The 576,716-nt window shown below is 45.7% G+C and overlaps 5 protein-coding genes, 2 long non-coding RNA genes and 1 other non-coding gene across 16 annotated transcripts; 4 read left to right on the top strand and 4 right to left on the bottom strand.

The window, feature by feature from the left end:
- Window positions 1-138,715: 138,715 nt before the first annotated feature.
- Window positions 138,716-338,143, bottom strand: Sardh (Sarcosine dehydrogenase). 4 transcript variants are annotated; one of them, XM_072285142.1, is made up of 20 exons: window positions 337,892-338,143; window positions 337,462-337,530; window positions 334,213-334,414; window positions 333,029-333,142; window positions 324,734-324,912; window positions 315,832-316,011; window positions 315,634-315,757; window positions 311,042-311,247; window positions 282,866-282,995; window positions 269,330-269,507; window positions 260,326-260,467; window positions 260,166-260,249; window positions 251,906-252,019; window positions 245,635-245,773; window positions 244,147-244,257; window positions 232,816-232,963; window positions 216,344-216,437; window positions 211,545-211,707; window positions 152,828-152,996; window positions 138,716-141,247 (listed from the first exon to the last, which is right to left on the bottom strand). In XM_072285142.1, exons 3-20 carry the CDS (start codon window positions 334,388-334,390, stop codon window positions 140,956-140,958), a joined length of 2,745 nt encoding a protein of 914 aa, XP_072141243.1. In that variant the 5' UTR covers window positions 334,391-334,414; window positions 337,462-337,530; window positions 337,892-338,143; the 3' UTR covers window positions 138,716-140,955. The 4 variants fall into 4 exon arrangements, with proteins under 4 accessions (XP_072141243.1, XP_072141241.1, XP_072141242.1 ...); XM_072285140.1 differs by lacking the exon at window positions 337,462-337,530; XM_072285141.1 differs by lacking the exons at window positions 337,462-337,530; window positions 337,892-338,143 and adding an exon at window positions 337,772-337,789.
- On the top strand, window positions 215,227-215,299 carry TRNAL-CAA (transfer RNA leucine (anticodon CAA)). The gene has a single exon. It is a non-coding gene; the product is annotated as a tRNA-Leu (tRNA).
- LOC129380972 (uncharacterized) lies at window positions 318,956-324,725 on the bottom strand. Its single transcript, XR_008609203.1, has 2 exons — window positions 321,520-324,725; window positions 318,956-321,405 (listed from the first exon to the last, which is right to left on the bottom strand). It is a non-coding gene; the product is annotated as an uncharacterized lncRNA (long non-coding RNA).
- On the top strand, window positions 337,638-338,689 carry LOC140213834 (uncharacterized). Its single transcript, XR_011890815.1, has 2 exons — window positions 337,638-337,729; window positions 338,343-338,689. It is a non-coding gene; the product is annotated as an uncharacterized lncRNA (long non-coding RNA).
- On the bottom strand, window positions 338,598-353,840 carry Hel25E (ATP-dependent RNA helicase 25E). Its single transcript, XM_050196839.2, has 9 exons — window positions 353,758-353,840; window positions 353,197-353,416; window positions 352,953-353,080; window positions 349,920-350,196; window positions 340,905-341,023; window positions 339,368-339,609; window positions 339,109-339,253; window positions 338,886-339,033; window positions 338,598-338,813 (listed from the first exon to the last, which is right to left on the bottom strand). Exons 2-9 carry the CDS (start codon window positions 353,387-353,389, stop codon window positions 338,800-338,802), a joined length of 1,266 nt encoding a protein of 421 aa, XP_050052796.1. The 5' UTR covers window positions 353,390-353,416; window positions 353,758-353,840; the 3' UTR covers window positions 338,598-338,799.
- A 10,993-nt stretch (window positions 353,841-364,833) lies between these two features.
- LOC126548575 (carnitine O-acetyltransferase-like) lies at window positions 364,834-416,102 on the top strand. 5 transcript variants are annotated; one of them, XM_050196809.3, is made up of 13 exons: window positions 364,837-365,304; window positions 369,578-369,664; window positions 371,167-371,285; window positions 375,764-375,817; window positions 380,862-381,027; window positions 392,646-392,817; window positions 394,298-394,467; window positions 396,080-396,180; window positions 400,922-401,047; window positions 408,341-408,463; window positions 410,128-410,326; window positions 411,711-411,848; window positions 415,380-416,102. In XM_050196809.3, the coding sequence occupies exons 1-13, from the start codon at window positions 365,155-365,157 to the stop codon at window positions 415,593-415,595; spliced, it is 1,821 nt and encodes a 606-aa protein (XP_050052766.1). In that variant the 5' UTR covers window positions 364,837-365,154; the 3' UTR covers window positions 415,596-416,102. The 5 variants fall into 5 exon arrangements, with proteins under 5 accessions (XP_054919291.1, XP_050052780.1, XP_050052766.1 ...); XM_055063316.2 differs by lacking the exon at window positions 400,922-401,047 and having other exon boundaries at window positions 364,834-365,304; XM_050196823.3 differs by lacking the exon at window positions 410,128-410,326 and having other exon boundaries at window positions 364,835-365,304; window positions 415,380-415,498.
- A 17,133-nt stretch (window positions 416,103-433,235) lies between these two features.
- On the top strand, window positions 433,236-486,467 carry LOC126548571 (carnitine O-acetyltransferase-like). Its single transcript, XM_050196803.3, has 14 exons — window positions 433,236-433,395; window positions 433,750-433,938; window positions 436,577-436,663; window positions 437,153-437,271; window positions 437,364-437,417; window positions 442,960-443,125; window positions 449,575-449,746; window positions 466,475-466,647; window positions 472,596-472,696; window positions 473,115-473,237; window positions 474,278-474,400; window positions 477,669-477,867; window positions 479,295-479,432; window positions 485,861-486,467. The coding sequence occupies exons 1-14, from the start codon at window positions 433,351-433,353 to the stop codon at window positions 486,074-486,076; spliced, it is 1,905 nt and encodes a 634-aa protein (XP_050052760.1). The 5' UTR covers window positions 433,236-433,350; the 3' UTR covers window positions 486,077-486,467.
- Window positions 486,468-489,959: 3,492 nt separating this feature from the next.
- On the bottom strand, window positions 489,960-520,963 carry LOC126548588 (uncharacterized). 2 transcript variants are annotated; one of them, XM_050196843.3, is made up of 9 exons: window positions 520,661-520,963; window positions 509,781-509,861; window positions 508,386-508,539; window positions 500,930-501,054; window positions 500,380-500,522; window positions 496,403-496,672; window positions 494,554-494,588; window positions 490,162-490,304; window positions 489,960-490,070 (listed from the first exon to the last, which is right to left on the bottom strand). In XM_050196843.3, exons 1-9 carry the CDS (start codon window positions 520,814-520,816, stop codon window positions 489,996-489,998), a joined length of 1,182 nt encoding a protein of 393 aa, XP_050052800.2. In that variant the 5' UTR covers window positions 520,817-520,963; the 3' UTR covers window positions 489,960-489,995. The 2 variants fall into 2 exon arrangements, with proteins under 2 accessions (XP_050052800.2, XP_050052801.1); XM_050196844.3 differs by having other exon boundaries at window positions 490,162-490,289; window positions 520,661-520,962.
- Between the last annotated feature and the right edge of the window lie 55,753 nt (window positions 520,964-576,716).

Below are 576,716 nucleotides of genomic sequence, written 5' to 3'. Positions count from 1 at the left end.
ACTTTTCACGGTAGAAGCACTTGGCGAGAAGATGCCTGCAGTAGTCTTCTTTTCGCTGATCTACTCATCACGACCTGGAAGTCATCGTCCGACGAGTTGTAGCTGTCCGAACATATCTCAGTGGCCTCGCTGTCTGTATCGCTTGACGCACTTCCACGTTTCCTGGGCGCTAGCCGACTTGACGGCTGCACATCAGGAAAGTCCTCGGAGATCTCTTCATCCATTGCCGCAAGCAGGGAGCGGCAGCTCCCAGAAATGCAGGGAAACAAAGCGACAAAGCGGAGACAAAAGAACAAGCGTTCTATCAAAGAATCACTTCGTACAGGGCAATCAAGCGAGAGGCGCTAGACTAGAGGTGGATCGGGTAGGTCTCATCACCATCAGCACCATCATCTGGATCATCCCGGCATTCCGTGCGTTTGTTTTTCTCCCGCGTCGGAAGAATCGTCACTGGACTTGGGAACTTATACTGCCTGAGTCGGAGCTGTCACTATCCAGGAGCAGGAACAAAAACGCACGGCGCGACGTAACGTCCATGTTTTCCACGTCGTCCATAGCTACCTGCGACCGAAAACAGGCGACCGTGAGAGGAAGCAGAGGCGGGTGAAGGAAATACGTCACGCGGACTTCCGGTAAAATCTGCCGATTTCGACGGAGCAAATATTTTTTGCGCCGCAGAGCGATCCGGAATCGGTGGCTGTTCCCAATCTGCCGTTGGAACACACAACTCACGGTTTCATTCTGCCATTGGAATAAGATTGCTTTGTACAGAGCAGAAAAACTTGATATGGATCTACCATTGCAATTCAACATCAGTAAGTGAAAATTTCAGCCCATCCTGATGGTTGGTATCAGCGAAGGCGGCTATATACCAACGAAATGCCTTGTGAACTTGACCCCACAGTATTTTGTTTTAACAGTGAAAGCTCACCACCTACTCATCCACCCCCGTCTGAAAAGATCTAGAGAAATATACAGTGTAATGCCTGTTTGCTTGAAAAATAGCAACTGCGCGCGGTTGTCTGTAGAGGGCATCTCACCAAAGGATGCAGTGCCACAGCTCGGGGTGGCGTTGGTTTACATTCAGGCATGCTTACCGGAGCTTGGATGACTAGCGTACAGTAAACTTCGCAGACACAACAATCAAATTACGCGGATGAAAGCTGCAAATTCCGTCAGGAAATAAATAAACTACGACTTGCGCGTTCATTATAGAGTCCTGATGGAAGTATATAGTTTAGGGTTTCAGTTTCCTGTGCTTCTAACAACAACCGTCTCTCTTTCCCTTTGTTTTCTTTCTTCCCGCTTCTTCCCTCCTCGAGAGTTGGGTAGCGAACCAGCTGTAACCTGGCCGGTTAACCAAGCAGCCTTTTCCTTTTCTTTCTCTAGCTCGGGAGAAAAAGTAATGGTTCGGTTTACAGTATATAATTTACACTTATGGTTTGGTTTCATCCGCAAGGTTAGCAGGTGCAGTGGTCGTTACCACAAACTACATCATTATCAAATCCAAAACAGCGTGTTTGACTTAATCAACCGCCACAGAACTAATTGCCCTCTCTGCCGCACTAGAATTCATTATTCAGGAATCTACACAGACTTGACCTGTCTTCTGTGACACTATAAGGCAGCTAGTTCTACAGTGCCTGATGTCGTTTCATCGCAGGCCAAACGAACAACTAGCTGCTGAAAGCACACTACTTTCATGCATCACACAATCAACAATGGACACAACATCGTCCGTCACTGGATAATGGGCCACTGCGACATCTCTAATAACAACCATGCAATAGTCTCCACTGTGTATCAGTGCCACTGTAGAAGATTAATGCGGCCATGAGCCCCTCCCCCGGTTGGGTGGCGGGAGATTTGAATTACGATAGAGGTATTCGGACGCTTCAGGTGCAATTTGCTCGTAAACTAAGTCTTTTCTTGGCACGAAACAAGCGTTGTGACGTTTCTGGAATGGTATTTAAACAGTCCACGTCGAATTGGTATTTGATTTTAGTGTCCCTTTAACGTGCACCTAAATCTAAGTACACAGGTGTTTTCACATTTCGCCTCCATCCAAATGCGGCGGCCGTGGCCGGGAAGCAGCGTCATCGACCACGTCTATGTACGAGGTCTACCAAACGTGACACTGCTCACTTACGTCACGCACTACAGCACGCATCGGCCAATGCTCATTCTCCACGAAGCAGCGGCGTCATCAAAACGCACCATCATCCAATTGAAAATAAAGAAACGCAACAAGAATAACCAAACAAGATACAGTTTACATAATAAATGTTTTATACATTTGCTCCATTTACAAAATCTCTCTGGTCATTTCATTCCACGTCCACATACTCTAGGAGTTATCTATAACATGAGTCAACATTGCTACTGCTCACCTCTTCATCGTCTCATGCTGGTCTCAGTTAACATTTCGGTATTGCAAGCGCGCTTCTCCGTTTCACAATTATATCGTGGTGTTTCTCTCAATTATACAAAACATAGCAGCATACGTCGACGAAACAGCAGGTGATTAGTATCAAATGCTTACGCATCATTTAGATAATCACCACAGGAGATTCTGCGTATAATCTTTTTAGACAATACAGATTTTTTATCACAAGGCTATAATATAAATCGGCGAACGTGGCGTTTTTGCAGACGACTTCCTAGAAGAGTCGGACGTGCTTTGACACTAATAATGTGAGCTTCAGGGGACTAATTAACAAAAAGTTATGAATTAACATTTTTATTGGAGCTTTAGGGGTAGTAGTTTAAATGGCGAAACTTAAGACAGTCGCATTTTAACTTATCCGTACCGCGCCCATTGGGCATCGTTAGCCCGCTAACGATGGTTTGAAACGCCGCTTTCGAGACCTCCCGCACCGCTCGCAGACGCACTGCATTATCAGACCTGAAGGAGGAGAACTATATTGTTGTTTTTTAAGCAGTTCGCATTTTTCCCGCCAGGCGGTGATTTTTGAACGCCCTTTGAGGTTTCGCGATCGTCAAACTAGAAAGCAAAACTGGCAGCCCGCTATCGGTGGTTTGAAACGCTGCTTTCGAAAATTTCCACGCCCCTCACGGACACACTCGCCATCAGACGTGAAGGAGGAGAACTATATTTTTGTTTTCTAAGCAGTCCGATCTTTTCACCCCAGGCAGTGATTCGTGAAAGCGCTTTGAAGTTTCACGATTGTCAGAGACAGAGCGACAGAGAAAGGCAAAGAAAAGACAGGGAGGTTAACCAGAGATTATCTCCGGTTTGCTACCCTGTACTGGGGGAGGGGCAAGTGGATGCGATAGGTGAGAGAGAGAAGGATTGAAAAGAAATTAAGAAAAAAAGAAAAAGAACGAAAAACCTACACACACACGCACGTACACACAAACTGTTTCTGTGGACACTGTCACGCAGCCCGCAAAGGCGTTCCTAGTGTTATGCAGTGTCACCGTACAATCCTGCGTCGCACAGTGAAGTCACAATCTGTCAGGAAGTCCAGTGTCCTTTAAATATCGCAGCAGCGCCTTCAAAGTAGAAAGCAAAACTGGCCGCCTCCGGGACGGCGCGCGCTCTTCGAAAGATGGCAGATCTCGTGATTCCGTTGCGTGTGTGGCTGATTTTATCTATGGATCGAGCAGCAGCGAGTGTGAGGATACCTGTTTGTCGGACTTTGATTCTGAGAGCGGCGACGACGCAAACAAGCACGGCACATTGGCGGGCGTAGCCCGGCACGCCCAACTCTATGGTGATTGCAGTTAAATATTTGTAGCCGAATACCTACTGGGACAAAGTTTTTGATTTTTTTCGGAGATAGTCCTTATCAGACGGCAATACATTCTGTATATCTCATAATTTTTGTTACATATTTTTCTTAGTAGATACAAGCGTGTCTTTACAAACTTTGTCCAATGTTATCCCACAACCGTGATTCGAGCAATTCGTTAATACAACTAAGCAACTAAGCAACTAAGCAACTCGTTAATAAATCTAGTATGCGTGCAAACTGCATTCATTGTAGTTTTTGTTTGTTTATTACATAAAATATTGAGTGCAGTAGTTCCTTCAGAAAAAAAAATATGTGGCGTAACCTACAAAAAACTATTTTCTCCATGGTAGGTAAAGAGGCGATGCCCCTTGGTTTTTCAAACATCTTGAAAGTCGCACTTAATTCGCGCTATATATAATATAATTTCAACGATAAATCCAGGCAATATCGAAACCGAGTGCTGTGGGAGCGCAGGAAAAGTGGCCCCGCTATCATACCAGACCGAAACGCCCCGTCACTATAAGCGCGAGTAAGTTGGAAACCGAATGCCTCGGCCATTCGAGGCAGCTACTGATACGGCACGCTTTACCTGGCAAACGATATCGGGTCAAGATTAGCCTCGGCAAGCTATCATTCAAACTTCGCCTCACACTTCTTTACCGGACGATCCCGGCCACGGCGGCCGCATATCGATGGGGGCGAAATGCGAAAACACCCGTGTACTTAGAATTTAGGTGCACGTTAAAGAACCCCAGGTGGTCGAAATTTCCGGAGTCCCCCCCCCCCCCCCCCCCCCCCCCCCTACGGCGTGCCTCATAATCAGAAAGTGGTTTTGGCACGTAAAACCCCATAATTTAATTTTTTCTTTACCGGACGTTGCCGTCTGACGCGCAGCAGGGCGCGCTCAGTCTCGATATTACCTCGATTGAGCTTGGGAATCTGATAATGAATATCTCGAATTAGGCTGGATTTTAAACATTTTTAAAGATGGGTGTGCATGATGACATCACTGCCTCCAAATTCACCACTTAGACAACTGCCTACGAGGCAGTAATAAACTAGTCAAGTAATGAATTTCTGTTAATTAGGTTTTTGAAACTCACGTTATTAGCGGCAAAGTATGCAAAAGCTTGTCTGCAAGAACGCGACGCTCGCTGCGCATCGTTACTGTATTTTATAAAAATTTGTATGGTAAACAAAAGACCCTGCATGTGCGCAAAGGACTTTTATAATAGCAAGTTTTTACTGCTCATGCATGCATTACATTGGTATTCCTTATTAAGGAGTCTCCTTTTACCCCGACGACATTAGTTAGCTAATAAAATTGTTACGTGGATTGTTTTTGCCTACTGTTGGCAGGCAACATGACGGCGATCGCTGTAAATATGTCATAAAGCAACATACACGTTATAATATACAGTTTCAGCGTAAATACGCAATGCCAAAACTTCTCATTGACCCCAGTTGATCAAGAATCAGACAAGCCGTAAAGAGATAAATACGTCACGTATTGCCCCTGCACTGACGCGCAAGCTGCCCACTGACGTAAGCAGCAAGTTCCCCGCGCTTTAAGTTGGCGCTGTCTTCTGCCGCGAAGCCGGCAAGAGAAAAAATCACTTTCGATCGCGAGATAAGTATTTCGCCGACACTCACCTCGGGCCTCGTTTCGATATTTGTGTTTTGTTTTCCTCGGAGAAACAGACACGACGAAAGGCGCGCCTTCTCACATCTAAATATACGCCTCCTTGTATGCACATTTCCCAATGCGAACGCCGATATACGTGAGAATAAGCGAGCGAGCGAGAGTAAATAATGGAAGCTGCCGTCATCGCGAATGTGGAACGTGAAAGCGCCCCTTTAGCGGCGGGCGCAAGCGGCCCATGGGAAAACGCCCGTCGAATGCGAGACCTGCGAACAGGAAAGCGCCTACGCAGGCGCGGCAAAAAAAAAACAAAAAAAAAAAAAAAAAGAAAGAAATTGGCCTCCGTGCCGCCCGAATGCGGCCCGGGCCGCGTACTATGCGCTTGTTGGTGCAGAACTGGAATGACCGTCGGCTACCCTAAAATGCCCTTTTAACGGAAGCGAGAGGGAATAGAGTGTGCCGGAAAAAGAGCCGTCTGTGGCGCTGTCCGACGGCGACACATGCCGGCGGCCTTCCTGTATAGCGCCTTGGCATCGGCGCTTTTATACGCTATAGCTGTATACGGAAACTCTATCACTGAACCAAGGCCTTGTGCATTTATGCTCAGTCACAAGGAAAACTTAACTGCATTTATCACTGTTAGAGAAGAAATTACTGTAGCAAAAAATTTTTGTGCAACACTACGTGACTAGTCGCGGGCGGTGGGCTGTAACTGGGGTTATAGCTGGTAACCATGGTTGGTTATAGCGTATATATAGGATATAACACCTGACACGGGTATGTCCCTCCGCCGACTTCTGCTCCCTGTTCATTCATTCATTCATTCATTCATTCATTCATTCATTCATTCATTCATTCCCTCTTCAACCCATAGAAATGGAGAAGGCTATTTCTTTACAACAACCTGTTCGTATTATTGCCCATTAGGGAAGTTTCATAATTGGAAAATGGGCTGCAAGAAACATGGGGACATTCGTAAACAAAAGCAGAAATTTGGACGAGTTCGTACTCATACGAGCGCATGTCGGAAATGAGCAACGCAATTTTCACGCATACCAAGAAAGACACACGCAACAAGCGCTGATACACAGAACAGAGCCCGCTGTACTAGAAATTACGTTCATAGGAGTAGAAATTTGGGGCGTTGGCAGAGATACTTGATGGAAATAAACAGCGCAACATTTACGGAGACCGCATATTGTGCGCGTCTTCCTTCCCTACGGTCTGCGTAAAAGTTGGCTGTTCATTGCCGACATTCGTAAAAGCGTCGCAATAGCATGAACAGCCTTCCAGAAGAAACAAGTAATCTAAAACGAATTTCTTTATCATAAGTTCATGTAGAAGTAAACGGAATTGAACAGTAGGCTTTCCCGCTAGCAGGCAGCCTGTGGGAGTTCAATTTACTACATCCAACTGAAGCACAATATTAGTGTCGTGTTGGCTGGAGTTCTTGCAGTAAATAACGACAGTGTTTCATCACTTCCGTGGAGGATGTCGTACGACACCTGTCACGTGTTCTTGCGCACGCCACGCTCTGCAAGTCACCTGCCCGTGCGACGAGTCGAGGCCGCAACTTCGACAAAAGAAGACATACAAAGATCTGTTAATACTGCTGTTACGGTGAAAATCCTCTTTTATGCAGAAACAAAAAAAATAAGAAAGAAAAAGACAACCGAACCGACACTTTCACGTCAAATAAAGAAACTGTCGAGAAACTGGCCACACCGAAACTAATGGACGTCTGTCGAATGTGTTTCTTATGAGTAACCAAATAACTGGCAACAATAGCATTAATTTTTCTGTGCTTGCTTCAAAGAGCTTGAAAGCTGGAATAAACTCAAAGAATCATCATTCCTGAGGATGTGCTCTGCTACACTAAATGATACTTGATGCCAATGACATAAATATTCGAAGTGCACGTAAGAAGATTATGCGGCAGCTAATCGCAGGGTCACGTCCACCTCGAAAACTTCTCCTCCACTTCGCAATACACCGAAAGCGACAGGCATATCAGTATTTGTAGCCGTGCTGTTCCGAGTAAAGAAATGAGTTACATTATCTGAATCCGTCAAACATATAGATATTTTCTTGCAATTACGTGTTCTGGGAAGTAACAAATACTTCTTATCATATACCATTGGCAATAAAAAAGGAAAAGCACCATTGAGTAAGAATAACGCATTCAGACTAGCATCTCTTGCCTCTAAAAAGGGGGAATACATACTTTCACTTAAAAAAATAAAATAGAAATAATTATACCAGCACCGTTCGCAATCGCACACTTACATCATCATCATCATCATCATCATCATCATCATCATCATCATCATCATCATCCTATATTATGTCCACTGCAGGACGTAGGTCTCTTCATTCAAAGCGATCCAGGGATTATCTCAGAAAAGCGTTTCTGCGTTTTACATGTATTTGAATAGGCCGCGTAGGAGTTGGGCCCGAGCTAAAGCTTCCTCTTAAACAATTTGTCGAGGGATTAAATACATGAAGAATAGTTGCACTCTACTTGCGATCTCCAATTACATCTGTCCTGCGCCAACCGATTCCAACTATATAGCACCCGAAAATTTCCTAATTTCGTCGCACCACCTAGTATTCTGTTGTCCTCTACTGCGCTTCCCTTCTCTTGGCACCCATTCCGTCACCCTAATGGTCCAGCGGTTATCTAATCTGCGCATTACATGACCTGCCCAGCACCATTTTTTATCTCTTAATGTCAATTAGAATATCGTCTATACCCGTTTGCTCTGTGATCCAAACCGCTCTCTTTCTGTCTCTTAAAGTTGTGCCTAGCCTTCTTCGTTCCTTCGCTCTTTGCGCAGTCCTTAATTTGTTCTCAAGCTTCTTTGTCAGTCTCCAAGTCCCTGCCCCATATGGCAGCACCGGTAAAATGCACTGACCTTCCTTTTCAAGGATAACGGTAAGCTTCCAGTCAGGAGCTGGCAATGTCTGCCGTATGCGATCCAACTCATTTTTATTTTTTGAATTTCCTTCTCCTTATCATGGATCCCTGTGATTAGTTGACCTGGGTAAACGTACTCCTTCACAAACTCTAGAGGCTGACTGGCGATCTGAACTCACGTTCCCTTGCCCGGTTATTTATCATTACCTTTGGCTTCCGCATATTAATCTTCTGCATATTAACCCCACTCTTACACTCCGTCTGTTAAGGTCCTCAATCATTTGTTGTAGCTCGTCTGCAGTATTGCTGAATAGAACAATGTCATCGGCAAACCGAACGTTGCTGAGGTATTCACCGTCGATCCTTACTACTAAGCCTTCCCCAGTTTATTAGCTTGAATAAGCTTCTTCCAAGCACGCACTGAATAGCGTTGGAGAGTTTGTATCTCCTTGTCTTTCCCCTTTCTTTATAGGTAGGTATCTTCCTACTTTTCTTGTGTAGAATTAAGGTGGCTGTGTAATCTCTGTAGATATTTTCCAAGGTATTTACGTAAGCGGTCTGTATTCCTTGATTACGCAATGCCTCTATGACTGCTGGTACCTCTACTGAATCAAATGCCTTTTCGTAATCTATGAAAGCCATGTAGAGAGGCTGATTGCACTCTGCATATTTCTCGTTTACCTGATTGATTACATGTATGTGATACATTGTACAGTATCCCTTCCAGAAGCCAGCCTGTTCCCTTGGTTGACTGAAGTCAAGTGTTGCTCTTATTCTGTTGGAAATTATCTTGGTGAATATTTTATGCAATAGTGGGAGTAAGCTAATGGGCCTATAATTTTTCAATTCTTTAACGTCTCCCTTTTTGTGGATTGGTATGATGCTTGCATTCTTCCAGTTTTCTGGGACCCTTGCAGTCGATAGACACTTCGTATAGAGCGCCGCCAGTTTTCCAAGGATTATGTCTCCTACATCTTTGATTAAATGGACTGTTATTCCATCTTCTCCTGCCGCTTTTCCCCGTTCCATGTATTGCAAGGCCATCCTGACCTCATCGCTAGTCATAGGAGGAGTTTCTGTATACTGTTCCTTACTGTTTCGAATGGAGTTCTCCTGAGTCTTCTGGGTACTGTACAGGTCAGTATAGAATTCTTCCGCTGCTTTTACTATGCTTTCGAGATTGTTATAGTATTACCCTGCTTATCTTTCAGTGCATACAACTTAGTTTGTCCTATGCCAAGTTTCCTTCTCACTGATTTAAGGCTGCATCCATATTTTACGGCTTCTTCAGTCTTTCTCAGGTTAAAATTTCGTATATCACTTATTTTCGCCTTGTTGATCAGTTTTGACAGTTCCGCGAATTCTACCTTATCACTTGAATTGGACAATTTCGTTCTTTGTCGTTTCTTTATTAGGTCCTTTGTTAGTTGGGAGAGCTTGCCTAGTGGTTGCCTTGGTGCCTTGCCTCCCACTTGCTGCCTCTGAAGTCGGTCTCGTTACGGTTTCATTCATTACCTCTATGTCATCATCATCTCTGTGTTCTAAGGTTGCATATTTGTTTGCAAGTATGCGCCTAAATTTGTCTGCTTTTCCCCTTACTGCCTCTAAGTTGACCTGTTTCTTTCATAATACTATATCATATCATAGATCATTCATAATGCTAAAAATAGAATAGAAAAGCATTTAGTTATAAATTTCTCTACAGGCAGTAGGAAGCTGGCTTCTCCGAAGCTCCTATAAAGCTAGCAGAACAAAATCATCCAGTTCACTCTCTTGCCCTAGAGGTCCATAACAAGTAAAATGTTCATATTATACGCGCCTGATGCTCTTGTCAGAAAGTACGTAGTCTGCGCACAAAACTCAGGCTGCCAGGCCCGAACTATTCAAGAGCTGTTATTAGGTGCAGAAGGAAGTTCTAAAAGCGAGCAGAGTACGGCCGCGATCTCTTCCATTGCCTGACAGGTGAGAGCTCGAGGTCGTTGCTTAACACCTCCAGCAGCTTTACAAGCTCGCGCAGCATTCGAACCAGGTCCCTCCTACACAGAAGGCGTGTGCTTGGACATATAAGACGCAGTTACTGTCGTGCAGCGGTGGACCAGCCCGACGAGTGGATAGCTGCTCGCCTCTCGGCAGTTCTGCGCGTTATATGCGGTGGCAAGCGCGAAGTTGTGTCGGTCGCCTCAAGGAACGCGCGCCACCTCGATCGGCGGCTGGCGTGGGAACGACCGGTCGCTGCGGCGCCTTCCGCGCAGTGGGCGGTGTTTATTGAGAAGCGGGCCGATCAGGGCGCGCGGCGGGATTGCCCACTGATCTGTCGCTGGTGCCGTTGCGATCGCCCAACGATAAAGCCGCCTCTTCTGTGCAAACCTCCTTCTGTTGCCTCGACACCTTTTTTTTGCGTGGTGCTCAACAGGTGCCCCAAGGTTCGCGTGTGGAAACCCCGCACCTGCAGGGCACGCTCTTGAGCGCCGGTCCGCACGAAAATAATATACAGACTTGAGGAGAGACAGCACTTTTTTTTTTATCCACTCACTTGCGCGTTGGACCGCGCACGTTTCGCGCCGAAGCCCGCGTCTCCGCCGATACGTCACAGGCAGAGAGATAAATGAAAATGTATTTACATATTACATAGAAAGTTTCACGAAGATGGCCGATGGTCTAGCCTAGAAACCCCGCGTCGCCTTCTTCGGCACACCGTTGATCGTCGTCGTTGTCGCTCTGCTCACGGTACCGTGGCAATATTAAAAGATAGCTGCGGCCGCTACATTCGCGAACTCAACCAGCGCATCGCTATTTCAAAATCACTCACAGCGAAAGAAGGGCAAGGGCCACTTGATTTACCCTCTCGCTGTAGCCGGCTAAATGCCTGTTTCCTATTTGATTAGCCGCCGTACAAAATGGATGGGTTAGGATGGTTTATACGGGACAATATCTGGCAAATTAAAAGGCCAAGTGCATTAAACAGACCACTGACCGGCAACGTTGCATAAGTTGGGTACGTAACAGACTGCAATGATGATGCTAAGGTATAACATCATCCGTGTATAACATGATGATGCCGTGTATAACAAAAGATATGCGACTTCCGCACTTTCGCATCCGCGCAGCTTTCAAGGTTCCGGACAGCGCATCCTCCCACCCATAAAGGCAAAAGATAAAGCTCTTATGTTTTGAGCACGATGTGAGAAGGCTCGGGAGCTACGTCCACATGTAAACGTTGGACACGTACAAAGGTGTCTGCATCTAATGAAGAAAAATAATTGCCGCGTATAAATCCGTACGTGTGTTGTATTTTTTGTGTGTGTGCAGTGCATGAGGTTGCAAACTGGAGCTCAACACGACGGCAAACACCATCTGGGCAGCAGTGTTCATCCAACGAACGTCCATCGAGATCGAGGTATAGGTGCATTCCCTGCAAAGTAATTGCTTTTCTGTCGCTTCTCTTTTCTTCGACGCACATGCAAAAAAAATAAAAATAAAAAAAATAAGATGCCGCTTGGATTACTAACATAGATTAAAACGGGGCCAAGGTAAAAAAAAAAAAAAACGCTGGAACGTCGTTGTAAAATGGTTCAGTTTCCTCAATCATGTGTGACATTGTCCTGATTTACTTTCGGAAGCTGAACTCTGTCTGGTGACACATCGTGTTTAAATGGCTGCTCCATTGACAACAATTCGCGCTCTCCATTATCCCTGCGTATTATTTGTTTTCTTTCGCTTTTTGGTTACACAATAAATTATGCTGACAGCAAGGCCATACGGGAATGCGAACCTTTCGTGTATAAAGCATTGAAGTGAAGGAGCTCTGCGTTTCAAAGCAACACGAACATATATGACACGCCGTGTAGCAGCGCTCTTGCATTCCACCACCATCGTGTGGTGGCCGTGACTGCTAAGTAAGTATTCGAACCCGCAACCTCGTGCTCAGCAGCTAAACGTTCAGCCGCTGAAGCTGCACAGCGCATTTTTGGGCGAAGGCTTCGCTACAAGAGACAACGCTGCGCAGAAGTCCTTTTCGCACTTTGCATCAAATACGCTGACGCCACCGCGCGGATTCTCTCCGAAGCCGTCTAGCGGCGATGCGTTCCCGGCTTGCTTTCGCCGCGTTTCGGAGCTTTCCGGAATGGCAACGAACAGTCGACGAGCTAAAAATCCTTGCTTGTTCATCGTTACCACACTTTTAAAAGTCATGGAAATATCGGCGAAGATAAGCCTGCACAATTTTCCGTAGCTTAAGTTGTGGGCGATAAAGCTGCGGTTTGGCAAGAATGTGAGTGACGAATAGTCTTGATCAGCGAAGATTTGAAGAAAAATTTATTTCGACGAATTTGGTTAGTGTTTTGAATGTTTGTGTTTCTACTTTGCTTTTATTTCTTTCGGAGTTGATTGGCGATAGACAATTGATAAAGAGGTAATACCGATGAATGCGTCTGAAGAAGAACGCTCTTGCAACAGAAATGTACAATTTAGCCGGAAGAATTCAGCCAAAAATAAAAAGTGACCTTCAAGTATCACACTTTCACAAGTTCTCCCTACAGCACGCGAAAACACTATCGCACATACTGACGGTAGAGAACGCGCGTTGGTATAGATGATACTGTCGCGCGCATTCTCTTACTTGCCGCCACTAAAATGGGCGGCCCATATTCACAAAAGAGTGCTTACGGTAGAACTGCTCGTACCAGCAGATTCCAGCCAGTCGTGATATGTCGAACGTATTATTAGCAAAGGCTGCCTTGCAATAGTAAACGGCACTTACATGTACGCAAAGTTTCGTGAATTTGCTCGTCGTTTCCATGTAACTTTAGGATCCTTGAAATGGACTGCATGACATGTGTCTCATCGTGAACGCAGGTGACGTTTATTTTAGGTAGTAACATGACTGCCAGCGCTAGCATCGCTCTCCTCTAAGCGGTACCGTGCTCAGCGTTCGACTAAATGCGTGGTGACCATTCCCGAACGTTACAGAGGGAGATATTAGACAACACGAAAAAAAGGATATACTAAATTTTCCGGCACTGGTTCATCGCAAACTTTGACCTTTATCGTATGCAACGACTTTTTAACAGCGCTTGTGACGTTTGTTTAGAAAGGCGAAGTAATGGGCTGAGCGACGCCAAAGACTCGTGTAGGCCGCTTGCTTCTCGAGACGCTCGAGTTATGTTTTGTTTTTTTACCCCACTATCACCTCTATAACCGCCATGTTGAACTTCCACCACGAAACCTATAGATGCCGGAAAGCGCGGTAGATGTGTTGCGTGTCGATATGCGTGGTCTAGACCCATGCTGAGAGGGGGGGGGGGGGGAGGGGTAAGAGTGCATAAGGAGGGTGGGGAGTACCTTTCAGGAACTGTCACAGTGGCAGCAGCCGGCACACGCATTCCTCGGTGAAATACGAGTCTCTGTCTTCCCCTTGCGCCCGAGGTCGCGCTCCCCGCTGTTGTGGATCACCTAGAGATCCGAGGACTACGGAAATTGCGAGCAAGCGCGGTTATAAAGCCGAGTGCCATGTGACTTTGAAAGCGAACCATAAAGTCTTCACGCCGGAATTTTGACAAGGGTAGAGGCTTGGGCGTGTTGGTAATTTATCGTAACACAAGCGCAGCGCAAAGTACTCGGACAAGATAGAAATACACAGAGGTGTGCCGTCTGTGCCTTTCTATCTGTGCCCCCGTCTTTCGCCATGTGGTTGTGCTATGCTGGAATTTATTTTGTCGTGATCGAAACGGCGTGTACATGCATTATACGGCATAGAGACGCAGGGTGCGTGGCACACTCGCGGAGAATAGCGAGCAAGACGCCCTGTTATATCGTATATGTCCGCGATAACGCCAGGCGGCGCGCAAGTGCAGCGCGGAGCGACGATGTCAACCTATTGCGGTGGACTACAGCGATTATTACGTCGTGCGGAGCACAGATGCCAGATCGGCAAAACAGATATAGCCGACAGATGACCCAGAAAGAGAGGCTCCGGATTACCCAGCACAGTCGAAACGAACAAGACGGTACAACGAGTACAGCTGGCGAACAACAGCCTCGGACAGAAGGACGGCTCCGAAGAAGGCGCGGCACGAAATACTCCACTAAAACCGTCAGCGGGGCAGGGCTGGTATGCGCACCCGGTTTTCTCCGCGGGGCATGGGAGGCGAGCGACTTGCGGTGCAAGCACTGCTGTGCGCACGGTACAAATTTCCCGGTGTCACCGGAGCGGCCACTCCTCTGGAGGAGGGGACGGCGAGCTGCCGCTTCAGACAGCGCTCCCCGCTGCAATGCGCCGGCCAAGAGAGGCAGTAAACATCGCGCACCCAGACATGCTGGGTACAATGAGCTCCTGCTTTCCATTTTCCAGGAGGAATCTCTGGCGGGGAGCAGGCGCTCGCTCAAATCGGGGCCCGCGGTCAAACAGGGAGAGGTGCATTCCTTCCTAGGCCGCCCTTCTTTTCTCCTTGCTGCTCTCTCACGATCCCTTGCTCTCTCACGATCCCAGTTCCCGTTCGGGTTTCACAAACATAAAGGGGAGAAAATGCTGGCATCCCGTACACGGCGACGCGCAGCATACAGCGAGCGATATTAAACCAACTACAGAATGCGCGTATGGGCGGTTGGAAGGGGGACGGCTGCACTTGGTTGGCGCGTTGAAAGAAGGCGGGGGAGACTTCTCGCCCGTGGCACTGTCCTGTCCATCCGGGCGCATTTCCCCCTTGGGCCAGCGCTGCTGCACGGCACACCGCCGTCAGGGCGCCCGTGGGAAAAAAGCCGTGCCGCAGCAGCGCAGTGCAGAGCCGCGTGCGCGGGAGAGGGCCGATTGAGATCACGCCGTGAGCTCACGCTGACGCGTTCTCTCGGATCACGCAGGAAAGCCGCCTGAAGCAACAGCGCAGGACATTCCGCGGCCAGTCAAGTCCTTCGTGTCTCTTTTCTTTTTTTTTTTCTCGGCGCTTCGGCAAAAGCTGCAGGCCACCTACCACCCCCTCCTTTTCCGGCTCGCCACGTACAGGCCAGCGACGAGTCGGCAGAAAAACGCCGTCGCGGAGGGAAAAACAGTTGTCGCGCGCTCAAAACATATCCAGCGTGCGGCGTGCCCATAGTCGTGCCTGCGAACTCGCCGACGGAGAGCGCGGCAAAGCGAGAAATCGTGTGCAGGAAGTCGCAGTGCGGTGCCGCCGCCGCTGCTGCTGCCCGCGTATGCACGCGGCTCATTCGTTTCCGTTACGAAAGAGAGCCCCGCGATGAGCATCGCCCGGGCTGCAGCAAGAAGAACGCGATCTGGAGCACCGGTGGTGGTAAGCCATTGGCGCGCCCCCTTACGACGACAACGCCCCGATGACCATCATTGTCTCCAGCAGCTCGTGAAAGAAAGTCCCGGATACCGCAGGGAAGGTTTTCATATAGGCGACGTCCCATATACTCTAGAGCCTTCACGCGTTTGTACACTGCACTTAAGCAGGACCGCAGTACAACGGAGGTACAGGTGAATTCGGGAAGTTATGGTCGAAAAAGTCTTGTACACTCGAGCTTTTCTTGTAGCCTTAGGTTAAGGCAGTTGGTTCATTTGCACCACCTCCGAAATATTAGTACCCCACAGGTTTTTCTGCATTTCACCACCATCAAAATGAGGCCACCGCGGCCAGGGGGCGGGCGAGGGGTGCGGGGTGATCGCTAAGGGCGCGTTTACGGAAAAGCGCTCTGCCTCCGCCGAAATGGACGTGATCTTTAGAATAGCAATGTTCCTATAAACCGGGAATGTGCCCTCCCTCCCGCCCTTCCCTTCCAGAATTTCTGTGTACTATCTTGAGGCATGTTTGTTTAGCGCCACAATTGAAAGGAAGAAACAACAGACGAAAGATTGAAAGAGAAAATACGAAAAGATATCTGTAGTTCAAGGACACTAGCCCAACAAGAGTGTACGAGGATGCTGCCTGTTCACTAACACCTTCATCCCCGCCCACCAAACCACCTCAAAAAGATTTCCTGGTTACGCCACGGCTCTAAAGAAGACGCTCCAAAAGTAAAACTGCACCGTGACGCTGTATTACGCAGATCCGTTGGGCTTAACGAAAAAAAAAGAAAGCGTTCTCACGTTACTTGACGCGTAGGATATTTTCATGCTATAGCTGAACATGAAGGCGAATTTTATCAAAAAGCACAGAATCCATGTGCAACCAGACACAGAGAACAAATATATCATCACAAAGTTGGAAGTCGGCGCCCATTTCGTGCGTTCCCTTAATCTTTGGTCTCAGTTTTGCGCTGTTTGCCGTATTATGCCGTCGTATACCGAAAATCCCGGCCAACAAGCAGCGTCACTCATCAGAAGGCGTATTTGGATTTAGTCTCCATCAGAACGCGAGCTGTGTAGCGGCACAGAATTGAGCACGCGGGATTTAGCACAACAGAGAAATGAGATGGCAGCCTAGTCACCGCGGCAGGTAAAAGCCAATACGAAATGTAGTCGTCTCTGTGCAGTATCTCTGAGCGACGCATATGCAACATGCGGCGTCCTACACATTTGAGCTTTGTGAAACGTGTCATTTGCCAACTAGAATAAGGAACCACAAGGTGAGAGGTATCGCACCAAATTTTACATTTCTCGCAGGACGCATTACCGTGACCGGGGGTTACAAACACCAATAATGCGAGATATGCAGACACCTTAGCGAAAGCACGATAGTTTCGGAGGGCTTCGACAAAGCAGACGAGGTGCTCCTTCAAAATAAGTTATGACGAAATGGTATTTAGTTATGAGAAAAAGTAGGTATTTCTTTGCAATTTGCTGTTCGCGCCATTTCGTCCTGTGGAACCATTCCTTCGCGCACAGCACAAATTGAGCAGCTTCCAACATATAACCCAAAGCATACGAATGAGCAGGATTGAAACATGGCAAAGAGAGAGAAAAAGAGACCTGGACACTTTCGGGAGCCCCTTTTAGGGCTTGTTTCAAGCTCGCGCGACGATGCTCACGAATGCACAATTGCCTCTGTGGGCATGCACCAAGCACTGCTGGGGGCGTTCAACGACGAAAAACGTCTCTTATATAGGGCTGAAATTCCTCCTCATATGCACGGTGCCTGTTCACCTCCGCAGAGGGAGACCTTGACAAGTCTGCGTCGCTTCATCCAGCAATCTCGCCGGTCTGGATGCGATGCCGAAGAGCGGGCGGCCCACTGAAAGCCGGCTGACCTGCGGCTGCACGGCAGGAGGGGTCACAGCGGCATGCAGTGCGCTGCCGCGAAGCCAGCTGTCCCCCGCATTCCTCGGGACCAATAAATTTGGCTGGGAGGAGGGGGGAGGTCGGCCGAGCGCCCACGGTGGGGGACCATCGCTACCGCGTGCCGGCCCCTGCAGGATGGATGACCGCGCGCCGTCTCCTTGTTCCGCCTGCCAGCGCCCGATCGAGCTGCTGCAGCGCCATCTCTACTCTGCACCCACGCGTAACGTCTGAGCATGGTGTTGTTTTTCCATAAGCATGTTGCTTTCCATGACGTAATCGCGGCCCCCCGATTAGTAACCGCTTTTGGAAGGGTTAAGAGTTTCGCCTTTATTTATTTGCCTTGCACACGGCAGTGTTGCAGAAACTACAGATGTGGCATCATTACAACGTCTTTGACGTCACGTGAAAGCACATGTAGCTGACGGTTAACATTCTGTCTTTCGGCGCAATATAGCTCGAATCGCTGCTATTGTTTTCACAAAAGCTAGAGTGCAGACCTTATGGAACGACACGCAGCTTTGGTGGAGGTTATCTTCCGCTTGTTAACTCACTCAAGACACATGGCCGCCATCAGTCAAAGCCGTTGAACGGAGCAGCAGTCTTAATGTGGCCAGCGTGGCTACATATAGATGTTTGCGTGATATCGGGTTGAGTAATATAATAGACCTTGCAACTATAAGAGCCGTAGAGTGATAAAGATGGGAAGAGAGGCGCAGCGTGCTCATAACTACGGACCCATCTTTTTAAAACGTTTAAGAGGATTCAAATGCGCGCGCGCGCACACGCACACGCACACGCACGCGCACGCACGCACGCACGCACGCACGCACGCACGCACGCACACACACACGCACGCACGCACGCACACGCACGCACGCACGCACGCACGCGCACACACACACACACACACACACACACACCAAAAAAAGTGATAAAAAGGCTAACTACTCAGCATTCTGCAATAGCAAAGATGAAAACCGTACATGCAGCAGAATGAAGATTTGGTAGCAATCTTTTTTTTCCCCCATAGTTTACAGTCTCACCAACAAGTAAGCGCAGGTTTTCGTTTAATGCCTTCTGCACATGCTAAATGGCGTCCTGAACGTCCATCTGCTTTGCACCGCAGACATGCGGAAAGCGCGTTGTGTTGCCCATCACCTAACGTGATTCTTTACTAAGCTTCAATGGCTCTGCTCGTGAGCTATAGGCGTTCAATTTCTTCTGATCTACGCGCCGTCGATTTGCCTCCATCAACGCAACCACACCCTCGATGGTTTCGATAATCGATACCAAAGTGGCCACTTACTGTGTTGTGACACGTTGTAATTATGCACCACCGATCGTTCGTTCGAAAACCTGCTTTTTTTTTTCTTTTTTTTTCTTCCCTGTAGCTGCTTTCGATTACTATGCACACTGCGCAACTTTGTTTTGGAAATTTCCTCCAGAAACTGTATACGGGGCCTGCGTTACCCTCCAACCCCTCATGATTGCGTTGCTCCAAGCCTTCGCCCGTTACAACCTAAGTGATTGAGTGAAGAGACGAGAGAGAGAGAAAACTTTATTCAAAGTCCTTGCTGGGGTCAAAGGAGGCGGGGGGCCGGGAGGCTAGCCCCACCTCAGCCTCCCTTCCTCAAGCGGCGGCCAGACCTTGAGTCTTGGCGGCGTCGTCGGCCAGCCGGACTACCCAGATTTGATCCTCCGGGCATTCGCTGAGCAGCCTGGTCTTCCAGTGCTCGGGCATGGTGATTCTGGATGTAGGATTCGTGCTTTGTTTGATGGTGTGTGGTGCAGCGGGGCATGCCCAGATAATGCGGTCGAGATCTATGCCTGGCGCGTGGCATGTTTTGCAGCTCGGTGTGAAGGCATCGAGTTATATGTTATGATAAAGGGACGGTGTAGGAAAGGTACGCGTCTGTAAGAGCCGCCACGTAGTGGATTGATGCTTGTTGAGATACTTGTTGGGAGGGGGGTATTTGAGGCGGTCTTTACGGTATTACGTGAGGATCTCGCCATAGGTGATCATACGGTCGCGCGCGTGGCTGCGCCAGGATGGCTACGGCCTCGCGCTCAGGCGAGTTTTTTTTAAAACAAGGGGGAGGGGTTGGCCTTGCCTGGGGACGAGGACGGGGACGGGGACGGGGGGGTAGTGTCTGCATCACTACCGTGGGTGTAACAACATATGCCCAAGAAATTTCGCTTGCTAAGTGGCACCGTCCGCTCTGCAATATCGAGCCCATCGAGGACGGGTGAAACCGCAAACATCTGGCGCCAATAGGCGCCTTCCTCAAGCGCAGCTCTTCGGCTCTCTCTGTTTTTTGTAAATTATTTCTGTAGCAGTCAATGTAAAAGCAATTTGTTTCATTCAGGATCCTCGCGCATTGGTCTGCCGCGACAGGGCCTTCTGCCTTCTAATGACTGCATATCTTCTTTGAGAAGTGTTTCATCTATAGCAACATACGAACTTTGCATGGGATACATGCTTATCCCGAATAAAGTATAGGACACATGCCGCTGAAGCTATAACAGCATCCGATGGAGCAGTAATTGCACTCAGGAGCCAGTCAAGTATTCAAGAGACAGTGGAAGCTAGTTTCGCTTGCTGAATGATACGATGCGCTCATTCCCGTAGACGACACACAAAGGCCGAGTCGCGCTAGTGCTTCAGTGACCACTATTTGATTGCACCTGTGGCCGCATAAAGCGCACGTGGCGACGCGATTACGGCTTTCTAGCGATTGATAGGGATTAACAGAATTGTAGATTCAGAGATTCACTATCACTTTCACTTTATTACCTTAAATATTCCTAGGGAGTATTAAGTAAGCGTTGGAGTACAAAAATGGAAATATTAAATGATGAACACTTTTTTATCATGCGTATCGTGAAGTAATTTCTTTCATGAAGACCGATGGAGCTGGTCATGGTAGCGGTCCCATGAGCAAGGTCGTTCGAGTTTTTGGCTGTTCGAAGAAAAAAGAATGCAAAAGTGACAGTACGCGCGTGACAACGAGTTACGCTGAAGATTCATAGCGATTTACAGAAATTAAAAACTAAGGCCAAGTCACACGTGCTGAAAAACACAAGTTAAAGGCCAGAATAAAGTATCAAATGAACTAGCCAATAAAAACATAGAATATATAGAACACAGATGGGGTAAAAAGGTTTAAATAATCAAACACGGTGCTACTGTGGGGCAAGAAATATAACAGACCTTTCAGAGCTCTGGCTTGCGCTTGTGGGTCACTACACGGTTCATTATTGCACTTTTCTAGAGAGTAAAGTAACGATCATCAAGAGCATTCAGTGTTGATCTCAAAGCAGTAGTACTTCACTGATTCAATAAAGAGGGCAATTCATAAGAACACGCTCAACGTTATCCCATAGGTAGCGTCATTTGCAGGAAGGCCACGTTGCACGATGTATCCGATAAAGGAAGCTGCCTGTATGTGTAGGGCAACTTCCAATCTAAGTCCGTGAACTGAACAGTTTATGGCACGGCCAGCGGCGGTATCGTGTCACTGACGAGGGGAGTGAAATAGGAAAGACAGCGTTTGGAACGAGTACATTCGAGGACCAGTCCTTGGTTGCGGGCATCGGAGCCAAAGTTCAAAATGGATTACTTGAATGGTTTCGCAACGTATTGATAAGAGACAAGAATTACATAGACAACAAGGGAGCGCAGATTCCGTTGAATATAGTAAACGAGGTCAGCCTGGGGAGAGGCAACAAGATATATACTATTGCAAGAGATCTTGGAGTTAGCGAGCTGAGAAAGGAGTGGATATGGCGAAAGCAGCGACCCCGCTATACCGTGGGACATGGCTGCCTTGGAAGAGTCATAAATTTTAATGCAGATACGAGCGAGAGCCTTCAATTCCTACGGCGTGGCACCCGAGGTCAATGCTTGTTATCACCTGTGGCGGTACCCGACGCGCGAAAGGGCATCGATCGTTGCCTGCCAACAGACACCCGCCGCTGACACGGCGTTGTCAGTCAGTGCGACGATGGTGACTTGTCGCTGCTCTTGTGGTTTCCATACGGTGGCATGCGATAATGGCGTACGGTGTAGTTATCTGCAGCGCCTTCTTCCAAAACAAGTTTCTTGGAAGTGTAGTGCGCTGTGGTGGTTCATCTCTGTCGGTTGCTGTTTTCCTGCTCTTGGCTTTAGCAATGCAATGCCAAGAAGCGCAAGAATCCATTCATGTGGTCTCGAAACACTGCAATGTTCTTGAACCAAAACTAGGCCGAGAATAAAAAAAAAAAAGTTTTTTTTCCGCCGGAACTGGAAGTGAAATGGAACGTTAACAGTATTATATCTTTCGTTGTTTTTTTTTTTTTCACTCCGGTACGATATCATCTAGAAAAAAGAAAGAATATTGCGGTTTTCGCTGCAAATGGACTATGTTATTCCATGCTTTCCGTCCATATATTGCCGGCACTTGAGCCCCAAACAAATATACACAGTGGTAAAAAAGACGCGTGCCTAATGTCACCTTAGAAGTCGCACAGTCATGTTCGTTATACGGGGTGATCGTTTTTAGTTTTCCGAAATTTTTAAAGATCGCCTGTTACATATTGCATAATTCTAGTCCTTGAGCTGGATTATTCAGTGAGGCGGACATTACTTCTACGAGAAATCGAAACACATATTGAACTAATTTAGAAAATGCATTAATTAACTTCTTATTTAATTATGCGTTGCGGCGCATATTGCAATTTGCGAATTGTATCCGGTCAGTTTGCAAGGCGTATCCACTTGGAATGAGTTTCCGGAATGACACAAGTTTGGAGATATGCGCCATCAAACCCGTCGTAAAAATGTACTGTTCCACTTACTTCTTTTAACAAAGAACTCTTTTACGCATTGACGCACAAAAGTAACTGCAACGTCCATGTGTTTCGTCCTACGCTTTGGGAAATATCTCGAAACTGGTGTCATTTTAGAAATTCATTTCAAGTGGATACGTCTTGCAAGCTCACCGGTTACAAGTTGTAAATTACAATATGTGGCATAAATTAATTAACTGAGAAGTTAATTAGTGAATTTTTGTAAAAAAATTGAACTTGTGCTTCGATTTCTCGCGCTAGTAATGTCCGCCTCTTCGAATAATCCACCTAAAGGACAAGGAATGTGCAATCTGCCACAGGCAATTTTTAAAAAATCCGGGAAACTGAAACACGATCACTCCATATATATCGGGTTCTGCTTATTCGGGCTACTCGGATAAATTCTGAAAAACAGTTGCTAGGAAAAAAAAGATAAATAAATAAATAAATAAATAAAGATGGCGACTCAGATTTATTACACTGCTCTTAATTACTTCTAGAGAACGTATCCGAATTTCGGGGCCCTCAAGCGTGATCACGTGACCGTGCCGTGGCGACATTCGCAGGAAAAAAAATGTGCGAGAAGCTCAGGGTTGTTTGTCGTGACAACACCTCGCACAACCTGTTTATGAAGCTGAGGTGCCTAAAGGAAAATTCGAACTTTTATCAATATTCAACCCTTTTCAATTAATTGTACCGTCTCCTTGCCATGCGCTTTGCAGGCGCCGCTAAGTGGATGGAATGACGCATCTGCAATCACCTCTGCGAGCACGTTGACTGCATGTTTGGCATTGTAGACGAGGAGAAGCGCTACGAAGTCATTAATTGCTTACGAGAGTGCTGTGCTACTGCTGCTGAAAAAAATAATGACCGCCCTTCCACTACTGTGAAGAAAGGTGCAAGCGAAGCTCGGGATCCGCGGCTCTTCGTTGTCGTAATGCCTCGGCTTCGCGCTCCCTTACAGCTAGGTCGGCACGTCGACGACGAGCCCTTTCTCGAGCGAGTTCCGGGCGGCGTTCATCAAACGCCGCCTGTTCTTCAGCCGAACGCGCGACGCGTGGCCCGCTCCCGCTGCCGTTCCTTCAACGCAGCCTGCTCTTCGGCAGGACGAACCAAATGCGGCCTCCCCACATCTGAGGCAGTGGGTTTGAGCCACGTCTTGCGTGGTTCGCTCGGCTCCCGTTTTTTGCCAACATTTTCGGATGTTTTTCGAGTGTGTACCCCTGAACTTTCTACATTTTCGGATCCGTGAAGTCAAGAGGAACACGCCGATACCCGACTTTTGTGGGTGGGTGGACTTTTGTGACATTTCTTGCCGTTTCTCTTTCGACTACGCCGTGACCGCGTGCTGAGCCTAACCATGTTAGGGTTCGCGAGGCATCGCACGCCCACCTCTTCTCGTCGGAGGCTTTTCCACGGACTTTGTGATGGAATATGAGGTGGAATGGGGAGCTTTTATCACCCGAGGATTTCACTAAAGGCTCCGGGTGGCAGCTCGTTGCCGCCAGACGTTCTTCAATGAGCAAGAGAAACGTGGTCAGTGCCAGTGCGGCCGATTTTCAGCATAACGCCGGTTCCAACGCTCGGCGTCGTGCCGACCGCGCGAGCATTAAAAGCAAGATCATTCGAGGGGCCAGGATGCCTCCGATGCCCAAGGAAGAGGCAAAGATCGTCGTGCGGCCCAGGGGAGGCTTGTGTATCAGCAAGTGTGGACCTACCGCAGTCGCCGACGCCATATGGCAGGCTGCCGGGCTCAATTCGGCGTCGCGAGACACCGACACGATGTGTCCCAACTTTCAACAAAACATAATGGTGATCAGCACACCAAACAGAGACAACACTGCAAGCTACGTCGGCATCGAGGGCATCTCCGACGCCGGTCAACGTTTCGAGGTGAGCGCTTACGAGGCCGCCCCCCACTACACGTGCAAGGGCGTCATCCGAGGCGTCTCCCTTACCGACGGGCCCGCGGCGATCGACAAAAAACTCGTCAACCCGAGAAATCCCACGGCGCTGGGCGCCAAAAGAATCAAGAACACCCGCACCGTGGTGGTCCTGTTCGAGCGGTACCGGGTGCCAAATTTTGTCTCCTACGGCGGCACTATCGTCAGGTGCACTTTATTTCGCAAGCAAATGGACCTGTGTTACAGCTGCGGCAGACTCGGGCACCGCTCCGACGTCTGTCCTTCACCCAACGACGCCATCTGCCGAGGATGCGGAGAAGCAAACCCCGACGCTCAGCATAGGTGCGATCCCAAATGCAAGCTGTGCAGAGGTGACCACCTTACCGCTGCCAAGGAGTGCAAGCGACAATTTCAGACGCCATATCTCGTCAGGCGCAGACGGGGGGAACGCTCCCGCGCCCTCAACGCCGAACATTTCCCGCCCATGGAGGGCGCGAATCAAGCCCGGCAAGCATCGCCTGAACGCCAATACGGTCGCAGCCGCTCCCGGTCCAGGGGCAGATCCAGGTCTCGTGGCCACTCCAGGGGTCGCACCAGGAGCCGCTCCGTCTCCAGGGCTAGGTAGACGTCAAGATCCCGAGTTCGATCCAGATCCAGATCCGGTTCCAGGGGCCGCCCGGGTTCCAGTACCCAGCCAGTATCTGGACCTCAGCCCGCCTCCACACGTTGCGGGAAGCAGCCGACCCTCGTTTTGGCCGATCTGGCTCGTCCCAAGCCCGGTGCCAATATAGAAGCTGCTCAGGCACCTCGTAACGACCCGCACCCAGAGCAAGCTAGGGACGCGGAAGTGATTCGCTTACGCAAAGAGAACGGTGACCTCAAGAGCACGATCAAGAGGCTAGTTAACGAAATGGCAGAGATCAGGAAACTCGTTTCGAATGCGTCGTATAACGGTGCGCCAGGCAGGGCCACAGAGACTCCAATCCGAGCTCCAGTAGACGGTACTGCGACGTCCTCCAAACACAGAGCAGTAGTAAAACAAACAAGTGAATCGGGAGCGTTGTCCGCAGAAGTCAGCGAGATTAAGCAAATTCTCATTGGACTGGCAGATGGCCTCAAACAGGTAACCGCTAGCGTCAGTTGTCTCACCGATAACGTTCGTCAAATTCAAGTTGCACTGGGAGACCCCAACAGGGGCCTCGGAGCTCTCGCTGATCGCATCGACGCCATTGTGGCGCGAATGGCTTCATCCGCCTCCGTCGTACAACTGCTCACCGTTCCCGCCATACTAAAGGAAGCTAGACTTCAGTATCCCACCAGGGCGGCGACAGGAGGTCCCAGTCTTTGCGCAGCCCTAACTGCCCCGTTAGCAGGTGGTCCATCCGGACCGCCATAATGGATAGGTGCAAAGACAGCTTTCGCATTTGGCAATGGAACTGCAGGGGGTATTCTAACAAAAAAGCCCCTTTGTAGCAGTTTTTCAGGTCTTTCGCTGTCAAACCTCAAGTCATTGCTCTCCAGGAAACATTAGTCTCCGCCGCCTCGCTCCAGGGCTACAGGACCGTGTTGGGCCTGCCCGGTGGGCGAGGGATTTGCACCTTGATTGATAAAAGGCTGACTCATCTCACCCACGACCTCAAGCTGGCGAGTGGTAGAATTGAATATGTCATGGTTGAGATCCTGCTTGACGTACCGCAGCGGAATCAGCGCAGAAACAGCGTGTTCGTCCTCAATATCTACAGCAACCCCAAGGACTCGCGCCAGCAGTTCAAGGCCATCCTTAAGAAAGCGACCGACTTGGCCGGCCCTCGACCCTTGGTCGTCGTCGGTGACTTCAACGCACCGTACGGCATTTGGGGTTACGTCTACGACACTACCAAGGGGCGCAACCTGTGGCAAGACGCCAACGAGATGGACCTCACTCTGGTCACTGACAAGTATTTTCCTACGCGCATCGGCAACTCCGCCACCCGGGACTCGACACCCGACCTCACGTTCGTCAGGAACGTTGAGGACGTGGGCTGGGAGGACACCGCCATGGAGTTCGGCAGCAACCACTACATTCTCGAGACCAACTTCAAGGTGTCTCGGAGTAAGATCAAGGAATTCACGTTCATCGATTTCAGCAAGATTCGCAAGATTCGCGAAGAACCCGGCAGAGCCAGGGCACCCGCCACTCTCGAAGAATGGTGCGAAGGCGTCCGGAACGACGCTTCCGCGGCTACCAAGAAAGTGGAAACCGATCTCGACGTCGATCGGATGGACAGCAGACTTGCCCACCTGATCGAGGCCAAAAACGCCCTGCTCCGCCGATGGAAGGGTCAAAGGCTCAATCGCAGACTCCGAAAAAAAATCTCGGAGCTCAACAAGGTCATCTATGACCACTGCAAGGCGCTATGCCAGCAGCAGTGGGACGAGCTCTGCGAATCCATCGACGGGCAGATGCGCAACGGCAAATCCTGGGGTATGCTGAAGCACCCTCTCGACGAAAGCGGCTCGAAGTCAAATCAGAGGCATACGTTGGCCCGGGCCCTTCACGAAGCCACCAGGTCTCACACGGCCGATGAGCTCGTCTCAAAACTCATACAGAAGTACTTGCCCGCCCGTCGCGACGGAGATCCGGCGACCCAACTCCCGGACTACCGAGGCCCTCCACGCCCCGAGCTCGACGAAGACTTCTCCGTTGCCGAGGTCAGACAGGCCATCTTCGCGCTCAACCGCAAGTCTGCGCCGGGTCCAGACGGAGTCACCAACAGAACGTTGAGAAACCTCGAGGACACGTCGATCGTCTTTCTGACCGACAAAATCAACGAGTCCTGGAATAGCGGCGTTGTTCCTGCAGAATGGAAGCTGGCCGGCACGGTGCTCATTCTCAAGCCCCGCAAGGCCGCGAACATCGAGAACCTCAGGCCGATTTCTCTAACCTCCTGCGTCGGCAAGGTCATGGAGCGCGTCGTCCTCAACAGGGTCAACGAGTACCTCGAAGACAACATGGTTTACACGTACAACATGATCGGCTTCCGCGCCGAACTCTCGACGCAGGATGCAATGAAGCTAATAAAGCATCAGATTGTAGATGGCCGTTCCAGAGACGTCAAGGTTTTGCTCGGTCTGGACCTCGAGAAAGCTTTCGACAACGTCCTCCACAGCTTCATCGTAAAGACCATTTCAGACCTGGGTCTCGGTTCCAGATTCCATAGCTACGTCAGCTCTTTCTTAACGGACAGGAAGACCAAGCTTCGCATTGGGGACTTCCGCCCCGACGACGTGCCCCTCGGAGGGTGGGGCACTCCTCAGGGTGCCGTCATCTCACCCGCACTTTTTAACATCTGTATGATTGGTCTTTCCGAGAGGTTGGCACGCGTAGAGGGCGTGAAACACACCATATACGCCGACGACATCACCTTATGGTGCTCCTGCGGCTGCGAGGGCAGAGTCGAAGAATCCATGCAGGAGGCGATCGACGTGACCGAGTATCTCCGCCCCACCGGACTTCGATGCTCCCCCGCCAAGTCGGAGCTTCTGCTTTACAGAAAAGAGAAGGGAGGCAGACCCAAAGATTGGAAGCCAGTCTCCGAAAGCAGCATCAGTCTTCGCACTTGTGACGGGGGGTGATACCCAGGGTCGACGTTATTCGGGTCCTGGGCATGTTTGTCGAATTCAACGGCGGGAACGGAACGGCTCTCCGCAAGATCATCGCAAAGACGGACAACGCTTTCCGCCTCGTTCGCAGAATAGCAAAACGGCACCGAGGAATGAAGGAAAACAATCTCCTCAGGCTTATCAATGCCTTCGTACTACGTCACTTTACGTACACAATTTCTATGCACAACTGGCTCAGAGCGGAGCGAGACAAGCTCAACGCTCTCATCCGCAAAGTGGTCAAGAGGGCTCTCGGTCTACCCATCAGGACCCATACCGAGGATCTCCTCAAGCTGGGGGTGCATAACACTGCCGAGGAGATTGCCGAAGCCCAAGAACGCGCGCAACTCACTCGCCTGAGCACCACAGCGGCAGGTAAACGCATCCTCGAAGAGCTGGATTACCACCCTGCGGGATTCTAGATGGTCAGTACCCCGATCCGTAGGTTCATTCGAGATAAGTTCGAAGTGGCCCCAGTGCCCCGAAACGTCGATCCCGTCCATAACAATGACAGACGCAAGGCCAGAGCAGCAGCCATCCTCAAACAGATCAAGCAACGAGACATTAGAGCAAGCTTCGTCGACGCCGCGGAGTACAGCGATGGTAAGACCTTTGCCATCGTTGTGGTTGATTCCAGCGGTAATATTTCCAATAGCGCCCTCAATCGCACTTCAGACCCCGGAGTCGCCGAGCAAGCCGCCATCGCCCTCGCCCTGCTAGACTGTCGTGGGTCCGAGATATATAGCAAATCCACAACGGCAGTTAGGGTTTTTCACAATGGTTGCATCGCCAAGCAAGCTGCTCGTCTTCTTAGCAGCTCGAGTCGATATGCTCTCACGCATCATTCAATCCACTGGTTTCCCGCTCTCGTAGGGTCGGTCGAGGGTGCTCCCCCGAACCTCAATGAGTCTGCTCACGAGGCTGCGCGTGACCTCACCGACCGCGCTTCCTCATCAAGGAGCACCGACTCCCCTCCTCCCTACGGCAATAGGGACGCTCCCGCTACTCACAACGAGATTATTAAATTCTTCTACATGTCTAGAAGGGTCTTTCCACACCCTCACCCCAAGTTGAATAGGGCGCAGCTGTTTCGCTTAGACATCTGCAGACCAGCACGTGTCCGTCTGTCCGTTCTCCACGAGGCTTACCCGGACGTGTATCGCGACGACGCTTGCCCCTCCTGCGGGCAGACCTCCACTCTAGCGCACATGTTCTGGAAGTGCGGGTCGACATACCCCAAGTTCATCACGGAGGAGTGGGACTCGCTTTTGTGTGGCCCCACTCTAGAAAAGCAAATCCTGGCTGTCCGGCGTGCCCGCGACCGGGCCGGTGGGCTAGACCTGCCGGTCCCGACCTGGGACTAGCCGGGTGCGCGACGAGTTCTCGTCCTCGCCGGACCTCCAATAAAGTTTCTTCACTCACTCACTCACTCACTCACTCACTCACTCACTCACTCACTCACTCACTCACTCTCACCACATCTGACTGCCGGACCTGAACTGGCGGGAAACGGCGGGCGCGAGGCAACTGAACACGCGATCACATCATTTCCCTCCTCAGGAAGGAAAGGACGCCTGTGATTGGCTCGCGCCTTTCGCCTGCGTCTACTTCTTCATGCATATTAAACTCTGCTTTAAGGTCGCGTATGATGAATCTCATGGGAAGGCGCAGTTTGTGGAAAACGCGAATGATGGACCGAAACGCCGAAACGGTTATACCTACCAGGGTACATTTCATTCAAATAACACTACACCAAAAGCATGCTTATGCTGAACTTGATATTCAACCGGACTGGTACCCCATTTTGGTGAGGTGCCTATCCTTACCACCCTTCTAAAGTGAAACCAACGTTTCCACCCAAAGTATGAACGCTGCCTTTTCTGTATGTGACTTTCATTGTGCCCTCCATTGTATGACTATGCACAACTAGTGAATGAATGCTAATGTAATAAATACCATGAGAGAAATAAAAAAAAAACCGATAGTTGCTGAATCGGTTACCGTGGTGGTCTCGCAACCTGGAGGTCGATGGTTCGAATAATCCGCAGCCCGACATGTAATTTTTATTTTCGCGCGATACCATGGGTTTTTTTGTACGGCAACACCAACACCGACGCCGACACGAGTGAGGCAATACAAGTGAAAAATGTAGCTAGCCGTGCCATGCACTCACAACTTGCACTGCACCAGCGAATCATTCTGGTACCTATGGTGCTGCGCCGCTGTCACAAAGTCACGGGATCGAATCCCATGGCCGTATTTCGATGAGGGCGAAATGCAAAAAACGCCCGTGTACCGTGCATTCGGTGTCCGCGTTACTTAACCCCAGGTGGTCAAAATTATTCCGGAGTGCCCTACTATGGCATGCCTCATAATCAAATCGTGGTTTTGGGCGCGTAAAGACCCCATAATTTATTCATTCTGGTACCGGCGCTCAGATCGTGAGTCCAAACATGAAGGCGGAACTGCCAGCAGGGTTGGACACGTATAAACACTCGTTTGTTTTACCACTGGTGCATGACACTACCTTGCTGGCAAGAAAGTTTTCAGAATGTCCGGCGTATATATGCTGTCGAAGACATCACTGAGCATCCAGTTTTCTAGAGGACGTATGCGCGTAACTGGCGTGTTCTTTCGTGTATAGTGTGCTGGATCGGCTGGCCTTTTTGTGTATCCATAGCGCATGCTGAAAGGGCGTTTTTGCTGGTTCATTCAGTAAATTGGAGAGAGTGCACCGCAGCGATCGATTACAACATTGCCGAACAAGCATGTACTACTACACCAGCTTCTTTTTTTCACTGTACAAAATTTTTTTAAAGAGTTGCTTGTGGCACATAAAACGGCTCTAATCCTTCAACTTGATTGCTCGAAGAGGTGGACATTCCTGGCACAACATAAATCAAAATACATAATTACCTAATTAACAAAACTTCGCTAATTACGTTTCTAACTAACCTATCTACTTTACGGCACATATTGAAGTTTACGAATTGAGTTTGCAAGGCAGTTGGAACAAATATTGAGGATGGCATCAGTTTCGAGATATGCGCCGTGAAACTTGCAGTACAAAATGCACTTCGCCACTTTTAACAAAACGCCATGTTACGGATTGAAAATTAAATTATGGGGTTTTACGTGCCAAAACCACTTTCTGATTATGAGGCACGCCGTAGTGGAGGACTCCGGAAATTTCGACCACCTGGGGTTCTTTAACGTGCACCTGAATCTAAGCACACGGGTGTTTTCGCATTTCGCCTCCATCGAGATGTGGCCGCCGTGGCCGGGATATGTTATGGATTGAAGCACGAAAGTAACTGGAACGTGTAGTGTATTTCGCCACACAATGTGGAAATTAATACCTCGAAACTGGTGCCATCCTGAGAATTCGTTCCGAGTGGATACGCCTCGCGAAACTCACTAGCTGTAGCCGATGAAATAGCGCAAGCTCTTGGGCCAGTTGGTGCATGATGAACTTGAAAAAAAAAGGGTACCAGCGAAACACAAAGGGACGCGCACACGACGAAAAGGCGTTAGACGCGGACGGACGCTGGACTTTCAAGTGTACTTTATTGGAATTCACACTGCCGCACATAACCTCCGACGCATGCGCATTTTCAACTCCTGCCAAGACATGTGCATTGATAACACCTCGAAAAGTACATTGCCGCACGAAAACAGCCAATGCATGCGCAACTTGTATACTCCTTAATTAAGGGAAAATGAGACATCCACCCAATAGTAGCAATTGCTACAAATGAAACCCATACGGGTTCCTCGAAAGAAAAGCCTCGCAGTTGAAGAAAAATTCGTCCTGGTCCGGAACTTGAACCCGGGACCACCGCCTTTCCGGGGTAACCACTCTACCATCTGAGCTAACCATGGCGGCTAGCAGATGGCAGGGCGAAGTCGAATTTGTCAACAACTAGAAGTGAAGGCAAGAATTTGACGTAATAGTTTGACGTAATCAGGACGAATTTTTCTTCAACTACGAGGCTTTTATTTCGAGTAACCCATATGGGTTTCCTTTGCAGCAATTGCTACGATTGGGTGGATGTCTCATTTTTCTTTAAATTATTACTTCTCTCCACCTTACGGGTTTCCGCAGAACTATTACGTCAAACAACTTGTACTCCTCCCAAGACCCGTGCATCAATGTCAGTTTTTAAATCACCTTTTACCTACCTGATAGGTAAGGCTGTTACTTGTTGGTTAAACACAAAGACGTGTCCCTGATACAATTTTCTTTCTCGATCATTTCGAATGTGAAAAGCTTCTAAGATTTCCCCGATCGTGTCTAGTCATATTCCTTCCTAAAATGGTCACACGACCAAACAGTGAAATACTTTTTTTTGCGCTTCTTGCAGCCGCGATAATGAACTGCCAAATTGCTTCGCTGGTCCCCGCTTAAGGATGTGTCCGCTCATGTCGGACACCCTCCGTCCGTGTCTAACGCCTTTTCCTTGTGTACGCGTCTTTTGTGTTTAGCTGGTGCGCCCTTTTTAAAGTTTTTCATGTAGCCGGTTAGTTTCGTGTGCCTTAAAATAATTTGCGCCTTAAGGTAATCAGCGAGAAACTTATTTGTGGACTTTACTTAATTAGTCGATCATGGATTTCGCTTTTTCGTGCAAGTAATGTCGGCCTCTTCGAGTAATCCAGCTCAAGGACTAGTATTGTCGTATCTGCCACGAGCCATTTTTTTTAAAACTCGGTATCGTCCAAAAAATAAAACACGCTAGTATGTTAGAGTAAATTGTAACGGCGCAAAATCAAGGCTCTGAAGGAGAGTACGCGGTCGCGCATTATCGCATAAACTTTAGAAAGGCCAGTCTCGTTGACGAATTCGTATCTTTCGCAGTCGAGTCAGAAACGACAAAAAAAAAGTACTTTTTCAAGAAGTTCGAATGGTCGCGACACATGATGCCACTATTGTATCAAGTATGCTGCTCTGAAACTTATCGATATCTATTTAAATAAGAGCACACAGGCGTTGTATCTATGAATAGTACTAAACAATAACAAGTACCAGCTATACGCAGCGTGCTCTAGTACGTTATGTCATCTGTGGATTGGATGAAAGTTATCGCATCTCATTTTTTGTTGTGCACAGTCGACGACGTGAAGCATCCGAAAACTATTCGAAAAGTATACGGATTTGTAACGTGGCTATGCGATTCTAGGTCCGGAAGGTATCGTGACTACTCGATTCGAGCACCGAATCGAATAGGCGTATATTCAATTCGTTATTCGAAAGTTTCGAATATTCGCACACGCCTATCAACGCTGAATTCCTTGCTTTTGTGCATGTGTTTCCATATGCTAAATTTTTCTTTTTCGTATTCACATAGGTCGCCCGTTGGGCTAGCTTAAATGTTCGCAGAATCCAGCAGCGATCATTCGCCATAAGCGCGGCACATACAACGCACTAAGAAGCATGTAAGAGACGACTATCGTAATTTTTTCAACGAAACGGGATATGTGCACGCGCGGCTCGAGGTGCACTGGTGGAATCTCGCCGGGATCGCCGAAAGACGCACAGCAACAAGAATATTGCGTTGCGGGTCTAGTCCTATATTCAGCCTCCACTATGCCTTTAACGGAGAAAGCTGCGGTGAAGCCACAATCGCCTTGCGCACGACCCGTTATGGCTACGATAGTCATCTCTCGGTTTTTGACGTCTTGCCAAGTGGAAGCTGAGGCGTCTTCGCGGCCGAGCTAGATTCTGAAACTGTAATATCATGTAAGTGCAAAAAAATAAATGCGGTAGCTGTCCGTTATTGGCAGAGGTGCTGTAGCAATCTACTGTGTGCCTCCGCAGCGCTGGACATATCAGTTACGATGTCGATCGCCAAGATGAGTCATCAGATGACTTTGAAAGCCGCGCAGCGTCATGCGAGAGCAGGGTGTCGAGTAAGGCGAAGAAATTCCGCCAGATTTTAAGAATATAAGGCAAATATAAAGTGCCGAAGTTAAAAAAAAGAAACACTTACTGACATCCTTGTTGCGCCATTGTGGCTAAGGCAACGCTGTACTGCTCTAATAATATTAAATTCAGTTAGTAGCAAAGCTGCTAAAACATACATGAACTACAGAGCAAGAAAGTGCAGAATGACGATGAATGAACGAAGCTTCAGGTACAACGCGCTCTAGTCGCTATTCGCCAGAGCTTACATGTTTTGAGCCTGCAAGTCCTTCCTTTTTTTCTTTTCTTTTTTCTTTTCAGTGCAAGAACGTGCATGTCACTGCGGGGACCCACACTTTCGGCGTTTCATCACTGTATTCATTCGAATTGTCCAATTTCTGAACAAGTTTAATTGATTATCTTGTATTTTGTAGTTTTCCTTCGGTTATGCACAGCAACACAGACCGTTTAAAACAAGCCTGAGGCGTCGGTTTCGCTAGGGTGGTCACCACTGAACATGGCCGCTGACGCTGGGGTTATCCGGGGAACAAATCGGAGCTCCAGAGAGGATTGTGCAGTTGTTTTTTCCTGTAGCCCAAATAGCTCAAGGGCGTAAAAGAGAAACAGGCACACACACAGGCGCTATTTTGTTATCTATTATTATCCATTATCTGTCTATTATTATTATTATTATTATTATTATTATTATTATTATTATTATCTGTTGTATTATCACCATTCTCTGTTTCTCTTCTACGTTCGTGTGCTATTTGCGCTACAGGAAAAAAACTGCAAGACGTTGCACCAACAAGCCTAAATATCTACACTCATGAACTCCAGAGAGGAGACGAGAAGCACCTCCAACACCGTTGATTAATCGCTTTCTATTCCAGGAGGTCTCGAGCCACGGCGGCGCGACTCGCGGTGACGATATATGTGCTGGTGAGTAAGGTGAAATTGAAATACCGCGCTCACAATTCCGGTTCGACGCAAACAGTACGGCTGGAACTACTTTACCAGCAAGAGCCTGGAGTTCTGAAAGGCGTCTTCGGTTTGTTATTGGGCATAAGGCGTTCACAGGAGCTGTGAAGTAGTCTATACGCGCGGTTTGCCTGTGTCGCTCGAATGACTCGCGACGTAATATTTGGAGAACCACCGACGCCTTCGCATACGTTGTTTAGACCACGCGACGTATTACTTACACTGGCCGAATCATCAAATGCGCTGAATGCCGGTAGCAGGTTGTAGAGGGTATTTTCTTCTTTTTTTATATATGCGATACGGCAGCCATCCTGGAAAAAAAAAATCTAGAATCAAACTTAAAGGGCCCCTCATCAGGCCCCATAGCAAATTTTGGTTATACGCTGTAAGTTGTTACGTGTTCTCTAAGGAGCGTTCTGCCGTAAAAATTTTTCAAATCGGCTCATTAATAGCCGAGATAGAAATATTTCAGTGCCGCGAACCCATGATTTCAGCAGGCGAGCTCCACTGCATGGCGAGACTCTCTCTCCACCTGCCCAGTCTAGCCTCCGCAAGCGAAATTTCTTCCCTGCGTTCTCCCATACCGGACCTCAAGGATCGCGTGACGCACACGTCACGGGCCCCACCTTCATTTTTTTTTCTCCTCGCATTTTTTTTTTTTTTCGGCGCCGCGCATTTTTGTTGACTACGTTGCGCGCGAGCTGTTGTGATTCTCTCGTTTCGTGCAGCTCACGATTTTGCGCTCTGTGCACAAGGACACATGACTAGCGGTATAATTCAATGCTACACGAATACTGAGGCAGAACAAGCGGATCGCACAGCATGATCACGCGCTGGAAAACGGTATAAAATGGCATAGTTTCGGCACCTGCGCACATGACTGCACGATCGTGGGAACAAGCAGACGAAGCGGAAGTACGTCTCCCTTGCTTCGGTGCGAAGTAAAACAAAACAAAACAAAAAACACGCAGGCACTCCGTTTGTCTGTTTTATTATTTCTCTAAACTTCAATTTGTCAATTCAAGCAACAGATCCCACAAATAACAGATGACGCCTTGAATGATTCTCGAAGTCACGTGTCCCCACGAGCGACGTCACACTGCCGACAAGAGTACGTAGGCGCAGGGACACGAGTACGTCACCGTCCGGCTTGGAGAGCGGTCGCCGCGAGGGAAAGGGAAAACGGCGTTCGGATTGAAATTTCAGACCTTTCGGCTGCGCGTAGCGATGTATTTCTTTGCAAACACGATCGTTAACGCATTGCATGCTGTGCGCTTGCCAGCTAAAAATGACCAGACCTGGTGAGGAGCCCTTTAACAAGCGACTGTGTCTGCAATAGTAGACTGTCATTCTCTCTCCTCTCTCTCTCTTTCTCTTTATCTGATTTGTTTTTCCAATGAAAGGTAGTGAGTGCGAGAACAGGAAGGAGGAAGGCCGCCCTGTCAAAAAGCTGCAAGGTTCACTTTCTTTTTTTGATGATGATTATTATTGGAGACTCGCTCTTACTTCGTCACGTGCATCCAACTTCACCGCTTTGTCCCGCGCCGATGTGGAGCAAGCCAACGCGGAAAAAAAAAGACAGCCTAAGCAAATTTACGAGAGTGTAGTAGGGTGACGCGACTGCGGAGCAGTGGGCGAGCAGCGCTCCGATGAAACAAATGAAACGCGCTCGGGCGGGCAGCGATCGCGGCACAAAACGCGGTTGGCACACGGGAGCAGACGGCGTGCGCTGCCTCAGCGAGCTCGCAAATCGCGCGCCCAAGCGAAGAGCAGTACACTACACTTTGCCTCGGGCTGTTCGGTCGCGAATCGAGGTCGCCGTCAATAGCATCGCGTCTACCGCCGGTGATCGCGGTAGCGCGCTCTCCGTGTCAAAGCGGTGACGAGCCGCCGCCCCCTGATCGGCGGCCCATCCGTCCGCCGTCACCGCGCTTATACAGCCAGGAGTTCCTGCAGGCGGTGTAGTAGAACGTGCGGAAGTGGCAAGGATCTCGAACATAAGTGATAATACGAACGAAACGAGCGCGAACACGATTTGACGAATGGGTTTTACGCGGCTGAGAACAATGGTCCCATTGGTTGTCACATGTCATAAAATGGAGCGGCTCACTGCACGACCAAGTTTAGAGCGACCCTTCTTCGTCTGTACTTAAGGAGACACTAAAGAAGGCAGCTACAATAGAAAAATTACGCTTATAGAATCACGAGAAGTCTAGGCGTATGGTGAGAGGGGGCTTGGTAACCCAGAAATGTAGTAAAAAGGATAGGTGAGCACATAGCGACGCTTCCCCTGAATTTCCCGCACAATCTCACCTAGACGTCATGGGTTTTGACGGCGTTTTTTTTTTTTTTCGGGTCTAGTTTATCGGTAAAGAAAGACGGCATCGCATACTAAAGAACACAATGACCCCGGCTATAGTTAACGCAAGTTTTTCTGGACCAGCAAGTAGAAATGTATGTTTTGCGGAAATATTGCAAAAAACTGGAAAAATATTCTAGCCACTTTTAGCATATGAAAGTAATAATAACAGCAGACAAGAGTGCACGAAAAAAGATGTTTTAAAAAGTTATGGTAGCATGTTGACATTCTATAACAAATAACTGCTTTTTTTTATTCGCTCAGAGATTCTTAGTAGCTTTCAGAATTCTAGTCTACCCACCGTGACAGCTGTGGGGGTATTCTGTAAGAGTCCAGCTAGTGGACACGTCCATTTTGTCTGCTGCTGAAGTGCTGATCGGCTGGGCTGGGGTACGCACCAGAAGGAGACAGGCACTCCAGCCAATTAGCACTTGAGCAGCAGACGAAATGGACAGGTGGATTCTTACAGAATACAACCCCTCCCCCCTTCCCCTGTTTATTAGGGAGGGGATGCTGGTGTACCTTCTGCACATTCTGGAAATTTCTTTTTTGGGATTGCGGATGCCACGTGCTCAATTGCTTGTTGCGGGTTCGCCGTGTAGGAGTTGTAGGTCGTGGGGAGGAACTTGAGAGGAACTAGGCGTCTTCAAAGGCTCATGAGAAGGCACCGCAAGGCATCTCCTTTCAGGAATTCCCCCTGCTTCCGTCTAACCGTGAAGGCGTTGGCGATTTCACTAACAATAGTTGGTCCGCCGATCGCGTTTAGTCAGAGAGGCGCCGAGGGGGTGTTGACACGGCACATCGTCGTCCCTACGAGACGAGTCACCGCGGCTGGTAGTGAGGGCCTCCAATGGTCTCTTCGGGGAAGCTCGCCACGCTCGCAGCTGCAGCTGGCTGAGAAAACTTTGCATGTCGACACCTCTGCAGGCCGTTCCTAACAGCTCCTCCATGTCCCGGAAAATCTTGACTGGCCAGTGCTGACAACCGCTGGGCAGGAAGAGAATGGCTGGCGAGCAAGAATATGGCTTTGCTCTCTGCAATCCCTGCGCACTTGCGTAACCATCTCACAACCATCTCCCTGCGCAACCATCTCATTACAACCGGCAAAGAAGACTCGATCCCGGCAACACAATACTATTCAGCGTGCAAACGCCCGGAAAGAGCTGTTAACCCACCAGGCTTCCTATCAAAATTTCAATGTAAGCCTCTCAACTAGGAACCCCAAATTTTGACCCCAAAATATAGTGCCGCCAAAGCGAGCGTTCACGTTCCCCCTGAGTTTAACCAGATTTGACTGTCGTGTTGCACAATAACAAAAGTTTACGCAGAACCGTGGCAGAACTAAACCGAAGGCTCTCAACCACCAGTACCGGAGCATAACACAAGCAGCCTGATTTCGCGAACAGCCTGTTCTTACCCTATCGCAGCGGCATACATACCGCACGTACTGGTGTCACTGACCACTCTGGTCAACTCCACAGGTACGTAATCACAATCGCGCTAACTTTGTGGTCCCTATTCCGAACACGTGCTTGTGTCGCACGCAAACGTTCCATCATGCTTACTCACGTGTCTTCCTCTAGTCCATACAGGACTTGTAACTTAAACGAGAACCTAAACTTGCGTAACTTACGCACACCACAGAACCTTTAAAAATGCGTCTTCTAACAACTACACGCATGCTTACGAGAGAAGTCAGAACGCGGCCGCCCTCAACACTCATGAGCAACCCAGTCATAAACCTTCTGCTTCCTTCCGTCCTCACAGGACACGCGCTAATGGAACTAAGAACGCTTCTCAGTGCAACTTATGCACTTACTGAAAATCTACGCGCTTCAACTTAGAAAATTCGAAAACTCCTCTAAAAATGCAGAAGGTTAACTAATACTCACGCGCGTTACCATACGCCTCTCACCGATAACCTTGACACTTCAGGTTACTCACACACACACACAAAAAAGAACGCCTATCTACTCATTATTGAACACCTCGCGAAACAACAGGTTTACATAAAACGCATCTTTCAAATCTCGGAGCTTCTCGAACGAGAACACAAAGCTCATACCTTACATATTAAAAGAAACTTCAGTCTCAAATTGCGAAAATTTTCAAAATGCTCAAAAACAAAACAAAATAACACGTTTTACTTCTACGGAAACTCTCTTGGCCTTCCGTTCCAAACGTTTACATCTGACTCATACTTTTGAGCCGTACTCGAGGTGTCGCTGTTCGAACGCTATTCTGGCTATCCAGGAACACCAAAAGGACCGACACGCAATCAGCTCCTTCAAGACCTTACAGTCTCCTGCCAATTTGTGTCCTGGCGCCCCACCTTCATCACGATCTCGACTGACCGCGTCACGACTCCCTACCACCTGGTCTCGTCTTGCCACCTTGCGCTCCTTCGCACTACATGCTGCACTCCGAAAAGAACGACGGAACGACGAGGAACATAACTGTCCGCGTCCGTGCAGAACATGCTTCTCGGTCTCTTTTTGACCGGTGGCTCGAACGTGCTTGATGCGCACACGTCGTCAACGACGGCTGCACCTTTCCTTTTCTCGCGCCCTGGCTTTTTGTGTCTGTCGCCGTCTTTGGCTGCGCTACATTATTTACCACTTTCCGATTTTTACCGCGCTTCTTTCTACGGCGCTTTCTCTTTGAATTTCCTTTCATGCTGCCTTCTCGCGCCTCGTGCTGGCCGGTACACACTTCCTGTACGCCTAGTTCATCCCAAGTTCCTCCCTACGACCTCCAAGCCCTACAACTCACCAGTTGTAAGGTTGGAGGTCGTTGTAGGGAGGACCAGGCTCTTCGTCAGGAGCTAGGCGTACAGGATTTATTTACATATCTATATTAAAACAAGAGATACATTCGACAGTCTAGCGTCACTCCCAAATGGAGCACGCAAGACGAAGCGTACAGCACACCAGCACACAGCTCCAAGCAGACTGCTTCTCGAGCACGAACACACCACTCACGAGCACCCTCAGCAGCCGCACAACCGCTGCTTATAAACACTCTGTCCTCCCTAGATCCCTAGGTGAGGGAAAACGCAGTTCACCGCCAATTCGTAGCGTCCAACGTCATTGTAGTCGCTCTTACTATGGCCGTTAACGGCCTCCGCTGCCCCTTCTTTTTCAAGCTCTTGCCGTTTTCACTCACGCTCTTGGTGTTCTTGCCTAATTGATTCCTGTACCTGTCTTTTGCTTAGAATTAGTTTACCTGTTTGTTCGATGAGAATCAAATAATTGTCACCTTGGAGAATGGTTTTTTGAATTTCTGATTCCGTCAAGTCCTCCTCTTGCAAACTTTGCATGTCGGCACCTCTGCAGGCCGTTCCTAACAGCCGTCAAACACGGGGGCGCCTTTAGACGCACGGGACGGCGCATTGAATGCAGCAGCGAGTAGTTTAGATTATTTTCTGCGACACACTTGAAACCAGCTAGCCGTGGTAAACTATTCTTCCAAAACGGATTTTTTTTTATTTAGCCCGTGAGAAAAATGCTTGGCAAATAATAAAAAAAATGAAGACCGAGCTTTCTTTTCTTAATTTCTGAATATGTTATCCCAAAAAATTCTTGATTGGTTGTTCGCCCACTTTCGAGGGGATGGAACTGAATCCTGGGCAATGCGTACATTTAGTTGAAAAAAAAAAGGCAGCGCTGTATGGAGGTGGTGCACAGCACAAGCCTTCTTGCTCTTCTGCAATTAATTGTCGATAAGACGATTTTAAGAAAATAAGAAAAGAGAGACCGATAGAGTTGGGGAGAAAGATACTCGCTGTTCACAACTTTAACACTATACCTTTGCACGAAGAGGCGGATGAAGGGGTGTGTGGTGTGTGTGTGGGGGGGGGGGGGGGGGGCAGCATTTGTAAAGGATTACAAAAAAGAAGTAATCATTTGTTGCACTGTGTGTTTTCGCTTTGGTAACGTATTTCTCTGTCTGTATCTTTCCCCACTGCGCAATAAACTTTTGTTTGAAGTCAGCGCCTGTGTCGGCTGTTTCCTTGATCGCTTGTCCCCTTTTTGCGCGTTTTGTCGTATTATGCCGAGTGAGAAATGTGCTACGTAAATTCCAACCCTGGTGTTTTGTCTTCCACAAGTTCGAGCGCGTCTTTTGCCAAGCGTTTCTTCTATGCGTGGAAAGAAAACGTGCCTGAAACAAAGCGCAGCGCTCAAGCCCTCTTTGCATCCAGTAAAAAGTCTGGTTGCATGAAAGCCCTCCGTAGCATCCGGGCACCCGTGTAGCTTTAAGATGTAGGACTACCTTGGTTCATTTTTTTTTTTTTTTTTTTTCGGTAGCATTACACACATTAAAAGTGCGCATCGGCGTTGTACCCGGGTTTATAGCGTGGGTCAATCCTGGAGGTAGCGTACTCAAAGGGGATGAAGGGCGATCCTGATACCAGCACACCCTATGTCCTCGAAGGGGTTTTAATGCAACATCGGAATAATATTGCAATACAGGTCGACAGTGCGATACAAATCAACACTGGCATCGGCGATGTAAGGAAGTATATCATCAGCGGAGGGACTGTAGCGGAGTGAAAGCGACGAAGCGGGAAATAAGGAGTAGCGGAGTGGTCTGACGTGGTATAGGCACGCGTCACAGGAACGGCGGCGGCGCTTGGGCGGATAGACCTCACTGCGTAATATCTTCCGCCACACTATGCAATATGAACGTGGTCGTAATGCACCAGCCTGTATGACCGCCTGTGACTGACTTAGTGGTGCACGCTTGTGTGCGTAACAGTCGAGACTGTGACCTGATTTCTTCCTTCTCCTCTTTCAATACCCTTTCCCGCTTCCCAAGTGCAGGGTAGCCTATCGGGGTCAGCCTGGTTAACGTTCCTACCTTTTCCTTATGACACACAAACACGCACACACACACACACACACACACACACACACACACACACACACACACACACACACACACACACACATACATATATATAATATATATATATATATATATATATATATAATATATATATATATATATATATATATATAATATATATATATATATATATATATATATATATATATATATATATATGGTGTCTATACGTCTTATCTAATCGTTCCAGCCCAAAAGACATGTGCCGAAGGTGTAGTGCGCTTGGTGGTAATACCAGGAGTCTTTACATGACATTCTACAGACTGAAATTATCACGGCGGCTCTGGTCGCTCAATCTCTTCGTTGTGACAAATTAATACAAAGGCCTCTGAGAGTATTAAGAGCAACGAAAGGATGGGACTGTGTTATTCTTCAGAAATGAAGCAATTGAAGCTGCCTCGCGGAAACTTAAATCTTGCTCAGTGCAACCGCTAGTGATACTATCGAACTGCAAGGGAGCGCTGCAGGTACTCCAGCGATGATTTGCGCAGGACATTTGGCTAAAGCGGTACCATCAAGCATCAAGCATTTGGCACCATCAAGCATCTACGCAGGTTAGGACTTCATCTGGACTTTCAGTGGCTTCCATCGCACATCAACGTGTTCGGAAATAAAGATGCAGACGGACTTGCGTGCCAAGCGCTAACGTACAGACCGACGGTGAGAGTACCACAAAACATTCAACGAGTATCAAAGACGACCATTGGAAACCACTTTCACTCCTTCAGGTCCCCACCACATCAATACTGCGCGACCGAGGGACTTTGCTGACCGGAAGCCTGCTTATTATACCGTGTCCGCACCCAGTCAGCGAGAACACAGGCCTGGCGACACAAGATTGGACTATGCCCTCACCAACGTGTTCTTTCTGCCCCGCCCATAGTGATATAAAATATTATTTGGTAGAATGACCAAAATTCATGGAAGAGCGCAAGACTCTTCTTGACGGACTCTAGGCGTTAAATGTCTCGGTGCCCTACCGTGGAGGAATTGATCTTCCCGCAAGGACACTTAATTTTTAGGGGAGAGGTGTTTCGCCACTTCCCGAAGTTTTTGAATACACTGCCCTATTCAACCAGTGGCGAAGTTTAGCAAGTAAGCCTAAACTTTTCCAGTGGGGTAATGCTGTTGATAGCGCCATCTCCGCACAGTAAAAGCAGACACTCATGGCGGAGCAATTGCTGGCATGCCTTTGCAAGGCTTGATCCGCCCGTAGATTGCATCATACTCCTCCTCTTCCTCCTCCTCGATTATATAGCAATAGCTGCATTGTATGTTACGTAGCGATCGATAGGTGTGGTATATATGTATTGTCCTTTAGAGCAACTAACTAAAAGCAACCATTGCGATATATTTGGGTTGGCCATGGGGGACGGTAGACTAGGAGACAATGGCGCGTAGTCAGCAGCAGTATACTATACCGTAATGCCATAACTCAACGATGGTGGAGAAGAGATTTCAACACTTAGTTCGGGCGTGAGCAACTTTAGAAGTGTTTTTTATTTGCTGCAATCGGTTCATGCAGCAAATAAATATTTATATGTATGCATATATACTGTGACTCCGGAGCACGCTGGTTGGGCCGCAGTGTGCAAATATTTTGTTGTCGTTTTGTTTTCGTCTGAAGCTCAACATGATTTCAGAACCGTCAGGATGAATTTATTCTGCTACGTGAGCAAATATTATCGACCAAGTTGTAAACAATGAACGCAAGCCCATACCCGCGCCCACGAGGCGAATCAAGAAGTCGCGTAAAACGTTCCCGCGATTTCGCACGTGCGCGTTTAGCCAAAAAGTAAGCGGGCCAGTTTGACCGGAGCTGACTTCACACCGTGCGGTGAAGCTAACCAGCGTTCCGATACTGTCAACAAGTTCAAATATACAGCTGCCGTCTCTACAATCTTGGGTAGATAATGCAAATATTGTCGCTGATGGTTATATACGTCATGGTTATGTTCTACTTCTCTGCCTACCGCTTTCTGCCGGCTTTCACCCTACCACAGCCCCACTTTTCCTATACGACCAGGCGTCTGCAGCTTCCATAGCAGACGGTAAGTTGCGGTACAGCCAGCATTAGGGTGGATAATATCGATGAATGAATATTCGATTAATTGATTAAATGTATCCCGCAAAACTTTGATTAATCTTCATGGATGTCCACCTTTAAGTTAATCGACCTCATCGATAAGGCTTGTTCGATTTATCGTTTTCGAGAGTTCGACAGAAGGGACGCGAAACCTTTGAAAGCGTACTGGAATGGCCGCGCACGAGCAGTCACTGTGCGGTTGTGGCAGAGCGACTGTTGACTGTTTCTCTCAGTCAATAGTAATTCCGAGCCGAGCCCTCTCTTCCCCCAGACGCCACCACGCCGCCCGAAGCCGGAAGCTCGAAGTGCTTTCGCAATTCAAGGCATACTATAGCAACACAGTCGTTGATTGCCGGGCCACTCCCAATGCACCAAAGACGTGGCACAGCATGCGCGCCTGTTTGGAGCATGCATGTATTCGACATAGCGACGGAGTTCATTTCGATTCCAGCAAATCTATAACTTTCGAGAATATGATATCGCATGCTGGTTGTGCGGCCATTCAGAGAAGGCGTCGGTTCCCCCAAACAACCCAGCCAATTGACATTCCTTCGCTCTGCAGAAAAGAGCATGCGATTTAAATTTTAAACCAGTAAGTTTCTTTTCCCCTGTGTATATTGCAATTTCTTGCATATTTCACTTGCACTTCACCTTTCACTTCTGCCATTTTTCTTATTTCTTGTTTAACTGTACTGTACAGGGATTCACTAGAGTCAAGTATCTTACTTAATTGTGCACTAAGTGCCATCTTATAACACATATTGTTTATCTTTTCAATTGCCACAAGAGTCAACTACATTTAGTATTTAAGAAGTTAGATTAGCCTTTATAAAACGTTTATACACTTGTGTTTCAAACTTGGTTCCACCTCTCAAACATTAAAATAGGGTCCTACAAAAGCAGATAACCAACTGTGTTCCAAACTTTTGAAAAGTTCTGGTGTTAACAGCTAAAAACGTAAAAGGGACACGAGCCGAGAAGACCACACCACGAAAGCGCTTGTGGTGTCGTCTTCTCGTCTCGAGTCCCTTCTACGCCTTGCGCTGTTAACACTTATAATTTTTTCCAGATCACCCCTCAAAATTCTCGGAAGAAAAGCTGACGCAGATACGGAATTCTCTAACGGCCGAGTGCTTCTGGATGGAGAGACAGTCCTTTGGGACGCTTTAACAAAGTGCCTGTTGAAAGCATCAGCCACTTCTGTGGGAGGTTGCTGAAAAGCACCGAAAACAGACTGGTTATTGGAACTCACTCCTCTGAGATGATTTACCAAAGACCAAGTTTTGCTCACATTATTAGAAGATTGTTGGAATTTATAAAAAGAGTAACGGCGTTTGGCGCCACACAGAAGAGCAACAACTCTATTTCTTGCCGACTTGTTTTCTAATCGCAGTGCTTGGTTTCTGGGATTTCTTTTGCAGCGTCTCCACAACTTGTCTCAATACGAAATGGAAGCAAGAATTTCCTTGTTCATCCAGCAGTGACCCTTTCTTACCGGCTTAGCTATCAGCCGTGTGCAACGTAATTCAATTTTTTTCAGTTGCGTACAGAACTTTTCATACACTTTGCCCGACGAATCTTCTTTGGTTAAGGATGCCCACTCAAACGAAACGATAAGGTTATCAAGCTTGGATTGATTTACAGTAGGAACAAGACATTTACCCTGCCCAGATCCAGTTTCCACCGATGGCGTTCCAGACGAGTCTGGTAAAACAAGACGGCATGCTACAAAGTAGTGGTCCGCCAACCGTTGTAGAATAGTGCATGAACGAAATGAACAGCTGGGAGCTCTGGCTGCTATGTGATCTAAACAAGATTGCACTAGGCTATTATTAACTAATTCCGCTGTAGTAGGAGCTCCAATTGTACATTCCAGACCATAAGCGGATAGCGTAGATAAATAATCAAAAACGGTCACTTTTTCAGGGCATAAAATATTTATATTCAAGTCTCCGATCAAGCAGAATTGGTCCACTGAGCTCCACTGCCGCAGAGCTTCCTCAAGCTCAACAAGAAACCGTGAAAGGCTGCAAGAGGGTGGTCGATAAATCCATAAGATATGGACAGATATAGATATAGGACAGATAAGATAGACAAGGGTGCAATACTTTTGATATTAAACAACAGCCAAGCTACTGACCTCAGTTTAGAACAAATAAGTGATAAGTGATGTTGTCACGATAAATTACTGTCGAAATAGATTCCGAGATATTTCACACAATCCACGTATGGAATAGGCGCACATTTACAATGAACACAGTCTGACTCATGCAAGTAGAGGGGCATGTTAATAACCGTAGTCTTAAGTGGGGAGCGCAAACAAACAAGTTTTGTTTTTTGGGCATTTACAACAATTCCATTATTAGAGAACCAATGCATTGCTTTTTACACGTCATTTTGCAACATTTCAGTGGACGTTTTATAAGAAAGGTGTTTCGACAATAATACAGTGTCGTCAGCATACTGGAAGACTGAACATTTCGAAATTGCCAAAAGGAAGTCGTTAACAAAGATATTAAACAACAATGGCGACAAAATAGACCCCTGAGAAACTCCAGCTTAGAACTAAATACGCCCTTATCATCGGTAGAGACCACCTGAAATCTGTTGCTCAGGTAATTTTCGAGAACTTTGTAAAAAGGCCCACGAAATCCCCAAAAATGCAGTTTACTTAACAAGGTTTGATGATTCAGGGTGTCAAACGCTTTCGCTACATCTAAAAATAGCGCACATGTGAAAAGATTCTGATCAAATGCCGAGAACAGTTCATCTGAAAATTCCTCAAGCAGTGCCACAGTACCACGCCCTGAAATAAAGCCAAACTGTCGATTGGTCAGGATAGAAAATTTGTTAAGAAAAGAAGACATAGTGTGGAAAAGAAATTTTTCTAAGACCTGAGCAATAATCGGCAATATAGAAATTGGCCGATAGTTTTCAATACTATCTTTCTTCCCTGACTTGTGTAGTGGTACAACAACTGCAGTTTTTAAGCATTCTGGAATTTCGTCGCCTTCCAAAAAACCATTCAGTATATGCAGGATAATATCTGACAGCGCATTGAAATTCCTTCTGATGGTGTGTAAAGAAATTCCATCATATCCAGCGGGCTTGTTAGGACGGAAATTGAAAATAATTTCTTCCAGATCCACCCTTCAAAATTCTCGGAAGAAAAGCCGACGCAGATACGGAATGCCCTAACGGCGTAGTGCTTGTATATGGAGAGACGGCCCTTTGGGACGCTTTAACAAAGTGCCTGTTGAAAGCATCAGCCACTTCTGTGAGAGGTTGTTGAAAAACACCGAAAATAGACCGGTTATTGGAACTCACTTCTCTGAGATGATTTACCAAAGACCAAGTTTTGCTTACATTATTTGAAGATTGTTGGAATCTATAAAAAAAGTAACGGCGTTTGGCGCCACGCAGAAGAGCAACAACTCTATTTCTTGCCGACTTGTATTCTGATCGCAGTCTTTGGTTTCTGGGATTTCTTTTGCAGCGTTTCCACAAGTTGTCTCGATACGAAATGGAAGCAAGAATTTCCGTGTTCATCCAGCAGTGACCCTTTTTATCGGCTTAGCTATCAGCCGTGTTCAACGCAATTCAAAATTTTTCATTTGCATACAGAACCTTTCATATACTTTGCCCGAAGAATCTTCTTTGGTTAAGGATGCCCAGTCAAACGAAACGATAAGGTTATCAAGCTTGGATTGATTAACAGTAGGGACAAGGCATTTACGCTGCCCAGATCCAGTTTCCACCGATGCCGTTCTAGACGCGTCTGGTAAAACTAGACGACATGCTACAAAATAGTGGTCCGCCATCCGTTGTAGAATAGTACATGAACTAAAAGAACAGCAGGGAGCTCTGACCGCTATGTGATCTAAACAAGATTGCACTAGGCTATTATTAACTAATTCCGCTCTAGTAGGAGCTGCAATTGTACATTCCAGACCATAAGCGGACAACGTGGAAAATAATGACAAACAGTCACTTTTTCAGGGCATAAAATATTGATATTCAAGTCTCCGATCAAGCAAAATTGGTCCACTGAGCTCCACTGCCGCAGAGCTTCCTCAAGCTCAACAAGAAACCGAGAAAGGCTGCATGAGGGTGGTCGATAAATCGATAAGATATGGACAGAAAATGACCTTTTACAAACTTTGACCATCATAGATTCGGCATGTACAAAAGATGTATCAACAGAAGAAACTTCACAGTTGTCGTTTACATAGAGAGTAATGCCTCCGCCACGACGCCTGCTTCGTGTGAAAAAATGTGCGGAAAAGCCCTGCAACGTAAACGTATCAAGGCAAGCCTGGGAAACATTGATTTCTGTAATCACAAATACATCTACAGAGTTAGCTGCCCATTCAGCCAGAAATTTAAATTCGTCCCAGTATTTACGCAGACTTCGAATATTAACGCTCACAATGGTAAAATCTTCATCAGAACTGCACGGAAATTCTGTTTTAAATGAACTGAAGTCTGGTAGTTCACTGAAAGAAAAGGCATGTTGGCTAAGCAATGTTTTCCAGGTCTGCTTGTTTACCAATTCGAACAAGAAACGCTGTTTCATTCTTTTTCACGAAGACCTTGCCTCCTTTCGTCCAACAAAACTGATAACCCTCCTCTTTTGCCTTCGTTCTCGCTTTCCAGAAGAAATCACGGTTAACTTTGGTCAAGTTATCATTGAAGTAGATCTTTGGAAATGATGCACTTTCACGTATTTTCTTCAGCTTTCCCCGCGCTTCAAGCCATTTTTCCTTCCAAATTACAGATTGAAAGCGCACCAAGACCACAGGTGTACCAATGATTTTGACTTTTAAGCGGTGTACGGCTGCAATATCGTCAGACGAAAACCCCGTGAGGTCCAGATTTGCTGCCATTTGCGTGATTGTTTGTGTTAGGCTTTCATTACTTTTCACTGGCAAACCGTGGATCTCAAGATTCTTTAGTCTGCTCTACAGCTCACTTTCATTTTGGTTTTCTTCTAGCTTTTGTATTACTGCTGCCTGAGTTACCACCGTTGTTTCCAGAGCTTCCAGTTCAGCGCAATCAGACATTTGACGTTCCTGAATGTCCTGTTGTTGTTTCAAAACAGAATCATACTTCTCGGAAAAAAACGACACTGATCCTTCTAGTTCCTTAACTGATTTCGATACAGCCGTGAACTCTTCCTGCAGCAGTAGGAGAAAATCAACATTCTTATGCAGAATCCGGAATGATTGCAAACTTTTTCTGATTTCCCTTAGCTCATCCAACAGTGATGACTCAGAACCACTGTTAACCTCCAGTTCAGCCTCTGTGCCGCTGTTTAGTTTCTTGTTACTTCTGCACGTTTTACAGACCCACGCATCTCTCTTAGCGTTCCCCATAGTAGTGAAAGTGTTAGCTGCTATTCCAGAACATGACTGTCCTAGATGCTACGAATATTTGCATTGAGCACACACCATTATTTTTCCATCAGTAGGCAGAGCCTTATGACAGGAAATGCAGCTGTCGTCTTTTCCCATTGTTCACAGCAAACTAGTTAGGTAATATAAACATATGCTAATATACAAGAGCCGGGAAACTAATCTACAACACAGGCGTTAGAAGGGGAAAACTGTTCATTGAAGGAATTCTTGTCGAAACCTACACAGCTAGTATCGCTCACCAGGCGAAGCGCAGCAATCGTTAGTGGCGCGCCGTAACTGTCACTGGAACTGGCAGCTTGTGTTGCCTCGCAGAAAGCAGCCCAAAGCGACCACTATGACGAGCACGGGGGCGAGGCAGGCACTTTTACGTTGATGGCAGCCCGCAGCAAGCAGTAATAATAATAATAATAATAATAATAATAATAATAATAATAATAATAATAATAATAATAATAATAATAATAATAATAATAATGTTTATTCACACACATCCAAAAGCAAAACAAAGAAACGGGCCTGTCTAAGTCCACGAGGACTTGTGCGACTAGGCCCGGCAGAGTCGGTACAGCGATGTGGTTACATATTTACATAATAGGTGCAAATGTAGCCATTTACATAATAACACGTTTTTTTTTTCAACTTTCAGAAGAATGGTTGGTAGTGTTAGCCGTTAACAGACAATGACATAGTAAATAAAGACAAACACATAAACAACTTAAGCAAAGAATCAGAAGTAAATTTCAACATTTCATCAATAATTTCTTCAACTGTTTTTTGGAAGTTGCCAAAAAGAATTCATCGGCCAAATCGTTAAATATTTTTGGGATGTATACACTTCTCGCTTCACCATACTTAGTAGTGAATAGGGTACCTTAAAAGTTTTTTATTTCTTAACAATCGAGGTGCATCGTACGTCTCTGAATTCATCGCTCCAATTATGCCGCATAATGACAGTTCTGGTAAATAAATCCTCCGATGTGCAAAATCCTAATTCCTGAAAAATATTATTGCCATGTAGTGCAGTACCATAAGCAACATTTTTTTATATATTTTTTAGTAGTTTATCAATCCGATTTTCCCAGCGCTCTGTACAAAAGGCGAAGATCGTCATACCATACCTCAGCACACTGTACGCTAGTGCATGAACTATCATTTTCTTGACTGGTAGAGGTACTGAAAAGTAGATATGCAACACTCCGTAGTTTGCCACATAAAAACGCCATGTGATGCTGCCAAGACATGCCGCTGTTAAACGTTATACCCAGGTATTTGAATGTCTCCACATATTCTATAGCAGTACATTTACATGAAATACAATGTTCATCATGTAGAAATATTGGCAAGTTTATTGTTTGAGTTATTAATGGACTACAAAAGCGCATGATTTTGCTTTTCTTAGCATTGATATATACACAGTTTTCTTCAAACCATTGCATAGCCTTATGAACTGCATTCTGTAGGGCGCTAATAGCTTCCTCATAATGCATATGACGAGTGAGCAGAACTGTATCATTTGCATATTGAAACACAGTGGCTTTTGTAATTATCGTGGGAAAGTCGTTCATAAATAATTGAATAAGAGAGGGAACAACACGGATCCCTGTGGAACCCCAGCTGTAATATATTTCCTAGCGCTGACAATTTCTTTACTGCCCATGACCACCTGTGACCTATCATGTAAATAATTGCAAATAAGATAAAAAAAAAGGGTCCCCTGAAACCCAAACGAAACAACTTTTCCAATAAAATATCGTGATTTACAGTTTCAAACGCTTTTGCTAAATCCAAAAACAAAGCACAACTGTACAGGTTCTTATCTAGAGCAGAATATATTTCATCGGTGAACTCTTCTAGCAGTGTAATAGTACCTCGCTCAGCAACAAATCCAAACTGTCTTGGTGTTAGGATTGAAAATTTCTTTAAGAAGGAAGTCATGCAATCAAACAGAAACTTTTCCAGTATTTGGGAGAGTATAGGCAAAACAGAGATAAGTCTACAGTTTTCAACTTCATCTTTTTTTTTCTGCTTTATACAGTGGCTTAACAATCGCCGTCTTTAATGTCTCCGGAATTGATGCGGTGCTTATAAAACCACTAATCATAAAAAGTAGTATGTCTGCTAATGTATCAAAATTTCTTCTTAGTGTGGCCACAGCCAGCCCATCTATACCTGGTTGTTTATTAGGTCGAGAACTGAAAATTATTCTCCTCAGATCTTCCTTCGACAACGTGGGCAAAAAAAGCAGATGCCTGAACAGTCTGTGTGAGTGAGCAAGTGTGTCTCTGCGACTGCGCAGTGTTAGAAAAACGCGTGAAAAAAGTTATTGAAATTATCTACCACTATATCTGGCTTCTCTGAAAAAGATTCTAAGAAATTCGCAGGTGCAGCAGTACTGCCTCGGAGCGTATTTATTAAAGCCCAAGTTTTTGCTGAATCTTTGTGTGCTTGATTAAATCTGTGTAAGAAATAACGCCGTTTTGTTGATCTCAAGAGGGCGAATACCCTATTCCTCGCAATCTTATATTCCGTTTTCATGTCTTGATTTTTCGGCGCACGCCTGCTCCTTTTCCACAACTAGTCTCTGTAGGAAATAGCTCTCATTATGTCAGCCGTAAACCAGTGGTTACTTTTCCTTTGTTCTTTAGTTATTGTGTACATACTACAAAGCTCAAACTTTTTTAGCTGCTCCCGAAATTTTTCATAAACTTTAGCATAATTAGAATCCTTAATCATTTCCGCCGAGTCAAACTGTGTAATCAAATGATCAAATGTTCTCATATTGAAAATCTGCACTTCTAGTTGATTACTGTCATGTTTTTCTTCTGATTTGTCCTTTTCGGGCAGGGGTAAAAGTGCCTTAAGGCGACATGTGACAAAATAGTGATCCGCTATCTTATGCCTTATGATACATGCCGCTAAAGAATAATTCGGCGCTCTTATTGCTATGTGGTCTAGACAGGAGGATACTAGTCTATTTTGTAAGAGTTCTTCTCTCGTAGGTTGATCAATAATAATAATAATAATAATAATAATAATAATAATAATAAAAAATAATAATAATGTTTATTGCTATCAAAAACACAAAACAACATGAACAGGTCGGTCTAAGCCTCAGTTGGCTTGTAGGACCGTGCCTATGAACATGATACACACAGGGAAAAAGACAAAAAGAAATATTCATAAATAGATTAGACATCTAGACGAAAAAATGAAAGAAAAAATATGGAGAAGAACAAGATAACATTTGTTTACACTACTTAAAACGAAGGAAGTTGAAGCAAATATGATGCAAAAAACGTTCGGGAGGTTAATTTCCCCGTCGCTGCTTTAATATTTCTTTCAGCGTACTTTTCGATGTTGCATTAAAAATTTCATCTGGTAATTTGTTAAATATGTCGGGCGCATATGCACAGCGTCTGGCGGCACCATACGTTGTGGCTGAACGAGGAACTACATACCGGACGTGTTTTCAAAGTTCTGTTGTGGCGGCGCGTTTTTGTTTGGATACGGAATTCCAAAAATGTTTCACAACTGTTTCTATAAGCAATGAACGAAAATTTGGTATACCAAGTTCACGGAAGGTATTTCAAGCTGTTACTGTTGGGCAATTGTAGGCAACATTTTAAAGAATATTTTTATAATCCTGTCTACCCTGCATCTCCAACGATCCGAACATAAACCGAAATCTGTAATGCCGTATCTCAACACACTCTAACCCAGTGCATGTACAATAATCGTTTTTACAGACAAGGGTGCGAAACGTTTGATATTAAACAGCCAAGCTACTGACCTCAGTTTATAACAAACAAGCGATAAGTGATGTTGCCACGATAAGTTACTATCGAAAGAGATTCCCAGATATTTCACAGAGTCCGCATATGGGACAGGCGCACATTTACAAGAAACACAGTTCGACTCATGTAAGTAGAGAGTCATGTTAATTACAGCAGTCTTGAGTGGAGAGTGAGAACAAACAAATTGAATTTTTTGGGCATTAACAGCGATTCCATTAGTAGTCAACCACAGCATTGTCTTGTACACGTCATTTTGCAACATTTCACTGGACATTTTGTAAGAAAGGTGTTTTGCCAGCAACACAGTGTCGTCCGCATACTGGAACACGGAACATATGAAAATTGCCAGAGGAAAGTCATTAACAAAGATATTAAACAATGGCGATAACATGAACCCATAAGGAACTCCAGCTTTCAACGACAGCTTAGAACTAAAAACGCCCTTATCATCGGTAGCGACGACTTGAAATCTGTTGCTCAAGTAATCTTCGAGAATGTTATAGAAAGGCCCACGAAATCCCCAAAAATGCAGTTTACTTAACAAGATTTGATGATTCAGGGATTCAAACGCTTTCGCTACATCTAAGAACAATTCTGATCGAATGCCAAGAACAGTTTACCTGAAATTTCCTCAAGCAGCGCCACAGTACCACGCCCTGTAAGAAAGCCAAGCTCTTGATCAGTTAGGATGAAAAATTTGTTAAGAAAAGAAGAGGAACCCGTATGGGTTTCCTTTGTAGCATTTTCTACGAGCGGTTGGACGCCTGATTTTCCCTTTATTAAAAGGAGACATAATGTGGAAAAGAAATTTTTCTAAGGCCTGAGCAATAACCGGCAATATAGAAATTGGCCGATAGTTTTCAATACTATCTTTCTTCCCTCACTTGTGTATGGTAAAACAAATTCAGTTTTTAATAATAATAATAATAATAATAATAATAATGACGACGACGACGACGACGATGATGATGATGATGATATACCCTCGCCTTCCGAGGTCATGCACTTAGTGGAGCCTGTTTCGATGGGCGTGCATCAGGCAGAGCTGCACCGTTAGAGGACGTAACAGATCCATAATCTGGCGCTGCATGGCCGGTGCCTAGAACAGCTTTGACGTAAATTACTTTGTTCAATGTTTCGCTTGCGCATCTGTCACTGCAGAAGCGCCTCTATACTACGGGACTTGCGGCAGCCCCGGGATGAAAACTCCGGCGCTCTTTCCTTTCCCACGGCGGCTATTTGTTGGAACCCATCATAAAGCCAGAACGAGGCAGAGCCACACGCTAAAATCAGCCCGCGCCCGCGTAACCCTCTCGAGGCGCGGGACCCACATTTTGCGTGCGACACCACTGCCCCGACGAGTGGAGCTGTACCTGCAATGTCCAACTGTTAATCACACGTATAATAGTCGTCGAGACCTGCGAGCGTTCCTGGCTCGATCGCGTCCGCCCATGCAGGAGTCGAGATTCCGCGCACCCGTAAACGCCGCAAGATCAGCAGCGCCCCTCGCAAGAAAGACAGGCGCTGAAAGCTCCCGCCAGAGGTGAGCGGCGCCGTCGTGCGCCGGTTCCCAAAGTTGGCGGCGGCGGCTTCATTCATGCCGCGGCCATTACAGGCGCTGGCCAGGAGGCGTATACGCGCGACCCCCATCGCGCGGTGGTCGGCGCGCGCGCACAAGTGCGAATTCCCACGGTGCGCGCGAAAGGAGCCCGCATGCGGCTGACCGGAGCGTCGCTTCCTGGGCACGCCGCGGGGGCTGCGCGGCGGCCCATCGCGCAACCAGAGTCGATTTCGAGCCCCCCCTTCCCACCACACTCCGAGGACCTTGTACCTGATCGGCATCGTTCGGCGGCGTGCACGCGCGCACTAAGGCGCAACATTTTCCGCAACATTGACTCCACGTCGTGTGAAGACCTCAAAATTGCTAACGAGAACGCCCCCAGGAGCGCGTTGCAAAACGATCACGAACCATGTAGGCTGTTTTTCTGGACCCTCCGGCTTGAGACTCCCCCAGCGGGCACGAGTCGCTGGAAAACTGTACAAGTAGGTAGTATAAAAAATCGTATCAGCATGCGTGTCCAAGCTGCGTTTGAGGCCAGATGTGTCAAAACCGGTGATGGATGATGGTTTGATGCGTTGCGACCTACGCAAACAACAACACCGCGGCCGTTGCGCCCTACGCCTTACAGACGACGGGCGAGAGCCTTGTCGTGGGCAGTGCTGACGCGTGCGCCGTACTGACTGGGTACGGAACCGTTGTCGCCCCCGTATACGTTAATCCCGGAACATCAAAGAAAGACCTTGGAGGCTTTACGATCGGTGGATCGTAAAGTCTCATTTGGGTGGATCCTCCCGGTGGACCCCAATCCCATCGCCATCGTGGGTGACTTTAACGTCGATGTGTCTCGTGACGACGGAAAGTGATTCCTGGCGTTTCTCTTGGGAAGGTTCGCCCTTCAATGTTACACCAAGACCAATGTCTCCACGACGAGCCACCGACCGTGCATAGATCTAACGTTCGCTAAGAAAATCTCCACTGTCGTCACAGAGCCCATGGCCGTCTACCATAGCGACCATAAAGCCGTAATTACTGTGGTCACGAGATAAACGTAAATACAAATAAACATAACAACGTACATATTTGTGTTATATTGTTTTGTTGTTCTATTTTATATTTTTTATAGTTATGTACAGCTCCACTGGTCATCAACCTTCACTGAGTGGAATGGCTCTGAATTTTTGTTTCAGTGCAGTCAACTTCCTCTAGATACAAGAGATTGCACATAGTACAATCTCTTATACATAGAGATTGTACAACATTGTACATAGAGATTGTAAGAGATTGTACAAGAGATGTCCACAACTCCTGGTGTTCCATTTTCATTTGATCCACCGTATATATTACGGGCCTCCATTTGTTGCTTGTTATAGTCGTTGTAGTAGTTGTTATATTCTAACGGAATAATTAGAAATGGTATTTGGCAGATAACCACAATTGCGTTCCTTAAATTGGACATGAACATGCAGACATTACTTGCATGAAAAGCGAAAATGTATAATCGGTTGTTGACAACGCGCTCGTAATTTAACATCTCCATGCTCTGCAGATGTCAAAAATTGAATAAGCACCAAGCGAGCGCGAGACCTCTGATATTTGCAGTGCTCGCTGTTTCCCGATAACCACCTGCGCTGCGAGAGCGGTCCGGTCAATCGAAAGTGTGCATGCGCTTACTTTCATGTTACTGGGAAGCGATTAGGAACAGCTGTACGGTCTGCACATTATCATTCAGTGACTTGGACAACCTGAGCCTATATACACTAGCAGTACATGAATTATTTATAACGATGATATTTCTCCACCGCCTCACTGTGCTCTTGTCGCGTATAGTAATACGCCTCAAGTTATACCGTACTACATGAGCACAAATTCGAACGGCCACAAGTCGAAAACGACTCGAATGCATTGTTGCGTTTCCAGATTCGCTTGCATTTGCCACCGTGGCTTAACGTTTCCTCTGGGACTACACCATGCTTGTAAAACTGGCCACGAAGAGGTTGCACATGGGACTCCGATGTAGTTACGCGTATGTTCTGATCAGTTTATTCTTCTCCGCGTTTCAATTTTACACTGATGGTACATCTAACGCATGTGGTTTAGTGCACACATCATTCGCGAGTGTTTTTAAAATGCATGCTGCCCCCGCCCCGATGGATCAGTGGCTATGGCGTTCGATCTGATGCCGAGCACGAGGTCGCGGGTTATGTTCTCTATAAATACAACCATATTTCTGGGGGCCGTATCGTGGATTTGATTCCCGGCCGCCACGGGCGAAATGCAAAACCTCTCGCCTTTTTAAACTGAAGTGCACATGTAAACAACAACACGTGGACTGAATTAATCCGGAGCCCTCCAGTGCAATTTCTCTCATAGCCCCATGTGTTGCTTTGGAAAGTTAGATCGCTCAGGGCACGTGCGAAGCAGAAGCCTGACTGCTCAAAGGAACGGCCCGACACTTTCATATGCATGGGCTACCAAAGAGTGCGCAGCGTGCTGCCCCAACCCTGACACACAATGATCCTGCTTATGAGGTGGTAGTTGTAGATCAGCAAGTTATATCCGTACTGCGGTCATTGTTGGACGGGCTTTTAAACGGCCAGCACACTACGTCGGCTCAAAGCACAATGCAAGTGCTCGATACACAATGCAGGCGTCCCTCAAGCATAGAGGAATGCTCTAGAGCCTAACATACTTTCGTGTACCGAAGATAGGCATCACAAAAGCGGCCTCATCGTTTGCAAGCACTGAAGAAAGTGCGCTTCCTTGGAACCGCTATAGCCTGTATGAACCACTACAGACTTCAACGTGTTTTTAATTACGCGGCTGTGCTGTGCTCACCTTGAAAGTGTTGCGCTTATCTCCTCCCCTTTACCTCGTATTTTCTACCTTTCCCCCTTCCTCGGTGCAGGGCAAAGAAAATCGCATACTCCCATCTGGTTAACGTCACGGCATTTATACTCATTTCTCTCTCTTTCTCTAAACCACATGAATCAAGCAAAATTCAAACGCATTGCTCCTGTGGCGTTGTGTGCCTACCATCGTCCTTTTCGGTTTTCTTTAAAATTTATCTCTAGTCCCTTTAAATCCTTTACCAGCTCTGCCTGCAGTGCAAGAGCAAGCCACGCGGAAACGTCGTGCAGAACACTCATGGTCACAAGGTTTCCCTTGATCTGCTCGCTCACACGTTTTGTAACCCTATTCACCTTTCTCGGAGCTCGTCTGCGCGCGAGCCGCCCGGTATAGAATCGTTCGGTGGACCCGTCGTGGGAAACAGCAATGTGCACTCACCTTTCCATGCTCGGTCCCACGCACGCGCGCATTCGCACACCGATTGACAGGGCGCTTTGCTTTACAGGAGGCGTCAGGTTCGGAGTGCCGTTGCTTTGCCGACGGTATGCCACATCGCGTCAGCAGCTTCATAGGCCTTGCAAGGCGAAACCAATGGCGCAATTAAAGAACACGGAGAGACAGTGTTTGTGTGTGTGCGTGTGTGTGTGCGAGTGAGGTGCTTGAGTTTGAATGTGCACGAAATTTGTGCGCGTGAAAACGCATGCAACGTTCGGGCATGCGCAACGTTGCGCAACGTTCGTGCACTTGAGTAAGAGTGTGACAGCAACCGCCACGTGCGTATACGAGTGCACCTGTGAGTGGTGCGTGCGTGCGCACGTGTACGTGCGTGCAGTGACAGAACGAAGGCGGCCGTGGTGTTTCAGTCGCGGTTAGGCCGAGTGATGCACGAGGGGGGAAAATATCAGATTAACACACCACTAAAATCAGTGGATCCTCAGAAAAATGAGTTGAACACAGATGTGTCTACAGACGTGCAGGCGCATTTTTACTGCGCACATGCGGTAATGGATGCGCATAACCACTATATACTTGAAGAGTATCGCTAAGCCTGCTGAGGCTTGGCGTATAGCATACTTTGTTTTGCTCGTGAACATCCGTAAGAACACTACAGAAAGGCTCTACATATATTACTGAATGAACTGGTTTCGCAGGTTTATCACTGCAGTTGGTACTGAGCCAGAGTTCTGACTTGATTCGTGCTACGGCTTAATGACTATGCTACCCGCCGCGGTAGTCCTGTGGCGATTGTACGTTGCGCTGCTGAAGTCACAGGTTCGGCCCCGGCCTCATTCAGATGGGGGCGGAATGCAAGAAACGCACGCGCACTGGGCGCACCTATATAGAGGGCCCCACGTGGTCGAAATCAGTCCGGAGCCCCCCACCCCCCCACTACGGCGTGTTTCATAATGAGAAAGTGGTTTTTGCCACGTAAAGGCCCAGATTTATTTTTTAAAAATAATTACTCAATGTAAAACTGGACAGAAAGGGTAAATGACAAATTATATATACATATATATATATATATATATATATATATATATATATCGCAAATTTATTTTCATTTCTGCGCACGAACATTCCTGTAATAAATAAATGTCCGTATAACGCACAGAGTGAAACGCAATAACTTGAAGCCTGAAAAAATAAGATAGGCGAATATCGTCGTAGGAGAGGTTAAGCTTCGTGAGTCCGAAAGGGCTGAATTTTGAGCTGGAAGTCACTAGCGAGGAAACGCCGCATTCAGACTACCAAATCACATCAATTTTATTCCATACATCCACAAATTCATATCATTTACAAATCCGGGGGAAGGCGAGGGCTCACAAAAAAAAAAGATCTATCCACTCGAGCAGCGTCAAGCTTCTATCTACGGGGCAGACAGTGACAGTATGGAAATATTTTACAAAATTTTTGTGCGCAACATCTACGATAAGACAACATTTAAACAGCAAAAGGCAATATTCCTTTATAAAATTCGGTAAAAGTGAAATTACTCTGCGTGTCGAGTGCACGGGGCATGCGAAAGTAACACTCGGGATCGGGCCCCGCGTACAATCTTTTGAAGGCTACACTCGTTGATACAGAGCCACTGAGCTGCAACAAAATGCTGTGATGTGACTGGCGCGCTCTCACATGTACGTAAGCATCTGGGGTGCGATCTTGTACGCGTTCCAAAATAGAACGGAGGCGGTTCGTTCTTTACGTCACGAAATAGGCGGTATGTTCCGTTCCGTTTGTCCGATAGCAGACGACACGGAATGATTGACAGCAGATATCACGTCACACTTGACGTCATGGCGTTCGGCATGGTTCGAATTGACGAATCGTATTTGGCTCGGTGGAACGAACCGCCTCCGTTCTATTTTGGAACGCGTACAAGATCGCACCCCTAATGTCCCTAATCAACTGCTTCTGCGTGCACACTCGCTGCTTTGTTGCTACGGCGTTCTGATGATGAGCAAACGAGTCGTACGTTTTATTTCCGGCCGTGGTGACCAGGCGACCACTTTCAGACGGGGCACGAGCACAAAGAGCGCTTGTGTACTAATCTTTGGGTGAATCTTAGAGAGCAGCACGTGGTCAAAATTAATCAGGAACCTTCCGCTATGACATCTTTCATTGCATGTACGATATTTTGGAACATTATAAGCTCCATCAGTCAATATGCTCAATATCCTACGACTTTTGAGAGTGCCGTGCCGATCGCGTGTCGGTGATGATGATGGTGATATGCGACGGAGCTATCATTGTAATGTAAACGTGGCACTGAATCTTGCAGCTATTGGCGATATGTTCGAGTTACCAGTGGATCAAAGCAACGCCACCTAGATAATCTAGCTACAAGGCCTTTTCACTTCGATCCATGACGTCACATTACTGGCCCGAAATTTCCATTCACAAGGCTGGCGTGATGAAAGCGGTGACGTCAAAATCCCTGTTTCCTACTCGGGAGCATCCCCATTAGATTCTATGGCAGTCAGACCAGTTACATGATGTCGTGGATCGGAGTGAAAAGGCCTTGTGATATTTAGGTGGTGTTGATCAAAGACGGCCTAAAAATTATTCTTTTGCTGCTAGTTCCAGGTACTGCTGTGACAATCAGCCAAGAAGGAATTTTCCACGCTCTCTGCGATGACGCGAAAGGGTTCTGATACTCAAACGGATGCATATCAAACATCCCGGTATCACAACTTGACGCACGCGGACGGTCAGGTTCTATAGAAACAAACCGGACGAGACATGAAGCGAGGGGCGTCAGTACTCTGCCAGGGTCCATAAACCATAAAGTCTTGTAAGTATTTGTGTTTTAGGATAATTGTGAGCAAAGTATTGTTAATGTTATAGGTAAAAAAAATGATTTTTCCGTCTGGGTTCTAAGAGCATTGTCTTATTTTTTTTCTTTCAACACTTATTATCATTATATTATATTATTATCTTTTAATTTTTACAACAGGAGGAGGAGAGGAAGGGCCGGTAGGAAGGTCAACCATACGCGCCTCCGGTTTCCTACTCTATATAGGGTGAAGGGGTTTAAGGGATGAAAAGAAAGAAAGAAAGCAGAGGGAGGGAGGTGCACCAGAATTGGAAACACGTCCGGCTGCCTATCACGCCCACATTTGGTCAGTGAGGCCAGTCGATATCATAAACTGTAGCAATGCCCGTGTCGATTTGTAAACTTGCGACGCGTGGGGCCATGGTCTAATAATATTTGCCTCTGGACATTTGCAATAAAGTTTTCACTACTACTACTCTGAAAATTATCTGTGACCAAGCCGCTTTAACACACTCCGATGAACGTGGGCGTTCGACAGTATAACGATCACAATACACGCAACAGGCGTTCGATTGTATATTCGCAGTTGCACGAGTCGCAGATGGGTATGCTTCACATTCCAATAAGGAATGAGTCATTTTTCGTGAAGGCCATTCCTAACCAGAGCTGGCACAGTGAAGTCGCCTCACGGCAGGATAAGTGCGATGGCAATTGCAGCTTAAGAACGAAGGCCCAAGTCTGTGGAGACGATAGTTCAAGACACTCGGGATGTTCCACGAAGAGTTCATCTTTTTTGTCAGCAAGCAAACCAAGAACCCTCGTAGCGTTTTTTTTTTTTTTCTTAACAAGGGTATGGGAACTGTCTTGGACCCGCTGTCGCCTTCTCACACACGCTCCTCACTTGCTCCAGCTTCACACACGAGTAGTTCTGACGCTGTAGTGGCTTGGGTACGAAAAGTCGCCCTTGAGTCCAATCTTCAAGCAACGTCAGCTGCCCAAGCGCGCAACATCCGCTTTGATGGTAGCTCCACTGGATGGCTTGACAAGAACTCCTAAATTGGCGCTGGCAATAGCCTCATCTACGTCGTAACTGACACCAGTGACGACGTTATCGCCCCGCGGGAAGTACACTTTCATTCAATCCAAGCCTATGACGTTCTGCAGTGTGCTCAGCGCGGTCCCATGCGCAACGTCAGTCACCCGAACGCTCCTACACGGGAGAGCGCTCTCGTGTCGGCGACGACGGACCCTCTCAGTGCCAGGAGCTGCAATCAGTCTGTAGGTGCGGTATGTAGTCGTATACCATGTCCGAGAGTTAAATCAAGAAAGGTGCAGCATTTGCCTGGCTAACGCGCTACAGATACAGATAGAAGTATATACTGTATACGGTTAGGGCCAACACCAGAAATACAGAACCACGACAAAATCAAAACCGCCTTTATGTTTATTACAATGCAGCAGAAGATAACAGAAGAATATCTAATCAAGATGTCCGGCATTACGAAAAGAAGATATGGTTTATTGATTGTTATTCAGTGGAAAAACAAAGTCGGGACATTAGGCCGTCCCAACTGAGTCAAGTCGGTACTTGGGACATTTACTCAAAAGTCGGGACTGTCGCGTTAAATTCCAGGGGAGCCAACCCCCCCCCCCCCCTGCCTGAAAACGCGACAAAGGAGATTCCATGAACACGCATGAACTTACATGAACATGCAGAGCTGCATAAAAAAAATTGTACAGATCTAACCCTCATACCGGAATATATATATGAAGCGAAGCTTTAGTGAAGAGGTCAATTAAATGCTATAGAACTAACGGCAATGCTTACAAGTGCGTTTACGTTCATTCTATATAATTTGTAATCTCATGCAATTATTATGTTTATGCACTGCACCGCTCACAAACTATGCCGAAATGCAAACACCAAATCAGACGGCTGCAGTGTGCACGACGTCTACGCAGCAGCGATGTCACAATGACGGAGGCGATGTGTGATGCTTGTCGAGGGAAGAATGGCGATGACAAACTTACGCATGCACAGAACAGTACGACGAACTTATAGCTACATTTAAGGATTATTTATCTCTTGTGTAACAGTGGCACATACCCATTCTGTAGGATTAGCCAAAATGGGCACACACCCAGGGGCGCATACCGAACGGCTAGATCAAATAAAATCACGTAAACCCAAGAATTCGTTTAATATAATAACGCTATTCCATTAAGATGTCGGTGTGCTTTAGGGATAAATATGAGGCGACATTATATGTTCACGTTTTATGCGTAGGAATGCATTTTTTTCCTTAATGCGCAGAACAGAAGTGCGCTAACTGGCACTACTTTGTCGGTCAGCATTCAGGTATTATACAGGTTATCCCGAATAACTTGACCCAAACATTGAAAGTATGCGAATATTTGCGAATACACGCAAAGTCCCTCGAGTGGCCAGTCGCGCGGCAATTTTGCGTGTATTTGCGGGCTTCTTTCACGCTCAGGCAAACACTTTTATGTAGCCCGTACTGAGCAACAGAAAGCTGTATCGGGAGTTTTTCATGTTGCAATACAATTTTCTAATTGCCACTTTTAATCTAATTACGATATTTGAGAAGTTAATTAATTAATTAAGACTAATTATCTAATTAGGCGGAATGAAAACAATAATCTTAGTATCTCCATGCGACGGCAAACAACATTACCTTGGTTCTGTCCAGTGTTACGGTTGGCGTGTAACACCCCGGGCAAAAAAGATGCTCTACCACCATGCCTCATCGAAACGAAGGGTGGATTCCTAATTTGCTATGGTTGTCTCAAGTGGATGCCGGTCTGACGGACTCCCCGCAGTGTTCACAGGCACCTTTGAGTGTGTGCACTCTTTCCGCGAACCAGACAGGACCCCCGGGCTGCCGCCAGCGGAGGGACGCTCGTGAAGACGTCAACTGGGAGAATGGATCAATCGCCCATCCACAACCAGACGCCCTTTCCGCGAACCAACGACGCGCGAAAGAGAAGGGATCCGCCGCCTATCTCCGATCAAGACTCCGTGGGTTGCCATCTGCGGAGGCGGGCTCGTGAAAGGTCGCCGGGTGAGTGGGTGCCGCCGCCAAGCATCGTGGGACTCAGTGCATGTCACGTGACATTGACGTGAGCAAGATCCCGCCTACAATATTGGTGGGCCTATTTAAGGGGCCCCGCAATGTACTTATCACTTCATTCTCCTCTTCTTATCTTTCCCCAACCATTGAACAAACCGTGCAAGTTTCGCACTAGCCATCGTCTCGTCCTTGCCTGGTCGCCATGGTCTACCGGACACCTGCAGCCTGCCGACGACGCCACGCTACCCAATAGTAACACCGGTCGGGCTTCGAGAAACAGGCGTCGCAACAACTGGTCGGCAGCGATTAGGATACGCAATCCTGGAGAAGGCAACACCAGCTACGTGGTATTTGCATATTTTTGAGGTTTGGCTCAAGTTACGTGGGACACCATATATAAGCCCGTTTGTAGATACCTGCATACGGCGGACATATAACCTTCGTATACAGTGTCAGTATGTTTCAGCTTTAGGCAAATTTTTAAAAAATGGCTGTTAGTAAAAAAAAAATGACACCAAGGGCACTATAGCGGAGCTTATCTGCAGTTATTAGTTGAATTAAACAAATTATAAATAAATGTAAATTAATGTGGATGAAAAAACAACTGGCCGCAGGTGAGCTACGTACCCACGTCATCGCATTACGCGTGCGATGCTCTTATCAGTTGAGCTACGGCGGCGTCGTTTTGTCGTCCCCTTCCTAGGGTATTTACGTTTACCTACTAGAACTAGCCCTGATAATGTGAGCCAGCGCCACCACTCATGGCCTTGGCGGCGGATGCGGAACATCGTTTCTGCCGCAGGAGTCTACGTGAACTTTTTGGCTGAAGGCAACTGGTCAATACACCCACACATGCTACCTGAACTATTGCATACTATGTAATAAATTACAAGTAATAATAATAGTATTAAGTACTAGTAATGAACGGAGAAAGGAAACCGAGAGGCCAGATTTTTTATTAGTCATCGTGACAAATAAAAATAGGGCCCCTTGATTCCCTTCTTCTCGTTGTATATATATATATATATATATATATATATATATATATATATATATATATATATATATATATATATATATATATATATATAATACCACGTGACGGGGCGCTTGCGCACTGTTATTGTGCTGCTCTCAAGCGTGCGATGGATGAACAAGGTCGGCTGCAGTGAGACTGGCCCGCGACAGGGCGTTATGCCTGGTCTATGTATCTTATCATGTGGCTCTTACCGCATGGCGGTGCAAATGCCGACCGACTTTCACGGCTTGGGCTGACTCAACTTTTTTACAGAGAGAAGGCGTGTGCATCGAATCCTACCTCGCCACCTCTTTTAAGCGACCTATTTCTCACTCATTACGATGGGATGCTGTGCACTGGCCTGAAATGATCAGATGTTGCAAAAGTGTTAAGGTATTTCGATGATTATCTAGTATTTTTACAATGTGACAACGAATGATTGGCTTCTGCCGCGTCTGCTGTTTGTACAGCTTTTCGCGAGTGCCTCCAACCTCTTACATTGCCATGTGAAGAGCCTGCTAATAGTTCCACTCGGTTTTTAGATCTTGCGCTGTTTTTTTTTCTAACAGTCATGTGTGTCGGTGCTATGAGCCCCGGGGGAAGAAAGACATTCTATCATTTTCATCAGCGCATTTCAAACTAGTTAAGCGGGGCATCATTCATCTTTGTTTTAAAAACGACCTTCTAAAATCCTGTCATCACCTGGCACACAGAAGCTTCGAAAACCAAGTTTCACGCCTAAGTGCAGCTGGCTACCCCTTGCAACTGCTCACAGCAGTGGCGGGCAGCATGTTAAGGAAACGTGATCATTTGGATTCCACTGCCCAACAGAGCAGAAGCAGAAAAGTAGTTCTCATGCCGTACTTCCACCAAGCTAGCCATAATATGAAGAAAATTCGGAATCGTGTTGGTGTTAACGTCGTCTTTTCAGCCCCTTCGAAATTGTCTGGTTTGTGCGCGAAAGTTAACAATACTACAAAGAGGCGCCGTGACTGCAATAAAAAAACAACGAGAAGCATTTGTTTCGTGCATGGAAGGAGTGGTTTACTGCATTCCTTAAGACTACGGGAAGGAATACATTCGTCAGACGGTAAGGTGCCTCAGTGATCGCTTACGGGAACATTCGAAGAATGCTAATAATCTGGGAAAGACTAGTCTTCTAGCCGGACATTGCTCGCATTGTGGCTGTAAACCCTTGTTTGACAAATCACAAGTGATATCTAGCGAGAAAGAGAGAAATAGAAGACAGAAGAGGCAGGGAGGTTAACCAGACGCACGTCCGGTTTGCTACCCTGCACTGGGGGAAGCGGGTATGGGGATGAAGAGAGAGAGAGAGCACAGTTTCGCGCACAATGGAAGGTTCACACCGAGTCTACACACGGTTCCCAAGACCTGCCGACTTGAGGTATTTCAAGGGCGCTTTCGTGGCTTTCTGTGCCATCGACGCGTATGGCCAGGGTCCAAGGATCTTCATTACGGAAAATGGCCTAGAGTCCAGCTGGTTCAGTGCTGTCCGGAGAACTTCGCGCTCGACATCCTATTGGGGACAGATACATAGGATGTGTTCAATCGCTTCTGTGCTTCCGCAAGTGTCGCACATGGGCTTATCACCCATTCCAATGCGGCACGAGTAGGCCTTCGTAAACGCCACCCTGAGCCAGAGGCGGCACAATACTGTCGCCTCAGAGTGGGAAATTTTTGATGGCCCCTGTAGCTTTAATGATAGATCCAGCCTATGAAGGTGACACTTCGGGAAGTTGGGAGAAGATCAGTTTTTGTGTGTCATAGCTTTAGCCACAATATCAAGCTTTCTTGCAGCGTCGGTTCTTAAGGGGATTGGAACTGGTCGGGAATCCAGATGGGCAGACCGGGCGGCTTCGTCGGCAAGGTCATTACCAGCAATGCCGGTATGTCCAGGTGGCCACTGGAATATAATTTCATGCCCTTTAGCGATAACTTGATAGTGATCTTCTCTTATTTCATATGTCAGCTGCTCATGAGTCCTGAGATATATGGTAAAATGCAGACTCTGAAGTGCTGCCTTACAGTCGCAAAAAATGACCCCTTTCTCAGGTGTCTCTTGCATGAGATATTTGAGAGCAGCACGCAAGGCAGCAAGCTCTGCCGCTGTTGATGTTGTCATGTGGGACAGTTTGAACTTGATTGCGGTTTTCGTAGCCGGAATGGCAACGGCACCGGAAGAGCTGGTAGGTGAGACCGAACCATCAGTATAGATGTGTATTCGGTCCCCGTATGGATCATTGATTAATAACAGCGCCATCCGTTTCAGAGCTATTGTTGGGTGATTGGCCTTCTTCTTTAAACCCGGAATACTTAGGCGCACCTGAGGCTGTTGGAGACACCACAAGGGTAATTAATTAAGGCCTTGCTGCTGGTATGTATCCTAATGGAAGACAATCCGTATGGGTGATTATAACTTCAGAAAACGTTGCACGCGGTCTCTGCGATGGCAAGAACGCCAACAGATGATCAGGGACGCGGGAAAGATGACGGATATGCATCCTGAGACAATCCACAGCAACGTATGTTTGGATGAAATGATCTTTGGCGAGCAGGATTGTTGCAGCTGTTGATGCACAGCGAGGAAATCCTAAACACGTGCGCAATGCTTGGCCCTGTAAGCTCTCCAATGAGCGAATATTTGACTTGCACGGACTTGACAACACTGGACGGCTGTAGCGTAAATAGTCTAGGAATAGAGCTCTGTACAACTGAAGCATGGAGCGAACAGATGTGTCCCATGTTTTCCCGCACATGAATCTCAGTACCTGAGCAATCGACAACAGTTTTTTTCTTCAGGTACGTGCAATGACGGCTCCAGGAAAGATTTCGATCGATTATTACAACCAAGCATCGATGGGTCTTTCGATAGATGATAGTGTATCCATTAATGGAGACTGGGTATGGTGTCATAGGTTTACGTATGAATGCAATCAATGCACATTTCTAGGTCGATACAGCCAAGCCTTGTGTTTGAATATACGCTGATGTCAAAGTTGCTACCCGCTGCGATCGCGTGCGAACCTGAAGGTGAGTTACCACAGACGAACAAAGGCAGATGTCATCTGCGTATATCGAGAGGTAGATTGTTTTAGGTAAAACTTCAGCTAGTCCAACGAGTGTCACATTGAACAACGTGGGACTCAATACTTATTGGCGATGGCGAAAAGGTTGACACACGCCACAAGGAATTAATGGATGCCTTCCATGAACTGAAAGATAACCAAGAAGCGCTGGCACTCAAAGTTTGCGACGTGACGAATAGGTTGACGGCTCTTGAGGCAATTGTTGAAAATATTGAATGCAATAGATCGGAAACTGAAATCTCTAGCATTGTATCAGAGGTAGCCCAAAGACAGAACGTTTTAATACAATCCCATCTGGAGGACTTGGAAGACCGTTCCAGACGTGGCAACCTTTTGTTTTATGGCATCTCTGACAATTCAGTTGAAACATGGGCTCAGTCAGAAAGCACTGTGCGTGATATGCTCTCAAGACGGCTTAACTTGCAATTATCCGATGGCGATATTTCTAGAGCACACAGACTAGGCAGTTTTAATGACAGCTAACCTCGCCCTATTATTGCCAAATTCTCTTCAGCGAAGCTCAAGGACACGATCTTCTCCCAAAGTAAAATTAAAATCTCTGGCATAACTGTCGGTGAAGATTTTTGTAGATCAACCCGTCAATCGCGTAAGGAGTTAATTGAATTTAGTAAGTCGAAGGGCCAGTCAGGTTCACTGCGATATAACAAACTCATCATGAATAATAAGATGTATGCTTACTGCGCAGTCACTGACTCAGTGCGTGAAATAGAACCTGTTGCTAAGACACATGCGCGGGCAATGGGGGCGCAACTTCAAGTTCATCATAGCTGACAACCGTTAAGAAAGACGGAAACGATGTATCGCTGCTCTTTACAAATGCGCGGAGCATTCTTAACAAACGTGTCGCGTTATCATCAGCCATAGATTCATGCACTGCTGATATAATTGTTATAACTGAGACCTGGCTCTCTGCTAAGATAAAGGACTCCGAAATATTCCAATGTGAAAAGAATTACAATATATACCGCTGGGACCGTGACGTCCGATCTGGGGGCGGTGTACTTATTGCTGTTAGTGACATGTTGGCATCCTCAGCTGTTGCAGTCGTATCGTCTTTGGAACTTGTTTGTGTAAATGTATCTATTGCAAATCGTGAATTTATTTTCTGTGCATTGTACCGCCCTCCAGCTGCCTCATCTTCTTTTTGTAACGATCTTTATGATGTCCTTAATAGCCTTGTAATTAGGTTTCCCAATTCACCTCTGTTTATTTTAGGCGACTTCAACTTTCCCACAATACTATGGAACAATGATTCCTCTACCGTAAAAAATGTCTCATCGGAATGTATGCAATTCCTTAATCTTTGTGCTGACTTTAACCTTACTCAACTCGTTCATGAGCCGACTCGTACAACCGCAACATCTTCCAGTATTCTTGACCTACTACTTACTACAGTTCCAGAGTTAGTTTCTGACTTAACTTACCTCCCAGGATTAAGTGACCATTCATTGATTCACTTTACCTTAAAAACACGACACAGAAATTAGAAAAAGTATAAATAATACGGGACTATAACAGAGCTGATACAAATTCAATAATAGCCGAGGAGGAGGAAAGAACTTTATTGTGTGCCCTGCGATTTGGTGGGGAGGACCAAAGGCCCCGCCTAGGTGACGGCCAGGAGTTCTTGGGTCCTGGCGGCATCCTCGGCCCGCTGGACGGCCCATAGTTGATCTTCGAGGGCGGGGCTGAGCAGCGCGGCTTCCCAGCGCGTGCGAAGGCTGCTGCTAGAGGCCGCGTTTTCTTTATTGTTATTTATCCCTCGGCATTCCCATAATATATGCTCCAGAGTGGCTCTGGATTCACATGTTTTGCATTTGTACGTAGCATATACATCCGGATATATGATGTGCGAGAGCGCAGGATTCGGATACGTCCTAGTTTGTAACTGCCGCCATGCGACAGACTGCTTTTTTGTCAATTTTGCGTGAGGTCGCGGGAATATGCGCCTCTGTAACCTATAATGTTTCGTAATGTCATTATATGTTGTCATTCTGTCCTCCCACTCCCACTCATTTACCGCACCGTCACGTCCGGAGGGTGTCGGGGCGTCACTTGCGACTGCGGCTCGGTCCGTAAGCCCTCGAGCCGCGTCGTGTGCCGCCTCGTTGTTGCCGTCCTCCGCGAGGGTGTGAGCGGGTGTCCAGGTGATGTATCTCTTTCTTTTGTAATTTTGGCCTCCTGCGAGAAGAATTCGTAGTGCCTCCGGGGAGATTCGGCCGTTGGAAAAGTTTCTTATTGCCGTCTGAGAGTCGCTGACTATCACGGTTGCGTTAGTCTGAGCTGCTGCGAGTGCTATGGCTACTTCTTCAGCTATCTCGTTACTTGTGGCGCATATCGTCGCGCACGTCTTGCACCGTTTCTCCCTATCGATTACGGCTGCCGTAAACCCCCGTCTGCGACTGTATCGAGCCGCGTCTACGAACACTGCGTCCTTGTCGCTGCCGAATTTCTTCTGTATTTGCTTCGCTCTGTTCTTTCTTCTGTCCTTATTGTGTTCTGGGTGCATGTTCTTTGGTAAGGGAGGTATTACCAATCTTTCCTTTGTATCTCTCGGGATGTCCACCTTGACACCATGCTGTGTGTGGTAACCTATGTCTAATCTCTCTAGGATGTGTCTGCCTGCTCTAGTCTTAGAGCGGCGTTCATATTGTGCCGTACGTTGCGCTTCAATGAGCTCGTCTATAGTGTTGTGTAGGCCTAATTGCAGCAACTTGTCCGTGCTGGTGCTGATCGGTAGTCCTATGGCTAGTTTGTATAGTTTCCGAATGAGGCATTCTAGTTTGACGTTTTCCGCGACCTGCCATTTTAAGTACGGTGCTACGTACACTATTCTACTTATTACGAAGGCCTGTATTAACCTGATCGTGTTTTCCTCTTTCATCCCGCTATGTTTATTTGTTATCCTTCTGATTAGCCTCATGATTTGCGCTACAGTTCCCTCCAGTCTTCTGAGGGTTTCTCCGTTGTTGCCCTTGGCTTCAATGAGGAGCCCCAATACCCTGATCCTATCGACCTTGGGTATGGGTTTCCCATCGGCCGTCTTTAACTGTATCTCCTCTCTATGGGTGAGCTCTTCCCTGTAGTTGCCTGGTTTGCGACCTCTGCGAGTCGGTCTGTACAGTAACAGCTCCGATTTCTCTGCCGAGCATGTTAGCCCTGTCCACTCTAGATATTTTTCGATTGTTTCGACCGCTGTTTGAAGCGTTTGTTCTATCTGCCCGTCACTTCCGTTTCTCACCCATAGGGTGATATCGTCTGCGTATAAGGTATGATTTAGACCCTCGATTTCTTGCAGCTTGACGATTAGCGCCAGATTGAATAGCATCGGTGATAAGACCGAGCCCTGTGGCGTACCTGCGCTGCCTATCTCGATATCCTCCGAAACTAGGTCCGCTATCGTGATCTTTGCCTTTCTACCAGTTAAAAAATTGCGTACATAATCGTACGTGCGTTTTCCCAGTCCTAGTTCGCCTACTCTATCTAGTATCGTTGCATGTGTTACGTTGTCGAAGGCCTTTTTTAGGTCCAACCCGAGATTAGCCGAGTTAGAATTATTTACAGAAGGCTATGTCAGCAACTTCGACAAACATTCTATAGAAGAAAACTGGACCAGGTATAAAGAAAAGATTCTACATCTCGTTGAACGATATATTCCGAAAAAGAAAATCATCTACAATTCCCGGTCAGCATGGTTCAACTCTTCCTTAAAGCGCCTATCAAATAAAAAGAAAAGAATGTTTCGTCGCGCAAAGCGAACTAACAATACTGATCATTGGGCAGCACATCAGCGAGTTCATAAAGAATATACTGGTGTGATTCAGTGCGCAAGAGATTATTTTCTTAACAACACCCTGCTATCGGTACTTCGAACAAACCATCGCAAATTTTGGAGCATTGTCAGTGGTTCAACAACACGACTCATACAGTTATCTGATAGCGATGACACTATCCTTCCTCTTAGCCAGTCTTGCACAGTCTTAAACAATGCATTTGTTTCCGTCTTCAATGCAGCTTCTCCTGCATTATTACCCCGTTTACCTGACCAAAACTTTCCCCTATGGACCCCATTGTTATAGATTGGGTTGGCGTTACCAAGCTCATTGACAATCTGAAGATATCCTCTTCCGCTGGTGCTGACCTACTCAACTCAAAGATGCTAAAAATAACCACAGTGTACTCAGCAATCATACTCTCAAAACTTTTTGAACAACCGTTACGGTGTTCCACATTACCCAGCGACTGGAAGGTGGGGAAGGTGGTCCCTATCTTCAAATCGGGTAATGCTCATTCAGCAGATAACTATCGTCCGATCTCACTGACTAACATACCATGCAAAATGATAGAACACATCATACATTCACAGCTAATCGAATTTTTGGAGAACAATTCTTTTTTTAATAATTCTCAACATGGATTTAGGAAAATGCTTTCGTGTGAGACCCAACTACTAACGTTTACTAATGATCTGTTTATAGCTACTGACCTCGGTTTCGATATAAACTGCATTTTTCTCGATTTCGCAAAGGCATTTGACACAGTACCTCATGACTTACTCCTTTTCAAGCTTAGTGAACTTAATATCGACACTAGCGTATTTAACTGCATTAAAGACTTTCTTTCAAACCGTACTCAATATGTAACTGCTAACAATTATTCTTCTGCTCTTTCTCCTGTTATGTCCGGCGTACCACAGGGGTCTGTACTGGGCCCTTTGTTGTTTCTTGTATATATAAATGATCTTCCTGACAGTATTGTTTTTTCATCAATTAAGCTTTTTGCAGATGACTGCGTAATTTACAACAAAATAACAAATTTATCTGATTCACTAAATATGCAAAAAGATCTCGATCAATTATCTCTATGGTGTGACAAATGGCTTATGCAATTAAATGTTAATAAATGTAAAACCATGAGAATAACCCGGCGCCCTCACAGTACAAACCACAGTTATTTCCTTAAAGGAGCCCCCTTGAATGCCGTTAACTCCTACAAATACCTTGGCATTAATATTACTAACGACCTATCCTGGAACATGCACGTTGATTACGTAACCCGCAATGCTAACCGCACTCTTGGCTACTTGCGCCGAAACTTTTCCAAAGCGCCGTCTTCCTTAAAATTAATTCTTTATAAAACTTTAGTCCGTCCAAAACTAGAATATGCATCCAGCATCTGGGACCCCAGTCAATCCATACTAATCGCTTCCCTGGAATCTGTTCAGAATCGCGCAGCCCGGTTTATTCTATCAAATTATTCCCGCTACGCTTCTGTATCCACTATGAAGAACACACTAAACCTGCCTGATCTGTCTTTACGTCGTAAATTTCTTCGTCTCTGCCTCTTTCACAAAATCTATCATCAAAATGAAGTGTTAAAAAGCTGTCTTTTTCTTCAACCGACGCACATTTCATCGCGTGTGGACCACAAGTTCAAGGTGGGTGTGTCATTTTGCAGAACCAATTTATATAATTATTCTTTCATTCCAAAAACCAGTGCAGAATGGAACCACCTTCCTGCATCCATCGCTGCCATTGTCGACACTAAATTCAGAAATGCCATTGAAGATTACTTATTTTGTGAACTTGTATTTTCATAAATTGTATTATTGCACACTTGTATATGTATTACCCACTCCTTTCTGTAATGCCCTCGGGCTCTGAAAGTATTTGTAATAAATAAATAAATAAATAAATAAATAAATAAATAAATAAATAAATACTCCTCCTTGACGCACGCCGCAGTAAGTGTAATATTCAGCTGTGGGGCCATCTTCTGTTTGTACAAAAAACGACCGGCGAGATCAAGTCACTAGGGAGATCATCGATGCATTCGAAGTGATCAGATACAATAACTGTGTAACTTGCCTATCTGTGTCGCTGTCAAAAAAGAAATCATGTTCTTATCGCGGTAGCGGCCTATAGTGAATGATTTTGCCGGAAAGAAATCTATGTGCAACAGTGACGTTTTCCTTCAGTTGTAGGATGGTATATATGTGGTAACCATATGCGATAAAAACTCAGTTGTTAGTAGCGCTGGGTCTTTGTTGCCTTCTCTTGTCCTGGTGTCTCTTTTTTGTTTTTGTTTTGTGCACTCTGCCTCAAGGTGCGTGCGTGTGTGTGTGTGTGTGTGCGTGCGTGTGCGTGTGCGTGCGTGCGTGTGTGTGTGTGTGTGTGCGTGCGTGCGCGTGCGTGCGTGCGTGCGTGCGTGCGTGCGTGCGTGTGTGTGTGTGTGTGTGTGTGTGTGTGTGTGTGTGTGTGTGTGTGTGTGTGTGTGTGTGTGCGCGCGTGCGTGCGTGCGTGTGTGTGTTACCGCCCGTATTTCCGCTAAACGATACTGCATGTACTACATGTACTTGCCCAGAAGCTTGATCCCATTACATCGTGATCGGCCACGTTGCGTACAGTGTCGCGCGATACCCCTCACGGTACTCTCACTGCCTCTCGGTACGCACGAAGCCCTCACGCGAACAGGCAGTGCGAGAAAGCGAGAAAAGCACGGCCGCCACAGTAACGCGCCGTCAACGATCACTGATGTCAGCGCACCGCGCGAGCCCGTTTCGTGCCGAACTCAGCGCCGCCGCAGGAGCATGCCCGCTTTATTCAATATGCGCGCGGTCCCGCACGCTTCGCCGCGCTGACTGCCCGACGAGCACGCCTCGAGCAGGCAGGAAGAGAGTGCTGCGCTTCCGGCACGGCGCAGCTCATCGCACTCGCCCCGCTGGCGGCGAAAACGGCCAACCGGAGGGGCAAGCGAAAACAAGAAAGGCGGCCGCGCGCGGAATTCTCACGCACGTTGGACCCGGCTGCTGACGAAGGGAGCCGCGCGCTCCAAAGGTTGCCAGGAAGTCAGGCGCGGCCATTCGCGCGGCGAAAAGCAATAAAACCGAGAAGCAGCGGCAGCTTCGATTACTGCCGGCCTTCAGCAGGGCCGCAACAGGTGGCTGAGCGCCGCGCCGTGTATTTATTCTCCAACAGTCTGACTTTGCGCGCCGCTTGTGTTTCGCGCGAGCCGTGCGTGCAAGAGCTAAATGCAGCGTACAGCTAGTGGTGCCGCAGGCAGCGGCGAAAAAAAAAAAAGAACTAACGAATAAAAAGAAAACATTTGGAGGTGTGAAGCTTAACGCGCACCGATCAATTCGCCACCTGATCACGGCGGTTGTGCGCTATCGTGTCTATTTTTGACGCCTTTCCATGCAAGAGCACACCTCACTATGGCGAACTAAGCAGCCTTGTGTTTGTGCCCGCTGAGCGTTCTACACGCGTTTCCGACGCTTCAAATAATGTGCGTTTTCGTTTCACAGTGAAAAGAATGCAATTTACTTTGTGCACATGATCATCACTACATACGACCTAGCCGTCGCGATGGCTCAGTGGCCTTTGCTGCTGAGCACGAAGTCGCGGGTGCGATGCTCGGTCGCGGCGGCCACACTTTTACGGGGGCGGAACGCAAGAACGCCGCTGTGCCGAGCTTAATCTGGCGCACATTAATGAAACCCATGTGGTCAATGTAAAAATCTAGAGCCCTGCGACTTTAGGGCGTCACTCTTATCCCGTGTGACGCTTTTGGATATTAAACCTCGCGAATCAATCAATCGAACTCTCTTATGGAACTTTCCATTGGGGAAAGAGTATTAACACGCCTTCAGCTCGTGCGCCGCTTTTCTTCCGGGCTTTTAAGCAGGTGCTTACGTGGGCTGCCAACAATGCAGAGGGCATTACGGTGATGTCCCTAGGGAGTTCTCGGTTAGGGAAGGTCTGTAGGCAGCGGTTCTAGAGCATTGCTTAGATGAAGGCTCGGAGTTGTGGCGCCGAGATAATGGCGTTCAGTCGAACATTTTAGTTAAGCTCTTATTGCCTTCGCATATAACCTCGGAATGTCGTGCGTACCGTTTCCTCACATTTGTGCCTTAAGCACTGGAACGCTAGAGGCCATTCATGTTCCCTTCATTAGCCCTGCGATATGAACGTGCACGTGAAGTGTGAGTAAGCATGCAATGGAGTCATTCTCATCCCAAGTGTCACGCTCGCGTGGCTCCGACAAGATGGTGCCACGTAAATCCACGTATAACCATGCTGTCACTGTCCATCGTTCCTCGTCAGCTTCACTCTTCCTATACAGAACTCTGTATTAGGCACTGCCAATCAATTTTATTTAAAGGATGCGAAAAGAAAATAAGCGAAGCCTTTCAGAACGCACTGGAAATATAACATAGGCGACTTTTACGAGAACGCAGGCTTGGTGTGCCAGGAAGAGAACTGGCGGCAAGGACGCCGTAGAAAACCCGCGGCTATTACCTCCATGCGATTTCGCAGATCGCAACTATATGCCTGGTGGAAACTAGTTAATTCGCGCTTGCTAGTTAAATAACACGTTCACTTCTACATTATAAACTGTACTCAACGTGAAAACTGTCATGGCGTTTTCTTGCACAAAAGTGACCGAGTTCGAAATCCGCGACGTCGCGCAATGACTTCATTGGCTCCACTCTGTGTTAAACTTGAAAACAAGGTTTTGACTTCCTTCCTTCAGCTCTTTTTTTTTTCATTTTCTTTATTTACTAACACGGCACGTCCTTCTGCAGTATAAGCGATTTCGGTATTTCCGGACGAGTAACCTTACCGTTCCTGTTTAGCATCCTTAATATTGTAGGAATGGCAGTAAAGCGACAAAGCGACTCTACAGAGACAAAAAAAAACTTATTTCTTACGCTGTTTAGTACGCAGCATCGTTCTATATACCCCGAGTGACCATAAAGATGACACTATCCTGCTTCAACCGCAGTGAACACACGTGTTTCTCTATACGACCACAACGCTCCTCCACCGTGGACTGGTTCTTCACGTAAGAACTGCATGCGCATTCGAAACACTGTTCGCTGCACTTTACTGAGTGCTTGTAGCCTCTGCCTTACGGCGCTATGTTCCATTGCATTTTTTGCTTCCTTACAGGGTATGAGTGCTTACGGGGGTATGAGCCATTGATGATGACAGTTTTCTGTCGACGGACGGGAAAGGATACCGGGATTCTAGCCATCTACAGGTTCACTGTAAAATATCAAGATAAACAAAACTGCCATAGAGACGCCGTATTCTACGCCCAGTCGACAGTTGGCCATGACACGCAGGGACGTGGAAAGGTGCATGCTCTCTGGTGACCTTATCTGGAATTCGAAGCACGATGTAATTGAGTAGTTCAGGGCAGGTAAGAGAAGGTCAGCATGGATTATGTCGGCAACAAAGCGGTGGTAATGGCGATGATGTAACAGTGGTATATAGAACAAGATCCAGTGCCGGTGTTAGCAAAGCGGTGAGGGTATATGCTTATAACCTTTTTCTCGACTCTGTTATGTGATGTTACTGTTGGACTAAGAGGTGTCATTCCGGACTAAGAACGAGTATTCAACTTGAGGTAGACGGATTGTTGTGTACAATTTGAGGAAAGCTGTTGGAGAAATGGGCTCTCTTGATAGTCTGGAAACTGTACCGTAAGAGCGCCGAACCAGCATTGCAACGCGTTTAATGTCAGCAGAAAAGCGTAAGCTTGTATCAAAGAGTACACCTAGAATATTGATCTCAAAGACCTTACATAACGGAACAGAATCTACAGAATAAGAAAACGGAATACTTGCTTTCTCGTGAGTGCGAGTTATAAATTTGGTCTTAGCAGCATTCAAGGTGAAGTCATTATTTTTACATCTTTCAGAAGAAAAAAAAGCAGCACACGTCGGACTACAGGATACGAACGTCATCAACAGTGTGAATTTTCTAAAAAAATATCGTGATGTCATCGGCACATGGAAGGAAAGAATTTCGGATAGGGGAAAATGTCATTAGCAAAAACTAAGAACACGAGTAGCCTAATACTGATTCTTGAGGGACGCCGCTAATTGCCTTGAACAATGAACACGTTTGTCCATTCGCGTTAACATAACATGATCTATCAGGAAGATAACTGGGCATGACATTGACAACTCAAGAGTCAACACCAAAGTGCGTAACCTTAACCAGTAGCAGCGACTCACCGACCACGTCAACTGCTTTGCTAAAGTTTAATCAATCAATCAGTTTAATCAATCAATCAGTTTAATCAATCAATCAATCAATCAATCAATCAATCAATCAATCAATCAATCAATCAATCAATCAATCAATCAATCAAAGGTATTTCTTAAAGTGCCCAGGAACAACCTCGAGGGTCTTGGTGGTGGCGCACTCGACAAAGCCATGCACAGGAAAAGCAGTGCACACCCACACACACACGCGTGCGCACACATAAAAATAAATTATAATTTCATGAATGCAGATTTTAATAGAGCATAAAATGTGTACACAGAGGGAATACAAAGCAAAAGTGGAGAAACGGAAGAAAGGATTACAGAACAGTAATTACAGAAATTTGTTTGTTTGTTGGCTTCTCATGATATGATTTATAAAAATCGGGCCTCTTTCTTCTGGAACACACAACTGATATGAGAGTTTTTGTTTTGTTCAGTTATTGAAATTCCTCTGCAACTCTTTTCAGGAAAATATTAAAATTAGGCATGAAGATATCCAGGTGCTCTGAAAGGGCGTTATATGTTGCGTGCACTCTAGATACAGAGTCACAAAAATCCGAAGGCTGGAAGGCACGCCGTTTCCTTGTGCCTATCTGCGGTATGTAAAAGCGCACATTAGAAAGCAAGTGCGAGCAGTAGGTATTTCCATGTATTAACTTGTGGAGAAAAAGAACCGATTTGTTGCGTCTACAGGTGAGGGTAAGTAACGTGATTGTCTGTGTTAGCTCTATGGAGATGAAAGGCTTTTCACGGAATCAATGTTTAAATATAGATGTGAACTTTGCTTTGCACACTTTCGAGAAGTTCACAATCTGACTTACAAGTGCCGCCCCAAATGACGAAGGCGTACTCAAGAGCTGGAAGACATACGTTCTTATATAAAGTTAAAAATGGCCCAGGTTGTTTGAAGTCTCTCGTCTCCCGACATACTGTGCCGAGCGTTCGACGTGCACGCTACCTCGTCCGTTGAGCGTGGGGCGAGAAATTCAGAGAGCTATCGAAGTACACTCCAATGTCCTTCGTTCCCTGAGCTCTTGGCAGGAGAACGTCTTTAAATGTATAGAGCAATAAAGTCCTGTTAATCTTCCGCGTGAAGCTTACAACTTTCGTTTTTGATGCATTTATGACCAGCTTGTTTCCAGCGCACCGTGACCCAAAATTCGCAGTGTCCTTCTGAAGAGCTGCGCAATCGTTAACGTATTTTACCACTCTGTAAAGTTTTGCGTCATCAGCGTATAACAAAACTAAAGAATTTTGAACGACCGCCGGAACATCGTTAATAAGGAGCGAGAAAAGAAGAGGGCCCAGGACTGACCCTTGAGGAACTCCACTTGTAACCGCATAAAGTTCTGACGACTGACCATTTACGCTAACGTAGCAGTATGGGTCGCGTTGGTAGCTTCTTATCAGCGCTGTGACAGAGTGGTGCAAATCAAGTTCTGTCAACTATTGAATGTGTACAATAATAATAATAATAATAATAATAATAATAATAATAATAATTTTTATTATTATTATTATTATTATTATTATTATTATTATTATTATTATTATTGCCACCAAAATGCAAAACAACTCAAACAGATCGGTCTAAGCCTCAGTTGGCTTGTAGGACCGTCCCTACAAAATGATACACATGGCGAAAAAGAAAACAAAACAAATTGATTAGGCATGTAGAATAAAGAAAATAACATTAATGACAACAAAAACGGAAAAGAACAAGATAACATTTGGTTATTCTACTTAAAACAAAGGAAGTTGATGAAGTAAATGTTATGATGCAAAAATATTCTGGAGGTTAATTTCACCATAGCTGCTTTAATAATCCTTTCAGCATGCTTTTCGTTGTCGCGTTAAAAATTCTATCTGGTAATTGGTTCAAGATGACCGGCACATATGCACAGCGTGTGGTCGCGCCATACCTTGTGGCTGAACGAGGAACTACATAACGGACGTGTTTTCTAAGTTCTCTTCTGGCGGCACTTTTTTGTTGGAATGCGGAATTCCAAAAATGTTTGACGACAACTGTTTCTATAAGCAATGAATGCAAATTCGGTAGACTAAGTTCGCGGAAGATATTTGCAGCTGTTACTATTGGGGAATTGTAGGCAACATTTTTAAGAATATTTTTTTATAATCCTGTCTACCCTGCATCTCAAACGATCCGAACATAAACCGAAATCTGTGATGCCGTATCTCAACACACTGTAACCTAGTGCATGTGCAATAATCTTTTTTGCAGACAAGGGTGCAAAACTTTTGATATTAAAGAACAGCCAAGCTACTGACCTTAGTTTAGAACAAATAAGTGATAAGTGATGTAGCCACGATAAGTTACTATCGAAAGAGATTCCGAGATATTTCGCACACTCTTTGAAGAACCAAGTTGCGCATTCAAAAAAGAAAACCACAGGAAAAGGCGCCGGAGACGGAAAGAGCGCAAACTGTCAACTGGTTTTATTTGAGTGAAGGTGCCTTATATATGCAGACTCATAGCCAATGAAAGGATGAGGACAATGTGAGGGGGAGAGTAAAAGAAACCAAAGTCAACTCGTAATCAACAACAGCTGCGCAGAAAAATCTTTTCCTTTCGGTACAATTTGACAGAAGTGTCCCTAACGCATTTATTGCCGTTTTATTTTATGTGGTAGGCCTTCAAAAGCTCACGCGCCCTTTTATTTTACTTTTTCCTAGAATTTTTATGTTCTTAAGCAGAGGCTCGCATCCACTGCATGCAAGGCAATGAGCGGGAAAGTTCGCTCCTTCTTTATTCCGATTGAACGGCCATGTTCCTTTGCGCGTTCATTCACGCAACGACCTGTTTGACCCACGTAGACGCCTTCCCACTTGATCGGGATTGCATACACAACGCCCGTGGCACATTTTACATACGTTTCAGCATGTTTTATGCCGCATTCACTGCTTCCAGCTCCTTGGCTAACGATTCTCGGGCACAAGCCTGCGAGTTTCTGCGGAGCAGAAAGAACGACAGGGACGCCATGCCTCTTGGCCACTTGATTTACATTGTGCGCAACTTTATGCATATATGCACAATCGTAGTCTTCTTTGTTGGCAGCGATTCATTCGTGTTACCGCGATTTCCTCTTTTTATCTTCCTAAGAAGATTCTCAGCCACAGCTGATATGACGCCGCTGGGGAAGCCGGCTGAAAGACACTTTTCAATTTGATTATTGAAGCTTATGCGCATTGCATGCAGGCATGGCTTGGTAAGGGCAGATTCCAGGCACGAGCTTGCTATTGCTCTCTTGACTATCTTCGAATGCGCGGAATCATACGGCAGTAGCTCTTTCTTTGCTCATGGTGCATAGTGCCAGCAGACATGATGTAAGCCAAACTTCAGGTTAATATCTAAAAACTTCAACGATAGGAGCTGAACAGCCCTTGTTTTCACCTTCGCAGAAACCACTCCTTGCACTTCCTTGAAGTTGATGACGGAGCATCCGTCAGCCAATAAGCTGCGTTTCTTAGACTTGGAGCTTTTGTTCTCAAGCAATCATGTACGTTGGGGTTATGCTCCTCGGTCTTATAAGAGCCTTCTTCCCTTTTCCTCCGCGCACTCAAAGAGAGTTAAGATCAGTATTGCAAGATCTTGCATGAAGGCGGCCCCCCATCAGTTCTTGTGACCACCAAGTAGATGCAAGCTTCGAATTGCAAGTAGCCAGGCTAAAGCTCGTAGCTTTCCCATTAGCGCTTTTAACTAGCATCGCTGAAAGCCTCGCGACAAGCCTTAAAAAAAGAAATCGGCAGCTGCTGAATCTGAAAATCGTTCACGGCAAATGGTTGCGGTTATCCCATATGTGCACCAGGTTGCGCATAATCTCAAAAAGGGTGTCAGCAGGGCAGGCGTCAGGTTTCTGTTCACTGCCAGAAATAAGTTAGGTAGCCTGTGCCACCATGTAAATCGGGTGACCGAGAAAACAAAAAAGTAAAAAGCAGCACAGGCCGAGGTTGGTTCTTGACTGTTGAGACTGTGTGGTTTATAAGATTCCTCTTTCATGCAAGCGTTTTTTTTTTTATTCGAAAGCTTGCCCTTAGGCATAATACAAAGGATGTTAAAAGTACACGAACAGATTCGACTCATGCAAAAAATCTAGACGTGAAGATGATGTGGTCCATGAATCCAACGTTCAGGGTCGGGTGGGCGGCGAGGCCGAAGGCCTGTTGCCCGGAGGTGGCAGAGACGGCTTAGATGAAGTCCTGGGCACGTCCATAGTAGGTTTTTGACTGTCACATATTGAATTTTTGTGTTACAAAATGGGCACGATGCTCCGTAAGGACCATGGTACTGTTGTGGCCAAAGAGCGGTCACAGACGGGGTGAGCGCGACCCCGACACGTAGCCTACTCAACGTAACCTCCTCTCGGCGGGTTAACCCACCACGGAGGTCTGACCCACATAGAGGTATAAGAGCTCGTGTGGTACGTCGGATGTTTTCCTTTTCCCGGATCAGTCGTTTGCAGGCGTCTTCGGGAAAATACGGAAGTGAGTACGTTGTAAATCAGTGGGTGAGTTGCCATATCTGCTTCAAGAAGACCCGGCAGGGCTGCTCGAGGCACCCACTGGACGCGTATAAGGCTATTCGTAGCGGCAGCAAGACGGTGAATGCTATCTGAGAGTAGAGTGGACCGAGATACCTTACGTATGTCGTGGATGTCTTGAATAGAGTCCGTGCGAATGATGAGTGAAGAGTATAGAGCAGCTTGAACAGTAGGTAGCAACGCGGCCAAGCCGTCTCGTGTGGCGGCAAGCTCGGCAAGATAGGCCGGTGGTGCAGGATCGGCAACATACGAGCACATCTGGCCTGCCTCTGGTGTCAATGGACACACGAGAGCTGTGTGAATCATGGTGCCATTAACACTGGCACCAGTGTATGCAACAAGAGTCGCATCGTCTTAATTATCATCGTTGCGACGAAGGCGGGAAACTTGGGCATTCGCCTGGGGAGGAACCGGGCTTTACAGACGACCAAGAGGCTCATTGTCACTTAACTGTACCCTATTCCACGGAGCTACATCGGGTCCCGTAGAAGGCGGATTGCCTATTTCGTGTCCCATGTACCGGGCCAGTGAAGCGACCGAGCAGAAACTTGATGGCTTTAGGGCGCGCGCGCATCGACGTTGGTGCACGAGTTCGTCGATAGTATTGAGTTGGGACTCGGCCTGTAGGGTTGACAACGGAGTGAGACGTGGTGGTCCCGTTTTGGCCCGCATGGCTTCGTTATTAATGGCCTCAAGGCGAGCCCATTCTGCCTTCGTGTGATGATGAACCTGGGCTCTGTAGACGAATCGTGGTTGTAATATAGAACAGACAAGAAGGCGAGCCATGTTGGTGCTCGCTCCGCCAGATTTCTTTGCAATCCGACGTAGCAACTGTGTCGTTTCTGCGGCCTGTTGCTTTCCATTCTTGATCCATGGTCCCCCAGATCCGGAGAAATCCATTTCGAGGCCGAGTACACGGAGAGTTGAAGCCTCGTGTAGTGGCTGCTGATTCAGAATTAACTTGAGAGGCCGGAGTCCCAGTAAACGGCGCCCATACTTGTTCGCTACTGACATGTATGTCCTCTTGTCCTTGGAAATTTCAAGCCCTGTCTGAGTCCACCAGTTGTGCGTCACCTTTAGGGCCTCTTGGAGCTCTTGTTCTTGGTGGCAGATTTCAGGATGAACTGACCAAACAGTGATGTCATCTGCGTACATTATGTACTGTGCGTTATGTATCGTCGCTAGCTTCCAAGCTAGTGGAAGGAGAGCAATATTGAAAAGGACTGGTGCGAGCACAGATCCTTGTGGGACACCCCGATGTGCGACGAACTGACCTGCTGCTTGGCCAGCCAGGCGAATGGAGAAGGTGCGAGCGCACAGGAAGGCTTCGACGAATGTGCAGACACGGCTAGGGAACTGAAGCCAATGGGGAATTCCGACAATTCCTTCGTGACTCACATGATCATGCGCTCTACGAATATGTATTGCGAGAATGGTGCGAATTCTTCGGGAGCGGCTTCCGATGAGAACCATACAATAAAGGTAAGCAAGGCCATGCTCTGCGCCCACATGAGCACGGAACCCGATTTGGCCAAGATGATACCATGAGTACCGCTCGAGCCACCATGTAATACGTGTCGCGAGCATACGCTTCATCAGCTTGCCTAACGTTGAGGTTAGCGCTATTGAGCGCATATAAGCGATATTGCCTTGCGACTTTATGGGTTTGCGAATAGGAACGATTTCTGGATGCCGCCAAGAATCAGGGATAACTCCTGTAGCTCAAGCTTCGTTTATAACCCCCAACAGCACATCGAGAACCTTGCCTTCGGTGTATTTATAAAGTTCATACGGTATGCCATCCGTTCCTGGTGCCTTGCATGGCTTTGACGGGTATATTGCCGGCAAAAATTCCGCCATAGTGAAGACAGCTTGTATACCCTCGATGTGGGAGAGCGGAGGCGGTGTGCGTGCGTCCACGGGAAGGCAGTTTTGAACAACGAAAGGAGGCGGTGCTGTGTCCAAAGTAGGAAAAATGGTGTGGGCGACAGTTTTGCGAATATGATTATGATTGAATTTTATTGGAGCAAGGACATCTAAGGCCAAGGAGCGCCCGGACATGTGTTTTGATTGAGCAAAATTGTGAGTTTGGGACTATGACCTAAAATAGAGGCTGTAGGTATAGAGGCTCTAGGTATAGAGGCCTACGCGTAAGATAGATCTATAGATATTAGTGAAGCAATTCTAAAATATTTACTAAAATAAATATAAGGCCTTAAATGCATTGGCTACAGGCACACATGTTAAATTGTTGTGACTAGTCCGAGTCTCTTGCTGTACAATTCTTGCTTACGCAAGAAGTGCGAGAGCTCAGACATACTTTTGTGCATCAGATTGTACTTCACCTGTGAGGCACAATCTGACGGTTAGGATGGAATGAGATGATTTCTAGAAAGTTAACTTGTGCAAGATAATTAAGCACTCTTTTAAGGTAAAAAGTGCATCCTCTGATAAGAACATCGAGGAAGTGGAGTATATGGTGTGAGTAGAGTTCCCTAAAATAAGCCACTCGCTCTCGGTGAAGTTCGGGACATTGAATGAAGACATGTAGGACGGTTAGGTTCTCACCGCAGCGTGTGCACCTCGGTGGGTCAGTTGCAGTCAAGAGGTATTTGTGTGTGCCATAAGTGTGTCCTATTCTGAGTCGTGCCAGGGTGACTTTGGTGAGTCTATCAAGCTTCAGTGCGAAAGATTTGGTTAACTGCGGTTTAAGCAGGTGCAGCTTATTTTCAACTTCCTTGTCCTGTTCAGCTTTCCAATGATTACGGAGCGCCTTTAGTACCGCAGGTTTCATGCCTACACCAAATACCCAGCTTACATCAATTGTATCCCGATGAGCCGCTTGTCCAGCATTTTTGTCCGCCATTTCATTGCCTGCAATCCCAGAGTGGCCTGGCATCCAGCATACAACAAGAGCAAGGTTTTGTTTATACGCTACGTGAATGCGTTTAAGGAGCTTGTTTAATACAGGGTTTCGGCTTGCTTTGCCACAGGACAGGGCTGTGACAACGCTTAAAGAGCCTGTGTATATTATAGACTTTTGTATCTTGTGCTGTACTATGTACTCAACAGTGATCAGAATACCGTACGCTTCCGCTGTAAAGATGCTGCTATGGTTATGCAAGGTTTTAGAGCTGGAGAAGTTTGGGCCATGGGCTGCACATGATACCGAAGTTGCAGACTTTGAAGCATCAGTGAAAAATGCCATAGATCTATACTTGTCTTCAAGGGCCAAAAAATATTGCTGAATGACGGAACATGGACAACTCTTTTTGTTAAGCTCTGTAAAGGACAAGTCAGAGGTGACAGGACATTGCTACCAAGGTAAGATGGGTTCAGCGTAGTCACTTTCTTGTAGATCTGTGAAAACTATGACCGAGTTTTTCCGCAACAGATCTTACTGCTAACGGGAACGGCTGGGCGTGTGAAGGCCGGTTTAAATACAACTGATTTGTGGACTAGTCATTTATGAGTGCTTTGCATGGATGTTGTTTTAGCGAGATGGTTCTTATTGCATAGGTGACTCCGAGATATGTACGCTGATAATCCAGTGGCCACTGATCCGATTCCGCGTAGAGACTTTGGACAGGGCTCGTACGAAAGGCACCAAGTGCTAAGCGGATACCTAATTATTAGACAGGATCGAGTAGCTTAAGTGTTGTCTTTGAAGCTGACTGGTAAACAATACATCCATAGTGTATGCGTGACAGCACAAGGCTTTTAAAAAGAGATAGGAGACAATACCTATCTGTTCCCCACGACTGGTGAGATAAAATCTTTAAAAGGTTCATAGTTTTAAGACCTTTCAGCTTCAACAGTTTTATATGCTGCACGAAGGTTAGCTTAGTATCGAAGATTGCACCCAAAAAAAAATTTGTTTTTTTCTAATTACCAGGCTTCTACCATTCATCGTAATGCATGGGTCAGGACATACCCCTCTTCGTCTAGAAAAGAGCACCCAGGTAGCCTTTTCTGCACTGAATCTGAACCCGTTTTCGTCTGCCCATTTGGCGAGCCGATTGACACTTAAAAGTATCTGGCGTTCATATATAGACAGGTTGCAAGATTTAAAGCTGATTTGATGTCGTCGATATACACAGAATAAGACACCATGGGTGATATAACAGAGCGGAGATACATTATATGACATGACAAGAACTTTATTTGAGTCCTGAGGGACTGAGATCTTAGGGAGCCAAAACCGAAGGCTCCCTAAGATCAAGTCGGTGGCTCCGCCCACGATGGGACCGAAAGATCAAGTCCCACCGCAATGTCGTGGGCCCTCTGGACAGCCTGGAGTTGAATGTGGAGATTGCTGCTCTTGACAGATTCCTGCCATTGTTCTTTCGTGATGGGTGGAGAGGCGTTAAGGGCTGGGCAGAGCCAGAGCATGTGCTCAAAAAAGCATGAGTCATGAACACATTTGGGGCACGACTGTGAATGATTAAGATCTACCCTGTTAAGAGACCGAGGAGTGGGATACGAACGGGTTTGCAGAAGTCTGAGTGTGCTAGCCTGAGGTTTGTTCAATTTGGGGTGAGGGGTGGAAATGTCCTCCTGCCCAGTCGATAATGTGAAACAATTTCGTGGAAAGTACATAATGGATCTTTGTGGATCTTAACCTCGTTCCAAGCCTGGCTACCCGCGACAGCGCGGTACGTGAAATCGCGCGCTCTCCGGTGGGCCTGCTCGTTAGGATTACATCCAAGCGGGTTAATTGAGCTATCTAGATGGGCTGGGAACCGCGAGATGTGGTATCCTCTTTCGCTGCTCTCCCTAGTCTTTTGAAGGGCTTTAATCAAAATACTGTTCGCCTGTTCAGATACGAGAGCGGACGAGAAGGATCTAACCGCCGTTCGCGAGTCCGAGAAGACGATAGCGGGAACTTTTGAGCTTGAATAGCCAGAGCAATCGCCGCTTCTTCCGCCACGTGAGCAAACTTCGTATAAACAGAGGCTGCATTGACCAGGTTGCCTCCCGCGTCTACCACCCAGACAGCGAACTTCTCCCCACTGTCATATCTTGCAGCATCGACAAAGAGGGCGTCTAGTTTCTGCTGATTGATCTTTTTAAGGATGGACTTGGCTCTCGCGAATCTTCTGCCCTCGTTATGCACTGGGAGGATGTTTCGCGGGACGGGGTCAACCAAGATGTGAGTTCTGGTTTCCCGGATCAAGCCAACTTTCGTCGCCGGTTCATGTTTGGGTTGGATTCCCGCTTCTTCTAAAATCTTGATCCCTGCTTAGTGGATGAAAGTCTCAATATTGGAGCCGCTGTGTGAGCTTCTATTAGCTCATCGATGGTGTTATGGAGCCCTTGCTCCAGCAGCATCTCAGTGCTTGTGGACTGCGGAAGGCCGAGCACGCGCTTGAGGCCGGTTCTGATTAGAGAGTCGAGCTTGGCCTTTTCCGCTTTACCCCAAGTAAGGTTCGGCGCGATGTAGGTAAAGCCGCCGTGGTTGCTCAGTGGCTATGGTGTTCGGCTACTGAGCACGAGGTCGCGGGATCGAATCCCGGCCATGGCGGCCGCATTTTCGATGGAGGCGAAATGCGAAAACACCCGTGTACTTAGATTTAGCTGCACGTTCAAGATCCCCAGGTGGTCGAAATTTCCGGAGTCCTCCACTACGGCGTGCCTCATAATCAGAAAGTGGTTTTGGCACGTAAAACCCCATAATTTAATTTAATGTAGGTAACATGACTCAGGAAGAATGCTTGATAAGCTCTGAGCAATTTGTAAACAATGGCGCACAACAACGCCTCAAGCAAACACGTTTCGCTGTATGTTGTGTACTACGCAGACAAAAAGCAGTGGTGCACGCAAGGTAACATTTGCCATCAACTCGCTACTCTTGTGTTGCACTAAACGCTGAAGAAATTATACATTCGCAGTCAGCATTACCGCTAATTATCGTCAATAAAAGCAAACAACACAAAAGCTTCGCTTACATCGATTGCCACAGTGCGTGGGATCCGCATAATTTTTTTAGGCTGTGAATTTATGTGCTTAAGATTGGCGCTCATTAATGCAATATTTTCATTCGCAGTGAGCAAAAGCGGCTGTAGTGTCCACGGTAGAACGGCTTCAATCCCATGACCATTACATCACTGCCAACTTCCGTGGGATCGTAGTCGTCAAAATGGGATACAAGTGACAGGGAAATCAGGAAGTTGATGAATGGCAAGAAGACAGAAGCTTGCACAACACCTCAGGGAAATAAAATGATTTTTTGAGTAGCATGGTTAGGGGGCCGTGCTATGGTTCCAACGTCTAGTAAAAATCCCCCAAAATATTAACAGAGGCCGACAAAACTGCACGCATTTTGGGAAAGGTGAACTCGGTGGAAATCTCAGGACAGTACTAGCTTAAATATAAAAGATGACTTAAAGATAAAAGACCATAAGGTTGGTAGGGAAAATTCTGGACAAATAAATTGGCTGTTGAAGGAGTTAAGCCGAAACCCGATGGTGCTAAATAAGGCGAGAATGTCGGCAAGTGTTGTACAGATGTCAAGTAGGTCCTACGGCAGACGCCAGCGTCCGGCAACTGTCAGGCGACTGCACATACAAGCGAGATGCCTGGTCGTCAGTCGTTACAGGGTGATTCGGGTATAAAATTTTGGGCGCGGACTCAATCACATTAAATAGAATGCACTCTACGGTCATTCTTCGACGGCTCGTACCGATTCTCGCGCCATGACGATGCAAACAAATTTCCTCACGAGCTGACTGTCACCTTCCTCGAATTACCAACATTGCTTACCCGCCGTAGTTGCTTATAGTGGATGTAGTGTTGGGCTGCTAAGCACGAGGTCACGAGATCGAATCCTAGCCACGGCGGCCGTATTTTGATGGGGGCGAAATTCGAAAACACTCGTCTGCTTAGATTAAGGTGGACGTTAAAGAACCCCAGCTGGTCCAAATTATAACGGAATCCCCACTACCACGTACCTCATAATCAGATCGTGTTTTTGGCATGTAAAACCCCATAACTTATTATTTACCATTCCTTAAGGGTGTCCTTGGGAGTCGCACAACTCTTGAATACAAATAAGTGTCAGGAGTTGTGATCGAGGTCGTTCAGTATGTGGGTAGCCATTTTGGTGTTCGATATCTGCTAGTGTACATTGCGGCTATATTATATAAGCGGAACAGAAACATGGTAGACAATATGGAGAACAGACAAATCCCGCATACATTACTGCACAATAATCTTAAATAATGGTCTTCTTTCACGCACGTTGATAACCGTGATGGGACAGTACTTTCACAATTAACCGGAAGTACTGTATATGTCATGCCCTAAAGGTGTACCTGGCCCGGTGGCCAGTAAATGGCCACCGTAATATTGTGAGCAGCTTCGGCCATAGCATGTTAACGGACGACCACACAGAGACAGTTTGTACAATTCTTGTGTCGTGCCTCTTGCCTCAAGGTGCAAAACCAACTTATCCATGTATCCATCTAAATAGTCATGCACATCTCGATTTGCAGCTGCTGCGGTAGCCCATGAGTGCGGATAGAAAAGTCGCTAGGGAAATAAGTGGGGGCACCTTAACGAAATCGACAAGTCAAAATCAAAAGCCGTCCACGACGGTGTCTCTCGTAGACGCTGGGCGATGTTCGGACGTTAAGAATATGTGCCGACTGAAGAAAGGCTGCTGCGGGGTGCTTCCGACGATTACCCTAGCTTGTTTACTCCTTAGTATCAAAAAAGGAAAAGAAAAAGAAAACCGTGTCAAAAGCTCAGAATCAATCATCGCTCTTCGCAACTAAATGCTCTTAGGATGATAAGTGATTTCCAGGCGACGGGCGGCTACTCTTCATCAAGAACAGTGATTACGCCGGCGGGACAAGCATTGTGGCGAAGTTCCGTGTGCAGGGATAGCTTTTAATTATTTTATTTTTGTTTTCTTGACGTCATAACGCGTCACCGCGGGAAGTTTGAAAAGTTTAAGGTCAGTATACCACGTGGTGGCACTCACACGAACTAAACCCGCGAGTCCAGAAAAGCTGGATACGGTAAATGTTCGTGAATAGTACGTGCGTCACAAGTACGTCAGCACGATGGCAGCAGCAATTTCAGACAACGTTGTCTCATATATTTGCCTGGTCATGGCTCTACCACGTGTTACGAATATCGCGAAGGTTAACATTTGTGAGCAACTAAAGCTTGCGGGAACAGCGTACGGTGTGCACGGCAATGAGTAGCGAGCAGAATGCAGTCAAATAGAAGTATGTCTCGCGAGTTACGTGCGGTGACAAGATACCAACCAAATTGAAATGCCAATACGTACTTTGGTCTGAGACGTGAAAACGCTTGGGCGAATCACATCATCGCACCTTGCAGATCATGCGGGCTTCTCGAGAAGCCAATGAACGTTCTCCCGAAGCATCGCCTTTGAGAACGCACTGACCACCGTCATAAGTCAGTAATAGAAGAGACGTATATACTATTTACTTGAGCATATAGAGCGTCCGCACTTTCTCATTTTATCCCGTCTCTTCAATACAAAACACGCGTAGAATCACGGCCCGCATTCGCGCTAGAACTGTTCGTAAGAGCAGGAGCCAGTCAATCCTAATGTTGGACATAGAAAAGGCACCTTGCCAATGCAAACAGCTCTCACGAACGAAAAGCTCTTGTGAATACGAGCCCCGTCTTTTACTCAAAGCCGCGTGGTAGCTGATGCCACAAAAAAATGAAGGGGATACGCTACATTGATAAATGAAGGACAGAAAACCGTTGCCTACGTAAAGATGAAACCGGTCCTTAAGCGGGACCCATCGGCTTCGTTGAGTGGGGGAATGTTCGCTTTAGGCAACAGCTGGAGGAATGCTCACGGATGTGGCGGAGCGCAACTGCTGGGCGTCCGGATGGGTGCTGGTGCCACGCCCCCGACTGACGATTGACAACAGCGCCCGCCAAATGGCACATGGCGATGACGGCGCCGCGATGAATTGTGCGCATCTTATACATTAGCCACGGGGATCCAACAAAAGCTTACTGGCGGACACGCTGGTGCTACAGTTGTTAAACCTAAAGTTAAACCGCCACAGTTAAGCCACCATGAAAGGAAAACGTGTCGATGTGACTTTACATGGCAGAAGAGGGGGCTTTTGTTTTGTCAGTGCGTCTTGTGGACTCAACCTTGTTATGAAGTACCCCACGCTCATGTAATACCCCATACCCGAGGCCTTTGAGATATAATAAGTAAATAACCGCTGCTGCTCGGCAATGAAAATTGCGAGTTTAGTTGGTGTGGTTTTTCGAAAAGGCTAGAGCGGGCGAGCATTCGAAGTACTGAATACGAATCGAATGCGAATCGAATACGAATCGAATACTATACGCTATCTATTCGTATTCGTATTCGGAAAGGAAATATTAGGTATTTTTGGATATTCAAAGGGAACCACATATTTTGCAACAACCGTACGTCGAAGTCGGGCTACCGTTCTCCATCTGCTTCACAAAATACCACAAATTATCAGAAATGAGACAACGACAAAAGTGTTCGAAGCAATGCGGAAACAAAATTGGTAACGCGGGCTCTGTTTTTGATGAAGATGATTACTAGAGTTCATTGGCGCAAGGGTCAGGTGTGGCCAAAGAGCGCCAAGGCCAGGGCTGTGTTTTTGGTTTCGCGGCGGGAGCATACGCGACAACCTGTGATTTTTGCTTGTAGTCATGCCATTGAATGTTTTGGCAGTTCACAGTTATGTAGCAGTTTTTCTTTTTCTTTTATGCTACAACCTGTGAGATTTTTTTTTTTTTTTGCAATGGGTACTTTTACATTTGTCTACAGCGTCAGCTAAAACCAAAGTGCTTTTCTTCCGTGCAAAACATAAAGTAATTAAATTAGAACAGGATATATACTGCGACGGGCACAGGATCGAAATCGACAATGAATATAAAATTCTCAGAGTAACATTTAGCTAAAATCTCACATGAGATTCGCATGTTGACAACTTATGCGAAAAACTTTCAATGACCACAGGAGCTCTATCGCGTTGCCGTGCAAGTCTCCCAGTGGAATCCAAAAAACAAATTTATTCTGCATTGTTCGCTTCCCATATTAATTATGTAGTCTCGTATGGTTGACCGATACACAAAGGAATATTACGAGGATTTGTTTATCACAAAAGAAAGTTGTTCGCAATATCGCAAATATTGATTATTTAGCTTCCACAGTATATTATTTTAGGTTGTACAACATTATGAATATACAACATATGTATGAATTTCGTGCTTTGCGTTCATTCTATGTGTCTTCACCCACTTTTAAAAACTTTATTAGTACAATAGCACTGCTTCAGCAAAATACCAATGTTCGTACACGTTGTCTTGACTTTTGGATAATACCACGTTTCCGCACTTTTTACAAACTGCAGTCTTTGAAATATAATCTTCCGTTAATCCTCAATAAATACAAACATATAGTGAAGCCCACACTAGCATTACTTCAACAGCTCTTTACTTAAAAAAAAAAATCATACCGACCACTATTGTCGTGAAGCTACGTACATTCATAATTCTCTTTTTTATTTAACAGAAGCCAAATCCTCCTGTGTCTGTTTGTATTTCACATTGTAGTGTTTTTAGAATGTGATATCTTTTCCTGATGTATGATATGTGTTTCTGTGTATGCATATGTGAATACATACATATATATATATATATATATATATATATATATATATATATATATATATATATATATATATATATATATATATACGTCATTTTCCCTCTTCTTTCATTATATTTGACTGTTATGTATTTTTTTTCCGCTTCTGTATATAACGCATTATATTTAGTATTGCGTATTCTTGTTCTGATGAACTATTATTTTCTGTTTCGTATGTTTTTGTTTAACGGTTCGACATTCACGTCGAGGTCAAGCCCTGCCTTGAATATGGTGCCCGGGCCTCTGGCAAGCTGCAGACCGCAGCTTTTAGCCCTGTCAACCACAAAACTTGTCTTGGAAAATAAAGAATTTGAATTTGAAGTCCTTTAGCAGCTTTCTTCCTTACAACTTCTGATATTTTTTCGGCACCCATTTATTTAGCATTTTTGGTAAGCTAATCATAAAGCAGCCATTCTTCCTTGGAAAGCTTGCTTGCAACCATGCTATCAATTCTTGAGAGGCTATCCGTTCGGTCACTGAGCATGTGTTGGTCGGCTAGTTGGTTAAGCATGATTACAAAGACGGCGCCTACGTGCTGTCTCGTGTCCCCCTTCTTCGTGTGTTGTTTTATTCGGCGCCGTCTTTGTAATTATCCATGCGGGTTCTTCTAAATAAAAATGAGTGATATTGAGTTTAAAATTGATCACTTGTCACTGATAGTTAGCTGTATCTTTCGGCCTATAGTCAGTGCAGGCGTGGTATCTAATTGTACCGAAATAAATATTCTTGTTATAGATAGAAGCGCCTGCGCTTTACTATTCAATATTTGATACTTACTATTCGTATTCGATTCGTATTCCAAAATGTTTATATTCGCCCACCTCTAAGCCTGTCTGCGCAGTTGCCATCTTTAGTGTAAATATAATGTATCGGTATACACAGTATAGCTTTTTAATTTTCTTAACATTGAACACTTTAAAGAAAACGCCTACTAAGGTTACTCGAATTACGTCACTACAGATTAAGTATGTAATTAGCGAGAAACAGGATAGCAATCACTTCACCAATTAAACTACTTAACAATATTTAACCTCCTAGTTACAAACTTTACGGCAACTGTTTATCTTGTAAAGTTGAAGGAAATGTTCATAAAAGTCTATTTCCGTGTTTCAATATTTCTAAACGGCCTTTTAAAGCGAAATAATCTACCTCACATTATTGGTTGAAATTACCTGATTACGCAACTAGCATTGGGAAGCACGGCTCACGGGGCAAGCCTCCTTTAACGTAGCAGGGCGGTGCGAAATGTTCTGCATGCGTAATCAGGTCAATTCGACAAATAATTTGAGGCGAACTATTTGGGATTGCATGGCCGTTTAGAAATGTTGAGACATGGAATTAGACTTTTATGACGATTTCCTTCGACTTTCTTACACAAGTATTTTCCGTAGAGATTGCAACTAAAAAGCTTATTAATGTAATTAGTTAAATCAGTGAATTTCTTGCTTTTATTTTTTGGGGGAGGGGGAAATGATGTCCGCCTGGGCCATGATTAATCTGTGGGGACGTGATTCGAATAACTTTTGTGGGCTTTTTTTAATTGTTAGATAGATAGATAGATAGATAGATAGATAGATAGATAGATAGATAGATAGATAGATAGATAGATAGATAGATAGATAGATAGATAGATAGATAGATAGATAGATAGATAGATAGATAGATAGATAGATAGATAGATAGATAGATAGATAGATAGATAGATAGATAGATAGATTTTCAAGGAGTACTTAAATATAAGTACACGAGCATTTCCACCCCCACCGGTATAAGGCCGCCATGGTTAACAATATTGAATGCGGTAGACATGAAATTTTCCATTTCGAGCGAATGCCTTAAAGATCACACGAGGGCTATAGGTCTCACCGGTTTCCGTTTTTAATTTGTCAAAAATTCGTTCTTTCATCGGTTTTGCATAATGTGAACATTTAGGTATTTGTTAACGTATGAGTGTTTTATCCATACGAAAACTTACACTTGTTTTCGTGACTATTCCGTTCATATTGATACATGCATATTGCGTGTTTCTTGTGGACGATGCACGCGGGCGCACCGACGATGATGACGAACGCTCTCTGGCTCTTCAAAAGAATAGGTAATCGTTTCAGCAGGCAATTCTCGGTCAATCCCCCAGTGTGGGTATGAGCCATAATATGAGGTCATCGTCATCTGGCTTTCGAGCTGTCGGTTTAACTGGCCAGCGCTGCATTATGCTTTGTAAATATACGTTGTAAATAATCTCCAGTTCTTAATCCTTCGTTCGCGTAATATTTTTGGTGGAGGGCGCCGTTCCCCGTCCTCGCCACGGAGCTCCGCAGCGGCCGCACCGTCCTGCTTTCCGCCATGGCTCCCGGTGACGACACCTCGTCTGCTCCTACTCCTGTAACCCCGCCAACAACGTACGTTACCAACTCCCGCGGTCCTGGCATATTCTCCGGCCAAGATAATGTCGACGTTGAGGGCTGGCTCAACCTGTATGAGCGTGTTAGCCAAAACAACCGCTGGGACCCTACCATTATGCTAGCGAATGTTCTATTCTACTTGGGCGGAAATCTCGTGTCTGGTTCCGGACAAACGAGGACGAGATCTCTAGCTGGGATACTTTCAAGGAGAACCTCAGCTACCTCTTTGGAAATCCCACCGGTCGGCAGCTGGATGCTAGAAAACAGCTTGCTAGCGGAGTTCAGTCTTCTACTGAATCATATGTCTTGTACATACAAGAAGTGCTCGCTCTTTGCCGGAAAGTCGACAACAAGATGGCCGAAGTTGACAAAGTCGGTCACGTACTCAAAGGGATCGCGGACGGCGCGTTCAACTTGTTGGTATTCAACAACGTGTCCACCATCGACGTCATTGTCAAGGAATGGCGCCACTTTGAGCTCGCCAAAAGCCGCCGCGTCATTCCACAGTTCTCCCGGCTCCCTAACACGGCTGCGACGTCGTCTTGCGTCGACCTTACCGCTTCACCACCCTTAAATGAGCACGTCACACGTATTGTTCGCCGCGAGCTCGAGGCTACAAGTCCTGCGCCGTTCCATCCACGCCCACTTGACCCAACCATTGACCAACGAGCCCCAGCGATCTCTCTCAATCAGGCAGTTGTGCGGCAAGAATTTACCAACCTCTGTTTTCCTGCTGTCTTCTTCGTCTCCCGACCTGACGCCTGACCGGTGCCGACAGCTACGCCTCACAGCGATCTGTATTCCCCTCCCAGATAACGCAACCCTACCAAGTGGAGAACTCCGGACGACAAGCCCATTTGTGTCCGTTGCCTCCGCATTGGCCACGTCGCTCGCCACTGCCGCACCTCCTGGACGTCACCGTACTCGAGCTCCTTTTCCCCGTCTCCTCGCCCATATGCCGACCCGCGCCGTTACTCACCTCGCCGTATGCCTCCTACCTCAGGCATATCCGTCGATAACAGTCGTCCTGCTCGCTCGCGTCACATCACCGCCGTCGGTCCCCGGCACCCCAGCCACGCCGCTATTCGTCGCCGATCAATTATGGACCCTCCCGGGCGGAAAACTAGACGATGCAGCTCCTGGGGGTAGTGCTGCATTATCTTCGTCGTGTCTAAATTCTCCATTGACGCTCCCAACGAACCAGAACTTACTTGATGTTCACGTAGACGGTGTCCCTTTGACGGCGTTAATAGATACTGGAGCCTTGGTGTCCATAATGAGTGGTAACCTCCGTCGTCGACTGAGGAAGGTTCTCACGCCTCCTACTACTCGAGCCGTATACGCGTGGGCGATGGTAGCACTGTTGACGTCACTGGTATGTGTACTTCCCGTATCAGTATCGCCGGCCGCCACGTTCCTGTTCTTTTTACAGTGCTGCCCAATAGTCCCTATGACCTAATCTTCGGACTCGACTTTCTTACGGCGCATTCAGCTTTGATCGACTGTTCTGCCGGTACCCTTTGCCTCGAACTTCCTCTACTCGCGCATATTCGTGCCGAACTGCCGAACAACTTTAGTACGGCCGCCTTCGTCCGCCTGCCGCCTAAAGCCTTGACTTTCGTCGATTTGCTATCATCTTTTCCTGTGCCCGATGGTGATTACGTCGCCACACCTGTTCCTGATGTCCTTTTTATGCGCAATATACCTGTGCCCCACTCCGTCGTCACCGTCGTCGATAACCGAACACGCCTCCCCGTGGTCAATTTTGGCCTGACAAAGGTAGTTCTACCCCAAGGCATACGACGTTTTCAATAGACGTCGGCTCAGATTCTTCAACATGTCCTCAGGATGCTATTTGCCCTGACGCAACATTTCGTCCCATGATTGCTGCGGACCTATTGCCTGAACAAGCAGCAGCTCTGTGTCGGCTTGTGGTTTCCTACAACGAAACCTTCGACCTCAACAATCGCCAATTGGGCCAGACTTCAATTGTTAAGCATCACGTAAATACCGGTGATGCCAGTCCTATTCACCGCCGGCCATATCGAGTTTCTGCTTCAGAGCGTAAAGTTATCCAAGATGATGTGAACAAGATGCTTGCCAAAGGTATTGTTCAACCTTCGTCTAGCCCTTGGGCGTCGCCCGCGGTACTTGCTAAAAAGAAAGATGGCACATGGAGTTTCTACGTAGATTATCGTCATCTAAACCGCATTACCAAGATAGATGTCTACCCCTTGCCTCGCATTGACGACGCTCTCGATTGTCTCCACGGTGCCAAATACTTTTCATCAACAGACCTTCGGTCTGGTTATTGGCAAATTTCTGTGGATGAAAAAGACCAAGAGAAGACCGCGTTCGTCACCCCTGATGGTCTATATCAATTCAAAGTTATGCCATTCGGTTGCAACGCACCAGCAACGTTCGAACGTATCATGGACTCTGCTTCAAGGGTTCAAATGATCAACATGCCTCTGCTACCTAGACGACGTTCTCGTACTTTGGCCTACATTTTAGACACACCATGAGCGCTTATCAGCTGTTCTTCAACACTTCCGCGAGGCTGGGCTGCAACTAAATTCATCGAAGTGTCACTTCGGTCGTCGGCAGATTACAGTGCTGGGCCACCTCGTCGACGCTTCGGGTATTCAACCAGACCTGGAGAAAATCGGTGCTGTCACGTCTATTGCTGTACCTCAGTCTGTCAAAGACGTCCGAAGTTTTGTAGGACTCTGCTCCTACTTCCAACGCTTCGTTAAAGACTTCGCAGCGATTGCCCCACTCCTTACTGATCTTCTGAAGAAGGACGTGCCGTTTACGTCTGGCCCCGCTCAAACTGCCGTGTTTGCCCAGCTTACCAACATTCTCACCACGCCACATATACTGGCGCACTTTGACCCGTCCTCTCCTTAAGAGATGCGTACCGATGCCAGTGGTCACGGCATCGGAGCCGTCTTAGCCCAGCGCCAACAGGGTCAAAATCGTGTTGTCGCCTACGCTAGTCGCCTCCTCGCAGCAGCGGAGCGTAACTATTCGATTACAGATCGTGAATGCCTGGCTCTCGTCTGGGCGGTTTCCAAATTCCGCCCATACTCGTATGGTACGCACTTCTCTGTAATCACGGACCACCACGCGCTCTGCTGGCTTTCCTCACTCAGGGATCCTACTGGCCAGCTTGGTCGCTGGGCTCTGCGGCTGCAAGAATATTCCTATGCAGTATTGTACAAGTCGGGCCGATTACATCAAGACGCAGACTGTTTATCACGCTATCCAGTGGTCCAACCACCCGCCGACCCTGACCCCGATACCGACCGCTTGCGTTTTCTCCGTCTCTCAGCTGCTACACGTTGCCGGCAAGCAACGCGGTGATGCCCCCTGCGCGCCATCATTGATGGCTTGGAATCTTCGTCTTCTGATTCGTCCCTTCACCTATTTGTTCTCCGTGATGGTGTATTATACCGTGATTCTGCAGCATGCTGCTCCACACCAACTGCTCACTAACCATGGTCGGACATTTCTTTCTAAAGTCATCGCCGACATCCTGCAGTCCTGCTCAACCAAGCACAAACTGACTACGTCTTACCGTCCACAGACTAATCCTCTCACGGAGCGTCTGAATCGTACCCTAACAGACATGCTTGCAACGTATGTCTCGTCCGACCATACTGATTGGGACCTTGCCCTACTCTATGCCACTTTTGCATATAATTCTACGCGTCACGACACTGCCGGTTATTCCCCATTCTGTCTGTCGTTCGGCCGAGAACCCACATTTCCACTGGACGCATCCCTTCCATCCGCCGCAGCAGAGACCAGCGAGTATGCATTTGACGCCATCACTAGGGCAGCCCAAGCACGCGAAATTGGCCGCGCTCGACTCCTGACCTCGCAAGAGAAGCAACGGCGTTTGTACGATCGCCAACACAGAGACGTCCACTTTTTGCCTGGATCTCTGGTACTCATGTGGTCCCCGACTCGCCACGTTGGCCTGTCAGAAAAACCCCTGCCTCGGTACACAGGTCCATATCGAGTGCTGCGTGCCGTGACTCCAGTTACGTACGAAATCGCCCCAGTCGGTACCAGTGCCTCATCTGCCCCGAATTCCACTGACGTTTGCGTGTCGCACGCCTCCATACCATATTACTCTCCTGTTATCACCGATATTTAGACGCACCGCGACGGTGCTTGCGCCGCCGGGGATAATGATACATGCATATTGCGTGTTCCTTGATGACGATGCACGCGGGCGCCCCGGCGAAGACGACGAACGCTCTCTGGCTCTCGAGCTGTCCGCTGAACTGGCCAGCGCTGTAAATATACGTTGGAAATAGTCTCCAGTTCTTAATCCTTCGTTTGCGTAACAATATGAAGATCATCGACATTTTTTCTTTTCGTTTTCCTTTCCTCTTTTTTTTATACATTTACAATACAGCTTACCCAGCCCTTTCTCCGGCAATATACCTGCTCCGCGCACGGTATTAGATGGCGTGATTGAGGGCGGTGCCACCATGGTCAGGTGTATGAAACGACAGCATGTAAGACAATAAAACTAATACCGTACGCTTAGTTCAGCAGGCAGTGCGAAGCGTTTCTCGGCGTAGAGTAAACTGCGGTAAAAACTATATACGCCTAATAGTTACGAATCGCTGAAAAAAAAATCTTAGAAAGAAACAGTTCAAAACACTTGCAGTAGATAGGCTCCTTTTGCCTGTTTGAAATTTAGAAAAAAAAAAGCTTGTTACTATATTACAATCTTTCTCTATCACATTTTTTTTTAAACTGTTGTGGAGTCTTACGCGCCAAAACCATGATGTGACTACGAGGCAGTGGCGTAGCCAGAAATTTCGTTCGGGGGGGGCTAACGTTGCAGCTCGGCCTCCTCCTAAGAGGAAACATTAGGTCGGATGCTCTTATCTAAATACATGTAGAAGGAGAATTGGTTTTTCTCGGCAACCACTGCACCAAATTTGATGAGGCTTGTTGCATTTAAAAGAAAAACTTAAATTCTAGTGACTGGTTATTTCGAATTTTCGATTTAGGTAGTCAATATTTTATTGGAAAGTGGCAAAATCGAAAATTTTCAGGAAACGAAACAATGCAGTTTACAACTCTGTATATCAGCAATGAAAATTGATATCACAATTCTGCGATTTGCACATAACAGAACATCTACAGCGGACAAAGTTGATATGTTACACATGAGTCTAAAAAAATGAAGTCTTATGGAAATACGGCTTTTGCAGAACCCTTCTACATAACATAACCAATTCACGTAAGATACAAATAGACATACCGAATTTGTCCGCTTTGAATGGTGCAATGGATGCTGTTTACAGAAGCGGGATATCTGTTCTTGATGCAGAGCTATTACTTTGTAAACTTCGTGTTTCTATTTTTTTTCGAAGTTTCGAATTTTTCAAAATATTTTAAACAATGTTCAGGCCCTAAATCGAAATTCCGCTTCCAACAGACACTAGAATTTAACTTACTCTCTGAAATGCTACAAATTTCATTAAAAGCGATTCAGGAGTTATCTCAGAAAAGCGTTTCTACGTTTTACGTGTATCTGAATAGGCCACGTCGGAGTTCGGCCCGAGCTAAAGCTTCCTCTTAAACAATTCGACTATGGATCAAATACATTAATAATAACTGCATTATCATTGCCAAAGATGCTGCAAACGAATTCTTGGACGCTACGCACTGTCAATACAAGTAAAATATGTATTCTTTTCATAAAATATTATACTCGTATGTGCCAAAAATTGTGCCCAACATAACTGGTGTCAATGCTTCCATGTTTTTCGTCTATTTAATAAGTAAAGAAAATATCACACGAACTTTAGAACTACATCAGTTCGAAACCACCAAAGCATTCCATGCCGCTGATATTAAAAATGTAAAGGCCATGAAATGAACAAGTTGAGGACAAATATGTTAATGAAACTTTGTCATTCAAGATCCTTGTTTACATTCTTGTACATATGCAACGGCCAGTGAAAAATCTCAATGACGCTGTCATTTGTTCCAATGTATTACGCAGGAGCTGCTGTCACCAGTCGTGTATCGTGAGTAATTGCACCGAAATTATAGTCGCAACAGAGAGCACGTATAAAAAGCAGGAGTTTTCCAGAATATACGAGGGTGAGTCAAATGAAAGTGAGCCAGTGCGAATATATGAAAAATGGGGTACTTTGTTTAAAAGTAGCCTTCATTTGCATTCAGACATTTGTCCCATTGACAAACGAGTCGCGTAATTCCCGTCTCATAGAGTTGCTTGGGTTGCTGCTTCAAAACGTCTGCAACTGACATTCACGTCATCGTCCGAGACGAATCTGGTTCCCTTGAGCTGTTTTTTCGGTTGCGCAAAAATGGGGAAGTCGCAAGGCGACAGGTCTGAGCTGTCTGGCGGATGTTGTAGCGTTCCCCGCTTGAACTTTGCCAGTTTTGTATTAACCACATCAGCGACGTAGGGACGGGCATAGTCGTGGAACAAGATGACCCCATTCGTCAATTTGTCACGTAGTTTGTACTTGATTGCGACACGCAGCCGATCCGACGTTCAGCAATATCGGAAACAATTGATAGTCTCTCAAGATTTAGCAAATTCTATCAGTAATGGCCCCTGACAATCGAAAAATAAAAGTCAACAATACCTGTCCGGCGGAAATGACGGCTTTTGCTTTCTTTTGGGGTGGTGAATTCAAATGTTTCCATCATAAGATTTGCTGTCGTGATTCAGGCTCGTAGTAGTGGCATGATGGTTCGTCTCCGATCACGATTGCAGACAAGAAATCGTCACCCTTATTGTCATACCGGATCAGATGAGTGAAGGCAGCGCCGAACATCTCCGTATTCTGGCGGTGGTCCAAAATCTTGGGCATCCATTGCGCATACAAGAGCCGATAGCCGAAACGTTCATGAATTACGGCGTGAACGGTGACGGTGAACCGAACCGTGAGCGATGTTCACACGCTCTGGCAGTTCATCGATGCTTATCCTCCGTTCTTGTGTCATCAGCTCATCAACCTTTGCAATTTTGTTAGGTGTGATTGCACGATGGCTTTGGCCCGGTCTGTGATCGTCTTTGCAACTTTCACGTCCTTCTTTGAACCGTTTGTTCTAACGCTTCACAGTGGCCAATGAAATGCAATGTTCGACGTACACGGCAGCCATACGGTGACTTAATTTCTTTTTGGGAAACACCTTCAGCTGTCAAAAACCTCACGGCACTACGCTGCTCCACTTCTGGAGCGTCCATTACGTCACGCAACCATGTTCATCCCAGTGTATGAGAGCGTTAAAGAACATTTATCCTCAAACCTGCGTGTCACTTTTGTAAATCACAGATGCCTGTGTGCTACGCGCAGGCCTTGCAGATAATGAACAGAACCATAATTGCGCGGGGTGGGTAAGCTCACTTTCATTTGATTGCCCTCGTACATTAGAAATGCGAAGATACAATGGAATATACAAATGCGAAGACACAGCTTGATAACGCGCAAAAAAGTGCCACTGGAAACATAGTTCACTGCACGTATACACAAAACATACGTATAAGTCTCCAATAAATCTACGTATCTAAGAAAGAGTCACGCTATATAATGGGTCAAACAAGGCAAACTAACACGTTACGCAATCACAGATTCACAGAATCCTAGATCCCGTCCCCATTCCATCCACTCCCCCCGATGTATTGTGCGCGACCGAAGGCGGCCCGCTTGCTCCTCACTTTTCGCCCTTGCGCACGCAAGACTGAGCCACCATCGTCGGCTCACCCATTCCCCCTCACCCCACACATGCTTTCACTCGCACAAACAGCATGCGGTGCACGGTCACGATGTTATCGCCCTTAGAATTTATGCGGAACATGAGGGCGACGGCGACGGCAGGAATGCGCCTAGAGTCTCCATATAATTGCTATTGCAATAATATAATAAGAGTATCCGCAGCTGAAGCGTGCCATGGCCCATTACTTTCCGCAAAATAAGTAACAAGATAGAACTTTCACCACGCGACAATTCGCTGCGCCTCAACGTTTTTTTTTTTTTCCTTTTGTGGGGCGGGGGCACCATAATGAAAAAAAAAACGCGAAGGAAACTATGTTGGTCACAATCGAATGCCTACTTTGGGCAACTAATGTGGCTTTAAAGGAATATCGAAGAAAACACGAGACGCTTGGTCCACCAAGAACCATGCGCATACTGCTCGGTATCCTACACCGGCGAGGCAAGACATTCTGGAGAGGTTGCGCTCAAGCGAACGCGGTGCAATCCGCGTCCCCACAGTGATGGCGGCGAGCGACCATTGTTTCTTTTTCTCGTCTGCTAGGCAGAAAGCGTCTAAAACTGCCAGACGAAAATGCACTCGGCCAGAGAAAACCGAATGTGCACCGAAGTGCGCCGCGCGGTGGTCGGGGCAACACGAGAAAAACGCATGCGCTCTGGCTGGCTCTCGCAGCCCGCGGGCAGGGGAGCGAGAACAAAAAAATTGAAGGGGATCAATGTGTCCTCGCGATTAAAAGTCAAAGTAGAAAAAATAAATAAGAACGTAGTTAACTTGGCTGGCTTTAGTGTCTTCACTGGATGCTTTGGAGCAGGTGAAAAATATGTTGATATTTTTTTATTTGACATGACGGCAGGAATGAACCACCACAACGCTTCGTCCCATCGGGCCTCGCTGCGGGCTTTGTACAACTTGTCGGATAGTGTGTTGATTTGGCTTGTCTCGTTGTATGGCACGATGTGTTACTTTGGAAAAGTTAATGCACCTTTGGCGCCAAATATTTATGGGAACATTAAACTTACAAAGTTCCGCAATTGAAAATCTAAAGCACATGTTTTGAAATATCAATGCACCTTTCACATCAAAAGTTTATGAGAACTTTATACTCATAAAGTTTCGGAATTGACATCCACGCGCTCCGTCGATTCCATGATAGAGTGTAGATTCCGCGAGATGCCGCGCCAGCCCGTTCGCCATCAAAAGGTCCTTGAAATTTTGTGCTCGGATGGGGCTGCTAGCGTTATGTGACTCCCGGTGCATGGGCGTTGCCGCGAAATCCAGCCCGAGTTGGCAATTTTCGCGGTGAAATGGCTTTTTGAGCGTGAAAAGGAAGTTCTAGACAAAATCCAGAATGATTTCCGGCGCCGGGGCTTGCTTTGGTCGGCGGTGAATGGACAGTACGAAAAAATTTCGGGGGGGGCTGAAGCCCCATAAGCCCCCCCCCCTGGCTACGCCCCTGCTACGAGGCGTGGCGTAGTGGGGGACTCAAGGTCAATTTTAATCAGCTGGGGTTCATTAGCGTCCATCTAAATCTAAAAAAAATCTAATTGCACGAGCGTTTATTATTTTTCTGCATTCCTCTATCACAACGAATTAACTAATTTTCCACATCTGTCGCCTTGTTTGCGGACAGTACGCGGCACGGCGAAGCGCGACAAAGCGCATGGACTGACGCTGCCGGTTATTTCATGGGCAGACACGCGTACATTCTGAATCGAAGGGGACGCTCAATTGAGGAAAAACTTATTTGAGCTGCGTTTGGAAATACGCCCTTCTACAGTGTACACGTGCTCTTTTAAAGACTGGCAATACAGCCGGACCGGCCCGGCGAGCGTGCAGCTGAGCCGATCGGGTGATCGGCGGCGCCATGTCTCACGCCGAACGAGCCACGAGCGCGTCCTTCTTCCGACACCGCTGCGACCGACCGACGAAACACGAAGAGAGTCGTCTCGGCAGATCGGATGCGTCCGGGACGAGGCCGTGTACGATTGCGGCGCCTTCCGGCTGCTCGATGCGGGCGAGGAAAACCTCCGGTGAGACCGATGCACCCCGTGGACGAGGAAACCTTCATCAGCAGCCGGTCAACTTGCTTGCGGAGTAAATGCATCCGATCCGACAGTATACTGCCTCGTGTGCACTGTAGTCACCGGCAACCTAAGAATACATTAGCAAGTACACCGCTCTGCAACCGAAATATATTTTGTATAGCGGGTATTCCTTTCTTTTTTTTTTCTTTAAGGTTATACATATAAATTTTTAAAATCTACCGTAGCGGATATAGCACGATTCTAATCCTGGCTCACTCGAATAGGCGGATATTAAGCGCATGAGAAATGTAAATGAATACTCTAATTATCAACAACATTCCATTAATTAGCTTTAAGTAATGATGTTAAAGCCTAATCACCTAACGGCCAATGTTGCGATTCATGAATTGCAACAGCACGGTGAGTTCGCAAGACGTATCCACTTGGAACGAGCTCTCCAGATCACACCAGCTTCGACATAGGCATTCCCAAATTGTGCGACGAAGTACATCGGCGTTCCAATTATTTTTGTGCTTCAATGCACACAACGGTGTTTTGTTAAAAGTGGAACAGCAGCCCATATTTAGCGCAAGTATGACGGCGCACTTCACGAAACCGGTGTCATCCTAAGAATTCGTTTTAAGTGGATATGCCTGGCAAACCCACTGTCTGAATTTGTAAACTGCAATATCTGCCGTAAAATAATTAGTTAAGAACTTCATTAGTGATATTTTATTTCACAATTCTGCGTTTCGCTTTATTGTGCAAGTAATGTCCGCTTCTTCGAGCGATCGAGTTATTAGAATTTTGATGTATCTGTCTCATGCAATTAACCAGAAGTCTGTATACTTTACATAAAAAAGAACTCGCATCTCGTATATGTGCCGGCCAATTACGTTCGTTCGTTTCCTTGACGTCACGGTGGAGCCAAAGCACAGAGGACAAGTGCAGTTCTGTTCTGTGGGCGAAGCTTTTACTGAATTTATAGGTTGTCCCCGACTATACAATATGGGCCATATTAATTCTATTTTGGACACACACACGCGTGCGCTAATTACTTACGCGTGTTCTTTACAGACACAATATAAATATGGATTTAATAGGTCTCATTAATTTGCATTGCCCAGCAAAACAGTACAAGGCGCAAATGGTTGGTGTTTCGATAAATGAAGCTGAGAGCCTGCTCTCTGACGTGGCCTGTGTGTCCAGGTAAGAATAGGTGCGCAAGTACTCTTAGTCAAAAAGAGGGCTGAGCGTATCACACCGCCACACTTCGCCATGCTTCGCGTTCGAGACGCCATTTGGCCTATCGGCGTCGTATCACAAGACAATACGTGTCAGCGGTGCTCGTATCAGCTCTTTCAGGGCTCCTCTCATGCTCTTACAGTTTAGTACTTGTTTCGTGTTTCAAGCTTACGTAACATGCATGTTTCGTAAGCCGCTAACGCCGTCTACACAGTTTCCATCGCAGCTCTTTCTTTTAGTATACTGTCCCTCTCCGCATATATGCAGGGGTCGCACGAACGAAATCGTTCAGTGTAGCGCAACCAGGGGCGCTACAGCGTCGTGTTATTCCAAACTGTTTCTATGCCATTTCTGCAATCAGCTCTCCACGATTGGCCAAAAATATTTCAGGCTAACCCCCCAATTCACCTGTCTGTCACGCGACGTCACAAAAAAACTGCGAATACGTCCTGTCTGATATGACATGTACACACTAATTATGCATTTTCACACCGAACAAAAGAAAAAAAAAATATTTCCGATTCCACGCCTTTTTAACCACCAGCCTACCGCTATTGGTCTAAAGTTTTCGGACTGCGCCCACTTCGCCACGCGATGTCAAAAAACCGCGAAAACTCACCACGTCGAAGTGACGTGTACGCATTAAAGATGCATTTATATGCCGGACAAAACTGATTTCTTTTTTCTAACTAACCGCACACTACTCCCATTCCGAAAGGAATAGAAGATGACCGGTCACCAATTGCTCTGGCACTGGTGACTCGGAGCTGCCGGGGAGAACGAATTTATTTGCAAAACTATTTACGTGGCAGTATAAGCATAGAGTAACATAGTAAAAGTAAAGAGTGGACACTCCCATAGGCGCCTGCGGCCGACTTTGGCACTCAGCGCACCTAGCGGAATCGGCGAAACGCATCAGCCTCCAAGATGGTGGCGCACACCTCCGAATCACAGAGGCCCCAGTTTCAGTGTCGTTTCTTTCTTTTTTTGTGTGTGTGACGCATAACGTCGCTTAAATCGAGTGATTTCATGCAGGCGCTTGCGCCGCTGTTTATATGTTGTGACGACGGGCGCGCAAAGATGTTTCACTTCATGTTAGTTTCATTTAAATTCATATTTGCTGTTTCAAGCTGTAACTAAGCGCAACAATCATGCCAACTGTTGAGGAAGTAGAAGTTTATCGCTTATCATAGTGTGCGTCTAATAACTCACGCCACAAGGTGTATCGTAAATAAATGCGCCATGTTCCTGAAATATAAATCAACTTGCTGCACAGTCAAGAACACGAAAATAGCAGACAACAATTTATTGCAGCAAGACTGTAAGAGGCAGATACATGAAAACGGGAAGAAACAGCGAAATGCAAGTAATACGGGTGTCACACGGCGCAATTTTACACACGATCAAGCCCAATCCGATTTGAATTTCTCGGTCGCGATTGGTGCTCTTGCGCAAGCTGCGCGATGAACCCAAAAGCAGTCGAAAATTTCGATCCGGATCGGACTTCATCGCGATCGAAAGTGGTCGTGTGACACCGGTATAGTGGAGAATAGTCGGAAATTAACGGCGTGGTGGCAATAACTTTGCACAAGCAAAACACATAGAAGACGTGTTGCAACTATCCAGATAATGAAAAAAAACTGCACATACACGCCAGCAATTTGCTCAAAATGGGATTGTTCTAGAAGGAAAAAAATATGACGTTCTTCATTGTACTTCTGTGAAGGAGGGTGAATTAGGGTAGCAAAATTATGTGCATGGTTGCGTGCCGAAATAAAATGGCTGCAAAAATAATTGAGCACGCACAAACATCCTCATCTCGAATGTGTAAGTCAGTGTGTCCGTCATTAAAAAGCTGCAATTAAGCACTTTGTGTTGGGTGTCTTCACCTGCTGTCTTCGAAGCCTTGCAATCGTCTTCTGATACTTGGAATTTTGCCCTTGAGTATGCATGATGTCCTTTGGCTGTACAGTGTATTTTGAGGAAATGGTGGGGATTCCTGCAATGCGTAGAATGACAGACAGAAGGTAAGCACTACTGGAGGCTTCAAAGGTAATAAATGTAGACGCTACGTTCCTTCGTATAAGCAATACTGGAGCCTGCAAAGCTTTATAATGGAGATGCTGCATTCCTTCATGTAATGCGTATTTTTTTTCGTTAAGGAAGCACTGTTATAAATGCTAAGAAACAAGGAACGTTCTACGGTAACGACTCCATGCACAATTAAACATGAAAGCACATATCTTCAGCCCAATGCTGAACAGCTAACAACGCTCGAGCGCACATGACCTGCTGCACAGGTTGAGAGAGAGAGCGCATTATTGCCATACTACAAATATTGCACGTGCACCGCTCTAGAAATCGCTAAATTTCTTTTGCAAAAGTAGAGATGCATACTTTTTCAGCAGTCGCTGCGCGTAACATAAAGCTCTCTGCCCTGAACGACATGTGTTCGTAGGGGGCATTTCTTAAGGACCCATTTTATTTTATTTTCTAACTTCGTCATTGTATCGAACATGACTCGCAGATCGGACGCTGCCGCGTCGCTTTTATCGCTAGTATCACCGCTCATTGCTGCGCATAAAAAAAAAAAGAATTCGAAATGAAGGTCAGCGTAGTAAATGGGCAGCACCTGCTCATAGCTGCAAGGCCGCCGTCACTCGTTCATGTGGCTAACAGTGACATAACGAAATGCGAAGAGAATAAGTCGTTAACAAAGCGCAAAAGAACTTACTGTGGCCTTACCATGAAACTGCGACAAAGAAGACTCTGGCAGAAGAACCCAACAACGATGCTCAGGTGCATTTTACAGAAAGAGCCCGGCGGCGCGGCCTGACTAGGCTTCGCACGTGTTGGGTCGTGCCGCCTGTCAAGCTGCTAGCCGCAGCCACAGCCACAGCCGCATCTTTCTTGATGTGCTCTGCCACCTATCGGAATCGGCGAAGCTCCATAGCTCGGCCGCGAAACGGCTCGAGTGTCCACTCTTGTCGTTTACTATGTTACTCTATGGTATAAGGTTGTCGAGGCCTTTCGACACGTGTACGACATCTCTCTACCAACTATTATTCGCTGAGGATCCGCTTTAGTGGCATTTTTAGCCTTCCGTTGCACGCCGCCATGATTTTCGAACAGCCACCACAAGCTAAGCAAGCGGAAGTGGGCCAATCGCAGACGCCGGCACCACCATCCTCCTTCGGTTATCTACTTTCACTACACTAGATCGGCACCACCGAAACCCTCTCCACTTCTGTGTGCTCCTCGCCTCTTGTCAGGCAATCAGATAAGAAAAACCTGCCAGGGATAGGCAATGTTATTCGTTTTGAAAGCAAAGAAAAGTGCCCTCCAATAAACGAGGAAAGCGTTTGATTTGGTGGTTCAAAGAACGCTGCGGGTCACGACTCGATGCTTGCGTCTGTGGTTACGTAAACTTGAGTCACGAGATTGGAACAAAAACAGACTGGAATAGCAGAAGCTTGATGTGGGCGAGTTGGTTTTGCATACTTCAAGAAAAAGAGCTTACCGAAAAAGAGATAGCATTTCTAATGAGATAGGGAGGTAGGGATGTCACGATGGGCCATTCTATGTTGTATCTATTTAAAAGCCTGTTTCTTCAAAAAACATTTAGTTGGAAGTAGCGCCTTGTCCGTCGTACATGTTCCTCTTTTAGTCCGCGTCTTCGTAGCGCTCTTTTCTTCAAGACTGGAATAGTTTTACGTTACAGTGGCCCTGCATATATACGCACACAGAGGAGGAGCAGGACACGCAGATAGACAGTTTTTGTTTCTGGAAAACAGAGCGATAATTATACATCCTGATGATTACGTCACAGAACATGTGATGAGCTCAAGAGGCTAACCAGCGAAAGTTACAACAATAAAATTTAAGACGACTCACGCGACAACATCGACGGCAGCAGAGCTCGCGGCGCTCTTTACTGCCCTTCATTACATTGGTGATGAACCGCCACACAAGTGGACGATATTCTGCGATTCAAAGGCGGCACTGCAGTCTCTAATGTCACCTTTACGACGCGGACCGCACAAACAGGTAATATTTCACATTACAAAGACTTTACACAATATAAGTGATGCAGACCATAAAATAACTTTCCAATCGCTTCCAAGCCACTGCGGGACTATCGGCAATGAACGGGCCGATCAAGCTGCCCGTTCAGCCCATACTCAGGAGCACCACGTACCAATTCCACTTTCTAGAGCTGACGCAGCACGGAAGCTCCACCTGCTTGCTCGGCAGTGCACCACGTCGCAATGGAATGAGCCACATTTAAGAAATTCTCGAGTGTACTCCCTTGATCCCACATTAAGTCTTCGAGCACCATCACAGCTTCGCCGTGGAGACGCTACGCTTTTGCATCGACTGTGGTTGGCCGTTGCCTTTACCAAAGCCTATGCGTTCCGCAAAGGGATGACCGACACGGCAACCTGTGACCACTGCGGCCATGAAGAATCGATTGACCGTGTTTTGTGCGCTTGCCCGCAGTACAGTCCACAGAGGGAATGCCTTCACCACGAACTTGACCAGCTGGACGACCAACCGCTATCGGAAAAAAGAATTCTATACCATCGACAGGACCTAACGTCACAGAAGGCTGTGCAAGCACTATTGCGCTTTTTGCGATCTACCGGCCTTTGTGAACGTCTTTAACTGGAACACCTTTTGTGTGTGTGTGTCTCCGTGTGTGCGTGTTTTTTTTTTTTTTTAACGCGCTTTCCTCTCTGTCTTCTTTTTAACCCCTATCTCACATCCCCAGTGTAGGGTAGCAAACCGGAGGCTGATATATGGTTAACCTCCCTGCTTTTCCTCTTCATCTCTCTCAAGAGGCTAACAATTTAACGGAAACAGTAAAACCGCGATAAAATGTATTTTATGGGCGTGCAAAAAATTATGCTCTTTTTTTTTACACTTGTAACACCTTACTATAACGGCATGCATCTCCATGTGCCTTAACTTGCGCACATTCAATTATAAAGCGCCCCAATTCACGCCTATTTTTTTCCCAATGATTACAGTGTCTTCAGTGCGGGAATTTAAGTGCGTTCATGACAATAAAAACACACGGCAACGATTTCCTTTTTTTCACTTTTTTTCTATTGTTACTTATACTACGCTCTTCCAGCTGCTCGTTCACACATCTTCCAGCTTTGGCCAATGCAGCTTTTTTTTTTTTTTCGAGACGTATCGAGTGACTCACTGGAAAAGAAATAAAACTTACCTTCGACGCTCACATGAGAGAGAACATCTGTTCCCAAGCGCTCTGTTTGTAACACGTCGATCGTCTTCGAAAGACTGGCACGCAGAGATGAACCATAGACTGTGCTGACTTTCGCAAAGCTTTCGACCCCTTCGAGCAAAAAGTGTTGCTCACAAACCTCAAGGACAAAAGAAACTTGGCTTCAAGGTGTGCAACTACATTAGAGTTTTCTTGCAGACCCCACTGCCCAAGGTGCAAGACAGATGCACTGAACTCATTCGCAGGGTAGTTTCGCAAGAGTCGATTATTTGCGCGAGACTTTTATTGCGATAGTCATCATATGGACACTGAAGGCTCGTTTCTGCCGTTGGTGTCGCCGTGAGGTTCCGTATAGGACGTGAGGTTCCTCGTAAAGTCCAAGGGCGATAAAATCGTCGCCGCACGCTGTATGTGCTAGTGAAAGCTCGCGAGGGTGAGCCGGCGATCGCGGCTCAATCTCGCGCACGCAACGGATGAAAGCGGGGAGGAAGCGCGCAGTCTTCCGTCGCACGCAAGGCTCCAAAAGGGAGAGTAGGGAGGGGGGCGCGTGCTACTCCGGGTCGCTGTAACTTGAAAGCAGTCTGCACCGGGGATAGAGTCCGCCGCGCGCTGTGTTTTCGCGGCTTGTTTCGCGTTGATGGGAGAGGCAGCACGAAGGTCAATACGCCCGCTGCTATGCCGCGTTTCCTCCTTCCAGCGTTTTGACAGCGAGTTCCGGCGGTCATCGAGTGGGATGTGGTCATATTTGCTTTGCGCACGTGACACCATGGTTGTTAATTTAATTAGTATATGCCTATGTTGACGACTTTACACGGCCGATAAAGCTACCATAATTACTTCGTATAGCTGTCCACTAATTTGCTATTCCAATCGATGCTTTTTAACACTGCTTGAACTCCCCCAAAAAGTGGACCAAATATTCCGTCTCCTGCACAAGGTTTACATCGATGATATAACAGTCTCTTTGCCCTTATGCCGACGACTGTGTTATGCACCGTAATATTGCTAATGAAATTGACTCCACATCCTTTCAAACTGACCTTGATAACGTTATTGTTCGGTCGTGCGCTACGGCATATGGAACTAAATGGCACTAAATACAACGTCACTAATCATCTTGTTTTCGGTATTTGTTAACAACGTTCCACTTCGAACAGTAAGGATTCTGTTACATCCTACGAATACCTTGGTGTACGCATAACTAACAGCTCTTAGAAACTGCACATCGATCATGGAGGAGGAGGAGGAAAAGAAGGAAGGAAAGGTGGGAGGTCAACCAGACGGACGTACGGTTTGCTACCCAACTACCAATGATAATCGCATGGCCGCAGTGTCGGATTAAGAAATGATGGGGCCCGGGACTAAATTTGCTTCGGCTTCCCAGTGATGACGATGACGACGACGACGACGACGACTCGGTTTGCCTGCTCGATTTGCCTCGGGTTCCCAGTGATGATGATGATGATGATGATGATGATGATTACGACGGCGACGACGACCGCGGTGATCGGTTAAGATGCCAAATATTTAGACTGTTACAGATTTCGTTTTCAAAGTTATTCTCAGATAAAAAAGTTACATGCCTATCAACAAACATATAGATAGTGTTTTTCTGTACTTTGAACCCTTCTTTTTTTAAAAAAAGCCCACAAGATTTACTCTAATCATGTCACTACAGACTAGTTAGGAGCTCAGGCGAACGTAATTTGCAAGAAAAACCAGCCACAGTTAAATCCATGAACTGGTCCATCTCTATCACTCAGGAAAAAGTGAACCGCGTGTTGTAAAGCAAACAACATCTTAGTTAACGTAGACACTTTATATTGATCTGCATGTGCGACATACAATCCAGGCGAATACCAGAAAGTTCTCGTACTAGGAGTTGAAAACTCGTCTCTTATATGGGGAAAGGCAAGAGTGGAAAGTCACTTAAGGGCGCTTAAAGGAAGAGCGTATCTGTGCATGAAGGACAAGACGCCTGTTCGCACCACACATTCTCTGCTCCAGCTTCGGCTTCTAATAAACCCTTGTTAAGAATTATTGCGGTAGAACGCTACCTGGAAGACGCTTTACAACTGCCATTGTACAACAATAGCTTCCGACGGGGCCCTGGTGATGGGCCTGTTACGTCTAAACACGGCAAAGCGCATTCGTTAGGTGTTTCTCCCTAAGCAATAGGTGTTAGGTGTTTCTCCCTAAGCTTCTACCCTCTATAGCGCTTATAAAGCCCTGAGGGTATCGCAAATAAATAAATAAATAAATAAATAAATAAATAAATAAATAAATAGTCACCTCCAGACACGAGGAAACGATTTAGGAAAGCACGAACGTCATATACAAATTTGTTCAACCACAAGGGCTGTCTTGTACCCTCTGGAGAAATCAGAGTACCAGCTTGAACGAACGGAACAATACGAAAGCATGCAGGACTCCGAAAATGAATAGGGCTGCACATAAACCACCTCCCTATATATACATGGAACTAACATGCCCTCAGTGTGCTTGGTTTCTCAGCATGACGGCCGCCCTGACGCCTAGGCAAACAAAACCACGCCTCAGTTATCGCAATTACTACGCACGCTGTGCAGAAGCACTCCAAAGAACAGGGCAGTTAAGGAGAATCAGATACTCAAGCAGGTGATAGAGCCCTCCTCAACCATTAATTCCTACCCTATACGTGCCGTTCATATAGTTCAGCGACAGCTGATTTCAGTGACCTATGCGACATTTATTATTTCGCAGCAGTGCGCGTGCCATTGGGCGTCCGTATTCAACGACGCGCGGCATTCCTGACGCGCCACAGCTGCTTCGCCTCCATAGAAATCTCCACAGCCGTTCCCACCTTGCGGCCGGCGTAGAGATTTGTGTCAGGATGCTCTCATCAGCGTTGCCGCTGATCCGTAGTTCCCGCACTTCATTTCGAGGAGCGCCTAACCTGCGACTCGTAAACAGCGGCGAAATTCCCCCCGCAGCGCAGCAAGACTGCGTCGGTATGCGTGTTCACGAAAACAACTCGACCGCCCGCTTCGCCGGGGACACGCGCGCCACGCGAAACCCCCGCTGTGCGCACCAACGCGTGACGCATGCGCGGGAATGTTTACCCGCGCGTCACTGGTCCCGGAAAATAATAGCCCACAATGAGGCGTCTCCGGTGAGAGTAACACTATATATTAGTCTATACTGGTAAAAATATCGTTTGGAAAGTCTGTTTTCATTCATATTGCGGTAAGAGATTGGGTATTGCCAAAGAAAACGCAAAAACGGTCGTTGCTTTTTTTCTCAAGGTGATCATCGGTACATCAATGTGAGGTAATAGATTTCAAAGTATTTTTCTCCTATTTGGACCATTTTGGCGCAGGGAAAGTTTTTTAACTTTCCTAGGTCGAGCCTCTTTTTTTTTTCCTTACAATACAATGTAAGAGTTACGTACCGACAAACAGCTAACCTTAGCCGAATAGACGCTCTCAAAACCAATAACGTCATGGCGAGCGGGTACGGGAACTTCAGGGCGACATCGCCAGCCGTCATTATTTCGCTTTTGTGTCTTCTCTAGCTGGCTTGACAAGCTTCCTCTTGCGGTAAGAGTGGCCGTTTAGCTGCGTGTAATTGACTATTGAATTGAGCTACACGACCCACGCAGTGATGCATTGTTGAAGAAATTTTGGGTTCTTCGGCTAAATTTGCCAGGATACGCTCGTGACAATGATTATAATGATGATGACTATCACGGTGAATTGATAAGATGCCAAAAAAAATTTACAGTTACAGGTTTACCCTGCTGTTTTCATGTTTATTCTCAGGTGAAAGGTTCCGTCCAGTTAACCTACATACGACGGCATCTTGCCTCTTGATATAAATTTTGCAATATTTCTTCTCTAAGAAAACGTGTTCCTTCTCTTCTCTTGGGTTCTTATCTAATGCTTATAGCCTAACGGGCCCGTCACTATCATTTAACCGTGAATTGAGTGAGTCACAAATCCACGAACTGCTCCATCGCCATCACTCCGGAAAAAGAGAACCGCGTGTTGTGGAGAAACATACATGTTAGTTATACACGGAACCATTAAAGTGCTTTGCATATATGGCATACATTTGAGACACATGCCAGAAAGTGTGTGCACCAGAAGATGAACCCTCGTCTCTTATATGTGAGAAGGTGAGAGAGGAAGGTTTCTTGCAGGCGCTGGTCGAGTAAATGAAGATAGCCTTTGCACACGGAGAACAGGTCGCCTGTTCGCACCACAGATTATTTGCTCATACTTGGGCTTCTAGTCACCCTTTTTTAAGGATTATTGTGGTAGAACGCTCCCTGGACGACGCTTTACAAATGCTATTAGAAAATCATAGTTTTTGACGGGGCCGTTGAGAAGGGCCCTTTAAATTGTTGAGGGGCCCGACAAGGAAACATTTTTCCTGGGGCCCCCTGGTAGTCATGGGCCCGGGGCTGCAGCCGCCTTAGAACATATCCATGTCATGCCAGGTCCATCCATGTCAACCACACACAGGCAGATTCTTAGCGTATAAAATTATACGTACGTACGTACGTATGTATGTATGTATGTATGTATGTATGTATGTATGTATGTATGTATGTATGTATGTATGTATGTATGTATGTATGTATGTATGTATGTATGTATGTATGTATGTATGTATGTATTGTTACGCGTGAAGGAGACCGTTTATCACCCTTACAGATGAAGGGGACCGTTTACGTTATGTCGCGAAGGTGAGCGCAAGAGTGGCCAGCTGGTTGAACAACTAAGCGTCGTCCTCTTCCTTTTTTCCCCCTCGGGACCGCAAGCACGTTCACCGGTCTTCGTTTTCCTCACGCGTAACATTCCTCTCGTCGCAGAAGAAGCCCGCCGGGCGAGTCAACCCATTTCTCTTGAAGTGAACAATTTCAAGCGGGCGACATGGACCACTTGGGTCTTGGCAGCTCTTCTACCACTCGCCGTGAGCCGAGCTATGCTGTAGGTGACTTCCGTGAGTCTGTTGATGATGGCAAACGGTCCATCGTAGGTGGCCAAAAGCTTCTGGCATAATCCGCGTTTCCGTACTCGAGTCCACAGCCAGACTAAAACACCAGGGCGATAGGTTACAGGATGGTGGCGAATGTCGTAGCGCGCTTTTGATCTGTCCTGCGATGCCAAAGTGCGCAAACGAGCAATACGACGAGCTTCTTCGGCAAGGCAGAGTGTCTCGGTGACAGTGGGATTTTCTTGACTACCGAAAGGGAAAACAGTGTCGATTGTGTGCCGGGGTGGCCGTGCGTACAGCAGGAAGAAAGGGCTGTAGCCGGTAGTCTCGTGCTTGGCGGTGTTGAACGCGTACGTGATAAAAGGCAGTACGTCCTCCCAGTTCTTGTGATCGGATGAAACATACATGGATAGCATATATACAATTGTTCGGTTGGTGCACTCCGTAGGCCCATTCATTTGTGGATGGTATGGTGTCGAGTGACGCAAGTGGGATTCACACAAACGAAGCAGCTCCTCTACGACATCCGCTGTGATTGTTGTTAAAAACTTTATTTAAACAGAGGTGTTCGGGCCACGTAGGCCCCTGGGCCCCCGCACGACCGTAGTCCACTCAAGTGTTTATGTTCCGTAGGTCCATAACACTGGCAGCCCGGCTGGTTGCGATGTTTTGCGTTGCCGGGTCCTCAGAGCGGAGCACGGTCTCCCAGTCCTCCCACGATGTCAGGTGCTCCAGGCCCCGCGGGAGAGGGTCCGCCGGGCAAAGCGAGAGGATGTGGATGGCGGATGCGAACGGTTCGGGACAGAGGGCGCAGGCGGGCGTGGGGAAAGAGGGATGGTAATGGGATAGGGTGACAGGGGAGGGGAGTGTGTGGGTCTGGAGTCGCCTCCACAGTGTCGCATGCCTGTTGTCTAGGGATGGGTTAGGTGGGGGGTAGATCTGACGTGCTGCTCCATAAGCCTGCGTCAGATCGCTGAAAGAGTGCATGCGCTCCTTCGTGAATCCGGGATCGGAGGCCACCTGAGCCCGGTTAATAGAACCTCGGGCTAAAAGGTTGGCAGCCTCGTTTCCGGGATTCCCGGAGTGCGCAGGCACCCATATCAGCTCCACATGGCGGGGTGGAGGTGCAACGGGCGAGTCCAGTATGCAAAAAGCAGGAACATGGACTCGGCCTCGTGCAAAATTTAGTATAGCTGTTTTTGAATCTGTTATTATGTACCGGGCTTCCGTATGGGTGATGGCAATGGCAATGGCAGCTTCCTCTGCAGCTTCTGGGGAAGTGTGTGCGGGTAGGGGTAGTGTGATGAGTGGGGAGAGGGAGGAGTCCACCACGGCGGCAACCGCTTGCTCTCCCATGCATGCGGCGTCCACCCATACGGCGTCCGGTTCGGGGCCGTAATAGCGATGGAGCGCCTTAGCTCGAGCTCAGCGGCGCGCCTCGTGGTGTTGTGGATGCATGTTCCTCGGGAGCGGTTTAATAAGCAGCTCCCGGTGGATGTGGCGTGGGGTGGCGAGTTGTGTAGGGTCGTTGGCCGGTATCCGGATCCCGAGGGAGTCCAGGATGTGCCGCCCAGTGAATGTTCGTGTCAGGCGAATGTATTGCGCCATCCGGTGGGCTTCTACAAGTTCCCCGATAGTGTTGTGGAGGCCCAGGCCGAGTAGTCTGTCTGTGGGTGTATTAATGGGTAGTTTTAATGCTACTTTGTACGCCTTGCGTATTAATGCATCTAGGGCATTAGTATCGTGTCGGGATAAGTGTAAATATGGGGTTGTGTAAAGCACACGGCTGAGGACGAAGGCATGGATGAGGCGACATAGGTCGCGCTCCTTCATGCCTCTGTGGTGGGCTGAAACCCGGCGAATGAGGTGCGAGATCGCACCTGCAATCTGCTTGAGTTTCTTCAGGGTGGTGGTGTTTTTACCGTCACTCTGGATATGGAGTCCCAGTACTCGGAGGGTTTCAACCTCCGGCACTGGGCGTCCGTCCAGCTCGATCGTGATGGGGGAGCATGGGGAGCAGCGATTACGAGGTCTGATGAGTAGTAGTTCGGATTTTTCTGGGGAGCAAGAAAGACCGATACTGGCAGCATAATTTTGGGTCAGGGTGGCTGCAGATTGGAGAGTATCCTCTATGCCGCCGTCACTGCCGTGGGTAGTCCACAGCGTGATGTCGTCGGCAAAGAGGGTGTGTTTGAGATGGGGTATGATTGCCAATTGTCGGGCCAGGGGGATTAGGGTGATATTAAATAGAAAGGGGGACAGGACGGACCCTTGCGGTGTGCCAACACTCCGTAAAGTAAAAGAGAGGGAGGTGAGTGGGCCAAAGTGTATCTGAGCAGTGCGGTCGGTCAGGAATGCTTGAATGTAGGTGTAGGTACGTGCACCCACATTCAGTGGCGAGAGGGCAGTCATGATCGCATGGTGTTCTACGCGATCAAAGGCTTTGGAGAGGTCCAAAGCCAAGACTGCCTTTGTGTGACCCGGGATAAGGGGGTCGAAAATGTCGTGCGTAAGTTGTAGCATGGCATCCTGCGCGGATAAATGGGGGCGGAAGCCCACCATGCTGTGAGGGTAAAGGTCGTTTTCCGCCATGTGTTGTGTGAGTCTCGATAACACTACATGCTCGAAAAGCTTTCCGAGGCATGAGGTTAGCGAGATCGGGCGAAGGTTTTGGAGTGTAAGTGGTTTGTTGGGTTTGGGTATGAAAATAACCTTCGCATGACGCCAGGACTGGGGGAGGGTGCCCTCCCTCCAACACTGGTTGAAGTAGTCCGTAATCTGTGTGATGGATTGATCATCCAGATTACGAAGCATAGATTTGGTTACCTGGTCGGCGCCAGTTGCGGAGCTGGTACGGAGAGTCAGGAGGGCCGCTCTGACTTCCGTCTCCGTTATGTCCGTGTCGAGTGTGGGGTTGGGCTGCCCTGTGTAGGGAGGTAAGCGAGTCGGTATGCCTGGGGAGGTGTAGGTTTTCTGAAGTGTATCTATGAGGCTGTCAGGGTTGTCCATGTGTGCGTGGACGAGTCTTGTTACATGGTGTTGTGTTGCTGTTTTTGTCTGCGTCGGGTCTATAAGGTGGCGGAGGAGTTGCCAGGCCCGCTTGGTGGACAGGTTCCCAGCAATGCCGTCGCATATCTGGCCCCAGTTGGACCGGCAAAGCTCCTCAGAATGTTGTTGGATTTGGGTTTGCAGCGCGGCCAGCCGCTTTTTAAGTGTCCTGTTTAGCTTATTCCTCTTCCACCGTTCTAGGAGGCTGTGATAGGCCTCCCAGAGGTGGGCCAGTCGGGTGTCTAATGTAGGGGTTTCGGTAGGGGTTTCAATGAGTTTTGTGTTGCATTGGACGTCATCCTGGAGTGATTTCACCCAGGTGTCGATATCGGAAATAGGGGTGTCAGAGCGGGCCGCCCGAGTGGTGCGGAGAGAGTCCCAGTTTATGAGTTTGTGTGTCATGTAAGTGTGACGGGGTTGTTTGTATGGGACAGTGACCTGTATAATGTAATGATCGCTGCCTAGTGTGTATTGTGTTCTGGTCCAGGTGACGCCTCGGAGGGAGTGGGTCAGCACCAGGTCCGGGCTGGTGTCCATGCTGACGCTATTTCCGATCCGAGTGGGCGTCAGGAAGTTGTTGTGTACGGTGAGGTGGAGGTTCTGGAGGAGCAGCCAGAGCCTGCGACCTCGGTGTGTTGTTGTTTTGTATCCCCAGTCTGTATGTTGACTGTTGAAGTCTCCGCCGACTAACAGGGGGTGCTTTCCTGCCAGCCGGTGCACCGATCGAAGTAGGGACTCCAGAGACGCCATCGGGTGTGATGGGAGGTGATAAATGTTGACAATAAATATGGATGGTAACGTGTGTTTATGGTGTATGATTTCAGTGATCACGCAGGGCGTCTCTGAAGTGATATGGTGTACCCTGTGAGTGATGCTACGGTGTATGAGTGTGGACGCCCTGGGCTTGTCTGTGGCGTCCGAATGTACTGAGGTGTAGCTGGGAAGTGTTGCGCAATGTGCAGCGTCTTGGAGTAAAAGTATTTGGGGCTGAGGAGTGAGTGTGGGAAGTAAAAGCTGCAGAGGTGCACGCTTGCCCCGGAAGCCACGGCAATTCCAAGTTAGAATTTGTAGGTAATTATTTCCCCGCGCCGCCATACTGGAGCGTGGGGGGGCGGAGAGGGGGGGTTAGTTGCGTGTCCATTGGAATGTGTTGGACAGGAGGGGTGAATTGTGTAGGCTGAAGGGCGGGTTGCGAGGGTATGGAAGGACGCATTTGTGTGAAGCGGTGTTCTATGTTTTCGAGCATCTTGTTAAGCATAACATCCATGCGGTGCTCTAATTTCTCCGTGAGGGTTTCTACGAGGTGAGTGAGTTTAGTCTCGAGGCGTGTTTCGAGTTCTTGTAGTTTACGATCGAATTTAGCCTCAAGCGCTGCGAGTTTGGCATCTATGTCTGTCAACTGAGGGGGTGGTATTTCCTGTGCGGTTCGCTGTTTTTTCGTGGGAGGTGTGCTGGGAGATTCCTTCTCGGTGGGTGGAGTGGAGTTAGGGAGGCCTGATTGTGTCGGAGGTTGGGTATGGACGAGGGAAGCAAGGCGACTTACCTCTTCCCTGAGGGCCTGGAGCTCCCGTTCCTGTTGCAGCGCTTCGGGAGTCTGGGTGAGCGGGGGGTTATGTCTTCCGGCGACCAGGTCGGCCCATGTGAGATGTCGAGCGTCCGAAGAGCGAGAAGCTGTGCTGCCGGAGCGTCGACGCGGGCTGGGACTGAATCGATGGTGTTGTTGATGTTCTGTCTTCTTTTGAGTGGATCGCGGCTGGCGTGTAGTAGGACTTCTTCGATTTGCTTTGCATCCACTTGTTCCGGTCATGTGTCCTCCACCGCAGAGAATGCATTGTGGAGCGCAGGTTGGGGGGTCCACTCTTTCATGAGTTTCGCCACATCTTGGGCATCGATGGGAGCGGGGCAGGGTACATACATCTGCTCGATGTCCTGGCTTTCTGCAGTTCGCACAGGCGTCGATGTGTCCCCGGTAGACCGTGCATAGGTGGACACCGCCGCCGTAGATGATTTTCCTCGGAACTGGTCCGTAGGCAAAGGTGATAAGGATTGAGCGTGTTTTCCCCATACGTCGGGCATCAATGATGGGGACTTCGGAATTTCGGGCCTGAAGGTCTGTGATGACCTCGCTGGGGGTTTCATCCCAAAATGCGTTCGTGATCACTCCGCGCACCGCCCCGGCTGGTGGGGCGATGTAGGCTGTGATAGCATATTTTCGGTCGCGTAGTGTAATTTCCTTGAGATTGACGAGCTTGAGGGCGGTCTCTTGGCACGTGGTGGCGATGGTGCATGTGTTGTTGGTGGGATGAACTCGGATCTGGATGTCTTGTTGGCCTTGTAGCTGCGCTGCCTGCGTGATTGTGGCGAGTAGCGGGCGCGGTGGGATGTCGAGAAGCGCGAGCCCTCCCTGCGATCGGTAGACAACCTTGTAAGCGTCGGCAGGCAACGGCGCGAGTTGGCGACCTTTGAACGCTGCTGCTCTCGCAGCGCGCAGCTGTTCTTGGCGAGGCTGGAACGCGGGCGGCGATGGCGTCGTGGCGTTTGCGTTCTGTGGCGTCCCCATGCTGGATCCTGGGCATGCGGGAGACGATTTGGAGGCTCCGGTCGTGTTCCGACGGGACGCGTGCATGGACAGGACATGCTTCCAGTCCCGGGGGTTGTATTCGGACGGGTTCAAGTCCTCTGCAGACACTGTGACCTGCATGCTTGCTGCGTTGATTGAGGTAGGCAGTGGAGTTCCACAGCGGGTTCGCTGACCGCTGAACAGGTCTGTGTGCCTGGTGTAGTCGTGCGCACTCGAGATAGCAGCGACCGGCAGTTTTCGCCGTCGCGGCGGCCGAGCGTCTCGCCGGAGCTGGGGAGCCGGAGTCACCGGGGTTTCGAGGCGAGCCGTGCCGCTCGCGGTGCCTCGGGGGCCCCCGGCTGGGGGCGGCGGTTCGGGCCGAAGTGCGTGCCGTGGAGCAGTGTTTAGGCACGTCTGACCTCGACAAGCGCGCGTGGCGTTCCACATCCGCTGTGAATTGTCGTCCACGGTCGCTGATGATCACGCAAGGCGGACCATGTCGCAGGATGACATATCGCAGCAGGAATTTTGAAACGTCAGTGGCAGTTGCGGAGGGCACGGCCACCGCCTCGCAGTAGCGTGTGAGGTAGTCGACGCAAACAACTATCAAACGATTTCCCTTGGTTGATTTTGGAAATGGGCCCACGAAGTCAATGCCCACTTGTTGGAAAGGCGTGCTTGGAGGCGGGATCGGCTGCAGGAGACCAGCTGGAGCAGTAGATGGCCGTTTGTGGCGCTGACACTGCATGCAGCTGGCCGCATATGCCTCAACAGACTGTCGCATTCCAGGCCAATAAAAGCGTTCCTGAATCCGGTTGAGCGTCCTCGCCGAACCTAAATGGCCAGACGTCGGGTCGTCATGCATAGCACTCACAATCGCTGTGCGAAGGCTTTCCGGTACCACTAGGAGAAAACGTGCGCTAGTGCTGGAAAAGTCTTATACGTACACAGAAACGGTTTGCTGTCGTCGAGGCGGTCGTAGCAGTGAAGAGCGGTGTTAATTTAGCGTCTTTTCGCTGTTCGGCTTTGAAATAGTCGAAGTCTGGAAAACGCGGCGATACAGAAGCCACGAGGTGATCGAAGTCGTCGGCGTCACAGCCCGTATAGTGCTAAGTGGCATACGCGAGAGGCCGTCCGCATCAGCGTGTCGTCGACCGCTCTTATAAGAGACGGTGAAGCTGTATCCTTGCAGTCAGAGCGCCCAGCGCGCATGGTGGCCACAAGGGTCACGAAGATTCACAAGCCAACACGAGTGGTGGTCGGTGACAACTGTAAAGGGGCGTCCATACAGGTAAGAACGAAACTGTTGAACCGCAAATATTACCGCGAGGCATTGTTTTTCCGTGCCATGTGTAATTCTGCTCGGGCCTACTTAATGAGCGACTTGCATATGCGATCACGTGTTCGCGGTCACCGTAGCGTTGAACTAGTACGGCACCAATACCTGTGCCACTGGCATCCGTATGGAGTTCCGTCGGAGCTGAAGGACTGAAGCGTTGAAGTTGAAGTGTTGAACTCCACTCAAAGGGGGTGTCCTTTCGTAGCAGGCATGTCAGCGGATACGCCACGTCGGCGAATTTAATAAAGCGGCGGAAATAGGAACAAAGCCCCAGAAAACTACGGAGCTCCTTGACAGAGCGCGGTGCACTGAAGGTTTCAACGGCTGTTTTCTGGGGATCAGGGCGGATGCCATCCTTATCGACGAGGTGCCCAAGCACGAGGGTTTGGCGGTCTCCGAAGTGGCATTTCTTGGAGTTTAAATCTATAGGCCAGCGTTCCTGATACAGTTCGGGACAATATCCAGACACGAGTTGTGTTCGCTGAAGGTGCGGCCAAAGATGACGACGTCGTCGCGGTAGCACATGCAGATGTCTCACTTCAAGCCGCGCAGAACAGTGTCCATAAATCTCTCGAAAGTTGCCGGAGCGTAGCACAGTCCAAATGGCATCACATTAAACTCAAAGAGCCCGTCAGGGGTTACAAAGGCAGTCTTCTACTTGTCGTCAGAATGCGTCGGAATTTGCCAATAGCCGGATCGTAAATCTACTGAGGAAAAGTAAGAGGCGGAATGAAGACAATCTATTGCGTCATCAATACGTGGGAGTGGGTACACGTCCTCTTTTGTTACAGCATTCAAACGGCGATAGTCGACGCAAAATCTCCAAGATCCATCTTTTTTTAAACAAGAATTACTGGAGCTGCCCACGGACTCGCTGACTCTTATACAACTCCGTTTTTCGTCATTTCGTGCACTTGTTCGTTGATAATCTGGCGCTCTGATGGTGAAACACTATATGGTTTTTGTCTAATCGGATTTTGCGAGCCCGTGTTGATGGTGTGGCGTGTTCGAGACGCGGGGATTGGAGGTATTTTGTCTTGCGCAAAGTCGAATACCGAAACGTGCTTTGAAAGCACACCCACTTACGTTCGGCGTCCACTCGTGCTGAGTGACTTACTTATCATTGACAAAAGGGCTGTTTCCGAACTGTGGCCATCAGGTTCTTCCGGCACATGTGTAAGTTCAGTCACTAATAAGGACGCGTGTTCCCTGGCGAAGGCTAATTTCAGGCCCTCTGGTAGTATAACGGGCTCCTTAGAACAGTTTACGGTCCATAAGCCTGCACGTCCGCCTTTGATCGACACCACACAATGTGGCACCAACACATTCTTCTTCACACAGTTAACTTGCATCGGTTCTACGGTAGCATCGAAGCTGTCGGAATCGGCGCCGCAACAGACAACGGGAACACGAACGGTAGATGACGCAGGTACGACCGTATCACCACAAGCACACAGGGTAGTTTCGCGGAATCCTACCACCTATGAATTTCTTCCCTGTGCGGCAGTCAACAGTAGCACCACACTCCCGCAAGAAGTCCATGCCGAGAATAACATCATGGGTCGACCGAGGAATAATTACAAACTCTGTCGTAATAACATGGCCCCCAAAAAACATGTCAGCACTACACACCCCAATAGGTCGCAACGGCTCGCCACTAACTCCAGACAACTGTGAATCTTCGACCCATTTAAACAACACATTTCACCCTAACACGTCTTTAAAAGAGACACTCATGACCGAAATTGTTGCGCCTTTGTCCCCCAGAGCCATCACAGGCACATTATCTACAATAACGCGCACTTTGTTTTTCAGCATCAACACAGGAGGTATTTCTGTCAGTAGCACGTCTCCAGCAACCTCACCTCCATCGGCCGCGCTAGCTAGTTTTCCGGTGACGGATGGATGGATGGAAGGTAGGAGCGTCCCCTTTGAAACGGGGTGATGGCAGTTGCCACCATGCTCAGCTTTTTATTTTGCCTTTTATTTTTATTTACCTGTGCTGTGTGTTATTAAAATTCTCGATTTTCTTTAAATACGTCTTCCTACCCTTTTAACCTTATGTCACCTCTCTGCTTTTGAGCCACCAATCCTCCAATCGCCTTTCGCTAATTTCCACCGCATACTTATTTACATGACTATTACTATCTCTGAACCCTAGGGCCTCAGGAAGCGTGACTGTGGCCACATCGACATCGGAATTGATACCATCACATTTTAATATGAGGTGTTCTATTGTTTCTACAGATTTACCACACACAGTACATGTGTCTTCTTCTTCGTTAAATTTCTTTTTATATCTCCGCGTTCTAAGACATCCTGATCTAGCTTCAAAGAGAAGAGCACTGCCTCTTGAGTTATCATAAAACGCTTCCTTCCTGATCTGCTGTTTCCAGTCTCGATATAGTTCAACACTATGCTTCTTTTCCATTGAATTTATCCAATTTTTATCTTCCGCGTTTTTAACCTGTCGTTTAATGCTCTGTCTTTCTTCGTCCTCGTGTCTGGCATACTTACTGGTTAGCTTCCTAGTTCTTTTACGCCATTGTGAGTCAACGCTCTTTCTGTATAGGTATTTAAATACCTTAGCTGCCCACCTGTTATCGTCCAATTTCCTCAGGCGTTTTTCGTATAGGATTTTACTCTGAGCTTCCCGTGCTTCGAACTATGCCCAGCCCATATCCCCCTGTACTGCTTCGTTTGTGGTTTTCCCGTGGGCACCTAGTACTAATCTTCCCACAGCTCTCTGATTTACTTCTAGTCTCGACTGAACCTCTGCCCTTAAACATAGGACCGCATTCCCGAAAGTAAGCCCCGGCACCATTACTCCCTTCCAAATACCTGTCAGTACCTCATACCTGTTGTACCCCCACAATGCCCTATGCTTCATTATCCCGGCACCTCTTCGCCCTTTTGCTATGAGAGACTGTTCGTGCTTTTCCATGTACATCTGCCCTTTGTTTATCCACACCCCGAGATATTTGTATTCGGCCACTCGGGGTATTTCATGGCCTTGTATTGTAAGCTCCTGATCAGTTGTATCGTTGAAAAACATCCCACCGGACTTAGCTGCACTAAAAATGAAACCTAAACTGTCTCCTTCGTCTCCACAGTAATTAACCAGAGTTTGCAAATCTTCTTGGCTCTCTGCTAACAGTACACTATCCTCCGCATACATTAAACCCGGTAGTCGTTGCTCAACAACCTTTCCGCCTAATCTGTACGACAGATTATACCCTAGATTGCTGCGTTGTAACCTTCTTTCCATACTTGTCATATAAAGCATGAACAGCAGCGGTGATAGAGGACAACCTTGCCTTAATCCTTTGTGTACCTCGATAGTTGTCGTACTCTTAATTCCTTCCCATGTTATTTCAACATTATTTTCTCGATATATTTCCTGTAGAAAATCAATTACTTCATGACCGATACCTTCATTTTTTAATATGTTCCACAGAAGTTCCTTGTTCACGTTGTCGTATGCACCGCTTATGTCCAGGAAGGCTAAATACAGAGGTCTATTTTTCGCCTTAGCTATTTCTATGCACTGGGTAAGCACGAACAGGTTATCATCTAAGCGCCTACCACTTCTCAACCCGTTCTGAAGTTCTCCGAGTATTCTATTACTTTCTACGCATGACTGCATTTTTAACGAAGGCGACGTGGTGCGAAGCAGCGGCGAGGGAGAACGGCGAGTACGACGTTGCGGTGGGGTTGTCAAATTCCTGTCAGATGCCAGGGAGCGATTCCGGGAGCTGTTTGGCCAATACTCGTCGCCAGATGATACGTGTGCTGGCCACAGGGCACCGTGGGGCCGTTCTGAGCGCCGTGAAAACTCTGAGGGCTGGCCATACCACGTGGTCATACACTGGTTGCAAAACCGCGATATACGACCCGGGACACCGCAGGAGTAACACACCGGGAGAGGTCGAAACCTTGGTTGTTCGTCGATAAACCGGATATTATCATTTTCCCTCGTGTAGCGGGTTGGTTCGTGGCGTGTGTCACGGCGATACATCGGACGTCGAGAAGGCGTGCTCTGAGCGCGTTGGTCATAGCGCGGAGTCGGAGGGCGTGTTGCCATCCTCGACTCTGGGGCTGCGATGTACTCTACGGCCGCTGCGCTAACCATCGGTTGCCAAGGGGCCGAATGTGGCGCAGTCATAGCCTCACGCGACGTGTACACACCATGGTGGTCAGCAGTTGAATGCAACAGCTCTTCGCGGCGGGAAAGTTCCTCGCGGACAATCTGTCGGATAGTCGAAGGAAGGTCGAGACAAGGGCTCGTGTCCACACTGGCAACCATCGTAACGTTTGCCAACCGACCAAACTTTGGCGTAATCCGACGCATCTTGAGCATTTAGGAGTTCTGCAATGCCGAATGACGTCGGACACAGAATCGAGGCTTTTCTTTCCAATTAGAAAATTATACACATCCTCATCCACTCCTTTCAGTAAATGTCCAACTTTATCTTCTTCCGACATGCGAGCACTGACTACCTTGCACAGCTTTAATACTTCTTCGATCTATGCGGTGCATGTCTTACCTGGTAGCTGCGCCCGTTGCGACAGTGTCTGCTCCACACGCTTCTTTTTGGCGACTGAGTCCCCAAAACACGCCTTTAACTCGTCAACAAAAAGTTCCTACGTCGTAAGCGCGTCCTCGTGGTTCTCTCGTACCACACGAGTGCGGAATCGGCCAGGGAGAACACCACATTGGTGAGCTGAGCGGTTGCATCCCACCCGTTGGACTTGCTCACTCGTTTGTAGTGGACGAGCCACTCGTCGGCATCTTCCCCCGCTTTGCCTCCGAAAGTGGGTGGAACTCGGTAGTATGGCAGTGGACTGCTAGGCGCTGGCCTCGGAGCGGCTCCTTCTTCTGGCATGTCGAAGACGGTCACGGCTGATGGCGGGAGGCCGGCAAGTCGACGGCTTCGACGAATCTGCAGCAGTGACGGTTCCGTTGTGAGCGCTACCCCGCACCTCCACCGCTTTGTTACGCGCGAAGGAGACCGTTTATCACCCTTACGGATGAAGGGGACCGTGTACTTTATGTCGCGAAGGTGAGCGCAAGAGTGGCCATTTGGTTGATCAACTCAGCGTCGTCCTCTTCCAACATGTATGTATGTATGTATGTATGTATGTATGTATGTATGTATGTATGTATGTATGTATGTATGTATGCATATTATCTCAACGCAAAATGTAGATCGTGAACGATATACATCTTTCCTTTCCCTCTGTATATATTTTCACGCTGACAACTATTACGGGTACTTTATCCAAATTTCGTGGCGACTGTCACAGGTGCCATTAACGTGTTTGGCATTTGCGGCATTTGAAAATGAGGGCAGCTATACAGGCCTCGTTGGTGTGGCGTCTTCTACTTTGTTGTAGCTCTCCGCGTTGTCCAATCTGCGTTTTTGTGTGTCCGCGGTCGTTTTGTCTGCGCTACAACAAAGTAGAATAGCCGTAGAGGGCATGTACTCACAATACAAATAATAAATAAAAGCAACGTGTATATATATATATATATATATATGTGTGTGTGTGTGTGTGTGTGTGTGCGTGCGTGTTGCTTTTATTTAGTTTTTGTATATATATATATATATATATATATATATATATATATATATATATATATATATATATATATATATATATATTAAACAGCTAAATTACCAAAAATGTCACGACGAGAAAAAATTTGAGAACAATTTCGCTTAATGCATTATACCTAGCTTTTAGGTTATGAGGGGCAAGATTGCTATGTATCGCGCCAGTGCTAAAGCTGATGGTTACTTACCTGCTGGGGGACAAAGGCAAGTACAACAGCGTCGTAGAATTCGGATTAGTAAAGATACATGAGATATTTCAAAGACGGTATCCCCCTCGCCTTCTTAAGTCGTTTTAATATCGCAGTTACAACTTTTCCTGTTTGTTTCCTTGTTTCGTCAACGTATCCCACAGTTACTGTCGGCAAGCCTATCAAATAAAGGAGAATCGCGCAATGTTTTCATAACGCAAGACTTTAATGCGTAAAGTTCTCGGTTCCAATGAGCAACTATGCACGTCGATAAGATTTCAACGCCGCTGGAAGGTTCAACCGTGGTACGGGTTTCAACGAGACAGCAAAGGCAACGACGCTGCCTTTCTTTCCTTCGTGTATATTGTTTTCATTTTAGTCAACACATCACTCGCCGCGACCGATGAACTGTGCGGTGATCACTACTGATTGCTTATAAAAGACGATAGACACCTAAAGGCATTTATCTCCCTGCCGCTAGCATGCGCGATGAAAGATGATGGAGCCAAGTACGTACGTACATTTGTCTTATTTGTCTTTAAGAAGTTATCAAAGGAACAGCGATAAGTGTGCACACAGAAATGGCGCCGCGTGTCGATGCCGCGGGACCTGCTCTTCGCACTCGTTAATTTACCGACCGAGAGAGAGAGAGAGAGAGAGAGATGAACGTGCTGTGCCGCGCTTTTTTGCTCACGTGCAGTTTCCTCCGCGTGTAACACCTTGTCTTGATGGCGTCTTTTCCTCACCGCGAGGCTCTTACGCGCGTCTTGCCTGCATTGTACACGTACGACTATTGCATCGCCGCGGGAACGACACCGGTGGTCACGCCTCGTTCTAATCTTCCCTTGATCGGCTCGCTTCAGTGTATCATTAATAACGCCGAAGAGCAAACAGACCCTCACACTGGTGACCACGGCGAACGAAGAGCTGGAGGAAGCCCAAGCAACGCGAACGGGTGACGCGGTTATTAGAGGCCGCATTATCGCTCCGTGCATGACCTGTGCTGCCGGAGAGTCGCCACGGCCGGCGATCAACGTGCGCGGCGTACAAACGCGCCCGTAAGCGTGCGCGTCCTGCACGCAGCCACCGGCACGCGTGCATAGTGTGCAGCAGATAGTATTACTACTAAGCAAGCTTGCACCAGGCGTTGTCCACGGCTGTTCGACACGCTCGCAGAGAGAACGTGATGCACCGAGGGAAGTCAGCTGAGTATGCGCAGAAATGTAGCTTTAGGGCAGCTGGAAAAGGCTGCGTGTCTCTCTATAAAGCAGGAAAGTAAAGGGAAAAAGTTCAGCAACGGGCGGCTTGTGGTAGCTTAGCACAAGATGATGCATTCTGCAGCAGCATGCATCGTCTTCTCAGAAAGCTTGAGCTTCATCTTCAAGATTACGTGTCAAAACAAAGCAAAAGCGCCATACTTATTGTAAAATACAAGTCTGGTGCACAGATACAATAAGAATTACAAACAAAATTCGACTATTGATTTGCGGGGGTAGGAACGTCCTTTGACTGGACTTCATTAATCGCGATTAGCCTTTTATGCGAGCGTGATTACCACACGTGTTTATTGTTGAAATGACAGTAAAAAACAAAATCATGAGCCATTCCACTCTATGAAGGCGGATGACCAGCGAAGCTGTGTAGCACACGATAAAGAGGTGACACAGAATTTTGAACAAAGGCACGCACACATTTACTGTCTTGATCGGTGGTCATCGTAACGACAGGTAAGCACACACATTTATATTTATACATTCACGTTCGTTCGTGCACGTTATACATTAGTTATATACATTCGTATTTTCATTTCGCTATATATTGAGGCAAAGGATTTGAAGCCGAAATCACCGCACCGACGGGCAGTAGGCCAATGCCGTCAGCGCCTTCGCAGAGGGAGGGGCAGTATGGGAACGCTGGCGTGATGAATGGATGGATAAATGGAGAAAGCTTTATTTCGTGAAAAAGCATGTGTGAACGATTCCGTGTTAGATGGCCATCAACCCAAGGTTGACGGCGACCTGGTTGCCCACTCCATATGTGACCCTGGTCTGGACGACCGGGTCTGAGCTGGCTAACACGGCCTCCCACTACTCGAGAGAAGGATCACGCTATTAGATCTTGCTTTGAGTGCGGGAGTTAGCCGACGTTGAGGAGGATTTTGAGAACTGAAGGTTTATTTACATTATTTACAGTAACGACACAAAGTAATGAACAGTCATAAAGTCATCGAGGGCCGGCAGCAAATCAGACTCTGCGGCCCGTCGTAAGAACGAAGAAACTCTTCTCCCTGTCTCTCGCCTTTAACCCCTTCGGTCTCTCGGGGTCACGCCATTTTTGGCCAATCGTCGAGCCAGGTCAGGTGTAGTCATTTTTCTCTAATGGCAGGCGCCCGTGCAAGTGCCGTCACATTCGGCCGATGGGGACGCTCCAAGGGTTCCATTGTCCTAAGGTTGACTTGCCTCCGGCGTCGCCTCCTCGCCGGGAAGCGCTCAGCTGGAGGAGACGGGTTGTTCTCGAACGACCTTCCAGAGCCGCAAAACAGCTTTGCTCGGGACCAAGATAAACTACCTGGAACCGTGCCAGCCTCCCGTTGCACTTTCGGGAAGAGTCAAGCATGGGGGGAGACAACAGCTCGACGTGCGGCGCATGAGGTGGGGGTCGCCAACCTGTCTGACGGGTCCGGTAACGTGGTAGACGCGCCTCTGCGCACCATAATTGGAATGCGACGGCGATTGTATGTGGTCGGGGAACTTCAGTGATGCCAGGAGAAGGGTCCATATCCAACAGCTCCGGAAGTTCGGAATGGCCGGTGAGCTCAATTCACTGGCTATGAGAAACGCTGATGGAACATGTAGTGTACTGGTGGCGAGCCTCGTGTGACGAATTTCTGGATCTTTGGCCCTGGAGAACGTACGTAAAACAAACGAAACAACATAGCGCTGCACCACGTGCAAGCGCAGGCTCTTCACCCCTGACTCGCCAGGCTGGAGTCATATCGGAGTCACGGCGCGTAGACAGGAATGGAAATGAGTAAGGGAGAGGGCGTTGTTAGGGTTGGCGTCTGACACCACGTAGCGAAAGGAATTTCATCCGACCATCTCCGTCGAAATGAGGCGTGACTTCTCCTGCGATGGTTGGCGTCCCGCACCTCGTGCACAAAACTTTCTCTTACCCGGCCTTCTTCCACCAGGCCTCGTCGAAATGAAGCGTGACTTCCAAATTCGCCATGACCGTTTCGAGTGTCTACCTGTCTGCCGGAAGCCCCGCAGTGTACAGGCCTCTTTTGTGTGTGTGTGTGTGTGCGAGTTTAGAGAGGCCCTTTCCTCGAATTGGACCTAGAAGAGAACTTCCACGAGCCCACAACGCGCAGAAGAGGCGGACAGGCGTCTACAATTCCAGGAGCCGGGACGACTTCTTCCTTTCAGCAGGCTCGGTATAACCAGAGGAGGAGGGGCCCTCTTTCTGTGCCGGTCACGTGGCATCGACGGAAGCAAGATCCCGCCCACGATTGTAGAGAGCCTATTTAAGGGGCTCCGAAATGTACTTTTAATCACTTCATGCTCTTCTCATTTTCTTTCATCAACCTTTGAATAAACCGTGCAAGTTGCGCACTAGAAATCATCTCGCCCTTGCTTGGTCGCCATGGTCTACCGGAAGCCTGGGGCCCGCCGACAACGCCACGCTACCCAATAAGTAACGTCGGTCGAGCTTCGATAGGCAGGCGCCGCTACTTCTCGGCAGCAGTACGATACGCTACCCTGGAGTACGCAACAGCGTGTTGTGACGGCGCTGCAGCAATGGAACCGTGTAGGGGAGAGGGGAAAGAGTGTGGCGACAGCGCTGCAGCAGTAGAAACGGGTAGGGGTTGGGGGGGTGGCGACGGCGCTTGTGCACGTGGCCAGCACTTCTGTGGTTATGACGTCACGCGCGTCGGAGGTGCCGGCGCGGCTGCGGCAGCGGTTGTGGCAGATGCATGGAAGGTGCGGTGACCTCTGCGGCGCTTGTGTCGGTGTAGTGTGGTTGCGCACGCCGGAGGAACGAGCGTAGAGGCGTCTACAGCAGAAACGCGAATACAACCAGCGACAACGGGACCGTGCCAAAGCGGGTAATTTGTATGTAGGCTAAACAGCTTCGCTGGTAATCCGTTCCCGTATGAATGTTGCGGCGCCACGAATTTTTTAACACGTAAGCATTTTTGGCCTAACCAACGAGGAAACCCATCCTCCTGTCACGTAAGACGACCGCTTTTAGGATGGGCCAGCAGCATCGAGCGAATTGATTTTTGTGCTGCCTCGCGCTTCAACGCTAACTAATGTTGACTGGCGCAGAGCAAAGCCTCTAGATCCGCGAGTGGAACACAACCTGCGCCGCCGGAGCAAGGCGAAAGCGGAAGTTCTATCACCGAGTTACCCAGGATACCTTGCGTGTTGTCATTTCCTCCCGCTGTTTGCTCCCAGCACCGCCGCACCGGTCACTTGTCTCTTCAGCGCCGTTCACCTGTTGTTCTTTTAAAAGTGCGGAATGGATATCTCGTCAAGCGTGCAGCAGCTTTTGCTTCCTCGCGAGTCGTGACCGGTGGCGCCTCCCAGCAGACAGACGTGGTAAAGGAAATACGTCACGCAGAGTTCCGGTTCACTCCGCCGATTTTGGCAGAGCATCTTTTTCTGCTCCACGGAGTGACTCCCGCTCTGAATCCCCTCCGACTCTCTCATTGGAACACCTTACTCCCGCCCTCAATCTGCCATTGGAACAAACTTGCTCCGAAACGAGCAGAAAAACTTGCTCCGACTCCACCATTAGAATTCAACATAAGCGGCGAGAACACAGCGCACACGAAGCTATCAGCACTCGGCGCGCTCTGTCCCCATCGCAGATCGATTTCAATATAGGGCCCGCGCGGCCGCCGCCGGAGTAAGGTTGCTCATGGTTGATAACGGTTCGACGAGGGTGGATAAGGCGCTAAAGAGCGATAACGGCTTATAATGATCAGAACGTTATGAGTGCACCTGGCGGCGCCACCTGCAGTAGTCTGCTTGCGTCAATTCACCTTGCGCCGCCATCCGCAGCAGCTCGTGTCGCCGCAGCGTTATCATTTCTACTGGTCAGATCAAGTTTTATGACATTGATAATGACACCGGGCTGCGTGGAAATGAGCAAGTGGCGCAATGCTTACGCCTACTCAGCCAACTCCCAGAGGAGTTTCAGCGCGAATTTTCTGCTTTTGCGAACGACAAAGCTTTCTACCACATTCTCGTGGCATGTTGTCGTGCGGAAATTATTTCGGCGCATAAAAACTCAAATGCGAACTCCGAGAGCGTTTGCGTTAACTAAAAGCTATGTCTCTTGCCTTTTCATTTAAGCGGTGGCCTCCGGTGTAAGGTTCGCTAGTTTGGACTCGGTTCGACGAACGGAGCAGATCCTCTACGTGTCTTCAAGCGCTACTTTCTCGTCCTTTGAGGCAATTTCCTCACCCCTTAGCACAAGAAGTTGCTTTGCGAGCCGCGGTCTGCTCAACAAAGAAAAGTATGCCAGTTGTACGGCGGGAACGTTTTCTTTTTTTCCCGACAAGCTAAATTGCCCTTCCATATGTGTCACTATGGAACAACAAAGCATCGCTCGCGTGCCGTATGGTATCATCAGCTGCGTCTTCTTTATGCCGTTTGCTATAGAGACGATCCAGTCAACGGCTGCTGGATGCTGAAACTACGTTACGCGGACTTCCGGTCGAATCCGCCAATTTCAGCGAAGCGGTCGGGACTGCTTCGCGGGGCGATCTCTAAGATCAGCTCTCGATCTGCCATTCGAACAGACTTACTCCAATAAAATAAAGGCAGAAACTTCTGATCCGGGAGCGATCCAGACTTGCCATTGGAATTCAGCATTAGTTCTCGCATAGCACGCATAGCGGTTTGCATAAATCCTTTTCCAAGCAACGCACTCTTAAAAAGCCGGACGCATGACCAAGGGGAAGCTTGTATACCCGTCTTCAACGCCGCTGAGTGTCCAGCGGTGGGGCTCCAACAATGCACCTTCCGCAGTCGAGCCGGGCGTCCTGCCCACAAATGTGTTCGGTTTTTTTCATGTCCAACACTTCTTTCCAGCCCACTTCACGCACATTAATCTATTTCGCAGTAAAGGTACAATCATAAGTGCCTTATTTACAGTGTGATCATGCTTAAGTTTTACGGAATTTTAAATATCGCATGTGGCAGATAGTATAATTCTTATCCTTGAGCTAGATTATTCGAAGGCGGCGGGCATTACTAGCATGGTAAATCGTAACACATATTCAACTAATCACCGAAAATTTACTAATTAACTTCTTAATTGCGTTAGGCACATATTTCAGCTTATGAATTGAAGCCGGGGTTTGCAAGGCGTACCACTTGAAAACAATCTCAAAGGTGACACCAGTTTCGAGATATTTCCTAAAGTGTGCGACGAAATACATGGGCGTTCCAGTTACTTTTGTTCCTGATTGTATAAAAGAGCGTTTCCCCCCCCCCCCCCCCAAAAAAGTAAGTGGTACAACAGTGCATTTTTAGGGTGAGTTTGATGGCGCATACCTCCAAACTGGTGTCATTCTGTAAATTCATTGCAAGTGGATACGCCCTGTAAACCCACCAGCTATAATTCGTAAATTGCAATAATCGTAATCGTGTCGTAAAGTAATTAAGCAGGAAGTTAGTGATTTAAAAAAACTTAAAGATGTGTCTCGATTTTTTGTGCATGTCCGCCTCACCGAATGATCTAGCTCAATGACTAGAATTATGTTATCGGCAACAGAAAAAGATGTTTAAAACCGGTAAAACTTAAACATGGTCACCCCGTATATACGTTACGCATTTTATATAACATTATTTTTTATTAGTGATTTCAATTTTGAGCCGCCGTAATCGCGTGTGCACAGGTTGTTTCCTTTCCTCCCATTTTCAACCTGACGCCGCATATCTATTGCTACGGCCCTGTCGTCAAGCCCATGTACACCTTCGATAGCAAAACGAAAACGAGTTCACAGAGTTCGTTAGGTGACCAATTAATGTTTCCAGTGAATTTCATGCGTTCATAGCGTTGCTATTGGCATTTGACTGAGGTGTTATATGCGACACATTACAGCGATATTTCACTGTAAACAGCATTGAACCGCCGTAGCGCGGCAAATCATGGGACCATAACCTTGGGTGGATCGCATACAGATATTAGAGAGATTTAGATTAGGGGACTCAAGCGGCTTGCGTCCCCTAATCTAAAACTCTCTATTAAGAATGCACGCGGGCAAAAATGAAGGATCGCGAACTCGCTCAGCTGTCCACCTTGTTGCGCAATTCACACATTTCATAGCTCGAAGCAGAAAACTGTGCTGCAGTCCGGAGCTGTCGATCGGTAAACAGCGCTGCCCTTGGGCACTCGCCCTTATTAAGCTGTTAGCTAGACAACAGCCAACAGACGCGATGAGAGTGGCGCGCATAGAGGTACACTCGTCTTACATTTATTTTTATTTTTTTCCGCTCCCCACAACGGCGTAGTGCCCGCGGCAATCCACGAGCCTTATCGCGTATCGTGTGCGCAGGTAGTAATTACCCATATCGCGGTGCGCGGCCGGACAGGGCGAAAACTCGAAAGTGCCGAAGTCCTTGCTCCACGCGGCAGAGATAGACATCTCTGGGCTTTCGGCGGTGTGCGCCCGCAGCAGGTTGCAAAGCTCTCATAAGACGCGCGCTTTTGCCCCGTTCTCGCGACACGGCGGGGGCCAAACAACGTCCAGGAACCTCGTCGAGCTCCTTGCGATGACCACACGGGTTTTACAAGGAATTCTCAGTAACTCGCAAAAAATAATAATAATAAGAAATAAATAAGAAATAAAAGGGCGCGCAGCCGAACAGAAGCAGACGGACCGCCCTACCCATTGATGATACCTTGGTCGCGCACTCGGCCGTGGCCCTCCACTGCTCGTATGGGGGGGAAACCTCCTTTCCTTTCTTGCTTCTTAATTTTCGTCGCATGGAGGAGGAGGCGGCGCAGCAGCGGGTGCACACACTCACACACAGGGGGGAGCAGCCACGCGTGATCGAAGGCAAACCGCACGGTTCGCACAGGGCGATGCCGAGAAAGTCGGCCCGACGCAACTCTTTTTTTTTTTTTTTTCTCACTCTCGTCTTGTCGTTTTATCTCCCATACGACGGCGACTACGGGCGGCATCTATCGATTCCTGGAACCCGGCGACGCGTGTCGACGACTCCGCCCGACTCGCCGCCGCCGATCGGCAGAAGACGACGACGACAACAACAACAACGCGCGAGGGCCAGCGCGAGAGAAAAAAATAATAAGATGAAAATAAAACGAAAACTAAAGTAAAACCGGTTGCAGGGGCAATAGACGAACCAGTCGCCGGGTGACGCAACGACGACGTCCCGCGCTACGGCGGCAACGTTCGACGCTCTGGGGCATTCCACGCGCGCCAGCAGCAGCAGCACCCACTACACGGCGCCTGAATGAGGCAGAGGTCGTGGAGGACGAGTGCGGACGCACTTGCACAAGGGGCGCTCAGTGAACCGATATGGCCTAGAAATAACGGGCCACACGCGACAGTTGCGAGTCGCCAAGGGGGTCGGAACCTTGTATACTTACATGCGTCGCTTGCAATCGCTGACGTCTTTCGGCAGCAGCACGGCGACTTCGCAGCAACAAATCGTTCACGCACAACGTCAGCTTGACTGACGAACTACTTTATTACGGCTTCTTTGCATTGCTTCAACCATCGCTTTTCGTTGTGAAGGCGTAACTAACCGCGCAAGATGTGGCGAAAAGCCTGGACAACAAGCCGTGATTCGGGGCTTTACGTTGCCTCTTCGATTGGCTGGCAACTTCACGCGGTAAGAAAGCTACAACGGTTTACGGTAGTGTGAATGCAAGTTACCTGAAGCGACCACTACAGTGAAGTTTGAAAGGAGAGACAAAAAAAAAAGAGTAATTTAGACCCGTATACAGACTGTGGTTGTCGGTTAAGTTCAGAATTTCTCGGTGACCTAAGTGTGCAGTAGGAATGTCACACGAGCACTCTGCAACCTTCTGAAGTTTTCTGACTTATTCAACGAGCGGTGTTTAGAAAGTAATGCTTATCGTTACCAATCACGTAATGCAGTAGGCTAACACTTTGAAGCTGTGGCTTGTCATGTTTCTGACTCAGTAACGTTGCTCGGTGGGGTCATTATCTGATCGTTTATTTTCAGTCTAATCGCTTGCGGGTGTGCTCAGTTGCGATATATTCGTTCTTATTGTGCACAAGGGCTTCGAAGGCAGATATTAGGTATTTTGTAGTAACTTGTAGCAAAGACATATTATCGCTAGTCACTCGCTTACCCTGTGGACCGTCACGAAACGTTCACCTTAGAACAATCGTATGTTGACGGTTTAGTCGGCGTCACTCGCGATTTGACGCACTGTCTCAAGTGAGCGCCTATCCACTTGTTTTTGATAAGTTGGCGATAGAGTGGGCGCAAATTTACGTGTGAGTTGGGGTTGATGTGCGTAGACAAAGTGCAAGAAAGTTACTAGGCCAAGAAGTGGCGCTACTCCCTTTGTCACTGTGGAACGAGCGGTACTCCCTCTTACCGACGTTCCGGGGTCAAAGTTATTTCTTTGGAGATTAGCGACACAACGCTGGAGGTTGAGTTTTTTTTTCTTTCTTTAATCCTCGAGGAAAGCCGTGAATCGCGAAAGGTCGGCAACACACGCAGTCCTCATGTAGCAGCAGTCCGTGGACTTGGTCACACAGATTCATTCCATTCTTCAATATGCCTATCACGGCTTTTGCAGCGAAGTATTGCATAAGTCTTCCCTCTACCATTACACATTTTTGTAGCATAAATGGAGCACAGTGCGTTAGCGAACACCAAGTTACATTTTGGACAGCTGATTGCACAGTAGCCGGGCAGAATCACTAGTGGTTTCGTATTCGTGCGCTTTTGCTGCGGCAACGTGCAGCGCGCCGCCGAAAGCGCCATCTCGTTCTTCTACAGCAAACTGCTCCGCGAAGACACTCGGGCTGAGCAATTGCCGACATGCCTCTGCAAGGCTACACCCACCTGCAAATAGAACCTCCTCCTCCTCCTCCTCCTCCTTCTTCTTCCTCCTCCTTCTCCTCCTCTTGTGCAATGTTCTCATAGCATCGTACTCGTAGGTCCTAGTTCTCAATTCTATGTTGCATGCGTCGCGAAGAATAATTGAGATTTTCTGCAAAACGGCTGGTTTGCATACTATTACTCGCGGGCTTAAGTTGCTTTGCGCGGCACATGTAGCCGGTGACAGCCATAAGAATGCAACTTCAAATACCCCGCTACCCTGCATAGTGATGCGCACAGTGCAAAAAAAAAAAAAAAAAAAATACTACACAAGAGAGAAGAGTACTTATGTACCAACTCCTCCAACTTTCCATCTTGGACCAGCTGTCCAACTCCCAGAGAACTTGTATAGATGCGCAAAACCAAACAATCGCTCGTTACCCTGGCGTTACCGCGGCGTCACAGCGGAGGTGAACTTGTATCTTTTAGAGATCAGATGCACATAAGGAAGAAGCAGTACGGTTTTGTGGGCAGAGTCTGTCTAATGATTGACTGGTGGGGTTTACTGTTCCAAAGCAACGGTGGGGTTAAGCGAGACGCCGTAATGGAGGACTCCGGATCAAGTTTGACCACCTAGGTTTCTTTAACGTGCACCCAAATCAAAGTACAGGAGCTTTTTTTTTTTTTTTCAGCACCACAACGGAATGCGGCCGCCACTGCAAGGAGTCCAAGCCACGGCCTCGAGTTTAGCAGCAGGACGCCATAGCCACTGCACCACCACGGCGGCGGGTTGGGCGGAGCTTGTACTGAATTCTTAGGCTGTCACCAAGTGTAAACGCGTCTCACACAGCGGGCACCCAGAGACGCCCTCCGAGCGCAGCAGGCTTCTTCAGGCGCGGCTGTCGCAGGGCAGCGGTTCGTCGTACACGCCCTTGACTCTCTTGTTGGCCGGATCGAAGGGCACCTTGGAGTGGAAGGTGGCTTTGAACCGACGGCCCAGAGACTCGAGCCAGTAGTTACCAGACGCCAGGTAGTCTGATGACACCGGAGCGCCGTCGGGCCGCTTCACGTAGCCGCAGGCCAGGCTCTGGCCCAGGGCGAAGCCGTACTCGCCGCGTCGAGTAAAGCCCACCACCTCGTCGTCGCGCCAAATCGCCTCCAGTCCGTGCAGCGCCACGTTCCTGTTTGAGCGCAGAGAAAACTTCCCGTTAGAGGGTTTTACCCTCTCCGTATACAGGTTTTGCAGTACGGAATAACAGGGAGTTGTAAGTAACGCGCACCAAAAGTTCAGGGGACGCAAACCGGTACGAAAGACAGCAAAACAAAAGAACGCACAACGAATACAAAAGAACTCGGCAGGGTGCAAGGCTTCGGATGTGCAAAGATGCCTGGGTGGGCTAATATAACGCCGCAGACGTTACGTTACAGACGTTAAGGAGGTAGGAGCGCGGATGGCGACTTCTTACGGCGGTTTGTTCAACCTCAAGGCGTCAGAAACCTTGATTCAGAGTATATATCCTCGCCGAAGGAAAATAACTATATTTCGTGATTACGCTGTTGCCGACGCCTTTACACCAGCAACTGAGTAGGATATGCATTACCCGTCACTGCAATAACGGTAGTGAACGCTTTGCTCGATCTATACGTCACTAGGTGCCGCCAACGGTGCTCTCATGTCTGCGTATTTAATATTCCGTGAATGGTAATATGCATACGGGCACGCTGAAGCTTTTTATTATGTCCTATACAGGCTAACCGGTACAAAATCTGGACGACAGAGTCAGCCACTGACATTTACCTAACAGAAGAGCTGGTTGCTCTTAACAAAAGGCGTGGCTGCTGCTTAAAGAGAGGTGATAAACGCTCGATAGCTTCACGAAACTGACTTTAGAGGGTTTGGCTTGGTCACGAAAGAAAAAAAACAATGTTTCTTCTAATGCACTCCTGGTTAGCACTCACTTGAATACCGAACTACACAGGTAACGCCTACGAATATACAATGTCCACATGAGTTCATAGGAGACGGAATTTGTGAAAAAGCCGATTTGCCGTAAAGACTGGGCACATAGTCATGAATTCAAAGTTTCAGTATGTAGTATATATCCCTTTTGCGACTTACGCAGTGATCAATTAAACAAGAGGCGTCATGCTTCAACAAAGCATAAATTCACATTTGTCGCGAAAGCCATGTCCTGTAAACTTTCGGTGGCCGACTGTATACATAAATCTTGCTTATGACCTTAAACAATACTTTTCTGCATCGATTTGTTAGGGCTTGACGTCATTCAGCGAGCAAACGGATGCCGAAATCATTTCTCTCTCAGCTAGCACAACAGCCTGAGCCGGAGGCTAACAGCGTGTTTCAAAGGAACAGTAATACTACACATGGATGGACATCACGAAGTAAAACCGTGAATTACTGTCTCCACGAGGCGCCCCGGCGCTGCCGGCCGCGAGCGCTTCCCTTTCGTCGAGCGCTCGCGCGCCGTCTGTTCTTGCGCTTTCGACATTCATTTAAGGCTCGCCATCTCGATTCAGCTATATATCGCCACACCATATCCTGACAAGCCGTGAGCCAGTACAGCCGAAGCGCTACCGGCTTCATTCATTCAACAACTTCAACAATTAAAACGTACTGATAGAGGCACGTTTCTGCATGCCGACGCCGAAGTCTGTATATAGTCCGCCGTGAAGTGCTTATCCTGGTTGGGTGAATGCCGCGTATAGCAGCTATATATAGCACATAAAGACACGTTGATATACAACCATTTCTTTAATTAATGTAACAGATTTAGCAAAATTTCAAAAATGTGGGCGCTCGGGGAGCGACAGAACGTCATGTAGCCGTCCTGAATTATAGCTGTACGCGCGAAGCCGAGCTATAATCTAATCGCTTTCAAATAACTATCTTGCTAACGCAGACAGTGCAGGGCAAACGCTTAGCGGCGCAAAGTTGGGCGATTGACGCAACGCGTCCAGGCTTCTGCTGGGGCGGGGCCTGAATAAACAAAGGAGCCTTTCAGGCCGCAGAAAGATAACACGTGGACAAGGGGCGGTGCGCTCTTGTCAACCAGCATATAGTGCTCTCAGTGCCTGATTTTTTTTTTTTCGCACTGCCACCCACGTGATCGAGCCCCGCCTTGATAACGACCCAATCCGAAAGAGCGCAGCTCGCAGTCTAGCTACAAGCCGCTCGCCACGCATCGGAGTCGTCCGTAGACGTAGAGCAGATCGTCTTCGGGCACGGATCACTTTCTTCCTGCCGGCGTGCCACCAGAAACTTCCTGTCGCGGTGCCCCACCATGGGCGGCCGTCGTGCGCCTACGCGGGCTTCCGGCCATTCGATAGACAATGGAGTCTGATGCGCGGCCGTGTCTCGTGCTTTCCGGTCTCACGCCAGAAGACAATACGTGCCAGCAGCCAGCGCAGAACCGCGCGCGCGTCGATTGATTCCCGAGCCGCCTCGACATGTCACGGCGCCGCGACCCGACACACAAGGCGGCACACTGCACCGATTCGGATGTGAGACGCCGGCGGCAGACCAAAGGGCACGGAGAAAACGATCGTCGACCATCGAAAACGATCGTCGACCATCGAAAACGATCAGCTATGGAAGAACCGACGCTGGGACTCTCACGAAGCGAGAGTTGGCGCCGTAGCAACTGCATTGGCCGTGCGAAAAGAAAAAGGAGCCGCGAAACTCAGTGGCGCGCATCCCACCAGTGATCTAGGCAAGCGGCCGCCTGGCTGTATATGCACTGATATAGAGTTACACAACTTGTTCTGTTCGTATATAACATATCTCAGAGGAGGTGGCATCGTCGCGTTTAAAGCAGCAGACAGTGAGCCATGCCTGGCGCAACCGGCCAGGGGTTCTCAGCCGCGGTAGCATGTAAACTGCCAAGATGAAATTGAGCCAGGTGTAAACACACGGATACGTTTTGGCGCCCGTGCCGAAGGGCATTTGTGACGGCTATCGTCTGTAACTGCCAGGGTTCAACATGTCTGAGGTATATGGCGTCGCTAACACTAACAGCCGCCAATGGTGACTCGTGATGAAGGCACACGCAAGCTGCCGCCTCTAAATCCGTCAGTCTGATTACCGAGAGCCGATCTAACGCACGCAGGGTAGGGTTGCCAACTCTCGAGTGGAGGAAGTCAGGACAGAGAATAGGGGGAGGGGGCGACGACCAACCCTGTCAGTGCCAGGATTCGCCATTAGTTTGTACGTGTAGTCTGTATATAGTCGTATACCATGTTCGAGGCTTACATCAAGGAAGATGCGGTAGTTCCCAGGCTAACACGGCTACTAATACAAATAGAGGTACCGTGAAGGGTTAGGGCCTACACCAGAACTGGAACCTCAAAGAAAACAGAACCGCCTTTATGCTTATGACAACGCAGCAGACGACAAAAGAGAAAGATGTCCAACCGAGCCGCCAGACATGATCAAAATAAGATCTCGTTTATTGATTGTTATTCAGTAGAAAACAAAACAAGAGAAGTCGGGAAATTTGGTCATCCCAACTGTATGAAGTCCGGACACGGGACATTTACTTAAAATTCGGGACTGTCTCGCCAAATTCGGGACGGTTGGCAACCTTAACGCAGGGGCGAAGTCAAAAGAGGAGGGCGGGCACACCGGGACCGTGCCCCGCCCCCCCTCCTCAGAAATTCGTGACTTCAAGAACCAGCGCACCGCCGGCCCGAGCTCCAAGAAAGTGCGGTTGGAGAGCATCGTTTCTCACGGATCAGCAATCAGCCACTATGAAGTTTTCTAGGATATGCACTCTACACACTTAGCCGCCATATCACGCACATATAGGCGGCATTGTTTGCTGCGACCAAAAGCCTGTTTTCGAATTGGCGAGCAAAGCATTAAGCACCAGAGCCTATGGATACACTGTAAAAAAATGTACACCCTTAAAGGTGAAAAAGGGCGTAAATATGTCTATTACTCGCACTCTTATGGTGTCAGTTATATAAATCACACCCTAAGGGTGTGAGTTATAGACAGCTTTACACCCTTTTTAATTTTTAAGGGTGCAAATTATTTTACAGCGTATAGTACAAATTTGGAGGCATTCATGCGCAGGGAGAAAATTGCAGCTTCGCCCATAATGCGAAGCAGTGACGCCATTACATACGCGGCATGTCTCGCACTGTTTCGTCTGGCATCGGTTGGAATGAAACATTCCGGCAGAACGCATCTGACGATAGATGTCGACGTTAAAGCGACTAACGTTGAAAAAACGCAGCGACACACCGTTCTGCCACCGCCGAAGCGCGTCATGCATGAGGCTTGCACCTGAAGCCGGGCTCCTCCCTGGCGCTTCCCCCTGTACACGCTGCGCCATTTAGCGGCACTACTGCGAAGTGCGTACGTGGTGCGACTGTGAATATTTACTCGGACAAGATTGAATATACATGACGCGTTCTGGATTCCACCCAGCACCGGAGAAATTTTAAAGGATATTTTTTTTTCTGTCATTGAAGAGCGGCCCATACCCAGTGGCACATAATCAGCGACTCAAGTTGGTCCGGCAGTTGGTCTCGAACTTGATTCCCTCAGCGCAGCAGCCCATGGCCGCGCGACTGGCAGCTCGAGGCACTTTGCGTGTACTTGCGGACTTCTTTCACGCTCAGAAAAAGTTTTGTGTAGCACGTATTGAGCAACGGAAAGCTGTATCGGGAGATTTTCATGTTGATCTACAATTTTCTCGTTTACACTATTAATCTAATTACAATAATTGATAAGTTAATTAACTAATTCTGAGTATCTCCAAGCAATGGCAAACAACATTAACTTGGTTCTGTCCAGTTATGCAGCATTTGCATATTTCGAAAGTATGGCTCAAGCTACACGTAACACCCAGTATATACGCACAAAACCAAGTGCTCGTTCGGGACGCGTGCCTGAGCCGTCTCGACAAGCGAAAATCAAACTGTACCTGAAAACTCGAACATGAATTCCCTTGAGTTCTGGCACAGCGCGAAATATAACCTTTTCCTTCTCTTTCTTTTTTTTTTTTTAATACCGTGTCTCTGCTTAATTCCCCGATGGATCGCACACGCGGTCACCTATGTCACATCTTATGTAACCATGCGAATTCGGCATATGAAAGGTCGCGGTGCGCCGTGAAGTAGCGGATAGCGAAAAAAAAAAAAAAACTATTGATCGCTTCGCGGCGCTCCGGCGGCGCTGCAGAGCCGTGCAAGACCACATTCAAGCTGTACTCGAGGCAGAGCGCGCACCAACGGTGATAATCAGCTGTCATTATCCCAAATTGGAGCTGGCTTAGAAAGCCCAGTCGTTTTCCGCGACACTTATAGAAGAGGTGCCAGCGCTGCCCATGCGTCGAAAGTGCTTAATCAGATGTCGCTGTTCCGGAGGGGGTATGCTCCTGAATATGCTGCCTGACGGTGCAATTGCGAACGGTGTTAGATTGCAGAATGTATCGCCTAATATGCTATGGGGAACATATAGTTAGCGCACGATTACTTGCCACGGTCGCTTCATGGCGATGGCAATCTGTTGCTGAGCACGAGATCGCGGGCTTAATTCCCGCGACCACGGCGGCCACATTCCAATGGGGGACACGGAAAGCAAAATTGCTCCTGCACTTAAATTGCGGTGCATGTTAAAGAACTCCGGCTGGTCAAATTGTGCCTGAGCTACGAAGGAAGAGGAGGAGGACAGCACGAATGAGCCACTACACTGTATTTCTAGGTACAATAACTCGAAAAGTAATTTTTTTTCTGACAGCAATAATTAGGCATTCCCTTTAAAACTGAAACGTGCTGTGCCTTGTCGTTCATTGACTAATCATGACCGTCGAACTGAAATTGAAACAGGGATGTGGCTTTCAGCGCACTGGCCACCTCTGGAGCCTGAACGTCGAAAGCAAGAGCGCTTGGGCCAGCATTGGCTAAAACCACGATATAGCATGTGCAGATACCATCACCTACGTGTTATTAAGCGAAACAAGTGCATCATTTTTTTTTTATGGGAAACCGTCGTATACGCGCTACGTGGCGTTTGCTTGCAAGTGTACTGTGGAAAGCTTTCCGATGTATATAGCGACATCCCGCACATGAGAGAGAGAGAGAGAGAGAGAGAGAGAAAGAGAGAGAGAGAGAGAGACGTGCTAGGGTCAGGGATACAGCCAGTGTGATCTCTTGGGTGACCACAACAGACCGAATTGACCGTTTATCTGCCAATGCAAGCTTAGCATGCACATTCTCGAGCGCATACCTTAGCATTTTCGTGGAAATTTTGCCGCGATAGAGCAGATGGCCCGTGTTCCGGCGACCTGAGAGATCCGTCACAACGGGTCGCCGCCGACATGACAGCTCCGAACACACAAATTTGTCATAACTATTAAAATGTGTCGATCGTCTAACCTTACATATGCAGTCGGGACGTGTCCTGAAAAGCATCCTGCTGAGTGTGCTATTATGACTTGGTCATCGCGTCACGCTGTGGTCCTATACGACTGCGAGGGTCGTGAACTGCGCACTGCGCGAGCTGCTAAGAGCTTCGCCGTCCAACTGTTAATGGTAGATTATTTATATACAGTTAACTATCACGCATTTTTCAAGGGAGACTCTACGATGATCGACGTTCATGGGCGGTTCCCTATCGGCCGCTTCAACGAGAGGTCACTCCAATCATGTTATAAAACGCATCGATACATAAATTCGATCGACAAGCGATTAACAACAGTGCACCGCTGAATAACACTTAAACAGCGAAATTAAGCAATACAGTTAAATAAAAAAATATACTTGAAAGCACCCGCTGGGTGTGCTATCATTTTTAGATCAATTGGAGTCATAGCGCTGGATTGACACGGACCAGAAAGACGAAAGGACGTTTGATGTTTTGGATTACAGATGCTCACCACAGAAAGCTCAAACATCATTCCACATCAAGAAAAATTTAAACTTGATCACATTTATTTCCGGTCATGAAGAGTACATTCATACAAAAAAGAAAACAACGATGAAATGCTAGTTGAGCTAAAAGTTCATTAGTATAGTAATTATTTATTAGTAATTTGTTTGCTGAACTCTTCATCATTGAAATTTCGCCTTCACTCAGGCGTGTCCAAACACTACTATATGGCTTTTCGTCAAAATTCCCGCAGTTAAGCCCGCCTTATCTGTGTTTCAAACTCCGTGTATCAAATAGGATACGTAGGGCTTTGTGAGGTTAAAAGCATGGTCGCGTTCTAGCTCGACGAATTTTCACCCGATTAAGGCGCGAAACTGAGACATATAAACACATCTTAAAAATCGCCATTGACAGATGCAATAATTGAATCTTTCAGCTGGATTGCTGTTAGATGCAGACATTACTAGCATAAGAAGTCGAAATACATAATTAATTAAGATCATTCACTAATCAACCGTTAACTAATAATTTTAGGGCAAATTCAGCAATTTATGAATTGTATTTAGTGAGATCGCAAGACACATCCAATTGCAATCAGTTTTCAAAGCTATTAGCAGTTTTGAGATAAGATCACACCAGTTTCGAGATATGTGTTCCCCAAACTGTACCGCGGAATGCATTGGTCTCCTAGTTAATGTTATTCTGCAATGTGTCAAAACGCGTTTTCTTAAAAAATAGTCAGTAGAACAACATTCCACTTTAGTGCAAGTTTGACGGCGCTTATGTCAAAACTGCTAATAGCTTTGAAAATTGATTGCAATTGGATGTGCCTTGCGATCTCACTAGATACAATTCATAAATTGCACAATTTGCCCTATATTATTTGTTAACGGTTGATTAGTGAATGCTCTTAATTAATTTTGTATTTCGACTTCTTATGCAAGTAATGTCTGCATCTTACAGCAATCCAGCTGAAAGATTCAATTATTGGATCTGTCAATGGCGATATTTAAGATGTGTTTATATGTCTCAGTTTCGCGCCTTAATCGGGTGAAAATTCGTCGAGCTAGAACGCGACCATGCTATTAACCTCACAAAGCCCTACGTATCCTATTTAATACACGGAGTTTGAAACATAGATAAGGCGGGCTTAACTGCGGGAATTTTGACGAAAAGCCATATAGTAGTGTTACACCCTTTGGGGTGTATATTTGCCACACAACAATAATCGTCATCTGTCTTGTCCGCATTTCGTTTCTTTAACGCCGCGAGCCCGGTACTTCCAAATCACGAACTGCATGCGCGTTATCAGCATGACAGAGCATTCTCGACAGGAAAGTAGCGAGCGCAGCGTTTTCAAGGAAGGAAACGAAAGCAAGACAGATGAGGATTATCATTGTGCGGCAAATATACACGCCAAAGGGTGCAAACGTTTTTTAGAGTGCACCGAGAGAACCAAGTTGGCGAGAAAACGGTTGGACACACCGATGGGTAGCTGCCGGAAAGTGCGTGAAGCATCCTACGAATGTGAATCGCATTAAAGCCGTCAGCGTTTGTAGCTTGCAGTGTACTGTCCGTTCTGCTCAGACCAGTGTGCGCACTTTAGTGTGGTACGCACGCACAGCTGCTCAGCGAAAACGCCAACGTTCGTGCTCACAACGCTCACGCCAACAGCGGAAGGCAGAGCGCTGCTGAGTCGATCGAGTGGAGCGTGTGTCCACTAGGCTTCGTTGTTTTTGCAGGCAAACGCACTGCGCGCCTCTCTCTCTCGAGTCTCTGGAGACCCCCCAACCCTCGACGAGCGAGCCGAGCTTACACCGACGTACAGCCCGGCGGCGGCGCCGACGGCGCGAACGCGCCTTGAGTATCCATATAATTGCTAACGTGATAGAACGTCCCACACTGAAAACGTGCGCGCGTCCGCATTTGCTGCTTGCCAACTTCAAAGAGAGCGGCATCCGGGCCGTCCAGCCAGCGCTGGCCACTTGCAAAGTCGCCACGGGAGAACGAGGCGCAGCAGTGCGGCCAGCGGGGAAAATAACGACGCCGCCTCTTCATCTGGCCTCGCCAGGCCATCTGTCATCGCACGAGGAGGCCCACGTGCAGGTGAACTGGTGCTGGCGGAAGTTTTGGAGCACGGAAGCCACGAGGGAGACAGAAAGAGAAGAAGAAAGCAATCCTTCTTTTGTTGTCGTTGTTGTTGAGTTTCAGCGATTTAGCCACACTCCAGATAATTAAGAGGCGCACAATGAAGGTCGTGGCGCGAGGGAACTATTCGACGCTGTTCCGTCAGGTCAAATTGAAACAAGAGAGGGAGGGAGGGAGAGGGAAATGTTGAACAAGTATTTGCGTTTCCACGCTCGCCGTTATGCAGGTGCAGTTCTTTTCAGACGTTGAATTCCGCGGCTGCACCGCGTCTAGCGACCGGCAACAAAGCGAAACCGCATGGCACATTCAAGAATGGCTCTTGTAACCGAGCTGTGGGTTAGCGCTTTCCATTTTTCGCTACCGTTTCAACCAGACCTAATTGTTAAAGTGACACTAAACATTAATATTAAATCAGTCAATTGAGACCACTAAAGTATTCTTTCAAACCCGAATTTCCACTGATTTGGCGGGGAAACGATTATTACTGGAAAATATAGCGGCCAACCTTCCGTTTCTTGTAAGTTCGCGCAGAAACAAAAGTGCCTGTGCTGTATGGTATGACGTCATCATTTTCAAGCTATCTTCTCGAACGTGCACCTGCACAAGAAACGTCCTCGAAGCTTATGTTGTGCCTTTGATTCCCCTAAAAGCCACGGTTCCATATTGGGTCCGCTTCTATTTTTAATATATGTCAATGATCTGCCTAACTGCCTCTCTTCTTCGAAATGTATACTTTATACAGATGATACTACTATCAGTAACTCCGATAAATGTCTTACAACTGTAGTATCTAACCTTAATGGCGATTTACACAGCCCGCTGGAGTGGTGCCATACTAACCTGCTATATATATATATATATATATATATATATATATATATATATATATATATATATATATATATATATATATATATATATAAAAGCCTGTCGAAAACAAAATTTATTGTATTCACTTGCCACCAACGAACACTTTACTCCATTCCTCCCATTTTTCTTGGCGCCAGTCCTATCCCTGCAAGTTTTTTCTGTAATTATCTTGCTATAGAAGTAGACAGAAATTTTAAATTTATTGAAAAACTAACCAAAGTAAAACAGAAGATTACCTACGGGATCAGGGTACTTCTAAAGGCACGAAACATATTTAACCATCAAATATTACTATCCTTATATCTTTCATTTATTCATTCCCACATTACCTACTGCGTTACCTGTAATCTTTCTAATCATCACAAGAAAAACCGATTCTGATTATGCTTTGCCGATAAACGATTAACTAGACCCGAGCAGACGCTCTCCAAATCCATACAGTCACGGCGGGCTGCTGCGAGAACTTCAGGATGGCCGCAGCAACTATACCAGTCACCCTTCTATCGTGCTTCTTAGTATTTCCTGGCTCCTCTTTTCACGGTAAACGCGCGGCCGTTTCGCACCGGATAAGTGTAATTCACAAATGCACCTTCCTGCTTAGTGTCGGTTTAAAAAGAGGGGCGGGTGGGGGGTGGTGTAAATGGGTCACCTTGGTTTTAGCGCTCCACTGTAAAAGCTACTGTATATGTTAATCTGAAATTCTGCGTGCTGAATGGGAGTGCCTTTTTAGATTAACACTTAGCAGCTTTTTCGGCAATGAACCCCTTATATATTTAATTTTACATCAGAGTTTCATATTTAAACGTACCTTTTCTCAGAAACAATTGACAAGATTACGATCTAAATTGGTAAGTACAGTCCAGGCATTACTGTCTTTAAACCAAACCTCGAAAATTTTGGTTTGTGCAAGCATATATCATACAAGAAAAAATAAAAATACTGTTCACACATCTTAGATATCGGAGGAGATCTAAAAGATATTTTTTTTTTGCTAATATGACATCAGGAATGTTTTAATATTTTAGGCAAGTAATTATTTAGAAACAGTACATCAAAAATAAAAAAAAAAAACGAAAAAATGTAATTGTGAGGAAGAGACATGTTTATGCTTCCACGTTTACCAGAAGTGTTAAAAACACTACAGCAGAATGCACACAATTTATTGACTTCTTTCCATCGTACGCAAAACCTTTCATGAGGTTTCTTTTCTTTCTTCGTCATTCATTGCTTCCTGCGGAGCTGCAGAACTCTACTTTGCCAATCATCACCCTGGCAAGGCAGGTAAGAGATGCCTCAAAGTATACACGTGATTTGATGCCAAGTGCATTCAGAACAGCATTTCGTGCTGCATTTTTTATCATTGTCCACTTCGCATGCGCTTTCGGCATGTCGAGGCACAACAACACAACAACAACGCGGGTAAAATTGGGCAAACAACAATGAAACACTCACGTAGACGCAATACACCACAGCAGCCCAATCACTATAAAAAATTGCATTGAAAACAAACACGTCATAAACTGAATGTATGTTGAATATGATGTCGCATTATTTAATAAAACATGCAAATACACCGGCGAAAGCAGCTGAGACGACATGCAAACACAAACAGCCTCTTTTAAATACCAGTGAGCGCTTTGGCGCCATTTTAAGTGGCTTGATGTGGACGACCATTAAACTCGTAACTGCACTGTCTATAGTTCCTCAGGCTATTTTTTTTTTTTAATTATAAAAGCTAAAAATATTCGTTTTGGTCGGTTTACCCTACCGTCTGCTTAAAGCGCGTAGCGGGGCGCCCTGCGGTCACCGAGAGAACTAAATAATAAAAGGGTGTGTCCGCGCTCACTCGTCCAGCGTGAAGAAGGCGATGCGTTTGCGCAAGCCATCAGCCTTCTGCCGCTCCAGCGCCGCCCGGCCCAGGAAGTCCACGTCCGACTTGAGCTTGCACGTGAAGGCCAGGCCAGCCTCCAGCGGCGTGTCCTCCATGCGCAGGTCGGCGTGCCAGTGCTTGTAGCCTGCGCAGACAACAGAACCAGGCCGTGTGTGCCATCAGCGAGAATGAGGGGAACCGAGGGAGGCACGAATTTAAGTAACAACCATTTAAACCGCAGTAAGGCCTCGTTGTAACAAAGTCATCGAGACAGCTAGGAAACGAAATTCCTCATAAGCATTACTTCGTTAAAAGTAGAAAAGCTCTAAGATAGCCGCTTCGAGACAAGGCCTCGAAACCACGGCCGCGGCGGGTGCCCAGACCCACTAAAAGGACGCCGGACTCAAGTCTTATTGATTTGAAAATAAGGTTTACGCTCTCTAAGATAGCCATAGTAACGCGGCAAGTACACTCCGACAATCCGGAGGCTCGTATACCACATACTATAGTAGAGAAATGAAACACGAACAAGTTAGCCAGGGCCAACCAGAATGCATTATTTCGTTTCCGTTTTCATGACTTCGCATGATGTCGGCATGCATGACGGCGGCTTGTACGCATACATTAAGGCCTGAGTCATCAATGGCGACAAAATAACAGTGGTATACGCGCCCTCGTTTATTATTCGTAAGATGTGTTTTTATGGTTATTTTTTTTTATCGCACGGTTTGTCGTACGGCGTATTATTGTTAAATAAATGCGTGCAATCCTCGTTTGTCAACAAGCTGCGTAAGTGGCCCATTGAACTTATTTTCCGCAATGAACTGTTCCTACACTCTTAGACAAAGGTACACCCTCTGGGGTGTATATCTGCCACACAACAATAATCGTCATTTGCCTTGCTAGCGTTTCCTTTCTTGAAAACGCCGCGCTCGCGACTATCCTCTCGGGAATGCTATGTCATGCTGATAACGCGCATACCGTTCTTTACTGGGAAGTACCGGGCTCGCAGCGTTAAAGAAAGGAAACGCGGACAAGACGACGTTTATTGTTGTGTAGCAAGATACGAGCAAAAGGTGTAATTTTGTTTTAGGGTGTAGTCTGTGGGCTGGTCTGTCCGCATCCCCGTACCTTTCTAAGCACTTTCATTGCAATTGCTCAGGTCTTCAAATTTCTCTGTGGGAAAAGGTGGGGTACACCAGTCCATTCTATGATGCAACTGTACAGGGTACTGTTTCTCGGACTTACATTAAAGTCTACCAGCGTTGTCAAATGCATGCAAGACGAACATTCGCGCTCAGTAGAGCATACAAGATCAAGCCCTACGAACGTGTTTAGGGCTGCCTCGGTGCACCTCAACAGCAGCAACAATTGCCATCGCGGGAGACCATATGATCCAGACACATGTAGCTGTCGACTCTCTCAGAGCGCACATTCGCCATCTGTCAAGGATACCCGACCATCAGTTAGCTTCATTACCAGCCGAGAGACCTCAATGGACCTATTCAAGAGCGATCAGCGCTCATCAAGAGCGCATACCATTGTCTTATACACCGGCGGCGAAGCTTTCACCTCCCCTGTGGTACCCACAACAGCCTCAAGTGAATTTAGCTATTCCCGGAGCTACAAAGGAGGCCAATCACCCGTAGCCGGCTCTGAAGCAACCGACGCTCCTATTACTGCACCAGACATAATTATCATGACCGCATATATATATACTGACGGTTCGACCTCACCTACGAGCTCAACTGCTGCGTTCATCATTCCAGCTAAACAGCTAGGTTACAGTTAAATTCAAATTGTCAAGCATGACTGCATCTACGTTGGCAGAACGTGCAGCTCTACATACCGCTATGACTTACGTCACCGAAGAGCCGGCACAGAAACGGGTTATATTTTGTGACTCTAATGCAGCTCATCACAGTATCAAGTCTGCCTTACATCACAGAACTTAGGAGCAGATGATATGCGACATCCGGGAAGTACACCACCATGCCCTGGATACAAAGCACAACATGACCTTTCAGTGGATTCCTGCTCACTGTGGCATCGTCGGCAACGACGTGGCCGACAGGGCTGCCCGGTCTGCCCACGAAGACACCCAGACACGTCCAATACCTTTGGCGAGGACGGACACTGCCCAGAAACTTCGCCCAGCTGCTTGCACGCGAAAAGTCACAAGCTTTATGGTTCAAGTGCCTTCAATTGCCGATTGCATAAGCTGGACCCCTTGCTACGGCTACAACTGCCATCTTGCCTTTTCCGCGGGGAAACAACTTTGCTGTGCCGCTCGTGGCTGGGAGTGGCATTCACGAACGCTTACTCCTATCGTATAGGAATGGCCGAGAGTCCTATGAGCGACTCCTGTAGGTGCGAGGAAACCATCGAGCACCTACTGTATACCTGTCCTCGCTACGACGTACAACGCCTCTCAGGACAACTGTAAACCGACTGAACTCGAGGCCGTTCTCCGAGTCAAAAATACTCGGACCGAGGCTACACCGGTCACTGGCACAAAAAGAGATTCGTGCTCTAGTACACTACTCGAAGTGCATAGGTTTAAGAGACCACTTATAGTGTCCCTGTGCATCACCCCACGTACACTCAGTGCGCCCACTCGTTCCCCCTTTTCCGCTTTCTACCCCCCCCCCCCCCTCCCCCGTATAGTGTAGGGCGGCAAACCGGGGGCAGGTCTAGTTTACCGCCCTGCCTTTCCTCTCCTCGCGCTCCCTCTCTCTCTCACTCGTGACCTTTGTCCACACAGCTACTTTACAATTTTCTGCTCGCATTTTATTTGCCCTTGATAGTAACTTGAAGCAAAGCTGCGCTCGATGGAGGCGACGCTATAGCAGCAAGATTCTGACAACGAACGACAGCGGCTGCCTGGTCTGTCAGTGATGATCACGTGTTGCATTGTTGATTTCCAGCTTCGCACTTCCTACTAAGCAGAGTCTGGAGCCACTCCACATCGAATAAGCCAGTTTAAAATGCATGCACTGCAGCTTTGATCTCTAGAAGTACATGCTGCTGGGCTAGTCGGTTCATATTGCTGAGTAGACCATACAAATTACCGCTTGGCGAAAACAAGGAAGGACAGAAGGGAACCAAGGGGAGCACCCTTCCGTCCTTCCTTGTTTGCGCCAAAGCGATCATATTTATGGTCTACTCAGCAATAAGAACCGACAAGCCCGCCGCAACATGTACTTCTGTATTACATTTCTTCTATGGCGCTCCCCTTGTTCCCTTCCGTCCTTCCCTGTTTGCGCCAAAGAGATCATCTTTGTGGTCTACTCAGCTTTGACCTCGTAGAACTTGGAATAAAGCGATATAGTTAGAACGAGAGTTTACTGTACATGTACACAAACACTCAAGAAAGTGGATAGAGGGATTGCCGTTGTGCAATCAGTACAGCACAGCACGCGTTATGCGGAGGCAGTCCTTCTTACCACTTTCAGTTCCTTTTTACTTCTTTAAGAATATGAAATTTATTACAAATTTAATCATCACAGCAGAGGCTTGATGTGGGCTAGTTGTTTTAATCATCACAATTAACCATACCTGTCAGAAAAGATAGGGGAAAAAACAAAGTTCCATGCGTTTTGCTTCCTCGACTGCATGGCTTTGCACTCATGGGCCGCGCAAAAATCCGTAAACAAGCTAACCCTGTACTACCCGGCGTATATTATATGCTGCGCCACACTCCCAGCTCACGACACGCTAGCACTCAGCGTCGATCAAAATTTTTAAGTTGGAAAGATTCTAAAGGACTTTTCAAGTTGAGCTTTCACGTCAGTTTGAGTTAATTTTGTAACCAGCATTACATGGCTAAATTTCAGGCCCATAACAGAGTTACGAATTGCAGGCTACTGACAAATATCAGGCAAGTGGGAAAGGAGACCATTCGGAGGAATTTAGCTATAAAAAGGCGGTATGCATGAAGTAGGTCACAATGCGGACGACCAAGCACATGCACATTCACCGCGTCAAACAGCCGGCGCTATTATATGGAAGCGTTAAGAACCACTGTTGGCTCCGTGGTTTCGGTTTCCGCACAGAAACCGAATTTCACAGATCCATAAGCAGTGGTGTTGATTATTTCTTCATACAAGCACAGTCTTGTTCATCAAAGCTTGTATCGATCTATGTCCACACGTATAATTTATTTATTCCTTTCTTTATGTTGGTCGCCCTGTCGAGTGTAGTTCTATTTAGTGGTGGGCATTACTCTCGAGAGTGATTGTCTAAATGGCAAACAAAATGTTGGTACACAGCAAGAAACATTGCTTTCCTTCTGTGAAGCGCTTTACACAAGTTCGGGAGAAGGTTATCCACCTGAAAATTTTGTTTCTCATGCGATTAGCATTCTTTGCCTACTTCATGGACCTTGAATTTATCTGTCTGTATGTCTTAATCTATATAGGCCCTTTTCGCGGTTATGCCGCGGGCGCCGCCATGTTTAATCACGTGGTGACGCGTCCATTGCTTGCCTCAGCTGCCCCCGTTGCCTCCGTATTTACAATGGATGTGCATGACGCCCCGCTGCGGCTCAGCAAACCTGTTTCAGCGGATATCACAGACGGTGACTGGGTGAACTACACGGAGCTTTGGCTACAACTTCAGACGTGTAAGCACTTTGAGAGCTCATTACGCCTTGTCCAAACGGCGCGAGCAGCATATACGATGCTTGTACTAAAGGAGTTGCTAGAAATGTATTCCAAGCTGGTCCAATTTTTTCGCTTATGAAATAAATCAGGATCAGTATGTTTTGCTCTTCTTTATTTGCAAACACTTTGAAGCAGCGGCTTGTCATGTTTCTGATTCAATAAAGTTTCTCGGTGCAGTCACTACCTGATTGTTTATTTTCTGCCCAATAACTCGCGGGTGTGCTTAGCAGCGATAGATTCGTTCTTGCTGCGCAAAAGACTTGGAACGTAGATGTTCTGTGCTTTGTAAAAGCTTGCAGCAAAGACGTCTTATCACTAGCCACTCGCTTACTCTGTGGACTGTCACGAAACACCCAGCTTAGAACATTAGTGCGTCGTCGGTGCAGTCGCCGTCACCCATGCTTCAGCGCATTGATTAAAGTGTGCGCCCATTCACATATTCTTGATACGGTGGCGATAGAGTGGGTGTAAGTTTGCGTGTGAGTTGGAGTAGATGCGTGTAGACAAGATGCGCGAAACTTTACCATGACAGGAAGCGGCGCTACTCTCTCACTCTTGCTCACTAGTACTCACTCTTGCCGACGTTCCGGGGTTGAAGTCACTCCTTTGGAGGTTAGCGATATAACGCTGGCGGATGAGTGATTTTTTTTTTTTTTTTTTTTTTTTTTTTACACTCGGGGAAAGCCGTGCATCCCGCAACACATGCAGTCCTTATGTAGCAGTGGTCCGCTAACTTGGTCCCAGATATTTATTGCATTTCTAAATTTGCCAGTCACTATTTTTGCAGCCAACTATAGAGCACACCGTCTTCCTTCTACCGCTCCACATTTTGCAGCATGAACAGAGATGCGTTAGAGCACACAGTTGTTTTTCCGACAGCTTATCGCACAGAAGCGGGGCAGAATATGTAATGGTTTCGTATTCGTGCGTTTTCGTTGAGGCAACGCGCGGCGCGCCGCCGAAAGCGTCATCTCGTTCCTCCGGAGCAAACTGCTCCGCGAAAAGGGTCACTATCTACCGAAGCCATCTACTAGATTTGGCCATAGGTATGTGCTCGTGGTCGCTCCACGTTGTCATTCCACCTTCGTCATCTGACTCTCGTCATGTCATCGTCATCACACCATCGTCGTCATACAGTTACCATCCCATTGCCGTCATGCCACCGTCGTCACATCGTCTTCCTCGTTCCATGCATCGATGTCATTCCTTCTTCTTCATTACACTGTAATCATACTGCCATCATTAAAACGTCATTATGCCGCCGTCGTCATGGCATCGTCGACATTGCGTCGTCACACAGTCGTCGCCATGCATTCGTTGTCGTACCGTCGTCGCGATGCCGTCGTGGTCGTTCTATCGTCGGTATTTCACCTTCGTCATCCGATTTTCGTTACGCCGTCGCCGTCACGCCATCGTCGGCATAAGGTCGTCGCCATGCAATCGTTGCGGTACCGTCGTGATAATCTCAGAATCGTCACGCCATCGTCGTCATACCACATTCGTCGTTTTATCCACGTTACCACTTTTTCGTCACTACATCGTCGTCATACATACAGTCGTCGTCATGCCGTCATAGCCATGGCCGGTCCCGGCGAGCGAGGGTCGTGGCAAAGTGAGCCCATCCCGGAGACACTGATGTCTTATATGTATAGCCGAAGCAATGGAAATGTCGGAGTGACCACTGCAGGTTCTACATAACGGTGTCTTCAGCAATACGGTGTGTCGCTACACTGTTTGAATGCTAATCGCATTAACGTCGACAGCCATCATGGGATGGGTTCTGTCGGATTTTTCCCTTCTGTCTTTTGCCAGTTGAACAACAGGACTTCACTGACGCAGGCCCTGCAAGGGTTAGTTTATCCCGACCCGCTTGACAAAGTGAACGGGTCGGCTTGGCCAAGCGCGGCAGGTGAACGGGTAAGACACGCAGTCTTCGCGCGATCTACCGTCTCGTCTCGAAGCTTATTGCCTGAGCTTCCGGCTTCCTAAAGACGAGTTCGTGTAAACGCGCTCGAATCGGGAAGTGCGAGCCCGTATTATTACCCAAGCCACTGACGCGAAGTACACGTATACGAATGGCAAGCGTGCGCGTAACGTTGACGCTTGCACAAAAGGACGCAGCCAAAAGCTCCGACGATGACGTCGTAATTATATTCACGGAAATAAAACGAGAAGTCAACAGTAACTTACGTGTTCGTCCGTCGGTACTGAGACCGACAGTGACCTGGGACGGCTTGCACGAACACTTAATAACGAAAATAATAACGAATTTAGAAGCACGTTCTAGTCCGGGCTAGGAGTTGTCTAGGGAGCATTTAAGAACGCGTTCTTAAATTCGTTGTTATTGTGGTGATTAAATGTTCGTGCAAGCCGCCGCTGGAGTGCGTTTTCAGCACGCAGGGTACCTATAAGCGTCGCAGCGCGAACACCGCTAATAATTATCCGCGACGCCCGTGCACAGGGGATTAAGAGCGCGCGACGGTGGTCTCTGCACGCTGTCGGCGAAGCCCACGAACGACGAGCGGCAGAATATAGCGACGGCCGCCACACACTCATTCTAGCGCACAAATTTACGAACACTAGGGGACACAACAAACGAGAAGCGCGACCCGAAAGAGTGGCTCCCTCCCTTCTCACATATTTCACTCGCCGCAAAACGAAAAAAAAAAGAAAAGAAAGAAAGAAAGAAAACGCAACCCCGGCGCGTTTGTTCCCGTGGGGAAAAGTGGAGGAGGGAGAGAATCGCGAAATCCTGCCTGCAAGCTCAGCCTGAGGCAGGATGCCCCGCAGTACACAGCCGACGGGAGCAAAAGAGGGAGAAGCGCTTCTCCCGCGGGGCCCTTTTCCTCGGGACTCCCCTTTCCGGGGCGCCAAGAAAGCGGGGCGTCGCGCCTCAGGAGAAATCCCCCCCCCCCCCCCCCCGCATCCTCCCTTCGCGAGGACAGCCACTGGGTCACAGCCTTCCCACCGGCGCCCCTTTCGCCGGAGCCGCCAACATAAACACGGATTCCCCAATGACGATGGAGCGCCTGAATACGGTGCAAATCTCACCGACCGCCTGGCCCACATTACTATACACAATGAAGGCAATATGTAGCAAACAATTAGCGTTTTTTCGTCGTTGTGTCGTCTTTTCACCGTGTGTTCGTCCTTTTTAGCGCTACCTTCCGTTTTAAAAAATGTAGCAAACAGAATGCAATTTCGTTCTCACCGGTCAGCGTCGACCTTGGGGCCAAACGAAACGGCACACGGTGCATGACAAGTGTTTCGCTACCGCGCTGGGGAATCTCTGGGCACATGATGGGTTTGTTACATTTCGTCCGCTTGCTCAGTGTCATAACCATTGCCACAACGCCACGAGGTAACTGTTGCTACAACACTGTCTTCTGAATAATATTTATAGTTTGTCAACCTTCTTTTCTTTGACTGATGTACTTATTTACGTTTATTTATTTAATTACTGTCATTATTAGTTTATTTATTTTCTTTTTGCACTCAACAGTGTCGCTGGTTCCGCTAAATTAACTGGCCGTACGGTTCCGTGTACAAGCGCACAGCCAAAAGTATAACCGCCGCAAGAATTCATCGCGGCGCGCTCTCTTGCCGCTGCGTCACGTGACAAATTCGAACGCGACCGAATGAGCTCTGCAGTTATACGGCTAGGCACTGGCTACTCCGGCACGATTGTGCCGTTTGCACGAGAAGCTTCATCCGTATGGAAATATTCACCGCTTTGTGGGTATGAGGAGTATTACTGCTCCAGCAGTCAGGCACATATTCTAAAGGAATCGCCTAACAATCCGTAGGTATAGCTTTATAATCGCATTGATGTGCACAGGGAGTGCACAAATCGATTTTCAATTGAGCAATGCAGATGTATGCCGATGTCAGTACTAGGATGCGGGGATCGCTGTTACTGGCATTAGCCTGAAAGTAATAATAAACAATAATAAATAGATAACTAAATAAGGAGACAGTAAGGTAAAAGATGTGTACTTGCTCTATCTCCAGCACAAATTTCGGCAAACCTCTGTTCTGAATGTACTCACCATATCCCGAGCGGACCTCACGAACTCAGTTTGTTTTCCTAAACGACAATGCTACGTGCTGCGCGGTGACGTTACCATAAAGGAACCCATTAAGGTAGCCCAAAGCGACAGGACGAAAGAGACAGAAGCTGACAACACGGACAAAGCCAATCCTGCTTCCGATGCTCCGCGCCGCTTTATTTTAGCTTCCAATGGCAGTTCCAAGAGACTCAACCGTCAACTCCAGCCAGCCCACACGACGATGCATCGCGAAACCCGAAGTCACCGTCTGGATTATCTGCGCGCCCCACAGAGAATGAACGCGAGCATCAATCCGAGTGCGAGGTGCTAAATAAACGCTGCTGCACCGGCTGGCTGCAGCGCGTCTGTCGCTCGCGAGCGGGCCACGTAGATGATCGTAATTGGGAGCGCGGCGAGCATTCTCTGCACAGGCTTCGTACCGCTCCATCGCAGCGAATACACGGACCTGCGCGTGCTCGCATTCTCAAGGCCTTGACTGCCTGCCTCCGCCGGCGTTTATCCATGCGCTCTTGCCGCAGGGGACGAGGAGGAGGGGGGAGCCGTCGGCATCCGAGGCACGCACTGCCGAGCGCTCCTAGACAAGCTGGCGCCAAGACTCGGTGGGAGAGGGACGACCTCGGGGAGCCGAGGCGAGTGCCACGCGCGCATTAAATCAGCACGGCGCTTCACGAGTCGCGGACGTGTACTTTTTTTTTCTTTTAACTATTGCACCTACGAATGATATAGCGCGTTCCGGAGAAATTAATGCCCGTATGCCCGTGCAGCTGCGCGGGAAATGTGTTGAAAAATAAAAGAACATGGATTCAACCTCCGTGAAATCACATCCGGGTCGCTCTTCCCGCCTTGCGGGAAAAAAAAAAGAAATAAAGAAAGCACTTGCCCGCTCGCACAAGCATGCAATATACAGCTGCGGTCGTCACAAATGGAAATGAAAGCGTCAATCGCGTACACGGTTTGTTTAATGGAGAGCCAATTGTGCACGTCCCGTTGCATAAAGCAACCGTTCATTATTTGTTGCAACCTTGATGTTTACCTTACTGCTATATAGTCGCTGCCCCGACGCAGACAAGTACCCTTGTCGAAACGTTGGCTTCGGCGACATTCCTTGTTGAGCTACTGCTTATCACTGCAAACCTCCATCTCCCCTTGAACTTCTCTCTTGTTTGTTGCTGCGTTATATATATATATATATATATATATATATATATATATATATATATATATATATATATATATATATATATATATACACACATACACACACACACACACACACACACACACACACTGTCGAATCTCGTAAACGTTAAGCACCGCGAACTATAAAATGCCGTGCCACTGGCCGCTCGAGGCAGTTTGCGCGTATTTCGCGGGCTTGTGTCACGCTCGGAAAAACACTTTCATGTAGTTCGTATTGAGCAATAGAAAGCTGTATCGGTAGTTTTTCATGTTGCTTTACAATTTTTCCATTGACACTTTTCATCTAATTATGATAGTTGAGAAGTTGATTAATTGATTAGGACTAATTGTGCAATTAGATGGAATGAAAAATATAATCCGAGTGTCTCCAAGTGACGGCAAACAACGTTACATTGGTTCTGTCCAGCTAGGTGGCATTCACATATTTTTAAACTCTGGCTAAGGTTAGCTGCGACGCCCTGTAATATATATATATATATATATGTATATATATATATATATATATATATATATATATATATAGGCTTTATAGACATTACCTGCACAAGAAATCGTAACATGCACTTAGCTAATTACCAATGTTTCTATAATTAGCTTTTAACGAAGTTAGGACACTCATTGCAACAGCGGAATTGCAGCGATCGACGGAAATAGTCATGTTCATTTATCACAAACACTGAGACTACCATCCCTTTCGAGACATCGGTCACAGAAATAAGCCGCAAAATATATTGGCGTTCCACTTGGTTCTGAAGTCGTTTTGAGGAGTCGTATTGGAAAAAAAAGTATTAAGTAGGACGTCCGTGGCACTTCGTCGCGCTTTTTGATGACGGATGATTCGAAACTAAGGTGATTTCGAAGAAAATCGGTGCACCACTTGCCTACTACATCAGCCCAAAGAACAGGCTCGTTGATCCATTCATCAATTGATCAAATGTTTATGTAATCCATGTCCGCTGAATAAAACTCCTCTACACCGCCTTTCATTTATTCGGAGAAGGCGTTTGGTTCAGTAAATACCAGCAGGCATTGAGTAGTAGAGAAATAGAGGAAGAATACGCGAATATCTTAGCAAATATCTACACTACTCACAATATTTTCCTCTATTAAAGCGGAACACCACCTCTTATGAAAGGTGTCAGGCAAGAAGAAACAATCTTCCCTACGTTATTCAGTGCAGGGTTTCAATAAGTATTCAAGATGCCAGATTGCTAAGGATTAGGCGTCAGATTGGGAAGGAAAGACACACGGGGCTCAAGACATTAGGTACAGGCCAGAAAGTTGCCAGCATACACCTACAGGCCTGTCCATGTCCACTTTGTCAGGGAGGCTGCACGCAGACGCACGGCAAGAGTAGCAAGCAGTGAACGCTGATAGCTTGCCGGAGACGAGATTGCGCCATTTTGTGATTTGCGCCATAGTGAAAAAGAGAAAAATATGTTCCGGTCGCTGACAATCAGAGCATGCCATCACGCCCTCGACGCTGACCAGCCGGTCAAAATGCGCTACCTTGCAACTTCTCTAAAAAAGACACGCTAAGCGCAGACCACGTCTGTGTGCAACCTTAAATTGCTTTATTTTTTATTAAATTATGGGGTTTTACGTGCCAAAACCACTTTCTGATTATGAGACACGCCGTAGTGGAGGACTCCGGAAATTTTGACCACCTGGGGTTCTTTACCGTGCACCTAAATCTAAGCACACGGGTGTTTTTGCATTTCGCCTCCATCGAAATGCGGCTAAATTGCTAATAGCGCGAGAGATGATCGCGCGCTGCGGCACGTACCGCAAACAACTTACCGATTCATCGTAAGGCCTTGCGCACCAAGGGATATAAATATAGGTCACTCAGGTATGGGTACCCTAATTAACACATACATCTGGTACGCATCTATCCCACGATTATATATCGACACATGCGGGAGGCGCTCTTGTGTTCCGCCTCATGCGGAAATGTGTCCGGCCCAGCCGGATACCAAAGTTCGTGCTCCTTCGCTACACTGCTCCAAAACAAGCGTGGATGTGACGGAGCACTTTTTAGCCGTTTGCTGTATTGACTCATGCGAGCTGATGTGAGAGCTCTTCAGGACGGCGCTGTACAAAGATCCCGCTCCGAATTATTCTCCCACTCAGTTGTTCCTGAATGTGAAAATTCACACAAAGCGCCGACGCGCACATATCGCGACCGTGATTTTCAGCGAGACGTACCCAATCATACTTCCTGCTGTTTTCATAAATCTATCAATGATTATGACGATGATGCTAATCATCAACAGCTAATGAATAATAATAATAATAATAATAATAATAATAATGATGCTGATGATGACGAGGAGGAGGAGGAGGAAGCAGCGAGAGTACGCGCACAGCTCGTTACATCAGCGGCCATTCGCCAAAAGCCTCCAATGCGAAGCAAGAAGAGCAGGACTAAAGGGAATAAAAATAAGATTTAAAGACGTACAACAGAGTAGGTCCAGTAGAGCAGACAAGAAAATTAATAGCTCCCGAAATAAAGAATAACGTCGGAAAAAAGCTTCCTCACAAGGTATACGCCCATGCAACAGTGACAATAGTCGCACATGGCGCATGAAATGTAGCACAAATCGTCTGTATTCTCGAATAAGCTGATAAACCGCCAAACTAGAGGAATGCGTTCGAATCTTCGTGAATACTGGCGGCTCAAACGAATATACGCGCTGGGCCACGTCAGTGTAGCATACTGTATACTCTGTTTGCTGGCTAAGCTGATCTTAATGTGTAGGTTTCCAATAAAATAAATGTTTTTGTTCTATTCAAACATAAGCAGCCACAGCAGCAGCTAATTGGTACGTCGAACTGTTGCATCCACCATTTCCCGCCACCGGCACAAACTGGGCCCTTCTTCCTCTCAGCACGGCCTGGCAACTTCAGGTGAGAGGTCAAAAATAATTTCTCAACAATTTTCTTCCCCTTTTGACTACGGTTATCAGGGGTGCAGGGGCCCGAGTGTCTCTGCTGGCATCTGACTTGGACCATGAGTGCCCCAAGGTAAGCCAGGAGAGTATCGCTTGCCCTACCGGTACTCTTGAACGAGTTGCATCCATCCTCGGAATGTGGCAGCTTCAGCAGATGCGTGTGCCAAGCTTTTGCGGGCACCGGGCGGAGCCACACAAGATGTTCCGTGTCGGCCGTATAGGTACAACAGCAGTCCACCTGTTGAACAAAACAACGGCAGTCCCGCTGTTGTTTTGAGAAGCGTCGATAGGTGCGTTCAACGCTGACGTGCGGAGAACAGACAAGGTAGAGGCCAAGCTTCTTAGCCAAGGAGCAATGGAAAGCGGTGACGGGCGTTTGGCAACTACGCATGCCTGAGGAGGCCGAACACCGAGAGCACACCGATATTGTTTGTAAGGTTCGAAGTATCCGCGCCGACACTTTCCGCGCCTGGAAGGAATAAATGAATGAATATAAAACGACGATCCTTCGACTGGAGCTGCAGGTTTCCTCAATTTCCGTGTCAGAGAGAGGCCGGAACGGTCACCGAAGCCGACTATTTGCAACGACCCATCCGAAAGGTTACAATCTCGTCGAGTTTCTGGGAAGCAAACAGCGCAGTTTTAAGCGCGTTCTCACGAGAAGCGGGAGAGCACTGCTGCTTGGGCTCGTACCAGCGTCCCTGTCGTCTGCGTCTCGTCGTCACGGGGCACGGACCCAGTCGTCACGGCCAGTCGTAGCGAACGAAAAAGAAGGCGTGGAAGAAGGGTGGGGGCAGGGGAGGGGGGGGCGTCGTCGAAATGCGACACCGCTTTCGAGCCCAAGGTCGCGCGCATACCAAAGTCCAGACGCGACGGGCAAGGGGGCAGCGACGAAGCGGCCGCGGATGGTGGTGAAACGAGGGGAGGCCCGCCACCGCACCCTCGTCGCACCCATCTCGGGCTCTATCGTCAGAAAGAAGGTCGCTCGCACATGCCAGTGCTGCTGGTGGTGGCGGTGGTGCTCGAGTGACAGCTCGGTAGCAAGAAAGAGAAAAAAAGAAGCACGCAAAAAAAGTCCGCGCACACCAAAGGCCGCGGCTCTCGACGAGTGCATGGTCTCGCCCACACGCGGAGCGACACGGTGGCAACGACAGTCACGCGGGAAAGCACAGCGGAGGACGATCAAGCGTGCGCGCGGCTTCGTCTATCGCCACAGCAGGAGACAGCGCACGGCAGCCGCGAAGCACGACGTAATACACTGCAGGCTTTGTTCAAAGAAACGGGACCGGTTCACTCGTCCAGAACTAGCGCCAAAAGTCTGTACGCAAGTGTCCATACATGCCACTAAGAAACGCGGATGACGAAGGGCTTTAGTGGAGCTCCTCCCTCAGAAAGAGGGCGAGCTTGTCGCAGCTTTGAAACGGCGCTGTGCCATTTCTGTAACGCAGGAACATCGAAAAAGTAATGTCACGCCCTTACGGTCTCGACGATAACTCCCACCGCACAGAATCTATGGCGTCAATCGTAGATTTTTTTTTTCCCCATCAGAAGTTACCTTATGCGGCTCCAACGATGACTTCAAGTCCAACCACCAAGCCGCAAGATGCCAGCTTCGCACACTGATCTGGTCAAACGCTGAAACTGCTTTACCGCTGATAAGCAGTAAGAATAAAGGGAAACAAAATAATTGGAGAAGACTTGGCATTGGCCGGGACAGGATGCAAGTCGTCAAAGCTGAATAGAGCAATGTCAATGAACTAGGACGACCTAATAATGGCACAAGTTATATGCTTAACTGTACAATACCCAGTACAACCACGTAGCCAAAATTAAACGTAGTTTCAGAAAAGCAGCCGAATTGCCGTGCGCAGCTGGGGATGAAGTTATGCTATGCAAGATATGTCAAAAAAAAAAAATGTCGGCAGAAAAAAATTGAGTCTTTCATAAGTTATACGCAATGCATGACGACTTCAAGTATGTCGCACTTGGAAGAATGCGAACATAATTTTTTTAATTATTATTACTGGCTGCATTTAAGGAGATGTTGGTGCTCGTAGGTGTTGCCGGCTACTCTTCTTCTCTTGCATAATTGCGCTCAAAACAATGATAGTAACAGGAGCAACAATTAGAAAAGTACAGCGACATCATTTGTAAAATTCACGCACAAATGTTCCCGGCAGTTCAAAAATGTAAAAAATATTATTCCAAAGAAAGGTACCATTAAATAATTGAATTATAGGCCCATTCAGGCAGCGTTCGATTAGTCCTGAATTAAGCGTTCGAGTCAGTAGAGGCATATCAGCTGTCACGAAGGCACTGAGCGGTCAAGGAGTAATTAGGTTAAGCTTTATTAGTAAATTACGTTTCTGCAACAGCAAAGTGGTCACTTAAGTTAGTGTAAGGGCAGGCTTGGCAAGCTAAAAAAGAAAGAATAAAAAAATACGCGAAAACGGAAGACAGGTCGCGCCACCTTCTAGACGTTTCTGCACCGGCTCATCCCGACGTCACGGATTTCGACAGCGTCTGCTCGGGTTTAGTTGACTGTTTGTCAGTATAAGGAGGATCCCACATTGCATTCTAAAAGGACAAGAAGACGAAAGCGAGCAAGTTTCGATCATCTCTTTCCTGCGTCGAAACGGCGCACGCGAGAAAATAGTCTGAAAACTGTGACGCCACACTGACATGCCGCGCTTTTGAATTTCAGCGCGAGGGAGGGAAAGTATGGCCTTCAATTCCTGCAGTGAACCCCGACCATTTCCAACAAACCCGCCGTGGTTGCTCAGTGGCTATGGTGTTGGGCTGCTGAGCACGAGGTAGCGGGATCGAATCCCGGCCACGGCGGCCGCATTTCGATGGGGGCGAAATGCGAAAACACCCGTGTACTTAGATTTAGGTGCACGTTAAAGAACCCCTGGTGGTCGAAATTTCCGGAGTCCCCCACTACGGCGTGCCTCATAATCAGAAAGTGGTTCTGGCAAGTAAAACCCCATACTTTTTTTTTCATTTCCATCAAAAGATTGAAAATTTAGAGAACTGATGCTTTTTCACTGATTGCGTCGTTAATTAAGCAATTCGACCTGAGCAACGTGCCGATAGTCCGTAGCTGCGAAGCTCGTTAGGGCTGCGCTTGACGAACGCATGGGGTGAAACCGCCTTACTTTTCAACAAGGTCACAGTAGCAATGAAGGAGGCACCACGAGGCGCTTCGGCAGCACGGTGACCCACAGGGAAGTATTATGCAAAAAAGGTGAGGCGTGCAGACTGGACACAAGAGAAGAGAAGTGGACAACACGAACGCCGACCATCAACTGAAGGGAGCACTGAGGCGAAAAAAAGAAAGAAGACACAAAATTCACCTGCGCGAACTCTGGAATGGTATCACCACTTGTCATTCGGGTACATGTCCCGGTCTACCATTCCAGAGCTGGCGCAGATGAGTTTTGTGTCTTCTTTCTTTTTTTCGCCTCAGTGCTCCCTTCAGTTGATAGTCGGCGTTCGTGTTGTCCACTTCTCTTGTGTCCTGTCTGCACGCCTCACCTTTTTTGCATAATGAATCCTTACCAACTAGCTCAGCTTTCTGTCATTCTAAGCCACAGGGAAGTATTCGCGCGGCTCGGCTCCGGTGTTTATTGACTACGACAGCCCGCGCTCTTTCGTGAAAGCAAACGCGTCTGAGCGGCGTTTCTGCTGTTCCGTTTAAAGGGACACTAAAGGTTACTATGAAGTCAAGTTAAAGTGATAACGCAATGCTCTAGAACGTCTAAGGCGTCAACATAATCGCGAACAGAGCTTTAGTAACCGAGAAATTGAGGTAAATGCATGACACGATTTGAGACCCCCCCAGCGACATTCCGGTATTAGCGCGATGACGAAGGCACTCCTCATAATTTATGTCACTAGTACTCAACTACTCGTATTAAAAATATCATTTCATTAGGTTATAAGACGGAATAAAATGCTACTTGTCTACTTCTGTTCGATTCCAAGAAAAAAATAACATTTTGACGCTACCCTTCAGTCGTGTGGGTGGTCGATGCGTGCTCGACTCTGCGCCGCGCGCGCTTTGGAGTTTCAGTTGTTTCGTTATCGCGCCGTGCTGCGCTGGTTCTGCTGGCTCGCGAAACTTGCATTTGGAACAAGCAGCGAGAATGCCACGTCCATGAGATGTCGTGGGATGCGCGAACGGTCCGCGGAACTTGGCCAAGGGCAGTTGCAGCGGCGAATCCAACGTTACTTATCACTGTGTGCCAACGAGTGAACCTCTCCGTTCAAGTGGTTAAGTGCCGTACCTCTGCCACATCGCGTTGGCAAAGAGCCGAAAAATCGCATAGTGTGCTCGCTTCTCTTTCGTCCAGAGGATTACGAGTTCAACGCCGACTTACTGAAGTCGTAAGGAAAAGCAATGCTTTCCCGTAGCGCTGTTCCGTCGGTCTTGCCTGCATTCTCCGAAGCTCAAGAAGAACTGCAGGTCGAAGACATTTGGTTTTCACGAAGGAAAAGCTACAAATGTGCGAATATGCAATGCCATGACATACAGTTGCCGTCGTAGTAGTACGCAACGACGCCGGCAGCGCGAGCCCTCAGCAGCAGGTCATGTACGTACATCAGTGCTTAAATCGCTGAAGTCGAGCCCAGCATCGCGAGTCAATGTGTCGCTGTCAGGGTCGTCCATTGCAACGAGCGTCAAAGTTGGCGTCATAAAATAAAGAACCAGCTTATCGTCGCGCGCTTTCCCTTCCGCTAGCCACCATAGTTTTGCTTTCGCGCTGCTGTCGGCTCTGTCTTGGCTCTGTTTCTGGCCGCACGTTTGTGTTTTGCGCAGAAAAGCCGTAGCGCCGTCTTCGGGCGCCGTTTTACTCACCGACGGCGCAACGTCACTATGAGGCCATGACGTCACCACTCCTCGATCGGAGGGCGAGCGATTTGAACAGCGCTAGAGGTACGCGGACGCTTCAGAACGCATTTTCTCTTAAAATAAGTCTCTTATTCGCCGGAAACAAGCGTTTCGAGGTTTCTGGAATGGTATTTCAACAGTCCACGCTGACTTAATATTAACCTTTAGTGTCCCTTTAAGTAATGTGTTTTCTCCGCAGCCACGTAATTTTATTAATTTTCTTTTTGCAAAGAGAATAGCCTACACACGTGGACCGCCACCCCGCGACAACGTGGAGGACCGATCAATCTCAGGATTGCTAAGCTCGCGAATGTTTGCCACCCACGTATGTGCTATATAGAGAAAGAGTGCTCGCGAGGTGAGCTCGCGGGAGACCCAACCGTGTCGGTCCCAAACGGATGTGGAGGCTACGAAAGACGGTCGAATTATGACGCTCGAATTATCGAAAGCCGTCGACCGAGGTGTAGATGCCGGTGGATACTACTGGCCGACAAGTAAATTTTGCTAAGTGCCCACATAGTAATTTTGGAGGTTCGGTGAATTTACTGAAATTCGCCGTGTAGACCTTGTCAAAGTATAGCCAGGTTCCTCGCAGTACGCGAGTTGGCGTATACCAGCGCAGCGGCTGCACATACATTTTTTTATTTTAATCCTAACGAATACACGAACAGCTAGCGTGTTTTCTGAGCAGGATGTTGTTGGTAGCCGAGGTTCCCGCAGTACCATCACACGCAATCGCGCTAAGTGCGCGTGGCTGGCACTTAAGGCTCAACCAGACGTACGCGTTCCAACCTAATCTCCAACCTAATCAACGCAGTTGCGTAGAAGCGGACAAGCCGACCTGAAGATTTCCGTAGGGTCGACAGATGCCGTAATTAAATGCCAGCTGCCACGAAAAAAGTGAAGCCGTTACAGCGCCCATGGTGGTGCTGGGGAACCGAAAGGCTTTTTGGCGACGGGAGTGAGCACGGATGCAAGACGAACACACCGCCCGTGGCTATACCTAACGATCGATTTATTTATTTATCGCAGCGAAGGACGCAGTATATCACGGACGGCTCAGGATTCGCTTCGACCGCTTTCAACGCGCACCAAAGTCGCGGGACATTTCGCCATCGGAATGCGGCAGTCGTGCCCGCGTATCAAACCTGGCGTTCAGCAACAGCGGACCGCCACAATAGCGCGGTGGAGGGCAGGCGTTTCAGCGGCAGCGAGCGAGCGAGCAGGCGACGCTCCAGCAGCGAGAGCCGTGACATAACTCGGCGGTGATGGCCGCGACACAGGCGGCTCGTGACACGAGGAAGCAGAGAAGACCGCATAGCGCGGCCTCGGGGAAGCACGGCCGACCGCGCGACAGGCGGCCCCTCACGCCGAAGCATTCCAGCGCCGTCACACACGCGCCCGCCTCGCCGGCCATGCGACACTCGAACGCGATGCCACGTCGCCCGGTGAGGAAGGACGATGGAAAAGAAAAACTCGCGACCCATGCAGCTTGAACGGTCCGGAAAAACCAAGGCATTGTTGCGGCGGGCAGCTGGACGTGCCCGCATAAACGAACCGCTTCCCATAATGCTGTCGCCCCGTGACAGCCAGCCAGCCATTTTGGAGCTATAACGGTGACGTCTCAGACTTCGCTCGTAGATAAGCATGTGTGCCGAGAATAAGCAGAACGTATTCGCACGTCGCAACAACAGTTGTGGCAGATTTTTGGTCGAACGGAGCTCCACAAGAAGGCCCCCGTTGAGCTGGGGTTTGGACCGTCAACTCCAAGCGGCACTTCCTGGTAGCGAACGACGAAACACCGGGAAGCAAAGCCAATATCGCGTGAGGAGCTATACATGGGCTTGTTGGTATAGCATCTTCCACTATGTTTTAGAGCAGGCAGAACGACAGGGACACGTAATGCGAAGGTTGCGGGTTTGGTCCCCACCGGCGACGAGTTAACTTTTCGTCCACTTTCATTTCCACTTTTCTTCAATATTTTCCATATTTTCAGTTTCAACCACAGCTAATTACCTCTACGCATACCTCGGATTCATTGCGTGCTGGCATTATATGGCTGTGATTAACAAAAATCGAGCCTCTCTTTTCCTTCTCCAGGGACACATAAAGGCACATTAAGCAAGCAGACAACGCTAACTTTCAACAGCAGGTTTATTTCCAGTTTTCAAAGCCATACTTATGACCCTCAAAATGTCATAGGACACGTGTACACTTCTCGGTAAACGTAAACAAAACCGGAGAAACAACAAGCAGACTCTTTTGTGGCCACACTGATTGCTAGTAGGATATCCGTTCAACACGAACAAAGATAGTCGAGTTCTTTCCCTGATAAAGAAATCGATGGCCTATACTAACGCATGCGTACCAACTTTTGTTCGTGAGAAGAATCACGAGTAGAAATCATGAGCAGAAGCAAGTGCGAAATGACGCGCTTAATTATGCAAACTAGGAACATAGCAACATTTCGTGGCGCATGCGTCAGTAATCTGTCAATTTCTGCATCAATAAAATAACTCGATTAACTTTGTTCGCGTTGGACGGATACCCACCTAACAATCTGTGTGGCCGCAAAGGGGCCTGCCAGTGGTTTTCCGTTTTGTTTACGCTTACTGAGCAACGTACAGGGGTCATATGACGTTTTGAGAAGTATAATTACGGCTGCCAAAACTGGAATTAAACCTGCTGTTAAAAGAAAGCGCTGTGTGCTTGTCTATTGTGCCTTTCTCTGCCCCTGTCGTTCTTCCTGCGCTACAACAAAGTAGAACAATCTCACATGGCTTTGTAGCTGTTCACGCCTATTTAAAGGGAAGCTGAAGAGTCTGTCGAATTCAATAAGACGCTCATATACGGATGCGGGAACCTTATAAACCATGTAAGTAAAATTTGGGGGTTTTTTTTCTATTAGGAGCGACGTAATCGTCGGTTGAAATTGCGCTGTAGCTCCGCTCCCCGTCGAATGCAACGCGCTGCTGCTGACGCTGACGATGCGAGCGGAGACCGGAAACCGCGGTGTTGTGACGTCAACTCTAGTGTTTCGTTCCTTCGCAGCGTCCGCGACCGTGCCTGACCGCGCTTGTTTCTGCGTGAGTGCCATCGTAATCTGCTTCGATCGACCCTGCATTCCTTTGTTGGTGCGTCTGCGTGTATGTAGAGTGGTAGTCAACGTGCGTGGTAGTCAACGTGAGTGGTAATCAACGTGAGTGGTAGTCAACGTGAGTGGTAGTCAACGTGAGTGGTAGTCAACGTGAGTGGTAGTCAACGTGGTAGTCAACAGATGAAGGTCACTACACGTACTGCATGAACCGGGAAGCTTTTCACGCGTTTAAACCGTCTTTGTAGATTGCAGACAGCTTTGGACAGCGCACAAATGCCGACGATCGCATCCCCGCTTACGTTCCACGAGGAGGCATGCAGGAACACAACACTACAGTTGTTTGACCGGAAACGAGCTCACTAGATCGGCGAAATATCGGCGAGATCACTAGATCGCTTTGCAAAAAACATACTCACCAAAGATCATTTCCAACACGAGGAGATCCCAAGCAGTGCTTTCGTTCGCGTCGAAAGCACTGCTCGCACCAGCGTCATTTGCTTCTTCGAGAGGCCGGCTCTTCGCAATCGGCTCGTACAAGTAGGGAGTAACGCCGAACTCCTCAGAAAAACGCAGTCTCTCTAAATTTTCCATTATCGTATCAGAAAAACAGCACCAAACTACCTGGCACCGCGCTTCATGTGTAGCGGCAGCGGTCGGTTACTAGTGTTGACGTCACGAGGCGCCCGACCAATCACAGGCGGAAACGAGACGCGCGAGCTGGGCGTGTCCGCTGCTGCACTTTTCGTCGAAATAAAATATATTTGCGCTTTCTTTCGCTCAATTTCGATACGATATTCGAATTCAGGGGGTTGAAAACCATTATGTACAGATGTCCACTCATATTTTCTGGAAAACCTTTCAGCTTCCCTTTAAGTCAATAAAGTTCGAAGCGCGGGGCTAGTTGGCTTTGCGTACTGAGAAATATGTTCCACTAATTAAAAAGGTGATACCTGTTGTTCACCTTTGTTTCTTTTGCGTCCCGTGCAAACATTTCAGTTAGCACATAACATTTTGTTAGTATGTTCAACCGTCTTTGTCCTTGTCATTCACTGTGAGTGGATCTTCGTCAAGTTCCCGGAAAACGCGCTCCCTCTTTGGTCTTACACAATGCACGAAACTGGTGGAAACAACGCCATCGAGTATCCTGACGTCACAGGCAGAAGTAAGTACTAGATAAAGCAGAGATGGGCAAATGACTATAATTACGATACGGTAACGCGTAAGTAGCTGACACAGGCTATGGATGGCTATTTTTGCCACCCCGATTGAAAGAGAATGTCATTAGGAATTACCACCTTCGGAAGCCCAAAGTCCACTGCTTTCACCTATCCACGTCAAGATGCCAATCCTAGCTACTCGCGGATGTAAGTGTTCAATAAGGATGTGTTCCACAACATCGCAGGTGACACACCGCAACGCACTGATGCAGTGTAATGACTCACCCAGCGACTCCATACTGTTAAGAACGGCCAGCTGCAGTGCAAGTTTTGCCAGCCAGTTGCGACTGTGGAGGCAACATTCCGGGAGCGTCACCGCCAACCTCTAGCCACGGCGTGACTAAGTCGACTTTGTGTCATGAACAATACGCGCATCCTCCACTCTCCGTCGCTTCAGCTAGGATGCGTTCGACGAAACAGGCTTTGTGCTGAAACCGTCACCGTTACGCTCTAGCCTCATCGCCGTTGTGACTGAAGGAGTTCGACGAAGCAATCTTTGTGCGCAACAGCACAACGCCGGCCTGACCTGCTACGGGTGGGGGAGTTGACGCAGGGACGCCGACGCAGGCTCCTTCCCACGCACCGACCAAGACGCAAGACAACGCGCTACTCGGAACGGCTCCGAGTTCTACGAAGCCCCTCTGACGTCGGCTCCGGACCATCGCACCGGTGTGTATGCGTGTGCGTGTGTGTGTGTAACCCGTCCCGGAGAGAGGTGGCCTGTTTAAAATGACTGAACGAACGTTCGCGTCACCTTGTATCGGGAGAGGACCGAGTGTTTAAAAACCGCTGTTGTGCGGTTGCTCAGGTCACTCTCTCTCAAGCAGTCATGTTAGACTGATGTACTTTCTCAAACAGTCATGTTAGACTGATGTGCTTTCTCAAACAGTCATGTTAGACTGATATAAATACTGTAAATAAACCCTTATTCCTCGTTCTCGATGAGAAGCAGTCCTTCCCTTCATCAACGTCCTCAGCGTGGATAAGTTGGACGACGGCATGGACCAGCTACCTTCTAATTCATGCCCGACTCCAATCTTGACAACGGATCACGAGCGATGGGATTGAACCCCCAATCATAACAATACCTGAAGTCGCCGCTGTCTGAATCAACAAGAAAACAAGCAGTTGTCTCTCTCTCTTTTCTTTTTTTTTCGTGAAGTTATTTGGTCCGAGAGAAGAAACGACTAGAGACTTTACATAAAGCCGCGCCTATAGCGTCACGTCGAGAAACGGTGTTACCCGGGAGATTTAATTGGCAGGAATCGAACTCGAATCGAAGTATGGCGGATTAAATGTGTATAAATTAGAGCCGGATCGAAGTCAGTGCGCTATTACAGAACCGTCGTCGCAAGTGTCGGGCAAGTTAAATGACACAACAGAGCGCAATATATCTATACGCAAGTCCAGAAGAACACAAAAAGATTCTGCACCAGACCTATTTGCCGACTAATCACTTCAGCCACAAGAGTTACAAGACGCCCAGAAAACTACCAAACTTTTGTGCGGCCATGACCATTGAGATGTCTCGAAAAAGTGCGTGCGCGCAAGGAAAAGGGAGCGAGGAACTGTCGGACCGCGAGCCCAGCCGCAGGACGCGAGCGCATCGCGTCCGCCGCCCGAAGCGCCGCGGAGATGTGCACAACACGCACCATGCAAGACGCGCGCTTCCGGGCTCGGCGGCGCAGAATAAGAAGACAGCAGCAAGCAGTGCACGAAGAGCTACCGCGCGATCACGACGTGCGAGGAGGCGGGCGCTCCATCGTTTATTTTCCGCGTTCCGTTTTCACCGGCACTCGCGCACAAGAGCGCCGTCAGAGAGCGAGGCAGGGCCGACCACATGTCAGCGCGAGAACGGCCGCCACCCCCGCAAGAGCAGAACGCGAGGAAGGCGCGCGGGAGAGGCCGCGGGCGGGCGTATCGTATTCTACGCGAGAATACCCTCCGGGGCCCAAGTAATGATAAACAGTCCTGCGCGAGTGGAAATCCGAAGCGACAGTGGGTCCTTGATCCCCCCGGAGAGATCCGGCCGCAGAGCGGGCGATAGCTGGCTTCTCTCCCGCTTTAATTTGCTCTTCCACGTCTCGAGCACATCGCCCCGATCAAGAAAGAAGCCCCTTTCACCGGCGGCAGTGGTTGCGCGCGCTCCCGGGGCGGAGACCCGGCATGCATGCACGGACTTGCGGCAAGCTGCTCGAGGCACCGTGCTGCACAGCCGTTGCAGCCTCCCCTTCCTTCTACCCCGTAGAGGCTCCCTTGCAGGCTCATCGCCTCGAAGCCATGCACGGAGACGCGCGAACCGCGGTCTGCAACGGAAGGCGCTGGCACTGCACCGCTCACGATGTTCCTCCGAGACCTCGAACGGGCCTCCGAAATGCTTCGCGGAGCAGGAGCGTGCTTATCGTTCTTAAAGACCACGATGATGATGATGATGATAATAATAATAATAATAATAATAATAATAATAATAATAATAATAATAATAATAATAATAATAATAATAATAATAGATAACGACAAAAAAAAAAAACGTGCCACCATACTATAAGGGTTGTGCTGCGGTGCCGCAGCTCAAGTTCTAGCTCTAATTGAAATGCGCACAGGACGAATGGTAAGTGTCTCCTACTCGTCATATTACTTCGGAATGCGACATGACACGGCTAGGTTAGCTTAGCATGCCGCCAAGTGCTCCGCGCGCTTGTGCGTGTTACAAATAGAAAAAAAAAGAAAGAAAAATGTAGCTGATTACAATTACTTAATTCGAAAATGCAATTAATTACAGTTATCAATTCCTGCTCCACGAAAGTAATTGAAATATTATTGAAAATTAATCCATTACTTCTACGTTACTTTCCACCAAAATTTTAATGACATTGCACAAATATTGTATAATCAGAATGAACTCGCCTGGCACATTCAGCGCGCCCTCTGCTGCAGCACCTCATACTTGTTTATCGCTGCAAACAATTGCTTTTTAAAAAATTCATCCGTCATTTTCTCTCGTTTTCTTTTTCTTCCTTTTTTTTTGCGTGAAGTTGAGCTCCTGGGTTTGCCCGGCTGAGCATGCGCATACGTCAGGCTGCTGCACGGCACGATCTCGGGCGTTCTACTATAGTTCCCACCAAATTCAGGGTTGAAGACATTGCGTCACCTATTACAGCTTGTCCGACCAATAAAGTAACTAATTACACGCAATTGGTTACTAAAAATGTAACTGCATTACAGTGATCGTTACAGAGTAAGGAACGTATTGTTGAGGTACAAGATTACAAGAAATTCTATAGATTACAAATAATTGTTTACACCTAATTTGTTAGTACAAGTATGGGGGCCAAATGCGAAAACACCCGGGCACTTAGATTCAGGTACACGTTGAAGAACCCCACGTTGTCCAAATTTCCGGAGTCCCCACTAAGGCGTGCCTCATAATGAGATCGTAGTTTTCGCACGCGAAACCCCATCCTTTATTTCGCACAAGTCTTGTACCTACACTTGAAGTCATCTCCATCTTGTGTGCCCTCTGCTGTGTAGGCCTGAAGAAGTCTACAGTATCTTTTTAACTTGCGCTTCAAGTTGTGCGCAACTTTTTTCTTTCTTTTTTTTTTCTTCACGCACGCTGCTCCAGTTGCATGAACACCGCGCAAAGACACGCACAGATATATATATATATATATATATATATATATATATATATATATATATATATATATATATCAGAAATGAAAAAAGAAAGGATTAATAGCAGAATTGGCCCGTCGTACTGATGTCGTACCAAACCCAAGGACGTGCATAAAGACCCTTCGCACAAGAGTAGCTGGCTGGACTCGGAGGTCTGCCGAGCCGCGCACACACGCACACTGCACGCGCAGGTTCCGACGGAGCGCACGCTGCAGCGTATCCGGCAGACGGGTCGAGGATATCCCGAGCAACTCGGCGGGAGGAGCGGAGTTCGAGGCTCCGGAAGTCCTTGCGAGCCGCATCCGAGCACTCAGCAGACTACGTGTTCGAGACTTCGGACGTAGACTATCGTGGGAATGCCCCAAAGAAAGAAAGAAAAAAAACAAGAAGCCTATATAACGTTAAAGTGGAAATTTGGTAGAGGAGCAACGCAGTAGAGGGCCAAAGCTGGGACGCGAGGGCACGGGGTGCAGGAAGCCGTTAGCGTCCAAGGCGTTTTTTTTTTTAAATATATATATATATATGTACGCACAAATCTGAGTTTCCTTGCTTAGCACAGCCACGAGCCCATTAAGTCAGTCTGGCGGATCATTTAGCATATAAACATTTGCAATCACGTTCATTCAGTATTCTTCACTGTGAACCACAGTGAACTTCTTGTAATACCTGTGCCACAGGGGCTCAAAGAAGTAGTAGTAGTAGTAGTAAAAAAAATAAGAAAAATAATAAGGAATATTACATGGTTCCTTTATTTAGATGCCTAATGACGTTATTCTTATATATATTCACTTGACACAGTTGCCATACCATCCGCAACCCGCAAAAGCGAAAGGCCACTGTGCAGCGCTTCGGGACGACATTAAAGTCCGTAATTAGTATTATTATTATTTTTTTACAGCAAGCGCCACAGTTACAATTTTGAAATAAATGCGTTTGTACATGCAAGTTCTAAATGCTAGAAATAATTGTGAAAGGTTCAAAAGCTCAGTAAGTTTGGCAAACTGGTGCGTATTTATGGCACAAATGGTAAAAGCAGCGCAAGAAAGACGCAGCCAGAGAAAGAGTAAAAGAGAAGACAATCGCTGCCAGACAAGTGGAAGGTGACAAGATGAGTACAAAATCTGCGAAGCACAACTGTCTGTTATGCTTGCTTCCATATCAACAGAACTCGGTTTCTGCCTAAATACAAACATGCTTCTTATGGCTGAAACGTACGAATGGATAATTTTTTTACGAATAAACGTTTGTTTCACAAAAGGAAAACTACAAATTTCAGGATTTAACGTCCCAAAGAAATAAATCACGAACTACTAGAAACACCGTAGTGTAGGAGTAGGAGGAAGAGGAGGGGGGGCTCGCGACCCGTGCTCGAACCCGCGACCTCGTGCTCAGCAGTATGACATCGTCACATGAGTCACCACGGTGTGTTTCAATTTACCCTTGTTGTTTCAAGCTATACACATTTCCTCGTCGATATACGTACGAAGTGATAGATAAAGAGCCCAGCGTATTCACGACGTGACCTTAAAACACTACAGCAAAAGATGCGACGCCATTACCAATGCAGCGGCTACCTGGCATTCTTTCGAGCAAGAGGTCCCGGGTTAGACTACGAGCTGCGGCTTCCGCAAAAAGCGCGGGAGTGGAAAAAATGAAAAGAAAAAACAATACGCTTGCACGCCATGAGAGTTCAGTCTCAAACCAACTTTTATCAGGTCGGATCAGAAATTTACAACATGTATAATATAAATACTCGACGACATAACAATACGGACACATTAGCGAGCCCAATGACAGCTCCCCACAACAGCGTTTATCGTACTTCGGTACAACCTTGGGACGTGAAAACCAATCAGACCCAAATTAAGGGACATAAAGAGTATCACTAAATTTGAATAGACCAATGAAAAATCATTTCAAGGGCCTGGCTGTAATTATTGGGTGGGAAACCGTTGATCACTCCCGAAGAAAATAAATGCCCTACTTTCCCCACTCCAATTTCGTGCCTAGACCACTGCGCCAAAACGTAAGTGTGACATCACTGATTTCGAATCATTCTCGCTTGTTCGGGCCGTTCTGCAAGAGAAGTGAAGGTCATCGAAATGCGCTAAATTGAGTATTTTGTTCGTTTAGAATGCAATGCAGTATCTATTTATTGATAAACAGTCAACCATCACTGAGCGGACACTGTCACAATCCATGACGTCACAAGGGCCTGGTGCGTTTCGTTCTTGCGTCTTTTCTAGCTTACGAAGTCTCCAATCACGGTAAGGCTGACGTTTTTGGTGTTACAAAGGCTGACGTTTTTGGTGTTACATAAGCGTATCTTACCCGTCCAGCCTAAATTATCATTTCCGATCAGTGACCTTTCCCAAATGTCTTTCCCAATTGGTCTCATAACCAATTGGGAAAGCGCGATGACTTACATGGCTCACCATCAGAAAGGTAACAAAAGCTTCTGTTATGATGTCATTTGAGCGTTTAAATTTCTGGTGTTCCTTTCGCCTGAATATTGAAATATTTATTTATTAGAGGCGGCAGCGCGATGGAGCGTATTTGACTCCTCACCGCGTGTGCGCTTCTGTTCTGCAGTCACACAAGGCCTGACAGCGATTGTATGTGCGCGAAGTGTGGCCGATAGACTTCTGCAAATTGGCGAAAAGCTTCTCGCGGTTGGGAAGGCTTCTGTGGAAAGTTGTAGAATGAGAAACAAAAAGACATCATATGGCACGGTCTCAAAATAATAATAATAAAATGCAGATCCCACGCACTGTGAGAATCAATGTTATGCGAAGCATTAACTGGCTATCCAGCACCCTTTGCAGTTCTGCACAGGTGGACCTATACCTCCAGAGTTCGGCCATTTGCGTTCCGCGTGGATCAACGTGTTTGTTTAAGGCGAGAATTAAGTTGTGCGTGTCACGACAGCAGCAAGACGACAGTGACGACGATCGTACGACGGCGACGGCATGCCGATTGCTGGATTCTACATACAGTATACTGGATGGACGGGCTTAAGCGAGACACGCGGATTGTGACCTCATTTGCGACTTACACATATACGTATTGTGTTACCGATGAGCTAAATAAGCGCAACAAAATGACAACGCACACATGAAGGGAAAACAAAGACAATCGATGCCCCGTCTGCTTTTGCGTTCCCTTCCCGCGTGCTTTGTCTTTTTGTCGCGATAATTTTGCTCATCGCTAATGCGAGACCAACTAGACCAACAATTGATTCTTCTATGCCATGTGGTCTATGTTAAAAATGGAATTTGTACTGAAACGCTAAAACCTGATCAACCTTAAAACGCCGGACAACTTCTATCGTAGCGCTAGATGCTCCGAAGAAAAGGGCTAGGGAGTGTGGGCCGATCCCGAAGGAGGTGCAGCCTAACGCAGCGTCTCAAAGAGCTCCATGCCACGCGAGAAGACTACCGAGAAACTGGCACGGGATGCAAGCGCCAGGCATCTCAAAGAGTTAGTTGGCTTTGGCAGGAGAGAAGCGTGCGTGCGATTGTGGCCTTGTGGTTAGAGCATATATGGCTGCTGTGCTTGAAGCGACAGGTTCGATTCCACCGTAGATCACGCATTTCTTTTTAACGCGATATCGTTAAGAGCCCCGCGTCGCAGAAAATCCGGCGTCGTCGCCGGCGTCCAGTGAGCGAAAATTGCCGCATACATCCTATATGGCCCTAAAGTTCTTCTATCACTAAAGTTGCTCATACTTTGTCTTACATTCTTTACTAAGTTATTTCTCAGAATTTTGAGAGTGACAGACCCTTTCATGTTTTCAAGCGCGAACAAGAATGATGCATAGCAAGCAGTACGCTTCGCATAGCTGGTGCATGTCGTTCACTTGGGCAAAATAAGCTTCTTGCCAGCTCCAGCCTCTCAGTCTGGGCTAAAGTTTAGCCGCAAAATAATAATAATAATAATAATAATAATAATAAATTATATATATTTATTTATTTTTTGCGGCTAAACTTTTTTTAAATTCCTTCCAAACATACGGTAAAAAACGTATTCAGCATTTCGTAGGATATGTAAATATTATACGTATATATTAAAAAAGACCTATTCACTTCACCTGAGAGCCAATAATCAAAATTTCTGCGGTGACGGTAAAAAAATAAAGAAAATAATAATAGATAATAATAGTTTAGCTTCTCAATGACACCTAAATTTTTTTCTTGAAGTCCTAGATGGGAGGCAGGGGGGTGCAGTCATTATTTTGACCACATTGCTTTCTTTAACATGCACCGAAATCAAACTACAAGACCACTTTCGCATTCCGTCCCGCCTGGGAATGCAGCAGCCGCGTCCGCGACTGGAAGCTGCGACCCCGTGTCCTAAAGCAGAACGCCACTGCAATCGCGGTGGATAAGCCGACAACAGGGCCGAAAGCGAGAGGCACGACCCACGAGGCCACTAGCAAGTTCGTTTCGCACACTTCTTCACCGCCCTTTTTTGCGCCGCAACATATAAATCACGAGTTACGCTTCTCGAGGCACGATAAAAAAAATAAGAATAAATAAAAGAACGAAAAACGAGTAAAAAAACCCTACGAGAACAAGGGAGCAAGCGACACATGATACTGTCCTGTCCAACGTTACGTCGGTCCTGTCAGCCTGCACCGATCTTCACTGTTTTATCTCCCGACTCCGAACCGACACCAGAATAGGTTGGACAACGCTCGTAAGTCAGCCGCAGAAACTTTTCCGGAATGTGAGAAAGACACGATTCGAAGATAAAGAAAAAAAAAAGAGGGGGAAGGGGAGGGATAGAGAGAGAGGAGCAAGGCAACAACATGGTAAAAGTGCGAACAGACATGACACCACGGCCCACTGACGGGCGAGAGGTGTACATCCCCGCGTAGAGTCGAAGAAAAAAAAAAAAGAACATCGAGCCTCGTGTCGGCACGCCCCTCGGCGCCTCACGAGAAAAAGACGGCGAAATCCGCGAGGTCGTGAGAGAGATCGATCCGGATGCCGACCCGGCGTCGCAAATGCCAGCCACCCACGCCCGGCGGTGGCACCCAGTGCACCAGAAGAAGCAGCGCGTCAAACGCGGGAGATTACCCGCGCGGCCACTTCCCACCCCCGCGGAGCGCGGCGCGGCCACTGTGTTTACATTCACGCGAAACTCGAGTCGTGTGCGAAAGTCATTATCCCACGCCACTTGCGCGCCGGGGGCGCGGCGGCGGGCCCACCCGCGCCACGCACGCCGAGCCGCGGCTCTTCCCTGCTGGCTCCCGAAGTTGCACGCGGCCAACGCCGCCGCGATCGAGGCGCCTCTCGCTGCTGACGCCATCAAGTGAAAATAAACGGGGGGAAACGTTTGAGCGAAGTAGTGAGAGAAAGAGAAAACGCCACGCGCAAGGGGTACCTTCCACCACAGGATATTAGACCCGTATTCATATACCGACCGCTACGCTCATTCGGCACGTGCGGCATAAAGTGATCATCCGCGGCTGCGTTCAGTCGCTGATTCAGCGATGCAATATGGTAGCGGATGACTTAGGCAAAATTTTACTCAATGGCAGTAAGCTTGCCGTACGAACAAGATCACCATTTGGCTGTTCGATAGAGGCGGCCAAAACCTCAGCGGCGTTTTCTTTTTTCTTACTTTCTTTCTTCTTCTTTCTTTTTTTTTTCTGGAGCCCGCGGAGAGAAGCGCATTCATACATAGATGGAAACCTCTATATGTGGTCAGAAGTAGCGATGTGATATTTCCTTGGCCTAACCCAATGAAATCAACCCGACGTTGGGTTATTCCAAGTCCAAGCTTAGTCGAAGTCAGGCTTGCTTAAGCACCTCCCAGTTGGCGACTGTTTGAAGCAGCCGTAGGCAGTACCGTACAATCAGTCACAGCATTTTAATTCGATATATTCGGAAGAAAAGCGAGTGTTAGAAAATACCGATTATCAAATTTCTCTAGTTGAATGCTCGTTAAAGGGCCCCTCACCAAGTCTGGCCATTTTGAGCTGACAAGCGCAGAGCATACATTGCGCGATAACAATCGTGTCTGCAAAGTATTACATCGCTACTCGCAGCGGAAAGATCCGAAATTTTAATCCGAACGCCGTTTCCCTCTTCACTTGCGGTCGCCGCGCTCCAAGCCGGACGGTGGCGTAATCGTGCCCCTGCACCTACGTAATTGTGTCCGCAGTGTGAAGTCACTCGTGGTGACACGTGACTTCGACAATTATTCAAGACAACATCTGTTATCTGTGCCATCTGTCGCTTGAATTGACGAATTGAAGTTTAGAGAAATAATAAAGCACACAAATCGAATGCCTGCGTGTTTTTTTGTTTTGTTTGTTTTACTTCGCACCGAGGCAAGAGAGATGTACTTACGCTTCGTCTGCTTGTTCCCACGCTCGTGCGGTCACGTGCGCAGGTACCGAAACTATGCCATTTTCTACCGTGCTCCAGCGCGTGATCATGCTATGCGATCCGCTTGTTCTGCCTCAGTATTCGTGTAGCGCTGAATTATACCGCTAGTCATATTGTGCACAGCGCGCAAAATCGGGCGCTGCGCGAACGAGACAACAGCTCGCGCGTCAGCGGAAGTGCGTAGCGCCGAAAAAAAAGCGAGGAGCAATAAAAATATGAAGGCGGGGCCTGTGACGTATGGGTCACGCGATCCTCGAGGTCTGGTATGGGAGAATGCAGGGGAGGAATTTCGCTTGCGTAAGCGAGACGGGGCGAGTGGAGAAAGCGCCTTGCTTGGCAGTGAAGCCCGCCTGCTGAAATCATGGGTTCGCGGCACTGAAATATTTCTATCTCGGCTATTAATGAGCCTATTTGAAAATATTTGAGGCACAACGCTCCCTAGAGGACACGTAACAACTTCCAGCGCATAACCAAAATTTGCTATGGGGCCTGGTGAGGGGCCCTTTAATATAGCAAAAGATGCACGGTTCGTATCGACACCTTTGGCCATTAGGGCTTTTGCCGGGAGAGCCACCAAAATTGCGTAATTGCGAAAATGAAAAACCCTTTTTTTCTTTTTTTTAAATAATGATACGCTAACCTGCAGGTACGTCGAAAATGCTGAGGAGTTTCCTATGAAGCACACTCTGCTACGTTTCATGAAAGTGCTCAGTGACCGATTATAGGCGTGAAGTAATGCACATCCGAATGTATTCACACCAATATTACTTTCTTCCCTCCCTCTCCTTTCTTCTCTTCCCTTAAACGCCTTCTTCTGTGTAGGGTAGCAAACCAGACATGCGTCTGGTTGACCTCACTACCTTTCCTTCCTTCATTTTCCTCCTCCTCCTCCTGAGGAGCTTCGATACTCTCGGTTTCGGTAGCGTGTTCGCGAGGGACGATGGCCCATTTTATTATTATTATGGGGTTTTACGTGCCAAAACCACTTTCTTATTATGAGGCACGCCGTAGTGGAGGACTCCGGAAATTTCGACCACCTGGGGTTCTTTAACGTGCACCTAAATCTAAGTACACGGGTGTTTTCGCATTTCGCCCCCATCGAAATGCGGCCGCCGTGGCCGGGATACGATCCCGCGACCTCGTGCTCAGCAGCCCAACACCATAGCCACTGAGCAACCACGGCGGGTGACGATGGCCCACGGCGGTCGCTGTTGGGTGCGGGCATTTTGCCACATTAGAGAATTTAGTAGCTAGCACCTCTCGATTCTTACGCATCTTATAGAGAATCAACGACGACCAGGGAAGACAACAGTAGGCAGTTTCGCTCGAAGAACGAAGCACTGAATGCGATCGGAGGTTGTAGCGTTCCGCTCGAGCTCATCGAACGATGTTTCCAACGATACTCACAGGCGCACCATGTCACTGCAACGCAGCACGCGAGGCAAACTGCAGTAGACCGCGTTCCGGCAGCTACCAGGCGTCTCGGCACGCCGGTGGGATTAGGAGCCGCCAGCGGCGTTTCAAGCGTCGCTCCTCGATGGTGGACGAATAACCAAGACCAACGGGTATAGTCGGCATGCATCGGCGCCCAATGGTAGGATTAGATATAGCTTGAGTATACGTTTAGCCATTGATGGTATATACTGTACGTGCTCCGCTCAGACCGCAGTGTGTATGCGCCACGTCGTGGTTGGCGCATACACACTGCCGATGACTTCGGGTGAAATTCCGCCTGAATAGTGACTAATCGCGCGCCACCACTAACCGTTAATGTGCCGTGCACGAGTACAGACTCATTCGGCCGCGATGCACACCGGCCGCACCCGATCGAGAAGAACGTGAAACGCGATGATGATGATAATGATGATTTATTGGCATCCCCCTTGAAACGGGACGGTGACGTACAAATGGTCACCCAGCCTGCTTATTTAATCAGGTATGCTATATGCATGGTTTTTTAATGATTACTATGAAACTATGGAGTTTTACGTGCCAAAATCACAATCTGATTATGAGGCTCGCCGTAGATGGGGGCGGGGGGGGGGGGGGGGCAGAAGGGGCACTCCGGATTAATTTTGACCACCCGAAGTTCTTTAACGTGCACTTAAATCTAAGTACGCGGGTGTTTTTTACGTATCGCCTCCCATCAAAATGCGGCCGCCGTGGCCGGGATTCGATCCCGCGACCTCGTGCTTAGCAGCTCAACACCAAAGCCACTAAGAGACCACAGCTGGTGCTATGCATTCTAGTATTTGTACACATCTCCTTGATATTTTTTTTTCTTTTCCTCAAAACTTCTCTATCTACCTCGTACCGCTACCTATGCCTGTAACGGAACCGGTCGTATATCTCTTCCCTGCATTTTTTCCACCAATACTCTAAACGTCTCTGGCTAATTATCTCGACTGCTGACCGGTTGATGCTTCAGTCCACTTTCAACCCAGGCGCTTCTGGAAAGTGTAAGTTACCTACAGGTCTCACTGGGCGAGTCCCTTCGCATTCCATTAGGATGCGCTGAGTGGTCTCCGGATATGTGCTGCAGCAGGTATATGCCTCATCTTGTCGCGAATATTTGCTACGGCATGTTTCTGGCCTTAGACAACCAGCTCGAGCCTCAAAGAGCGAGGCACTGCCTTTCGTGTTGTACAGATTTTCCTTTCTAATTGCTTACATCCGTAGACTGCTTGCGCAATCTACTGAGCAGTTGGTTAAACTTACATTCTATGGACAAAGCTTACGTACTGTCGGGATGAAGGGGGAAAAAAAATCTGGGATAGAGCATGACATCAGGAAGCTAGCCTCGACAATCCCAACCTGCCCTGACGCCAGCCCTCCTCTCCGAGACATATCTGCGCTATGAATCTTGGGAAGCAAGTCCTCCATGGTTTGAAGACATTGTTTGGTTCGTGGTAACTATAGCTCCTAATGACGTCCTCGTCTCGACCTAACCTCCGCCACCAACTCTGCGCTCTACTCTCTCCGGTACTATCCAGCCACCATACTCGTAAAGGCTTTTTGCGCGCTCGGAGCCTAAAAAATTACCCCTTGCATATCACGTGCTCATCGAGGGCCCATTTCGCACGAGTCCTTCCTTGAAAATTTTGATGATTAGCCTTCAAGACTGTCACGGGACGCATCCACCTAGACTTTCTACTTCCTCCCTGACTATCAGTGTTGCTCGCCTTTGTCGTTTTCGGACATGGTGGGCTAGCGCAAAAAAAACCCACTCGTTCTCTCTCTTTTTTTTAACAATGCCGAACCTCTAATGAACTCTGATTCAGAGCACTGCAATGTTGACAAAGAGGTATCTTCAAGGGGCTATAAAAGCAACGAAGAGTCAATGTTTGCACTTGACCACTAATAATCTTAATGAATATTATTGATTAGCTACTTAAATTGTTTTTGAATTTGCTGATTATTTTTTAATGTTCAGCTAGTTCAGTTAGTTTCGCCTGAAAGGCGAAGCACCGATTGCGACAGCAAATTAGTATATATCTATACGAAGTAAGAGTGTTTTATCGGTCGTATAAGCTGGCAAACATTCGCTTACTAACGAAATTAATAATGATATAATGTGTAAGCGCGACTGAATGAGGACGTAGAAAGAAACAGACACACAGAGACAGCGCTGTCTGTGTGTGTATTTCTTTGTCGATGAGTGCGGAAACTCGCTGTCAAAATGCTGGAGTGAAAAATCGCGTTAGCAGCAGCGATCGAATTGACCTTCGTGCATCTCTCGCTTCAACGCGAACGAAACGTCGAAAGCACAGCGCATACGAAGCTATCGGCACTACACGCACTCTGTAAACATCGCAGATCGCTTTGAAGATGAGGCCCGCGCGGGCGCGCACTTTGGCCACGCCGCAGATCGCTTTCAAGATACGGCGCCCGCACGAACACCCCCCCCCCCCCCCTCTTCACCTCACCCCCGTGCCTCGCGCGCAACAGGAGAGGGCGCGCTTCCGGCCCGCCTTCCTCGCTTGCACACGCGAGATAAAGCCGTGTTCGCCCGCTCACACTCGCATGCTTTCACTTGCACATACAGCATACGGCGTGCGGCGACGATTTTATCGCCCGCAACTGGACTTCATACGGAACCTCACGGCGACGACGCCGCCGACGGCAGAAATGCGCCGGGAGTGTCCGTATGATTGCTACTGGGGGCGAGGACTTAGAGTCGCCATCTGTCGGAAGCGCCTCCCTTGCGAAGCATGAGGGATCACGCGGCGCGCGCCTGTTTGTTTGGCTTAGGGCGCTCAATAGAAACACCATGCAGCAGCCCTCCTGGACATTTATGTAGGTACTCTCAAAACAAGCGAGCTTTCTTACTGTCGAAATAATAATCTTGGGCAACCTGAAAGCACAGAATTGTTTACAGACGCTATCTCTTTACCGAATACGTGTAGTGAAAGCCACTGCGCGCGGTCGCCGCGATGGAATCTCCCGAACCGGCTTCTTGCGTGAAAGGTAGGCAATCGCTGAGCACAAACTATATGAAATATGTTCTTATAGTGGGCTGTCTGTGAACTAAATGGCGTATAACAGAATGAAGCCTCAATGCAGCGATCGCACGGGTTCGCGGCGACCGACTGCGCGTTTGCATGCATGTCCGCGCACAATGTTTCGCTGTCACTGCGAGCGCGTTATCGCACCGTGCCGTGAGCTTTAGGCCGCAGAATATGAGCATCTGACAGTACACAAGCAACCATAGTTGCGTGGACGCTATCAGAGCTGCTAAAACATAATTTCATTATAGAGACTTCGACGCCTACGGCGACTGTGATGTGGCATCGCGACGATTCAATCTTTTTTTTTTCTTCTGAATTCTTGTAGGTTTCAATGTTATTTCTCAAGTTGCGTCGCACTGTATATTTATGGGTATTCTCAGCGGGCGATTTCCCGCTGCTTCTCTTTCGTAATCCAGCGCGTTAATTCATAAAACAAACATGACCATCTGCGATGCTTTTTTTTTTTTAATATGCTTCTTACCGCTCCCTTTTCATTCCAGTGAACTTGGCAGTATCTAGCATCAACAAGTTCATAGACCAAACCGTCGCGGCATTAGCTGGGCAGCGAGCGCGGGCGAGCGTCTCAGTGCGCGTTTTCTGCTACTCACCGAACATAGCAGACCCGACGCCGTAGCAGAAATCTTCGCGTCTGTGCTTGCTGCATACCCGAGTTGTAGCCTATGGCTGTTTGCCGGTTCTAAGTTTCACGGGCCAAGCTTCACGCAGCTTCTTGTCCTGCGGCTACGTGTGAATAAGGCTGACACCGGGCTCCGTTGCGTACGTCCGGCACTGCGGCACCGAGTAGTAGCCTATACCATGTTGCACGCCTCCAAAGGAAGCCACTACCTATTACAGTGATTTCAAATGTTGTCAAGCAGACACCAAGGCGGGAAAGCCTCAGAACTTAATCAGAACCGCAGCGCAGGTGGGACTTTAAACTTTCGTCTTCAGCTCGCTTCGGCGCTTCCGAAGCAGCAGACGCGGCCGCTGTGTCCACGTGATCCCTCATGGCACGTCACGCCGACGGTGGCGCCTGCTTTTCCAGTGGTGGAGCTCGCTCTCAATCGCAATAAAACACTTTGCACCCAAAGGGTTAAGAAGGAAGTGAATAGCGAATAGCAACGCCGCACTAGCCGCAATATCCCGTCCCATTTCCAACCGTCCATCAATCCCCTTTCCAAGCCGAAATGCAGAACATGCAAAAAGTGTACACCTATAAATTACCGGAACAAAGCTGTACTAAAAGTCATTGCTTTAATACTATTCGCATTCTTCTGGAACTTTAGCTTCTTTGCAGCATGTCTGTCTCTACACCTCTTTCAAGGAACAACACTGGGCACCTTAACTGGGTATGCGCCACTGGGTCTGTGCCCTAAGAGACGCATTACATCGCTGACTCTTACATGACGCCTGCGGTTAACAGCATAGCGCCCCGGAGGCGCAGGTAAATGGCTAATAAATGTTCTAAACGAGAAGAAAGGGGGTTAACCGAGAGGCCCGATTTTTATTAGTCATATCATGAGAAGCCAACAAACACTGACACCAAGAACAACGTTGGGGAAATTACTTGTGCTTAATAAACGAAATAAAGAAACGAGGAATTAATTGAAATGAAAGTGGATGAAAAAACTTGCCGCAGGTGGGGAACGATCCCACAACCTTCGCATTTCGCGAATTTTTTTCTCAAAATAGTAGTTTCTGTCACAGCTTCCCAGCTTATCAAGTCACCTCTCGCGGAAATAGTGGCCGCATGGCTGCTGCGGATAGCACAATTCACGAAAACAGGTGAACACTCCTATTCAGTAGAGTTCACTCCACCTTTTTCTTTCGTGTGCCAAATTTGTTTTCTTATATTTTCAATATTTTCGGATAGAGTTTTCCCAACAAATTGAGGAGGCCTGCCATTGTTTCAGGCAGTTTTTTCGGTTCTAACCGAAAACGCCGAACGTAACGTCTATCGAAGCAGAGCCTACACACTGCTCCGCACCATCGCTTTCGCGGTGAGTCACATTTACGGATTACACCGCGTCTATTTACACCGCGTCTATCCGGCGCCAGAAGAGACGCCGCATAAAAGCAATCACGTTTCGCGTGGGAACAGCGCGCTATCACCGTACACGTTCTCCCGTCATTCAGAGACGGCGGCGAGACGCGAGAACGTCCAGGACTCCGCGGACTAGCTCTTCTACAAAGCCTTCCATGCAGCTGGCGCCGCCGACGACAGAGTCACCCGAGACCACCGTGCTCACACAATCGCGCACTGCCATTGCCTTGCCACTACAGCCGGCCGACGGGACGGCACGAACAATTCGCACACGTGGTCGGGACAGACAATACCAGCACAAGAGAGCGCTCATGTGACGGCGCCCCCGAATTCCAGTTCTTTGCCTTCATGCCGCCTATTCTATTTAGGACGTCAGCAGACACCCGCGAAAGGTGTCGTGGCTGCAGTCGAAGCAGCACGGGTGCACCAGCACTTAGCACAAGGATCACGTGGAGTGTGTTGTGATTATGAATCAGTATATACACGGAAGCAAGCCATCCTAGACGCTGACCAATAACACCAAAAGCTGCCACGCGTGTGCACAAATATGGGGCTCACAAACACACAGGTGGCATTATCTGCCACCACTGCCAACAGCCATTGGCGCAGTGTGCGGCTGCTCAGTGCAAAGCTTCTCAAGCGGCCGTGAAAACTTTTCTCGCAGAAACATTTAGCACATTCGAAGCACGCTTACGTGCGATCTGCAAAAGATGCATACGCTGATGGTACATCCAACACATGTGACAGAGGTTTACACTCCCTTAGCCAGAGATAACAGCCATGCCAACGCTCAGTCAGTGAATATTTAAAAAATAAACATCATAAATAGCAAAGTAACATTAAATCAGCAATGGTACTATTTTCTCTAAGAACCCTATAACCATTTATTTGACAGAACATGGGTCACTGGTGAAAATGAGGGACTTTCTCCTGTTGAAAATTTACGCAGAAACCCTATACAGCATCGGTACATCAGTGTGGCATCACAAATTTCAAAGTATTGTGCTGTATTTGAGCGAGAAGAATGGGGTGGGGTGGGGGGGATCCGAGGAGCCGGGTAACACTCGCAGGGCTAATCCTGCACACGAATTTCCAAGAAAGTGGAAAAGACGACGGTCGCTGCTATTGGCAAAGCGCCGCACGCCCCCGCAATGCGGACGATGTAAAACCGGTGGATCTTAAAAAAGTAGCGACAACTGCTACGCATCGTGGTTTGTGCCAAGAGAAAAAGGATTCAAATACGGTTGTTCAGCGTCTCTGAAAAAGCTGTTCGCTCCTAGCTTTCCCGTTGCGTGAACAAGTGAAGATGGGTCGTCACGTGTCGTTCTATATACATTTGCGATTGTGGAAACCATGCATGCTGGTTTGCTGATTGGTTGCGAACTAAGAGCAATTGCGTGCGCAGCGCGCATGGCTTGCTAGATTCTCATGGCCCACACCAAGGGGCGCGCTGAACAGGATTAAAGCCCCTTTAAACAGGATTAGGGCGCCCGCTACAACGCGTCTCCGTACAGGGCTGTGACAAGACCGACTGCGCCGCCACTGTGTCGAAAAACGTAAAGGCGCGCTAGGACGGACGGCGGGAATTTAGGTTCTGCACTAGCTGATAGTGTAAAAAACATGCAATTTTCGCAGTTTGTGCGCGTACGCGCATCGCAATATTTGCATGTCGCCTAAAGAACGGAGGTGGAACGTTACCGTAAAGCAATACTAGAATAAGTTTCAGATAACTAGCCCTTTTTGCCGCGCTTTTGCTTACGCTCGCAAATTTGTTTCGAAAACGAAGTTGAGGCATATCATGTATGCTTAACGTTTTAGAGGTTGTCCCTAAAAAAAATGGATGACGCCACATTTTGACCGTAACGCTATAGCCGCGCAATTTCGTGAAAAGACAAAGGACAAAACGCGGTAAATAAATACGGCAGTGTCACCAATAACTGAACCTAGATACAAATGCACGTGGCCGAAAACCACTTTACATGAGCAAAGGCACTGCGTGTGTCAAAAAAGTAAGCTCGAAATCGCAGTTTCGATAACGGCCACGGCTGCCTAATTTCAATGGGGCAGAAGGCAAGGACGCTCGTGTACTTAGATTTAGGTGCACGTTAAAGAACCCCAGTTGTTCAAAACTATTTCGAAGTCCCCCACTATGCCTAATAATGAGATCGTGGTTTTGGCACGTAAAACCACATAATTTATTATTTTTATTAAGTGATGAGCAAACGCAAGTCACAACGTGCGACCTTTGAGCACTGATAAATTAACCCCGTCGTTGCAGACATCTAGCCTAAAGTATAAGCACATTCGTTCAGCTTGTGAATATTTCCCGCCTGTATTATAGTATATACTCTTTCCTGCCTGTGTAAGTATAGTGCCCAAATGTTTTGCTGAGAAACACATTTGCCTCACGTTCTGTTATAGAACGACCGATAGATGAACACAGAAATATGAGAAATAACAGCATATATTGACACATCTCATCAAAAGAAAGGGAAAGTTTATTGCCAAAATATATAGTTGTCACTTGAGTAAAACCACAGGAACACAGCCTGGAAATAAGTGAGATGTGGCTCACGGCAGCTCACCAACACGTTCACTTGCCTACCTCCACAGGATGCCATGCACATAAACTTGAGAGCATTAGCAAAACAAAGCTCAAGTTGTATGCTCCTAACAAACATGAAAACGTACCAGTCCAAGCTTACACCTGCGGCGGTTTTACTTCCATATTTCATCCTCCTCCTTACATAGGGCTGGTACAATCAGTGCAAGTGTAAATACTGAGCCGCAACAAGACAAAGCTGTCCAATAACATTTCCCTAACATTTGGATATTCAGTGTATGCGATTGTTTGAAATGACACATTGGGTTTGAGTAGGCTTCTCATCGCCTTGATTAAATAGGTTTGTTCGATTCAGAAAAAAGGTGCACGGCACCATAAACGAAAAGGTGCAGGGGGTGCCTGGCTGCACCCACTCGCTGCAAGGTTCAAGGGTGCAGTGCACCGCGGCGGCACCTTGCCTTGCACCCCGTTCAATCGAGCACGGGAGTGCAGGGTGCACTGCTGCACCTCGGGGAATCGAGGGTCTAGGTGCAGTGCACCGCGAATAGGTGCAGAAGGTGCAGAGAAACTTGGCTGAATCGAACAAACCTAATGACTAAGGCGGCCAACGCCTAGTGCTTCAGAAAATTTCCCGAAGACAATTTCAGACGCAGACACAAGTTTAAGCATCATGGCATAGATGAACAAGCTTCTTGCCGAATTTTTAGGGATTCTGGGTCACGGGGAAAAGTAAGACATTGGTGTCGTTTTTCCGTTCAGTTGGTGAACAAAGGTGTGCCGCCAACGGGCCTGACAGAGCGTTTTCAGCTATAAAGCTGTCACGCACCTTTCATCTCACGTTGCCAGCCCGAAATGTGAACTTAACGAACGAGTCCGCAGCACCGTAGATATTACAAACGCTAGGCAACACGACAGCGCCGAACTGACTAATGCACGGATGTGTACGGCCGCTTCAACAGCTCCGACACAATATGGCGGAGGTGCGGAGGGGGCCTGGTGAAAGGGTGTCACCACCCTGAACAGCGGGATGCGGCGCTGACATTGAGGCACCCTAAACAAGATTTTAGGGTGTTTAGATGTCCTCCTCGCCCGTCACTCACGGAGCAGGAATGCGAAGGTATTCACCCAGCAAGACTTGTAGGAAACGTCCACCTTCCAGATACAGCGGATGGAAGCATTAACCGGGCAGCAGTCGAAATAAGCAAGACACATATATAGAGTATTGGTGAAAAAAAAAAAAAAAAACAGGGAACAAATTGATATGACCGGATCCATTACGCGCAACTATACAAGGTGGATATAGAAGTCTAAAGGAAGATAGAAAAGATTAAGAAGACAGACAAAATGCTAGACTGATAAATATCTATAGATTACTTCATCAGCTCAAGCAGGCTATGACCACTTGTCGCCGTGCCGTTTCGAAGTAGATGCCAATAAATCATCGTGATGATCACCAATTGCGTAGCTCGGCGGCCAGATCAAAGCCTTTTGCTACTTTTCGAAGATACAGGGGCTTTAGGAAGATGTGGCTTCGACTCCCGCCTACGGCAAGTTGTCTTTTCGTCCGCTTTCATTTCCGCTTGCCTTATTATGTTTTCACGAACTAAACATGACAATTAATTCTCCCTATGCTTTCTCTGGCTTCACTGACTGTTTCTTCGTACTCTTGTATTTGGGCAATTTGGGCCTAGGAAAAGTTATCAAAACTTACTTGGTGCAGTCTTTGATCCTTTTGGAATAGAATGTAGTCCTTCAATAATAAACAGTTAAGTGGGCACAAGTAGACGCTGTCGAAACTCACGGCGTCACTTTGACTTGGTGCAAAAACTTCAGTGTGGCGCTGCCATTTATTTTTCGTTATCTCGTCTTTTCTGGCTTACCAAGGTCCCCCTTACGGTAAGATTGACCACTTTGCTACCATACAAGACTGACTTACGAATTCACTTAATACTTCTACCGAGTGTCCCTTCAACATCTAACCACTAATACTCAAGCTAACAATTAACACAAACGCGTGACCATGTGACAGAGCAGTGGTTCTTGCACCAATCAGGAAAAGGTAAAGTTTCTTGAATAGCCTTTAAGCATCCCCTCGTCGTTCCTAACTCTAACTTTAAATCCTGGACGAAAGCTTGCCCATTGCGAACTTTCCACTGCAACTGATCGAGACCTCATTTCTGAGTGTACGTGGTTAGAAGCTCAGCAGTGGAAAGCTTTGCCATTTAATGAATTGCATAAACACGACAATAATTTGGATTTAGCCCAGTCATTAGTGAAGTTGTAGATATAGTGAAGCTTTTGTCCAATTTTTTTTCTTTTTGTTGATTTGCGTCCATTTAGAACATATGGACAAGACCAAAGTAAAATGTACTGTGATGAAGCTTGAAGGACCTTCGATGCCGTTACAATGACAGCGTGGTTCAATGCATAGAGCAGGGGTTAAACTGGATTCTGCGCGCGGCCAAAACGAATCTGACTACATTTCCTTCGGTTTACATTATACTGTTTCAATTTAACAAAATAACCGCACGCCACATCCACACTTCGGTATATATATTGACACGTGGACTTATCTTTTTCGGGTGAGCGCTTTTCACCGTCTTAACAAATGTTATCCCCCGCGCGGGACGCGCCGGCATGTATCGGAAGTTTCTCGAATGTTATTGATGGTTCTGTTGTCACCGAAGCTTGTGTAATCTGATTGCACGTGCGACGCGAATTGTGTAGAACTTTTTGGAAGACACGCGGGCACCACCGATTACTCTGGAACCTTGATGACTCGTGTATAAAAGCCGACGGACTTGGCCGTGTAAGATTTTGCGGACGATCCCACCGCTGCCAACCAGATGTAGGAGTCGTCGGACGATCTCGCCGCTGCCACCATTTGAAGGAGTTGAAGGTCGTAGAGAGGAACTTGGGAGGAACTAGGCGAGCAGGGTTTATTTACATTATTTACAGTTTTAAACAAGACATACATCGACAGTCTAGCGTGACTCCCAAATGGCGCCCGCAAGACAAAGCATACAGCAAACGAGCACACAGCTCACGAGTACATTTCGAGCACGACAACGAGCACCCTCTAGCAGCCGACAACCGCTGCTTATAGGCACTCTATTTGTCCCTAGTTCCCTAGGTGAGGAAAACGTTCGACCAGTCAATTCGTAGAAAGTCCTCGTGGTCGCCTTTGTGAGAAGGGGGTAGGGGTTTCACACACACACATGCCGCACAGGTTTCGGTGCTCTCTCCGAGGGCCGACGACCTTTGCAGCGCAGTCGTCGTGGCATCCATTGTCTGGCGTCCCCGTAGTCAGGTGGTCACTCTGTTAAGAACGGCCAGCTGCAGTGCAAGTTTTGCCGGCCAGTTGCGACAGTTGCCGCAACTTTCCTGGAGCGCCGCCACCAACCTCTAGCCACGGCGTGACTAAGTCGACTTTGTGTCGGGAACAATACGCGCGCCCTCCACTCTCCGTCGCTTCAGCTAGGATGCGTTTGCGGAAGCAGGCTTTGTGCTGAAACCGCCACCGTTACGCTCTAGCCTCGTCGCCGTTGTGACTGAATGAGTTCGGCGGGCCAACTATTGTTACCAAACCCACCAACGCAGACCTGATCTGCTATGAGTGGGGGAGTTGCCGCGGGAACGTCGTCGGAGACCTCTTCCCACGCGCGGAACAAGACGCAAGACAATGGCTACCCGGGCGCACTGCGAGGGTCCGCTCCGAGTTCTACGAAATCCGTGTGATGTCGGTTTTGGACTGTAAACCTGTGTGTGTGTGTGTGTGTGTGTGTGTGTGTGTGTGTGTGTGTGCGTGTGTGTGTCTAAACCGTCCCGCGGAGAGGCGGCGTGTTTACGATGACTGGACGAACGTTTCCGCCACCTTGGAATCGGGGGAGAACCGAGTGTTTATAAACGGCTATTGTGCGGATGCTCGAGACACTTTCTTAAGCAGTCATGTTAGACTGAGACACTCTCTCAAGCAGTCGTGTTAGACTAACGTACTTTCTCTCGCAGTCATGCTAGACTGATTAACTGCATGTAAATACTGTAAATAAACCCATATTCCTCGTTCTCGATGAGAAGCAGTACTTCCCTTCATCAACGTCCTCAGCGTGGATAAGTTGGACGACGGCCTGGGCCAGCTACCTTCTAATTCATGCCCGACTCCAATCTTGACAACGGATCACGAGCGATGGGATTGAGCCACCAATCCTGACAACGCCCAACCACAGCCGGCGCCTCTAAATTCCAGAGCGGACCTCGCACAGCGGCCTCCGCCGCTGCACATTGTCTGGTGTCTCGAAAAGCGCATGGGGAGGTTCCGCCAATTACCTCCCCTCGAGAACTCCCCTGAGCTGACCCCTCGCCGGGTGGCTGCCGGTTATCCGCAGTTCTCTGAAGTGCGCCACCACCCCGGTTGGATCGAAACACGTGCAGCGGGCTGAAATAGCTGCAGGCCGATCCTAACAGCCGGCAGATCAGATTTTCGACGATCTCCGACTGTGTTCGCCGCTATCGCCGTTCTTTGAGAGTAGCCTGTTTTTGAGGGCCCAGGTTCGCTCAATAAAATGTTAGTTTCACCATTCCCAGTTTTGCTGTTTTCTTCACCATCACTACTACCTGACTGGTGGAGGTGCAAATGCGGTCACGTACCGAACGCCCCCGCAAAGCCGTGAGCCAAGCCCTAGTCACGAAAAGAACACCAACGTCGCGAAGGACGAGTGAGCTGGCCGCAGGCTGCAATGACTGGCCCCGGAGCACGGACTTTTGCCTGAGAAGACCAGGAAGGGCACGGCCACGGCAGCAGCTACAATGACAGCCTCAGTGTCGCCAACACCGATCGTGCTGCAGCAGCCCAGGGAGCCACAAACATTCTGCGGTTCAACATTCGAGAACCCGGAAAGCTGGCTGGAGAAGTACGAGAGGGCCGCTACATTTAACAGCTGGAACAGCGACGACAAGCTGCGACATGTCTTTTCGCATTGGAAGACGCCGCCAGGATGTGGTTCGAGAATCTAGAAGCCACCTTAACTACATGGGACATGTTCCTGAGCTCTTTTCCTGCAGACATTCACAAGCGTCGTACGCAAAGAGCGAGCCCAAGCTCTACTAGAAACCCGAGTGCAGCTGCCAAGTGAGACCATCGCGATCTTCATGGAGGAGATGGCCGGTTTCTTCCGGCAAGCCGACCCAGAAATATCAGAAGTTGATGAGGGGTGTCAAGCAAGAGCTCTTTGCCGGATTGATATCCAACCCGCCCAAGACTGTTGCTAAATTTGTCTCCGAAGCCACAACCATTTAGAATACGCTCAATATGCCGACAATACAATATAACCGCCGAAACTACACCGATGTTCAAGTACTCGGCAGCGACGACATGCGAGAGACCATCAGAGCTGTCGTTCGTGAAGAACTGCGCAAGCTCTTTCCAAGGTCGCAGCCTCAAGTGGCCTCAATCGCCGACATCGTTAAAGAAGATGTTCAGCGATCACTTGCAGTTCCTGAGGTGCAACCACAATCACCGCAGCCCCAGCCGGAAGCGATGACGTACGCCGCCGTCGTCCATCGTCAAGTTCCCCTTCAGCAGCCGTGCCAGAGCCCCTTAACGCCACAAGTGCGTAGTCAACCGCCGCCGCCCAGCGCAGCTACCCGAGGAAGACGGACATTTGGCGCACCCCCGACTACCGTCCGCTCTGCTATCACTGCGGGGAAGCCAGCCATGTCTAGCGCCGATGCCCATACCGCGACTTGGCACTGCGAGGGCTCGCCGTCATCGCGCAGCGTCCACAGCTTGGTGAACGCCCTCGCGATATCGCTGACTACCTCGCCGCCACTCAGTGGAGTTCTCGACGACAGTCCCGTGCGCCGTCACCAGGCGAACGGGATGGTCGTCCCGTTGCTGTCGCCGCAACGCCGACCATACACTGGCCAAGCCCGGGACCGGTCTGCGAGCCCATATCCGGAAAACTAAAAGCAGCAACCGATGAAGGTGCGGTTGCTGTTCGTCGAACTGACGAAGATCCTCCGCCGCCGCCGAATATACCGAAAAGACTATCTCGATGATATATCAACGAGACGCCGCCATCCCGACGAAGCCAAGAAGCAATTAAAGAATACGCCGACAAAAGAAGAGCTGACGACACGACATCCCAGCCACACGTCAACACGACGCAGCTGTGATCCATACGCCAAGACTTAATTGACACGCAAGACAAAGAACCGCCGACGTCGACGGGCTTCTCCACGGCTACGCAGTCACCGCCTTAGTGGACATAGGAGCCGACTACACCGTGATTAGTGGAGCCCTTGTCGCCCAGTTGAAGAAAGTTAAGACTGCATGGAAAGGCCCTCAAATCCGGGTAGCTGGAGCACACCTGACAACGCCGACTGAATCTGCAGGGCAAGAATTATATACGGTTCATAACCGGACCTACCTGCCACCTTCATTATCCTCCAGCAGTGTTCACGAGACGTCATTCTCGGCATGGACTTTCTGAACCAACACGGCGCAATCATCGACCTGAAGTCGAAGTCGATAACGGTGTCAGAAGATCACGCGATACCACCGGAGAGCTCTCGTAGTCACCACGCCTTGAGTGTGCTAGAAGATCAAGTGAGCATCCCGCCTCGCTCCAGCACTGTTATTTCCGTCGGCACGGAAATACCCACAGACGTAGAAGGCGTCATCGAGGGTGATGAACGTCTACTGCTCGATCGTGAAATTTGCGTCGCACGAGGAATCGCTCGACAGCACGGAGGAAAAGCGAAAGTGACGCTGACCAACTTCAGCCAGGAGTTCAAGCACGTCAACAAGGGCACGACGATCGCATACACCGAGGAAATTGATGAAACCAGCAATGCGTTTGTCCTCTTGGATTCTGCCGCATCTACCCCGACGACCACAGTTCCCGAACCAGACTTCGACATAAATCCAAGTCTCCCTGTGAGTAAGCAGCAACAGCTCGGAAATCTCCTCCAACGATACAGACTGCTTTTCGACGTCATCGAGGATTCGAAGAACACCAGTTGCAAAGCATCGCATAATAACCGAAGAGTACGCTCGACCACTCCCCCTGAGCCCTTACCGAGTTTCGACGCGAGAACGTGAAGCTACAAGGCAACACGTCGACGGAATGCTGCGCGACATCATCCAGCCGTCGAAAAACCCGTAGGCATTTCCTGTAGTCTTGGTAAAGGGACGGAACCCTGCGTTTCTGCGTCGATTATCGTCGACTGAACAAGATCACGAAGGAGGACGTATACCCCCTCCCACGGATAAACGATTCAGTGGATCGGCTCTGCAACGCTAAATACTTCTCGTCGATGGATCGCAAAACTGGCTACTGGCAAATAGAAGTCAACGAGAGGGATCGCGAAAAGACCGCCTTCATCACGCCAGAGGTTCTCTATAAGTTCAAGGTCATGTCATTCGGACTGTGTTCAGTGCCTGCAACGTTCCAGCGGGTCATGGCCGCGGTGTTAGCAGGATTGAAGTGGCAGACCTGTCTCGTTTACTTGAATGACGTCGTCGTCGTCGCCGGAAATTTCGACGATCACCTTAGGAAGCTTGGGACAGTACTAGAGGCCATCAAGTCATCAGGGCTCACTCTGTGAAGCTGAAAAGTGTCGCTTCGCTTACGACAAGCTTCTGTTCTTGGGCCACGTCATCAGCCAATCTGGAGTCCGGCTCGACCCGCAGAAGACAGCTGCCACCGCCACGTTCCAGCAGCCCATCGACAAGGCAGTGCGTAGATTCCTTGGCATGTGTGCCTAGTACAGGCGCTTTGTCAAGGACTTTTCACGCATCGCTGAGCTGCTGACACATGTAACTAAATGTGATGCCGAGTTCAAGCAGTGGGGGGAAACTCCCCTGTTTCGGTGGCAGAGGTAATTGGCGCCATCTCTGTATTGGGCGAACCCGAAAATCCGTTTCCTTTGCATGGCCTCGTAGATCGTCGCGCGCACGCGCGCCGATCCAGGTGGCCGAGCCCTTCCCTCCAACTCCTCTCCAATCGCCCTCCCTCATTACACCCTCGCAACTCCCTCACCTTCGACTGTCTCCGCGCGCACGCCGTGCGGCCCCGCCGGCCCGGCGCCAGCTCAGCCCGCTGCATGACGTTTCATGTTTCGTTATCTGTTCTTATCGCGAAGCGTGCGCTGCTGTGCGTTGACCGGCATGGGTAGTCTCGTCAGTTTCGTGGTCATCCGTAGCTGTGCTTGTGCTCCGCGATGTTTCACCGTTTCACGACTCGTACCACTCGTCCATCGTGCAGTGGTACACAAATACCTCAAAAACAAGGTTGCTCCGGGTGCCTAAAGACAACAGGTGAGCGCTCAGACCCAAAGACATCAGAAGGCACATGTACACGAACACAGCCCTGTCCATGTGTGTGCTTCATGAGGCTCCGGACGTCGTTGCTCCTTGATTGTGCTACACTTGCCTCTTCCCGGTAGAGAAAGCTGACAAATAGATGTTCCTCCTCATTGTCACCTGGTCTATGACTTGTGTTTTTCTGTGCCAAGTCTAATTCTGGAACTTCAGTAACTTGCCCCGCTTTCCATAGCACCCCCAGTGCTTTTTCTGTGTGTCACGTTCTACAAACGTACTAACAGCTGAAGAATTACTGTTCGTGTTTGTGTACTATCTCAGTAACCGCCGATGGGAAAACCGCGCGAACAACCTTCATGTGTAGGCATGATACGCTTTTTTTTTTTCTGGAAAACATGAGCATTGCAAGTGTCCTACATGCAGATTTTTGCAGTTCGTGTTTATTATACAAAGGAGTGCCCAGTAGGTACGACTTAGTGCCTTAAGTGACGTAATGTTATTTGCTAAGCATTGCATTCGGGTCGAAAGAAAAGTCGTGTTGTTGGCTTATTTTACCTGGTCTTTGATTCAGGAATAAGCCTTTCTGCGAATGTTTTCTATGTGCTGCTACAAAAGCCGATTACCTTCTGTTCCCCTTGCCACCGTTACTCAAGTTGTCGCCAAGTGCAAAATAATGTGATAATGTGTATTTCAGTTTTTAGTACAGTGTTACTTTTGTTCTGCCATGTCTTTCTCAGTTTGTTCAGCAGTAATGAACATGTCATGCATTTCATATACTTTCGTGCAGATTTATAAGTAAGCTCTTTTTTTTGGTATGGCTCTCAATCAAACAATGTTAGCATTTTATTCTATTTTTTAGGTATTTTGCGTGTCATTGTTTTGCCATTACCAGTGAGTTTTCCCTTTTTATAGTTGTCATGACTATGTCATACATGTCGTCCAATTTTGTGCAATATCTCAGTGCATATATCAGAAGCTCGTCTACATTTCAGTCTTGAGGGCGTTATATAAAAATCTTGTTTCTTTATGTGTGTGTACATGAAACGGCCTTCGCGTTTTCTAGCGCTTTCTTTTGTTATTTCACCGTCTGCGAACTTTTGTGTTTAGTACTCTTGTATATGTCATGCACCTTTCACTATTGCTCATTTTTTGAGCGTGTATCACATCACGTTATAAGAAAAATGTGTTTTCGGAAACGAAGTCAATAAAGCGAGACTAAGCAACTGTTATGTTGGAAGTGGAATTTTTTTTTATCTCCCGACACACGCTGGTATAAGTATGGGCAAGACTGCGTGCGTGCCAACGCATTGCCCACGGCGCACCACGCGCCAGCTCGCAAGCAATGCCAATGCGCTGCGTAGCGCGCGCATTGCTTGCGAGCTGGCGCGTGGTGCGCCGTAGCATGCGCGCGATAAAAAAAAACGCGCCACGTACAGGTCAAAACAAAAAAAGTAAGCGGTGCGCGCGGCTTGGGGAAAAGGGTGAAAGTGAGCGGAGCGGGTCGGCATAATAAAAACAAAAAGAAAAGAAAAACGTTTGAGAGAGGAGGCGCCGCGCGGCTGCTATTCCTGTTGCCATGACAACGTAAACAATCGTGTGCGCCGCCATTTTGCTTCTGCGTCGCCCATTTGTTAGGGCCGTAACTGAAGGGGACCTTGGCGCTAGCGTCGAAAGAGCGTCTGCTCGAAAACAGCCAATGGCAGCCATGCGGAGATTCACCCCCCTGGTTCAAGTAAGAAACGTCACAGGCCGACGCATTTCAAGACTCAAACGACGCATGCAGTCGCCACCGGTACACTCTAAGAAATGTTTACACCCTTTGAGTCGTATCTTGCCACACAACGATAATCGTCATCTGTGTTGTCCGCATTTCCTTTCTTTAAGCTGCGAGCCCGGCACTTTCCAGTAACGAACGTCATGCGCGTTATCAGCATGACATAGCATTCCCGACAGGAAAGTAGCGGGCGCGGCGTTTTCAAGAAAGGAAACGCAAGCAAGGCGCAGATGACGATTATTGTTGTGTGGCAGAGATGCACCCCAAAGGGTGCAAGCTTATTTTAGAGTACTTGCGCACTTCCGACGAGGACGCCGATACAGAAATCCACACTGACGACAGTAGTCTAGGCCTCGGTGCCGTCCTAGTCCAGAGGAAAGACGGACTTCAACGGGTGATAGCTGTCAAAAGCAGAAGGCAATTATTCTACAACCAAAAAGGAATGCTTCGCCATCATTGGGCTAGCTACAGAGAAATTCCGCCGTTACCTATATGACAGGCCGTTCAAAGTCATCAGCGACCATCACGCGCTGTGTTGCCATGGCTAGCAAATTTAAAGGTCCCTTCAGGACGCCTGGCGCAGTGGAGCCTCAAACTGCAAGAATATGACATCAATGTAATCTACAAGTCCGGACGAAAACACTCTGATGCCGATTGCCTATCGCGCGCCCCCATTGACCCGCCGCCGCAAGATGACGAGGATGACGGCGCCTTCCTTGGAACAATAAGCGCGGACGACTTCGCTGAACAGCAACGAGCAGACCCGGAGCTGTAAAGCCTCGTCGACTATTTGGAATGGAACACCGACGTTGTCCCTAGGGCATTTAGGCGAGGATTGTCTTCGTTCTCGCTTCAAAACAACCTACTCATAAAGAACTTCTCACCAGTCCGCGCCAGCTACCTCCTTGTTCCCTCAGCGCTATGTCCAGAAGTACTGAACGCCCTACATGACGATCCGACTGCTGGGCACCTCAGATTCTCCCGGACCCTATCGAGGATACAGGAAAGGTATTACTGGCCGCGCCTGACCGCCGACATCACCCGTTACGTCAAGACATGCCGAGACTGTCAGCGACGCATGACTCCACCGACAAGGCCAGCGGGATTACTACAGCCGATCGAGCCTCCTTGCCGACCATTTTAGTAGATCGGCAGGGATTTGTTGGGACCCTTTCCGACGTTGTTAGATACGGGCCCTTTTCCTGGCATCCTTCAAGTTCACCAGACCACATCGAATCGCCGTCGCGCCTAATTAAGGTGCGCAGAAGCTCATCTACCACGTTCCCGAGGCGCAGCACGTCCAGACAAGTTGGCGTCCCCCACCTCGTGCGCCGCACGTGGAGCTATTGTCCCACTCCTTGACTCTTCCCGAAAGTGCAGCGGGAGCCTGACACGATTCCAGGTAACCTGTGTCCCGAGTGAAGTTGTTTTGCAGCTCTGAAAGGTCGCTCGAGAACGGCCCGTTTCCTTCCCCCCCCCCCCCCAGCTGAGCGCTTGCAAACCCAGAGGGAACGCCGGCTGTAAGTCACCGTGAAGCCCTCGGAAACTCCCATCCGCCTATTGTGACGGCGCTTGCAAGCCTCGAGGCAACGCCGGTGGCAAGTCACCCTGCCTACGGTGGTGCCCTTGGAGCAACCCCCCATCCGCCAAATGTGACTGCACTCGCAGGGGCGCCTACAATTGGAGGAAAATGACGACACCTGAGCGGGCTTGACGATTGGCCAAAACTGACGTGACCCCGAGACACCGAAGGGGTTAAAAGCGAGAGACAGGGAGCCGAGAGAAGCTTCCTTCATTCATCTCTTTCGGGCTTCTTGCCACCGGCGCAGCGTCCGATTTACTGCCGGCCATCAATGACTTTATGACTATTAATGACTTCATCTTTTTACTGTTAATAAACCTCCAGTTTTCACCTCAAAATCCTTCTCAATGTCGGCCAACTCCCGCACTCAACGGCAAGATCCAATAACTGGGGGACAGCAGTGGGATTGTCTTCCAGATCCAACAACGTCAACATCCTGAAAGTGGCTCCTCGTGGCGACGGACTACCTCACCCGCTTCGCTGAAACAAAAGCTCTACCAAAAGGTAGCGCAGCCGAAGTGGCAAAATTCTTCGTCGAGAATATCCTGCTGTGACATGGCGCCCCAGAAGTCCTCATCACCGAAAGAGGAACGGCCTTTACAGCGGAACTCACCCAAGCCATTCTGCAATACAGCCAGACAAGCCACAGGAGGACAACTGCCTACCACTCGCCGACGAATGGTCTTGCGGAGCGCCTGAACAAGACCCTCGCCGATGTGCTAGCAATGCAGTACGTTGACGTCGAACACAAGATCTGGGATGCCGTCCTGCCATACGTAACCTTCGCTTACAGCACGGCGGTGCAAGAAACAACACATATCAAGCCATTCAAGCTGGTTTACGGCAGGAACCCGACAACGACTCTCGATGTCATGCTGCCGCACGTCACCGATGAAGAAAATCTTCACGTCGCCAGCTATTTCCAGCACGCCGAAGAAGCCCGACAGCTCGCCCGCCTGCGCATCAAAAATGAGCAAAGGACCGACAGCCAGCACTACAACTTCCGACGACGCTACGTCGAGTACCAGCCCGGCGACTGTGTTTGGTTTTGGACCCCAATACGCCGACGAGGACTCAGCGAGAAGCTTTTACGCCACTATTTCGGACCCTACAAGATCATCCGACGCATTGGCGCACTCGACTATGAGGTCGTGCCAGACGGCATTTCGCTATCACAGCGACGCCGCTCCCGACCTGAAATAGTCCATGTTATGCGACTTAAGCCGTCCTGTCTGCGCTAACGAACTTTGGGACTTTGCATAGCTGAACTTCCAACTTTTTTTTTTGGACTGTGTTACTTTAGACTTTGTTTCTTTGTTGTTTTGTTACTTTTGTTTAATAAGTGTCCTTTTGCATTTCGCTCTCTTGTTATGTTTGTAGCATCTGCTTTTTGAGAGGGGGCATTGACATGTGGACTTATCTTTTTCGGTTGAACGCTTTTCACCGTCTAACAAATGTTATCACTCAGCGCGGCATGTATCGGAAGTTTCTCGAATGTTATTGATGGTTATGTTGTCAGCAAAGCTTGTGTAACCTGAAGCTCTATTCTCGACACGCATGGCTGCACGGCCACCATTATCCGCCATGTTGACTCTCTGATTGGCCATTGGCTATAGAGGGCTCACGTGCCTTGAAATTTGTGCTGGGAAACGGAAGTGTTGCAAAATGCAATTTTGCATTTTCATCAAGATGATGAAACGTGACATGGGGCTACAAATTTTATCGACTAATACATTTTTTCGGGCCCTTGGCAGCTATATTGCGACGTTAGCGCTTCAGAAAGAAAATGAGCGGTAGCGTACAGAAGCCAGTGCAATGCATCTGCAATTTCGCGAATATGTGGTGGCGAGACAACTTGTGCCAGAGACATCATTGACTAAAGTTTTTACAGCATAAGCTGTTATGGGCTCATTTCAATAGCTGTTTCGGTTGGCGATGTTGTCCACCACCGCCGCTTGTGTCTGTCACAGCTATCGGCAGGAATGAGGAAAAAAAACATGCCCAGTTCCCACCGGGATCAAACGTGGGCCCACTGCGCGGAAGTCAGCTTGCAGCAGAAATATGCCCTATAGGTGCATCCTAGCGTGCGAGAAGAAACGTGATGTCACATGTGTGCCGCGTGGCGTCTATACGTGCACCCTTTGCATTGCAGTTGTACATTATTACACCAGGTGGCACACCATGCAGCAGTTGTATAGGTAGCGGTACAAGGTAGATAGAGCAATCTTGAGGAAGAAAGAGATGATTATGGAGATGTATAAAATTCACTGACAATTACGATACTCCCTAATGCGAAATTTAACCGCAGCTCCATATGTGTTTTCATTTCGCATGTCAATATTTCCTAATATGATTATATAAGCACATGGTTTATATCGGGAAGAGAATGCTGAGAGTTGCGTAGCTGGCGCAGACAATCTGTCTCATGTGGCATATTGCAAATGGAGCGAAATGTGACGCGACTGCCTTGCCAATCAGGAGATCGTGAGAGGCAGTGCGTGGGTGACGTGTGGGCACGATTCACAGCAGCCGCTGCAGACAGACATCTGCTCATGTAGTGCTTCGTTTCCACAATGTTAGATATGGACCATTAATTAGCATCAAGTTCTCCGAATCGAACCGCTCACCGTCGCATTCCAGTTATGGTGCGCAGGTGCGTGTCGACCATGCTACCGGACCCGCCAGACAGGTTGGCTATCCCGCTCTCGTGTACCGCCCCCGAGTGACGTTTCCTGAAATAGCAACTGGAAGCCAGCACGGTTCAAGGTAGTTGATTCCCACAGCACTGGAAGGTTGTTCAAGGACAACCCGTCTCCTCCAGCTGAGCGCCTTCTAGCGAGGAGGCAATGCCGAACGGAGGCAGCCATCGAAGAATACAGCCCATAGAGTGTCCCCATTCGCCGAACATGACTCCACTTGCACGGGCGCTACGACTGGATGAACATGACACCTGCACGGGCTTGACGACTGGATGAAAATGACTTGACCCAGACAGACTGAAGGAGTTATAAGCCAGAGAACCATCGGAAAGAGAGAGACATTCTTCTTGCCGCAGGCCGCGGCGTACGATTTACTGCCAGCCATCGATGACTCCTTACTGTTATTTTACCTGTTTCCAGTCCTGCATATAATGGAAATAAACCTTCTATTCTCAAAGTCCACCTCAACGTCGACCAACTCCTGCACTCAATAGCAAGATCCAAATACTACAGACGACGCGTGCTATCGTAGCCATCGTCGCCGCACAGCCCGTCTTGTGTGGCACTACGCTTTTCTTCTTGCGCTTTCGTTCCACAAATGATGAGAGCGGCCCTTTGTCGCAGAGAAATTGCACCGCCAGTGTCAGCAGTGACACCACCCAAGGGAGCGTCGCATCGAGCCTTTGCCATCGCCCGTTGCAGGAGCAGTGATCCCTGCTCCACACGCTGGTACCGCAGAGTGACCTCAGCAGCTGATGCCACTGACGAGCATAGCCTTCCCCACCTCACACCACCCTGGCCCCCTTCGGAAGCACAGATATATATACACACACACACACACATACACGCGCGCACACGCACACACACACACACACACATAAAAAAGAAAAGAAGAAAGCAGGAATAAAATGCCTAATGGTTCCTTCTTCAACCATAAATTTAGCACTTGGCTGGATAGAGTTAAGGCGTTTGAAAAATGACCCCAATGATTCCCACATAAATGGTTGTTTAAGTTCTGTAGCAAGAGCCATTGTGGTCACTCAAAGATATCCAAAGTCATGTAGTCAAGAGCTTCTAACACAGGGTCAAACACATTATCAAGATTGAGGCATGTGTGGTGGTGCCAAACTATCGCATGCATCTCGATTGAAGATGACATATGTATTGCTGAAACAAACTTGGATGGTGGCTGAGGCCATCTAGTGGAAATGTTGTTTTAAGAACCAAGAGGGAACCTTGCTGACAGTTCTTTGTAGCCGTGCGTGGTAACATCTACAGGCAATGATGGAAACACTAACAATGACTTCACATAAAATGAGTCCATGATGTGTTTCTTCAGCCTCAACAAAAATATTTTTCAACATTCCTCAGATTCCAATAGGCAGTAATATTTCTGCTTAACAGATGGAAGTCTTGATTCATGAGCTAAATTACTTGCAGTGTAGTAAGTGCTTACATGTAGGTATCTGTCAGAGATATAAGTTTATTCACAAAGACGATGTAGTCAGAATTAAATATGATTGCTGCAACCCATACTGTTTTATCTGAACTAATAATACACACTTTCACCATACAATGGAAGTACACAATGCCCATCATTACATGTGGATTGAATTGTACCCAAGATTGCTGCGCCGCCTTTATTTTTGTATTTGAGACACAACCCTTGTTTTTTCACCTCTTTGATGAACAAGAAACTATCAAGAATGGTGTTCCACTTCAGGACCTGTGCCAGCATCATTGCTATATGACCCTTTTCAGGGAACTGCTACAAATAGGCTGCATTCCACAAGGGCAGATTAGTCTGCAAAGCCCGGCACTAAGACTGCGGTGTCGAGGTGATTCTCAAAGCCTCCATGATAGCTTTCTGGGAGCTTCACTAGAAAAAATGAGCCTTGAAAAGTCCATTCATTTTATACGCACACGGAAGGGAAGAGTCAGCTATTCTGATTGTTGCAGGAAGAGCAACCTGCTGTCTGCAGTAGCTTTTCACCAGGTCACTCAGGAGTGATAAGAGTGATTGTAAAAGTGTCTGCCCGTTTCGGTGAACTTGCTGCACTGCATAGCGCCCCTTACACACTGGGTCAGCGAGCCTAGCTTCCCCAATGTCCCTCACCATCTCGCATGCAGATATAGCATGTGGCGCTATACAGCCTCTCCCAGCTCAAATGCTGAGTCAGCGAGGGTGTGCAATAGTAGGCAGTGTTTTATGACAGCTACAAGATCCCTCTGATTGGCTTTACATCATGTTACAAGGTTCCCTGGTCTAGAAACCTAGGGAAGGCCAATGCCTTAACATAAGGAATAGTATCGACAATCTTCAGAGTGCTCGTCAACATTTGAAGATATGTAAAACAAAAATGCTGCTTTTCATTTCCCATCGGGCCTCTACTCCCGACTTCAGCTTTCACCTCAGCATGAAGATGCAGACGATGGTGTGAGCTTGATAAGCTTTTGACAGCGTATCAAGCTCTCAAAGCATATCAAGCTCTCAACACAACACGTAAGAGTTTCAAACTGTAAATTTTCCCTCTTAATCTTTTTAACCTTAATCCTTAATCTTGCTATGAAGGGAAAGCTACGGAGCCAAAGCGCGCACAAGTGAGAGTGCATCTGAAAAGAGTCCCACGTTTTAATGCACGTTAGTTTAGGCTGAGGATGAGAAAACATAACCACCTTACTAGCAACAGCTAAATAAGACAGAACACACCATTGAGTGTAAAGGTTTCCTTATTTTGCGGCTTTTCCCTTCCGCATCTGAGGAAACGCGAAACCATTGCACATGGAAGCTGCATTGATTCAGTGTCTGTTCCGAGCAACCAAAGGCACTGTCAAACGCTGCCAGAGTACTTGGCGCGGTAACACGTGCAGCAGCCTTGTGCCCGTAGCTTTCCCTTCATAGCCACACAAAGTTGTCCGCGAGTATAGCAAGTGATTTCTGCTACAATAACTACAAGTGCCGCTATCAGTTAACAGTTGCGCATAACAGTTAAACAGAAACCACGAGAGGCAAAGTTACAGCTCTTACCTTTCTCCATGCTTAATGAGTCGATGGCTCGGTACCCAGCATTCACAAGACCAAAAGCCTTGCCTGCTTGGACAATGGCTGTATAAACAGGAACACATGATGCTGATGGAATATGCAGCTCCCAACCCATTTCACCCACAAATGTCAAACGTATGGCTCGGACCTGAAATATACAAAGTGAGCTCGATGTAAATTTATGGTATATTTTATTTAAAACAGAAACAATCTTCAAAAATGACACACTTATTAAGCCTCCATGACACACAGCACAAATGGAAAGGATGAATGAAAAAGTGTAGTCTGTCATAAATATTCACACCTGCTGAAATAATATGACATCTGCTACAACAAATTAAACAAAAACACATCCTTTTTCTTTCTCTCTCTCTTTTGAGAACTTCCAAAACTCTAAATTTTTAAAAATGAGAGAGAAACAAAGCTATTTATATAGGCGACAATAGTTTCTTTTATTGGTTAACATATGATCTCCATTGAAATAGCCTTCACCATGTAAGCTTCTTCATTTAATTGAGTTTTCACATACATACCTTTTTCTTTCATCTCTAAACACCATAGTTTTGATGTACATTGGCTGAATGAGAAAGACAAGGACTGGCTTACTTATCTGAGCTGAATTACAAGGGCTGCATAAAAGCAATGCAAAAGTGGGCACAATTTTTTATTAATTGACAGAACATTGGAACTCCACACATAGCTAGAGCATCATTTCCTCTGTATAGTGATACTACCTTACTTCGCAATGCACAAAGGTAATTCAGTCTCCCCATTGTCAAACACAGCTGCCAAATCCAGGTTTAAGAAAGCTTAAGAAGAAGCAAATGTGTACCAAGCAAACTTGCTCTTATAAGTAGAGTCATCTGAAGCAGTTATAAAATAAGAACTTGAATAATGTTCCAAGATATTTTTTTCAAACTTGCAGAGTGTTGGAACACAGCAATGAGACATTTAAAAAGACTTCTTATTTCAATCAACTTTACAGCAATCACAGGTTACTTATGTACAGCAGCAACAGCAGCAGCAAGCTCAACATATCAGTCAAACAAACTACAGTGTACAAGAATACTGATTGATTGATTGATTGATTGATTGATTGATTGATTGATTGATTGATTGATTGATTGATTGATTGACTGATTGATTGATTGATTAATTGATTGGCATTTAACATCCCAAAGTAACACACTGGCTTTGAAAGAGTCATAGCAGGTGGCTCTGTATTAACTAGGACCACCTGACGTTCTTCAATGTGCACCCAATGCACAGTACACGAATGTTTTTACAATCTGACCCCATTAGAATGTGGCCACTGTGGCTGGGAATTGGACCCGCAACCTCATGTTCAACAGCATAACACCATAGCCAATGCCACCGTGGCCACCGCGGCTGGTTGCTATAATATTTCCTGCACTATAGTACAAACCTACCGAGCTGTTTCAAAAACTCGTAGCCCACTTCAAACAACCTTCATGTAGTGATTATACACATATCACAGCAGTGGAGCCTCCCAGCTGACGTCATATGTTCAACGGCACTGTCCAACTTACCAAGGCTAATAATGAAGTTTGAGATACGGGGTGACCCTATGCTAGGTACAGTGCTGTATAGCCCCATAAATGTCACCTGGATTTACTATGAAATGTGCACATTTCAGTTAATTTTGTTTGTCAAATCCCAAAAATGAGTTGAAGCAAAATATATTTATTGATTCAAACATATGAGCCTTAAGTAACTACGGTGACAACAAACAGTTCAAAAATATTCCCTTTGGTGAGAACATTAAATTACCGAGTGAAAAAAAAAATTCATACTTCTCATACACCAGAAACCATTAGGTAGTATGTAAATTAGCACTGATTATTAGTATCCTTGTCCCATAATTTTAGGTCCTGTGCACTACTGTGTACTTCAGGGATCAAACAAATAAACTAGCCTCCCTGTTCGTATAAAAGTTTATGCACAAATTGGAAGCGAGTGGGCTGAATGCCTTTTTAACATAACATTTTAGAATAGTTCTATTTAAGTCTATATAAACAAGGTTGAGACACTGACATTAAGGATTTCTATGTTGCCAGGGTAGAGACGGTAAACAATACTCATGCATGGGTAGTAGTAAACATTGTATAACCCTAAATAGGTCAGCCAAAGATCAGATTTGCAGCTGGCAACATAGGGTAATGAATAACAATTTGGGTTGTTTGTAATGACCAGTAGTTTAGGCCACATCAGGATGTCTACTGTAGGTATATTGCATTTTGTTAGCTTCTCTGCTCTGGACCATGCTTATCCGATCTTACATAGAGGTGCTCAGATCTAATGGCACAAGTGGAAGGTGACAAGCAAAGCCTGTAGAAGAAAGAGGTCACTACAACTAAATGGTGTTATCGAGTCAAAAAGTACGCATGCTATGTGTGCATGAAGCTCAGAAAGTTATTTATTGATTGATTTTGAAGTTGAATTTTTTTCCTACTATCAATAGCCACTCTGTAATGCCTGAGAAGCACTGAGTGAACTATAAAAACTTCATTAGTAAAAATCCACTTTGACAAAGATCAGAGATGACATGACATTTGGACATTCATCCTGTAACAGCTCAATATTCAATCGTTTTGAAGAACCTCCTTGATAAAGTGTGGCAAACATTTCATAAAAAAAGATGCAACATTGTATAGAGTATTCAGTGATCAAAGCAAGAAATACTTTCTAAAAAAATTACATGTTTATACAAATGCCTAGGCTGTGAATGAGGGTAGACAATAAAAAAAGTTTGTTCGCAGAATGAATTTTTCGCACTGTGTGACGAATGATTTTGCAATTAGCTGCACGTGCTGACATATCAAAATCATGGCTGAAGGTGGGCACAACAGCTTCAGAAAGGTTGGCGTTGAAACTTCGAAGAGAGGATGGTGACACACACTTTTCTAGTAAAGGTAAGATCAACAAAAGCCTCCAACACCATGGTAAATGTATGTTCTCATATGGGTGCAGTCGTCTTGTGAAGTAATTAAACAAATCATACGAAAAGCAGAAAAAGGAAAGCGAAAAATACATTGCCCAAATAAATCCTGGAAACACATAAGAAGGCAACAAACACTGACACCAAGGACAACATAGGGGAAATTACTTGTGCTGAATAAATGAAATAAAGAAACGATAAATTAATGGAAATTAAAGTGGATGAAAAAACAACTTGCCGCAGGTGGGAACCGAACCCACAACCTACCCACACATGCTACCCACACATGCTACCTGAAGGCAACAATGTTGCCAGATTCGAGACCCTCATTATGTAATAAACGAGAAGAAAGGGGATTAACCGAGGGGCACGATTTTTATTAGTCATATCATAAGAAGCCAACTAACACTGACACCAAGGACAACATAGGGGAAATTACTTGTGCTTAATAAATGAAATAAGGAAACGATAAATTAATGGAAATTAAAGTGGATGAAAAACAACTCCGGTAACATTGATGCCTTCAGGTAGCATGTGTGGGTTTACTGACCAGTTGCCTTCACCCAAAAAGATCACATTCTCGTGACGCCTGCGGCAAAAAGAATGTTCCACGTCCGCCGCCAAAGTCTGTGAGTGGTGGCGCTGGCTAACACTCCCAGGGTTCTACTAGGACACATAAATACCCAAGAAAGAGGATGGGGAAATGGTGCCGCGATAGCTCAATTGGTAGAGCATCGCACGCAAAATGCGAAGGTAGTGGGTTCGGTTCCCACCTGCGGCAAATTGTTTTTTCATCCAGTTTAATTTTCATTAATTTATCGTTTCCTTATTTCATTTATTAAGCACAAGTAATTTCTCCTATGTTGTCCTTGGTGTCAGTGTTTGTTGGCTTCTTATGATAGGACTGTGGTATCATGTTTCTTAAAGGGGCCATGACACGGTCGTTCAACTATTCTCAGTTTACTATTCTAATTGAACGAAAAGGGGTCAATATAGTTACACATACAATAAACTGGGCTCTCGGCAAACATTTTAACTTGAAATTTAAATTTGAAATTGCTGCCTCTAAGCACCTCCCCCCTGACGTGGCAACCGCTATTTTGGCATGGATTGTGTGAAGTCAAGAAGTCTGGGGCCACAACTCTATCATGTGCTCCAAAACAGTCCAAAACCACCATCAGACATCTTGCTCCGTATGCTGTGGGACCCAGTGGTAGAGCAAGGGCATCGCCATTGAATTGTGGTCACAATTCTTCCACTCGTGCAACAAAAGCACAAACTAGAAAACACCTGTAGAAACTATCTTGGGCTGACCACCCAGGAAAACATCCATAAACGAAGCAATGCATGGCGACCAGGATATATTTCCAGCTCCTGCATTCACTTTTGATGCCTGCACTGCACAAAGGCATGGCCTCTGAGATAGATTTTCGTTAGGCTGAGGGAGCCGTTGGTGGGAGGTGCGATTTAAGCTAGCGTTGCTAGAATGCAGTACGGCTAGAGATTGTATTATGGCTCAACTGCAATATAAAAAAAAATTCAAATACAAGTTGTCTACTACAGCGAATGTGCCCAAATTTTGTCAACTTGCTGTGGGACATGTACAGTTCAACATGCAATGCCATATTCAAGCTCAAAAATTTTGTGTCATGGCTCCTTCGAGTTTTCAAAATGCCTCAATGCAATGAGCCTCAGTGTCCTTAAAAAGATACAACAATTGGATGCTAAAAAGGGAACAGATGGCAGTTTATCTACGTTCTAATACCACTGTAACCAACTAATTTAGCTGTTAATTAAACAATGTGACAAGACCAAACGTTCTTACCTTGTGTCCAGCAAAATTGATGACTTTGTTCGTGGAGAAGGGAAAAGAAGTGTTTGAAAGATCTGTGTCGGTGAGTGATTGCAAGATTTCACGGCTGAAAGACATGCAAAAGAAGAAAAGAAAATGCACATACACATCAACTGCATGTAAAATTCCTTCTGTAAGAAACAATATATCGGTGAAATGGGACAATGAATGAACATAAGGTTAAACGGACATTGTGCGGACACAGCTAAAAAGCTTCCCAAAGCCGTTGCCAAGCATTTTAACCAACCATGTTACAACTATGATGAACTTAAACTCTACATCCTACAGTCAAATTTCCGTTCTGTGCAAGACAGAAGATACAGAGAATCATACCTGATCCATTAGTTCAAGGCATTGCAACCAATAGGAATAAACGTTTCAAAGGGACCTTTAGAATCTATTCACTATAGCAAATTTCAAGCTATAGGCAACAGCACTTAGTTATTTTTCACTAGGTTGCTTAGTGTATTTTTCTTCTCTTCTTTCCTCCCTTTCTTTTGTTCTTTTATTTATATATTTATTCAATTTTATTATTTTTTCCACGAGCACCATTTTCTGCCGCTTCTTTTTACTCTCTCTCCCATAGAGACAATAGTTCACTGACCTATATGCAGATAATCCCCCCCTCCCTCCCTGTCGTCCAGGCCCCTTCCATAAAGAGAGGAACCTACATTGACACATCAACCAGCTGATACATGGCGCTATTTCACATTCCTTCACCAACGTTGAATAGCACACCTTTCTTTCGATTCTACGCCCTTGCTGCTAACACACCCTCAGTCATTGCCTCGCCCACCCGCCCTACCCCCTTTCCCCTTTAGAAGAATCCTACGTATGTATACTGTGCCAATGAAAGCGTATGTCGCCTTGAAAAATACAAGTCCACTTGTCGAAATGTTTGCTCCCACTTTTACCTTCTCATTTTGCTCTTCAGATAATGCAGCCACATCATTTTGGTGAGGACTTAACTTTTGTGATTTTTGTAAACGGGTCTGCAGTTTCAAAAATGTGGATCAAACGAATAATTCACGGGGCTCAATGTATCAGCAGTGCACCTGCATGGCCGTTTCATGACATTTAGTGATAATTATTCTGAAATTTCAGCACAATAAAAAAATCTTAAAAAACAAGCTTGCAAAAAGAAATTATTTACATTAATACAGAGACAATTAATAGAGGTAGACGAGTATCAACTTTTTCGAATACATATCAAATACAAATAGTAAGTGTCGAATATTGAGTAGTCAAAGGCTGGCACATGTATCTATAGTGGGAACATTTATTACGACATAACTAAGTACAACACTTGCACTCAGTGAAAAAGAAAGACAGTTAATTGTCACATACAATTAGGATCAGTTGTGAAAACAAGGACACTAATTGTTATTATAAAATAACTGCACGAATAGCCTCGCAATATCTTTAGAGCTTGGTTGCAAACAAGCTTTGCAAGAATTAAATATTGATGTATAACTTTCCAGAACACTTACAAAGAAGACGCTAATAAATGGTTGTTGAAAAAAAGTCAGAAGTAGGGCGAAAAGGAAAGAAAAAGCTGCTGAAGGACTTGTGAGCTCTGTGCAAAAGGGCCTTTTGCAAGGAAAACATCACTGACTGTAGCACGTAAGATAAAACTGCAACATGGCATAAGTGTAAAAAACACCAAAGGGTGTTTACGAGCAAAAAATCACAGATTATCATTCAGGCTTCAGCCGTGGAATTGAAAACGAAGCTTGCTTTATCCATTTGTTTTTTACATTGCTTCGAAAACTTTTGCCGTTTTTTCACTTCGGATAATTTGCAATACATTGTTTAGCAGACAGAACAGTAACCTGATTTCAACATTCGGTTGTTGCAAAGTATTTTACTTGTTTCAATAGCCAAAAATAAAGAATAGTTAATTTTTTAATACGAATGTAAATATTTTGTGTGGACTATTTCGAAGCTTCGAATATTCACCTGCCCCTAATAAATAAACATGCTATGAAGAGCCAGGAAACATTATCCATCAACATGTGTGAGCTTTATTATCGTTTAATTAATTTATAAAGTGGCTACTAAACAAAAATAACATATAATGCAGCAGCTATACAGGGTGCCTTGTAAAACTTGTGCACAGCTGTGTTCTTCATATACAAAAACATATTGCATGTGTTGTTCACATTAGTGATATTCTGCAAGCAGGTGCATTTCTACAGTAAAACATCGTTAAACCGTATCCTCTTAAACAGTGGTTTCGTTTTAAAAGTAGTAAAGTCAAATCCCCGATTCAGCAGCCATTGAACATAATGCGTTTTGTATCCACATAAACCATACCAGCTTATTTGCGTACGTGTCGGTCAACATGTAGTATTTCCATTTTTCGTCGCGCAATCACGGCGGTGCATCATCCCCATCGGGCGGCCCGTCGGAACAACAAGCCTCAGAGATCGCAACAATGGCCTCCAGGCGCCCTGTGCATTTGCGCATGAAGCCACATCAACATCATTTGGGCGTCAAGAACTTGCGTGATACCAAAGCTCGGATAAAAAACACCAGGTGCTCAGCTTAAAAGGAAAACTGGACATTGTTCATGCTATCGAAGGTGGCATGAAGAAGTCGGCGCTGCCACGCAACAGGGATCTACCATTGACTATGGCGTGTGGCATTTTGAATGCAAACAGGTTGCTTGGCAACGCTGCTGCGACCTCAAAAAGATGTTGGCTATGAGGTTCGACTTTTTTCCATTGTTGCCTCTGTTGCCGAAGTGTCACCTAACGACAGTGATGAGGACACGGAAAGCGACAGCACAGGCGATTCAGGCCCGACAGTGGCAGAGAAGCTGCATGTTACGTCAGCCTCATGAATGAAATCGTTGTGACGAGAACAGCACCCCGCAATGAAAAAGGCGTCCAACGACTTCTGCAGCGCTACCGCGCCCGTGCATCGAGAATATGCAACGCCAACGAGGAATCTGCCATGCGAGTGTTTGCCAAGAAGAGGAGCTGACTGAAAAGCTGGCTCACAGCTTCAGTAAGTTTGAGTCTGCTGTCCTCGCTGCTAGGTCGCCATGGTATCAAACGAAAATAACAGACCTTTGTCACACAAAGTGAATAAATACTGCATGTTTTTGACCACTCACCGCTCTCTCTTTGAGTTCCGTTTTTGAGAGGTAAGTGGACGATCTCGCACTATTTCGATTAAGCAGTACTACCGTTTAGTACATACTTTTTCCTCGCTCTGGCCAACTATGGTTTAACGAGGTTTCACTGTATTTGTAATAGTACGTTGATTAGCATATCTATACAAGTAAAAGTCAAATTCTTTTCCCAAAACCACCAGCCTTAGAAAACATCTCACTTTATTTTCAGAAGCATGCTCTGACTATAATGCGACATTATTTTCCCTCCAAATCTCGCATTTCAATATGCAACATGCTCAACCACTGAACAACCAAGTTACACAGAAAAGCCAAATTTTTCAGTTTCATACCTAGCAGGCAATGCTGCCAAAGCTAAGCAAGAAGGGCGGTCATAAATGTCTTGCTCTGTGCATTTCACAGTGAAATTTTATTTCACTAGCAATGCTTTCTACGGAGTAACTACTTCATATATTACAGCTACAACTAGTGGATTTAAGGACTTCATTAAATCATGTATCGTTTGTGGTGCTTGTATGCGACGCCCAATGTTTTGGTTGTGAGCACAAGCGGTGTGCTGTGGCCACTGGACACAAGAAAATGCTTCTCCACTACATTGGCGGTAAATAGGTCCAGATCTGCGGTGCCTTCCATGTAATAATTACATCATGTTTTGCAAGATTATGAGACTTACATCTGGCCTAACATGCACTTGATTGGGCAGCATATTAGCGTGGGATAACATACATATATGCATCCATGTGCATGGGCATGCATGTGCACGTGTGCATGCACACACACACCATATAAAAAGCAGGCAAGAGATTTCCATAAGTGAACCATATCATGCCATCACCCTGTCCAACGTATGATAATCCGGGAGAATGCCACGATGCTATTTCAATTTTTTGCGCTTCTTCAGTGGTATGAGTGGTGCTTAGCCTGCATTATCACTGGGATCAGCCGGCCATGAATTGTCGATGAAAGGAAATAGAACTGTGCGAAAGAACTCCTTACATTATACTGGCCCTAATCCCTATACTCCATCTTTACACAGCAGACAATGCTATGAAAGCTAGAGAGACTTCTCTCATAGTTCGTATTCATGACTAAAAAATTGTGTGTCACAATTATGACAAAAAGACACATTCAGACATCAGGTCGTCATGTAATTCAATGTAAGATTGAGTCTCGCACTTTTATGTCCCAAAACATGATGCAATTAGTATTACATGGAAGGCACCACAGATATGAACCTATTTACCACCAAACAAGCTGAGTTATATATTTATGTGGCCAGTATATATATATATAATGAACAAGCAGAAAGGAAACCGAGAGGCCCAAATTTTATTCGTCAAATCACGAATACAGTAGAACCTAGTTGATATGTTATAGAAAAAAAACCACGAGAAAAACATACCAACCGGGAAAACGTACGATCTGAAGTAACTAAAAAAATTTGACAGACTCAACGATCGGTGTGGCACGAGACGCATTTTGTTGTTTTCTTATTGTGTGGTGTTTTAAGATTGCGACGGGAAACTGGAACGAAATCAAGCTGGTGGGCGACACCGGATGCCGGTAAAGCGAAACATGATGCCCACACGGAGCCACCTGCAGCAGGGAACGGCGGCGCGTTTGGATTATCGCTCACTAAAAGCATGCAGTATGCTGCCAATGGCACGGCGCACCACGCACTGTAAAACAGAGAAGTGAAGATGCTTATAGCAATAGGTTTGGCGGCAATAGCTGTGGATGCAGGGTGCGACGATTGGAGTGGAGATTTGCTGGTACCGGAATAAGAAACTGGCACGCCATTGTTCTCACGTGAGATGGGCAGCTATATACCATTCTTGATCGCGCACACCTCGCACTTTTTTCTTGTTCACATGGGATCTAGTGGCCAGAAAACGTATACGATCACAGTCTGTAGCAGGGAACAGTGGCGCGTTTCGGTTACCGCCTATTAAAAGCGTGCGCTACGCTTCCGATGGAACCACGCATTGTGAAACAGATAGGAGAAGTTGTTTATCACAATAGAAATGGCGGTGATAGCTGTGAATGCCACATGTGACGACACTGGAGAAGATTTGCTGGTACCGAAATAAGAAACTCAGTGCACACCGGCGTTTTCATGCAAGATGGGCAAGTATTGCAGTGAAGCTGTCGTGGCAGGCTGCTATATACTGTTCTCGATCGCATCCGCCTCGGGCATTTTCTTGTTTGCATCGGATTTAGCAGCCAGAAAACGTATCATAGGATCGCAGTTTGGCAACATACTGAACATTGGTGCCGTAAAATCGTGTTTTCCGTAACTCTACTGGGTCATTTTTTATGTTCTCGATTGCGAACGTTGGCATTGAGAAAACATATCAATGAGGCTCTATTCTGTCTGTCTCTCTCTCTTTCTCTGTGCGTGTGCGTGTGAACGAGAAAAAGGAATCCGAGGGGGCTTGCTATTTATTAGTCATATCATAAGAAACCAACAGACAATGACACCAAGGACAGGTCAGGGGAAATTATCTGCAGTTCTTAATTGACTTTGAAAAGTCATAAATAAATGGAAATGAAAGTGGATGAAAAATCAACTGGCTGCAAATGCGATGATACGAATATAGGTGGGATATATATATGAACGATATCTCAGCTTTATATGGTCATGATTGTATTTTCTGCATTATAAGAATTTGAGAAAACAGCTATGCAACTTTGCTGCCATTAACACATACATTTGTGCGTTAAGTTTTCAGAAAAAGCTGTGAGAGAGATGAACTCCCTTCCCCTATTGTCAGGAGTGGGTTTCAGGTTTGCATCTCTGTTTTATTCTGATAGCAGTTATATGGACACTCCATGGGAATTTCTGCTGCCGGCGTCAACATCACAGTGATGTTCCACATAAAGTCCAAGTGTGATAAAACTGCGGCTACACGCCTTATGCTGCAGGTGGGAGGGAAAACATGCAAGGGTAAGCTGAGAAGGATGGTGGCTTTACCGTATTTTCGCGATTCTAAGCACCCCCCCTCTATTGTCACGAAAAAGTGAGGAAAAAAGTTTGCATGCGAATCTAAGCACCCCCCTATTTTTTAGGAAGAGTGCGTAGCCAAGGCCACCAAACGCGCTTGCTCACTCTGGAATCATTGCTCGGCGGACCTGCAGGAACGCGGTCGATGCTTCTGTTGGACACGTTTCGCGGCCATCTGTCCACGAAGGTAAAGACAGCTTCGCAACATCAATAGCGACGTCGTCGTGATTCCGGGTAGCATGACGCCAGTGCTGCAACCCCTCGACGTTTCACTCAACAAGCCCTTCAAAGCCAACCTCCGACAGCAGTATGAAGAGTGGGTGCGAAACCCTGACCGGAAGAAGACGCCGACGGGAAAACTGCAGAAAGCGTCCCCATCAACCATAGCAAAGTGAATTTCGGATGCGTGGAAGAGGGTCCACGTGGACGTTGTGGTCAAATCATTTAAGAAGTGCTCAATCACAAACAACTTCGACGGAACGGAAGACGACCTGCTGTGGGATACCAAGACCAGCGGTTCAAGCGGTGCGACGAACTCGAGTGGCAGTGATAGTGACTGAGCATCCTACACAAGCGGTAGGTTCACTGTCTGCACCGGTTTTTCTTTTGAATGTTTGCAAAATAAAATGTTATTTCTCGCACCCATCTTGTCGTGATGTCACAGCGAAAAGAGGGAGGGGGGGGGGTCATTCTAGATTTTTCGAATCTAAGCACCCCCCCCCTCACTTTGGGCATCGCGATCGTGAAAAAAAGGGGGTGCTTAGAATCGAGTAAATACGGTATCTTGTGTGCGTAATGTGGGAAGCGGGGAGATGTGTGTGTGTGCTGGGGAGGGGATAGGGAGATTCTCTTCTACTCTGGCTGTGGCTGTGCATGGCATGGCTGAGTGCAGCTGGGCATGCCCTATGTTATAGGTAATCTGTGGTGGGTGCACCTGATGGCTTTCTGTGTGCTGTGTTCTCACACGCTTAGTTCACATTGAAGCTAGAGGCAGCATGAAGGGCAATTCGCTGGCCACTGCTGCTGCTCTTCATCACACCAGCGTTCTGACAGAAAGTGTCCGAAATCATCGAGTGAGATGTGTTCAGTTTTCCCTCCACGTGTGTGACACTATGCTTGTTAATTTAGTTAGTAGACAAATGTTTACAGCAGTTTATAAGGCTAATAAAACTACTAACCTTGCTTTGTATAGCTGTGTAATAATTTGCAACTGCAATCAATGCTTTGCCTTTCAACTGAAACTGCAACAGTTTTCTTTATATTCTTGTACAATTTGTGTTGTGACATCCGGCACATGAGAGGTGTACAGCAGCAGAGATTTAACTGGAAGTTCCACAATTGTGCAAGGAGGTACAGTCCAAGTTCCGAAGGGGAGACCACAAAATAAAAGACTGTTTCTGCTACGCTAACATATGGCTAGCTAGCACCTTCTTTCACAACTATTTTCAAGTAATGTTCCTCTTTCATTTTTACTGTTACTGCAGAGTTCCAATAAACAACAGGAAGGTTTAAAAGCAGAGCAGTTTAGAAGGGAACAGAGGAAAAATATGAAGGAACTGCAAGGTCATAACAAAACAGAAAGAAAGAAAATAAGTGTAAAACACAAGCAAGCAAAATAAGCTGGAGGGCAGACACCTTCAACAAACCACATCAACACACAGTTGTGGCGATTCAGAAAGTCGACGAGATGTGCGTTATGTCTAGCTATCAAGGATAAGTTAGTAGCAGTGTGTAGACGTCAAACATCAAGAGATAGGTGGGTGGAGAGGGGGCTCAGTGCCAATGGGGAAGGGGAGCAGGATAACGGGATTCTCCTCTTCTACTCTGGCCACAGCTGTGCATAGTACGGCGAAGCGCAGCCGCACACACCCTAACTTGGAGCTAACTAGGCGTGAGAACACATCGTACACAAAGCCATCAGTAATTTAGGGTAACCAACCCGTACCCCTGCCGATGAGTTTATGTGAACAGATACAGAAATTTCTGTTACAATAGAAAGTGCCAGACACATTGTTATATAACAATACATTAATTATTTATAATAATACTGAAGTAAGGTAACACCTAATACAGGTGCCACACAGTGCACTTTTGATCAGGTGAGAATTTCGATCTGGATTGGACTCAATCAGACCAATTTCAAGGAAGCAAAACTTTAAAGAATAAGTAGTGATTTTTTACTAAAAGTACTGAGAGTAAAAAAATATAAAATACTACACAAGATATGCAACTTGCTTCTTTTTTCCAACTTCTCTTAAATTAGATAATGTGAAAAAGTAATATGCAAATTTCGTGGCCTAAATATTAGCCATAGTCACACGGAGTCATATTAGTCACACATGCTATATAAGAAAGTCTTGGCTTCGTAAATGTGAAAATTAGTATGTATGTGCCTATTGTGCAAGACCCTGGTTCTTTTATTTCTGCAACCCGCTGTGGTTGCTCAGTGGCTATGGTGTTGGGCTGCTGATCACGAGGTCGCGGGATCGAATCCCAGCTACGGCGGCCGCATTTCGATGGGGGCGAAATCCGAAAACACCCGTGTACTTAAGATTTAGGTGCACGTTAAAAAACTTCAGGTGGCCGAAATTTCCAGGGTCCTCCACTACGGCGTGCCTCATAATCAGAAAGTGGTTTTGGCATGTAAAACCCCATAATTTAATTGAATTTTATTTCTGCATTCTTTAGGCTCTCAAAACAATGGTTGTCAGGTTGGGGAGCATGTCAATGACAATGGTTGTGAAGTTGGGGAAGGCTCGAGCCTTCTGTACAGTAATATACAGCCCCCATCTTGAATGTCTAGAGTGCAAGGGTGATTTACTTTCGAGACATTTGGCACCACCGACTAGAGCAAGCTGAGTACGTGCTGCCAGGCGGGCAGGGATTTGCTACTCACGGTCAAAGCCATGCCCCTTGCATTGGTCCCCTGTTCTGATAATTTTGCCCGATGACAGGATGCACGAGCATGTTTTGTTGTTGTAGTTGTGTTGTAGTGCCAGGAAGTGCACTGATAAAGAATCATTCCTGCCACCTGGTGCCTATCCTGGCTCCCCATGTCATCAGGCAGGATAATCAGAAAAGGAGAGCTGCGCAAAGCACATGAATATGACAACCAATGGCAAAGATTTGTTCACCTGGAAGTGCATACTACTCGGGAATGACTATCTCATTCCAGCTTCCTCCGGCAGGCGGTACTAACGGTCTTGGACACGCATCGCTTCTGCGCTTTGAACAGCCGTGACGGGGGCTGTACAGTGTTGCACACTATTGTACAGTAATAAATGATGATGTATGGCGTTTTGTGGCGCAAGGGCCAGGTATGGCCAAAGAGCGCCATGTCTGTGCTAATGAGTTTGCAGTGTACTTATGATTACTATGGAATTGGTGTGAGGTGGCTGTAAAGAGGCCTTAAAATATACGCTCTAAAGTGCGTAAAATCTGTATGATAAAATTATGGCGATGACGTATGACTTGTACTATGAACATTTAGATGCATATAAAAAGAATGATACGATAGGTAAAATATATCAGATTATGAGAAATGCCAGAGCACTACTGCCTCCTTACAGCCCTTGAAACACAAGGGCCTGGAGGCATGTGCTATGCAAAACAATTATCGCAGTGGCATCCTCTCAAGAGAGGAGGCGCTACGAATTCATGGGACTAATAACATTTAAGACCACATCTCTCAGAAAACCTAGCACTGAGTCTGTATTAAAAAGAGGTTCTGGACCAAGAAGCATTCCAGGATGAAGAGGAATGTGCTGTCGGTATGCTAATGAAAAATGTCTCTTTCTCTCAGATTCGGCTTCCCGACACTCCAGGAGGACGTGGAGTACGGTCAGCCTCTCCCCGCATCTACCACAGGTTGGAGGCTCACTTCCGGTCAGTAGAAAGTTATGGGTGCCATATGTGTGTCCTATTCTTAAACGACAGAATAGGACACCTGTTCGGCGCGATTTTGTTGTAGAGGGCCAGAGTCCTAACTGTGGCTTTATTAGGTGGAGCTTATTATCTTTTTCCGCGTCCCACATGCGTTGCCAGTGGGCCCGCAGCCGCCTTCGCAAGAAAGGCCTCAGATCTGTGACAGGCACCTCAGCGGTAGGGTTAACGGCTTGCGATGCTATAGACGTGGCCATCTCGTCCGCCAGAACGTTGCCCTCGATGCTCCTATGGCCAGGCACCCAGCATATAATGATATGCTGGTTAGATATGTACGCTTTACACAAGACGGAATATAGTTCATTAAGTACTGGATTTTTGTGTCTATAGGGTGACATCAAGGCCTTCACAACGCTTAGGGAGTCTGTATATATCGCTGATTTTTGAAGTTTCGATTTTCCTATGTGATTTACAGAAGACAGTACTGCGTAGGCCTCGGCCGTAAAGATACTTGTTTCCGGATGCAGTACACCAGATTCTGAGAAGGATGGGCCGAAGGCAGCATAAGACACCCCGGCATTTGACTTCGAAGCGTCTGTGTAGAACTCTGCGCAGGAGTGCTTGTGCTGGAGTTCAAGAAAATGCATTCGGATTTCTATCTCTGGTGCGTGTTTTGTTACTTCTAAAAAGGATATGTCACATTCAATCAGCTGCCACTCCCAAGGTGGTAACACCTTGGTTGGATGCATTAGGCGAAGCTCGAGGAGTGGGACACGCATTTGATCACTAAGCTCCCTCACACGAAGCGAAAAAGGCCGTCTTACAGAGGGACGGTTGTGGAAAAGTGTAGTACATGTCATATCGTTAACAGTGTGAAAACATGGATGTTGATGATTGGAATGTATTTTCAGGAAATATGTAAGGCTGATGTAAGTTCTTTGTAGATGGAGGGACCATTCATTTGATTCCGCGTATAAGCTTTCAATCGGGCTAGTTCTGAAAGCGCCAGTGGCTAAGCGGATACCTAGATGGTGGACAGGATCTAGGATCTTTAGTGCGCTTGGAGCGGCTGAGTTATATACGACGGCGCCATAGTCCAATCGTGATCGAATTAGGCTCTTATAAACATTCATCAAACACTTCCTGTCGCTACCCCATGTTGAGTGGGATAGAATATTAAGTAGGTTCATTGTCCTAAGATATTTTTCTTTAAGATATCTAATGTGTTGTATAAAAGTAAGCTTGGAGTCTAGTATAATACCTAGAAATTTGTGTTCTTTGTTGATAGGTATTTGATGTCCACAGACTTGAACACAAGGATCTGGAACCAGGCCTCTCTTTCTAGTAAAAAGAACACAGGAACTTTTGCGGGGGTTGATTTTGAATCCGTTTTCGTCTGCCCACTTGGAAACCTTGTTCAAGCCCTGCTGTACCTGTCTCTCGCATACTGTGAGGTTGCAGGATTTGAAGCCTATTTGTATATCGTCTACGTATACGGAATAAAAGATGGCCGGTGGCAGTGAAGCACGTAGTGTGTTCATCTTAACGATAAAGAGAGTGCAACTCAGCACGCCTCCCTGGGGTACACCAGTTTCCTGCGTAAAAGGACGTGACAGTGCATTACCAACTTTTACTCGGAAGGTACGATTTGACAAATAGCTTTCAATAGTGTTCAGCATATTTCCACGGATGCCCATTCCCAACAAGTCTCGCAAGATCCCGTAACGCCATGCTGTGTCATACGCCTTCTCCATGTCACATTAATAAATAAAGACATTTGCACAGGCAGTGTTCAGAAAGCAAGAGATCAGAATGCTAGTCAAGCTCGTATGGAAAGTCGGTCTGAAATCAACTGTGTGCTCTTGTGTGAGTGAAAACTCCACACAACAAGAAGGATTTCTTTCAAGTTGTACATATGCTGTTGAAATGCTAATGAGTAAAGGCAGTCCACTGCAGGAAGCAATAAAATCGTATTTTATATCAGTTGAACACAATAATAAGAGCAACAAGCACTCCTAAGCATGCACTTAGATGAAGTGTAAAATTAGACAACATGACAGAAGCTTCTCTCTCTTCACTGGTGCTGTCATTTCAAAATTACGTAGCCAAGTTGACCAAAGTTGAAATTTCGCATTGTTTTATTACGGAAGTGCTAGGAGCCCTGGAGACCAGTTTTGTGAATACCTCCTGTCATAGTTCCTTTTTCTTTAAGGCTTCCCAATCTGCTATAAATTGCCAAATCTTACCAAAAATTAAAGTGCAGCCTTCATTCCATACAGTGTACGGCATTTCCTGTGGAATATTTCCCATGATGATGTTTAACAATCTTTAAAAAAGCTGTCAATCAAATTCATTCATTTTCTTGGGCCCGGTAAGGAAAGAGCTAATCCCTCTCAACCAGTGGCGTAGCCAGAAATTTCGTTCGAGGGGGGGCTCACATTGTAGCTCGGTCTCCTCCTTAAGAGGAAGCTTTAGCTCGGGTGCTCGTATCTAAATACATGTAGAAGGAGAATTCGCTTTTCTCGGCAACCAATGCACCAAATTTGTAGAGTTTTGTTGCATTTAAAAGAAAAACTTAAATTCTAGTGACTGTTGGTTTCGAATTTTTCATTTAGGTTGTCAATTCTTTAATAAAAATTCACCAAAATCGCAAATTTGCAGACATCTAAGCTATCAAGTTTAAGACTATGTAACTCAGCAATGAAAAATGATATCAGAATTCTGTGAATTGCACCTAATAGTACGCCTACAGCGGACAAAATTTCTATGTTAGACGTGAATCTCAAGAAATTAGCATTATGGAAATACGGCTTTCGGTGAATCCTTGTGCACAATGTAACCAATTCACATAAGATAGGAATTGACACACCAAATTTGTCCGCTTTGACTGTTATAATAGATGCCGTTTACTGAACAGCGACATGTGTGCTTGATGCAGAGCTATTAGTTTGTAAACGTCGTGCTTCTATTTTTTTGGGATGATCTTTCGAGTTTTTCAAAATATTTAAACAATGTTCAGGCCCTAAATTGAAATTCCGATTCCAACAGACACTAGAATTTAACTTTCTCTCTCAAGTGCAATAAATTTCATTAAAAGCGATCCGGGGGTCATCACAGAAAAGCGTTTCTGAGTTTTACATCTATTTAAATAAGCCGCGTCGGAGTTGGGCACGAGCTAAAGCTTCCTCTTAAACAATTTGTCTGGGGATCAAATACATGAATAATAACTGCATTGTCATTGCTAAAGATGCTGCAAACGAATCCTTGAATGCTATGCACTGCCAAAACAGGTAAAATATGTATTTTTTCATAAAAGAATATACATGTATGTGCCAATAATTGCGCCCAAAATAACAGATATCAATGCTTCCATGTTTCTTTCTCTATCTAATGAGTAAAGAAAATATCACACGAGCTTTAGAACTATATCAGTTCGAAACCAGCAAGGCAGTGCATGCCGCTGATATCAAAAATGTAAAGGCCAGGAAATTAAGAAGCTGAGAACAAATATTGTAATGAAACTTTGTCATTCAAGAACCTTGTTTAGATTCTTGTACATATGCAACGGCCAGTGAAAAATCTCAATGATGCTGTCATTTGTTCCAATGTATTACGCAGGAGCAGCTGTCACAGGTCGTGTATCGTGAGTAATTGCACCGAAATTATAGCCGCAACAGAGAGCACATATAAAAAGCAGGAGTTCTGCAAAATAAACGAGGGCAAGTCAAACGAAAGTCAGCCAGTGCGAATATATGACAAACGGGGGTACTTTATTTAAAAGTAGTCTCCATGATCATTTAGACATTTGCCCCATTGTCTAACGAGTCGCGTGATTCCCGTCTCATTAAACTTCTTGGGTTGCTGCTTCAAAAAGTCTGCAACTGACTCTTTCACGTCACCATCCGACACGAATCTGGTTCCGTTAAGCTGTTTTTTTCAAATGCTCTAAAAAGTGGAAGTCGCAAGGCGACAGGTCCGAGCTGTATGATGGATGTTTCAGCGTTTCCCACTTGAACATTACCAGTTTTGTATTAACCACATCAGCAACATGGGGACGGCATTGTCGTGGAACAAGATGACCACGTTCGTCAATTTTCCACGTAGTTTGTTCTTGATTGTGGCACGCAGCCGATCTGGCGTTTTACAATAACGAAACAAATTGATAGTCTCTCAAGATTTAGCAAATTCTATCAGTAATGGCGCCTGACGATCGAAAAATAAAGTCAACAACACCTTTCCAGCGGAAATGACGGCCTTTCCTTTCTTGGGGGTGGTGAATTCGAATGTTTGCACTTTAAGCTTTGCTGTCGTGTTTTAGGTTCGTAGAAGTGGCACCATGGTTTGTCTCCAATCACAATTGGAGACAAGAAGTCGTCACCCTTATTGTGATAGCGGATCAGATGAGTCAAGGCAGCGCTGAACTTCATCTTTTGGCCTTAGTTCAAGATCTTTGGCAACCATTGTGCACACAAGAGCGGATAACCGAGATGTTCACGAATTATGGCGTGAACCAAACCGTGACTGATGTTCACATGCTCTGCCAGTTCATCGATGCTTATCTTCCGTTCTTGTCTCATCAGCTCATCAACCTTTGCAATTTTGTTAGGGGTGATTGCACGATGGCTTTGGACCGGTCTTGGACCGTCTTTGCAACTTTCACGTCCTTCTTTGAATTGTTTGCTCGAACGCTTCACAGCGGCCAATTAATGCGATATTCAACGTACACAGCAGCCATACGGCGACTAATTTCTTTTTGGGAAACCATCTTCAGCTGTCAAAAACCTCAGGGCACCACGCTGCTCAACTTCTAGAGTGTCCATTATGTCGCGCAACCATGTTCAACCCAGTGCATGAGAGCATTAAACAGCCTTTATACTCACACCTGCGTGTCACTTTTGTAATAGAGAGATGCCTCTGTGTCACGTGCATGCCTCGCAGATAATGGACCGAACAATTATTGCGCGGGGTGGGTTGGCTCATTTTCATTTTACTCGCCTTCGTACATTAGAGATGCCAAGATACAATGGAATATACAAATGCGAAGATACAGCTTCATAAAAGGCGAAAAAGTGTCACTGGAAACAAAGTTCACTGCACGTATACACAAAACCCCGCAACAAGATATTTAAATATACGTATAAGTCTCCAATAAATCTACGTATCTAAAGAAAGTCACTGTATATAATGCGTCAAACAAGGCAAATAAACATGTTGGGCAATCAGAGGTTCACAGATTCTAGATCCCACCCCCATTCCATCCACTCCCCCCGATGTATCGCGCGCGACGGAAGGCGGCGCGCTTGCTCCCCACTTTTCTCTTTTGCGCACACAAGACTGAGCCACCATCGTCGTCTTACCCATTCCAGCCCCCCATCACCCTCCCTACGCTTTCACTCACACATACAGCATGCGGTGCGCGGTCACGATGTTATCGCCCTTGGACTTTATACGAAACATGAGGACGACGGCGACGGCAGGAATGCGCCTGGAGTGTCCATATAATTGCTATCGCCATACTATATAATAAGACTATCCGGCAACTGAAGCGTCCCGTGGCCCATTACTGTCCGCAAATGAAGTAACAAAATCGAACTTTCACCATACGACAATTCGCCGCGCCACGTCTTCTTTTTTTTTTCTTTTGTGGAGCCGGGGCACCGAATCGCGAGTGTCGCGAGTGTTTGTATTTGGCTTGTCTCGTTGTATGGTTTGATGTAAGACTTTAGAAAAGTCAATGCACCTTTGGCGTCCAATATTTGTAGTAACATCAAACCCACAAAGTTCCGCAATTGAAAATCTAAAGCACGACTTTGGAAATGTCAATGCACCTTTCACATCAAAAGTTTATGAGAACTTTATAGCCATAAATTTCGGAATTGACATCCATGCGCTGCGTAGATTTCGCGGCCTCCGCAAGATGCCGTGGCGAGCACGTTCGCCATCAAAACGCCCTTGAAACTTTGTGCTCGGATGGGGCTGGTTGGCGTTATGTGACTCCCGGTGCATGGGCGCTGCCACGAAGTCTAGCCCGAGTTCGCAAGGTTCGCGCTGAAATGTCTTTTCGAGCGTGAAAAAGACATCCTAGAGAAAATTCAAAATGATTTCCGGCACCGGGGATTGCTTGGGTGGGTGGTGCATGGACAGCACGAAAAAATTTGGGGGGGGGGGCTGAAGGCCCATAAGCCCCCCCCCCCCCCCCCCCCCCCTTGGCTACGCCCCTGCTCTCAACAGAGCACTCAGCTTTGGTGGAGTGCTAGTAAACCAGCACAGATGTTCACCAAATATACCTACTTGTTTGTTAAATGTACAACAGATAAAAACATTTGTACATCAGGGCCCACAATATGGCACCTAAAACTGTCCTGTATTGAACTGTGCTGCAAAGCGCAGTGTGCACGATATGGTAGGAAAGATGCAAACCTTTTTGGACCTTGTATGCTGAGCATCCCCATCGCTTCAGACTCATCCGCAATAGAAACATTGAACTTGTGATCTTGTACAACAGAGCGAATGTGAGCAAGGCAGTGGTTAGCACTCGCTCCAGCAGCTGCCACGTAAAATCCATCACCTTCAAATAAAAAAAATATACATAGAATTTTAAATTAACAGAGACAGTGCGCATGCTTTGAAATGTTATAAATGCTTCCAGGAGGTGACAAGTGCACAAAAACAACTTTTTCAAGGTGTGTAAAGAGACAAAACTGAATGATTTCGTTGTTTGAACGTACATGCAAAACAAATTTATTTCAATGAATTGATATTTGTCATAGCCACTAAAGTAAATATTATACATTTATGTTTGATCTCATATGAGAGTGCAAAAACTACGGTACGACACACAAAACACACCCTTGGTAGAAAGAGACCACCGACAACAAGGAGTGGATTCTACCAATGGGTGACCTGGAACAGGGGTATCCAAACTTTCTTGCCTTGGGAAACCCCACCTGCCTTCCCAGAGTCGAGCATCGGAAAATGGAACTGTAAAATGTGCAGTTTCCTGCCAGCTCCAACTTCACTCACAACATGCCCTTGATGGTGAACCTAGCCCTTGATATGAATCATTAGTAAGGCAAGCTAACTCGGATAACTGTCCTTGATGGGTCATGTTAGAAGCTGCAGTGGCAGCAGCATGCAACTTAACTCTTGCACTGACATGACAGCAGTGACTCAACTACAATGACAATGATCTCATTTCATTTTATGGCAATAGCAATTATATGGACACTCAAGGGAAATTTACACCGTTGGCATCGCCATGGTGTTCCACATAAAGTACAAGTGCAATAAGACTACCCAAGCACCATATCCTGTGGGTGCGAGAGTAAGCATGTGAGGGTGAGCTGGGAAGGATGGTGGCTTGATGCGTGCGGCCTTTTTGTGCCCAATGTTGGGGATCATGTGATCAAGTGCATGCAAGAGGAGTGAGCATGTGGTAACGGCATAAAGCATGCACTAGAGGTGGGGGGGGGGGGGGAAGTGAGCACGCACTTCTTCAAGTGTGGCTGTTGCAGATGGTGTGGCTGAGTGTATATGTGGCCCATGCGCCCTATTCTGGAGTTAATCTGCAGCAGGTGCAAAAGCTAGGTTGCTGAGATGGCTGGTGGCTTCGTTTGTGCAGTCTTCCCATGCGCCTAGTGTTGGAGGTCACATAATTTCAAGTTTCGGAGACACATTGAAGCAAGAGGCAGTACAACGGAGAATTCATTCACCAGTGCTGCCGCTCTTTGTCATGCCAGCACATTAACAGCGAGTGTTCCCAGTCATTTAGTGACATCTGTTCATGTTTACCATGTGTTTGTTAATTTGATTAGTAAGCGAATGTTTGCTGCACTTTTACGGCCACTAAAACTACAAATCTTGCTTTGTGTAGTTGTCTAATACTTTACTATCACTATCAATACTTTGCCTTTTGGGCAAAACTGTGAATTTTTTGTCAATTAATGAGTACACAAGTTCTGTCCCATTTCACTACAGTAGCCAAAGATAGCAGCATATGCCTGTAATTTTTAAGGTTCATAATCCCAACTGGAACCATTACTTAGCAAGAAAAGTAGAATGCTTCAGGATATATTATTTTAAATGCCATTGTTTCATGTGCCATGTTCAGTTACTTCTCTACATAACCTAACAAATATACAAATGGCAAGAAAACAAGTCAGTTTGTGAAGAGGCAAAAAAACTCTGATAATGCTGCATATCTGCTACCTTTAGAGGGCACTATGAAGTTGCCAGTGTGTTGACTCAACCTGCTCTCAGATGTGATCAGAGGAGCTGATGCTACCAACAAGAGTGAACAGTTGCATGTCAGAGGAAGTGGCCAAAAAAATAAATGCAAAGGTCTGTGGGACTGACGAGGTTTAACGTTCAAAAGCAGCACAGGGGCCATGAGAGTGGGAGGATCTGGATTATTTTCAACCACATGGTGCTCTTAAATGTGCACCCAAACCTTAGAACACAACTATTTCTGTAGGCCGAGCTCATCAGAATGCAGCTGCCACAATTTCGAAATGAACCTGCAGCCTCAGCATGTAGCGTAACATTCTAGCCACTGAGCCACCACAAGTATAGAAAACAGCTATTGGTAAAAGAGTGTCGACAAGCTGAGTACAGCTTTTTGAAAATATGTAAAAGGTTAAAGACGCCAACGTTGAAGACCCAGTTTCACCTCCCTTTCTAGTTTCAGCAGAAGGCAACCATCACATACCCTGTGTGCACTTAACAATTTATCTTTCACACATTTATATGCTAATACCCAGCATGGCATAAGCAACACCTCAAAGACTCGACCAGCCATGCACACGTTGCTCAACTTTTTTAGTTTATTTCTTGTTATTTTGTGATTATGAACATCACATAAAGGAAATCAACCAATAATGGCTTTCACCTCAACGCAACAGAAGTAATGAAAGATGACAATTGAAGTGAACATAGAGAGAGGTTCCAAGCACATTTCAGGGTCTTCAAAAATTTGTGTAAATAAATATAGACACTAAGAATGACAGGAACATGAATGGCACAAGACACATTCAAGGAGGTAGGTAGCTGAGAGAGAGGACTATTTCAATGTAGACATGTCCTCTCACACCAAAGTGGGTCTTGCCTTTTCTTTCTTGTGCTTTCTTAATGTCTAGGTATAGTTTACTACGAAAAGCATCATCAATGTCAGTAAGAGACTATAAATGAGCCTCACGTGTTCATCATGTGCACCGAGACTGCCAGAATATGCAAGAAGCGGCACGCTGCATCCATCATGAGCTGCACCACTTTGGCAGCAAAAGGTTTTTGCTATGCAAAAAATTACCATGTAGGAAACAGAAAATAGCCTGCTTAGATTATGTTGCTACCACATGAGCGATGAAACATCAATTAAATGAACAATTTCTGGTTGGATGTTCACATAGAATAACAATGCAGAATAAGTTTTCTCAATGGGACCAGGTTATTGCCAAACACAACATTCTTAGACATACTTCACTTTCACAGCTCTGCCAGGAAGGTGATCGAAGTGGTTGTCATGTGAACTAGTGATGCTGCAATCACATCTTTCACCACTTTAGCCGCTTCTAATTTCGCTTCTGCTTTCACTTCTGTATTCATTTCAGAGGTGCTGCTTCATCTGTCACTACTGTCGTCATGGTGTTGTGTGATGTGTGGCAGTTCTTCTTGGTGAAAAGTTCTGCACAAAAACATTTTGGCGTACCATAACAGGAAGAAGTTTCCTATGCAGTTCTGCTTTGCCCATGTCTGCTTTAGCAGCCAGATTCATAGTGATGCTGGTGCTCACTATTTATCGCACAACGCAATGACCACAGAGAGTTTCATATATGGAAACACATGCTTTTCCAAAAGGAAAAATGCCTCACAGATAAGTCCGAAGTGTGTAAACGTCAGGTTGAGGACAACGATCAATATTTGTAAACATTATTCTTGAAAAGATATATTGATTCCTCGCGGAAATTATGTTAGCTGGTTCTAGGCGCTACTGACTCTGTTCAACACGCTAGCGACCATGACTTTGCCTTCTGCACTCTGAAAGCTTTAATTTATTGAAGGTGACGCCACAGAGGAGTGATATGTTGATCGTTCTACATGAGGCAACTCACAGGCGAGCCTCTTTTGAGTTATGGAAACTGTTGTCTTTGAAGAGTATCGCCCCTAATTGCTGCATGAAATGCTACAACAAAATCTATAAAAGGCAATTTCGACCAATCATTGACCCTTTTTGCGGAGCAGTTTGTTTTAGAGAAACAAGATGGTGCTTTCGGCGGCGTGCCACATGTGCCCTCAGCGACAGTGCACGAATACGAAGCCATTACCGCTTCCACCTTGATACTATGCGATCAGCTGTCAGAAGTGCAACTGAGTTTTCACTCACGCATTGTGCTCCAATCATACTGGATTGAATCACGTGGATTGAAGACGTGTGCAGTAGTTGGCTGCAAAAATAGTGACTGGCATATTATGGAATGGAATGAATCTGTGTGGCCAAGTTTGCGGACCACTGCTGCAACTGTCTGTACGTGTTACCGAAACTTCGCGATGTACAGCTTTCCTTGGGGATACAAAAATTTGCTCATCCGCCAGCGTTGTATCACTATCCTTCAAATAAAGTCCTCAGCCCAGGAACATTGGCAAGAGTGAGGGTCGTTAAACAATGACAAAGGGAGTGGCACCGCTTCCTGTCATAGTAACTTTCATACACACTATCTACAAACATCTACCCCAAACTGGCACGGAAACTTATGCCCACTCTATCGCCAACATGTCGATAAGCGAATGGACACACACTTGAATATATGCACACCATATATGCACAATAAATGACGGACTACACCGGCAGCACACGAACGGTCAAAGCTGAATGTTTCATGACGGTTCACAAGAGTAAGCAAGTTACTAGCGATAATACATCTTTGCTACAAGGTATTAGAATAAGAGGTACAAATTGAAGGTAGTACAGGTCTACGCCCCTACATCCAGTCATGATGACCAGGAAGTCGAAAGCTTTTATGAAGACGTGGAATCGGCGATGGGTAAAGTCAAAACAAAATACACTATACTGATGTTCGACTTCAATGCCAGGGTAGGCAAGAAGCAGGCTGGAGACAAGTTAGTGGGGGAATATGGCATAGGCTCTAGGAATAGCAGGGGAGAGTGATTAGTAGAGTTCGCAGAACAGAATAATATGCGGATAATGAATACCTTTTTCCGCAAGTGGGCTAGCCGAAAGTGGACGTGGAGGAGCCCGAATGGTGAGACTAGAAATGAAATCGACTTCATACTCTGCACTAACCCTGGCATCATACAAGATGTAGACGTGCTCGGCAAGGTGCGCTGCAGTGAACGGCAAGCTTATGGGCATCATTAAGGAGTGCACAATAGAAGTCGGTGGTAACTCCGTTAGACAGAAGACCAGTAAGCTATCGCAGGAGACGAAAGATCTGATCAAGAAACTCCAATGTATGAAAGCCTCTAACCCTACAGCTAGAATAGAACTGGCAGAACTTTCAAAGTTAATCAACAAGCGTAAGACAGCTGACATAAGGAACTATAATATGGATAGAATTGAACATGCTCTCAGGAACGGAGGAAGCCTAAAAGCAGTGAAGAAGGAACTAGGAATAGGCAAGAATCAGATGTATGCATTAAGAGACAAAGCCGGCAATATCGTTACTAATACGGATGAGATAGTTCAAGTGGCTGAGGAGTTCTATAGAGATTTATACAGTACCAGTAACACCCACGACGATAATGTGAGAGAGAACAGTCTAGAGGTACTTGAAATCCCACAAGTAATGCCGGAAGAAGTAAACAACGCCTTGGGAGCTATGCAAAGGGGGAAGGCAGCTGGGGAGGATCAGGTAACAGCAGATTTGTTGAAGCATGGTGGGAACATTGTCCTAGAAAGACTGGCCACCCTATATACACAATGCCTCATGACCTCGAACGTACCGGAATCTTGGAAGAACGCTAACATAATCCTAATCCATAAGAAAGGGGAAGCCAAAGACTTGAAAAATTATAGACCAATCAGCTTACTGTCCGTTGCCTACAAAGTATTTACTAAAGTAATCGCAAATAGAATCAGGAACACCTTAGACTTCTGTCAACCAAAGGACCAGGCAGGATTTCGTAAAGGCTACTCAACAATAGACCATATTCACACTATCAATCAGATGATAGAGAAATGTGCGGAATACAACCAACCGGGCCCTTATATATAGCTTTCATTGATTATGACAAAGCGTTTGATTCAGTCGAAACCTCAGCAGTCATGGAGGTGTTACGGAATCAGGGTGTAGATGAGCCATATGTAAAAATACTGGAAGATATCTATAGCAGCTCCACAGCCACCGTAGTCCTCCATAAAGAAAGCGACAAAATCCCAATAAAGAAAGGCGTCAGACAGGGAGATACGATCTCTCCAATGCTATTCACAGCATGTTTACAGGAGGTATTCAGAGACCTGGAGTGGGAAGAATTGGGGATAAAAGTTGATGGAGAATACCTTAGCAACTTGTGATTCGCTGATGATATTGCCTTGCGTAGTAACTCAGGAGACGAATTGTAATGCATGCTCACTGACCTGGAGAGGCAAAGCAGAAGGGTGGGTCTGAAAATTAATCTGCAGAAAACTAAGGTAATGTTTAACAGTCTCGGAAGAAAACAGCAGTTTACGATAGGTAGCGAGGCACTGGAAGTGGTAAAGGAATACATCTACTTAGGGCAGGTAGTGACCCCGGATCCGGATCATGAGACTGAAATAATCAGAAGAATAAGAATGGGCTGGGGTGCGTTTGGCAGGCATTCTCAAATCATGAACAGCAGGTTGCCACTATCCCTCAAGAGAAAAGTGTATAACAGCTGTGTCTTACCAGTACTCACGTACGGGGCAGAAACCTGGAGGCTTACGAAAAGGGTTCTGCTTAAATTGAGGACGACGCAACGAGCTATGGAAAGATGAATGATGGGTGTAACGTTAAGGGATAAGAAAAGAGCAGATTGGGTGAGGGAACAAACGTGGGTAAATGACACCTTAGTTGAAATCAAGAAAAATAAATGGGCATGGGCCGGACATGTAATGAGGAGGGAAGATAACCGATGGTCATTAAGGGTTACGGACTGGATTCCAAGGGAAGGGAAGCGTAGCAAGGGGCGGCAGAAAGTTAGGTGGGTGGATGACATTAAGACGTTTGCAGGGACAACATGGCCACAATTAGTACATGACCGGGGTAGTTGGAGAAGTATGGGAGAGGCCTTTGCCCTGCAGTGGGCGTAACCAGGCTGATGATGATGATGATTAGAATGTACAAAACAGCTATGTTTCAAGCCTTGCGCACAGCAAGAACAAATCTATCGGAACAGAGCACATCCGTGAGCTATTAGGCATTAAATAACCAGATAGTGACCGAGGAAACTTAGGGCACATTCTATTCGCCTGCGCCATCTGAACCAGTTCACGAGGTACTGCACCCTACTATTCGTTTCAGTGGTGCAGCAATGGCACCCGCTGAACCACGCCATTTGTTTTAAAAGGTGCAGGTAAGGTTCAGGGCTGGTTCATGATTTTGCTGCACCCACTCCACAGTCAATGCCGACTAAGTGCAGGCATACAAGTGCGAAGCAGCAGTGCAGCAGATGACGCAACACACGGGCGCGAGCACCATTAAAACCCCACTTACGCACGTATGACATGTATACACAAGTGTGGTGTGTATTTACGCACCAGAAGCCGATCATACCTGCAGTTCAGGACCTCTCAAACTTACACACTCCGTGCACATTAGTCTGACAAAATATAACGCCTGCACCGCACCTCGGTCATGTACTAATTGTGGCCACGTTGTCGCTGCAAACGTCTTAATGTCATCCACCCACCTAACTTTCTGCCGCCCCCTGCTACGCTTCCCTTTCCTTGGAATCCAGTCCGTAACCCTTAATGACCATCGGTTATCTTCCCTCCTCATTACATGTCCGGCCCATGCCCATTTATTTTTCTCGATTTCAACTAAGGCGTCATTTACCCACATTTGTTTCCTCACCCAATCTGCTCTTTTCTTATCCCTTAACGTTACACCCATCATTCTTCTTTCCATAGCTCGTTGCGTCGTCCTCAATTTAAGCAGAACCCTTTTCGTAAGCCTCCAGGTTTCTACCCCATACGTGAGTACTGGTAAGACACAGCTGTTATACACTTTTCTCTTGAGGGATAGTGGCAACCTGCTGTTCATGATTTGAGAATGCCTGCCAAACGCACCCCAGCCCATTCTTATTCTTCTGATTATTTCAGTCTCATGATCCGGATCCGTGGTCACTACCTGCCCTAAGTAGATGTATTCCCTTACCACTTCCAGTGCCTCGCTACCTATCGTAAACTGCTGTTCTCTTCCGAGACTGTTAAACATTACTTTAGTTTTCTGCAGATTAATTTTCAGACCCACCCTTCTGCTTTGCCTCTCCAGGTCATTGAGCATGCATTGCAATTGGTCTCCTGAGTTACTAAGCAAGGCAATATCATCAGCGAATCGCAAGTTACTAAGGTATTCTCCATTAACTCTTATCCCCAATTCTTCCCAATCCAGGTCTCTGAATACCTCCTGTAAACACGCTGTGAATAGCATTGGAGAGATTGTATCTCCCTGCCTGATGCTCTTCTTTATCGGGATTTTGTTGCTTTCTTTGTGGAGTGTGTAGTGCATAGTACTTAGAAAAGTGTGTGAACATTTTCTCCATCTGCAGAGGCAACTTAATTCGTTCGAGCAAGCTTCCAAACTTAACCTCAAGCGAATACACCAGAAATGTGTATGGGCAGTATGCTGAAGAAAAATGCCAGTCGCTTCGAGTGTGCGTGATCCTCGACCACAACAAGCCTCTTCACAGAGATAAGCGGTTGTTGAAATGATCCTGAGATATTGGCCGTTATTGAATGTGTACAGAACTGAAAATTTATTCGTCACACACTTGAGTGATTCTTGTTTCTGGCTGTTCATTCTGGAGCACCCCAGTTAAGCTACAGAAACCATCTGTAAGCGCCTGCATTTGGATGTGATGGTTTGTAAACCTTTACATGCGGAATCGAGTTTCCTATGGTCATGCACATGACTTAAGAAGAAGAAAAAATGACAAGACGATCATTTACAGAGCATGTGCACATGACCCACAAGAAAAAAAAGGCAAGATTACTTTGAAAAAGAAAAAAAAAGTTGCTCAAGTAAACAAAAGACATCATAATGTTCGTTTGCCAATATTATTCGTCGAAAAGCAAATAAACCTTTAAACTATCGATGTTCAGTTCTTGAATTGGTGCTTGCCACTTCTTGCTGATCACATTGAACACACATCTTTTTATATGTGTGAGTGACTTTATATGTGTGAGTGACTGTGAGTGGCAAATTAGGTTTATTAGATGTTGAACAGATGGCAGGCAGAGAAATTCATCGAGCACATTCAGTCTCTAGATATAGGTAGCTCCGTTTGTCACAGAAATCATGAGAGGTGATTATAGTTCAGGACAACATTCATTTGGGCTAGATGGTGCATACTTGAATTAGGAAGGAACAGTGCCAACTAAGACGATCATAAGTGGGGAGAACGACACGGGACAAGCGCCATTCCCGTGTCGTTCTCCCCACTTGTGATCGTATTAGTTGGCGCTGTTCCTTCCTAATTCAAGAGGTGATCAGCTTACCAGCAGAGGAGCAACATTGGTGCAGCTTACAATCTCGGAGCTGCGCGCAACACGTTCTTAATATCGCTGCTTCTACACAGGTACTCGTCATCTTTATTACACATATTAAGAATAAGCTGCCAGAGAAAAAAAAAGCAGTGAGTAGGGCAATGTGACACTTCTAATTTCGAAAAGTTGGTTGGAAAGCAGAATTATCGCACATGGCCGCTCATTTGCACCATACAGTTTCAGCCTCGAGGCACCGACTACACGTGTCTTTCAAGGTCGATACAGGGCAATTTTTTTTTTTTTTTCACACATCATCCTTGGCACAAAATTTTGAGGGGGCAGCTAAACTACATTCACTAACGAGCAAGTGGTTTGGGATAGATTGGTAGAAGGACCCGTTGCAGCAGTCATACAGCAGAAGTTGAAGAAGCATCGTGCATGAAGAGAGACATGACCGCTAAGACACACAGATACACAGAGTGAAGTCCCTATTACTTAAGTGTGGCATGTTTGTTACAAAACTCTGAGTGTGTAGCTAAACTAAATTTACCGTCGGACATACAGTACAAGCCAGTCGGGGTAAACAATGCATCGGAGCAGGAGCAGATAATGTGTGGCGCATGATGAAATTCGCAACTGCAGCACTGGTAGTTCCAGCGACAGCCACTGTGGCACCGCCAGCCAGTGGGCGCGCATAGGGAGCTGTGAAACTGAAGTATGTCTAAGAATGTTGGCCAAACATATAAAACCACAGCAGCTTTTACAGGTAATAGCCTGCAAGCAGAGCTACTTCACCATAAGGCAAAGGCAGTGCCTGGCTTTGTTTGTTCGTAGCCACATGTCCATCGTGCATACCAACTTGACCTTGGCTCAAGTTCCTTTTCCTTGCACATGATTGCGAGTTTCTGTATCTGTGCTAAATTGATGGTGTTCATGCTGCTTTGTTTACACTATGTGTGCATTGAGTAATGTGTTCACTTGACACTACATGCCGTTACCACTACACTGCACGTTGACACTACATGCAGTAAGCATCACATCACACCATTCGAAAATCAGTACTTTTGGGCGTTTGCTTAGACTCTTTCACAGTACCCCAGATTTTGCCTGTCAACTTAACAATGTACTCTGCAAACTCTCTTCTCAGTACCCCAAAGCTGACCTACTTTTCGGTGACTAGCTTTCCAGATATTGAATCGCATAACTTAGCTCGCTCTTTAGTAAATCAGGCAGAAGCATAGAACTTTCTCATGTTTTTTTTTTTTTAATTTTAACCTTATTCAACTTGTAACCGAGTCAACGTGCATCATGCAAGACACACTTAACGTATCAGATCTAATACTAACAAGTTGACCACACAGCTTGTTGTCCATTATCTATTTCAAGGAAACTAGCAACCATAAGGTTATTCATGCTTCCTTGCACTTTGTGTCAGTTCCATGCCAGACATTTAAAAAAACAATACATCTTTTTAACAAAGGCTAATACCAAGTTATACACATTGATCTGTACTTCTTCCTCTCATTCGAGACATTTTTTTAATAAACACACTATCGATACAAACTGACAAAGGTTTAAAGAAAAAAATGATTAAGCAGACAAGTTCATTCTAAAAATGTTTTAAATGCAAATTCATAAGCCGTGGTTCACTAATTCTTTAAAGAGACTCGAAAATAAAAAGAAATGCTTGTATGTGCAGCTAAGGGCAGGATGAACACATGCGCCTGGCATAAATACTACGCAGCTGAATGCACATATTTATCGGCAATTCAGGAGGCATAACATTCGTCCTTCCATGATGACCTACCGGAAATGCTGGTCAATAATCCAGGAAAAATGTTGCAGGTGATAAATCCTTGGGAAATAAATAGTTATGTGCTAGTCAATGAAAACAGTGAAACAGTCAACAATGTTGAATGGTTACATAAAATCTTGGCTACTAATATTGGTTACATAAAATCTGACCTGGCTTCAGCTACACTACTTGAATTATGTTTCAACGCACTGAACAAGAAATGCCTATTTTCATTACACTAGGTCTCATCAAATATTTGGGTCCACAGTCTACTCACCATTAAATTTGGGGTCACACGAAGAACCTTCTCCTGCAGCTATGACACTAACCGTCAGGTCAGCTTCTGCCATGCCTCTGGAATTTAGCATGCAAGTGTATGTCGTGGAACCTGTCAAAGATCATCAAAACAAAATGATTTCATTTCATTATGCCATCACACCATGCAGTAAGTGCATAAGAAACACACAGTGAATGCAGCCATCAAAGTTGGGTTGAAAATACTCACACATTCACAAAAATACTTAGAAACAAGCATTATGATAATTATCTCTACTTGCTAAAGCATTACTCAATGCCTTAGCTGTTTTGAAGGGTTTGATATTTTGCTGCCACACAGCATATTTTTATGCAGCATTCTAGATAATGGGAACACAAAATTTCGAAGTAAGCTACTCCTGTGCAACAGAAAGAGATTGCAGAAGTTAATTGTGCACCCGTTAACTACAGTAAAGGGGGTTTTACTTTGAAGCTGCAGAGAAAATACCTTACAACCAAATAAGTAAACACTCACATCACTGCTCAAAGCAGCCAGTTATATTAAGATACAGTTCCTATGCTTTATGGCAACATTTGTCTCATTTTCCCTTTATTAATTACTTCTCTCCATCTTGCAGGCTTCCACAGAACTAGTACGTCAAACTCTTGCCTTTGCTTCGAGTTGATGAATTCGACCTCACCCTGCCATCTGCTAGCGGCTTGGTTAGCTCAGATGGCAAAGCGGCCGCCCCGGAAAGGTGGTGGTCCCGGGTTCGAGTCCCGGACCAGGACGAATTTTTCTTCAACTGCGAGGCTTTTTCTTTCGAGGAACCCATATGGGTTTCCTCTGTAGCAATTTGCTACGTTTGGGAGGATGTCTCACCAATAGTGCATCAGCGCATAATAAGAAATCTACATATTGTGTAGTGCAGCAGACAATTAGCTAGAAATCAGAAATCACAGTAAGCTTACATTCTGCCTTAACACAATATCTAATCAGTACTCTATTGCTCTACAAGACACTTTTGGCTGAGAGGAATCATATATGCAAAGTAAATAACTAAGCAAGCTGAAAATTTTTAATAAAGTGTGTCAGCACAATTTTGTTAATACAATAGATAAATGCGGGTACTCAGGCAACCAAACCAGAACATACTCCTAGAATAAAACAAAATGTGTAATAACTTTTAAAAACCAAAAGGATACAGCACTTGAATGCTGCAAAATAGCAATACCTTGATTTGGGCGAGTTGGTTCATCTTGAGAATGTTCTTAAAACAGCACTATGGATGAGGGCAAAAAGTACACACATGACATGATGGTTGCTGATTTTTCAATGCCTCTTCTGTTGTTTGTGTACTTTTGTCCTTACATATTGTGCTGTTTTAACAACACTCTGCAAAATAACTGCTGGTCACACATTTTGTCATGACAAAATGTTTGTGCTAAAACTGCAGCAGAATTAAATTATGGACCCTTGCTCAGCAAGCACAAAAGAGTGTGATCCAACCTGCTGGCTTGCACATGTTGTTGCTAAAGATGAAGTCTGTCGCAGCTTGAGCATCAGGTCCGGTAATGTAAAATTTTCCAAAGTACGACATGTTGAAGATGGCCGCATTCTTTCGGCAACTCAGACATTCTTCCTTGATCTGAAAATGTAGTGCATGAATAAGAGTAAGACATTTGAGACAAATCCAAAGTGCAGGCTCCTTAGTTCTATGCCTGCCAAATCATCCACAGAGTCATGGGTAGGTACCGTCTGTCACACTTCACCACACCACCTCAGGAAGAAACCCTGTGTCATGCATGCTCCTAGTGCAATGGCATCTGACCCCACCATTCTGCCCTGATTTTACATAAGGCTAATTCACCACAGCATTTTTGCGAGCAATTGGGGTACGAAGCAAAAATGAAGATTGGGGGGGGGAGGGAGGTTACTTAGAATTATATTTTTTATAGAATAAGACTGCATATTTAAAGAACTGAAATTCGGCAGCCTGTTACACTCCTTTAACAGGTGACAGCGAAAGCCTGCTGCATACTTGGTAATGTGCCATCTCACATCGTCGCGTTGCTGCTTTTGCATTTCGGCTTCTTCAGCTTGTTTTTGATGCTTAGCTGCGACTTTGCGTGCTCATATAGCGGGGTCAGACTCATGCCAGCGATGTTTCTCTTTGACTTTACATTGCATCCTTTCAGCAGAGCACTGAAATGTATGCTGTTGTGTGTGATGTATGGATGATTTCAATGAATGTATGCACCGTTCGCTTCACTTTGCTGAGCACTTGTAGCCTCAGCCTTATTTGGGGTATGAGCAATTGCTTACGGGGGTATGAGCCATTGAGATAAAAAAAAATTAAATTATGGGGTTTTACGTGCCAAAACCCCTTTCTGATTATGAGGCACGCCGTAGTGGAGGACTCCGGAAATTTGGACCGCCTGTGGTTCTTTAACGTGCATTTAAATCTAAGCACACGGGTGTTTTCGCATTTCGCCCCCATCGAAATGCGGCCGCCGTGGCCGGGATACGATCCAGCCATTGAGATGGTCACGTTTCCTTTTTTGTACCACTCAACTAGACGCAGCGTTTCTGTATGTTGTATGCATGATTACAATGAATGTATGCACTGTACACTTCACTATCATGAGTGGTTGTAGACTGTGCATTACAAGAGAGATTAGCCATTGCATTTTTTGCTTGCTTAGGGAGGCAGAAACAATTGCTGATGATGATAGTTTTTGTAGCACTGGACCGGACAGCTTTTTTTTTAAGGCCATCAGGGGTATGAGCCACTTAAGGCTTTCACTTTAATAGTAATAATAATAGCTTTTATAGAATACGAAAATATTGCAGGACTAGAAAGTAACATCAACAAAGACCATGCGACACAGACAGTAATTGAGGTTACCACTTAGGAATTAAAAGATTAAATGTTACTGTCACACTTTTGCCAAAAGTGATGTTAGAGGACTTGTATTAAATTAAGAAAAATTGACAAATGCATGCAGGTCAGTACATTTAGACAGTAACCAGCAGCATCTACAAAACACCATCTCTTCTGGTTGAAAACTGGCTGCACAGCAACCTTCACTGCTGGCATAACAGCAGGCTAGCAGCAACGATGCTTAAAAGCAGGGAGTGTGAATATCAAATTTCCAATTTTGAAGCGAATTCTAATAATGAAAAGCAAGTGTGTATCGAATTAATACTTTTCGAATATTTTTCAAAGACTATTGGTTTTGCAAAGATGAATTTTTTTTTCGCCAGCCAGAGGTATTAAAAAAGGAAAGTAAGTTTATTGCACAGCAAATCACGTAGGGGAAAATTATGGTTTGTGGTCAACAAAATTCTCTCATACAGCATTTTTTCTTTACAGTATCACAGCAGCAGTTATTTAATGTTGTCATGAAGGAAGGATAGCTGCTCGACATGTTCGAGGAGCAATGACACCCTCCTGCATATCAATATCACAATTCCTTCAGATACCAAAAAGAGCTGCTCACTAGACACACCAGTCTCTGTTATCAGCAGGTGTCTCTTTTCAAGCCGAGCCAACAGTGGGCACCATGCTTATATGCCACCACTCACGTGGATCTTATTGGTGTAACATTTCATCATGCACATATCTTTCAACCTGTGCTGCCACAAGCAAGTGAAAATTTCTGTTGGTTGATGAGCTTATCAAATTCTTTCGACAGTGCTGACAAAGAAGGATCCTCTTCAGAAGCTTTCAATTTGTTGACGACATATCTGGGTTCCTGGTATCAAAATTTTCTTTGCTTCTTCTAAAGCCAGGTATTTAATTTAGTTTGCCATTGAAGCATTCTGGTGGTACTCAACTACATTAGAACGAAGGTCTAAGTACATTGCCAAGCTTGTTACATGGTCAAATTTGTTGTTTGGAAACTGTGTTTTTAAACACTAAGCCACATTAGTAGCAGACACCATTAGTAGTGCCAAGTTTCCACCTGGTGGCTGGTATTGTCTAGCTGCATGAAGAGGCAGTACAGTGTGGGTACTTGAGCTGATATTGTCGGGTAGCCACAAGCACCTGCAGGCACCCAGCACCCTGCAGGCACCCGCAATACAGTCTTCATGCTTCGCCGCATAACACGGCTGTATTGCGGCGAAGCTGACTTGGAAAAACCGGCAGTAGCAATTTTTGGAGGTTCTAATATTTCTAATAGTAAAACTGTCTTTCGAATAGAATCGAATATTAATCGATTCGAATTTAATAGTCGAAGTTTCGAGTATTCGCACACCACTACGTAGAAGCACAATATGTTGTGACAAGCCTTGCCATAACTTGTCTGTTGCCATCAGTGCTACTAGAGGTTGGATTGCGCAACATTTTGACGAGACGCACAGAAGAGACACACACCACAGAGCGCTTGTTTTTTTTTGTTGTTGTTTCTTGTTTAATTTTTTGTCGCTACCGCCCTCCCCCCTGAGTATCTTCCTGTATTTATTCCACTGACAAGGGAATAAAACAATAGTAGAGCGCTCTGTGGTGTGTGTCTCTTCTGTGTGTCTCGTCAAAATGTTGCGCAATCCAACCTCTAATATGCTATACCAACACGCCCAGTCGTCAACCTTGGCAGTGCTACTAGTTATTCAATGGCCTTTAGCATGCTGTTTCTCATCTATTCCACCCAGTTGCCAAGCGGACGCACAGAATGCTCAGACACAAGCATGTAAGTTAAAGAGCATCTTTATATGCACTTGTGATGGCAAAGAAAACACAAGAGTGTTACAGTCATAACTGGGCATAACTATGAACAGAGCTGCATGACTGAATAAATTCGATGTGCTTAGCATAAAGTCCAGTTTTTCACAGATATAAGGAACGCTCAATTCACCTTCCTGTTCGTGAACTCGTTCATGCCAGTTCAGTACCAGTTCTGTGTCAGTTTCATTCTCATACAGAATGGGGCTGGCCCATTCTGCATGGTCCTGCTCAAAACTTGTGTAGTGTGAAACAATGATGTACAGGTTCCAAAACGCTGCGCTAGTGGAACAGTGGAGTATGAGAGCTCCTGTAGTAGTTAAAAAAGTTCAGCCAAGCTGATAGATTTATAGGCTTGCTATGACATGTTGCATTGTTAAGAAATGTACAGGTAAAGTGAAATAAAGAAGCACAAAATTAAGAACCATGCTGCATGAATGAAAATTTTGCTTTAACTTGTTAAATTAACTGTAATGTAACCAAGCTAAATAGTATTTGCTTAAACATACGGAAACAAAAATTAGCTAAACAAGATATTCAAGGGCAATAGATTCATCTGGTTTAACATCCTCAAGCAGCACAGTGTCTATGAGAGATATATAAAAGACACCACAGTGGAGGGCCCTGGACTAAATTTCAGAAATTGTTACGTTATCGGGTTTAATGTCTTGAAACTGCACAATGCGCTGTGGAGGATGCTATAGTAGATGACTCCAGATTAATTTTGACCACCTGTGGTTCTTTAACGTGCACCCAATGCACTGAATATGAGTGTTTTTGTATTCTGCAACTAAGACATAAGCCCATGATCTGATTCTCAGCAGCACAATGGCATAGCACTGAGCCACCAATACATGTTGGACTGTTTTGACCACCTGGGATTTTTTAATGTGCACTGAATGCTTGGCATGGTGACCTTCTTTGTATTTTGCCTCCATCAAAACGTGGCTGCCACATCTGGTGGGTCAAACATGAAACCTTGTGCTCCACTTCAGCAAAATGCCACAGCCACTGAGTCATCTCAGTGGGTAGCTAAAATATGTTTAGCACACTGTCACTTTAGTGAGGATGGGCAGTTGGGAACAAGCAGAGAAGAGCACAAAAATGGCCTGCTAAAACACGGTATTAAGACAAGCATATAAAAAACTTATTGAATTCTATCTACTGCTGCTGCTTCTCCTTCATGAAAGTGATGAAAAAGAGTAGTTGTCACCTTCAAGAAAGTATGTGCATTTGCAGAAACACACATGGTGCATGAGGTAACAACATCGAATTCCTGTAGACATTAATGTTCTCATTTCATCTGAGTAAGCGCTTAACTTTGATTTCGTCAACGCCCCTGTAGCCTACCTAAGCACATTTATTCCAGAGTAACAGCTTCCAGTCTGACATACGAGATGAAGTTTCATTTAGTCCTAGTCGCCTTACATTGACTACAGTGACTTGGAGATTTCTGCCTTACTAAAAGTGGCAGAATATTTCATTTTTAAGATAAGACAAGAGCTCATGCCCACTTCTCACTTGTGACAAAAAAGAAACATGCACTGGCAGTGGTTGAACATCATTCAGGCAGTGGAGTTTCTCAAGCAGGTTGATGCCATCAATAGTGAGACCCATAAAAAGCCAATAATAGCCACTAACACACAGCGTCAAAGTCGCGGAGTCAACAGTCAGGCTCTCTGTGCAAGAGGTACTTAGGTGCCACTCATAAGTAATTGATTTCCTTCCTCCAACAGGGCCTGTGCGACCCAAGATTGGCTGGCTGTAAATTTTGTGACCGCATCACCCTAAATTTTACATTCAAGTAACATCCCAATATTAGAGCATTCTATTCTGCTTTGTAGGGCATCAGTGAGACGGAGACTAACAAAAACTAAACCATGCTAAAAGCTCCCTAAATGCTGCTATTGTGGAAGAATTGGCCCACATCAGCCCTTACCATCTGATTCAAGCATACAGCTGTTTTCGAAGTCAAATTAAGTCAGTAAATGAGGCTGAAAGTGGTTTTTATTGAAGCCTTAGTTTGCACATATCAGTAAAGGAGGAGTGTAAAAAATTTGTAATTAATATTTTGAACCTTGTATAATTTTGCTATTTCTGAAGTTATCATTATGTCCTCAAATACCTCATGCACCCAGCATTGCAAGATCTGTTGGCGAGACTTTTTGTGATCCGTTTGTAAAATGAAACATTTTCTTTCTTTTTCAGTTTTCCACTATAAAGCCCAGCAAGCTTAAATGCTTTGCAGGAAAGCATGTTTCTTGTTTCAGGGAGAACAGACATGCACACACACAAGGGCTAAGTGCCAGTAAGGAAGTGGGAGTGGAATGAGGGTAACAGAGCTGATACTAAAACAAAAGTGGTCTAGGAAGTTGGAAAATAGAAAATTTTTCTGGGTCATCAGAGCTCCCTCTTTATGTTACATTTGGGCAAATACTGCGGCATAGGTTCAGTTAGCTTAAATGTGATACACATTATCATAGTTAGGTCATCATATGAAATGTGCTCAAGATATCAGGGTGTTCGTGCATCTTGAATGTTGTAGCCAGATGTAGAAAAATGGACCTGTCCTATGAAGTGTACATGTGAAGGCTGATTACATTGCTTCCTCAAACTTGAGCAAGAAGAAAAACATGAATCTCATTACCCTTTTTTTTTTTCTTCTTGGTTAGTTGCTTTCTCTAGTTATGTGAAGGTAATCTTTAACATATGATGACACCCCTCTGTCATAGCAGGAGACAACATGATGGCCATGTATTTGAGATTCAATAACGCCAATTGTGCTTGCCACTATCACTGCCATTTGAGTGTTGCTTTTCTGAGCACAACTTATTTTATTCATTCCTTCTGGAAGTGTTTCTACTTCTCCAGACAATACGGGGATTTTACTGCTTATGAGCAGAACTTCCAAAAACAGTGAAACATTCTGGCTGATCTGGCAGGCACAAAAACTGCCTAAAGGAGACTATGGCCAGAGGTAAAGGAATGCAACAATGACGACTCTCGAAGAAAAAGAAACCATTAGAAAGACAGCTAGGAGGATGCAATACTCACAATCTTATGATGGCCTGGAAAATCAAAAGTGTAATCCAATTTCAACCTGCCCTCATAGGTGTAATCCTTGTGTTTCTCATTCTCATAGCTGCCATAATAATCGTAAGCAAAAACCTGCAATGCAGAAATAGTTATGCAAATATCACACTACTTTTGTGTGCACTGTAAGTGGCTTGCATTTGAATAAGATGTGGTTCGTTCAGCTATACGGGGTGATCATTTTTAAGTTCTATGAACGGGTAGCATAATTTTGCCCTTTATGGCAGGTAGCATAATTCTTGCCCTTGAGCTGTATTATTCAGAGGCGGACATTACTAGCATGAGAAATCAAAACATATATTCAGCTAATTAACAGAAATGTATTACTTAATTTTCTAATTAATTACTTTACGGCACATACTGCAATTTACGAATTGTAGCCGGTGAGTATGCAAGCCATATCCACTAATGAATTTCCAGGATGAGACCAGCTTTGAGATATTTCCCAAACTGAGGGATGAAATTCATAGGCATTCCAGTTACTTTTGTGCTTCAATGTATAAAAGAACATTTTGTGAGTGTAACAGTGCATTTTTACGGCAAGTTTGATGGCGCATATGTAAAAAAAAAAGACAGTAGAACCTAGTTCATATGTTTTGGGAAAAAAAAATGCGAGAAAAAACGTACAAACTGGGAAAACGTACGATCCCAACTAAAAAATTCGGCAGACCTAACTATTGTTGACATCTACGAAATGCGAAGCGTCGCACAGATCGTTGCGGCACGAGACGCCTACGCGTGCCAAGCTAGTGGTGCTCCGGCGGCCCGACACACGTTTTGTTGTTTTCCTATCAAGTGGTGTTTCAAGGGGGCGATGGGAAACCGAAGCGAAATTGAGCTGGTGGGCGACGCCGAATGTGATGCCTACATTGCGCCACCTGCAGCAGGGAACGGCGGCGAGTTTGTATTATCACCTACTAAAAGTGTGCAGTACACCACCAACTGCGAACCGCGCAGTCTACATCTTGTATGATACCAGGGTTCGCGCAGAGTATGAAGTCGATTTCATTTCTAGTCTCACCATTCGGCCTCCTCCACGTCCACTTTTGGCCAACCCGCTTGCGGAAAAAGGTATTCATTATCCGCATATTATTCTGTTCTGCAAACTCTACTAATAACTCTCCTCTGCTATTCCTAGAGCCTATGCCATATTCCCCCACTGACTTGTCTCCGGCCTGCTTCTTGCCTACCCTGGCATTGAAATCGCCCATCAGTATACTGTATTTTGTTTTGACTTTACCCATCGCCGATTCCACGTCTTCATAGAAGCTTTCGACTTCCTGGTCATCATGACTAGATGTAGGGGCTTAGACCTGTACAACCTTCATTTTGTACCTCTTATTAAGTTTCACAACAAGACATGCCAACCTCTCGTTAATGCTATAGGATTCCTGTATTTTACCAGCTATGTTCTTATTAATCAGGAATCCGACTCCTAGTTCTCGTCTCTCTGCTAAGCCCCGGTAGCACAGGACGTGCCCGCTTTTTAGCACTGTATATGCTTCTTTTGGCCTCCTAACTTCACTGAGCCCTATTATATCCCATTTACTGCCCTCTAATTCCTCCAATAGCACTGCAAACCGCGTGCTGTAAAACAGATGGGTGAAGACAGGGGCGTAGCCGGGGGCTTATGGCGGTTCAGCCCCCCCTGAAATGTTTTCGTGCTGCCATGCACTGCTGACCAAAACAAACCCCGGCGCCTGACATCATTCGGAATTTTGTATGGAATGTCCATTTCACACTCAGAAAGACATTTCAGCGTGAACATTGCAAACTCGGGCTGGATTTCGCGGCAACGCCCATGCACCGGGAGTCACATAACGTAAGGAGCTCATCTGAGCACAAAGTTTCAAGGACGTTTTGATGGCGAGCGGGCTCATCGCTTCATCTCGCAGAGGTCGCATAATCTACGAAGCGCATGGATTTAAATTCCAAAACTTTACGGGTATAAAGTTCTAATAAACAAATGATGTGAAAGGTGCATTGAAATTTCCAAAGTTTTCCTTTAGATTTTCAATTCCAGAACTTTGTGGGCTCAAAGTTGTTATAAACATTTGACGCCAAAGATGCATTGACTTTTCTAAAGTCGTACATCGGACCATACAATGAGACAGATCAAATCAACACACTATCAGACAAGTTGACAAGGCATGCAACGAGGTCCAATGAGACGAAGCGTTGTGGTGGTTTATTTGTGCCATCATGTCACAGATAAGAATAACAACATTTTTTTCACCTGCGCCAAAGCATCCATGTCAAGACACTAAGATAACTTTGCTGGCACTAAGATGCTAGCAAAGATAACTACGTTCTTATTTATTTTTCTACTTTGACTTTTAGTCACGCGGACACATTGAACCTCTTCAATTTTCTTGTTCTCGCTACCCACAGGCTGCCAGAGCGAGCCAGAATGCAAGTCTTTTTCTCGTGTTGCCCCAACCACCACTCGGCGCACTTCGGTGCGTGTTCGTTTTTCTCTGGCCGAGTGGATTTTCACCTGCCAGAGTTTTGGACACCTTCGTGCTAGCAGACGAGAAAAAGAAACAATGGGTGCTCGCCGCCATCACTGTGGGGACTCGATGTATTGCAACGCGTTTGCTTGAGCACAACCTCGCCGGAAAGTCTTGTCGCGCCAATGTAGGATACCGAGCAGTATGCGTATGGTTCTCTGTGGACCAAGCGTCTCACGTTTTCTTCAATATTCCTTCGGTAGCCATATTAGGTGCTCACAGTAGACATTTGATTGTGGCCAACATGCTTTCCGTTGCATTTTTTTTTTTCATTTCAGTGCCCCCGCCCCACAAAAGAAAAAGAAAAGACATTGTTGCGGCACAGCGAATTGCCACATGGTGAAAGTTAGATTTCGTTACTTCTTTTGCAGAAAGTAAAGGGCCACGGGAAGCTTCAGTTGCCGGATACTATTACTATATTATTGTGATGGTAATTATATGGTCACTCCAGGTGCATTCCAGCTGTCGCCGTTGCCCTCATGTTCCATATGAAGTCCAAGGGCGATAACGTCATGACCGTGCGCCGCATGCTGCATGTGCGAGTGAAAGCGTGGAGGGGGGGGGGGGAGGCATGGGTGAGCTGACGATGGTGGCTTAGTCTCGTGCACACAAGGGAGAAAAGCGGGCAGGAAGCGCGCCGCCTTGCGCTTCGCGCGGTACATCAGGGGGAGTGCTGGGCCGGGGGGGGGGGGGGGGGGGGGGGCTTGAGGATTCTGTGATCTGTGAATCTGTGATTGCCCAAGATATTTATTTGCCTTGTTTGACGCATTATATACAGTGACTTTTTCTTAGCCACGTAGATTTTTGGAGACTTATATGTATATTTAAATATCTTGTTGCGAGGTTTTGTGTATACGTGCAGTGAACTTTGTTTCCAGTGACACTTTCTAGCCATTTATCAAGCTGTATCTTCGCATTTGTATATTTCATTGCATCTTTGCATTTCTAATGTACAAGGGCGAGTCAAATGAAAGTGAGCCAACCAATCCCGCGCAATAATGGTTCGATTCATTATCTGCAAGGCGTGCGCGTAGCACGCAGGCACCTCTTATTTACAAAAGTGACACGCAGGTATGAGGATAAATGCTCTTTAATGCTCTCATACACTGGGTTGAATTTGGTTGCGTTACATAATGGATGATCCAAAAATGGAACAGTGTAGTGTCGTGAGGTTTTCGAGAGCTGAAGGTGTTTCCCGAAAAGAAATTAGTCGCCGTACGCCTGCCGTGTATGTTAAACATTGCATTTCATTGGCCACTGTGAAGCATTGGAGCAAACTGTTCAAAGATGGACGCGAAAGTTGTAAAGACAATCCAAGACCGGGCCAAAGCCACCGTGCAATCACCCCCAACGCAATTGCAAAGGTTGGTGAGATGATTAGACAACAACGGAGGATAAGCATCGATGAACTGGCAGAGCGTGTGAACATCAGTCACGATTCGGTTCACACCATAATTCATGAACATCTTGGTTATCGGCTCTTGTGTGTGCAATGGATGCCCAAGATTTTGAACCACCGCCAGAACACAGAGAGGTTCGGCGCTGCCTTGACTCATATGATCCGGTATCACAATGAAGGTGACGACTTTTCGTCTGCAGTTTTCATCGGGGACAAATCATGGTGCCACCATTACGAGCCTGAAACACAACGGCAATGCTTAGAGTGACAACATTCGAATTCATGACCCCCAAAGAAAGCAAAGGACGTCATTTCCGCTGAAAAGGTGCTGTTGACTTTTTTTCAATCGTCAGGGGCCATTACTGATCGAATGGGCTAAACCTGGAGAGACTATCAATCGTTTTCGATAGTGTGAAACGCCGGATTGGCAGCATGTCGCAACCAAGAACAAACCACGTGGAGAACTCAGAAACGGGCTCATGTTGCTCCACGACAGTGCCCGTCCCAACGTCGCTGATGTAGTTAACACAAAACTGGGAAAGTTCAAGTGGGAAGGCTGCAACATCCGCCAGACAGCCCAGACCTGTTGCCTGGTGACTTCCACAATATGGGGCAATTGAAAAAAACAGCTCAAGGAACCAGATTCATGTTGGACGATGACGTAAAGGAGTCAGTTACAGACTTTTTGAAGCAACAACCCAAGGAGTTTTATGAGACAGGAATGCTCTCTGTTGCGACTATAGTTTCGGTGCAATTACTCACAATACACGACCGGTGACAGCTCATCCCGCGCAATACATTTGAATGAAGGACAGTGTCATTGAGATTTTTCCCTGGCCATTGCATATGTACAAAAATGTAAACAAGGTTCTTGAATAACAAAGCTTCATTAAAATATTTGTCGTCAACTTCATTTCATGGCCTTTACATTTTTCATATCAGCGCCATGCACTGCTTTGCTAGTTTCGAACTGATATAGTTCTAAAGTTCGTGTGATATTTTCTTTGCTTATTAAATAGACAAAAACATGGAAGCACTGAAATCAGTTATTTCGAACACAATTTTTGGGACATACGAGTATATTCTTTCATGAAAAAATACACATTTTACTTGTCTTGACATTGCACAGCATTTAAAAATTCGTTTGCAGTATCTTTGACAATTGCAATGCAGTTATTATTCATGCATTTGATCCCTCCACAAATGCCTCCCCCCCAAACGATATTTCTGGTTATGCCACTGGGTGAAGATGCTTATCGCAATAGGTTTGACGGTGATAGCTATGAATGCAGCATGCGACGACCCGGGCTAGGATTTGCTGGTACCGGAATATGGAACTGTGCGCGCCGTCATTTTTCGCGCGAGACGGACGGCTATATACTGTTCTTGATCGTGCGCGCCTCACCCCTTTTGTTGTTCACACGGGACCTAGTGGCGGAAAAATGTATACGATCGCAGTCTGCAGCAGGGAACGGCGGAGCGTTTCGGTTATCACCTATTAAAAGCGTGCTATATGCTATCCGACGGCACCACGCACTGTGAAACAGATAGGCGAAGATGCTTATCGCAATAGGATTAGCGGGGATAGCTGTGCATGCAGCGTACGCCGGCCTCGGAGAAAATTTGCTGGTACTGAAATTAGAAACTGAGTGCGCGCGTCGGCATTTTCATGTGAGACGGGCGGGTGAGTACTGCAATGAAGCTGCCGTGGCGAGCACCTATATACTGTTCTCGATCGCGCTCACATCGCATTTTTTCTTGATTACATGGGATCTAGCGGCCAGAAAACGTATCATACGATTGCAGTTCAGCAACGCACTGAAGGTTGGTGCCGGAAAATCATGTTTTCCGGGAACGTATGAACCGGTAAAAAAATGTGCGCAACTCTATTGCGTAATTTCTTGTGTTCTGGATTGCGAACGTTGGCAAAGGGAAAAAGTACGTAACGGGAATGCATCAACAAGGTTCTACTGCAATTAAATTATGGGGTTTCACGTGCGAAAACCACGATCTGCTTATGAGGCACACCGTAGTGGGAGACTTCGGATTAATTTTGACCATCTGAGGTTCTTTACCGTGCACCTAAATATAAGCACACAGGTGTTTTTGCATTTCACCCCCATAGATATGCGGCCACCACGGCCAAAATTTAATCCTGCGACCTCGTGCTTGGCGGCACAACACCAAAGCCACTAAGCAACCACAACAGGTGCATATCCCTAAACTGGTGTCATTGTGGAAATTAATTCCAAATGGACACACCTTGCAAACTAACAGGCTACAATTCATAAATTGCCAAATGTGCAGTAAAGTAATTAAGAAGTTAATTAGTGAATTTTTGTTGATTTATTCCATATTTGTTTGGATTTATCATGTAAGTAATGTGTTCCTTTCTGAATAATCTAGCTCAAGGACTAGAATTAGGCTATCTGCCACAGAAGATTCCTAAAAATTCCGGAAAACTTAAAGATGATCACCCTGTATATATATATATATATATAGACACAGACACACACACACATTTCAAGTGCCTACACAAATACTGAGTACAGCCTCACATAAGTAAAAATTTAACTCCTTCAAACAGCTTATAATAGCAAACATAGTACAAAAATGCAACTAGAAATAATTCTAACCACAGGATGATGACAAGGCTGGCCGTACAAGGGCTGCTGTACAAGACCTACTGCGCCAGAACATGTGAATGGCCCCCGGCATATTCATGATGGTACGTATATTTAAAGGATTCTGACATTCAGTACAGTACAGGGACATCAAACAGGAATATTAAGTTCAGCTGTATCGGTAAATAACACTTCTGCAATAGCTAAATGACCCCTCTCACCATGAAAGAAGGCTTAGTAAATCGAGAAAACATGCAGAAAAGAAAGACATGTAGAAACACTGCCCTGAAATTCTTGCACCAGCTTACCATGGTGTCATGGATTTTGGCAGCACCTACTCATTAGGTGTAGATAATTGTTCAAAGATTAAATAGGACTACTCGGATTCTAAAGAAACTAAGGGCTCAACCTAACAAGTTTTCATAACATTTTCCTCACAAAACCCGCCAAAATACAAGAAAACAGTACTTTGAAATCGATGATGTCACACTAACATTCCAGCACTAAGGTCTTAGCATGAAATTCAAGCAGGTGAAAGTTGTCGTACATTTTTTCCAGTAATATTTAACATTTTTCAGCCAAATGAATGTAGTTATGAGAGAATAATTTAAAAGTCTAAATTGATTGAGTATAGTAAAACTGGTACAGCGCAACATAGAAAGGAAGAAACAAGCCGCGCCGGCCAGATAAAGGAACAGAGCACTGACTTCATTGCTTCATTACTACTTTATTGCGCTGTACTATATTTAGCATGCAATACCAACTCGCCCAATTCTCAACCCTAGTGGATCGAGTATTGCCCTTTGGTGTGTCCTTAAAATGTTAAAAACAGTACACTAGCAAACTATATGTACATAGCTGCAACATGCATTGAAGAGGCAACATTCTTGAATGCTTTCTTCAAAGAGTGTATAAATTCACTGGGCGCTACAGGTGCCAGACAGCTAGCATAAGAAAAAAAAGAAAGCTAAGACGATTTTGAATTATGGCGGGCATTTAACGTGCAAAAGCTGCACAGTGGGTTATGACTCATGAGGGAATGAGGGACGCTGTAGTGGAGGGCTCTGGATTAATTTTGGCCATCTGGAGTTCTTTAACATGCACTTAAATCCAAGTATACGAATGTTAGTGCGTCATGCCCACACAGAAATCTGGCCACCACGGCCGGGACCGAACCAATGACCTTGAGCCCAGCAGCACAACATCAAAGCCCACTGTGGCGGTTAAGGTATATGGGTCTCCAAATTTTGCTGACAAGTGTGCAGCTGCTCTCAGAAGTTACTTGAACATGATAACCTGCCCCCACTCCCCTACAAAGAGTCAGATTCTTCTGTAGCTTGGGTATGCAACTTAAGTCCCACATGCACGTGCAGAGTGCAATTTTATATTCTGGCTTCAAGTTTCTATTCTGGCTTCAAGTTGTAAACATAATTCTGCAATTTAATTATTGCCATCATGTGCCAAGATAGGGGGTGATGAGTAAAGAATAAACAAGGTGTTACATTTAAAGAGAAATATTGTAGTATTTACCTCTACAAGCCACCGCGCACTGATCATAATTATAAGCAGCCCTAAATTTAAGTACAGTTGCATTAACCACACTTGAACATTATTTTGTGTTTTGCAAGCCAAACTGAAGAGTTCCAGTATATAAATTGAATGCGAAGAAAGGAAGAAAACAGTCTCACAGGTGCAGGGCTGTCTTTAGCAAACCAACCAGGTCGTTCCCAACCCAGTCGCTCTTGGAACACACAGCCTGCCTGGGAAAGAACCTGAAAAATCAAGGGAAGCCGTTAGAAAAGGTCAATAAACATGGGAAACTATATCAGATTGTAAATGATATATCACCTCATGCAAAGGATCTTTCCGCATGTTTCTTGAGGCAAGAGGTTCATCATTCGGATAGACAATGGAATAGTTCTTGACATATGACTCATGACTTCGTTCTCGAATCCACTGGTTGTTTTTGGTCAGTGAAGGGGAAAAGCGCCTTTAAATGAAAGCAATAAACTTGGTTAGTTTATGGGTGAACACCTCATCAAATAAATAAAACTAAAAAATTTAGTGCTTACAAGCTGCTATAGAAAAAAATATTGTGCAAACAGATGATATATCAATTTGCAGAAAATACGTACTGCACTGTCTAAGTGTCATGGAATGTTGCAATAATTATTACACTAAACATGCATTATACCAGCCCCCATCAGCACCAAGATATTTCTAATGTTGTAAAGTTAGTGCTCCTTCTTGTCAAAACACCACTGCAATACTTGCCAATGACGAAAGCACTGACAGCTAAAACTCTTAGGTTACTACCCATTTCATTCACAAGTCTGCACTTGTGAAACACAGCTACTCCTCGTAACAAACTTTTTGCACACTACTCTAAAAAATAATTTACAGGTTGACTGTTATCTTTGATTTCTCAAGAGAGTTCAACAAAGTAAATTACAGCTGACTGTTGTGTCATCCTTCTGAATATTGACCATAAACTTCTCAAGTTTGAGTGTTTTCTAAATAACTGATATCAGCATATGACTGTAATAGCCATGGCTCATATACACGCCAGGTAACAACTAGTGCTGTACAAGGTTGTGTCTGTTGGTTTCTTTACTTTCTTTAACATACATTGATCTCCTTGACTGTTTGTCCTTGCTGGTACATCTGTATGCAAATAGTTGCGCTCCTTACCACGAGGTTCATGACGTAATAACATGCAGATTGTTATCATTATTAGGTTTGTACACATAAAAGAAATACAGAGGGGAGAAAGAAAGAGAGCTAGCTGGAAACAGCCACCAGTAGGGGCACAATGCCTGCCGGCTCCAGAAGGATAAAGGTACTTAGAAAAAGAATAATGTGTGAAGAATAAGAGAGAGGTTAAGAGGGAAGTGGAAATAATGGATGAAGATCAGAGAGAAAAACAAAAAAGATTGAATAACACAAGAATAAAACATGCATCTGCACCACGCACTCATTGGGCAGCAGTTAACTTCTGGAAAATGGTCCACAAAGAGGACAAGAGGACTCACTTAAAAAAAAAACTTCCCCTACAGGCAGTCGAAATCATAAGTTTTCTATCATCTGTAGGCTTGGAAGGGATGTCTCACCATGAAAACAATGAACCAGAAAAGGTTGGTTGTTTAAATATACAAGTTGACATTTTGTCTCAATACAGTTGAACAAAAATTTATAGAGTAACATTTCTCTTTTTGACCTGAAACGTCTTTAAGATTGGTCAGAGGAGGGTCGCTTGCTAAAACCACATGTAACAAAAATGTGTTATAACATTACTGTGTATATCTTTGCAACCGTACTACCCACACGCCTTATGGGGTATTATTGCAAAGAGGAAAGAAGCCACTACTCGATGAGGCATGTGTCGTGTGCACAAATGACGGCTTTGTTGTGCCATGCATGATGCAATCAGAGCTAAATTTAGCCTTGTGCTACAGAGAGGCATAGCTCGGCAGTATGTTTGTCCATCCAAGCACGAATGGCCACATTTGAGAGAGCCCACTATGCCACTGTAGGTATAATTTACCAAATTCAAACTCGTGCTAATCAGGAGTTAAAAGGCCTGCAAGTGTGCAAATTGTTGTAGAAATTTAACGCTTGCTTGGCTATGCCCCCCCTGCATTCACATATGGTCCACACATGGTCCAGAAATGGTGTGAAGAATCTCAGGCAGGAAGATTGAGAGATATTCAACCCCTCTGGCTACGGCAGAATGTGTCCCTCTCCATAGGGAGCGCAAGTGTAGGAGATAAAGACAAGTGCAGAAACCCCAATCAAGTGTGGAGGGTTCGAGCACTGCAGGGCAGTCTCAGGCATCACCAGTAGGGAGGTAATTTCTTTACATAGTCCTCAAATGCTCTCTGTAAAACGAGTCCACCATGAATAGCGTGCAAGCATGATTGCAAATTTGGACCTTAAGACCCCCACTAGGTGTAACTTAGGTTTTGTATGTCAGCTTTCTAATATTGTTACGTCGACTTTCCGGCAAAGAGCGAGCACGTCTTGTATGTACGAGACATACGATTTAGTAGAAGACTGAACTCAGGTAGTAAACTCTTTTCTGGCAGCCAGCTGCCGAACAGTGGGATTTCCAAAGAGGTCGCTGAGCTTCTCCTTGAAAGCATCCCAGCTAGGGATCTTGTGCTCATGTGTCCGGAACCAGACACAAGGAGTTCCGCCCAAGTAGAATAGGACATTCACTAGCATACTGGTAGGTTCCCAGCAGTTGCTTTGGCTAACACGCTCATACAGGCTGAGTCAATCCTCAACGTCGGCATTATCTTGGCTGGAGAATATGCCAGGATTGCGGGGATTGGTAACTGTAACAGACATTGTTGTCAGGGTCACAGGAGTAGAAGCAGACAAGGTGTCGTCACCGGGAGCCATGGCGGAAAGCAGGATGGTGCGGCCGCTGCGGAGCTCTGTGGCGAGGATGGGGAACGGCACCCTCCACCAAAATATTACGCGAATGAAAGATTAAGAACTGGAGACTATTTACAGAGTATATTTACAAAAGATAACTGCAGCACTGGCTAGTTCAGTCGACAGCTCGAGAGCCAGAGAGCATTCGTCGTCTTTGTCGGGGCACCCGCGTGCATCGTCCACAAGAAACACACAATATGCCTGTATCAATATGTGAATAAATGCAACTTTTGTCTTTGGTTAGTAAGCAATTTCTGTACCCTAGTGCCCATTCACTATCTGCAGTCTACACCGTCTGCAGTTACACAAGACATTTCACATACCTCATCCCTGATACAGCCTATACCCGATTTTTCATGCTGTTCATTGCTTTATTTTGCATGTTACAGCAGGAAAAAGCAAGAAGAACAGGGGGATTTGAGGAGCTCAATTTCCTTTTTTAGTCACCATTATATGAAGCGGCAGACAGTGAAGCCAGAGAAAGCATAGGGGCAGTTAACTGTTTTGTTAAATTAAAATGTAGAATAATCATTAAAAGGGAAATGAAAGTGGACAAAAAGGTAACTTGCTGTAGGTGGGGACCAAACCCACATTTCAGAATTACGTGTGTTGTGCTTTACCAATTAAATGGGCCCCTCACCAGGTTTGGCCATTTTAAGCAAACAAGCATAGTGCATACATGACATGCTGACGATCGTGCCGGCAAAATATTGTGGCGCTGCACACCCGCGAAATGAGCTCAAACTTCAAACCAAAAGCTGCGTGCCTTCCCTCTCAAGGAAGTCCCCTCCCAGCCAGAGAGTCATGGTCACACAAACAAAAGCCACTTCACAGTGTGTGTTTTGTCACTCACCATGACTAATCATCCAATGCCAAAGGTGTAACGCAGCAAAAAAGGAAGAGAAGGGAAAAAAAAAGAGGCAGGGCTTGACACTGCAGTGTGGCCCTAGGCTTCGGTAGGGCACAAAGCAGGGAAGGAAGACTACTTGGGAACGCTACTAGACGCAGAGGGAGAGAGTCTCTGTCAGCAGTGACACTCGCCTCCTGGCAGCATGGCAACAGGACAGTTTAATTGATCTCCTCCAATAATGAATCTATTTGAAAAATTACTTTGGTAAACTACTCCTTAGACAGCGTTTTACAGCTTCCAGTGTATAACCAAAATTTACAATGGAGCCTGCTGAGGAGCCCTTAAACTACTGCAGTGCCACTTCTGGTTACTTTCTTGCGTATTAATGTACAAAATTACCCCAGGAGGGCTAGCCAGTGCCACTAGAGTGTACTAGAATGGGGGAGTGCATTCAGCGGATGCTGCAGCAAGCTCCAAGAGTGATGCAAAAAATGCTGACATTACGCGCTGATATTGCGGCAGTGCTGCCGTTGTAATTAGTTACTTATCCTGTAGCTCTGGTTGTTTCAGCTGTGCCCATTGGCTGTGCTGAGTTCACAGGGCAAGTTGCTGTCATCTGCTTGATATGCTGCTGTCTTCTCGATGCACAGACTTTTTTTGGTTTTGTTCATAGTTGTTTCTCCACTTTCTTTACAGCATGCTGGTGGGAAATGAAATCAATGCTTCTGCCACGTTGTGTACCTTTTAGGTGAGTGACTATTTTGCACGGTGCAGGCAGTATGATAGTCACTTCCACTCAACAGTGCTGTCTGCCTGACGTATATGCATGAACATTTTCTCTGGTAATTTGGAACGATGAGTAAACCCTGGTGAATGAATGAATGTTTTGCACCGAGTAGCAACACTAGATACAGCAGAGTGAAATGCCTGTTCAAGCTCTAAGCAACCATGGTATGGTCCCTGACACGATATGCGTCCGGCCAGCACACGGGCAGCAGGGCGCCATTCAGGTGAAGGTGACAGTGGCACCACCAACATTCTAATAAACAATGCCTTAGCACAAAGCCCGTGCTAGATCCATCTTCCTATCTAGTACACTCTAGCCCACTTAGGGTTAAGGCAGTGGACATGGAACACCCTTCTAACTGCAGGTGTCACATAGTACATGAGCTTAGGAGCCAGCAGCTGGCCAATAAACCCACATTATAGTACCAGTACCTCATGGTATCAAGATACCCAAATTCGAGGCTCTCACTGCAATTCACTCTCGCTGCAAGAATAGAAAGATCCGAAGGGCTCGGTTTTTCATTGGTCACAATCACACAACATAACAGATAACGAAGCCAGAGAAAGCATAGGGGAAGTAAAGTGTTATGTTTAATTGAAATGTGAAAATAATCAGTTAAAGAGAAATGAAAGTGGGCGAAAAGATAACTTGCCGTAGATGGGGATTGAACCCATATCGTTAGCATTACATGTGCCAGTACTATGTTTTCTTGTTTTTTTTGTTTTTTTTACTAAAAACCTTTTTTTTTTCCACCAAGGCGGCACTACAGGTGTTGAAACTAAAACCAATGGATCTGATAAATGTGCAGAAGCTCTGCCCTAGTAACCTTGCCGTCAGTGCCATAGAAAGTTGTTGCCAGGTATAGTATAGCCCACTGGCTTTCATCCTCTTTTCCATTTAAGAGAATGTATTCAAGCACCACACCAAGCCAAATGTAGTACCTTCCATGAGATACAGTCAAACCCACTTATAGCAATACTCAAGTGCCAAGAAAATTCCATTGTTATAGCCCATAATTCTTAAACAGGGTTGCATGAAAAAATCAGAAGGGACAAATATCCAAACATTTTAATTAGATAGAGAGAAGTACAGTTGAACCCACTTATAGCATTACCGGGTTTAGCAATACTTGGATGTAACAATGAGCAGCCCTGGCACTGTAAACTTTAGTGTGTATTCTATGGTAAAATAAACCATTTACTACTATGTGCCCATGCCGCATTACTGGCTATAACAATTGAATCTAGCTACTATGTGTTTGTGGTGAAAGGAGAAGGAATGCGAAATTCAGGAGGGAAAAAAAATGGAAGCCACTTCGCCACACCCGCATTTGTGCCATGCAACCCGTACAGCACGCTTTCATTGCCTCTCCTGTCTCTCTTCTACCCCTCCAATGTTGGCGTGAGGGTAGAAGAGAGATGGGAGAGGGGCGAGCAAGGCCAGCGATGCAATAAATCGTGGCATGGCGGGGTGCACAACGCAAAGGTAAGTGTGATGAAGTAGGCTCGCATCCCTCCCTCCCGAGGATTTTGCATTCTTTTTATTTTTGGCACACACACGCGCTAGCCAAATTTAATTGTTATAAAGGAAACACGCATAGGAGCATTTCATTAAGCAGTTCGTTTTATCATAGAACACATACGATAGCTGACAGTGCATCGGCTGCTTATTGTTATCGCCAATATAGTATTAAAACCAGTATCGTTATAAGAGGATTTGACTGCATAAACATGAGACGGATAGCACAGAAACCCCATGCTCTACCTCAACTCCATGTTACTATAACACCACAATTGTGTACAAACTGAACCTGGCAATGTTCAACACACAAAGCTCATCATGTAAGGTTAGCTTAGCAGAGGTCCTGAAGCCATTAGTATCAGGTGTTACTGGGATGTCATAGAGCTTAGCGAAGTTAGGAAACTGAGGTGGTATTGGGGGCGAGGACTTGCGGAGTCGCCATCTGTCGGAAGCGCCTCCCTTGCATAGTATGAGAGATCACGCGGCGCGCTCCTCGTAGGTTTCGCTTACGCTGTTCAATAAAAACACCCCGCGGCAGCCCTCCTGGACATTTATATTTATGCAAGTACTCTCAAAACGAGGGAAGTTTTTGACTGCCGATATAATAATCTTGGGCAAACTGAAAGCACAGAATCGTTCACAGACGCTATCTCTTTGCCAAATACATACAGTGAACGCCACTGCATGCAGTCGCCGCGATGGAGTCTCCCGAACCGGCTTGTTGCCTGAAAGGTAGGCAAACGCTGAGAGTAAACTATGTGAAATATGTTCTTATAGTGGGCTGTCTGTATAACCAAATGGAACATAACAGAATGAAGCCTCAATGCAGCGATCGCACGGGTTCGCAGCGACCGACTGCGCGTCTGCATGCATGTCCATGCACAATGTTTTGCTTTCGCTGTGAGCGCGTTTTCGCACCATGCCGTGAGCTTTAGGTCGCAGCATATGAGCATTTAACAGTACACTAGCAACCATTGTTGCGTGGTCGCTATCAGAACTGTTCAAAAATAATTTCATTATATACACTTCGACACCTACAGCGACTGTGACGTGTCGTCGCGACAATTCAACCTTTTTTTGTCTTCTAATTTCTTGGACATTTCAATATTATTTATCAAGTTGTGTCACACTGTATGTTTATCGGTCTTCTCAGCGTGCGATGTCCCTCTGCTTCTTTTTCGTAATCCTATGCATTTATTCATAGCACGAACATGTCCATGTGCCTTGCCTTTTTATAATGTGTGTCTTACCGCTCCCCTTCCGTTCCAGTGAACTTGCCAGTATCTAGCACCAACAAGTTCATAGACTAAACTGTCATGATATTAGCCGGTCAGCGGGCGTGGGCGAACGTCTCAGTGCGCATTTTCTGCTACTCACCGAACATCGCAGTCCCGGTGCCGTAGCAGAAATCTTCCTCGTGTCTGTGCCTGCTGCATACCCGAGTTGCAGCCGATGGCCGTCTGCCAGTTCTAAGTTTCGCGAGCCAAGCTTCATGCAGCTTCTTGTCCTGCGGCTACGTGTGAATAAGGCTGACATCGGGCTCCGCTGCCTACGTCCGGCACTGCGGCACTGAGCAGAAGCATGCCATGTTGCACGCCTCCAAAAGCAGCCACTACCTATTATAGTGCTTTCAAATGCTGTCAAGCAGATACCCAAGACGGGAGAACCTCACCACTTAACCAGAACCGCAGCACAGGTGGGACTTTCATTTTCAACTCGCTTCGGCGCTTCCGAAGCAGCCGACGTGGCCGCTGTGTCCACGTGATCCCTCATGCCACGTCACGCCAATGATGGCGCCAGCTTTTCCAGTGGTGGAGCTCGCCCCCAATATACAGTTAAACCTCGATATAGCGAAGTCGGTGAAATCAGCAATTTGCTTCATTATATCAAGATTCCGTCATATTGAAATTTGACCTTTCATGCAAATAATTACAATCGCTGATAGATTTTCCTTACATGAAAGGGGCCACAGAGTTTTCCAAATTATCATGCAATCGGAAAAGGCAAATTTCAATGAGAAAAAAAATTAATTTTTTGAATTTGAAAGTCAGTGATGAAAAGTATGGTTTCATGCTGTGCTGATGATGTCTCCACATCAGCAGTACAAAGTGAAGCCAGCCACGCAATCGCATCCACTCTGCTTCCGCAGCTGATAGTGTTGCTCACAGTGGGACAACGCTATCATGAAAAGTGCTGGCAGTGGGAAGCGAATGCTTTGTCTGCCTCTTGTCTCAACACATCTCTGAAACTTGAGATTACGCAACCTCCAGTACTGAACCCATGGGAAGACAGCGCACATGGTGCCACTCCATCTCGGCATGCCCACTCTTTGCACATATGGCAGATTACATCTGAAACAGGGTGCGCTGGCTGTGTATGCACTCAGCCGCACTGACAGCCATGCAAAGCCACGGACGCATTAGGAAAGGAGATGTGCAACAAGCTGCCCCCTGGCCCTCTCCCCGCCCCCCCCCAGGTGTGCGCTTTATTGCATTACCTTGCATTCACTCTCTCCCCCTTCCCCCCCTTGTTCGTGCAGGAAGACAGCACCCATAAAGCCACCATCTAAAACAGCGTGCAAGGGCTGACAGCCATGCAATGCTACAGCCCCGTTAGAAAAGCAGAGAACTGTCTATTAAGGATTTGGAAGCCTTGTTCTGTAGGGACACTATCAACAGACACCCTGCTCAAGTCACAGCAGGAATAATATTCACTCTTAGTTATATACATAAGTCAAATACCTAAGCCAGAACAGTATTAACAGGGTACCTGAATCACGAGAAGAACATTTCCACATAATTAAAAATAAATATGCGGATCCCACACACTATTGGAACTGGTTTAAATGAAGCTTTCATTTGTGTTTGAGAAGAATGCTGTTCTCGTTCAGCAACAATGTGCCAGTACAGCGCACACAACAAAGTTGGGTACATTTTCATTGGAAAACTCCTCACTCAACATGAACTTGCAGTGCTTGAAAATGTGGATGCCATGCATGATGAGAAAGGAATGACGACAATGTAACAACGATGATGACAACGGCGTGACAACACCATGACAACAACATCATGACAACGTAATGACGAGAACACCATGTCGTGGCATATATGAAGCACATGATGGCATCTGCAGGCAAGTGATGAAATGTAAAAAGAACTGTTCAAAACCTAGCCCCTGCTTCACTCTCTCATTAGTAATTCTTGCAGTGCAGTCACAATGTTATACTTTTGCAAGTGAGCTCAAGCAGCACATACCGGATGTCATAACCATACATGTCCAGGTTGGGCCTTCCTTGCAACACCCATGCAGCTAGCTCCCTGCCACATCCACCGCCACCGTTCATGCCGAGGCTGTTAAATCCACAACCATGGAAAAAGCCTCGAAGAGATGGCTCTTCACCAAGGAGAGGCTTGTGGTCTGCCGTAAAAGACTCTGCAAGGCAAGCATCACCGTTGTCATCTGTGTCCTTCATAAGTAGCATGCAATTATAGTGACATTATCGCATAAATACTGAGTGAAACTTCGGCGGCATATGAACACTTGGAGCATGTCATGCTCAGTTGCCCAGAGCGCATGGCTGCGTGCCAGTGACTCCTGTTTACGTCCTGGAACTTGGGGCTTGTAACAGACTCAGCGACTGAGCCCTTTCCAGCGGGCACTGCGCAAACTCGCTAAAGGGTCAATGTAAGCCGAGCGACGTTCCTGGAGGAGAATGGGTCTGGTGCCGCACGTAACTGTACTGCGAGGTTGAGTGTCACAGTGCACAGCGCCGTGATGTAAACTGCACTTGTACAGGCATTCCTGCTTTACATGTATATGTTATGTATTGCACTTCTCCCCTTTCTCACTTTTCTCTGCGTCTATTATATATAGTTTTCCCCTTTTCTCTTCACCTCCAACTTTCTCACCACCAAAGGACAGCTCAAGTGTCCACGGAGGAGTGAGACAATTACGATGACAGAAGCTCTTCATTTCCTACCTTCTTTTCTCCTTCTAATAAAAAAAAATCAATGAATCAATCTATGTTATTATGGAATAAAGGTACCCTAGTTGGTGTGGTTGCCGTTGCTAAGAGACTACAGCTAGTGCTAAACAAACAGAAGTTGAAGTCTAGTGCTCTGTCCTGTCCACTTCTCTCCATTTCCCATTCTTTTAATGCTAGCTACAATCTATCAACTAAGGCTGTGCATGAAATGTTCCATGCAAAGCAGGACTCGCTGTAAAACCATACAAAGAAGAAAAGAAAGGCTGTTTAGCTTTCATACAGTTACGTAATTGGTGTCTCCGTCCCTCCAAGCTCCTGATGAAATGCAAAGTTATGGACTCAAAACACTTTCTTTAATTTCAGGGGTACAATGTCAGCTGTGTTGACAAGCCTCTTTGATCTAGTGATAGTAGTAAGCACAAGCAAAATGCTATTTTAATAGTGATTATTGGTAGTACTCATAATTTATTAATGCATTCCATATGATAAACAATATGGACTTGCCCAAATGGTTTGTGACACTCCCATCAAAGTCAAGCTGATCTGGCTTGTCCATGCAATGTATAGTGCCTATGTGCTTTTGACATAAACTTAGCTTGTGAACTCATGTCTCACTCTGTGTCTTCAGATGATGCCACATAACCTCAAGAATACTGCTGGAAAGTGTTTTATTGGGCTCAAAATAGTTTTAGTATTGCCAAAACAAGGTTCTAAAATAATATCCATTCACTCTCACCATAATTCAATGAAAAAGTCGGACAAGCATGGAAAGGTTTCTTTTTCCTTATCTTTCTCTTAATTCGTAACAAAACTATCCCTACTCTTGCAATGCAACAATGATGCCACCAATTTGTATCAAATTCCTTCATGATAAATGAACAAATGTGGTATGTTGCATGGCAATACAAAGGTAAGATGAAGACTGCCATTTTGACTTTTCGAAGTTTGAAATATCACTGTCATGTTATGCAAGTTCTAGAATAGTCCACTCATATATATTTAGAAAAACTCAATTGTCGAAACGAGCACATTGTTCACATTATTATTATTATTATTATTTTTTAATGCGAGTAGCATTATGGGCTCCTTGTAGCAGAAGATCCAGTGCTGGAGTCTTCCGATTCACTAGTGAGCAAAAGTTTCCATGTATATATACGTATATGTATAAGACAGTGCAGCTTATCCACTCTTGACGACTCTGCCTTCAGCGCAGCACAACATGGAAGTACACTGCGAGAGAAGGGTAAGAGAAGCGACCATGTCCACCATTATTTTGGCCCCTTCTCATTTGTCAGATGTTGTCAAAATGCCTTGTTTTCCTAGCCGAGTTCACGGCCGCCTGCATACGTGAGATTCCAGAACTACAAGGTCAGAACTGTTTCGAAATCATTATATATTGTGCTACCCATCGTGATCAACAAAACACACCTTTTGCGGATAAATCAAGGAAGTTTTTAGGCATGCAAGATCCTCTGGGCTGAAATTCTCCACCATAAGAGAGCCTCACAGCCTGCAGGGTTACCTGACTGATCTAACTTGTATGCTAACAGGAGTTGAAATCCTCAAGTGTCTTTTTTTTTTCTTCTTTTTTTAAAATCTGAATTCACCACCTCCAGTAGTCAAACATCTCCAGGCTTGGAGTGGCGCCTGACACCGGCTAAAACACCGAGAACCAGGGGGCCTATACTAATCCAATTAGGAAGGCCCACTAAGCTTCAACAAAGACACTCCCTCACCAGAACAGGAACTCGCCTCTCTAGTGCAGTATTCGGCCACTACCTTCCTTATGATTCCTACAATTAACAATTATGGCCCTCAGTCCCCAGCAGCTGCGGAGCACCTGACCAAGGCGGCCGTGAGATCTGCAACACAGCAGAGGGTGCTAATTAAGAATCTCTGGACCCGGACAGGCCGCCAATGGAAACTGACCCTTGCAACCTTTAACACCCGAACTCTTTCGACTGAGGCTCACTTAGCGGGACTCTTTGAGGAACTATCAGGCATTGTTTGGGATATCATTGGCCTTTGTGAGGTTAGAAGAACTGGTGAGGCTTATACAGTGCTGACTAACAGCCACGTCCTCTGCTATAATAGAAGACTCCCAGATAGGAAGTTATAAGGGGTAGGATTCCTAATACATAAGGACATATCGGGCAACATTGACGAATTCTACAGCATTAGTGAAAGGGTAGCAGTAGTCATAATAAAACTTAATAAGAGGTATAGATTAAAGGTGGTACAAGCCTACGCTCAAACCTCCAGTCATGATTATGATGAAGTAGATCAGTGTTATGAAGATGTGGAATTAGCCATGAGAAATGTGCAAACTCAGTATACTACAGTAATGGGTGATTTCAATGAAAAAGTGGGGAAAAGGCAGGCTGGGGAACAAGCACTTGGAAACTACGGCATCAATTCTAGGAATGCTAGAGGAGAGATGCTGGTAGAATTCGCAGAAAGGAATGAGCTTCGAATAATGAACACCTTTTTCAGGAAGCGTAGCAACAGAAAGTGGACCTGGAACAGCCCTAATGGCAAAACAAGAAATGAAATCGATATTATACTTTCTGCTGATCCCAGCATAGTGCAGGATGTAGAAGTGTCAGGAAGGCTAAAGTGCAGTGATCATAGGTTAGTGAAGTCTAGGATTCATCTCAATTTGAAGAGAGAAAGAGTAAAATGGGTCAAGAAGAAACAGGCCAACCGAGGCGCAGTAAGAATAAAAGTAGACTAATTCAGGCTGGTACTTGCAAACAAATATGCAGCCTTAGAACAGCGAGGTAATGAATGAAACCGTAACTAGGCTGGCTCCAGAAGCAGCAATTGAAGTGGGAGGCAATGCATCAAGGGAACCAGTAGGCAAGCTCTCCCAAGTAACAAAGGACCTAATAAAGAAACAACAAAGAATGAAACAGTTCAACTCAAGAGATCAGATAGAATTCGCGGAATTGTCAAAACTGACCAACAAGGAGAAAATAAAGGATATTCGATATTATAACGTAAGAAAGACTGAGGAAGCAGTATCAAATAGATGTAGCATGAAATCAGTGAGAAGAAAACTTCGCAAAGGACAAGCCAAGATGTACGCACTGAAAGATAAGCAGGGTAATATCAGCAATTTCGAAGATATAGTAAAAGCAGTGGAAGAATCCTATACTGACCTCAGCTAGGATACCTACATTGAAAGTAGTAATGAACAGGTTACAGAGGCTCCTTCTATAGCTTGCGATGAAGTTAGAAGGGCCTTAGAATACATGAAACGAGGAAAGGTGGCAGGAGGAGATGGAATAACAGTCATTTAATCAAATATGGAGGAGACATCATGCTTGAAAAGCTTGCGGCCCTTTATACGAAATGTCTCACAACTTCAAGGGTCCCGGAGAAGTAGAAAAATGCCAACATTACACTAATCCACCAAAAAAGGAGACGTTGAAGAAGTGAATAATTATAGGCCCATTAGCTTACCTCTAGTATTATATAAAATATTCACCAAGATAATTTCCAATAGAATAATGGCAACACTCGACTTCAGTCAACCAAGGGAACAGGGTGGCTTCAGGAAGGGATACTGTGCAATGGATCACATCCATGTAATCAATCAGGTAATCGAGCAATCTGCAGAGTACAATCAGTGACTCTACATGGCTTTCATAGATTACGAAAAGGCATTTGATTCAGTAGAGGTACCAGCAGTCATAGAGGCATTACGTAATCAAGGAGTACAAGAGGCTTACATAAATATCTTGCAAAATATCTGCAAAGATTCCACAGCTACCATAATTCTTCACAAGAAAAGTAGGAAGATACCCATAAAGAAAGGGGTCAGACAAGGAGACACAATCTCTCCAATGCTATTCACTGCATGCTTGGAAGAAGTATTCAAGCCATTAAATTGGGACGGCTTAGGAGTAAGGATCAACGGTGAATATCTCAGCAACCTTCGATTTGTAGATGACATTGTCCTGTTCAGCAATACTGAGGATGAGTTACAACAAATGATTGATTGAGGACCTTAACAGAGAGAGTGTAAGAGTGGGGTTGAAGATTAATATGCCAAAGACAAAGACAATGAGCCTGGCAAGGAACAAGAGTTCAGGATCGCCAGTCAACCTCTAGAGTCTGTGAAGGAATACGTTTACCTAGGTCAATTATTCACAGGAGAGCCTGATCATGAGAAGGAAATTTATAGAAGAGTAAAATTGAGTTGGAGTGCTTACGGCAGACATACTCAGATCCTTATTGGAAGCTTACCGTTATCATTAAAAGGAAAAGTGTACAATCAGTGCATTCTACCAGTGTTAACATATGAGACAGAAACTTGGAGACTGACAAAGAAGCTCGAAAACAAGTTAAGGACCGCTCAAAGAGCAATGGAACGAAGAATGATAGGCGTAACATTAAGAGGCAGGAAGAGAATGGTGTGGATCAGAGAGAAAATGGGCATGGCCGATATTTTAATTGACATTAAGAGAAAGAAATGGAACCGGGCAGGTCATGTAATGCGTAGGTTAGATAACAGGTGGACGATTATGGTTACAGAATGGGTGCCAAGAGAAGGGAAATGCAGTTAAGGATGGCAAAAGACTCGACTCAACGATGTGGGGTGATGAAATTGAGAAATTCGCAGGCACACAGTGGAATCGGCGCAGCACAGGGGTAATTGGAGATCAGAGGGACAGGCCTTCGTTCTGCAGTGGACTTTTAAAGTAGGTTGAGGATGATGATGATGAATTGTGGCACTGCAGGCTTACACGCAGCCTACAGACAATTAACCAGAAAAAACTGTACAGATAAACAAGCCAAGCTTCAAAATGATTCTCACCCAACAAGTTCAATGAAGTACTATAATCATGTCCTTCAATCAAATTTTTTGCCTGCACATAAAGTAGAGCTGACAGTTAAAAAAAAAAAAAATTCCTCTGAGGGTTGAGAATAGTTGGAAACTAAAACAACTCTCATGCCATGTTTTATCCTCTGTTCTCCTCTTGTTTTTTCATGCTATATACACATAAGAAAATTATGAAGCCTTATTACCAGTTGCCTCGTTAACCAAAGCATTAAAGAACCAGTTACATTTTTAAAAAGTTACAGTTGGTATGAAGCAAAACGTTTATGTGGCACACCAGGCTTTCATATATATTCCTCACCTGCGAATTCAATTCTTTGCTCACTGTATTCAAAAGCCCTAGCAGATTGGCATACATTTATGCACATGATAGAAGCATGTTACTTTAACCAAGAAATGTCAAAAGCCACTTCAACAAAAAAGAATTGGTGGCAGTTCACATAAAGCGTATCAGCTTCACCAAGCACAGAACCAGTCAAGGTTTCAATTTGTCATGTGCTGCACAGTATTGTGCTAAGATTATCAGAAGGAAATGTGCCATTAATTACAGCATAGGAATGAGTGGTAGTACATGGATTTATTTAGCCTAGATGAACCAGAGTTCCTAGACTGCAAAATAAAAGAAATATGGGTGGGGGCGGAAGCAAGAAAGAAATGCTATGCACAGAGTGGTTTATGGCAGCCAATGTTTACAGACAGCTGTAGTGTACAAGCTAGTAACAACAGTGTAGTTTAGTTTTTAAGCTTAGTGTTTTGGATGCGTGCACACACATACAAACTATATATATATATATAGTAACTGGTTTTTCAATGGGCCAAACATATTTAGAAAGATCAGAAGCACAACTTCGTGGTTATCTTTGGTTTATTTACCCAAAAGTTTCAGTCGCTGGACCAACCTTTTTCAAGGGATACAGTAAATTCCCACAAAAGTCTTTATATAGTTAGGTAGAGAAAGAAAAACATGCAAAAAAGATGAAACGACAGAAAAAAAGAGAGAAGGAGAAAAAAGAAAGAAAGTAAGAAAAAGAGAGAAAAAGGAAGAAAGTAAAAATAAAAAAGAAAGAGTAAAAGGCCCTAGGCTCTCTCCCTCATGCCTTTACTTTCTTTTTCTTCTCTCTCTTTTTCTGTCCTTTTGTTCTTTTTGCATGTTTTTCTTTCTCTACCGAAATATATAGAGACTCTTGTGACAATTTATTGTATCCCTTGAAAAAGGTCGGTCCATCGACTGTAACTGTTAGGTAAATAAACCAAAAATAACTGCGAAGTTGTGCTTCTCACTCACTCACTCACTCACTCACTCACACACACACACGCACGCACGCACACACATACACGCGCACACACACACACACACATAATGCAACAATGAAAAATCCTTGGTTTGGTAACTGTCAGGTTCATTTCCATTCTTATGTGAGAGCCCTGTGTGTGTTCCTGCTTTACCCTGAGGTGACTTTACTACAAGTCATACATACATTCACACATCATTTTGGCGATTTAACCAGATGAGCTGCCATTCAGTGTCGATGCGTATGCTCTAATAGATTTGGGAGTGTCATGGTCTCGGAGTCTGGCATCACATTGAGAGTCACACTCTAGCTTACGCCGATGGTACGTCTTGAAACGGGTAGCTGGCCTACACTACCGGGGCATCACACGGAAGCTTAGTGGGCCCATGCCGTCATCCGAACCTTCTGACGGGGGTTGCTTATTTAGCGACGGGTATGAGGTCAAGAGCTTGGAGGAACGGAACAGGGGGGTTCATTTATATAGGAAATGCAAACTTATTTATAGAGAAAGGTCATACTCATATTGACAGGAGCACAGTACATTGTAGCACGCAGAAGCTACATGTCAGAGCTATTACATCGTTCCGCGAGAACACCCTCCACATACTAAGGATGTCTTTAAAAAGCACTCCGTCTTCCTTAAACCACTTGCTAGGGAAACGGGTAATGCCCCAATCAACCAGTCCTATGGTTCGTATTGGCGCAGCCTCCGAAGAAGAGAAGGATGACACAAAGCACATGCATTACCCCCAAGCTGATGAACGGGGAAGCAAGCATACCAGACCCAGTGTTTCACTGACGAGGGAGGAGAGGTCAATGGCCCAAGCTCACCAGAAGGTAAAGCCACTCTAGGTCCTGTCGTCTTTCACTAAAGTTCTGCAAAACCCTCCGCCATATCATTCGCACACCAAAGCCTAGCAATTTGCCGTCACTGAAAGACCCACCTTTTGGCAGGAATGCTGAATCTTTCAGCATTTCAGTGCTCTCATTGACTCGGTGTAATGCTGTTTGATGTCAGTATCACAATGACCCCGGCCTTCGCTCTTCGACGAATCCGCCAAATGTAACAGCTCCAAGGCATTGCAGCTAGAGGTCTGCCTTTCCAGCACCATGTTGCATTTCAGTGGTGCCAGTAAGGACAGCGGGACCAAGCCCATAAAAGTGGCATTGCCCTGCCCCAAATTGGAACCTCTAGTCCCTTTAGGCTACCTTTTTTTTCTTCTGAATTTGAATGTTTAGGTGGTGTTTGAAGCAAATTTCTTGCCAAATATTTTTTCTACACAAATGATCAGACTTACATAGTTTCTAAGGGTCAATGTTTGATAGTTCACAGAACATTACAGACAAAAATAATATGTTTAGAAGCTCAAAAACAATTACTCATAGTGACAGTTGCTGACCAAGTAGTATGTATATCATCTAAATTTAGGGACACACGTCTCCTGAAGTGTCACGGTTTGTTACGCGGTGAAAATAGCATGATACAGTGCCTAAGTTGCAAACTTCAAACACTCAACTGTAATAAAGGGATGTTGCAAGGTCAGTACACAACATAACCAAACCTTAGAAGGAACAATAAAGAAGCCACAACTTGTTGCCTCAAGGAAGGCATGCCATATTAAATAAAAATTAATGCATTTACCCACTCTACCCACACTGATTCACTGACTGCAACGCCATGTTTCTCTCGTAATCGTAGTTTGAAATTATATGACATGGTAATCACGTGTGCTGAAGAAAAAAACCCTTAAGGCACCAATGCCACAGCTACTTGTACACTTATACACTTGATGGTTTGTCTTCTCTTCTTTTACCCTAAACTTCTTGCACAGATGTTTAGCTTCTTGCCTCTGTTCACACCGTGTAGCTATTATTTTAGTTTACAGCTTCTAGCAGGTTAATTGTTTATTTCTTTTTCAATAAATGCTACATGAAAAGACTTCAATTTTCATGACTGCCATAAATGAACAGAAAACAAGACATCAACTAATCGTGTACATTAGTTTGTTTTTTTTGTCAAAAGAGCAAGCAAATAAAAGAATGTATCTTGAAAGGTCATTTGTACAGCCCCATTTCTTAAATTAAGCTACCATCAAGAGTTCATTCAAGTGAATAAAGGTGTAGTTGGACAAAGATTTCAAAGTCACTCATCGATCGCGCTTTGGAATAAATTTAACCACTTCGGTATGTACTACCAAAAGTACAATAACAAAAGTTAATTGTATTACAAATACTGTATATATTGTAATGACGAAGAGTGGCAATGGAGCTCGGGCTCTGGCATGGGGAGTGCAAGAAAGAGGAAGAAGGGCAGAATAGAACAGCCAACCCAGTGAACGGGTGTTGTTTCTATTCTCTTATTTACAATGACACAGTCGCGAAAAACAGCAACATCAGAAGACCTCAATACGTTTACGTCCACGGCCCTTCGAAGGACGAGTACTTCCGAACTCGCAGCCACTATTGTCTGCGGACGGCGTCCAAGCCTCTACGGCTGGTCCTCAAGAGGTCTGCAACGCCGAAATTGCCCGGACCTTGTCCATGCCGACACAACAGCTGAACACCATGGCAAGGTGCTCTACTTCCGGCACTGGGTGTGCCACACTTACATCACTCTCTGAGATTGAAATTCTTGAGTTTCATGGCTTTTAAGGCAAGCCCTACCACCCGGGTCTACACCGTCGACTCTGTTGCCCTGAAACATTCTTGACCAGTTCGTCAAGAAATCCATCGTGGAAGGGCATCTTTGAGGAGCGGCTCAAGCCTAGCATTGCCTCCAAGGAAGCAAATATGCCTTGTGGGCAACTTGAAGCGTGGCACTGAAGTCCACATTTGCAGCACTTCCGAGTGCTTATGACACTCAGTTCATGGAGATGCGGTCACACTGACAAGCCGGAAGTGAAGACATCATAACCTACATCTACGACAAACTATGCCTCTTGCAAGCTTGAGACATAGCCTAGACTTCTCTGGCAGCCAGACAGTATGTGGTCGACAGAATACATGACTCGACGCACGCAGACATCCTGTCTCTGCAGACAGCCCAGGATGACATCAAGACTTTCGTGAGACAGGCGGCGGAGTCGCCTCTCCAAGTTGGTGTGTGGCCGCAGGTTGTCCACAGGAGCCCGCTACATCGCGACACTGATGGTTTTCGTGTGGGCACTTCAAACATGGTTATAAGAACTGCCCACAAGTGCAACATGAAACCATCCAATACCAAACGCGGCCGCTTCCAACAGTCCAGGTCCACGTCAACGGTATCAGGCAGCTTACGGCTCTTGTGGATACTGGAGCCCAGCGTACTGCGCTGCTTCAATGCCATGCCCCAGTCACTCTCCAGCCTTGGACCAAGGCACCCCGGTTGTAAAGGCACCTCGGTGGTAAAGTATTGCTTGTCAATGTGCTGGACCTGCAGCTCCAAACCGAAGCCAGGAGCAATTTCCTTCCTGCAGTTCCCATCTTCGAGGACCTGCCCACTGACATGATTCTATAAAGGAGCTGACTACCTCCTCTCTGGTGAAGTTCAGCTCACCGTAGACAGCAGCAGCATCAACCTCCACTCCATGGCTCTGAGTACACCCTTGCTCAAGGTTCCCAAGGTGAGCTGACAACACTGTCTACACTTTCAGCCATACTCAAAAGGCACAAATCGCTTTTTGCTGATACTACTGCACAGCTTCCAGGGACTAGCTTGCTTGAACACCAAATACTAACTGACAATCATCCGGCACTGTCAGTGCCGTTGCGACAATATGCTGAAGGAGAGAGGGCTGTAAGTGCCGAACAAGTACAAGAAATGCTAGCCGCTAACATCATCAGGCCGTCTTCCAGCCCGTGGTGTGCGGCTGCACCTGTAGTTTTAGTCCATAAAAAGGATGGCAATCTACAATTTTGTGTGGACTACCGGGAGATAAATAAACACACCATACCCAACTCGCACCTGCTGCCGCATATTGACGATGCTATTAACACTGTACGAAATGCAAGATTCTTTTCATCTCTAGATTTGAAAGCAGGGTATTGGTAGATCAACGTGGCTGGAGAGAATAAGTACAAGATAGCCTTCAGTACACTTCCTGGCTTGTACGAGTTTAACTGAATGCCTTTTGGACTGCAAACAGCCCCAAGTATGTTCCAGCATGCCATGAACACAGTGCTGGGTTAGCTGATAGACCATGCCTGCATTGTGTGCCTCGACAACATCCTGGTTATTAGTGCAATGGAAGAGGAATATCTGAAAAATCTCGACAAAATACTGAAAAGGTTACATGATGCCGGATTCCGACTCAACCGCAAAAAATGCCAGTTTGGAATTACTACAATACCTTATCTCTGTTATAAGATACCTCAGCAGCGTGTACAGCTCTTTCCTGAGCAAACAGAGGCTGTAATCAACTATCCCGTACCAACCTGTATTAAACAGCTGCAGGTATTTCTCGGAATTGCATCGTATTTGCGCAAATTTGTCCCCAATTTTGCGTCAAATACTGTTCCACTCATGGGCCTGCTTCAAAAAGGAGCTCAATTCCAATGGGGATCATCGCAGGACACAGCCTTTCGAACCCTCAAACACCAGCTGATGCATAGTCCTGTTCTGTGCCACTTTAAGGAAGATTTAGCTATAGAGGTGCACACCGATGCGAGTCAGGATGGCGTAGGGGCAGTCTTGATTCAGTGTGACCAAGACAGGCGTGAGAACGTTGTTGCCTATGACAGCCATAAACTCTCGGACACGGAGCTCCATTAACACTCAAACGAACTGAAGTGCCTGGCTGTCATTTGGAACACAGACGAGAAATTCTGTCACTACTTGTTCGGCCAACAATTCACGGTTGTAACGGATAATTCCGCTCTTGCATGGATGTTTCAAAAACAATACTTCAAACACAAGTTTGCAGGATGGATCATTCAGCTACAAGACTACACTTACGACATTCGTCGCCGTGCTGGATCACAAAACCAGGTTGCGGACGCTCGATCGCAAAACCAACCTAGGAAGGCTCCCCACGGAACCAAGAAGGCTAGATCACATTCTCCCAGCAAGACATTTCGAATGCCTAACGCATCGACAAAGATTTGGTGTCCCTTATGAATTTCCTTACAGACACAGGACATAATGACAAATTTGGTTTACGTGGCAGTACGTTGCATCGTCGCCACTGGGCCAATAAGCAAGACAAACGCTACCTTCTGGTCATTCCTAGCTCCTTGTGCTCAAGTATTTTGTGTGCCATTCATGACACACCTGAAGGAGGCCATGTTGGCCATCGAGCTACCTTGCGCAAGGCATAAGAACATTTTTGGTGGCCTAGAATGGATAAGAATGTGCATTCGTATGTCACTAGCTGTGAGCTGTGCCAACAACACAAACGGTGTCCTGGCTGTCATTCTGAATTCCTTACACCGATTATGCCTCCTGGGACAATTTTCCACACTGTAGGAATATATCACGTTGGGCCTTTACAAACAACGGCAGCAGGTAACCAATATATTACAGTCGCTGAGGGCTACTTGTTCAAGCTCATAGAGGTCGCTGCCTTGCCTTCACTTACCGCCAGCTATGTTACAAGATTCCTATGGGATCGCTTTGAATGGAGACACGAACTCCCTAAGAAGCTCACTTCCGACAGCTCAACCACTTTCCGCAGCCATAAGCTCCGTACTTATCAACGATTATGGGAATCGAGCATCACTCTGCGTCAGCCTACTATCCACAAGCAAACAGTCTGACAGAGAGGTCAAACCAGACCATCCAAGCTCAACTAGCACCGTTTTATAAAAACGACAAGCCAGGTGAAGCCGACTGGGATGGGCATCTTCAAAACGGCTGCATACGCAATTAACACAACGTTGCAGAGCTCTACAGGAACATCCCCATACGAGATTGTGTACGGCCAACTACCAAAAGTAGGTGCTACATCCGGCTTGGACAGGCCTTTAAAACTTGGACGCGCCATTGCATGACAGATGCTTTTCTGCAATGTCGGAACAGAGACGTCGAGGAGGATTGTATGTGCCCAACAAGTGCCAAAACAGTACTATACGACCACCACCGCCGTCTGGCACTGCAATACAATATTGGCAACAAGGTGTGGGTGTAACGAAGTACACCGTCCTCTTCAAAGAAATTTTGCACAAAGTATGAGGGACCCTTTATTATTACCGAACGCCTGGGCGAGAACACTTGGTGTGTACTGTCTTCAGCTTCTGACTAGGGCACAGACAAAAGAAAACTGAAGGACTTTGCCATGCACATGTTGCGTAATAAGAACTGTGTCCATCGACAAATAATCTAAAGTGGCACCAAGTGTTTATCTTCCAGGGGTACACCAGTTGCAGCATGGCCGAGTGTAATGACGAAGAGTGGCAACGGAGCTCAGGTGCTGGCACAGGGAGTGCGAGAAAGATGAAGAAGGACAGAACATAACAGCTGGCCCAATGAATGGTCGTTGTTTCCGTTTTCTTATTTACAATATTTACAATTTAAATAAAAGCAAAATAAGGTTATAACACCACAAGGGAAAGCGAGGAGTAGCACCCTTCTATTTGCTTTGTTATGTTAAGTCTCCGAGTGCTACTTCTTTGTTCCTTTCGAGTAATTATTAACAAGATAGGTCAACAGCATGTTGTTCTGAGCCACATGTACAATCAAAAATGCCCTTACCAGGTCCGCAAACAGTCGATTTGATGCCTGTATGCTCCAGCACTGGAACTCTGTGTATACCACTTTCTATGTGAGTCCCAAATACATCCCAGTCGAGGTCAAAGAGTCCGAAGGCAAAGTCTTGGGGCAACTAAAAAAAAGAAGGAAGCATAACAAATAAATGAATGTTTGATGCTTGGTGGCGCAAGTGCCAGACATGGCCAAAGAGTGCCATGTCAGTGTTAATGAGTTTGCAGTGAAGTGATGAGTTCTGTGAAGTTTATGTGACGTGGCTGTAAAGGGGCCTAAAATAGTTGCTGTAAATTGCGTAAAATCTATGAGTAATAAGATTATGGCAATGACTAATGACATGTACTATGAACATTAAAATGCATTGTGAAAGAATGATGCAAAATATGTCAGATGCTAAAATTGGCCAGAGCACTACTGCCTCGCCAGGGCCCTTGAAACGCAAGGGCCTAGAGGCATGTGCTATATAAAACAACTATTATAGCGGCATCCTCTGGAAAGAGGATGCGCTATGAATTTAATGGGCTTATAACATGTAGAACAACATCATTCAAGAAAGCGAGCACTGCTTTGGTCTTAAAAAGTGGTTCTTTACCAAGAAACACAGCCGGATGAAGAGGGACACAATAGCGGTATGCAAGAGGAAAATGTTTTTTCCTGTCTCTTTCAGCATCCCGACACTCCAGGAAGACGTAGAGGACAGTCAGCCTGTCACCACATCTACCACAGGTTGGAGGCTCGTTATCAGTCATGAGAAAGTTATGAGTGCCAAATGTGTGTCCTATTCTGAGTCTAAAAACTTAGACTGGTGAGCTATCGTCAGCAAGCACATTACCTTTGATTCCTCTATGGCCAGGAACCCAGCATATTACTACATGTCTACGAGATAAATAAATGTTGCACAAGATTGGGTCAAGTTCAATAAAAACAGGACTTGTATGCTTTTGTACAGACAATAACACTTCTACAAGGATTAACAAGTCTGTGAATATTATTGCTTTCTCAAGCTTTAATTTTTTTATATGTTTTGCCCCAGACAGTACTGCATAGGCATCTGCAGTGAAGATAATTGTATGTGGGTTCAATACACCTGATTCAGAGAAAGAAGGATCAACAGCAGCGTAAGATACGCCAGCATGTGACTGACGCGTCTGTGTAGAATTTGGAGCAAGAGTACTTCAATTGAAGTTCACGGAAATGCATTGCGATTTCGAGCTAAGGAGCGTGCTTTGTGACCTCTACAAATGATACATCACATTCTATAACCTACCACTCCCAGGGCGGTAATAGCTTAGCTGGAGGCATTAGGCGATGTTTGATAATTGGGACATCCATTTCTCCGCTAAGTTCTCTCACATGCAGTGAGAAAGGTAGTCTCATAGAGGGTGTATTACAGAAAATTGTTGCACACGTCAAGTCGCTAACAGTCATGGAACACGGATGTTCCTGATTAGAGTGCACTTTGAGAAAATAGGAGAAGCTAATGTATGTTCTCTGAAAATGGAGTGACCACTCATCAGACTCTACGTACAGACTTTAGACAGGGCTTGTTCTAAATGCGCCAGTGGCCAGGCGGATACCCAAATAGTAGACGGGATCTAGCATCTTTAGCACGCTCGGGGCGGCGGAGTGATATACCATGGCACCATAGTCCAATTGTGATCGAATTAGGCTTCTGTAAAGATTCAATAAACACTTCCTGTCGCTACCCAGGATTTTAAGTAAGTTCATTGTTTTTAGACATTTTGCTTTAAGGTATTTTATGTGTGGAATGAAAGCAAGCCTGGAGTCAAGTATAACGCCTAGAAATTTGTTGTTCTCTGTTGGCAGGCATTTGTTGTCCACACAGTTCTACAAAAGAATCTGGAGCCATGCCTCGCTTTCTTCTAAAGAGAACACAAGAACTTTTGTGGGGCTTGGTTTTAAATCTATTTTTGTATGCCCACTTGGGCACCTTGTTTAGACCCTGCTGTACCTGTCTCTCACACACTGTAAGGTTGCAGGATATGAAACCTATTTGTATGTCGTCTATGTAGACGGAATAAAATATAGCTGGTGGTAATCATTTACGAAGCATGTTCATCTTAATGACAAAGAGCATGCAACTGAGTATGCCACCCTGGGGTACCCCAGTTTCCTGTATGAATGTACGCGACAGTGCATTACCTATTTTCAGCTGGGATGTACATTTGTGTAGGTAGCTTTCTATAATGTCCAACATATTGCTGCGGATGCCCAGTGCCGACAGGCCGTGCAGGATTCCGTACTGCCAAGTTGTATCGTACGCCTTTTCCATATCAAGAAACACGGATAAGAAGGATTGTTTATGTACGAAAGCATCGCGAATGTTTGATTCGATACGCACGAGATGGTCAATTATAGATCGTCCTTCTCTAAGATAGCCCTGATATGGATCAAGAATTTTGTTCGACTCAAGAGTAAAAGGCGACGGTTTATCGTCTTTTCCAAAAATTTGCAAATACACCTTGCGAAAGCGACTGGGCAATAACTTGTTACTAATGTGGGGTCTTTGCCTTGTTTCAGAATCGGGATGACAAGGGCTTCTTTCCATGCAGTAAGAAGGTACCCGGCAACCCATACAGCATTGAAAAGTGCAAGTAGCATTATTTGAGTGTCAGTGGGGAGGTGTTTAATCATGTCGTGCATGATCCTGTCACGTCCAGGTGCAGAGCTCTGACATGCAGTCAGGAAGGCTCTCAACTAGGCTATGTTAAAAGGCAGGTCATTCTGTCGGCATTTGCAGTGGATGGCCTCACGTTCTGCTATTTTTTTTAGCTTTAGGAATGCCTCGGAATAATGACTGGAACTGGAAATACGCTCAAAGTGTTCGCCAAGAGCGTCAGCTTGGTCTTCCAAGCTGTTTGCTTCATCATTCACTAGGGACAACGGATGAATTTCTTGTCCCTTTAGCCTTCTCAGCCTGTCGCATACTTTAGACTCTTGAGTATACAAATTTATACCTGAGAGAAACCTCTGCCAGCTTGCCCTCTTTGCCTGTCGTCGCGTCCTTCTTCCCTCGGATTTAACGTGTTTAAATTCTATTAGATTTTCCGCCATAGAACATTCATGTAGCTTGCCCCAAGCTTTATTTTGTCTCCTTTGTGCCTCTCTGCAATCGTTATTCCACCAGAGGACCCGTCTTTTGAAGTGCCAATTGTTTGAGAAATGAACTTTTCAGCAGCATCAATGATAAAAGTGGTAAAGAATGATACAGCACGATTTATAGAAAAATTATTTATAATATCTCATGATAAGTAGGTGGATTCCTTAAAAGCTTCCCAGTCAGCTGAGGCCAGTTTCCAGGGAGGGTCATGCGGAGGGGAGCCATGTTGGGTTACTAAGTTCAACGTCACTGGGAAGTGATCACTTCTGAATAGATTTTTGCTTACATGCCATTCTAAATCAGGCAATATAGAAGGGGAGCCGATCGATAGGTCTAGTGACGAGTATGAATTATGATGAGGATTATAATATGTTGGTTCTTTCTTATTGAAGAGGCATGCAATGGAGTTTAAAAGAAAGTTTTCAATAAGTCGACCTCTCGTGTTGCATCGTGAGTCTCCCCACATAGTGTTGTGAGAAATTTTTTCGAGCTGTCCTTGCACCGCTGACCAAAACAACCCCGGCGCCGGAAATCATTCTCAATTTTGTCTAGAACGTCTTTTTCATGCTCGAAAAGACATCTCAGCGCGTACATTGCAAACTCAGGCTGGATTTCGCGGCAACGCCCATGCACCTGGAGTCACATAACGCAAGGAGCCCCATCCGAGCACAAAGTTTCAAGGGCATTTTGATGGCAAGCGGGCTCGTCGCAGCATCTTGTGGAGACCGCGGAATCTACGGAGCCCATGGATTTCAATTCCAAAACTTTATGGGTGGAAAGTTCTCATAAACTTTTGATGCGAAAGGTGCAATGGCATTTCCAAATTCATGCTTTAGATTTTCAATCCTGGAACTTTGTGGGTTTAATGCTGTTATAAACATTTGACGCCAAAGGTGCCATTGACTTTTCTAAAGACGTACATCAGAACATACGAGACAAGCCAAATCAACACACTATCAGACAAGCTGACAAAGCACGCAGCGAGGTACGATGAGATGAAGCGTTGTGATGGTTCATTTGTGACGTTATGTCACAGAAAAAATTATCAACATTTTTTTTCACCTGCGCCAAAGCATCCATGTCAAGGCACTAAAGCCAGCAAAGGTAACTACGTTCTTATTTATTTTTCTAGCTTGACTTTTATTCACGAGGATACATTGAGCGTCTTCAATTTTCTTGTTCTCGCTGCCCGCAGGCTGCTAGAGCCAGCAAGAGCACATGCATTTTTCTCGTGTTGCCCCTACCACCGCGCGATGCACTTTTTCTCTAGCCAAGTGCACTTGGCAGAGCTTTGGACGCCTTCCAGCTAGCAGACGAGAAAAAGAAACAATGGTCACTTGCCGCCATCACTGTGGGGACTCTACATATTGCAACGCGTTTGGTTGAGTGCAACCTCTCCGGAAACTTCTTTCTCGCCGGTGTAGGATACTGAGCAGTATGCATATGGTTCTCTGTGGACCAAGTGTCTCATGTTTTCTTCTATATTCTTTTGGTAGCCACATTCATTTGGTGACGAAAGTAGGCATTCGATTGTGGCCAACATGCCTTCCTTTGCGTTTTCTCATTTCGGTGCCCCCGCCCCATAAAAAAAGAAAAAAGAAAGAGGTTGCGGCCCAGCGAATTGTCACATGGTGAAAGTTTGATTTTGTAACATCTTTTGTGGAAAGTAATGGGCCACGGGATGCTTCAGTTGCTGGATACTCTTATTATATTACTGCGATAACAATTATATGGACACTCCAGGCATATTCCTGCCGTTGCCCTCATGTTCCGTATAAAGTCCAAGGACGCTAACACCATGACCCCGTGTAGCATGCTGTGAAAGCGTCAAGGGGGTGGCATGGGCGAGCTGATGATGGTGGCTCAGTCTTGTGTGCGCAAGGGAGAAAAGCATGGAGGAAGCGCGCCGCCTTCCGTCACGCGCGCGATACATCGGAGGGAGTGGAGAGAGCGGAGGCGGACCTTCGAATTCTGTGATCTGTGAATCTGTGATTGCGCAACATGTTTATTTGCCTTGTTTGACGCATTATATACATTGACTTTTCCTTAGATACGTAGATTTATTGCAGACTTATGCGTATATTTAAATATTTTATTGCAAGGTTTTGTGTATATGTGCAGTGAACTTTGTTTCCAATTACACTTTGTTGCCCTTTATCAAGCTGTATCTTCACATTTGTATATTTCATTGCATCTTCGCATTTCTAATGTACAAGGGCGAGTCAAATGAAAGTGAGCCAACCCATCCCGTGCAATAATGGTTTGGTTCATTATCTGCGAGACGTGAGCGTAGCACCCAGGCACCTCTCATTTACAAAACTGACACGCAGGTGTGAGGATAAATGCTCTTTAATGCTCTCATACACTGGGTTGAATATGGTTGCGTGACATAATGGACGCTCCAAAAGTTGAACAGCATGGTGTTGTGAGGTTTTTGATAGCTGAAGGTGTTTCCCAAAAAGAAATTAGTCGCCGTGTGGCTTGCATTTCACTGCATTTTATTGGCCACTGTGAAGCGTTGGAGGAAACGGTTCAAAGAAGGTCATGAAAGTTGCAAAGACGATCCAAGACCGGGCCAAAGCCACCGTGCAATCACCCCTAATGTAATTGCAAAGGTTGGCGAGCTGATTAAACAAGAATGGAGGATAAGCATCGATGAACTGGCAGAGCGTATGAACATCAGTCACGGTTCGGTTCACACCATAATTCATTAACATCTTGGTTATTAGCGCTTGTATGCACAATGGATTCCCAAGATTTCGAACCACCGCCAGAAGACGGAGAAGTTCAGTGCTGCCTTGACTCATCTGATCTATTATAACAATGAGGGTGATGACTTCTTGTCTGCATTTGTGACCGGGAACGAATCATGGTGCCACTATTACAAGCCTGAAACACAATGGCACAGCTTACAGTGGAAACATTCGAATTTACCACCCCCAAAGAAAGCGAAGGCCATCATTTCTGCCAGAAAGGTGTTGTTGACAGTTTTTCGATCAAGGGCCATTACTGATAGAATTCGCTAAACCTGGAGAGACTATCAATCGTTTCCGATATCGTGAAACGCTGCATCGGCAGCGTGTTGCAATTAAGAACAAATGACATAGAAAATTGACAAATGGGGTCATCTTGCTCCACGACAATGCTCGTCCCCATGTCACTGATGTGGTTAATACAAAACTGGCAAAGTTCAAGTGGGAAACGTTGCAGCATCTGCCATACAGCCCAGACCTGTCGCTTTGCGACTTCCTCATTTTGGGGCTATTGAAGAAACAGTTCAAGGGAAGCAGAATCGTGTTGGACGATGACGTGAAAGGGTCAGTTACCGACTTTTTGAAGCAGCAACCCCAGGAGTTTTACGAGACGGGAATCCCACGACTCCTTAGTCAGTGGGACAAATGTCTAAATGCTTATGGAGACTACTTCTAAATAAAGTACCCCGTTTGTCATACATTCGAATTGACTCACTTTCATTTGACTCACCCTTGTATATTTTGCAGAACTGCTGCTCTTTATATGTGCTCTCTGTTGCGACTATAATTTCCGTACAATTACTCACATAGACAACTGGTGAGAGCTGCCCCTGTGCAATACATTGGAACAAATACAATACAATACAACACAGTTTTATTCGCCCGTTTTTCATACACATGAATCTGCTGGTCAGCCTAAGCACATAGCGCTTGTCAGCTGACCTGGCAGCTGGTGGACACATCAGCAGTTACAAGGCTCAATGATACACAACACAAAGACCAGATAGCAGGACCAGATAGCATCATTGAGATTTTTGCCTGGCCATTGCATATGTACAAAAATGTAAATAAGGTTCTTTACTGACAAAGTTTTATTAAAACATTTGTCCTCAACTTGTTAATTTCATGGCCTAGCTTTAAATTTTTCATATCAGCAGCATGCACTGCTTTGCTTGTTTCAAACTGATATGGTTCTAAAGTTCGTGTGATATTTCCTTTACTTATTAAATAGACAAAAAAGGTGGAAGCATTGATATCAAATATTTCGGGCACAATTTTTGGTAAACACGAGTGTATTATGAAAAAATACAAATTTTACTTCTCTTGACAGTGCGTAGCATTCAAGAATTCGTTTGCAGCATCTTTGGCAATGGCAATGCAGTTATTATTCATGTATTTGATCCCTCGCCAAATTCTATGAGGAGGAGGCCGAGCTGCAACGTGAGCCCCCCCTCCCCTGAACAGAATTTCTGGCCATGCCACTGGTTGTGAGCGTTAAAATCTTTCACGAGTATGTAAGGCTCGGGAAGCTGATCAATGAGGTTATAAAGTCCGTTTTTTCGAGATGATGGTTCAGGGGTATATAAACGGAACATACAGTGACCACCAATTTATTAAAAAGAATGGCCCGAACTGACACTGCGTCAAGGGACATCTGAAGGGCTACGTGTCAACAAGCTACAGACTTGTCGGCTACTATTGCCACACCACTGGAGGTGTTAGCCTCGTCGCGGTCTTTTCGGAAGATGGTGCAATTACGAAGAAAGCTAGCGTTTGTATGTTTCAGATGTGTCTCTTGAACACGCAGCAACTTTGGATTTTGTTTATGTAGGAGTTCTGTAATATCATCGAGGTTATGAATGAGTTTTCTAACATTCCATTGTAGTATTTGCGTTTCCATAATGAAGAAAGTGCTGGGTGTTTAAGAGACAAAGATTACCGCTCACGGGCCCTTTCCAGGCGCTGACAATGACACGAGCTTTGTCTTTCTTGGAGCGAACGCGAGAATTTCACTGCTCCTTAGATGCTGGTGGCACCGTCTGGCTGTTGGTTGTGTCCATCACCTCTTGAAGGCACGTACCCAGGATTTTTTTATCATGGGGAGGAAACACAAGGTAACCTTTCTGTGCAAATGAGAGCGGGGGGGTACCTTTACTAGTGTAAATGTGAATAATGCCCACCGTTCACCATAAAAACGCTTAAACCCACAAAAGAGAAATAAGGTGTATCTCACAGGTATGCGCCTGTGAGATAGACCTCTCTTTTACTTGACAAACAAGGAACCGCATCAAATGGACTCGCGCAGGAAAGAAGCGCAGGAAGAACACTGCCAAGAACAAGTAAACAAGCGAAAGTGTTTTTTAATTTTTTTTATTAAAAATATTTTTTAATTAGCTCTGGAAGAAATACAGAGAATATATATTTGCGGAACAATCCCAGCTCTTTTGGATCCCTCGTTTACTGCTCTACCAAGTTAAGTGTGAAAACCAACTCGCATTGTTATTTGGGAAGTTGCATAACGATGCGTCGCTGCCAGTTTCACACAGTCATGTAGAGCGCAGAACGCTGCGGTTCTAGGCGTTCTGTGCCCACCACGGAAGGTTAGAAAAACACCCACATAAGCATAGCAGAGAAATGGCTACATCAGGCAGTTAGACTGATAATGGTAGAAGCATAATTCAAAACACACGGAATCCTTCTCCACTTCTGGCGGCATTTTCTGTACTTCCTTTTTAAATAAAAAGATGTTGATCCATAAATAGTTTCACAAGCAACGGTTAAACTTGTTAATTTTCATTTTTCCTTCCTGTTTGCCAGTTGCCTCGGCTCTCTCCCTTAGTAGATCTCAACTCCTTGCGACTCTTGTTTCCAGTTGCCAATTTTGTATGAAAAGTGCTGTACAATTAGGGAAAAACCAGATGAGGTAACGGGTGACATTAATATACCTTATGGATTTAATGGTTATTGCAGGGTTTGATCATGGACGCTGTTTTGCATGATTTTATTTTCCACCTTATCTAACCTGTATCATGGGTTCCGAGGATATGGCAGCGTGGCGGTGAGCCATTGCTTGAGGAAGTAATGAAGCGAAAGGAAAAACTAAACGCAACTGGTGTTGTCTCTGGCCGCAACTCGTTCCACGAGCATACAGACCAGCTGACTATGAACTGAATCCCTTTCCTGGTCCCTGGATCAGTCTAAACAAAGAAGGTTGAACTAACGAAGCAACAGCGATGCATGAGACCATTACAATAGATAGTGACAACTGAACGCATCTAGAGTTAATCGCGCGGGCACCGAATCAATGAGAAAACTTGCCTTCACACCCCAGGAGATGCCGACAACTATCGCCATCCAAAAGGAGTGAAAAAGGCAGCAAAATATTGACCGCCGAATAGCTGTTAAGTCTCAAGATTGATTTGGTGGTGCTTTAGGAATGTCAGTGAGGAGTGGTGGTGCGGGTGGGGGGGAGGGCCGCTTAGTTTCGCACCAACCCTCCCCCCTTCCCCCCTGGGTATGTGCCTGGCCTCTTGTGGGGTACTGGACACGCACTCTTGAGAGCGCTGTTCTTGACATGAAGGGCTCGACACGTTGGAAGAGGCCTTTGAGGCCACCAGCCTGGAGGTCGATGGCCCTTTTTGCTGGTGTGGCGGAGCAGTGCTAGCTGTAGCCATCAAGGGAGCAGATGGCGGCACCACCGGCTCACTGCGTGTGGGCCAGACAGCCGCCGGGAGCCATTGTGGCACTGCCCCCTGACGCACCACTTCGGCAAAGCTGTTTGTTGGCAAGTATGACTTCGCCTACAAGCCTCCTTAAACATTATATTTTCCTTTACTTTGATTGTGACTATTTCTTTTTCTTTCTTCCAAGATGGGCATGACCACGAGTATGAGGCATGCTCGCCATCACAGTTCACACAATGTGGAGCGTTTTCGGAAGTTTCAGAGATATAGTCACCAGAACTACATTTTGCACGTCTGCCGGCCTCGGAAGTTCAGGGAACTGTGGCCGAAATACTGGCATTTGAAGCATTGAAGAGGATTTGGAATATACAGCCTGACCTGTAGCTTTGCATAGCCAGCCTCGAGTGTCTCAGGCATGATGCTTGAGCAAAAAGTAAGTACTAGATGCTTGGTTTTGATCTCCTTGCCATCGCGCCTTAGCATAATTCTTTTAACATTGATCACATTTTGGTCGCTGAAGCCTTCCAACAGTTCAGCTTCTGTTAGCTCTATCAGGTCATCGTCGGAGACAACACCACGGCTGGTGTTCATAGTTTGGTGTGGGGATATTTTCACTGGGATTTCCCTGAATGACACTACTTTAGGAATGTTTTCATGCTGTTTCGTATTGCGGAGTTCCAAAAGGAGATCACCGCTAGCCATTTTCGATGCTTTGTAGCCTGCGCCAAGAGCTTCAGTGAGACATTTCGACACGAGGAAAGGAGAAATAATTCTCATGGTCTTTTCAGGTTTGTCAGAATTGATGACATGGAATCTGAGGAAATTTTGCGATTTGTTGCCAAGAAATTGAAAAATGTCTTAGGTGCACCCTAATTTCTGAGGGCGATCAGGGAGTGGGGGGAATGACGTTACCATAGATGCATGTTTAAGTTTTGGCAGTAATGCCAGCCACCCACTGGGGAGCCCTACAAGGGGATTCTGCAGGGCCTGCGAAAACAGGTCCTACAAATGCCAGCTGTACATTACCACTGCAACCAAATATGACATAACCTAGGTTGGCTATTCAAACAAGGTTATCCCTTGCTGCCTGGAAAAACTTAAAGTAGGAGGAAGCCAGGAGAAGACACGAAAAATGGAGAGTGAGAGAAAGACGAAGGTTGGAGGGAGAGAGACAGGAAAAGGCAACTACCGAATTCCCTCAGGTGGGTCAGTCCGGGGGTGCCGTCTACATGAAGCAGAGCCCAAAGAGGCGTGTTGCCTCTGCCAGGGCGCCTTAACGGTCCGAACACCCGGCTCAACCCCCAGGATCCCCCTTTCACCGAACACGACTAAGCCACGCACGGCTACATGCGGGAGGGTCCAACCCTCATGTACTCAGGTACGTGGTGTCGCAACACACCAAACGACTGCTGACGCAAACCCCCCTGCGGGGGGATAAAAAAACGACATACATACACAAAAGGCACCATATATTGAACATGTTCAGAATTACTTGCCAGACTTTATAAGATCAACATTCAAACGCTGAACTGCAGCCAAAAAGTTAGTAACCAGTGCATCAAAGCAGAAACTTTTTAGCTGCATTTTTTGTTAGGGTTTAGAAAAAAACAGTTCCGCTATAGTTTGGCTTCACAGTGAAAAAAATTAAGTTTATAGTGGTTCACAAGACGGTTCATGTTCACATAACATTGTGATGGGTGCAGAGTAAGACATTTATTTTGCATGATGCAAACCTATGGATAACAGAAAATATTCAAACACGATATCAAAATGCAGAAAAGAAATGTAATCATGTCATCTCACTCATGAAGACACAGCAGAGAGCAATTTCACGGTCTTACAGGCAGTAGGCAGAAGAATTTTGCATTGGGTTACCCAGTGGCTACTAATAGCACAGCCCCGCCTTTCCTAGCAGCCAATGTCAGCCATAAGGGCTACACATTATAACCTTAGCGCTATAATTTAATCGTTACAACAGGGTAATAATTGTTATAATGAAGTAATAATTGTTATAACAAAGTAAGTGCAGCTCTCCCTTAAACTTTATTGCAGTGAGGTTTTACTGCATTCCCATGCTGACTGAACTGCCACACTGGCAGCTTCCATAGGCACTATACTCTGTTCCATACATGGCAGCCAACGCTGAGGAAGCTACGAAAGAAGTTCTGTCAAGAAAGGTTATCACTCCGCATGTTCAGTCCATGCTTTGCTGTGCGCCAACAGTGTTCGCTCGCTGAGGCTTCTCGTGACGGGTTGCAAATGAAAAACCCAAAAAGAACAACAAAAATAAAAATAATCTAAAGCAATGCATTAGCAGCCATATACCACAGTGTGTCTGTTTCTAAGGATTAAAGCCCATTTAATTCAATACTGAGCCTATATAAAAATAGCTTATTTATTATTTATTTATACAATACTGCAGGCTCATGGTCCAAGCAAGGTGGTCAATACAAATACAAAAGAAATACAAAAGAAACAGCAACGACAAAAAAGCAACAATAATACAGGCTTGGAAAGGTTACTTCACAGTTTAATCACTTGCTTTGATAAGGCAGTTCCATTCGCTAATGGTTCTCGGGAAATCATCGTCATCATCATCATCATCATCATCATCAGCCTGGTTACGCCCACTGCAGGGCAAAGGCCTCTCCCATACTTCTCCAACTACCCCCGTCATGTACTAATTGTGGCCATGTTGTCCCTGACTACTTCTTAATTTCATCCGCCCATCTAACTTACTGCCACCCCCTGCTACACTTCCCTTCCCTTGGAATCCAGTCCGTAACCCTTAATGACCATCGGTTATCTTCCCTCCTCATTACATGTCCGGCCCATGCCCATTTCTTTTTCTTGATTTCAACTAAGATGTCATTTACCCGCGTTTGTTCCCTCACCCAATCTGCTCTTTTCTTATCCCTTAAAGTTACACCCATCATTCTTCTTTCCATAGCTTGTTGCGTCGTCCTCAATTTCAGCAGAACCCTTTTCGTAAGCCTCCAGGTTTCTGCCCCATACGTGAGTACTGGTAAGACACAGCTGTTATACACTTTTCTCTTGAGGGATAGTGGCAACCTGCTGTTCATGATTTGAGAATGCCTGCCAAACGCCCCCCAACCCATTCTTATTCTTCTGGTTATTTCAGTCTCATGATCCGGATCCGTGGTCACTACCTGCCCTAAGTAGATGTATTCCCTTACCACTTCCAGTGCCTCGCTACCTATCGTAAACTGCTGTTCTCTTCCGAGACTGTTAAACATTACTTTAGTTTTCTGCAGATTAATTTTCAGACCCACCCTTCTGCTTTGCCTCTCCAGGTCAGTGAGCATGCATTGCAATTGGTCTCCTGAGTTACTAAGCAAGGCAATATCATCAGCGAATCGCAAGTTGCTAAGGTATTCTCCATCAACTTTTATCCCCAATTCTTCCCACTCTAGGTCTCTGAATACCTCCTGTAAACATGCTGTGAATAGCATTGGAGAGATCGTATCTCCCTGTCTGACGCCTTTCTTTATTGGGATTTTGTTGCTTTCTTTATGGAGGACTACGGTGGCTGTGGAGCCGCTATAGATATCTTCCAGTATTTTTACATATGGCTCATCTACACCCTGATTCCGTAATGCCTCCATGACTGCTAAGGTTTCGAGTGAATGAAACGCTTTTTCGTAATCAATGAAGGCTATATATAAGGGTTGGTTATATTCTGCACATTTCTCTATCACCTGATTGATGGTGTGAATATGGTCTATTGTTGAGTAGCCTTTACAGAATTCTGCCTGATCCTTTGGTTGACAGAAATCCAAGGTGTTCCTGATTCTATTTGCGATTACCTTAGTAAATATTTTGTAGGCAACGGACAGTAAGCTGATCAGTCTATAATTTTTCAAGTCTTTGGCGTCCCCTTTTTTATGGATTAGGATTATGTTAGCGTTCTTCTAAGATTCTGGTACGTTCGAGGTCATGAGGCATTGTGTATATAGGGTCGCCAGTCTTTCTAGGACAATGTTCCCACCATGCTTCAACAAATCTGCTGTTACCTGATCCTCCCCAGCTGCCTTCCTCCTTTGCATAGCTCCCAAGGCATTCTTTACTTCTTCCGGCGTTACTTGTGGGATTTCAAGTTCCTCTAGACTATTCTCTCTCACATTATCGTCGTGGGTGTTACTGGTACTGTATAAATCTCTATATAACTCCTCAGCCACTTGAACTATCTCATCCATATTAGTAACAATATTGCCGGCGTTGTCTCTTAACGCATACATCTGATTCTAGCCTATTCCTAGTTTCTTCTTCCCTGCTTTTAGGCTTCCTCCGTTCCTGAGAGCATGTTCAATTCTATCCATATTATAGTTCCTTATGTCAGCTGTCTTACGCTTGTTGATTAACTTCGAAAGTTCTGCCAGTTCTATTCTAGCTGTAGGGTTAGAGGCTTTCATACATTGGCGTTTCTTGATCAGATCTTTCATCTCCTGCGATAGCTTACTGGTCTCCTGTCTAACGGAGTTACCACCGACTTCTATTGCGCACTCCTTAAAGGGACACTAAAGCAAAACAATAAATCAGTTCAGACTAATGAAGCATTCTTTGAGAACCCTGCAGGCAGTCATATAAAAAAAATAGTTTGATTATTACATGAGAAAATGAAGGTCCAAGTATCAGTATTTGAATTTTGCGCTGAAACCCCAGCGCCGGTACGTCAGCGTGACGTCAGGGATTCCAAAGTATGTTTTTGCATTTGGGCCGCGTTGGCTGAATAAAGGTTCCTGAAACTTGCCATGTTTAATATTTGGTTCCTTTAGAACGTAATGTAGTCAACCTGTACCGCTATATATAATTAGTAGGCCCTAGAAGATGCCATCAAAATCCATGATGTTACAGCCACCAGGTGCGGGAACTTAAGTAGGCGTCGGCACCCGTATTTCTGTCTTGAGCTTTTTCTGGCTCACCAAACGTCTTATCATTGTAAGAGTGGTGTTTTTGGTGTTGTAGAACGGTAATTTACTGATGCAGAAGAAATTATTTTTCACTTTAGTGTCCCTTTAATGATGCCCATAAGATTGTCGTTCATTGCTTCAGCACTAAGGTCCTCTTCCTGAGTTAAAGCCGAATACCTGTTCTGTAGCTTGATCCGGAATTCCTCTAGTTTCCCTCTTACCGCTAACTCATTGATTGGCTTCTTATGTACCAGTTTCTTCCGTTCCCTCCTCAAGTCTAGGCTAATTCGAGTTCTTACCATCCTATGGTCACTGCAGCGCACCTTGCCGAACACGTCTACATCTTGTATGATGCCAGGGTTCGCGCAGAGTATGAAGTCGATTTCATTTCTAGTCTCACCATTCGGGCTCCTCCACGTCCACTTTCGGCTAACCCGCTTGCGGAAAAAGGTATTCATTATCCGCATATTATTCTGTTCTGCAAACTCTACTAATAACTCTCCCCTGCTATTCCTAGAGCCTATGCCATATTCCCCCACTGACTTGTCTCCAGCTTGCTTCTTGCCTACCCTGGCATTGAAGCCGCCCATCAGCATAGTGTATTTTGTTTTGACTTTACCCATCGGCAATTCCACGTCTTCATAAAAGCTTTCGACTTCCTGGTCATCATGACTGGATGTAGGGGCGTAGACCGGTACTACCTTCAATTTGAACCTCTTATTAAGTTTCACAACAAGACCTGCCACCCTCTCGTTAATGCTATACAATTCCTGTGTGTTACCAGCTATATCCTTATTAATCAGGAATCCGACTCCTAGTTCTCGTCTCTCCGCTAAACCCCGGTAGCACAGTACGTGCCCGCTTTTTAGCACTGTATATGCTTCTTTTGTCCTCCTAACCTCACTGAGCCCTATTATATCCAATTTACTACCCTCTAATTCCTCCAATAACGCTGCTAGACTCGCCTCACTAGATAACGTTCTAACGTTAAACGTTGCCAGGTTCAGATTCCAATGGCAGCCTGTCCGGAGCCAGGTATTCTTAGCACCGTCTGCTGCGTCACAGATCTGACCGCCGCCGTGGTCAGTTGCTTCGCGGCTGCTGGGGACTGAGGGCCGGGGTTTGATTGTTGTATTCATATAGGAGGTTGTGGCCAAGTACTGCACCAGGGTGGCCAATCCTGCTCTGGTGAGAGAGTGCATTACCAGTTCTGGTCACCGGGATCAGGCCGCACTCCAGGCCTGTTTGTGCAATTTTCTCAACACATGTTTTTTTTTTTCCGGTGGAAAATCGCGCGGCACCGGGATTCGAACCACGGTCCTCTTGCACGTGAGGCGGATACTCTACCGCCCGCGCAGGAGTTGTACGCCTCATTTAAGAGAAAACTTAAATTTAATAAGAAAACTTAAATAGGTCTGTGTGAGCAAAATATGGGGTTAGGGTGTTTTCATTGTGGTGTCGGTTGGGCCTGCGAGTTAAGGGTGACAAATATGTTGATGCATCTAGCGCTAGTTTGTTTTCCAAGAGTTTGGAAAGAAATTCTAATCTAAATTTTTGCCTTCGTGCCTGTAATAGGGGAATGCCATTTACTTGTATTAAATCAAAAGGTGAGTCTAATGCTGAAAATTTATTAAAAATAAACCTTACAACCTTTCTCTGAATATGTTCAAGACAATCAATGTTGCACTTAGTATGAGTATCCCATATAATGCACACATATTCCAGTCTTGGCCGCATAAGAGCAGTATAGCAGGGCAGCTTAACATCAGTGGGAGCATGTTTTAAGATTATGTTTAAGGAAACAAAGCTTGCGGAAGGCGGATGAACAAACATTATCAATATGAAGATTCCAAGACAGGTTTGAAGTGAGTGTTACACCGAGATATTTATAGCAACTTACTTCTTGTAATGGTGAAGACCCTGATATGTAGGTATATGACAGCGAATTTTTTTGGTTAGTTACTGGAAGGCAGACACATTTGCTCGTGTTCAGGGTCATTCCCCATTTTAAACACCATTGATGTATATTGCCCAGAGTGTTGAGATCATTGTAATCGTTAGTGGAACTAATTTCTTTAAACAAAACACAGTCACCAGCAAACAATCTTATTTCTGCACCAGGGCGAACAACATCAACAATATCATTAATATACAATGCATGTATAAAGAGCAAAGGGCCTAACACGCTACCCTGAGGTACACCGGATGTGACCGGAAGACAGCTCGAGTGTTGACCCGCTACATCAATATATTGTTTGCGATTATTCAAGTAGGCTGAAATCCAAACAAATATTTATGGAATGCCTATTGTTTCAAGTTTTACTATGAGGAACTTTATTGAAGGCCTTGCAAAAACCCAAGAAAAGCATATCTATCCTATCATGTCTATCGAGAGTTAATGCCAGAGAATGAAATAGTGTGACGAGTTGAGTTACGGTTGATAATCCTTTCCGAAATCCATGCTGATATTTGGTCAATATGCAGCGTTCCTCGAGGAAGTTTGTTATACTAGTAGCTATGATACGTTCAATAATTTTACAGCATTTGCGAAGTTAGTGAAATAGGATGCTAATTTCCTAGTGTCAGGCAGTCTCCCTTTTTTAAAGGTGGGTACAATTCAGGCCATCCTCCAATCACTGGGTAGTTGTGAAGTTAGCAAGGAAGTGTGAAAAATAATAACCAAAAATTTAGCAAGAGGTAAAGCATATTGTTGTAGGAATACGTTTGGGATATTGTCAGGACCGCACGAAGTTTCGGTTTTCAAATTTAGTAACATAGATACCACACCAGGATAAGAAATGAAGGGTGCATCTGCATGTGAAAAGACTGTTCTGTTACATGCACAGTTTGAAACAGAAGGGTTAAACCCGCTCTGGAAGTATTCATTGAAATGCTCATCAATGGCTCTCTGATCCGTTATGTTGATTCCGTCGACTGACATATGTGATACCATTTTTTTTTCTTTTAGCTGATATAATTCCAGAATTTACTGGGGTCACTTTTGATAAAGTTAGGGAAAGAAGTTCTGAAGGAATACTCTCTCAAGCTGGGCACAGCTTGAGCGAGATTGTTCTGCGCATCGTATATCAAATCCGCTGGTGCCTGTCATTTTTTTAATCGCTTGGCTTTCCATTTCATCTGAATAATGGTGTGAGTTATGCAAGGTGTTTGCTTGTTAATCTTTTTGGACTTGGTTGGGGCAAAGTTATCTAAGCAGAAACGATACATTTCTTTGAGCCGTGTCCAAGGTACGCTGACACCATCATTAAAATCGGTAAAACATGTTTCCATATGTTCAATTATGCGTGCATCATTAGCCCTAGAGTAGTCTAATAATGAAGTAGTTGATTTTTATGGCTGGTTACTGGAACAAGAAACACAAGAAGTTGTGATCAGTTTTAGCGACACGAAGGAGGAAGAAGAGGGCGACATAACCGAGGTCAACGAGACCTCATCCACCACCTCGGCTTCCCCAGTCAAAAACGAGGGTAAATTGGAAAAGACCCCGAGTAGGATTATGGAAATGCCCTCCGCCATAGAGTTGAGAGTAACGCTACTAGAAAGACCTAGGGCTCAGCCCAAAAGTAGACAAACAACACATACTGAACCGCTCCCAACCGGGTCAAATCCTGACGGGGGCACCAAAGGTTTCTAAAACTTTCGCAGTAAACAAGATGGCAATCCCAAATAACAATACCATTAAAATTTGGCAGTCTAACTGCGATAGCTTGCAGAGGTGCAAGGCTCAGTTAGGTCAGCTCGTCAGGTCGGTGACAGACAAGCCACAAGTATCTTGCTGCAGGAGACGCTCGCGGAGAAGGAGATCACTCTATCAGGGTATCGCGCAGTAGCGTACAAAGGCGAAACGGGGAGAGGCATCGCCGCCTTAGTTAAAAAGAGTGTCTCCTTTGTGAAGCACACCGTTCCAGAATATCAGAGCGGGCTAGAAGCACAACTAATCAAGTTCGTGCCCAGCAGATCGAGCAACGCGAATGTCTTTATTCTTAACGTCTACAGTTCACCTGCAGATAGGAACAGAGATTTTAATTCACTACTTCATTCCACAATCAGGGCAGCCAGAAACGCACCCCTCTTAATTGTGGGGGACTTCAACGCTCCGAACACGGAATGAAAACCCAAGCCTCCGGTCAAATACGAATATGTAAGGCAATTGGGATCTTTTCCGGGAAATTCGAGCCAAAACGTCCCCCCCCGCCCCCCAAGCGAATCTTTCAAAGATCTAATTGGCAATCTTAAACAGGCTGTCAAAAACGCGACCAAAGAAACCAGCACACAACTTGAAGTCCTCAAAATGGACTCGCGGTTAGCACATCTCCTGGAGGCTAAACACACTCTTGGGGAGAGGTGGAAAATGTAGAAATTAAATCGCCGGCTCCGAGCAAAACTAACATCACTAAACAAGGAAATAGAGTGGTATTCCAGACAACTGGCCTTGCAACAGTGGGACGAGACGTGCAATGAAACAGACAGTCGCATGAGAAGAGGTAGTAAGTGGAACCTGTTTAAAAGCCTCCTCAACAACAAACAGTCCAGGAATGCGTTAAATCTCGCCGTCGATAGGCTCATAGATAAGCAGGTCGCCTCGGGCCTCACAAACAAAGTAATTGTCAACGACCTGGCGCGAACTTACCTACCCATCAAGGAAGGAGATTTACAAAGCATAAACGCGAGAGCGGGTTACACGGGGCTAGACAGGCCAGAATGAGACAAACCTTTTACAATTTCAGAAATCAGACACATACCCTTCAACTTAAATGGAAGATCGGCCTCGGGGCCAGACGGGGTCACCAACAAGCTCCTCTGTAACCTGGACAACAAGGCCATCGAAATCTTAACGGCAGAGATAAACGATGTGTGGAGCTCGGGGAAGGTCCCGTCGGAATGGCGCACCACCAAGGTGGTGCTTATCCCCAAACCCGGGAAACCTCTGCACATAAATAACCTGCGTCCCATCTCCCTACCATTGTGCATTTGCAAAGTCCCATCTCCCGTACATGCAGTACATAATCGAATCGTCGAACACGTAGAAAACCACGCACTATTTAGCCATATTCTAATAGGTTTCAGAAAGGGACTCTCCACACAGAACGCAATGCTCTTCTTGAAAAGATCCATATTCGACAACAAGACGCGGGACGTACGAGGTATCATTGCACTCGACCTCGCTAAGGCCTTTGATAAGGTGGCTCATGAACACATCTTGATAGAAATTTCCTATCTCACCCTAGGGCGGGAATTCTTTAATTTCACTCTCTCGTTCCTATCGGAAAGGAAAGCGTTCCTTCAACTGGGCACGATCTCGGGCGGTCCTTACGAACTGGGCAACTGCGGAACCCCTCCGGGCTCGGTCCTATCCCCGCTACTATTTAATATCGCCATGCATAAACTCTCTGAAAGGCTGGCCGCACTCCCAAAAATAGGCCACACAATCTATGCAGACGATATCACAATCTGGTCCCCAGGGGGGATCTCTGGCCAATCTAGAGCAATCTCTCCAGGCGGCCATGGGTGCAACGGAAACGGGTCTCAAGTTGTCACCGACCAAATCAGAACTCCTCCTCTACAGACAGTCGAGGCAGGGCGTTAGGAACCTTGAGCCTCTGGAAATGCTACCAGTCGAAATTACAACACGAGAAGGGCACCCCATTCCGAGGGTGAACTCCATCAAAATTTTAGGACTTTTAATCAACGCCAAAGGCTGTAATGCAGAAGCTCTAAACAAGCTAGGCGCGCAGGCAAAAAATATACTAAGACTCATCACTAGAATCGCAAGCAAAAGGGGGGGACTCAAGGAGGACAACCTACTCAGGGTCTTCCAAGCTTTCTTCATCTGTCATATTACTTACACGGCACCGTACCTCAAATGGAGCAAAATTGAAAAGAACAAACTCGACACGCTCATCAGGTCTGGTGTCAAAAGAATATTCGGTATTCCACAATCCACTAGCACGGTAAAACTACTTAACTCGGAGTTCACAATACCACAGACGAATTAATTGAAGCACAGTTTATTGCACAGATATCCAGGCTTTTGTCAACTAGGCCAGGAATTAAGATTCTTGATGAAGCTGGTATACTCCCTATACAGGCACTGCTCAACAGACGCCCCGTCTAAATTGGCCCAGGAACATATAAAGGTTCAGCCCGTACCGAGGAACATCCACCCAATATATAACGAAGGTCGCAGAAGGGCACGGGCTAGAACCATCCTTTGACGAATCGATCTTTACGGGGCAGATGCATTCTGCGTGGATGACGCCAAATATGGCAGCGAAGACAGATTTGCAATCTCGGTCGTTGATGCGCGCAAAACACTTATCAGCGCCACGTCAATCTACACTAAACACGCAAACGAAGCGGAGGAAACCGCGATAGCCTTGGCTCTTCAAGCCGCAAAAGGCCCGACGACCATTTTCTCTGACTCGCGCACAGCGGTCAGGGCTTTCTCGTCCGCTCTAGCTTCTAAACACACAGCCACCATCGTCAACGGATCCTTTCGTATTACTACGGGAGAAGAAACTGGAGGTCATGGTTCCCGGCCCACGTGAACGATGTAACTAACCAAGCGGGTTGCAACCCTAACGAGCAGGCCAACTGCCTTGCGCGTAAATTCACGAACCCCACCCGAGCTAACGGTCCGGCTCTCCCACAGGATTGCCCCTTCAAAGATCGTCTTACCACCTTTCACGAAATGACGTCGCATAACAGACACAGCAGGAGGAAATTACCCCAAAACTGAACAGGGCTCAGGCCGTTGCTTTCAGGCTCTTACAGACCAGGTCCTACCTCACCCTCAGAGCGCTTAGTTGGATAGACCCAACTTCCCGCAGTTGTGCTTCGAATGCAGTCACGCATGCTGTTCCTTCGACCACATGCTCTGGCTGTGCCTGTACAACGTGGGCTCTGACCTTCAATACAAGTCCATGTGGGACGCCTTGCTGAAGAGCTCGGATTTCACGAAATGACTACAGGCCGTCCAGAGGGCCCGCGACGTCGCGGAGAGTCACCACCTCCCTGTCCCGTCGTGGGCGGAGCCACCAACTTGATTAGGGAGCCTTCGGTTCCCCCCAATCAAGTTCCTCAGGACACTCTAATAAAGTTCTTGTCACTGTCACTGTGATTAGAAAGACGTTGTCCAACTTCCACAGTGTGTTAAGAGAAATTGCAGTAAATAAACACAAGATCCAATATTGAGGTGGAATCGCCCTGTACTCGCGTTGGTACGTGAACTACAGTAAAACCTTGTTAATTCGAACTCGGTTAATTCGAAATCTCACATAATTCGAAGGTTTTCTGCGGTCTCGTATTTTCCAATGTAAATTTGACCGAATACTTCAAACCGGCGGCCTAGGCCAACCCGGTTAATTCAAATATTTGGGGTGCTATGCGGCAATTCCCGATCCCCTTTTTCACCGCAAACCCGATGAAGCGATGGCCATTCGGAGCCGCGAGGCGACATCACATAGCAATCGCGATTATTTATAGATGAAGCGCCCGACTCGTAGTACTGCTAGCACAAAGTTCAGTCCACAGTACGTCCCACACACTGCCAAAACGCGCGCCTGCAGAGGAGAAGACATGCTTCACTGCAACACAGTGGGCATACTAGTTTTTGTCCCGTGCTCTCGTCCCCCACTCCGCATTCTTCTTGCAGTCGCAGCGGTCGCAGCGTCAGCGCGTGTTCCGTGCCGCTGCCACTGGCTGCCATTCGCCCATTCTCTATCCGCGCCTGTGGCGACGTGTGTGCGCACGACGCCGGTCTGTGCCGTTTCTTTGTGTGTGGTGGTTAGGGGTGTTGCAGCTAGCGTGGTGTTCTTTTTTCTTTTTCTGAACTGTGCAGAAGTGCTAGTCAGCGAAGATGCCAAAGTATAAGACTTTAACGCTGCAGCAGAAGTTCTGCTTAATCCAAGAAGTGGGTAAGAACATGTGTTCCAAGACCGCGTTGGCTGAAAGGCAGTGTGCCACCTCACGGCAAGGAGTACTCCATCAACCTCCTCGGGGCCATATGTCTTATTGTGTATGCATGGAAGCAAGTGGAACCCACTTTGATCATGCGGTGTTTTGAACACGCTGGCTTCTCGAAGGAAAGCGCCATCGATGCTGATGCTCACTATTCATGTGCACTCGGAAAAATGGTTCGGTAAAACTCAACAGCTCAGCTGCTGCAGTCATCATTCCGGCAAAATCTGAAGAAATCAAATTAAAAACTTCATGTGTGACCACATCAAAGGGTGCTGAACTTGCGGCACTCCGTGCTGCACTTGATTTCATTAATTAGGAACCACTACAACAATGGACAGTCTTTGGCGACTCCAAGGCAGCCCTTCAGTGCATACAAAGCCCAATGCGCCACGGACCCAATGAACAACTGGCCTCAGAAATTCGACACATGCATCATCGCAGCCATGACAACATAATCTTTCAGTGGCTTCCAGGACATTGCAGCATCAGCGGGAATGACCACGCCGACGAAGCCGCCTGATCTGCACATGAAAGTGGTCAACGTGTCTTGATTCCACTTTCACGAACAGACGCTGCAGCTGGGCTGCGATTGATGTCCCGTGAATGTACTTTGGCTCTGTGGGACTCGAACGCTTTCACCATGTGTCGTTTTCGTTCGTTGTCTCTGGACGTACGGATGCACCTACCGCCTAGGTTACCATGACGTGAACAAACCATGATGTACCGTCTGTGGCTAGGCATTGCATTCACGAACTCATATGCTTCCCTTATTGGAATGGCCAACAGCCCCACGTGCGCCACATACAACATCGATGAGACGCTCGGACATATTATCTGTGTCTGCCCACGATATAGTGCCCAGAGACAAGTGCTGTGCAGAGTACTGGACCAGTTGGACAATCATCCACTATCAGAACTCAAAGCTTTAGGTCAGTACTCCCACAGAACATCCGCGCTGAAGGCCTTACTCGCCTTATTAAGGTTCCTGCGGTCTACGGGGCTTCACGATAGACATTAAGAACGTCGCCCCCTACCGCTCTGTAGTGTACGCGGTTTGTTTGTGTTCGTCTCTATTTCCCTCTATCTTGCCCTTCCGCTCTCCTTCTCTTTTTATCCTCCTTCACCCTTTCCCCGTGCACGGTAGCCAACCGGAACTGGCTCTGGTTAACATCCCTGCCTTTCTATGCATCCTTTTCTCTTGATGAAGAAGGAGCCGAGTATTGCGACCGCATCAATGCACTCTGCACAGAGGATAGCGAATCCGGTGCAGTCAGCTTCGCCAAGTATCTGACTTTGAAAATGATCAACAAACGTGCTACTCAGACTTGGAGAGTGAAGCTACCAATGATGCGACCATGTGCAATGACAGCGACGATGACAATGCTAACGAGCCCTACCGAGCACCCGCTCTCGGGGAAGTTATCGGATCGCTGAACATTATCTGCAGTTTTGTTGAGTGCCACGGTGGAAATTCTCAAATGCTGCACGTAGTTAGCCAACTAGAAAACATGACCCTTGGAGCCTCGAACTACAGGGCGCGGCAAATCAGCATCTCTGACTACATTAAGTAATCCAAAGATCGCCAAATAAAGGTAGCGCATTCCTGCAGCGAAATTTTTTGCTTTGGTTGCATTTTTTTTGTGTGTTCGGTTAATTCCAAAACCTGCTTAATTCGAAGATTTTTTGCGGTCCTGATGACTTCGAATTAACGAAGTTTTACTGTACTTGTAACAGGTCATGCATGAGCATAATGTCAAAAACTATGTTAACATGTTTTGAGGTCTTAATGCCAGCATCTAGGTGCTCCCAGTCTACTCCAGGTAAGTTCAAGTCACCAATTAGTAAGCCCTTCTTAATTTCAAATTTAGCCATGTAATTTTTCAGTGTGCTAAGGTATTCCGGGGTGACATCTGGTGGCCTGTACAGCCCAAATACAATTAGACTGTGACCCCAGAAAGTCACCTTAATACATATGCACTCTATTTCGTCAACATCTTCCATTAAAACAGCTTCGATACAGCTTTTAACTAAGACTTCTACACCTCCTTCCCTAGTGTGCCTGTCTTTACAAAAGACAGTGTAGGATGGGGGAAAGACATCATCATCGGGCAGTTTATCGTGCAACTAAGTCTCAGTAACAACAGCGATGTGTGGATCATGTTGGAGCAGAAGTATTTCGAAAGCTTCAGTTTTATTCACAATGCTTCGGGTATTAATATTTAGTAGCCTTAATTGCTTGTTACAAGGCGCTAGGGCAGGTCATGTGTGCAGCTTGGTCGAATGATGTTCTCCTGCCTTTACTCACCTGTTTTGCGATTCATCCCAATAAAATGTTTCTTTATCAACTATAAGCCTGTCATGTACTAAGATTACTTTTCTTCCTTGCTGCTTTTCATCCTTAACGCTATCCCACAGCAACTTCCATTTCTTTAGCGTCAACTGTGAATAGTCATTTTGAATAGACACTTTTGATCCCTTAAACTTTCTGGCATTTCGTAATATTACTTTCTTTTCACTGAAATTTTGAATGTGTATGATGATGGGCCTTTTACCGGACTGTTTCCCTAGTCGGTGAATGCGTCCGATGGAATCGCATTTGACACCAAGCGTTTCTGTAAATAATCCTTTCACTTTTTCCTTCATGGTTGCATCAGTTTCATCAGGGCATTCGGGAATCTTGTGAATAATCAAATTTGACCATCTGCTACGGTCTTCGACGTCGACAAGTTTTTTGGTCTGGAAGTTCACAATGCGTTCTAGTGAATGCAACACATTTTCTACTTTGTTGTTGTGAACAGGAGCACATTGTTCTTGGGAATCCTTTTGCGCCACAATGAAGTCATGCACCATATTTTTCAAATCAGTAAACTGCTTCTTGAGTTCAAGAACCTCATCATGAAGCTTGGCGTGGCCCTTTAGCATTTCTTCATAGAGTTCTTTCTGCGTGGGGCCAGGGTTAGTTTCCACATCACCACATAAAATCAAACAACAAGCAAGAAAACATTCATATGCTATATTCCGACAATGCTGAGGCGGACCCGGCATGGCGTTGCGTACAATTGCAGCGAAGAAACATTCAACTATATCTATGTGTGAACGAAGCCACTGCAAGAAGTCTCTCTAGCCTCCACAGCATTGACTGCTATGTATGGAACTGAGTATAGTGCCAGAGTAATTTTTGCAGAAAACTCTGTGAGGATGGGGTTGAGCAAGCACTTGATGGCACTATAGATGTTACTGTGAAAGGGGTTTGAGCTGCAAATTTTCCGAATCGAATACAAGTATCTGAGAATCTAATACAAGTACATATTTGACAAAAACAATCTTTGAATACCAAGTTGAATATAGAATATTTTCTAATTTATCAACAAAGCGAAATTTGGAGTCTGTGTGTAGTCTGCGTGGAAAAAAAATGAAGCTATTTTGCATTATTTTATATGTGCATGCAATACCATTCAAAACTGGATGCCCGGTCAACTGAGGGGCTTGTAGATGAGAAGCAACTGCTTTTTGTTTTCTATGCACCATGATGATTGACCGTATTGAAACAAGGAAACAGCACATCACCAGATGCACTTATAGTGTTGTGCTCGTTTGATGGAGAGAAGTGGGATTCAACAGACCCACAGATAGTTTTAAAGGGATGCAAACATGGTGAGACATAAAATGCTTTGCCTAAATTGAGACTGCGAATCCTCATATAGGCTGCTTAAAAGAGAGGCATTCTTACAGACTGACTAGAAATTGCCGAGCAAAAGTTATCTGTGCTATGCGTTTGCTAAGAAACTTCTGTCTGTGCACAACAGCCGTGGCTTTCGTGCAGCAGAATCATTCAGAACATTACTCACTTGAATCAATACCTCTCTCCCATGAGACTCCAACGAGTCTCATTATCTCTTATATTCAAATAGAAATTAATATTAAACAATTTTGAATAATGATTTCTCAAATTGAATACAAATAGAACAAATGCTATTCGTATTCGAAATTTTTAGTATTTGCACAGCTCTAGTTTAAGCAAAGGCAAAACAACAAAGCTGCAATAAATTTAAAAATAACTTGTACATGCAATACTATTTATATAATTTCTTTATTAAATGGCAGAAACCAAATGGCAGGACCAGAAAACCAGCAAATATAATGTAGCATGAAAATTTCTGCACCATGTGATGAAGCATGAACCTTAAGCGTAGCCCTCCTGCACTTCCAGAATTTTTGTCACACTGCTGAATTTCTCATAGCCACCTCTAAGAAATGTTATCCTATGTGAACTTGAACTACACATCTAAATGAGCCGTGACCGCATTGTCTGTGCGAATATGTTCTAATATCTGGCTTTTGTCATTGTTTTAAATAACCGACACACATAACTGTGATCCAAGTTTCATACCAGTTGACTAACAAATCCAAAAAAGGATGATCAATTGGTGTGAATATTTCAATTGAGCATTAGCCAACAGCATACACTATTGTGTGTTCTAATGCCCAATCCTTAGTACATTCACTTTGCAAAAATCTTAGGCATTTGCAACCGTTTCAATAGTGACATGCTCTTGTTAGTGTGACTGTCTATCTTCAGCTAATCATCACAGTGTAACTTGACAATTTTGCATGATTAGGGTGCACAAGCCAGCGATTTTGTCTTCTGTAGTTACACGTTCTAAACACCAGAATGCGGTTGAACTGTCGTGGATTTTGGATTTACGTTCCCTTCCAAGCTCAGCCTGGAGGGCAGAGCTGCAGAGTTGGACCCAGGTGTGTGTGCACGTGTGCACATGTGTGTGTGTGTGCATGAAAACAGTAGCCTTATAACTCTTCCATAATTGCTTCCCGTGTAGGCACAAAACACTTCATCCAGCTCTTGTACCCCGCTGAGCAATATAAAATGAAACCTCCAAATGAAACCAAGAGGCTGTAATGTCTAAACACGCATGGCCCTCATAAGGCTAAGACTTGAAATGATCCACAGTGGTCAAACAAGGGATGTGTCGGTGGAGCCAACACTTTGACAAGGGCTGTTGTGTTCATCAGGGCCCTGACGAAGACAAGTCCCCTCATCAAAATGCTGGCTCCAGAGACATCTCTTGTTTAACCCCTGTTGATGCCCCTCACAAGAGTGTTTAATGAGCGCAAATGTTCAACGGCAAAGATACTTGTTGTATATTAACATGTCAGGTTCAAATTCACCCATCACAAGTAATATTTGCTCAAGAACAAATTCAATGTTCCCTCCCATGGCGCACACTATACGTACATGCTGGTCAGAGGAGTTGACTGGCAGTTGGCAACCCATGCAAAAAGCCAGCTCTACTGGTGGAAAACCAGACAGGTCCCAACCTCACCTACAATAGTAGGGCCTGGGTGCAAGCTAGTTGGCACGATACCTTCATGGTGAAACAGCACTAAAAAACATGGATGAGAGAAGAGCGCTCGTCCTTGTGTTCGCCATCCGCGCTCATCACCATCAGCGCTCACCACCACCAGCGCTCACCACCACCAGCACTCGCCACCACCAGCACTCGCCACCACCAGCACTCGCCACCATCAGCACTCATCACCATCAGCGCTCATCACCATCAGCCTTGTTTTCACACCATCAGTGCTTGTCCTTGTGTTCTTCTCTCGTCCGTGTTTTTTTAGCACTGTTTCATCATAAGCTTACCTACAACCACAAGCAAGTTAGAGTTGCTCACCTGGTCGATGAAGATTGGATTGGGCTCATAGCCTCCAACTGAGAGGGCATCTCCCTGGAGGCGAAGGTAAAGGGAAAGGTCATGATCCCGAACATTGGGCATGTTCTGAATGCCCTCAATACGGTTCGTGACCACATAGGCATGCTTCATGGCAACCAGGGGTACCGGCACGCCCACCATGGCGCCAACAGTTGGTGCCCAGGCTCCTGCAGAGTAGCATTGGAGTGAGTGTCATCACTCATGTCCCTCTCATAATTATCTATGCACTTTACATTTGCAAAGCATATTATTGAGAAGGAGCTCCTCTTCCTTTATATTCTGGAGCAGTCAATAACCATTACTCACGAATTGGAAGGTGACTGCTGTGAGTGTGTGCTGACGGTATACATAGCACAAGACTTCCCATGTCTGCCTCACGGCCTCATGCCTCCTTGCATAGTGACAGCCACATAAGGACTTTCCAACAGCACTTGCGATAGGACCATTGCCTTCACCACCACTGCTGCCATTGTGGTTTCCAGCAACCCAATGTTCTTGTCAGGAGGCGGGCTTCCATTGCAACTTTTGCTTTGTATTTTATATTCACAGGCTCTGCACATCATGTTTAGTGCTTGCTGTTTGGCAGAAAGCAAGGAGGACACTAGCATCAAGGGTTCAAGTTCTTCAGTGCGGTGGGGACATTATCGCTCTCACTTTGTAGCACCATTTGACCTATATCATGTTCTTTCTCTACACTTGTGTTATCATGCTACGACATGCCCTATGCCATCTTTCTTGCATTCACTGTTCCTATATGAGCCACTCCGTGACGATAATTTTTTTTACCCTTGTTTATATGGCATGACACGGCAAAAGCAACATTTCATTGCCATAATTTTGCTCCCATACAAGGCACATTCAAAAATCCTTTGATATAGAAAGGAGCCAGGGGTTCCCCTTTAATCTTGTAGATAAAATTAGACAGGTGGATCCATGTGCATGTGCGTGCATAAGTGAATAATGGCTGTGGCCATGAATTTTTGTCCTTTACCAGTTAGTGTGCTAATGCGCTAGCCTTTTCAGCCTATTTAGTACCAGCTAGTTATCATGATAGATAATTTCACTACAGACGATATAGTCATCAGCCAACAATGTTGGTGATTGTAGTGCTAATGCTATTAATAAGAATGAGAAACAATTTTAATGGTTCAAGAAAACATGCCCAGTGTTACTTCCTCAATGTGAAACTACTCCATCCTGTGAACTTGGCCTAATGTTACTACTCAACCTTCGATTTGCAATATTGAAATGTCCTTGTCTAACTGAGAGCTATAATTACAACAAAACTAAATAAGCTCACTTATATCACTGCCTCTGATGCTACTGCCACTTTATCAGCTCTCTTTCAGTGAATTGCCTGAAAGGCTCAAAAACCAGATATATATACTGCTTGCAGATGACTTATGGTTAACTATGCTAGTTAAGCTATTCTATTTTACTGCACCACAGGGAGTTGATCATTGGCAGGTGATGATCTACTGCATCTTCTATGTGGCTTGAACACTAGTCTTTCGGTATTTGTCTAATTCAATTTTCATTTTATATCACCCCTCCCCCCCCTCCCACGTACAGAAGTCTTAAAAATAAATAAAAAATCTTCCACTCAGGTAACAACTTTTGTAGTCAAATATTATATCTAGCATGCATTTTACTTGGCTAAATCAATGACAGCAATGCACCCGTCAGCCTCTTAAGCTGGTGAGTCTCTTTTTTCAATGGCAGCAGCAGCATCTGCAAATAACTTCACTATTGCGCACATGTGTGTCTGTCTCTTTTTTGTCCTTTGTATAATAGTATAGCTCAGCAAGCAGAACGATGCCATACCAACTAGCCCCAGTCACAGCTTTATTGATACCTCATGCTTCCGCACAGGCTCAAATGCTTGTACCGGGTGTTCCACGTAACTTTAACCATGCTTCAAAAAGAATTGGTACATCTAACGCGATTGAGACAAACAATATACTATAGTATGTAGTCGTCCAGGTTTACTCAGAGTATTTCTGAAGCGTGATTAACTGACTAATAATTAAGTTCAATTATACAAAATTTTAAATATTCATTTTAGGGCATAAGCTTGATTGAAGGAGTTGTAGAAGATATTTAAAAGCATGTCGTTAAGTAGTTTCTATGTTGTTATTTTTAATGTGGGTCTTTTTTTCCAGGTCTAAAGAAAGCCAGTGAAATGTGGAAAAAGAAAAAAAGAAGACGAAACTGCATGCTTGCACGTCTCATTTGTAGTGCTCTCAACCATGTTTTCAAAGAACAAAGCTCCCATGCGCATTGTAAAAGAAGCTACGGGTGTGTTTTGATCTGCTTTTAGCACCGGCCTATCATTGATCATTTTGGACCATGAAGGATTTTCTAACACAACAGGGGCTGGTGTTGCTGCATCGACACAGGGATTTATTGGTTCTGTTCACAATGAACATGTGGCCTTGGTTCCTTGGAAAAACAATTGACAGAACTGCAAACCAGTCTTGCAAGTGTGCAGTTATTTTCTCCGTATTTTGAAGTCTTTCTTCACTGCTCGGTAAAAAAGAACTACTTAAAAAATACCATAATGAAAAAAACTTCATTTGGTGTTTCTGAGCACATGCTAAAGCTTTTCCAACAAACCTATACCCTAAAACAAATGTTTAAATTTAAATTTTGCACAACTGTAGTTTTCTGATTACCTAACTACCGCATTTACCCGAAAATAGGTCAAACATGAATTTAGGTCGACCCCTATGTATTGAACTTGCGAAGGAATAAAGAAATATAATTTGAATATAGGCTGACCTGTACCTTTAAAAAAATATGATACATTTTGAACAGGGCCCACCTTCATTTACCGTAAGCTCATTTACTAAATCTCACTAAAGCTGCACTGTTGGTGGAACTGTCAGAAAAGTTGTACTCATCAGGTTCTTTGCAGGCACCCTCAGCCCCCCAAACTATGTCGTCCTCGGTGCCATGAAGAGTGACGGATGTGCAGCATTTCTGAAAGCCTGTCTGGATAATCTCCAGACTGGCCCTATGGGGGGTGCAATGGCGGAACTCTGTTTGGTACTTTTGCTAGCTTTGTCTATGACTTTGGTCATGAATATAGGTCAACAGCACACTTTTGGTAACATATTCAAAAATAAAAGGTCACCCTATACTCAAATAGATACGGTACTCATGTTTAAAAAAAATACTTGAGTAACTCAGGACTAGTACTACACACAATATGCCATTGGTTTCAATCACCTAAGTTGTATCACTTTCATTTTAAGCTTGGTTCAAGTTATGTGAAATACCCCATATGTTTCACTGACGTTGAGTGCACATTGAATCCCACCATGCCTTAAGCAGCTGATTAGACCTCTAAAACTGGTGCATAACTTCACGTGAACATTTGATGGAAAGTGAACCAGAGTCTTCCGTGAGGTTCCCAGTGCCTGAACAACTTATTTACAAGACATTACGTCAAATGCACCTATCACATGAAGCTCACATAAGAACCTAGTCCAGAGTGACTTGCCTAGTGAAATGCTTCATTTTTTTTTCTCCATGCGTTAGTGCTGTCTGTTTGAACAATAACATTCCTGGTAAGGAGTTTTAAGCATATCATTCAGAAGTTTCTGAGGTAGTTCCCAGAAAGACCAGATTGCTATGAGAAATATGGTAGTACATTCTGAGATATGGGCAGTATGGTACAATGTTTCAAAAACCTCGTCCGCAGACCTTGGGCCAAAAAATAAATATGTCGTTAGTTTTTTTTTTTTCGCCATCACCACTGCGTTAAAATTATTAAGAAATTCAAAACAAAAGAAACCTGGTCTTTTACAAGAAAGAAAGAATGTTCACTGCTTATTTATTCAAAGAACTAAAAGATTCCCCAAGTTCAATCTTTACGCTTTGTAATTTTTCTGCCTGTCTGTAAACTTTCTTTTCTACTGACTTTGCTATAAGGCATGATATAACATGTATTGGACTGCTGCATCTATCATGGATGTGATGCACGTGAGAATTAGGAAATGTCAATGAGTACAGGAGAAAAAAAACAACAACAAATTTGCTTGCCAAAGTCCAAACGATTGTGCTGACTTTTAGTAGATGGCACCCAAATCCATGCCTAAGTGACAGTTGCCTCCAAGTAACAGAAACTATTTCAAAGGCTATGGTTTTGTGGACTGAGTGTGCCAGAAGTGACTGCGGAGACAGAAACACATCATGGCCGCCACATTTTACAAACCACCTATAACACCTCAATCAGGGAGTGCGTGCATAACGGAATTCCTACACATCGTCAATCTAAACACACATTCTTCATCAGGAGAGGGTACCTACACAAACTTAATGCTTGTCATTGTGAAGTTGGAAGCTACTGAAGAAAGTAGAAGACTGACAGATGAAACAAAAGGATGAAGGAAAGTGTAGAAAAATACATAAAGAAGTAACAAACAACCTCCTGCTGTTAAGTCATTCTGAGTCTACCCTCATCTAGACTGTTCCGCCATCCTTCCTAGACAGCCGCTACTGAAACATACAGGTTTGAACTTGTAAGACATCTAAAAAAAAATTCCCACCTGTGCAGTTGACAAGTGCTTTAGTTTTTATTGTTCCAGCTGCTGTCTGGATTCCGGACACCCGCCTTGTACCAAAGTCGTCCACAGTTGTTTCCACTCCCACCACAGGGCACTTCTCAATCACCTGTGGGAAGCAAGCAAGTATGGTGATGATGAAGACTTGAACAAAGTACCCGCAAATACAGCTTGAACCCTAACCTTTGCTCCGGTAGCAGTGGCTGCCCTTGTAAGGGCTGTGCAGAACCCAGCAGGGTCAACAGTACCATCGCCAGGGCTGTACAAAGTTCCATACAGGTCATCAACATTCATTAATGGGTACAACTTCTTCGTGTCTTCTGGACTAAGGACATATGATTCTATACCAAAGGCCTTGCCTATCTGTTGAAAAAAAGAAAGGAGGGAGGGAAGAGTGATAAAGTAGGTTCATGCTTCACTCCAAGCTTGCAAAGCTTTACCACACTATCTTGAAGACAACTTGGGGTTGATTGAAATTGCACTGAGTTTCTTTTGCTTTGTGTTTACTCCCCAAGCTCTGGTGCCTATTTTAGGACCAACCATGCAAGTTGATCTCTCCATACAGGATAACACAAACCTGCAGCACATTTGTCTGCAAAGCACATTGCCAAACAGTTGTCCACATGCAGTCTTTTACATATTTATTTTACTCTACAGGTACTGCCAGCCTTGTCACCAGGCCAGATTGGGCTTTTGGAACAAGCAGAAAAAATAGACAAGGTACCAAACACTAAATATTGTGTTGCTGTAAAACTGCAGAAGAAAAAAAAAAGAAATTCAGTCTTAATTATTGGGCAGGTAGAGGCAATTGAGACATGTGGCCTTTTGTCTTGGGACGCTTATCTATGCAAGCAACTATGATGCTAGTTGGCTGCACTCCTTCCTGCAATGACTCCAAACATCAGTGACAGGAGGGAGTCAGAAAGGCCACCAGATGTCTGCCAATCTCACTCCATGCACTCTTCCCATTTTTAGCAAGAGGGAGTATGAGTTGGCACTGGTAGCTCGATCCTACCTACATCCTACCTACAGTTCCTCTCTCCTTGGCTCTATACCCAGTTGCACAGACTCCTATTGAATTGCTGCTTGCCAAACTCCATTGCTGCTGCTTTCTTTGTTCATCACAAAGCAAATGAGTATAATGATGTGAAATTTTGCTGTACTGATGATGATACCCAATAAGCTGCACGAGCTCGAAATTAGGCTAGTTGGCTTGTGAATACCCTGATGAACAGTGCATATGATAAGGCAAGAATGCGACACAGAACAGGACAAGACAGCTGTTCCATCTTTCTTTCTTTCTTGTACTGTCATCTGTGCTGTTTCGCCATGAGATCTGATAACTCTACTTAGTAGCATTACAGAAATGGCAGAAGAAGAATAAGTGCAGTACTGCATTCATTATGTTTGTATGTGTTAATTCCTTGTTTTGATTCAATAATTCTAGGCACAGCTATTAAGGCATCCTACCAAGCAGCACTGTGTTATTCCTGATAGTAGTTAATTAAGTGAACTGCACATGTAACATTACTAAAATCCTTCCATGCCTTAGGCAGCTTATGAACAGCTAAAACTGGTGTTTACCTTCAAGACAACTCTTGATATTATGAATGCAGTTAAATAAGCAACTATTAACTTTCTTCTTACTGCACCATATCACATCACATCACTTTATTACCTTAAAGACCCCCGTTTAGGGGGTATTACATAAGGGTTGGGCTAACAAATAAAGGTTACAAACAAGTAGTCTTTATGCGGAACAGTGTGCTGTGACTTTCTCTACAAAACTTGATGGACACATAATGGCTGCAATGTCTCGGGGAAGGCCACTCCAGTCCACTGCTGTACGAAGAAAAAATGAGGCAGCGAAGGTGCTAGTGCGAACACGTGAACGTGCAATTTAATACGGATGGCTAGTGCGGTAGGATATGCGCATCGATTGAGGAAGCTGTGAAAAAACTTGTGAAGCAAATAGAGGCTGGCAATGTGGCAACATACAGAAAGATTTAGAAGACCAGTTTCGCATTTCAGGGATGATATACTTATGTCATATGAGTATGAAGACTGAATGAACCTAGTGGCACAATTTTGCACGGATTCTAATTCGTTGATTAAGTATACCTGGTGTGGACTCCAGATGGGTGGTGCACATTCTAGTTTAGATGTGATTAGAGATTTATGCGCGAGAAGTTTTATGCCCTGTGGGGCGTGACACAAATGACACTTTAAAAAACCAAGAGATCTGTTCGCTGATGATATGACCTTGGTGACATGTGCGTGCCAGAAAAGATAGCAGGATAAGGTGACGCCAAAGTACTTATAGTGTTGGACTTGTTCAACAGTGGAGTTAGAGATTACGTAAGAAAAAAGCAAAGGATTAGGCTGGCATTCAAATGAAATGAGTTTGCATTTAGTGGGATTAAGCTTCGTTAGTCAAAGATCGCACCACTCCTGTATACAGTTAAGGTCATTTTGGAGCACACTTTGAACAGAAAGGTTAGTGATTGTGTGACAGATGACGCAATTGTCGGCAAACATACGGATATGAGAAGATACATGGTTGGGTAGGTCGTTAAAATATATTAGGAACAAAACAGGTGCTAGGACGGACCCTTGGGGGTGCCCGATATTACTGAGAGGGAGCTACAACGGTCATTTTTGAAAGAGACAAACTGAGATTTCGTCCTGCTTTTGCTGTATCTGTCATGTTCCAACCACTGTGCATCTAGACATGCGTATGCATCTCACTTCTAAAAATCACATGTGTCTATTTTAAACACAGGCAGCTACCTTCCATATGAATTTAGAGAAGACTGTTCTATTACCAAAAAAAAGGTTGTTTGCATGATGGTGACCACACTTATGAACTTTGGCTAAGAGGCAATCTTAGCTGTCCAGCTCCAAAAAATTTTGCTGTCAATCACTGCCTTAAAACAAGCACAATTTGAGACAACTATAGGTACTACTACCACAGAACACCTATATAAACTTAGAGAAGGGAAACTGTACCTTCCACAGTGCAACAGAAATAAGAGTAGCGGTGGCGTGGTGAACTAAAGTATGCAACTGAGAGATGGCACTAGCAAAATCAAAACTAATAGCATCATCATTACGTAGTGAGCAATATTGCCGCTACGGTAGCGGCTGGTGGGGTTCGTTGCGCTGCTTGCTCGCTGGTTTTGGACGTTTTGCTACTGCTTTCGGAGCGGTGTTCATGTGTACAATACTCTAATATGACTACCGATACCTTTGTTATATCGCCAGGTGACAGAGAGGCCTCAACTGGCAAAAAAACACGTCAGACAAGTAAGCTTACATTGTTTATTGTCAATCGTGAATGAAGCAGTACATGACCACAATTTTCGTACAGGTCAGGTGGAGCTAATGCTGTCAGTTACTGAGTTTACAACATACAGAAACACAGACAGTAATCTATTTAACGGAATTAAAAACTGAAATCGAGCGAAGTTTTCTCAACGTGTTTGGCGTCGCTAAAGCAAGGACAACGATATTGTGCTCGGCTACACTCGTGCTTGTGTTGCGTACAGTGCTATTTGACATGTTTCATACTATACGTATGTTGTCTGCCTTTGACGATTTAAGCTAGATTAAAAAAAGAAACATAAGAAGTGCTTGGCAAACATGTACTGTCAGGAAGGTAAGCTCGAGCTGCAATGTCACATTGTTTTCATAACAGAATGGCGATAGGCACGAAGTGTAGACAAAAAAAGTGTTGTGCTAAATTTTAGAGCACATATTCTGTGTTATTGATATTTCTGCTGCACATTTAGTGTTCAGGTGCAGCAGGAAAGGCTTTGACGCAAGTGGAATACTCATAGGAAGGCGAGGAACATAATGGAAACGACAGTGCTTACAAGGACCTCTGCAAATATTGTGTATAAACAAGGACACTAAATAAACATATAAGTATGGCCAATTATAGCTCACGGATCCTTGTAAAATGCAATTTACGGTTTCATATTAAAAAACATCTCGGTTTGCGTGTTCAAATAATGCAAGAAGGTTACAAGGAGATGAACACGTCAGTTGAGTAACAGAGGTGGGCAAGGGAAGCCTCAGCCTGTAGCCAACGTTTCAACAATCAAACATATTTGTGAGGGCAGTGACGAAGATAAGTTCCCACGCTGAGGCTTCCCTTGCTCATCCATGGTTGATTGGCTGAATGTTTGATTGTCCACTACTGATTGGCTGAATGATTGGCTGAAGCCAGACTTCAAGTATGTTTCAAAAACTTTTTGTGAATACACTGTCCTCAGGTATGTCATCTGCTGTTTGAAGAAAAAGAAAAATTGATTTTTATTGGTTTGTCATGTTTGAAAAGTGTGGAGTAGGCCAGTTGTGTGATGTTGCCTGTTCTAGGCATCTCTTACGGTGCAGGGCTAGCCTAGTCACTGATTTCATGCAAACTGTACATGAGCCTTTTGTAGTTAACAAATGAAAAATGCAATATCCCAATCTAGTTCTAACCCTATCACTTACCATCTTAACAATGTTCACTTAGATTTGTCATGTCCTATAAATATATTGGTGTGCACATAACAAATAATTTAAATTGGACCAATATAGAGTATGTCATTAACAATGCTATTCACCTGCTCGGGTACTTACAGTGCAACTTTTCCAAAGCACTGTCTACTTTAAAACTACACCTTTACAAGATGCTGATACACTCAAAACTTGAATATGCATCTCCAATATGGGATCCCAGTCGCGTTAGTCTTACTACTTCACTTAAAACTAGTACAAAATAACTCTGCTCGTTTCATTCTTTCTAATTATAACCATATTGCGAGTATAACCTTAATGAAACTAACCAGCACTTATTCCCCAAGCTAATTGCCACAGTCACCATGTTTCGCTATTTCATAAAATTTTCCGTCATACCACACTTCACGACGACTTCATACCGCGGCCTCAAGTACATTTCAAACTGCCTCGATCATCGAAGTAATGCAGGGATTGATTCTTGCTACACGAAGTCTTTCTTTCAATCTTTGATCCCCCATACATCTCAGGAATGGAACCACCTTCCCTCAAGTATCGTAGCCATCACCGACAACAAGCTTTTTTTAGCAAAACATTAGCTAACATTGTATAATCAGGAGAATCATTGTATTACCAGAACTCACTGCTCTTGTTCGTTTCTTTTACTCTACTGCTTTGTAACCACTCCCCTCTTTAATGGCATACGGCCCTGAGCGTACTTTAAATAAAAAATAGAATAATAAAGTGATAAGTGACTGCCAGAGTTTCAGTGAACATGAAGCATCATTTCCTCAAAATTGCACTGAGTGGTTTCGAAGGCTTTAAAGTTCTTTGCAGTTTCATGTAACAAATTAACGCTATGATGCAGCATGTGATACTTGGTTGTAATGCCCGTCAATCTGATTAGCAAATAGCAGATGACAGAGTTTGTGCATCACCAAGTGGGAGCTTGCTGCATGACGAGAAAACAAACAAGTTGTGACTCAACTTGTTACTTCTCCGATTGCCATAAAACGCCCTTAAAATCAAGCAAGCTTGTATGTCAAATTTTAGCATTTCCGCTCGGTACGATACAAAACTGTAGACTGCTGCTTTCCTGATAGGGCTCACAGCCCTCTGTCTGATAAACTTGCAAACATTTCATGGTGAGGCACGTAGTTCAAGAGGACTTGTCATTATGGTGACCGTTGAGCTTCTTATGCCTTGGCGTGGGCAGCTTGCAAAGCAATAATCTCTCTTTTGTCCTTCTTCCTGAAAAGAGAAATCATGAAGCCATGACAAACATGCAAGCAAAGGACGGTGAAACAAAAGTTTGTCCAATAAATGAACAAATCACGGTTCTAGTTGAAGTGTTCAGAAACATACCGTGCGAGGATTCTGACTCTGTGGTGACACATTCACTGTTGACTTGTATGTCCAGAGACAATAGAGTCCAAAGGGGTGATCAAATATTAGCAGCAAACTGGAGGCTGGAGGCAAAAGAAGAAACAGCCTCAATTACTATGGTGGAAGTGTGGGTGAGTTTGTGATTCATGTATGACTAAGAACAGCGCACAAAACACTCCACGACAGAAAAGCACACACACACACGCACACAACACTGTTTTGAGTGTACATTTCGTTCAATGGTGTCCTTGTGCGGGCTGTGCTTAGTGAAGCCTCGATTAAATGTTTTGCCAGTTACTAGGCAATAAACACAGTAATTTTATTACGTATCAAATTATATTAGTCCAACTGTATCACCGGAAGTACACTTACACTAATGTGCTCGGAATTTATCGCAGTGTGTCATTCATGCAGACACAGCCAAAACTATTTATTTTCATATTGTACTCTGTGTTAGGAATTTTAGCAATGTGACAAAATAACAAGAGCCTTGTTTGATTTGCCTTTGAAGAGCAATAACTTTATTATGATTTTCCACTGTGAAAAAAAAAAAAGAGTACAGGAATCTGTTTTATCTGTCTCGCACCCACTGAAATTTAAAGTTTAAAATGCGAAGCAGTGTTTTTTTACTCACCGGTGCACACACCCAGAGGCTGCAAGGTTAATCCGTTTTCTTGGGTAGTTTCCAGACAGTGGACTGTGCTCGGTTCCAGCGACGAGTTTTCACGCTAGCTAGCACATTTTGTTTCAAGCAACCCGTCATTACGCGGCCAGACAGGGCAGATCACTGTGGACGGAACCCGTGCATGTAGCCATTACGCCAGTGAAATGCCGCAGCTGATAAAATTCCCCGTCTTTAAACATGTTCGCCTGGTAGCAGCTACCGAATGTCGGACGCATAAACTGGCTGAGATATTATTGTTGTCCAATTAAAACGAACCTGCGTGCTGTTGCTCAAAGGAAACAACCACCCCATTCACAAATTTAACCGCCGTACAATTTGAATCGATAAACGGCCCGGACTGCAATCGATACCAGTGGGCCGCTGCTTATCACGCATCAGTGAGGTCTCAAAACCTTCATTCAAGTAATAAAGCGCAGGCTTTAATAATGTAAGTCTAATAAAAACAATAGTCTCTTTATTCTGCAAAAATTACACGTTAACTATGTTTGACAGTTACTATATGTACATTTATAGATCAAGTATTTAGCCGCGTTGAGCGCCCCTAGCAGAAAAAATACAAATTACAGTATGCGACCAAATTACAGTAAGTACACTTGCGCGCTCATGCTGGAATACGCCGCGTTTGATTTTTCGCCCCCTGTGGCGATCGCTGGAACTTGAGAGTGTATGGGGCATGCTACTACTTCCAAGTCTGTGCTCTTTAAATATAGGAAGCTTTACAAACATACATGCTACTTATTTAACATATGGTTTCCTTTACCAACCCAACACTGCTTATTTTCTTATTAACTGCTCTACTTCTATCCAATGTCTTTCTCTCTGTTTTTCTTTTTAGTGCGAGCAACTAGAACTTTAATTTTCATTGAACACTTGGCATGTCATATCTACTGCACAACAGATAGGCGTATTTAGTGTTTAACAAACTTAGCACAATGGCAGACTAGTCTCCAGATTACAGCAGTGGCACATTAGCACTTTTTCAGGTGAAAGTAGCACTTTGATTGTGGGTCTTGTCTAATGCCACATTTAATGGTCTAACAGCCATACAAGGCCAATAGAGAGTGAAGCCAAGGAAAGTATAAGAGAAAATGTATTATTTCCCTATTTGAACTGTCAAAATATTTAGACATGAAAGTTTATTTTACACCAATCTTTATATTCTTGATAAAGGGCTTGGACTCAAGCAGCCTTGGCGCTTTCAGGTATTGGCTAGTTGCCTGCTCCTGAATGGGTACTACAAAAAAAACTTGTATATCTCAATTTTTTAAAAGTTATTAGCTGCTGAATGTAACTATGGTGTGGAGCCTGACTTCCTCAAATGCACACAAAACCACTAATTATATTATCTTTAAATGCAACCTGTTCAAAATATGTGCCAAGCAAAGCACGACTTTATGGTGCCAGATATCTTGAGCAGGACTCCTCCACGTACACATCACAGAAATCGGAGGTGGCAGTCACATCGTATCACGCACAGCTGATATGCACATCAATCAGCCCAGTGCAGTGGTCACAAGCCATACTGTGTTGCCAAACACCAAGCGTGCACTGACTGAGCCATTCTTTTGTCCTTCATTCTGTGCTTCTTCATGTTCAAAATAGACTAAGTCTTGTCCTCTGTTGATACTTTTGGAATGTGGAATGTCCTTCTTTATTTTCGCTCCCTTATTATCCCACTGCACCAGGATGACACTAGGTTCACCAATCCATGTGTCAGCGGTTTGTGAAGCTGCATAACCACCACTTCCCATTTTCGTAATGTATGGAGGAGTCCCGCTTGGTGAGTTCAGAGCCGCGCCCCACTTGGCATGCATATTGAATTGTTCACAGTAAAGGATTGTGTAATTCGTGATTCGCTGTGCATCTGAGAACTTGAGACCTGCTACCATGATTACGGAGTCGGAAGTTATCTAGCAGAAATAAAGCAAAAAGGAGAGACAAAAGTTTTGTATCAGTACCATATATATATATATATATATATACACACACACTACATGATTCCTGTGGTTGAATGGATGTTCTACATCTACTGCAACAGCCACAGGTGGTGCTGGCCAACATTCCCAGGGATAGGTTATGCATATGTGTACATAAATACCCAAGAGAGTGAACAGGAGGACAGTCATTGCTATAGCTCATGTCATAGATCATGTGGGTGGCTCCCAGATTCGGCTCCCTGCAGTGACAAAGTCGTCTTTTATTCCACTTCTATTTTTCTTAAGTAATAGTGTGAACATTACAACAAGTTTAACCCTGATATGAGTTAATTGAGCAGTCCATTTAGGATTTAGTTCTCTTCAATCTATATTTCATTGGCTTCAATTTATGTTGGCTCCTAATAGTTGTCGCTTCACTAAAATATCGAGCCCCTTGCTCTTCTGTTTAGTGACAGTACCTTCCAGGTCATTTCAAAATACCAGTAGTAATGCTTACTTCCCACTCATTTTTATCATTAAAAAATAACAACCACCAGCATGCTTGCGACATCACAAAGAGCAAATCACTCACCGTCATCAGCCGCTTGTACTCGTCGAGGCGCTCTTTTGAATTAGCAATAAAAAGGCCACCATTGTTAATAAATCCAGGATGAACACCAGTCTCTGCTTCTAAGACATTCATAAGGAGATGTCGGGTGTGATTTAATATCTGAATGTCGGTGTCGTTTGGTCGCAGCCTCCATATAAGCCCTGTCACAAGTAGAAAGTAGTTGAGTGACACAAATACCCATAACTTAGAGGCAACAAATTCTTTTTTGGTTTGTTGGTTTTTTAGCAAGCCAGTGTCAACCAAGTAGCACACAATTTCACAAGCAGTCTAAATTGATATACTGTAAAATCCCAAGAAATACCCCAACCCCGAAAGACAACCAACCCCAAAAGACAACCCACCCGTGACTGAGCTCCCGGCTTAAAGAAACTGAAAGTTACCCACAACACTGAAAGTTAGCCCACCTGCAGTCTGCAACAAGCCAGTACTCTTCTGATATTTACTTGAAACAGACAAAATACATTGTAGCAATGATAGTAGAGGAAAACATGTACTGGCATGCCTCAGCCAGATGTTGCATATATAGCAAGATGTTTTGTGATATATTGGCCACTAAAAATGCCTAGTGATACTTCCAGAGTAAGGCAAATAATCCAACCTATGTTCAGAATAAGGTAAATAAACCAACTAACTTTCCCAATAATGTAAGTAAACCAACCCCCACATTATACTGTATCTCTGTGAACACCCAAGCCGGTTAGTGCACCACCACACACAGCAGAAAATCCGACATGTTCTGAAAATGTGCCCAGGTACAGCATGTTTGAATGATTGCTTTCACTCATCTCTATGTTTTTCCTTATCAATTGACAATCACAAATTGCGAATCAGAGTGATAATGTAGGCAGAGTGCTGCTTGGCCCACTGATGAAGCATGAGAAGAAAAAGAACTAGAATGGAATTGTTACATTATCCTAGCCCTGTTCTCTCCTGCAGCTGTTTGAGATCCTCACAATCCTTTGTGTCAAAGGTACACACAAATTATTCCGTATTCTGAACACCTTCAAATGCTGTGAGTGTGCACACCAGTGAAGAAAGCAGGCAATCAAAAAGGACACAAGGCACGGCAGCAAAGACAACCAAACAAGAGAAGCGTGGTGCCGTGCTCACTATCTGCATGAGTTGGACAAAAAGGACACAACAAAAACTAACACTGCAGCACGATGACTGGCTACAAGACACAGCAGTGCCCTCACTAGCAGAGAATCAGCACAATTTCCAGCATGCTAGGGAAGATGAAAGGGAAGGGAAAGACATAAAGGGTAATGAATCAGTAAATTTTGATTGAAAGAGGATGGTGCTTAAGGCCTATTTGGGGAAAATAAGCACTATAAGGGCAGGCAAGAGTTCATGACTCGCGGTGAATGCCGGTCTCCAGGGTGAAGGATCACAGGTTCTCGACACACTCACGCGCAACGGCGGCAGGCAGCCAGATCCACTCTTCGAAAGAGAGGATCGAGCTGGACATGTCGCCAGGGCACGTCCCCCAAGCTGCGACAGTCCCAGATAAGATGATACACATTTGGAAGCACGTCCCTGCCACGTCAGGGTGATTCCACGAGAGATAAACACAGGTCCTAAAATTCATATTTTAGATTCCAGTGAATATTTCATATCTTATGCCCATATCATTCGGTAGCACAGAAGTTAAGGGGGCTTCTTTGCCAAATGAATATTTTAGGAGGAAAAGAATACCGAAATTCTTCAGTATGGAGGCACCTATTTTATGCACAAGGCATTCTCGCACATTCATGACCAATGTGAAATACAATGTATTACGGCTACAAAGAATGCATTTTTGTGTGTAAAACGTGCATGTAAAGAAAAGTCAGCTAGCATTGTTTGAGGTTTCCGTGCAAAACGAAAGTGTACTAGAATAATTCCTTAATTTGCTACACTTTTCAAAAGTTGTTATATTTCCAAGTTTTTGTCAACTAAACCAATGCATGTAGCCTTCTGAAATTTGGTGGGCTGTGAGACCTTAACCTATTCAACAATTGTGCGGAATATTCTTGCTGTATCCCAAATTACAATTTTTACAATTCGCCTCAAATGTGAAGTTTTGACGAAAATGAATGCTATTTAAAAAATCAGATTAAAAAGAGCCCATCATAAATTTTTCTCAAAATCTCGTAAACAACTGTTCACAGGCACTTGAAAAAGCATATTAAAAAAACATGTTGAATTATTTTGTTTGTAATGACAATATAGGTGGTAGAAATGAGTTTCACCAGAATGCAGCAAGGCGCTAAGAAAAAGGAACATCGGAGTAAAAAGAATGTGCATAAGGCTCCGACTTGCCTAAACTTGACCATGATTACAAAAGAAAGGCAGTTCTGGCCTTATGATTAATACTTATGCATAAAAGTGCATTTAGTACAATACTCATTAGCTTGAATGTGAATAAAGAAACGCCGACATAACCTTTACATGGCTCATGTTATTTAACAGCCAGTGTGCATTGCTTGCAGCATGGATAATTTGTTCATTCTGATTATGTAGGTTTGTATTTCTTTGTGTGCTACAAAATTAATGGCGAACTCCCCGTGCATGTACACAGGTAACAGAATGTACGGCAGGTAAATGTCTCGAAATATGTCGTACTGGTCATGGCTCCGTCAGAAATGTCATTATATAACTTGACATGCGGTGGTGGGGATGGCAATGGTATTGGTTAGGGCAGGGTTAGCTGGCAGATAGTGCCAGCGATTGCTCATTTTACTGCCTCTTTAGAAAAATAAAAAAAGAAACTGTCAGATTATTACTTAATGAAAAGTTCACAGTCCCTTAGGATCACCACCTCTCAGAAAGTTCACAGTTCCTTAGAAAAGCTGGAAAGAAGCCCGACACTTCCTCTCTCAGAAACTTGGGTCTTTTGGGAAACACTACCAGTTCCATGCACTCACGAGGAAATTGCCTTCTATGCAAAGCCTCAAGTACAGCCTTTCTCTCTTCATTCAAGTTTTGGCAGGACACGATGAACTGATCCGCATCGCCAATTTTGTCACAGTCAGTGCAGAGCAGAGAAGCTTGTTGAACCTTGAAGGCACAAGCTGTGGTGTTCGCAGAGCTAGTTCTTACTCTATGAAACAGCATATAGTTTCCGCATGGTGAATTTCTCGAACTACACCTGGATCGTGAGGTGATGTTAAACACGCTCAGAAGTGCGTTATCTTTACATAAGGGACAATTCATCGGCACTCTTATTTTTATTTGCTGCTTCATTGCGTGCAAGTTCAACATGTGATGGTACCCAATAAAACAGATTGAAATAACTATTGCTGAGCTCCTTAACTAACATCAATGACTCTCAGCCAAACTTGCTGGTATACAATGCACGGGACAGTTGTCGGAGCACCGCTGACAAATGCGAAAGGATGATAGCATGCTGAGGAGAACACGTCCTCAGTTTACGAACCGCTGCAGTAATGGCAGCTCTTTCTGCATTTTTCAAAAAGACCAACTCATCCAGAGGGCCAGATCAATCAGTTCTAATGAAGTGAATCCAGTTGCTTGCCTGTTGACTTACTGACCCGTCAGTGTACACTTGTTGATGATCCAGATATGCTGCATTGAAGTGCTCCAGCATGGAGGCAGGGAGAGGGAACAAGGCACTTTGAGCATAGCCGATGTATGCGCTCAGATAGGCTTGATCCTTTTCCAATTACCTGCAGCAGTGCGAGACACTAACACAACGCGATCGAAAGTGGTGGTGTCAGGCTCGCTTAACTGGATGTGCCATGACCGTATGCCTGGAACATGTGGCAAAGATTTCCACTGGTTCTTTTTGAGGCTGCAAAAGTTCTCTACATTATCCGCATCTGCATAGAGCAGTTTTAAGTTTTTTAGTGTTGCAGTCATTTGCGCCACCATTTAAGAGGCTGACTGAATGACTGTAGTGCTGGCTGCTCTAAGATTGTAGAGTGGGGCATGGAGCTTTATTAAGCCACCAACACCATCACAAGCGTTCTTGCGATGTCCTGTGGCCGAAAAAGCCACTACGTTGACGCATGCTCCTTCTGTGACAGCTCGTAAAGCTGATACATGTACTTGTTTTTCAAATGGCTACTTGTGCTGTCAGACACATATGTAACATGTGTGTCAGGCTGAAGTTCTTTCTCCATGCACTCATAGATTTTTTCCAGTGCAAAGCAAACGTGTGCAGCATCATGACATACGTCATCACTGATGACAGCAAAACTTTGAGTAGATCCTCTACTCATGATGACACACGTAAATAGCGAGAGCTGTTTTTTGTGCCAATCATATGACTGTAACTCATTCAGTACAACAGCTGTCCAATTCTCGGCAAAGTCAAAGTGGAAGACACAGGATCTGTCCATTTGGTGTCGTGTATCGCGGATGCTTAAATGCCCCTTATGCATTCATGGGTGATCCACCTGACAAGCCATATGCCAAGCTCCTGCAGAAAGGCAGTAGCCTGTATTGTCTTTTCAACGAGGGTTGCCACTTTTCCCATACAGCATAGTTTACCTCTGCCTCTTCAGGGATTCCCCAAAGTTGTAGTAGCTAAAGCATCCTCTTTGGCACAATAATCACAATCACTCGGGAGACAATCAGTCGTGGGCGAGGTGCAAAGACACAGTTCTTTGAGCTGGTTAATTATGTAGGCACCTTCAATGAGCTCTTCTAGTGCGGAAACACAGTGTGTGGCGTTGGCGCAATACATGCAAAGGCTCACTTTTTAATGTGGAGCAAGAAGAACCCATTTTGGCCGGAGGGAATAAAACTTTGAGAGCCCAATAGATGTATCATATTTGCTTAGTCAAAGAGACGATAGGTCTCTCATACTGAGTGTGTCATGAACCTCTTGGCAGCATACTCTTTGTTCCTGTCAGTCGAAACAGATACTAGATCTTATTGAGCTCTGCCGAGAACAACCATGCTCGTCTTTGGTACAATATTCCACACCGGTCTGCATGTCTGTTGGGTTCAACCATGTTCTCCCATGGGCGTCTGGTGCTGACCATATTCCATGCTTCTCACGCCAGTGTCGGGATTTGTATATCATATAGGCTGACAAATTTGGAATGAGAGCTTGTACTTTGCAGCGCTCCAGTTGGCTTGGCAGCAGAGTCAACAAGCACATTCGCTCTTGGTACGAAAAGCATGTCTCATAGGCTTCTTTAAAGTTGGTGAACCATTGGGTGCATACGCCACATTTGGTATCTCAGGGGTCCAAATAGCGGTTGCACTCTATGGAGCAAGATTTGGACCTCGCAGCGCCACCGATTTGAGTTTGCTTTTTCATCGTGAATGCGACTACTGCTGATGCACGTGAGGCAAAGTTTCAAGTGGGTGTAGGCACTGTTTTCTACCTCCATGTTCGTCTTCTTCCGGTACATATTCATCAGCTGTTTCAGCAGAGGAGGCATCAAAAGAACAGAGCCTTTCTTTTAGTCATCGGAAGCAATTTGGCATATCTGGTCGTCATCCTATGCATGGCGGACAGCTTAAGGCAAGAGCTTCTGCAATGTAGATAAATCAATGTCTCCAAACTTGCGAAAATTTTTTTAGAACAGTATTTTCTTTTTGCACACCTTCAAGTAATCTGCATAAAAAAACTCTATCACCGGGGTAACGGTGAGCCATCACAGCTCTACTCACAGCTCAAATCACTGCAAACACTGTTAGCGTTCATCTATGATGAAGTATGACTGTGGGATGTGCGCAGAACCCTCAGCACAAAAGTTGATTGTCTTCTGTTTTGAGGTCGTTCAAACCTGATACTAGCAGACGTAAAACTGAGAGCGCCTTCCTGCATGAAGTGGAGGCAAAAATTAAGGTGTACTAGATTGACGCCGTAGTTAATCCACATCATGTTCATAACGAGCTCTGCCCTCAGGTTAATCTTTTATAATGTTTAAGATAATGGTACCATCACCTACAGGTGGTGTCTAAAGGATATTACCTAAGACGTATTACCAGCTCCTCAATTGCTTCCGGCAGATGCAATCAGCAAGAGCATGATGTTCGAGATTAGATTGTGTTACACAGAGAGCACCGTCGCTGGAGCATTAATTTGGACACCACCTATACCTGCAACACCATAAACTAAATCATCGCTTTTGAAACGGGGGAGCAGAAGGCAGCTGTTAAGCAGACGGCAGAAAAAACGCATCCGAAACAACCGGAGTGCACATAGCTTCTTCTGATTAAGGCGGCGGCCGTACTGCCACAAACTTTCAACATATTTTACTTCCCTTGCTCCGTCTGCCACCGTGAACCCACTCCCCATTCTGCTACACTCTACCAACTCGTTCAAAAGAGACGTTTTTTACAGCAGCGGCATCTGAAAGTGCGAACAAAATATGGGTGCGAATGATGGCCAAAGAGAGGCATCAATCCATGATTTTATGTCAGAAAGTCAGACATTTCAGAACGGTGTGCTTGAAATCATAATTCTAGTTTACCAAAACTGCCTTTCTATTGCAATCATGGTCAAGTTTAGGCAAGTCAGTGCCTCATGCACATTCGTTTTACCCCATGTTCCTTTTTCTTAGTACCTTGCTGCATTCCGGCAAAGTTCTCATTTCTACCACCAATATTGTCATTACAAACAAACTAATGTAACATGTTTTTTAATATTCTTTTTCAAGTGCCTGTGAGGAGCAGTTTATGAGATATTGAGAAAAATTTACTATGCTCTTCTTTATTTTGATTTTTAAACAGTGTTCATTTTCTTTAAAACTTGACATTTGAGGCTAACTGTAGAGATGGTAACCTGTGATACAGCAAGAATATTCAGCACAAATGTTGAATAGGTTAAAGTCCCACAGCCCACCAAATTTCGAAAGGCTACATGGATTTGTAAATATAGCAACTTTTGAAAAATGTAGCAAATTAAGGAATTTTTCTAAAACACTTCTGTTTTGCACAGAAGCCTCAAACAATGCTAGCTGACTCTTCTTTATGTGTACGTTTTGCACATAATAACGTAGTTTTTTGTAGCCGTAATATACTGTATTTCACATTGTTGTGAATTTGCGAGAATGGCTTGTGCATGAAACAAGTGCCTTCACACTGAAGAATTTCGGTATGTTTTTCCTCCTAAAATATTCATTTGGCAAAGAAGCCACATTCACTTTCATGCTACTGAGTGATATGCACATAAAATATAAAATATCCAATGGAATCTAAAACATTAATTTTTGGACCTTTGTTGACCTCTCATGGAATCAGCCCGCAATGGTGGCAACAATGTGCAGCTATTTTTGTAAGAACAAATATTTTGAAAAATTCTTGCATGAAGAAGTTAATGGGGTGGTACCCTTGCATACCTAAGAAATTTTGATAACTTCGTTTAAAAGTGCGATGAGACCCCTTTAAAGGGCAGCTCACCAAGTTTGGGCATTGCAAACAAGCAAGTGCAGTGTGTAAATCACGCAGTGACTACCAGCTCTACAAAATGTTACACCCATACACAGCACAAGAGACAGACCCGCCGTGGTTCCTCAGTGGCTATGGTGTTGGGCTGCTGAGCACGAGGTCGCGGGATCAAATCCCGGCCGCGGCGGCCGCATTTCGATGGGGGCAAAACGCGAAAACACCCGTGTGCTTGGATTTAGGTGCACGTTAAAGAACCCCAGGTGGTCGAAATTTCTGGAGTCCTCCACTACGGCGCGCCTCATAATCAGAAAGTGGTTTTGGCATGTAAAACCCCATAATTTAGCACAAGAGACAGCAGAAAACTGAAGTGTTCACGCCATTTTTCTTAGTGCAGTCAGTCTCCTCACTAGCGGAGACGTCACAGCTGTCACCTCGACATAGTGGGTTGCGCATGCAGCGCACAAATAGCCGGAAAAATTTGAACAACTCTGAAATTTCCATAAAATGGAGGATGTGCAAGAACCTTCCACCAGAGATGCACCGCACAGATAGAAAAAAGAGGAAAGGAGGATGGGGTTGCAATGCAAATCTCACATGGGCCTTTGGCACCGATACTCAGGGAGAAGGCAGGGACGGAATGTTGCTTGTGAACGTTGGTCAAGGCAATGGGAGAGAGCCTTTGCTATGGTATGGAAACGGTAGGCAACCTCTTTACACCATCATGTTGCAACATTTCATTGGCTTGTATGTCCCCCCACTATTTGTAAACCTTTTTAAAAACATTTTTGTGGTAGAACTCTCCCTGGACGACAGCCTGCAACTTCCAGCATATAACTGAAATTTCCTGTGAAGCCTGGTGAGGGGCTCTTTAACCTTTAACCTAAGAGCACAAAGAAACAAACAAACCTGCTGTATGCCATGTTGTTCCAGCAGTCAAATGGTCCTTCTCAAGCAGTACAACATTACTGCAGCCCATCTTCGTGAGATGATAAAGTGTGCTGCAGCCAATGATACCACCACCTAAATGTGTTCAAAAAGAAAGAAAGGTGTCATTCACATGAGAAAAGAGCAGAATAATAGTGAAAGTGCCTGGATCTTGTATGAACAATGGTTTGCTATGGCCAAAATCCTAAAAGTTTACACAGAATTTCTTCAGCTTGGTATGCACAAATGCACTACAGATCGCATATGCATCCGTTGTTGGCGCATTCATGGACACAACCAAAAATACATGGCTATGCAACCAACTTAAGATATTCGAGATGGATGACACATCAGCAGAATACAAACTTGTGCCTGGTGCTCATGGTGTTGACTGCATATTACAAACTAGTTTTATGCAAGTGCAATCAGCAAATTGTAGCAAGAAACACATACTGTAGTCTACATGCAGCAAGGCCAGGTACAGCATAATTTTTGAACTCCTCATTATATGTATACAGGTGGCTTAATCTGCCTCGTATCACTGGATGGCAGACTTTATTAGACAATCTTTTTTAATGAAAGGTCATAGGCATTTAACGTCATTAACCTTGGCAATGTGGAATGGGCAAGAGTACCCAGCCCTGAATTCTTAATGCCAAGGGAATGAGTAAATAAATCAATGAGCTAAATCAAGCTAAATTATTCGGCCAATTACCAAGTTGTAACAGCAGTTTTCTTTCATTTATTTTTACTTTTTGTTGGCTTTACCAAAGCTTTTAAATTGTTGCACATTAGAATGAAACAGTATTATCCAATTAGGCCAATTTCTTCTCCGCAATTAGGCTTTTTCACCCTGCATGCAACATGAGTCGCCATTAAACTTGCAAACGAACAACCAAACAAACAAACAAAAAAAAGAAGTGTCAGAAATAAGTTCAGTACACAATTCATACGGTTCCATCAGTAGCTGCTGCTTATTTTTAGCCACATGTCATGAAAGATGAGCAGCCAAAGAGCTGCATTGAGACACAATAATTTGTTCATTTCTAAAAGTCAACAGCAATTTTCTGTCACCATTCAGTCTGGAGTAAGATTAACATATCTGATATTGTTCAGTGCGACTATATGCACATGAAACATGGAAAATGCATAGTACACAGCCTTACCAATAATGACAACATCTGCTGAAGAAGGCACTGCGGTAGGAGAGTCAACTTTCTTGTTTTTAAGGGTTTCGTAAGGCACGGAACTTGTTATATTTGAAGAGTGGTATCTCAACCCAAGGAACCGAGGGCCAATATGCTTTAGCATCTTGGTAGCAGGCATTTTTCTTAGGTAGGCCATTTTCGCATTGACACTTCACAGCCCCTGCATTACAAGCAATTAATGCACAGTAAATAAGAATTGGGCATGAAACCATTGGAGGAGGATTGTCTAGTCAAGTGACAGCTGCATGGACAAGATCATTCAGATGAGCCTTTCAGAAACACTTGTTAATGTGTTCAGGTTGGTAGATGATTATTTAGACATCATCAAAAGGAAAATCTGAACAAAGCCTTGCTAATGTAGTGGACGAGATCCTCAATGTCTTCAGAAATTCTTCTGAGGGTTGAAATTCACTTGGGAAATGCCAACTAATGAAAGTACCCAGTTTCTTCATCTAAAGCTTGTTTTCAGTGAAGAGCAAGTTTGTTGGGAGTACAAACCTAGGTCAGGAAACAGCATTTTACCTTTTACAAGCTCGCACTCTAAACTGGTAAAAAGAGGTGTAGCAATTAATTGTCTGAAGTTAGCACTAAATAAATTGTGTCAGCACTTCAATGGCAACCTTAGCAAGCACATCAAGTGTTTATGTGCATGTTATTCTTGTGGCCTAATTTTGATTTTGTATGAAAGCCTTTTAAAGCGGTTGAAAGAGAAGACAAAAGAAAAGTCGCCTAAGGTAGTAGAAAGAAAGAAGCTACAAGTATATATAAAGTCTCACACAATGTAAAGAAGATAGTTAGCAAATACATAGTAAATGTGGTCATTTCCGCACAATGCAAATTGTCAAGGGTTTGTGTAACAATGAAAAAAAAATTGTGCATAAGCTCTGTGGACTAAAGCATGCAATTCAGTTCACTAAGTGCACAAGTGAAAATGTTTAAAACAGCGCTAACAACAGAGGAAACAGAAAAAAGGATGGGACACACAGCACTGCGTGTGTCCCATCCCCTTTTCTGTGTCCTGTGTCATTAACGCTGCTTCAGCACAAGTGAAGTAGTTTAGAAGATTCTGCGAAGTTATGGAAAGAGCTATATCGGCCACATGAGAAGACACTGCAATCTGTGTGTGCGAGAACACAAGCTAGCCGTGAAGAACCCATCAGGAGTGCGTCTTGCTTTTCATTATAAACAGTGCAAATGCATTCCACTTCCTCAGAAAACCAAGCTTTTAAATCTGGCATGGTATAACCAATAACGTGAAATCATAGAAACATATTTCATTGTTAAAAGGAAGCTGATGCACCACTATCACTGATGGAAGAGGAGGTTGAGTCTTTTGCAGGTTTCTCGTAATCCTGTGATTCTGTGGTGCACACATATATAAAGGTTCTTTTCAAATGAATAAGCATTCAGTTGTAAGTCGGCGCTGACCATGTCCTGATGAGTGTCCTTCAGTCCTAGTCTTTCCTTTGCATGGATTCATAATGAACCAATAGCCACTCCCAAGATTCTTGTATTGCAGCAGAGATATGCTGCTGGGGGTACAAGTTTATTGGCTAGCTATGTTGGTTAATGCTACGAGATGTGTGGATGCTCCGGCATATGCCTCCATGGTCGTCTCGTATTAATTTTACAAAGTTGCACCCGTTATAGGAAAAATGGTACAGATTACTCAATTACTTCATTCAAAAACGTAATTATTTGCAGTTACCAGATACTGCCCGCTAAAGTAATCAAGGAACTTACAAAAAGGTAATGAATTACTTTTACGTTACTTTCCTGCAACTTTTAAATTATAAGCTGACACTTGCATTCCAGCGCGAACTAAAAAATCATCTTAAATATCTGCATGAATTGTCATTACTGAAAAAGAGCACCGTGTTTTACACTACCCGTCATAAAGAGGAATGGATTGTACCAGCTCCTCGAACCAATTACACAATGGAAAAATTATCCTTCACACTTCCAACTCTATTAAACAACTGCAAAAAATCCGGGACTGACCTACTTGAAATATCTAAACGTGAATTACGACAGATTCACTGCACACATTCCTAGTAACTTCACCTGTATTCCTATAATGTGTATACTTAATCCTGTGTTTATTGTACAGCTTTATACCCTCTGCACTTATTGTATTGATTGTTGTTCTATTTTCTTTGTTTCTATTTCATTTATGAAATGATCCTGTTATTTTTGGCTCTGCTAAATTGCGAAGAGATTATATGCATACTTGTGTGTGTCTTTCCTTGCTTTGCTGTTGTTGCCCTGTAGAAGGGGGCTGTGGGCCTTTGTCAAGCTGCCGTTTACGAGCAGCTTTTACCCACAACCTCCTCCATCATCCCGATGGAAATAAAGATTATTATTACTTTGGTAACACTGCGCAAGTACAGTGAACAGAACGGCCTGCGCTGGCTCTTTCAGTGCGCCCACTGCAGCCTTTCACACGTTGGCTTCACTAACGATTGCGTTTCAAAATTTTAGAATGCCATATTCCTTCGTTTTGTTGTGAAGGCATCAGCAGCGACACTGAAGAGTCGTTTGATGTGCGCGCTGGAGGGAAGGGTGGTGTTGTAAATTACGAACACCCTGCGCACACGATTACGCCGCGATGCTCGCGTCTGGGTCCTCAGGGTGAATGAAGTGCAGCGCTTCATTGTTGCTGCAGCTCGGAGAAGGCGCTCCCCGTAGGATAAATGAAAAGCTAAAAAATAATCTATAGGCGATTTCGTAACATTAACGTCTGAAGTGGTCATCGCTATCGAACTACTGCAGCGGCGATTGAAATCATCAAACAAGCGGTGTAGCGTGAAGATGAGGAAACAACTGAGCGCTCGAGTTGGGCACGGCGACAGGCGTTCAGATGTAGTTTACCATGAAGTGCTCTGGAAAGCTGCGTCGCCTATTACCGTTCGTTCCGTCAATAATGTAAACATATGCAATTGGAGACTAAAAATTAGAGTAAAAAAAAAAATAAGCGATCAATTACAAAACTACCAAAATTGTAACTGACTACAAGTCACAGACTACAAGTAATTAGTTACATTAATTTGTAATGTACAAATCTGGTTGCCATACCACATTAAAATCCTCGCAATGACACACATCGTGCCCGTGGCTTACTCAGCCAAACACACAAAGTCCGCACAAAGCTGGGGGTAGGAGCCAAGAAAACTTCGCTTTAAAATGTGAGCAGATGTTTCACTTAACTGGTCCCTTTGCTCGCTACAGCGAAAGCTGGACGGCCACCCCCGTTTGAAAACCAACCGAACTCGCCGCCTAAAAGGCAAAGGAGCACGGGAAAAACCAACGTTGCAAGCACAGGAAAAAACAAAACTACCTACGTTTCTACGCATACCGTTATTTAGTGGACAGAACGGCAAGAACGGCACTGAACCGAATGCTCCCAAGTGGCATCTCATAGCAAAACTGGATTAACAGCAAGCTGCACTTCTCCACTTTAGAATACTCCCATCAGGTGGGTAACCGACGTCCGAAATACATGCGTGCCCCTACCTACCGAAGCGTGCATTCCACCAAGCGGCTAGGACAGCAAGGTTAGCCAAATCAGGTGGTGCGATTGCTACAAGGGCAAACCAAAATTAACGTCGGACAACGCGGCTTTTAAATGTGCGCTTACTCTTGTTTCTGGCGTCGAAGATAAGTGTTCCTGTGGAAATATGCAACAGGTCGCTTTGGTTGCGAACTTCGCCATCTGGCCGATTACACGACAGCGAAGTTCGGGTTGCACCACGGAGCCTATCGTCTCTCCCCAGACTCCTCGACGCGGATGCTTGGGAGAGGGCGACAGGCGCCGTACATTAAACTTCGCAGTCGGGAGATAGTGTGGATACGATAAAAGTGGCTTCTGCATGACCAAGGTGCTTGAACGGGTGCGTTCGCGAAAACAGCATGTACACGATAGCAGTGCCCTTGGAAATTATTCACGCTGACGAGTGCATATACCACTCGCTTCGTATATACGTATATATTCGCACCACGCGTGCCATTTTACATATGGGCATTTAGGCATGCAGGTTATGGCTTTACCTATCCCATCAATGTACTTACGGAACGTGCAACCCACGCAGGAACATGGACAAAGAAGTCAACGAGCCGGTTGTGCGCGAAGATGCAAGGACTGCAGTCACCGCATGCCCTACGCGGAGGTTCAAAGGCAAAGAAAAGCCAGAATCTGCACCAGTCGACAGTGAGCACGATGCCAAAGGAACGGGTAATGAAACCCGTACTCCGAAGTGAGAACATGTGAACGTACTGTGATAAGACTGCATCGCTCAACACCACAATGGCCTTGTTTTCTGATGGAAGTAATTCACACAACACTGTTTATTTTTTGAAACTGTATTTTCAGTGTGATGGCTTTTCAAACTGTACTTTCAGTGTAATGAGTCTTGAAATAAAATGATAATGAACAGCACACACTTCTACACTTTGAACATATATAACTTCTGAGGTGAAAACTTGTAAAAAACTTCAGATGAGATGACTTGACAGCCTTGTCCAATGCTTCCTTGAAAACGGCGGTGCTCAGCGGCCTTCAACTGAAAGTAAGAAATTTTCTATTGAAAACTGCCACACAGCTGGACAAATACAAGCTATGAAAAGAGACATACTGTAAGAGGAAATGTCGATTTCATCAGGCAGCTCAGAGATGTTCACATCAAACCGGTCTTGCACTTCGTTCAAGGTTTTTGCATCCTGCTCATCCGACACAAATGTCACCGCCAACCCCTTGGTGCCAAAACGTCCAGCTCGAGCCACCTAAACGATAAAATATTTTTTTACAGCTGTCACTTGGCAAGTGCGGGGCCAAAAGGCTCCAGAGAGGGTACATACCCTGTGGAGGTAGGTGTCCGAGTCTTCAGGCATATCATAGTTGAATACAATGTTAACTCTCTCAATGTCCATTCCCCGTCCAAACAAGTTTGTGGCAACAAGAATCCGCTTCTGGAAGTCCTTGAACTGCTGGTAGCGCGACAACCTACACAAATACATTTTTTTCAGCCCATCAGCACTATAGAAATGATTGCATTTGGAAGTGCCACTGAAAACAAAAAAGCACAAAAAATGCCCAACAGCAAAGTGGAATACAAACCTCTCCTCCTGGGTCATGGCCCGATGGATGGCAATGGCAGGGAAGTTCTGTTCTACCAACAGTTGAGCCAGAGCCATGCAGCGCTGCACAGTTTTGACAAAGATAACCACCTGGTTGAACTCAAGGAGGTCCAGCAGCTCGAACAGCTTGCGGTTCTTTTCATTGTCCTTCAGCTTCACATAGTACTGCTGCAGACCATGCAGTGTCAGCTTGGCCTCATCATCCACGTACACCTCCATTGGCTGCATTGTAAAAAAAAAAAAGCTTTAGTAAAAGCTCGTCTTAGCACCAGCTGCCTCTCGTGCACGAACAGGCCCCGATAGCTTGAACAGAGGAAATAAGCTTCTGCGCACGAGTAAACTAACTTCAAAATTTGCAGGTCTCAATACTAGCCACATCCACATTATTGCTGAACGATCCCTCTGCAACTTTGAAAGAAGGCGCACAGTTATGCTAATCAACATGCACTATTTTGCACATAGAGCTGCTTGCTTGATCGAAGCTACGCCTTTGCAGCACAACAAAAACTTAAAATCGCGGTCTAGCGGCTAGCTACGCTATCAACTACGACCAAAGTATGACTAGGAAGAGCAATATTTAACTAGCGTAAGAAATTATGCGTGCAATATTTTAGTTCCCCCAAAGGTAAACCAGCACCAACAAAAGAAAAAAAAAGCTCAATATCAAAAGCTGCCCGTTCTTAAATAGTTTAGCGCCCTCCTGGGGTACCATCCACCCAGAACACGAGTCCTCCGGTGAAGTCCGGGTGTGCAGTCACGCCACAGCCAGCCACCAGCGCAGCTCCAGAGCACGGAGATGGCAGCAGCCAGGAGGCCTCAGACACACAAGCTTTCCGCCGTTGAGATGCTACGATGTCTTCAGTGATCAAATGTCCTGACGCACAGCACGCAGCAGGGCACACGCGTGGCAGCCGCCAGAAAGTCCACATGTGCACGACGACGCTATGCCAGCTAAGCTCTCGCACTAACCTCACACACTTCTTGGACAAATTTGTGTTGAGCGAAATGAAAGATTTTGGGGGGTGTGGGGACCTACCCTATGACGAAGCTCCAAGGACGGACACTAGCTATCCTGAGCAGCAGCACCCGTGGAAGACAGGCAGTGCTTGGAGAGTTGAACGGCAACAGGGGGCATGGGGACATGATGGTTCCATTATGACGACGCATGCGACCTGGCTCGAGCGACGAATGCAATGCTTGCCACCTCTTCAATTGCAACTGCACAACCTGGTAACCTGGCTCTCATTTGTTTCCCGACGTAGAGATGGTAGATTCTAGCAAGATGGTTTGCAGCACTTGAGCATTCCCTCAGTATTATCGAAAACTGTCTAATCCTGAACACGCCTGGCCTTCCGCATAACCTGGCTAATCACCGCAATTAAGACTTGCTTCCCTTCACAATCTAACTGTGCAAGACGATGACAGCCCACTTTGCAGGAGGACCACCTTGCAGCTGAAGACTCAGCAGTGTGTTGGTAGAAGGATGGGGAGGAATTGTGTGTGGAGGGGGTAATTACGTCTTGCATAAACTTGAGGCAAACAGGTCTGATATCCTTGCTCAGCGTCGCGCTGAACATCATGACCTGCTTCTCATGAGGAGTGCTGCGAAAGATCTCCTGGACATCCCGACGCATATCTGAAATGGACAGAGGCTGAGCATTAGCATACATGCAAAGATAAAAATGGCAACACACACATTAAACAGTACAGCAGTTAGTAGCAGACAAACCACAGAAAGTTTCCTTGCTCAGATTTCTGTGCATAGCAGCCATTCCCGCTTGTACCAAATTCACAAGTAGTGTACATGGTCTATTCACTGACAACACCACAGACTGCGCAGATATATATATATATTTTTAGTTTGCCCTGAGCACACTTTTTGCAAGACAAAATATGCACTTAATCGACAACTATTTACCTTTAGATGCAGAACACAAGCAACAGCAACGTAGAAGAGCAATGGCTTACAGGAACAGTTTTTAGATCAGACTTTTTAAGTGACTTCGCTGATACAGGTTCCACCTGCACCAGGAACTTGTCTGAATACATTTGCCCAGAGTAAGTACCTATCTGGTGTCCTGTTAAGTTGCACCTCAAAAGTTTCATAATTGTGGCCATTGTACATGGCATCATGGTTGTTCAAATATGTACAAAAGCTTGTTGAGAGTCTGCAAGTTGCAAAACTTGACATATATAAAACCATAAAGCAAGCCAAAATTCGTAAACTTCACGGACAATTCAGTAGAGTCGGCAGGTGTGCACAACTACATGGGATCAAGCCTAAGAAGGGGCGATGAGAGCTCGCAAGCTGGAGAAACAGTAGACATGAAAATGTTCAGAATGCATTATTGCACATATGGCAATGCTAGCACGAAGCACAATATATGGGCAATTATGTTTTCAAAAGAAAACGATGGTCAGGTGAAGTAGATGCTGTACTTGGCTTGGATGCACAAACTGAAGATATTCCTGTGCAATTATCCGACAGCTTGTTGGCCTTACTATAAACAATGGAATAGCCATGCTTTTTACTTATTCATATGCTGCCCAAGTCAATTTCCCGACATCTCGGAAACGTGCTGCCGTTCGCAGCCCTTGTCCCACAGCCAGCCTTTCAAAACAAGGCCACTCCTGCCAGCACATTACTATAGCAACTCAGCATCTTAAGCGAGAACTTGTGTGCTGAATAAGCAAAGTAAGATCTTTCAACCACTGTACTCCCCAGATCTCGCTCAGACTTTTGGCTGTTCCCTACTCTGAAAATGGGCCTCAAGGGGACACGTTTTGCAACCGTGGAGGACATCAAAGCGAATGCCACGGCTAAGCGCCGACAGATTCCAAAAGAAGCATTCTACCGCTGTTTCCAACAATGGCAGGAGCGATGGAGCAAGTGTGTGTGTGTGTGTGTGTGCGCAAGGGTCCTACTTCGAAGGTGATTGATTAGGTAAGCATTGCCATAGGTTTTAACATTAGTTCGCTGAACCACCATTTCGAGAACATTTTGGCTGCCCCTCGTAGTTCTGATGCACTGCTTCAAGAATTGCTCAGCTCGTACGCTGCTTGTTGCAACACATCAGTGGGTGCAACGGCTGCATGTGTTGCAGTTGATGTGATAATGTAGTCATAACTGACAACTAATGCCGTCTTCAAAACCATTTAGGGTGGAAAGGATGTGAATGCCAATAAAGGCAACAGTGATAAATATCCTGTAAAAGAACCAACAATTTTGACAGCAAGGGAAGTGATAATAGCAGCATTTGGAAATCTGCAGCTTTGCTTCACGTAAAAAATTAGAAAATTATGGGGTTTTACGTGCCAAAACAACAATATAGTTATGAGGCACGCCGTAAGTGGGGGACTCCGGAAATTTGGACCACCTGAGGTTCTCTAACGTGCGCCTAAATCTAAGTAAACTAGTGTTTTTGCATTTCGCCCCCATCGAAATACAGCCGCCGTGGCCGGCATTCAATGCCGCAACCTCGTACTTAGCAGCCTTACACCACTTGCTTTACGTAGCTTTCAGACGAAGTGTTCACAAAAAAATTTGAGATTGATCTCACTCTTGAAATTTAAGGTTTTCTTTTGTTGAATGTGCTTAACCTGCTCTATTGTAAGAGGTAGGGTGAATGACCACTACGAAGTGACCTGTATAACGAATGAATTTGGAGGCCCCAAACACATCGTTATAAAGGCCTTTGGCTGTACGGGGCAGCAGCACGAAAATAAAAATGTCCATAATTGACCGCTAGCTGGTGTGTTATTTTAGACATCAGTTCAAGGCTTCAGCGAGTAGCCATAATACCCCTGACACATAGGCAAAAGTGAAGTCCTTTGCAGTAAACTCCTTGTGTTACTCTGAAGGACCCTTTGCAGAAAGGAGTTGCGCCAATGGCACACGGCACCACACTAACTTCTTTAGGTGGTTCCTCAGATGAACACTGCAGTAAATAAATAAATAGTGCTGCCTGTTACAGCAGTGAGAGAGATAACATTTTAAAAAAGCTGCATATGTAGATTACATTTAGTAATTGTAGAACCTAAAAACTTCTTTTTTTCTTCGTTGATGGCTTCTAATGAGCATATTAGTTTATTTTCTTAATGTTTTTGCATTCTTAGTAGCAATTCAAATTGGCCCAGCAACTATGGAGAGGGTTTCACGGTGCATGCTGTTTATTATGGTGCTGCCACGGTGTACTGGCCACGTTTCTGCCGTCCTTTTCCATGTTTGTGTTGTAATATGAGCGACGATGCAAGCGTTTGAGAGTATAGCTACAGTAAATTTTCTATTCAACAAATGGCATTATTGCTAGAAATTAAAGCATTCTCACAAAGTAAAAAAAAAAATGGTTATGGGACGCCGTAATTTTGTGACAGGCTTCCTTCTATCGGCGAGTTGTGCATGCTGTGTGCAAGAGTAACGCGATTTCCACTTGCAAAGTAGATGCGCAATCTACTTTCCAGCTAAGGAACTTTGCCATAAGGAAGACACTGCTTTATCGTGCATCACTGCGCTTGAACGCCTTTCCAGTAATGTCCCTTTACCTAAAGGACTTTAGAGTGCCCATGTGCCAGGCGTATAAGCCTGCCTTTTGCAAGGCCCACACCATTTGAAAAATTTAAATAAAAGAAAGTGTGGGCATTACACGAGTAAATACAGTATCATTTCCTTTATGCTAAGTTATAATAGATGGCCAGATGGCAGAGCTTTCTTAGAAGCAAACTATCTTGCATGATACCAATACAGTAAAATATAAGTGAATTGCAATACAACAGAACTTGGGGGCATGACACGGTCGCCCAACATTTTGCGGTTTTACACAAGGAATTGTAGTAGAGGGTCTATTATGGCTATACAAGGGTAAAAACTTGTAGGTAAAAGCACATTCCTGTCTAAAATACCAGCAAGAACTCACCGGCTCTTACCCCCCCCTACGGCACCCACCGCTATATTATTGAGCCATGTGTGACGTCACCTGCTACATGCAACCAAGCCATCATCCACTACAAAATCAGCCACCGCACCAATTGAGGGCGGAGTATAGCTGCCGTTTGTTGCCGTATTCGCTCCAGATATCGCGTGACATGTCTTCTACAATGCCAACTTCGCGAAGCAAGCGACGAATCTGAGCAGCACAAGCAGTGATGGCGCCACGCATTTTGACTTGGACCTCATCGCCACCAGCTCAGTGATGAAACATGGCCTTGGAGATATGCGTGTGCCAGCCACGGGCAAAGCCGGCATGTACATATCTTGAAGGCCACGGACAAAAACAGCCCAGTAAATGAGGTCAACATAAGATGGCGACACTGGTGCTGCGTGAAATGCTGCTGTTGCCTTTCCGCACTATTTCACACATGCAGCACTGCTTAGCCAGTCGTTCACGGAAGACGAAGTCTGGTACTACTTCGCAAAGTGCAAATTGTTACGTGCGTAGATTGTTTGCTGGCATGCATTTCTCTTGGATCTGAACTGAACAAAACTACGATTTGTTAAGCTGCCGCACATTCCCACCAGTTCTCTTTTTTTTTCCTGTGTAGTTGCGTGCGGCATATGTAAACAAATGTTCGCACAGATGTGTCCGTGATGCAAGCTTTTTGCACAATATACGCTTTGGTTGAACCATTACTTGAACTTGTTTTATTGCACCCGACATTGGTTAAAAAAAATTTAAATAGCAAGGTTAACGTTTGGCCGGGGCAGTGCCTTCCGGATGGGTCGGTGCACGAACACAGTCGGCATCACATCTGGCCGCAGCCTCAGCTTCACGGGTATTCCAAACTCGGCAAGCAGGCACAAATCGTAGCTGTCTAGCGTTACGTGTTCCCATAACATAACATAAGTGTCAAATGAGTGCCAGTCCTCTTTGCCGACATTCATCTCCCAAGCCTTACTCTAGATGGGCTCCTTGGGGTACCTGTAGTACAATACGGAGCACTCCTTGCTCCGTTAGTGCTCCGTTCGCTCTGGCATCCAACAGCGCTACATAGACGCTGCAGTGGCACTGTTTCAGCCACTGCAAGTTGAACAATTCTAATGGCAAGCAGAACAAAGCAAAACCTTCCTTCTGCATGTGCGTACAGTTGAAACATGTCTTCTTCACCGGAATATGCATGCTCGCTCAGCAAGCATGCAGCCTATGAAGTCGCAGCTCGCGAGCATGCCAGTGCTGCTCGACTGCTATGCTGTTCAGTGCAATATTAAAATTCTGTTACAAATTACGTGCTGGCTCAAATGCGCTAAAATTTTGGCAACGTGTTCTTGGAACGTACAAGAATTATCTTTACCATACAGATTATGATTCAAAATTGGGTGTCATGCCCCCTTTAATACATTTTCAAGGGACCATGGAATAATATAACGCAACAATGAGGAAGGCAGCAAATCGCCTCAGGAACATTATAAACAGCTCTTAATGGCTGCCAGTACACTTGGACGTCTCGACATTCCTACTGTGAACGGACATGACGTGAGTGTGCATGCATAATTAACACGTACAATGTTCCACGACAGTCAACCATTTCCACTTCACTGCATAATACTGCGATATTGTGGCGAAGCTGACGAAAGACCACCAGCATTTATGCAACGCATATGACCCTTGCCAACCTCGAAATAAATGTAGCCATGCGCCCAGCGGATTTGGTCCAGTGTGCATGGTTCCTGGTAGATAACCGATGCCCACTTCTTTGGGTGCTTCGCAAACTGCTCTGTGCAAGTTTCTCCCAATATGCCTGTGCGCTGCTGGACTTGTGCAACTTCATTAGCTTGCCGCAAAGTGCCGGCACTTGTTGCAGCGCATACATCTATCTTCGTAGCAACGTGCAAGAGCAAATCTCCCTCTATACTGAAACAACATAAGCGGCGGGGACCTTACAGTATGGCAATGTATCAAGCAGGAACATAATACATGTGCGTCAATGGGATTTAGGTCAGGACAGTGTTTTAGGTCGGGTTCTGCTGTATATATGCAGTAGTACTGCGACTACAATGCACACACCCTTGGAGTGGGTGTAGCTGCCTGGTTATTTTTGTTTGTAATAGGATGACAAGCATCCTCGCAGCGCGCACACATGCCAGATGCAACCAGCTCCTATGCCAGCAGCAAACAGGCGAAATCACGGCCACAGCCAGAGACAAACATAAAGTTAAGATTGTTGCGATTGCAAGTTCAAGAGATGCAAGTGCCAGTAGACCAATAGCATATTACCAGTGCTGAATTATTTACAGTACCTAAAAAGCAGACTGCCAGACTCCGCAATTTGTCTCAATTAGGCTTGAAAGATAATGTTATTGACCTTGTGGCACTATGACATCACTTGCACTAATTATGACAATGGCAACTTGAATGCCTCATATGATCAAGAGCCTGTACGAGTCCTGAATACCTTTGTTCGACTTGATCAGTGGCCGCAATTTCATTCCTCCAGGGCCGGAGGCACAGAGGTGGTGTGCATACTGACCAGACAGAATCCTGTGAACACTGCTAGCAGTATGGATAAAACCAGCTATACTGCAACCTGTTACAACCGTTGAACTCAGCCAGTAATTTACAATCATTCACCATACAATACTGCTACAATTTTTGCTGATACAGAGACAAGGCAAAATCCCTCCCATCCTTGATAACTAGGTGCGTAGAAAAACTAAATATATAAATCTCCATATAAAGAAACATTACCCATGTATGGCACCCTTTTGAATGCATGCACCCATCAATACTGAGCCTTTCTCTGCAGATGAGCAGTTTTTCAGTACTGCACCTCACACTTGTGAAACTGCATAAGAAGAGTAAACTGAACATCCACATACACCACAATTATGCATGTCAACAAGCCTTAGTATCAAAGCAACCTTTGTTGTCAAGGAGGAAAACAAGGCCTTCAGGCCACTGTCATGAGAAGGCAATTAGTAAACCAGAAACAAACTGAATACAAATGAAAACTGCATACATGGAAGTTTCAACAAGCTTGAACGTCAGCGATATTTTGCATTAGTAGTGCTAGGAAATGATGGCACCTATGCATAGGTAAGCTGCCGAGGACATGAAAACATGTGCGTAGCAAATTGGATATGAAAACATTCATAAGCAGTCATATCTTAGCCATAACATTTCTGCCAATATGACTAAACTTAATAAAGAAAGCCACAATAGCAAACTTGAACAAGCAACACGTTTTTGGATTAGCTACTTTTTCAGCAACTTTTCTTGCTTCAGGAACTGTTTGCTCAAAGCAGGTACTCCACTGGTGTTCTTTCACATTTGGAAAAAAAAAAAAAAGAAGACTGAAGGGTGCGGTCAGAAACCAGCGAGCATAACTCTCAAACAGAATTTATGTTTCGTAAAACACTGAATTGTTAAATTAGCAAAGGGCTGAATTCATAAACGTTATGGAAAATCCAGGTTAGTTGTATACACTTAAGCAGTGAACATAAAAAGCTGCACCAGTCAGGAGTAATCCTGAACAAGTAGATTACAATGTTGCAACATCTGCACATGCAAGCTTCTTACAGTCAACAATAAAGAGGTTCTCAATTGTGTTCATATTAAAGCAACTTCTGGTCTCATAATAAAATTCACACTTTTTTTCATAACCGCATATAATACATTAACACAAAATCATGCTGCTGCTTTGCAAGGGATGTACGTAGACAAAATCCAATAGAGTTGCATGTACCAAGGCACCCTTGGCTTTGGAAAATCAAGACACTACAGAAACAGAAGGCTGGATTGATTCTGATCACAAAGAATTTTCAACAAACAATAATTTATAGAAGCAATTTTGCAGGAGAAAAATAGTTACCGTTACCAATTACCAAAGGTTCACTTGCAGGAGATTGCATCTGCAGCCCACTTAATTGAACCACACAAGAGCCAGCAGCTTCAACAATTCCATGCATTCTCTCAACAGCAAAACAGGTACCCCTCTGGTGCCCAATCACAATCAGGCAAAAATCAATAAGACTAGAAGCAAGTGTGGAATGCTGTGCCTTTCAAACAATCCAACTGAAAATCTTTTCGACTTCCTCCGGCTCTGCTCTAACTACAAAGTACGTAGAAACCGGACTATAGGTCAGACCAGAATTTCGGTCGATCCCCCCAACTAACGAATTCTAAAAATGAAAAAAATCTTTTTCCATGGCAAAAGTACTGAAAGACACCCTTACCTTGAAACAAATGCGACTCATGCACAATAATGACAGTATTTAAATGCTGCTCACATGTGCACCCGGCCAATTTTTAACAGTATCGCGTGCTTGTCAGCACCTTATTAACGGCGCATGTGCACACGAGTGCTTACTTTCGCCGCTCCGTGCCGTGATGATAAGGTGCGAACAAACACACGGGTCAATGGTCGCGCGATGCTGTTAAAAATTGGCCGGGTGCACAGTATACAGAAGGGCACGAAGTGCGCAAGCGCTACTCCGAATCAGAGCAACACCTTTGATCAGAGTGGTGGTCCGAACTAGAGTCGGATGACGAGTGCTTCTCGCTGCCCAGTCCAGAGGCGCGCACGATCTCTACCGCTTTCAAACGGGTGCATTCGGCTGTCACAGGCAATGATCTTACACGCAGCTCCCGGACGAACTCCGCAACCTTGTCTTCCAATTCTGCGGTCCGCCCACGAAATGATGTTTTCTGTTGGTTTGCTGCTTCTGTCTCCGCCAGTACCGAATGCTCTTTTCGGATACTCCAAATTCGCGCTGTGCTGCAAGGTTGCCATAGGCTTCTGCGCACTCAATCGCCTTTTTCTTGAAGGCGACGGTGACGTGTCGTCGGCTTCCGCTTATTTTGAAACAAAATGTGAAAAAGCAGCCTTTAACCAATATAACTTTGTGACAATGTAAACGCAAATTGGCGGTGCCACAATGTCGCCAAGACGCGCTGCTGCTGATGGCGAAGGCGCTTCTTCACTTCATCCGCCCATTGTTGCAAGACTTCCGTAGTTTATCCGTGAATGTCCGGTATATAAGACGAGGGTAGACTTTTCGCAATGGTCTTTTGAAAAAAAGTTCGACCTATATTCCTGTTTTTACGGTAAAAGTGTACAAGCTAACCGTGGCATGCAGCGACACCGAAAACTGGCACACCTGAGGAACTTGGCTCAACCAACACTAAGAAACTGTGCTGAGTAACCGAGTGACAATGCAGAGGCCATGCACTGCCAATCGCTCATCAGCCCACAGTTCACTATAGGCAGACATGAGGGCCTTAATTTACCTGTTTACACCTACTCACATGGCCAACACATTTAACATTACACACCAGCAAGTTGGCCGAACAGTTTCTCCACACCTTACTTAACCCAACTGCAGACTTGGAAGTCATTTCACCGTGAATTCAAGCTAGGTCTGTTGCTACATTGTTAAAAAATCAGCATTCATTTTTAAAGCAAGGCCAATGCACCGACACAAGTTTCTTCGGATGGATGCGACGTTCAGTGCAGTCACCCAGAAAGCCATATGCTGCTCATTAGCAGCTCTAAAAAATACGCAATGAAGAAATGTTTCCCAAAATGTACAAGAAACGCACCCAGCTGCTCGAGCATCTTGTCACACTCGTCCAGAACGAAGTGCTTGATGTGCTTCAGCTGCAGTTTACGGGAACGAACAAGGGCCAGGACTCTGCCAGGTGTGCCCACCACAACGTGAGGGCAGCTGCTCTTGAGCACCTTCTCATCATTGGTAATGTTCATGCCGCCAAAGAATACGCCAACACGCACTGACGGCAGATACTTGGAGAAACGCTCATACTCCTTGGATATCTGGAAGGCCAGCTCTCTGGTATGGCACATCACCAGCACAGACACCTGCAAAAGTCGCATAATACCACATTAACAAGAGTACTAATGTCTTGTTTTAGTCGGAGTTCCAAATGCTTTAAGCTTTTACTCAGTGCTACGAACAAGTACACAGACATATGCATGCTCCAATCTTTAAAGGGACACTAAAGTGTTAAGCTGGATTTGTTGACAGTATTTCTGGAACACAGTCGCCAACTGATAATACGAGCATGCTTATTTAGGTAAATTCGCGACACCTCTACTTGCATCAGACATGATGTATAGGGACAACTAATATTTCAGACCCACTGAGTCTGAATAATCAGCCAGCGACCACACCAGAGAGGTCAGTCTTACATTAAGCAGCTGCTTAAGCCCAGAAAAGATGAAAAAAATAAATAAAAGTTCCCACATCAGCTGCCTCTTATGTCATGACCCACGTATTTATAGAGAAAAATGAATTGCAAAAAGCTGTTAAAACACCCAAAAATTCCTTGAAATCTGTCGTGCTGATCTACCAGCAATATAGCTTGTACGCAAAATTAAAAATGTGGAATAGCGCAAATGAGTCAAATAATGCAAAACTGCCTTGAAAGAATACTTCTATAAATACATTAATTTACTGCTGCTCCTTGGCATCCCTTTGAAGGAGTACTGACACGAAAATTTTCTAGTTTCTTCTGCTGCGATAAGTAGATAATGACCCATAAATCACAGCACGAAATGTCATTGGTTTCAGAGCGCAACAGGTAATTATTTGGAGTCTTATTTGTAGCAACCAGTCAAGGTTTCGGTTTCAGAGAGCAACGAGATGGGCCAAAGAAGGAATGTGAACACAGCTGGGCACATGCGAGCTTCGTGTTGCTAGTTCGTCCGCTACGCCTGCACGTGCTTTGCGATGTCCGCGCCATCGTCATCGTCCAGTGGAGACTATTTCCAGCAGGCAGGAGTCGCAGCCCTACTAGACATGGCCAACCATTGATTGGATCCATTACAAAGCAGAGACTCTGAAAGTACGGTTAGCAACAGCTATCAATATGCATATGCACCACTACTAGTGGTATGAATTTCATTTAGGGCACTTTTGGAATGAAGCATATCCCGGAGCAGTACACAAGACGGGGTAAAAGTCTGCACAGCATCAGGCTTGGGGGTACATAGTCTTGGTGGATGATCATCAGATTGCTCTAAGCTCGGTGGGTTTTGTTTATACCAGGAACCTTTAAACGAGAAAACCTGGCTTCTTCAATGGGGTCCATTCTAAGCATCCAGTGGCGCACATGAACTCACTCCTGCCGCTTATCGACGCCGACGGTAGCAAACGAGGTCGCCAGGTGAGCTGGCGATCGCTGGGAAAGTGTACAGACGTAGCTCGCTGGCCGTCAAGATGCGAGGCCAACGACCCTTGCGATCCGTCCGCAGTTCGTAATAAAGCCCCTATATTCGTCAACACAATCAACATCTGCACATTTATGTTGCTCATAAGTGACAATACAATTAGTTTTCCCCAACACTGTTAGTAGCGATGAGAAAACATGTTAGCTAGGCGAGTCGCTTCGCGTAGATGATCGCTGCAGCTGTTACGTTGACCGCTTGCAAGCCAAAATCACGGCAAAGATTTACTATATCGCGCAATGTTTTATAACATGCACACTTTCGAGGTCACTTTAAGTGTTATATTGTGTCGGAAACAAATTGTAGAATTTTGTACGACTGACAGCAGTGAAAGGTAAGCGTCATGACCAGGGGAAAAATAAAAGGCACCAGGACGACCAGAGTGGTGAGAAACTTGCTCACCGGGCCTACCCCGACGGCAGCACAAACTCGTGACATAGCGTTTTCTAAGTTGTTTACAATCCTTGCTTGATGTCGATGTCGCGAGGCGCTGCGTTTTGCAGTTGGCTGCACGCATATACTTTAAAACTGATTTTAAATATGTTCTAAGCCGTATTCACCGTTGATATTTTGCAGACGATGTGTGTGTGTCCACATAAATCTATCTCACAAGTTAACTTGACTTCAAAATTTTATGCCAGTACTCCTTTTAAGTCGAATTGGCTTGTCAACTATGAAGTCAACCCAGTTGTTTAATGCCTTCAAAGACAAACTACCGACAATTATGATTTGCTGTACAGCAAACTTCAACCGAAGTCTCACCTCCTAGATGTGAGAATGATTGCCAGTGTGGCACAAGTCACTCACTGTCAACCACACCCACAAGGCAGGCACACAAGAGTGAACCATGGATGCACTACATCGAAAGGCTATTAGGTTTTCCTGGAGCTTCTACAATCTAATTGCTACTGGACTCCCTGCTTTCAATGCAAACCACCATCTCCGTAGGCACATCTGGGCATGCAGAAACAGTTAATCGCATTTTTCATGGGAACGTTGCCCTTGAGTGGAACAACATTTAGCCCGCACATTTTTAGTGCAGGTGTTTTCTACAACTTTAAAAGCATGTCACTCCAATAAACTAACAAGTCCCCGGCGGATGGATGAGTGATGCACCTGGGAACATGACAACCAAGAGAACTGCTTCTTGCAGTGCAAGACCAATGCTTCATGCAACACTCCGACAGCAGCAGGCATGACTGTTCCACGAAAACTGGTAAATCATGAATGTGGAAACAAAACTCTGAACGCGCAAGTAGCAAACACCACCTTGCACATTTATACACATGCGCATGCTCCGAGAAAAACTTTCCGAGAAAATAAAGTGACAACAGCAAAGGGCTACGCTCCCGCAGTCGCCGTCCTAGCGCACGACTAATCGACCGTACCTGGCCTTCGACAGGGTCAAGCTGTTGCAGAGTAGCCAGGACGAACACGGCAGTCTTTCCCATGCCAGACTTGGCCTGACACAGGATGTCCATGCCGAGGATTGCCTGGGGTATGCACTCGTGTTGTACTGCAAACGAAGCCGTGCGAGCAGTCAGCAACATGACAACACAACTTCATGCGATCTCGAAACACCGCGCACCAAAAGTACTAAACTGCTTTGCAAGAGTGAAAGAGCACAGTCACCTTCGGATGGATGTTCGAAGCCGCAGTCCACAATGGCGCGCAAAAGTTCGGGCTTGAGAAGAAAATCCCTGAACCCCGAGCTGTGAATGGACACATAGCCTCCGGTAGGTTTCTTTACTTCGGGGATCGTTTCCCCCACGGTCTGCTCCTGATCTTCCTCGTCCTCGTAGTCCAACAAGTCGTTGTCAGCCATGGCGTTTCTTTGTGCGTGTGGTTCGTTCTGCGTAGACGGTGCAGTCAACACTAAGTTTCGCGACCACTTCAGTAGCACACCAAACAGCAAGGTGTGATTTTATTCGTTTCTTTTATCCCTATTCTCCCGTAAGAGTGAAACGAAGTTGTTACGGCCGCTTTGTACCGGCGTCTTTCTTTTTCGGGAAAGCCGCCGACACCGACGCCAAGCAAGCTTACAGCAGTTTACTAATGCCGCTACAAAGCTCACAACACTCTCATTTTCTTAAAATACATGTCTTAACCAAGCTACATTAGCAGTGCGACAGTGTTCTAAATGTATTCAATGCTTATTACCATCAACATTAAGAGGATTCATGCGATACTCACAACAAACCTAGTCAGATTTACAATAACCGCAAAATGGCGCAAACTTTCTAATGATTCGGCGGGCAGCGGTGGAAGGTGGGATTGCAAGAACGCACCAAACTTAATATAAAATTAAAATTCTAAACGTTTGTAAAAAAAGTTTTAAAAATATTTTACATCTATTTATTTTAAACACATTTGGAGAAATTAGAATAAAGTACATTATTAAATTATGCGGCGCTACATTTCGGCGCAGGCAGTGGTTTCGCAAGATGGCGCGCGGCAATGATGAACCGAAAGAAGCTCCGAAAAATAATAGCGTGGACGACTTGGACCTAAATGATATCGATCAGATTTGCGACGAGGGTTCGTAAGCGATTGGGACGCTTGAAACCTCTTTGCATTTTTGCTTAATGTGTGCTTCGTACGAGCCCCACCGCTGCTACGGGAATTGCATAAGAGTGGCGGCCCAAAGAGATCCGCGCGCCAAGAATCTTAGCGGTCGCTTGATTTTTATTAAAGCTTTTGTTTCTCTATTTTCAGAGTGTGATGCTCTCAACGAAGCGATGGATAGAATCAACGCATGCCTGGATGCTCTGGAGAGAAAGAACAACGCTTTAGTTCTTCAAATGCGCCAACTGCTCGAGGAATCGAAGCGAGCTGACAGCGGCCCGTCCGCGGGTGACGCTGCAGCGAATGAAGAAACAGAACAAGTTTAAAAAACAAAAGCAAGTCGGCAAGTTTCGCATTCTTGCGAAGTCACCTGCATTCTGTTTTGTTTCCTGTGATTATCCCATCAAGAACACCCTGCTAGTTCAATGTAGTCCTGGTCACTGTCGATCACATGACATGCTCCGCTGCGTCCCTGACCAAATAAATGTGTTCCTTTTCTCTTCCTCGCCAGTGCGGTAAATATTTGCGATGCGCTGTCAATTAGTAGCTGGTGCTGTGGCGTTTTCTCGAACTGGAACGTACAGTACAGAGTTGGGACTTGCGCACAATTATTTGCTCAGTATTCAGGGCCACTGACTTCGCTTCAAAATCGAGAGATCTTCCGTCATGTCTTTAGATGCAGAACTTAAAATGAAGGGCACTATGCTCAAAACATTCAAGTTCGCGCTTTCCTTTTTATTTTCGTATATGCTTATATCGATGTAGTGTTACTTGACGCGACTGCTAGTGTTCACCAGCCCCGCGAATTTCGAGCATGCATCGTTTATCGGCAAAGATTAAAAAACCTGAAATATATTAGTAAACACTAGGGGTGTTCGAATAGTAAAATTTTCAAATCGAATACGAATTTGGAGAACAGTGACCTTCGAATATTTCCTCATTTCTAAACAAAGTTTACTGTATAGTTTGCATAGAGTACGTTTGGTAGAAAAATAAGGCACATTTGCATTATTTAATACATGCAGGTAGTGCCGTTCGCAACTCAATGCTGAAAAGCTGAGGAGCTTGTAGATGAGAAACTTCTGTTTTCAGTTATCTGGTGTACCGTAACATTGACAGAAATGAAACAATGAAACAGCACATAACCAGATGCACAGTATGGTGTTCGTGGAAGGACAAAAGTGTGATACCACAGCACCTTTTAAAGAGATGCAAATATGGTGAGACTGGTTAAATAATAAATTGCTTTGCCTAAATCAAGACAAATTTACATATAGGCTGCTTAAAGTGACACATTCTTATTGAATTACAGTTTTTGAGCAGAAGTTATCTGCCCCGCGAGTTTGCTCAGGAAATGGTGCCTGTGCACAACTGCAGCTCTCTTGCAACAGAATGATTGGAACAGCCCCTGCTCTCTGTCTCTCCATCTGTCTCTCTCCCTTGAGGTTCCAATAAGTTGTCCCCCATTTTGAGGAAAATGGTAATTCAACAATGTTGAATAGTGAATTTTCAAATAGCAATGATTATTGGGTTCATAATCAAATTTTTGAATATTTGAGCACCCCTAATAAACTGAATGTCACCTTGCTGGGGAATGATCTGTTGAAAGTATGATCTGCTTTGTTTTCATCTCATGTTGGGAAGGAATGAAGCAATTGAATACTAGGTAGTGGAAGTTGTGCAGTGCTTTGAAATAAACAGAAATGCGAGCAGCAAGGAACCCTTTTGGAGTGGTGCTGTAAACTATTTGTAGCGTGGGGTGAGGGGCGTATTGTTCCTAGTTAGTCCTTGCATGCCTTTATTTTGTTCAACTTCATAAAGAAAGCGAGTTGCAATGCCAAAGCTCTTACATACACAAGTTAATTCATAGAATGCCATGTTTACTCTCCTTTTGTTAAGCTGCCTTAGTTTAGCACTTGAGCATGGGGTCCTTGAAAACACTAGGCAGCTAGTTTTGTACTGTGAATGCCAAATGCATTACATCTGCTGGGCAGAACAGACATTTGCTTTTGTGCAATGAGTTCTTGTTCATATTGGAATGTAATCTCAATCCTTCTGTTGGCCTTCTGTTGAGATGAGTTACAAGGGCTTCATATCCAATATAATAATTTTACATCATTGTGCCAAGTGCTTAAGTGTAGCTGTTTTCAAAAAAAGAAAAAAAACTGCATTTGCTGTTTGACATCCCAAAATGCTGCACATTGGTGTGGACTGTGAGCAACACCATAGTTGATCATTTGAGATTATTTTATGTGCTCCAAGGTATCCTTACACAGTGTCACTTTGCCTCAATCTCGGGCAATCTAGCCACCACAGCTGGGATGCGATCTTGTGACATCATGAAGAATAGTGGAACTGGCAATGACAGAACACCATAGCTGCTGTCACGCCACCACATTGGGCATCTCTAAACTTGACAAGGGCCGTGCAGTGGTTTAACGAAGTTTCAGAATATTTTTGACGTAAAGGTACATTGGGTAATGAATCTACTCCTACATTAATGTTTTAAAAGTGCTTTGTATTATTTGAGTTACAAAAAGGAAAGGCTTACCTTCGAACCTTTCCATTCTCCCTATTGCCAGTGGAAGCCATAGCACTCCAAATATAACTTCGCATGCTGCACTTTGATATATATAGTATTTGTTTTTCTTTTTTACTCTGTGCATCATTAAAGAAAACACTTACCTGTGATAGATAGTGCATTCCTGCTACCTGGGCTGGATTACTTAAAGAGGACATTACTAACATTTAACTAATCACTTTAGTGAACATATTGCAGTTTATGAATCTGAAATCGCTGGTATCAGATTCAACATACTTATTCTCCGAAATATACGACAGTGCATTGGTATACCAGTTGAATTTGTCCTGCACTCTGTAAAATGGTATTTTGTTAAAAAGAATTAAGTAACAACAGTGAATATTGATGCAAGCTTAAGGCCACTCATCTAGAACCCGTGCTAGTTTCAAATTTAGTTCCTAGTGGAAGTTTCACCTTGCATGCCATTCATCCATCCATCTTGAATCCATCAAATGCTGCATGTACTGTATAGTGATTAGTTAAATGTTAATGAAATTTTGCTAATTAGTTGTCAAATCAAATTACGGGTTTAACGTCACAAGGCAATTCGGGGCAGAGATATAGTGGGGGCTATGAATTAATTTTGACTGCTTGCAGTTTTATATATTGCAATTTCTCATGCAATTAGTAATGTCCACCTCTTCAGGTAATTCAGATCAAGGAGTAGAATTGTTCAATCTGCTGCGGGTTTTTTCGAAATACTGAAAAGATTTTAAAAAATCATGAGCCTTTTCGCTCTGTGAAGGTGGATGACCTGCGAAGCTGTTGAGCGCACGGCACAGAGGTGACACAGAATTTTGAGCAAAGGTATGAACACAATTATTGTCTTGATCGGTGGTCATTGTGACTTCGATTCACCAAGCTATGCTGCTTTATACAAGCCCGACTGTCACAACTCGGGTGGATCATGGTATGAGCGCAACACAAATAATACGAGGACCCGGTAATACGCCGTTTTACAATGTGATTATTCGAATCAACCCAACTCCATGGGGAAACAGGAACTTTGAGATTTCTTCACAACGTGCATTGTGTAAAGATGGGTTTGCTCGAGGCTCACCCAACAGTGAAAGGTCAGAAAACGAACACAATGCTCCTCCACTCCGCTGCGCACAAAAGACGCCACAGCAGGTTTCATCGCCTCTCCGAAATGGCGCAGAGAAGGATGCAGAGATTGCCAACGAACACGTACGGATACACCACAGTGTGGCAGTCATAGCTTACGGACAAAGGCTCACTGCGAAATCGCTTGAAAACCCGCGACCACTGCGCTGGCTAACCACGGCTAGCGGTGCACCAAGCATGAGAAGTCGTACGCGGGACTAAGGTTCCACATCAAACTCGCAGTGGGCCTGTCGCCTGTGCAGCATGTGTGCAGCATCTGCCACGGCGAGGAAGCGCACACGAAGGTTCAGAGCTCGGGGGAGAGTGGCCCCGGCGTGGCTATCGCGGGGAGGCTAAAATCAGGGCACACTTCTTAACTGTGATTCGCCCTAGACTCCGGGAGAGGAAACTAGACTAACTTGTTCTAGTCGGAGAGGCACGGTTCGTGCGGTAAAATAACTCCGGTGCGCTAGCCATGTCCGCCATGTTGCATTGTGACCACTGGTCATCATTGTGTATGCACACATTTATTTATATACATTTGCATGGACCACACTGTGGCGTACACACACGCACACACACATCTTGCCTGCGCATTACAAGAGGGATAATCCATTGCATTTTTTGCTTGCTTAGGGGTGTACGAGCCATTGCTGCTGATGAAAGTTTTTGTGTATGCAAAACAAAAAAGCACGGAAGCCTAGCCATAAACAGCTTCGCTGTAAAATGCTTGTGTGCGCACGTGTGCGTGCATGTGACACAAAAGGAAGACAACCCATTCAAACATACTGCCTTTCTTTTATGCCATGAATCAGCTGATTCCAGAGCGTGCGTGAAAATTTATACATCGACAAAATTGGGGCCCTTTTCAATGGGAGGTGTGTGTGTCAAAGTGGCGGATGCTGCGAGCTGCTCTGCTGTCACTCAGGTAATTGTCACACACAAACAATAAAGGTACGATATACTGGGAGAAAGTGGTGGGTTCCTGTGTGCCTGGGACTATCCCAAGGCCATATATAGGAATTTGGAAGAGCTTGTCTTAGGTGAAGGGGAAATATGGTTTTGCAAGTAAGATTATGGGCCTGATGGTGCAACTGTTGGCAGGCTTCACCCCCCGTAAAATATGAGGCACTGGACAAGCCCAGTGCTATCGAGAAAAACCGCCAGGCTTTCATACGCGCGAGCCTCGGCATTTTACTGCGCCTGCTAGAGAGAGCGGCGCCGTTGCTGTACACACCGAAAACGTGTGGAAAGCGGTTAGTATATACTCCAAAAAAAACTTATCTGGGTGCGCGCCGCCAAAGCAAAAGTGGGAGCGACGCCCGCACAGTTCCAGATGCGGCGGAACGGCGGAATTCCCTAACCGAGGAGATTGCTGCCACCACAGGCTCCACGGCCAGACTGGCCGTGCCCATACCTGCCCACAGGAGGCGTTGACCTGCGTCAGACGCGGGTCACTTTCGGGAATGCGGTCCTGTGTTTAAGGGCAGAGGTTCAGTCGAGACTAGAAGTAAATCAGAGCTGTGGGAAGGTTAGCACTAGGTGCCCACGGGAAAACGACAAACGAAGCAGTACAGGGAGATATGGGCTGGGCATCGTTCGAAGCACGGGAAGCTCGGAGTAAAATCCTATACGAAAAACATCTGAGGAAATTAAAGAAGCTAAAGTGTTTAAATACCTATACAGAAAGAGCGTTGACTCACAATGGCGGAAAAGAACTAGGAAGCTAACCAGTAAGTATGCCAGACACGAGGACGAAGAAAGACAGAGCATTAAACGACAGTTTAAAAACGCGGAAGGTAAAAATTGGATAAATTCAATGGAAAAGAAGCACAGTGTGGAACTATATCGATACTGGAAACAGCAGATCAGGAAGGAAGCGTTTTATGATAACTCAAGAGGCAGTGCCCTTCTCTTTGAAGCTAGGTCAGGATGTCTTAGAACGCGGAGCTATGAAAAGAAATTTAACGAAGAAGAAGACACATGTACTGTGTGTGGTAAATATGTAGAAACAATGGAACACCTCATACTAAAATGTGATGGTATCAAGCCCGATGTCGATGCGGCCACAGTCACCCTTCCTGAGGCCCTAGGGTTCAGAGATAATAATAGTCATGTAAATAAATATGCGGTGGAAATTAGCAAAAGGTGATTGGAGGATTGGTGGCTCAAAAGCAGAGAGGTGACATAAGGTTAAAAGGGTAGGAAGACGTATTTAAAGAAAATCGAGAAATTCAATAACACGTACACAACACAGATAAAAATAAAAATAAAAGGCAAAATAAAAATCAGAGCATGGTGGCAACTGCCATCGCCCCGTTTCAAAGGGGACGCTCCTACCTTCCATCCATCCATCGCGGGCTGACTGCCGTCAGCGTTTTTTGGAACGGAACAGCTCTCCGCAAGATCATCGCAAAGACGGACAACGCTTTCCGCCTCGTTCGCACAATCGCAAACCGACACCGAGGTATGAAGGAAAACAATCCCCTGAGGTTGATCAATGCCTTCGTGCTATGCCTCTTCACGTACACGATTTCTATGCATAACTGGCTCAAAGTGAAGCGAGACAAGCTCAACGCTCTCATCCACAAAGTAGTCAAAAGGGCTCTCGGGCTTCTCATCAGGACCCATAACGAGGATCTCCTCAAGCTGGGGGTGCATAACATCGCCGAGGAGATTGCCGAAGCCCAAGAACGCGCGCAACTCACTCGTCTTACCACCACATCGGCAGGTGAACGCATCCTCAAAGAGCTGAGTTACCAGCCTGCGGGATTCCCGATGGTCAGTACCCCGATCCATTCGAGACAAGTTCGAAGTGGCTCCCGTGCCCCGAAACGTCCACCCCTTCCACAACGTGGGCAGACGCAAGGCCAGAGCAGCAGCGATCCTCAAACAGATCAAGCAACAAGACAGCAAGCTTCGTCGATGCCGCGGCATGCCGCGGCGTCGACGAAGCTTGCTGTCTTGTTGCTGCAGCGATGGGAAGACCTTTGCCGTTGTCGCCGTCGACTCCAGCGGCAAGATTTCCAATAGCGCCTCAATTCGCACTTCAGACCCCGAAGTCCCCGAGCAAGCCGCCGCCGCCCTGCTAGACGGTCGTGGGTCCGAGATCTATAGCGATTCCAAAACGGCAGTTGGGGCTTTTCAGAAGGGTTGCATCGCCGAGCAAGCTGCTCGTCTTCTTAGCGTCTCGAGTCCGTATGCTCTCAGGCATCATTCGATTCGCTGGTTTCCCGTTCACGTAGGGTCTGTCGAGGGTGCTCCCCCGAACCTCAGTGAGTCTGCTCACGAGGCTGCGCGCGACCTCACCGACCGCGCTTCCTCTGTGAGGAGCGCTCACTCCCTTCTCCCCTACGGCCACAGGGATGCTCCCGCTACTCACAATGGGTTATGAAATTCTTCTGCATGTCTAGAAGGGTCTTTCCACCCCTCGCCCCAAGTTGAATAGGGCGCAACCCGTTTCTCTTAGACTTACAGACCGGGATGTATCCGTGTCTGGCCGTTCTACACGAAGTTTACCCCGACGTATATCGCGACGACGCCTGCCCGTACTGCGGGCAGACCTCCACTCTAGCACACATGCTCTGGGAGAGTGCGGGTCGAGATACACGAAGTTCAGCAAGGAGGAGTGGTACTCGCTTCTGCGTAGCCCAGCTCTAGACAAGCAAATTCTGGCAGTCCGGCGTGCCCGCGACCGGGTCAGAGGCTATAGACCTGCCGGTCGCGACGTGGGAATAGCCGGGTGCGCGACGAGTTCGCGTCGTCGCCGGATCTCCAATAAAGTTCTTTCACTCATTCGCTCACCACGTGATTAATTTCCCCAACTGCCCTGACGTGTGACGTCATCTGCGGCTGGCTTCATGTCCCAAACTGTGCTGTTATTTATTCCAGCTGTAAAACGTCAACGAGAAGTTTCAACAGATTCCTGTTGCGAGCAGTTCTGCACTGCTTGGGGCTGATTCGTTGTCCCAAGAGGGTCTAAAAGTGATTCTCTATCTTCATACTTCTGTTATTCGAGCCACATCCCTGAGTATTTACCTGGCACATAGGGATAGTTGTGTAAGACGTACGAACTATTATTCCGGACAGCAAAGCATGACTGGTCACATTCTCGGCGGCAGCGCGGACACTTTTAATTGCTGATCACAGGGCGTCGTACGCTGCACATGCGAGTGATTACAGCATGTTACAGCAAAAGCATCTAGCACACTTGGTTACCTAAAACGAAACCTATGTGAAACCCCTTCACCCCCTCGTGAAATAGCGTACAGAACCTTTGTTCGTCCTCAGCTCGAATTCGCTTCCGCCATCTGGTCGCCACATCAGGAATATTTAATAAATTCTCTCGAATCTGCTCAAAACCGTGCCGCACGTTTCATTGCGAAAGATTACAGTAGGCATTCTAGCGTTACTGCTATAAAGAAATCACCATCACTCCCATCTCTTGAATCTAGAAGGACGATAGCTCTACTTTGCTTACTGCACAAAATCACTCACAGTCAACACGCAGCTACATTACCCCTTTCCCGCCCATTTCGCACATCTCGCCGCTTATATAACGCACACATTTTCACACGTGTATTTGGCCACACAAATGCATTTAACAAATCTGCATTACATCTGGCAATAGCAGCTTGGAACGATCTTCCAAGCCACATTGTTTAAATTAATAATCTTGAATCATTTAGAGAAACAAAAAAAAAAAAACGATTCCGTAGTTATGCGCACACGTTGTTTCATTTGTACCATGTGACTTGATTGACGTCATTCTCGCTCCTTGCAAGCAGTTTATAGGTATACATGCGTCTGCAGTTCTTTGCCAGGAGTTTGACGAGCCATGCGCGTTTCCGATCGTCCAGAGTGTTGTTGTTTTTCGTTTGCTTGATGTTAAACGGCGTCTTTCTTTTCAATTTTTTCAATTGTTTGATTTGTTGTTAGCTATGTTCTCCTGTGTTCGCTACATGTTGTTTCTCTTACCCCCCTCACGCGATACTTCAGTTGGAGCCTGTGAGGTATGTGTATAAATAAATAAATAAATAAATAAATAAATACACTTATGATAAGACTTTGGGCATATGACGATACTTGCAAGGTTACGCCAGTGTGAGTATTTATTTAAAACAAGGAGAAAAGAAAGAAAACATGAGATAGCCTCGAGTAATTGCTTGCCCCATCTCAGTCTCCCCATGGAAGATGCGCATTGTGAGGACTGAAGCGTTGCACTCTACACCCCCGTGTTCGATTGAACGGGGTTCAAGGCAAGTTTCCGCCGCGGTGAAGTGCACCCTTGAGAGTGGGTGCAGCCCGTGCACACCTTAACTGGCACCCTGCACCTTTTCATTTGGGGTGTCATGCACCTGTTCTGAATCAGATTTCTACAGCGGCTTGATATACTTCCTGTTCGCTGCTCCCCCTTCCACAAAATGCTCCTTGAATTTTAAATGTGCTGTCGGTTGGTACCACTCACTTTGATAGCATCCATGGGAAAATCTTCCACTTCGCGTTGCATCAGTTAGCTGAGGCGTCTGTAAGGTTGCACTGTTGTTGCTGCTGCTGCTGCTATTACTATTGCCCTCGGGATTGGTGGTACACGCAGGAAATGGGCCAAGAATGGCGCGTCCAACACTGTTCGACTACGCCGTCCGTGCTGCGATCTTCGTTGTCTTTCTTTTCGGCGGGGCGCTGAATCGTCTACCGCCTCGCTGATTTTAATACGTCTGACGGTCATTTACGCTTTTTATGTGAGCGAGGTTTCTATTTTCACGGTGAGCGGTGAGCTATTTTTATGGCTGCGTTTTCGTTGAAGACTACATCCAACAACGACGATGACACTTCATATTATTTTCCCAGCTGGAAGACGAAGAAGGCGAGTAGCGCTGCTGATGAGTTACATATGACGTTCATATATATATATATATTTCAGGCCGAATTTCTGACAATAGTTGTTGCCTTGCCAAAATTACCCCTTCACACTACAAGAGTTATTATCGTCACAGATTCTCTATCTGTATGCAGTAAACTTACTGCGTCTACAAAGTCGACAACATTGAACACGTTTTATTCATTAGCTCCGCCTCACTTAACTTTAGTTCATATGGTATGGGTCCCAGGCCACCGAGACATTCATATTAATGAAATAGCCGATTCCTTAGCACGAGCTTCTTTAACAGGTCCGGTGATATCTGTGCTGCCGGCAACTGCGCGCATCATTGCAGCCAGATATCAGCAGTTTTCTTTGACCGAAGACGAAGAAGGCCTCTCATTAGCAAAATCTACAGACTTTATGCATCTAAATTATTCTTGGAGCCGACAATGGTGTCCTAACCGGCGGAAATTCGAAGTATCATTTACAATTAAGGCTGCCCCCCCCCCCCCCCCCTCCGTTGCCGTATTCCAACCGTTAATTTTTACTTGCACAGATGTGGTCTGGCGGTATCCCCTTTATGCTACCTCTGCGATGAGCTGGAATCCATCGATCATTTTTATTATCGTGTCGGCGGTTTTCTACTCATCGAAAACGATGTCTAGGAATTCCGCTTCGAAATCTAGGACTGCCTTTAAGCAGAACCGTTATACTCTCCCTTGGAGCAAAGGTATTAGGATACAGCCACAGGAACGTTTGCCTAGCCATTCATAATTTCCTATGTGACACAAAAAGGCTACCTTATTAATATTTCATCGTTTTCATAATTGATTTACTTCTTCAATTTAGAAAATTCAAAAAGTAAAAACACAAATTCACAGTTAAAATCTTATTAATATTATGATTCAAAATTTAACTTGTTCATGTTTAAGTGTACCCTTTACGTTATGTATTTCAGTAATAAGTTCTTGTTACTACTCCTATCAAGGCAAGGCTCACTATCGTATTAAACACTACTTTATCTCCTTAATTAACAGTTTATTTCTCATCTTGGATTATTCATTTTTTGTGTTACTTATTTACTTATTAACTAATTTATTTTATTTTTCAATCATACTACCACCCGATTCGCGGGCTATCCCCCCATAGTGGGTTTGTGCCATTAACTGAGGCTTCATCATCGTCATTTCGCTTGTCTGACTGCCAAATCGTGCATTATTTTTTGCTTTTCCAGTATCATCCATTTCCCAGAGATATATAGTTTTCGTTACTGCAAAGTACGTTTCTTTCTTGCATTCCACTACTATTCTTGTCCCCCCGGGTCGTGTCACGGTTGAGGGCCATCATCATCAGCTGCCGCGACGGGCAACCGCGGCGGCCTGCGGCGCGTCGTCGCGTAGCAGCGGTCGTTTCTCGCGGCAGACGGCCCGTCAGCCACGACGGCGGCGCGCCGCCGGTGGTTCGGCGCCCGCCGGCCATGGTGTCCCGGGTCGTCAAGGGCATCATGCTGTCGCGCCAGAAGGAGCTGCCCAAGCTGCCCGTGCCGGCGCTCCAGGAGACGCTCGAGCGCCTGTGGCTCTCGCTGCAGCCCATACTGAGCGAGCAGGAGCTCGACGCCTCTCGAAAGGTGGGCGCGCACCGTTCGCGAGAGAGAGATAACGATTGTGGACCGGATAAGGATGTTATTTTCCGTAACCCTCTATGGAGCACGTCTCAGCGCTTCGGGGGAAGGGGACACAAAGCGGAGAGAGATAAAGTCGAGGCGGTCACAGGGCCCGTGGCTAGCCAGGGCCCTGCGACCGGTAGCCGGTAGAGCGGTAGCCAGGCGCGGCGCATTTACAATTTGTACAACAGCCCATCCGGGAACGTGAGGAGGTACCTGAAGGCGGAGCTGTGGCGACGGCCGAGCAGAAACGTGCGATGCCCGGACCGCAGAAAGGCCCGGTTGTCGAAGTGATGTGCAGTGAGAAGCCCTCGTTCTCGGAGGAAGTGATTCGCGAGTGGCGAACCACGTCTTCCTCCATCAGAAAGGAGGCCTTTCCACGCATCGAGCATACGGGCGCTATGGCTGCGCGAGGTAACAGCCGACCACAAAAGCGTACGGGAGACGGGATTTGCGAAAATGCCCAATTCTCGCGAAGCCTGGCCACATAGTCTTGACTTGAAAGTTTCAGTGTGTAGTTTAGTCTTTTCGAACTACACCGTGATCCATTACATCGGAAGTGACATTCCTTAAGAGAACGTATAGATTTACATTTGTCGTGAAACCCGCGCCCCCGTGAACTTTTGTGGCCGACTGTACACGCACTGAACTTCGTTCTCTGTGAGTTCGCAACAAACGCGTCCGTCGGGACGGGTTGGGTTTGCCAGCTGTGTGTGAACACTGTGTCAGCCCCTTCTGGTCAAAGACAACGGCTCCATAGCAGATAATTTGGTTTTCGAGGCAAGATTCCGCCACGCTCGTTTATTCCGCGCCATTCAGCGACGAATCGGCGTAAAAGCGAATAGAAATCGTCTATGAAAGCGCCCCTGTCCACTCTTCCGTCTGCTGTGCAACCCGCTGTGATCAGCGCTGCCCTGTGGCGCGCGCAGCCAAGGAGGGCAATGGGGGGGGGGACTCTACCCCTACACCCCGAAACGCATGTCTTTCTACACCACTGGGTCTGGTTCACTTTCCTGTGTTTCCTTAGCTCTGTTTACCCGCTAACGTGTGTATTGTGTTGTAGGGCGTTGCGAAACGAGCACGTGTCTGGTCCCCGTCCCCCACCCCAAGCGACACAACTTTAGCGCTTAGCCGAATATAGATGAAAAGCGCAGAAAGGAAGCACAGCAAGAACGTATACTGCTAGGCCATGAATAATAATAATAATAATAATAATAATAATAATAATAATAATAATAATAATAATAATAATAATAATAATAATAATAATGTGGCAGACAAAACACTGTGACGGAGATAAACAGACAGAAAAAAAAGGAAACGAGAAGGCAGGCATAAAAGGGAGTTAATCAAACAACATGATTATCTACACATGTACAGAACACAGACAATGAACTTTGGAATATGTCAGTACAGGCAGAGTACTTATATACGTATATGTTTTTTGAAGTCGAACCATATATGACAGCGACTACTGCAACAAGGCCACACCGCAGGAAACGCGGAATGCTGCCTGGTATACTTTTGCGGCACGGAAAATTGCACGTGATGTAGAAACTTTTGGCAATATTTCTTGCCAAAACTGCATGCGTCAGGGTCATCAAATTCAGGCGCACGAACGCACCACGCTCGGGACCATACACTGTAAAATAATTTACACCCTAAAAAGTGAAAAGGGTGTAAATGTGTCTATAACTCACACCCTTAGGGTGTTATCTAAATAACGGACACCCTAAGGGTGTGAGTTATAGACACATTTACACCCTTTTTCACTTTTTAGTGTGTAAATTATTTTACAGTACCGCGTTCGCCAAAGGCGCAGTCGCAACTTCTTGTTGGGATAGTTGGCGTGTGATTGTTAAAGTCAATACTGGCACAGTCTGTGTCTATCTTTTGCGCCAGTGTTCATTCTTGTAGTCTACATCATGCCTCTGGAGCGCGCGAAGACATGCAGCTGAGTCAATCAACGAAGGCGAATTAACTTAGGTGTATACGCTGCTTGTTCAGACCGCGAAATTGGTTAAATTTCTGGCTTCGTATTTGCTTTGCGCGGCTACTCGACGGTGCAAGATATATATATAAATATGTGTATATATATATATATATATATATATATATATATATCTATATATATATATATATATATATATATATATATATATATATATATATCTATATATATATAAGAACAATAACAATGACGCACACGCGCGCTGGAAACACAGCGAGCATATCCAGTCCCGCTCTGTCTGTTGCCCCTACAGTGTATTCGGCGCAAGGACATTAGTCGGAAGTAAAACGCGCAGCCGACTTCCAGATAAACCAGGTCTCTTTTTGGGCGTTAGGGAACGAGCATAAAATAACAAGCAATAACAAGCATACGGAAAGACGCAGGGCGGGTATTCACAACTAATGTCTATTGGAAATCTTCACGTCAAAATATATTTGGTGGATGTTCTAATTTACTGTGTGAGAGAGAGGGAGAGAGAACATGTGTGAGAGATGACGTGATCGTTTCCAATAAACACCAGCTCTATAGCAAGCACTTGTCCCGTGCCCTTCCCAATCCCGGTTATCTTGTGCCTCTTTCTAACATACAAATGCGTAGCAACCTCGCCTAACTGCGCCAATCGAGCTGCCTTGCCGCGCCTCATCACTCAGCTTGCGTGTAATGTCAGCCATTCGCCAACCTCCATCTCCGGGAACTGCCGCCCCAGCGGCAACATGGCGGACGTGGCTAGCGCACCGGAGTTAGCACAATCCGTGCCTCTCCGACTATAGACAAGTTAGTCTATTTTCCTCTCCCGGAGTCGAGGGCGAATCACAGCTTAGAAGTGTGCCCTGATTAGCCTCCTCGCGATAGCCACGCCTAAAGCCCCTTAAACTTCGTAAGTAGTGCCACGCTTTGAAGAATGCCGCCTCCTCCTCGCGAGCTCTGGCCGAGGCCGACGCCGCGTCGCTATTGGCCTAATAGCATCACGTGGGCCCTCGCGCCGTGCATCAGCGCCATTTTTGCTCGAGAAGCGTCTACGGAGTGGCGAGGAGCGCATGTTGGCATCGTTGCTGCGCTCGAGCAGTGTAGGCGGCGCCACGGTCGAGGAGGGAGCGTGAAACAGAGGAGAAACGAGGAGGAGTGAAGGCGGAGGAGGAGAGTGTCACTACTTTACGAAGTTTAAGGGGTTTTAGCCACGCCGGGGCCACTCTCCCCCGAGCTCTGAACCTCCGTGTGGGCTTCCTCGCCGTGGCAGATGGTGCACAGGCGACAGGCCCACTGCGAGTTCGATGTCCCTTAGTCCCGCGTACGACTTCTCATGCTTGGTGCACCGCTAGTCGTGGTTAGCCAGCGCAGTGGTCGCGGGTTTTCAGGCGATTTCGCAGTGAGCCTTTGTCCGTAAGCTATGACTGCCACACTGTGGTGTATCCGTACGTGTTCGTTGGCAATCTCTGCAGCCTCCTCTGCGCCATTTCGGAGAGGCGATGAAACCTGCTGTGGCGTCTTTTGTGCGCAGCGGAGTGGAGGAGCATTGTGCTCGTTTTCTGACCTTTGACTGTTGGGTGAGCCTCGAACAAACCCATCTTCACACAACGCGAGTTGCGAATAAATCTCAAAGATAGTGTTTCGCCATGGAGTTGGGTTGATTCGAATAATTCCATTGTAATAAGGCGAATTACCGAGTCCTCGTATTATTTGCGTTGCGCGCATACCATGATCCACCCGAGTTGTGACAGTCGGGCTTGTATATAGCGGCATAGTTCGGTGAATCTAAAGTTTTTATTAGCGCGGCGAGCTAGTTGCCGTGACAACAGTCAGTCAACGCGCGATCGCATGGACAGGCTTGAGTGGTGAAAGGCCATGCACCGACTAAACTGGTGCAATCCTGGAGGGTGCACTTCAATTGAATACGTGTCTCAAGCTGACCGGCTAGAATTCGTAAATTGCAATACGTGCCGTAAAGTAACTAAGAAGTTCATTAGTGCATTTTTGTTATGTAGTTGAACATGTGTTTCGATTTCTCGCCAAGTAATGTCGGTCTCTTGGTATAATTTCCAGTTCGAGGTCAATAATTATGTTGTCTGCAACAGGCGGTTTGAAAAAAAAAAAAAAAAGCCGGAGAACTTAGAAATGATCACCCCGTATATGACACGCGATCACATCTGATGGCTCGAGATGAACGTCTGTGGTCCGAGTCGAACGTGTCGTCGGAGAACGTCTGCAACGAGCTTGCCTTCTTCCCAGGCGATCGACAAATTCGGGGAACGAGGAGGCGAGGGCGAGTACCTACACAGGGTGCTGACCTACCGGTACAAGCGTCTGGACAACTGGGTACGCGCACGGCGCACGCTCTCGTATACAGCGGAATAGCTTGTGTCGTGAACAGAATGCACGTGTGATTTCTCGGGCTATAGTCGGTTCCTGTGTGCTCGTGCCTTCCGAAACGCTATACGCATATCGGTGACCATGTAACGTCGACGGTGATTTCTGTATTGGCGGTTAGATCATGTAGCATATGGATTACTATACAAGTGAGAGCGCCGGTTTTCTGGCAACAAAACCGCGGGGGCCTCCTGCGAATATATGTTTTGTGTTGATACACTCTGCGCAAAATATATTAGCGGGCAGATGCAAGGTAGCAATTTTCGTTTAATATGTCTATTTGTCGCTCTGCTATCACAGGAATTATTACTGCACCGAAGGCACAATGATATATGAAATACCCGCTCGAAAGAACTACTTTACGCGCTCGGCACAGTTACAAAAGTGCGGAAAGTTGGGCGTATTGGTTAATCAGGTACAGCGCAAAGTATAGACAAGGCGGACAGGAGTAGCCACATTGAGCTTCGTATGAGCAGTGCGAAATTACCAAACTACTAGACGCGACTAGCTACCAAGCTATAGTCTCTTATACGTATAATACCACACAACGTATGTTTCCACGTATTATCATGAAGTGAGAAGATTGGAAGCGAAATGTGCCAGAATCAAGCTAAAGTCGCAGAGGCGAAAAACTGAATACGCGCTGCAGTGTGCAAGTCGACAAACAGTTATTTCGAATTGAGTATAACTTCTGATAATTTTTTGACGGTTGATGAACGTTTGAACTATATAGAGCTCTTCAATCATATCAGTTTCGAAACTCAGGCTCTCGTGTTTGAGAATTCGGACACAGTGATTGGCGCTGAGCGCCCGGGGGGAGAGGGTTCTGCTGACGTATTGTCGCGGCGTTACCTATGGACAAGTGTCATATTTTCTCGCACCGCAACAAGAGAAAGAAATATGTATGAATAATTTGCAAATAGGGGGGGGGGGGGGCAGCTTTCTTCTCTTTTTTGTTGCACGAATTTGTCACTTCGATCACTTTTCATCATGCGAGAATCGAACAAACATTCAGCAACGTTTTTGCTCGCTGCCACGTGATGGCCCTTTTACGACGTCGCAAGTACGCTTCTCTGCATTGCACATTTGCCCCAAGTAATGGCGGCGCCGGTCGCGGTTCAAATGTAGACGATGCTTTCTTTCTTTCTTTCTTTTTTAACTGCACATGCTTAGGCATGTCTTTTTACTCGTGATTTCATCATGATTTCCATTTCGCAAGACGAGCACTGTGTGCTCGTATACGACAACGCCGCCATTAACTTGGCAAATTTCCCCGCTGGAAATACAACTTTACAGTTACGAAGAGGGTCTATTCAGAGATTGCAACCTGGAGAATGCCAGGAGTTTGAACCGCAATTTCGAAACTGGTGTATCACTGAATAACTCTGTTTTGAAGCGACATATTTTCCCACGAGACTCAGCGTACGACCGACCCGTATACTGCTACGCAGCTGGACGAGTGGTGGCTAAACACGGCGTACCTGGACGTGCGGACTCCCCTGCCGGTGCACTCTAGCCCGGCAGCTCTCTATCCCCGGCAGACGTTCACCTCGGAAGAGGACTTCCTCCTGTCAGTGCGCATGCGCGTGCTTCACGTATTTCAAACATCGCGCCTCGTTATTGTTGGACAATGGTCTGCCCGTCCTAGTACGACCTAGGCTGCTAGTCAAGTGACTGATATGTATACACACAAACACACACACACACACACACACACACATATATATATATATATATATATATATATATATATATATATATATATATATATATATATATATATATATATATATATATATATATATATATATATATATATATATAGTCAGTCTCATCTACCGTTTCATCCGATATTCAGTATACGTGATATTTAATGGATCCACACAGACATGTGAATAGAGTGAAACTTTGCACATAGAGAGTGTAGGTCCAGTTATTAAGTTAAGCGAAAACGTGCAGTGGTGGCGTAGAGGTAGAGCATCCGCCTCGCGTGCAAGGGGACTGTGGTTCGAATCCCAGTGCCGCGCAATTTTCCACCGGATTTTTTAAAAAAATCCGCGTGTTGATAAAATTGCAGAAACAGGCCTGGAGTGCGGCCTCATCCAGGTGACCAGAACCAGTAAGAGTTACGGACTGGATTGTAATGGAAGGGAAGCGTTAGCAGGGGGCGGCAGAAAGTTAGGTGGGCGGATGAGATGAAGAAGTTTGCAGGGACAACATGGCCACAATTAGTACATGATCGGGGGTAGTTGGAGAAGTATGGGAGAGGCCTTTGCCCTGCAGTGGGCGTAACCAGGCTGATGATGATGAAGCGAATAACTCCTTAATTAATTAACATATTTACAAGGAACGTGGTAGCACGAGCTGGCGCACTCGGGTGGACATCGAAACCTCCGGTTACGTTCCAACCTGTGCATCACCGAAGTTAATGCTCGTAAACGTATTTGCAAAGAAATATCACTGACTGATTAATTTGAGTGTGGGATGTTATTGGAGCAAGGACCAGGTGTGGCCAGAAGGGGCCAAGAAATTTCATAGCGAAGAAAGCAGACGTATCGTGTTGCGGTCTTTCCCGACGATTGTATCGTTTTGGTTCTTGATTCCTCATAATTTCTTCAGATGCGCCGGCCTCATTCAAGTCTTAAGTCCAACAGAAGTGTGCGCGTGCTTCGCTTTTGGCCATGGTGCATTCAGTGCACACCATGTAAGATAAATTGCGAGGTTGCTCGCCGAAAATAGTGGCACGGCGCGTACAACAGATTGTGCGGAGAATGCCAATGGATGCTCGGGCGCGTGCTTCTTTCTTTCTTTCTTTCTTTTTTTCTTTCTCTTCTTCTTTCTTTATTGATAATGTCAGCCCTTTCTTTAGGGCCATTGCAGGAGTGGAGAAAAAATAATAAAACAAACAATGTCAACACATCTGATTCAGGCAGGGCGTACAATACATCTGAATGCAATGTACAAAAAAGAAATTGCGTTGCATACACATTGTAATAGAGCAAGCAGAAAAACCAATCAATATCCCTTGAGGCATGTAAAATAAGGACAGCATACACAGATAATAACAAAATCATAAAATCAGATGATTCACAAAGTCAGATAATTAACGCACCGCGCTCTCGGAATAAATAACGGCATGCAAATTACTTAGAAAATTATTAAAAGAGGCAGACTGAACTACGAAATCGGGAAGCATATTCCACTCTTTTATCGTTCTGGGAAAGAAGCTATATTTAAATGTGTCATTACGGGTTACAGGAGGAGGAATATACATGCTGTGGCGATGTCTAGAAGATTCATTAGTAGAAATTTCAAAATAGTTCGTCCTATTAATTTTTATTTCATTATGGATAATAAGGATCAGGAACTTGAGCCTATCATACTTAGTCCTTAATTATAAATTGGAAAGATTTGCAAGCTGACATAGTTTTCGCAGTAACAAGTATAGGAACAAGCTAGAAGTTATGGCGGAAACCATCCTCGATCTAAGTCAATGCGAAGCACTCCTCCGCTGTACGTGGCGCCAAGCCCAAACGAACTCGCGTCCTCCCGGGAATACGCTCGCTCGAGAACCAGCACTTAGCGCGGGTCGCGACACGCAGGAGGCCGCGTTTGTATACCATAAAGCTCGCCTTCGTTTGTCGCCACAGTTTCCCGGTAAACAGTACCGCTACATGCGCTGCAGTTGCCGGGAAGCGTGAGAAGCATGTCGGGGATCTTTGAATGCCATCGAGTTACACGCGTCTGCCGTCAAGCAAGGGCCGGTCCTCCGATCGGCACCGCTTGGTCTTGGTGGCCTGTTCGATGACCTTCCGCTTGGCATGTCGCTGTTCTTCGACCGTGCGTCGCTTCTCTTGCTCGCGCTCCCCGGCCGCGACGCATGCTCGTGCGAGCATGCGACTACGGACTCTGCGCGAGCATGCGGGCAGAGTCAATAACGGCCAGCGGGCGGGCGCATGGGTGTGCGCGCGCATCGGCGACAAACTCTGTGACCTTGAATGGCCTCGCGTTTGAGCTTGACTCCGACTATAGGCACATCAAGTGCTTCGCATTTAAAACATATATCCGTGGCCCGAGCGAACGCGGCACCAGCTACGTCCACATTTAGGCCATAGGCTATTCACACGTCGATCCCAATAGCTGATTCAGTTCACGGGCCAGCGTGATTTGCGTGGGCTAACAGATATCGCCTTTGGCAGCCTTGCGCACAGCGGGATTTGGTGGCGCTGAACCACATCACGATCGACCACGGAGTGTATCGGCAATTGGCTCCGTACGAGTGCAAATCCAGCTTTAGGAGCAGCACCTGCAAGCATAGAGTTTCCTACAAAAATTACTAGAGGGAACTCTGGCGCTAGTGTCTACGGGAGCTGCAATGGGAGCGGTTGTCCCAGCATGGGAATTATGGGAAGTACATGGATTCGCCTAAACTTCGTCCTTTTGGCTTCAAACGGCTTTGTGACTTTGTAAACACGTCATTTTCAACATTGTATTGCGTAATAAATAATATCACTAAAATTGCCCGATGGCAGGATTCGAACACAGGGACTCTAGCACAGAAGCTTGATATTGAAACCATTAAGCCACGGACGCATGCATCGACAAACGAATGAAACGTCCTTATGAATTTATCGCGGGCATGCCAGTGCCTTGAGACGCTTGGCGCGTTTCGATTTGGCCACCTGGACAAGCTCAATCGTTGCAAGTAATAGCAATTGTACGCGTTCCCGGCATCTTCTGCACTTCGAAGAATATAGATTGCGCTGAAATATACAATAAGATTTATATAGCGTAATATACAAAGCCGCAAGAACGTTTGAATCCACAAGCACGAAGATCAGACAAATCCATGTACTTCCCATCATTCCCATGGTAGGACAACGACTGCAGCGCCAGAGTTCCCTCTAGTAATTTTTGTAGGAAACTCTATGCCTGCACGTACAGCATACCGTATATACTAAAGCTGCGTCGTACCACTGCTTGAAGGCAAATCAGTTCTGCGGAATTCCGCATGGTGGAGGAAGTGTCGTGAAGGGGGAAATTGTCATCCAGCCCGAATGTTACACGGATCTACAAAGCGTCGAGTTGTCGATTAATTCGCCCTCGCGCTGCGATCTGCTAGCCTCCTGGTTCGCTCACATGGTACAGCGACCGTCTCGGAAAGGCGTTGGTCCCGGGTTCGAATCCCGGAGCAGGACTAATTTTTCCTTCAACTGCGAGGGTTCCCTTTGTAGCTTCATGCTACATTCGGGTGGATGACAACTTTTCCTTTCGTGATGATTTTTTTTTTTAAGGAGACACTACCGAAAACGCGAAATAAGTTTAATCTGGAGAATATGCCTCCACAATTACCGCCTGCACGTGTATGGCGTAAAATGGGTGATATTTGGGGGCGAAAATGGTGGTCAAAACTTCCGCTCTCTTGAATCCCGCGCCCAAACTGCGAAGTCGAGGACGGCAGTCTGCTGTCGCGAATTTTGAGTTATTTTCGCCCATCTCAACTGTTTCTGTGCAGGAGATGTAGACAAAAGTTTCCGCTGTTGAGTCTGTCTGCCTACTTCGGAACGCATCGTGTTCCTCTTTATATACTACAGTAGATCACCAGTGGCGAGAACACGCTGCCAAAACTTGTGACGTCACAGGGAGCTGGCGCAGGAATTTACATGTGGCATCGCCGATCCATCTTTCGGCATTGCGTCCTTTCTGACATTACCGAGCCTCTGCTCACATTAGGATAATTCAATTACAAATAGATTGTGTAATATGGTAATTAGTAGTTGAAGTTAATAGTTCGTGCGCTATTAAGCGTCTGTAATCTTGTATGCAATTATTTTCCCCAGTTTGTTTAGTTGACATAGAAGTTATCGCACTAAATACAACTCGTCGAAAAAAAAAAAAACATCAAGGTGTAGTATGCTGTAAAATCACCCACTCACCCTCATGTACATACTTATAACTGTGTAAGCAACGGGGGTAGGACAAATATTTTTCCCCTCAAGTTGAACAGTTGCATATGAATGGTTCCCGGTTATTTGACCCGATGAACAGATTCGCTGCTAAGATGACGGCTGCCGTGCTGGAGTTCAAGGACTTAATCGACAGGTACGCATAAACAATATCTGCTATAACTAGTCTTCATGTCTTCCGGCTAAATACCCAGTGTCTGTTTTTTTTAGTTCTTAACATAATTTTTAAAAATCGCCCGTTTCAGAGAGCACAGTTCTCTTTCTTTTTCGAGAAATCGAAACCGCTAATTGACTTATTGCCAAAACTGCAATACATCACCGTAGGGCACGTATTGCAGCTTACGAATTGAAGCCGCCGAGTTCTCAAGGGACATCTAAAGTAGCGCCATTTGTTATATACCGGCGTCACACCACCTCTTTCGATCGCGATCGAGCCCGATCCGGATTGAATTTCTTGATCGCGATCGACAATGATCTCTGCTATACATGGTCCAACGATCCGGATCAAGTTTGGGTGAGCTCAAGCGCACTAGGTGTCGCTAGTGGTTCCAAAGCACTAATCAAATTTATTTAATATGCCGTAAAAGTTGTGATGCAAGACCATCTCTTTTTAACAAAATCTTATTTCGTTTGCCATTATGGTTAAAACTGTTATCGTCTGCTGATCGTCTGCATACAGCTCTCAGAACTACATGGTCTTCAGCTTACGATCGCGATCAAGAGGTTCAATCGCGATGCACAGATCGCGATCATCTGGCCATGTTCGGATCGAGCAAGATCACGATCAAAAGTGACCGCGTAGCAGCACTCGATGCGAATCGGGCCCGATCGCAATCTAAAGTGGCCGTCTGACACCGGTATCAGATAAGCGCTGTGAAATTCTTGCGGCAAAATGCACTGTTGTTGAGCTTACAATTTTTTTAAAGCAACACGCCTTCTTATGCAGTGCAGGACGAAGTTGACTGGAACACTTATACCGTACAAATTGAGAAAGCATAAATTGAAACTGGTAACTGGCTCAGAATTCCTTCTAAAGCCGTATTCACTGATGGAACAGATCGCTGAATCACTCCGCAGGCTAGCGTTAAGTGGCTGAGCTGCAACGAATCGCGCCGCCAGCAGCGTGATTCGGCGGCACTGAGCCCACGTGATGCTCGCCCGCGGAAACAGGTCCCTTCGTGTGAATCCAGCTTAAGAGGAAGCTTCAGCTCGGGCCCAACTCCGACGCGGCCTATTCAAATACATGTAAAACGCAAAATCGTTTTTCTGAGATAACCCCTGGACCGATCTTAATGAAATTTGTTGCATTTGAGAGAGAAAGTTAAATTATAGTGACTGTTGCAAGTGGAATTACGATTTAGGACGTGAATTTAGTTAAAACGATTTTAAAATATTCGACAGTCTGAAAAATATAGAAGCACGAAGTTTACAAATTAATAGCTCTGCATCAAGAAAATATATCGCGGTTCTGTAAACGGCATCCATTAGATCATTCAAAGCGGACAAATTCAATATGTCATTTTACATTCTACCTGAATTTGTTGCGTTGGTTCCAAGGGTTCTGCAAAATCGGTATTTACATATTACTAAATTTTTTGATATTCATATGTAACATATCAATTTTGTGTGCTTTAGATGTACTATTAATTAGATGCAATTCACAGAATTGTATTATCATTTTCAGTTGTTGAGTTACCGAGTTGTAAACTTGGTAGTTTCGTTTTTTGCAAATTTTCGATTTTTGCCAATTTTTAATAAAAAAATTTACTACCTAACTCGAAAATTCGAAACCATCAGTCACTAGATTTTAAGTTTTGCTTTTAAATGCAACAAATCTCGCCGAATTTGGTCTAGCGGTTGCCGAAAAAACCGAACTCTCCTTTTACATGTATTTAGGTAGGAGCACCCGAGCTAAAGCTTCCTCTTAAGTGCAGACATGTCTGGCGAATACGAAGACTCCATTCGTAAATCGCATGTGCCCTAAAGTGATAAGCTAAAAAAGTAAATTAGCGAAAATCTGTTAATTAATCAGGTATGCAAGTTCTCGTGCAAGCAATATCCGTCTCCTCGAGTAATCTAGCTAAAGAAGACAGCTATCCATTAAAAGCCAATTTTTCAATTTAGGGAAGATTCAGAAGAAAGAAACCTCCATAACTCAGTTATTTCGTAGATTTGGTACTAACTTCACACCCTGATAACCTTTCCCCTATCTCGTACCTGAATCGCCTCAGCGACCATAAGATACTGCACGCTTCTTTTTCATGCCATATATCCAATCAAACAAAAACTAAAAAAAAACACTTACGCTTTACGACAGAGATCGTGATTATGACGGCATGATCCGAGATTTAACAACCTTTTATGATAGATTCACAGCTGACTTCTATCTTCGTTCAATTGAGTCTAACTGGTTACTGTTCAAACCTGAATTCTTGCGTCTGGTTAAATTGTACGTTCCTACCATAACAATTAATGAACGGAAACAATCGCCATGGTTTAACAGCACACTAAAAGGACTAAACAACAAGAAAAAATGTCTCTTCCGTTCTGCACTCTTCTCAATCCGAACTTAAGTGGGAGAAATATTACCTTGCAGTCAAAGAATATGACACGCAGGTCGCAGAGACCCAAACGTGGTTTTTTTTTTTCAACCACATCGCCCTCTATGTCGCACAATAACCCAAAACTTTTCTCGCAACGTATTAATCCCCAGTGGTACAACACTGTTTTTCTACGTGACAGTTCTGACTCCCCAGTCCCCAAAACCGGAGTCGCTGAAGCTTTAAACACGGCATTCTGTTACGCTTTTACTAATAACTACCCTGAAATTCTTCCCGTATTACCACCTTCGACTAATCCCTCTATGGCAACTATTACTTTTTATGTGAACGGAATTATTAAAATCATCGATTCCCTAACAAATTCGTCCTCGTTGGTACTGATGGCATTAACTCCAAGGTTTTAAAAAGCACTAAGCACATCAGCAGCCTTTTTCTAACGCTAATATTTCAACAGTCTCTCACAACGGGATCAGTGCCCACTGACTGGAAGATTGGTAACGCAATTCCCATCTTTAAAAAAGGCGACCGTACAAATCCTAGCAACTACCGTCCACTTTCCATCACCAGTGTTTGCTCGAAACTGATGGAGCACGTTATACATTCCTACATTTCCACTTTCCTGTCATCTGTCAATTTCTTTCATCCTAGCCAGCACGGATTTCGCAAAGCTCAGTCTTGCGACACTCAACTTGCTCTGTTCCTAAACGATTTGCATTCTCATCTCCGTCGCTACGTCCCCACTGACACTCTCTTTCAGGATTTCGAAAAAGCCTTTGATAAAGTGTCACATATTCTTCTCCTGAATAAACTCTCGCGCCTTAATCTTCACACAGACCTCTTTAATTGGATCCGTGAATTTCTAACCGAGCGCCTTCAGTTTCTTTCCGCTAACTCGATCTCCTCAATCCTATCTCCTGTACTGTCTGGTGTGCTCCAAGGCTCTGTCCTCGGGCGTCTCCTCTTTCTCACATATATTAATGACCTCCCACTTAACTTATCATCCAACATACGCCTTTTCGCGGATGATTGCGTTTTATACCGACAAATAACAAAGGCTTCAGACTGCTCCGCTCTTCAGGAAGACCTACAAATGCAGGCATGGTGCAGCTAATGGTGCATGTCCCTCAATGTCAGTAAGTGTTCTCAAGTGTGCTTTCATCGACGTCGTAATTATGTAGTACCTTCCTACTCCCTTAACTGCACTTTAACACAGTGTGAAACATTTAAATACCTAGGAGTGCATATATCGAGTGACTAATCTTGGACCCATCATATCAATCAGTTAACTAATTCCTGCAACCGATTACTAGGTTATCTACGCCGTAACTTGCCCTCAGCACCTCCCTCAGTCAAACTACTTGCATATAAAACCTTAATCCGAACTAAACTAGAATATGCTTGTGCTATTTATGACAACCATCAGGTTAATATGATTAACGCCATTGAATCGGTTCAGAACCGAGCGGCAAGATTCATTCTTTCTGACTACTCCTATAACACAAATGTTTCAGCCTTAAAATCCAGGTTCTGTCTTCCCTCGCTCACCTCCCGCCGCAAAAGTGGTCCTCTCCATTTATTTTTTAGGTTCTTTCATTTACAGCCCACAGGTAACCAGGTCATCATTCCAGCCCATCCTTTCTCCCGCCACACGCATCCTAATGCTGTGTATGTACCACGCGCCCATTCCACTACGTATCAACGTTTTTTTTCTATACACAGCCCGTGAACGGAATACCCTTCTATCTGACATTGCCTTCATCACTGACATTTCTCGCTTCAAAGCTGCCATCGAAGAACATCTTTCAAGTCACATTACCTAACCTGACACGCCGTTTTTTCAATATGTGCCCACCCCTCGTGTAATGTCCTGTTCAGGGACTTTTGAGGTATAATAAATAAATAAATAAATAAATAAATAAATAAATAAATAAATAAATAAATATTTTTAAAAATACATCACGTTAATGTGAACGTTGTGCAAAATGTCAGAAAAGACGTGCGCAATGAGCTACCAAAATTGATCGTGCAGTACACAGCTGTAAAAGTGCCGCCTGTATTTGAAAAAAAAAAAAAAAAACCGGGAGAATAAAACAAATTATCCGTGACACTCCAGCGCTCTGGTTTACAGGGTGTCCCAGCTAACTTTAGCGAGAGCTTAAAAATATGTGAATGCCACGTAGCTGGATAGAACCAAGGTGATGTTGTTTCTCGTCGCTTGGAGATAGTCAACTTATTTTTTTCATTCCGCCTAATTATATAATTAGTCTTAATTAATCAACTTCTCGAATGTTATAATTACATTAAAAGTGTCAATGAGAAAATTGTAGCGCAACATGAAAAACTCCTGATACAGCCTTCCGTAGCGCGCGCGCGCGCGCGCGCACACGCACACGCACACACACACACACACACACACACACACACACACACACACACACACACACACACACACACACACACACACACACACACACACACACACACACACACACACACACACACACACACACACACACACACACACACACACACACACACACACAAAAGTTTCCACTCTCCGCGCTCTGTACGCGGGGCTCTTAGCCTGCACGCGGGCTATTCCCCTCATCCTCTACGCAGGCAAGCGCTTACCCCCGAGACAGCGAGGCACATCCCGCTGGACATGACCATGTACTTCAAGATCTTCTCCATGCACCGCATTCCGAAGCCCGGGCGCGACGAGCTCGTCTCGTACCTCGACGACGCCGATCCGCCGCGCCACATCGTCGTCATGCACAACAACCACGCAAGTACACCGTTGGCGCGCACCCTGCTCGGGAAGTCCGGGAAGCGTATAACCGCCGCGCGTGGCTGTATACATCGTACGATGCCTGCGGTGATGCACCTGTCACGTCAGGTTGTAGTGACGGTAAAAAAAAAAAAAAAAAAAAACGCAACACGGCCAAGAGCTTGAGTTAAGAACTCTTTATTCGGCGAACTTGCGCGGAAAGACGAGCATCGCTCAAAGCACCACGATACGTACGGCGCCGCGTACAGTCGGCGTCAAACGTTTACGAAACACGAGATCTAAAAAAAAATAATAATAATACGCTGAATTTCCGAGCAGTTTGTGGCCGTCGCCAGCGAAAACGTAAAGCGCTATGTTCGCATATGGCAGTGTAGACTTGGAAGCCGAATACCCGGCCGCGTGCCCAAGCTGCTAAAATATTCAGCTTTTCTTGTTTTCGGACCCTCACGGTTCGGGAACTTTTGAGGCCGACTGAACATTTGAGAATGTACAACACTATTCGCGACGCGCGCACAGTCCAACCGGACACGTCTCCTCGGCTATGGGATTGGTGACAACGTTCAAGAAATTTCTGATACATTATAGGCGCGTCTTTCGCCGAGCGACAACGACATTGGTAATGCGGTGCAAACGAGGCGACGGCATAAAAGAGTGAAATAACGATGCGTGGCAATACGAATGCCCACTTGACATCGTCTCTTTCTGCTGAACGAAGCTTGCTCGGACTCCGTGATCCGAGGACCGCACATTTGGCGATGAGATTGCGAGGCTGCGCCTGTCTCGGGACATGACGAATACTGCCGCTATTCGTACGTGTCCACTGTGAGCCAGAAAACGAGCCCTACAGCGACTCGCTGTCTGTACCGGGTGTCTCGCACCCACACATGTAAAATTATACGACTGACTTTGGGTAAATGTGTGCTGCCTTCGTTGAATGCTGGATCTACTGTTGGTAGACAGAACCGCTCGCATGCAGCTCCTTGGATGTCAATTATAGGAAGATTCGGGGGTTGAATTCACAAATATTTTGGTTCGTAAGTGTTTCTCATTGGCTGGCCGCTCTCGATAATGGCATGTCCAGTATCAGCATTGTCTGAAATTTGCTCTTACGAACAATTATTGAGAGTGTTTTTTTTGTGTGAATACGGGCCCAGCTGTTTCCAGACTCGTATAATCATAGCGTGATAGGAAACTGTCGCATTAGTTGAGATTAATCGGTGAACGTGATAACTTTACGCAGTTTAGACTGTTCAATACTAAGAAATAAGTGCTGGATGCGTTATCCTATGTGCGTGTGTTTTTATGACCTCTGTAACACCGAAAAGTGTCATGGTATTGGCAATTATTTAGACCATTGCTCTGCAAAATCGAACTCATGCGGCGCCGGAAAGACTACATGACAAGCAGGGTGACAGGCTAGCAGTAAGGCCTTAGAACAAAAAACGTTGCACGGGGGTGCTCTCGCAGTGATATTCGCCTACAGTGAACAGTTAGGCCGTCGCAATAGGCGGCGACAGCTGCGATGAGTTAGCCACTTATAAATGTCCGTGTCCGATTTACATGTATAGCCACCACCTATAAATGTCCGATAGTCTATGCATGCGAGCCTCGACATGGTTTCGAAGGTTTCCTGCAGGTGGGTAGCCATCTAGCAGACACCTTGAATTCTGGCTTCTCCACAATAAGATGATTTTTGAGGAGAAGCGCGCTTGCGGGATTTTCTTCGTTATGTAAGTTACATGCAGTCTAAGCGAAATATTTACATTAAAGAGCAACCGATAGCTCTAGCATGGCAGCGGTAAGGATTGTCATATAAATAACTATAGAATAATGAATAATCATATAAATGTGATCGAACGCGGGGCTTGGCCCTCAACGAATCACGTCGTCGCGACATCGGGCGTCTACATGCACGCGTCAAAGGTATCGAATTCCTCGCGACGCAGCCGTTAGACGCGTTTGCAGGCAGGTTGAACATCAGTGACGGTAGTAGTGTCCATGTACAGGCGTAGCTCTGTGACAAGAAATGCGTACTGAAGACACGACAAGCGTAGGAAACGTATGCAAAGCAGTATGGAAACGAAAGTGAAGGTTGCTGGAAGTATATATTTAAAGCAGTTTGAAGGCTGTAAAAAGGAGCCAGTGACAGCTATAGGGTGCTATTCTTGACACTGTAGAATTCCTCCGCATTGTCAAAATTCGGTATCACGCGAGCTCTGATTGCAGCCCACAGCGCTGCTGTCTATAGCCCCTCTGATTGGTTCGAAAGGCCAACATGGGGGAATTCGAACACAGCGGAACTTGACCGTGTCCAGAATAGCACTCCTGGAGGCAAGCAGACATCTGTAGAGTGCTCCGGAAGAGAACGCTGCGGCAGGGCGCGCCCAATGTTGACGAAGGCTGTTGGCTATCGATTGCCCATTCTTTGCCGCGCAACAAGGCTATGTGAAACTGCAATTTCATTCCGTCCGTTAAAAAAAAAAAAGGGGGAGGGGGAACTGCTAGCACAGTTTTAAAAGTCTTGTGCATATGCAAGTTATACTGGAAATTCGCTCCAGCGAGGGTACCATGGACATTCTGGACTACGGCTCGTATTTTGCTCTCGTACTTTGTTTTCTCGTACAGGCAGCATAAGCATGCATATTGCCTTGCTAACGATGTGCCGGTTATAGGCTTGCGTGTGTCGTGAACACGAGCATCTGTGCGCACTATGCTGTCAGCGCGTAGTCTGTGGAGCCGCCTAATCTCTTTCTGTCGTTTTTCTTTCTTTATTCTGATACTACCTCTTGATATTTTTACGGCGCGACACGCCAAAAGTGTACCGAGTCTTAAATGTAAGGTATATGCGGAAAATACACGGTGTGCTTTCCGATAAATAAACGGCGCAAAATTCAAAGCGTACTTATTACCCTGAAATTGTTGGATTTTCTTTTTTAAAGGTAAAACCGAATTTCTTAAAACGTGGTCAGGTTCAGGTGAACACCCAGTTATAGTGCACTGTAATGAGTAAGTTTGTCACATGCTTCGATATATATATATATATATATATATATATATAAAGCCAGCAGGAAATGCAGCACATGGTTCAGTTTTTCAACACTAACTCCGATTTTGCTCCAGTTAGATCGGGGGTCCCGCAATGATCAGTGTTGGGACCCATTGTATCTACAATATACGTGAATGACCTTCCATTAATGCTACATGACTTCACTCCTGTCATGCACACAGATGATGACGCTGCTCTCATTCGCGCACATGAGTCCATGGCTGAATCTTTCGGTAGAGCTAACGAAAAAAAAAAAAAAAAACCCGAGGCTAATTTGTAACTGGTTTCATGCCAACAAACTCATACTAAACGTTAAGAAAACGCAATATATTGTGACTCATTCTCCACAAAGCTATAGCATTGGACTCGGTGTGTGCGTCAGGCTGAAGGAGACCCTATAGAAAGAGTGAGTAACCTAGGACATTTAGGCGTTGTACTAGACCATCGCTTCAACTGGAAAATGCATATTGACTCTATGTGCAATATATTGGCGCCGCCTGCTTTACACTTCTCAAACGTTCACATTTATTTGATGTAGCGACAATGAGCACGATCTATTTTGCCCTATTTCATAGTCAACTATCATATTGTATAGAATCTTGGAACCATACATACGATTCTTGCGTAAGATCACTTATAGACCTGCAAAAACGCGCAATCCGTTTTATGCCAAATTCAAATTATGCGACTCCTACTAAACCCCTCTTTAATCAATAACGAATGATGCCCCTACACCGGCTAATAATTAACAAAACTACATTGATGGTCGTATAGCTCTTTAACTATCAATATCCCACTTGACCGTTTCAGTTTTTATGCTTTCCCAATTCAAAACAAAGGCTATGAATGAGGTAACTTCTTGAAGCCGCTAGTATAAAGTGTGTACGAGAAAAGATGGCTTTCTAGTGTTGGTTGTTCTTTATAGAACAATCTACCTGTTCAACTAAATTATTACAAAGTTATTTTGTGATGCGTAAACGTTATTGCAAATAACTGCATTAATTGTTGAAATCTTTGTGTTTTTATGCTAAACTGATATGCTGCCAATCTACTAAACTGATACATAAAGGTGTCTCCTGCCTGTATGTTTATGCACGTATTGTTGATACTATTTCTGCATGGATCCGTACTAGCATGATGATAAGGAACCAGATGCTTCTCAACACGTTTCTTGTACGACTTAACTTCGTCTAATAAAAATTCGAACTCCAATTTAAAAAAAATATCCGGAAAGCATAGGGCAATTAACTTTGTTTGAAACTGAAATGTAGAAAACTATGAAGGAAAAAGTAAAATGAAAGTAGACGAAAAGACAACTTGCCGCCTGTGGGAACCGAACCCACAACCTCCGCATTACGCGTGTGTTGCACTACCAAATTGTGCTACGGTGACGGCCATCAATACGTCCACTATCTTGGGCATGCATGTGTACTAGATCTAGCCCTGGGAGTGTTAGCCAGCGTCACTGACGGCCATGGCAGGCGGGCGATCACATTTTTGCCCGATGGCGTCGCGTATGTAGTACGTGAACTTATAGGAGGGCATGCACGTGGCTAATGAACTCTCGCATGCTACCTGATGGCATAAATGCTGCGACATTCGACACCCTGGCTATGAATGAGAACGACAAGAAGGGAAAGAGAAGGGCTCGATTTTTGTTTATAATCATACGGGATGCCATCGGGCAAAAAAATAAAATAAAAAAAATAAGGGTGTTTCACATGCGCCCGTCATGTAGTACACTCAACGTTGGCAAACTTCACTTAAACGGAAACCACACTTTGACGAACTCCGGTTAAACGGAGCTTTAACCGGAACCACCAGCTATTGCATCGACGCGTGGAACTGCAAAAGTCCGCCAAACAGGTCAAATGGTGATGCTATAAATGGCGAAGAAAGTCAAGTCCGTCACGCAGTGGCGTGAAAGCTTAAGCAACCTAAAGATGTCGAAGTTGCAACGGTGCTTGCTTCCATCGTGAGGACTTCGCTAGGCAAGCAATTACATCCGAGGAGGAAGAGAGGGAGGAGGATCTTGCAGTCAGGCAGCCGCTACTTATTCATTCGCACTGCCAGGAATAAGAGACCTCACATTATGCCATTGTCTCCGACTTTGAATAGACCGTTGAAAATGTAATCGGTGAAGCTCGTGGCGAAATATATAATTATATTGACGAAGGCGTAGATATCACTGTTCCAGTGCGCGCTGATGTTTCGGGCCTGACGGCGAGAGAGTCTGCAGCGCTATTTCGAACGCGATGACTACGCAGAATTATTGGGCATTTTTTTTTTCGCGATGAACAAAACGTTGCACAAAAGAAGCTATACAATGTTAGAAGCAGAGCGCAGTACATTTTTTTTCATCACAGTAATATCAAAACACTCCCGACGCTTTTAGAATAAAACGATTCTGGTTGATTTTGTGTCCTTCGCTTAATGAAACTAATGAAAAAGTTCCATTTGTGCGGAGTCTACTGTACTTAAGAAAATATTATCCACCACATAAAAACATAAAAGGTAAATTCAAACATAAGCTCCAGATTAAGACATCTAAGAGGCAGCTTTAGCTCGTGGCAAACTCCGATTTCTCTATTAGAATACACGTAAAACCCAAGAAGGCTATAATTACACCACCGCTGAGCCGACTTGTAGGGATATTTTTTTTTTGCATTTATGGGATAAAGTTGAATTATACAGACTGTTGGAAGCAGTATTTCGACTCAGGGTCTCATTCTACCAAAAACATATCTTCCAACAATCAACTGGTAGACTTTAGCTACTTAAAAAAAAAGAAGGCGACAGAGTTCCTCAACATCGCGGTTCACTAGATCGTTACGTTTCATTATATGTGAATTGAATACATTGTGCATATAATTCTCTTTAGCCTCTCTAAGGATATGTGTTAATTTGTCTCTGAAAGATTTGAAATTCTGGAAGTGATTTGCATCTCTCGTTCGTAAAAAACTTCTATACAGTCTATATTTTTGTTTTATTTGAGATAGAAGGCTCCGTGTGGTCCAAGGTTTTCGGATTTTTCTGTTGCGCGTTCTTCTTTTATTCGAAAAATCTCTGATGTAACTGGATTTAAATAGATGTAAAAAGGAGTTATAGGCTAACTCAGGATCAACCGTGTTGTATACTTCTGGCCAGTCAATGTTCGGTATATCACTTCGGAATTGTTCTAGTGCAATCGGATTAATATCTTGAAATGAGACTTGCTCTTCTTTATCGGATGAGCGACGTGGTTTCTGTAGGTCAGTGACAAGAAAGATTGGGAGGTGATCGCTTTTCAGTAAGTGTCAAACGAGGTGCTTTCTCCACGTATTCAGATATAGGAGCTCACGACGTGAAGCTCATTCTCTCAAGCCGGACAACTGACCTTGTGAACTGCAGCTGACGCAGAACTGCCGCCCTCAGCAGCAGCGCAACCTTGAGCTGCGACGGGGCCACCAATTCTCGAAGAACTGCCGGTGTTGTCCGGCACTTCCTGCTCGTCATTAATGCTGAGTCGCGAGAACGCTTCGGCAGTGCTACTTGCTGCGGCCTGCGTTTTGGACAAACAAAAGAAAACAAACAAACAGGCGACAAAGTACGAGTGACTTCGATGTATGCAAGGTTTCCGTAAGCAGGCTTTTCCACACATCTAACTTGCCATAACCAATTAGATGGCCGCAGGACAGGGGTAATTGGAGATCGCAAGGAGAGGACTTCGTCCTGCAGTGGACATAAAACGGACTGATGATGATGATTGTGATGGTGATGTTCTAGCTAGTAGCACCGTTGAAGCTGAGACAAGTGTTTTGAAGGCTTGGACGGTGCGGGGGAGGAAGGGCGGCAGGAATGGCGTCACCAGCCCGCCTGTTGACACCTTAATTATGATTTTAGCCCGAGGGCCGCCGCATTGGTATAAGCCTATCTGGGCGTGTGGAGAAGCGCAAGTGCAGGTTTTTGTCGCAACGTCGTTCACTTCCTTTTAGAGCGTACTGACACCATACATCACGATTTGAATACAGACTGCTCATTCTCATGGCTTTCCTTAATTCTGACGCGTGTTTCCGGTTGTCGCGCATAGTATTCCAGTGCTTTCACCGCGAAGCACGCGCGAACGAGATGCATAACGTGTTCGCACGTACCGTCAGTTTAGTGAAATTGCCGTGGTACAGAAGTAAGGACGCCCTATCTCGCAACCGAAAAGCGATGAGTTCGAACAAATAAATGTTTATTCTCTCTCTCTCTCGAACCTTGTGGAGAGCGCGACTCGGTCCTCGCGTCCCCTGACGTTTGTGTTCCCCAATTCTCTCTCTCTCGAACCTTGTGGAGAGCGCGACTCGGTCCTCGCGTCCCCTGACGTTTGTGTTCCCCAATCGACACACACGCGATGACGGGAGTCGGCGTCGTAGTAGGGTAGGTCCGACGAGAGATAGCGCGTTTACCAAGAGCGTTTGAAACCCCTCAAACCTACTTCGCCGGAGAGAAAGATACTTCCGCTGCGCAGCGGCGTTTTTTGATCATAGAGCGACCGACTTTATGAAAAAAAAAAATAAAGGCACCGCGGGAAAAACCGTTTGTGAGGCCAAATTAATAACGCTTTCCGTTCGTAAGTGATATTTGCCATTGGCTGGCCGCCTTCGCTAATGACACGTCCCGTATCAGAATTGGCGGGAATTCATTGTTGCGAATTCTTGCGTAAGAGCTTATAATAGTGCGAATACGGGTCGTGATCTCTAATGGCCCTCGCCACTGAAAGAAGCACCGTCACTTTCGCAGATTGCAGTGCTATTTAGAGCGACAGAAAGCCGGGCAAGTTGGTAGGTAGGGACTCGGGGTGACAAAAGGCGGGCGTATAAAGCGAGGAACAGAACCGAAATAAACAGCGGCGTCTGTGTTGTGCTTTTCGTTCCTCCTGTGTTCCGTGCGCCTGCTTTTACAGCGGAGCTTTCTTTTCCAACCCTTCCCGACTTTCCTGACCGTGGCTGCTGGGTTCTCTGCTGTCTTGCCACATAGCTCGCGCTTAAAAAATAAAGTTGAACTGCGTGCCCCATGGAGGGATCGAACCTCGCCCTCCAAGCAAAGCAGCACGATGCTCTAACGATTAGGTCACAAATGAGGCAGTGCATGGTGGCATGGCTTGGACCTATTTTGAGGTCAGAGAAGCGCAGAGCCAAATTAGTTTTGAAAAAGGACTTAGGAGGACGAATGAAAATAAACGGCCGGCTAAAATGCGCAAATATGTGTACCTTAAAAACGTGGACACAGAATGGAGGAAGAGGTCAAGAAAGCTGGCAACCAAGTACAGGGTAATCGAAAGGGTAAATAGAAAACCAGGAATCATCAAGAAGAAAGGGAGAGAAACAGAGACAAAATTGAATACAAAGGACGGGAAAAAAAAGACCATGGAGATCTACAACAATGGCAAGAAAGAACTGAGAAGGGAAATTTGTCTCAGGCGTTGGATGCCTGAGACAAAAACATACATTAGCAAATAATTCGCAGTAAGATGAGGCATGTGTCTCAGGCACGTACGCAGGATTTTTTTTCGGGGGGGGGGGGGGGGGGGGTGGCCAACCCAAGGTAGCTTTTCTATGCAAATGAGGTGGAGGGTACTTTTACTAGTACAAATGTGAATGATGCCCACCATTTGCCATAAAGACGCGTAAAGCCGCAAAAGAGAATTGAAATAACGTGTACCTCACAAGTACGCCTGTGAGATACACCTCTTTACTTGGCAAACAAAGAACCACATCCAATGGACTCGCGCATGAAAGATGCGCAGGAAGAACCTTGCCAAGAGCAAGTTAACAAGCGAAAGTGCAAAATAAAGATTTCTAGTAACGTTTTTTTGAATTAGCTCAGGAAGAATTTTAGAGAAATGTATATTTGCAGAACGGTCACAGTTCTTTTGCATCCCTCGTTTACTACTCTACCAAGTAGCAAAACCGACTCGTGTTGTTATTTGGGAAGTTGCGCAACGAGGCGTGGTCACCAGTCCCGTACAACTGCGTGGGGCGCAGGACGCTGCGGTTCTAGACGTACTGCGCACACCGCGGAAGGTTAGAACCCCCCCAGCCCCCAATAGCATAGCAGGGAAGTGGCTACGTCAGGCGGCTCGAGTGATAACTGTAGAAGCGTCATTCAAAACACACGGAAATATTCTCCAGCTCTGGCGGCGTTTTCTCTACTTCGTTTTTAAATAAACAGATGTTGATCCATAAATATTTTCACAAACAATTTTCGCTTTTCCTCCCTGTTTGGCTGTTGCCTTGGCTTTCTCGCTTAGTAGATCGCTTAATTTCTCATCTCCTTGGGACTCTTGTTTCCAGTTGCCAATTTTGCACAAAAAGTGCTGTACAATAAGGCAAGAACCAGACGAGGTAACGGGTGACAGTCATATTGCTTATGGGTTTAAGGGTTATTGCAGGGTCTGATGATCGACGCTCTTTCGCAATATTTTATTTTCCACCTTGTCTAACCCATATCGCGGATATATGGTTCCGAGGATCTGCCAGCGTCGTGGCGAGCTTTCACTCGAGGAAATAATTAAGCAAAAGGAAAAGTTAAACGCAACTGGCGTTTTCTCCAGCCACAACTCGTTCCACGAGCATACAGACCAGCCGACTATGAATCGAATCCCTTTCCTGGCGCTGGATCAATCTAAACAAGGAAGGTTGAACTAACGAAGCAACAGGGATGCGCGTGATCGTTGAATAGATGGTAACATAAAAAGTGTGTTGGGCATGATAAATAAAATAAAATATTATAATTAAAACAATCAACTACGCCCTGCCTGCCGCAATAGATGCTGACAACGGAATTCATTTTGAGTTAATCGCGCGGGCACCGAATCGATGACAAAACTGGCCTCCACACCCCAGGAGATGCCGATAACTACCGCCATGCAAAAGGAGTGAAAAAATTGACAACTATTCCACTCCGTGAAGACGGAATGGAAGCGAAAGCTGACGACAGTCAAAGCTCTCAAACTAAAAGCAAAGTGTTTCACATCCGCTGCGGGTCGGCCTGAAGATAGTGCAATATCGGGCCCACCCGCGGCGGGGGTGAAACAGGCGTTAAGCGCTCCCCTCATGTGGATCCATCCCGAAGGTAGTGCAATGCCGGGCCGACCCGCGGTGGAGGTGAAGCAGGCGTTAAGCATTCCCCATATGTGGGCCCATACCGAAGATTCCGAAGGGCGCGTTATAGGTTCCCGAGTCCACAGGGGTATGTGCCATTGATCTTGGACCCTTTTTGCACTATCACCAGGATCGGCCCACATGATGATGTTTTCTGTTAACGGGCGCCGTAAAAAAATCTACGGAAGTTAGTCATACACTGCTTTCGCTGTAAAAGACAGCAAAATGTTGGCCGCCGAGTAGATTGATTTGTCGATGCTTTAGGAATGTGTGAGGAGGTGTGCCTTGGCCGAATGGGTGGGGGGGGGGGGGGGTATGCCAATTAATTTCGGGGGGGGGGGGCGGGGGCATACTCACTCAGTGCATACTAACGTAATGTCAATGTATTCAATGAGCGATATCCGTAGGTAATGTAGACCTTCCAGAAGCGCTAGGATTTAAAGTAGATAGAAGCATTAACCGGTCAGCAGTCCAGACAACCAAGAGTCCTTTAGAGTAGTGGTAGAAAAAAAGCAGGGAAGATATTGATATGTCCAGATCCGTTAAAGGCATAGGTAACGGTGCAAGGTCGGTACAGAGGTTTTAAGGAAGGTAAAACGATTAAAGAGATGAAGGCAAGATGCTCGATTGAAAAGCATATGTATAGCATACCTGATTATCTCAAGCATGCTAGGTGAATCATTGTCACCGCCAGTTTCAAAGGGGATGTCAATCAAGCATAATCGTCACCATCACAAGCCACCGCTCTCAGCAAATGTGTGCGCGTCAGCGGTTTGAGATACCCTGTGACCATTGCCGCCGATTTTCGGGACGTCCATAAGGGAAGTTAATCCAACACTTTTGTTCGTTCCTTCGATCGGACAAATCCGGACAAGTTTCCAATACGGTAACATATATTAACCTCTTCCGATCCATCCTTTCCCAAGGACACTCCTGGTGGTCCATTTTGTGTGCTTCAGCCTTTCTAATACGAGCATTTCGCGCTCGTGTTCGCATCTCAGGGGTGTGTGTGACGACTATGTCCTTGAAGATGAAAGCCGTCAGTTAGTTATTTTTATTTATCCTTTTCTCGGTGGCAGAGCGGATCACCAGATCACGTTCACAAATACGTGCCCCCTTCCGCTTCCCCGAAAGAATGAAAAAGAAAAGTCGGTATTGTCAATGAAAGCGGAAGGGATTCACGTTAGAAAAGAACATCCGTTAATAAGCATTCCGGGACTGGACTATAGCTGAATGCATTACTGCTCTTCCTTCAGTGTCGCGAGCGTACTACTGAATAATAATAATAATAATAATAATAATAATAATAATAATAATAATAATAATAATAATAATAATAAACGAAAGAGTATATACGTACACATTGTGTAGTGTAGTCCCGAGTTGACACAAGGAGTAGCTGCTGCTGCTGCTGCTGAGCGGCGCCACCGCGTATGCAACAGCTGTTCCAGGTGAACGCGTACAATGGCCGCAAGCCCTTCAAGGAGCGCGACCTGTACCCACTGCTGGTGTCCGTGGTCAACGAATCGCGTTCGGTGGCGCCGCCTGTCGGCATGCTCACCACCGAGGACCGGGACTCGTGGACGGCGGCCTGCCAGCGACTCGCCGCCGATGGTGGGTGGTGGCGGCGGCGGCCGGAAGTGGTGGCGGTCACTGCGTGCCTGGGCGCGGAGAGCGTCGGGCCTCAGTGACGACGCGTGAACCAGTATACTGTGCGGACAACAGCGAAGGTCACCCTAACATGACAGTTTCGACTTTTAGTTTTTTCGCGTTAAGTGGAGGTCCTGGACCTCGACATTCTAGAAAACAAAAAATAAGCTGGTAAGCCTCAGAGTGACCTGAATAATTTACTGTAGTAGCTTTCTACGAACCAGCTCCGGTTTCGTTACCTGGGAGTTGTGTGTGTTGTGCCACGTTGGAGCAGGACATCGCAACATTTTGGCAATCACTCGGACTCGCTCGGTTGTTAGCTATGTTGCTGTATCGGGCCCCGCACTGATTAGAAGCGTAGCAAACAACTGAGCGAGCAAGTGCAACCCCCTTCCCCCCCCCCCCCCCGCATACGTATATACTCATAAAACTGCGCTAACGCAAAAGCACTTCCTCATTGGCCTATTATTTTCTTTCTTTGAATACCCATATTAGATGCCAAAAGCAGCCTCTCCGTTGTACGTGGTAAAAAAGTAACCATCTCCTCATGTTTCTTAAAGTAAAAATTTATTTTATTTGTTTAAGCACAGAGATGAAAATGTAACAATATGCGGTGCGTCGTCACGTTTATATATGCATCTTATGCATTCATCTGATCTGCCAATATTCGAAACGTACTTCGTTGTTGCTTTTCGTTGCCTGTGAGGACAAAACGATCTAGATCATGATCTTACGGCAACAATGCGATTAAAACCCTTCCATACAGTCCCGCGTGCATCTGACTTCATATCCAGGATGAACATATAAAGTAATACCTTCAGAGTTGGCAAAATAGTTGAAAACAATGCGGAATATAATGTAAAAAAATTATAGTGACGTTTCATTTCGTGAACGCGGGTTTTGTGCAAGCGCATGGGTGCTCTTCCGGAGTTTCTAAGCTATGCTGTCTTGACTGACACACCCGCATTGTCGCAAGCCGCCTATCACGTTCGTTGGGAGCCTCCCGGGCACCCTGGCCCGCGCCTTTTGCCGGTCGTGTTCAGGTCGTGCCCGGCACTTGCCGACGACTTCGGGGTCGGTGGACTCGCGCACGGCCTGCCGCCGCTTGCGTTGCTGCGCCGTCCTCGCTCGGCCTCTCGATCACCAGACGAACCCGGTACATTCATAGCGCACACAGAACCCGTAGCCACTGCCAGAGGAGGTTAACCCAGCGCGCCTCCGCCTACCCTCCTCCTCCGTCCACTCCGTCACACACTCCTCCGTACCTTGCCCGGCGCGCGCTCCTCCTTTCCATCTCAAGGCGCCCTCCTCCTCCGGCGCTCGCTTCCCTCTGCCAGCTCAGTGGCCTCCGATTTAAGCTCACCGATTTCACAAACTGGGCACGTACGCTTGCACGTAGAAGGTGCCTTATAGGAGGTTAAGGCCCTTTGATACGCACGCGCAGGCACCAACGCGCGGAGCTTGGATGCGGTGCAGCGCAGCATCCTGGTGCTGTGCCTGGACGAGGCGGCCGGCGAGAAGGAACCGTGGGAGGTGCGCTGCCCACTGCACATGCTCGTCGGCGGCGGAAACGCCCAGTGCGCCGGAAACCGCTGGTACGACAAGATTGCACAGGTGCGCGCGCCACTCCGGCACACTCAAACCACCGCGAGGCATGACGAGGTAGTTTAACTTCTGCCATCCGGTGGGATTATATAACGCGCGCCCAAATGTAGTGGAGTGCGGCTACCGAATGGAGCTCATGTGCTCCACAGCACTGAAGCCGCTCGTCAACACCGACGCAGCACCTGGCACGTCGCTTCTTCGCTCGAAAGCGCGCGCGCGTGCGTCTCTCTCTCTCTCTCTCTCTCTCTGTGTGTGTGTGTGTGTGTGTGTGTGTGTGTGTGTGTGTGAGAGAGAGAGTGTGTGTGTGAGTGTGTGTGTGTGTGAGTGTGTGTGTGTGTGTGTGTGTGTGTGTGAGTGTGTGAGTGTGTGCGTGTGTGAGTGTGCGTGTGTGAGTGTGCGTGTGTGAGTGTGAGTGTGTGTGTGCGTGTGTGAGTGTGTGTGTGAGTGTGTGTGTGCGTGTGTGAGTGTGTGTGTGCGTGTGTGTGTGTGTGTGTGTGTTCTGGTGTTCTGGTGTTCTTTACCGCGAAACGTACGAAGCACGAGCGTTATTGCATTGCACCCTCATCGGAATGCGGCGGCCGTACTACGCTGCTAAGCACGAGGTCATGGATCGAATCCCGGCCGAGGCGGCCGCATTTCGATAGGGTAGAATAAGTGCCAAACTGCCCGTGTACCATGCATTGAGTGCACGTTAAAGAACCCCGGACGGTCAAAATTAATCCGGAATCTTCCACTACGGCGTGCCTCATAATCAGATAGTGGTTTCGGCACGTAAAACCCCATGCTTTAATTTTTAATGCCATCGCCGCGGTGACTCAGTAGCTATGGCGTTCTGCCACTGAGCCACCGCGGCGGGTGGTAATATATTAATATTGCGCCTTGACGGGCTATCCATTCGGCATTGATATTAGTAGCTACAAAGTGCACGCGTCCCATTCTAAAAAAAAAAGAAAATATGCGGCAGATCTAACGCACGTTATTGGAATCGATATGCGTCCAAATGTTCTTTAAATGCATAAAGTGCTGAAAGCTGTGTTAGTTTCTGGGTTATTGCAATGTCAGTGTAAGGTCGTAACGAATGCCCTAGGCCAAGCTACATCATCCACGTTACAAGTTGTTCAAACGCAGCCCCTCCGCGTCTGCTCGGGGATGCGCGCATGCGCTCTCGAGCACCCGCGCTACGCAATGTGATGCACGCGGCGATCACCTCAAAGAGCTATATACTTTGGCGTAGGCACGATACAAGCATACGCGCTATTGTGGCATATTAATTAGAGCATCGGGCTGTTGTGCTTCGGACCGAGGTTCGATTCCACCGTCGGGCCTGTCGTTCAACTCGCTATTCGGCAAGAGAGCAGCAGCAGCCAGCAGTCCCGGTCAGAAAAGTCCGGGGAGGATCCGCAAAGAAAGCTTCGCTTAAGGAGCGCAAACTTTTGATGCTTGTTTCTTTGTAATCTTAGTTGTGCTCCACTTTCCTCATGCGTTAGTTTAGGCGATCGCACCATTATTCGTCGCGTTAGCTTCTCGCTGGTGAAGGGAGCGCATTGCGTATACGGTGTGCGCCCCGTGCAATAGCGCAATCGTACGTAGCCCAAGGGCGCGGCATTGTCCGTATGCGCAGGTCATCGTGAGCGCCGAGGGCGACGCAGGCATCGTCATGGAGCACGCGCCCATCGACGGCACGGTCGTGGTTCCCCTCATGGACTACTGCTACACATACATGTGCGTACTCCGCGTTCGTCGTGCGACCGCAGCTTGCGCGAGCGCGCACCGACAGACCTGCATAATTTAACTGTTGGCATAAGGTTGGTCCTTGTGGCAAGCACATGTCAATCAATCAATTATTTAACGTGCCCAGGAACAACACTGAGGTCTGAGTGCTGGTGCACAAAGAAACAAAAACAAAAAGGGATAAATGCAAAACGACAACTAAGAAAATATAATAATAATAATAATAATAATAATAATAATAATAATAATAATAATAAAAACTAAATAAGGAGGTTTTATGTCTTATATTTCTGCAGCACGTGGCTGTCTGGTGACCCTTTTCGCGGAGCAGTTTGTTCTAGAAAAGCGAGATGGCGCTTTCTGCGGCGCGCCCCACGTCGCCTCAGCGACAGCGCACGAATACGATACCATTACCGCTTCCACCTTGCTTCTGTGCGGTCAGCTGTCGGAAATGCAACTGAGTTTTCGCTAACGCACTGAGCTCCAATCATGCCGGATTGAATCAGTTGGATTGAAGACGTGCGCAGTAGTTGGCTGCAAAAATAGTGACTGGCATATGAAGGAATGGAATGAATCTGTGTAGCCAAGTTCTCGGACAGTTGCTGCAGCTGTCCGTACGTGTACAGAAATTTACATACAGAAATACAGAAATTTGCTCATCCGCCAGTGTTGTATCGCTAACCTTCAAAGAAAGTGCTTCAGCCCCAGGACGTCGGCAAGAGTGAGTACCGCACGTTAAGCTATTATAAAGAGAGTAGCGCCGCTTCCTGTCATAATACGTTTCGCGCTCGGTATCTACACAAATCATGGCACAGAATCTTACGCCCAATCTATCGCCAACGTGTCAATAAGTGAATGGGAGCACACTTGAATATATGCGCACAACAAATGGCGGACTACACCGATAGCGCACGCCCAAGCTGGATGTTTCGTGACGGTTCACAAAAGTAAGCGAGTTACTAGCGATAATTCATCTTTGCTACAAGGTATTACAATGTACATACAAAACGGCTACGTATCAAGCCTTGCGCGTAGCAAGGACAAATCTGTCGGAACTGAACACACACGTGAAGGATTAGGCAGAAATAATCAGATATTGACCACACCAAGGAAATTTACTAAGTCAGAAATGTGACAAGCCGGTGCTTCAAAATATTTACCAAATAAAAAACGAAGAGCAAGACCCACTAATCCTGATTCAGTTCATGAGCGGAAAGTTTGGATAGCTTAGCATACATATTTAGCCTCGTTTTTAAACAAGCGCCATATACGCTGCTCAGGCCGTTTGGACATGTCTTAATCGGCTTCCAAAGCGCTCTTGCATGTTCTCTGAAGCTGTGGTCAAAGCTTCGTGTCGTCCACCCAGTCACCGTCTACGATATCTCCCGAAACAGGGGTTTGCTAAGCCGCACCGGCGTCATACACACCCATTGTAAACGTGAAGGCAATGGAGGCAGTTGAGGCAAGCAATGGACGCGTCACCACGTGATCAAACATGGCAGCGCCCACGGGATCACCGCGAAAAGGGTCAAGAGGGGACGCAGTTGTGGAGGGTTCCGGGTGAGTTTTGACTCCACTGAGTGGTTCTTCAAACGTGCACCTAAATCTAACGGTATGTTCGAGTGGTCGCTTTCGAGCGCTCTCGCGGTGCGGTTTACATTCGGCCGCTCGAAATCGAGCGCTGGGAACACATTCGCCTGATTCATTCAGAGCACCGCGCTCTAACTCGGAGCGCTCGGAGGCGTTCCCACCTTTAACCTAGGAGCTTAACCGATATTCGACAGAAACACCCATGGTTATACTCCCATTGCTCTCGGAGCAGCTATAGCACGTTAGGCTGTGGCAGGCCCTTTCTCTGGCTCTTATCTCTAGAGAGTTCCGCATCGCTACAAAGCGATTTGTAGTGCGGTAGGAACCAGTAGAATGTATACCATGAGTACACGGCGCGTTTTTCGCGTCCCACCTTCAACGAAATGCGCCGCCACCGCAGCGGGGAATCGAACTCGCGGCTTCGTGCTTGGCTTACATATCGGACCGGGCGCGAAACTATGCGAACGCATACAAACGACAGAACGGGCCGCACTGCTCCGTATAATGGGAAACACACAAACGGCATCAAACAGGGCATTTCGTCCCACTTCTTGGCCTTATCCGTTGTATGTGTATAGGCTATTTTACGGGAGCGTTCGAGTGTCGCCATAGTGGGCTGAGTTTCGTCATCCTGGGCTCTCGACGCTGCCGTCAACAACCAAATGCATGGAAATGATTGTATACGACTGCGTTGGGTGTTTCAATGGCCACGTTAATTTGACGTCACTGCGCATAAAAATACGAAATTATTCGTGTAACAGCCAGAGGTCATGAATCGAAAAAATAAAGTCGATACCACACTATACGCCATCGAGTAACCAACTCGCCCAACAACAAGTTTTGTGCTTGGCGTGTCTGTGATATACCCAAGCCGCGAATTAACGACACGAGCCCCTCATCATTTCGTCATCATCATCATCATCAGCCTGGTTATGCCCACTGCAGGGCAAAGGCCTCTCCCATACTTCTCCACCATACCATACCATGCCTCTCCCATACTTCTCCACAATTGAGTATCGTAATGTGTTCTAGTATAGCGCAGCAGGAAAACGGACGCACGAAGACACAAGACGTCAGTCTTCTACGCTACTAGAACACCTCGCGATGCTACACCAAGCCCACATTGCAACTCTCGTCGAACACGTATCAGGCTGACTTTGATTAAAAGAATGTCTGCCTGTGTGCTGGCCTGCCAACGCGCACGCCACTGTAAGGTCTGAAGCCGAGCCATAATTGGTGCGGCAACATCTTATAATATATGCGACGGGAACGGTGCACAAGACAGGACAAGGCGAGTGACAACACACACACACACACACACACACACACACACACACACACACACACACACACACACACACACACACACACACACACACACACACACACACACACACACACACACACACACACACACACACACACACACACACACACACACACACACACACACACACACACACACACACACACACACACACACACACACACACACACACACACACACACACACACACACACACACACACACACACACACACACACACACACACACACACACACACACACACACACACACACACACACACACACACACACACACACACACACACACACACACACACACACACACACACACACACACACACACACACACACACACACACACACACACACACACACACACACACACACACACACACACACACACACACACACACACACACACACACACACACACACACACACACACACACACACACACACACACACACACACACACACACACACACACACACACACACACACACACACACACACACACACACACACACACACACACACACACACACACACACACACACACACACACACACACACACACACACACACACACACACACACACACACACACACACACACACACACACACACACACACACACACACACACACACACACACACACACACACACACACACACACACACACACACACACACACACACACACACACACACACACACACACACACACACACACACACACACACACACACACACACACACACACACACACACACACACACACACACACACACACACACACACACACACACACACACACACACACACACACACACACACACACACACACACACACACACACACACACACACACACACACACACTGCTAGCTTCCAAGTCACTTTATTAACGCCGGATGGTATGTGCTTTAAACAGCCTGTGAAATATAGGGTCACCAGGTGTCAATACATAAATATATATATATAATACATACATATATATATATATATATATATATATATATATATATATATATATAAAAGCGCCCAGGGAGTCCGCACTCGCCGTAAAAGCGTATTAAAACGACTCAATGTAAGTACGAGTAGTTACTCGAGGACTATGAACAGACCAGAGAAGCGTCTTTCAGGTTATCCTTACTTGTTGTCAGGTGAGTGTAAATCCCACCGACACGGCGCACCAGAAGCATTTATCATTGATGCAGCCGTATGCAGAAGTTGTTTCACAAGCGGAATGCCATTTTCAAGCTGATAATTTTTTGTTGTGCAGATTAGAACAGGCGACTCATTCCATTTCATGTACATCGCAGACGTTGAGCTCGACCAGAAACCCTCCTTACTGCTCCTCGCAAAAGAGAAAAACCAACGAGTATACAATGGCTCGTATACAATGGCTCGTCGCCACACGCCGCGGTTGTGAAGAAATGTTGGCGCACGTGCGCAACGCCAATGCGAGACGCCTTAGCGAGGCTTAGGTGTTTTAGAATAATAAAACGTAAGCGATTCCGCGATGAAATGGCACCACCAGTGCACAACACATAGTTCCCGCCGATACACACGTACATGACCGTATTTCACGTAGCTGTAACTTATACACATGTCACCAACGGTATATATAGTTCACGTTCATCTTGCAATACTCAGCCCCCCCCCCCCCCCCCCCCCCGCGCTATTCACAAAAGCGTTTTCGCGCTAGGACTGTTCGTATGAGAAAACTGGCAGCCAATCGCCATGTCGGTCATATTTTTAGCGAAGGCGGCCCGAGCCGCGGCTTCTTCGTGCAGTGTTCACAAAGGCGGCGACTGACACCTTACACGCAGGAAGAAGACGTCGAAGCACAAGCTCGACCCTCCGACTTGCCCCGGCGACAAGCCTTTAAAGTTGGAGTTCAACCTCAGCCAGGAGAGCCTGCACGACATCGCTGTAGCCAAGACCAAAATGGAAGAGTCAGTTCCTTTTACATTGCAGACTGCTTGTATGTCACTGTAATATAATTTACGCCTTTCAAGTGAATAGGGGTGTAAACGATTGTACAGTGTACTTTTAGTCATTTTACACTTTATCAGTTTACACTTTTACGCTTTAGCAATTATCGAAGAATGGGTGCCGGCCTCTGTGTTACGAACAACAGAAAGTTACCAGAGAGTTATCTCAACATGTATGTCATTTGTATGCCGTTTTGGCGATCCGGTAACAACACACACGCACACACACACGCACACACACACACATGCGCACACGCACACACACGCACACACACACGTACACACACACGTACACACACAGTGCTAGCTTCCAAGTCACTTTATTGACGCCGGATGATCTGTGCTTTAAACATTCGTTGACAACAGCCTGTGAAATATAGGGTCACCAGGTGTCAATAAATTCGGTTGGAAGTCAGCGCTCTGTGTGCGTGTTTGCCTTTCACCTTGTCCAATATTTGAGCTGTTCCTTTCAATAACCGGCACACCAGTGTCATGCTTTGGCCGTAAAAGGCAGGGCGCTGGAGCGTTCTGTAAATGCGAAGCACTATATACATATATTGCAGTGCCCGGCGATGGCATTTTGTCGATGCGGTAACAACACACACACACACACACACGCACACACACACGTGCGCATTATTAACTTATTAACTTATTAACCTTTTTCGTGAATAGCATACGATCTCTCCTATGCTATTCACAGCGTGCTTACAGGAGGTATTCAGAGACCTGGATTTGGAAGAATTGGGGATAAGAGTTAATGAAGAATAGCTTAGTAACTTGCGATTCGCTGATGATATTGCCTTGCTTAGTAACTCAGGGGACCAATTGCAATGCATGCTCACTGATCTGGAGAGGCAAAGCAGAAGGGTGGGTCTAAAAATTAATCTGCAGAAAACTAAAGTAATGTTTAACAGCCTGGGTAGAGAACAGCAGTTTACAATAAGTAGCGAGGCACTGGAAGTGGTAAGGGAATACATCTACTTAGGACAGGTAGCAGTGGCGTAGCCAGAACTTTCGTCCGGGGGGGGGGGGGGGGGGGGGGGCTCACGTTGCAGCTGGGCCTCCGCCTTAAGACGAAGCTTTATCTCGAATGCTCCTATCTAAATCCATGTAGAAGGTGAATTAGATTTTCTCGGCAACCACTGCACAAAATTTGATGAGGTTTGTTGCATTTAAAAGAAAAACTTAAATTCTACTGTCTTCTGGTTTTGAATTTTTCATTTAGGTTGTAAATATTTTATTAAAAATTGGCACAAATCTCAAATTTTCAGAAAACGAAACTGTCACGTTTAAAACTCTGTAATTCAACAATGAAAAAGAATGTCACAATTCTGTGAATCGCATCAATTAGTACATCTACAGCGGACAAAATTGATATGTTACAAATGAATCTCAAACAATTTAGCATTATCGAAATACGGCTTTTGCAGAACCCTTGTGCACCACGTAACTAATTCACGTAAGATACAAATTGAGATACCGAATTTGACTGCTTTGATTCTTATAACAGATGCCGTTTGAAGAACCGCTTTTTGTTTGTAAACGTCGGGCTTCTATTTTTTTCGCACTTTCAAACTTTTCAAAATATTTTAAACAAAATTCAGGCCCTAAATCGAACTTCCGCTTCCAACAGATACTAGAAGTTAACTTTCTCAAGTTCAACAAATTCCATTAAAAGTGATCCAGGGGTTATCTCAGAAAAGCGTTTCTGCGTTTTACATTTATTTGAATAGGTCGCGTCGGAGTTGGGCCCGAGCAAAAGCTTCCTCTTAAACAATTTTTCGAGAGATCAAATACATGAATAATAACTGCATTGCCATTGCCAAAGATGCTGCAAACGAATTCTTGAACGCTACGCTCTGTCAAAACAAGTAATATGTGTATTTTTTAATAAAAAGATATACTCGTATGTGCCAGAAATTGTGCTCAAAATAACTGATATCAATGCTTCGATGTTTTTGTCTATTTAACAAGTAAAGGAAATATCACACGATCCTTAGAACTATATCAGTTCGAAACCAGCAAAGCAGTGCACGCCACTGATATGAAAAATGTAAAGGCCATGAAATGAACAAGTTGAGGACAAATATGTTAATGAAACTTTGTCATTCAACAACCTTGTTTACATTATTGTACATATGCAACGGCCAGTGAAAAATCTCAATGACGCTGTCATTTATTCCAATGTATTACGCAAGAGCAGCTGTCACCGGTCGTGTATCGTGAGCAATTGCGCCGAAATTATTGTCCCAACAGAGAGCACCTATATAAAGCCGTTCTGCAAAATATACGACGGCGAGTCAAATGAAAGTGAGCCAATGAAAATATATGACAAACGGGGGTACTTAATTTAAAAGTAGTCTCCATGAGCATTTAGACATTTATCCCATTGATTAACGAGTCGGGTGATTCCCGTCTCATAAAACTCCTTAGGTTGCTGCTTCAACAAATCTGCAGCTGACTCTTTCACGTCATAGTCCGACACGAATCTGTTTCCCTTAAGCTGTTTTTTCATTTGCCCCGAAATGTGGAAGTCGCAAGGCGACAGGTCTTAGCTGTATGGCGGATGTTGCAGCGTTTGTCGCTTGAACTTTGCCAGTTTTGTATTAACCACATCAGCGACGTGGGGACGGGCATTATGGAAAAATTAAAAATTGAATTATGGGGTTTTACGTATCAAAACCACTTTCTGATTATGAGGCACGCCGTAGTGGAGGACTCCGGAAATTTCGACCACTTGGGGTTCTTTAACGTGCACCTAAATCTAAGTACACGGGTGTTTTTGCATTTCGCCCCCATCGAAATGCGACCGCCGTGGCCGGGATTCGATCCCGCGACTTCGTGCTACACAGCCCAACGCCATAGCCACGTCGTGGAACAAGATGACCCCATTCGTCAATTTTCCACGTCGCTTGTTCTTGATTGCTACACGCAGCTGATCCGGCGTTTCACAATATCGGAAACGATTGATAGTCTCTCCGGCTTTAAAAAATTCTATCAGTAATGGCCCCTGACGACCGAAAAAAATAATAGTAAACAACACCTTTCCGGCGGGAATGACGGCTTTTGCCTTCTTTGGGGGCGGTGAATTCGAATGTTTCCACTGTAAGCTTTGCCGTCGTGTTTCAGGCTCGTAGTAGTGGCACCATGGTTCGTCCCCGATCACAATTGCAGACAAGAAGTCGTCACCCGCATTGTGATACCGAATAAGATGAGTCAAGGCAGCGCAGAACCTTCTTCTGGCGGTGGTTCAAAATCTTGGGCATCCATTGCGCATACAAGAGCCGATGACCGAGATGTTCGTGAATTATGGTGTGAACCGAACCGCGACTGATGGTCACACGCTCTGCCAGTTCATCGATGTTTATCCTCCGTTCTTGTCTCATCAGCTCATCAACTTTTGCACTTGTGTTGGGGGTGATTGCACGATGGCAAAGGAAAGCATGCTGGCCACAATCAAATGCCTACTGTGAGCACCTAATGTGGCTACCGAATGAATATCGAAGAAAACGTGCGACGCTTGGTCCACCGAGAACCATACGCATAGTGCTCGGTATTTTACATCGGCGAGACAAGGCTTTCCAGAGAGGTTGCGCTCAAGCGAACGCGGTGTAATCCGTGAAGTCTTCACAGTGATGGCGGTGAGCGACCATTGGTACTTTTTCTCGTCTGCTAGCCAGAAGGCGTCCAAAACTCTGCCAGGCGAAAATTCACTCGGCCAGAGAAAACCACACGCGCACCGAAGTACGCCGCGCGGTGGTTTCGGGGCAACACAACAAAAACGCATGCGCTCTGGCCGGCTCTGGCAGCCCGCGGGTAGGGTAGCGAGAACGAAGAGGCTCAATGTGTCCTCACGAATAAAAGCCAAAGTAGAAAAAATAAATAAGAACGTAGTTACCCTGGCTGGCTTTAGTGTCTTGACATGGATGCTTTGGCGTAGGTGAAAAAAAATGTTGATATTTTTTTATGCGACATGACGGCACAAATGAACCACCACAACGCTTCGTCTCATCGTATCTCGCTGCGTGTTTTGTCAACTTGTCTGATAGTGTGTTGATTTGGCTTGTCTCGTTGTATGTTCCGATCTAGGACTTTAGAAAAGTCAATGCACCTTTGGCGTCAAATGTTTATAACAACATTAAGCCCACAAAGTTTCGGAATTTAATATCTAAAGCACGACTTTGGAAATATCAATGCAACTTTCGCATCAAAAGTTAGAACTTTATAGCCATAAAGTGTCAGAATTGAAATCCAAGCGCTCCCGATTGCGCGGCCTCAGCGAGCTGCCATGACGAGCCCGCTCGCCATTAAAACGCCTTTGAAACTGTGTGCTTGGATAGGCGTCCTTGCTTTATGTGACTCCCGGTGCATGGGCGTTGCCGCGAAATCCACCCCGATTTCGCAATGTTCGCGCTAAAATGTTTTTTCGAGCGTGAGAAAGACATTCTAGACAAACTCGAGCATGATTTCCAGCGCCGGGTGTTGTTTTGGCCGGCAACGCATGGACAGCACGAAAAAATTTCGGGGGGGGGGGGGGGGGGGGGGGCTGAAGCCCCATAAGCCCCCCTGGCTACGCCCCTGGCAGGTAGTGACCGCGGATCCAGATCATGAGACTGAAATCATCAGAAGAATAAGAATGGGCTGGGGTGCGTTTGGCAGGCATTCTCAGATCATGAACACTAGGTTGCCATTATCCCTCAAGAGAAAAGTGTATAACAGCTGTGTCTTACCAGTACTCACGTACGGGGCAGAAGCCTGGAGGCTTACGAAAAGGGTTCTACTTAAATTGAGGACGACGCAACGAGCTATGGAAAGAAGAATGATGGGCGTAACGTTAAGGGATAAGAAAAGAGCAGATTGGGTGAGGGAACAAACGTGGGTAAATGACATCTTAGTTGAAATCAAGAAAAAGAAATGGGCATGGGCCGGACATGTAATGAGGAGGGAAGATAACCGATGGACAATAAGAGTTACGGACTGGATTCCAAGGGAAGGGAAGCGTAGCATGGGGCGGCAGAAAGTTAGGCGGGCGGATGAGATTAAGATGTTTGCAGGGACGACACGGTCACAATTAGTACATGACCGGGGTAGTTGGAGAAGTATGGGAGAGGCCTTTTCCCTGCAGTGGGCGTAACCAGGCTGATGATGATGATAATGATGATGATGATGATATTAACCTTTAACTAGAGTCTTAGGGGCACTTGTTTAAATGGCGAAATTGAAGGCAGTCACATTTATAGGCACCCTCACTTTTTAAAACCCGCTTAGCGGTTATAGTGTTGCGCTGCTAAGCACGATGTCACGGAACCGAATTCCAGCCGCGCCGGCTGCATTTCGATGGAGGCGAAAGGCAAGAACGCCCGTGTCCCGTGCATTGGGAGCACGTTAAAGATCCTCTAGTGGTCAAAATTAATCAGGAGTGCCCCACTGCGGCGTACCTCATAAGCAAATCGTGGTTTTGGCACGTAAAATCCCAAAATTCAATTCATTTATTCTAGCTAGGCAGTGCGCTGTGCTTCCTTGGCGTCTTTCGCTGCCTGGCAAGCCGCATTCAGCCGGTTTTCTTCTAGCTGGGCAGCGTCCATATGGAGCAATGCACAGTATGACATGGTGCGGGTTGGTGTGGTGGGGTGTGCCGTTGCGAAAATGCACTACACCCATTTTAAGATTGTGGCTAGTATCATTTCCAACCAATCTGCTTTGCCGATTGCCATTTCATGCTTACATCTACTCTCGATTACGGGAGAGCCAGCAATTTTTTGTACCATTTCACTCCGCATCTTTGACGAACTTACATAGCGAGTGTCTCGATGGTTTCGCGATACCGGGGGATTGGGATATTTAGATGTATTCAATTGAAAGTGCTGACGTATACGCTTACAACACTATAAAATGAGCTTAAGCGTTTGCGAGTTAATTCGGAAGACACAGAGAAACAGAATAACTGCACTGCACGTGGAGGTATGCCACTTAAGCTATATACTACCCATGCTTCATTTTAAAGCGAAGCTTTCTTTGCCTCTTCCTTCGACTTTCCCACTGCTGCTGACGCTGTGGCTGCTGCTGTCTGGCACACCGCGTCGCGAGGTGGTCCAAAGCGTGTTATACATGACAGGAGCGCGACAGAGAGGAAAGGCGATGCGAGAAACTCGTTTGGACCCCACCGCGCCGAATGTGCACAATGCCCTCTGCAGCTCCCTGGGCGTCGCCACATTAGCCTCTTGAAAGCTGTTTTTATCCATGACCTCCCTCAAAAGCATTGCAGAAATTGCAGCACTTCCCTTTCTACTAACGTGCGAGTGCAGAGGGGACGTAGATAGAACTGAAGAGAGGAGGGAGGAGAAGAGGCAGTTTCCATACCAGGGGGGGGGGGAGCTGACATGAGAAAGCAAGCAAACCATACTACTATACGACGGCGTTTGCGGAGAAATTGGATAAGCTTAAGTTCAAGGTACGGTACAGTACGTTGCTGCTATTTCTGAAAAATAAACATCGTGCAAATATGTCAAGCGGACAAATTACGCAGGGAATGCAGAAGCAGAGCCGCATTAATGAAAACGCCCCGAAGGGTCCAGGCGACACTACGGAACCGGTCGACCATCAAATCAACACTTCTGTGCCCGCCGCGGTAGCTTTGCGGCTATGGCATTGCTAGAGGCAGCGGATTTGATCCCGAACGCTGCAACCGCATTTCGATGAGGGCGAAATAGGAAATGCACGTGCACTTAGATTTCTGGACACGTTAAAGAACATCACGGTGCCAACATTAATCCGGAGTCCGCCACTACGGCATGCCTCGTATTCCGATCGTGGTTTCGGCACGTACAGCCCCATAATCCAATTCAAGTTTAATATTGCCACGATGCGATGTGCCATGTGAGGCAATGACAATGCTCAACCCTCTCAGAGGTCATGAAATATGGTGCACAACAACGCCTAAAGCAAACACCTCTCCCTGTGTGTTCTGTGTACTACACAGACAAACAGCAGTGGTGCACGCGAGGTAACGTTTAACATCAACTCACCACTTTCGTGTTGGACTAAACATTGAAGAAATTAAACCTTCGCCGTCAACATCACCGCTAATTATCGTCAATCAAAGCAACCAGCACAGAAAGCTTCGCTTACATCGATTCCCACAGTGCGTGGGATCTGCATGATTTTTTTCGTTTGCTTTCTTTCATATAATTTAATAAATGGAACTTTCCCGCGCTATAACATTCATTAATTCATTCATTCATTCATCGTAAGGTTGGCACGAGACGTGGACGTCATCGACCACCGGTTCGAGGAGTACGGCAAGGACTTCGTCAAGTCGTGCCGTATGAGCCCCGACAGCTTCATCCAGATGGCCTTCCAGCTGTCCTTCTTCCGGTTAGTCTCCCATGTATGGGACAATCACTGCGTCCCATGATTCTTGAACCAACTGCGTAGGAGGCGCGCATGTCACTACAGCGGTTGGCAAGGAAGTTGGCGACCAAGTACAGGGTAACGGAAAATGTAAATAGACAACCCGGAGTCATCGAAAAGAAAGTGAGAGAGACAGTGAATTGGATGCAAAGAATGGAAACAAAAAGGCCGTAGAGATTTACAAGAATGGCAAGAAAGAAATTAGAAGGGAAAATCTGTACGATAACATAAGGCAGTGCCTTGATATTTGAGGCTCAAGCTGGTTGCCTAATGACAAAAACATACGGGAGCAAATATTCGCACCAAGATGAGGCATGTGTCTGATGCAGCAAAAATCCGGAGACCACTCAGCACATTCAAATCGAATGCGAAGGTATTCAACCAGCGAGAGCCGTAGGTAACGTAGGGAAGAGATTGGTAGGACCGGATCCGTTACAGGCGTTGGCAACGGTACAAGGTAGATAGAGAAGTTTTGAGAAAGAGAAATAAGGTTCTGTAGTGTGTATACGTCGGAAATGTTAGGTTGCCGCTTCACGTGACTACTGCGACGGAAAACAAATAAAAAAAGTTATGTACATCCAGCGCACATATTGAAATCTATGTGAAGACTTGCCCATTTCACTCCTGCGACTTTGACGTAAAGGAAACTGGGCGGCGCGCATGTGCTCTCTCGCACACCCGTGCTACGCAATGTGACACACGCTTCGATCATCTCAAAGAGCTAGCTGCCGTTGGCACGACAGAAGTCTATTAACGTGGAAACATGGGCTACTTAGTTGTTCATGTTCCGCTCGGAACCTGAACAGCCAAACGTGTCGTTTTCTATGCGCCTTTACTTTCGTCCGTGTCCTTAGCGCTGTTCCCGCACGACATAATCATATGTGCGACTGTGGCTTAATAGTTAAAGCATCACACCGCTGTGTTGGAGGACCGAGGTTCGATCCGACCAACGTGAACATAATTCAAATTTTTGAAAGCTATTTGTCAAAACAGCAGCACCGCCCAGCAGCCACGCTCGGGAAAGTCCGGGAGGGTTCGCAAAAAAAGCTTCGCGTTAGAAAAGAAAAAAAAAAAAACGCTGCGACCAGTGTGTGTGCACGAGGATATGCTCTCATAGAATGGTAATCCCACTGAGATGACTACAGAGGGAACTCTGGCGTCTCGATCTTTCAGCTATATCAGTAATGATGTGTATAGTACGTGTACGTAGATCTGTCTAATCTCCGTGCCTGCGGCTTGAGACGTTCTTGTTGCTTTATCTGTTACGGGTTATGTGCCTTTATTGGCGGACATTTTCGAGTAATCATAATTTTCTAAATGTATTTAGGCAAAAGGACTCTGCGCACATGAATTTGCAAAATAAACAAGCTTGTTTGAAGCCAGAGCTTTAGGCCAAATACGTGTACTATACCCATCACTTCCATGCCGGCTGAACCACCATGCCCGTATACGTGCAGCTGCTGTAGACACTATAGCGCCTGCAGATCTTCCTCTAGTAAATTTTGTAGGAAACTTTGTTGTCTCGTGACCTCCGAGATCACACCGGAGGCCACAGGGGGCAAAGCGGAGGTAATCCCGGAGACAAAGCGCACGACGTCATGCCAGCTTGCGGCGGCCGCGATGCGCAGACTGCACGGCCACAGCCCGGCGACGTACGAGAGTGCGTCGACGCGCATGTTCCTGCTGGGGCGCACCGAAGCCATCCGGTCGCAGTCCAAGGAGAGCGACCAGTTCTGCCGCGAGTACCTGAGCGGAAAGCTCAACGTGGCCGAGCGAGACGCCCTACTCAGGAACGCTGTTGGCGTCCACAAGGACTCCGCATCGCTCGTGAGCATCTCGCGGCGCTCGATACATACAGAACGTGACGTTATGAAGATGCGTCGGCACTGCCATCGTATTCGGTGCAGAAAAAAAAAGTCGATAAACTCTATTGGCGTGAATTTTCTCTGAAAGCAAGATTAATGCCACGTGGATGAATTTTTCAGAAGTAGCTAGACAAATGTTGTTCAAAAGCGGTCAACAACGAACAAGAGTATAGTCGTATCTGGGTATCTTGTAACCACTTCCAGAATTAAAAAAAAACGGCAATTTCGCGCCTACATGGCATCGTAGCGAGTCGCAAGAGTTATAAAAATGTAGGCCTCAACGAGACAAGAAGCGACAATTAGCCGGAGAGTAGGTACAATTAACGGTACGGGAGTAATTAGCGCCAATATTGTCGAAAATTAACGATATTGAATTATACCCTGTAAAGGGTGCACCATCGCAGATAACGGCATGTTGAGGCAAAGCCGCCGTACGGCACCCTTTTGGGAAGTGGAGCGAGCTCACTTGGACTGGGCCCGCGCGATGCAATAGTGTCTGGAATGCGGCTTCGGCGGTGACCACATGAAGCGAGAATCAGTCACAAAGTAGGTCAAATTAACGCTACGGATGTAATTAGTGCCAATATAGTAGAAAAATTAACCACATTCCACCTTAGACTGCACATCTCCGGGGTCAGCCCACATGACACCTTGGTGAAAAAAAAAAGAGTGAAATAAGTGCCGACGCTAAAGAAGACTGGGTCGACGTAATTGCGCGTGAAATACGATACCAAAAAGATAAGAAATGAGTGAATAATGAACATGAGAAAGAGATAGAGACAAAAACGAGAGACATAATCAACATTTTATCAACGAGTCATTTGAACCATCATATACATTGACCTAGTCTTCCTTGTTGACGATCCAACAATGTAGTACTGCGCATTAGTTTTTATACAGTTAGAAAACGCTCCTGTTAACAGTGATGGTGGCACTCTAACTCTGTAAAATAGTCTATATCTGAACCACAGGTTCAACAAAAAAAGAGGGGGGGGGGGAAGAAACGAATTATTTCGTACATTAGACGTATATACCATTTAAAATAAACGAGTACACTGACCTATCACGCAATCAAGTTCGGACTATCAATTACAGGCTGCGAAGGAATTCGGATTTTTTCGAGAAGCTCTTGGTCCCTTTACGTTTGCTCGCAGAAGTATTTTACCTATAACAAAGCTCTTTTGTCGTTCTTCGAATGAATAAAGAAAAATAATAAGCTGAAAACAATTATTTTTCTGCGAGTCGCTCGTGTCTCTTTTTGAGCGTGACTGATAAGGACATCGCCGTCTCTACATTAGGCACATTCGGGGCGGAAAGCTGTGACCTTCTTTGTCTATTTCTGGCAGGCAATGTACGGGCAAGGAGTGGATCGAGTTCTCCTCGGTCTCAAAAAAGTTGCGGAGGAAATGGATCGACCGCTGCCAGAACTCTACAAGGACCCCGGTTACATCAAGAGTATCAATTATGAGTTATCCACCAGCCAGGTGATTGCTTTATTTCTGGCAACAAAGAAACAAACAAACAAACAAACAAACAAACAGCTGTAATGTTTGACGCCATCAAGTCACCGCTCTTCTGACGATAAAACTCGTGGGCACATCAGCTGTCGATACACAACCGCTGACGCAAACTTTGGAATGCAGAACCCACGAAAAATACGTTTCCTAATATTATAACGGTCAAGAAGAAGAGGAAGGAGTGTATAGCTAAGCCCTTTATGTCGAGCTGCCAGATTGTAACTGTACTTGCCAATGGAATTTTCAAGTAAAAGTACGGGATCCATGCACGAATTGTATGTTCGCATCCCACCGCACTCACGATAGCGATTACCGTGATAACGAATCGACCACCCCGACGATGGCCATTTGCGAACGGCAGTAACATAAGGGAAGTTTTATTGCGATAGCAATTCTATGGACACTCCAGGCGCATTTCCGCCGTCGCCGTGAGGTTCCTCATAAAGTACAAGTGCGATAACACCGTGGCCGCACGCCGTAAGTTGTAGGTTAGACTGAAAGTGTGCGAGGGTGAGCCGTGGATGGCTGCTTGAACTCGCGCGCGTAAGGGAGGAAGGCGGTGAAGAAGCGCGCCGTCTTCCACCGCAGGCAAAGCACCGGGGGGGGGGGGGGTTCTACTCCGGTGGAGACTGCATATGGTGCGGCTGAGAGCGGTTGCGCGGGCCCTATCTTGAAAGCGACCTGCGATGAGTACAGAGTCTAGGGACGCCGAGGGCTGATAGCGTAGTGTGCGCTGTGTTTTCGACCCTTAGTTCGCATTGAAGCGAGAGGCAGCACTGAGGTCAATTCTCTCGCTGCTGCTGTCGCTCTTCCTCGCGCCAGTGTTTTGACAGCGAGTGTCCGCGCTCATCGAATGTGTTTGCCTGTGCGCGCGTGACACCATGCGCCTGTTAATTTAGTTAGTAAGCGCATGTTTACGAGTTTATATGACCGACAAAACTAATATCCTTACTTCGTATAGCTGTCTACTAATTTGCTATCGCAATACGATGCTTCGCCTTAAGGGCGAAACTGCGACTTTTTTGTAAATATAACCCCCATTATCGGATTTGCTATAGTTTGAAATATATTGGGCGGTCGGAAAACAGTGCACAAAATATAATTCATTAGCTACCCGTGCTAATGGTGACTTCCGTACAAAAAATGAACTTCGAGGCGTATTGCGTAAAGACAATTTTCTTTCGGTTGCATTCTTGTCATATGCGTCGCACAGATTGATTGGTCCTTGCAGTAACGGCGTGCGAGCTAATGACAAACGGTGAAAACAACGAAAAAAAAAGTAATCATTATACGATACACGAGCCCTGAATTATCCTCTACAGTGTCACTGACGGCGAGCGAAGCGTCACAAGGGCGGACTCGGCCGTTAGTCGGTTATGCGTCGTGTAGAACACGAGACATAAGTGTGCACGTGAAATAAATTTTTATATACGGTGCTCAGGCGGCCGATTTGGTCACCATCGTTCGCGAGAAATAGTACAGGCCGCCGCCATAGTACGGCCACGCATGGCCGCAAGCTAGACCAGCATGCAGCTATACCGCTAGGAGACACTGGCGCAGTTTGCAGCCGGCCGCTCGACCAGTCCAGACAAGTGTGACTGACACTGAGACAAGTGTGATTGACACTGTACCCGGTATACAAAGCCGGCTGTTAATTTCACGCAGATCTGTATTGTTTTTCTCCTTGCGTCGAACGTTTATAAACGATAGCTCACCGTGCAGTCAAAGTAATATGCCCTTAGTTTGCAAAAACAGGTGACAACATCCACCGAATACTAGGAGCAGATAACGTATTCCATTAAGAGGAAGCTCTAGCTCCAGGCCTCATATATAGATGCATGAACAAGGAGAAATCGTTTTTCTCGGCAACAGCTGCAGCAAATTTGATGAGGTTTGTTGTGTTTAAAATAAAAAGTTAAATCTGGTTACCGCTAGTTGCGAATTTTCGATTTAGGTCGCCAACTTTTTTACCAACATTGGCGAAAATCGCATATTCTCAGAAAACAAAGCTATCTGTAACTCAGCAGTCAAAAAGGATATCACAATTTTGTCAATTGCACCTAAAATACATCTAAAGCGGATATTCTACATGGGTTTCAAAAAGACCACGAAGTTGTGAGTAGAACTTTTGCAGAACCCTTGTAAGCAAGGTAACAGATTCACATAAAATATAAACTAACATATGAAATTTGTCCGCTTTGGATGCTGTAATGGGTGCGGTTTACAGAGCTGCGATATTGTTCTTGGTGCAGAGCTACGAATTTGTAAACTTCGTGCTTCTATTTTTTTTCAAACCTACATATTTCTGAAAATTCTATTTAAAACATTTAGGCCCTAAATAGAAATTTCGCTTCGAACAGTCACTAGAATTTAACTTCTTTCTCAAATGCAAGAAATTTCATTAAAATCGGCCTAATGGTTATCTCAGAAGAGTGTTTCTGCATTTTACATGTATTTGAATAGGCGGCATCGGAGTTTGGCGCGAGCTAAAGCTTGTACTTTTGAGAGAGGAAGTTCGATTCTACTGACTCTTGGAAGCAAAATTTTGGTAGAGGCCTGATTTTTTTTAAAAGCACTTTTGAGAAATTGGCAAACTTGAAAAAAATAGAAGCACAATGTTTACGAATTCGCGGATGGTCTGAAAATTTTGAAAGCTCATTGGACGGGAGAAATCATAATGTCACGTTATACACAGTTATCGCACTGACAAGTGATGGTATGCGCTATTTTGTTTCAGGAAGCTGATATAAGGCATACTTGAAGAGTAAAAAACATGACAAATCTCGCAATATATACTTATACTGGTTCAGAATGCGCAGGTATCATCAGAATTTTCACATCTGCGTTCACATCATCTTTAAACATGTAATAAATGAAATGCACGATGGGCGAGCTAAATCGTATGGGTATATATAGCTTTGGAAAACTGTTGAGTCCTTGTGATTTGTTTGTTTTTCTGCTCTTTCTTCTTCTTTTATGTTTGTGCCGGTAAGATCGTGATTTGGTTTCCAGGCGATGTAGCCTTGAGTCGTAAGAAAGTCACGAGGCTCCGTGGCCGAAGTTGCTTTATTTTTATTGATGACAGATGAACAGTCTTTTTTTTCCAGTGCTGGAACCGTTAACTTCTAGAAGGTTAACACGTGAAGAAATTATAAACAATAATTTGATAGCATTATGCTTTCTATCGCTTCATTGCCAGTTTTCATCAATTCTAAAAAAAAAAAAAAAAGATTGAACCCTTCGGATCCCTTTAATCTTCGTACTCAACGCCAAAGCGTTATATGTACGGCGCGGGGTATCTCGGTGGCATGGTTCAGTATAGTTAAGACATTGCCTTACTATAACCTGCACGACTTGCGTTCAGATCCCGAGCATTGCGTTACGCCCGGCCAGCCCCGCATAAGATCGCATCACCGCCAACCACAAAACGCCGCCCTCGCGCAGCTATCGCCGTTAATAAGCAATAGCAAAAAAGAAAAGCACTCTCTGTCCGCGCAGGTGTCGGCTCACAACGACATCCTCATGACCTTCGGCTACTCGGTGCCCGGGGGCTACGGCATCTGCTACAGCAACCATTGCAACCAGTTCCGCTTCAGCATCTGTACTCGTCACTGCAACAAGGAGACGTCGGCAGTGAAATTTCGCGACGCGCTGGAGACCACGCTCAAGGAGTTCGGCAACAACCTGATCACGCTGCAGAAGGCCAAGCTTTGAAAACGTGCACCTCCACCGCGAAGCCCGACGAACTTGGACCTATAGCCACACATGTCGGGCGCTAATGCATGCCGCTGCGCTCGCGACCTTCTTCATGAACGATGCGCGCATCTCTGAACAGGAAAAGCGGGCTTTCCTGCTGCGACCCTTCAGTGCCGGGACGACGCCAGATCTTCAAATTGACTTTGTACAGACTCCACGAAGTTTCTGGAACCGAACTTCAGAGAAAGAGAAAAAGAAAGACGAAACATTCGGCGATTTCTGTAACAACGCGGAAGTGCTTCAGAAATTTTATTGGCTGTCATCTTGCAGAGCATCTTGTCATCTTGGCTAGTCATCTTGCAGGCAGTTTAACTAGCGCTCGCTAGCTTCGCTTGCAAAAACTCTCCAACAAAATAAGTTAAACCCCATTTCAAAGGCAGCAATGTACAAAAAGAAAGAAAAGAAAGAAAGAAATGAAAGAAATAAGGAAGGAAAGCAGAAACAAATAAAAGCATTTCCATCGTAGCCCAGGGGTGCTATTCTGCCAGACACGGTCAACTTGAACCATGTTGTCGAACTCCATCATGTCGGCGTTTTGATCCAATCGCAGAGGCCGTACCAGCCTTGTGGGGCCAATCAGGGCTGACACGATCGCGGATTCGAATGCACATGGCGGAATTTGACGGCCGGTGTCCAGATTATCACCGCAGGAGATGCAGATAGTGCGCCTCTTGCTTTTGCTTTTTTTTTTATTTGGGGAAGGGAAAAGCGAAGTATGAACTGTTAACGGGGGCCTGAAATTACGCATAGTATAAACACGAAGGCGAGTCAAGCCATAAGTGCAACGATGTGCGAAATTCCGCACATTGATTTCCCCACAAAGCTGGAACGGTGACTGACTGGCTGAACGCTGACTGGCTCCGTGCAGGCACGGATTACGGGTAGGAATAAGCATGACTGAGTGTGTCCTTGCCGTGTACGTTAAAAACAGCACCTTGCGTTTCTTGGATGCAAATTCTGCTGTTTTACTGGTGATGTTTTTGTCCACGTGGGGCTATCTTGCATGTCGTATACAGAGCCATCAAAGTAATACATTTTAATTAAAATGCTATGCTAACTTTGCGAACTCTGCTTGAACAGGTGGTCTATGCGCTTTGGTGAACGAACTTTTCGCGCACAAGTATTTAGAGTCAGCAAACACAAAACAATTTTGTTAATTATCCTTTTTTTATATGTTGCGATTATATGGCATACGTTTGTTAGAAACTTGGAAAGCAATCGTATTCGCAGACAACTGCATTTTGTTTGATCCTTCCGTAGCGCTTTTCTTCCGAGATAATCACAATCACATCTGGCACTCAGTACACTAATTTCGCATTGAAAGACGGGAGTCTTAATTGGCACAAAGACAAAATCACCGTATGACATAGCTTGTTGCGTATAGCACGCCAGTCTAGAAGGCGGGCGGAACTGATAACGGCTGCTGTACTGGGTCCGTACTCGCAAAAAGCTCTCGCACTAGAATTGTTCGTAAGAGCAAATTTTAGCCAATCCTGATGCTGGGCAGCTGGACATATTAGCGAAGGCGTTCGGCTAATAGAAGGTGGCACGAGACTACGATATAGCACTTACGAACGAAAAGCTTTGTGAATTTGGCCTTTGCTTTCTTGGCTGGCAAAAACAAAACCGGTTTCCCCCTTTCCCTTGCAGTAAGCTATAGTTCGCATTTAGGGGTTTGTCTTTGTGTCGAGACGGCCTCCTTTGAATGCGGAATCAGCGCACTGAGTTTTATACTTGATAATGAGTATCTCGGAAAACAAACGCTTTAGAAGCGTCTAACAAAATGGACTTGTTTTTCGAATACGATTGTCTTCAAGATTTTAATATGGACGTGTACCATAGTTGCGAAATAAAAAGAACTAATTAATATTTTTTTTAATTATGTATTTGTTGAATCGTTCGCTAAAACGCATTAAGCCACCAGGGCTAATTGCATTTGCGTAGTTAACACAGCTATATATATTAAAAAACACTTATATATAGTACTTTTACTTGCAAGGCACTGCATATTTCTTGCCATTCGAAGTCAAGGCATGTGCACCAACACTGGGGAGTATTTCTCGCTGGGCCAATGAGAGAAGCATTACTACACGTGTACGACATGCACGTGCGCACAGACGTGTACTGTAAAGGAGACACGGCGCTCGTCATGTCCCTTCTAAGTTTCTAGACGTGTGTCATGTTCGCGCATGTTGTCCATGTAACACTACAGGAGACAACATGGCGCACGCTATAGGTGTAACACTAAGGAAAGTGATCAACAGTGGTCAAATAAATGTCGCATGCAGGCGTTTCGACAAGGTGACTATGTCTTCGTAGCCCTGACGAGGACACGTGCCCTTGTCGAAACGTTGCCTCCAGGCAATTTGTTTCCGTTTTCCCGTGAACCCATTGTCTTGCTTTCCATGTGTACGGGAACAGCAGTGTCATAGCGTCCAAGATAACGCACGCCTGCGCGCTTCAAGCTCCCGAGGGCCATGATCGAGTACACAAAAGGAGAGGGAAAGTACAGGCCACGGGCTCAAACACGGCGGCCGCACGGTTGCTTGGTCGGCAAGGTGGAGCTTGCTCAAATAAAGCCAGTAATGAAATGTAGTGCTGCCGAATTTATTTTTTTTTCGTTATTCATCGTTGTTATATCATGCAGAATACGCACTTACCGTAAATCCGGTTGAACAGGACGCACATGACAGAAAGACACTCTGCCTCTTCTTCTGCTCAAAGCAATAAGGTGAAGTAACGATATTGTGCATACGGCCAACACCTAAAACACCGCGGAGTGGCACGTTAATGCTCAGCCATTGGCATGTGATGCGCGAACGAAAATAAAGCGACCGTCAGAGACAGAAAACAATTTAGGGTGTTTTCTTTTTTGGGAATGTGAAGAGATAAAACGAACAGATTTTCATCGCTTTTAGAATTCCTAGAGTGTATAGGGAAAAGTGGCTCTCCCAAAAGTAACTTTATAGATTATAAGCTACAAGAACAAAAAAAAAATGCCTAGGTAATGTACCATGTCTTTCTTTTTCTTTCTTTTTGAAAGCCGCATGAAAAATAGGGACAGAGGGCGGTAAACCGTATTCGATATAGGAAATGCAAAAACGCGCGTGTACCGTACATTGGGTGCACGTTAAAGAACTTCAGGTGGTCTAAATTATCCGGAGTTTCCCAATGCGGCGTGCCTCATAATCATATCTTGGTTTTGGCGCGTAAAGCTTCGGAATTAATAAATAATAAATAATAACATTACCAACTCTCGAGTGGGGGGGGGGAAGGGGAGGAGAGAACTGCTGGTGACAAATGACCCTGTCATTGCCAGGAGCCGGCAGTCTGTACGCGCAACAAAGTTTCGTGGTTAGTTCAGTCCTACCATGTCACGATTTACAACAAGGCCCTGTAGCTGTCTGGCTAACACGGCTACCGGCGCATAAAGGTAAGTACTATGAACGATTAGGGCCTGGCCTACAACAGAACTAAAACCACGGCAAAAACTAAACTGAATTTATATTCATGACAACAAAACAGATGACAAAACAGGAGTATGTGCAACCAATTTGTATGCATTATAAAGATAAAATATGGTTTATTGATCGTTATTCGGGAGAAAATAAAAGCAACAGTCGGCACATTTGGCCGTCCCGACTGGGTCAAGTCGGGACTTGGGATATCTACTGAAAAGACTGGACTGCTCCGTTCAATGCGGGATGGTTGGCAAACCTAATTCGATACACTACTGTTAGAGGGCTTTCTGTGTGCGCGTATGCCGAACCTCTCTGTGTCAAGTATGTGGCAAATATCCCACCGTATTTCATACTTACTGGGAATGCCCCTGAGCACTCTTTCTCCATGCATTCTACCTCCTTCAAATAAATATATATATATATATATATATATATATCCCCCACCTTTCACCGACACTCGGGAAAGCTGGACCGCTCCACTGCGCGAACTATCGCCCGGCACTATGGCCGCTGCTGGTGGCACACATAAAACAAGCAAACGGGTCCAGGCCAAATGTACTCCACAACCACAATCCGCGATCCAGCTGGGCTATGGCGGCGCCGAATCGGAGCACGAGTTTTAATGTGAAGCATTATTCTTTTGCTCACCCCGCAGGCACTTGCCACTGATCACTGCCTTTCCTTTGCGTCATGAGCGGGTGCGTGTCAGTTGCTCCCATTTTGCCTCGTGGCAGCTAACGCTTTGAGATGGCGTGCTATTGACTGCACCGCCTTCGGGATGGGCCCGCATTCCCCAGTCCTTTCCTCGTAGTAGATAACGCCCTGAAAACGCTGCGCGACATTGTGCCGCCTTCAGCGTCGGACAAGATCGTAACAGAACAGGTTGTAACGTTTCTCCCCAGAGTAAAAAAAAAAAAGAAAAGAAAGCAAGAAAAACTGCTGTCATAGCAACGCCGTCATACCATATATCATCGTTGTCTTGCTTCTGTCGTCACACGCATGCTCGCTTCACGCACACACAACTGCGCGCTTGGTTTGCACAAACACGTTGCCTCATCTGGCAATTATTTGAAGAATCCCAAGCGATGATGGATAACCAGCTACCTGCAAAATGCCTCGACATTGATTCCAACAGTGTGTGAGATACGTATAATTGCTTTTTCAAAAATAAAGTTTTTTTCTCCCTTTCTGTTCATCGTGAGTAAATCGCGCCGCCTGCTGTAACGGCGCGTGCCCCCAGACGGTTACGTCACTCCAATGCCAGAAACGGTAATCCACCGGGAATTGCAAAACACCCAGTCATCAGGCTAAATAGCAACAACTTTTCAATAAATGTGTTCGATCAATGGTGTATTAGAGCTGGATCCTGTGCATTATATTATTTTTATGTGAAGAAAAATGAAAAGGTAGATCTCCTTAGCACTGGCTATCTCAAGTCCCAAACAATACTTGAAGAAAAAAAAAAAAGACAGAGAACAACCACCAAAACAAAACAAGTATACTGCACACTATATAACACAAATCACAAGCACCTTATCATCGCCACTGGTGATCATGGGCATAAGCGCCGAAAGCACGGCCTATAGTGATCTGGTGCATGTAATTGGCACATAACACAAGGAGAATCTCAGATCAAAACTTGCACATAAGTAGCGCATAACACTGATCAGGCACTAAACACGGAACTGGCAGTTCGAGGCAGTCTATGAGATTGTTTTCCACTCAGAAATCGCGAAGGGCACTTAAGCGGCACGTTTTTGCTCACTATAATAGTTCTTGCAGTGGCGAACGCCCTTCTGGTACGCTTGTCGGTGTGTCAGCACGACCATGCACACTACGAATAATAATAATAATAATAATAATAATAATAATAATAATAATTTATTTACCGTGCCCAGGAACAACCCTAAGGTATGAGTGCTGGCGCACGCATACATTGAAAAAACAAGAAACAAAAAACGGCAGGTAATACGCGTGTAACTGAAAAAAAACAACAATATTGAAAATAAGACTACATACAACAAGGCGCAAGGTGAATATAAAAAAAAAATGGAGGAGATGGGCAGTTGAACAATGTGTGAAACTACGCGTATGACACAACAACGCGAAGCTCGGAAAAGAACAATGACAGCGAGTTATGAAAAATACCGAGATCGTGAAAATAAGCGTCATAAAGACTGTATTTTGTGGACGCTTGAGTGTTGGTGATGACAAGCATGCAGGAACACGGAAATGTCTGTGTTCTCTGGTGATCTTGCGCGGAATACGAAAGATGACACAACTGAGGAGTTCGGGACAGGTGAGGTTACTGTGAAGGAGTTTGAAAAGAAACAGAAGGACAGCGCGATTACGTTGGTAGCGAAGTAAGGGTAATGACAATAATCCAACGGTGCTAGAACAAGGTAGAGTGTCCGTGTGAGCAAAGCGGTGATGATATATGCCTCGAAACTTTTTACAGCTAAGCTGTTAGCGTCTCGGAAGTCGGCATTTTTCGTGTCCGTCCGTGAGCATAAATTACCATCATCAGGAATGGATCATACCGCCCTAAGCAAGCAAATTTAAAGTACAATGGCTCATCCCCCTCGTAATGCAGAGGCTACAAGCACTCAGCAAAGTGAACAGTGCATATATTCATTGGAATCACGCATACAACGTACAGAACAGCGTACGTTTCAATGAAGAACAAGCTCAAAACAAACATCTGAACTATAAATTAAGCATTTCATACCCCCCTCAGTAGTTGTAGTGGTGGCTTTGCAACAGCTTCGCTGGGCCTCCACTTTCGCAGGGCCGGGATGGCGAGTCAATTTTTACAGCGGAGCTGTATATGGCTTGGGCACCATAGAATTTTCGCGTCCGAACAGAAAACTATTGCTAAGAGATTTATTAGCAACGGGCGCGAATGGGTAGCAGTCACAAGCGTTCGGCCAAGAACAGCAACCACGAGCTCATGCCGGTAGCGATGGTGCTGTGGCGCAGGCAGGCTACTCTTCTTCGTTACAATCGTCCTCCGCAGAAAAAGGCACCATCCTGGCGGCTTAAGGCGAAGAGACTACTATTGGGTCGTAGTACGGCTTAATGCGAGAGACGTGGCCAAGTTCGCGGCCGCGATAGCGTAGGTCCGTCGATGGCGTGAGGGGCTCTACGACGTAATTGACGGAGGACGTTTGCTCCAGGACGCGGTAGGGTCCTAGGTATTTTGCGTCAAGTTTTGAGGAAAGACCGTGTGTAGTAGCGGGTACCCGAAGCCATACGAGAGAGCCAGGAGAAAAAGTTGGTGCACGGTCGGCAGGTTGACGGGATTGTTGCTGCCACTGGTCCTTGGTGGGAAAAGAGCGGGCAAGCTGGCGGCATTCCTTGGCATGACGAGCAGCTTCAGATAGCGGAGTACTTTCGGACGCGTCAGGTGTATATGAAAGAATGGTATCGAGCGTAGTAGAAGGTTCTCGTCCGTATAGGAGAAAGTAAGGGGAAAATTCAGTAGTTGCTTGGGCCGCAGTATTGCACGCATACGTCACAAAAGGGAGAACATGGTCCCAGTTTGAATGATCAGAGGCGACGTACATCGAGAGCATATCGCCAAGAGTACGGTTGAAGCACTCGGTCATGCCGTTAGTTTGCGGATGGTACGCTGTACTGGTGCGGTGGACGATTCGGCATTCGTCGAGTAGTGCCTTCAAAGCATCGGAAAGAAAAGCACGGCCTCTGTCGCTCAGAAGTTCGCGAGGGGCACCGTGGCGAAGAACGAAATGTAACAGAAACGATGCAACGTCGCGAGCGGTGGCAGTCGGCAGAGCGGCTGTTTCAGCATAGCGGGTCAAGTGATCCACTGCAACAGTAATCCAGCGGTTGCCTGCTGGAATGAAGGGTAGCGGTCCGTATATGTCTATACCAACACGATCAAAGGGCCGACTATAAGGGGTTCTGACGGGTAGACTTGTCCGGGAGGTAATTTTCGGCGTTGGCAGTGAGCACAGGAGCGAATGAACTTTCGGACGTAGTTATACATGCCGCGTCAATAAAATCGGATGCGTAGTCGAGCATAGGTCTTGAAGAGGCCGGCATGCGCGCACTGAGGGTCTGCGTGGAAAGCGTCGCAGATACGGTCACGGAGATGGCGGGGTATCACAAGAAGCCACTTGCGACCGTCAGAGAGGAAATTATGACGATAAAGAATGCCGTCGCGAATGCAGAATTGGGTAGCCTGGCGGCGAAGAGCGCGAGATGGTGAAGAGGTGGATGGATCAGAAAGGATGCTGATGAGAGCACAGATCCAGGGATCCTTGTGCTGCTCCGACGACATGTTGCGCAGTGCATGAAATGTAAGTGTGGGCTCAAGGGCGGGTAGGCAAGCGCAGTCAGCGGAGACCGGTGAGCGAGGAAGGGCGTCAGCGTCCGTGTGTTTGGGGCCGGAAAGGTAGAGAACGCGGATGTCGTACTCCTGTAGCTTAAGGGCCCAGCGGGCAAGTCGGCCAGATGGGTCCTTATGGGTAGACAGCCAACAAAGGGCGTGATGGTCAGTGAAGACATCGAAAGGGTGACCATACAAATAAGGACGGAATTTTCCAAGGGCCCAAATAATGGCTAAACACTCTTTCTCTGTAACAGAGTAATTAGCCTCGGCCTTTGTCAGAGCTCGGCTCGCGTAGGCAACGACATATTCATCAAATCACGCTTTTCGTTGCGCGAGTACGGCGCCGAGTCCGACGCCGCTGGCATCGGTGTGGACCTCTGTGGGGGCTGCAGGACCGAAGTGGCGGAGGATGGGTGGCGAGGTTAGCAGATGGCGTAATTTCGTGAAGGCGTCATCACAGGCGGGCGACCAAGCGGAAAGTTCTTTGTCACCACTTAGAAGGGCTGAAAATTATGGGGCTTTACGTGCCAAAACCACTTTCTGATTATGAGGCACGCCGCAGTGGAGGACTCCGGAAATTTCGACCACCTGGGGTTCTTTAACGTGCACCTAAATCTAAGTACACGGGTGTTTCCGCATTTCGCCCCCATCGAAATGCGGCCGCCGTGGCCGGGATTCGATCCCGCGACCTCGTGCTCAGCAGCCTAACACCATATATCCACTGAGCAACCACGGCGGGTGAAGGGCTGTCAGGGGTGCACTTATGGAAGCGAAATTTCGAATGAAACATCGGAAGTATGAGCATAAACCAAGGAAACTTTAAAGCTCCTTTAACTTCTTCGGTTGTGGAAAGTCGATGATGGCGCGGAGCTTGACTGGATCCGGAAGGACGCCGCCTCGCGATACAACATGGCCAAGAATAGTGAGCTTTCGGGCGCCGAAACGACATTTTTTAAAAGTTGAAGTCCCGCGTAAGTAAGGCATTTCAGAACTTGCTCGAGACGGCTGAGATGTGTTCGGAAATCAGCGGAAAAGACAACTACGTCATCCAGGTAGCATAGACATGTGTTCCATTTGAGGCCGCGTAAAATATTATCCATCATTCTCTCAAAAGTGGCTGGAGCGTTACACAGGCCGAAAGGCATTACGATGAATTCGTATAATCCGTCAGGTGTTACAAATGCTATTTTAGGTCGATCAGATGGTGCCAAAGGGACTTGCCAGTATCCGGAACGCAAATCCAGCGAAGAAAGGAATTCCGCTCCCTGCAAACAGTCGAGGGCGTCATCGATGCGCGGTAACGGGTAAACGTCCTTGCGCGCTATCTTGTTCAGACGTCGGTAGTCGACGCATAATCGAATAGAGTCATCCTTTTTCTTAACGAGAACGACCGGTGATGCCCAGGAACTGTTGGAAGGCTGCACAACGCCACGCTTGAGCATGTCAGCAACCTGGTGGTCAATGACACAGCGCTCAGATGCGGATACTCGGTAAGGGCGCTGCCGTAAAGGTGCATGACTGCCGGTATCTATCTGGTGAAAAACGGTCGATGTGCGGCCCAAACCGGAAGCATGGCTGTCGAAAGAAGCGCTGAACTTCTGCAGGAGAGCGATAAGCTGGCTTCGTTCTGAAGATGACGTACCATCGTCGATTGAGCAGTGGAAAGCGTTGAGGATTGACCGATCAACCGCAGGGTCACAAGTAAGTGCGCCAAGGTCCGCAGAAGTAGAAACGGCAGGAGCGTCAAAGATGCAAAAGGTTGTCGACCAGTTGAACGAGGCCTAGGCATTCACCATGAAATAAAGGTAAAGGGCAGGCCGTGGGATCGTCGACGACCATTTTCGTGACGCCACTGCGAAGAGTAAGGAGAGCAAAGGGCAGCGGAGAACATCGGCGGAGAAAGAACACCCCAGAGGGCGTAAAGAGAACTGTGCCATCAGAAATAGCGGCGCATGACACAGGCACAAGCAGGGAAGAGCGTGGAGGGACGGCGTTGTCTTCGGACACACACAGTTTAGCACTAGAAAGGCCGTTTTCGATAGTCTCAATATCGGGAAGTGCAGAAAGTTCGAGTTCGGCGTGACAACAGTCAATAACGGCGTTATTATTTGCAAGGAAGTCCCAGCCTAATTATATAATGTCATGGGAACACGAGGGCGGCACGACGAATTCGACGGTATACAGTAGACTTTGAATGAAGACGCGAGCAGTACAGGCAGCGAGAGGCGTTATGTTTTGAGCGTTCGAGGCTCGAAGGGAGAAGTCGGAGTGAGGCGTCAAAACCTTTCGTAGTGTGCGGCAGAGTTGGGCGGAAATTACGGATACGGCGGCTCCTGTATCTACAAGTGCCAGGACGGCGATTCCTTCGACAGACACTTCAATTACGTTGGCTGGAGAGGGACGAGGACTTGGGCACTGCGATGTGGACGCAGTTCGTGCCTCGGGAACTGCGGCCATCAGTTTTCCTGCTCGGTCGACACGAGACGGCGCCGCATCGGAGAAAGCGAGCGACGACGGGGAGATGGTGAGCGGCGGGTGGAGGCGGTTGGGCGGTCAGGGGAAAAGGAAGAGGTAGGAAGGCTGGAAGGCGAAGAGGAAAACGGAGCGGGGAAAGGTGGCGCTCACCAGATGTTCCAAAGAGGAAGCATGCAACGACGACAATGGCGCGCCACGTGACCAGCATCACCGCAAGCAAAACATATTGGGCGGTCATCGAAGGTGCGCCACTGGTGGGGGTAAGGTCCGAGTAGCTCCATTATCAATGGCTCATACCCCTGTAAGCAAGCAAAAAATACAGTAGCTCATAGCCCCGTAAAGCATAGGCTACAAGCACTCAGCAAAGTGAAGCGAACAGTGCTTACATTCTTTCTAATCACGCATACAACATACAAAACAGCATGTCGAAAACTGTCAGCATCAATGGCTCATACCCCCGTAAGCATTGGCTCATACTCCCATAAGCAAGCAAAAAATGCAATGGCTCATAGCCCCGAAAGGTTCATGGCGTGGGTTAGTTGCGATGACATTACCGCTGTGATCGTTGTCAGTGATTTCAATGTGGATGTGTCGGGACCGAAGAGGGAGTGGTTTACGCTTTTCATATGTTGGAGAGATTTCGCTTGCGATGCCACACCGATCTGGCCCAACCGACCACTCAGCGGTGGTCGGTCGGTACATGCATTGATTTGATATTCTCAAAGAATGAGTCTGCAGTTGCGAGTATGCCGATCAATGTATATCATAGCGACCACAAAGCCATTGTGGCCATCGTTACTAAGTCACAATGAGTGATGCAATAAAGTATTTACCACAAGTTTTCTTATACCGACATTTACAGCTCCGCTGTCCAGCCACCTTCGCAGCGCTGGCCCACCAACTTCGCAGCGGTGTGACGACAACGGCATGACGACAATTGGATGGCGTTACTGAAGTGATGAAGATGGTGAAACAACACAATGAATGCATGATGGCAACGGTATGACATCGGTGTGACGATGACGGCTCATGACGACGGCATGACAGGTGTCGGATGCCGAAGTTACAATGGTGATGATGTAAGGACCGCGAGTGCATGACGACGACGGCATGAGGAGTGCATGACGACGACGCAATGACGACGAAGGCGTGACAACGGTATAAACACACTGCGATGACGACGAGTGTAAGATTATCATGGCGTAACGATAACTTTTTACGAAACATGTATGACATCGATGGCGTGACGACGACAGCATGACAAGAGACGGATGACGAAGCTGGTGTGACGACGATGGCACGACCACGGCGGCACGACGACGACACTCTGGCAACAGTTGCGTGATAGCGACTGTCTGACGATGACGGCACGACAAGAGCGGCATTATCACGATTCAATGACGACAGTATGATTACAGTAGAATGACGAAGGAAGACTGACGTCGATGGAACGACGAATGCGGAACGTCGACAATTGGATGACGTTAGTAAAGTGATGACAATGATAGAACGACAGCGTGATGACGATGGCACGATGATGACTGAGTGACGACGATGGCATGATGACGACGGCATGATGAAAGTCGGATGACAAAGCTGGAATAACGTCGATGCAACGACCACGACGGCATCGCGACCACGAACACATACCTATAGTGACCGAAGCTGTCAGTCGGAGTAGAGGGAATGACGACAGCGTGACGAGAGTCAGATCACGAAGCTGGAATGACGACGACTGAACGACCACGACGGCATATCACGATGGCAAGGTGACAAGGAATGCATGAGACCGTGTGACGACGATGGCGTGACGAAGACGGCATGACGGGAGTAAGATCACGAAGCTGGAATGACGACGATCGAAAGACCACGATGGTATCATGACCAGGAGCACAGACCTAGTGGCCCAGGCAAGTAGACGATTCGGGCCACTGAATCGGCGCTATAAGAGAATAGATAGATAGATAGATAGATAGATAGATAGATAGATAGATAGATAGATAGATAGATAGATAGGCTCAAAAACGGCTGAAGAAGGCAAAGAATGCTATTCGCATTAAAGGGTTGCATCTTTTGGGGCTTATCTTGTCCCACAACATAATCGTCATCTATCTTGACCGCATTTTCTTTAGTTAACGCTACGCACCCAGTACTTCAATGTCATAAACGGCATGCGTGCTATAAGCATGACATAGAATTCTCAACAGGAAAGTAGCGAGCGCAGAGTTTCAAGAAAGGAAACGCAACAGGGACGTAACTAGGGGGGAGGGTAGGAAGTCATCACATGCTCCCCCCCCCGAAATTCTTTAGTGCTTTAACTTTTTGGGTGATACTAAAATATATACATGCCTTCACAGCGACCACCAGATGCCAAAAATTTTCATACACTAACTTTCCTTAAATTACGTTAATATTCTTCCTTTGCTCAAGCCTTCCCTTTTACAAGACTACCTCAGCGTTCACTCTCCCGCCCACCCGCCTTGTTGGTCTCAAGATCTTGTTGCGAATGGCTGCAAATAACACGTTTACGATCGAACGCTAACATCCCCGCCCTCCAATTGAATTGTGAGGTTTCAAATTAGTAACGAGGAACGCCGTAGTGGGGTACTTCGGATTAACCACCTGGGGATACTTGTGCTCTCAATGCCTGGGACACGCCCGATTTTGCATTTCGCCCGCCATCGAAATGCGGCAGCCGCGGCCAGGATTTGATCCCGCGACCTCGTGCTTAGCAGCGCACCACCTTAGCCGCTAGGCCACCGCGGAGGGTATCCCTGCCTACCGGCCTCCAGCAAGCCCTCAGTAACCTAAATAATCCGCGCCGTCCCTACCAGGTGAAATTGCGGTGCGTATCAACTATGACGCACAGAGGCCGGCAGAGGGCACGAACGATCGCTGCTCTTAGTGTTTTTGGTTTCCTTTTTATTGTTTAACCTAGGTAGGACATTAGGCAGAATAATAGCAAGAGCTTGGTGGCGCAACCCACCGCCCCGTTCCAAAGGGGACGCTCATAACATCCATCCATTCATCCTGAAGGTTCGATAGAGTCATGCATGGATAGTGCATTACAAGCTACAGTGCCGCCTACGATCTAGCCTTCGCACGCGCTTGCGAACCTTCTAAGCACTGTTAAGAACGGCCTGCTGAGGTGCCAACATGCAAAGTTTTGCCAGCCAGGTGCGACAGCGACGTCGACATTTTCTGGAAAGCCACCGTCATCGTCTAGCCAAACGGCGCCACTAAGTCTACTGTGTGCGGAGGACAATACGCCGCGTCCGCGACTCTTCGTCGCGGGATTGCCGAGATGAGTTCGACGAACTAGGCTTTGTCACGGAACACGCCACCGCCGATCTGGTCTGCCGTGAGCGGGGGAGTTCCCGAGGGAACGTATTTGGCGGCACCGTCCCACGCGCCTTCAAGACGTAAGCCCCGAGTTCTGCGAAGCCCGTCTCACCTCGGGGGGGGGGGGGGCGTGAAACCTGTGCGGAAGTGTGTGTGTAAGCCCTCCCGCTAAAAGGCGGATCGGCTACGATGACTGGTCGAACGTTTCCCTCACCTAGGGATCTGGGGAGGACATAGTGTTTATAAACAGCTGTTGTGCGGCTGCTCAGGGACTTTCTCTCGCAGTCATGCTAGACTGATGAACTGCAACGTCATTATGTAGATACTGTAAATAAACCCATATTTCTCGTTCTCGATGAGAAGCAGTCCTTCCCTTCAACAACGTCCTCAGCGTGAATAAGTTGGACGACGGCATGGGCCAGCTAACATCTAATTCATGCCCGACTCCAATCTTGACAACTGGTTACGAGCGGTGGGATTGACCTCCCCATCCTTACAGCACGCGCAAAGGCTCGCAGATGGGCACCGGTGCTCGACGTCGACAGCAATACGCGCGGCCAATCATAGAGTCGGGACTCTGCGTACATAAAAAGTTAAATCCGTTTTTTTTCTTTTTTTAGCATTCGTTCGCGAAGCGGGGGCGCGGTAACAGAGCTTCACTCATGCTCAAACAAGCGAATGATGTGCTTACGTTGAGCAAATTATTTTTAGACTTTCAGTTTCGTCACTGATCACGAGTAACAATTCCTCGTGCGTTAGCTCGCCTGCGCATGAAGTGAGGCACTTGTCGCTAAACGAGTTGCACCAACAGTAATTTAGAGGTGCATGCATTGAGGACGGTTGCGCTCGCTCCGAAATAACATTTGCAAGACATGACTCTAGTGAAGTTGTGGCCGAGCGAAGGACTAAATAAGCGACGACGAAACAAGCCAGCGAACAAGCGGGCGACCGCACATTTCTTTGCGAGTGCTCCACTGCCGCATCTAAACCTAAACACACTTTAAAGCTCACGCGAATTAGCACGTACGCTTCTATGATGCTAACATGTGCATAAATAATGAGTCCGCATGCCCAACAAAGTGCAAACATTATGTAATTAGATCTACCATCGTGATTTAATTACGATAAGCGCATGCATGCGTTCATCTGCATAGAAAATCCAACTAGCAACTGTAAATAAAAAAATTGCTGGCTCTCCCATAATCGAGAGAAGATGCAAACTGAAATGGCAACCAGCAAAGGAGATTGGTTGGATATTATACTAGCCGCAATCTTAAAATTGGTGTAGTGCATGTTAGCAACGGCACACCCCACCACGCCACACCGCATCACGCCATACTGTGCACTGGTCTATATGGACGCTGCCCAGCTAGAAGAAGCAAACCGGCTGAAGGCCGCACGACAAGCAACGGAAGACTCTAGGGAGACACAGCCGCACTGCCTGGCTAGAAGAAGAATGAACCGAATTCTGTGGTTTTACGTGCAAAAACCACGATTTGATTTTGAGGCACGCCGTAGTGGGGGACTCCGGATTAATTTTGACCACCAAGGGATCTTTAACGTCCCCCCAATGCACGAAACACGGGCGTTCTTGCATTTCGCCTCCATAGAAATGCAGCCGGCGCGGCCGGGATTTGATTCCGCGACATCGTGCTTAGCAGCGCAACACCATAACCGCTAAGCTACCGCGGCGGGTAGAAGCGCCTCAAGTAGGTACCACGTAGCGTGGCGCCATCTCTCGAGATGACGCGAAACCCGCGCCGGGGAACTCGCGGGCCGCTGGCGTTTTGCGCTCAGCGATAAAAGATGACAACTAAGTGTATAGTGCCCTGTATCTGCCTTTTGAACGTCGCTATTGGAAATGACAAATAAAGCTTCAGCGTACTAGAAGTTACAGCTTGAGGGATATTGTGAACAAATATGAAGAACTCGGAAGAAATATTTTTGTAACTTGTTTGGGCAGTAACTATAGTGGGATACAACTAAAAAAAAAAAAAACAGTTGACAACCAAGGCACACGGACCGCGCGGCGTTGTGTTACTCCGCTAGCGAATGCGACGTTTTCAAAATGGCGTCGTACTTGATACCTCCGGAGCGTCTGCTGTTCTTGAAGAGTCTTTTCATCGGCGGAAGCGATGAGGTGTGCAACAGACATGGACAAAGTGCATGGAGTCTGAGCATTTCACTCTTCAAAAGCCCTCACTACAGTTCATTTCATTGCTGAGCCAGTTTTACTCGTGAAATTTACTGCCAACTGAAGTGAAACTTGACAGTAAATAGTTGCGGCGGAGCAAGCGTTTTATTCAAGTTCAATAAAGAATTAGGCTTTCGCCGTTCCATTGTAATAGACGAGTGAAAATGTATAAAATTACGCACTTATAACTTTATTTTTGTGGTTACCGCCTTATTTAGGTAACAGGAAAAGTTTGAAGTACTAACTATTTGCAGCCTCGCGAAGGAACAGTGGCTGGTGGCTATGAGGGCGTAGGCGGGGCTTCACTGCAGACTTAATATCCGACTATAGCCTATTTAATGCAGTCCTGTACAAATTGTTGAGGGCCAGAGACTACATTATTTTATGTTTTGATTGGTCGCCCGGATGATCTCGTTTTGTTCTCGCAAACTTGCCCGGATGTTCCCGTTTGAGTGCTGGGATAACGGCTTTGGCTGTTGGCTCAAGGTCACATGAAGGTCGCCGACAACGGGATCTAAAAGCATTTCATGTTTAAAAAAATTTCGCTGACTGTGGCAAACTATTTTGCTCACAGTTTGGCGCATGCTAACGGCATGTAAAAGGCAGTTGCGCGTTAAGATTTCGTTCATAAAACACAGGCTGCGGTGTCCCTGGCTTCGGTGGTGTTATAAACCAAAGCTTGCCTTGGACCCTTGCCTTAACCAGAATTTAACCCACCATTTTTTTTTACTTATTTAGGTACAACTCATTTAAAAGTGCCCTCTAATTATTATATGTAAGCGATGTGCTTGATTCACGCACGAGAGCCAGTATAAATCTTTCAAAATGGCTGCCGTTCTACACAACAAACACTCACCGGAAAAAAATCCTGGGTACGGCCCTGAACGCAAACAATGCAGATGACGATCACTGTCATGGGGCAAAATAAGCCCCAAAGAGTGCAAGCTCTTTTAAGAATGTACATCGTAAGGATGCGACGACCCTACCACGCGCTGCCATGGCGTCCTCACGGCATGTAAACAGATCTGCATGCGCAAACGACTCATATGTAGGCTCCCTAATGTAAACCAAATGCCGAGGTGCCGAATTGTTTGCATGAGGTGCTCCCTGGATGTCATCTCCGTTGCATTGACCTCATGACAAATCACATAGACGTCACGATGGACAACGATGTGCGGAGTGAACTCCGCGCGTCGCAAAGTGATTCCGCCATTTGAGGGTTGATGTGCCTTGTGAGGCTGACGGTGAGTGTTGACGAGCAAGTTGCTAAAGCTTGTGCAAACAACATTCGGTGATATACTCAATAGGCAGCAGCACAGCTAGTTGGGCTAGCTCTCATATGAGACGCGCTGGTATAATTGGGACTTGCTCCGTGCGCGACCGTTAAATTTGCTTTCGCGTTTGTCCGAAGGAGGTGCAACTTTGTATAACTGCAGCGTGATGTTTTCTTCTTTACTTACTCCTCTGATGAACGCTGACAGCTTCGTCCATTTTCATTTCCTGGTGGATTTGAAGGAAACATCTTAAATAGCGCACAGCACGTAGTGCCTTAGTTACTTTTGTGATGGGTGCTGATTGTCGTCTGTTTGCATAATACGTAAGGTTCATGGGCGAATCCACTGCTCCACTTAGGACTCAATACTAGCAAAGTATAGCAGCAAAATAGAGTGATATCACATTGTTACCAGTTTAATGCGAGCAAAAATCGCGCGATATTTTATTTGGTTTGATGCATGGTTTTGTATGTAAGTGGCATCGCCATCGTTAGCAACGCTTGCGCTTATGATGCGCGATGAAAACATAAACAAAACAGCTGAGGGCAAAACGTAAAAGGAAGAAAACTCAAGGAAGTTTAGGAACGACCAAACCTGTTCGTTGGCAGCTGAGATGATCATTCGTGGGTCACTTCTCGCCTGTGCGCGCAGAAAAATGGTAACGTTAAACACCTGCGTTTATTCTCTTTGGCTGCGTGAAGTTGGCAATCTCACCGGTTGCCTATTCGCGACAACACCCCGATAGTGTTTTAGTCTGTATGCATTGAGCAACACTTATTAAATCACGTCATGTTTGCAGGGTATTGATACTGCAATCGAGAGGAAGCACTTTCATTAAGACAAACGATTGTGTCATCTTTGCTTTAGCTAGCAACACGTGTTTGAAATTGTGACCGGAAAGTTGTTTTTCTAAGATGGAAGGAAAGATGCCAAGCTTCTGCGCGCTTCCAATGTCTTTACTTTTTGAGTTTGCGCAGCATGAACTTAAATTCGCTTCTTTATTGTTGTCTAGGTGAACGAACTGAGCAAAAATGTTTCAAACCGAGCGGCGGCTACGTGTACAACACAAGTAGGACCGATGATGTCAAGACAAAAAGATCTGATGAAGTTACCGGTGCCGCCGTTGCAAGAAACGCTCCAGAGATACGTCGAGTCGATCAAGCCACTTGTTACGCCTGCCCAGTTCGAGAAAACAGCGAAGGTAAAAAGGAAAACATTTGTTTTGGTGTAACGTAGTGCAGTGATTAGGATAGCAAAGCACCAAACTTTAATGCACCAAAACAAGGCCATGACAGGTGCTGTTTAGCTTAAGCTAATACTTTATATGCAAAAACTGTACAATGAAGGTGGCTAAGCATCGTCTGTGGTTGCCTGTACTAAACTTCACTGCCACATTGTCTGCCCTCTTGCAGTTTCTTAATTTTTGCCGAAATAAATATATGATTATTTCTCCATCACTATGCACATGCATTTTATTTAACAAACTGGTGCTGCGAAGCATTATGAATTAGAAGTGGCATTGGCTTCTAAAATTATAACGAATTATGTATGCATATGTCGAATTATTCTTCGAGAGCTTTGTCAAAATTAAAATAGGAAGTGCCTGACGTTCCTTATAGCAGTACAGAAACCTTGGAGGGAAAGTGCATTGCATTTGATCCCTAATGAAGCTATCATAATGCTATGAGCCTGCTTTTCTTTACCAGCCCGTCAATCCATGAAGCGAACCACATTAGCCATTGTGCCACTATTGTTGGTGCGTTGTTGATGTTACTAAATTGTGATGACAGAAGGCTGAATTAAAAAAAAAAAATACTATTTCTCTTTCTTGCCCTCATATTGTCTGCTTGTCTTGCCACCACTGTATCGCTTATAGAAATGTTTTGTTTCTTTTATTGTAATGTACCTCCAAGGAAGAGGCATATTATTGGTGATATATCGGTGGCACTGCACAGCACTGAACATCAATGCTTGGATTGTATGTTAGAATAGGCATGTATTTTTACAGTTTTATTTCTGTGGTCATATTGTGGTGCGCAAATGCGCATGCACACACTGGCACCTTCCTTATAAAAGTGAAACTCTGTGCTACGAATAAATTTTGTTGTGTGATGCACATTTCTGTCCTGGTCTTGCTTTAATTTATTTTGCATCCTATCACACTGCAATACTGGATTGATTTTATAGGCACTCTGTCAGTGAGCGCCCTTGGTGAGTGTAGGTGCCTTTAATCATTAGAATGCAATCTTTTTAACTACGGTAAGTTTCCTTGCATCAAAAGATTTGTTTTAGAGAAAACATCCTTCTGTCTGCATGTGTGAGCTGTTTTTTCTTCTTCCTTTTCACATGTTATAAAACCAAAACTTTTTGAAGTTGTGCAGAAATGGGAAGCTTGCGTAATTCTGGGGCTTATTAGTACTATGGAGTGTCTGCAAGTCGGTTAGCCAACAGTTCAGAAACATTTTTCAGACAAGTGTTGGTTGTATCCATCTGCTAAAAAACTTGGAAGTTTGACCAACATTTTGTTGTGTGCAGACAAGCCATAATGATATCACTGCTTATGTGGCATAGAATGTCCATTAAGGTGCATGTGTTTGTGTTTGCAGTTGGGGAATCTTTACAGGGGTAGCTGTCTTGGCTTCGAGTAATAAGCATTAAAGGGAGACTAAAGAGAAAAAAAAATTTTGGGCTTTAAGAGTAAATTACCATTCTACAAAAGTAAAATAAGTGATTGTTACCAGAAAAGATTCAAAAACAAAATACTGATGGCAACGTACCTTTTTGATGTTTCTGCACCAGCTTGCTGTGACGTCATGGACTTTGGCAGTGTCTGCTTTGGCCTTGCTAATTTCTTATCATTTTTATTTGAAAGAGCCAAAGATTGAACTTGGCAAGTTTCAAGAAAATTTACTGAGCCACAATAGCCCAAACATGAAAAAAATGCTTTGAAATCTGGGATGTTGCACTGAGATAGGTGCAAAAATATAAAGAAAAAAAATTGAAATGTGACCTTTACTTTTTCTTCCGATAATTGACCTGTTGCCATGAAACGAACTAAAGTAGAGTTTCGAAATAATATTTTATTAGCCTAAACACATTGAGTATATCTCTTTAGTGTTCCTCTGAAAGGAGTACTGAAGGAAATCTTGAGTAATTTTTATTTCTTCATTGAAAAGCTGTCGACCCAGTAATTACACTATGGAGCCTCAATTCCTTGAGAGCATGAAAAATAATTCATTACCTTTCAATGTGGCCAGTTTTAAATTGTGTGCCAGCTGTAGCCTGCTTTCAGGCCTTTAAGCTCTGGCCATGTTTTTCAGATACATGGCAGCAGGTTGGGTGTTGTCCTTGAATGCCTGCTGTATTGATTTAGTTGTAGTTTCTTGGTTCTAGGAACACAGCCCTGGAGTTTATTCACTTCTATATATATTGCCAAGTAGAAAAAATGACACACACCATAGTTATGACTTTTAAAATGCTGAGCTTAGAGAAATCTCATTTTATTGACTGTTTGCAAGTACAAAATACTTGAGCTCAGTAGGCAAATAAGGCTGGTTTAACTTAACAGTTATGTTCCAATGATATTCCTTTTCACACTTTGTCAGTGGTTCAAGTGGTGCTCCATCCATATTATCACCACGACTGTCTGGTTATGAATGGTCTATGATAAGAAAGGAGTAGAACAAAGCTGAAGGAATGCTTATCTTATACCGGCCATAAACTAAAATTTTTATTGCCTGTGCGAGTAATTGCATTGTCTCCTTTCTTGGGAAGCATTTGAGCCAAGGATGAATCAAAATGGTAATGTTTGCTTTTATTGGCTGTTTGTCATTTCCCAGGTTGTAGGAGAGTTTGGAAAGCCAAATGGAATAGGAGAGAAGTTGTACAAAGTGCTGGAAGCCAAAGCAGCATCTACAGAAAACTGGGTTAGCATGTGAATTCTTATTCTTTGTTGACAGTGGTGCTTGCTTCTTGAAAGTGCTAACACATGTCAACTGGATTTCAGCTGCTGCTTGACATTTCGTAGTGACAGGTGCACCACGCTTTTCTGTGTGAAGAAGTGAAAGTGTGTTTCACATCAGTCTCGGGTTGCTGGGGCTGAAGCTTTTAAAGTTATGCAGTCTCAGCCACAAATTTCTCACTGAGCAACAGTGAGAAACAGCCACAAAGTGTCAGTGAACATTCCACTGCAGTATTTCCATACTGTGAAACTCTTAATGTGTTTCCTGAAGTATTAATTTTTTTTGGGCTTGTTGCGCCATCAGGTACTTCTGCGTGTGCAAGTATAATGAAAAGGACATGGTTACTAGTGAAGTGCAGATACATTATTTGTATGATTCCTTAATTTAATCTATGGACTTCCTTTTTTTTTGTTTCATTTTTGCTGTGAATATATACCATTTCTTTGTCTTTAGCTTGCAGACTGGTGGTTGCAAGGAGCCTACCTCACATATAGGATGCCGGTCGTTGTGTACTCAAACCCTGCAATGGCACTGCCTAGGCAGACATTCACACAGAAAGAAGACCAACTCAGGTAAAATAATCTCAATCCACTTTGAACCGCCATTGCATTTATGTACAGGTTTGTGGAAATTAATAATTTATTGACTTAATTTAAATTCGCAGGCATGCTGCTTTGCTTATTGCTGGAGCTCTAGACTTCAAAGCCTTGGTGGAACGGTGAGCCCTCAGAGCTGCATTTTACATGGTGAAGCATACCCTGTTTGAAATGTGTGCCCTAATTGTTTACTTTCATATTTATTAGATGTATTTGTTTATTTTTGGACCTGTAAGCAAATTAAATTTTTAATTACATGCTTCCCCCTTGTTTTCTCTTAGAAGAATCATCCTCATGACCAAATTCTATTGCTTATACTGTAATATTCTTGTACCACTATGAGTGCTTCACATTACAGTATGATCGTATTGCATTTGTTAACTGTGTGTATTTCACCATGAGTATTTTTAATTGATATGCAGTGTATTGGATGTCTGAGTTACGTTTTGGTAGTAAGTGTTGCTTTGTTTCGATGAGTCAAAGGGCAACAGTGAATGAACTGGTTAGCAGTCATCATGAAGAAAAACAGCTGGAGTACATAGTTTCTTATATGCTATTTCTGTTCTAAAGAACTGGCTTGGGAAGCTTTTTAAGCAGTTGGAAAAACCTTACAACCACCATTTGGACGCTTTGAGATGGTACACTTGGAGTAGGTGACGTATGCAATTGGTGTATGTCACCTGCATAAGTTAGAAATATTGCATATATTTCTCTGGAAGTTCAATCTGCATATTGAAGATTGAGTTAATAATTCCAATAGTGCTCAATAGTGCTGTGCTGCCATGTTTGGGAGTAATGCTTTGGAGGGACTGACAACTGAACAAAATGTGTCGTGAGGTTTTGGTGGAAATTACAATAATGAACTTTGTAGAGACAGTCTAACAGGATGTTAGCGGCCTAGAGCAGGAACATAATTTTAAATTGACAGAAAGAGTTGCATAACACTGCCAGCTGCAATACTCTACTGGGAAACAATGGTACTTTGAAGCCCACCATGTGGTCACTGGTTGGTGTGCTTAAGTTAGCTGTCAAGTGCACCATGTCTTTTGTTTAAATTTTTTTTATATGTTTTATGGATTTACACTCTTTTGCAATGCATAGTACAATGTAAATAAGCTCGTGCTAGCAAGCGACACTGCTGTGGCGGTGACTGGAATGTTAGATTATGGAAAGTTAGATTAGTGGCGTCCTTCATTACGTGGTGGTACATGCGAGTTTGCGAGCTCCCAGTGTTGTGTTGTCTGCCTTTCAGATACAAAGTACAGTATTTCGTATCATGTAAAGCAGTGTTGGTGCTGTCAGGAGAGCACTACTGGCAAAACTTGGCTTGGCTTGGTAATTAATGGACAGTAAAATGCAAGAATAGCAATAATGCATATACGTATACAGTCAAACCCACTTATGACGATACCGGTTTTAACAATATATTGGTTATAACAATGAGAAGCTGCTGCACCGCCAACTTTTGTACGTTTTCCATGGTTAAATAACCTGCTTACTGCAATGCCTCGATGCGGCACTATTGGTTATAACAATGAAGTCTGGCTGCTGAGTGTACGAGCTGAAAGGCAGTGAAATGCGAAATCCTTGAAAAGAAAAAAAGAAGCGAGAAATTCGAGCTGCTGCACGATGGGCCGCTGCTCCAACAGCCGCCGCGTGCTCACTTTCTAGCCATCTCCGCATGGCTCTTTCTCGTTGCCCTTCCACCCCGCTGAACATGAATGGGCTGCACCCATAGCTCTGCGCTGCCCCACCCTCCGAAACACGAATGGACCGCGCCAACTGCGCTGCAAGCAGATCACTCGCATGTTGCTCGCTGGCTCCTCATTCATCCTGTACTCCCCCCTCTGCCTCCCTGCTGGCGCTGAGCTGTGCTCCCGCAAGGGTTGCAGAAGATAGTGCTAGCCTTTTCTCCCTCCCTCAAGAACCACTTCTCTCCTCACTCAGCGCAGTTCTGCAAACAGCTTAATCGCTCGCGTTCGTCATAGTTGGTTGCATCGAAGTCATTCCTGGCCACGCGGTTTCTCAGCCTCGCCTGTCTCGCCACCGAAACGGAAGATGGCTGATCCACCCGCTGATCATCGGCAATGCATGATGTTGCCGGTGAAAAGGAAGCAGGCGGCTATGGATTTGGAAACTAAGTGCTTCGAACCATTGAGATGATCATCGCGAATGTGTTTACATCACAAAGCGACGGTGACGACGGCAGCGATGACGCGGTAGGGCAGGTTGCCTCAACGTTGTCCTCACAGGAGGCCCAGCAGATGATTCAGTCCCTCTGGGGCTTCGTTTTCGCGAGGAACCTTCCGCTGCACTACGTCGAGCACTTGGATGCCTTAGAGAAGGATGGCGGCAAGCTTCGCGTATAGCGTGCAAGGCTGACGGACATAAGCTTTTCTCGTGTAAGCCAGTGAGAAGTACGTGGCAAGATGCTTGTGGTGATCTCTCCTCAGCATTTCTTCTGGATTTCTGAAGCTGACAGGCTGCTGCAGCAGCCTTCTCGCAATTTTTAAAAGGCCCCTTTCGGGGCCACCAAAACGATGCCTTGGCGGTGCTCGCATATCGCTTGCCCACCCAGGACACCTCTTTGCAGTTGTTATAGCAGTGCCATTCTTTAACGCTGACAGCCATGGCTTGTTACACATGATCGGAGAACCCAGGAAGCAGTTAAACGAGTGAACACAATTGGCAGCCGGATGGAGGATGGGGAGGGGCACTGGCCTCCTCGCCATTATAGTCTTCTCACATCAGCTCTGCTATCCCCCTATTTTGATTTTTTCATGCAACCCAGTTATAACAATTATTGGTTATAACAATGGAATTTTCGTGACACTTGATTATTGTTATAAGTGGCTTCGACTGTATTATCATAGAAGTTGCTTAACAATTGTGAAAGTGTGAGCCACATAAGGTTTACCTTTATAAACAAAATATTTTCTAAAGGCTGATGCTGCACTTGTCAGCTTCTCTGTCATGCTGGTGTGCTGTTGTTATTGCACTCGCTTATCGATGTTACTAACATTGGACTACATAATCACAATCTGTCAAACACAATGGACAAATTCTCATAAAAATATTACAACACATCTTCAGGTGCACCGGTACTGAATTATAGAGGCACAGATGCATCAAATAAAAGTAATCTTTTCACCTGTTATTATGAGTGACAAAGTTACATTGCCCAGGATAGTGGCATATTACAGTGTCTTTTTGGCTTGCCAGGTATAAGAAGTTTGTTTCTGTCATATTTTTAAGCTGCTACTAGTTTGAGCAGAAAGCCTAATACACAAACAGTACAAGCTTAATGGAAGTTTATAGGTAAAAAAAGTTTGGACAGGCAGTTTTTGTACCACATATACTGCCTAGTGCACTTGTGCATGGCATCGTGTTCTAGAGCTACAACCAGAAATCAACTTTTGTGCCTCTTGTGGCTTTTAGTCCATTTAAGCGCATGCGGGGCACTATAGACTATGACTGTGTAGTAATATTTTCCCTGCATTTTTTTCTCTAGTTTACAAATGCCATATTTACTCGATTCTAGTGCTCCCTCGATTATAACGTGCACCCGTTTTCCGTGACCAAAAATAAAAACAAGGAAAACCTCGATCGTAACGCGCACCCGTTTTCCATGACCAAAAAAAAAAAAAAAAAGAAAGAGTACAATGCCGTGCACCTCGTGCTTTCATATAGAAATACTATTTTCTCTCATTTGGAAACTACAGATTTATTCCCAATACACTAAAGTTGCGATGAATAAAAACACAAATGGAAGCGGCGTAGCTTGTCGCCAAGATTTTAACTGCGCCGGTACGAGTCGCGTGGGGCAATAGATGTCACTCGTCGTCGCTATCAGACAACTCCTTATTGCTATCAACAAACCAAAGCATTTCATCCTCGGTGCCGTCCATGGCATTCGAAATCCCACACTTTTTAAAGGCCTTGCTGACCATGGCAGACGGGATCGTGCACCATGCAGCTTTCACCCATCCAGCAAAGTCCTGCAGCGAGGCTCACTTCATTTTATTGGCGGGCGTGAATTCGTGGTAGCCACTGGCAAGCCATTCGGTGTAGAGCGCCCGAACTCTATCTTTCACTGTTCAAACAAACATCGAGCGGCTGGAGCTGCAATGTCATGCCGCCGGGTATCACGACAAGGTCAGCTTGTCCTTGATGCGCTGATCAAAGTGGTAGCTGAATGCGTCGAGCACAAGCATCCCACGCAGACCCAAACTGCCACCGGCTCTCTTTCGCCAAATGTTATCAATCCAGTCAGCGACGAAGTCTGTGGTCATCCAACCTTTTTCATTTGCGTGCACAATCACACCACTCGGAAAATGATTTCTTTCGGGAGCATCTTCCGTCTGAAGATAAGATATGAGAGCAGCTTGTGCCTATCCGCAGTGCAACAAAGCATTGCATTGACTTGCATTCGTGGCCGGAAGACAAAATGCACACTTGCTTCGCCCCCTTCTTTTCAACGGTTGTGGTGGCAGGCATGTCAAAGTAGAGCGGCGTCTGATCGGCATTTCTAATCTGTCCAAAGTGGTAGCTGTTTCTATGGCGCAAATTCAAAATGTACTGCTGAAAACTGTGCAATTTCTCTTCATATTCTTCGGGCAATTTTTGGCATATCCCTGTCCGCATTCGAAGAGAAAAGCCTTTTCTTTTCATAAAATTTGATAGCCAGTACCTGCTCACTTTGAAGTCACTCCGCTTAAGCCCTTTCTGTAGGGCTAACTGCATCGCCTATACTTTGAGCAGATCGGTCGTCACAGGCCATTGTGCCGCTCGCTGCTCTTGCACGTATTCCGCGAGCAGCTCTTCTATTTCAGTCCCTGCTTTGGTCCACTGAAACCCTTCCTTGTTGCTTTGCTGGCGAAAATATTCTCCTTCTGTTTGCGCCAGTCCTGCACGCAAGTTTCGGGAACTCCGAATGCCCGTGATGCGGCCCGATTTCCGTTCGTCTCCATGCACATGATAACTTTCCTTTTAAATGCGACATCATGGTGGACTCGGCGTGTCTTCGCAATCGGCACTTCCATGCTGATTGAATAAACGTAGAAAACGGGAAGACAGGCGGTAGACTTGGTTACATCAGTGCCTGGTTTCACGTACAACATGGAGGTATGCACTTAGAGGAAGCTACAGCAGCTAGGCTAGAAGCGCGTATGAGGTGGCCATTTTTTGAATACTGATGGCGATATTGTAACGCGGATTTAGTGTCGAACTCAATTCTAACGCGCATGAAATTTTTGGACCCGTTTTATCGGAAGAAAGGTGCGCGTTAGATTCGAGCAAATATGGTAAGCTGCTCAAGAAATGATAGCAGTACTTCCTTCTTAATGTTTGAAGACTAGAAAATCTTTTCATACATTTGACAATAGTACTTTCATTTCTGGAACATTAATAGTGGAATCTGCCCAGCACAGGATGGAAAATTCCTTCCAAACTATGAAACATCATTGTGCTAGATATTTACTGTCAGTGTTTTACTTAGTTGTGTTTTTGCTTACAGTGGTACAGAGTGCTCGCTAAAGAAATTGGTCAAAGACTGTGGAGGGTTTTGTGTCAGAAATGCTATAGAAGTTCTAAGATTTCTTCTTTGTGGTGGTTGTCATGGAGGTACAGTTTAAAAAGAGAAACAAACCTTGTTTTTCTGGCTAGGCAACAGTTGGCTCCAGAAATGATGGGCAAGCATCCTTTGGACATGTCCCAGTACCAAAAAATCTTCAGCACATGCCGTGTCCCAGGTGTCAAACAGGATAGCTTGGAAACCTATTTTCTCAGTGACAGTCCACCTAAACATGTGCTGGTCGTGCACAACAATGAGGTATGGAAACTGTTTTTTCAGGTGTTTTGGAATGATCGAGCAGAAGTAAGGAACTTCACTTTTGCAGTGTGAAGTCATAATTAACGCCCAACAATTAACACTTTACAAGGGCCAGGGTATATCATATTTTGTTGTACTCTGAGCATGGCTGAAAGTATGGGTACTGTGGCAGTGGTTGCCAAAATAAAGCTACTGAGTGTTTCAAAGTCAAAGTAGTGCCAACCACTTGCCTCCTCCTCCGTTCTACTCCATCGCTCGGCACGGCCAGCGCGGCCTCGAGAGTGGCGCCGCCTATGTCGACCCTGCCATAGCAGATGACAGCTAATGCGCTACTGGTGGAAATTCGCAGAAAAATTTGTTTGAGCCCTGTGGAGCAGTTCTTGAGGTGAGATTTCGCTTTGTCGGTCGGGAACTGGCCTTAATAATGTTGCGTTGTAATTTTGCAAAAGAATAGAGAAAATAACCATTATAAAAGGCGTAAAGTTCGTGTTGCTGAAGCACGGTGCATGCAAACGGTCTTGTTCTCCCGGCGCATGAAAGATTGCAACTGTCTGGGGCCAGCAATGCCTCGCAACTGGGCCGCTTCAGCTCTGCGCCTTTTACAGATGTATTGTGTAGCTGATGCACGGGTTCTGGCAACCATGAGCAATACTTTCACATGTAGACAGTATTGATAATGCAAACATTTATGTGCCAAGACCACATTGTGATTATGAGGCACGCCGTAGTGGGGGACTCCAGATTAATTTTGACCACCTGGGGTTCTTTAATGGGCCCCCTGTGCACGGAACATGGGTGTCTTTACATTTTGCCCCGCTTGAAATGCGGCCGCGGCAGCTGCGATTTGATCCCGTGAATTCGTGCTTAGCAACGCTGCACCATAGCCACTAAGCCACCACGGCGGGTATAGAGACAGAGAGAACAATAGGGTTGTAGGACTAAACAGTCCTCAAATGGGTTTAATAAAGGTGCTTATCACAATATTGCAAACAAGGAAAGCATACAGCATAAATGCACAAAGTCCACTGAGCTGTCAGGTTCGTACAAACAATGAAACCCGAAGGAAAAGGAAGGATTAATTATTAAAGCAAATTGCAACAGATGCACTAATTCTTGTCATGGTATACTGGGATGCAAACTTATATAACTACTCTATGCGCAGCTTCCACAGCAACTTCGTCCACGAATCAAAAACCAATAATAAAAAACCGCGAAATCATTTGCCGCAAGAGATGGAAGGCAACGTACAGTGCATATGACACATGTGATGCCCGTTTGCTTAACACTTTGTGGGTCTATTTTTTTCGCCATATGCACCCACCCAGGGTCAATTATTTTTACTGCAGATTCCGATTCTTCTTAGGAACTTATTTCGAAAAAAATTTACCATAATTTTTCTAGGGTGACCGTAAAGTGAGAAAAAAATATTTTGCGTTGGTATATATGCACTCTTCATTTATGAATAACAACAATAAAAAAGGAAATAAGAATATCAGAATTAAAAATTTGATGCATTTTTATGCACATAGTTCAAGGCTTTGAAAATCCGCATACTAGAATATTTCGCAAACCTCAAATGTTCCTGCTCTTACACTAATAGGTACGTCCATAGCGTAATCGAACTGCGTAGGTGCGCTCACTCAAGAAAACTGTTTGGTTGTGTGCCCATCAAAAAAAGCAACACGTGTGACATACTTCCGCTAATCTTCATGTTATTGCCGACCAGCTAGGGCAATTAGTTTTCGCGAGTCTTAAATAAAAGAAAAGAAACGGAAACACATGCACGGCGGCATCCTTCCTATGCGCACCCTTGTGAGCACTAAACGAGCGAGGAACAAGCGGTCGCCCTTTGAGCGATTAGGAACGAGATAGCCATCAGTTTCGCAAGCGCAAAAAGCCGAAACCGCCCGTGAAACAAAATCCAAATGGCCGCCCACCCGCGCGCACGCCAATGCGCGAGCGGTAGTATATAGATGCGCGGGAGCAAACTAGCGCTAAAACAAACCATGCAACGAAAACCAAGAGAGGGAGGCACGTGAAAAAAATTCCCTGTATCCCCACGTAGTGGCAGCACATGACAGAAAAGAAAAAGTTAGGAAATTGGCGCGCTTTTTAAACTTAGACGGTGCCGTAAATATACGGCATCAACCATTTTTGGACTTGTTCACGGCACTGTATATTTACGTCATTGACCGTCAAAGGGTGAATCAGACGCATAAAAATGTTACCGTTAAGCAGCAAAAATGTAAATCCTTATCAGGGGGCCTGTGGTCCTTTGCGGCCTTTCTCTGCTATGATAATCCTGCACACAAAACTTGAATAGCCGCTGCTCATCCCTCCAATACCGAGGACACGTCTGGCAGTAGCCGGGATAGAGGCAAAATGCAAGAAGCCCGTAGGCAGTTTTCTTGTAGGCTCCGCACTTCTTCTCACATGGGCGCGGTATGTTGCAGAAGTCGCGGGGAGCTTTTTTCGTAGCGGGATGCTTTTGTTGTCGGGATGATAGATTGTTTTTTTTACAAGTACTGCTCCAGGAGGGCACATGTAACTGCTAACAAAGGCCTCAGGAAAGCACATGAGATTATAATAAAGCAGGCGGTGCAGGGAGTGTTCGCATTCAAAATTGGCTGTCTGCTGTCGTGGACAACCGATCTTATACCCCCCTGACACGCACAGGCCTCAGCGAGCCCCAACCCAAGGACCAGCCCTGGTTCTAGCTTTGGTGTTCTGGAGGCGCTGTCAGTTATACAATATAAGGACACATTGTTAAAGCTAGCAAATAAAATCTATTAAAGAAATACAATCATTCCCAGGCACCAACTTCAGACGCAGCGCTACCGCACCCATGCGAGGAGAATTATGGAATGCCAATGAGGAATTTACCGGCCCATGTACCGTACGATCAAAGTGCACATCAAACATCCCCAGGCGACCTAAATAAGGTTATCCGGAGCCATTCAATATGACCTCTCTCATAGCCTTAGTCATTTCGGGACGTTAAAAACATTAAACACCACTAACCAAAGCAATACATGCAGGCTTACATTGCAGCTAAACGACTTTATTTTTAAGCCTTAGTGAGCCTTGCAAAAGCATCTTCTGGTGGAGCTGAAAAAAAATTGCCTGAATAAAGTTGCTTATACGTCACACGCCTGCTGCAGATGCGAGCACTTTCGTGGCAAAGCAAAACTCCTATAAAAGAAAGCGAGCACATTCAAAAAAGATCAAATTAAAGGTGCTAAAAACCATGCACAGCATGGGTACATATGCAAGCACTTTTAAAGAGGCAGGCGTAAACTAGGTTCAAAAGAAGAGGTAATGAAGAACCATGGCACTTCACAAAGCCGTGCATTTTTTTGCAACCTCCTTGAAGTCAGCCCGCCCAACGCTGTGCATCCATGCTTTTCTTCTTAGTGCGTTGCGCTCGCCGGATGGTCAACAGAAAAGCCTTTTGCAATCGCCTTGTCGGTTGCGGCAACCTAAGACTCGGCAGCACGACATCACAATGCAGTTCTCATCCCTAACACACTTGATTTTGGTCCGCTGATACACTTGATCAATCCGTTTGGGCATACTTTCGTCACACTGGATCGGAAATGCCAGTTGGAGCGTGCTGGAAGGAAAAGATATACAAAATTGCAACGCGTGCTTGCACGTGACACGGATTGGCCAATGGGGGAGCGGAGGAAGCTTGGGCAACAGGAGGCTGCGAGGAGGAAATGCTGGGGAGAGTGGAGTGGTGGAAAGATCTAAGAATGGTGCTACTTTCGAAAAATTAAAGGGCTTTATGCCAAAATGCATAGCTGTGCCAACTACAGACAGTGCAGCTCCTGCTGTTGAGACTAGCTTTGAGTGCATACACATACCTTTGCACATGCAAGCATGCCAGTACACTTGATTGTGCCCTGTGCCTGTTAATGAAATGGCTCATGGGATGAAATAGAAATAGCCATGAGAATCTATAAAATGGCTGTAGGTTTCGCAGGCAGAGTGCCACATTTCAACGTGTGTGTATGTGACTTGAACAACTGGTGACAGAGCTCAAGTTGCTTGTAGTGTGCGGTTACTTGCATGAAGAAAATTTTAGTTTAGTATCAATTACATCTTAATTTTTTCTACACCGCAACTTTCTGTTGAAGCCTTCTGTGCAGCATTGTACTGATATGCTGTTTCTTGACATGTTGCTCAAGCTGACATGGAACAGCTGTTGCATAACTTATTTTTTTCTGTGATGTTTTAATGTATTTGTTAGAGATGTAGAAGTGTCAATGAAAGATGTTGGTTTGGGAATTCCTGGTCACTTTTTAACACTGCCAGTTTTTAAAACAGAATTGTATTAGTAACATTAATTAAAGGTAGGTTATAACTGCGTGAAAAACGAGGAAAGCGAAAGAAACGCACAACACACCACGAGCACAGTAAGCTGTCTTTCGCTGTCCTAGTTTTTCGCGCAGTTATAACCTACCTTCAAGTATGAACCAACTAGTCCGCAAGAACGTCCTACTAAAACATTAATTAAGATGGCGATTTGCGTGAGTTGGTTAAGTTGGTCAAAGGTTTTGATGTGAACGTAGTACTTGTACTGTTTGAAAGTCTTTATGGTTACCACACACTTATTTTCTTCCTGCACTTTGGTGTTTTGTGCTGCATTCATGTTATGAACTCATAACATGCTTTGGGGGCATGTTATATGTGTTTGAGTTTGGGGCAGTTATGAGTGATATAGTTGGTGCAAAAATCCTAGGAGTTGGTCTCAAGTTTAATTGTGCATGTTTATGCATGGCTGTTTTTGATAGGGGAGTGTGAGACATTTTAAGGGAATTTTGCGGCAGCAGAAGTGAGTTTATTTATTTATTTATTTGCGGTACACTCGGGGTATAAATACATTACAGAGGGGAGGGGCACGCAGAAAAAAAAGGAAAAAAAAAGCATAATATGCGATAGGTTACACATTTCCAGTAAAAAAGTACCCACAAAAAATTACTAATTGTACCATACTTTACAGCAGGCTTGATAGTGCATTTTTAAAAGCACTTGGATCAGTTATGTTCGTTATGGAGGCAGGTAAGTAACCCAGTTCCTTGCAATTCTGGGAACAAATTATTGTGAGCCTGCATGGTTGAAAAATGTGGTGTACTAACCTTATGGGGATGATCAAGCTGGTGTGAGCGAAATGGCACTTGAAGTATAAGCAAGGAACAAAGAGTGGGGTTGTGAAAATACACTTTGTGAAAAGACAAATGTGTGAATGCCTACTGCACTGGTTACGGACGGACGATTAAAGAGTAGCTTTCATTTCTGTGACACTAGCAATGCGATTATAGTTAGCTAAAATGAAGCGAGCGGGACAATCTTGCACTGCCTTAGTAACCTGTATTAGTGCAGTGTTATGTGGATCCCACAAAGGGCGAGGCATCTTCTAGCTGAGGTCGAACATAGGTAGTATAAAGTAACAGTTTTAGTTACAGCAGGGCAATGTAGAAGTCTTTTTAAGTAGCCTAAAGTTTGGTTTGTTTTAACTATTAAGTGATTTACGTGTTGTTTCCTGCACAAGTCACTACATACGTAAACATCAAGGTAGCGATAGGATGCTGTGGTTTGGCTTATGTTACATGGGTATCCACTGAACTTTTAACAGAAGCAGCCAGGGACACATCAAGTACTGGCACTCAGTTTATGTACAGGAGTTGAAATACTGTATTTATTCGAATATAGGTCCACCTTTCTTTATTGAAAATGTTGCCCAAAATGATCTATTGACCCATATTTGTGACCAAAGAATTGCAACCTATATTCGTGAACAAAGCTGGGAAACGTACCAAGCTAAGGGAGTTCCTCCATCGTACTCGCCGTAAATCTTTTCTGGAAATTTTGCAGACTGGCTTTAAGAAATGCTGAATATCCAAAGCACTCGATGGTACCAAGGACAACGTTTTTTTGGGGTGCCGAGGATGCCTGCGAAGCACCCACCGAGGAGGGTTTCTCTGACAGTTACGACTAAGATGCAGCTTGTGGTATTGACTAGCGAGATTTAATAGTTGAGCTTATGGTAAATAAGGGTGTCATAGTGAAATTTTGTTTCTCTAAAATGATATGGGTTGGCCTATATTAGAATTATGTTTTATTTCTTGACCAGTTCATTATGTTGGGGTCAACTTATATTCGTGTTTGATCTATCTTTGAGTAAACACGCTAGGTTTGTAGAATGTTTTCATGTCATTAAATATTTTCAATAGAAATGCAACAGTGCAGTTGCTTGCTTATTGACCCAAGTATTCAATTACCTCCTCTCTATAGTAATTTTTGTGCTCTAATAATATTATCGCTTACTTTAGCAGTACATATCCCCAATTCCATTTTCTTGCATCCAATCGTACATTGAAACCTATTGGACGTATGTGCCAGTTTTCTGCACCTTCATCATAATCCTGGTACTGGTCCTGTACCAGTTTTTTGCAGTTGAGGTCTATGATAGCCAAGGAAATCCATATGATGAGCACCAAATTCTTCAGCAACTTCGTCAGGTGGTGGATATGTCGGCAAGTGTTGGTGCCGGAGTTGGTATTCTGACAACTGAGCACAGAGATAACTGGGCGAAGGCATTTGAGAACCTCTGCAGAAGTAAGTTTTCTTTTGTTTTGCAAGGTGTGCTTTGGGCTTGAGGAATCAAGGCTGTTCTTGCAGTAAGATTTTGATTTGCTGTTATTTTACTCGCCGTGGTGTTGCGCTGCTAAGCCCGAAGGCACGGGATCAAATCCTGGCCACGGTGGCTGAAATGGAAATCCTGGCCACGGGGCGAAATGCAAAAACACCCGTGGTCAAATTAGTATGTGAAAAAATTTGTGTACCAATTAGGTGGTCAAAAATTAATCTGAAGTCCCCCACTAAGGCATACCTCATAATTATATCGCAGTTTTGGCCAATAAAACCCAAGAATTTTTTGGTTGCTTGTTTTTTTTTTGTTTTTTTTGCTGTTTCCTCAAGTTTCAGCCAGACAATAAAAAAAGATGGTGTCAGCAGTGTTTTACGACAGTGTGACTATGCATGTGTGTGTACATGTATATTGAAAATACATTACAAATTGAATACACACACATATATATATATATATATATATATATATATATATATATATATATATATATATATATATATATATATATATACCTATGTTTTCGTACTGAGTTTCTCATGTAAGTTGAACCAAACTGAAAATATAGATTGGTAAACCTTAAAAGAATGAGGCCAACAACATATTGTTTGTAGTCATCTTGCACTACACAGACCGTTCTTTTAAGTGCAATTAGTAAGCTAATTGTTTGGATTTCGTTCTGCAAAATCTTTAGTATTCATTTTAGGGCATAAGTTGTAATTGAAAAGTTGTGGAAAGCGCTAAAAAGCACACAGTAAAATTGTTTGCATCAAGTTATCTTTTACTTGGTTATTTTTTACAGGCTCTGAAAGAAGCCGACAAGGTATTAAAAAAATGTTGTCACTGTAGTCTTGTACATTCAGATGGCAGCGCTCTCAAGTGTTTTTCAAAAGAATGAAACGCGCATGCGAAGGAAGAAAGTGAAAGAAAGAAAGAAAGAAAGCGATTGGCCATGGCATCCATCATATGTCAGCATTGTTGTCGTGAAGATTAAAATTCGCAACATTACCAAATGATAAGTGGTAGGCCAGTGCTGAACATGCATTCAAACAGGCTCCTTGGCTTTCGATGGGCATGTGCAATTCATTGTTTGGAAAGTCTATTCAGAACACTGAAGTCCAGATGTGCAAGTGTGCAGTGATGTAATCTTTAAAATATCGTGCTGGCTTTCTTCAGAGCACAGAAAAAATCACCATAACAAAGATAATGTCCTGCAAACAACTCTATTGGGTGCTTGTTAGGGCTCTCTACAACTTTTGAAGTACAATTTATGCCCTAAAATGAATATTAAAGTGTAAGTATTTAGCTAACTAATCACACTTCGAAAGATAGCCTCAGTAACCCAAAACAACTGGGAACAATACGCCATTGGCCTCAATTGCCTAAGGTGTGCCACTCTATTTTTAAAGTTTGGTTCTTTACATAAGCACCCTATCTAAGTACTGCTGTGTATGGGGCAAGTAAATTCAGTGTTACATAAAAGTTATGAACCATTGAGCCACTAATCTGGCAGTAATCTTACTGCACTGGGAGTCTTATGGCAAAAAAGCTTAAGAATATTTCCTGCTCCAGTCATGAAGAAGGGTAACATAAAAGAAGGTTGGCTGGACGATATGCAAAATATGAAAGATATATGTGGTCAGGTCAAATGGGGCTTTATTCCTTTTAATCAATGGAGACAAGGAAAATTGCATATGCCTCTTTTCTTGGAGGTGAAATGTAAACTGCATGCCGTCTGGCACTTAATCTAAATACTCAGAGTCCACTGTAGCTTGGACTCTATGTAGTGTTCTCCTGGAACATATTGCCAGGCGTCATGACATAATCCAAGGCTTTCTGCTAGTTTCTCAGAGATGGTACAGAAGGATATTTGCAGCCATCACTTCTTCCTTTTCACTACTTGATATCGAGAAGAGTTATTTTTTCAATATTTTTTTGGCATGGTTGGTGCTTTACATTCATGCTCTTAGCACCACAAAAAATAGAAACTAACACAAAAGCAGACAGAACAAGTGCTTGTCCTGGTTCTTTTTTGTCAGTTTTTTGTCTCTCGTGGTGCTAAAGTATGATTGTTAATCCTTCATAGCATGCAGTTTTAGATGCTGTCACTTGATTCATCATTGTGGCTGCAACTACTGTGAAAATTTTTTTATTTGCTGCTGTGCTGTAGCTAGCTGTTCCATCACATTTGATGAGCTCTCCAGTGATGTCAGTATTGCTTTAGGTGTCTATGTGAATGTTTTATTGCACCTAGAACTGGAAGTCTGGGAGGTATATTTTAGCACCACGAGGGACAAAAAACTGACACAAAAGAATTAGCACAAGCCCTTGTTCTGTCTCCTTTGTATTCATGTCTGTTTTTTGTGGTGCTATAAACACGAATGTAAAGCACCAACCATCACCAATCTTACCATCAATCCCAAAAATTTAGTGGAACCCATCTCACAATGACTATTAACAGTAATGCGTTTAGCATTGAATCAATTTAGTGACACAATGAATTGCCATTGTCGAAACGAGTTATCTATGAGGCGCATAGTGCAGTGGGACTCCTGTTTCACGATTCCCTAAGAACAGTCGGCCCCATCTGGCGCCACCACTGCAAAGCCTGTGCATGACCTCTGAAATGCATGGTGTGCTGGTGCTTGCGAACGCTGAGAAATGCGTCATGCAGCAGCTGGTCTTTTCTCTCGCACATCTTTCTCAACACGCTGCGCCATCTAGTGGTGCTGCTGAGAAGTCCCTCCGAGACGAGAAGCGTGATGTGCTGGTGCGTACGAACACCGAGAACGGTTCCCTCGCTTGCCGCACACCCAGTGGCACTTACTCAGGAACCCAAGTTGGCGAGAAGTTCATTGAAAAGCGGCCCATACCCAGTGCAGTCATGAGGCAGCTCGCTAAAGCATTGCCATGAAAGGCATTCCTTGAGAAGCTGCACATACGCAGTGCATTTGTGGCACAACCTGATAAAGCGTCACGTTTCCGTCCTTGAAGAACCTGTATGACTTGCGTTTGATTTTGTCCAGCATTGGAGAAATTTAAAGCATCTCTTTTGTCATTGTACAGCAGCACATTCCCAGCGGCACATACCTAGTTACTATGGGTGTGCGAATGTCAACATTCTTGAATGCGAATCGAATATGAATGCTTAGCTTCGAATATCGAATCGAGTATTGAATGATGATGTGTATGTGCGTTTATTAGCAAGTTTCGTTATTTTAACATGTTGGAACATTGCAATTACATTGTAAGTGGTAAAAAGTTAGACTAGTAAACTGGTATAATAAAGAAAGGTGTATTTGGCTCATGATGTTAACTTAGAAAATTCAGTAATTCCCACTACCTGTCTGTTCTCGCCAACCTGTGCCTTATTATACAACATCAAATGTCCGTAAACTCTGAGGCATTTGACCTTGAACCAGCCGTCACTTACCGAATTTGCTGTCAAGCAGTAAGCTCGGGATTGGCGCTGGCGCTGCAAAATAGTGCACCCTCTCTGTCCGCAAACTTGTGCCCCTTGCTACTGAGAGGCTGGCTTTTCTTCAGAGCTTAGAGTCCAGTGGTTAAGCGCACTTTATAGGTGAAAGTTTGCCAGCAGCACAAAATCAGACACATGTTCTTAGATAGAAGCAAACACTAAGAACCATATTTGCACCCGCACAGCCAGCAGTATATTCGATTTGTTTCGAATATTTGTATCCAACCGAATATTCAAAAATTTTTTAATATCTAATTTTTGAATAGAATACGAATGTTAAAAATATAATATTTGAAATTTTCGAATATTCGCACGCCCCTGCTAGTTACCCAAGTTGGCATCAAAGTTGTTCATTAAAGAGCGGTATATAACCAGTTCTGCATCTACAGTGACCCATGTTGGCGTGAAAGGTTCATTGAACAGCAGCCCATATGTACACATTGCCACGTACTCAGTGACCCAAGTTGTTCCGACGGTTGGTTTTGAACTCTGTTCCCTTGGCACAGCAGCCCAATGCGCTACCCATTCGACCATGGGCTGCCCAGTGACAAAGGTAGGCAGGAAAACAGACTGATACATAGAAAGTTAGTTCTTGGAAAGTGCATGAAGGTACCTTAAGAATGCTAACACATTAACAGCTCTTCTAGGTATCAGGGTACCATGCCAGTTTTTTTTTTTTTGTTTTTGCATTTCTTGTGATGAAATCACTGATGATTGTTTGGTGGCAGCCCCAGTGGCTTTATAGAAACTGACCAGTTGCTCAGTTCATGGCCTTCAGTGAAAGGGCAGATGCCTTTTTGGGTGATGTGGAAAGTTGCATCTGTTTTGAAAACACTTTGCCCTCCACAACGAGGCAGCTCAAGTTTCACTGTTACTAGCCATGATACCATTCCTCTGCACCCACACCGTCTAGACCTGTTCAAGTCAATATCATTTCACTTAATGAGTTCAGTTCAGCTCCTTTGATTCTCTTTTGGCATTTTGTGTGAGTCACTGTGTGGAAAAGCTTGAGGAGAACTATTCCTAAAAAAAGTTCTTGCTGTATGAAGAACAACACTGTAAAACATCAAATTCAAAGCTTTTGATTTCTTCAAGCAGAAGCACTTGGTTTGGAAGCTCAAAAGAAACACAAATGTTTTCAGATTTTATTGAACCCCAGCCTTTTTGTCCAAGCAGAATATCAGTGTTTGAACATTTAAATAGCACTGTGTGAGCGCCCGAAATCTTTACCAACTGGATTTCCGTATACCTGACTAACAGGAAGCAGCACACTGACATTGGAGGACTACTTTCTGACAGTCTCACAGTCATGTGTGCCACAGTGTAGTTTCCTGGGCCCCGTGCTCTTGGCTTACATTAACAATATTGTAAATGTAATAACTCCTGGTGCGCAAATTCAACAGTTTGCAGATGACTGCATTCTGTTCAAAGAAGTATTTTTGTCCCGGTGACTCAATTGAGCTAAATAACAACCTGAAAAACACAGTGAGGTGGTGCGAAGAGTGGGAGATGGTAGTTAACACTGACAAAAGTGTCTTCCTCCCTATTACGTTTAAAAAAACACCTTTTGTCTTTTAAACGCAAACTTGGCTCATCGTCGCTGAAAAAGTTAATATTTACGAATAGTTAGGTGCGACCAGTGCCTCCTCTATTTTTCTGTGCGTGGGAAAAGGAGAACAAAGGGAACCGGCCGTCAGCTCTAGCACAGCTTTTCACCGCAACGCGCCGTCGCCGGAGTAGGATCATCGTCGCTTATGGAAAATGCAGGGCGCGACTCTATTCGCAGCTGTTAAATGGTCCAGCTTTGGAGTGTATTCACATTGTTTCAAGTACAATCAAAACTTTTGTAAACGCAAACCCTGAAGCACTTGTTGCTCTGGGCAACCAGCCCATTTTAGAGGTATGTGTCGTTCGCGGCTATTGCTGTTCGATGCGCTCGCGCTTCGTCTGCTGCGCCGATATAAGAGCACGCGCCAGTTGGAATCCAATGCGTGGAAAATTGTTCTGTCACCGTTACGTTCACTTATCTGAAAGTCGATTTTTAAAAGCAGTGTTTGCCAGCATATAATGGGAAAGCTTGGGCGCTGAAAAAGTCCCGGTGCGTGCTACCATCTACTCGTGTAGCAGACTACACGCAAGCCAGGAGTGCATGCACTAAATGGCATGTAATGTCATTAGACTGCCTCCAAAGTGGTACGCGATGCTGCTTTTCCTTCGTAATGTTTTTAAGAATTGCATTGTTGCCACTGCAAGCAAGCCACAGCTGGCGCCATAAAATGAGGAGCTGTGCCGTGTGATTCCATCATTTAGGAACTCAAAGCAGTTAAATCGTGATGTTGCAGAAACAAATAATAACAGAATGTTCTGCCGCGCGCTTCCTGCAACACACGAAGCTCTGCAGAACCTGCATGCAGACATTGCTCCGCAAATAGAGAGGTTCGTGTTTTCAAGATCAATGCGTTCCAAGTCATGGCTTACATTGATTGGACCAGTGCAATAATGGAAATAAAAGCATTGCTGAGGCAAATTACCACATGTTGGAGCATATGCCACTCTCACAGGTTCACATACTTTCACGAAAGGGGCTTTCTTGCAAAAGGTTTAACTGCATCGTGCCTATCAGTAACATTGAATGCGTAGTTGCCGAGGAGTGGCCTCAGGAAATGAACCGATATGAGGTTTATGAGCTTAAGCCTGTGCTCGTTGCTGTCATTGCTCTCACTCTTTAGCACCATTGAAGCACAAAGAGCTGGGACGGCGTACTCCACTAAGGTAGTCAGTGGCTTCTGCAAGGTCTGATCCTCCTGCAGGGCACGGCTGCATACTCTAGTGTAGTTTGAAGCTGTATTAGGCGACCAATTACCCCGCCTAATTACTGCAAGCCACCTCTTTCGTACACCAGCGGCAGCTGGTATTTCATGGAACGACAGCCCGACATTCCTTTTCTTTCCGTTCGATTTGTACAATGGTACACAACAGTAAGACATACTGAGGCATGTGGAACACGTGCTTGCAAACGCCTGAGAGAAAAAGAATGAATACTGTCAAATACGAATACAAGTTTTGCACTGTCAGCGTGGTTGGACAGAATGGATGTGGAATAGGCACCTACAAAAGCCTGAGAAAAACAGGAATGCAGTCAAACACGGATGCAAACACAAATTTGTGAGCTTCATACTGCACCCGGCCGGTCAGGGCCAGCTTGCTGTATTCTACTCACACAGCGCCGCCACACTGGCAGCTGCGAGCAGCGGCAAGGCAGGCGCCTGACGGCCTAGGGAGAGAGTTCGCCGAGGCACTGAAAAATAGAGGAGGCACTGGTGCGACATTACCAACTTATCTTGGACTTTGCATGTTAGTAATATTTGCTCATCTGCTTTTAAAAGCTCTGCTTCCTACAACATAAACAACCACCCCATGCAATGTTAAACTGCTCTGCTATTATTTGTTAATGAGACCCAAAATAGAATACGCTAGTACAGTATGGGACCCACATACTCAACTAAACATTAAGTGCTTAGAAAGAATGCAGAGGAAAGCAGTCTGGTTTATTTGGTGCAGACTCTCACAATCTGTCTCTCTGTCCGAAATAATGGAAGCCAATGACATTCCCCTTCTTAAAACACATAGAAAACAGTTCAGGACTGACTTTGTTTCAGTCCTTCTTAACCATGAACTTGCCATAGACCCATCAGGTATCTTTCACCCTTACTAACCAGATCCACAAAGCACCATCACGCTAACTCTCTAACACCTTATTTTGCTAGAATTGACACTTATAACTATGCTTATTTTCTGCGCACGATTTTGGATTAGAATGAAATAACCCAGGCATGTTCTTAGTCTCTGTACCACACCAAATTTCCACTGTTTCACCATTTCACACCTCTTTTCATTTAATTTCATTTATTTACCTTAAGGACCCTGCTAGGGAGTATTACATAAAGGGTAATAAGGGGTTATTGTAGCACTGTTATACAGCTTCCATAAACCACTTCCTTGTCCTTTTGTATTGTATTATGCCATATTACACTAATCTTGAAACAAATTCCACTGTTGTTATCTTGTATTTCATTACCTCTGTTATACACTAATCTTGAAACAGTTTCCATTGTTGCTTTTTGTATTACTTCTGTGATTTTGAAACTGCCCACTTGGATCCAAGGGTCCGCAGTATGTAATAAATAATGTGATGTCTCTATTTGAACGACGTTTATTTGGCCTGAGTACTTGCCATTGAACCAAGCAAAGGTATACACCCGATGACGATGATCACACGGAACTGAAGATGAGGATCGATCAACGTAGGATGATGATGATAATATACAGATGAAGAAGACGGGCTTAATAAACAGCCACACTGATTTCCCCGTTATGTGGAAGTGGCCATCCTGGCCGCAGGTCAAGGCGACGAAGAATGCCGCGTGAAGGGTCTCATGTGGGAGACGTGAATGACCACGGTGCTGCGACAACAGCAGTCTGTTGTGGCGACAACAGGAGTTACGCGATAATTGATGGGGGATGTCTGCTCCATGACTATGTATGGCCCGATGAATTGCAGTTAGAACTTGTCACACAAACCAACAGTGTGAAGGGGTGTCAATAGGAGTACCTCGTCACCAGGTCGGAAGGACACAACGCGATGGAATGTGTTGCAAATGATCTTCCATTCTTGTTGTCTGGCTGTTGTGTTTACGCAAGCACACTGGCAACACTGAACGAATCTTAAAACGAATTCTTCGCTAGACGGTGTAGACGGATTGACAGAAGATTCGAAGAAAGAGACCTCGAGAAGGGAAGTAGGCGACTGTCCGTGAACTAGGTAAAATGGCGAGTAGCTCGTGGTATGCTGAACGGCCGTGTTGTAGGCGAAAGTGATGAACGGTAGAAGCTTTTCCCAATTTTTGTGGTCAGGTTGAATATATACGGCGACCATATTGGCAAGTGTGTTGTAAGATCGCTCTGTCAAGCCATTAGTCTGTGGATAGTAGCTCGAAGCTGTTTTGTGGTTGATACCAGAGGCGCACAGTACTTTGTTTAAAAGTTTCGAGAGAAAGGCCTTTCCACGGTCGCTCAGCAGTACCTGAGGAGCACCATGGTGGAGAATGATAGTGTGAAGGATAAAGTCGGCAACTTTTGAAGCCGAGCCAGTTATCACTGATGTCTCAGCGTAGTGCATCAGGTGGTCGATGGCAGTCACTATCCAGCGATTGCCAGCGGGAGTAACAGGGAGGGGCCCGTAAAGGTCAATACCAAGAACTTCAAATGGTGCGGTGGGACATGGAATAGGCAGTAATTCAGTGGCAGGAGCAGAGGTTGGGAGTTCGCGATGCTGACACGGAGAACAAGAACCGACGTACCTCACTACACTAGTAGAAAGGCCAGGCCAATAGTAATGGCTTTGAATGCAATGTTAGGTTTTATGGAAACCGAGATGGCCAGCTGTCATGTCATCATGGAATGCTTTGAGGACTTGGGCTCGAAGAGAGTGTGGTAGAATGGTCACCCAGCGTTGACCGTCAGGGTGGTAAATGTACCGATACAGCGCGCGATTGTCCAGCTTGAATTGTGAGTTGGCGTTGAAGCCGCGCATTAGGTGGCCGAGATGTGTCAGAAAGGTGTTTTATCATACGCCGACAATATGGGTCAGTCCATTGGGGAAATGCGAAAGTGAGATCGTCGACCGGAGAAAGGCGGTCTATTGAGGCTAGGGAGGAAACCGGCGTAAATACGACATCCAAAGAGCTGCTTTGTGACGCAGTTGCCGAGGTGTCAAGCAGGTGCGCAGGAAGCGGACAATGAGAGAGTGTCAGCGTCTTGGTGTTTTTTGCCAGACTTATGAATAATGCCAAAGTCATACTCTTGCAGGCAGAGAATCTAGCGACCCAGGCGTCCGGTCAAGTTCTTGAGCCTGGAGAGCCATCATAAGGTGTGGTGGTGCGTAACAATTGTAAAATGACACCTGTGCAGATAGGGTCAAAACTTCTGTATGGGCCAAACAACAGCCAAGCACTCCTGCTCAGTGATAGTATAGTCCTTCTCGGCATCGGTGAGTACGTGGCCGGCGTATGCAATGACTCTCTCTTGCGAAGAGGTGTTGCGTTGTAGAAGAATGGCACCAATGCCGTGGCCGCTAGTGCCTGTATGCAAGAGAGCCGGTGCAGTCTCATCAAAATGGCAAAGCACAGGTTCAGATGTGAGGGCGCCCTTCAACATGCTAAAGGCTGCTTCACATGCTTGAGACCAGAGGAAGGGTACACCGGAAGTAAGTAGCTTGTGTAGTGGCGCAACAATGGAGACAAAGTTCCGTATAAAATGCAGAAATAAGAAGCGAGGCCGAGGAAGTTTCGCAAGTCTTTGGGCCTTTCTTGGTGAGGGAAGTGAAGGACCGCAGCTATCTTGTCAGGGTCGGGACGTATGCCGTCCTTGCTTACGACATGCCCTAGGACCTTAATAGATCTGGCAAGATGGTATTTCTTCATGCTGAGCTGAAGACCAGTGTCTGGAAGGCACGTTAGAACTTCATCCAAGCATTGCATGTGCTGAGGAAATGTTGATGAAAGTACAACAATATCATCCAGGTAGCAGAGGCAAGTTTTCCATTTCAGGCCACGCAGCATAGTGTTAATCATGTGCTCAAAAGTTGCAGATACAATGCATAGCCCGAAAGGCATTACGTTAAATTCGTTAAGTCCATCGAGGGTAGCGAACGCTGTTTTTTCTTTATCATCTTCGTGCATGGGAATTTGCCAATAGTCAGAACGCAGATTGAGGCTTGAAATATATTCTGCGTCTTGTAGCGAATCAAGGGTGTTGTCAGTGGATGGCATAGGATGTACATCCTTTCGAGTGATCTTATTGAGGGCCCAGTAATCAATGCAAAAGCGCATGGAGCCATTTTTTTTTTTTGGGCCGAAACAACAGGAGATGACCAAGGGCTAGCTGAAGGTCGAATGACCTTCTCTTGTAGCGTGTCCGCGACATTTTCTTCTATGATTTTCCGCTCGGTTAGAGACGCGGTATGGGTGTCTACGCACTATAGACGCTTTGTCTGTGTGAATGTGATGCGCTGCAACTGTGGTTTGGCCCAGAGTCGACGAATGGACATCAAAAGAATTTGCGTGTTTGTTCAACAAAGCAAGCAGCTGCTGCATCTGTGAAGGTGGCAAGTCACTGTTGCAAAATAAAATAAAGACAAAATAAAAAATTAATTTCTGGCAGAGTAAAACATCTTAACCACATGCACATGATGTCCAAGTGGTGCGACAAGTGGACCGTGCTGCACTGCCGCGTCGCAGTGTGGGACAATTACAGGGACATAAAATCAGAGAAAGTGCTACAAATGTAAACACATACCACCTTAAAGAATTGCTAATGGGCTGGGAGATTAATGTTTTAACTACAGTGTACGAAATCTAGTTTTGATATTACAGTGAAAAAGCATTCCATATTACCACCATTAAATACTCTTGCACCATCTGGTAGGTGGATATCAAAACACTTTCGTGGCTCGGTGACATGTTAGGCTTAATGGCATCAAAACAAATCGCTGATCTTGATAATAACGACAGAAGATTGCTGAGACTTTGTCCTCGGCATGACATGAGACTAAATGAATGCAAATTTTACTTTTTATTTCTTGACGTCACAATGGAAGGCAAGTATTAAGGGCAAATTTGGATTGAAGTGGGCAGCCTCAGCGAGTGCTGCCGTGTTGTTATAGAATCATGGTAACCAGTAGAAGCCACTGTGTGGAGCGGCTGGTGAGAAGCAAGATTCTTTGGGCAGCCATAAACCGGTGACGTGACAAACGATGGCGGCAGATCACCTGCCACAACAGCCAAACTTGTTGCTGCGACGATTGTTGCTGATGCTTGAATATTGTTTGCATTTAGTTGAGCCTTTATAGTGCCTATGCTATGTCATTAGTTAAATAATGCAAGAAGTGGGAGTTTCAGGCTACTGTCTAGTTGCAGCAAAACCAATTTTATTGGTGTGGATTACTGCCTTTAGTAAGCCAGTCTTTTGCTGAAAGTATTGTTCGGTATTTTGCTGTTTATTGTAGCAGTGTAACTGTTGTCAGCACAGTGGATGTGAATGTGGTTGTATTGCTTTTACATTTCTTCATAACAGCAATTTTATTATGGATGACGAGATTCCATTGGGCTTCAGTTGTGCGATTGTAGTTGTGTTGGAGGAAGCTGTCGCTTGTGAGCTTTTATCTGAATACATAAGAATCGAGAAATTATTTTTTTGGCAACCACTGCACAAATTTTGGTGAAACCCATTGCATTTAAAAGTAAAAGGTAAAATCTAGTGACTGTAGGGAGCAAATTTTTTATTTGGGCCTTCAAAAATAGAAAAAAAAAACTCAAGTACCAAGTTTTTAACTCTGTAACTCGGTAATAAATAATATCACAATTGTGTAAACTGCACCTATTAAGACATCTAAAGCGAACAAATTTGATATTTGAGTTTATAGCTTGCATGAAATTGTTACATTGCTTATGAGGGTTTTGCAAAAGTCCTACTCACAAATTAGTGGTATATGTATTTCATGGCAACATATACTACAACAATTCTGTTAACATTAGATGCTATAACAGCTGTAGTTTACAGAACTGCGATGTCTGTTTTTGGTGCTAATTTACAGGTTACAGGTTTTACAATTTTTTTTTTAAACAAAGAAGAGCTCAAAGAAGCAGTATTTAGTATATAAAAGATTTTTGTAAAAAGTCTGAAGTCAAACTTCTGCTTTCTACAATTATCAGCAGGGGTGTGTGAATACTCGCATACCACAGAATCGAATCGAATAATGAACATTCGAATAATTTGCCTCTCGAATCGAATATCTGCTATTAGAATTTTTTAATGTTCGGTGTAGGGACCCACGCAGTGCCCCATGTTACGTGTGCCGCAGAGCCCCTCTTGCTCCATGCCACACAAGCTAGTACCTCACTTTGTTTTCAGTTCAAAAGGAGCGCCGAGCACGCGCGAAGGGAGGCGGGATGGAGCATCGCGTGAACTTGCCGTGACCCTTCCAAATTCAGAATCTTTGACAGGTGGCAAATCACGCCGAACCTGGCAAGGAAAAGGTGCCTGCTCTTTGCCATAAGTGCCGACCGCGGTTAACCCGCACAGCACCAACATTGGCTACGCATGGAACGGTAATTGAGCCAAGTGATGTGCGATCTATGCTTCCATCTATCGTGTGGCTTGGATGGAGAAGCTCTTCTATATTTTGGAGGAAAACTGGAAAGCAAACCTTTCTATGCAATGAAAGATTGCCATAAAACAGCGGTTGACTATTAAAGTGAGTACCTCATTGGTATTCAGTACAACATAATTTCACTAATTATTTAGCTTCAGAGGGAAAAAATGCCATTGATTCTATCCAGCAGAAATTCTATTGATAAAAGAAATTATCCAGACCTTCATATACTAAACTGAGCTAGAATCAGTGCTGGCATACTAAATTGGTGTTCCCTTTGATAAGAGTAGACTGTACTGTATATCTTGATTTCTATGTATCTAAGCTACTGATAGCTTGCTGCATTATTGTTAGGCAGTGCTAGGAGGCTCCTGAGCATATTTAGCAGCGTGTTTTCTTTCCCAAAATTTGGAAGCGTTAAACTTATGATAAATTGTCTGATATCTGATATTAGAATCAATATTGGCACTTTTTTTCTTGATTCAATTCAGTAGTCAATTTTAAGTCTACTAATTGTATTTGCACACCCATAGGTATTAGAATTTAACTTTCTATCTCAAATGCAGCAAATTTCATTTAAATCGGTCCAGCAGTTGTCTTGCGACAGAATTTCTGCATTCCACATGTATTTGAATAGAGAAGTCATAGTGCGCACGGAGTTAAAGCTTCCCTTAAAGGGACCCTGAATGATTTTGATGATTGTGTAAAAGCATACTGAGTTTGTATGGCAGGTCTTTCTGAACATTGAGAGGCAGATTTAAGAGCGCTCCATGAAGCGTGTAATTTATTACAATATGTTAAAAACTTGCATCGCTAGTGATCGCAGTGGTGCTGCTTCCCTGAGTTTTAAGCAGCCCCATCACCTGCTACGTAGCGGGGGAGCATTATGTCAGTTGGGGCAACCTATCTGATTGGCTACCCATGCAATGTCATTGAGAATGCTAGAAACGTATCACTTTATGAAGCTTATCTTAATAGCATGCGTATGTATAGAAATTCGCATGCCCTAAAAAATGAATACATGAATGAAATAAATATACCTAAATTCATTTCTTCAAACCAATGGCCCACTTCTGCCTAAGTATGCAGATCATCTGCTACAACTGTGGTGATAGCAGCCAATGGGCATGGAGGGGTTCTAATGAAAATAGGTGCAGCAATGTCTTTGGCAGCAGGAACATGAATGGTACCATTGTTGTATTACGCTCATGTTGCACTGCAGGTGTGTGCAGGGAGTAAACTACAGTGATGGCACGCTATAGAAGACGCAATTGCTGTATGTGAATGTCAACGCCGACCTCCTTGGTCAACACAGCAATCACCTGCAGTTTTGAAAAGAAAGGCATGTTTAGCAGCAACTGCAGGATCAGCATTTGTCAGAGAGCCAGCTTTTTTGCATAATTTGCCTAGAATAGTTGCAGAAAAATATTCTAATAAGCCAAGACTTGGAAAGAAAAGTTGTGAAGGCAATTGAATGTGCCTTACAACGTGTCAAAACGCATGCCAGAAAGCCGCCATCTTGCAATGTGATTGCAGTATTGCATTGCAGACTAGTGCAGTAGTACAGTCTCTGCCTCCCACTCTACAAGTGTGGGTTCAATTCGCAATGTTGGTTACTTTTCTTTTCCTAATTCCTTTTTTTTCTAGAGTAGATGAAACATTATAAATAGCTTATTTCACCACATTCATAAGTTAGTGGCAGCTCTAGCCTAACTGTCGCAGTGCTTGTTTTTACCGCTGATGGCTACAAAGAAATCTTACAAGCATGATATGGAGACAGTCGTAAATGTATGTGTATGTTTACATGTTATTAGGTTATTATCAAGCCAAAATAATACTGTAAACAGCTACTTTGTAGTCTGTGCATTGGATATACGCTCTCAGCAGTATGGGGAATGCCCTGTGTTGTCTGCCTTTTTTTTTTCATGTAGTATAAGCCAGTGAACATCATGCGTCGTGCTGCTGCCACATTTCCATCCGCTGCGTGAAGTTTGTCATGAAGGTCCGAAAAAGTGCTAGGGACGTGGGAACACACTCGGTTCAAATCAACTGGAAGGTGACAACACTTGCGTCTCTGCATGAAAGAGGCAGGGCATAGCGATGGCTGCCCGGTGTAAAAGTTGAGGGGGAACACCGCGGCTTGGGAGAAAGGTAATGCTTAACCACTTGTGCTTGTTTTATTATAGCATGCTGACAGAAAACTCCTGTGAGAAAGCATTCCTTGTGAGAAACTCTCTATGTCGTGGCATACAACAAAAACCATTTCAGGGACCCTTTAAGTATTACAAACAAGAAATTTGTGAAGTTGTTGGCTAGTTTTTGTGGTGAAGTATTCATGATTATTCATGATGCAATTATTTACTTTACTATCACCGGAGAAAAAGAAGGGCTGTTAACATGTGGAGGGTTTCAATGACGACTACTGTGATAAAAAAACAAAAGGATATACTACATAGCTGGCCCAAATTAATTGCTGCACTAGACACTTCATATTGTATGATAATTGCCAATGCAGCCTCAACTAAATTTCACTAGAACTATTTAAATATTGATGTAAGTGTAAGTATTGCTATACGTGAATTGAAGCCAGTCAATTCCTAAAGAAGCCCTGCACTTCAAATTATGCACGTTTTTATTTCACGTTTGCTTGCTATAGTACTTGGCAATGCCTCCAGCGGCAGTGAAAATGCCGAAATCTGAGCATTTGATATCATTCTGAAATCATTTTCCACGCTGACTGCAGTGTTATAAATCAACAATTTTCGGCAGCGGATGGGGGACGCAAAGGCATGTGACTTATGCTGTTCATTTTGATTGGTTGGGCATGAATCCTACGTGTTTATGCTATATATACAACGATGACTTTAAAAATGAAAATGTGTTTTATGCTTTTTAAAACTGTGAAGAGGGCACACATTTGTGCAGTACAAATTAATTTTGTTTGCAACTGAAACTAGGTGTGCTGTCCAACGGACTACACTTGCAATATTATGCAAAAATGAGCATTAGCATATTGCTCCTATTTATGAACAGTGTGCAAAGATCATTCTGTGTAAATTTGACAAATATCCAATGGCTATTTATAAAATTTACTGTGCGTGAGAAGGTGCGTTTGCAGGCACCTTAACTAGATGGTGCCACCATATCGAGCGAGACTACGAAGGGAAAGTCACAATGGGAGAAAACTTCTGGTACCACGGGATTTAAGCTGCATTTTGATTGGAAGCAGCCTAAGTCCTCGCTGGGTGAGCAAAATGCAAAAGGGTATGCCTCTTTGTGTTGTCTGCTTTTATGTTGAATTTGTAAGGTGAATAAATTTTGTTTGGCTGCGTCAATTTTTGTAATTCCTTTTGTATTCAGCTCGGGATAACACAAGGAACACGTTTCGCTGCCGAATTTGGCTGGTATAAAATGGTCTCAGGGCCCCTTTAAGACTTGTCTGCTTAGTAAGAGACCTGGCAACAGCACTAGTTTTGAGATATCCATTTCTAAAATCCACAGTGAGATAGTACATTGGTGTTAATGTGGATTTGTGCCACATTTGTTCAAAGGAGCCTTTGTTGGAGTGGAGCGTCAGTGTATTTTGATGCAAATTTGGGGATGAATATTTTAAAACTAGTGGTCTCAGGCTTCTTACCTCAAAGATGTGCCTTGAGCACAGACCAGTTTGATATCTGCATTTCCAACATTTGTGCTGAAGTCAATAATTAGTTATTTAGTGAATTTCAACTGAAGAGCTATCATGCAATTTCTGGCATCTGCTGGTGCTGTGAATTTTAGGTCAGCAGAAGTTATCTCTTTGTCTCTAATCCCTGTTTTTTTTTTAATCAAGAAACATTTGCCGGTGGAACAACTGGTATTTCATATGTTGTTGGTGTACAGGTTAGGCCAATGGTATGTGAATGAAAGTCTGTTGGTGTTAACGACATTTTCATATATGTTAATGTGAAGTTTTTATTTGTTATGAGTGAATTTTGAGCTTGGCCCTTGCTTTGCCTTTTGCTGTAGATCCTCACAATGCAGAATCTGTGGACTCCATTAAGAAAGCCATCCTCGTGGTCTGTCTTGATCAAAAACTAAAGGCTAAGGAGCCATATGAAGTGGCCTGTGCTTATCAAATGCTTCTTGGAGGCAGAAATGGGGAAAATGCTGCCAATCGCTGGTGCGATAAAACTGTACAGGTACTTGCACTTTTCTTATTTAAGACAGAACACCCCAATTAAAGAAAAAGCTATTCAAATTTGACAGCATGTGTGTTAAGACTATTCCTTACTGTTCATGCTGCAGTATATTGCATGTTAACATTAGAGCCCTTTTGTTGCAAACTTTGTAGCAAACTTGTAGTAGTATAATGTTTCAGTCCTAAAGTGGGTGCTACTTGAGATATTTGTTTTTTATTTAAATTTTTTATGACTGCTTTCTCTGTATGCAGTCTGTTGGTTAGTGGAAATCATGTTAGGACTTTGTTCTGTTGGTACAGGCAACGGAAGATTTTTCAGAGATCCACAATAATTCGAATGCCTTCGCGGCACCGCCACATACCGCACAGGTCTGAAATTTTGGACGCTGAGCCCTGCGTCGTCCGATGATTTTCCAAACTTTTTGCCGTGACTGCAGCTCCGAAACGGCATTAATCGAAGCTACTACCGCTGCTATTTTTATTATCTCACAGCCTCGAACCAGCGATTTGCATGCCGAATCGCTAGCAGCTGTGGCTGCCATTGGTGGGCCTAACCTTCCTGCTGCTTGGTGCCATTTTGTTCATTGAATGAATTCACCGCTGTCAAAAATGACGTCAATTCCGCCTTTGTCATCCTCGCCGATGGCTTTGAAGCGTGGAAAGATCGGCAAGGAACAAGCGTTTCATACTAAAGTCAGCTTTGCTGCAATATTTTTATTTCAGACATACTGTCAATCCCAACGCGGATTTTAGCAGGAAGGGCATACATATAATACGCATATTACACAAGTGTAAAATGGTTGAACATGTCAGATATAATAGTTTGGAGTAATTACAAAAAGGTTTTGTTCCGCATACAATAACTTAAGAAGTACCATATTTTCCTGTCCATAAGTCGCACCTTTGTATAAGTCACACCCCCCTCAAAACGGCAGTTCTTGCAAAAAAAAAAAAAAAATACATAGATAAGTTGCACCGGTGTGTAAGATGCACCGGTGTCTAGATAAAACAAATTTTTCAAAAATGGTTTATATTGATACACACAGATGGCATGTACTTACAGATGGCGTTTAGGCAAAACCATCGAAGCCTTCTTCCTCCGAGTCGCTAAGAAATAATTCAGCAACTTCAAGTGAGAGTTCCGCCTGCGCATCACTGTCGTTCTCAGAATTATTGATGTCTTCTTTGCCAACATCGTCACCACTCACTAACAGGATCAGTCCGGCCTTTGAGAACCCAGCTACAACGGTTTTTGTAGAAATGGAGTTCCAAGCATCGGAGACCCATTTGGCCACCTCTCCAAACATCGCGCATCTCGTGCATCCTGTGTTTGTAAAGCTGTGGTCACCCTCAGACATGCATGACTCTCAGAAGCGTCGCAGCATTGCTTTGAAACTGTGGTTCACAGAAATGTCCAGCGGCTGCAGCATCTTCGTCATGCTGCCTGGTATCACCACTGGGACACAGTTCTTCGCACTAATCTTCCTTTTTATGGAATCCGTGATGTGTGCCTGCATACTGTCCATCACAAGCATTCCCTCCTTAATGTGAAAAAATCCGTCAGGTCGACGCGAAAAACATTGGTCGAGCCATAGACTCATCATATCTTCATCCATCCATCCTTTGACACTGGCCTGTACCACCACAGCGGCAGGAAAGGATTCTTTTGGCAGCGTCTTCCACTTAAAAATTAACATGGGCGGCAGCTTCGTACCGTCCGCGAAGCAGGCGAAAACTACAGTGAAGTGTGATTTTTCATGGCCAGTTGTCCTCACCATTATAGTTTTTTCCCCTTTCTTGGCGACGTTCCTCCCAAGGAGAATATCAAACGTAAGCAGGACTTTGTCCATGTTTACGATGTGGCTCGCATAGATGTCCTTGGTCGCAATTTCTTCTTTGACAAACACACTGAAGTTCTCCATTTGTTCCTGAAAGTTGTCGAAGAGCTTCTGGCATATCGTTGTCCGCGCTCGCATCACCAACTTATTACGCCGCATGAAGCAAAAACACCACGACGGACCGCCAGTAAATCCAGCAGTATTCGTCTCTGTTCCAAGGGTCTTCGCCTTGAGATGGAGCTGCACTGTAGACTCGTTGCTCTACAGTGCAGCTCGTTGCTCGAGTACCCACGCGGGCAGACGATCCTCAAGCTCTGGCCAGCATGCTTTCTTGCCGCGGTTGGCCTTCTTAGTCGATTTCATTGTCTGGAGCACGCTGGTGGCTTTGCACCAGTCGCATATAATTTTCTCACTAACCTCAAACTACGTTCCTGCTGCCCGGTTTCCACGTTCTTGTGCAAAAGCAACTGCACACGGCTTGAATCTTGCATTGTAACTTTTTCGGCTTGCAGGCAGCGTCATGGTTAGCAAGAAATATGACACGACAGATGCTACGCACGTGAAGCACTCTGCAACGATTCGTGCAATGAAGGTGTCATGGCATTTCGTTTTTTGCAAGCCAATTTGATGTTACTTTGAATTTCTTCTGAGATGTAGTTACTGTGTGTGACAGAAGGTGGTGCGTGGTTGTGGCACGTCATCATCGTCATGTTTTTGACTAGGAAAAGTGGCAAATTGTTTGGTTTAACGTCCCGAAGCGACAGATGGGCTATGAGGGACACTGTAGCGGTGAGCTTCGGATTCATTTAGACCATAGAGCTGTGTCTTTTAATGTGCGCAGACATAGCGCAGCACAGAGACACCTTTCCAAGCGCGGACCACTCGCAGCTGCCACGAACCGGATTTATTCCATACATAAGTCGCACTGGTGGATAAGACGCACCAATGAAAATTTCAGAAGAAAACCACGACTTATACACCAGAAAATACGGTACATATGGTATTACATGTATAATGAATGAAGCATTAATACAGGAGTTAAAAAGTGTGCGCTATCATAAAAATAATTTAATGAAAAGTTAATTAGAATATGCACATAGTGAATGAATAGGTCATTTTATTTACCTGTGGTCATTGTTATACTGTGTCATTTTTTGATACTGTGTATAACTGCGTAGATATGTATACAGGTAATTTTTTTATACTATGGTGCTAAGCGACGAAGCGTACGCGATGTATTGTGTTGAAACATACCAAGAGTGAAAAGGGGCCGCTGTCACAGGGCACAGTATGTCGCCCTTAGTTACACATACATGTACCCGCTGTCTGCTGTCATGTTACGAGCCCTGGTATGCCTAGTAAGTGTACTGGCAGGCCTTCAGAGCTGTTTCGGACCGGTCTTTGGCGATTTGAGCCCTTGGGGGCAGTAAAATGTGTGCATTCATTTTTTCAGACTGCTTGCTTTTTCTGATGTTTCGTGACCCCTGGAGTCTCCAAAAAAATCTGACTTTTGACTGTATTGTACTACCAAAGCATTTGATTGACATTAAGTTTACATTCACTGTTATATAATTCATAATTATGAACATGCAAGAGTACCAATAAAGTACATTATGAAAAAACTGGTGGGTAGAGGTATCAGTGGGATGACAAACAGGACTTGGCAAACATGTGCAACCCTACATAGCTTTCTGTTGCAGTTTTCATGGTTATGCGAATTGATGGGGCTTAATGTCCCAAAACAAAACAAGGCCTATGCAACAGACTGTAGTAGAGGGCTCCAGACCAATTTGGCTACCTGGGCTTCCTTAAAGGAGTCGTGAACCACCTCTCGGGCTTGGTGAAAAACATGGTCCGCAGACACCATGCGCTGGTGTGAACATCTCAGCCAAGTTTTGCTGTTGTATGCAGTGCGTGGAACTCGCAAGTGGAGTACAAAGTCACCTTTCTCTCAAACACATTCATTTCAACAGAAGCCTACTCCTCATTCTCTTCTGGGCGCTTTATTTTGTAATAAAGCGGATTCCTGTACGTGGGCTGCTATTGGCCTATAGTTGACGTCAGTCAAGAAGGGTGTTTGGATCAGTGTGCTTCTTCCTACTGTTACTGTTATATTTATTGACGAAGTTCAATAAACAGGCTCAAGTAAGGGAAAATTTGCTTTCAAGTTTCGGTAATAATTATGTACTTCCTGAAGAAGCCGACTCTCTTCGGCTCACGTACACTCAGTCGCGGCCGCCTGCATAGGAATTAAACTAAGGCCACCCTTCTTATTTGTGTCGTAGCTGGCGGGTCTCGCTAATTGCTGCTAGTTTTGAATGCTGAACTAGCCTCGAACCATGTGAAACTTAAGGTTAGATCACATGCCTGCTTGCCAGCGTGTGCTCACTCCTGGCTGCTCCTGGTTAGACGCATTCGCAGACTAATTGATAGCGCTTCAAAAATGTGCAAATGCGACTACCTTTTGGTCCAGCTAATGAAGGACAAAGCTGATCTGCACCACGTAGCATGCTCAGACTGCAGCATATATATGAGCACGATCACACACTTAAGCCCTGTCATGCACAAAGAAAACCCTCTGCATATGCACTACAGTTCCATGTAGCTGTGGTCTTCTATGTATCGTAGATACCGTGGCTGCCGCGGTGTGCCGCCATTGTCCACTGGCTAAGTGCCACGGTGGAAGGAAAATGTTAGGAGGAAGCATCGCGCAACGCGATTGAAGCCAAACCTGGTGACCCAACACGTGATCACATGTCAAAGTGCACAGTTGGTTTTAGTGTTCCTGCTCTGCAGGCAGAGCCACGGCAAGGCAGCTGAACGAACGCACACTGAATAAAAACTACTGGCACAGCTACTGGGAACCAAATATCTTGGCAAATCTTGATTTTTGGCTCCGTGATCTTGACGCAATAGGTCACGTGTTGGGCCACCACTGAGCAAAATGTATGGGATTCATAGAGTGTTCGCCTGCCAAGGCTGGCTGCATGAATTAATGCTCTCTCTTAAGTTTTTCCTTCCTCCATGATAAGCACACTGTGGCTCACTGAAGACAACCATGTTTGGTTTACGTTTGGTGCATCATAGACGCCAAAATCGGAAGTAGTGGCACCTACGTTGACATCCAAAAGCAAATTTGAACTGTGAGCCACGGTGACATTTAGAAGGTGGAGCTTTGTGGGCATGCCTCGCTCCACCGTAGCCTTCGCAGTGTAAGGCATTGAAGAAGGAACAGGAGCACAGCGAAGAGGGTGTTTGATTGCCAATAACTCTGCTTCTGCTGAACGCATTTACATACTTCTTGCGGCAAAGTATTTCTGAGATAGCCTATTTTAACTTCACATGCATTTCTCTCCATCGATAAAAAGTGTGTCAGGACCCCTTTAACATGTACCCAGCGCTTGGCACTGGAGCGTTTTTGCATTTGGTTTCCATTAGAATGTGGCCGTGGAGGTTAGGAATTGGACCTGCCACCTTGTGCTCAGCTACAGAGTGCCGTATGCACTGAGCTACCGCAGTTGGCACTTTTATGTTCACAGGTGGCAGACAAAAACTCATGCGATGTGCCACATGCATGTTGTACCGTCAGAAGCCCTGGTTGCCTTGTGTACTCATGGCAGCAGCCATGTGACATCACACTCGGGGATAAAATTTGGTTGTGCCCTTAGCTTTATTATTATGAATGGTGGATTATGGGTGCTCCCCCTATCGCCGAAAAAGGTTCTGCAGAATAATGGAAAATTAACATTTAAAAAATGTTTTTGGGTATATATATGTCTTGTTCTAAAGAGATATCAGGACACAGGATCAGTGCTGTGTCCTGCCTATATTGCATCCCATGTATTCCCCAAGGCTTATTTATTATTTTATTTTCTTTTCTTTCTTCTTATTCAGTGGCATAACTAATGAGTTAATAGGCCCAGGCAAAGATTGAAGGTAAAAAATAAGGGTACCCGAAGAGTTCATGTCGGGACTGTTTTAAGAAAGCATTATGCAGGTCATTTAATTACAGGGCGACCACTTTTGAAGCCTTGCCTGTGTTTGATAAGCTTTTCTACATGCGTGCATTCTTGCATTTTGCTGCAACAAACAAAAAATTCTCTTTTTATAGCTGATTGTCGGAGAAGATGGCTACACAGGGATGCTTTATGAGCACAGCCCCTCAGAAGGTCCTCCCGTGGCAGTGCTGGTGGATCATTGCTACAAGTACATGTATGTGCTGTCCACATATCTCATCAGCCAGAAGCTTGTGTAGGAACTGTAGAGCTCTTGGCATGCACTTTAGGCTGGCATGCTGGCACTAGTTGCCCAATTCTGAGCTCCTTTTGCTGGGGACATACTTCCACAGCATTCGTGAAACAAGACTATGTAGTTCCATTTTTGCACTTTAATGATATGAGTGTCTTCTGTGTCTAGCACCTATCAATTTGTTTTTGTCAAGCCGTGCATTTGTTATGGTTGGTTTCGTCTTATCTAAATGACTAACCAAATTTTATTACTAGAATTGCATGACAGTGAAGTATTGTATAATACTTTACATGAATAAATTTTAGCCTGGCTTTGATTTGGTGTAAATATTTGCTACATAACGTTATCTATAGCAGTTTGATTTTATAATTGAACCTTGCAGTGACAAGAAGCAGGGTTGTCCATCGTCTGGTAAAACAGCTGACAAAATTCCCAAGAAGCTTGAATTTGTTGTGTCCCCAGACACCACAGATGACATCGAGAAAGCACGTTCCTCACTTTCTAGGTTGGTATAATTTCCTATGCAATACCATGCAACAAAACTGATGTTTCATCTTTATTTTTGCTTACTCAGTTCTCTTGCATACAGACAGAATAAAGGTATGTATCGAATTCAGAGGAAATCACAGAACGTTTCAATGCATTGATAACTTGGTTCACAAAGATATATTCACGTAACATGTAAGTCATGTGTCTGCCAATTTCCGACAAGCTTCCATGGTTGTAGCAGACTGACTGCTGTTTTTCAAGACTATTGCCTTCAGTTCCGGCAAACACCTGGATCGAGCTCAGTGTCGGTACACTTGTCTTATTGTCCTGAATATGTGACAGCAGTCAGCATGTGCACCGCACTGTGGTTTAAGATATGGAGGAGACATGTGTCATGCTGATGTGTGACCAACTGACGCCAAAAAGCTGTGCGCATTGTGCGCAAGCTGTGCGCATTGTGCACTGCACACACAGTGTACTCCTGTATGCTACGATATGACACTTATATATCGATGAAGGATCGCTATAGGTGCTCAAAGCACACTGAACACATATGGCTTCCACAGACTGCTAAAAAACTGGACAGAAACAAAATATTAACGAAAGAAACTGGTAAAGTTTGTAACGATGCTGTGCCAGCCATTGTGCATTTGCAGTAATGGAAGTATTCATCAATAACTTGCTGCAATGCCATACGTAAATGAGGAAGGTCAGCCTCTAGAGCAAGCCTCTGTTTGCAAGGAGCGATTGTGGTCACTCAAGGTATTGCTAGTTCAGTGAAAGACTTGTGGAAAAGCACACCCCATGGAGGGTTTCACATGTGATGTGCTTGGTGGACTGAACTTGATATAGGCATGCATACATTTCTTCTGTTGGATGTAAATTTTCAATCAAAGTATTCTCGTTTGATATATACTTGTTTTATATATATATATATATATATATATATGTATATATATATACATATATATATATATATATACGTTTGATATATACATATACATGCACATTTTTATGTAAGATCTGTGAAGTGCATGCCAGGGAATTTGCTTGCAGGCTCACGGCAGACCTAGACCTCTTCATCTACAAGTTTAAAGGATACGGAAAGGAATTTATCAAGTCTTGCAAGCTAAGTCCAGACAGCTATGTCCAGATGGCAATGCAGCTAGCATACTACAAGTGAGTATTGAAGTGAATCGCTTGATGACAGAAAATATCCAGTGTAATGTGTCTATATATATAGACAATGCTTTCAGCGACTGAAAATTAAATGGTTACACTTACTTTTTAAATGTCTCATGATACACTTGGTTAATTTTTATTTAGTTTCTGCACTTGCCTGGTGAGAAAGTGGCATTATCGGATAAGTGCTCTTTGCTTGCATGTTGAGGTACTATCACGCTCAATTTGTGTTATAACACGAGAAGAATTTTTTTTTTTGTGCGTGTTGGTGCTGTCATGCTGCCATACAGTGCCTGAATAAATAGAGAATGAATTCCCTATTTATTCTGTTCAGGCTAAACCCATTTTCTTCCGGTAAAATGTTGTTGTCAAGAGGCAGCATTGTTAAAGAAAGTGCTTATGTATGCAATTAAGTATTTTGCTTTTCACTGTACTTCAGCTGGTCTCCAGATATCAGACAATACTTTCCAGACAGTTGTCTTCTGCTATTGCACTCAGACGACCCAGTTAACATTGAACTGCAGAAAACTGTTGAACAAGGCTCCATGATGAGACGGTTGGATTTGGTTAGTTTCGCCTCAGCAACAGAGCAGAGGTGTAACATCAGATTCTTCTGTTCTTCTGGTGTTTTTCCTAATTATACGCTTCAGATGGGGTGGCATATAGTAGCATTTGGAGTGCCTAGTGCACAAAGAGGAAAATCAGTTTAAGGAAACGGAAGTGGCAGCTGATGTTAACCTATATTTCAGAGAGGTCTCTTGAGCCAAATATTGGGGGATTATAAACCATTTTCTAACCAGTGAATACAGATATCACTTCTCTTCATGACAGGTTTGAGTAGGACATGTTGGGCAACCCACAGTACACTAAGGCTGGCAGGAATTGTAATTTGCATGAGATCATCAATACTTGCCTAGTAGACCACTTGAGGAAATGCAATATTTAGCAAAATAATGATGTGAATTCCGGTAGTAATGTAAAAGATAGAAACAAGCAAGAAAATAATCAAGAAAAAGAAACATATCCTCTTCAAGCACCATGTAGAGAATGTACGCATGTGTGCTTCCCCATGTACATGTATCTTGCTTGGTTGACCTTGCCCCAGGAGAGCAGACAGAATATGAGTGCAGGGTCTGGTGTAGAAATACGAAATTGGCATGGCGTGGACATTTGGGATGGTCTGAAAAGAACATTTTTTATTTTACGAGAGAACTTGGAAGTAAACTAAGATTCACGCTGTCCACTACAAACATATGTAGCAGGGTGATTCTGCATGCTATACAGGTAAATAATATGAACATATTGTCAATATAATTTGTTTGCTTGACTAGAAATACAAGATTAAACAGATCTGCTGCACTCAATGTGACGTAAAAACAAATTTTCTGCAAACACACTGCAAGCGTTTCAAGACCCAAACATATAAACAAACAAAACACATAAACTGTGTCGATCAACTACGTGGTTTCAGTTCCACCTTTCGGTCCCCTCTTTGCACAACTGCACAAAATTTTGTTTAAATTTCATGTTGTTACTTTTTGGAGGTTTGAATTTTTGGCTAATTTTTCATGTGCTCAAGAAAAAAAAATAAAGAGGGAAGAACATTTTATTTTGTGGAACATAGTTTTTTTTCCCTACCATTCGCATCTCATTTCTGCCACGTCCCCATCCTTGCTTCTCCACTCTTTGCACCTAAAGTGTGTGCTAAATGGGGGGGAATGGGTGCAGATGAGCATGCATCTCCTTTTAGCCTGGCTGTGGCTGCCCGTGGTTGTCAGTGTGACCGAGCATGTACGCGGCTCACCCACCTTATCTTGGAGGTAATCTGCGGTGGGCGCAAAGTATGGGCAAGCCATGTTCTTTGTCTTCCTGGTCATTTATGTGCTGGAGGTCATGTTATCTCAGTGTTCGCTCTCTTCTGCCTGTCATGATAGCGTGTCCAACCGCGTCAGTGGAGTGGACATGAAAGTGTTGAAGGCTTTGCTTTGTATCATACCACTAATGTGAAAGAATCGTCAACACGGCATTAAACTATCTATTTGGTCGCCGACTGTCTAATTCAACAAAATAATTTTTTTCTAATTGCAATTTTTTTTATTATGATTGCCTGATAACTTGGAAATATTTACGGCTCTTTCCGTGTAGGAGAAATCCGTCAGCGACTGTACTTATTTGCACAAAAGGTCGAATTATAATATAACTAAATTTCAATATAACAAAGTAAAGTGCCAATTTTACCGACTTTGTTATATCGAGATTTAACTATATACACAATATGTGTTAGAAAAAAAATGGAAGATGCACACCTGGGTCATTGCTTATGGCACTAGTTGGGGCTCAGGTGTCATGTTTTGCATTTTTTTCAATGATAACGATTTGTGTCAAGCAGATTTCTTGTATGGCTGAGTGTTTACCAAATGCACTGCAGATGGAATTGTCATTTTGTTTCCATGCCTGAAATATTTTTGAAAAGCATGGTGTCCATATTTGGGGATGCATCGAGACTTGCTGAAACATTGAAAATTTCTAATTTATTCTGTTGTGTCTATTTTTAATACTGCTGAAGATGAAACAAATGCATTAAAATGAAGTTATAAATAAGCTGAATTAAATGGCTCATTTGTTAAAGTGATATAAATTGAAGAATGTTTTTTTGGGGGGGGGGTGAGGTTTAACTCCCCTCGCCACGGCTATGCCCATGGTTGAAAGAACCCAAAAGTGCTGTCAAACAGAGCCGGAATACTTGGTGCAGTAACACATGTACAGAAGCTCCTCCCCTGTAGCTTTCCTTTCATTCCTACAGAACATTGTCTGTGAAACTGAGAGTTCACAGATAAAAAAATTATTTCCAAGAATTTTTTCTGTGCCTTTATAAGTAATCCACGTGGGTCTGAATACCGTTTATAAGTTTTTCTTTGCACTGCAAAAAGGAAAAAGAGCAAAAAAAAAAAGTATGAGAGGCCATCTTAAATATTGACTGATGGTCCCTTTATGTAGTTAGGCCTTTAAGACTACTCATTGCTATGAGTTCAATTTTGTCCTAGCAAAGGGAGCAGCCTAAAAACTGATGGGCTTAGTAAAGTATGAAAATGGCCATGCAAGACAGGCACATTTGTAACATGTGAAAAACGTAGCAGGCTAACTAGAGTATTGATAATTGTAGAACTAACAGAAATCATAACCAGAAATTGCTCGTTGTGAGCCTGCTATGTAATGCCTATGAAATTTAATTTTTTTTTAACTTGCTTCATGTGCTTCCTAACAGGATTTACAAGGCACCCGGTGCAACATACGAGAGTGCTTCCACACGGAAGTTTATTCACGGGCGGACTGAGACCATCCGCTCAACTTCAAGTGAAAGCTTGGCTTTTTGCAAGGCTTTTGAAAATAGTCAGACCAAACTTTCAGAAAAGGTAGAGAGTCTACGGAAAGCTGTTCAGAACCACAAGGACTATACAAATTTGGTAAGAATGTGCACGTCTTAATGAACTGATCAGACTTTTTTTGCACAGCAAGACATACTTTATTGTATGTTAATCACTTCAGCTTCCTCCTGTGTGCACTGGTTGGTGCGGGAGGGGTCGTGTAATCGGAAGGCTCAGGGTTGCTTATAAGTATGTGCAAGTTCTTTAGAATTCTTGTAGCACTTTTCCTTGTGTTGGCTACCAGTAATCCAGGGACAGAGGCATGCAAGATTTACAGGTTCTAAAAGCAGCATTGGCATCCTCTATCTGATCATGATTCTTTTTTTCAGCTTATGCAATGAAAAGTGACAGACGGCAAAGAAGTGACGGATACAGTGCCAGTGGTGCTTTTAGCATTTGTGATACTTGTGCACTCTGTCCTCAAATTTTGAGCAGCCAATGCAGAAGATGTTACTGTTAGAAGAAGCTTACAAAGTACTATGTCACCTGTGTCATGGAAGTTGTCTAGGAAGTTCCACTGACATGTGGAAATAAATGCATGAACCAAGCTGGCCTGTGCATAAGATAAGTGCACGCTGGAGCATGATTTGTTCATTGGTAATATAGGAAGGCATGCATTTACCACTGCACTGCCTGTGCTGTGGGCCACACTTTTAGGAAGTTAACACGGTAATAAAGAATGGCAATAATATGCGACGAGAACTTTTACAGGCATTTTTTAATTTAAAAGATGCCCATTAATTGCCTTAACAACCGTGAGTTTTTTTTTTACCTTACAAAGAAAGATTTGCTGGCATAATGTAGGGCAGATGATGTATTTGACAAACAGCAGCGCCAACTAGACAAGCAAGAAAAAAAGAGGATCACAACACAACGCATATGTTGTGATCTCTTCTTCGTCTTTACCTACTTCGCGCTGCTGCTTGTCAAATATGAACTTCCACCAACTTGCCCAAGTTTGCCTACTATTGTAGGGCAGATGAAGAAATTTTTATAGCTTTTTTTCTTTTTGTGTATGTGTGGTGTATGAGAGAAATAAAAAGGAGACATATAAAAGTCTTGACTCATGCACCGTTTCGTATAGCACATGTATATATTCAGTCATGAAATTTAGAATAAATTTTTAATTACTGCATGTCCTGTCTTTTAGTCTGTTTTTTTTTAGTTCTGCACATTATTTCCTTTATCTCTGCATTCATGCCTGCAGCATCCCTCGTAGCAAAGCTGTTTCTTTGGGACTTCAATATATTAAGCTGTTAGAATGTGCAACGAGTGAAGAGAAGGAACCAGAAGCATTGTTTCACATACATTTATTAGCTATACTAAGAATTCTGAATTTAGGAAAAGGTGCAGTATGGTAATGAGTTATCCTGTTTGTTTTTATGCTTACAACATTACTAAGGATCATGAATTTTTTTCAAGTTCTGGCTTGAAATTTAGCATTTTTCTCATATATTCTCATCAAGGCTATTAATGGACATGGTGTGGACCGGCTGTTGCTTGGTTTGAAACTTATTGCCATTGAAAATGAAATTCCCATGCCTGAAATATACAAAGATCCAGCGTACAACATCAGCACTGAGTTCAAAATTTCATCTAGTCAGGTGAGTTGTTTTATTAAATTTATTAGATGCTTCAGTTTAGTGCCAGAATTTCCCCTAAGAAATTTCGTGCCTTAAACCATTCTGCTGCATGTTACTATTTTGACAAATTGTTCAATGTAATGGGCCCAGAATCTAATGCCTATGTTTGACTTGAATAAGTAGAGGCTCTCAAACATGCTCATGTGATAGGAAGAGATCTAAAAAAAGGGTGGCGGGAGAGGGGGAGAAAGAATTGGCGAAAAAGTTCCAGGATCTTCCTTGAAAAAAGAAATGAGAAGCTGTTAAAGCAAACATGTCGTGTGCTACATTTAAAGCAGTTTATTTTTCTTAATGCACAAAAAAGACCTATGGGCCACTTTTGTTATCGATGCCAAAATCTTGCTTCATCACATGGGGCAGCATGTGTAAGTACACATCATACCTTGCTGGTTCGAACTAGCCCAACTTTCCACTTTACTGATGTGTAAGTACACCGTGTTGGTAGTTGAGCTTGGTCTTGCCTGTGAAAGAACTACACTTTTCTGAATTTACCAGTGCGTATCTTTTTTGTTCAGGAGAGTGAAACTAACAAGTACAGTAAATCCCTCGTTACAACGAAGTCACTTTATTCGAATTATCACTTTAATCGCAGTGTCACATGGTCTCGACCCAAATTCATGCATTTTAGACTAGAATACTTGAAGACTACAGGCAGTGGGCTTTGCTGAGTACCACGAGTGAACCAACAAAAGTTAGGATGCTTGAGGCATTTGAGTGGTAGCCTGGACCTGTGCATGTTCCCTTCCTCACAAATGATGCAGACAGAGTGGTGTGCACCCGTCAGTTGGAGCGTTTGCTCCTTTTGCGCCACGATAGTTGCTGCGCCACTGCGGGTGCGTGGCGGATAATGTCGAGACTTTAGGCGTGTTCAGTTTTGGCAGCTTTTGCAGCTTTGGTGAGTGTCTTGCTTTCATTGTCGGGCTGTGCGCATGTGCCACGGAAGTCATTGCTCCAGTGTGGGCGTGTGTGGCACGCTATATTGAGATATAGACGCTTTAGGCCTGTTCAGCTTCGGCAGCTTTGGCGAATGTCTGGCGCGCAGTGTGGGTACACTGTTTTTCATCTTGTGTGGCCTTTCTGTCGAGAAATCTGCGGGTGGTTCAGTTGGGCATTCTATGGTTTCCCATGCATGTTATGGCTTCACCGAGATCCTCACGTAAGGGTCATGCAAGGTTGAGCAGGAGGTCCGCTTGATTCGTGCAGTGGAAAATGGCAACTAGAGGAAGTAGGAAATTGCAAATAGTTTCGTCATTCTCCTATGAACATTGTCCACCATAATTAAAAACAAGCAAGCTGTGCTGGACCAGTTTGAGACGAGCTTCTCAACAAAGAGGAGATGCATCCGTGATTAAAAGCACCCTGAAGTCAAAGCTGCCCTTATCGAGTGGTTGAGAATGCTAGAAGCACCAACTTGCCTGTAAGTAAGCAAGCACTGGGTGCAAAAGCAGGCAGCGGTGATGGCCTTGCAGACGAGCAAGCCAGAGTTCAAGTGTAGCAACAGTTGGTTGAGAGATTTAAAAAGCAACATGGCGTGTCTTCCAAGTTGATTTTTGGGAAAAGCAGAGCTGTTGATAGTGACACTGTGGATTCTTGGCAAGAGCGCCGTCTGAGCATCTTGGTTGAGAAGTGTACAGACACAGGCACTTGGCAACCTTGGTGAAGCAGCACTTTGTTACAAGCTTTGCCAAACCGCACCTACATGACAGCGGATGGTTCCTCAGCTGGAGAAAAACAAAGTAAAAAGCACGTCACAGTGTTATTCAGCTCAAATACTACCAGTGAAGACAGGCTGCTGTTGCTGATATTAGGAAAAGCGGAGAATCTGTGGTGCTTTCGGAATGCAACGATGCTGAAAGACTGCATCTACAGCAGTAACAAACGAGCTTGGAGTTGAGTTAAGTTGAGTGGTTGTAGGCTACTGGTGGGATTAGTCTTGCAGTAGCTGCCGGCAATTGCTCCACCGTAGCGACACTTAAAATATATATATCACATAAAACACACACAGACCTCACAACTACACATAGTCACTCCTAAGGTCACCATGTGGAGGCCAAATCCGTGTCCTGCAGGGAATTTAATAGAAGACGAGCTTGGATGACGGCAACTCTCTTTAAAGATTATATGTGCCTCTTCAACCGAAGGTTTGAGTATGAACAGCAAAATGTGTTCTTGTTATTGATAACTGTCCATGCCATGAAAATATTGAAAATAACATCTAAATTTTTTCCTGCCAACACTACCTCGATTCTCCAGCCAGATCAATGTGTAATTGAAGCTAAACATAAGCTTTGCCACAAACGCTTTCTGCAATGGATGCTTGTTGCCTACGATGTTAAAGGCATAAAGCATAGATCTCAGTGCTATTCATTTGCTCTGTCATTCAGGGAAAGAGCTGTTGTTGACAAAGATTGCCAACTGATTTGCACATGCAGGGTTTTCCCAAGCACGCATACTTTAGGAGTAACCAGAAGATGATCCACAGGGGTGCAATGACCTATGCAGAAGTGTGCATGAAATGATCGGAGTGTACCCTCCGAAGATGACTTCAGCTTGTTCGTGTTCGCAGGCGCAGCTTTTCCCGTTATTGTCCCTGTCACGGATGCCAAGATCATAAATGCAGTGTTAAATCATTGCAATGCATAAATGGCAACAAATGCAGAACCTCGGGAGATACCAACAGCGTTATCTGGTAACATCAGACACAGCCCATAAGTACAGTGCAAAAGCTGGGTATGGAAGTTTAGACAGTGCTTTTCAGTGGTTGCCGACTGAAACAGCCACTCCAAATCTCATGTACAGTTATGCAGATAGCACTTTAGTCAGTTCAGTAGGTCTAACACAACTAAAGGTGCTAATGTTTGTAGTGCAAAGTCGGCAATGTGATGAATCGATTGAATTGATGGACAGTAAGTTCATATGGAAATGCAAACAATTGTGTTGCTTCTCAAGTGATGCTTTCGTAAAGCATGTAGTATAGCAAAGCAGCGGCTAGCTGATAATGTTTGGCAACATGGTTGATCACCAATATGTATCGTAGTATAAGCTGGGTTAGTATAGCACTAATTGAACAGCATCTATAGCTGCTCTTTATTATAGTACAAATTTAGCACATTGAGTTCTTCCTTATAAGTCCTCTCCTAGGACATCTATGTTTATGTGTCACAGGGGTATTCTGTAGAAATGCATTTATTTTCCAGTTATTATGAATGGGAGCCATTTTAATTAGCTGTTGTATAAGGTACTATGCTTTCATGAATTTGAGGTTGCTCAAGCATGATCTGGCTTGGTATATCTCTATCTGCCAGAAGCAGTGTAATAGAATGACAAACACTGAACAGAAAGGACTTGTGATCACCATTCCTTGATGCGTGTTCAGTGCTGCTTGTCTTGAAATTTATAATGGATTCTCTAAGGCCTTGGAGCCTAACAGGAGACCCAATGCATGGCTGATTAATAGCTAATAAAGGGAAAATGAGACATCCACTGAATCGTAGCAATTGCTACAAAGGAAACCCATGCGGGTTCCTCGAAAGAAAAGCCCCACAGTTGAAGAAAAATTTATTCTGGTCCAGGACTTGAACCCGGGACCACCACCGCCTTTCTGGCTCATATTTTGGACAGAAGTGTGCTTTTACCGCCCAGTTTTTACGCGTGTATAGCCATAATAGACCCTCTACTACAATTTCTTGTGGAAAACTGCAAAATGTTGGGTGACTGTGTCATGCCCTCTTTAAGGGCCCCGTGTCGCAGAATATCCGGTGTCGGCACTGGCGTCAACGGAGTTCTCTGTGAGCAAAAATTTCTGTGTATATATATAGTATATATATGCATATGTATATGCCATACCTTGCTATGACATGCAGTATATGTAGGTTATATTGCCACACCATTCTGTCACTAAAGTTGCTCATATCTTGTCTTACATTCTCGACTAAGTTATTCCTTGGAATTTTGAGGACGACAGCGCACAAACAAATGTCATGAAACAAGACACCTACAGCAAATTCCTTTTATTTTAAACTTAGGTATTAAAAGTATGACACAATAACAGAAACCTAAAAATGATGTAATTTTTTGGCGTGACTGTGCACTACCTCCGGGATCAGCCCATGCAAGAGGCCACATTTCTACCAGAAAGCTTGCCTTTGCGCATAACGTTCGCCACCAATGTTTCCCGGTAAACATTATCGTTACATAAGCTGCAGTTGCAGAGGAGCGCAAAAAGCAGTTAGGGATATTTGAATGCTATTGCATTCCACTCTTAAAGGCAAAGCTTAAACGTCCTTCAATTTGTTTGTTTCCTTTTTCCAGAGTTTGCGCTATGTTGGTATTATTTTGATTTGCATGCTTAGTTTGGAGCCTGCATCATATCTGGCTAGTATTCAAGTATGTGTCGAATAGATTGTGTGAAATCACACATTTTAGTTTGTACTGAAGTGTTATACTTTATTCTTTACTGTTTGTATTTCATTTGTCCATATTGGTTCATTGGTAGACTTCAGTTACATGTAGATTTGTTCATACGATCGAGAATATACAGTGTATATGACAAGAACTGGTTCTAGGTTGTGCGATTTGGTTTGTATCAAGCATACTCTACTCCAAGGCCCCGAGAGTAGAATGTTCTAGTGCATTCGAGTGCCACAGGGCTCCTAGCAACCATAGAGCTTCACACTAAGAACGTTAGATAGGAATCTTATATCAGTGCCTGTATTCACCATCATTCAGCCATTGTGGGAAACTTCATCTTTCTTATTCTGAGCAGTCTTGTTAATTTATCAGAATAAATTTGTTTTGTGGCAAGGTTTTATAACCTTATTTGGCTTCTAATTTTTACTATGAGACTGTATTTGGGATAATAATAGCAAAATGTCAACAGTAATTACCCATTACTGCTGAGATATCTAGACGTAATGGCACACATGCCTGAAAGTGTTGAGAATAATTTATGTAGTGAAAATTACACGAGATGACTTCATTGTGAATGTTACACACCTCAAAAGAAATGTTGCAAGGCGAGGACACAATGCAATGGTGCCAAATTATAGAGAAGTCAGTATACTACTCACAATTCCCATAGTGGTTGAATGACTGCAGCACCTGATTTTCCTTTACACATGCCTGTTATATCTCCTGAAAATTTCATAAACTTTACAAATTTTGGCCCATTATAAAATTTTAAAAATGTTGCATTAAGCTTCAAAAATAAATTGTTTGCAAAAAAGTTTCCCTCATTGATTTTCAACTTCCATTGGAAGTCTTCCGATGGTGAAAGGACGCAACAGGGCTACTTACTTTGAGCAAGTTTGTACAGACATGTTCCTGAAGCAACGGAAAATGGCAACAGTAATGTTGACGGAAAGTCTTATCTAAAAGCTATGTGTTGCTTGTCAGTTTCTGCTGTTCCAAGTTTGTTGCTACTTGTGTGCTGTGTTTAAAGGTAAGTTATCATTAATAAAGTGCGTATATATCCTACAAAAGGCATGTGCTCGGGCCAATTCGGTTTATAAAAGAATTCTTGCTCTCTCGCCTCTCTCTCTCCCCTCCTCAGGCTTGTGATTTTATCAACTTTGAAATTTTCAGTTTGGTAGGTAAGCTTTGGCAATTTCAGTATGGAACTCTGCAACCACTGAATGACAAGAGCTCTGGTCAAACAAATGTGTGTGTCTACATATATAGAGAGGAATTAATGTCTGTATTCTTCTGTAGCCTGTGCTGTGTTTTTTGGTGACTGTCTCAGATTATATAAAGAAACATGTAAGGGATTTGACGAAATAATTTTTAATGTCCAAGCTTCACAGCAGCGGTGGGCACAAGAATTTGCTTGGTAATGTCAGTATGGTTAGGTATTAAGTTTCATTATAATTACCATTGAAATAATGGCTTTAGGGGGCATGCTGTAATTACAGTATTGAAGCCAGCCAGTACTCGAAGCATACTGTTCTGCTAGAAACTCTGCGCCTTGGACCAGTTTCAAGGATTAAGTGTGCAAAATCCACAGTGTCACTACTGTGCTAGTTAACGTTTCCGCACTGTGGAAAAATTTAGTACAAGAAGCTTACCTGGAAGAGCAATGTATTTCACGGCACATTTCCAGGTCATATTTCTCGAAACTGGTGGTTTCTAACCAATCTTTAAGCTTAATTAGCAGGTTCTCAATACATAGTTGTATTGGGAATTCTGCAAATTTTGATTTTAACTACTGCCGACAAGCTTGGTTGGCAAAAATGTCCTCTTTATGTTGAATCCCCCCATTTTTAATATTATGGGACTGTCATTGCAGAAACGTACGATGCAATAATCCTTTCCTTGATACTGCATATGTGAAAGCTGTTTTTTTATGTGGCCAAGCTGTTTAGCACCATCTAACATGAACCTTGGACTTGCAGGTGGCAACACAGTGCGATGCAGTCATGTTTTATGGCCCACTTGTCAAGGATGGCTATGGCTGCTGTTATAACCCACAAGCACACACTGTCACATTTGGCCTGTCATCCTTCAATAGCTGTGCCACCACATCCACTGGGAAATTTAGGGATGCCCTGGAGGAAAGCTTGACTCAGATGCATGATTGCCTCAGGCTTGCACAGCCATCAAAGTTGTAGCAAGGATTGTTATGCATCAGTATGCTATTGTGCAGCTGTGAAGAACAAATTGTTGGCGTTTTCTCAGGGGTTGAGAAGTGCATTCTAAGAAACTATTGATGCAGTGCATATGTTTTTTATAGCTTTGATCAAACTGCTAAGATAGACGTTGCTTGTTTATACGTGTCACAAGAGTCGTTAAGCAAATTTTGCACCCATTGTGTTGATCAAAAAATACTATGTACCTGAGTTCTACTTAACAGTGACCAGAGAAGGTTTGGGTGGTGTATGCCAGGAAGTCAATGCCTTCATCAAAAATCATGTTTTACATTGTAGTTAAGAGTCTAGAAATGGATACATTATTGTTTACCAAAACTGACTGTTTCACAAATAAAAGCTTAAATAACCTTCATCTATGTGTAGCCTATTCGGTGTCATTTCTACCTTCCGATTTCTGCAGAGGTCACTGAACCTGGTGACACTCCTGTATTGGTGTTAAGCATGAATACTTCCAAGACTAGATTCGTAGGGTTTTACATTGTAGATTAAAGGTGCAAGTATGCACTGAAGGACAAGGACGATGAAAGTAATATTTCCATTCTGGTACTGAGGCCACACATTGTAACCATTCATTTCATTTCTTATCAGTCTGAGTGCCCAACCACAGATGACAGTGGGGCTTCCTAAGAGCCAATTACAAAAGGCATAAAGAATAGAAAATATTGTTACGGTGGAAAAAGAGGACAAGGTTGTCGACGGTGAAGACAACGAAGTGGAAAACAGCCTCTCGGGATTCTGGGCTGCTGTATATATATGCATCATGTAAATACATCGTGTAAATGGTTTTATACCCACAACATTTTGGTGGAGTTGTGGGGTATGCGTCTTCGCCACGGAGCTCCGCGGCGGACGTCTCACCCAGCCTGGGACCATGCTTCCAGTAGAAGGCACCGCGTCTGCAGCTGCAATGCCGACTACGCATACCCAGTACGTTGCTCTAGCTCAGCCACAAGACCCCGGCAAGTTCACCGGCCTCGAAGGTGTTGACGTAGAAGAATGGTTGAAGATGTATGAGCGTATCAGCAAGGTGAGCAGGTGGGATCCGACCCTAATGCTGGCCAGTGTCATGTTCTACCTCGACAGAACACCGCGAACGTGGTTTTACACACACGAAGAAGAGCTAACCAGCTGGGACTTGTTCAAAGAGAAGCTGTCCGACGTTTTTGGCAATCCGACTGGTCGACAACTAGCCGCCAAGCAACAACTCGCCAGGCGTGCCCAAACTGCTACCGAGTCTTATGTCTCCTACATCCAGGACGTCCTAGCCCTCTGTCATAAAATCGACGTGTCCATGCCAGAGGCGGACAAGGTTGGACATTATCAAAGGCATCGTGGACGACGCATTCAACCTTCTGGTCTTTAGAAACTTATCGACTGTCGACGCCATCGTGAAGGAATGCCGCCGTTTTGAGCAGGCGACGAGTTGCCATATACACAAGCAGTTTACACGGCTTCCAAATACTGCAGCGACCTTTTACTGTACCGACCCCACCGACCAATCTAGCTCGCCACCACCAAGCGAAAACGTGACCCGTATTGTACGCCGTGAACTCGAAGCAATGTTTTTTGCCTTGCCTCAACAGACGTCTTGGAACAACACTGCCGAGACGATATCGCTGATCCAGTCCGTGGTTCGCTAGGAAATCGCTAATATGGGTCTTCCCAGCGCCTGCTCGTTGAGTCGCCCTGACACCCGCCCTGCTCCTATGCCTCGGTTCTATCGCAGTCCACCTCACAGTGTCCGTTATCCCTACACTACCAGTAATCCATCGGACTTGCGTACAGCTGAGGACAGACCGATCTGTTTCTGCTGCGCCGAATCGGTCATGTTTCCCATCACTGCCGGAGCCGTTGACGTCCCCTCCTTGAAACACCTTCCGAAATGCAAGTTCGCCCCGAAGTTCCTCACCCCGTCGCTTCTATGACGCTTCCGACGCCACTACGTCGACTCGCCGCTATGTTTGCTTGCCCTCGCCTCAACGTCGTCAGCCACGTCCGCCCCAGCTTCACCGCTCGCCGTCGCTGACCTACCCAGGACCGTCCCAGGAGGAAAACTAGGCAATGCGGCACCTCGAGGTGGTGCTTCAATGTCGCATTCGCCGCAAAATCCTCCTTTGACGCTGTTTACGAGAAATAACCTTCTTGACGTCCAAGTTGATGGCACACCCGTCATAGCACTCATAGATACCGGAGCACACGTATCGATTATGACCAGCTGCCATTTAAAGAAAATTGCCTGCCGTTACTCGGTTCATACAAATTGCCGACGGTAGCACGGTGACCGTGGTTGGAATGTGTACTGCACGTGTGAGCATTTCCGGCCTCCATACTGTCGTCCTTTTCACTGTGCTTGACCAATGCCCCCATGGCCTCATACTAGACCTAAACTTCCTCTCCGCCCATTCAGCGCTCATCGATTGTTCAAGTACTGTGTGTCTTCACCTGCCTCTACTGGACGTTCCTCCGACACCACACGAAATTCGCCTTGGAAAGACTGATTTTGTTCACGTTCCACCGCAGGTCTTGACATACATCGAAATGTCGCCTGCTACGCCAGTTCCCGATGGTGATTACATCTCCGCTCCCATAACTGCCATCGTTCTCACCCACAACGTTACTGTTCTGCATACAATTGTGAGGGTCACAGACAATCGCACGTATCTCCCTGTGGCGAATTTCGGGCTCGCTAAGCAAATTCTGCCGAAAGATATCACCCTGGCTACAAACACTGCTTTCGAAGTTAACTGCATTGAGATTTTTGCCGTCAACGCTTCCTGCGAGCCTTTTCGGTCTGCTAAATGTACTGACATTAGGAAAATGATCGCCCCGAATCTCACTCCTGCAGAGACTGAACAGCTCTGCAGTCTACTGCTTTCCTACAAGGATATATTCGACCTGAACAACCGACCCTTAGGCCAGACGTCGCTTGTCAAACATCGTATACATACAGGCGATAATCCACCCATCCATCGGCGACCCTACCGAGTGTCGGCTCCGGAGCATCACGTCATCAAAACAGAAGTAGACAAGATGCTAGCGAAAGACATCATTGAGCCATCGTCAAGTCCCTAGGCGTCCCCTTTCGTGCTGGTCGAAAAGGACGGTTCATGGAGATTCTGCGTCGATTACCCCGCACCTCCACCAAAATGTCACAGGTATAAAACTATTTACACGATGTAGTTACACGATGCGTATATATCCGTGACGATATTGTACTGTTACAAAATATAGCCTTAGAGCACTTTATCGCTGCATGTAATGAACATTCTCAATGTAACGTATTTGTTGTGTCGAGGCAAGAGAACAGTACTAGCTCTCTAGGTAGTACGAACCTCAAGTGCCTCCACCGCAAAATTAATGGCCATAATGAAAATTCAGCGGCACGGCCCTTTAAAGTCGGGAGTATTGTTGAAGGTGAAGGAGGGCCTTGTTTAATAGAATTATGTGCATGTCATGCGCAATAATGGCTTATATTTTGCTGGGGCCGTGTATATCCCTCTCAAGGGCAATTGCATGGACGTCAACGGAAAACACACCCACATGCCTGCCTATGCGTACACTCCGCAGCGTACACTTTGCTTACCAGAGACCGTTGTAGCTGCACTCATTATGCTAAGGAGCTGACATGAAGTACAAGGACCAAAAGCAGATATGGCTTCACATGCGCCAACATCTTTCAGCTTACACGGAGCCAGCTTGCATGCCTAGGAGCTCCATCAATTAGCCAGTTGTACAGTGAAGATCGCCTTATTTTCTTGCATTCCGGGCCCAAGGGAGCTCTATCCCACAATAATTTCTTGTCTTCAGTGGCATGCGCTTTCAGGATGAGCCGATAAAGAAAAAATGTTTCCAAACAAACAGTTTATTCCAAACACAGCTGCTAGTCTCTTGCCATGGGCTGGTCCAGGCGAATCTGCTTTCTGGACGAAGCTCTTTCAGAACTTCTCCAAATCCTCTGCACGCACATGCCAGAAAAGGAGAAAAGTCATAAGCCGTACCCAACCATATCGAGTCAGGTGCGGAAATATGTTGGTGAAGCGCCGTACCCGTAGCATCGCGGACGTCCTCCACTGCCTGGCGATCAGCTCGAGGTTGGTCAGGCTGGCCAGGGAGTCCTCGCCACGGTACGCAGACGCTCCGCGACGCAACTGGACGCGTCGCTCCCTTTCGGGCTCTGCGAGAGTCGAGTCTGCGTCATATTGAACCCTGGCTTATTTCAGTATATTTGGCTATGGTGCTGTTGAAGAAATTAAGAGCTGGAGCTGTATGGAGGCTTGGTGGAATGCTTATCTATTGCCACCTGCGGTGCTTGAAAACAAAGTACGCGTTCTCCAATGCGGGAACACGTACGTATTTCGGCGCATACGCGCTCCAGCTCCACGAGTATGATTTGCCAAAATCGTTGTCCTGGTGTGCATGGCAAAACTTCAGGAGAGCTAAAGAGTATGACGAGGGAGGAAATCTGAGTGGGGTAAAACTGATTGATTCATGAAGCAGTTGGCTATGGGGGACACCATAGACGAGGGCTCCGGATTAATTTTGACAACCTGGGGTTCTTTAACGTGTGCCTATATACAGGGTGTCCCAAATAACTTGAGCCAAGAACTTAAAAATGAAAGGCGCGTCGGAAGAAAATAATAAATAAATAAACTATGGGGTTTTACGTGCCAAAACCACTTTCTGATTATGAGGAACGCCGTAGTGGGGGACTCCGGAAATTTGCACCATCTGGGGTTCTTTAACGTGCACCTAAATCTAAGTACACGGGTGCTTTCGCATTTCGCACCCATCGAAATGCGGCCGCCGTGGCCGGGATTCGATCCCAGAAAATTAAACTGAACGCATACTATTTGCAATAGCCTATAGCAACTCGGAGAATTTTTTGTTTACCCCATAACTCATTAAGTTTAATTACCCAACTTTTTAATAATTGACAGAGGACCCCAAGTATGATACGCAGACGCAGATTTGTAGAGCACCTTCAGAAACCACCGATCGAATTGTTTCTTTTATGATACGTCTCACGTAGTCCTTTTTTCCGGGTTGCAAAGAAAGCCCGCGAAATGTAAAAAAAAGTTATGTGAAGGAGCGCTTGTGCTGCTCTCAAGCGTGTGTTCGGTGAACAAGGTCGGCTGCATCGTGACTGGCGACGGGCGACGGTGAAGCGGCAGGGCGTTCTTTATCTCATCGGCAGCGCTCGGCCGTATTTGCGCCTTCATCCGACGGGAGCCGATCTTGTTTACCAAACGCACGCTTTAGAGCAGCACGATACCACTGCGCAAGCGCTCCGTCACGTGGCTTTCATATTTTGCGGGCTTTCATTGCAACCCGGAAAAAAGGACCACGTGAGACGTATCGTAAAGGAAGCAACTCGATCGGTGGCTTCTGAAGGTGCTCTACAAATCTGCGTATCATACTTGGGTCCTCAGCCAATAATTAAAACGCTGGGTAATTAATTAGTGAGCTTTGGAGCAAAAAATGTCTGAGTTACTCTAGGCTATTGCGAATAGTATGCGTTCGGTTCAATTCGCTTCCGACGCGCCTTTCATTTTTGAATTCTTGACTCAAGTTATGTGGGACACCCTGTATATAAGCACACGAGCGTTTTTGCTCTACGCCCCCCATCGAAATGCGGCCGCGGCGGCCAATAATCGAACCTGATACCTTGTGCTCAGCAGCAGAATGCCATCACAGAGCCACCGCGGCGGATAGGAGTGAAACTGGTGAAGAACTCTTAGCATCTAGACGTCAGAACAGCTCGAAAAAGAGCCGACCTTAGCGCTAACGGAGGAAATGGTGCTCGACCCTCCTTTGGCGTCGCTGGGCCTCTACCGCGGCCGAACTCGAGGCCGCAGGTTCGATTGGTGGTTCGCAAGCATGCTCGTGCATGACCTAGATATGGGTGTGCCGTTCAATGCTCCGCATGTTCATTTTAATCCGAAGCCTTCTCGGCGGAACCCAGAATACCAATAGGAATTTCACAAGCTCAACTTGTTCATATGTCGCCTGGCTTCAACTATTCCCTTAAGGCACTGTATACACAACTGTGCACGCCAAGGTAGTGCACCAAATGCAAAATAATCGATGAAAAGAATTATATTTGAAATGCCTTATAAATCGTGAAGTACTCATAACGGCGAATCCCGAATTTTAGGGCGCAGCTCTTAGGCGGCCGTTCCAGCGTTGAGTGTCGGCGTGCCTCGGCGTCCCTCGTAACCGAGGGAACAAACACAGCGAAGGATGAAAGCGCGAACGCGGAGCGCAGCGGGTGATGAAAGAGGGCGATAGAGAGGAGAGCGCGAGGAGGAAGGCGGAGGAGGAAGGTATGGCGAAAGCGTGAGAACCAGAACGCAGTGCTGCGCAAGACGGGCCCTGCGGCGACGAATGCTAATTCCCAGAATAGCGCGTCAGACATATGGAAACAAAGTGTTGCATGAGCAGTTGCCCGTCTGCGGCGGCTGCTATGAATCGCGTGCACACGTCACCCACGCGCTGCCTCTCACGATCTCCCGATTAGCGAGGCAGTCGCGCCACACTTCTCTCCATCTACAACGTACGTGCAGCACGAGGCTGTCCGCGCTAGCCAATATATACAGGGCGTTTCATCGAACAGTTTCAAAAATCTTTAAAAGTTGCCTGTGGCAAATGTCACAATTCAAGTTGATGAGCTGGTCTACTCGAAGCGGCGCACAATTCTTGCAAAAAAAAAAAATTGAGATGCAAAATCGCCTAATTAATAAAAATTCACAAATTACGTTTATGACCAATTACATTATGGCACATATTGCAATTTACAAATTCTAGCCGTGGAGTTCGTAAGGCGGATCCACTTGAAACGAATTTTCAAGATGACACCAGTTTCGATATATAAATTCCCGAACTTTGCGGAGAAATGCATTGGCGCTCCAATTAATTTGTTAACAAAACGTCGTTTCATGCACTGAAGCACACAAGTAACTAGAAGGCCAATGCATTTCTCAGCAAAGTTTGGGAATTTATATATCGAAACTGGTGAAGTCCTGAGAGTTCGTTCCAAGTGGATCCGCCTTGCGAAGTCCACTGCTAGAATTTGTAAATTGCAGTATGGGTCATAAGATAATTAGCTAAAAGTTAATTGGTGAATTCTTGTTAATTAGTCGATTTTGCATTTTAATTTTTTGTGCAAGTAGTGTCCGCCGCTTCGAGTAGACCGGCTCATAAACTAGAATTGAGCTATCTGCCACAGGCAACCTTTAAAAAATTTTGAAAGTGTTCGCTGAAACACCCTGTATATATAGCGAAATGGAAACACGCATAGATCTGCGCTCAAGGTTCGCATTAGGGAGTATCGTAATCATCGGTGAATTTTTCCGTCCGGTGTACGAATATGGTCTCGTTCTATGGCTTTGCGAATGTTTCATAAAGGTTTTGCGAAAAATAGATTGTTCGAGAAAGTTGTCGAAGGATGGAGTAGCGCAAGATTGCAAGATATGCATACAAAGAAACAACTGTGATGGCGCCGCCATTTTTTATGAGAGTTCACAACTTCGAGTAAGTTTATTCAGACATATTCCTGAAGGGGGCCAAATCGGCAACAGCAGAGTAGCTGAAGGAGTCACCGATCAATGTTGCTTTTCAGTCTGTTGTTCGTAGCTTCTCGCTGAATAAGGTGCGTACGTATGCCACAATAGATGCATGTGTTTGAGGCAAACTTGGAGAATGCGTGCAGAGCGCGTAGGAGCATACAGAAGAACAATTTTCACTTATTTTTATGGCATCAAGGTTACCTTAACCTTCAGGCAAATTTTCGAGGCACCGGCTTTACAACGTTTCATTTTCGATCTCTTGTTTGTATTATCTCTAGCAGTAGTCTCGGCTACTTAAAAGCAGCGAGATGCAAAATTCAGCTTCAGCCCAGCTTTTGGGCGCGGTGCTGCCGCAGAAAACGGTCAACAAATGTTCCGACTCCGCTTTTCGTGGGCTGTTAAACGATACGATTTATATACGGCACAGAATTACTACCCGAGGAAAATGTTTCCGCGCTTTGGTGAACTTTGAATGGCCACGTATCAGCACGCTTCACAAGTACAGATTCGGCCGGCAGTTGCACTTTGTCGCGTCATCGTGCATCCCGCACCCAGAAGCAAAGTACGTCGGGTCAATCCTAGGCATTTTGCTTGGGAGCGCGGTGTGGGTGCGCGCCAGTGGCGGATGTAATTGCTAAGCACGCCGTTCAACGTTAACCACGCCATCGTTAGGCTCTGGCGGACGTGGTCGCGTTGCAGGTTAACTTGCTCGCGTTTAAATTTTTGGTATTTGGTTTTGCAGGAAGTTGCTGCCAATAGCGGGACGTCCTGACATCAAGAGCATAAGCTTCAAGAAAAAAAATTGTTACGACGCCGGTTGCAATTAAACATGAGCACCGCGAGATCAGTTTCACAGTGAGCATAATTTCTTACCTACGGTACTGGTCGCCTTGCTCACTCCAGTGGTGCTGAAAAAAAAAAAAAAAAACGGGGTTGGAGCAGGGAATAAAGTACATATATAACTGGGTGATCATTTTTAAGTTTCACAGAATTTTTAAGTATTGCCTGTCGCAGATAACATAATTCTAGTATTTGATCTGGATTATTCATAGCGGTGGACATCACTTGCGAGAGAAATCGAAACATACTTAAGTAACTGAAGAAATCACCAACTGCCTAATAAATTATTTTAGGGCACATATTGCAATTTACGAATTGTAGCCGGTGAGCTTGCAAGGCGTATCCTTCAAAATTAATTTCCAAAATGATACCAGTTTGGAGATATGCGCCCTATAAACCTCGCCGTAGATAGTCGCCTTCAAACTCGCAGTAAAAATGCACTTGTTCCACTTACATTTTAACGAAACGCGCTTTTATGAATCTAAGCAGACAAGCAACCGGAATGCCCATGTGTTTCGTTCCGCACTTGGTGACATAATATCTCAGAACTGGTGTAATCCTGGAAATTAATTTCAAGTGGATACGTCTTGCAAATTCACCGGTTACAACTCGTAAATTGCAGTATTTGCTCTGAAGTAATTAAGACAACTAATCAATTTACGTTAATTAGTTAAATATGTGTTTCGATTTCTCGTGCTAGTTATGTCCGCCTCTACGAATAAGCCAGCTAAAGGACAACAATTATGCTATTTGCCACAGGCGATTTTTAAAAATTCCGCAAAAGTTAGAAATCATCACACCGTATATACACCGTGTGTCGCACGTAACTTGTGCCAAAAAAAAAAATGATATGCAAGTGTCACGTAGCTTGACAGAACCAAGGCAATGTTTTCCGTCGCTTGGGCGAATAAATTTTTTTTTGTATTCCGACTAATTTTATAGCGAATCTTCAATAATTGTTAATTAAAATTATATAGTAAATGCGTGGGACGTGATATGTATGCAATAGGCCGAAACTCGTAAAACTGCACTTTTTAACCGGTCGGACGCGCATCGCTCCTCATAGTACGCCTCGCATTAATGTTGAAACACGAAACGCATCGTTACAAAACACGACCGCAAGTAGCCGCGTGATATTTGTGTCCGTGATGCAACGAATGCACTGAGCACGGGTGCACACGCATATAGGCACGCTCGCTCGTGACACTCGACTGTCTCAGACTCCGTACATAAAAAAGCGCCTTATTCGGGCCAGTGAAAAGCGCGATGGCTTCCCGCTCAGGCGTCACTGCGAATTAAACTGCAAGTAAAGTGAGCTAGCTATCGCCCTCACTGCAAAGAAAGGAAAACGTGACGCAGGAGAGGCCAGGAAAGGAACACAGCAGGACGAGTGCTGTGCCGAAAGTATAAACAAAACATGGAGGTTGTATGCGTTGAGCGGGAGGCACACAACGACCAGAGGAACAGTGCTCAGTAGCTCTAAGTTCTATGATGGCGTGATTTCGGCGCTATACGTTTCGTTCGCTATAAACAAACCAAATAAAAAAAATCGAACTTTCACTGTAGATGACTTCGGGCGAAGCTGCGAATTTTTTGTGAGACTTGCGACACTGGACGGACCCGCTGCTGTTGCTCAGTTGCTGTGGCGTTCTACTACTGAGTACGAGGTAGCGTGTTCGATTACCGGTCGCGGTAGCCGCATTTCGACGGGGGCCGGAATGCTAGAACGTCCGTGTACTTAGATTTGTGAGCGCGGTAAACAATCTCCGGTGTTCAAATTTAATCTGGAGCTCTTCAACTACAGCGTCCACGGTTAATCCACTGTCACGTTTCAGGACGTTACACTTGACAATTTCGAACCCGGTGCGCGGACGGGGCTCACCGAGGGTTTTTGGCGAGGCTAGCACCACGATGGTAGTCAACGGCGGCTGCGCACACGCTCTCGTCAAATGAATCGCTGATGAAGCTGTCCAGGGCGTAGTCGTCGTCGTCGCCGCAGTCGTCGGTGGAGCAACCGGGTGCAGAGTCGGCGGATCGCCCCTTACGGGATCCGCCGGGTTGGCTGGCGCTCGACTGGTCGCCGTCGGTGCGCGAGGGCCCAGGCCGAGAAAGATATCCGCCGCACGACCCCGAGCAGCGTTTGAACGTAAACCTGTAATGGGGAGAGCACGCATGCGGCGAGATGTCAAAGGGGGACCCGGAACAGTACGTGGCGCGAGAAGTCGCGCGCATTGGGTCCGCGTTGCTCACCACGTAGGGTTAAGTATTTTCTTTTTTTCTTTTTAAGTTAAGCGACACACCAGGGGTGCTGGTGAAGAGCGTGGCTGAAGACGGGTCAGTCTAAAGTTGTACGCTATTAACCTCGTGAAACAACGAGCCATTTTTTTTTTAGAAAACCAAAGCATAAAAAACAGAGTAAACGATAAAACTTTAATTGAATTTGTTAACCAGGTGCTGCACCTGTTTGTTTTTGACGTTTTCTTTGAATGTAGACGGTAGTGTGCCGGGGTACTTTGAAATCTGCACTGGAATGCAAAAGACTCTCTGAAGGAATTGAATTTCAAAAGTCATTGTTCGCAAACATATTTTTGAATTTGATTTGGTTGGAAAATAAAGTTTAACGCGAAAATACAGTCAGGGTCCACGGAAAAAAGGGAGGCCTAGTCGTCAGCCAGGCCTGGAAGTCTAAGGATTGTTTATTGCGAAAGAAATACAGCCCAACTTGCCTTTTCGAATTTAGCGTCCAAACGGCGTCACCGGCGACGAAATTGCAACTACCGATTTCTCTATTTTATCGCAGCGCGCACCCTTTTCCGCAAGAAAAGCGTAACGAAGTTGTCGGGTTGAATGATTGGTTATTTTTGAATGCAGTGTAATCTTATTGTTATTACTGAGCAATTAAGTATTGAAAATTTCTGAGAACGTCCGCTGCAATATCGCGCAAACGCATGTTTGAAAAATACGCGCATAAAATGTCGCTGTGTGGAAAGAAATTGCCTGCTTCCGTAGCTATTGTATTATGCTGCATTACTTTTTTAGTGTAGATTCGTATTATTCTCGGGTGTTATGTTTTGAAACGACTACAGGAATATGTCCACTCATAAACTTGCTTTGCCGGCTTGTGGAGCAAGATATGCTTTCCCTCATCGATGAAAATAACGTAGCGAAGCAGCCTTTACAGGCGACGTGTGAGGGGCGGCGCAGCTTTGCAACCCAGCTACACCTCCAGGCTAAGTCCTATCTTACTGTGTAAATGAACTGGCGCGAGATTACTCCCAATCACTGATCCGATTCAACAAAGTTTGTTGAAGAGAAGTAACAAAAACGGTTCATCCTATTCTGCGTAATAATCGGGGAACGTAACTCACGCAACAAGATTAAATCTGTGGCGCAGCGAAGAGACTGTCTCTGTATACATTAAACACGGACGCGTGCAATGTGAGTTTTTCAACGCCTGCCCGCTGTGAAGCTCCAATGATACGACATGGTGTTTCAGAGGACTTACATTTGACATTTATTTTGCAATATTCGCAGCGACTGAGGTGCTTGCGGGCTCCGTCTTCGAAGACACGCTATGTTGAATAGAGATGGAGACCGTGGCTGTTCGATTTCGTTAACGCATGGAACCTCTGGTGGTCATACACGAAAGACTTTGTCGCCATTACTCGAGAATTAATGCCGCCCTCAACTTTTGGATGAGACAAGACAGCACGCAGCAAGGCTGAGCCGCACGCGCCACCGCCTCGTTCTGGTGGAGGGCTCGCGGCTGGTAATATTGCGCACAAACAGCCTTACTCGTTTTACTGCCATAACGCATGCACCGCTTCCAAAGGCTCGGTGTGTGTACCGACCGAGGTGCTTTGGCCAACCTCCCAATTCTCGGCTACCTGATTCACCGCCAAGCGTCCGGTAGCTTGATTATCGTCGCCTCAAACGCTTCGCATTTTATCTTGTATACGTCGGCCAAGTCGCTCTCATTCGTGAAGGATTCCATATGTTGAACAGGAAGCCGCGCAGATCTGCTGGAATTGCGGGGCTTTTACGCAGTTGTTCAGCTTCCCGCACCCTGTGACAATTCGTATGAGCGCCGGCTGGTTGCTCGACCGACCCAGGATGTAGCTCTCAATAAACCTTTCCACCGAGTCGCGGACAGGCACCATGTTCTTACGCACTCGAAATCTGTCGCTTACTGACTACTTTAAAAGAACTTCAAGCTGGGCTAGCGCTGGTACATGATTCTAACAATCCTACCTTCTTAAACGTACGCTTTTTCTAATTTAGTCCAGCCAGTAAAGCATTGTGCTCGTCAAATTTGGGCTCATTTGTCTGTTTATTCTGCTCACCGTAGTCGCAGAACGACTGATTACACCTGTGGAATCAGCCGTTATACGTTATAGGGTTACACTTCGCATCCGTCGTAAATCATTTTCGACTAAAATACATGTCTAGCACATAGCACATAGCACCGTAATGACTGGGTATTAAAGGGGCTCTGAACTACTTTTTATCGAAGTGGAGAAAGACATTTGAAGTGAAGATAGACTATTTCAGAACCACTTAGCCGCAAAAAGTACTTCAATGCGTTCAGTAGAAGCGGGGTTACCGGCAATCAAACACGGCCTCAGCTGTGCTCACCTTCCTCCTCCAATACCTTGCACTGCGAAGGCTAGGGCGGAGACGTCACCGTGGCGCGCAGTTCAAATTTCCGATTTGGTGCCTGTGCCGCGCTAAACGTAAGCCAAACGCGGCTGTCCTCAGAGAGCCGCAGCGCGCTTAGCCACTGGGCTCGTGGCGGCACCTCGCGGTGGCCGCGGTTTAGCCGAGCGCAGCGACCAATAGCAGCCGCGTATTGGAGTGTGCTTTATGACGAAATAAAGCACACAGAAGAGAGCGAGGATCATGGGGTTTCTGAAACGAGAGCGTTTGAGAAAAAGGTGACTTCGCGCTCCGCTTGCGAGCTCCACGGACCGCGTACGACAGCAGAACTTGGCTGAGATGTTCACAACAACGTAAGCTACCCACGGACTATGTTATTTTACCAAGCCCGATGGGTGGTTCAGGGCCCCTTTAATTGCAATGGTCGCTCGACAGCAAAAGTTCTCAGTGCCCGAATAAGTTCCGTGCCATGGTTCAAAATATTTAATTTCCTGGAACACTTGCAACTTAGGCTAAAATTTGGACGCGCAAGTAAGGGCTTTGTACGGCGACATATCAACCGCGCCTTTCTAATTCGAAGCCGGATGCAATGGCTGCGACGAAATGTTTTTTTTTTTAATTCTGAACACGTACATTGGAAAGTTAAGCTGGGAAGTAAACTGCTCACCAACCGTCGTGGTGCTCCGGTAAGCGCTATACGAATATATACGTAAGCCTGTATTCAACCTGTCACAATAGACGCCGCCGCCGATGACCTCGGGCTTATTCAAACGAGTCCTAATCTATTACACCTGTCGCGCACACTCACGCACAAACACAAATAAACAACACCTGGGAACCTAGAGCGCCTTCTAGCATAAGTGTACAAGCGCATACACCTTAGTATCGATTTAATGGTGTGAACTTCAGTTTATTCTATTTCATAGGCAAAAATGTAACCATTATAACGCCTAACGACGTATTAGCGTGCATGTCTTGATCCCCCATGGTTAAGCTGGCGCTTCTACAGCGATAGGACGACACTGCACAATTGACCACTAGTGATAGTGCATAGTTGCGAATGCGCTAGTGGTTTCCGCTCCAGTCGACGATGCAACTTGACCGCGCGGTCTGTGCCTGTTTGCTTCAGAAAGCTATTTTGCGCACATGCTAGACAGCCATTCATGTAAGCAAGCCACTCCTGTCTGCTTTCCGCGCACTTGCCTCGGCGGTGGATGGCGAAGGCTGTCGTCGTTAGGGGACTGTGGCCTCCCGCCCTGTAGATGCAGCTCCCGAGACAAGCTGCGGTCGGTACCGCGGTAGACCCACTTGTACGGACGCAGCGTGATGTCATCCGTCTTGCCGTTCTGCGGAAATAGAAATACCGACTAGCGAACCCTCTAACTGTAGCGAAAACAACAGCGACGAGTGGAACACAGCAGCATAAGGTGTCGTATTGATGTATCTCCAAATGTAGGCTCAGCCAGAACAGGGCGCCAGTTACCCGTACAGCCGCTGGTGGTGGTTTGAGCCCAAGGACGTCGAACAAACTCATTCAAGAAACGACCTCAGCAACGTCGCAGAATCACCTGTATTCTGCCGCTTCTTACCACAACTACCGCCTTTGCCATGAATCCTGGCATTCGGAACACGCTGAAGTTCACCGGAAGGTTAGCACATAACTGGCACCTGTGGCCAGACGAAACCATGGCGCAGTGCCTGCGATTATCCAGCGCATAGTGTACACCATAATGTCCATATAACGTATGCGCACCTGCACGAAGGCGACAGACTCTCTAGAGGGCACCACAGTCCGCATGGGGCTTCGTGTCAGCGTCAGGAGGCAGCAGAAGGACAGCGCGACCACGATCGCCGGAATCACCACGGACGCCACGTACACTGCGCACACATACGAGCCCTGGAACTGACATAATGGCGCCAGCAAACCCGAAAAGAAATGACAACAGTTGGGAAAGCTGATGTAGAAATAAAATTTGGCACAGAGGAAGAAGGCTGCCACAGATGCACAAGTCTTATCCAAGTCGCTCCAGCTTATGGATAGGATGGCGCGATTCCAACTCCGCGACGGCTTTGCACATATAGACGTGCATATATCAGTGAGCTTCTACCAAACGACGAAGCTTAAATGACTGAACTTTATTTTAAACAACAGATGTACATGCAGGGGTGATACAAAGTCTCTGGATCACTACTTCAGGGCTCATCTATATTTATGCAGGTTATATGCCTAACAGGCATTCGAACGTTCACATTTAACGACAAAAACATCGATTACACGCGGCTTTCCGCCTTCACATATGTCACCGATGGATCTTACGCTATGCCGCCAATGCTACAGGAGAGACGAACATTTTCTTTCTCTTTTATTTCAAATTCACGGCGATTATAAAGCAAGCGGCATGCCTAACGATTGCAGCTAAGGTGACAGCAACGCTGCTCTAGGCATCAAACCTTCCTTCCTGTTCTTGAAACAGCGCATTGAGGTGTGCAAGCTTGACCAATACGTACACGCTTATTTGTCTAAAGTTATTTTAAGATACTAAATTTACGGTGTTTGTAGTTTGCATACCACTTCCTCGTCTCTGCTAGTTCAACAAAAATACAGAAACATTTAATTTGTTAACACGGCATCACCTGCTTTCACATTGCGCACCTTTCGTTCGTAGAACGTTATTGCATGCAATAAGCTTACTATGCAACATGCCAATGTTCGCAATAATAGCGTCATGGTTACTTAATTGGTTTGCCTCAGGAGCTGCGGATGTTCTCTAACGGGCTTTGCTCTAACAGTTCTGGTCAAAGATTGGTTTAAGGAACTGACACTTACACAGATTACATCGTTTAACACGAGCGAGAACTCGCCCATTTGTGACCATTGATTTCTCTGCGCCTTATCTCTCGCAGCTACACATTAGGCCTAATTATTACATTAGCTGATAGGCGACTTAAGGCGATTAAAGTAAAGACGTATAGGGCTCGTTTACGGCTGCTCTGTGTCTCGAGTAAAGCACAAGAGTGCAGCATTAGAGACAATCATCATTGTCAGACTAATCTTGTGTCCACCGCAGGACGGCGGCATCCTATTCGACATTACCGCTGTATTGCACCAGCTGACTCCATCGTATGTCTGCAAATTTCCCAATCTGATCACACCTATACCGGCCTCGTCTGCGATTATGTTACTCTAATATACTACATGTAATGTGCGCGACATGGCCAAGCCTGTTCAAATTCTTAATCTCAATTAGAACATAGGCAATACACCTGTTTGCTCTCTAATGACCACCGCCGTTAACGTTGCTTACATCATTCTTTATTACCACTTTCAGTTCCATCGCTCGTTGCATGGTCCTTGGATTATCAAGCTTCTCTGCTAATCAAGTTTCTGCCCAATATGTTAGTAGTTGTAGAATGAAATAATTGTACAGTTTTCAAACATAACGGTAACCCACCGGTCATGCCTGCGTGCTGTATACGCTCCAATTCATTTTTAATCTAGCAGAAATTTCCTTCTGGCGATATGGGTCATTTGCGATGAATTGGCATAGATAATGCTCTGGCACAACTTCCTGAGGTTGACTACAAACCATGAATTCTTCTTGTCATTGCAGTTTACTGAACCATAGTTTATCAGTTTACTGCATATGCATCCTCAAACGTACGCTTAGACTGACTGTTAATGTCTTCATTGATCAAAAAAGGGGAAATGTATAAGGAAAGTATAAGCTATAGTATGGAAAGCTTGGCGAGTTGGTGGAAGTTCACATTTGACAAACAGCATAACTAGACGATGACGAAAAGGATCACAACAAAAAGCGCTTTGGCTGTGATCCTATCTTCTTCGTCCTCGTTTGTAGTTGGCATTGCTGTTTGTCTAAGTATGGAGGCAAACGTGAAGAGAGTCCAGTTGGTTACCCTACTCAGTTAAAAGGAAGGAGAACGTACATCAAGATTGTTTTTTGTCACTTAGTATGGTTAGAAAAGCATTGGCGAGGGAAATCGCTGCGTAAAGCCCGCTGAAGTTGGAGCTGAAGTTATATACAACACTATGGAAAGCTTTACCATTTCGACGGGTATTTGACAATCAATCGCTATTTAAAAAAATGCCACTTTGTTTAAAGCTAGACCTTCGATCAAATCTCATCAATCGCTAATAACTGGACAGTTGCTTACTAAAAGAAGGTACAGTCGAGCGCAAAAGTTCACGGATCACGCGAGCGCGTGCCAAACTGTCCCTACGCGACACTTCCGGTCCGGCAGAAGCCGTCGAGAGACGCGCCAGGCTGGAAATGTGTCCTTTTGTTCGTCCGTGGGCCAATTTTTTTTTTCTCCGCACGACGCTTGCCTGGCTTTCTCTTTCTCACGCAACGCGCTCTTCGAAAGTCGTGGAGACAAGCGTATCTGTCTCGAGATCAGTATTATGGGAACTGATGGTGCCGATATCGGCCTGGTGCCTCTGGGTTGATGTTATTTCGTACTGCTGGGCTGCCCGCTTTGCGTAAGAACGAGGAAGAACGGCATGCGGCACAAGAAAATTTACACGCCAGCGATAAACAAGAGGACTTATTTCCGGCCTAACGCGGCTCTCGACGGCAGCTGCTACACTCGCAGTCGAGAGCCGCGTTAGGCCGATTGCGTATCCCTTCATTTCGCTAAGGCGTTTGATCGTGCTCCTTGCTTGCGACTGATCTTAGAATTAACACTGACTGGATCTACTCATTAACGCTATCATGGCTCCTTAATTTTCTCGGCAGCACTCGTATTTCATATTCCTTATATAGTTACCACTGGAATAACGCAAGCTAACTTGCTTGGCTATTTACTCTCCCTTGTGCACCTAAATTAATGGCCGGCGCAGTATCGTGTCTTGTTTTTGCACATATTTTCCGACAATTGCATCATCTACCGCACCATTAGCGACCGTGACCACCCAGAGGTTCAACACGACCTTGAACGTATTAGCAATGCTCAACCTTGAATTAAGTACCGCTTGGCACTTATTTAATATAAAAAAAGGGGGAAAATCACCTGCGAAATCTTAGCCCTATTGTCAGTATAAGAAAACATATCGCCCTTTATAAAACTGAATACAGAGTGCTGGTGTATACCAAACTTACGTACAAACTATGACATGCCGATGATGCGCCGAACTGCCAAGCTTTCTTAGCGATCTCATCATAAACAAGATAGATGCGTGTTGTAGGTCCGATTTGCATAATTTATTTTCTCTGCACTTACAGTTTTCGATGCCCTAGACTTACCTTACTTTTTTCAATAGTATCGAACGTAATTTATATTGCTTCCATGTTAGTGTGCAGTTTTTACAAATATGCTTTCAATATATTTTTCTGCCCTGCTGCAGCCAATGTCAAAGTGTACCTGGGGCTATAGTCAACTTTTCTTTGAGGAACATTTAAAGCAAAGCTTTTCTTGGAAATAATAATAATAATAATAATAATAATAATAATAATAATAATAATAATAATAATAATAATAATAATAATAATAATAATAATATGACTGTGCTATGTGAAAACTCGTCACCTTCAGCCGCAAGTATGACACCTTAAATATATCGAATTATTAACGGCATAGATATGACATAACCTTCATAATTCTCCCCTACAGTATGCGTACAATAGCCTTTTTAGCTCTAGTTCGTCCTCGAACATCGGGTTGGCGTCTTAGATGTGATGGCCGCGTTCTCACTTAATCGATATGTTAGGAGCTAACCAAAATAGAACCACTCGATTTAATTTCACGAAATTGCTTATTAGAGCACTGCACGGACCCGCTTTTTGAAGCCCGAGCCCAGCCTGCGTCCATGATACCAAGCCGGGGCTCGGCCCGGGGCCGTGGTTCCAAGACCGCCTGGGGCCCCTGTTATTAAGCTTAGCCAGAGCACACGCGTGTGTGACCACGACCGGCCCGGGCACGCTGGAGGATATTTGTTGATGATGATAATTACTGGTGCCTTGCCCTTTGTAGCAGGCGATAAGAGGGAACGTCCGGTTTGTACGAGCACCCAAACGTTGCTTTACCCGCGGTGGTAACATGGCGGTTGAGTTGTTGCGCTGCTATGCTCTAGGACGCGGGCTCGATTATCGGGCACGGCGGCCGCATCTCCATGGGGGATAATTGTAGAAAAACACCTGTGCACTTATATTTAGGTGCATGTTAAACAACTCCAGGTATTCGAAATTAATCTGGTCTCCACTACGGCGCGCCCATAATAATATCATGCTTTTGGCATTTAATACGCCAAAATATATATGAAATGTTTATGCGGTACATGAAAAATTATTACAATAAAGGCATAGCGACAATAAAACATAGAAAATAGTTTTTAAAACAAAGTGTACAACTAACACGAAAAAGCGAATAGGAGCAAACCCAGCGTATTCTCTTTAATATGCTCTTGTCTACACTTGACGTTGGAGTCAATAATAAAAACAAATTCTTAAAAGAGGGTCTTGATTAATAATTTGTTGCAGCAGGATAAGTAAGCTTAAGGTTATATATGGGGAACAGCAAGCAAAAGCAGGTGAAATGCATATCATTCATATTCTGACTCCGATACGAAAACGTAGTCACGATGCACAATATGAAATACATAATCAAGCTGTCACGCAGCATGCTTCGATCAGGCTATCCCAGATAAAGGGTTCCTCCCTTTTTATGAAATAAGGATAGAATATACGCTTAAAATAACACTTTCAAAGGATGAAGCGCCAAAAGTGACGGCACACTAGGAAGGAACAAAGACAGGACAAAGCGCCTTGTCCTGTCTTTGTTCCTTCCTAGTGTGGCGTCACTTTTGGCGCTTCATCTTTTGAAAGCTATGCACCAACTAGCCCCACAACGCGTTTTACTACTAAAATAACACGCACTGACACAAGACTGTACCTGAAAACGATGCCAAAAGAATAGGACTGTGCGGAGGCCAGCAAAAGGCAAAAAGCTACATGTTCTTGTGCAAAAACAGCAGGTTCTCAAGGTTATTTGGTTTCAAGCAGGTCTTCCTCTCTAGAAATACGTACTCAGCGGCAATAGAGTTGCGTTCGCTACTTACAAATTGTACCGCATATGTTAGCCTAATTTTGTCGGGGTCTAATCAGCTACAGCTTATAAGGAATAAAAAACGAAATGGTTGTTTCTCTCGTGGGAACATCAGTGATATGGCAATAGTACAATTTTTACTATCGGGTCATTAAGCATGTGAATACACACGCACACACGCACGGTCGAATTCACGAGGAGGGCGAAATGCTTGGCTTACAGCGCTCTATTCCTTCTGGCCCGTTCGGCTTGTTTCTTCATTTCCATATTGCGCTGTACCAGTGTTACAATTCGCGAGCATACAGCATAAACGCACAAGTAGAAAGAGATACCCCTTGCGTTAGCGCTAAAATAATGTAATAGTATCGAAATTCGTAATCGTGCAATGGCAAAAACGGTAACAAGGAAATGGTTTGAAGGTGTTTTTTTTCATAATTTATCTTTACTTAGGCGGAAACAATGTTCGTTTTTGTGGAAAAGGAGAAAAAGAACTTCGTCTGCTTTTTTATTTTCTTTTCACATATCACTTCAGCTCGACACAGAATGCCTTGAACTATGCAACACATAACGTTCGCGTGTGCTCGAAAGCTCGACTTCGGCCCTTTAATGAGCAGGCCAGAGTCCGGCCCGGGCCCGTGGCTTCAAGCCCGAGTCCAGCCCGGGCCGCCGAAAAACGCTTCGGACACCCCGCCCTGGGGCCCATGTGCAGTGGTGATATCGACTAAGCGCAGCGCAAATTAAACTTTACATTTTGCTTCGGCTATATAAGCCACGCGCCGTGACGTGGCCCGATTATTTCACAAATTTTCCCATACCAGTGTGCCGCCATCAGAACATCTTAACTAGTCTCCAGGACTTTTGATCATCATGCAAATTACATATACACTTCAGCTTCGCGCGCATTTGCGGGTATGGCAACGCTTTAACTCATCGGCACTTCTAGGTACTACGTTGAAAGCCTCTACAACGAACACCTCTATAACGAAGTGACGTGTATAACGAGTGAATAATGCTGTCCGATTCTATTGTGAAGTTTGCGTTGTGCGACCTTTACAACGAAGTGACCAGCATAAGGAATGATTTCGGGGGACCCAAGCACACTTCATTATAAAGGCGTTCGACTGTACCTGTTTATGGGATGACAGTCCAGATATGATCAGGCCAGAACGTAACTAATATATTACGCGATCATCTAAACAAATATTTTTGTACCATAACTTGATATGTTTCGTCCCCCCCCCTTTTCTTGTTATTCTCAGTGAAAGTAGCTGAACGTTCATGTCGCACATGCTCATTATTTCTTTCGCTCAACCGCATTGCTGATTTGTACACTTTTGCACTCTTTCCTGCAGCTTTCCTTCCTCTCTTCTTTAAAGTGGCCCTTTTTTTTTGCTCAGATTTGCTTTGTATAGTGTCTGATGGATGCTTATTTTTGGTTTAAATGCTATATATACTTGCTTGCAGTAGTATTCCAGACTATAGTTTCATCGATGCGTTTTACGTAAGCCTCATGTTGTTAAAGAGGAGCGAGTTAATCTCCTCAATACTTGCTTCTGTAGTAATTCTACTTATCTTCAACCCCTGCCAATTCATCTCGATGTTTATCCGGCTTGTCAAAAAAAAAAGTAAAACAATTGTGTCCTTTGAGCCATTGTTGCCCTTCAAGTAATTGAGGACTTCCACTTACCGGCATTCTTTTAAGCAGCAGTGGCAAGTGAGATTGGTCTGTTAGACAAACGAAGACTTCCGAAAAATTGTTGCGGTATTATTTTAGAGGCGGGCGAATATTTCGGTGCCGCACCAGAGCTATACAAGTCTTTTCCCGCATGCATTGTTTAAATTTTGTATAGTTCCTATAGCGTACATACAAATTAAATTCGGTGGTTTTACTTGCCAAAAAACGATATAATTACTAGGCACGCCGTATTGGGGGACTCCCAATAACTTGTCCACCTGAGGGTTTTTCAACGTGCATCCAACGCACAGAACACGGGCGTTTTTCTGCATTTTGCCCCCACCAAAATGCGGGCGGGATTTGATCCCGCAACCTCGTGCTTACCAGCGCAACGCCACTAATCCACCACGGCAGGTTGTAGCGTCCTTTTCGCATCGGGGCAGGCTACAGTATCTTTTGAGACAGCGGGGCTCACCGTAGTCGAGGGCGACGAGCCAGTAGCTGTGGAAACGCGTGGGCATCACCTGCTCGGCCTGGCTGTGCAGCGGCGACGGTAGCACGACGAGGACCAGAGCGCACACGGCGTTGAACAGCGCCGAATGCCACGACAGTGCCGCGCTGAGCCGATTCTGGGAGTTCCGCCGGCGGGAAAGAAAGGAAGCGTCCGGCTCAGTGCAACGCGTCACGAGACGAGGTCTCAGCGGTCAGAGTGATGACGTCATAATTGAACTACTGTTTGGGCAAGTTAGTTTAACATGAGCCTGTACATAGTATGACAGAGGTGCGCAAAAAAAAAAAAAAGAAGAAACAAGATAGAAAGAAAGATAGAAAGAAAAAGGAACGCCGATGACGACGCTCGAACAAGACGAAGTAATGAACGGTGCCTGAACAAGGGGACTGCGTCAGCCCCGACGATGACAAGTGCCCTTGTTTAAACGTTAGCTCCAGCCTGAGACATCCTTTGTTCAAACACTACATTGTTGAGGATGAATGGAACGCGTACTAATGCCCTAGTATTTATTCCTTTATTAACCTTAAAGGTTTTCTTAGCCTTAAATGTCCAAGTTCGGGCCTGGTAGGCTATGGAAACGAAGAGAAGGCGAAGGTCCAGGATCAGAAAATGAATGTCGGCAAGGAGGAGTGTATCGTGCTCAATTTTATTAGAAAAAAACCGATACACAAAAAAAAAGATTATATTAATGATTTATCAGTTTATGTACTTTGTGAACGTTATCATTTGAAGTAGTTTTGTTAATAAAATTAAATCATACTAGTACATCAAACAATTGGCTGCTTCAGGTTATGGGTTATGTGTCAAGTCCCGCCGAATGTTTATTTGTTCTATACCGCTAGTACACGTTAATTGGACACAAAACACACGCTGAGCGTCGCCGACATAGGTTATAGACACGCGCGCTGCATTATACATCGCGCAGCGAAAGCGCGTGAACGAAATGCTGTGTCAACCGGCATTGAGCGTCCGCGACGTCTAGGATCAGCAGCGCCGCACGCAGGTGGCGCGGCTGTCGCAAAACTCACTGCGTAAACCATACCGACGTCGGGGCCTGCATAATGTAAGGATTCCTGTCGCTCGATTCTATTCCTTATCCGTCTTTCACGACTGGCTCATCCAGATGCCAACGCAGGCCGTGGTCTCAGAGATCGCAACGCCAGGAGCGCCGTCGCGATCTCGGAGGTCACGCGTAGGCAGAACGCCGCTCGTGCCCCTGATGAAACAGGAGAAGGAACAGTATCGTTACATTATCGCGACCCAGGTTGCCTATCAGCTGTAATACTTAATACTCAGTTATGTAAATAATTAAAGATTATACGAGCGATAAACGAAAAAGAAAGCGCCGAGGCCCCTTACCAGGTTGACGTACTCTTGCGGTTCACGACATTCCGCTCGCTGCGACAACGCTGTGGCAATCGCGCAACCGAGAGGAATATTCTGGAAGAAACGTTGCACGCGTGAGATGATTAGGATATGTAGAATAACGTCTGAGCATGCTCTCATACCGGGTGTTGAAGTCACTCTAGCCAAACATTAAGAAGTAATAATGACATACTTCGTAAACGAACGAAATCAGTGGCACATTTAGCTCACAGTTGCCTTGGGAGACAACCTTTGTTGTGCGCTTAGGTAATTGAACAAATAAGATCAGTTATGTAAATAAATTTGAAGTTTATTTTGGGGCATGTATGAAGAAAAACTGTAGACCACACTTAAAAATACATGATGTAGCCAAACACCGTGTACCACATGGTATATGGGAATGCGACCGAAACATCGACATACCCCCTAACTCCCGCCCCACACTGGAAGAGTGCGAAAGCCAGCTCACCAGCCTCAACCCTGATGGCTGTCGTCAGCTGGTAATCAGGGAAATACAGGTTGCCAGGCCACATGGCTTCCTTGACTTTTTTTTATTATGGGGTTTTACGCGCCAAAACCACGATCCGATTATGAGGCACGCCGTAGTGGCGGTCTCCGGAAGCTTGGACCACCTGAGGTTCTTTCACCTGTACCTCAGTCTAAGTACAAGGGTGTTTTCGCATTTCGCCCCCAACGATATGCGACCGCCATGGCCGTGATTCGATCCCACGACCTCGTGCTTAGCAGCCCAACACTATAGCCACTAAGCAACAACGGCGGGTCTAGCTTCCTGGACTGAGGTTGCCATCCGTAAGGAAGGCGAGCAAACAACTTAGTCTGCTCTCGATAAAGTTCGATCATCATCATCATGCAATCGTTTGCACAACCCACAACCCACCACGCAGGCCTTTAAAATCGTGAGTCCCTTCCAACCCACTGAATTTTCTATCTTAGAACTGAACCATTACAGAATATGGTCTTTCGAATGTAGCGCTCATCAGTGCATATTTACTCAACAAAGTACACGCCGGGCGCAGAGAAGTGACCAGAGCCAAAACCCAACAAGCCAGGCCGCATTTTTACAATTGCTAGTAGGTACAGCGGGGCGTGGCGTTTCTCGCGGAGCTCGACGTTTCTGCGCAGGCGCGAGTAAGAGCGGGTGCGAGAGAGAAAATCTGGGGGACTTTGCTCTATGAAAAATGACTGCCTATAGGCACTACGAAGGAGGTTTCTTAGCGCGCGTTGTATGCGTTTGTCCTCTAGTCATGCCGGCATTGCGGAGTGCGGTCGAGTTTGTTTACGCTCCGTCGCTGGCTGCCCGCGCGGTGAGGCAGTGGGCACGGACGCCCCATTTAGTGATAGCTGTGTATGAAGGGGCAATGTTCTGACTGGTGTTGTATAAGTCGCGGGTCGCTTTTTTCGTCGTGACAATAGATTGCATTTTTTACAAGCACTGCTCCAGGAGGTCACATGTAACCGGCAAACGGAGGTCTCAGGAGAACACCTGAGGTTATAATAAAGCAGGCGGCGCAGGATCTCCAGGGTACCCAAGGGGTAGCGGGGGGATCAAAGCTGGAAGCAGGGCGGCCCGTGGGTTGGGGCCGCGGAGGCCGACGCTTGCCAGACCCCAGACCAGTCCAAGTTCTAGCTTTGGTGTCCCCGTTGCCGCTTTGGTGTCCTGGAGGCGCCGCCAATAATGCGAAATAATGAAACGTTGTTTTAATTAGTAAAAAACACGATTGCATAAATATGGTTACGTCCGGCCGCCAACTTGCGACGCTAAGCTCAGCACTACCACGACCCGCGACTTCTGCCGGCACGCCTAGGGACAAACGCATACAACACGCGCTAAGAAACTCTTCCTTAGTGCCTAGGCAGAGTCATATATAGTCAAGGAGCAAAAGTCCCCACATTTTCTCTCTCGCACACGCTCTTACTCGTGCATGCGCGCACACGTGCGGCGTCTCTGCAAGTGCAACGCCCGCTGTACGTATACTAGCAATTGTAAACACGCAGCCGAATCAGCGACGTCGTTGTAAATATGAAGCTTTCTACCGAGTGTTTCAAGCAACTTGAACCAAATTTCGAAAATATATAAAGTGGTACAGACGAATGAGACCAATGGTATATTGTTCGTAGTCGTATTTAGTTACTTAGAGTATTACATTGTGATTAGTTAGCAAATAAGCTATTTTTATGACGATTTTTGAATATCCGTTTTAGGGCTGAGTCGTACTCAGTTTGCGTTAAATAATCTGATTCTGGGGTTTTACTTGCCAGAATATTGCGCATGCGCCTATGGAGAGCGGAAAAGCAATTGAAGAAAGAATGACGTCATCGATAGTGATCCAAAACTTATACTCGTCATACGTCACGCCGTAAAAACGGATAATGTGGCTACTCGAATCGAGCCTCGCTACCCTCTGTGCATGCATAACACACGTTAGCTGTCTCGTGTACGTCACGTACGTCACACGAATGCAAATATTCCCGTGATAAGGATTCTTTTCGTTCATTATTGTTTTTCCTTCTTGTGCTCGCCTTGTTTCGCGTAACCGCACTTACAACGAATCTTTACCAACTAGCCCGGTTGTCAGTTCGATTGTGTGGTATTTAAAGCGATGTGGAATGTCTGTAGAAGATTTATTCGCTCAACTTTTTTTCTAAAATTACGGCAAATCCAAGACTCTTCGGAACTAACGTTAAACGAAGCTTGAAACGTTGGTTGCAACGTTTCAATTAAACGCTATGCAACGACACACATTATGGGCGCAATTTTATTTCTCAAGTACGCACAAGGAACGTTTCACGTTCGTGTCCTGTCGCAAAACTTGAATGTCACTTGTAACGGGCGTGTTCTCCAACGCCTCTTGCAGCGTGGCGAACACGTGCACGCTATCACGGCAGGACGGCAAAATACAGATACCTCCCACCACGCTGGCGCGGATCACACGGTCTCCCGGATCGGCCAAGTTTTAGTTGCACTGTCTCCGGGATAGGCACACTTTACTCGATATTATGCCTGGAGTACTTCCCTTTCGTTCACGCTTCCTTCTTCAGATAAGTTTGCCACACTCGGCGGTACTTGCTTTTCTTTTTATGCGTGCTCTGTGCGATTGGTCAGGAAATGAACAAAAAAAAAGTGAGTTTCACAAAAGTTAAGATGATTGTCTTCCAGGCCTGCAGTTGCATGGTGGTTCGTTTCTCGACTACCGGCGGTCGTTCTGTTGCCGAATGCGTAACATCGGCGAGAAACCAACCGAGCCACACACGGGTAGGAAAGGGAGGAGCTTTGCTGTAGGGGAGAAATACGATCTTGAATGAGTATATTGAAGGAGACGACTTAGGCACTAGTTTGATAATGTGTGAATTTTTAAGGTGCCATGGCCAGTTATGGCCAGAGAGCGCCATGGCAGGGTTTTAAGCTTGACAATGGACATGACATTTAATATGCAACATGGCTGTAAATTGGCCTAAAATCAGTCGTTATGTAAACGTGTATATCATTAAAAGTATGACAATGAATGTATTGAGGTTCGCCGTGAACATAACAGATAACTTACAAAGTAATGATTAATTAGAAATGTTACATGGTGATAGTTGGCGAGTAGCACTACTGCCCCGCCATGGTCCTTGAACTCAAGGGCCTGGAGGCACGTGCTGCGTCAAAGCTGACGACGAAGCAAGAACTCATTGCACTGCTAAACTGGGAGGCATGTGACCATATCACGACCGCCGCTTTCGCATTACGATAGGGACGAAATGCAAAAATGCCCGTCTGCTGTGAATTTATCCGGAGCCCCCCACGACGGTGTGCGACATAACGTGCTTTTCGCCCTTCGGTTTGTTGCCCTAGTGCCGCAGGACTAATGCTAGCGCTGCTTGAAAAACATCAAAATGCAATCAAAATAAATGGTCGAAGCAGAAGAAAAAAAGACTGTCAATGAAAAAAAAATGCGGATCCCACGCACTGTGCGAATCTAATTAAGCGAAGCTTTCTGTGTCGTTTTTTTTAATTGACGATAATTAGGAGTGTTGTTGACGGCGAAAGCTTAATTTTTTCAACGTTTGGTCCAACCCGAGAGTGGCGAGTTGATGTTAAACGTTACCTTGCGTGCACCACTGATGTTTGTCTGCGTAGTACTTAGAACACACAGGGAGACGTTTCCTTAAGGCGTTGCAGTGCGCCATACTTTATAACCTCCGAGAGGGTTGAGCATTGTCATTACGTCACATGGCACATCGCATCGTGGCAGAATTATTACCATTTAATTGAATTATGGGGCTTTATATGCCAAAACCACAATCGGATTATGAGGCACGCCGTAGTGGCGGACTCCGAATTAATTTTGACACCGTGGTCTTCTTTAACGTGTCCGTAAATCTTAGTGCACGAGCGTTTTTTTTATTTCGGCCTCGTTGAAATGCAGCGGCCGCAGTTGGGATGAAACTAATTAACTCGAGCAATGCCATAGCCGCAAAGCTACCGCGGCGGGCACAGAAGTGTTGATGCGGATAATTACAGCTCTCAAGAGGCTAATGTGACGAGGCCCAGGGAGCTCTAGAGGGCATTGTACACAAGCGACGCGACGGAAAGGTCCAAACAAGTTTCTCGAGTCGCATTTCCTCTCTGCCGCGCTCCTATCATGTATACATATGATCTGAACCACCCCCGACGCGGTAGGCCAGACAGCAGCAGCAGCAGTGGGAAAGTCGAAGGAAGAGGCAAAGAAAGCTTCGTTTTGAAATAACCATCGTCACCACCCGTAAATCAAACTGATGCCAGCCGAAGGGCACGCGACTGATAAGTTATATTGGTAAACTTCATTCGAGGCAGAAGCGTGCGTCGTATTAAAAAGATAAAAATCACCGCCCAAGCACTCCATAGCCAGCTTGGCTGGCTATGGAGTGCTTGGGCGATAAATTAATGAAAATTAAAGTGGACCTCGCAACAAGATATTTAAATATACCTACAAGTCTTCAATAAATCTACGTATCTAAGAAAAAGTCACTGTATATAATGCGTCAAACATGGCAAATAAACATATTGCGCAATTACAGATTCACAGACCTAAAGGCCGCCCCCCTCCCTCCACTCCCCTCGATGTATCGCGCGCGACGGAAGGCGGCGCGATAGAGCATCGCACGCGAAATGCGAAGGTTGTGGGTTCGGTTCCCACCTGCGGCAAGTTGTTTTTTCATCCACTTTAATTTCCATTAATTTACCGTTTCTTTATTTCATTTATTAAGCACAAGTAATTTCCCCTATTTTGTGCTTGGTGTCAGTGTTTGTTGGCTTCTTATGACATGACTAATAAAAATCGGTCCCTCGGTTAAACCCCTTTCTTCTTGTTATATATATATATATATATATATATATATATATATATATATACGAATTTTTGTGTGTGGGGTGTTACGTGCCAAGACCACTTTCTGATTATGAGGCACGCTGTAGTGGAGTACTCCGGAAATTTCTACCACCTGGGGTTCATTAACGTGCACCTAAATCTAAGTACACGGGTGTTTTCGCATTTCGCCCCCATCGAAATGCGGCCACCGTGGCCGGAATTCGATCCCGCGACCAGGCGAAAATCCATTCGGCCGGAGAAAAACGAACACGCACCGAAGTGCGCCACGCGGTGGTAGGGGCAACACGAGAAAAACGCATGCGCTCTGGCTGGCTCTGGCAGCCCGCCGGTAGCGAAAAGAAGAAAATTGAAGAGGTTTAATGTGGGTCCTCACGAATAAAAGTTAAAGTACAAAAAGAAAACATAAGAACGTAGTTAACTTTGTTATCTTTAGTGTCTTGACATGGAAGCTTTGGCGTAGGTGAAAAAAATGTTGATATACTTTTCTGTGACATGACGGCACAAATGAACCACCACGTACAACGCTTCGTTTCATCGGACCTCGCCGCGCTTTCTCAACTTGTCTGATAGTGTGCCGATTTGGCTTGTCGCGTTGTATGGTCCGATGAACGACTTTATGAAAGTCAATGCACCTTTCGCGTCCACTGTTTATAACAACATTACACTCAAAAAGTTCCGGAATTGAAAATCTAAAACACGACTTTGGAAATGTCAATGCACCTTTCGCATCAAAAGTTTGAGAACTTCATTGGAGGCAAGGACTTACGGAGTCTCCATCTGTCGGAAGCGCCTCCATTGCGTATGAGGATAACGCGGCGCGCTCCTGATAGGTTTGGCTTACCGCGCTCAATAAAAACACCACGCGGCAGCCCTCCTGGAGATTTCTGTAAGTACTCTCAAAACGAGGGAACCTTTTACTGTCAAAGTAATAATCGTGGGAAACTGAAAGCACAGAATCGGTTTACTGACGCTATCTCTTTACAAGATGCGTACAGTGAACGCTACTGCGCGTGGTCGCCGCGGTGGAGTCTCCAACAGCGGCTTCTTGCGTGAAAGGTAGGCAAACGCTGAGAGCAAACTGTGTGAAATATGTTCTTGTAGTGCGCTGTCTGTATAACCGAATGGAGCATACTAGAGTCTCAATGCAGCGATCACACGAGTTCCACAGCGACCGACTGCGCGTCTGCATGCATGCCCACGCATAATGTTTTGCTTTCGCTGCGAGTGCGTGTTCGCACCGTGCCGTGATCTTTAGGCCACAGAAGATGAGAACTTGACAGTACACAAACAACCATTGTTGCGTGGACGCTATCAGAACTGTTCAAAAATAATTTAGTTATGGAGACTTCGACGCCTACGGCGACTGTGGTGTGCAGTCGCGATGTTTTAATCTTCTTTCTTCTAAATTCTTTGACATTTCAATATTATTTCTCAAGCTGCGTCGATCTTTATCTTTGTCGGTCTTTTCAGCGCGCGATTTCCCGCTGCTTCTTTTTTGTAATCCAGTAGATTAATTCATAACACAAAGATGACCATGTGCCATGCCTTTCTTTAATATGCTTCTTACCGCTCTCTTTCCATTCCAGCTCCTTTGCCAGAATCTCGCATAAACAAGTTCACAGACCAAATAAAGCGTCATGACATTAGCCGGGCAGCAGACGCGGGCGAGCGTCTCAGTGCGCGTTTTCTTCTACTCACCGAACATCGCAGTCCCGACGCCGTAGCAGAAATCTTCCTCGCGTCTGCGCTTGCTGCATACCCGAGTTGTATATGGCGCGAGCCAAACTTCACGCAGCTTTCCTGTCCTGCGGCTACGTGTGAATAAGGCTGACACCAGACTTCGTTGCGTACGCCCGGCACTGCGGCACCGAGCAGTAGCCTACCATGTTAGACGCCTTCAAAGACGTCCTACCTATTATAGTGCTTTCAAATGCTGTCGAGCAGATACCCAAGGCGGGAAAACTTCACCACTTAATCAGAACCGCAGCGCAGGTAGGACTTTATAAACTTTTGTTTTCAGTTCGCTTCGGCGCTTCCGAAGCAGCCGACGCAGCCGCTGTGTCCACGTGATCCCTTATGCCACGTCACGCCAGCGGTGGCGCCAGCTTTTCCTATGGTGGAGCTCGCCCCCAATACCCATAATGTTTCAAAATTGAAATCCATGTGCTCCGCAGATACCGCGGCCTCCGCGAGAAGCCGTGACGAGCCCGCTGGCTATCAAAACACCCTTGGAACTTTGTGGTTGGATGGTACTCCTTGCGTTATGTGACTCCCGATGCATGGGCGTTGGCGCAAAATGCAGTCCGAGTTAAGAATGTTCGCGCTGAAATATCGTTTCGAGCGTGAAAAAGACATTCTAGACAAAATCCAGAATGACTTCCGGCGCCGGGGGTTGTTTTGGTCGGCTGTGCATGACAGCACGAAAAGATTTCAGGGGGGCTGACACACGCACACACACTCGGTGTCCCAGCTAACTTCAGCCAGACTTAAAAAATATACCGATGCACTATAAGACGACGCGTCCAGATATATGTTGCTGGCTATTGTACGTAGTAAGGCATTATTTTTTGTATTCTGCTTAATTGCATAATTAGTCAACATTGATTAACCAACTTCGGTTGCCATGTAGGCAAAAAATTCAACATAGAAAGTTGTAGAGCGCTTTGCATAACGTCCGATTAAACGGTTTCTAACTTACTATAGGTATTAGTGTTCTTCCACTTATTGGAGGTGCCCGCGAAATACAATACCACGTGACATGCCCGCTTGCTCATCGTGTTTGCAACGCTCACAAACGTTTCTCGTACAAATGAAGATAGCATCTAGCAGGGTGTGCTGCCGCTTGAAAGGCGACAGGGCAGTGACGCAGGCGTTGGCTGTGCGATTTACGCCACCGATGTGCTTCCCTCTTAGCGGTTCATGATAGCAATAAGCAGGCGCAGCGGCAGCACGCCCGGCTAAATGCTAGGTTCATTTGTACCCGGAGCTTTTGACAGCGCTGCAATCACGGCGCGAAAGCGGACATGTCACGTGGTATTTTTTTCTATTTCGCGGCCATCTGCAGTCAGGAGAAAAACAAATGATAGAAAGTTCTAAACTGTTCCATCGACGTTTTGCTAAGCGCGCTACAACTTTCTAATCGGAATTTTTTGCCTTACTACGTTGCCTCCGAAGTAGGTTAATTAAGACAAACTAATTATGCAATTAGGCAGAATACAAAAAAATGACTTGATCAACACAATAGTCAGGAACATGCATTTGGTCGCGTCGTCTCAGAGTGCATCGTCATATTTTTAAACTCTGGTTAAAGTTAGCTGGGAGACCCTGTATACATGGAGGTTGTAGATTAGGCAAACTCCTAGCACTCCCTGGTCGCGAATGCTTTAGTAACGAGATCGCACGTTCTGCAGCCACTGCGCATCAAATTGTGCTATTATCCTTACGCTATTTTTAAAAATATTAAAAACTAAAATTTCGCTTACGAATTGATGCATTTGTATAATGTAAGTCGATGACCTAACTGGTACATGGCTTGGTAAAATGAACAGTGCTAAAAACGGGGCGGGGCCAAACAAGAACAAGGCAGTGCACTATCGTGGGTCTTATCGTTTGCAAGCCAGACTTGTTGCAGCCCAGGTAACGGTGGAGATCACCGTTGTTTTTCAGCCAGACCTTCTAGTGAGTGGTACGGTCACGGCTACGTGCGGGAGAGGGTGGGCACTATTTTGCAACTTTCCTATCACGAGCCGCGTTTACATGAATGCGACAGTAGCGCATCGCATTTCCAAGCGCATTTCGGAAAGGCGATGCGACGCCGTTTACATGTAGCGCATTAACTCTCGCGAGAACGCCGCGTCACACGCGCGAGTCGACTCGCGCCCGTTAATCTACCCTCGCCCGACGCATTAATGCGAAGCGCCTTCCTAGCGCATTACCGCTGTTTACATGAATACGATGTGCTAGAAATGCGATGCGATGCGGCACTGTCGCATTCATGTAAACGCGGCTACTGAATCGCGCTTTCGGCGTTGTGGGATGCGATATTATTCTAGAGATTAAAATAAAGGAACGAAGCTTTGCGCTAGAACTTCGATAGTATCACATGGTGCAGGTTTAACTCACTTTTGGTGACCTGCTGCCCGAATTGTTTGAAGAGGTGTTTGGAAGTAACTTGCGATCATGGTATTGTAGTCGTCACGTGACGCATATTGTTATTTAGTCACACTCGGGAACTTATGAGGCAGACAGTCGGAAGCAGGGCTCGCACCAAGCTTTTGATGCCTTCACTTGCCCGAGCTTTCATGCCCGAATAGAACGCATACCTTACAGAAGGATTCTTCTTGGTATTTTGAATAACGGAGCAAGGAATACTTCTCCTTCCGCTTGGGCTGAAATTTGACCTTTTGACTTCTCACAGTTGTAAAGGAATAGTTACGATCAGGCATCCATGGGTTCGGTAGCAATCGACACCTTGTCTCGTCGTTTTCGATGGCTCGACGTTTCGGCCCGTTCGCAAGGTGCAGTCTATGTCGTTATCTGAGACACCGTCAACTGCTCCTACAGCAGCGTCGTCTCCAACTGGGTGTTGGGCGCAAGTTTCTTCCTGGGTCGTCACTGAACTTTGGCTCAATGTCAAAGCATCACGATCGGTAAAGGCACCACTGTCCCTCTTGAAGAAACTGTCGATGGTTAACCTCGTCCGTTTCGCTGAGGCGATTGCTCAGAATGTATAAGCACGGCCGCTGCGGATGTTCTGGCAGTGACTTGCGTGAGTCGAACCCTTCTGCTATAGAGAAGCCCGCGTCAAGTTTCTCCGCCGACGCCAGTGCTTGTCTTATCCCTATAGGAGCGCAGCGAACTCATACGGGTGTCCACGCCCGTCCTCTGTGCTCATCGCTTTCCTAGCTGCATCTGGCTCGCGTTGCACGTGGCAGCTGCTTTAATCAAATCATGTGGAAAGATAGAACAGTGGTCGTACATGGAATTTCTCTTGAGCCAGCGTTTCGACAATGCGAGTTGCATGCCACGGCCGTCAAAGTGTCAGTGGTGGTCGACACGCGTATTAACACCGCTCGTAATGGCGAACGCTGTAGCAGACGACGCGTTTGTCTCCACACTGCACAGAGCGTGGGAATGGGAGAGCCATCTGTGACGTCGACAACTGCTTACAGTAGCGTCGTCTTCAGCATGGTGTTGGGCACAAGTCTGATCCTGGGGCGTGATGGCACTTTGGCTGAATGACGAAGCATCACGATCGGTAAAGCCCGCGTCAAGTTTCTCGAATTGAAGGCCGCTGAATGGACAGGCCCGGCCATGAAATTCCTATTCTTCGCGTAGTTTAACGACCTTTTTCTCCCACACCAAGCATGGCAAAATAGAATAAGTGGGTGCGTAGAGTAGGATGATAGGGTGCCTGCATCCTCTCCCAATCTCACGCTCGTGTTTGAATATTGCTGCCTGAACGCGCCTAGACTGCATGAATGCGCCTCAAGCGCTGCTCACCGTTACGCCCAGCAGGAGGTTGAGGCCGAACTCGAAGCCATCCTCTTGGTTCAACCTGAGCAGGAGTGCGAACATGCACTGGACAACGCCCGCCACGCCTTGTATCAGTCCGGACGCGCACCTAAAGCAGGCAACCGCATTACACGAACACGCCATGGATGTTCCCGCACAGCACTAAGGTCACGCCGACAACACGATCGGGCCAACTGAGTGGCCCAGTGGGCCGAGTCGGTGGCTTGCTGGTAACACGACTCATGCGCCGTACACGTTGGTGGGCTTTGCTACGCAGCTATGATACAGTCACGGCGAAACTGTGCAGCTTCGCGCGCATCGAGCTTATCAGAGCATGCCATCTCACGTGATATTTCTGCAGTGCTGGCGTAGGTTAAAATTAAATGGCCCATAAACCACTCTGGGGTTGAATGCGAGCTAGCGGTTTCTTTCTAGCCTTCGCTACGCTACCCATAGACGCTCTCTCCTCTTAGCCGCGTACTTCTCCAGGTAACCACGTGGAAACTAGGAAAATGTTTGTACCTGCACTGGCTACATGAGTGTACTAAGTGTAGAAAGTCGCCATTTCATTTAATCCGTTAATCGGTGTAGAAAAAAAGTCGCAGTCTCCCCAGAAAGACTAAGCGTGCATTGCTATAGCAAATTAGCAGACAACCATACGAAGTAAGGACAGCACTTTTATCGGCTTTATCAACTTGTAAAAATTCGCTTGCTAACTAAATTAACTAGCATGTTGTCAGCGCGCACAGCAAACATGAACACATCACACTAGATGACCGCGGACACTTGCTGTCGAAACGATGGCGTGAGCAAGCCCGGCAGCAGCAGCGAGCGAAGTGGCCTCCGTGCTGTCTATCACTTCAACTCAAGCCAAGAACGCACAGCACGCATAAAGCTACGAGCCGTCGTTCCACCTAGACCGTGCCGCCTACGCAGATCGCTCTCAAGATACGGCCGGGCGACCGCGTGCAGCCGCCACATTTGCAATGGGAGTATAGAACGCCGCCCCTCCATCCTTCCCCTCTCCCCGTTGCCTCCCGCGTAACGGAAGACGGCGGGCTTCCGCCCCAATCTTTTCCCTTTTGCACGGGCGAGATTGAGCCGCGATAGTCGGCCCCCGTCGCACGCTTTCACTCGCACATAGCGCGTAGGGCGCGCGGCGTAGACTTTGTACGGACCCTCACGGTGACGCCGACGGCAGAAATGCGCCTCGTTTGTGTGAGCAATAAAGCCGACCCGATATACTCCAGCGTTTTCAGCGCACCGCACCACGCCGGCCGAAGCTAACTACGTCGTGTCGGCGACGGTGAGCTGGGCAAAAGTTGGACAATATAGCTACAACCAGCGGTAACTGCGCCGACATTTCGCGTTGCCACGCAACTGGGTTACGCATGCGCAGAGAGCCGCGGTGGTGGACATGCTTTCGCGAGCTTCTTTTTAGAGCTGCGCCAAAGTTGGTTCTTTATCATATGGGTGTGCGCCGTGTCGGTTTCGACCGACGGCTTCATGGTGGTCGTTTCTAGCAGGCGTCGGCGGCGCGGCGCCGGTTATTCATCGGCGGCGGCGCATGGCCCTTCTTCGTTGGCAGCGGCGGCGCCGACGGCGTGGAAACCGAAACCACAAATTCAAAAAGCTGTTTCACTACATCCTTCTTTGCTAAAGTGGTAGAGATTCTGGCTTTTTCATACGGCTGAGAGTACCGAATACGGAGGTGTTGAAAGTGAGAGAAACACAAAACGTTTTGTAAGTATTTTGCTCTTCAACCGACATATTTAAAAAAAAAAATTGGGCACATATCTAAAAGCGTCTGTGTTGAGTGTGTTTGTATATTCCTTTCTCCACGAATATGCAGAGCCTTGCTGTTGCGTCGTAGCCGCAATTTTTCCTTTTTTTGCTATGCCTCGGTTCATGGGAGATATTTTTCCATCGAGCAAAGAGTCAATGAATTCGTCTAGAATTGCTAAGCCAGCACAGACGCTCGCGACACTCCCTCGATATGTTAACGTTGCTTCCACTTGTACTGAATGAGATTGTGGTTATACAGTATGCTTTACACAAAAAAAGAGACCTCTTCTGTGACCAACTTTTTCTGGGTTCAGCCCTTAAGCTGTCAACCAATCAACAGATGTTATCACGCACTTTCCCGACTGAAATCACTTCTTCTGAATATCAGTCACCCTTTGCTTATGTAACTTTTCTTATAACGTCCCTTCCGTGGAGAAAAAAAAACAATCATAATACTTTTTTCTTCAGCAGCAGGTGAACATTTTTGCCCAGCTGAGATATGTTAAGATATGGCAGAAATGAAATTTGCTCAATTTGTTAACTTGTCGTCACCAGGTTGAACGAACGAAGTGTGGATTAGTAGAAATGCAGGCATTCTCGGATGCACAATTATTTCCGAAAATAAAGGAGTTCATTTTTAACCTGCCTGTCGACACTGCTTTATAGTTCAGTGCAGCTATCGGTGTCAGTTCCGTTCAATTTTTTATATGAATGCTACAAATAAACAGCACCAAGCAGTAGACATGTAAAAATCTTTTTTTACATGTAGAAAAACTCCATCGAATGCAACGGCCGGAATCATGCGAAAGCTTCCAACCGGCATCTTAAACACATCTGGGACAGAAATTTTTATCTTGCTACAAGTTGCATCTCCGGCGTTCATACCGCTATCAGACATATTGCCGATGCTACCCGCAAATACACTGCCCACGACACTCAAGCTGCGATTCCGACGTTCCATGGCCGCTGTTTCTTCTCGTTGCGCCATATTACGCTTTTAAGGAGAAGGTTCGGCATCCCAAGTTGCGATGACTTGTGACGACACGCATGCGCAGCCGCGTGGAGAGCAGGGTTATTTTTGTTTGCATCGTGTTCTTCATCGCTCCGCTGCTTGACATGGTTCTATGCTTGAGACAAACAAAAGAATAAACAAGACAACAAAATATCTCAAACGAAGCTGCAGTGACTTTAAAAAAAAGATATCGTTATTCCTATTTAAATGGCGCGCCGATATCGCCGACAAGAAACATGGGCGGAGGCGGCGCGCCGATCAATTTGCGTCTAAAGCCCCTTAAACTACGAAGTTTACGCGGCTTTATTTACGTCGGCGGCGCAGCGAGAACAGCCGGTGGCGGCACGCCGACGTCTCGGCGCCCACCTCTACTCTTTTTTCCCAGCATGGTAGCGGCTTTCGCTGCAGCTTTCCATTGCGTCATTCTGCCCGCTCCGCGCGAGGAATCCTGGGATGCGTGGCCGGCGTGGATCGCGAGAAATAGGTGCAATTCTGTTTCCTCGATGCTCCAACGCATTATTTGTAGCTGCCGCTGCCGCGAACGCCTGTATCTTCCTACGTAATTGGGGCGAAGAAAATCGAAAATAGTGACATAACAATATGGTGTCAAGAAAGGGAGGCAGCCGAAGTAGAACTTCCCATCCTCCAGGTTCCTTGCTTGCGATGGAAGACGGCGCGCTTCCTCCCCGCTTTCCTCCCTTGCGCGCGCGAGATTGAGCCGCGATCGCTGGCTCGCCCTCGCACACTTTCATTCGTATATACAGCATGCGGCGCGCGGCGACGGTGTTGTCGCTCTCGAACTTTACATTACACATCTCGGTGACGGCCACGACAAGAATGCGCCTGTAGTCTAGATATAATTGCTTTCGCAATAAAAGACCCTTGTTCCCCGAACCATGGTCTTATAGTCTCACATGGCTTTCTGTGTAAACGAGCGGGTTTACTTCCGGGATCCTTAACGATCCATATACGTGTATGGACGCACGATATCTGAGACATAAGGCTTTTTTTTTTCGATAGGCGTCACTTGATGTCAACACGTGGATCAACTTTAAAAGAACACTATAGGAAATTCAGTTAAATGTGAAGGTGAAGGTTTATTTTGCTTCTATTACAGAAACGGGAGCAGGAGCAAAAGGCTCTTCGGCGTGCCAATATACGACTTTGTCACGTAGAAAATTTTGACCTTAAGTCATGCTGCTGCTCCTCAATATGAATTTCACGAGCTGACGTAAGCCCTACATGACCTTTCCCTCTGCCGTCCTCTGTAAATCAGCCAGTCATGACATCAAATGTAATGTGCCATCGTCCAACAGGGGGCCAAATTTTTCGTTTCCGTCATTTTATAAAGCAAAGCTGTCTATGGCTACGACCTGAAAAAAAAAAAAAACCTCTGTGTGCCGCCCCCTCCCCCCGTGCCGTTGACAAAAACAAATCATCATGTCGATAGATCCCGGTGATAGTGCAGGAAGGGTCCAAGCTCAATGGCACATACCCCAGTGGGCTCCGGGAAGCTGCACCACGCCCTTGAACTACTTGCCACACGTGGGACCCAAAGAGGTCCCAGGCACAAGGTTAACAACAGATGTTTCTGAAAAAAATGTTTTCTACGACCTTTTCAAAAAGGGCTCCTAAAGAATTCTCGGCGCCAATCGCGCAAACGAGCTAGTGCCACTGCTCGCGCGCTCATCTTCTTCCACAGCAAGTACCGTTGTGCAAAAAAAAAAAAAAAACAATCATCATCAGCAATGGCTCGAGCGTCGTCGTCTTCCACAGTGGTTCCATCGCCGCTCATCATTCCAGCGTAAATTTCACCTCTGTTGTCGTGATGGGAAGGCCGCGTTTACGAGGTATGAGCCATTACTTAAGGGAGTATGAGCCATTCATTGTCTTACGTGACGGACACATTTAATAACAGGTGATACGCGAACGTATCAGAACGTAGCATTTCAGATACTGTAGATTACAGGGGACCCAGGGAATAAAATTTGCAGGTTGTATGGTTTTGAACATAAAAGAAACGAAAATTCGTTAATTAACATTTATTTATAGACAATAATGCATACACTAAAGCTATAAAGATAAAAGACCAACGAAAAACACAAATATTAAGCTGTAGCTGTAGAAATTCAATCATCGTCGGCCAGAACACACGGCGATCACAGATCACGGGCCCTAGTCACAAGGGCACGTCGATTCTATCTCTCCGAGAACACCACGGCAAACGGTGCAAGTCAACCATCAACAAGACACGACGCACCGAGGTCCCAACACTAAGGACTGCTCGTGGTGAAGGCTTCGTCCAGCAACCAAAGCGATGCCGTCACAATCCTGATGGAGGCTTCATGGCCGAAGCTTTAGCAGGCCTCACGAGTGGTGACTTTGAGCTCGATCGCGGCCGTGGTGCAAAGTGGTGGCGTTGGCACCCTCCACGCCCACGGGGGCCTGGTGAGCCGCGCTGTAGTGACGGTGTGGACAGTTCCAGCCCAACGCTTACCGATGTCTTTGGTTGAGTCACAGTTGGCTGCGCGGATGATGCGGCAACAGACTCGGGCTGGAGCAGGATTAACCATGCTTCGCATTCTGGCTGGGACGACGAAGACTTGAGAGAGGGCAACGATGGAGTCTGCAGCGCCGCTGGGTAGGGACCACGGCAGCGTAAGGACTGCGGGAGTAGCTGGAAGGACCACCGTTCAGCTGCAGTTGCAGAGGCGCCAGCAGCTACGGCAGGTCCTAAGGCAGCTCGAGTGGCGGCGATGGACCGTGGGCTAAACCCGATGAGGAAGGACACGCAAGTCGTCATTGTCTTCTCCAGGGGCGGAACACGTCTTTGCATGATGTCTCGTGCAGAAAGGAATGGAACGCGGCAGTGATGATGATGCTGACAACGACGACGACGATGATGATAATGCGCCTTCAAAACATGGCTAGTACTCCGATTGGGGGATGGGCCAAGACATGGGGGATCGTACGCAGAGCTAATGAATTCAGAAAAATGAACCTGAAAATGTGAAACTGCAAATAAAGTATTAACGTGTACTTGAGAAGTGAGAACAGTGAATGGCTTTCATATTTTTAAAAGAAATAAGACAATTCATTGAACATGTTAGAATGGAAGGAATTTAGAAAAATTATAATATAGGCCTATGAGCAGACTGGAACAGTCTTCTGCTTCTTCCTATCCCGTGTGTGGCTCCTATCCATTATTAGGAATTGGCCAAGAAATGGAAGTCTTCTATCTCTGCAAAGCGAACGAACGTCGTCTTCGTCGTTCACTTCCTTTTTCGTCACAGTATTCGTGGCATATTCAAGTTGTAATGTCTGTTGGTTTCTTCTTCTTCTTACTTGTAAATAAAGAAACCAGGTGTACACCCAGCGATTGTTTCATAATATTTGCTTTAGGCTTCTCATCTTAGCACTTTGCGTGTCTAGAGGCGAATATGTTTTTGCTATAAAATGCACTTATATTACAAGAAAAAATAATTCTTTATTGATTGGTACATTTAGCAGTAGCTCACGGACAAGAAGATACGCACTTCCTTGGCACTGCGGTGAAAGATCAAACCTTGCAAGTGCTGCTGCTGCTGCTTGCTTGCTTTGCTTGCGTTGCTTGCTTGCTGCTGGTGCTGCTGCTCTAAACATACTATGTACCTGGGTTGTACTTAACGGTGACCAGGGAAGGTTTGGGTGGTGTATGCCGTGAAGTCAATGCCTTGGTCAAAAATAGTGTTTTAGATTGTAGGTAGGAGTCTAAAAATGGGTAAGTTATTGCTTACCGAAACTTTTTCACAAATAAACGCTGAAATAACATTCATGCATTCGGTAGTCTATTTGGTGTCAGTTCTACCTTCGCATTTCTGCAGAGGTCAAAGAAACGGGTGACACTGCTGTATTGGTGTTAATCATGAATACTTTCAAAACTAGATCAGTAGGTTCGTACACTGTAGACTAAAGGTGCAAGTATGCACTGAAGGACAAGGACAATGAAAATGTAATCTTTTCATTCTTGTATATAGGCCACACTTTGTAACTATTCACTTCATTTCTTATCAGTTTTACTGAGTGGCAAATCGCAGTGACAGTGGGGCTTCCTATAAGCCAATAACAAAGGGCAGAAAGAATAGAAAATAAATGTACTGTTACAAAATATAGCCTCAGAACACCTTATCGCTGCACGTAATGAGCATTCTCAATGCAACTCTGCTTGTCGTGTCGAGGGAAGATACCAGTACCAATTCTCTAAGCAGGACGAACCTCAAGTACCTCCACTGAAAATTGAGTGGCACGGCCCTTTAATGTCAGGAGTATTGTTGAAGGAGGACTTTGTTTAACAGAAATATGTGCATGTCATGCGCAATAATGGCTTATATTTTGCTGGGGCCACGTATATCCCTCTCAAGGGCAATTGCACGGACATCAACGGAAAACACACAAACATGCCTGCTTATGCGTACACTCCGCAGTGTACACTGTGCTTACCAGAGACTGTTGTAGGTACACTCATTATGCTACGGAGCCTACATGAAGTGCAAGGACCAAAAGCAGATATGGTTTCACATGTGCAGACATCTCTCAACTCACACGGAGCGAGCTTGCAAACAACCAGCCTCTCCATCAATTAGCCAGTTGTACAGTGATATCGCCAGATTTCCTTGCATTCCGGGCCCAATGCACCTGTTTCCCACAATCATTTCTTGCCTTCAGTGGCATGCGCTTTCAGAACCAGCTGACAAAGAAAAAAAAATGTTTCCGAACAAACAGTTTATTCTGAACACAGCTGCTAGTCTTGTCATGGGCTGTACCGGGCGAATCTGCTTTCTGGACGAAGCTCTTTCGGAACTTCTCCGAATCCTTTGCACGCGCACGCCAGAAAAGAAGAAAAGTCATGGATGGATGGATAGAATAACTTTAATGAAAGGTCCTGCGAGCTACGGGGCGCAAGGTCCCATAGAGAGGGCTACTCCCACGTTGGGACCGGGAGTTGTAACTCCCTGGCCTCATCGTGGGCTCGCTGGACGGTCCAGAGCTGCTCCGCCAGGTCCGTGCTGCGTAATGCTTCTTGTAGCCTGGCGGAGTCTTGATCCTTGTTTGCATGGGTCCGACCACGTGGCCAGAGCAAGTGATGTACCTCTAGGTTGCTATGACAATTTTCGAAATATAATGTTTTGTATAGGCCAGGCATGTAGTGATGTAGTCTGTTCTGCGTGGGGTACGTGTTTGTTTGAAGCATTCTCAACGTGAGGGCCTGAGGCCTGGTGAGAAAAGTCATAAGCCGTTCCCAACAATATCGAGTCACGTGCGGAATATGTTGAGGAACCGCCGTACCAGGAGCATCGCGGACATCCTCCACTGGCTGGCGATCAGCTCGAGGTTGGTCAGGTTGGCCAGGGAGTCCTCGCCACGGTACGCAGACGCTCCGCGACCCAACTGGACGCGTCGCTCCCTTTCGGGCTCAGCGAGAGTCGAGTCTGCGTCATAGTGAACCCTGGCTTATTTCAGTGTATTTGGCTATGCTGCTGTTGGAGCAAGAGCCGGAGCTGTAATGAGGCTTGGTGGAATGCTTATATGCTCCTACCTTTGTTCAAGATTGTTACGCGTACGATGGATTAAGAACTGGAGAGTATTTACAAAGTATATTTACAAAGGATAATGCAGCGCTGGCTAGTTCAGCCGACAGCTCGAGAGCCAGAGAGCGTTCGTCGTCTTCATCGGGGCGCCCGCTTGCATCGTCCTCAAGAAACACGCAATATGCATGTATCATTATTCCCGGTGGCGGAAGCACCATCCCGGTGCTTCTAAATGTCGGTGATAACAGGAGAGTAATATGGTTTGAGGCGTGCGACATTCACAACGTCAGTGGAATTCGGGGCAGATGAGGCACTGGTACTGACTGGGGCGATTTCGTACGTAACTGGAGTCACGGCACGCAGCACTCGATATGGGCCTTTGTACCGAGACAGGAGTTTTTCTGACAGGCCAACATGACGAGTCGGGGACCACAGGAGTACCAGAGATCCAGGCAAAAACTGGACGTCTCTGTGTTGGCGATCGTGCAAACTCCGTTGCTTCTTTTGCGAGGTCAGGAGGCGAGCGCGGGCAATTTCGCGTGCTTGGGCTGCCCTGATGATGGCGTCAAGTGTGTACTCCCTGGTATCTGCTGAGACGGATGGAAGGGATGTGTCCAGTGGCAATGTGGGTTCTCGGCCGAACAACAGAAAGAAAGGGGGAATAACCGGCAGTGTCGTGGAGCGAATAATTATATGCAAAAGTGACATAGGGTAGGGCAAGGTCCCAATCAGTATGGTCGGACGAGACATACTTTACAAGCATGTATGTTAGGGTACGATTCAGACGCTCCGTGAGACCATTAGTCTGTGGATGGTAAGACGTAGTCAGCTTGCGCTTGGTTGAGCAGGACTGCAGGATGTCGGCGATGACTTTAGAAAGAAATGTCCGACTCCGGTCAGTGAGCAGTTGGTGTGGAGCGCCACGCTGCATAATCACGTCGCGTAAAAGAAAATCGGCGATATCTGTGGCGCAGCTTGTTGGAAGCGCTCTGGTGATGGCGTAGCGCGTGGCGTAATCTGTTGCCACAGCGACGCACTTGTTGCCAGACGGGGATAGAGGGAAAGGGCCAAGTAAGTCCAAGACAACGCGAAAGAACGGCTCCGAAGGAATGTCGAGCGGTTAAAGGAGCCCGGCAGGGAGCGTCGATGATGTTTTTCGGCGCCGGCATTTTTAACACGCCGCAACGTATTTACGGACGGAGCGGGTAAGGCCTGACCAAAAGAAGCGTCGGCGAATCCTGTTGTAGGTGCGGGAGACGCCAAGGTGAGCTGCCGTTGGTAAATCGTGAAGTTCTTGGAGAACGGCTGACCGGAGGTGCTTAGGAATGACGAGGAGTAGGGCAGGACTGTCGGGGCGTACATTGTGGCAGTATAATACACCATTCCGTAGAACAAACAGATGAAGGGACTAATCAGATGACGAAGATTCTAAGCCAGCAATGATGGTGCGCAAGGTGGCATTACGGCGTTGCTCGTCGGCAACGTGTAGCAGCTGAAAAACGGAGAAAACGCAAGCATCGGCATCGGAGTCAGGGTCGGCGGGTGGTTCGTTCACTGGGTAGCGTGATAAACAGTCTGCGTCTTGATGTAATCGACCCGACTTGTACACTACTGCATAGGAATATTCTTGCAGCCGCAGAGCCCAGCGACCAAGCCGGCTGGTAGGATCCTTCAGTGAGGAAAGCCAGCAGAGGGCGTGGTGGTCCGTGATTACAAAGAAGTGCGTGCCATACAAGTACGGGCGGAATTTGTAAACCGCCCCGACGAGAGCCAGGCATTCACGATCTGTAATCGAACAGTTGCGCTCCGCTGCTGTGAGGAGGCGGCTAGCGTAGGCGATAACACGATCTTGACCCTGTTGGCACTGGGCTAAAACAGCTCCGATACCGTGACCACTGGCATCGGTACGCACCTCTGTAGGAGAGGACGGGTCAAAGTGGGCCAGTATAGGTGGAGTGGTGAGAATGTTGGTGAGCTGCGCAAACGCGTCAGTTTGAGCGGGGCCCCACGTAAACGGCACGTCCTTTTTCAGAAGATCAATAAGTGGTCGAGCAATCGCTGCGAAGTCTTTAACAAAGCGCCAGAAGTAAGAGCAGAGTATTACATAACTCCGGACGTCTTTGACAGCCTGAGGTACAGGAAAAAACGTGACAGCACGAATTTTCTCCGGGTCTGGTTGAATACCGGAAGCGTCGACGAGGTGGCCCAGCACTGCAATCTGCCGACGACCGAAGTGACACTTCGATGAATTTAGTTGCAGCCGAGCGTCGCGGAAGACATGAAGAACAGCTGATAAGCGCTCATGGTGTGTCTAAAATGTAGGTCCAAGTACGAGATCGTCGTCCAGGTAGCAGAGGCATGTTGGCCATTTCAACCCTCGAAGCAAAGAGTCCATCACACGTTCGAACGTTGCTGGGGTGTTGCAACCGAATGGCATGGCTTTGAATTGATATAGACCATCAGGGGTGACGAACGCGGTCTTCTTCTGGTCCTTCTCATCCACAGAGATTTGCCAATAACCTGACCGAAGGTCGATTGATGAAAAGTATTTGGCACCGTGGAGACAATCGAGGGCGTCGTCAATGCAAGGCAAGGGGTAGACGTCTTTCTTGGTAATGTGGTTTAGATGACGATAATCTACGCAAAAACGCCATGTGCCATCTTTATTTTTAACAAGTACCACGGGCAACGCCCAAGGGCTAGACGAAGGTTCAACAATACCTTTTGCAAGCATCTTGTTCACTTCATCTTGAATAACCTTACCCTCTGAAGCAGAAACTCGATATGGCCGGCGATGAATAGGAATAGCGTCGCCAGTATTTATGTGATGCTTAGCAAGTGAAGTCTGCCCCAATTGGCGATTGTTGAGGTCGAAGATGTCGTGGTAAAAAACCAAAAGGCGACACAGAGCTGCTGCTTGTTCAGCCTATAGGTCGGCAGCAATCATGGGACAAAATGTTGCGTCAGCGCAAATAGCATACTGTGGACATGGTGAAGAATCTGAGCAGACGCCTACTGAAAACGTCGTGACGTGGTCATTTCCTATGACACGCACTGTTGCAACCAATATGCCTTGGGATAGAACTTCCTTTGTCATGCCAAAATTGACGACGGGGAGCCATGTCCGGTTATCGGTGACGGTGACGACGGAGTGGGGCACAGTGATATTGCGCATCAAAAGGACATTAGGAACAAGTGTGGCGACGTAATCATCATCGGGCACAGGAAAAGATGATAGCAAATCAACGAAAGTCAAGGCTTTAGGTGGCAGGCGGACGAAGGCGGTCGTACTAAAGTTGTTCGGCAGTTCGGCACGAATATGCGCGAGTAGAGGAAGTTTGAGGCAAAGGGTACCGGCAACTCTGAATGCGCCGTAATCTGAATGCGCCGTAAGAAAGTCGAGTCCGAGGATTAAGTCATGGGGACAATTGGTCAGCACTGTAACAAGAACAGGAACGTGGCGGTCGGCGATACTGATACGGGGAATACACATTCCAGTGACGTCAACAGTGCTACCATCGGCCACGCGTACGGCTCGAGTAGTAGGAGGCGTGAGAACCTTCCTCAGTCGACGACGGAAGTTACAACTCATTATGGACAGCTGGGCTCCAGTATCTATTAACGCCGTCAAAGGGACACCGTCGCCGTGATCATCAAGTAAGTTCTGGTTCATTGGGAGCGTCAAATGAGGATTTCGACACGACGAAGATAATGCCGCACTACCCCTAGGAGCTGCATGGTCTAGTTTTCCGTCCGGGAGGGGCATAATTGGTCGGTGACGAATAACGTCGTGGCTGCGGCAACGGGGACCGACGGCGCTGAGGTGACGGCGAGCGAGCAGGACGACTGTTATCGACAGATACGCCTGAGGTAGGAGGCATACGGCGAGGCGAGTAACGGCGCGGGTCGGCATATGGGCGAGGAGACGGGGAAAAGGAATTCGAATGCGGCGACGTCCAGTAGGTGCGGCAGTGGCGAGTGACGTGGCCAATGCGGAGGCAACGGAAGCAAATCGGTTTGTCGTCCGTGGTTCTCCACTTGGTAGGGTTGCGTTATCTGGGGGGGGGGGGGGGAATACAGATCGCTGTGAGGCGTAGCTGTCGGCACCGGTTGGGTGTCAGGTCGGGAGACGAAGAAGGCAGCAGGAAAACAGGTTGGCAAATTCTTGCCGCACAACTGCCTGATTGGGAGAGGTCGCTGGGGCTGGTTGGTCAACGGTGGGGTCAAGTGGGCATGGATGGAATGGCACAGGACTTGTAGCCTCGAGCTCGCGGCGAACAATACGTGCGACGTGCTTATTTAAGGGTGGTGAAGCGGTAAGGTCGACGCAAGACGACGTCGCAGCCGTGTCAGGGAGCCGGGAGAACTGTACGTGGAATGACGTGGCAGCTTTTGGCGAGCTCAAAGCGGCGGCATTCCTTGACAATGACGTCGATGGTGGACACATTGTTGAAGACCAAGAAGTTGAACGCGTCGTCCGCGATCCCTTTGAGTACGTGGCCGACCTTGTCAACCTCGGCCATCTTGTCGTCGACTTTCCGGAAAAGAACGAGCACGTCTTGTATGTACGAGACATATGATTCAGCAGAAGACTGAACTCGGGTAGCAAGCTCTTTTCTAGCAGCCAGCTGCCGACCGGTGGGATTTCCAAAGAGGTCGCTGAGCTTCTCCTTGAAAGCATCCCAGCTAGAGATCTCATCCTCGTGTGTTCGGAAGCAGACACGAGGAGGTCCGCCCAAATAGAATAGGACACTCGCTAGCATAATGGTAGGGTCCCAGTGTTTGTTTTGGCTAACACACTCATACAGGCTGAGCCAGTCCACAACGTCGACATTATCTTGGCCGGATAATATGTCAGGATCGCGGTGGTTGGTAACCGTAACGTACGTTGATGGGGGGGGGGGGGGGGGGGTCGCAGGAATAGAAGCAGACAAAGTGTCGTCACCGGGAGCCCTGGCGGAAAGCAGGACGGTGCGGCCGCTGCGGAGCTCCGTGGCGAGGACGGGGAACGGCACCCTCTACGAAAATGTTACGCGAACAAAGGATTAAGAACTGGAGACTATTTACAGCGTATATTTACAAAGGATAATGCAGCGCTGGCCAGTTCAGCCGACAGCTGATGATGATGGTGAAGCCTCAATCAATGGCACAAACCCACTATGGGGGATAGGCCACGAATGGGGTAGTAATTTGATTGAATAAATAAAAGAAATTTGTTAATAAATAACTAACACATAAATTAAAAGAAATATAATCCAAGATGAAAAATAAACTGTGAATACATGAGTAAATGTAGTGGTCAATACTATAGTAAGCCTTGCGTTGGTAGGAATATTAAAAAAGATAGAATAAAAAAAGCATATACCTAAACTTGAGTAAGGTGAATTTTGAATAATAATACTATTAAGATTTAAACTGTGCATTTGTGCTTTTACTTTTTGAATTTTCTAAACTGAAGTAGAAGTAAATAAATTGTGGAAACTAAGAACTATTCACGGGTCATTCTTTTTGTGCCACATAGAAAATTATAAATGGCTAGGCAAACGTTCCTGTGGCTGTATCCCAATACTATTGCTCCAAGGGAGAGAATAACAGTACTGCTTAAAGGCAATCCTCAATCTTGAAGTGGGATTTCTAGACATAGCTTTCGATGAGCAGAAAAGCGCCGACAGGATAATAAAAAGTGATCTATAAATTCCGGTTCTTTGCAGAGGTAGCATAGAGGGGATACCGCCAGACCACATCTGTGCAAGTAAAAATTAAGTGTTGGAATACGGCAACGCAGCTTAGTAAATGAAACTTCGAATTTCCGGTTAGGACACCATTTCCGGTTCCAAGAATACTTTAGGTGCAAAAAATCTGTACATTTTGCTAATGACAGGACTTTTTGTCTTCGCTGAGAGAAAAGTGCCTATATCTAGCTGCAGTGATGTGCGCCGTTGCCGGCAGCACAGATAGCAGAGGACCTGTTAAAGAAGCTCGTGCTAAGGAATCGGCTACTTCATTAATACGAATGTCTCGGTGGCCTGGGACCCATACCATAGGAACTAAACTTAAGTGAGGCGGAGCTAATGAATAAAACGTCTTCGATGTTGTCGACTTTGTAGACGCAGTAAGTGCGCTGCATGCAGATAGAGAATCTGCGACGATAATAGCTCTTGTAGTATGAAGGGGTAATTTCCGCAAGGCAAGAACTATTGCCAGAAGTTCGGTATGAAAAACTGATGTGTAATCTGGTAGACGAAGAGAAAAAGACCAATCGAGGGATGGTGAGTAGATACCCACGCCTGCCTTCTCTTCACACAAAGAAGCATCAGTCGATATTAGTTATTTTGAAACGGGCCAAATATTCTTGTAAACGGTCATTCAAATATGTTGTGGGCAGAAATTTTGCATTGTTTGGAAAAATGTCTGCAAATTTCGAGAGCTAGACAGCGTTCGTCGTCTTCGTCGGGGCTCCCACGTGCATCGTCCACAAGAAACGCGCAATACACATGTATCAATATTCTGGGTCACCTCTGCGCCGCGCGCTAAACAGCTTCGCTGGTCATCCACCTTGACAGAGTGGAATGGCTCATGAATTTCTTTTGGTTACAAATACTCTGCCCTTGCTAGGAATAGCAAACTGCTTATTGCAGAAGCCTAATTTTTCAATCTCTCTCGACTTACTATTTCCTTTAGTGTCGCTTTACGACGTAGTTATGCGTGGTCCTGACATGCCCGGTTTCGGTTTTTCGTGCTAAATGGAGCAGAATTCTTCGCCTAATCGTGCTTTACATAAGGGATTTTAATCTGCTCAGAAGCTTAATTGTTATGAGCTTACTACAAGCTACAACACCAATTTGGAAGAGACGGCTTAACATTTGATGAGTGAAAAGTGTATTACCAAATTTCAGTTAAGCCTATACATAATCCGTGAGGGATATTTCTTTTGTCGACCCCACCTGTGAATCGTGACCAGCAAAGGCTATCATCTTTCATCGAATCCACCCGGCAGAACACCTGGCAAAATTACTCTTGCGACAAATAAAATGATGATTTTTAGTCAGCTGATATAGCTTCATTATTGTTCCATTTTTTAGAAAAAATGTCTTTAAGCATGTTTATCGCATCCTTTGATTTATTTGATTCGGTTTATAACAGCTGAATGATTCAAACAGCGATCAGAATTGTAGATATTGTAGATTACAGAGGACCCAGGGAACAAAATTTGCAGGTTGTATGCTTTGGAACACAGTATAAACGGAAATTCGTTAATTAACATTTATTCAATGACATTAATGCGCACACTTACACTATAGAGGTAAAAGACCAACTAAAAACACAATTATAAAGCTGTAGCGGTAGATATTCAGTCATCGTCGGCCCAAACACACGGCAATCACAGATCACGGGCTGTAGTCACAAGGGCGCATCGATGCTATCTCACCGACAACACCACGGCAGCCGGTGCAAGTCACCCATCAACAAAACACGCCGTACCACAGTTTCAGCACTAGATACTGCTCGGGATGAGGGACTTCATCTAGGCAAGCGAAGCCATGCTGTTACAATCGCGAAGAGGCTTCATGGCTGAAGCTTTGGCAAGTCTCACGACTGGTGACTTTGGGCTCGATCGCGGCCGTGGTGCAAAGTGGCGGTGTTGGCAACCTTTAAGCCCACGGGGTCTGATGAGCCGCGCTGCAGTGACGGTGTGGACAGCTCCAGCACAACGCTTACCGATGTCTTTGGTTGAGTCACAGTTGGCTGCGCGGATGGTGGGGCAACAGACTCGGGCTGGAGCAGGGCCAACCAAGCTTCGCATTCTGGCTGGGACAACGAAGACTTGAGAGAGGGCAACGATGGAGCCTGCAGCGCCGCTGGGTAGGAACCACGGCAGCGTAAGGACTGCGGGAGTAGCTGGAAGGACCAGCGTTCAGCTGCAGCTGCAGAGGCCGCAGCAGCTACGGCAGTGTCTAGGACAGCTCGAGTGGCGGCGATGGACCGTGGGCCAAACCCGACGAGGGAGGACACGCAAGTCGTCATTGTCGTCTCCAGAGGCGGAACACGTCTTTGCGTGATGTCTCGTGCAGAAAAGAATGGAACACGGCGCTGATGATGATGCTGACGACGACGATGATTATTATTATATGCGCCATCAAAACATGGCTTGTACTTCCTATGGGGTTGGGCCAAGACTCGGGTAATCATACGAACAGCTAATGAATTAAGAAGAATGAGCTTGAAAATGTGAAACTACAAATAAAAGATTAACGTGTAATTAATAAGTGAGAACAGATGAATGGGCTTTAATATCTTTAAAGAAAATAAAAAGACAATTCATTGAACAAGTTTGAATGGAAGGAATTTAGAAAAATTCAATTCTAGGCATATCAGCAGACCGGAAAACTGTTCTTCTACTTCTGCTTATATCGGATGCGGCTTCTGCCCATTATGGGGGATTGGCCAAGAAATGGAAGTGTTCTATCTCTGTAAAGCCAGCGAACGCCGTCTTCGTCGCTCACTTTTTTTTGTCGCAGTATTCGTGGCGTATTCAAGTTGTAATGTCTGTTCGTTTTTTCTTTTTCTTTCTCTTCTTCTTCTTCTTATTATTTTGTAAATGAAGGAACCAGGTGTACACCCAGTCAGTGTTTCGTAATATTTGCTTTAGGCTTCTCATTTTAGCACTTTGCGTGTCTATCGGTGAATATGTTATTGCTATAAAATACACTTGTATTAGAAGAAAAAAAATTTTAATTGATTGGTACATTTAGCAGTACCTCGCGGAAAAGAAGCGCAGTTCCTTGGCACTGCAGTGAACGATCGAACGTAATATGATGAGCTTTAGGGGCACAGCCACCAGCCAGTCAGCATGTAAGCACATGCCAGGATCGTTTGAGCACATATAAGAGATCGCCAATTGACCCCGCAAAAGATCTTGGGATCATCACAACAAGAGCTGCAGCTTATGAAGACATATAGATAAGTATTATTACGTGCATTGCAAGGAAAAGGCTGACAAAATAAAAACTGTGGCGCTCTTTGGCACCCTAAAGCCAGACGACATGACATTATTTTTTTTTCATGGCCACTATGAGCATCCGAGATGCTATTATTTTTGGCAAGCCCGACGAAAGGTGTCGTTTATGATTATTATTATGATTATGATTATTATTATTATTATTATTATTATTATTATTATTATTATTATTATTATTATTATTATTATTATTATTATTATTATATTTCTGCTGTTTTCCCCCTAGTGTGTTCGCGTTGCCCTTTTCTTCTCTTGTAGAGAAATTTTCACTTAGGTATAGTCGGGTACAACTTAACTCTGCAAACCACAAATATCCATTGGATGTACCACAAAAGACCAAATATCTAAGACATTTAGTGACGTCTAGTTCACATCTATAATATGTTCCTCGAGTACATGCAAGTCAAAGGTCATCCGAAGGACGCCAAATGTGTTGGTGATTTGGACATCTCTTGCACATCCAAAGCTTCCGCGCATTGATCGTACGTTGTGCAATGTAACTAGATGAACGCACCATGCCGGAGAAGTACAAGCAAATTGCCTTTAATGCCTGACAATGAGTACCTGGGAAAGGGAAAATCGCGCTATTGTCTTTTTGAGCAACATGACCGGGCATTCACATTGCTTTTCCCCATCATGCGCATGTTCGTTATCTATCTTACGAGAGAGAGAATGTGCTCCTGAATTGCGAAATATCCATCTGTTCAATTTGAAAAGATTCAATTTGAAGTTTTAAAGCCCAGAGTTTCAGTTATGACCGCACTTATTTTTTGTAACGGAGTTATCAGTAGCAATTTTGTACGACCTCTGCACGCACAGCTGGACACCGCGCATCAAAAGCCAAAACTTTCGCTTTCGGTTACGTCATTGTTTTTCTCGTACAAAACGTTTTCTTTTTTATATCTATTAGTAGACTGTTAAAATATTTAATCTTTAACTTGCTGATATATTTGGCCTGATTATAAAGAATAAAAAAGCTTGAACTCGCGACATCTTCGACTTCACATCGCCATGGCATCAAATAAGCGGGCGCCTCGACACAAGTGCAGGGTTATTAACCGCGCGCGAGCAGCATGAAGTGTCCTTCATTGGTGTTTCTTTTCCACTTTTGTTTGGTTGCCCGTGGCCCAAGAACTGCACAGTTGCGTACTGAAGTCTAGAGCTGTGCTTCTGACGGCTATTTGTGCTACAATTGTTGGCCTTGGGGAGCGCTTATAGAAATGTCCCGAGGGTAACGCTTTTGGTAGTTCAGTTTCAGACATGCTTGGTTTCTAGCGCTCCTCATCAAGTGTCAGATATATTTACCATATGCAATGCTTATTTAGTAGTCTCTAGCAGCATTAAGTTTTTGGCACTTTCGTGCTGTGAGAAGCTGCCTGAACAAGTTGCCTATTCTGATGAACATTCCATCTCGGGATTCTGCTTGTGTGGATTTTCTTTTAGTATATATTTTTAAATATAGCTTGAAAGCACTGGCTTTCTATCTTGAATGTTGTGGCCCCAGATGCACGAGCTGGCATGCAGGCCATACCCTTTTGCCCATTCATTAGTATGCGATATTATTACCTCCTACTAATCAGTTTTAATCTTTCAAATATAGCTGTGGCATTGTGACTGCTAGTCCTTCTCTTAGTATTAACACCCTTTTCTCATTACTCTTGCTTTAGTCAAGTTGAATTTCGAAGAATTTTTCATTGAAATTCTTTATGTTTTGTTTTTTGGTCCACGTCCTGTTTGTATAACTCTAGAACTTACAATGAATATTTTCATACACGTGCCTGGTTGGGTACCAATCATTTTTGTAATAAAGCTTTATCAAATGTATAAACAAAAATGTAACGTTGATATGACATGGCGAGTCTCACTTGTGTGCTTCAGCTAGTGCTTACTGCACTCACTTTTTTCATGAAGCCATTACAGTATTTGCAATAATTCAGAAGGACCAAAGCACATGTACGATTTTGTCAGCCCAGTTTTCACATTTTGATGTGCGCTAGCACTATAAAGTTGACAGTCACTTTACCATAACTTTTAAGAGGATGAAGGCAAAAGCCTGGGCGCTGATGAGACATTCATTAAATTACTTGTCATTCTCATTCGAAGGCATTTCCTGTTACTTGTTTTCTCCCACCAAAGGTCGTGGGTACGAGTGCCTTAATTAACCCGATCTTAATTACATGTGTCTTAATTAAAATAGCGCTATTCAACACCGACAATCGTAGGTTCACTTCACCCTAATTAACACCAAATGCCGTGGGTTAGACTCTCACCAAAGATCGAGTGTAGGAGCGACTTATTTAACTTTTCCTTAATTAACTATACGTTAGTTACATTTGCCCTATTAACACGAAATGTGGGTTCTAATGACTTCATTACCTCTACATTAATTAACTTCGCCCTAAATGGTAGTGGGTTCGGCTCTTGACTTTCACCATGTCAATTAGGAATCCAACTTGGAGATATGACCTCATCTCCAATATCACATCCTCATCGCCCATATCTCCATGTTGGGTCATGGGTTCGAGCGCCTTAACTTTGCCTTAAGTAACACCAAATGTCGTGTGTTTGGCTCCCACCAAAGGACGAGGGCCTGACTCCCACCAAATGTTGCGGGTTCCACTCTCCTCCTTCCCGATGTCAATTGGAATCTTACTTGGAGATATAGCTGGTTTGCCCATATCTCCAAGTGGAGTCGACTCCCACCATAGTTCGTGGGTTAGAGTGCCCTAATTACCTCTATCTTAATGAACTGTGCCTTAATTTGCTTCACCGTATTGAACATCATAGGTCCAGGGTTCGAACCGCAATTTTGGTCCTATTGAATTTTGGTGCAATAACGCCGGACGTCAGTTTTTTTTACCCATGAGCCATTTAAGGATTTCTCCCCAATAAGGAAGATACCTCATGAGTGTTTCAATTTATATTTTGACATTTGACGTTTAGATATGAATGAAACATTTCAAACAAAGTCATCAGCTACTTGCCGAATGTGGTGGAAACTGTGGCATTAGTGTGCCTCAGCAGATGTACCAGTGAGGGCAAATGAAATGCGAACAGCAGAACGTTTGGCCAAAGTATAACTAAAGGTACAGTGCATGTCGTCGGCCAGTCATTGTGCACGTGCGTGGGCACGTGGTTTTTGCGCAAAGTGCATCGCTGCTCGCCCTACTATGAAAACGTCACCCTTGTTTTGTGGGAAAGTTGCTTTCGCATCTCTCCGCGGCAGTGCTGTTCCCACCTGGCAGCGCACTCTTATAATGGCTAGCACCATCACCGCATCTGTAGCATGATAAAGCTGGCATGCACCCAGTCTACTGACGTCCGTTGCTTTGCTTTTGTTAACACCATGAAAGCTGCCAGTGTCTAATCACAAATTGAATAGCACAACATATGTATAGCTCTAAAGAGTGAGGGATTGGGCTTGATAAAACATCCTTGAAAGTCCCCTCTGCTGCGCAGGCACAGCAGAGGGGACAGAAGAGAGAGCGCTTTGTATGGCTTTGTCACGGCGTTGTGCGCATGGTTGGTGTGCTAGTGTGCGGGTATATAACTTGCTATGCTTTCTGAGAAGAAAAAAAATGCCGACATTTACGTTACTTCCTAATGCGGAATTTGAGCACAGCTCTTCAGCTGTTTTGGCTAAACCGTCTGTGAGCCTCGGACAATCCATCTTTTTGCACCATTTCGCACTAGCCACTGCAAACGGAACGTAGCTTGGCACAACTGCCTCGCTTATCGGGAAGTCGCGGGAGGAAGTGCGTAGGCGCATAGGAACGTTGCGTGGCGAAGAGATGGCAGCGACTGACTGACGCGGCTGACACCGCTGACACTACTAGTGAGTCAGCTGAAGGTGGCTCTGCGTTTCGGCTTGGGAAGCGCGCACCGTGATCCGCTGATACCGAACCGGCGTTTCGGCAACCGGGAAAGACCACGCGCTCTCGCGCGGCCACCGTCACGCAGAAGGGGGGGGGAGAAGGGGGTACACGCAGATGGCTTCACCTATGCGTTTCAGCTTGGGCAGCAGCACATCGTCGAGATCAGCCGCCACCGAGCTGACGCTCTCATTGGCCCCGCACAGGGGTGGCATTGCAGGAGGAGCGAAGACAGCAAGGATCGCGCCGTGCACGAGAGATGGTGCCAGGAGCGCGCGCAGCTAGAACAGCTCACTTGCCCTAGCTACGGAGCTGGTTACGGCGAGGGACAACGGCGAGGCACAACCGCGACGACGACGCGAAACACAGGAACGGGCGCCAAAGAGCGGCGCTCTAAAATAGCACTCTCTTCTCTCTTTTGTCCCCTCTGCTGACTTTGCGCTCTTATTCAAACTTTAAAGCACTGCAGGAGCAACAACAGTGCTGGCCACCTTAACAGTAATCGCAGATCGGAGTGGAACTGCAAAGGCAGGGTGAGATTACAAGCTTCAAACAAAATACAGTTGACGTAATCGCAATAGGACAAACAGCCCTGCATTCCGCGTCAAAACCACATGCACGTGCACGTGTATAATGATGGATGGCCGACGCCGTACGCTGTGTGTTCAGCTATGCCTTCGGCCAAACGTCTGCTGTTCGCATTTCATTTGTATTCCATAGTACGTCTGCCGTGGCACTTGCAGGTGGGCAGCTCACTAGAGTGTGAACGGGAAATATCCATTAGATGTTCTATGAACCTCCTGTATCCTTAAAAGGAACATATATTAGAGACAACTTAGGTCCAGCTGTGACATCCATTCAACGTTACAGCAACGTAATCTGGATGGGACTTAGATTACCCGTAGTACGTGTTTGTAATGTTTATATAGAAATATAGATATAGATATAAAAAAATATGATGTTATATGGGCATTTCTAGGACATAAATGGTTCACTGGGCCGGCTTCGGGGAGCGCATGCTTCGTCTGCCTCTCGTTACAACGGGTCACCGAAACTCGAGATTACGACACCACCAGTACTAAACACGTGGTAAGACAGCTTACATGGTGCCACGCCCTCTCGAACCACTCACTCTTTGCACACGCGGCAGATTACCTCTAAAGCAGGGTGCACAGCTGCGTAGGCGCTCAGCCGAGCTTACAGCCATCCGCAGCCACGGCCCAGGCGCGCACTAACTTGCCCCACACTCCACCCCTTCGCGCGCACTCTTGATCACGTTGCCGCGAGCTCGCCCCCCCCCCCCCCCCATTTCCCTTTGCTCGTTTGATAAGGTGGCACTCGTGAAGCTACCATCTTTCCTGTCATATTGTCGCACATTTTGACTTGCACCTAAAGCACACAATGTGCGATAGGATCTTATCGCACTTCTCCCTTATACAGAACATGATGTGCTCCACTTCGGCGGTCGCTCTTGTCGCATGGCGCGCGATTTGAGGGTTGCGGTTTGCAAGCAGCCGGTTGTAATTCAATCACTTGACCATGCGCGTCCGCTCAAGTTTCCATTTATTGTCTCGGCATTCCTTAGGGGAGGCAGTGGAATATCGTTATAATAAAAACGCATCCAAACACACTTCGTTATAATGAAGTTCTAAATACATGGTGTTCTATGAAAAAGAGGGTATGGAAATTAAATACTTCCTTATATAGAGGTTTAGGTGCATATGTATTTCTAGTGATCAAATGGAATCAGCACTAACCAACTTTAATGTGTACCAAAGGTGGTGATGAAACATCATTGGAGGTTTTCATACAAAGTACGACGCCTGCCTTAGGCATGTGCAGCAGAACAAGTGGCTTTACATTATGCCTCTTTATTTAAAAGAAATTAAGAAACAACAACAAGTGTAGCAGTTCAATCTAAGCATACACTGAGTGCACATAATGCATTGCAGTCCACTCATTTGGTTCAGCGATTATCGATGTTTGAGTACCATGCCTGTAAATAGTTTTACATCTTCAGTCAGAAAGGACAATTGGTTTGGGATCAGTGTTAGTTTGGAGTGGATCAGTATTAGCATACTATACCATGCATGCTGACTATAGCAGTGCACTTATTAAGCATGTTTGTCTGAAATAGTGCAACAGATGTACGATTCTATTTATCCTGCTCCACAGGCCACGAGTAGGTTCAACTGGACGTGCATGTTATGTGCAGTAGACTTGCCCTGGTATGAAAATGCATGATGAATATGGGAATACTACATGTACAATTTCCACGACCGAATAAAGCGATTAATTACTACATTAATCTTAGGTAAACCACGCTCTAAACGGTTGCATGCAGTAGTAAAGGCAGCAGATCTGAGTGCAAGTGTTTAGAGAGTGCATTATATTGAAGAGAAAACAGCATGTAGAAAGGGTGTTTCCTGTCTCTACACAGACACAATCCTGCATAATAGCTAGTGGATGCTTAAGGGAGCAGTAAAAAAGCGTAAGATAGCTGTCATAAGGAAGTATAATATGGATAGAATTGAGCATGCTCTCAGGAACGGAGGAAGCCTAAAAGCAGTGAAGAAGAAACTAGGAATAGGCAAGAATCATGTGTATGCGTAAAGAGACAAAGCCGGCAATATCATTACTAATATCGATTAGATAGTTCAAGTAGCTGAGGAGTTCTATAGAGATTTATACAGTACCAGTGGCACCCACGAAGATAATGGAAGAGGGAATAGTCGAGAGGAATTTGACATCCCACAAGTAACGCCGGAAAAATTAAAGAAAGCCTGGGGAGCTATGCAAAGGGGGAAAGTAGCTGGGGAGGATACGGTAACAGCAGATCTGTTGAAGAATGATGGGCAGATTGTTCCAGGAAAACTGGCCACCCTGTATACGCAATGCCTATACGCAACATAATCTTAATCCATAAGAAAGGGGACGCCAATGACTTGAAAAATTATAGACCGATGAGCTTAGCGTCCGTTGCCTACAAAGTATTTACTAAGGTAATCGCAAATAGAATCAGGAACACCTTAGACTTCTGTCATCTAAAGGACCAGGCAGCATTTTATAAAGGCTACTCAACAATAGACCATATTCACACTATCGATCAGGTGATAGAGAAATGTGCGGAATATAACCAACCCTTAACTATAGCTTTCATTGATTACGAGAAAGCGTTTGATTCAGTCGAAACCTCAGCAGTCATGCATGCATTACGTAATCAGTGTAGACGAGCCGTCTGTAAAAATACTGAAAGATACCTATAGCGACTCCACAGCCACCGTAGTCCTCCATAAAGAAAGCAACAAAATCCCAATAAAAAGGGCGTCAGGCAGGGAGATACGATCTCTCCAATGCTATTCACAGCGTGTTTACAGGAGGCATTCAGAGACCTTGAGTGGGAAGAATTGGGGATAAGAGTTAATGGAGAATACCTTAGTAACTTGCGATTAGCTGATTATATTGCCTCGCTTAGTAACTCAGGGGACCAATTGCAATGTATGTTCACTGACCTGGACAGGCAAAGCAGAAGGGTGGGTCCAAAAATTAATCTGCAGAAAACTAAAGTAATGTTTAACAGTCTCGGAAGAGAACAGCAGTTTACAATAGGTAGCGAGGCACTGGAAGTGGTAAGGGAATACAGATAGTGACCGCGGATCCGCATCATGAGACTGAATTAATCAGAAGAATAATAATGGGCTTGGGTGCGTTTGGCAGGCATTCTCAGACCATGAACAGCAGGTTGCCATTATCCCTCAAGAAAAAAGTGTATAACAGCTGTGTCTTACCAGTACTCACCTACGGGGCAGAAACTTGGAGGCTTACGAAAAGGGTTCTACTTAAATTGAGCACGACACAACGAGCTATGGAAAGAAGAATGATGGGTGTAACGTTAAGGGGGGATAAGAAGAGAGTAGATTGGCTGAGGGAACAAACGCGAGTTAATGACATCTTAGTTGAAATCAAGAAAAAGAAATGGGCATGGGCAGGACATGTAATGAGGAGGGAAGATAACCAATGGTCATTAAGGGTTACGGACTGGATTCCAAGAGAAGGAAAGCGTAGCAGCGGGAGGCAGAAAGGTAGGTGGGCGGATGAGATTGAGAAGTTTGCTGGGACAACATGGCCACAATTGGCACATGACCGGGGTAGTTGGAGAAGTGTGGGAGAGTCATTTGCCCTGCAGTGGGCGTAGCCAGGCTGATGATGAGGATGACAATAAAAAATGCATCTTATTTCATAAATACGAATGTGATTCAGTATGGTTGCTATGAAGATGAGTAATAGAGCAGGTCCACAGTAAATGCGATTTCTTTCGAGATTTCAGAAATCTTAAATATCAGTGCACCAAAAATTAAAAAAATGTCTTGTTAAAATGGTGATTCAAATGTTTATAAAATGGGTGCTGGAACTAGTGAGCTCTTTTTGAGAGCATCACTAAATGTAGCAGACTTCACTTTCAAATAACGCAAACAGTGCAGAGAAAGTACTGCCTAAGACTTGGACGGAATTGTAAGCTTGAAAGGCCGAAAAGGCGCATTCACAATGCTCTCTTGAAAGTATCTTTCCAGTAAGCAATGTTCTAAAGACCTATCTTGCTTAAATTATGGCCAAGAAACTATGTTGTCACACCACACACAAATACGCACACAAAACTGATTTGTGGTACTTTCAAAAGTTACCAATTGGAATTACATGAACTGTGGCTGGCCTAACACAAAGAGCTTGTTGTGGACCATGGAACCATGTTTTGATTAAGAAGCCCACCATTTCTACTAACCAGAAAGGTTTGATTTTCACCCTGGAATACTTTATTGCAATCTTCTACGGATAACTGGGATTCCCATGCAGAAAGTTGGTCTCTGAGATCAGAGCTGCGGAACTGCCTTCTTCGTGCCACGTCAGGGAAAGATGCAGCTGCTTGCACAGGGATTGGTCAGCTCAATGGTTTCTAGTATTCTGCACGAGTTAAAAGAAGACATGAACAATGTAAACCAAATTGTGCGTCAAAATTATTAGTCTCTTTTAAAATCAAAAATGCACCTAGGAGAAATTCGTTAAGGGAGTACTGATAAAAAAATTGTGTGCCCCACTTTTCTCTTTTATGCAGTTGCCAACCCCATAATTATGACATGGAGCCAACGCTTTTATGCGACGAGTTTAATACGTACTCCATGTGCAGCACTGTTTTATACGTGAAGCAGGAGACTATTGAGATCAACGAAACAATAGTTGAAATTCGTGCGGTGTTACAAACAACTCGAGCACGACCCAGTTGGCTCAATGCAGTAGGTGATGGTGATGTAAAATGCAGGATTCTCTCCAGTTATCCTGTTGAATGTTGAATGATCTCTGTCTTCGCAGCATGGTCATAGTGTGTGTGTATATACATCAATTGTGTTTGGTACCATTAGACTGCCACATCGAGTATTGGCGACATGAATAGACTTCTGTTTCATGTCGAAAGCCACACTACACTTCGCGCATGCTTTGAGCTGTCACACTGAAAGGTAACGTATTAATATTTCTGCATTATTAAACAAGTAATTCAAGCGCCATAGCCTAATTACTGAGTTCACAGTTATCCATCATTTGTAAAACAATACTTTTGTGGTATACTCCTAAAGAAAAACTAAGTACTCTCTCAACATCACAAATAATGACAAACAACCTTATGATCATTATTTTGTTGTCAAATTCCCATTGGATATTGCAAAGTTCAAAAGTTAAAGGCCAGTTTCGTTACTGACAAATAGCACAACATAAGATTGCTTTCCTTATGCTGACAGCACTTAAACATTGCAATTAAGCAACCTAGAGTTGAGACATATCGATAAATAAATTTAAAAAAATATAGGTTGCCCAGCAGTAAATGCAAGCATAGCTCCCTTTCATATATTCCAGAAAAGCACAGAAAGAATTCTATGTAGCTAAGGTGATAAAATATATCACATTTACCTTTGAGGCACATACGACGCTCTAGCAGGAGTGTTGTCAGCCACTCTGCCACTGTTTTGATAGAGTGTCACAGCATAGTAGTTCACGTAGGGTAATTACTAGTCACCTCAAATTCAGAAAACATTGATCAGCTGATGCACGTAACACAAACAAGTACTTAAATTAGAATAGCAAATGAATAGCGCATGGGCCATTTACAGCCTTAAGCTGCACTGGCTTATGTAAAGCAGACAGTTTAAATGTGAAGCAGACAGTTTAAATGTGACAGCTCACTATTCAACAGACAAAATGAACCTTGCTTTAGCATTATTTCTTGCGTCTAGTCAATCGTCATTGCTTTCTCTCTGCAGCCAAAATAACTGTACATTACTTTGAGCTCACGTTTCATGACAGCTATGAATCGCTTCAACCAAGGTTTTCCTCTTGCAGTGAGAAATGTAGACTGTCATATGAACAGTGAAAGCTTACACAGAATTTCAAATGCGACCTCGGAGTGAGACAGGTGCTCCGAAAGAAAGGAGGTTCATGTGCTCAGAAGAAAAAAAAATTGAAAAAGATACAAACAATATTCATTAGACAGCTGCTGTGACAGGGACATGGTATGCACAGCGCAGAAAACATTCAGTAAAAACAGAATAAAGGCCAAATGACGGTTATCGTGTCTTAAAGAATAAAAAAAATAAATAAACTATACTCATTGAACCAAAACAATACACGCAAAAGTACTTTAAAGTTCGCCATAATTTGCAGGTAGGAATTTTATTTTTCACACAGGAACACTGAATTGAGTCCCTCTGTACTAAATTTCGTAACCTTGAAATTGCAAGTTTCATTTAGCTAATATATATATATATATATATATATATATATATATATATATATATATATATATATATATATATATATATATATATATATGTAGTTACGAATGAAGAATGGGTTTATTTACAGTGAAAATGGTACAACAGACATGGGACAGCCCGAAACAGCCGATCACTCCAAAAACATCGCGCAGCTTCTTCTTCCTCTTCCGCGCTCCTCCGGTGTGGCGTTGCATTTTCCTCCGGGGCAGACGAAGCTCACCGAGCGAGGCAGAGTGCGCGTTGATGGTAAGGTTTCAATCGGGCGACGTGTACGACTTGCGTCTTGCGTGAACGGCGGTTATCAGCCGTCACTTTAGCGATGACATAGGCCACATCACTCAAGCACTTGAGAATGACGAACGGGCACGAATACTTGGAGAGAACCTTTGGCAAGGTCCACTCTTCCGAACCGGTGTCCATAGCCACACGAAGTCACCGGTGGCGAATCTGACGGGCACATGTTGTGCGTCGTAGCGAGCATTAGCATGAACATGCGACGATAGGGTTCTGAGCTGGGCAAGTGGACGTGCTTCGTCGGCACGACGAATTATCTACGCGACAGACGCATCTTCGTTAGGTGAAAAACGAAGTATGGTGTCAAGAAAACTTTCAGGATGGCGAGCGTAGAAGAGAAAGAAAGGTGCGTATCCTGTGACTTTATGCTTGGTTGTGTTGAAGGCATACGTGATGAACGGTAATACGGCATCCCAGTTCTTATGATCCGCTGAGACATGCATTGAAAGCATGTTGACGAGGGTACGATTGTCGTGCTCAGTTAGACCATTGATTAGGGACGGTAAGGCATGGAATGACGATATTGGGTTCAACAAAGGCGTAGCAACTCTTCTACGACATCAGCTGGGAAACTAGATGGTGCGGCCGATGGAAGTGCGGTTGCGGGACGGTGAGACTCGCCATTTCCTCCCTCTGTTATGCTGAACAAGGTGTGTGTATGTGTATAGACGGTGGAAATACTACTGCCCTTGTCGATACGGGTGTCGCTATTTGTGTTGTGAGCCTTCGATGCAAAGATCGCTTAGGACAAAGGTTATGTTCGCGTGGGATCGCAAAGAAACTTTTCGTGGAGTTGGCGGTGACATGTTGCGTCCTGCTGGTGTTTGTTCGGTTTTGGTTGCGATCGGGGGACAGGGCTTTAGAGCCGAATTCATTGTATTGGTCCATGCAACTCATTATGTTATTTTAGGCATATATTTCCTACGTGAATGCAGCGCTACACTTGACTGTGGGACTGGAGAGATTTTACTAAGGAGCACGTTGCCAATCGCCATACTTGATTTTATAGACGGATCATGCCGACGTGTTTTCGCTGTCTCAATATGTGTTACTACCTGGTCGGACAGCCACGTTTGTTCCCGTGAGTTCTTCACGTGCACGGATAGGATTACGCAGCGCTCTTGTCGAGCCACATCATAACAACGCGATTAAGAAGAATGTATTCGTCTCTCGATCTATTGTTCAAGCCATCGAGGGGCGTGCTTTCTTGTGGACAGTGAACGCTTCTACGGAGTCTGTTACCCTGGCAGTCGGACTTAAATTGGCAACATTTGATGAGCAAGCCACAATTGATGTACAAACAGTAACTGCGTCTTCAGACATCAGTCAGCCATTGCCCAACTATTCGGATCACTTTCGACGTATTATGAATAAGTCGTTGTCGCCTTCCGAGCAGGACTTACTCCAACAAGTGCTCGCCTGCTACACGTCAGTATTTCATTTTACTCTACGCGAGTGTTCTCAGATGTTGCCGGAATCCCGCATACACCACCGCGTCAACACAGGGCAAGAGACTCCGATACGTCCGTAACCCTATCGCGTATCTCCCACGGAAAGGAAAGTGATCGCCGAACAGGTCGACGACATGCTGAAGAAAGGCGTTATTCAGGAGTCTTGCCGTCCTTGGGGAGCTGCTCTTATACTAGTGAACAAGAAAGACAATTCGTGGAGATTTTGTGTCGACAACTACCGCCTGAATGCTGTCACAAAGAAAGACTCAGCAAAGAAAGAGAAAACTGCCTCAGCTGCAGGCGGCCGCTACCTTCGGCGACCGCACGTCTTTGCTGCCTGCCGTTGGTAATATTTGCATTGCCTTCATGTCTAATAGCGGTGTGGACACACTTCCACGAGCTTAATGTGGGGCCGTTATCAGCTTTTTAAATATTCGGGAGGTCAACAAACGGCGTTGAGGCGACTTTAATGCGGTATTCTTGTGGTTTTGCTTAATTTTTTGTCTGTAGTCACAGCCTGCGAGTGTTTATTTACGCCATCATGTTTTAGTACAGTACATACCTAGTGATCACCATAATCATCATCATCATCATCATAAGCATCATCATCATCATCATCATCATCATATTTTATGCCCAGCGCAAGACGAAGGCCTTTCCCTGCGATCTACAATTACTGTTGTCCTATGCGAACCGATTCCCACTAGCGCCTGCAAAGTTCCTAATTTCATCACCACACCCAGTATTCTGCCGTACCCAACTGCGCTTCCGTTAGCACATATTCTGTAACCTTAATGGTCCATTGGTTATCTAACCTACGCATTACATGGCCTGCCCTGCTCCACTTCTTTCTCTTTATATCAATTAGAATATCCACTATGCCCGTTTGCTCTCTGATCCAGACCGCTCTCTTCTTTAATTAAGGTAGCTGTGGAATCTTTGTAGATATTTTTCAAGATATTTACGTAAGCCTCCTGTAGTGATTGATGACGTAATGCCCTGACTGCTGGTATCTCTACTGAATCAAATGCCTTTTCGTAATACACGAAAGCCATATAGAGATGCTGATTGTACTCTGCAGATTTCTCGATTACCTGATTGATGACATGGATGTGATCCATTGTACAGTATCCCTACCTGAAGCCAGCCTCTTCTCTTGGTTGACTGAAGTGTTGCCCTTATTCTATTGGGAATTGGTGAATATTTCGTAGAATACTGGAAGTAAGCTGATGGGCCTATAATTTTTCATTTCTTTTACGTTTTACTTTTTTGGTGGACTAGTATAGTGTTGGCATTGTTCCAGTTCACTGGGACCCTTGAAGTCACGAGACATTTCGCATAAAGGGTCGCAAGGTTTTCAAACATGACATCTTCCCCATCTCTGATTAAATCGACTGTTATTTCATATTGTCCTGCCGCTTTCTCCCGATTCATGTCTTGTGAGGGCCTTCTAACTTCATCATCGTCGTAGCCTTTAAGCCAGTACCACATTCAAGTTGTGAAGAGGCTAAAGAGATAAAAAAATGCTGCAATCTTGCAATCTGAAAAACAAAGCCTCCGTCAAATCATCAACGCTGCTGATTGCTGCTGCTTGCTGCTGCTTGCTGCTGCTGCTGCTGCTGCTTGCTTGCTTGCTTGCTTGCTTGCTTGCTTGCTTGCTGCTTGCTTGCTGCTTGCTTGCTTGCTGCTGCTTGCTTGCTGCTGCTTGCTTGCTGCTGCTTGCTTGCTGCTGGCTTGCTTGCTGCTGCTTGCTTGCTGCTGCTTGCTTGCTGCTGCTTGCTTGCAGCCTATCTTTTATGAAAATAAATAGGTGCTTTCTCTTACCAGCTAGGATCCCCCCTCCTCTCTACCACTTTATCTTGCTTCCCTCTGGACTTGCACGTTAGTAGCAAAGTTTCTGCAATGCTTTGGCGGGGGGTCACGGATAATAAAAGCTGTCAAGAGGCCAATGTCAAGGCACCCCGAATATTCGTCGTGAACGCGGTATTTGTTCACATTCGTGTTTGAATATTGCTGCCTGAACGTGCCTAGACTGCATGAATGCGCCTCAAGCGCTCCTCACCATTACGCCCAGCGGGAGGTTGAGGCCGAACTCGAAGCCATCCTGTTGGCTCAACCTGAGAAGGAGTGCGAACATGCACTGGACGACGCCCGCTCCACCTTGCATCAGTCCAGATGCCCACGTGAAGCAAGCAACCGCATTAGACGAGCATGCCATGGCTGTTCCCGCATAGCACTAAGGTGACACGGACAACACGATCGGCCCAGCTGAGTGGCCCAGTGGGCCGAGTCGGTGGCTCACCGGCAATACGACTCATGCGCCATCCACATTAGTGTGCTCTGCTACGCAGCTCCGATATAGTAACGGGGATACGGTGCAGCTTCGCATGCATCGAGCTTATCAGTGCATGTGAGTTTGCGGGATATTTCTGCATTGCTGGCGTAGGTTAAAATTAATTGACCCATAAAGCACTCTGGGGCTGAATGCGAGCGAGCGGTTTCTTTCTCACCTTCGCTACGCTTCCCATGGACGCTCTCTCCTCTTAGCCGCGTACTTCTCGAGGTAACCACGTGGACACTAGGAAAATGTTTGTACCTGCACTGGCTACATGAGTGTACTAAGTGTAGAAAGTCGCCATTTCATTTAATCCGTTAATCGGTGTAGAAAAAAAGTCGCAGTCTCCCCAGAACGACTAAGCGTCTATTGCTATAGCAAATTAGCAGACAGCCACACGAAATAAGGATAGCACTTTTTTCGGCTTTATCAACTTGTAAAATTCACTTGCTAACTAACTTAACTAGCATGGTGTCAGCGCACACAGCAAACATGAGCACATCACACTAGATGACCGCGGACACTCGCTGTCGAAACGCTGGCGTGAGCAAGCGTGGCAGCAGCAGCGAGCGAAGTGAGCTCCGTGCTGTTCATCACTTCAACGCAAATTGAGCGCCAAGAATACACAGCACGCATAAAGCTACGAGCCGTCGTTCCACCAAGACTGTGTCGCCTACGCAGATCGCTCTCAAGATACGTCCGCGCGAACGCTGGCAGCCGCCACATACGCAGTTGCAGCCCGAGTAGAACGCCGCCCCTTCCTCCCTCCCCTCCTCCCGGTGCCTCCTGCGTGACGTAAGACGGCGAGCTTCCGCCCCACTCTCCTCGCTTTCGCAAGGGCGAGATTGAGCCGCGATCACGGAGAGCCCGCGATAGTCGGCTCCCCGTCGCAGGCTTTCGCTCGCACATACGGTGTAGGGCGCGCTTCGACACTGTTATCGCCTTTAGACTTTATATCGAACATTACGGTGACGCCAACGGCAGAAATGCGCCTGGACTGTTAGCGCAATAAAGCGCCCGATAGAACTCAGCATTTTCAGCGCACGGCACCATGTCTGCCGAAACTAACTACGTCGCGTCAGTGACGGTGAGCTGGGCAAAAGTTCGACAAGGTAGCTACTACCAGCGCTAAGTACGCCGACGTTTCGCGTTGCTATGCAACTGCGCCACGCATGTGCAGAGAGCAGCTGCGGTGGACATGCTTTCGTGCGCTCCTTTTCCGCAGCATGGTCGCGGCTTTCACTGCAGCCTTCCATTGCGTCATTCTGCCCGCTCCGCGAGAGGAAGGCTGGGATGTGTGGCCGGCGCGGCACGCGAGAAATAGGTGCAATTCTCTTTCCTCGATGCTCCAACGCATTATTTATAGCTGCTGCTGCCGCGAACGCCAATATCTTCCAAGGAAACGGGCGACGAAAATCGAAAGGCTGAGCGGCGTGACGTCATGACGTCACTTCGAAAATAGTGACATAACGATATGGTGTCTAGAAGGCGAGGCAGCCGAAGTACAAAGCCCCCAACCTCCCCTTCCCCCGGTTCCTTGCGTGCTAAGGAAGAGGGCGCGCTTCCTTCCCGCTTTCCTCCCTTGCGCGCGCGAGATCGGGGCGCGATCGTCGGCTCACCCACACACGTTTTCATTCGCCCATACAGCATGCGGAGCGCGGCGACGGCGTTATCGCCTTCGAACTTGATTTTACATTGAACATCACGGTGGCGGCGACGACAGGAATGCGCCCGGAGTGTAGATATAATTGCTATCGCAATAAAAGACCCGTGTTCGCCGAAGCATGGTCTTATAGTGTCACATGGTTTCTGTGTAAACAAACGGGTTTACTTACGGGATCCTGAACGATCCATATACGTGTATGCACACACCGAATCTGGGACATACGTTTTTTTCTTTCAATAGGCGTCACTTGATGTCCACACGAGGAGCGACCTTAAAATAACACTATACAAAATTAACCCAAGTTGATTATTCTCCTAGAAGTAGGCGAATAAAAGCTACATGAACGTAGTTTTTTTCCCACTTTCCCAACCACATTTCACGGGCATTTTTCTTATGTACTTTGTGTGTGGTAAAATAAAATCAATGAATCAAATGTCTTTCATCAACTTCGGTGTGCCAATACACGACTTTGTCACGAGAAAATTTCAACCTTAAGTCACGCTGCTGCTCGTCATTATGAATTGGAGGAGTTGACGTAAATAAGTGACCTTTCCCTCTGCCGCCCTCTATGAATCAGCCAGTGATGACATCAAATGGAATGTACTATCGTCCAACAGGGGGCACCAACCCAGTTTTGTATTTCGGTCATTTCTACAGCAAAGCTGTCTATGGCTTCTGGGAAGTAATAAACTCCACTCAAGCTCGCGCCATAACTCTTGCCGACGATTCTGGAGATATTATGACTGATACTGACTGTGCCATTTCGTTCAACAATGCCTTCGATTCAGTTTTTACTAAAGGTACTAGTTCTCCTCTACCATTAATGTCTAGTAACGTAGTATTTGGAATGCCGGCCATCACGTTTTGCGTAGCTGGTGTCTCCAATGTATTTGATAACCTCAAACTTTCGTCCTCCACCGGTATCGATGGTATTAACGCGAAGCTGTTAAAAAATACTAAATATATATCAGCTGTATTTTGTGTCTCTTATTTGCTCAGTCACTTTTAGTAGGCTGCATCGCTTATGACTAGAAAGTAGGAAAGGTCACTACTGTCTACAAGGGAAGCCACAGGAATAACCCACTAAATTATCGCCCCATCTACTTAACGAGCTTTTCATGTAAGATAATGGAGCACGTCATTTACTCACTCGTCAATGACAATTTAGACGCCAACCATTTTTTTTTCATCCTGCACAGCATGTATTTCGTAAAGGCTTTTCTCGAGAGACCCAACTAGCTCTTTTCCTTCACGACCTGCATGCGAATCTTGACTGTAATCAACAAACTGACGCTATATCTTCCTCGACTATGAAAAAGCTTTTGGCAAAGTCTCTCACCGTCACTTATTACATAAACTTTCTTCCTTGAATTTAAACATGGATATAATAAAATGGCTACAAACATTCCTCAATAACCGCGAGCAATTCGTTACTATCAACGACCAGTCCTCCGTACTCCTTCCGGTATCTTCAGGTGTCCCTCAGGGGTCTGTTCTTGGTCCACTTCTCTTTTTAATATAGATCCATGACTTACCCCTTCATGTAACTTACAAAATTCGGATGTTCGCTGATGACTGCGTGATTATCATACCATTAACAATGACACTGGTGGAGATGCTTTGCAGCAGAATCTCAACCATGTGCCGTCTTGGTGTGCCGCTGGCTAATGACTCTTAATAAAAAAATTTAAACATGTGCCATTTACCCGTAGTCGTAAACCCTTCTTGCCTTCTTACACAATAGCCAACAATCCAATTGAAAGAGTAAAATTATCCAGGTACATAGGCGTCTTAATTTCCTGTGATCTTAACTGGGGCACGCATATCAACAGCATAGTATCATCGGCGAACAATACACTCGGCTTTATTAGGCGCCACTTGCATCATGCGCCTCAGCATGTCAGACTTGTGGCGTACAAATCACTTATCAGGCCTAAAGTCTAATATGCGTCACCAGTTCGGAACCCACATCAAAAATATCTCGTTAACGAACTTGAGTCCTTCCAAAATCGTGCAGCAAGATATATTCATCCCTCCTACTTATATGATGCAAGCATATCATCCTTGAAAGAGAAATCTGAGTTACAGTCGTTCTGCCTTTGACGAAGATAGGTCCTCCTATCGAGACGTTGGCCAGCCTTTCTGAGGCACCTTATCCCTGTTTATAACCTTTATACCACAGTCGCACCACCGTAAGATAGCCAGCGTTGGTCATTTTCATACGTTTTTCTACGGTTCACTTAATCGTGTGCCATACATCATTCCACCCGATATTCTGTAACCCCAATGGTCAAACGGTTATCTAACCGGCGCATTACATGACATGCCCAGCTCCATTTTTTCCTCTTGATGTCAATTAGAATATCGTCTATACCCGTTTGCTCTCTGATCCAAACCGCTCTCTTTCTGTCTCTTAACGTTGTGCCTAGCAATCTTCTTTCCATCGCTCTTTTCGTGGTCCTTAACTTGTTCTCAAGCTTCTTTGTCAGTCTCCAAGTTTCTGCTCCATATGTCAGCACAGGTAAAATGCACTGATTTACACCTTCCTTTTCAATGATAAAAATAAGCTTGCAGTCAGGAGATGACAATGTCTGCCATATGCGGTCCAACCCATTTTTATTCTTCTATGAATTTCCGTCTCATGATCAGGGTTCCCTGTCATTAATTGACCTAGGTAAACGTACTCCTTCACAGACTCTGGAGGATGGCTGGCGAACCTGAACTCTTGTTCCTTTGCCCGGATATTTATCATTATGTTTGTCTTCTGCATATTAATCTTCAACCCCACTCCTACACTCTCTCTGTTAAGGTCCTCAATAATTTGTTGTAACGCGTCTGCATTGTTGCTGAATAGAACAATGTCAATGGCAAACCGAAGGTTGCTGAGATATTCGCCGTCGATCCTTACTCCTAAGCCTTCCCAGATTAATAGCTTGAATACTTCCAAGCACGCAGTGAATAGCATTGGAGAGATTATGTCTCCCTGTCTGACCTTTTTCTTTATAGGTATCTTCTTGCTTTTGTTGCGTAGAATTAAGGTAGCTGTAGAACCACTGTAGATATTTTCTAAGGTATTTACGTAAGCGTTCTGTACTCCTTGATTACGTAATGCCTCTATGACTGCTGGTATCTCTACTGAATCAAATGCCTTTCCGTAATCTATGGAATCCATATAGAGAGGCTTATTGTACTCTGAAGGTTTCTCGATAACCTGATTAATGACATGCACGTGATCTATTGTAGAGTATCCCTTCCTGAAGTCAGCCTGTTCCCTTGGTTGACTGAAGTGCAGTGTTGCCCTTATTCTATTGGAGATAATTCTCGTAAATATTTTATATAATACTGGAAGTAAGCTAATGGGCCTACAATTTTCAATTCTTTCAGGTCTCCCTTTTTCTGGATTAATATAATGTTTGCATTCTTCCAGTCTTCTGGGTTCTTTGCAGTCGATAGGCACTTCGTATAGAGAGCCGCCAGTTGTCCAAGCAGCATGTCTCTTCCATATTTGATTAAATCGACTGTTATTCCATCTTATCCTGCCACTCTTCCTCGTTTCATGTCTTGCAAGGCCCTTCTGACCTCATCACTAGGTATAGGAGGAGTTTCTGTATCCTGTTCATTACTGTTTCCAATGGAGGTATCCTGGGCACTGTACAGGTCAGTATAGAATTCTTCCGCTTCTTTTACAACATCTCCGAGATTGCTGATGATATTACCCTGCTTATTTTTCAGGGGAAACATCTTGGTTTGTCCTATGCTAAGTTTTTTTCTCACTGATTTCAGGCTGCGTCCATTTTTACGGCTTCTTCAGTCTTTCTCACGTTATAGTTTCGAATATCACTTATTTTCGCCTTGTTGATCAGTTTTATAGTTCCGCGAATTCTATCTTATCTCTTGAGTTGGACACTTTCATTCTTTGTCGTTTCTATATTAGGTCTTTTGTTACTTGGGAGAGCTTGCCTACTGGTTGCCTTGGTACCTTTCCTCCCACCTCAATTGCTGCCTTTGAAGCCAGCCTAGTTACGGTTTCATTCATTAGATCTATGTCATCATCATCTCTCTGTTCTAACGCTGAATATTTGTTTGCAATTCCTCATCTACCGTGCGTTTTCGACTGTATGCAATGAATCTACCTTTTTTTCAAATGTTCCACTAGTTACTGAAGTGAACTGTCCATTGCCAATGTTTCTTCTCTTCGGTCAAAATAATTACTGTATTTTTTTCTTCTAATTCACAATTTGTCTCGAGCATGCATTTGTTTATGCAGGGTATCTACTACTTTTCAAATGTCCCGTTTGTTATCACGCTGAATTTCCGTTACGTGATATACACCACCCCTTATGTAACACCCCTAAAAAGGGGGACTTTAAGGAAATAAACTGACCTGACCTGACCTGGCTAGGAGCTGGAAAAATATACTGTTCCCCCGAGATGCTGACAAAAACAAGTCATCATGTGGGCCGATCCCGGTGATAGGGCAGAAAGGATCCAAGCTCAATGGAACATACGCATAAGGGCTCGGGGACCTGCACCACGCCCTTGAACTATCCGTGTCACACGCGGGACCCAAAGAGGTCCCAGGCACAAGGGTAACAACAACTGTTTTTGAAAAAAAAAATCTTTTGTACGTCTTTTTCAAAAAGGACTCTTAAGGCATTCTCGGCGGCAATCGCGGAAATCCACTAGTGCCACTGCTCACGCGTTCGTCATCTTCTTCCACAGCTGGTTCATTTCTGCAAAAAACTATCATCATCAGCAATGGCTCGAGCGTCATCGTCTTCCACAGCCGGCTCCGTTGCCGCTCATCATTCCAGCGTAGAATTTCACTTCGGGGAGGCCGCGTTTACGGAGTATGAGCCATTGTTTAAGGGGTATGAGCCATTCATTGTGGTACCTGACGGACACATTTAATAACAAAGTTGATAGCGAATGTGTGGTTGTACTTATATCGCCACGATGACCACAGGTTAAGACAATAAACATGTTCGTACGTTTCTTCAATATTCTGGGTCACCCCTGTGTCGCGCGCTAAACAACTTCGCTGGTCATCCACCTTCAGATTGGAATGGCTCATGAATTTTTTTTTTTGTTAGAAGTGCTCCGCTCTCACTAGGAATAACGAACTACTTATTACAGAGGCCCAATTTTTTAATCTATCTCGACTTACTGTTACCTTTAGTGTCGTTTTAAGACGTAGTTACGCGCGCTCCTAACACGCACGGCTCCGGTTTTTGGCGCAAAATGGAGCAGAATTCTTCGCGTAATCGTGCTTTAAGTAAGCGCTTTTAATCTGTTTAAAAGCTCAATTGTTATGAGCTTGCTACAAGCTACAAACACCAACTTGGAACAGACGGCTTAACATTTGAGAATAGAAAAGTGTATTACCGAATTTTAGTTAAAGCGCCTATAAATAATACGCAAGGGATATTTCTTTTGTCGACCCCATCTCTGAATCTTGACCAGCAAAGGCTATCATTGTTCATCGAATCCACCCGGTAAACCTGGTAAAATCACTTTTGCGACAATTAAAATGCTGAGTTTTGGTGAACTACTAGCTTTATTATTGTTCCATTTTTGAAAAAGATGTCTTTAAGAATGTTTATCGTACCCTTTGACTTATTTGATTCGGTTTAAAACAGCTGAATCATCTAAACATTCTGGCGAACGGTGATTAGAATTGCAGATGCTGTGGATTACAGAGGACCCAGGGAACAAGATTTGCAGGTCGTATGCTTTCGAACATCAAATAAACGTAAATTTGTTCCTTAACATTTATTTATAGACATTACTACTTGCACTTAAACTATAAAGGTAGGAGACCAACGAAAAACATAAATATTAAGCTGTAGCAGTAGAGATTGTCATCGTCGACCAGAACACTCAGCGACCACATGTCGCAGGCCCTAGTCACAAGGGCGCATCGATGCTGGCTCACCGACAACACCACGGCAAACGGTGCAAGTCACCCATCAACAAAACACGACGCACCGAGGTCCCAACACTAAGTGCTGCTCGTGGTGAGCGCTTCGTCCGGGAACCGAAGCGATGGCGTCACAATCCTGATGGAGGCTTCATGGCTGAAGCGTTGACCGGTCTCACGACTGGTGACATTGGGCTGGATCGTGGCCGTGGGAAAGGGGCGGTGTTGGCAACCTCCAAGCCCACGGGGCCCCGTGAGCCACGCTGTAGTGACGGTGTGGACAGCTCCAGCCCAACGCTCACCGATGTCTTTGGTTGAGTCACCGTTGGCGGCGCGGATGGTGCGGCAACAGACTCGGGCTAGATCGGGGCCAACCATGCTTCGCATTCTGGCTGGGATGTCGAAGACTTCAGAAAGGGCAACAATGGAGCCTTGAGCGCAGCTGGGTAGGAACCACGCCAGCGCAAGAGATCCGGGAGTAGCTGGAAGGAGCAGCGTTCAGCTGCAACTGCAGAGGCGCTAGTAGCTTCGGCAAGGTCTAAGGCAACTCGAGTGGCGGCGGTGGACCGTGTCCTAAACCCGACGAGGAAGGATACGCAAGTCGTCGCTGTCCTCTCCAGAAGCAGAACACGTCCTTGCGTGATGTCTCGTGCAGAAAAGAATGGAACACAGCGGTGATGATGATGCTGACGGCGACGATGATGATGATAATGCGCCTTCAAAACATGGCACGTACTTCCTATGGGGGATGGGGCAAGATTCGGGTGATCGTACGCACAGCTAATGAATTCAGAAAAATTATCTTGAAAATGTGAAACTGCAAATAAAAGATTAACGTGTAATTGACAAATGAGAACAGATGAATGGGTTTTAATATCCTTAAAAGAAATGAAAAGACAATTCATTGAAGAAGTTAGAATGGAAGGAATTTAGAAAAAATTTAATACAGGCATATAGGCAGACTGGAACAGTCTTGTTCTACTTCTTCCTATCTCATATGCCGCTCCTTCCCACTATGGGGGATTGGCCAAGAAATGGAAGTCTTCTATCTCTGCAAAGCGAGCGAACGTCGTCTTCGTCGTTCACTTTTTTTGTCACAGTATTCGTGGCGTATTCAAGTTGTAATGTCTGTTTGTTTCTTCTTCTTCTTTGTAAATAAAGGAAGCAGGTGTACATCCTGTCATTGTTCCATAATATTTGCTTCAGATTTTTCATTTTAGCACTTTGCGCGTCTAGCGTTAAATATGTTCTTGCTAGAAGACAAGTCCACTTGTCGAAACGTTGGCTCCTGCATTCACCTTGTTCATGTTTTGCTCATCGTCTTGAATTTCCACCTCCCGCATTCCCCATGTTTTTCCTGGAATTTTGCTATAAAAGACACTTATATTACAAGAAGAAATTAATTCTTTATTGATTAGTACGTGTAGCAGTAGCTCGCGGACAGGAAGAAGCGCACTGCAATGAAAGATCTAACGTAATATGACGATCTTTTGGCACAGCCACCAGCCGGTCTGCATGACGGTGCGGTTTGAACACACATAAGAGATCACCAATTGACCACGCAAAAGATCTTGGGATCATCACAACAAGGGCTGCAGCTTATGAAGAAGTTTTAATAAGTGTTATTACGAGCATTGCAAGGAAAAGGCTGACAAAATAAAAACTGTGCCGCTCTTTGGCACCCTAAGGCCAGATGAGGTAACATTATTGTTTCTCATGGCCACTAATGAGCATCCGAGATGCTATTTGGCCAACCACACGAAATGTGCCGTTGAATATTATTATTATTATTATTATTATTATTATTATTATTATTATTATTATCTTCTTGCTGCTGTTTCCCTCTAGTGTGATCGCGTTGGCCATTTCTTCTCTTGCAGAGAGATTTTCACTTAGGTATAGTCGGGTACAACTTAACTCAGCAAAGCACAAATATCCATTCGATGTATCACAAAAGAGCAAATATCTAAGACGTTTAGTGACGTCTAGTTCACATCTATAATATGTTCATCTAGTACATGGCAGTCAAGGGCCATCCAATGGAGGTCAAATGTCTTTGTGATTTGGAGGTCTCTTGCCCATCCAAAGCTTCCGCGCACTGATCGTACGTTATGCATTGTGACTAGATGAACGCCCCATGCTGCAGAAATATAAGCAAATTGTCTCTAATGCCTAACAATGCGTACCTGCGAAAGGCAAAATTGGGCTATTGTCTGTTCCAGCACTATGGCCGGGCACTTACATTGCTTTTCCTCATCATCCGCTTGTTCGAGATTTATCCTACGAGTGGGAGAATGTGCTCCTGAATTGCGAAATATCCATGTGTTCATCTTGAAAAGATTGAAGTTGAAGTGTTAGAGTCCAGATATTCAGTTATGACCGCATTTATGACCGCAGTCTGCGAATGCGCTCCCTGAAACGGTGCTTTCTGCAGCTGCTGGCAGGCGGCAACACAAGTTTATGCTTGCGCCGTCCCGGCAGCGGCTCGTATCTCCATGAGGGCAGGCAAATTTGCACTTTTTTTTCTTAAAAACCAAGCAATTAACGGTGCCAAGTGTTATACTAAACGACGTAGATTAGAAAATGCGATCTTTCTGCAAAATTTGAGCGAGAACAGTGCAGCAGTGAGCGGAAAATCTTTTTCGAACACGCGCAGCGAAATATGCAGGACCCTGTATATATAAAGGAAGTTCAAAAAACGGAGGAGATCTGTTACAGTAGCAGCATGGTTAATACACTGTTTTACTTTCTACCATAGAGTTTCATATTAGTATACCTAGAGGGAAATCTGGCGCTGCGATCGTTCAACCATCATTGGAATGATGGGAAGTACAGGCTTCGGATTGGCAGTCTATTGACTGGCGAACTAGTCTACAAGTATTTTTTTGGCAGTTTTGGTTTCGCTCCAAGCGCAATCGGTATAACCTGCAGTGGGACAGTGCAAGGCAAAGCTCTCTGCCTTTGTTATGTTGCTCGAAGTGGCGATAGCGCGCTGGGCCAGCGGCTGAGCCGATATTTGTGTCGCGGTGTGGAGTCGAAGCCCTGACGAGAAAGCGACGGCATCGTAAACGTTGAAAGAGCATGTTTTGAGCGTTTGGACCTTGGTTTGTTAAGTGTGTTGTTGGCACTGTAGCGTTACGTGCTTTATGAAACTTCAGAATAGGAAAAAGAAGGCGCTACTGATACAAGACATAGACAGGTGCACTTCTAGTGGCTTGACAATCAAATTTTATTGAGGGCTTCATTATGCATTGCTCGTTTATGTGCTTATTAAAATGCGTGTTTTACGACTTTGAGAACACAAACTTACTTGTCGTAGGAAAGGTTGCCGCTTCGTGGCTGTAGTCTAGTGTCGCAAAATGGGTAAGTGCAGAGCCACGCCGTAACGCTTCGGAAGCCGTACGTCAATATAAAATACGATGACGCATACTCATAGGAGGCCACAAGCGTCCTAGCTAGCACTGCAGCAGATGTGCTTAAAAGTACTTGAAGACGATCAACAATCGTGACAGCCAACGCAGCATTTCGAAAGAGCGAAAGAGTTCGCAAGTGCCTGTCGTCTGCGAGAAAAGTCTCGCGTTTGCAGCGAGCAGGCGTCGTAGCAGACGACACTTGTAGCGTTCCGCTCAAGGGCGCAACACTTTCTCACAATACAACATTTTTATTTCCAGACATACTTGATGAGTATTTTTATATAACTACATGCACGGTTGTTATTGCTGTTGCAAAAATAAATAAATAATTATTCACAAGTATGCATACCCTGGTGTGTCCTGGTGACAAACCATAGTCAACCATGCTTCCATCTCAAAGTGGTACAAAGCTTATGTAGCGTGTTGTACATTATATAACATACTGCTGCAATGAAATTAGATTTTACGGGATAATATTTGAGTATAGCTGTGTTTACTGCGCCGCAAGCAAACGCCACTAGTCTAAAGATCGAAGTCAATCCGAAGCCTGTACATCCCATCATTGCCATGTAGGGACGCTATTCTGCACATTCCGCCATATTCTTCGGTACGTGACGTAGGCGCGACGCAAGCAAAATGGCGCTGGTGGCCCAGTTTTGCTTACGTAACGTGACGCCAGCTTGACGTTTCGCCTAAGAAACTGAAATGAAGGCACTGAATGTAGCGTTATCAGTAAAAGCAAAACAGTTTTCCTCCGCTGTAAAAATAAAGCAGCTATCTCAAAGCATATGATTATTCCGTCGAAAATGCTTCTCGCTTCCGTCGTCTGCTTCAATAGCTAGGTTGCGTGTCCCCGGAAAATGGAATGAGTCATCGCATGTTGGCGCCAACGCGCTTGTTTTCTTGCTTGAGACAACATACGCTACTTACCAGTGGTGATGCGCGCACGTTCTAGGCCACGTTATCGCTATCTCGTGAAACGCAAGTGACTCAGCCCGACATGGCTGGCTGAGAAACGGCCGAATATCACCGATAGCGTTGCGCGCGCCATAGATATCCACTAGCGCGATGCAAGCGCCGGCGCTGCCATATCTTGTTCATTTCGCTGGTGCGGGAGGAAACTTCAAGGCGCCGCCTTGCGTACATTTCTTTTTATAAATTAGAAAGAGGCCGTTGTCATAACTTTTGATTGTGCGAAAAGGCATTAATCTTGATTACAATACAAATGTAGCAGGGAAAAGTGGACAACATTGCCGAAAGTTTGCTATGTTTAACCAATATTATTTCGTATAAACGCGTTCTTTTAAAAAATGATGGCCCCAAACACAAATGCCAATACTACCCGAGAGCGATGCAAATACTATGAGCACGTGTTATGAAGAAAAGATTTTCGTGGCGCCAAACGGCGGGGAAAATGTGGCGATACGCATTCCTCTCGGCTGTCATTGTATGTGGCTGCTCATTAGCATAATTCGCGCGGCTCGTCGCAGCAAAAATTATGGCGGGAAATCTCAGCAATGGCGGCCCAGCGCAACCTCACGCATCGTCAAACGTCAAAATAACGTTTACGAAACAGCCCTTCCTTTACGCTCCTCACGAGATATTCCTTCAGCCAATCAGCAAGCTGGCATGGCGCATATCTTGGATCGCCACCACATATTCGCGCAATTGCAGATGCATTGCACTGGCTTCTGCACGCTACCGCTCACATCACAATATATCTGCCAAGGACCAAGAGAATGTATTAGTGGATAAAATTTGCAGCTCCACGTCACGTTTCGTCATCTTGATAAAAACGCAAAATGACTTTTCGCAAAACTTCCGTTTCCCGGCACAAATTTCAAGGCACGTGAGCTCGCCACAGCCAGTCAGAGAGTCAACATGGCGGATAATGGCGGCCGTGCAGCCGCCATGCGTGTCGAGAATAGCACCCTAGGTTGAGGCAACGCTCATGAGAACCCCCGTAGACACTAGCGCTACATTTCCCTCTAGGGTATTTATTTAGGAACACTATGGGTCCCGACCGTCAGCAGCAGAGCAGCCGAACGTGGCACTAGAAATTTATCAAGCATGACAAGCACAAGCGCGAGAGCGAGGGTGCGGAGGAGAAGTTTGACGTCTCTCGGGGTACTCTGGTCGTGAGCGCGCCAAGCGCGATAGCAGCGCCGGCCCCGCAGCCGCTCCGGCCGCCTTCGCCGTGGTCCGTTTTAATCTGTCCGCGACTGTACATGCCTATAAATATTTTGTTAGGATGTAAAGTGTCTCTTGGCATTTCGGAGCTCTATGCAAAAGAACAAAAAACATACCCGCGTTGAGAATTATTATTATCATAATCAATATTTTTTTTTTTTGCAAGACCCTGACAACCAGCTATGGTTGGTGAACAGGGCTCGGACGGCGGCAGCAGCCATGGCTATCTGGACTGAGGAGGCCCCCCACCTTTGGGCTCAAGAAGCCTGGTCTAGCAATAAAGTTTCTCTCTCTCTCTCTCTCTCTCTCTCTCTATTGCGGTGAATCGTGCAGTATTCATTGAAGTTGTCATGGCTCTAAACGTTTTGTTGATTAGACACGCAGTTACTTCATTCCCTACATTATTTGCGTACAGTTCTGAACCCGAAATGAAAGGTTTTACCCTGCGCTAAACTGGCACCCATGCGAAGCAGCTGCCTTCCTTGGCCAAAGGCATCGAACCGACGACAATTCGTGCTTAGCACGAGAAGGCCATTGCTCAATGAGGCCACTGTTGAGGGGTCGCGGCACAAAGCAAAAGCAAAACAATATTTAAATAAAGTTATGAAAAAAAAATAGGAAATAAAGAAAGTTAACTCTATTTACTACCGACCATACCAACGCCAAGAAAGCAGGTGGTGGGATCAGATGCAGTAATCTTTGGTAAATTAAGTTTTCAAAACGGAATCGAAATATATTGAAAGGTGTTATTTGTGATTAGGTGCTTCATAGAATAATTTCGTCATGATATTTCTTGGATTTATGGAATCCTCATGCGTGTGATCTTCTCGTCCCAAATCTTTCACGATGTCTTTTGCGCCGAGTCATTCAGAGTAGAGGAAGAACGGCCTTCTATTAACTGAGCTCTTCGTTCTCCGCCTCTCTATTACGTTGCCAACAAAGTCCGAATGCTAGCGTTTTAGGGCACCAACATCCGGAAAAAGCACAAGCGGCGCAAGTGGAGTGGCTGTGGGGTTCCGCTGCTCAGCTTCAGGTCGAGGGTTCGATCGCAGCCGCGGCAGTCGCACTTCGATAACGGCCGAAATGCAAAAACGATCGTGTGCTTGGTCTTAGCGCGCGTGAAAGAACCCCAGGTGGTCAAAATTAGCCTGTTAGTGCCCCTGCTACGCCATGTCTCAAAATAAGATCGCGTCGTTCGGGCACGCAATTGAAGCTATAGAATTTCAATTTTTTCATTTCAAGAAAAACGATGCGGCAGGAGCAGACGACTGCGCGTACAGACAACTCGACGCATGTCGCGGCGCGCGCTCACGAGTTGCAAGTCATGCTCGCTGCCGGAGCCCAACGCGAATGTGAAGGCGGCCACGGAACCGCGAAGATTCCGTCCGCGGGTTATAATATCCATAAAACTACGGCGACAGCGCTAACGCCATTGCATGTCCAAGAACACAGTGGAAGCATGTGGAAGCTTCTAGAACATTCCGAGCTCGGCAACTGTACGCAGGCTGCAACTTTTTTTTTTTATTCCTTTGGTTTTACCATCGCCCTCGCGCCAGTCGCGGTGATAACAGCGGCACGGCGGCTAGCGAGCCGGTGACGTAGTTCGACATTAGACCAATGAGAGAAGAAAAGAAATTGTCCGGGCGTATCAACGCATGCGCCGAAGAGCTTGGCACCGTGGCCGTCGTGGGCACATAGCGAGCATCCGGAGGCTTGGGCCGCCATTTTGCATTTTCCGTCTGCTTCGGCGTGCGTGGTGTCTGCTGCCTTCTGCGTCGCACCCTACCTCGAGCTCCTGCTGGTCTTCATTACGCGCTAACAGTGGCAGCGCTTGTCGAAGTTACACGCTGCGCATGTTCCCGCCTTCGGCCGACTCTGGAAGCACTGGCTTCATGCACCGGGGCCTGAAAAACGTGAGGCACTTCTCGAGAGACTTGTTGCCCGACCCGCCTGCCGTCTCGGCAATTTCTGGCCCCGCTTTCGAGCTCCCGGAGTGTAAGTGACCGCCAGCCGGCATAACTACGTTGCTATACGCCGATGACACTCCGGTCGAGCCGGCGCAGCGTATATAAGCCGGAAGTCGTTCCTGTCGAGTACTCGTTCTTTTGTTTGTGCGCGTTTCCACCCCCCCGACGGCGCAGGGACTATTGAACTGTGGATGAACTCTGAGCGTGGCCACTAACTCCAGGACCTGCGCGGCAACCCCTCGTCACGGCGAGCGTCGTCTCTACGAGCTTCGCATCGAGCGTCCTAAACGCTCAAAAGGCCTGTGTGTGCACTTTGTGCATTTTTTCTAGATGGTCTAGCTGGCGAGGGTGGCGCATGCCTTAGAGAAGTTAACTGTTTGTTCAGTTGCACTAGCTAGCGCTCACTAGGGTTGTATAGCTACACTACAAAATTGCGTAAAGTTAGTGTTGTTGCTTACCTTTATAAGCCCGAGGTTTCGTGGGCATGGCTTGCGGCCACACGGGTCTTCTCCGTGCCGGAATCGAAGAGGACGGGCCACGTGTTGCGGGGTGGCGGCGTATAGCTTCAGGTTTTAGCTGACACACAGGGTTAGCTCACACTGCGCAGGCAACAGCTGATAGCCGTCCTCTTACGACTGCGTCAGGGACATGGACCCATCCGAACGGCCTTGCGACCCGACCCCACTATTTCGTGACGGAGATAGCCCGCGCGCGTCAGTGCGCGTGCTATCGAGCGAAATGTGGAATGACGGAAGCAAACGGCATTCGGACATTACCTCGCCAGCTATTAGGCACTAACCCGCTCTACGCAGCACCTCGACGCCGGACGTCGCCTGCTGTTTTCGTCGGAGCTGGGCCGGTCAGCAGCTACAGTAAGCGGCCCGTTTCCTTGCCGTTGTTGCTGTTCGTTTTTCGATGTGGGCTTACTGTCCTCGCTATTTTCCAGAGCATCACTCGCACCGCGCACGGCCTACAGTGTTCCCTCGTCGGCGTAGCCTTGTGGCCCTGCACCGGGTAAATACCACGTGCAGATGAATAATAGTACTACATCAGTGTTCTCGATTGCTTAAAAAAAAGCCTTGTTGTCGTTTCAGGATCCCGAGGTCCGCTTTCGAGATTGCGGACCACGAGTCGGAAGGATATCCAGTGTGCTGCTCCGTTTGCCATCCTCCCAACGTCCCCCACCGGAGATGGCCTTGAGCACCTCTTGCCGTGGCTGACCACGTTGGCTCCTTTGCATTTCCGCGTCCACGTCGTCCTTCTGCTACGGCGCACTTCGTTTGCTACAACTGGTAAATATCGCTTAAACACGATTCGTACTATCGCTGTCTCCTATTATTATTATTATTATTATTATTATTATTATTATTATTATTCAGTTATTAGTATTGTTATTGCTATTCCCAATACCGCCGCTCTTCACTCGGAGCACAGCAGGTGGGACTACTTCAGGCACACACGTCCTTGATAGGCGCTGCAACGTGTGGCCGCTTTGCCAGGTGCTCGCATGTCGTAGGTGATACTGAACGCCATAGCGCACAAAAAATAAATTACGCGGCTCGCGCGCTGTTCGAATCGATGTAAGCGAAGGTTTCTTTACTGTTTGCTTTAATTGACGGCAATTCGCGAAGATTGTTTATTTTTTTCACGTCGGATGCATTCTGGCGCAGAGTTAGTGTGGCATGTTGCCTTGTGTATACACGACTTCGTTTTTCTATGTAGTGTACACAGGACACACAGCGATGTGCGATTTGCTTGTGCACCATTGTTGATAGCCGGGGAGAAAGGTCGGCACTATCATTGCCTCACACGGCGAGTGGCCAAAAGCGGTAAACTTTAAATAAGTTATGGGGCTTCGCGTGCCAAACCAATAATACGTGCAGCACTCTCCCAGAGCGAGGTATCCATTGATTCAATGCTCCAAAACCTTTCTATATCTCTTGCTGAATTGTTTCCGCAGCTTGAACCTTCAGAACCATGACTGTTTGATTTCATGCTTGGTGAAATTGTTTTGGGATACTTTTTGGGGGCCTTGCAGTACACAACCCCGTATTGTCTCGTCTGCGATCAATCTGTTTTCGACATTTTACGTTCTACCAGCGAAGAACACCCAATAATTGAGCCCTTCAGCAGTCTTATGGCTTCTGTTGCAATCGTCTCGGTTCTTTCATCCGCCACTTGTAGCTTTCCATTTTTCTCCTTGGAATTCTGATTTGTAGCAGGTAGACAACAGATGCGACGTCGGCTTGCAGATCTTCTATTACCACGGCTGATTTCTTTCCTCGCGTTGCTAGTTAATTGGACAACGTTAATTTGAATTTTTCATTCCCTTCGAATGAACCAGTCGTCGGCCTTTCGTGTAATATCTTCGCTCCTATTTCTCTTACTAATCCAGCTGCAATAAATATCCGCTGGCGTTCGCTGTCTAATATTAATCGGCTTTGTCTGCCACCTTTATCTTTCCCTATCCAAGCTACAGCTGTCTCCGAAAGCGCAAAATTGCTTTACATTTTCAGTTGCGTGTAGAGTAGCCGTCGTTGCTTCCGCTTGCTCTGTTCTGACCTGCTCCACCTTTTCTTGCCGCACCGTTATGCCTACTTATCTAGCATGTTGTCCTTTGCACTGCTTGTATTTCCCTTTTCCTCTACAAATAGGTGCAGTGTTCTGGTCCGTTGCATCTGAAACACTCTATTCTCAGTAGGAATATTTTTCTTTTTCCTCATTGGAATGTTCCGATGACAGTACTCAGTTACGTGGTTGTTCTGCTTGCAGAACAGGCAGCTTCTGTTTCTGAGCTATAAATGCTGTAATTCCGAAGCTGTATGCTATTATTCCTTGGCTTCGCAACTGTCCTGTCCTGTTAACACCGTCTTCCTCGGAAGATATTTGCTATCGTGGAATACCTTAAGCCTGTCCAGCTTTTCCTTGCATTGCTTTCCTGTTGCTTCGCACGCTAGCTTTCATGGCTGAGCTGTTTTTCATTGCTCCTTCTGACTTGGAACTGCACTGATAACTCCGGTGGAATTGCTCTCTTCAACGCTGTCAACATCGACGCGAAACTGGCACTCGAATCACTGAAGGTGCAGACCGACAATCTGTTCAACTGCTCTCCGTGTCCTATCTTGCGTAGTTAATCAGTTTTTTGCGCCAACCTCACTTTCTCTAGACTCAAGAGCGCACTCATGCGCAGCTCCACTGATCGTTCACGATTTCCGAACTTGTTCGCAGTATTTTTATCTCTTCATCGCAACTTTCATATCCAGATAAAGCAATGAAGCCCTTCTATAGCATACGCTGTCTTTCCGGTTAGAGGTGCTCATAAACTTGTCCCTTGCTCATGCTAGGTCTGAGGTGAACTGCTCACTTGTGTTGAGTCCAGAAGCGATTCCACTCCAGGGCTCTTCCACCAAACTTTGTCATTTCCAGATTTGGTAGCTCGTGTATTACCCTTGCGTCTTCTGAACTGTGATGCCACCTGCGTTCCATTGTTCAAATCCAACTGTATGGCCTCTTGAATTCTGAACTCTATTGTAGGCAAGATCGTCGTTATTTTCATGTCGTACTCTATCATTAAAATACTGCTTCGGCAGTATTTTCTCTTACAAATTCCTCCATTTGTTCTTTGGCGCTGTTGAGGCTTTCCCTTATTCTTTTGCGTTGTGTGCAACTTTTGTCTGGTAATTGCGTTGATCAGCTTCGTGATCTAGGGCGAATCGCTTTTGCTTTTTTTCGTAAATATATGCTTCGCTCATTTCTAGTCGTGTAACAATGGCGTCTTGCTTCTCAGTGAGCTGGTCCGATCCTTATATATGGTCTTCTCTTCGGTCTCGTTGCCCGATCCGCTGCTCCAGCACCGTTTCCTTTTCTGCTTCTTAGCAGGTTGACCTTCCATATGGGCGGAGAGGTAGTAGGCTGGTTCACAGCACCATTGATGAAAACGATAGACCGATGACTGCTTCAAATATGAGCGGTTTATTAAAGTAGCACGTGCTCGCGACACGGAGCCGCTGTCTTGCCCAGTCTTCGAGTGCTTCGATGATATTTTACAATAGATTTTTAAACTGTGGCGCATAGCCTCAGCGAGGGATCGGCCAAGAAGTGGGTGGTGCAATGGCACATGCACGGAACGGGTAACTGCCGAGGAAGCGGCCGGATCAATCAATCAATCAATCAATCAATCAATCAATCAATCAATCAATCAATCAATCAATCAATCAATCAATCAATCAATCAATCAATCAATCAATCAATCAATCAATCAATCAATCAATCAATCAATCAATCAATCAATCAATCAATCAATCAATCAATCAATCAATCAATCAATCAATCAATCAATCAATCAATCAATCAATCAATCAATCAATCAATCAATCAATCAATCAATCAATCAATCAATCAATCAATCAATCAATCAATCAATCAATCAATCAATCAATCAATCAATCAATCAATCAATCAATCAATCAATCAATCAATCAATCAATCAATCAATCAATCAATCAATCAATCAATCAATCAATCAATCAATCAATCAATCAATCAATCAATCAATCAATCAATCAATCAATCAATCAATCAATCAATCAATCAATCAATCAATCAATCAATCAATCAATCAATCAATCAATCAATCAATCAATCAATCAATCAATCAATCAATCAATCAATCAATCAATCAATCAATCAATCAATCAATCAATCAATCAATCAATCAATCAATCAATCAATCAATCAATCAATCAATCAATCAATCAATCAATCAATCAATCAATCAATCAATCAATCAATCAATCAATCAATCAATCAATCAATCAATCAATCAATCAATCAATCAATCAATCAATCAATCAATCAATCAATCAATCAATCAATCAATCAATCAATCAATCAATCAATCAATCAATCAATCAATCAATCAATCAATCAATCAATCAATCAATCAATCAATCAATCAATCAATCAATCAATCAATCAATCAATCAATCAATCAATCAATCAATCAATCAATCAATCAATCAATCAATCAATCAATCAATCAATCAATCAATCAATCAATCAATCAATCAATCAATCAATCAATCAATCAATCAATCAATCAATCAATCAATCAATCAATCAATCAATCAATCAATCAATCAATCAATCAATCAATCAATCAATCAATCAATCAATCAATCAATCAATCAATCAATCAATCAATCAATCAATCAATCAATCAATCAATCAATCAATCAATCAATCAATCAATCAATCAATCAATCAATCAATCAATCAATCAATCAATCAATCAATCAATCAATCAATCAATCAATCAATCAATCAATCAATCAATCAATCAATCAATCAATCAATCAATCAATCAATCAATCAATCAATCAATCAATCAATCAATCAATCAATCAATCAATCCTTAAAAAAAAGGAGTACAGGACTAAACGCTTGGACAGCTTGACGAGGTCCCGACCCCTTGTAAGTTGGCATAACAGCAAGATGACAGCTAGTCATGCACAAGAAATGAAAAAAGCATCGCAATGTAACGGGTAATACAGAGTGAAACAAGACGGCAAGAAATAATCAACACTCATAAATAACAGTGGGGAACAAAATTAGGAGAATAAGAAGGCATTGTCTAGTCTTGCAAATAAATAAGTTGACAAAAACGTTTAATGCGAGAGTTTCGGTTTCTGGAGGGATCAAAATTTTGTCTAATAGGTTTAAAAGCGAAGGTAATGTATATTAAAGATTGCTGATCATAGGAGGTTCTTGGGTGGATACGAACCACATTTCTTTATGTCAGGTCTGTCGAATATTTGTATTTTCGCGAAGTTTTGCCAGATGAATTGTATCATCAATGCCAAATTTTACGAAATCTTTGTAGCACAACATCAACCTGTAATTGTAAAAACAAAATACAGGAAGAATTTCATATTTAGAAAAAAAGTGGTTCTGTGGAGTGCGTGTAATGAACATCAGCTATATAACGCACAACTCTTTTTTGTAGCAAATGTAGTTTGTGCAGGTTTGTTACACCAGTTGTACCCCACACCATGACGCAGTACTGCATGACAGATACCACCAGAGCATTGTATAGCATTATTTTTACCTTGGTCGGGAGTAAGCGACGCAGACGAGCAATAACACCAATGGCAGATGACAATTTAAATTGGAGATGATCAACATGCTCATTCCAGGTAAGGTGCTTTGTAAAACGCACCCCAACGATATTAACGGAATCCACTATCTCCTACTGCTCACTGCCCAGACACAGATTCATATTAGTTGTCAACAACTTTCCTCTAGGCGCGTACAAGATAACTGTTATTTTCTTAGGGTTGATTTCTAAGCAGTTTATCACGGACCACCGTTGTAAGTCAGACAGCGTCTTATTAGCCTTTATTTCTATATCTGTTTCCACGTTGCCTGTAATAAAAACGGTTGTGTCATCGGCATACGAAACGAATGTAGCGTTATCTGTACAGCGTACAATGTCGTTTATATAAATCAAAAATACAAGTGGGCCCAAAATGCTTCCTTGCGGCACACCAGTGATAACTGGCTTCCTTGAAGATAGTGTTACTGGCATCTACGAACTGTGATCTGTGTGACAGATAAGATGTCTGTCTAATTAAAATAAGACACGAACAAATACAAGCCTGCTTAAGATGTCGCATTGTGTAGCGCGGTTAATTACGCGAGACAATGTGCACTCGCCTGTTTTCTTTCCGTCAAACACGCCGGTGCACTCGCCTGTTTTCTTTCCGTCAAACACGCCGGTATGAACAGCTTCAAGAAAGCTTCGTTTCACAGAAATTCCAACATATTCGATGACCCCACATTTGTCTGCAATTGCACTGTTTTTTACGGTCGCAAGCATAGCCGATTGTTGTTGCATAGCTTCTCGAACGCGAGCGACTCTTTCTCGTGTCTCTTAGATTCTTTAGTTCCGTCCCAAGCTTGTGTTTTCGTGCTTTTCCTGCCGTCTTCCTCGATAAACCATATCCGTATTTTTCAATTTGTAACCTCATTGAAGTATCCTTCGTCGAGAATTCGGGAGCTTACATATAACACGGTTTGCTTTGCCTTTCGTCTTACCATGCATTAACCGTGGATACGTTCACTAGTGACCGCTTCCGGACCGAGCATGTCCCGATTGTGTAAGCCGAGGAGAGCTCGTGTCACTCTTGCCTCTTTACTGCTGAGATGATGGAAGGTTCGGCGCTGCAACTCGCGCTTCCGTCTGTCGGGAATGGCTGGGCTGCTCAGCGCACGCTTACACGTAACTTGCCTTCCCGCTGTCAATAAACCCCATAGCAGCAGTATCTTCTACTTGCGTACTCGTTTGCTGTAGACGCCGTATGCCATAAACCATATAATTATATAACGTATGCCATAAACCTACTGACATTTTCTAGATTGTCTTATTGTTTCAATCATTTCATTCATACTAATACCCTAGATTTCGCAAGCATCAATTTTTCTTTGCAGCGTTAACTACTTTTTTGTTCAGCCGGTCTCTTTTGCTTAATGTCCTGAATATCGACAGCTGTTTCCTCGAGTTCCTTAGCGATCTGCTTAAGGTCTAAGCCTGGGTTGGTTTCGATGTACCCTTGCATAAAATGTAAGCTCCAATACAGAGCCGTGTCGACCACAAAGAATGGTCGTGGGAAGGCCAGCGCTACTAAAAAAAAAGTATTGCCCGCGCTTACCCACGTACCACAACGTTTACCCACCTGCACAATGTAGGCGAGGGGGTTAATTTGAGACCCGAGTGCAAGTAGCGCTACCATGCCCAGTCACCACGGCGTTGACGGTGCGAAGTTTTCAAATTCTGAGGTATGGTAGCGCTATGTCGATATGTGCAGAGCGGTCCACACGTGTAGCCGTTCAGAGTCTTACCACTTAATCCGACAAAAGGTGTATCAGGGAGCAGCATCTGGCGATGTGCTCCTGCGCAGCCAAAGTCTCGTCGAACCACACTGCTTGTCCTACGCGCGCCGGCAGATCCGGCGCGAACATTAGCTGCAGAACGTAAAACTGGTCAATTACGAGGTGAGTGTTGGTAGCAATGCCATGTCCATGCATTATTGAACAAGCAACTAAACCAGCCATCAAGATGCATACACAGTGCAAACAAGTGCACAGGACGATGCTGGTTCAGTCGCTTGATAGTAAAAAAGACCACTGTCCTATGCTTTTTGGTGTGTATGCGCCTGTTTAACTGGTTTAATTCCTTGTTCGGTATGCAACAACTCCCCCAGCATTTTGCCTTACTGCATCCATGCCTTGTTTCAGAATCTTGATCTGTGCTTTCGATTGCAGCCCACGTTTAAGATGGATATCCAGTGCGCTGCTCCACGTTTGCCATTCTCCCAACGTCCCCCTCAGGAGATGGCCTAGAGCACCGCTCGTACCCTGACCGACTGTTCCCCTTCACCGGTGCGGTCTCGCCGGCAGACGAGATCGCTCGTCGCCCTTCTTAGCTACGGGCAAGTACCACGCACAGACCACTCGTACTACGGCTGTGTCCTCGAGTGGTCGAAAAATGAGCCTTATTGCTTCAGTTCGTTTGATTCACCTTCCCTTTCGTTACATAAGTTGTTTGATCGCTTAGACAAGTATACGACAAAGGAAACAGAATGAGGAAAACCAGGGAATGAAAGTGCTTGTCGGTAGCAGACTAGGTCCTTGTCCTCAATATTTTGCGCTCGAGCAACAGCGGTAACGTATCA

The sequence above is a fragment of the Dermacentor andersoni genome, chromosome 1, assembly GCF_023375885.2.
Source record: "Dermacentor andersoni chromosome 1, qqDerAnde1_hic_scaffold, whole genome shotgun sequence".
In the NCBI taxonomy this organism is placed as follows: domain Eukaryota; kingdom Metazoa; phylum Arthropoda; class Arachnida; order Ixodida; family Ixodidae; genus Dermacentor; species Dermacentor andersoni.
The sequence above is the reverse complement of the archived record's forward strand: the minus strand, read 5'-3'. Positions and strand labels throughout refer to the sequence as shown.

Excerpts from the sequence above, each read along its gene's own strand:
- Sardh (XM_072285142.1), bottom strand. The coding sequence starts at position 334,390 with ATGGCCTACCTAAGAAAAATGCCTGCTACCAAGATGCTAAAGCATATT. Across the intron at positions 282,996-311,041 it reads ATCCAATCTTCATCGACCAG|TTGCCCCAAGACTTTGCCTT; the intron begins GTGAGCAACTCT and ends TCTTTTTTTTAG. Across the intron at positions 216,438-232,815 it reads AGCATACAAGGTCCAAAAAG|CCGTGAAATCTTGCAATCAC; the intron begins GTTTGCATCTTT and ends CATGTCTTTCAG.
- Hel25E (XM_050196839.2), bottom strand. The coding sequence starts at position 353,389 with ATGGCTGACAACGACTTGTTGGACTACGAGGACGAGGAAGATCAGGAG. Across the intron at positions 341,024-349,919 it reads CAAGATGCTCGAGCAGCTGG|ATATGCGTCGGGATGTCCAG; the intron begins GTGCGTTTCTTG and ends TGTCCATTTCAG. Across the intron at positions 339,254-339,367 it reads GCCATGACCCAGGAGGAGAG|GTTGTCGCGCTACCAGCAGT; the intron begins GTTTGTATTCCA and ends GTATTTGTGTAG.
- LOC126548575 (XM_050196809.3), top strand. The coding sequence starts at position 365,155 with ATGGTGTCCCGGGTCGTCAAGGGCATCATGCTGTCGCGCCAGAAGGAG. Across the intron at positions 375,818-380,861 it reads TTCAAGGACTTAATCGACAG|GCAAGCGCTTACCCCCGAGA; the intron begins GTACGCATAAAC and ends TCCTCTACGCAG. Across the intron at positions 410,327-411,710 it reads ACAAGGACTCCGCATCGCTC|GCAATGTACGGGCAAGGAGT; the intron begins GTGAGCATCTCG and ends TATTTCTGGCAG.
- LOC126548571 (XM_050196803.3), top strand. The coding sequence starts at position 433,351 with ATGATCATTCGTGGGTCACTTCTCGCCTGTGCGCGCAGAAAAATG. Across the intron at positions 436,664-437,152 it reads CAGCATCTACAGAAAACTGG|CTTGCAGACTGGTGGTTGCA; the intron begins GTTAGCATGTGA and ends CTTTGTCTTTAG. Across the intron at positions 437,418-442,959 it reads TTCAAAGCCTTGGTGGAACG|GCAACAGTTGGCTCCAGAAA; the intron begins GTGAGCCCTCAG and ends TTTTCTGGCTAG.
- LOC126548588 (XM_050196843.3), bottom strand. The coding sequence starts at position 520,816 with ATGGCGTGTTCGTGTAATGCGGTTGCCTGCTTTAGGTGCGCGTCCGGA. Across the intron at positions 508,540-509,780 it reads CGCAAGAGTACGTCAACCTG|AATCGGCTCAGCGCGGCACT; the intron begins GTAAGGGGCCTC and ends CGGAACTCCCAG. Across the intron at positions 501,055-508,385 it reads GCTCGTCGCCCTCGACTACG|TGTACGTGGCGTCCGTGGTG; the intron begins GTGAGCCCCGCT and ends ATGTGTGCGCAG.